Consider the following 488,837-nt stretch of genomic DNA (forward strand, 5'->3'; position numbering starts at 1 on the left):
GCAAGGGAAAGGAGGGAAAGGTTGGCACAGGATGTCCACCTTGGCCGGGCGGCACCTGCACGCAGGACCGGCCTCCCCTGCCGGGACACCCACGGCAAATCCCAGCCAGCAGCCGGCTGGTGCCGGGCTTGGGGAGGAAGAGGAGCCTGGAGAAGAGCCCGTGGGGCCGCACGCCTGAGGAAGGCAGCGTGCGTGGGGTGCAGGCTGGCAGCAGTGGGCAGGGGCACAGCTGCCAGCACCACACGCTGGGCAGTGCGGACAGGGGGCTTGCCCAGCCTGGCTCTGGGGCTCTGGGGCTCTGGGGCCATTCTTACCAGGCACTCGCCGACCTCCCATTTGTGCTGCTTCCTCAGCACCTTCCTCAGCTTCCTCTTCTTCAGGAACTTGCTGGCCTGAATCAGGGCTTGTCGAGAGGCCTGCAGAGCAGCAGAGACTGGGAGATGGCACCGCTGCCCAGGGCACAGGACCTGTGTCCCCTGCACCTGGCCAAGGCTCAGGGCCTCTCCTGGCCGCTGCTGGGAAGATGCAGCAGCTGACAAAGGTGTCTGCCGGCGCGTTCGGTGCCCGGGCCGAGGAGTGGGACAACCCCCAACCCGGGCACCTGGTGCTGCCGGGGCAGCGGGACAGAGCTCCCCCAGAGCTGCTGCTCTGGAGCCAGGGCCAGGAGGAGGCTGGAGCGCTGCAGCCCGCGAGGCACCGGGACAGGAGGCAGCCGAGCCACCTCCGGCGGGGACCCCAGCAGGTCAGAAATCCTCACCTCTGCCACGGTCCGGTTCTTGTCATTCAAGTGGCAGAGCAGCAGGATCAGGCTCTTGTGCACCTCCGCCTTCAGTGGATCTTTTCCCTGCGGCTCTACAAACTCCATCACATCTCCAAAGACTTTGATGGAGAGCAGTCGCACGTTCCTCGATTCCTGGATGAAGGAAGAGGGCAAGAGCTGAGCACAGGTTGCTCCAGGCCCACCACACATCATGGGTCTGAAAAGCCACAGGGCACAAAGTTTCTGGGCATCAGCCAGCGCCCGTGGTGGGGGGCTCAAAGCCTTACGTTGTCGAAGAGTGGCCGGAGCCGCTCAGCCAGCTGCAGCGCGATGTTGCTGGGAATTTGGATGTCCAGGAGCATCTCGCTGAGCACAGACAGGGTCTTCTCAACCACCTCGGTGTCTGCATCCTTCAACAGCACTATGAGGCTTGGCAACAGAGACTTTGTTCTTTTGGCCTGTGAGGAACACAGTGCTGTGTTGTGAAGCCCAAAACGGCTGCACGGACAAAACCACTGCAGCAGTTTGAGCCCACGCTGCTGCCTCGGGAGCCAGGTGCAAAGGCCTGCCCCGAAGGACTCGGGCAGGTGAACAGGGAGGCAGGAGCGTTGGGAGCAGCTACCACAGCTCCCAAGGCCCAGCCAAGCCCAAGCGACTCTGCTACCCAGCACCCCGTGCCCAGCCCCACGTCGCCAGCACAGCTTCAGCCGGCTGCCCCCTGCTCACCATCACGGGGGTCTTGCAGAGCACGACGAGGCCTCTGAGCACCAGGCGACGCATCACTGTGCACTCGCTGTGCAGGAACCCTGGGGCGAGCTGCAGGATATGGCCACTCCTTGTGCTTACGTCAGGGTAGGCCAGGAGCTAAAACACACGGAGCAGTGAGAGGGGTGCCTGGCCGGCACCCAGCACCGCGCAGGGCTGGGTCCAGCCAGGAGCAGAGGGCACGGGCGCCGTCCCAGGCAGCCCAGCCCAAAGGCAGCAGTGGCTGCAGAGCCCCTGGGGCACATGGCGCAGGTCGCTCGCCCACTGCGCTGTGCCTCCCAGCCCTCGGCAGCCTCTGATTGCTCGCCAGAGCTCCCCCTCTGCCCCAGCTCCATCGGCTGGGCTGCCCCGCAGCTGCTGCTGCCACAGGGCAGCGTGGTGGGAGGCAGCTCAGCGAGGCAGCGCTCCCCATCTGGCTCACCTCCACAAGGAATGTCATGGCAATGATCTGCCAGCTTGGCTCCTTCCGGCTGAGCAGCTCCACCAGGTAGTTTGCAATCCAGTGACGGAAGTGTGTGGAAATAATGCGCATCTCTCTGGTGGAGGGGATAAGGAACTGTTGGCCCTGAGCTAGGCTCGCAAACCAGGAGGCTCCTTTTGGGGAAAGAACTGGAAAAAAACGCCCTTCCTGCCCCAAAGTCTTCCCTTCTGAGGAGACCCCTTTCTGGCCACGGGGGACTCATGACCCCCAGGCTCTGCCCCGGGCCCTCACTGCCTCCTCCGTCTGCAGAACAGAAAATGGCAGGGGGGAGTAGAAAGAAGAGGGCTCTCACCTGGCCAGCAGACCCATTGTGCAGCGGGTCTCAGCGTTGACAGCTGTGTACCTCCCATGTTTATGCTGGACTTCAAACACCAAATTCTCATACCCAAGACGCCAGAGCAGCGCTTTGACAGTCAACACTACAAACCTGCGTGCACAGCAAAGGCCAGGTCACGCCGGGAGCCCTGGCCCCAGCTCCAGGGCCGTAGGAGGGATAGGAGGACTGGGATGGGGCACCTTTTGGTGATGATAAGAAGGTGATCTTCCTCCCGGCATTCCCTCCAGGCATTAACCTCCTCTGGCATCTGCTCTGTGATGTAGAAAATTTGGAAGAGCAGAAGCAGGAAGAGGCGAGGGAAATGCATCATCAACCCCCCTGGGCACCTGGGCAGTCGGAGGATCTTCCACAGCGCCCTGGTTGCCTGCAGAAAACAAAGCACCCAGAGAGAGCACTCAGTGCCGAAATATCCCTGTGGCGGAGCCCCAGCGTGGGAGGGGGAGGCTCGAGCGCTGGCCTGGGCCGTGGGAGACGCAGGGGGAGCATGTAGCCTCGTGCCCCCTCAGCCTGCCCCTAAGCCAGGTTTCCGGCCCACGCTGAGACAGAGCGATGCAGGGGAGCGTGGAGAGCCGCCCGGAGAGGCACAGTCCAGAAACTCACGGCCAGGGCAAAGACACCCGTGCTGTCCCCGTCGGAGGTGGACGTGCTGTGCATTGGCCAGTCCTCCAGCACGCAGAGCAGCTCCAGCAGCACCTTCTCCGCAGTCCTGCCCGAGGAGACCATCGCCCTCCACATGGTCGCAGCAGCTCTGCAGGCCCAGAGCTCTGTGTTAGCGGGGTCTCGGCCACAGCGCCCTGGCCTGGGCAACCACCGGCTGCCAGCCTGCCCCTGCGGGCAGGAAGGCGGCCGAGCACCGGTGCCTTGAGGGGCAGGGAGGGAGCGTGGCAGAGGGCTGTGGGCTGGGATGTCAGGGCTGGGAAACGGAGGGTCAGCAGTGCCCCAAAAATCTCTGCCTGTCTGGCAGCCCCCGTGGGACAGGCTCGACAGAGGCTGGTGAGCCCTGAGCCCTCAAGGCAGGTGTGCCCCGTACCTGTCGCACGATGGGGCACAGCGCAGGAGGGTCACCACCACATCCCGGGGGTGCGCGTGGGTCAGCTCCTGAAGGGTGTTGTCCCACTGGTCCTCGGCAGACACATCCGTGCTGTACGTGAGCCACCAGTAGATGCGCCTCACAGTCCCGGGCACCTGGAGGAGACACGGCTGAGAGATGGAGTGCTGCCAGAGCCAGCCATTTCCCCAGCTGCCCCCGGGATGTGCTTCCCTTCCCGCCGCACTGTGCCGGCCTAAAAGGCTGTTGGGTGCCCAGGGGACCCGGCGTCAGGGGGCACACAAGCCCTGGGGAGCTCGAGCCCCGGCCAAAGGCCACTTACATGCTCCAAACAGGAGGTGTCACTTTCCAGAGGCACATCCAGCACGGCCGCACAAGCCTCTGCATCACAGGACTCAGAGTCTGCCCTGCCCTCGACAGCCGTGACAGTGGTGCCTTCCTGCTCAGTGAGGCTGAGGGATTCCTAAAACATTTGCAGGAGAAGGAAGGGCGGGGAAGAGAGGGATGTCACCCCAAGTGCCCTGACGGCAGTGCTTGGCTGAGCAGCCAGAGCAGCCCCAGCCCAGGCGGGGATGGCTGTGGGTACCGCTGGTGTCCAGTAGGAGAGGGTACGGGTGTCCTCCTGCTCCTCCTCCTCTTCCGACAAGTCCCAGCCTGGATGTGGCAAAGACAGAGCACAGGCAGAGCTGAGGGGCTGCGGGAGAGGCTGGAGAACAGAGGCGAGCCCCGCGCTGCCCGGGCAGGGCCAGTCCCGGGGCAGGGGCTGGTGGGGACGCTGACCCCCGTCTCTCTGCCCACGTGTTGGGGCTGGGGGGTGCCCAGTGGATGGAGCATGGCCGGAGCCCAGCCGTGGGGAACAGCCCCATACCCTCTTCCCGTGGGAATGGCCACGGGGGATGGGATGGGGCCAAGGCGGCAGCAGCCACGAGCTCTGTGTCCCAGCTCAGACACTCACCTGCGTGCAGCGACTGGACCTCCTCTACCTCATCAGGCTGCCGTGCTGGGGCAGCCCCAGCACATTCCTCCTCCTCATCCTCCCCAGGGCTGGCCAGCCTGGGCTCACTGGGCGGTCTCTCCGCCATCCCGCTGAGGCCTGGCCGCGAGGGCTCCTGTCCCAGGGACGAGAGACGCCTCGGAAAAGCACCACGGACGTGGGTCGGCAGGGAACAAGGTGGCTGCACAGGAGCTCCTTGCACCCCAATTCCGTCCCGTCCTGTCCCGTCGCGCCCTCCAGGCACTGTGGGGTGCTCCCTCTGACGCCAACAGCTGTATCGCCAAGGGCGCTGTGACACACTGCCACGTGCCATCCAATCGGCAGCGCCCATATCACGGCGGGTCACAAAGGGCCCTGTGACACACTGCAGCGTGCCCCGCCCTGGGGACCCCCGAGTCCGCCTCGCAGCACAAACCCTTTTTTGCGCTCACTACAAAATCGGTATTCTCACGGTAGCAATGATGTTTCCCTACGTATTGTAAATAACATTGCTCCAGTGAGGGCACCGCGTTTGAATGGGCTTCGTTCGTGTTGCTTTTGAACGTCTTGGATTAATGCTCTGGGACACAGCAACGCGCAGTCAGGTTCTGGGTGCGCTGTCCTTGGGCCCTTGGTTCAACTGCCGCCGTCACTGGCAAAGAGTCCTCCCGCAGACACGAAGCTCCACGTGCGAGAGGGGCGTAGCTGGCCGTGCTCGCTGCATCCTCGCGTTCCGCCTGCGTCCCTCGGTCCCACCTTCTCAGTTCTGCCGAGGGTTTTGCTGAAAGTCGGCCAGGAAATGTTCCCTGTCCCGTGTGTGGCTCAGTTGTTCTTGCTAACAGACCAGGAGGTCTTGGTGCCTTTTTGTATTCTCAACAAGTGGCTTCAAACCCCTCTGAAACTCTTACTCTAAGAGATTGTTAAGCAGGTGAGGAAATCCTGTCTCCAAGTTTTGGAAGCGTAGAGACAGGACAGCTTGCACGGGTGACATGGCATCAAACCCGCTTGGTGAAAATGTTTCCAAAGTTCTGTTTTTGAAATGCCCTCTCCCCAGCATGGTTCCCTGCCAAAAGCAGTTTCTTTCTCAGTCCTTGGTCACACATCACCCTCACCTCGAAGGAACAGATTAAAAGCATTTATTTTTGTAAAGTATCTGTTGGCTACGTACTGGTTTTGTCTGAGATAGAGTTAATTTTCTTCCTAGTAGCTTGCATGGTGCTGTATTTTGGATTTGTGATAGAAACAAAGCTAAGTTCAGTTAATAACACAGGGTGTTTTAGCTTTTTCTGAGCAGTGCTTGCACAGTGTTAAAGCCTTTTCTGTTTCTCACATTGCCCTACTAGCATTTTCCTACTAGATTTTCCATACCGTATGATGTGCTCAGCAATAGAAGCTGAGGGAAGAAGGAGGAAGCATGGGATATTTGGAGTTACACTGTTTGTCTTCCCAAGTAACCATCCTGTGTGACGAAGCCCTCCTTTCCTCCAGATGGTCGTATATCTGCCTGTTGATGGGAAGCCGTGAATGACTTGGGGACAGCAATAATCTTGCTAGGGCATGCAGAAATGCAGTCAAGAAGGCTGAGGCTCAGCTAGAACTGGAATTGACCAAAGATGTCAAGTACAAGAAGAAAGGATTCTTCTGATACATGAGCAGTAAGCAGAAGCACGGGGAAGACTTCTGCCCATTACTAAACGGGGCAGGGAAATGAGTCACTAGCAATGATGACAAGGCAGAGATTCTCAATACCTCCTTTGCCTCTGTCTTTATAGCGTAGCTGGACCCCAGCTCAAGCAGCTACGACAACACATGTTGATCCACCAGTGCAGGAAGGGTTGATCTGTTGCCTTTTGCAAGGGCTCAGCCCACATAAATCATAGAATCAGAGAATGGTTTGGGTTGGGAAGACCTTCAAAGCCCATCCAGTCCAACCCCCCTGCAAGGAGCAGGGACATCTCCAACCAGATCAGGTTGCTCAGAGCCCCGGCCAACCTGGCCTGGAACGTTTCCAGGGATGGGGCATCCACCGCGTCTCTGGGTGACCCACTGCCTGGGCCAGTGTTCCACCTATGGGCCTGGATGGAATGCACTCCAGCGTGTTAAGAAAAGTGGCTGACTCTTGTGAAGCCACTGTCAATGATATCTAGAAAGTCAAGATCAGAGGATGTCCCTGATGGCTGGACGAGGGCAAAAGCCATGCCCACGTACAAGAAGGGCCCAAAAGAGGACCCAGGAAACTACAGGTCCATTAGTTCCCCATCCCTGTGAAAGTAATGAAACAAATCCTAGAAACTATGACTAACCAAATGAAGATGATTGGGAAAAGTAATCATGGATTTATACCAAGGGCAAATCATACCAGACTAACCTGATCCTTCTACAACAAAATAACATCTTCTGTTGAGATGGGGAGAGCAGTGGATGTTTACCTGGACTTGAGCAAAGGATTTAGCTCGGTCTCCCACAGTTTCAGCTGGACAAGCTGCCAAGAGAGAGACTGAATGGGTGGTCTGCGAGATGGGTGTGAAATTGGTTAACAGAGGGTTTTTCAACACCTTCGTAGATAATCTGGATGATGGGATTGAAAAGACTCTCACCAAGTTTGCTGATGACACCAAAATGGGTGGTGAGGGGAACAGGTCAGAAGGAAGAGCCATCTTGCAGAGAGACCTGGACAGCCTGGAAGAGTGGGGCCAGCAAGAACAGTATGAACGTGAACAAAGGACAAGTGCAAAATCCTGTACCTAGAACGGCACAAAGAGCCCGGTACAGGCTGGGATCTGTGTGGCTGGGGAGCAATCTTGCTGAAAGGGACCTGGTGGTCCTGGTGGACGTGAGCTTGCAGTGCACCACTGCACCAATAAAGGCAAATCAGATCTGTGGTTGCACCCACAGGGGCATTACTAGCAGAGGCAGAGACATGATCATCTCACTCTACTCTTCACCTGGCATACTGTGTCCGGTTCTGGTCCCCACAATTCGGGAAAGACGCAAACAGTCAAAAAGTGATTGGGCAGGGTGCTAGGGTCCCTTTCCCATGACAGGTTGGACCAGATGATCTTTTGAGGTCCCTTCCAACCTGGGCTGTTCTATGATTGAATTCCTTCTTTTGTTTTGCTTTCACACACAGCTTTTGCTTTACCTATTAAACTGCCTTTATCTCAGCTCAAGTCTTCTCACTTTTAACCTTCTGATTCTCACTCCCATCCCTCTGTGGGTGAACAAGTGAGCAGCTGTTTGGGGCTGAGCTGCCTACCGGGCTTAACCCACAACACACTAGAAAAGGAAATAGATTTTTAAAGGGGGTGGCTTTTCCTTTAAAAGAGATGGGTGCTCAGAAGAACGTACCAAACCTGAGCTGGATTTGTTTGAAGGGTTCCGAGGACAGAGCAGCACTGAGAAAAGCCTGCTGTTGTGGTTTAGCCCGAGTCACCATACAGTTTCTCGCTCCCTCTCCTCCTCCCCAATGGGATGGGGGAGAGAATTGGGAAGGAAGGAAACTCGTGGGTTGAGATGAAGACAATTTACTAAAATAGCAAAGGAAAACTACAATAATAACAATATAAGGATATTAAAATATACAGAATGAACTATGTATGTTTTCTCCTCTTGCTGGATGGTGTTGGGTCATCAGGGGTTCAGGCATGGCTCAGCTCTGGCAGCCCAGAACAGGAGCATTGAACCCTTGTGAGCCCTCCACAGCAACCTCTACTTTCAAGACAATCTTTGTGCTGAAGAGTGTGGATGTGAAAATTAAGCTGATGGTTTTGTTTGATGAGCTCTCCAGCAGCAAGCGCTTGCAACGTGGTTATTGCCACAAAGATGGGCATGACTTATAAGGAGCGGCTGAGGATATTAGGTTTGTCCAGCTTGGAGAAGAGGAGACTGAGGGGCAACCTCACGGCTGTCTGCAGCTTCCTCATGAGGGGGAGTGCAGAGGAAAGCGGTGAGCTCTTTTCTCCCATGTTCAGTGAGAGACCATGAGGAAAGGGCTTAAAATTGCACTGGGGGAAGTTCAGGTTAGATATTAGGGAAAATTTACTCACTGAGAGCATGGTTAAGTGATCATGCCCTGTTAATGTTCAAGAAGTGTTGGACAACACTCACATATATGGTTTAACTTCTAGGTTGCCCTCTGTGGAGTCAGGAGTTGGACTCTATGACCTTTGTGGGTCCCTTCCAACTCAGGATATCCTACAATTCTATAAACTTCAAACATTATTATATAAATTTGTGGCCGTGTAAGTGGGTGGTGAACAAACACCAGCAGAATTGCTGCAGCCTGATTTTGAGAACGGCTGCCGTGTGTGAGGATACACGCCGCCCCTTCAGACGGTCATCAGTTGTATGAAAGGTCATAGCCTGTTGCTTGACAGGGAAGAGTTTGCCCATGGATGTACCCTGTGAGGCTGTGAGGTACTGGTGTGCTTTTGTTTGTGTTTGAGATGAAGGAAGAGAGGCTAGGATGATCACAATGATATATCTTCTTCTCAGGGGCTGCTTTGTGATGATTACACTCAAATGACATTTGTCCTGCTGCCGACTAGTGGTCCTGGCAGAGCTCCTCATCTCGCTGTGCCGCAGCGACCCACCCCTGCTCCCATGTAGGTTTGAAACCCTTTCTCTTTACGTGGTCTATCTTTTGTTGTGCTGTGTAACACAGCTATCCAGCCGCAGCCCCCGCCAGAGAATTCCCATCATTTCCATGGCAGTATGTGCTACAGCCATGGAGAAAGCAATCCATCGCCCTCAAAAGCTGCCGGCACCCCATCGCTGACTGCACAGCCATCCAAGAAGTAGGATCCTACTTGTAACAGATTTACCTCTTGTTAGCAAAAATAACCTGGGGGAAAATATAATTCTTCCTCGTTGCTCTCGAGGCAGGACGAGGGCGCTCTCCTTCACATCTTCTCCCGCGTTGCCTGTGCGATGAGCGCATGACAGGCCTAGTCGGTTCCCCATTACCTGCACGGGGACAGGCTGGGGATGCTGGCACGCACCAGCCACCAGCAGCCTTGAGGATGGTGCCCCACAGACAAGGGCCAACCAGGGACCCTCACCCTCACCCCGTTGGCCCTTCTGGGAACTCCCATGGGTTCCTGTCTTGCTGGTTTGGCCCAGTGGTGTCCATGGCTGTGGCAGTGACGCTGCAACCTGTCCACTTCAAATGTCGGTAACACTTACTGAGCTTGGAATGATGCTGCTTATGCCTGGGAATATTTTTCTTTATTTTTAAAAAGCATGCAACCATTCCTACAGAGCACCTAAAATAGTTGCCACAGTTTACTGTTGCTACAAAGTCCTGTTAGCTTATTAGCTACATTGTGACATTTGGCAGATGGATTTGTCCCAAACACCTTTGCTGTCGTCATAAATGCCGAATTTTGGCTGACAGGCGAATTCACTGGGAAGCCTGAGTGTTGAGTTGGAGCTATTCAAACATGAGAAGCTTGGCCTTGACATTCAGTGGTTGCGTCCCTGCCCATCTGCAGGAGGTCGCACAAGTGGCCGCCCTCAGCCTCTGATCACTGAGCTCAGGTGCATCTGCAAGCATCTTCACACGTGTGCTCAGAAGAGTGAGTTTCTGCCTACCGCTTACCCCGAACTCCATCGGGGAGCGCGTGGTGCTTCCTCACCACGCCCTAGCCAGCACTGCTGTGGGACACGCACCCCTCGCAGGGGTCCTGCTGCGTCTGCAGAGTGGGGCTTCCTGTAATAAGCTACTGACTCACCTCTGCCAGAGCCTGCCCATACACCTCATGCAGGAATTTGCCCCACGTCACTGATTTCCAAGTGAAGGAAACTGCGTAAACACAGCTTCACGTTCAGGGGAAAATGGCTTTTCCACCTGGCCTTTCTGCCTTCAGCCACCCCCATCCTGCCTTCATTGCACGAGGAAACGCCTCCAGAGGAGATCGCTGCCCTCCCCTCAGTACCTCCCGCCCAGTCTGGTCCCTGAGCCAAGCTGGTCCCAGCAGGTGACAATGTCACCAGGCTGTCTTAGCCAGGAGCCGCTCTTGGGTCCAGCGCCTCTTGACGTGGTAGCACTGGCTGAGCAGGGAGGGTGGAAGGGACAGAAGCAAATGTTAGGAGGAGAGATCGCTCTCCACTCACTGGCCTCGTCAGCTGGAGGAATGTGGTTCTGTTGTTACACAGCAGCTTGGACGCCAGCTCCAGCCAGCTCACTCGTGCTCACGGCAGTGGGCAAAGGTGCTCAAACCTCGTGTCCATGGTCCACAAAGCTACTGCCTTTCTTGGTGAGACAGAAACAAGCCGTGCCTTGGAGCAAACTGCCGGGAGCAGAGTGGGTGGGTTGTGCTGCGCCTCTGCCAGCCTCATTGCTTCCCCCTCCAAGCAGTTCCCGCTATCCAGCATCATCCAGTTTGTGGTTGTGCTGAGGACCATGGCATGTGGTTGGTGACAGTACCCATCATCTCAGAAACCATTTTCATGCTGGTGGAGTTTTCTTTTGCATGTGCCTGGTCTTTGCTTTTGTTCTGGTTTTGTTTGGGGGGGGGGGTGGGGCCTAAGGTGGCAGCTTCTGTAGGAAACTGCTGGAAGTCGCTCCCCTTTATTCAGTGGACTCGGCCGGGCCTAGGGCGGACCTGCTGCTGGCGAAGGCCGAGCCAATTGGTAGCAGAATGTTCTGTGATAACGCCTCTGCGATAACATATTTAAGAAGGGGAAAACAGGAAAAAGAGAGGGAGAAGATGTGAAGCAGCTGAGCGGGGGGCAGAGAGGGGGAGGCGCGAGCCTTGTGGGCCTGGCAGGCCTCACCCTCTGGCCTCCCACCGGGCGGCGACTGGGCCCAACTGGGCCCGGCCTGGCTGCAAGAAGTGGAGAGGAGATGAGATGTGAATGAGATGTAAAAAGGATCCTGAGAGGCGTCTGCCAGCCTGTTGTGAGGAAGGGCTGCAGACGCCAAGGTCAGTTCAGAAGGAGGGGGAGGAGTAACGTGGCTCCTGGCCAAGATTCCCCTGCAGCCTGTGCTGACGACCATGGTGGAGCGGGTTGTCCCCCTGCAGCCCATGGAGGCCCACGGAGGAGCAGCGATCCCCCTGCAGCCTGGGGAGCCCACGGAGGAGCAGAGATCCCCCCGCAGCCCGGGGAGCCCACGGAGGAGCAGAGATCCCCCTGCAGCCCGGGGAGCCCACGGAGGAGCAGAGATCCCCCTGCAGCCCGGGGAGCCCACGGAGGAGCAGAGATCCCCCTGCAGCCCGGGGAGGACCCCACGCCGGAGCAGGTGGATGCCTGAAGGCAGCTGTGGCCCGTGGAGGCCCCACTGGGGCAGCCATTCTGGAGGGACTGCACCCCGTGGAAGAGATGACCCAGGCTGGAGCAGTTCCACGAAGGACTGTGGCCCGTGGGAGGGACCCCACAACAGAGCAGGGGAGGAATGTGAGGAGTTTTTCCCCTGACGAAGCCACGGCAGAAAACAACCCGTGATGGACTGACTGCGACCCCCATTCCCTCTCCCCTCTGTGCCGCTCGGGAGGGGAAGGTGGTAGAGATAATGTTAAGCCCGGGAAGAGGGAGGGGTGGGGGGAGGTTATCTTGTTCTCTGTCTCATTCTCCTGCTAGTTGTAGAAATAAATGAGTATTTTTCCCCAAGTCGAGTCTGTTTTGCCCATGACGGTAACTTTAAGGATCTTGCCCTGTCCTTATCTCAAACCTCGAGCCATTTTTCTTATATCATCTCCCCCTGTTCTCTCAGAGGGTGGGGGGAGTGAGAGAGAGACTGCGTAGTCTGGTCCCGATCGGGGCTGAACTACGACAGCTTTCCTTGTTGTTCATAAGGGCTTACAAGAGTTCTTTCCAGAAAGGGTGAGAACAAATACCAGACTGAAGTCCACCATCCACATCACTCCCACAGCAAGCTGGTTGTGGAGCTGAACTGACATGGATCTGTGTCTCTTTTAGGATCATTTTCCTCCATTTAGGGTCAGATGACCAGTGCCCAGACGGCAGTCGGCTCTGCTGTCAAAACTCACGCTGGCTTCTGCGTGGGAAGGTCTGCAGGGAGAACACCACCACAGTGGCCCGTGAGCTCTGCATCTGTTTTTGGAGTCCCGCAGAGGGGTCAGGGGTTCCCTGCCCCGCCCCAGCCGATGCTGCAGCCCCTGACCTGAGAGGACATTTCTGTGGCTGGTCAACTGAGCGGACGCCACATCCTCCACTCCTCTACTGGGGCACTTCAGCCGGGGGAATGGCCCAGGGCTCTGCCAGCGGTTTCTGGATGCTTCTGCAGAGGTGTCCCTTGAGCAGGATGCAAGAGCAGCACATTTAGGCCCAGGCTCTCCTGCTTTGCCAGGACAGGTGCAGACTAAGGGTGGAGCAGCAGGCCGTTGGGGTTTTGCTGTTCGCAGGTCTGGGGAGCTGGGTTCCCACCCTACGGGGCTCACCCAGCCCACCCAGCAGCGGGGCTCAAAGCTGCAGCCACCTGCGGGATCCAAACCCAACGGAGGATGCAGGCTCAGGTAAAAGCCCTGGTGACCACTTACAAGTTGGGGATGCATCCACTTGGGATTTGAGTAAACAACTGCAAAATCTGCCAAAAGCAGCAGCAGTCGCACAGCCCTCCCCACACCCAGCTGCGGCCCACACACCTATGCTGGAGCCGCAGACCCGTCGCGCGGATTTGCTCGCCCTCCTCTCTCCCGCGCTCCGGCCAGCAGCAACGCCGCCTGTCACTCACCTCATGGCACCCAGGCAGTCGGCGTCCCAAGGGCAGGGACAGAGCCTCCCAATTCCAGCTGCAGCCACCCGCACACTCCGGGCGCTCCCGCTTCTTCTGCCAGGCGGTGCTGTGCGTGCGTTCCCGGGCACGCAGTCCCTCCCTCCCTCCCTTTCTCTTCGCAAAAGCTGCGATTTCAGAGATCACGTTGGCAGTTTCAGAAATATACCCCTTCCTTCCTCGCTAGCTCTTCAGGATGTAACCAAAACCACTATTTTAAGGACATGCACAGCATTTCATGACGTTTCAAATCTTTTTTTTCCCCCTGCCATTAGCAATATCAGCACACAAAACCAAAGACGAAACTTAGCAATGATATAGCTCTTTATATGTTCAAATCTCTGTGCAAACATTGATCAAACAAAGCAAGGTAGTAGGCAAAACAGTCGTTGCTTCGAGCAATCAACCCCCGGGTTGTGCTTCAGGGGTGACACTGGCAGAGGAGCGAGCGTGCGGTAAGGAAAGCGGCAAGCCAGAGGTAAAATGAGGTCTCATCTTCAAAGCTGGGATTATGAATGGAGGAAAATGAAAGTTGAGGCCGGGATCTGAGAGTGTTCCTTAATATCTGTACAGCAGGTAGGCAAACGGGAAGGCTGGGGAGGAGTAACTGCTTAATACAAATCATATACGGCAATATATATATATAAATGTGTATATAAATATACATCCACACACACATTTGATCTTAAATTCGTTAAAGACACCTCAGCCAAACTACAACAACAAAAAAAAGATACTGGTATGGTAACGATGAAGATATTAAAAACGTAAAAAACACTGCGGTGACCTCGACTGTGGATCTTTCTCTGCGGAGAACAGAAATTCTTTAAATCGTTACACCTGCTGAGGCCAGCTGCCCGCGGTACTGACAGCAAACACAGCTCTCCGTTCCTCTTTTCTGGAACGACTGAAGCAAACAAAACGAAGCTACTCACAAAACTCATTCCCGCACGTGCAGATGCTGTTGGCACAATTAACAGCCCACGACGGGCCACACCTTTGGCTGCAAGGTTCTGGAAAACACTGTTGGCACGATCCAAGGATAAACTCAGGTCCTCCACCACCTCTGACGGGTTCGGGATTTCAGCCACAGCTTGTTTTTGTGGGCCCTGTCAGTTTGCATCGTTCCTACCACAACCAGCCCAGAAGAAACTGCAGAAGAAGACACTTCACCAGAAGCACCCTAACAGCGTAGGCCTTAGCGGCCTCAGTTTTGTCTGCCTGGGTGTGTTTTAGGGACAAACACCTGCCTACTGATGAAACACCACCCATCCTGTGGCCATAAACACCCAACCTGCCTGCCACAGAGACCCACGCAACCTTCTTCCTCCGGGGTCAACCCCAAATTGTTGCAAATACTCCAGACACGGTTGTTTCCATAGAGAAACGGCAGCAAGCCCAATGCACCCTAAAAGCCTCAGACTTACACGTGGCTGGGACCCACCTCTGCTGCAGCCTCTCTGGGAAAGGCAGCGGCTGGGCAGCACCTGCTCCTGAGTGGACAATTCGTCTGGCCCATGCTCCCTGTCTCCTGCCCGAGGTCCTCTCCAGTGGAGAGCAGGAGGGAGCAGAAATCCCATCCCATGCCGTCATCTCTGCTTTAGGAACTAGAGAAAGCAGCGATTTCTCTCTTCTCCTCCTGCTTCAGCCAGATGCTAACTCAGCAGCAGCTGTAGCTCGTCAAACAAAGCCCACAGTGGTCTCTACTGAGCCACCCACGGGACAGGGACCAAGCCCAGGGGACCTGCCTCTGCACCAGCCCCCTCCTGGCCTTGTGGCACCCAGTCCAGTGCGCTTCCCAAAATCCACTTCACGTCCCTTTCAAAGCCTGTGGCTCTGCTAATCCTGGGATAAACGTCAACTCTTCTCCAAACAGCACCTCAATGTCCTTCTTGTGCACACAGTGTTTGAGGTGCTCACCAGTGCCAAGTACAGCGACACCATCACTGCCCTAATCCTGCTGGCCACGCTGTTCCTGACGCGAGCCAGGATGCTGTTTGGCCTTCTTGGCCACCTGGGCACACTGCTGGCTCATGTTCAGCTGGCTGTCGACCAGCACCCCCAGGTCCCTTTCCACCGGGCAGCTTTCCAGCCACTCTGCCCCAAGCTGTAGCGTTGTGTGGGGTTGTTGTGACCCAAGTGCAGGACCTGGCACCTGGCCTGGTTGAACCTCATACAGTTGGCCTCAGTTCATCGGTCCAGCCCGTCCGGATCCCTCTGCAAAGCCTTCCTGCCCTCCAGCAGATCGACGCTCCCGCCCAGTTTGGTGTCATCTGCAAACTGACTGGGGGAGCACTCAACCCCCTCGTCCAGATCATCATCACTTGGTATCAGAAAAAAAAAACAAAAAAAACCAAAAAAAAACCACCACCAAAATAAAAAACACAGGGTGATTCTCAGACAGGATAATTATATTTTATAGATTTTATTTCTGTGGGTTTTTAGGTTTTAAATAACATCAGACATTTGTGTTCTGACTGTATATCTGAATTGCAGCTCTTCCTCCTTTTCAGTAAACTTTGGGGAATTTTCACAGTGAACAGTTTATGATGAGAAAAATGCAAAGAATTCAAAGCGCAGCTTCTCTGCAAGCGTGAGCCTTCCAAGCATTAAAGCTGAATTTAAGGAATCGCAATAATAATCTTAGCTATTTAGAAAACCATCTATACTCACAAAAAAAATTTTCTCAATTATGTCATGATCACGACCAAGTCATTCTTAGAACCGATTCCCAGTTCCCGATTGGGTGTTTTTTAAGGAGAAAGCTTGGTTTCACAAGGTGGCACCAGTCTTCCACGAAACACACGCTCTTCTCGGTGCTAGCGAGCCCTCTGAACCAACAGCTTTACTTCAAGCGCGTTTTTTTACTGAGAGAGCGGGATGAGATTTGGTTTTTTCCCTTGGGACTCTTCGACATCACAGAACTGGGCTGATGAAGTTCAACACCGGCTCTGAGATCCTTAGACTTTCAGCTGCAAGTAATTTTAGGCTTAGAGGATGTACAGAGTAATAGCACACACACAAAAAAATATCTTCTGCTCCTGAGTTTCCTCTGCAGTGACCAGTCATGACAAGATTTCTCTAAGCTAAGAAGATCACAGTCACCAGCTGTACAGAAAGCCCGCTGCTGTTCGTTCCTAAGGAGGCAGAGTCAACGACCACCGTCACCAGCTACACGACGGCGAGCGTGAGAGCTACGTGGACATCCGCAGTGCCGGGGGAGAACGGTTGCTAACAAGCTCCTACGCACGATACGCTTCACACACAAGCAGTAAGAAATAATCTAGTCAGTATCCTGAGTACAGCCATCACTGATACTTCAAGGGTCAACCTTTACTCCCAAATTTTCTTAAAGCGATCCTGCAGAACATATACATTTCAAACATCTATATTTAAAATTATCTATTTTACTAACCTACAAACTTTATTCTAGGTAAACTGTCATCTGAGAAAAACACCTTACACTAGATTTCAAGTATTCATCAGCATTAAAGTCGTTACTCTTTAAGTCCTTTGAAGATCCTGAGACAAACACTCATATTCTATCAAAAAAAAAAAAAAAAAAAAATTAAAAGAACCAAAGCAGCTCCCAGAGCAGCACCGCAGGTCCCGGCCACCCAGCCCAGGCTTTTCCGATACGAGCGCTCAGCCTCCCAGCCCGGCGGGGAGACTGGCAGCTCCCCACAGAAGGGTCAGCCACGACGTTCAGCAGCTACTGGAAGCTGAGTTGTCTTATCTTCTGGAATTGCTTGACACCATACACACGGCTGTCCGTTCTCGCTCAGCGGCGGTGATTTGTGAGGAATATGGGAGCACCAGCAATCACAACTCTGCCTCCCAAATTCTTTCCACGTATTAACTGCACAAAAAAGGAACGAGCAGGTGAAGGAAGCCAAGCAGTATTTTATTGACTCCCAAAAGACAGATCTGGATTGTACACAACCCTGGAAAAGGTCTTACTTTTTAAAATCTCAGAATTATAAACAAAAAAAACCCTCATTCCTCATAAATAACCTGACACCATTCCTTCGTCAAAAGGTTTTGGCATGGAACATATTTCCTTTACAGTTTACTTTTAATCGTTCATTTGAACAGCTTAAAAAACTATGTCTATAATAATACTTAAATATATTGCTCATATTTGTGACTTCATAAAAAAAATAGTTCGAGCTAATACTTTCCTAGTTGTCAAAAAAATCCAGAGACACCAACCTTTGAACGAGCACTTCAGAAAGATGGGTGAAAATAAATTGCTGGAAATTCTCAACAGACTGAGCTCCTCAGAAACGTGTATTTCATCTAAGAGCGGTAAAGATCTCCAGAAAATGTACATAGCGCCACTAGCTTTCCCACGATCCTGCAGAAACGACTCAACTAGAGCCCCAGCAGAATTTCTGCAACGTGAACAGGACAAGTTTGGTCTCAAAGGCAAATCCCCAACCGCTTGCAAAATCTGACCACATGCCATTAGGTTCCTTTGAGTTTCAGAATGGGTCAGCCTACGCCTCAGTCAGATGACGACCGCAAAAGCCTTGCCAGGCTGGCAGAGGCCACGGGAGCATCTCGGTTTCATCGGGAAGCGGACAGGATGGCTCACCAACAAAGCTGAATTAACATTGCCCCTGCCTGTTGCAGCCTGCAGCATTTGTTCCTCTGGCGCCTGGAAAAGTCACCAGTCTCTGGAAGCATCAGTCTTTTCCGAGGGGATCGCAGAATTGTTCGCCTTCCCACAGTAGCGCTCGCTCTTGTCCGTAATACTGCCAAAAATGCACCGTCTGCACCTCAATGCATTGCCTCCAAGACACCACCACAGAGGTTGCAACTAACGCACAGGTGATTTTCATGCTTGACCATCTTTTGAAGTTGAAAACGGGTTCCTACTTGAGCAATAACGAAGCAGCACTTCTCCTTGGCATTCATGATTGGCCAGCAGTGGTTTTTCACCAAAGTCTCCACATCCCACGTATTTCCTAATCCCCCCGAGATGCTGGGGCTGAGGAACGGTAACTCCAGTCACAGCTTCACGACACACAGGCTTTGGCCGTGAAGCTGGCCGACGGGATTTCCATGCTCCGTTCCACTGCCTCCACAGATGCGCCGGCACAACTGTAAACTGGATCTCTGACCCAACGCGGATCTAAAAGTAACCCTTGACTTGACTTCAAAGCACGGACCAGCCCGCTGATCTGACATTCTGTGCAGCTCAGGCAAGGGGCGGTGGAGTTGAGGGACAGGACACCAACAGCTGGAGCAGTGGTGCACCAATTTGGTTTAGTGAGGCAAACTCTTGTGTCATGAAACATCACCTTCATCGTTTGCAAAGGGAACCCTCTGAGATGCTCTTCAAAAAGCACAGGTGACACCTGGACGGCCATGAGCAAGGGATGTCTTTGGACACAGGCCATGTGAGCAGAGAAGTGATACCAGACATTGTGTCATCCGCTCCTGAACGTCACGTACTAAAAGGGGTTTTTAAAGTGCCTTCTTTACACCAGTTAATCAAACTGATCCCACAATATTTCCCTTCGATCTTACATTTTTACATAAAGCAGAAGTGTCTACACCTTTAGGAGAAACAGCTTTCTAAATAATCGTCCAAGAAAATGAAAGCAGGTTGGAGAGCAACTTACCTAATCAGCTTCATGAAGACCATCACACATGTAAAGCCAAAAGGCAATGACATCTCAGAGACACAACAACTTGGACGAGAGCAGACAGAACTCACAGGAAAGAAGTTTTAACAACTTTTTGTCTGTACAAGAGCTTTTCATTTCTTCAAGAGGAGAGCAGTGAATACCCAGCAAGTGACTTCTTTTAGCAATTCAGGCTTAGTGCCCTGAAAACGAGCATTTTTTTTTTAAGTTGTCATATTACTGTTACAGTTATGATTGCATTCTGATGAGTTGCTGGGATGTACAAATCACCTACTTCTAAACAGGTTTCTGCATGTTCTAGACTAAACTCCTTAACTTACAAATAATTATTTCGCTGTTTCCAGTTTACAATGGTTAAAAAAAAATGAAGACTTCACAATGCGTGTAAATGGGAGGTAAATGTATTTTTAAAAACAGAATAAAAAGCTGCATGTTAAAAACTGAGTCACAGACTAATAAATACATACATCAAAGACATGAAATTTTCAGCAGCTGGTTTTAAAGAGCAAGGAAGTGGGGAAAAACTAGCTGTCCAGGCTCCCTTCTGGCTCTGTGGTCTATATGCTAGAAATATCTGCAGTTCCAAACTAAGTTAACAGAGGAGCAGAATCAGCTTTGTCGCCTATTTTATTTTTAAAAAATTAAACTACTTCCTAAAAGTGTAGTGTAAAACCTAGAGAACCTTTCATTTCTTCATGCACTTGATGACACTGAATTAAAAAAAGACATTATTTGAACCCAGAAAAAATGAGTCATTGTATACTGTAAGGACAGCCTTACTGCAAGTTTTCTACAGTAAAAGTATTTCTAGAAATACACCAGAAATTACTTTCCCATAACAAAATATACAATTATGTGTCAGATCATCATTGAGTTTCAATACTTAGGCAAAACAGGAACAGTTGCTATGAAGTTTCAAAAAAAAAAAAAATCGAAGGAAAAAAAAAAATGAACTTCAAACAGTAAAAAGATGTTTTGACGGCTGTGGAGATGCCAGAAAGCAATGCTGGACACCAGGAATTTCCAGAACCACCCCCTTTCCAAAGTGATGTGCAGTCTGTGAATTAAACCGTGAGAGAAAACTGATCTTGTTCTATGGGCTTCTCCACCCAGGCCCCAAGTCCTGCCTTCTGGAACGCTTTAAACAAACACTCTTTGGCAGCTTGATACTCGGTGGCTCCTTGCTTGGTTTCGTGGTACAGGTTAGGCTTGAGGATCTTCGAGCGCAAGTTAGAGGAAAGCTGTGTGGATTAAAGACAGGAAAAGAAGAGAGACAAGAAACTATTAGGCCAGGTGGTTTGCGAGTCACTGAGTTATTACAACAACTATTATTAAAACAAGGTAATGAGCTACTAAACCTAACGTTCAGGAAAAGGCAGACAAGTGTACGGCACTGCTCCTTTGGCCTACTCTCACCCCAGCCAGCCCGCCTTGCGCTTTTCTGGATTGTCAACCTCCTCTGCTGGAAGAAATCCAGACACAGAAAAGCCACTGACAGATGGAGCTTTTCCTTCTGAGAGGAGGAGCGAAATGTCAGTAGGTTGATTGCAGTGAAACTGGGATTATCGCCCCAAATAAATTAAATTGCGAATGCAAGCTCAAAGGAGATAGCACCCTTTGTTTACTTAACTATAAACCAAGGATTATTAGATACTTGCACGCATTTTGGACCGGACATCAACAAATTAAAGAATAAGCTAAACAAACGCATGACTCTTTTCCATGACTACATGGAGCAGTAGCTAACGCCAGGCTCAGCTTAAAACCGGCTCAGAAACTGGCTTCTGAATACAGAAAGCAGCACCCACAGGTATTTCATTACAAAGCACGAAGTGGAAAATCTGGCACTCTGGAAGATATACCTTTGCATGAATACGCATCCAGCGGCTGTAAAAAGCATGCTTACAAAGGCGAGATGCACGACCCATTTCATCTTTGCCCGTCGTAGCATTAATAACTTCAAGACCAGTGTCTCCCACTGTCCAGTTCACGCTGAAGTTTGGTGCTTTCCCTGGCTGACGGGCTTCTGCATTGCTAATACCTGAAATAAAAGTGATGTTTAATGACAACAGGAAATACAAATTCTTTATTTTTGTTTTTACAGAGGAGTAAGCGATATAGCAGAGCTACGGAAATCACATCGCTAAGCAGTCTTACAAGCGGATCTCTTATTCCAAGGACATTCTCCTGCAGATCTTTCACCGACTTGCAGATACTGCCATGCACATCTCATTCTCGCCCTGGCTAAAGTGCTCTCTCCTTCTGTCCTTCCTAGCATCGCTGGAGCTGTGAGAAACCAGCCTCCTCAGCAGAGGGGATCGCAGAGAGGTCTGTGGCAGGGGCCCGTGGGGACAGTAACATCAGCGCCTTGCCACAGCCATCACAGGAGGATCTGGTCTTGCTTATAGGGCAAACCACTGAACTTATTATTAACCTGCAAATAATTATGAAGCAGAAAAAAAAAAGGTTCTCTGCTCCTGCACAAGAAACTCCTCTCTCAGAGCCCACTCTGTAGCAGGACGAGTTGAGTGCAGACGAGAGCAGATACTGCGAGGTTTTGAGAGTTGTAACTCTTCAGTCAATTCCCTTTCATCTGGTGCTGGAAAACATTGTGCTAGGTCCTACACTTTATAAAACCCAGCAAACTTGTACAAACTGAACGTAAGCATTGCAGCGGGATGCATTTCTTGCTATATCTGAAACACAATCAAAGAAACAAAGTTAGGCTAACCTCAGGCACGCAAGCGCAGGACTGGCTCACTCGGCCCGGGTCTCACGGCACCTCTGGGCTCAGGGCTGAGAGCCTGTGAGACCCATGAGGTCTGAATGACACAGCAAAATTCAGTTTGCTTACTACAATCAAATCCTCATTTACTAAATAAACGAACATTTTGAAATACCAATCATATCGACCTTCCTGAAGATGCTGCATTTTTACGCCTGGTTTATGTCAACCTGGTCACTATAACTGATAAGCAGCAATTAAGTGAATAAGTAAATAACTAAAAATAACCCTACCATTCCCCATTTTCTTAAACTATAAACTGAAAAAAAAAAATAGAGAACTGGAACAAAGATTTCCTGAATAGCTCTCTTCTGATTTCTTTTCAGAGAGATGCATTCAGGAGGTGAAATATTACAGGATGCCACAGATCTACACCCACCGATCTGTAAATCGGTGAGCACGGATGTGGGATCCGTCCCAGGAGGGCAGGGAGTCATCAAGAATATCCCGCGAGCAATACTTGCGGAAGACCCAGCAAGAACAGGGCTTTACAGCAAGACGAGCCGCAAAGGCCTCATTCAGAACTTCTGCGGTCCTTCTGAGCGGGTGGCCCTGGCCGCGTGCATCACGCCTCCTGAGCGCCAGAGCCGATCACGTGCAGCGCAGCTCGTCCTGTGCCACGGAAGTGCGAACACTGCCGCTCCGTGAGTCACACAAACACGAGGCTCGCACCTAAACACCCAATAAATCCGAAATTTTGGGTGCACAAAAAGCGAGTCTCAACTCTGCGTCTCCAAAAGCATATCAATTCAGGCTGCTTTCGTGAAGCTTGTGTGAAACAGACCCACGCTGACAAACCTCTCAACCGAAAATTGGTTTCACCAAAAATGAGACAAGAGGGCTAAGCAATTGCCACCAGATGACAAATGGGTCCGTCATATTTTTTTCCTCTAATTTAATGATATCTCTACTACGATCTTTGCTTTCCTTCCACACGCTGTTGAGCGCGTACGGTAACCAGCTAGAGCTCATAGACTCCTGCAAAATCACCGTTTGCTTCTTGAGCCTGCCCCTTCCCTATCAGCTGCACCAACACCCGTCACGTCACAAGCACCCGCACAAGCAAATCAAATGAAGACGAGGAAGCGGAACAGCTGGTATGCACTGCATTTCCTTGGCAATCGTGCAATTGCGCTCCTCAGGTTATTTTGATGAATTAAAGACTCAGAAATTCAAATAGAAAATTATAAAATAGAGCACAACAGGCTGAAATTAGTAACGGGCGAGAAAGCTGGGACAGGAAGCAAAGTGTTTTATTATCCTTTGAAAACTCTAAACGCTATTTAGAGAACACCTCTCAGAAGTTATTATGAATATTATTATAATGGGGTACAATAAGCAAAAGCAAAGGTCACAGCTCTTTGTGCCAGTGCTTATATAAATAACAAAGCCTGACAGTTATTTGAGGACAGAGCTCAAAAGGCTTCATTAAAAAGGAGATAAGAGATCCAAAAAACATCAATGTGAACAGGAGGATTAGGAAACAGCAAAAAAAAAAAAAAAAAAAAAAAATCACCAAAGGTTCTGCTGAAGGCTTTATTTTTGTAAAAAAAAAAAAAAAAGCAAATGTAGACAGCAGTCAGAGGAGTGCATTTATCATAACCACACTTGCTGTCGTGGCTGAAGTCTTCTTGTGTACAAAGAACAAATGAATGTTTTGCAGTGTGCCAGAGGAGCCATCTCAAATTGAGATGCTGGTAAAAATAGCTCTAGAATATGTGTATGAAGTAAGCGAACACCAGTTACGGCACCCAAACGATATTCAGCCATCTTTGAGGAACCATGAGGCCGCAGGAACAGCAGTCGTGGTACATAACTTCTCATCACAAAACACACAAGTTCTCCAGGATGAAAGGCGGTGTCATAGTTCAGCCCCGATCGGGAGCAGACTACGCAGTCTCTCTCTCACTCCCCGCACCCTCCAAGGGAACAGGGGGAGATGATATAAGAAAAATGGCTCGAGGTTTGAGATAAGGACAGGGAGAGATCCTTAAAGTTACCGTTACGGGCAAAACAGACTCGACTTGGGGAAAACTATTCATTTATTGCTAAACCAAAGCAGGATGAGACAGGGAACAAGATAACCTCCCCCCACCCCTCCCTCTTCCCAGGCTTAACATTTTCTCTACCACCTTCCCCCCCGAGCGGCACAGGGGGGAAGAGGGAACGGGGGTTACGGTCAGTTCATCACACGTTTTACACTGCTGCATCTTCGTCAGGAGAACTCCTCACATTCCTCCCCTGCTCCATCGTGGGGTCCTCCCCGGGGTGCAGGGGGATCTCTGCTCCTCCGTGGGCTCCCCGGGCTGCGGGGGGATCTCTGCTCCTCCATGGGCTCCCCGGGCTGCAGGGGCTCAGCCGGCCTCACCATGGGCTGCACCACGGGCTGCAGGGGAATCCCAGCCCGCAGCCACTTTTCTCTTCCCTCTCCTTCTTCACTTCCCTTGGCGCCTGCAGCCCTTCCTCTCACCAGAAATCCTTCACAATCGGCTCAGGCAGACGCCTCTCAGCTTCTCTTCACATCTCCTCTCTTCACTTCTCCTGGCCGGGCCGGGCCGAGTCGGGCCCAGGCGGCCGCCGGAGGGAGGCCAGAGGGTGAGGCCTGCCAGGCCCACCAGGCTCGCGCCTCCCCCTCTGCCCCCGCTTCTGCTTCTTCACATCTTCCTCATGTCTTGTTTTTTTTTTCCTGTTTTTCCCCTTCAAAAATGCATTTTCCCTGATAACATCTCAGTGATCATTCTGTCACCAATTGGCTCAGCTCTGGCCAGCAGCGGGTCCGCCCTAGGCCCAGCAGAGTCCACTGAACAAAGGCGAAACAACTTTTAGCAGTTTCCCACAGAAGCTGCCCCTGTAACCCCCCCTCACTAAATAAAACCAGGACAGTGGCCAATGCGACTCCAATTTTTAAGGGGTTTAGAGGTGTGCTAGGGCGCTACCAGTCAATAAACACAACGTCTGCACCAGGAAGGCTGCAGGAACTGTGATACCGCACTACTGGGCACAGATGTAAATACAACAATATTGTGACTGGCTCAACAAAAAACTGCCTTAGTCACTGAAGGCTGGAGGTGGGCAGTGTGACACTAATTCTGAGAGAGCCCAGGGAGCAGAAGGCCTGTCTGCTCAATGTCTGCCTTACAAACAGACTTAATGGAAACTTGGATGAAAATGGTCTCCTTGGGAAGAGCCAACACAGCTGGAGAGCCTCAAGCTCTGTGCAGTCCTGGGGAGCGTGCATGTGGGGAAAAAACGCGAGGTGAATGAGATTGTTGATGATAATTATTTAAGAAGGTCAATAAGAGAAGCAATTGCAAAGCGTAGCAGGAAAAAATGCTCACCACATTTGGTAACTGGGCAACAAAAAAGCAGATTAAATTCCTCACAGATAAATATTAGGTAACACGTATGAGGAAAAAACAAAGCAATCTGCTTAAGGAGTACTGGACTTGAATCTGGATATTAGGATTCAGGAATGAGATTTTAGTTTCTAATATTCAGTTCTACCAAAAGGTCAGGTCAATGATCGGCAGTAATCAAAGGAAGCAAAGTGAATGTTAGGAGTTGTTACTGACAGATCACGGAACTGAACAGAAGATCATGATGCCCCCATATAAATCAGTACTGCTGCTTTATCTTGAGTATCGGGTGCTTCTCTGGTCTCACCAGCTCAAAAACGCAATTGTAAAATGGAAGGGATGATCCTTACGTGGGGGGGGTCTCCATGCAAGGAACAACAAAGCAGACTAAGACTTTTCGGCTCGCAAAAACCGGGATTTATGTTGGGCTATTGCAGAAGTAAGCCATCGCCACAACTGAAGTGGCATGACACAACTGCTTAGAGCCTGTATCACACAGAGCACAGAGGAGCGTCTAATTAAATTAGTAGAAAGGAAAATCCACAAACCTTTACGCATCCTACAGCCCTCCTTACTAAAGGAGGCTGTGACTGGTAAAAAGTGTAAATCAGTGCGAAAACCAAAACCAAGAGTTGATGAATGAAAAATCCACTAAGGATTTCTAAACACAAAGACTCTCAATCCCTGACTCGGGATGTCCCTGACCTACAGATTACTGCTGCGATTCTCAGGAGGCATCTGCAGAGGTTTGCTGTCTCCTTCTGTTTTTCACTGCCTGACTACCTGTGGAAAAGCGTACCGGGCTGGATGGATCGTACCTTAAGCCCTTCATCTTACCCAAGACAGTTCTTACGCTGGTGACAAGATAATCATCAGACAGAACACTTCTCCAGGATGTTTCATCCAAGAACTGAAATAGGAAACAGCTGTCAGCAGCACCACACGGAACGGGTCAAAACTGCCAACAATGTAATTTCTGACAATACTCTGGTAAAAGACGGGAAGCTGTAGAACTAAATCATACAAAGCTATCGACTGACCAGACAAGGAAAACAGAGAAAACTCCGCTGTATTAACATTATAATGCCATTAGCCCAGGTCCTCAGGCATTTGAGCACACCTACCAGCAACAGGAACCATACGGACAGGTGCCTGATGAGATCTGGTTCACACTAGTTGCCTCCAGTGAAGAAGATCTTGTCTTTTATGTGTAATGAGCTCTCTTACATTTAAGGACTTCTGCTCTCAAGGATTTTCAAGGCTTGATTCTCTGAACAGAAGATCTGATCACCCTACTTCTATCTTGGGTGAAGTCCTTCGTGCTCACCTCCCACAGTGGCTCCAAAAAGAGCCCGTGCAGATTGCCCCATAGACTGGCACTTTGTTAGTGGCTGATGTATAAAATCATCCTCATTCTATCTAATTGAGAAATTCATCCCTTTTCAGATCATTCTAGAAATCCACAAGATTTGAACCTGTCTTCTCTTCAAGTATGCTGGCCACTTCTCAGTGAGAGCTCACATGCCCTCAGCGCTGCAGTGTTAAAGACATCCCGAAAGGCTGGGTCCTGCAACCAGAAGGCTTCCAAGAGTCAGCATGGAGAGGGAGTTTTCTACCAACACACGGGTTTCCTGCATCCCCTAGGTGAAAACCAGCTCCTCTGATCTGCATGTTCACTGCTGGGAAAAGGAGGTACAAGTAGAAAATCTCCTATGAGGAAAGAAAGATGATGAAAAGAATTTTTAGCAGGAGGTAACAATAACTCAGGCTGACTTTGACTTACTGCAATTGTCCCTGCAGACAGAAAATTTGTTTTATGAGAGGGGAAAAAAGCAGTTTTTACAGTACTTTCTCAGCTAAACAGTTGAGACAGGGGAGAAGGATAGCTATTTCTCTTTTAGTTCATCCCTCTGGCAGAAAAGAGTCACCATCAGGCAGTTGTGTGTGTGGTACCAGGAGGAACGTAGCACTGGGGACAGATATTTCTGCGGTGTTTATTCCAGGTAAGGATACACTGTAAAATGCGTGAATCAAAGCTACACAAATGTCCCAGATGAATCCAACAGCATGGGTCAGAAGACTAGCTTTCAAGACTGAACCAGCAGAAGAAAATCCACCGACACAATTCTCCACCCAGCCTCCCAAAACAGCTTCCCGTACATTTTTGAGATGTATATTTTCATGAAAACTCAACAGCTGAGAACATTTCTGAACTCCCTCCACTGCTCAGTGAGTCCCAGCCAAACTGTTTAAACAGATGGTGCTTTCTCATGGCAAATAGATGGTACCAATATTGCAGAAAGGTTATTTTTAAGATGACAAGGTACTATGATGTGTTGTGAAAAGGATAACAAAAACTCCTCCCACCCCACCCAGAACCTGTTGTCTTGAAGAATTGATAAAAAAATTCCCCCAAATCAGGCAGAAATGGTCCACACATCAGCTACTATGCCCATGCAATTTAATATTTGGTACTGTGAATGTTGTAACGGTCACTTACTTGCTAATATAACGACAAATACGTTCCTTAACATTTTAATACATCCCAGTCTAGGAATCCTTATTAATTACTTTCCTTATCGAAATAAATGCTGATTGTTTAATATGCTCTTTTTCCCACTCCCTCCTTAAATCTGTTCAAAAAATTCTTGTCAAACTTTAAACATGCTTTAAAACACTGAGCTTTTTTTTTCCCCCTTGAAAATAAAAGACACATGCCAAAAGCCAAGCTGTACAGAACAAAGCAATGCACACAACGAGAGGGAGGATAAGAGATTTCCGTTTTAAAGCTTTCACAGCATTACTGTAACTAGCCGTTTCAGAATTTAAGACACTTCGGAGCTTTCCTTTGAAAGTCACGGCTCAATTCGAAATTACGACCTGTTAATTCCAATTCCTCTTAGCCTCACTAGAGCCTAGGATCAGCGCAAAGCCAAAGAACAGTACTTAAATGTTCAACAGCAGCTGCAAAACCGCTAACTACACCGGCTGGGGCTTGCCATATTGCTGTCTGTCAGATATATTTAATGCTCTATTAAAAATATTCCCAAAGAATGTGCCACCAGGCTCTGAATGCAGCATTTGTGCATTAGCCTACAAAGTGGAAATTAAAATATTATGATTATTGGGTCATGCAAACAAGTTGGGTGCCATGCTCATTAAAGCTAATGCTGCATCCAACAGGGGTTGATGATAAAAAGAAAATACAACCAATGGCAGCTGAGATGTTCTCTCCATCCATTTTTAGTTGGTTATTGATCTAGAAATTGTGAACGAAATGTGTCTATCTCGGCATACTGATTAATGGCGTGGCCGTTCAACAAACATCTGCAATGGCAAGAGAAGTGACAGTGAGAGCTAACACACTATCTCATGGGTGAGAAGAGCTTTCGCTAAGCCGGGGCCTTCAACTTGCCTCACATATTGCTAGGGCAGCAATTATGTGAAACCACATCCAAAGGTGCGTACCCCAGCTCTTTCCACCTTTTAACTCACAGAGGGTCCTTGCTATACCGAGTATCTGTAATAGGTTTAGACCAGAACTTCTCTGTTGCAACTAGAAAGCAGTTTACTCACAGTACATAACTTGCAAGGTTTTGAGAACTGCAAAAATCACATTGCTACTGGAACAGACTTAGTTACCGGCACGGCCTTCTCCATTAGATACTTGCCACTAAGTAAAGGTCTGTTGAGTGTATAAAGAGGTGGTAGATCTTCTATCTCTGCTATCCTCTGGTATACGGCTCTGGATAGATGATCCCCATGATATAAACTCCCCAAGATGATGCTAGAGAAGTAAATTGGCTCCACAAAGAGGCTAAGTAAGGCTCCTTGAATACCCAATACGTTCCACCTAAGAGGGAGGGAAAAACAAAACAAAAAAACAAAAAAAACACTTTCTTTTTAATGGAACAAGTAACATCTGCCAGACATAATAGCAGTCAATCACAATGGACCAGACTTTCAACCCTTCCTCTTGACCAGCACATGACTACGGTAGCGTAACTGTGTCACCTGCCAGAATTTCAGAGATCGGCTTATGGGATGCTCAGCGAAACCCCGAGTAAGATGACCTACGGCAACAGGTCTACTGTCAGCATCCGCTTCAGGAGCACACTCCATAACTTTACTTCCCCACCAACGTGTCTGGTGATGCCTTTTCCAGCACCCTAATGCCAGAGATGGACAGGATCATTCAATCAGAGAAAGCCAAACTGTGAGATCCTCAGTCAAAACCAGTAGCTGATGCCTCCAAAAGATACCTGGCCGTGGGCAAACCATCCTTCCCGGAACGCAAGAAGGACTGTGTCTGCAAGACCTCATTACCTCATCACCCTAAGGGAAAGCTCGTCCTTGACACCCTAGCCAAACTGTCCGCATCCTGCTGCCAGAAAAGACATCCACAGTGGCTTGCAAGACCCACAAGCAAGGAGAAAACTGAATCTGAAAACCAAAATATATACTCTTTGCTCACTGTAGCTGCTTCAGAGACTCCAACCAAAATCCCCGTCTGCACCACTGTGACTGTAAGTCTGTGACTGACTGACACTGGATCAGGGCCGGTGGCATGGATATAGCATGCATAGGAGCAAAATCCTGACTTTTTTTCGTAGCTGTGTTCAATTGATGAGGTTTTGGTTCTCAATCTGTATGTTTTTTAAAACCTCAAGGTCTCCCGCAGAGTATTTTCACTGTCCTCGTCTCTGAGGTATGCTTGCAAACAGCATGGCGCTATCGAAACAGCATGCGTGAGAACAACTGCAACACCCAGGCACAAGCAGCAGGAAAGTTTCTTTTGGTGCTTGAACAAAACAAATGAGCACAACGGACACTCTCGTGCTTAGACGGAACCGTGGTCCTTATGACAAGGCCAATCCTAAATCGAGCTTCCCTAGGAAAACAGAGAACTCGGATGCTGCTAACAGTGTTTCTTGCAGCTTGTGCTGGGACGGCACGGCTACACATCATCATCAGGTCAGGCTGGAAACTACAGAGCACAACTGCTTCACAGCTGTAAAAATGGAACTGCGCATGTTGGCTGTAAGACTTGCAAAATGTTAAAAAAAAAAATGGAGAGAGAAAAATTGCAATCCAAGGAAACATCTTCTTTGCCTGCCTTTACTGAGGATGAAAACAGAGGCAACGCGCTTTAGCTTACTCACCTGTCATTAAAAAAGTTGGCCCTAATGAACGTGCAAAAATATTGTGCTAATAAAAAAGAAGGCATGTTTTACATTGGAGAAAGGCATATTTTGCATAACACTGAAAATGCAGTCAGCAGTCAAACGTCAGAGTAAAGACATCAAGTCAAAACTATTGCTTCCCAGGGCCAAGACGCCTACCGTGACTAGGATTGTGTAAGCACAGAGGCATTCCAAGGGCCAAATCAATCGCAATAGTGTTTTCTTGTTATCTGCAGTATTACCTACACCAAGCAGAGAAAAGCACACGGGCTGCTACAGACACAGATCATATTATGGAAGAAACGTCTGGAAAGAATTCAAGACTGAGCATTGCAAACCGGGGTCTCACAATTGTATCTGGAACTTGGGGACACAGAACCCGAGCTTCCTTTGGTGAGGCACATTGCGTTTTACTTTTTGTGAGCAGTACTGGAGTGACGGATGGACATTTTAAAAAAGGCCAAAGCATTCCTCTGGGAAGCCCTAGCGCCCTAAATAAAACCTTTGCCAGACCCTTTCCCTTGCTTCAGTCTTCACTATTTCCAGAGCTTGCGTTTTGCTGCTTCCTCCCACACTTGGCGACCTTCTCCGGCACAGAAAATGATTTTGATTAAAAGAGGAGGAGGAGTGTGGACACCTGAACAAGCTTCTGCAAGGTGAACTGTACGAAGAGCTATTACAAAAGCTACTCTGTGACTGAGCGGGGTGTGCTGCATCACATTTACCACTGCGGCACGTGCTCACGAGCGCTGGATTGAGAGCAGCTGGCTTGCTGCAAGGACAAGGTTTGCGGAAACCACTCCTACAGCCGAAGTCTCAAGCCCTTGATATTGATTAGGCAGGGCTGGATGGTGGCTAGGTCTACAATACCAGCTTCAAATTTCAATTGTTATAATGAAAGAACATATACAAGTATATGTTTCTATAGATAATATCAGGAACTGGCAGTAACGCAGAGACAAACATGAAACCCAAGTGAAGTTCTGCAGCTCTGTCACAGAGGTAAAAGGAAGGACTGTGCAGAGACTTTCTTGCTGTTCCTTTTTTGATACTGTACTTCTTTACGTCACGCCGTGTTTCTCACTTCCAGCCGCAGGTACACTGCAAACAACCTTTATAGATATAAACCGAGAAGCAGCTACCACACAGCAGTTCTCAAAAGGCCACAGGCACCAGATGGACAGAACGCACGCCGACAAATGCTGTCAATCCAGTACTACAGTTTACCGAAACCACAACTTCGTTTGAAGTTAATGGGCCAAATTCTGTATTTCACTACAAACCGTGAGGTGCAGAGCAGAAGGAGAAAAATTTATTACAGAAAACTTTATTACAGTCAGTGTGGCCTCTCCTGTGAAACAATTAAGCAAAGAATTTTTTTTTTTCTTCACATTAAAAATAGTACCAGAAAAGAATTAAGTAACTGAAGCGACTTAAATCCAGCTTACAAACTCAAACGTTCCAAGGCTTAGACAGAGTTTATAACACAGAAATGAAAGCTTCCACACTGCACTAGAGCGGACACAGACCCTGTACTCATTCAGGAGCACGGGATGGCTCAAGAAAGCGATGACGGAAGACAACTCTCCCATCGCTAATTCAGCAGTTTAAATCTAAACGGGCAAAAACGCAGAGCACCCACGTAAAAGGACCTGACCTTGGGTCCAGTCTTACTGGGCAGACCACAGAGCAGACTGCACCCAGGCACTATCTTTTCTCACCATTAAAGCAGGGAAATGGCACCACGTTTGCAAGAGAGAAAAGCACCGAAGCACAAAGTCCAGGAATGCTGCGATACCGAAATGCCTGAAGGAAGGCGTGGAGACAAGAGATGTGCGGAAGGCAAAGAACACCTCAGCAGGCAGGGAGACCCCCTGCAAGGCAAAACTTCTCACTGGAAAAATCTCACACGCTTGTCTTAGCTGAGCATAAACCCAGTGCCTCTTATGACAGCATTTTGCATATTCTGAGTGTTCTGGTTTTATGTTACTACAAGAATTTTCTTCCCCAACCTTTATAAAACTTCAAAATAACACTGGCATTTAAAATACAAGCATGTATATTGGAGTAAAGCACGAGCCACAGGATTTAGGCCCAGACTGCCAGCACGTGCCTTGATTTGAGCTGGGGGCCTAGATCTCATTACAGGCAGCGGTGATTTACTCAGCAGCCGAGTACAACCAGGGTGGTTGGGCTGAAGAGCTCTCCACCACTGACTCGGCCATCTAATGCCAGGGAAGCTGGTGCAGACGGGGATACCTGCGGCCCACCGCCAGCCACGTGTTCAGCAGCGTGCTGTATCAGTGTCAACTCTGTCATCCCCTAAGTGATGCACAGCGCACGGAAAAGCAAAAGCAACCTGATGTGGTCCCCGAAAGTTCAAACAAAGCCGTGTTTACTCATCCTGAACCGGCTTTGCACTCTGAGCTGCCTTTTGTGAAACAGCAGACCATTCAGAGTCACCACTCCCTCTGGTTCACACCTTGAGGTGATGGTTAAGCCCTACCATGGCTGATGAGGCAACAAAATTTCTAAAGCTCTTCTAGCAATAATTAGAAAAGTACTTCAGGCATGAAAAGGGAAACAAAAGCTGCAAATCAAAACCACAGCTCTCCTTTTTCTTCAGAGAGGCCAGCTGACACACCACAATGGCTCAACACACCCCAAGGGCACCTGGATGAGGAGGCTCAGTGTTCCCATCACTACATGTATGAGCTACTGCTGCTTTTCTGGGACAACGGAAAATAAATTGTAACTTCATCTGATTAACTAGCCACCAATCAGCTCCAAACAGTTAAAAAACATAAGGAGGATGACAGCCAAAGTATACTGTGCACCCCATAATTTCCCCAGCACCAAGCCTGACTGAAGACGACTCTGTCTATCACGACCGTCATCCTCCTCAGCCTGCTGATTTTATTGCTCCTACAGCTCTCCACAGAGTCAGGTCAGTGACATCACTCAATTTAAAAACCAAAAAAAACCCCACAAAACCAAAAGAAAACCCTAAAAAACTCCCTGGCCTTGTATTTCGAAGAGGCAGTTTCTATAATCTGGTTTACAGCACCGCTCCACAAATAACTGCGGGACCATCACCGAGAGGCAGGGCGCAGGCGGGACGCAGCACCTGGGCGTGGGTGCTGGGAGTCTCCTGAAACACCTTCTCCATCAGAGAACACACCACCGAAAGCACACTCCCAATTCCAGATGAGAGTTAGCTTGCTTTTAGAAAGGAAACAGGCCCTGGACAAACAATACCTTTTCCTGCAGATAGTCTTATTGATTTCAGCGGGGCCACTCTGTTGAGCAAAATGATGCAAGATGGAGCAATCTGAGTGAGGAGCAACAAATTACATCTGGCCTGACCAACATATAGTGTGTATCCTTTCAGTAACTCCTTATTATTCCTCTCTAAACTCATTATTTCATATATTCCTATACTCACTGTTTGCTGTGAGGAAGAAACAATACATAAATGCATTTGACCTTGACAGGCTGGAGAGGTGGGCCCGTGCCAACCTCATGAAGTTGAGCCAGGCCAAGTGCAAGATCCTGCACCTGGGTCATGGCAATCCCAGGCACAAATCCAGGCTGGGCGGGGAATGGATCAACAGTAGCCCCGAGGAGAAGGACTTGGGAGTGCTGGTGGACGAGAAGCTCAACATGAGCCGGCAATGTGCCCTTGCGGCCCAGAAGGCCAACAGCATCCTGGGCTGCATCCCCAGCAGGTCGAGGGAGGGGATTCTGCCCCTCTGCTCCGCTCTGGTGAGACCCCACCTGTAGCCCCCAACATGGGAAGGACGTGGACCAGCTGGAGAGGGTCCAGAGGAGGCCACGCAGATGATGAGCACCTCTGCTGTGAGGCCAGGCTGAGAGAGCTGGGGCTGTTCAGCCTGGAGAAGAGGAGGCTCCAGGGAGACCTGAGAGCGGCCTCCCAGTGCCTAAAGGGGGCTGCAGGAAAGATGGGGAGAGACTGTTCAGCAGGGCCTGCTGTGACAGGATGAGGGGTAACGGTTTTAAAACAGAGGGAGGTAGATTTACATTACATATTAGGAAAAAAAATTTTACGCTGAGGGTGGTGGGACACTGGCCCAGGTTGCCCAGAGAGGCGGTGGATGCCCCATCCCTGGAAACATTCCAGGCCAGGTTGGCCGGGGCTCTGAGCAACCTGATCTGGTTGGAGATGTCCCTGCTCCTGGCAGGGGGGTTGGACTGGATGGGCTTTGAAGGTCCCTTCCCACCCAAACCATCCTGTGATTCTGTAATTAGATACAGCTCTCTTATTTGGTATTGGGTTTATTATTTTGAGAAATTTCCATCGAAGTTGTACCAGCAGATCATCTTTTTTGATGAAGTCTTTTTCTTATATTAAAATTCTGCTTTTCATTGAGTATTTTTGTTAGCATGAAAAATTCAGCAGTCTGAAAAATTTCAGGTGCCAACCAAAACCCACTTCAGTTCCGAAAAGCTGCTGCAATGTATCCCTGGGAATACAGCTCAGGGTGCCTTGTATCCCCACGTTGCTCTGCAGTTCAGTTTAGCTTAGCTACAAAAGACCAAATTGTCCCTGCCACCAAGATTTTGTCATGTCCTCTACCTCGTCCACGAAGTAACCTTGTGCTTGAGCCTCTGGAGAAATGCTCCTTCCAATCACTACATCTCACCGCCATTACAGACTAGAGCTCACACTGCATTAAAAAGTGAGGGCAGAGAAAACAGAGATGGACACCAAACCAAGAGAAGTCCTCTCTTCCTTGCTGTGTTGTCACGTTTCTGCTTTAGACTACCGTCTGCTCAGAGGCAAAGGTGCCTACAGTGGATTCCTCAAAGGCCTACTGATTTCTTCAAGACATACAGCTGATTTCACAGCTCTTGATATACGAAAAGGGCAGTAAAATTGAACTCTGCAGCAACACCGCAGTGTGCTAGCGCACCTCTTGACAAAAAAAAAATAAAATAAAATAAATAAACAGGTTGAAAATACATGTTTTGGGTGAAAACTCTCCTCTGAACTTTCCAAAACCTAAACAGCACAGAAATTCTGTTATATGCACTATTTTACAGAAAACACGGAAATGAGGGGAGCCTAACAGCAGGTAGCAATAGAGCTTGACGTTAATATCAAACGTCGTAGTACCACTCAAAATTTTTTCTGCAGAGCGCCGTACGGAGAAGGTGAGTCACTAAACCTTGCATTTACAATGGCGTGCACGTGGAACCGGTGTCAGAATTCATCGCAGGAAAATTAAGTTTCCTGCAACGACCAAAACTGTTTGCTGTTGAAAAAATGAAGTTATTTTTATGATAGACTGCGAAATCTGACACCAACAAGTCTTTACGATTCACACTGCTGCTCTTATCGATATGATTTATAAACAGCAATGACTATGAACAAGGGGAAATTATTTAGTAGGCACTTCATTTATGACAATCTTTTACTTGCAAGCGATGGCAAGCGGTACACAGCTCAGATGGCAGCGCTCTCCAGGAGTAATCCCAAAGGCAGGCTTGGCTTACCGCGACACCAGTCAAGGTCTTCTGAAGTGCAACGTCAACCGCGAGCTCCCCGTGACCACTGTGCATCCAAGACGTGGGGCAACTTGCTTCTAACTACAAAGACATTGGAAGATGTCTTTGTAGATGCAGATGCGGGGGCTACCGCTAGCTCTGAACAGAAGGCGCTCGTGTTCGCAGTAGCTGCACTCGTGGGCTTTCCTACGCATTTCTGGTTTCCAAGGCCAAGTTTGAGGCCAGCAGCAACCCCAGGGATGCTTGCAGAGCCCCGTGGCGGCCTCCACCTCTGCATTTCAGTGACAATCATTTGTCTGTCTGCAACCACGTTCGCTGTGGTCCATCATTCACGTGCAGGGACACTTCGGCTGCTCAGCTTCATCTCAGACCTGCACTGGGCAGGTCATGATCTGCTTGCTGTGGACACCCATCTCGCCGGGCTTCACTCTCATCACCTGGCAGAACGAACGGGCAAGCTGGCTTCATTCGGCTAACTGCAATCTGGTTTCTTTTCTGAGTTTAAATGTGATTTCTCTCTGTTTCCTTAAGAGATTAACTGAATCTCTATGACCAGCCGGTGTCTTTCACGAGCCACAGCATAAACAGGCAGCAACATCTTTAGGTGGAGTGGAGTCACAGCTTCTTTTACATCAAGTGACTCGGTCAGCAGCCCATGCTATAAATCAGTAAGTGCAAGTAGACCATGGCCTTTGACAGTAGCACTTCTTGCAAACATCCTTTTATTTATCCTGAGGTCATATTTGCAATTACAGACAAGAAAATCTGTTTTCCCTTGTAGTTGGCATGTGACGAGCTGGCAACCAGACAGCTCTGACTTTCCCCAGCTTTTCTAGTGTTGCCTGGATTTGCTGCATACCAGTGTCAAGACTCAGGTCACTGGTTTGAGAGGTTACACGATGCTTACGCCTGGTTATTTAGATGCTGCACCTTGGGTAGTGTTTTCCTACCATGTTCCCCCAGGTTTTTTACCTAGGAGTCACACAGCCACCACGTATCAAAATGAATACGTTCACATCGGCCACTGTCACTTGGGTCAAGAACTGGTGAGGCGAACTGCTCTTCGTAGTGCTGTTCAGAAACCCACGCTGGCTCCATCACAGAGCTTGCCACTTAGAAATAACTCCCAAACTCAAAGACAGATGGATGAGCACGGACACTGCCGCAGAACATGCAGCCTTTAGTGAGCACACGTAGGATTTTAAGATGTGTTTGTGCAAGTTCCAAAAAACGAGGTGGTAGGGTCAAGAAGACAAAGCCAGTGGGGAAATAAAGAGAAACATTGACTTACAAACTTCCATTTGGATTTCCCACTCGGAATAAGCACAAAGTGAGGCCAGTGCACAAGCATGTGATGTTCTTTCACACAAAAGAATATTAGAAATAATATTTTCCCTTCTTTAGAGTAGAAAAGCACCTGTGACTTCCCCTTTAACAACTCAACCTAAAGCTCTTCTCAGTTCCTACAGCCTTCCTACCAATCAAATGGGCTGAAAAAAAAAATTTGCTCTTTTCAGCCATACAATAGCCACAACTGGAACGTTTCATGAGAAGTTAAGTAATTACTTGAAGGTAAAAAGCTTAAAATGAATGTGGGCAGAAAAACACATCAAAAGGTGAATGACAAAAATAGACACCCTAAAGTACCATAGGAAAAGGTGAGGATACGTTTAAAACAAATGCACATGTATTAATGTCACAAAACAGTTACTCTGGTCACAGAAACCACCCTGGCACCGTACTGCAGTGCCGCCAGGCACTAACACGCTAGGATAATCCTGTTCTAATGCATTGGACCCAAATGGGATGACACTCGTGCCCTTTCCAATTTTTCTTGGATGTTCCTACCAGGCTCAGGAGGGTGCTAGGCAGCGTTCAGAGGCTGGAAGTAACAGCTTGGATTATACACATAATCCAGGCTGTTCAGATACAAGGAGTTTTCCTGCTTGTGCTTGTGCAATCCTGTACCCTGAATTTATCCACGTCTTTTCCAGGCTGGGACTGTGAAGCTTTGGGAAAGCCCAGTGGAAATTCCCAGGGCTCAGGCATACTGGAAGACTGATGGCTGGACGCTAGAGAGCAACGCATTCTTTCAAATGTAAATGGACAAAACACGGTCATAAGTGTCAGGGAGATGTGAAAAAAAAAAAAAAAAAAAAGAAAAGAAAAGAAAAGAAAAAGAATATGAAAATTTGGGCCTCCTTACCCGTCATACAGTCTTTGTTCTGTGTCAAAGGGTTCTATTTGCTTCCTTCACTGGCACAAACAAAATTATTCCCATTAGCCCCAAGGAGAGGTGACAGCTAGCTACGCAAGCAAGAGATGGATTCTGTTCTGCATCACACAAAATCAACAAAATAGTCAAGTGTGTTCTAGCTCAACAGCCCTCTTCATTTTTTGTTTTATTTGCACTAACAGCAATGACGATTTGATAAAAGAAGTCAAGCGAATGTGGCACAATTACCATGTTGGGTGGCTGGGAGAAGTCCCTGGCATGAACCTGGACATTTATTATTTGGTGAATTTTATTGAAAATATTATAAAAGAAACTGAAATGTCATTTGTGTAGAATTACCTTTCAACAACCCTCTGTCCTAGCTTCTGAAAGGCCCTATCCATTTACGTTAGGGGGATTAAAACTGAAGGAAAAGGGCTTCCTTCAGTAGAGATGCTGATTACTTGAGACAAGACTAGAGGAACACAGCCATTACATAACCCTCCTCCTGTATCTCTGATTTGGCATACGCAGTTCACAAGAACAGTTCCAACTTAATACCCGTCAAATTTTGAATCAGGCTAACTGTGACTTGACAAAACAGCAGAGCTATTTTAATTTTTCAAAATAACTAAAACATAATCAGCTGAAAAACTTTGCATTTCTCATCTATTTCGCAAGAAGACAGAGGCTGCAAAGACACAGACTCATTCCAAAAAATGATGTTGCAACTCGCCCATACTTCTGATACTTGTTAAAGGACACTGCTGCTAAATTTTTTAGGGGGGTAATCATGTGTCAATTTATGATTTTGGACAAAAAAAAAAAATCTTTCAGTGTTTGTCAAAAAGGACAATAAAGATGGAATTGAATAAAAGCACTAGTGTTGGAAACAAAGTATTTCATGACAATAAAAATATTTAAACTACAATTAATTCTAAAGTTAAAAATTAAAAGTGCCCATCAATTAAGATTATTTTAACTGGAACACTTTTTCCCTGAATAAAATAATACAAATCTAAATATATCCATGAAAAATATATGTATCTTTGATATCACAGTTTCACAGACTGGCTTGGGTGGGAAGGGACCTTTAAAGGCCATCCAGTCCAACCCCCCTGCCCTGGGCAGGGACACCTTCAGCTGGACCAGAGCGCTCAAAGCCCCATCCAACCTGGCCTTGAACACTTCCAGGGACAGGGCAGGGACGTATACCATCATCATCAGAAGTTATCCAAATATAATGAACGCAACATATTTATTGCACTGTTCTGATAATGCTATACTTCTGGGGGGGGTGGGGGAAGCATTCCTCTGCTGTCTCCCAGTGATATAAATGCCAAACAAAGCTGCCGTCTGGAATGACAGATAATTATTTCACCTTGCTTCTGAAGCCAGCAGAAGGTCTGACACCAACTGCAGGTGAAGAATCGGAGCTTTATCACTGGCGTTACAGCCACCCCCAGGCTACATCTAAGTTAGGTATCGCTGCAGGTATCACACAACCCCCCTTTCTTGTTCAGCAATAAAGAGCAAGAGCAGAGAAACCACCCCTTCGCCATCTCACCTCGCTATCTTGTCGCTGCAGGACATGGTAAGTAGCCTTTCTCCTTGCAACACGCCATCCCACGTCTGGATAGTGGTAGTAGAGCGCACGGGGATGGTCCCTTCCCCAGATTCTATTTTTGTCCGTAGCTGTCCTCTTGCTTTGCGGTTTGGATGCCTGTCGCCTTGATCTAAATGACAAAAATCGCTTACGATCAGCTGAGAAGCATTCTTAAAGTCTTTTGCAGATAGCATTACAGTAAAAAGAGTCGACTAAAGGTATTTGCCTGTGTAACTGCTGGCTTGCGTAACGATTTCTATCGCTCCTTGCAAACTAGGTACAGCACCAGACATCTCTCACAAATACTGTCTTCTTAAACCCGCTCGCAATTAACCCAAGCTTTCCACGCAGGAGCAGTACACAGCAGGCAGCTCTTCAGTTCTGCTCTGTGCGTCACAGCCTTAGAGTGAAGTTGACGGACAGATCAAGAAAGGGACAGGCAGAAAACCACCGTTAAAAGATGGAAACAGTGAAACCATTCAGTTAGTTCTGTATAATACTGGCTAAACCACTGGCTTATCTCAGCTAGCATTCAGCCTCTTCAAGACCACATGGTGGACCAGTCTGTGCTTAACTTCTACCACACAGGAAGAACAGCTCAGGTATTTTTTGAGAGATATCTTTGTCTAACACACATCTACACTACAAGGAAAGAAGACATCTAAATTTTAACTGTGCCACCTGTACATCCTCAAAGAATACTTCAAACCGCCTTGCTGGAGCAGGGCTGCTGTCGTACCCTCTTGTGCTGCTTCGTGTGGTGAGAAAATCCTAGCGTCGCCACAAGGAGATGTGCTGATATAGAGATGAAACTGCACATTCTCCTTCAGCTTAAACCCGCCTCGCTCCGATTTGATAAAAATGGATTTTTGTTGATCTTCTTTATTGCTGAAACAGAGAATAAAGCTAGAGTCAAAATTGACATTAACATGGAAATAACCATAAGCTGGGCTGTCTTAATAGGCATTAAAACCAAGCACAGAATGTTTGGAAATTTTACAGTATAAATCTAACAGTTATTACAAATAACAAAATTAAAAGACCATCGAGACAAGAAATAGAGCCCTTGACATCCCCAGATGTCAAGAGCTTTCAGGCACTTACCAGGCAATGAAGCATCACCACCCTTTAGCCCACTTGAGATTATTTTGCTTTACATGTTTCCAGTTTACAGAACGGTTCCCAATTAAGTTTTCTGCCCTCCCTTCTCATGACTGACACCTAACTGAATACATGTTTCGTTAAAGTCAAACTTCAGGGCAAAGGGCCTGAGTTCTCAATTAAACATCCTAATGCAACAGGACAAGTGTTTCCCATTGAAATAATTAAGACAGATGTTATACACAGACACCTTTTCAGCTCATCGTCCTTTTTCCTCCAGCTCACCTTAGGTAAAGCTCAAGTTGTGTATACAGAAATTTAAGCAGGCACCGGCGAGATACAATTTCCGCATGGCAATCATTTAACGCAAGACCACGATCACTCATGTATTCACCGTTGATACATTTTGTTCCCGTGGAAACACTTATTACCAGGGCATCTTTCACATCCGTACCTGCAAAACAAAATTTCAGAAGATGCAATTAAAATCACAAATAACCTAGCAAGTGCTCTTCCTGCACAACCTAAACAAGGCTCCTTTTTTTTTTTTTCATTTGCTTCTTTTAAAGAAAAAAAGTTTTTTTCTTCTGATACTTTCTTTAAAGCAAAAGCTTCGCTCAGCCATACTCTCCCTATACTAGCACCATCTATGGTTCTTGTGAGTTCTTCACATTGGAGTTCAGATGAGTTAGAAACTGAAAACCTGCAGGGAAAAATTGCTGCTTCACGAACAGTTATTAAAGCCAGAGCTGCAAAGACGGCGCTTTTTTTCCTGAGCCCCAGGCAGCCATCTAGCTTCCAGGATGTACCTTCTGGACACCGATGCAGATACTCACAGCAACTTCAGAAGTCTGAAAGGCACCGATTTATTAAAACAGGAACTGTTATGGAAGGGTATGAAGCCAACAACAGGAAGGTTAGACTAGGGAATGGAGAAGTTTAAATGCTTAAACCACTGTAAAGCTTATCAGCAGTATAACACTTCTAGGAGTGTAGTTCTTGACACTAAATAATTCCATACAATAGAATTTAAAAAATATTCTGAATGTCTTCTATACAGAGGACCGTCTTTATCAGACATACGAAGGGGAAAAAAAAAAAGGTCAGCTGCATAAATTCAGAAGGACAGGTCAAAATGTTACATCCCTCCAGAAAAAAAAAGCCCTGACAAGCCACACTAGTTCCTCTGAAGCTCTCAAGGCCTCACCAGAGGCAGACAGCAGCCAAGCCCTGCCAAACGCCTTCTGCTGTCTTTCTTCCACAGAACAGTTACTGCGATATGGCAAAGCAGAAAAACCAGTTTCAAGGCACCCCGAGCACCGAGGATCCTCCCATACCCTGGGCTGCACGACAGCAGTGCGGGTATAAGGGGCGTAATGAGTAATTAGCATAGGAATTGGTAACTGAGTAATTAAAAAGGTATTTGAGACATGGACTGTTCGAGCTTATGGCCTTAAAAAAAAAATGAACCTGAGTCCCGCCCCAGGGCGGGAGGAGAGCATCATGGAGGAGAAGCAGCGAGCCGCTTCGCTCTACCACACAAGGTGTGCAACGGGGGCATCTAATCCCGGACACCTATCCATGCACAGGTGATTGCTAATTCTGTGAAAGCTGCTTCTTCAGTTAATCAAAATGTATTCACATGTTAATTAAGTCTGAATTCTTTCATCACACGGCTCACCTGGGAATTGTGGACACAAGACTGTAATTACAACAAAAACTCATTAAATATCCCAAAATGTATTAAATAAAACTACAGCATGGTCCTCACAGTGCTTTACATTTGGGGCTAAAATGGTGTAGGCACTACACCAACGTTCTGGCTCTCACTGAGCAGTGCTTAAGGAGCATCAAGCTTTCTCTCCAAACCTCCCAAAGACCAGTGTGCAAGAGACTGGGAGGAGGACAAGAGGTGGACAAGAGACCCAGAGGGAACAGCTGAGTGACAGTGACCAAGAGATACCCCACACCGTAACTGCTGTGCTCAGCAATAAGAGCTCAGGGAAAGAAAGAGAGGATGTTTGAGGTTTTGGCGTTTGTCTACTCATAAGTCTTCTCGTCCTCCTTCCCATTTTCTCCCCATGCCTCAGGAGAGGCCAACGAGTGAGCGGCTGGGTGGGTGTTTGACTGCTGGCCAGAATCAGCCTACCACAGATGTCCGCCTGACTCGTACAACTAACATTTCATGACGGGCCCAAAATGAACATCCCACCAAGGGTTCAGATGGATTGAAGACCGAGACAAATCTCAGCCTGAGGAAAATTCAGCAGCAGCATTGTTGCAGCTTAGGGCAGAACTTCACTGGTTTGGGTGATCTGGCAGAGCACGGATCTCGTGTCAGCCGTCGGAGAACCACATGCACACCGGTGTCAGCTGCCAAAACATAAGCTGCTGTCTTCTGATATTTTTACTAAAATGACTGAGACACAAAGCACTAAGAATAAAATATAGCAGGAATAACTCTAACAAAGTGTAAAACCTTAAAAACTTGAAAAGCAAGTATAATTTCTTACATAATATGCCAAAAACCCAAGAATGCCATCTGTGTGACCGATGTATTAAAATTTATTTCAGATTTACTGTCCAAAGTTGCACAATTAGTTTTAAAAGGTACAGGTATTTTGTAGACCGTGAGTTATCTCAGATGGCTCCATCAGGCAAAAGACAAGAACTCCTTGGAAAAAGAAGTACTCGCAGGTGTAGGTTTTCTTTCATTATCTTTAGCCAGGATTTAATTGCTACATCTAGTGAAGATTAAACAGTAAAAATGTATTTCAATACTGGTTGACTGAAAAAAAGGCAGTTTCCTAGAATGCAAACAGAGCTCTCATATGTAAGCAGTTAAAATAGTACTTTTTTTTTTCTTTACCTGTTGTCATGACAATTCCAGCAAGGACTTTTCTACGTGCATGCGGAGACGTGAAATTTTCTGTCAAATCACTGAATTTATCTACAACCAAGCGTGCAACAGCATCAGCTAAAACCTGGGGGATCACACAGAAATGCGCGTTAGAAAATTCAACAAATCATTCAAATGTCACAGCATCATCAGGTTATAAAGATTCGCCCTTTTAAATGATTTGACGCACATCATTTCAGTAACCTCAACATCGGACCTGACAAGGAGATTGATGTGCAAAAACCAGGCTCCTCAAACCGACGTGTAAAGCTTTTATAACAGTCCAGTTCGTTGCCTAGCTGTTACATAAATAAGAACAAATCTGTTTTCAACCCTGATTAAACTCTCCCTATCTCTCGTTTTTATAAGACACACACAAATTTAGGAATAGAAAATGTCAACATATAACCCAAAATAAGCTCTCTGAAAATTAGAAAGGCTGTATCTCTGTCACCTTCAGGAAAACGTGAACAATAACAGTCACAGCCTTGTTGTGACAGCAGGGTTAGCAAGCAACGTCAGTCAGGCTGTGAGGGGAGCCAACTTCCAATATTAAGGAAAACTTCAAAATTCCAGTCCTGCTCTTGTTGAACGATGGTGCAGTTCAACGCTGCAGCTGATCTCACCCGCCATTTTTAAGGCAGCTGGAGCCATAACAGCTAGAAGAGATGGGTCAAGATCAAATTCTTGAATTTTCACCTGAAAAGAAACTGAAAACCAGGGCAATCCATGCAACAGCATCACCAGTGCAGCTGGTTGTTCCCAAGGAAGCGTCTGAGAAAGGCAAGTTACGTGCTAGATGGCGTGATGAGCGGTCCCTGTCCTTCTTCCACCAGCACCAGGACCAGCAGCTGGAGAGAAGGAGTGGACAGCCAAGGAGGGAGCTCAGGTCCCTATCTCAGAGCGCCAGGCGTAAAGAGCTTGATTGGTGTGTTGGCACCCAGCAGTATCTGAGATGTTCTGGGGTAACCACCTGGCCCACCAGTTGACACACCAGAAGGACACAGGTCCTGTGTCATACCTGCCAGCACCATGCAGATGTCCTAGATACCCAAGAGCATCCAATGTGCTGAGAAGGACACATGTACGCAACTACGTCAAGCCCAAAAGGACGCTTGTGGCTTGTGGAGTCTTCTGTTTATAAGCCATATCTGGGCTCTCAGTTACAGAAAGGAGGTCACCACTCTCACTCCTTCAGAGGGCCCAACAGGGCTGATGGGCAGCAGCACACAGACCGTGGGGACACCCACTCAAAACGGTACGAACCCTTGACCACAATCAGTTCTAAAAACAGACTGCCAGGGTCAAAAGAAAAGAAAGAAATGAAAAAGAAGACTGCCAGTCTGATTCACCACCATTTTCTTAACAATGCTCATGAGAACCGACAGCCTAGAAATAACACGGAGGAGCTCTCGATGTTAACCTCCTTCTGGAAAAGCTTTAGCAGCAAAGAAATAATAGCGATAATTAAAGCTCATATGACACAATTTCAGGGCTCAACAGCTTTTTCCAGAACCTGACTGGAGACAGCGACCAGCAGTCAGTGGTGACCGAGGTCACATCTGCACCAAGTGTTGGTCAACGTTCTGCAATAGCACAGCTTGGAGAGTCAGAAGACTCTCGACATTGCAGATACAAATTTTCTGGATGCGTTTGAACGGACCGCAGCTCAGAAATTCTTAGCAACAGACTAAGAAATTTTTCAGGAATGCAGTTTTGCTGAGAGGCTACAAACATGCCTACTCAGGCACTGATCTCCAAACACGGTCTTTTTGCTGCTGGACCCAAAACTGTGTTACGGTCTGTGCTCTGACCGCACCACGACCACACAGCGCAACGTCTGCATTTAATTGTGCTAGTACTTACCTATCGCAGAAATCTGAACTTTAAGGTAAATACACAAAAGAAAAATGACGAGTGACCCTGGTTTTAGAAACAGAAAATTAATACACCAGAATATACCAGGGAAACAAACCCTTCCCAATAGGGGTAGACCCGATCCACCAAGAGAACACGTGCTTCAGAGAGGCTTCAAAGCCTGACGGAAAGGCTTGCCATCCAGGTAATAAATAATACGGCTCACCCGTTCTCCAAAAAAAAAAGTGAGCACGGTGACTGGTAACTGGAGGAGCCTTCTCCAACACAAAGCTACACAAAACCACAAAGTTCAGCGCATAGCAGAAATGGTGATTCCAAAATGCTGCATCAACTGGTTGCCAGGTGTGAGCATGTAGGAACGCTTCTTCCAGGATCACGGGACACAGGTAACTCACTACAAAGATCCTCAACCCACCCAGCCAAACGGAGGCTGATCTGCAGAGCCACGCGATCGCCCGTTCGCTGGGGGAACCAGGGCGGGCTTGAGGAGGTTCTCCTCAAGAGGTGGGAATGGAAACTGCCAGATGTTTCTGGGGAGAAACCCACGGCCAAGTTACCTGCCGATACTGCTGACAGAAAGGCAACTTGAACAGCAGCTGGGGAGACTGCTTGCATACAAGGTGGACGCATTAGCTTTTTCCAAAGGATTATTTTTTCACATAATAAGCAAAGCAGAGGAAACTGTGGTGTTGGTATACAAGTGAGAACACGGCTGAGTCTCTCTGGGCAGATGTAAGCTGGCACTGAAGGATGGGACGGTGCTGCGTCTCAAACAGCGTGGAACTAAGCTGCTGGCAAGGAAACTTAAAAACCCTTGAATGAACACGAAGCCAGACACTGGGGAGGGCTGCTAAGAAGGACTAAGCAGAGACAAACCAACCGCTTGAGATGTGAACAATGCAGGAGGAACTGCAGGGGAGCAGGAGGGGGGGCAAATCACTGCCAGAAAATGGGCAGATATATTAGAGATTTTATTCTATTTGATACCCAAGTTGCATGACAACAGGTGAGTGCTGAGGAATAAACACTATTAAATGTCTACAGATTTAGTTACTAAGGTTTTTGTCTTCTATAAGAATACTCATACAATAAATTAGAAGACTTTTCTCCCAGGTGGTCTATTACATTAACATAGTTAAGAGTCACGAAGAGCACAGAAGAGATGGGAACAGACCACTACAGTGCCGGGAACAAGGCTTACTGGCCCAAAATGATGTTGTTGCTGTCCCCACCTCAAAACCAAGGACTTGAAGCTGTCTCCATATCAAGCCCAGGGCACTGACCGGCCTGGGTAGGGATCTTTCACTTCTCATTCCGGCTCTACTCCCTTTCATATAAATAAATATTGCTTGGAAGAGAAACTGAACTCACGTCTCACCTTCCTAGTGAGTGCACTAACATCTGAGACGCAGTTTCTCTACCCCCGCTCCCACATTAAATCATTATTCAAAGTTGGGTACTTCAAAAAAAGGAAAGACCTAAAATAGCTGAGAGTTTGCTCATTAAGGCATGTGAGCTCAAAGCTATTTTGAGCACGTTGTTCCTTTCTCTGATGAAATCACAGTCAATCCACTTCTCTTCCACACATACGGCCCAATTTTGGTTAATATATATCTTGCAGCAATGTTGCAGCAGAACCTCCCTGACCATCCATGCTTTAAAATATTCTGAAACTGATGAAGTTTGGGTCTGTCTGGATCTGAAGGAAGACCTTGGGAGGCCATAGAGACCACCCCAGATGAACACTGGTGATCACCCGCGTGGTGGAACCAAGCCTGGTTGAACCAGGATTAACATCACACTTCAAGTGAAAGTATCCCTTGCAGTACTGGTTCTCGCTCCATTCCTTAGGCTTCATGTTTAGTTTCACTGTCTGCCCACAAGAAATTGAATTCGGATAAAGGATAAATTGAATTTGCAACACAATTTGGTGAATGATTAGAAGTAAATAAATAACTCTATTTTCAAGCTTCAATATTCACAATTCCAGTTCTCTAATTTCCACCTCATTGCATCCTGACTAATCAGCTATCTTTGTAAATACTTCGAAGAAATCTGTGAAATACCATGGTGAACCTTATATGGAGGTTTTCCTACCAGAGGCCATCGGTGGCCTGAAGACAGTATCTCCACCAGCAGGTTCCTGTCGTCTGACGAAAACTCCTTCCCATCAGCAATGCCGGCAGCCTGGACCAGCAGACTTTACTCAAAGTCATCAAGTGACTTGCGGCTGGCAATGAGTTTATTATCAGGACACAGATCATTTTACCGGGGCACAGCAGGATGTGTGCCGTACATTCGAATCAAACAAGACGAGATGACTCTTCCCACAGTACGTACCTAAACAATGGGACTTACTGCTCAAGGCGCTGTGGAAGCCAAAAGACTACAGAAGTTCAAGAAAGAGCTGAAATTTATGGGGAAAAAACCAACGCATCAGGGAGTCTCAGATGGAAACACACAATTTCTGACTGAGAAAATCCTTGAGAAAATCCAAAGTGGTGAGGGTTAGACACATTTACTGGGGAAGTACTACCACCAGTATGCCTTTTGCTCAGGTGTTTTTGGAAAATGGTCTGAGTGCTTCTTTTAGGGACAGCACTATCCCACCTTCAACAGAGGTGTGAGACCCCTCACCTCACAGCCTTCCTTGGGAAGCAGGGAGCATCTAAAGGAAAAGAAAAAAAGGAGAGAAAACAGGTGATCTCTAGGAGACTTATCTCTGAGTGATAAAGACATCAAAAATGAAGACACAGGGAAGTCCAACAGAGCATCCGCTGCTCCTGAGATGTCCGAGAATGTCCTTGTCCCATCTCCCGGGATGTCCAAGGCGATGCTCAGCGGTAGGACTGGCTCCACAGGTGGAGACGGCCTCAGTCAGCACCAGCATCCCCTGCAAACCTCCCATTTCCCAGTGCTGGGTCTGCTGGCAGGGACGTGGCACTGGGGACGAGATGATATGCAGGGAGCTTTTGCCTGGCCCACGGTGGCTCTTACTGTGGTGGAGTCCTCAACAACACTGCCACAGAAATCAGATTTGGACTTTGCACTACAGCGTTCAAAAACCTGGTGGCACCGACTTCCACGCTCCATCTATAAACGTGTGGCCCCTTCGTTTTCAGAAGTGATTTTAAAAGACTGGTCCCGTTTCACTCTCTTCTCCAGTTCTCATCACTACCAGCTCTGCAGACCTATGACAAGCCACCCACTTAAACTCCTCAATTTTATCAATATACGTATGCTGAAACATGTAGTTTTCCTCCATGGAAACGAACCAAACTTGAAGGACGCGCATTTTAGAGCCCTTGGTACGTCCTGCGGCTTATCGCAGAACACAGGACACCCCCCTGCATCAAGGGGTGGGGGGTGAAGTGAGGACGGTTAACGATTTACACGGCGTAGCTAACACTGGAAATATTTCCTTTGTTTTGGAGACGCAGGTCCCTATAATGCAAGACTGATAACGTCTTCCACTTTAACACACTCGCTGCCAAGGTGATAAATCCACAAAGGCTGAGTTTTTTCAGCATTTTCACCTGTCCTGAGGCACATATCGAGTGACTTACTGGCTTTAACTCACTTGCCCAGCAAAGAGATTTTCCTCACCGCAGGCAACGCTGCTTCATCCCTCCCAAAAGGTCGAGCTGTAAGCAAGCAGATAAGCTTGCTTTGCAGAGACTGGTTTTAAATGTATTAAACCATGGGATCAGCACCTCGATCACCCGCTCTACAGACCGCAAGATTACACCCATGCCCATTTTATAAGCCGATTCCTGATGTCAACTGCCCTTCTGCCCTGCTCGATAGCTTGCATGTGTATTTCCACACCGAATTGCCTCCGCAGCGCCTGCAGCTAATCGGGAGGCATAGGATGGTGGATGTGCATTTCAGCAGATACTCACGACCACCACTGGAGCAGGGATTCTCTCTCCTCCTGACTCTTCCCGCTCGATCGCTTTTTCTCACCAGGCACCACGAATTAACTACAGGCAGGTTTTTCAAGCTGCCACCCAGGCACTCAACTCCAACATCTTCATTGGCACAACCACACCGGGCTTCTATTATTTCCACTGAGCACTTGGTATTTGGATTTTTACTCCCCTTCCCTGCTTCTAGCTTCCTTTTTTTTTCCCAGTCCAATTAGAATTTTATTTGGTCAATGGGTTATAAGAAATCCTATCCTCATTCACATCATTCCTGTACTCTCCAATGTTTGCGACTTCACCCACTTCAGGATTATCTCCAAATTTAACATCTTTACACATCCTGAGTAAGCACTCCGTAAAAAAAAAAAAAAACCTCTTAGAGTTAAAAATAAGAAGATAGAAAGACCTGAGAACATCACAAATGCTTAAATCCCTTATTAATCATGAATACATATCAGACCAAAACCACTAGGTTCCAGTAACTTGACGGCTAACTATAATTAAAAGCAGAGTAACAGGGCACAGCACAGTGCAAAAGGGATGGTGACAAAGAATCATAGAATGGTTTGGGTGGGAAGGGACCTTTCAGGGCCACCCAGTCCAACCCCCCTGCCAGGAGCAGGGACATCTCCAACCAGATCAGGTTGCTCAGAGCCCCGTCCAACCTGGCCTGGAATGTTTCCAGGGACGGGGCATCCACCACCTCTCTGGGCAACCTGTCCCAGTGTCTGCATGGGTTGCTTTTTTGTTATTTCACACCACACCCTAGGTTCAAATGCCCATAAGATCCAGGACAGCTACCTAGGACTCCATCAAAACCTGACAAAGGCAAGGAGCTCAGAAAAACCCAGTGCTGCCCAGCAGTCCATCAGAGTCCCTTTCAGAAAAGAGGCTGTGTAAGCTGTTATATGCTTGGCTGCTGGGTGGAGAAACAACCTCACCCTTTTAGAATGACACCTCTTTCACGTCTCACCTCATGCTCTTTCCCACTTCCCTATTCCACTTCCAGTTTTCACCATTTTACTGATTCAAGAAGTAGTAACACATAAATTACCGGCAGTGAAATTTTTTTGGACCAAATCTACTTTCAAAAGCACAGGTGAGAATGCAGCCTGAAATTACTGACTCCACTGAAGAAATCGTAACTACGTGCAATAGGATGATCCTAGATTTGAAAACGAAGGAAATGTCCATTAATAATTGCACAACATTAAAAAAGAAAGTATGTAGGAATTTCTAAACGATGCATATTGTCCATGCGTCTTGAAAAAATAACATGCTTAAAATAGTCACAGGATCTACTTATACCCTTCAATCCCGCATTATCAAATCAGACCAGTATCTTACCATTTCAGTGAAATCTAAACCAAAGTTTTTGCGATACAATAGGTCAAAGTCTTGAAATTCTCATAATAAACAGATAGAAAGTTGCAAAAAAGTCACAGGCAAGTATTTGAATTCAGAGGAGTATGCAATATCCTGAAAAAGAGCCAAGAGATGCAGTAGAAAGAGGGTAGTCGAACAATCACTACTGCAGCGTGACTGGGGAGAAACACAAGCAAGTAAATAAGAAAGAATTTTTCTTCATTTAAAAAAAAATAAATTCCTTCGTTCTAGCTACTTAAAATTTCTGGTCTATGTGTACGTTGGATATTTTCCATAGTCCATGAATTATTTGATTTAAACTATTTCTCATCCAGATTTACTTGCCTAAGTAACTTACCTACACTTATTAACTAATTTGATTAGAGCACAATCCTTTAGATGACAACTACATGTCTTGAACACAGGCACGGCGAGTGTGTCCTTTATTCAGACACTGGAAATACGTGGCGAGCGCATCAGCCTCACTTAATCCGTCCTTGACTTCCATGATTCAGTTCTGTTAATGCCAGCAGTTTCAGTCTGCGGAACAGAATTATTTTCTTCTCTGCTGAAAACCACTGTATCGAATAATAATTTTACTTAAAGCAGTATTTCTGACTGGAACTCCATCTAAGTCTTGCTGCCTAAGATGAGCAAGACGCAATTCAACCTCTCCTCAGCACAAACCATAATCCAAGCTGGCACTGTGCTGGGCTTGGTGCTCTCTTACATGACATGATCAAGGCTGAAAGCATCAGCAACAAAGCCTCCTCTCCGGCCATAAGAATATAAAGAGTTCGTGCAATTGTCAGAAGCTGTAAACGGAAAAATCACCTAATACATATATACATAGAGATATATATGCACACACACATCTACAGAAGCAGAATAAACAGCAGAAATGCTGTTCAAGCTGACCCAGTACGCATGAGTTGGCTCCTCTTGGTCATTACCCAAAGACATCAAGAAAACCCAACGGACTTCTCACCTGTGGTAAGTGTAACTGGAGCCCCTCGCTGGGAATGGGCTGTCGAGATGGGGTCTGGTCCAGCTGCATGTTAAACAAGGATGCCAGGGCCGACTGAGCGGCCCGAGCTTTTGCCAGCTTTTTATTCCTTCCCGAGCCTTCAAAAGTCTGACCGTCCACTGCCACGGCCATGACAAAGTTCTTGGCGTGGCTCTCCCCGCTCTCCGAGAGAAACTCATACTTCAGCCCGGGTCGCAGCTCGTTGAGGATCATGACGGGGTTCTTCCCGCTGGCGGAGGGGTAGGGCAATGGTGCAGGGAGAGGCGACTGGGAAAGGCTGCTGGCTACGGCAGACGATGGCAAACCATAGTCCCCGCTAGAGCTAAAGGACCCATCCCCGTTGGACCCTAGGTAAAAGGAAGCATCAGAAGGGACCGGTGTTTCAAACCCATTGAAAAGGGTGTCAGGGAAGTCCGCCTGGTCGGAGGTGAAGTCCGTGTTGACCGACAGAGTCCTCCCCATAGCCAGGTGGGCTTCCGAGGCGTTTGGAAACTGGACGAAAGACCGCAGAGCCTTCTCGGCGGCGTGAAGCTTGGCTTTCTTTTTTGTCGGGCCAGATCCTTCAAACACCTGCCCATTGACTTCGACTGCCATCACGAACATGGGAGCATGGACCGGCCCCGTCTGGGAGAGGAGTTTGTATTGTAAACCGGGTTTAATCTCATTGAGTTGCATGAGGGCATTCTTTGGCAGAACAGGGCCGGGCGTTTTCTTCCTCTTCTTCGGGCGAAATTTGGAGTGGCCATTGTTGCCCTCCTCCAAAGGACGCTTTCTGCTGCTGCTGCCACCGCCGTTGGAGAGCTGCCCTCCCTCCCCGGCACCTTGCCCACCACCGTCTTTGGGGGGAACGTTGTCCACGTTGCGGTTTTCTTTAACATCGGTGCTGCTCGAACCTGCGGTGCCCAGAAAGAGTAACTTACAATGCCTTCGGTGCAGGATCTTGTAAATGCAAAATTTATAGATTCCTTTATCTCTCTTTGTAACTGGTTAAGTGATGTGTGCTCATAGGTTAAATGTTTTGCGATACGATCAGAGACAATAATAATGCAATACAGCCTCTTGATAATTCAAGAAATAACACTCAATTATTTTCAAACTGTGCATTTGATACAATCATATAGCAAAAAAAAAAACCCACTGCAGCTTTTTAATGTCTTTCCTGCATTTAAATCACACTGGAATTAAACTTTTACTCATAAGTTATGTTTGGCCTGAATAATGCTTTAAACCAGAAATATAAGTTAGAGTAGCATATGCCTATAAACCAAAGAACTATCATTAGTAAAACAAAAATGTCACTTTTTTTTTTTCCCCTCAGTGATTTTAGTTACTCCAATTGAGAAAGGACACAAATAAAACCTGAGCCATGAAAAACGAGGCAGCTTTTTGGCGGGCATCGTGACTGAAGTGTGTTTGAATGCTTTTGTTTCTCTTTAGCTATTCCACATTCTCTGAAATCAATTCTTTTTTACGCCTTTCCTAGATGTTCATTCCACCTCACCCCAATTTGCCCAGGATCTACTGCGTCCCACTGTGCCAGCACCACCACAAGACCACTTTATATATTTCCACCCAGTCTCCTCTCAGGAAAGCTTCTATTTCTCAGTTACAAGCTATTTTTTAACTCCTTGCAAAGGAAAAAAATACTGCTGTCACAGAGTTACAAACCCAAAAATCATGATAAAGATCCTCTCTTAAGACTATGCAGAATACAAGTGTGACAAAAGCTGCACAATCACGGTGATGACATTTTAATGCGGAAAAAGGAGCATTGTAATATTAATTTAATGATTTATTTTCTAAAGTAGAAAGTTGGGCTAATGATATGTCAGAGGGAGGTATATTTAAAGAATGATATTTGCTATAACTGCAAGGATCTAATTTTTACCCTGATAAAGACACTACCAAACTTAATTATTTGTGCTTTATATTGGTATTTGCGAATGAAAACTCAAATTTAGTGGGTCGAGTATTTCTAAATCCTCTGTTCCAAAACTTCAAAATATCTGTGTTACATCTACACTGATACTAGCTGACAAATATTAATCGAAATCAGAGCAAAGCCAGGTGGAAGCTGTCTTTCACAGCGAGAAATTTCAGCCACCCTGTAAGTCTTCCCTACGAATCCCCTACCACGCACACATCACTTCGCCCAGGTTACAAAGCTGATGGAATGGTTACTAAATTTTCATTTATAACATCCTCCAGCAAAAGCTCGATAGGTTACTCCTTTCGGTGCTCGAAGAGAAAAAAAGAAGGAAGAAAAAAAAAAAAAAGATGAAAAGGCAAAGCCAAAGTAGGAACACATTTCGTTAAATCACAGTAGCACAACAAAGAATTGTACAGTACTGAACATTAAATTCCAATCAATTAAATTCAGTCAGGAATGAAACACTAAATATTCTGAAGCACTTCATTGCTAGAAATTTGCTAAATTTAATAAAGCATCTCTCATAACGTTCAGCCACAAATTGTATTGCCCGCAGAATGTGTGCTATAGGGCCACAACTGTCCATACACAGTGTTCATGCATATATATATTTTTAATAGATATACATACATGGTGAAGGAATCTAAGGTCAATAGAGTGAATTTCCTTACAGTGAGTTTCTTACCTGAAGCTGTAAACTCCAAAAAATCACACCTCATCTAAAACCCCACTTCTGAACACTGCTCTTACTAGTGGCACCAGGAATTTGCTATGAACCAATACGACATTTAGGCTAAACAGAAATCATTTAGTTAACGCTAGTTAATGACCTCTGTTTTTATCTGCGGAAACCACAGAAAGAAAACATGAGTTGAACAGACTCCAGATGAACGTAAAAAAAAAAAAAAAAAAAAAAGGAACTTTAGCATGTAAGTACAGCAGCTGGAGGAACTCCGTAATCCTTCTCATGACAGGGGCAGGGGAAACAATGCCCTGACAGAGAGACTTGTAGGAAGCAGGAAAGAAATTTGCACGCTTACCTTGTCTGAGTAAGAAAGAAGGGAAGAAAACTACTCCTTGCCTGAGAGTTACTAGGCTTGTTAGCGTTGGAGAACCTGCAGGGTGGAAGAAACTAGGAGAGAAAGCGAGCAGGGAGCTAGCAGCCCGAGTCAAACCCGGAGACCATCAGAGTAGGCAAGTTTCTACATCGTGGAGGTGATCCAAGACTAAGCTTTGCACATGACGGAAAGAACAAGGCTTTCCATGCGAACCAGAAGGACCTGGGTTTGTTTCAACCCCCAGAGTCACTGAACTGCAAGAAAGAGCAACTGCTTCTCAGGCTGAGGGGGAAGATGTGCTTTTGGTCCTGTGCTGCCCAGCAGTGGTGAGGTCCTCTTATTATCTTAGGGCTGGAGAAGAGCTGACATATTAGTCGAAAAGCAAGATTAGTTATCACCCCCTGCTAAGCCAGAGAAGTCATCCCGTTTCACCTTGGCCCTGTTCAGACATGGAGTAACCACCCCAGCCCAGCATCTCCCCACTGTTCAGAAACAGCTCTCCCTTTTTCCAGGCATCTCACCTCCTAGGAGAAGTTCAGAACGGGCCTACCAGCTCATCCTCACCTCGCCCAGCTCCCTGCCAGCGACAGGGCCACCAGCAGACCCAACGCAGGCGACACAGCAAGGACACAGCAGCCCTTCCTCAGGGCGGCATCTCGGCCCGCAGGGAGCCGCGGCTCTGGGCTGGCCCAGAAGGCCTGGCCAGGAGTCACTGATGGGGTTTTCCCTCACCTTCCAGGGATTTTTCCAACTGTTTTTCAAGACCCCATAAACCCTTGGTATCCATGTTTTAAAACACAGCTTGGATAATTTCCAAGTCTATTGGTCTGATTTGGAAACCAGTATTAAGCCTTGTGCTGCCAGCATCACAGCTAAAATAAGGCAGGAAAATGAGAACTGGGAACGTTAAAACACTATTAGAAAGTATAAAGCACAGAAGAGAGCTGGCAGGAGAAAAAAAAAATTACCATCCAGCTCAGAAATAAAAAGAATTCTGCATTCAGTTATGGATGCTCTTCATCATCCTTTAATACATAAGAAAACTTTTATATGTTAATGTTGTATGTCTTGCCTCAGAAAGGTTACACAGCTTTGGTGGATCTCCTAACGTAACTGAAACTAAAAATATAAAATAAGCCTAATCCTAGTTTTTAAAGGTACTTTCAAGTCTCTGTGTTTTCCAGTTAAATAAGATTTTCAAGGAATGAATGCTTTAGAGAGGCCTTTGAGGCCCACCACAGCTTCTCTGTATTCAACACCGTAAAGCAGCATTAACACAAACACTTGATAATGGGATCCTGTTTACTTAAACATTAATGATTTCAGAACAAGACATTTTACATGAGACTGGCTTATTTCAGAGTCACTAAAAATAGCCGGCTGCTTCGACTGGAGATTTGACTGACGTCTGCGGAAGCTGCCTTAGTAAAAACCGTAGCTGACAGTATCGCGTGCCAGCAGCTTCGGCGAAGAAAAGTCCTGCCCCTGACATCTTGGTTGAGAGAGAGAGACTTACAAACGCGAGAAGGAAAGAGGCACTGGAAATTTTCATGCCTGTAAAGAAAGAGATCTTCTGTCCAAGTGTGTTGGTTTATTTTTCGTTTTATTCCCTGTAATTAAAAAGTGTCTGTAATTAAGATGCTTTATCCATTGGGGAACTTCCATTACCTGCTTGCTGAGAGACAACACTCTCCCTGCTCTGCCTGACCTGAAGAACACTTAATTAAATTTCGACGATTCTTAGCTGAACCGAAAGATGTTTCTAGCAAGCTCTTGCACTGCTGTTCTCATTTACTAGCCTGGGGAAATTCTAAGTCAGTCAGTTACTCATTTAAAAAAAACATGTGATCTCTCCTGAGCATCTTTTTAGAAAAAGGGGGAAACGATCAAAGACAAAAGTCGGGACAGCCACACGATCGCGTCCCAAGTGTTCTGCAAAATGCCCCGCTTCTCCCTTGCCCATAAGGGACCGGTAAGGACAGGCAACGGGGTGAATTTACACCTAGAAATTATTTCTTCCTATTGTACTGATGCTTCTGCAGGGCGCTCTGATTTGACGCTGAAATAAGATGCAGATGGGCTTCTGGCACAGATTCCTGGGGCGTTCAGAGTGCTGCAGACATATCCTCCACGCAAAGCAACAGAAAACCAAATAAAAACTTTCTTAAAACCAAAAATCTCGTCCCAAATCTCTCATAACATCCCTATGTTCAATGGATAAAGAAGGAAGACCTTAAAACCTGAAGTCTGAAACACGGTATTTTCTCGGGGATATTAATGTAACCTCATCACCACCTTGCATTTCAGCTGAACCAATACAATTTTAATTCTGGCTTCTGCAGAGCAGTTCTTGTTACGCAACTGCAAGCTACAAATAATGCATATGCCCACCTTCCATTCCTGTAAGGTACTTCCTAAAAAAAAAAAATGGGTTACATAAAATAATAACATAATTAATAGGCAACTTCTGATATCGCACTTCACAATCTTAAGAGGTACAAAAATACAGAAAGATAAAAAGATTTTTTAAAAGTCTTTGCACAAATCAAGGTGAAGAACTTACGAATTTGAACTTTGATTTCTCTCCCCCAAATCTGATGACTTTAACATTTCAAATTCCTGTTGTATCCAAAAAATTATCTTACATGAACTATGCAATTACAGCTCTTGCTTTGCTGAAGTCCTCCTTAGGGAGTTCATTTTAGAACTAGCTAAAGCATCCATCTGCAGTAATTTCTTTACTATCAAGCAAAATCAAGTGTTAGCAAGCATTTACCAACTGAGTTCACTGCTTCAGTCAAAGACAAAAAGATTCATTCTAGTCCAGATAATATTTTTAGGATTTTCAGCGGGGCTGGGAGGGAAGAGGAGGTTGTTTGGTCTTTTTTTTTTTTTTAAGCACAATGATCTAACTTCTTTATCTCCTAATAAAAATGTTATGTAACTCCTTCAGACTGAACTACAACTTTTCTGCTCCAAAGCCTCCTACGCTGCTGGGGTTTGTCAGTTTGTTTTTTTTTTGCCAGAGATGCGCCGTTTAGGCACTGTCACTTCAAGGAAAAACAAGCACATTTGTTATTTGTTATTCTATCGTGTACCATTATTTACAGGCAGGCACAGCACATCAGCACAGCAGCAACAGAACATTTCTCTCATTAACAAAAAAAAAAAAAAAAGTTGAAAGACCAATAAGAGTAAAAACATTTTTATGATGTTTTAATGAGAGTCTTTTCATCCACAGGTTATCAGACCTTAATTATACCACAGAGTTAGCAACCTCGCACCACTTGCCAGCGTACGCATCAAGATGATCGCTGTATTTGACTATTTTTGTGCTTAAACGCACTTTAATAATTCACCAGCTCAGGGCTGGAACAATCAGCACCTAATGAGAATAATTAGCCATGCAAGAACTGCAGGAGCTCTGCCAGCTCCTCTTTTTGCTTTATCTCCTTCCATTTCTGCTTTCCGTCATTTATTTTATACGCTTCAACTCCAGCTGCTTCATCTCGCCCCTCCCTTCCGACTGGTCCCTAACCCTCCGCATTGGCACTACCGGTATTCTCCCCTCTCTTCTTCATTGCTGCTTCAAAACAGGAAAATATTTCAATTAGTCAGCTGTTGGAAGAAAAATATGAGACAGAAAGTATAAGTAGACTAGCATGACAACCATGTGTATTTCAAATATTAACCTAAAAGCTCCAATTCACTCTTTTATATTGTATTTTAAAACATACAAAGAAATAACTTTAATTTGTGCTTCCGACATTTCTCCGCAGCCGTCCCTGTGCTTGTGAGAAAAAGCCACCCTCAGAAATGATTACATAGTTTATTACTGTGTAAATAAGCACATCTTACTCATGTTTTCTTCATCGTCTACATCCATTGTGAAATACTTTTGCTGGTTTCTTGGCCGGCGGAGACTGCTTCTGTCTGGAAAACAGAGAGCGGAATATTTAAGCTGTAAGGTACCGACACACAAGGTAAAGCATTAAATCCCCTTCAAAAGCAGCAGCCTGGGCAGTGGCTCTGCTGTGGGCTATCCACGGTTTTTGCTCTATTTTCACGTAGTATTTCCCCAAAGCACAAAGTATTTTTCACCAAGTATTTCTGTAGCTGAGGTGCACTCTGCAGATCTGCAAATCCGACACGGTTTGCAAGAATTTGCGGTTTTGTATGATGAACTATGATTTTTTGTTATCTGCAACAGCATGTAAACTGCTTTATCTCACTACCTTTTTTTTAAAAAAAAAAAACCCCAAAATAATATCTGCAAGTTACCACAGAGACAATGTAAGCCGTCAGAACACTGACGATGCAGTTTTTCACCCAGCACCAAACTTGCCGAACATCCGTTTGGCTTGGTTAAACCCTGACCTAAGAGTCTTCCTAAAACCGAGACGAGCACCAAGGACCGAAACACGCAGCCCCATCGCAGGCAAAGACCAGAGGGGTGGAGCAACCCTGTCTCCTACACGTGGATTTTCTTATTAACTGAAACCTTCAGGTGGTCTCACATATACTTTATCTGGCTGTGGGGCCATTGTGTTTAAAAAAAAAAAATAATAATTTAGATTTTATATTTTTTTTTTACCACAAGGACTTCCGTTTCAGGAGAGATCGATCTAAAGGTGAATACAAGCATGCAGCATGCAAAACATGTACATGTGTTTGAAAGGAGGCACCACCTTTACCCAAATCAAAAGCACTCATTTAAGAGTAATGGGTTTGTGTTTTGGTTTGGTTTTGCGTTTTTCATGATTCCAGTCTTTTTTTCACGAAAACTAATCACGTACACGGTATCTGTTGCTTTCTAGGTAACTGCTCCACTCTGATAACGCCATTATGCCCAACAGGGAGCACTGAGCCCCAAAACCGCGCGGGGACTTACACTTTTAACAACATATCCACTATCACGGTGAGGAAAAAGGAGCGGAGCATTAACGGGCTTCGCATCCTTACACCAGAGTGGATCAAAACGTGGAAATTTGTCTTGTACTCGCCAATCTGCTGTGCATCTGCCTCTTAACTTTTCTGAAGAACGACGACGAAGCATTGCACTTTCTACATCCTGCATTGCAGTTTTTTTAATATAATGCATCCATTTTCTGCTGATTTTTTACCACAACTAAATGTTTGGAAAGTACCTGAAGGGAGTCAAATCCAGTGCAAGTGCAAAATCATTCCGTGATAATCTGGTCCGGTATCACGTCTGTAAACTTTGATTCCTTTTGCTGACAATCCGATTCAATTAAGATTGAAGTCCTACTTTTAAGTGCATCTCTGATACTACTACGAGTAGCCCGCAGAAATCACAGGGCAACACTTCAACCTTCTTTTGTTATTTCCAACAAGAAAATTAACTCCAAGCAGAATTCCAGTCTTTCACTTAACTTCCTTTTACCACACCAGTATGAGCTCTAATTATCCACGGACCTTTTACTTACACTGGACGTATCTTAGAAGTTAACTGCGCGGATATATCAGGTAAATGTCCAGGATACCGAGGACTCAGCAGAACAAGCGATACTTGACTCAGCCTGGGGCTGTGGTCTCATGCGCCAGATCAGACGAAGGAACTGATTCGCTACTGGTACCAGTAAAAATACCTGGGCGCCGTTGCTGGGAAGAAGAGAGGCGCGGTGATGTCTTAAGAGGATGCTGCTGGGAATGGTAGCACCTTGTGAAACCAAGGGCTGAGGCTGCAGCTGGAAGGAACAGGGAGATCGGGGTGGGAGGCTGAGGTGGTTTGTCCCTTCGGAAGCGCAGGAACACAGGAAGGCAGGCGGCATAAAAGACGCTGCTTGGTTTCACGCTGCTGTACGAGCTGGCGCTAAACTATTTGTTTATTTGTTGTATTGCGTTTTGCCCTTCTCTCAGCGAGGACACACACACACCTGTGTCTCAGCCGGCTGCTGAGGTCAAAGATTTAGGAATGTCAATGCTCTGAGACTCCTTTAAGTGTCTCTCTTCCCACCTTTTTAATTCCGCTCTGCATCAAAACCCTGGTCAGCTTTAGCTAGCAAACAAAAGGCAGAGCTTTGCCCTGATGTAGTTAACACACAGATTGCGTAGTACGGTAATCTGAGTGCACAATATGTAATTACCAAGTTCTAAAAAAAAAAAAGAAACTCGCCATTCCGCCTCTATTTGTTATTTTAGGAGACACCTCACGCAAAGCACGCAACAGCACAGTGGAAATCCAGAGCCCGGGCCTAAACGCCAGACATATTGAATTGCATTGTTCTGCTTTGTTCTTTTTAAGTCGATTTGGTTTTATCTTTGCTAACGTAAGAAGCTAAACCATCACTTCAAAACGCGGGATTTGTAAAACCGCAACGCCTGGCACCCAGGTGATTAAAATGTAAATGTTAAATGTGTGTATCGGAAACAGTACGAAACCCGTAGTCCAAAAATAGCAGATACTGAGAAATTACTAACGATGTCAAAATAGATGTCAAACTTACAAATAGATGTGTAAGTTTGGAACTTCAGCATCCGTGCTAAATATCGTTATCTGGTAATTTAAAATTTACCCTCAACCAAAGAAATCCTCAGCACACCACTACTTGCAATCTTTAGTTTACTTTTCACAGCAGGAGCTAAGCAGCCCTTACTGAAAACACAAGGCGTGCCTTTAGCGCTCATTGCACTAATTAACGCTATGCCTCCAATAGCAGGATGAAAAATAGGTCTCCGTGTTTGTCACCCACTGTTTCAAAACCAAGGCCCACATGCCTGCAGATACCCTGAATTTCCTGCCTCTACTGCAAAAACGTTTCTGGTCACCCTGGTTTTTGACCTGAACAAGTGCCTCTGCTTGGGCAAGATCATTCCTCTTCATTCCCCAGCCCTGCCTGAGGAAGACAGCGATTTAAGTAACCAAAAGGATTCTGCACAAACAGGGAGGAGAGGCAATGACAAAAAAAAAAAGGCAGCAACGTGCTTCTGAGCACAATGAAGCTGCTCACATTTCCCACTAGCCAGACAGTAACCAAGCAGATTGTACAACTATGACAAGGCAAGCAGCAAACTCCCCGCTAACTGTGTCACCAGCAGTGCAGAATTTCGAGGGGTACAGAGCTAAAATACTGGACTCACACATACTACTTCTCCTGAGGCTCCCTGAAACAAATCACAGCATTTCCACAACCTGGTGGGGTTTTTTTTTGTTAATACAAAGACTATGTACAAAATGATTATGTAAACCAGTGTACTGGTCCGTAACAAACCCTGTTTTCCAGGTAACGTGTGCATATTGAAATTGCTTCCTAGACCATCGCTTCCAGCCGGGGTACACGTACACACAGCCATCCCTCACGCAGCAGGTTGCTCTCCTTCCTCCATCCCTTTGGCTTCGCAGAAAGCTTGTGCGGTTCTTCGTGCCCAGCCCAGCTCCATCACCAGACAGCTGCCAGACCAAATTTAACTTCATGCCACAAAGACATCAGCTGTGACTGTCCCACCAGGAATGAGCTCCCTGCAAGTACCCAGAAAGCTCTAACACTGTCCTCTCATGATTCTACCCCAAAGCTCTCCTGATGCAACGCCCAACGGTCCTAGAAACTGCTACCCAGGAGGTCTCAGCATCAGACAGCCACCGACTTACTTTAGGTTGGCTCTTCTTCATCATACTCATGGTGACCCAAGGGGGATGCAGAGCTTCCCATCGTGTTTTATCCCAGCTGTGGGCTACAGCAGCCACAATCCTGGCTACTTCACTTCAGGCTGGCTAGCAGAGTCTTCGCCTTGTGACAGCATCTGTCACAGTCCAATAACGGGGGAACAAACACACCGGTAACTAAAGTCACCGTACACTGGCGTGTTTTACTAAGAGTAAAACAAAAACCCACCTCAATCACTCTTCATTTAGCTAGTTTAGGAGTCAGAAATGCCTTTCAAACATACAAGTGGGAGCTGATCAGAGCTTCCTTTCTTTCTGACTCCAACAGCCTCTGGATTTCATCCACACACCGAAACATCGTGCTGAAAGGGGCAGCAGAGCCACCTCGACTGCTTAATACTGAAAGAATGACCAGCTTTTTCACTGCAGGTACCAGTTTTTTTTCACTGTGTTATCCTCAACAAGAAATGGCAAACATCTGTATTATTTACCGTCGGCAAATATGTGTTTTATTGCCTTTCTTGCAGTACCACCTGTCCCTAGACCTATGGTCACCGGGGGCTGGAGCAGCGATGCCTGCAGCAGTGCCAAGTGCACAAGCGCCAGCAACAACCGACAAACAACTGAAATACTTAACGAGGAAGAAATGAGTGAAAGAACTGGGAAGGGAAAACAGCTGCTTTCCAGAGAAAGTCAAAGGAATGGCTACAGCTTGGAGACAGCTAGCTCAACGCAGGACGTGGGTGCGGTGGGGCCTTACGGAGCACTCCACAAATGAAATGCCAGAGCACCACGTCGTTGGGGTCACCCCAGTCCCAGCTGGGAAGCAACAGACTTTGGAAAGAAGACACCGCTTCAGGAAACGTGAATGCCTACTCTGCAGGTGACCAGATGACACTCAGCAGGATCTGCACCACCCTGCAATGCCCCGGGCACGCTACCGTCAGGCGGGCAGGATCACACCCCCGTCCAACCCAGGTCCCTGTAAGGGCACAAGTGTCTGGGAACGCCTGGCTCATCCATTCGTAACGACAACGCGTGTCACGATTCTGCTGCGGCAGCACCAGCCCGGGCATCTCGCTCGCACCTGGTCACAGATGGACAGAGAGAGGGGAGAGGATCGTGCAAATCAGATAAGCCTTTTCCCCTTAAAGCGATTAGAAATTCGAGCAGAACTTTTGCTAAACGGGCTACTTTTGTTTGCTCTATAAAAGCTGCTTAAATTTGCTTTCCATAGAGAAAGCCTGATTCCCATCCTAATTAACTCCATACTATCAGTGAGGCTATAACTCTTGGCATGCTAATCCCACCCTCACCCAGATTATCTGTTGCGCCCATTATGGACAGTATTACACACAGTTACTATCACAGTGAAGAGGAAACATTTCTCTACAGTAACAGAAGCAGCAACACTCATCCTGTGTAGACACCACAGTTACATATATTTAAAATGCAGCTATGCCAAAAAAGGATAGAAATTGCGTCTACAAAAGGTGAAATTTTTCATAGGCTACAAAACCCAACATTTATCCATTACGATGAAAGCACCGGTATTTAATTTCCTTGTGACGATGTAGATTTCATGACAACCAAGCACGGACCAACCAGGCATTTTGGAATCAGAATCAAACTCCAACGGCTCCATTGTGTTGCCAGCCCGCTGTACCCTACGGAATTCAGGAAAAGCACGCTCGCCTGTTTTCAAACTATCCCCGCCCTAGCGTCCGTTGTACGTGGGTACGCAAGTGCATCATCTAAACCATAGGCACGTACTCACCACATTTGGGGTTTGAAAACACACAGCCGACGCAAGTGTGAAGACCTAATACATTTTTCCTTGAACCGATTACCAAAAACAAAGGGATAAATAATAGTTTTTTAAACTATTAATTGAAACCAAAGCATATTTACTGTTTAAAAAGCAAGCATTCCAAACATGTTTGATGCTTCTTGTCAAAAGACGTCATGTTTTCCAAGCTTGTGAGTATCACTTTGTTGCAATAAAATTAAAAATGTAAAATTTAGATCAATAGCCAAGTTAAGTGCTACTATAGATGCTCTTTCTATAGCCCTGTCCTTAACGGGCTGAAGCCAGAATAATGTTAAAAAGTCATAATTTAAGCCATGCGCCTTTGTGGACTGGCTCTTTGCATACCGGGTGACGGACCCCAGTTTTGGGACAACGTCCTGGTTCTGGCTAGGATGGAGTCAACTTTCACCTGAGCTGGGAGGAGAACTGGAGCTGGTGGCCCCTCTAGCTGGGCACCCAGCTGGGATAGCTTACTGGTTACCCAACAGCTGGGGTAAATTTACCTAAATTGGCCCAAGGGCTGGTCCATCCCATGGGACACCAGCTCAGGGTGTCAGTGAGGAGGGTGCTGAGGGGAGCCTCCTGCTACTGGGGAGGAAGCTGGGCATCAGGATTTGCTGTGAGCTCCTGTACTGTATTTGTTTTCCATCTCTGTTTTGTTTTCTTCTGTTATTTCTCTTAATTTTTTTTTTGTTTGTTTCATTTCAACCCATGGGTTGCTGCCTTTTCTTTCCCAGTTCTCCTCTCCGTCCCACTTGGAGGGTGCGGGGAGTGAGCGAGAGACCGCATAGCTTGGTCCTGAGCAGGGCTAAACTAGGACAGACAACAAATTTAGGATAAATTTTCCTTGAAATTAAAACAGTTAAATGTTAGAGGAAGGACTTTTCCTTTTGAGTAAAGATTCTTTTCAGAATTATTTACTTCACTGCATATGAAACAGTAAAATAAAATGCTCCCAAGACAATAAAATGCTTTAAAGGCTTTAGCCAGTTGAGGTATTTGTAAAGACCGCAGGTACTTTCAACACCAATTTTGAAAAGTCCGCACCACCACCACATATGTGTGACTAAATAAAGATTAAAATTGGGAGCAGGTGCCTGGGAAATTCTTCTCTGCAACCAGAGTCAAGCGCAACGCTCACTGTGCCAGGCCAGCGAGATGCTGGGAGAGGGAGAGGTTATCAGGTCCAAGCCTGAAAGCAGAGGAAAAGCAAGCTCCAGTTGGCTAAAAGCACGGGTAAACAGGAAGCTAGCTGCATAAATATTTGTACAAATGAATGCAGACTGTTGGTGGCGTTACTGAAGTTTATAAGAAACAGAATGTACACAGTTGTTTGGTTTTTTTTTAATTACTTAAATAAGTGTGCTAAACAGATTTTGGAAGCATCAACTGAGATGAAGGGTCAGGAAGAAGGACAGTTGACAGAAGAGCTGTAAGGCACATAGGAGGTGCCGTGCCAGAGTCATAAATAACGCAGAGCCTAACGACACCAAGCTGTCTGTCCACATTTTCCAACGAAGCGTTTGCATCCTTTTAAGGTTTAACCATGTGTGTTTAAGAGTTAGGCTAGACACAGTCTTGGCAAATACCAAATTACCACATTTTTTCCCAATCTTTTCCTTGTAAAAAAAAAAAAAGAACACTTGAGAAAAACGAGCAGCGCTCAGCATTTCAACAGCAGCTTACTCCTGCACGGCTCTCCTCACTGCTCTTTTGCAGAAGTCACCTACTACAGACCCCAGGCTGAGCTTGGCTGACCGCCTACCAAGCCCCATCTCCGCCTCCTGCTTTCCCGTGCTTTGGTTCCTTAAACATTGTGCCACAGGCACCGAAACTCACCCTGCGTGGAGAGGAAAGGGTTCAGGAGAGTGTATCGGGTTGGATTGAGTCACCTCCGTGGTCCCACCGCTACATTTCAACTCAACGCACGTTTCCCCTGCATAGAAAGCTGCGCACACACCGTCTTCCCGGGCAGGGAAGGGGTAGAAAAAGAATTACCGATACATAAACAATATTTTTAGTACACGTACAGATTCCTGGTTCATGGACTCCAAAAGCATCCATAGGCTGCTCCCTTTGCTTGGCAAACCGCTGCTCAACTCACCTAGACTTGAGCCTACTCTGAAACTGTCCTGCCTAGGCGAGGATTCGACTGTGACGCCTAAAGCAAGGAGTAAAGCACACCTGAAGTCGCTTTTAGAGCGGCACGGGTGGGAAGCTGTGTGGTTTTCACTACGACTCCCCTACCCCAAGAGCATCACTACAGCAAGACGACTCTGTGCATTTTATAGAAGCAACACATCACTGATTCCATCACGACTAACTTCTGAGAACCACCCTCTTAAAGTCAAAAATACTTGGAAGAGAATGAATTAGATGTCCAAGTAACATCTACTTTTCCTAGCGAATAAATAGAACATGTAGGGGACGGTACTCAGCTGTGGCAGACAGAATGAACTTCTCGTCACTTTTTACACACATATTAATTAGAAGACTAATCTTTCAAACTTGCTGTCACTACAGTTCATGGATTTTTAAATTTTTTTTTTTTATTTTTCACCTGGCTTCCAGAGGTACAGGTAATAAAGATTTTTTAAAAGCCCTTCCATATAAAACAGGGCTCATACATGCTTTCAGAAATCGGTGGTAGATTTTTTCAGAAAACAGACTCTGAAGCCAGGCTGCTCTCTACAGATCCTCTCTTGCCAGACCATGCTTGATTACTTCTGAAACCATTAATGATTCCGTTATCATTTCACTTTGAACAAGGAACAGCGCCTTTGACTTCTTTGACCTTCCAAACTTTCATTCGAGCAGCTTTTATAACGCAGCAAAAATGCAATAGTAACTCCGTCGCTGCCTGTAAATAATCCACTTAGCAACAGACGTCCAGAAACCTCTCGGGCCGTACGGGGGCAAAGTCTCCGCACCGCTTCAGCACTGAGGCTGGGTAATGGCTGGTGGCGTCCGAGCAAGGACAGCTTCCAGAAGGGCTTCACCGAAACCACGCATTCGCCTCGGACAGCAGGTGGGAGTAAACTCTCAAGTTTTATTCCTAAAAACCTGCTCCGAGATACAGGACACAAGTAGAGTAACGCTCTCTGACAGCACTGGAAAAGCTTCTGTTTTGAAAAAAAAAAAAAAAAAAAAAAAAAGAATAAAGGAAAAAGCTTAATTGCTGCTTAGAAATCTAGAGCCTTCCAAAATCACAATAAAGAATAACTGATGTAAATATTAGTTAACTGCTTTGGGTCAGTGCTTATAGAGCATTTGACAGGTGGAATAGGACTGCGGAGAAAGCCTGCTCCTTGGCTGCACGAACTTTTGTCTTGGGTACAATGCTACAAAAAAAAATTCAAGTTTCAACTGTACTACGCTGGTGCAGTGGAAGGGATTTTTGCTTTAACAGCGAGCGACAAACCAAAGTCCAGCTGTTAGCTAAATACACTCAGCGAGGACGAGCGGTTCTGCACAGCAGCACACCCTGCGATATTGAGACTACAAGCAGAACTGCGAAAAGCTTTCCTTTCCTGAACGCATTCCGTGCCATGTCAAACAGCAAAACGACATCTCAACGTGTGCTAATTGCAGCGGAGTCATGGAAAAGTACAGCGTATTTACACTTTTAACTCTCTGCTGGGTTTGAAACCTCTGTTTCCCATAGAGTATTTCCAAAGAAAGGAAGAACACCAGAAGCACTTCAAAACATACCAGCCAACACAACAGTGCTTGCTTTTATTTCCCCAAGTGACGACTTGGAAGATTTTTAACTAAGTCTTGGCTGCAGCAAGCAAGTACACACTTCATGAGTACAAAGAGCGATATAACTTGCATTTCTTCTGTTTGATTATGCTGTGTATTCACTGCACACAAAACCTTTTTTTTTTTTTTTTTAACAGCTATCTTGGTTTATTCTCATAATTGAGGAAAAACTAGATATACCTTGAAAGGAAAATTTAGTGGCTAACTCAATGTTTTATGTTAACTGAGAATGGCATATATCAAAAAATCCAGAACCTGACAGATGAAACAGTAGTCACTAGAAAGGAGCAGAAGCCAAAAAGCTGCAGCTTTAGGGAAGTTTTGTATTTGTTAAAACACACTTTCCTTCCAAACTCTGAAAGCTAAGTGAAATAAAATGTTAGGAAATGTTGAAGGACTCCATTCAAAATACGTCTTTTACTTCATAAATCCAAAAAGAAAACACTGAAGTTGCACTTGGTAACGAAGCTTTAAACCTCACCTGAAAACTTCTACGTTTACAACCCCCCCCCCAGTACTTTGTTTCAACCGTACAGCAATTACAACGCTACCTTTCCGCTCCGATCGTTTCTTCCGCCTCCGTTTGCCGCGCCGCCGGAGCGCGATGAAGAGGGTCCCCATGCCCAGACCCGCGGCTAGAAGAGACGCCATGCACACCCCTCCAGCCCGCCTCCTGCACCCCCTTGCCCCCTTCTAAAGAGGCAGGGATGCGTTCCCGAAAGGAGGGTCACCCCGGCGCCGCCTCGCGCTCTCTCCGCCCAGCCGAGGCCCGTTCCTCCAAGCGCGGGATGCAGGGATGCACAGTCCGACGAACAAAGATGAACAAACGCTGCAGCTCATCCCTACCCACCGCAAGAGGCACGGGTGATAATTAACCCTTCGGTAAGCGAGAGGGACAAGGAAGGACATTTTTCTTTAAAGGACAATATCAAAGACATCCTCACTACTGGTGTGGCAAGGCAAATTTATTTTTATTTTGTTATTAAAAAACAAGGGCAACTTTTTGGTCTTATACATATCTCAGGAACAAGGAGAGCCGTAAGCAAGGAAACGTTTATACATCCCAGTGCATGAAGCCAAGATGCCTCCAGCATCCTTTGTAATTGTTTCTCGTGTTCTTAGTTACGCATTTCATACACTGCCTAGAAATGCACAAAATATCCCTGTGGACAGCCGGAATACACAAATACGCAAATCTCAAAAAGCAACGTTTGAGCCGCGCTTTTTCCACACACGGGTTTGTGTGCCGACTCTTACTGAGAGACTTCCCAATGCCAACATTTAACTGTGGCCTTTTCCAGCTCTTCTACAAACAAAAAAGCAACATGTGACATTCTGGGACAATGGGATAGTGCCCTGTTTCCCCAGTTTGAGCAGCCAGCCGAACACAGGTTCATCCTGCGGGTCCTGTGGACCAGCAGCACGGACGGGGGGTTGCAGCTATCCTTGAATCCCGCCTGCAGATTAAAGTTCGCAGGACAAAACCCACCTTCCAGCACGGGTTGTCTGCAGGTGCAAGCTCCGTAAGTTTCTTCAGTGTGGTACCAGAGTGAGGAGACTTCTCTGACAAGTCACCTCCACCTCCTCTCAGACCTTCACTCTTGGCTCTTTGGAAGAGAGCACATGATCAAATTTTGACAAATTCTGGTAGACGACTTAAATGGAACATCATGTTTTTACAACTAGCCAGATGGGCATCTTTGGAAGAACATTGCCGCTGGCATCTCCCATTAGCAGCACTTCACTAGCCAAAACCAAAACGCTCACCGCTGGGACTGGGTTGACCTGCTAAGAAGGAGCCCAACCTCTCCACCTCCTGCTCCCTCTGCTGGCACTTGTTCTCCAGATCCCAAGGACCAGCTTTTTCGTCTCCAGTCTGTGACGGAAAGCTTCTGAGACCGAGTTAACTTGTAGACTGAAATTATTTCTGCAGGAAGCCTAAGCACTAAGGGCTGCAAACTTCCTCACTTACTTCAGAAGAGCTGAAGTTCTACTTCCACATCTGTGTTAATGGACACTACTGAAGACAAAGAAATAACCACAGGACAACTGGTGCTCAGTTTACACAATTTAAAATGAAGAACTTGCCATGGTGGAACAAGCCACCAATGCCATGGTCAAGCTACCACGTGTTCACCACAACCAAGAAGGCCAGGAGGAAACTAGTTCCACCATCATCTAAGACCAACTCCCCAAATCAGTCTTCCCTGGGGCAATAAGGTGTGATCTTCCTTTACAGTAGACATAAGTTCAGGCGCTTTCTTACGCTTCCAGCATCTCTCCTTCTTCTACTAAATACTTGGGCTCACAGACCAGAGGCATTAATACAGCAAGATTTCTCCCTTCACAGAAACCAGAAATAGCCTCATTTAAAAGTGACGACAGTCTGACATCAGGCCCTGTCATGCTACATCCCAACAGGTCTACACGGTCATGGCAAGATTAAGGTGGACATCAAGGAAAGCCCAGTGAAGTCCACAGCTCCAGCGTCAGCGTGAGCACTTTCCCATTTGACCAGACCTAATTCAAGACCAAAGTTAGTGGTTTTGCACCTCACTAATTAACGGTTTCAGGCCCAGTCTGACATTTCAATACACATTAAGCTGTGCATGATGGGTATAAAGACTGAAAAAAAGACTCCTCCAACTCGCTCCTGTAGCTCTCCTCTCCAAAGCAGTTCCTGCTCTACCGGCCACTGCTCCCCAGGGCGAAGTGACTCTGGGGTACGAGAATCAGCAAGAAGATCCGATGTAATTTTAGCTTGAAGGATGACAGCTTTCCATAGAGAAAAAAGTATCTAACATCTGACTTCTGATTAAGGAACGTACATAATGGCCTTTGGAGAGGAACTTAGTGACCTACTGCATTCATTTGCAGATGGCACATTAACGACAGACTTAGTAAATAAAAAATACGCAATCTGCAATATGCATGAGATTAAATATTCAATATCCGTAAATATATTGCAAAGTCTGCATGGTTAGAACAAAGCAGGGTAACAGCTGACTGCAAGGAGGCAAACGCGACACACCAGAACAAAAAAAGCGACATATAGCTTTAACGTGTACCGTGGAAGCAGTAAAACCCGCAACATCTTGTATTTCACAGATTCAATGCCCACAGAGGCAGAGAGGAGAAACTGGACTGCCTTCTCTCGAAAGAAAAAGCAATTAACTCCCAGGGGGAATTCCGTTACGTACCCACACATCCATCTCACCCGCATCACTGAATCAGGAATGCAGAGACACTAAAGAACTAGAATAGAATAGAACAGATTCATTAAGGTTGGAAGAGACCTCCAAGATCATCAAGTCCAACCGTCAATCCAACACCACCATGCCCACTAAACCATGTCCTGAAGTGCCATGTCTACACATTTTTTGAACACCTCCAGGGACGGTGACTCCACCACTGCTCTGGGCAGCCTGTTCCAGTGCCTGCTACTCTTTCACTAAAGAAATTTTTCCTAATATCCCATCTAAACCTCCCCTGCTGCAACTTGAGGCTATTTCCTCTTGTCCTATCGTTAGTTACTTGGGAAATGAGACCAACATCAACTGAGATGTCCTCCATCAAAACAACAGACTGACTAACCCAAGGGAGACCAGGAGCTACACAGCAAGCTCACTAGCTTCTCTAACACCTAGGGCACTGGGACAAAGCCAGCCTAAATTTCTGTGGATTTATGGTTTGTGATAGACGGGGTTTTGTGGCTAAATATTTGTAAGTACCACCTGGAGACCCTGTAGCTGTGGCATCTCTAGTCCCTTCCCATCCAGGTTGGAGACCACATTGCAGCCCTTCTGCCAGATGAACCACTTAGCAAGTGTCTCCTTCACCCAGCACTCTCCACAAAACTCACAGCAAGAACCTATCATATCTTTAGGTACCCACCAGACTCACTTCAAATCAGGTAAATTGCAAAGCTGCTGGGGAAAGGAGAAAGAGGACAAAAAGAGTTTGATCACAGAACACAAAAGAAACTCACTACAACTTTTTTTTTATATATATATATAGCATTAAAATCTCTACGCCGCAAAAACATCCTTGCAAATCTCATTTACTTGCAGATTTGGCCACCTTGATCAGCTTACGTCACACACCGTATTTTGTAAGCACTCTTAGCGATTTTTTTTTTTCCTCACATGTAATTGTGAGGAATTCATGTACTTTTCAAGCACCAGGATGGCATTACAGGCCAAGCGTCAGTTTTCCTTCAAGTTTGGTGCAGCAAGAATGAACAGAAATTAGCAGCATTAGCTACAATTTGTATAGGCTAATTACAGCCTGAGCATTTGCTTGGCACAGTGAATCTCGAAACACAAAGCCGCTGGCTGCACACCAGGAGCCCCAGGAGCTTTGATACGGCACACCTCAGCCTGCAGCTGAACTCGTCCGGTGATTAAATCCACTCCAACAGCACCATCTACTGTTACTCTACATCCAGAATTGATTTTACATCTATCGCTCCCTTCACCAAGGAAGTCCAAATTAGAAATAACTTACCATGTTTGCAGATTTATTCTACAGTAAACTATTTTGGAACATCTATTTATTATGAAGTTTGAATCCTTCTCATTTATTATGAAGTTCGGATCCTTCTTCGTCTGTATCCTTCTTACTGGTTTACTCTGAGGCCTGAACATCTGATTTTTAACGTACATTCTTTCTGAAGGACTCTTCAAATACCCACCACTGTCAGAAACATATTTAAGACGTGCTTCCAAGGCAAAAGTGGTAACCATCCAGAGAGGAGAACTGAGCAGACGCAATCTCTCCGTAAGTAACATCAGTATTTTAGTCATCATTTAAACAATAACAGATGCAGCTACCCAGTGGTGCTAAGGAAAATAAGAGCTAATTGGAAGGAAAATCTGAAATCGTTTTAAAGGAGGTTAAAAAAGTCTCAAAGATCTTGAAGTTATTTCATAGAAAGGGAAAAAAAAAAAAAAAAAGAGTCATGCAGGTAGGGTGATGTTTGGTGTTAGGAGACAAATTACAAATGGGACACATTTCCTCCTTTCCCACCACAAAGAGTTATCGAGATCATCTCCAGTACTCCAGCTCTCAAGTCCTACATGCCAGCATTACATGTTTATTTTATTAACACGGACTGGATAAAAATTTGCAGTCAGAAGCGTAATTTTTTGTAACACGTCCATCGACTTGATACAGTCTGATATTTCTTACCAGTATTTGCTCTATTTTCAAACTGTACTGACCCAGTATCTTTGAAGGGGTTTAGTGTACAAACACAAATAAAAGTGACGTATGAAATAAAGTTTTAAATAACTCCTTAAATGGAGGAGAGAGAACTTCTCTCCTCCAACTTATGATCTGAACGCATCAATCAGACAACAAAGAATCTGGGAGACACCTGCAAACACGGTCATCTGCTTACCTTTTTAACTACGAGAGACACATGCTGATTCTGCAACCTGCAAGAAGAGGAAACACCGTTAGCACTTTTTTCTTTGACGTACGTAACTGCATTACAAATGGCAGCTCCTGAACTGAAAAGGGACGCGTTTCCGATTCCGTAAGAATAGTCCCTACTGCCTATACGCAGTCACGGAGCCAGCTCCCTTGAAACCTCAGCAAAGGGAGGGGGAGAAACAATTCTGGACATTCCTGGTTGGAAAGAAAAAAAATAAAATAAAATAAATCAAGACTGAAGCTGCTTAGTATGTGAGGCCAGGAGAAACATCCCAGAGGCACGAGCAGCCTCTCGGCAGAACCCAATCTGCAATCTCTGCACCTTCCAGCCAAGACAGTCAGCACAAAATTTGGCTGATAATGGCTTAAAATTAAAATCAACTTCTGTGGAATCACAGCCAACTTATCCTGCAAGCAAATCTCAAGAATTTTAGAATTCCTTTTCAAATGTAGATTTTAAATTCGATTTTTAGCAGTTGACTTTAATCCATATACACAACACCTGACGCTCCAATCTCCTTTTTCTCAACACTACCGGCATCAGTTTGCATTCTCCCCAAAGTGTCCGCAAAACTGGAAATTCCCTCGACAGCCAGCAGTGGTGTGGGAAAGAAATGGCAGATGTAGGGCACGAAGGACACAGGATAACAGGAAGGACTAACGCTGCAAGAAATTTTCTTTTATTTCCATAAACACACATAAACCACACGGCTGTTCAGTCAGGAACAGATGGGTTTATTTTTACAGATGGCCTCCTAGTTATAAGAAAATATTTACGTGACTTTATCAAAGTGAAGATAGGCTGTTCTAAAACGGTTCGAGAAATCACGGCAGCTGCTCCAAAGCAGAGTATTTCAGTTCTGCAAAACCACACAGGCGGCGCACAGCCCATCAGAGCGGGGCCACCACCTGCGCAGTGCAGGATTTTGGTATTTGCCCCCTGGAAAGACAGAACCTGGTGTTAGGCGGCCCACAAGAGGGGGCTGGCCCCCTGCACAAACTCGCCAAATTTCAGTTGCGCAGCAGGCCCAGCGCAGCTACGGACAACACAAAGGGAGCAGCGCCCACAGCGTACCTGACGCTGCTTTGCGTTAGACGCGAAGGGGTCTGCCGCAACGTTGCACATCCATACCCCAGAAGGTCGCGTTAATCCACTCATCGTTTTTTTTTTTCCAAAGACATTTCATTTTCCCCAGTACTTCATGGCGGCGTTTGCCAATAATACGCTGGTCTCAGCACGAAGCAGTAGAAAAGCCAGGAGAACCCAACGCGGCAGCAACTGCCGTCAGCTCCCCACGCTGCAGTGGGCTATATTCAAGTCCACCAAATGGGGATACAGTATTTACAGCACAACAACTTACCACTTCCTTTAATATTTTCCCAATCTAGTAGCCCCATATCCACAACAAAAACTCTTCCCAACCCTTAGAACATGAGCTATAAACTACGTGTCATGTGAAATTCCAGTATTTGTGGCAACATCCACAAAAAAAAAAAAAAAAAGAAAGATTTCTTTTTTTTTCAAATTAGGTTTTGATAATTCTCATTCTACACGAGCACTGCTTTAAATAAAGTTATAATTAATCCTGAGACAATACACTGCTAGTAATTTTTAACTAAGTTTTTCCATTAGGATAACATTTGAGTTCTTTTATAAATTCTATTCCTTATATGCCATATTACCCAACTTCACCGAGTTTCAGAGAAACTAAACAAGCACCACTCGTGAGACTGGGGAATTAAAACAGGTTTACCACGAAGGGCAAGAATTCCGTATCTGTCGGCACCCGCAGACATTTTTACAGGGTAAGAACCAGCCCCAGGCAGGACGGCGAAGGAATGGTTTTATAGTACTGCTCAAAAGCATACGTGAGTGAAGGAAGGAGGAAAAAATGAGACTTGTAACACCTTAAACCAGAAAAAAATGGGAAACGAAAAGGGAAATAGCACTATGTTAGAAAAAGCAGGAACAAACCTCTCATCTCCAGTGTTGCCTGGCGGCAGATGGATATTCCGGGGCTTACTGGAGCCTTCATGTGATTCCCCACCAACTTCTGCAGGGAGATCGGTGTTCACCTGCCAGAAGGGGCTCCTCTGGGAGCTCAGCACCTCCCCTCAGCATCTCCACATCGTTACTTTCCCCAAAAAATCATCAGTAAACCAATTCTTAGTGCCTTAGGAGTGTCAGAAAGCAGGCCCTGAAGAGAGATGTGCACACCGCTTCGTTGGCATTCGCTTCCCTCGTGAAACAACAACTGTCCTTCTAGTACAGGTTTATCTTCCTGCCACAGATTGGAGTAAAACAAAGACTTCAAAAAACAAGAGTTCTTCTTCATCATGGCTGGAATAAGAACTAAAAAGCAAAACAAATACAGACAATGTTTGGCAGAGCAGCTGAGCAGCACTCACCACAGCTCTCCACTTGGCCATCACAACAGTGTTATACCTAAGATACACGCGTTACAGATGTATATACACGCTACACGCGTTCTGTGTGCTGCCACGGCCAGCTTCCCACAGAGAAGTGGGCTTTCAGAGGAGCCACACAAAGGAGAGAGCCAGGAGAAGAGCTTTGGCCAGCCTGCCTCCCCACAACCTCCTCAGCTCTTCAGCAGCTTCAATCACGGGCGCCCAGCTCCAGCCACCAAAAACAGAACATGGAGATGGAAATCAAGCAACTTCCAATCAGCTTTATTTCTAAAAACAATTAGTGAGCTTACTCATCCAAAAAAAAGTTCAGAAACGCACCCAACATGATTTCTCCCAGGGCAGCAAAGGATACTTCATAGCCATCTGAAGAACAGGTCATGCCGGATGTTTAGGACTTTCTGAAAATACTAACTTTTGAAAGCTGAAGCGAAAGCGTTTCAAGGCTTTATTCACACAACGAGAATTGAATCAGACACCTGATGACTAACATCATTACACAGACTGCATCTCACGGTGCAGCACCTTCAGTTTCTCAGGGATAATCCACCAGCCCTTTGAAAACTTCCTGAGGAGAAAGACACTGAGAAGTGCATTCAGCTAAAATTTTGAGGTCCTCATTGGTGAACAACTAGTCCTAAAAGATTTGAGACAGGAGAAAGATTTCAGGGCTCTCCTTAAGCAATGATCTCCTTGCCTGAAGGCAATGAAGGCCTCTCTGGCTGCAGAGGTGGTGGGAGTCCTGCAACTGCAACTCACTGCCACCTTGCTCAAATAACGCCCTGTCCCGTCCCAGGAGCCATTCGCCCATTCCTGTAAGATTTTGGGGACAATAGTACGGCCAATCCCAGAGACCTCCAAAACAGCCACTCACAAGGGACAGGAGGTCCCATCTGGAGACACAAACCTGTAAGAACCACCCAAACGCAAGGTGACTGTCTGGAGGCACTCACCACCAGCCACGTGGACAGGACAAAAAACCACTAACTCCAACCTTTACATATTCACTTTCCTATGTATTTTACTTTTCTGGTGTTGAAAAACACAAGTAAGCTGCTGAGGCATCGCAACTGCACGCGTCCACGTGACAAAAACCACAGGTATATTAAATCCAGCACCCTCTGCCCATCCAATTTTAACGCTGGCTCAGGAAAGAGCACTGCTTAGAGGTGGAAAGCCACTGGCATTGCTCAGCTCACTTTTGCTCAGTTCACGTCCCGATGCAGGCTGTGCCAAGACGTCTCACAGAGAGGTCAAGGAAGAAACTCAAAAGATGGTACGCACACTCGGTGTGCAGACACAGCCACTGGTTTTGCTAACTGATTTACAGTTTAGGGGTTTTTATTAGTTAAAATAGACTTGCTTCAGTCTCTCAACCTCAGATCAAGGTAAGAAACTGCAAAAAACCTTTAGTCCAGCCTAAACTATCCACCCACTCCTCTGCTGGGACCCAAGCGAGTGCCAACACACTCCGGCTGCCATGCAAATACAGCTGACTGCGACTTGGTGGTTGGTTGTATTTCATTTCTAGAATTGGTCCCCCCTGATATTCTTCCATACCATCATCTTCTCCTTCAACTAGGGATCCTTCCTGCTTCCAGCCACCAGCACCAGCTTCCAAAAGGAAGGGTGCCTCCAGTTTGAGACCAGCTACTAGGACGTTGGTCCCGCTCTTCCTCTCCTCCCATTCTCCCAGAGAACACGAGGAAGAGGTGCCTTCATGGCAGATTTTGCTCCTGACCCCGGAAAACTACCGCATTAGAAGACACGACGTCTTTTCATAGACAAAGGGGAGGCATCTCTGCCAGAAACTATAAACTCAGCTCAAGAGCACAGCTACAGAACTGGATTTTCCTCTGGAAATAGTTTTTTTTCCATCTAAACACGAATAAACAATTTATATGTATCATGGTACCTACCTTCATTTATCAGTCTGAATTAACAAAATAATAGCCCAAATCCAAACCACGAACTTATGTGCAGAAAGTATCTGTTTGTAAGACACTGAAGCCAAGTTCACCAACACTTCAAGAGCTACGAAAATTCAGCAGCTATTACACAACAGGAATGAGGTTAGTATCCCCTGGAAAAAAAAAAAATGCTACTCCAGGAAGCAATATCCAAGCCATCACTGCTTTTTCTGCAGGTAAGACTGCATTTACCGTTCATTCTGGAGCACTCAAAGAGTCAAACCTGTTCAGGAACAAATACAGACGTAAATTATTCTTTCAAGTGTTCTCTCACCAAAATATGGTTTCACACATTCACATAATATCAGCAAGGAGTTTTTAATTTCTGATTTTTAATTTTGTGATCCCTACGTTTGAACAGTGTGTTGATGTAATGGTTATTTACGTCAGCCTAAAGCCTCAATGTAAAATTTCAATACCAAAACAACACGATTTCAAAAATCAAAGATTTTCACGCTCCTTTCCACAGGAACACGATATCCCACGTATAAGAGCAGCTACCTTAGAAGAGAACGCGACTGAAGCCAAAGGAATTCACATGAGCAAAACTACCGTAACTGTCTTGAGGGGGATCTAGGCTTTAATCTAGTTTCCTGTGATGTCACTGCAGCTAATGTTTAAGCACTGACGTTACTCATTTAGCTGTTCGAACACTAGTCAAACTGAAAGAGTACAATAGTGGGAACTCGAGACTAAGCAGCAACTTTTGAAATACAAAGGAATTCAAGAAACGAATTGAAAGCAATTTCTCTGTTCCACCTGAGTACTTTTTAGACAACAGCTACAAGAAAAAGATTACAGACTACAGACAGACTGTGGACAAGAACTCAGGCTACAGGACCGGCGAGGACGGGACAACCCAGCCGTCCCACCTGCACGGACCAATTTGAGCACTGGAAGATGCTCCGCTAAGACACGGATGTTTCTGCACCAACTGAGAAAGCGGCTGAAAGCTGTTGTCTCTGCCGTGGTAACTGACTGTGGGTTTCTGCTTAACACAGCCTGAAAAAAATATCTGGAAAACCTCCTGCGTGCTTGGTCTAGATATGTTCAGCATATACCAGAGGACTGCAAATCTTAGACTTGTTAGAGTTGGAAGGGACCTTCAAAGCCCATCCAGTCCAACCCCCCTGCCAGCAGCAGGGACATCTCCAACCAGATCAGGTTGCTCAGAGCCCCGGCCAACCTGGCCTGGAATGTTTCCAGGGATGGGGCATCCACCACCTCTCTGGGCAACCTGGGACAGTGCTCTACAACCCTCAATGTAAAAATTTTTTTCCTAATATCCAATCTAAATCTACCCACCTCTATTTTAAAACCATGACCCCTTGTCCTATCACAACAGGCCCTTCTGAACAGCCTCTCCCCACCTTTCCTGCAGCCCCCTTGAGGCACTGGAAGACCGCTATCAGGTCTTCTCGGAGCCTCCTCTTCTCCAGGCTGAACAGCCCCAGCTCTCTCAGCCTGGCCTCACAGCAGAGCTGCTCCAGCCCTCTCATCATCTTCGTGGCCTCCTCTGGACCCTCTCCAGCTGGTCCATGTCCTTCTGATGTTGGGGGCTCCAGAGCTGGACGCAGCGCTGCAGGTGGGGTCTCACCAGGGCAGAGCAGAGGGGCAAACTCACCTCCCTCGACCTGCTGCCCACGCTGCTGGGGATGCAGCCCAGGATGCGGTTGGCCTTCTGGGCTGCAAGGGCACATTGCCTGCTCATGTTGAGCTTCTCGTCCACCAGCACTCTCGAGTCCTTCTCCTCAGGGCTGCTCTCAATCCATTCCCCGCCCAGCCTGGATTTGTGCCTGGGATTGCCAGGCACAAATCTTTCTTCATTTGAACAGCAGCAATATTTTTAAGACTTCAGAACAAGGCAGGCCAGTTGTTTCCGTTCTTACTTCCTCCCAGGGGCAAAGATAAGATGCATGTGAGCTACATGGACATTCTGTACCTTAACATCAGACTCCCGAAAAATGCCTCAGATATCAATGTTTAGTAAAAAGATGCAAAATACTTGTAACTCGGTTTAGCAGTGTTCAAACCCATGAGATTACGTCAAGGACGCATGAACATCTTCTCCAGCCTTTACCAGGGGAAGTCACTCCCCACAGCCCTTACACATTACGTTTGCTGTTTCGGGACCTCCGAAAGAACACACCTTCTCCACAGACTTCCTTTAAACGCAGGATGGGATGGCGGAGCTGCTGCCAGGCAGGAAAGCAAATCGCTGCCGTCAGCTGCTTCCAGCCGCCTGGTGCTAACCAGCCTGACGAACCAACGGGATTTATAGCTGGACTTCCAAGTAGAGCACTGAGTGAGAGCGGGGTTACCTATCTGCACCCGGCAGCGGACGCGTGACACGGAGGAGATGAAAAACCCCTGTCTTGTCGACAAGATCCCAGGGGCACAGAGGTACCCATCCACACACAAATGACTGCAGGTAAAAACATTTTAAGAGGGCCAGCCAACGAATTCTATTAATTTTATCAGTGAGGAGATTAGAAGGCAACTTGGTTGCAGTTTATAGCACCTATATGAAGAGAAAACAGCAGAAGAGGGTGCTGCAACTTCAATAAAAAGAGCACAACCACCAAGATAAAACAGAGGCTGGAAGCAGGGCTAAACACAGATGTTGCCTGTGCACATTCTGGGCTTAGCCTTTGACAGGAGTTGCGATGCTAACTATTCTCCATCAGCCCGCAGCTCGCCAACAGCTTCCCCCACCAGGTAAAACTGCATCCGCCGTGCACAAAAAGCCAGGAAACACAAACTAAACCAGGGAAACAAAAATCGTGGATTGCAAGGGTGTACCAAAAGCCGGGCCAGCGAGTACTCTCTGCGAGTACCAACAGCAGCAGCGAGTACTCTGCCATCCTGGCCATCGCTCTGTTCAAGCGGGGAGCTCGCGCTCGCTGCCGGTGCATGCTTTTCTATTATTATTTTTAAAACAAATGTTGTGCGTTTAAATCGGGAGGATTTCAGAGCTCTTTAATCCTTTGGATTTAACTGGCACGTTACAGGACCTCCATGCAGAGGGAAGTTAAAAGAGGGCAGAGCAAACTTGAATCATGCTGTTTTCCTGAGCAAAGGACGTGGACGCGATTAGCTGGAAATCACGTTTCCAGGTCAGTTGTTTTCTCACTGCTTCCCTGCGTGTACACCCATTTTGTGCTCGGGGTGCTCTGCCACACACGGCGAGGGAAGGGCGATACGCGAACTGCCTCAATGCAGCAGGGAGCCAGAAAAACAGCGCCTGCATCTTAAATTGGGTTTTCTTCCCGGCAGAAGGCCTCTCTCAGGCCGTCCCAGCACGCAGGGAGAGCAGGCAGCAGCCTGCAAGCCGAACACGGAGCATCCCTTGTTTGTAGCTCAAGTCTCGCCAACAGTCTGCGTTTCCTTGGTGGCGGCTCCCAGGATTTTTGCGTGTGTCTCTCACCAGTGCAATATTTCTGGAAGAACCAGCTGCTGGACTTCTAAGAATATGAATGTGTTACCTTTCACTTCTAAAAATCACATTTCTGCTTTTCTCCACTACAAATACGAGCAGATTTGAAGAACGGCAAGCTGACTTTTGAAAGGGCTCGACTCCCGGTCTTCTGAGTTTCTGGAAGCCTTCCTTGGGACCCGGCAGTGGCAGCTGGCTGCCAGGGATCTCTTTAACACATGACTGACTCAAACTGTCCCTTCCGGAGTCATTCCTCATGCTATTCAGTACTAAATATCTGTATGTTAAACGAAAACACCAACCACACGTATGGTGTAAAATCCGACTTCCATCACCACTCCGCTGTGTGGGCAGAGTGTTTGCCATCACAGAACATTAGACATTTTACAGCCACGTTGTGCAGAAACAGTACTCACCACCTCCATGCTCAAGAAATTGTGATGCATCCTTGAGTTTGACAAGACCAGCAAGGGAAACGCCGAGTAGATTTTGGATAGGGCAGGAGAAGAGGGAGGGAGGAGGAGGATGCTGGCGTGACCCAGGTCAGGATGGCACGTCCAGAACAGAGCCTTGGCTCGCGTTACTTGTGTACAGAAAAAGTTTCGAAAAAGTCTTGTGTGCTGTGATTGTTGAGGAGAAAGCACAGCCGAGGGCAACTGGCCGAAAACTTGGGAGTCTCTCAAGACGGAGACTTAAAACTATAGAAGGCAATTCTGATCCACTAAACCCACAGGCCGAGCTGTCAGCAGGTAACTCATACACTCATTTTCCCGAGTCTTTTTGAGTTCAGATAAAATTTGACAAATACCTTCTCAGATAATAAAAGAGCTCTTGCTGAGCATTAAAGGTTGGTCCTGATAGCCAAAGGAAATTAGGCTAATGAGAGCAGAAATACTTACGTCTGCTTTATCTACTAACTAAATTACACAAAGTGGCCCCAAAGAAATCTCCTAGCAGGAGAAATCTGAAGCTACCTATGTTTAAGAGGGGGAGAATTAATCAGTCAGTGACGAAATCCAGATACAGAGCAAATTTTTTCTTAGCTTTATGTTTTTGAGAAGGTCCATTAAAAAAAAATTTTAAATACTAGGGCTGAAACAATTCAACTAAAAGACTGCAATTTTGAACAGAAACACAGATGGTCAAGATGTGAGTTGAAATAATTCACTGCACTAGTCCGTATGAAACGTAAAACGCTTCTTGGGAGAAGCTTACGCCCAAAACCCCACCTTGCCCGGCTGTTGAGCTGATGTCCGGCACCGCGAGGCTTCCCAGAGCACGGAGATTCCCATACTCCTGGTGCTTTTTTTCCAGGAGCATCTCAGCTGCATCGCCTGCTGTAGCTGGGTACCAGGAGCTTACCCACGTCTGGAGCTGCTGCAGCCCTCGGTGCAGCCGCAGCCGCGCGGGTGCTTACCGAGCTGGCAGACGTGACGATGCAGTGCCCTCAACCCTCAGGCTGTGCTTTTCCCTCCGCAGTGGGGCGAAGGCTGGCTTATATTTCAAACTACTAATATTCAGGTTATTCCAACAAAAACAGAAGGAAACGTAAAATACAGCGTTTAAGACCAAACGCAGCGCTTGGCACACGCCGAAGCTGAAGTTACGACTCGTGGCTAGCAGATTTTGTGCCTAAAATGTCCAGCAAAACCCTGAACGCAGGATCCAGATGATCCCAAAAACCAAACCCATGAAATGGCAAGGCGTGAACAGAAGTACTTCTCTACAAAAGCTGGGGCATTGTTTCTCCAAAGCACCAGTGTCTTATAACTTCACGGGAACGCTGGGGTTGGCTCTCCTCTGTAAATCGGTTCCTAGCTAGCTAATTTCTTGGTTCTTGTGCCAAAAGCTGCCCCCTTCCATTTATTTTTGTTGGCGGGCGGTTTCTCCACCCTTTGCACACTTACAGACAAGAGTCCTCTCCAAGTTTATTAGTTTCCCTTGAAAGCAGGCGGTTAGAGTTACTTCAGTGGCGGTTGCTCACAAAACTGTTCTACAGTAGTAACAGGTATTAGTGGTCATGCTAAAAAATAGGGGTGAAAAAAATTTGGTCTTAAAAAAGGGGACAAAAATAGAAGTTGCGTGGTTTTTAAGTTAATAAATCCAAGTCTTAATAATGGGTGAGAGAACTGGTATTTCTATTACACGTATTGAGCTTCAGATACTATTTTTAATATAATTTAGAGTAATTACAACACCTTGGTGGGGATTTTTTGTTGTTCCCACATCAGTTCCTCGACATCAGTACCTCTGTGCTCACTTTCATCTGTGCCGCTGCCAGCATCTGTATTCCCCAGGTGCTGTGATGTCTACACCGCCACTACCGCCGCTCGCTGGGACGGGACTTCGTTTCGAATCCACAAAAGCGTTCACCTGATTCATCAGCAATGCAGCCTTATAACTGTGCGAACTGGAGAAATATTTATGGTGGGAAATGCAAAAATTATATTTTCAGAAGAAAAAAAACCACTCTGGATGGGAATTAATTCCTCTGTGTGTTAGTTGAAGCACTGGTCAGAAGTCTCACCTAGATTTTTCAAATGGCTTTTGCCAGAGTCCCTGGGTCGAGAAACTGCGCATCTTTCATAACAGTCGCCATCATCAGTCAGATGGGGAAGCGACAGAGGTGGAGTTATTCTCACTCGTATCAATAAAAATAAATCAATACGGTATTTGGTAGAACACCACAATAATTAACTAGTCTGGCACAGAAGATGGTGGCTTCCACAATGAGAGGGCTTAAAAACAAACAGGACGGAGTCATGGCAGAGGGGACATTTTGTTGGGGAAAATTTACCAATAGAAGAGAATTATTTATATCAAGAATTTAGCATCACAGGAGGCACGGCAAAATTGACTACAGGACCCTGCCTATCTTTGCTATCTCTTGCAAATGGGTGTGATTTCAAATAGGGAAGGACTACGGGGTGACACGTGGCATCGGGACTTCGAGAGAAGTCTCCCAAGAGCTGCTCAGTCTAACAACAAATCAGAGCACGACTGTGCCAAGTACAGGGGGGAGAAGGAAAACGGGAAGCAATTATCTGACCTGGAAGGGAGCGCTGTACAGAACCAAATGAGGCTTTTTGTACGAAGGCAAGAAATCATCGACGCTTTTCAGGCAGAACTGATACACCCCGCAAACGATGGCAGAGCGAGGACAACACTGGATGAGCCCGGAGGGCCTTCATTTTCCTACAGCCTTTCAGAAAGCATTTCCAGGCGGCCCCAGGAGGAGAGAGCTGCCTGCACCCAACATGTGCCGTAGGAGGGCAGCTGCTGAGTGGCACCCAGCCGCCGGCCAGCCCCGAGCCCTGTCTACTGCTGTCCACGGAAGGAAGGATGGAAAAGCTGAGGGAAGCCGGCCTCCACCTGGGGCACAAAGTGACACCTCCTTGTGATTTTCTGGAAACCACAGCACCACGTCTCTTTTTTTTTTTCCCATACTTGCTTGCATATCCACTCCAGCCAAAACCACACTGCCATCCAGGCTGCCTGCTGTGGTACAGGACGCTACTGCCATTTCCTCACCTGCCAGGGCACGTACGTGCCTGTCCTGCCACCACATAGGATCACAGAATGGTCTGGGTTGGAAGGGACCTGAATCTACCTCCCTCTATTTTAAAACCACTACCCCTTGTCACACCAGGCCCTGCTGAAGAGTCTCTCCCCACCTTTCCTGCAGCCCCCTTTAGGCACTGGGAGGCCGCTCTCAGGTCTCCCCAGAGCCTCCTCTTCTCCAGGCTGAACAGCCCCAGCTCTCTCCGCCTGGCCTCACAGCAGAGCTGCTCCAGCCCTCCCATCATCTCTGTGGCCTCCTCCACCTCCACCACTTCCCACGCATACACCAATACACACGTAAGGTCTCAAGATCACCCCATCATAGCTCCCCAAGAATTACAAACCCAGCAACAGATTAACAGAGGGACGAGTACTGCTTCTGTACAGCCTGTGCTGCACCTGCTCCTGGAACAGGGGTGGAAACCCTCCGTTTCCCTGGCACGCTGACACAGAGGAGCAAACAACTCCAGCCATAAAATTTGTTTCAGGTTCACTACAACAGAACTAGAGAGTGAAAGAGTCATTCAGCGCAATCCATTTAATGCAATCAAGCCTACCTAAGTGATCTCAGTCACGAGCACAAGGAGCGTGTCGGTCTATATGTGAAGAAATCGCACTGCTGAGTGGAATTTAGATTATGCTACTTCAGTGCCCTTTTCCTGTATCTAAATTGCTTTTAGGCTGGCATTTTTGTTCTGGAGAAAGTACTGAACAGAAAAAATTATACATATGCATGTATTTCATATATATATATATATTGCATACCCCACACATTTTCTGTGAAGTAGAGGAAGCTATTCATTCAGAAATACAAGGGGTTAGCTGTTCTCTAAACAACAAACCAAGATCTCAGCTCCGTGAGGTGAAAACCTCCCGTAAGAACGCCACGCCAGCAGCCTCCTAACGTAGATGCAGGAGTTGTGTACTCCAAACCATCCCGCCACACACATTAACACAGTATTCACCGCCAGTGCTGCCGGAACGACGTGCACCTGAAGTCCAGCAAACTGCCAGAGCAAGAGGAGTTTGTATGCATTCTGAGTATCAGTGGATGCAAAAATACACATTTACACTCACCTGCCTGGACTTCTGCACATACAGGCGTTCCTGCTGTTTTCAGACCGCTCAGAGGGCTGTGCTGTTTCCACGCTTCACGGGACAACCACCGCAGCTCCACATCAGAGGGACAGCCACAGGTCTGACAGCCATCACCGCTGACCTGCCCCACCGCTCCGCAGGCAAAGAGCTGGTTATGGGTGCAGGTAAGACCTACACAGGACGATGGTTATGGCTCAACAGCAGGAGCAGCAAACACTTCACCCTGGCAGTGCAGGATACCATTTTAAACACTCCCATTTCGTCAGGAGAGTTCACTGTCTAGGTGTTCTTCTGGGTCTCTCAATCAGAGCCAGCCTGCAGCTAAATGGACAGCGTTAGTGCTTCCTACCTCTTCCCGGGCAAAGGGAGTAGCCTGTCCTGATTAACACCGACTTGTTTTACGATTCATGTCCCTTTTGGATTGTGGCAATGTACCGAACCTGGGCAAGAAACCACTGGAAGAACGCAAGGAAGGTATGCACGCACAAATATGAAATCAAAAAATATTAGCTAACGCTGAGGAGCTCTCTTACACTGAAAGCTACCGGAACAATTTATTTCCCTGCTTTCTACCACTACACTATAAAAGCTATGACCTTCAAAATACTGGCTTTTTTTTTTCCTTTAGGATTCAAAGTAGTCTGCTTCGTCCAAGCAGTCCTATAGATCAGGTGATACTCTGGCAAGAGAGTAAGTCGATAGCTGTAATCCTTAACGGAGTTTTTACTGCAAGAATCAAATGTATTTCTAGTCTCCTCCACATTCACTTAAAGCAATCGACAGCAGCTATTTAGAAAATCTGCTCACAGCTATCAGGGAAACTTGCACAAGACTAGAAAGCCAACTTTGTTTTACAGAAAACCTCTTGAACGAGTTACTGAGGAAAGAACTGATTGAAAGCAGAACAAGGGACAACTCAGGCTTATGCTGAAAGAGCCAGCAAGGACACCACTGGTGGTATCATGGAACGGTTTGGGTTGGAAGGGACCTTAAAGATCATTCAGTTCCAACCCCTCTGCCATGGGCAAGGACACCACCCACCAGATCAGGTCGCTCAAAGCCTCATCCAACCTGGCCTTGAATATTTCCAGGGATGGGGCATCCACCACCTCGCTGAGCAACCTGGGCCAGTGTTCTCCTACCCTCACTGTAAAAAGTTTTTTTTTCCTTGTATCCAGTCTGAATCTACCTCCCTCTGTTTTGAAACCATTACCCCTCATCTTGTCACACCAGGCCCTGCTGAAGAGTTTCTTCCCATCTTTCCTGCAGCCCCCTTTAGGCACTGGGAGCCGCTCTCAGGTCTCCCTGGAGCCTCCTCTTCTCCAGGCTGAACAGCCCCAGCTCTCTCAGCCTGGCCTCACAGCAGAGCTGCTCCAGCCCTCTCATCATTTTCGTGGCCTCCTCTGGACCCTCTCCAACTGGTCCACATCCTTCTGATGCTGGGGGCTCCAGAACTGGACACAGTACTCCAGGTGGGGTCTCACCAGGGCAGAGTAGAGGGGCAGAATCCCCTCCCTCGCCCTGCTGCCCACGCTGCTGGGGATGCAGCCCAGGATGCGGTTGGCCTTCTGGGCTGCAAGGGCGCATTGCCTGCTCATGTTGAGCTTCTCGTCCACCAGCACTCCCAAGTCCTTCTCCTCAGGGCTGCTCTCCATCCATTCCCTGCCCAGCCTGGATTTGTGCCGGGGACTGCCCCCACCCAGGTGCAGGACCTTGCACTTGGCCTGGTTGAACTTCATGAGGTTGGCACGGGCCCACCTCTCCAGCCTGTCAAGGTCCCTCTGGATGGCATGCCTCCCTTCCAGCGTGTCAATGGCACCACACAGCTTGGTGTCGCTGGTGAACCTGCTGAGGGTGCGCTCGATCCCACTGTCACTGACAAAGATGTTGAACAGGGCCGGGCCCAACACGGACCCCTGAGGGACGCCACTCGTGACCGGTCTCCACTTGGACCTCGAGCTGTTGACCACCACTCTGAGTGCGGCCATCCAGCCAACTCCTTATCCACCGAGTGGTCCGTCCATCAAACCCATGCCTCTCCAGTTTAGAGAGAAGGATGTCGTGAGGGATGGTGTCAAATGCCTTGCACAAGGCCAGGGAGATGACGTCAGTTGGTTGTCCCTTGACCACCAATGCTGTAACCCTGTTGTAAAAGGCCACCACATTTTTCAGGCACCTGATGCTGAGAGAAGCTACATACGTTCATAACAGGGCTGGCAAAACCGGCCTCAGAAGTATCGTGGTTCACTTAAGACTGAGATTGCACATGCTGGCCATTAAATCAGACTGAACCCTACACAAAAAGCCGGCAGTTTTGCCTGAGAAAAAAAATGCACGAGGAGCCCAAAGGAAACGGAAACTGAACAGCAGAGGTGGGAATAGTGTGTAATAATGCTGAGTATTATCTGGGCTACAAAAAAACAGCACTCCAGGCCAGGCTGGCCGGGGCTCTGAGCAACCTGATCCGGTTGGAGATGTCCCTGCTCTTGCAGGGGGGCTGGACTGGGTGGGCTTTAAAGGTCCCTCCCCAGCCAACCCATCCTGTGGCGCTATGCTGAGCCCCCACGGGCAGCGCTCGGCCGGGCTCGGCACCACGGAGAGCTCCCGCCCACGCCGGCACAGCCGCGGCATCGCCCGTGGAGCCACGGGACAACCCCCCCACCGGGGGGGGGACACACCCCCCCCAGCCCACTGTGCTCCCCGACAGCCCCCCCCCCCGCCTCCAGCTTCAGCCCCTCCCGCAGGAGGAGACGGACAGATCCATCAGTCAACCGCCGCCTTGGGCTCCTCGGGTCGACCAGCCCTCCTAAAACGGAAAAGAGAAAGCTTGCCACATGACCGTCATCTTCCTCTCAAAGCAGGGGAAAAAAAAAAATAAAAAAATAAAAATCACAGACTGTACCTTTGTACACAGAAAAATCCCTCTCGACACCACCAAAGAAAACAAACGGGGACGGTTCAGCGCAAGAAGTTATATGCATGAAGAATGACGCTACCTCTGAAAAATAAGAATAAATTATCATCTTGGCGATAAATAAATACACGCCGAAGCCCAAAAGAATGATTTTCCTTCCAGGCAAGTTCATTCACAGACCTTGTTAACAGTGAACCTGGTTCCTTTATGAACTCAGGAGCAGCAGAAGGAAAAGCATATAAGAAGATTACGTTAATACTATATTTAAGCATATGTAAGGACAGTGAATGAAATAGTGATTATTCACTCACTTAATTCAAAAAAACCCCGACCACTTACTAAGAATAGCTTTCAGCGGATAAGAGAAGAGAAACTAGGCTGCACCAGGCAAAAAAAAACAGACAGAGCTACAGTAGTACTTGCTGTCCCTCATTATCCGCACTCGTCAGCGCCGGGGTCTGCGGAAATCAACTTTGATATAAAAGCATCAACGGGGATAAACCGCTTTCAGAGTAATGCTCCCTTTGTGCAGACCGGAAGCATTTCCAACTCGTTATCATCATCGTGGAAAACAGCGCAGCTGGGTTTAACATAACTTCACAGATTTTTGCCAAAAGGTGCAAAGACACAGGAAAAAAATCAGACTTTACTACAACGGCAGGACCTGGCAGCCCTTGGGAAACAGAAGGGAGGCTACCAGGCTCAAGGTCCCACCAGTTCGAGCACATAAGGCAGGCTACGAGCTAAGAACAGATTTTCTGCACTTTGCGGAAAGCTTTTCAGTCCGGGAGACTTTGCCCCTTCGCCTGTACTTTCTCAAAAGCGCAGGCACACGCGCTCCCAACCAGACCTCCACGCTTTTCCTTGAATCAGCTGTGCTCTTCCGTTTCACGTTCTCAAGAGCTGCTAACTCAGCCGAGGGTCCCAATTTAGCTTCTGATTAATCGAAGGCTGAACACTCACTATCGACGGAGGCAGAATCCAATCAGAACCTTACGGGTGGCGGACGTGCCCCTAGAGCTCATCCCTGCGCTCGCCGTCCTCTGAAGGGAGCCAGACGCGTTCCCACCTCGCTCCTTCACGCCAGCTGAAGCACAGAGGTGGAGGCAAGCAGGAGGCTGTCGAAAGCACGTTCCCGATGCAGATTAAAATGCTAGCGTACACACCCAACGCCGACTGCCAGGATTGCTGTTTCAAGTTAAGCGTTCATTTCCAGCTCCCCTTTGTTATCAAAACACAGCATCACACCACATCAAACTGCAGAATACTGCTTGGCGCTGGTAAGCGGCAGGAGATAAAAAGCATCTGTAAAAATACGACTACAAGAACGTCTGTATTACACACATTAAATCCCAGGAAAGTACATCTGCTCTCTGCACTTGAATGACGACTTTGTTGGCTGTAAGAGTGCTCCTAACCAAGAGGGGCTGCACCTCCAGAGAAGACATCAAAGCCAAGGCGGCTGAGAAAATGGAAGCATACTGTCACACGGCTGCTCTGAAAAGCTTAAGGACGAAAAAAAAAAAAAAAATGGGAAGGGGTTTTAGCCTAGCTGGAAAAGATGACTCCGGTTTAACGCGGAATATGACCGTAATTCACAGTTGCCTGTGGCTCCACACCTTCCAAACAGCTCCCAGGCTTCGCGCAGACTCCACAGGCAACAAGTCCAAGGGGCTGCAAACCTACACGGAGTCAGTGTCCAAAAGGGGACGTTCACCCTGATTAAAAGCTTCAGCTACCAAAATTTAAGTGAGGAAACAATGCTATTTCTCATACAGATTCAGCAGCTATCACGAAGGAGATCTCCCCCTACGTAAAACCCCTTGCAGTTTCTGTAGTGTGGAAAACACATAAAACACGTGCCACAAAGTTTTTTCCAGGGTGCAAGCTTGACCAAAGGCTACCAGGATTAAAAAAAGCGGGTAAGCACCTGACAAAAGAGAACTTACCTCCTCCTCCTTTGGTCTCCCAATGAGAGCTTTGCACGCATGTCAAGAGCAAGCTATAAAATTCGGGCAGCTGAGGAGGGATAAAATCCCGGTTCCCCCACGGAGCTAACTTTATTACAAGCACGGTTCAGCCAACGGCTTATGTTCATTCTTCTCATTTTTCAGAGACTTAAATAGACCAGTACGGATCCCCCATCTTTAGATGTGGAAAGCACACCAAGTCTAAGGACAGAAGTAGCCTCAAAATGTGTTATCTTAGTCTGGTTTTCATCAGTACACATTTTTTCCTTACTAGCCTCCTAACAGCATCCAGGGCGGACCACACCAAGGCTCCATCATCTTGAGGGCTAGGCTCTTCCCTCGGCAGCCGCTGCAAGACCGGGGCAAGCCTGTAGAGATATTTTCCTTCGATACTCTCTCAAGTCTCCGGTAATTTCTGCTGCACAAATTTCCTGATTTAGGGTCCTTGTCTTGGTGTTTATATTATCCCTAGCTGGAGGCTTCTGTGAGGGCTATCCACGTTTATTTTCCCACTAATCTGCATGCATGTACAGACTTTATTAATGAAAACATAGGGATGATCACACTTTTGAATTAAAGATGCTACTATGCTCTTACTGGGACTCATATAAAACCTTTTTTTTTCATTATTGTTAAGCATTCACTTACCTGGGCTCAATATTTGAGGCGAAAAATAAAAACACATTTTGATTCCGAATGGGCTTTGTAAACAAAGTTTTAGAAAAACTGCATCGGAAGAAAGAAGTCAAAGATATTTTCTTCCCCTCTCATAGTTTCCCAGCAGACTGTGCCCAAATATCAGAGTATAATTAAGCAAGGGAAAAGGCAGTGAAAGTCTAAACTTAAAGACTCACTTGCTAATAAAGATGAGGAGCTGAGTAAATCAACGTAAATAAAAATCCACCTCATTTCAGATGCACTGAACGCGTTCAGCAGAAGCCCTTCAGAATGGAAGAGGCAGGTACTCATTATCGCTGCAAATCTAAAAACTTAGACAGACTAAACAGGAAAAAACCACTTCTAGTTGAGGCTGTAAAAACTTCATTTTCTCATGCTACATCTGACAAACGAAAGAAATTAATGTTTTCCATACTTGCTTGTTCTCTTTCTAATCAAATTTTAAGCAGTTCTTCTCTTCCCAGAGTCGATATGACCAAATTAATAGCAGACAGGAGCAAGGAGAGCCATTGGGAAATTAAGAGTGCTGGCACACGTAGAGTTTGGAACAACGACAGACTGGCACCGCTCTAGTCCTCAGGCCTAATACCACCACAGGCCCATCGCTAAATTCTTCATGCAGCTTTAAGTATTACAGTAACCAAAGCAGGAGGCAGCGAGGGAATCAGAGAGCGCACCCAGACACGCAGCACCAAACGGGGAAGATCTCTACTTCCCTTTAAATTCAAAATTTAAATCCTCTCTGAATGAGAATACCCAGGATACTCGGCATCTTACCCGCAAGACTCAAAGTATGGGTCCAAGAGCTCCATTCTGTTTGAATCTCTTTAAAATAAATAATAAATACTAAAAAAAAAAAAAAAAAAAAAAAAAAGGTTTTCCTGTTTCAGTATGCCTCAAATAGGAAAAGCCTCGGAAAGCAAAATGGAGAGAACATCAGCATAAATATCTTAAATTAGCACTGGTGCAAACAGGAAAAAGGCGATACTCTTCAGTCCCCCGCGCAGACCTTCCGCCTGCATCTCTGCCAAGAGCACTCTGCGCAGAAAAATCCTGGCCCGAGCGGTGACGTGGCACCTATAAAAGGACATCTTCCCAGACAACTGCAAACGCCTTTACAGTGAAATCTAAAATCTTCACTCATCTCCCCCCCTCCTTCAGTCCCGAGGGGCAGGATGAAGGACAGTACCCAGAACCTTTTGTTTTCTTCTGTCACCTACGACAACGCAAGATTGTTCGTCAGACCGCTCCTTGCCACTTCCACAAAGGAAAACAAGGATACTCAGCTTCCGCTGGAACTGCTTATCAAACTTGATTTCCTGTTTGTCTCCCTACCGCGAAGATGCTCTGTCGAATAATGCACTTGCACTCACCTAACAGCTTTTCTTCCAGCGCAGCACTAACCTGACAATTTCCTCCACGCGGATTCTTGTCCTTGCACAGCTTCTCGGCACGTACCTTTGACGTCTCTACCCTCTTCTCAAATACGACGGACTTTTCCATGTGCTGACCGATTTCATTCAGGGGCACTGACAGTGTGATGCTTATGCAACAGGAAATCGAGCTCAGAAACATTGCGGGTGGCAGGAGTTCCCAATAAAAATATTTGTTCACCGGGCAGGCCTGATTTAAAAGCACGGACAGCATCCTCGCTTTAAGAAACAGAAACACGGAGACCTAATCCTACAGCATCAGAGGAGAAATTTATCCCCGAGGAAAACAAAGCACCGTTCCTCTTCAAGGACATAAATAGAAAGAAAATTTAAATGAAATAAAATTAAAGAACCAACACAACCCACAAAGATATAGAACCCTAACACCGTGCTATACCGAGTACAAAGGAAAGAAGCTGCTGGCCTCTGAGCTCCCCAGCACTTCCACAGACGCTCGGTGTCGCTTATAAAAGCTCAGTAACGACCAGCTTCCACCACCACACAGGTAATCACCACAGCAGCCCGACATTCCCAGATCCCTCTGAGCAGCAGATACCCACAGAGGACGCTTCTGTCACTGGGTTATTCCCCAGCTCCGTTGGCAGCGGGCTGGACGTGCGTCCGAGGGGACAGCACTGAGTCACGGCCCTCGGCAGCCAGCACTGACTCAGCCCCGCGCTCCCCGCCGGCGCAGCAGGCTCAAGGTAACCCACGCAGCTTTTCTGGAGGTGACAAATTCCCTGTGCGCGGGGACAGACAAACGTCGCGGCTGACCCGGAGGCAGGGAACGTAACAACGATCCCAACTCCCTTTGCAACCAGATACCCTCGAGAGGAAGGCTGTCTGGGGCATCGCTCCGAGACAAGCTCGGCTCCCAGAGTAATATCAGTTACGTGGCTTTCTTCTTTTTTTCATTATTGCTTTTTAAACGCACAGATGTGCTGCTGCTTTGGTCAGCTACAGACCCCAGTACTCACAGCCGGTTCCTGCCAGCTCCCAGAGCCTGCTGCCGGCCTCGTCAAGGATTCAAATTGCGAAAACAAATATTTCTCATACCTACCATACAAATGACATCCACTAAAAGGATGGAAAAAATGCACTCTGATGTCAAATGGCAAGAAAGAGCAGAAAAACCAGCCACATTTTACACAAACAGGAAAAAAATCTGCTTTAAAAATGTTGTTTCATTCGCTTACATAATCAATTTGCCAAGGGTTTTTTTGTTTTTTTATTTTTTTTTTTTTTTGGTAACGCAACATTTATACTATAAAGGTATTTCCTTGAAAACCAAGGTACATAAATAACAGCTCTGCTGATAAACGCAGCCCCAAACCACAGTTTTAATCTTTGGTACTTAAACTTAAACCGAAATCCATAGTACGGCAGCTGGATGGCCCGAGTTTCCAAGGTGCCAAGCTCTTTCTGGTTTCAGAAGTTGCATAAGCAGCAAATGCTCTGCGCCTCCCTTCACCAGACCACGTCCTCAGGCGTTCACACGAGGATCCTCACCTAACGTGTCAGGGTCTTGCACCCACCGAACCAACTTCAAAGGCGAGAGGCATCGACCCGACACGTCACGCTCGCTGCTAGCACCTGCAGACAGCCTGTTTCAGTCTTGCCTAAAATCGTCCCGGCACAGGGAAGCCCTGACTTCAGAGGAACCCCTGCAGCCGGCGAAATGCTCCTCACTGGGGGCGCATCCACCACTGCCGTCCTCAAGTCACACACGACATCCCCAAACCATCGGTGCCGAGCTCCTTAGAGGGCATGTCATATTTCTGGTTTGTCCCACGGCTCTCCAGGCAGGATCACCAACCAGGTGACTGCAAACAACCGGAGGCACCTGCGCGGGCTACGCCCAGCCCACAGACGAGTTTGCTGGAGGGCAGCAGTCCTGGTTGCAGTCCCAAACCGCAATGACGCCCTGCCTGAGCTAACAAGCCCAGCCAGTTAGAAGGTTTTCCACTCTCCAGTCAAAACACGGTTGGCTTTTAAAAGAGAAAAAAGCCCCATTTGCTTATAACAAACAAGATAAAAGTACTCTAGGAGACTTAGATGCTCACAGCAAGCAAGAGGCCTGCCACTGAAGGCCTGCAGCGTCGCATTTCCATTCCCAAACCACATACCGCCCACGAAAGGGCGCTACACTTTCATCAGAGCAGATAAACCTGAATAAGCCGGGGGCACATATAAAAATGTCCCGAGGTCCAGGAGCGCAGCGTGAGCAAAGCCATGAGACGTCTCCTGCTTCAAACACTAAGCACAATGTCCTCTACGGCACCTCCTCAGGAAATAAGTCTTTGTAAAGCAAATTCTCCTCCTGCTGAAAAAGCTGGGCTGCTCTCCCTTGAGCTGTGGAGCCGGTGCTTTCGCACACAGGCCAAGCCAGAGAAGCCTCGGCCAGCACACGGGCTGCTGAAAAGAAACTTTAAAAAGCACACGTGCACGAGAGGTCAGGGCCACAGCTCATCTGTTCCGCTCCAATAAACCACACAGCAAAACGTGAGAAAATTCCTCGCACAGTCCTTTTTCTTAATTACTGAAAGCGAGAACTACGCGTTCACGCAGCCACGCCTCGGCAAACTTTTGGGGAAGACATGCCGGGAGGCCAGCCTTGCGAAGCCGACAAAGAGCCCGGCGCGGGACGAGCACACCCGCGCAAGCAGCGTGACCGCAATCACACCTGAGCTGCTCTCTTCTCGGCACACGAAAACCATGAACTTACCAGCACGAACGCTAGCCGCCGGAGCTCTGCGCTGAATTAACCGAGGACAGTGCCTCAAAGCAAAAGCGATGCAGTCACCTGTCAAAGCTAACTGCTGGCCACGTTTCTGCAAACGCGGCAGCGTACAGAGAAGGAATTTCGTGGAAGAGACAGGACTGCTCGACCTTGGGCTGCCAGAGGAGCAGTGGGAAGCTTTCCGTCCTGCTGCACCAGCCCCGAACTGTGAGAGTTACTAAGCTTTTCCTCTGGTCATCGCACGACTACATGCCGTACAGGCCAAGAACCACATTATTCACTGCAATTAAAAAAAAAAAAAAAAAGTCAAACAGAGGATCTGGCAAAACCCCCAAAAGCATCTATCTTAGACATCCTAAAAGTAACAACAGTCATTCAAGACATGACTGTTTATACTACAAGACTCATTACACAGGAGGCCTGCCTATTTTTAGAGGTAGATAGCACTACAATTGAGTGCTAGATAAACCCAAACAATTATTTTAAAAGGGTATTCCATCACTAATTATTCTAAACATCTTCTGAGCTCTGCAGGTTGGCCTGCTGCCACTCTCAAGCGTAACAGCTCAGAGAACGATGTTACGGCTTCGCTCGAACGGCAGTGACGGAGAACTCACGGAGCAAGCGGCGTGTCCGTATGAGTCCAACAGCCGGGGCGAGCTTGTCACCGCTTCTGTACGCCAAATTAAAAAAAAAAAAGAAAGAAGAGACCACAATCTTGTTTATGCTAAAAAAACCCAGGAAGTTTTAATTTACCACCAAAAAAGATTCCCTGAGGAATAAATCTGCTATGAATGGTGGCAAAAGCCCTTGAGCAGCAGCACCGCGTTCAGAGCCCCAGGACGATACAGCGCAATGTAGAAACATCAACTGCGGTTTGCTGCCGCTTGAAAGAATCTACTGGAGACGGGAAATAAAAAAAAAAAAAAAAAAAAAAGGAGGTTAGACTCCTGCACGCAAACGTATCTGCCCAAAAAACTAAATAAAAGCCCAGGCCAAGCATGTTTCTAAGGACCAGCCTGGCTGCTGCTGTTGGCTACGTCGCCCGCTGATGTATTTTGTGGTTTCACCACACTGAGCCCAGAGTCCCGACTGCTCCGCAGCCTCCTCCTCTCCGGCCAAGCGCCGGCAGTGCTCCCTCACCCTGAGTTTTGAGGGACACAAGGTGAAGACACGGGCAGAAACCAGGGCTGGACCCGGCCCGCCACAGGCTAGCCAGCCACCCTTCGGGGCAACCCCAGGCGCCTCGATTCCTAAAAAAAAAAAAGCCCATGTATAATTTTTAAGCAAACCAGACTTTTTGCACAATGACAGATGCGTGTCTACGGTTTCGTTCCGGCGCAGCCTAAATCCAACCAAACCCGGGAGGAACCCCCCCGCCACCCCGAAAACCAAACCCACCGAGGGTCAAGGCAACAGACTAGAAAAAAAAAAAAAACAAGCTACAAAAAAAAACCAACCCGAAAAAGGGCTTCCAGGGAATTTCAGCCGAGCTGAACCCGCATTTCACGCCCGAGCTCCTCTCGCAAGGACGTGCCCGCCTTCCCCGCTGCAGAGGGCGGGCGGCGGGCGCCGTGGAGCGGGGGGGCGGCCCCGGGTTCCCCGGAGGGGCCACGCCGGCCCCGGGGGAAGAGGAGAGGGGGGGGGGGCTGCCAGGCCGCCGCGGGCTCCCGGGCGGCAGAGCACCGGGCAGGTACCCCCGGTCCCCGGGGAGGCAGGGGAAGGCGCCGGGCTCGGGGACCGGGGGTGGGCAAGCGGGGCCAAACTTCCCGCCGTGCCGCCGCCCCCTCAAAATGGCTCCGCCGCCGCCGCCGCGGCCCCTGGCCGGGTAAGGCCGCCCGGGAGCCCGCCCCCGCCCCGCCGCCGGGCACGGCCGGGCCCCGCGCCGCACTGCGCCCCGCCACGCCGGCGGCGGGGTACCTCCGTCCCGCCCCGCCGCGCTCAACAGGTGCGGGACGGCCGGGCCTGCCGCCGCCGCCGCTGCCGCCGGCACCGGCACCTGCCGCCGCGTCAGGACCTGGACAGGTCCCGCGGGGCGCTCCCGCCGCCGCCGCCGAGCCTAAGCCCGAGCCTCACCTCCCCCGGCGCCGCGCCGCTGCCCGGGCTCCGCCGCCGCCGCTCCGCCATCCGCAGCCCCGGCCGAGCCCAGCGGCGGCCCCCGCTGCGCCGCCGCCGCCGCCGCCGCCGCCGCCACCGGCTCCCGTGCGCGCCTGCGCGCGACCGGGGCGACCGGCCGCGCGCGCCCCCGCCGACGTGCAGGCCGCGCCTGGCCCGCCAGCGGCGCGAGCCCCACGGCGCGCGGGGGGGAGGGGGCGGGGCCGGAGGCAAGGCCGTCATTCCTATTGGCGGTTGCCGGGTGGGGCGGGAAAAGGGGCGGGGCCGCGTGAGCACCGAGGATGGCAACGGGAGAGAGGCGGGGCCGGCTGCTCGGGGAGGGGGAGAAGACGGCGCTGATTGGAGGAGAGGGGCCAGGCGGGGGAGTAGGGCGAGGCTAGGGAGCCGCAGCGCAGAGCGGGCGGGGCGGGGCGCGAGCGAGGGGCGGGGCCGGCGCCGCGCTGGGGGCGGGGCCTGGGGCGGGGGCAGGGGCGGGCAAGGGTCGGGGCCGAGGGTCGGGGCCCGGGGCGGGGCTGGGGCTGCGCCGTGCCCGCTTGAGCCCGGTGTGGCTCTGCCCGTCCTTCCCGGGTCCTTGGGACCCGAACGCTGGCATTTTATTTTTGAACACAGTCACTTCTCGGCGGGGCGCAGCAGGACACAGCGCTGGCCTCGCTCTTCCCGGCCTTCCTGGCTTCTCAGCCCCGCACCCCGGTATCGCTCCTCTCCTCTGTTCTTCAGCGCCCTTCATCACCTCCCAAAAATCTCCGTCCCGGCCACAGATGACCACAGACACTGACTGGCCAAGCAGAAATGTTTACTTTCTGAAAAGCTTCGCCCGGGAGAGAAACGGGACACGTGGCCATGGGGTGCACCAGCCCCAGGACTCTCGGCAGCGCGTCAAAGCAGAGCGAAGATACCGCCGGTACCGAGGGGAGCTGGAGCGCTTCCCCCCAGCCCACCTCCCCGCCGAAGCAGGGCTGGGCTTCCCCACCCAACGCAAAGCCCGCGCGTGGACGGAGCTCCAAGCGCCCCGGCTGCTGTTGGCACCAGGGCACAAGCAGAACGCAGGAACCGCCAGCCTTTGCACGGCGGAGAGGAACGTCCAGAGCTGCAACAGCCAACACTGGAAACCAAGGTGCCGTGAAGCGAGGTGGGCCCTTGCCTGCGGGGCCCCTCCTGGAAGACCGCTTCTGACATCCCTCCTCCTGCGGCTGCCCACGGACCCACGGGCGGCACACAGCTTGCTGGCCACCAGACAAAGAAACTGTTCGTTCAAGTAACTAGGAGGGGACGGTTAAAGGTGTTTAAAGGGGATATTTAAAGACAACCACATGGTTTTCTAAGGCTTTGACCCACGGCCGTGCCAATGGGAAGAACCTCCAGTGGGAAGAGCCTCTGGCATCTCCCATCTGGCTTCTCCTGCGGGAAGCCGGCCTCGTACCCCGGTGAGGTGTGGCCAGCCGTCGCAGGGGCGTCGTGTAGAAATCAATCAGGCAAAAATTCTATGTGCTGCTGCATCAATCACCTCGGTATTATTCAAACCCCGCGCTAAGAGCTTGGCATGCTTTCTCACCCGTTTCTCTAGAGCGCTTGGGTGGTGGCGCCCATCTTACCACCCTGCATCGCGCTCCCGTCAATGCTCAGCACAGGCTCCATTGGCACGCGGCTTCTTCCCTCTCCCCGTGCGGTCCTGGCGGGGTAGGGACCTGTACACACGCTCTCGCGGGGAGGGTGAAGAGGACCGTCACGAAAGCCCGTGCTGGAAACAACAATCTATTTTTACACTTCCTCCTTCGCGGAGACAATCCTCCGCCTCTACCCTGCTTGGGAGTGGCGGCACCCGCGGGCGGGCAGCTCTTGGCCGGCAATGCCCTCACCTCCGGGAACGCCTGTCCACGTTTCCTTATCGTATTTTATTTTTGTTACAAGGAATTTAACACTAGCTACTACGTTTTTTTTTTTTCCTCCCCCTTAGGATCAGCGGTGAAGCCAGCAAGAATGAAACTGCGTTCCTCAATTCTGCCTCGCTGTCATGGGCCAAAGCGGTTGTGTCCTGCTGGGATGTTGGGGAAACCACTGCCGGGGCAGAGGCAGGGGAATGTGGCTGATTATTAATTAATAATTAATCACCGTGACTGGTATCGCTGACGATGATAAAGACCACAGTACTCACCACCAGGCTGGAAGAGGCTGGGGATGTGCTGGCCCCTGGGACAGCTGTTCCCCACAAGGACATCTGGATGTCCCACCCAGGACAGCCAGAAATGTACCTGGGGATGTCCCCTTTGCCCCCTCCGGAGTCCAAGGGACAAGGAGGAGATCTCTGCCAGCTCCAGCCCTGCGCTGGGAGAGAGGAAAGTCACTGCCGGGGCCCCCAGGAGGGTTCACGTTGGGCGTGGGGTGGAGTGGGAGGCATGGTGTCCTCCCAGGCTCCTCGTCCTGCTCGATGGCCAGCCCAACTCTGCCGCGACCAACTCGGCTCCCTGCCACTGCGCGGACGGACAGGGCTCCCTCCCCGGAAAGTGCTGGTCTTGCTGAGCTGCGCTGTAACGCGGTTGCTGGTGCTTATAAAACACCAGATTTTTCAAAACCATTTGCTCTTTTTTTTTCTTGATTTTCAACCAATTTTTTTTTTCTTGGTTTATTTTCTGTAAATTTACTTTAATAAATGAATGGCTTTTTAACAATGGCTTTCTCCTCGAAGCGCTGGGAAATTGGAAATCTTAGGCTGTTGCTTGTAAAACCAAGCCAAATGCCGTCAGCCGAAACCAGTTTCACTGCTTCCATGCTCCAAAATCGCTTTCCACCCCAGGGCAGCTTGATTTGCAAGCTGGCCCCGCTCCTTAGGGACCCCGCACCCCAGGACACGTCTCGGGGCTCAGTGAGGACTGGTGGGAGCAGGGCCGTGCCCAGCACAAGGCTTCTGCGTGGGCCGACGCTCTCTCAGCGTTCCCCAGCCAGTGTCACCAGCGAGGCTCGGGCAGCGCCGGAGATCCCTGCGGGACACGGGGTTTCAAGAGCTGAGCTGACTGCGGGCTTGCCAGAGCCGCGGATTTCAGAAATGACCGACTCTTCCCAGAAGCATCGCCTGTGATTTCAGGGAATTTTGTCTTGAAATCCTGCCTCGCTGCCGTGCCTGACCACCAGATGAAGCCTCCTGCTGCTTTTTAACGGCTCCGTCTGCACGTGCCCTCCGTGTCGTGCACTGCTATCTTCTGCCACGCTCTGACCTGGAGAGCAGAGTCCACGCTGAAGGACCCACGTTTCAGCATCCTGACAGCTTTTGGGGCAGCTTTTTGAACTCAGCCCTGCACGCTGGTCTTGCCGTCCCAGCGCATCACTCCTGCAATGCGCTTTGCATCCCACACCCACCGCGCCGGAGCTACACCTTGCGCCCCGCGTGCCGGTTCATCCAGACCTGCTTTGAGAGTCCTTGCCCTCACCTGAGGGACGCGGTGGCTGCACTGCTGGACCCGTCGCCTCCTCCATCCCGTGCCATCAACCCAACAGAAACTGCATCCCTGGAAAGCCACAGCAGCAGAGCCAAGCTTGGTAGCTTCCCGCTGCTGTTGATCCTCGGTGGAGCCGCAGCTGAGCTGGGGCACCTGCTTCCGAAGCGATGCTGCGAAAATGAGAGGGGATGTTTACCCCAGCCTGCTGTGCTCCCTGACCCTTCCCCACTGCGGTGCTGACCCGCGCCCCGCGCCCGCAGAGCTGGCAGGCGTTAGCCGGGTATTTCTGAGTACAGGTCGCTACGGAGCACGTCATCTAATTCTCTCATGGAACATCATCGCTGCTCAGTTATCCAGCATGCCTGCCCCACTGCCCAAGCTCACCGGCTGCTGTTTCCATGCTGCTGAGATATCAAATTGTTTGTTGTATCATTGGCGTTGCTTGCCAAGACTCGGCTCCAACTTCCTAACACGCGTATGCCTGTGTTCCTCCTGCCTTGTTTGTACGTGACTGATTTCACGCACGTGTCGATGCCAGTACGTGATAGCGCTGCTCTGCAGACGGTCTGTAACAGGAATTTCTGAGGCCGGTGCATCACTCAATGCAGTGTCCAACTGAGAAGCAGGTCGTGAACCAATGCAAGGCCAGTTTTTAAATCACGAGGATCTAGGGATGTCCAAGCCCAACACCTGGGAAGCCAGAAGACACAGCTACTGGAAGTCCGTACGCGCGGGCGAGGGAGATCAACTAACGGCGGCTGTCTGGACATCTACAGGCATTCAACGGGGTTACCACCAGCAGGTCTAAGGATGGCAAGGTACAGCGGGATGAGGGGAAGGTCTCTGCTGGGGTAAACCACTGGTTACAAAGACAGATAGGGACTGGAGGGTACGAGCAACAGAGTCTTCATCAGGGAGCCCCACAGGGACCTGCGATGGCAACTGCATTCTTCAACGTAGTCATAAATGATCTGGAGAAGGAGAGCGGCATGATTTGTTGCCAAAACTCACATCAAGCAAGCAAAAAAAGCTGAATGCAAAGAACTGCAGAAAGATTTCCTGAGGCTGACAGGGGAGGCTCGAAAAAAAAGAAGGAGATGAAAGGCAGCGTAGGCAACTGCAGAGCGATGCGCTGGGAGAACACAGCCCCCCAGCCCGGGCTGGCCGTTACCGCGCAGCCGCGAGGCCTTGGCACCGTGACAGACTGAGCTGACCTGTTGTGAAGCTGTGCCAAGGAGAAGTCAAACAAATAAGAAAAGCAAAGTTAACATTGAGAATTAGGAGGAGGAAAAGTTGGCAGAAAGATCCAGCGAGGGTTGTTAGGTACAAGAACATCTCTGGCTCAAAAAATCCCAAGACATAGACTGTGGGAGGTTGGAAAAACGTGCAAAAAAAAAAGCATTGCTTGAAGCGGTTTGCCACTTCTCTTAGGCTGGCCACCGCCAGCAACAGCACCCAGGGCTCAGCCCAGGTCCCTGCGGCACCCCCGGCTTGGCCGAGGCAGCCTGCGTGGCACACTAAGCATCCCCAGCGTTCACCTGGAGCCCACCACCGCCGCCGTGGGGCACGGCGGGCAGGGGAACCTCTGAAGCAGCACCACCAAAAGGCGGGTGGAGGGCCATCAACAGCTTTGTAAGAGTTAAGCGCTCTCCCCGTGGTAATAGCTCCCAAACCACCAGCAAATGGGTGCACGAGAGACACGGTGGTGGTTTTACGGAGTGAAGTGGAAGGTGTTTAGATTAACCTTGGCATTGGGGAGCAGCGGTTGACGTATCCAGGATGGTTGCAAACGCAGGCAGATTAAACGTCTCCAAAACAGCTGTAAGCGCAGCCACGTCCCCTTGACCTGGCGCACCAACGCCGCTCCCAGCAAGGAGCCGCCGGCCGCGTCTCCGGGCCACGGCGCCGCTGATGCACTCATAAACCCGTCAAACGCTGGCTGAGCTTGCAGCCCTCACAAGCTGCGAGAGCCATCGGTCCCCACCGTGACCCCATCCCGACACAGGGGTCTGAGCAGCCCCCTCCTCCCTGCTAAGCCAGCAGCACCGTCCCTCAGGGAAGCAGCTCTCTCTCTCTTGCCTCCCCACCTTGCACGTGTTGGTCTCTAGCCTTCAACACCTCAAACGGTGCCTGCTAAAGCCGGACAAACCACACGTTTAAATATCCAACAGGTTTCCAGTGGCGAGAACAGCCTGTCCTCGTGGCCCCTTCTGCCATCTGTCTCCATCCTCCCGGGCTGGCTGAGCGTGGGACAAAGGGGTGCGTGCACCGGGGCAGTTATCTCTTCCTCCATCTCCTTCCCATGGGAGGATATCCTGGCATCACCTGCCTTCACCTCGCCAGGCCCTGACATTCGCTGCCTTTCCAGCAGCTTCCTGTCTGGGATATTTCTTTGTCTCAGCTTCCTCTCCTACTTGTGCCACTGAAACGAAGGCAACTGTCCCAGCAGCATCAAGCAAACCGAGATGTCGCACGCCACGTTTTGCGCTGACGTCGCCCACGGCAAACTGCATCCCGCGCGCTCATCGGGCAGACCTGCCGGCTCGCCACGCGAGGCAGCAGACCCTCCACCGCAGCCTGGACGCCAGCAGAGACCCCCACCACGCGGCCGCGGTTCCCACCAGCCACGCTGACGTCCTGCTCCCTGCCTCCCGGGATCCCACCGCCACAGCCGCCCACCCTCATCGCCCCGGGACCCCTCTGGTACCATCGGGGAAAACCGCGGCTCCCCGCACACGTAGGGGTGATGAGCCACGACGAGCAGATACGGGCGGACCTGGGAGCAGTTCACGTACAAACCACAGCGAGTTCAAACAGGGTCACCAACACTCTGTCTGGCATGAAAGGCCGATCGTTAAAGCAGAGAGAAACCCTTAGATTATATTTTTATGTGCCCTACTTGAAACCAAGTGATCTGGAAAATCCCAGAGCGTTCGGATGCAAAGGTCTAAATCTTAACGACGCTCCTGGCAAGGCCGCGCTTTGTTTGCGCTTTAACAGCTTCTTCATAAGGAAACAATTGGCCTGGTTAAGGAGAACACCACCACAAAAATCCCTGCCCCGCCGTTCAGCCGACAGAGCTCCATCGGCAACACCGCTCTGATGTCGGTCCCAGTTTGGGGTGCCGCAGCATCTGAACCAGGCGGAGAGAAACCCCGGAGCTGCACGCTGCGACGCCGGCTGCTCGGGTGCCAGGAAGGGACCAGCCCCAGGGAACTGAAGGCAACCATTTCTCTTCGCATGGTTTTGGAAACACTTCCTTTAGCACATCATGCATTTTTCTCCCGTCTGTATATCTTATCACCCTCAACTATTTGGGTTTTTTACCACAAGTCTAACTTTGTTACATAAATTGGTGCTTAGGAACTGTAACCTATTTCAACGTGGTTTTTTTTTTTTCGTGGATGGAGGCAATGCTTTTTCCCAAACTCTGACTGAGCCCAGCCCTGACAACCAACACGCGGCAGAACCGGTGGCCTGCCCAGCGCCATTCACGTGCCCCCTCTTCGCCGCTGGATGTGGGGCAGAGGGGGACATCCCAGCAGCTTCGAGAAAACAGAGGAGTTGGGATTTGCACGGCAGGCATCCACCTTCGCCCTGCGTCCGAGGACAGGCCAGGTCCCCCGGTGCCACCCCGGCTCGGTGCTACTTCCACCCTGGATCCCAGCTCCGCAGCTCCCGGGGGGCAACGCCGCCTTTCGCAGAGAACAGGATTAAGTTGCTCATCAAAATGAAAACACAAAGCCAGGTTTAACGCCTCACATGGGAGCCAGCCGCCGTTCGGTGCAGAATCAGCAGACGCCCAGATAATTATCACGTCGGGGAAGAGTCAGCATTGCAGGGCACGATTTTCCCTTGCAAGGAAACAGTAAGTATGGAGATAAGGGCAATCCAATTAACCAGGCTTTACGTGGATTTCCACATGGCATGTGGCAATGCTCTTAAGCACTTAAAGAATGCCCAAAAGCTCTTAAAGAAACTGAGCTGCCGTGGGATAAGAGGTAGAGACCTGCTGCGATGAGTAACCTGTTAAAGGTCAGGAAGGGAAGAGCAGGACTGCATCTCACAAGGGTGGGCACTGGGGGAGCCCCCAAGGGTCTGGCCCATCCTGCACCTCCCTGAGCGCCCTGGAAAAGGCCAGGACACAGCGACCTGACACCACGTCCTGGCAGGACAGCCACCGAGGGCTGCAAACGCAGCAAAGGCTGCCGCAAGCAGGCTGTGGTGAAACCCGTGCTTCAGGGCAGGGACACGTGGCTTTGTGCTCAGCCTCAACGGCTTGATCAGGCGAGTCACCTCACCCCTCTCTTGTGCAACATGTGGATGAAAGGAGGGGTTGCTGGTGCCAATCTCATCTACTTCCAAAACCATTGCACGGCTCAGATTCACGTGTGGTTGTATTTCCTCAGGTTCCCTGCAGCTGCTCCTGCTACAGCTGCAGGAAACCATCTTGGGTTGGCTTGGTTTCAGATGTACCTGTGCTGAAGATCAAAGGCAAAAAAAAACAAGGACGAGTGCGCAAGCATCTTTGTAAAGTGTGGGAAATGCAAGGGTCAGTCATGGATGAAGGCAAATAACTCCATCAGGGAAGGGGCTCGCTGCACTTGCTGGAGCGTGCAAGAGAGGAGGAGCGGCAGAAGGTCACAAGCGCTGGGTCTCTGCCCTGCCAACCACGTTCAGTTTTGCCCCTGTCCCTTCTGGGCTGAGAGGAGCAGGAGTCACCGTAGCCTGAACCCTTTGTGGCTCGCTGGGCGCTGGGCCAGCCGTGCTCCCTGCAGTGGGACCGTCGAGGACCGTCTTGGTGGCTGGAGGGAGCCTGGCACCCAGAGCAAGCCCCTAAGCTGAGCACGGCAGCCACCTCCCTGGCAAGCTGCCCCGGGCAGAGCACGCAGGGGCAGGGATGGAGGAAGGAAGTTCAGTGCTACTTGCTAGTCAAAGGAAAAATCTGGCTTCCTCGTGCCACAGGAGCTCCGTTTCCATGAGCCACTGTGCACCCTGGGAAGACCACCCGGACACAGTGTGGCTGGGCGGGTGCTCCACGTCACATGGAGGCCACCAGGACCCGGGCTGCAGCAAGGAGAGGCACGGCCAGGCTGAATCACAGCTGGCCGGGTCCCGGACAGCCGCTCCTGCGGGCTGGGGTGTGACTGGGCACGCAGAGCAGCTGCCCCTGCTCATAGCTCGTCCCGGTGACGTGCAAGGTTAGTGAGGGTGAGGAGTTCAGATCTTTCTTGTGAGCTGGAAGACACCTCCTCATCCCCAGACAGCAAATCTACAGACGCACCCCCAAATGACTCTGCAGAGATCGAAGGCTTGACGTGCTCCTGGGGACAGACCAACCGTGGCGGTGGTGAAGCTGCGCGTGGGAAGGGAGCCAGCCCCGCGCCAGAGTTGCACTGGAGCAGGGGTTGCTGGCAACTGGTGGAGAGGAGAACCTGGGAGTCATCTCAAGCAGGCCCACGGCAGCCTCTCAGCCCCACTGCTCCCAGCCAGCAGTCAGCACAAGACATCCATCCAAGAGCCTCCGGCAGATCAACGAGGGATGGCTGGGCTCACTCACGGACAGTCCGGCCAGCGGGTTCCTCTCGTGGCACGCTGGAGGCTGTTCCTGGGTCTGGCACAGCCACGACATGCGCCAGAACTTGGGATCAACCTCAGGAGCCCACAGGATGAAGGTTGCTCTGCATGGCTAGGAGGCAGCATCCCTGTTTGACATCCAGCTGTTTCGCCACACCAGGAGAAGGCTCCACTCCCAGGACAGGTGATGATGCTGCACGGATGAAAGGCAGAGTGATGGTTGGTTTTAGGGATCCAAACGCACACAGCCAAAGTCTGGGATCTCCTCACTGGCTCAGCAAGACTCAGGACAATGCGAATTAGTCTGTCATGCTCCCGTTCCTCTCCTGCACAAATCGGTGCTGGCATGAAGGAGGCGGTGCCGATGACAACCCTCCTGTCACCCAAGGAAAAGCACCACCAGTAGCCACAAACACTGTCCTGCCTGTACCCCGCAACGATGATCCTGCGCCGATTTCTCTAGGCCAGCCCAATGCTCCACCCCAGAGTGTTTCACGAGGCCAGTTCAACTAAAGCAGCGTGGATTAACTGGTTTTTGGAATCCATTACAAATTGTATTTACCAGGAAGGTTTGAGTCCACCCGGGGAGCAGGAGGGGATGCACTTCCAGGGATGGGTTCTCAGTCACGGGCTCCGGACAGCTTGCTGGCACGGCCAGTGACTGCTGCAAAACCTGGGAGCAAAACTCCCAGGTGCAAAATTCCCGTAAACCCAGGAGCTCCCCGGGGCTCACTGCCTGCACCCTGCCGCCACGAGCTCTCCCTGGCTCCACCCCGCCGGTACCTGCAGTAGACACGTCCCTCGATTCTGGAGCTGGCAAGGGCTGAGACAGAAAAAGCCATCACACGTGCTCAGCTCTAGGAAAAAAAAGAAAGCCATGGGGCACCACGGCTCATAGCTTAATCCGGAGCATAAGCAAAAGTACTCTCTACCCGGCACAAGTCATATTTTCCATACGTGAAAGGGATGAGGGGACTCCCTTGAAAAGGGCTGTAAGGAAAACTTCCCAGGACAGACAAGCCAGAAAGCGGAAGGAAGGAGGAGGGAGCCTGCATTACTCGCACTTGGGTGAGACGGAGGGTTGGGGCCCGCTCCGCGTGACTCACCACGCTTTTCTGAGACGTGCCGCTGGCCTGGTGCAACCTCTGCTCCAGCAGCAACGACGCGCGATGGGCCGTCGCCGGGACCAGGGTGAAACACGGGGGCTGCAAGAGCTGCTATAAAAAAACATCCCGCCAACCAAGGACGCTACCCGTGAGCTGCTGGTAAAGGAGAATCCCTGTCCGCCCACCGCTTTGAGTGCTTTGTGCGTAGCAGAAAATATCCGCTGGTACCGCCAGATGGACAGGATGCCCGGGCTTCTGCTTTCAGACACGGTGCTGTGAACAGCCTTCAAGGGCAAAATCACCAATAAGGAAAAAAAAAAAACCAGCTGCAAAAAGTAGCCCCAAATTTTTCCAGTCCTGAGTTTGCGGTGCATTCGCTGCTTACTCATTTCTTGCTAAGCCTGGAGCTGCCGGGTCGGGCCCCCGCCCTCCCCTCCGGCACAACTACTCCTTACATTTTGGAAGCTATTTTTTCCCACCCTGCTATCTGAAAAAAAAAAAAAAAAAAAAAAAAAAAAATTTGGCGAGAAAGCTTTTATCATCCTGAAAACATGCCAACTGCGAAGGCGACTCTGTGTCTCAGCCGCCTGTTTCCTGGCAGATTTTAGGTCCTTTGCTCAACTGCTAGGATGGCGGGGGCAGGAGATGCCTGCAGCAGCAGGCTGTGAACTGTAGTTTCAAACAGTCACACGTTTAACTGCCGCGAAATCCCCGGGAGAGCAACATTTTCAAACAGCGGGCTGAGAGACAGACGCGCAGCCAAGTGCCGGCGTCGGCCCCTCGGAGGTAAAGAAAAGGTGATGCCGCGCCTGGAGACGGAGGGCCACCAGCACGGGGAGCCGGCAGTACCGAGTGCGGTCACCCACCCGGTCAGTCCTTCGCTTCCCGGGAATGGGGCTTCAGCTCTGACGGCTCCCAGGGGTTCGAAGGGAAAGGACGGGACCCAGCACCCAGGCTGAGCGGGGGAGAAGCGCTGGACGACTGCGCCGTTGGCATCCAGATTGCCAGCGACGAGCTCCGGCCATAACCACCCCAGCTGGCAACCTAAAGGTGCCGGGAAGTCCACGTGCAGGCTGAGACATGGGGACAGCCCCAGCCTTGATGCCATGGTGGCAGAGCTACCCAAACCGCAGAGCCCTTCGCCCTGGTGATGCTTTTCGGGGCTCCAAAGTGCTCAGAGCTGGTTTTGCATGCAGAAATCCATTTGCCAGCCCAAAATTGCAGGGCTTCACTCTTTTGAAGATAGAAGGCGGCTGTCTCTTGGCACATGGCCCACAGCAACATCTACTCTGTACCCGCCTACAACCAGTTGAAGTTACGAAGAAGAAACTGGTCTGGAACAGAGGTGTGCTGGACAATCCGACTGACTCTCCGGAGGCTTTAAAGGATCGTCTCACTTTGTGCAAAATAGACGGTGCCCAGGAAATTGGTGCTCGTCAGATGAAATCACCACTCCCGCTGGATCTCTGCAACGCAGAGTCACGACGCACCACGGGCATCCCTGCGGGGAGGGATACGATCCCACCCGTAGCCCACGTTTTATAAACTTGCCTGCGGCTCCTCTCCAGCTATTGCCCCAATTTGCGATGGTGCAGAGCAATGCAGCACCGCTGCTGCGAAGGGAGGCACAGCTCGGCTACTGCACGCCCCAGCCGCACGAGGAGGCCAGGACGCTCTCTGTGTGTCACGTACTATCTAAAAACCACAGGAAAAAAAGAAAGCTGCAAAGCTTCTGCAAAGTTTTAGCAACAGAAGTCCTCCGATATGCCACGCAAACCGCCTTCCGTCCCTCCTGTCCTCCAGATACACTTCTCCATCCCCTGAGTGCCCTGTTCACTAACAAGAGGAGCAGCCTTCATCCTCCTTGGTACTTGGATTTCTTCACCTTCTTCACCTCTTGCCTTCCGTCTATTTAAGCACAAAGATGGCTTCTTTCTCAGGAGGCATCCTACGAGATGGAGTGAAGAGGTAAATAGTAGGCTTATGGAGAAAACCACCCCAAAAACCTTAGCTTGGTCCAAGTCTTGGTCACACCGTGGGCTGCGGGGAGCCACGAGCAGCAAGAGCAGCTGCCGGCTGTGCACAGCCCCGACCCAGGCCCAGCTTTCCCACGTGGTGCCCAGCTTGCACAGCGGAAGCAGCGCTGCAGCTGGGGCCAGCGTTCCGAGCTCAAAATCCAAGAAACACAATCAGATACCAGTAAGAGAGCAAGCAGGAACCAACCAGGGGATGGGGAGATATTTCGAGTTGTTTGACCCCATCACAGCGCTCTGCTTTCCGGAGCCTGGGTCCCACAGGGGATCACAGCACAGCGCCGAACCTGCCAGCACCCACGCAGGAGCCCTCAGGGAAGAGGAGAACCCTGCCAGCCCGAGAGCAACAGGGTGGAGGATGGGACACAGCCAGCGTCTCTCCGCGGCCTCTGCCAGCAGGACTCTCCTGCCAGGCCTTGAGGGAGGAGGGGTGACGTTCCTCTAACAACACGCAGCGTCAGCGACAGCATCTGCAGTGCCAGGGCTAAGAGGCAAGCAGCCTTCGTTCAACAGTGCCGGCCTAGAGGGAGAAAAAAAAGCAGCGTTTCTAGCGACGCAACAGACAGGTACGATCGAGGTGCTGCTACTCCCACTGCGGCTGGTTTTAGGGGCAAGAGCCAGCTGCCGCTTCCACGTTTTGTCTGGGCATCAGAGTGAATTTTTTTTTTCGTAAAGGTTTCAGATGCTCCTCAGAGTTGACCTGACATAGGAAGGCTGCTTTTCCAAGGTTAAGGAGCATCAGAAAACTTTTTGCCCGGTTCAAAAGACAGCACTGACATTTTGGCGTGTCAAACCGGGATCATCCCAAATAGGCAATGGCCCTGCCTTCAGCTGACCCTGCGAAAATTCACTGGATTTTTGGGAAAATTGGTGTCTGGTAGAAGGAAAGGCCTCTCTCTTGTTGCAACGGTTCCCAAACACGTAAATGACCGGCCGCAGTTCACAGCCTGCAGCCAGGACATGTTTTGGGATGCTTCCTAGAGGGCAGGCCGCACAGGGAACACAAACAGGCCAAAAGGGATCAGCATCACTCGCGGAACGCACACGCTTCCCGGCTACGAGGACGGCAAGCCCAAGTGTTAGACGTGATCTGCAACGATTTCACACGGCTTCTGTCGCACGCTGCAGCAGCAGTCTAGTGGTTCACTGGACACAGGGAAAAAAAAAAAAAAAAAAAAAAAATCATTCTTTTTAGTCATTTTTCCAGTGATGGGAATAAGCTCATATTTCAATTAGTGTTTACCGAAATGAGAGCCAGACAACCGCGGTACTGTGTGAAAGTGTGTTTATTCCAAAGCTAAATTTCTCACATAAAACAATGTCTCTGAACAGCAGCATCAGTCCCTACATGGATCTACAACAGCCTTCTGGGCTCCAGGGCGTGGGGTCTCGAACCGTCTCAACAGAGCAACAGGGAATCTCTTTCCAGAGTTGTCAGAAAGGGGAGGGAAAGGACAGAAAACAGATACGTTGCCACTGGCGCAATTTAAGAAACTGTGCCGGCTCACAAGAAGAGAAAAGGTGTCAAGACACTTCGCAAGGAGCTTAACGTCTGCACAAAAATCTCGCAGAACACCCCGCTCTCTGCAGGCTGCTTGCCAAGGAGCAGCTGCCACCGTCAGGAGAGAACCGCATTATTCCTGCAGACAGAAAACAGGACTGTTGGATTTAATAATCTGCTGAACTGCTTCCAAGGACTGAAGTGGCTGAGGGGTCACGTTCGCGATGCACTCCTTTGCAGCCCGGAGCCAGTGTGCACGTCTGGTCCCCACCGACAGCCTAGAGGGGTTTACCTTCTTCCTCCTGCCTCAGCCTCTTGGAGAGATGCTCGCTGATGGCCATGAGGGGGTTGGCTCTGTACGTGGGATTGGCGATGACCTCACGAAAGCGAGCCAATTCCTCTTCTCTGAGGAAAGAAAAATAACACATAAATCCTAAGTGGAACGGAGCAGGTAAGGACAGAACTCGCAAAGCAGCGGGTTTCTCTACAGACAGAATGATCCTGGCTGTGAACCTCAGAAAGAAAGTGCAAGAAATAAACCGAATTTACCCACGGGCAAAGCTCAAACTGCTGCCAGCTTCATGGGAGACAGAGCCAGAGCCAGAGCCAGATCTCATGACACAGAGACAGAAACAACCACGTTGGTGTCCAACATCACACGGAAATGGTTTCTTAAGAGTTTTTCCCTAGTAAATCGGGAACAAGAAACTGTGGGTAGCTGGTACATCACTAGGAATGAAAATTACTTCAGAGTGCACCAGGACAAGAGCAGATGCTGCTTTTGAGAGCTCATCTACTGAGCCTCTTTATGGCTCAGCATAGAGGTTGCTAATCCTACGTGCAGCACTAGTCAGTCACCACGGGAGGAACGTGACAGAATTACCTTTGCGTGCCTGGTCACAGCTGGCTGCTGTGGAAATATTCTTGTCTCAAAAAGCAAGCAAACAGGGAAGAAGAAGAACAGAGCAGGAGCAGTGTAAGTGAGTTTTCACGTAAGTCACATCCATTCTGACCTCCCCAGCTCCCTCAGCCAGACTGGCAGGCTCTCCACAGCCCAGCCAGACGCGCATCTCCACGTCCTCAGCAGCTGCTGTGCATCAGCAGAGTGCTCTTCAGCTCGCAGCACGCGGCCAGTTCCCTCCCTAGTAGGGCCCTTCCCTTCAACGCCAGCCCTGCCCTGGCCAGAGGAACAGAGAGAGAAGCCAAACCTGAAGCCTGGGGTGAGGCAATGGGGTGAGGAACTCCCAGTACTAACTAACATCCTGGAAAATAAGCCTCAAAGATCTTTCTCCAAAGTTTTTCCCTCCCAAGAAGGACAGATTTCCCAAACCACTATGGCAGGACACGTGCTGCTGCTCAGTGCATCTACCCAGTTTTGTCCAGAGGCACACAGGGGATTATCAGCTTGCTGATACAGAAGATTGTGGTGGAGCTGCCTATTCGGGTTTGGATCTGCGTACAGGTCTCTCCTCACGCAGCGTTCCTCACCCCTGAGCTCCAGCACAACGAGAAGCTCACTGGTGGCACTTGAAGCCGTGACCTTCTGCAATAAGCCAAGGAGGAACTCATCCAGAAAGGCAGAACGGAGCAAGAAAGGCATCCCAGCACCGCCACCGGCCAGTTCCAGACAGAGAAGGGTATTCACAGAGCGGGCTGGGATCTGTAGACTGACTGTTCTCCTCAGCCTCGGCCTCGGCTCCTGGAAAGGGGAATCACAGAAAGCAAACACTGCCAGATCGCCGTGCCTAGCCCCAGGAGAGCTGTGCTGAAGGGAAATTAAGTTCTTGGTGCCTGGCAGCAGTATAAAATATCCAACAGATTATACAGAGGAACAAGGAGTTGCCAGACCCTTAACCAAGTCCAGGAATTATTCAAAAGCTTCATTTTACAGGAAACGGTTTGGCAGACACCAGTGGACAGCCATCCTCCTGAAGGACGTACAGCACCTAAGTTAGCATCCCGGAGGTGTCCCAACAGAGCAGCTGTAGCTCCTGATGCTATGCGGAGTTCCAGGAGCTCCTCACCTACACAACCCCAGGAGGCTTTCCTGAAGGGTATCAGCTAGAGCTACATGGGCCTGGTGTCCTAAGAGACTGAGCCACAGCTGGATGTTGCAGCTCCAACTCAGCAAGCCGAGACAAGGGACGCATCACCTGGCTGACAACAGGAGAACACTGGAACTGGTTGCCAAGAGATGCTGTGTGATCTCCATCCCTGGAGAGACTCAAAAGCCGTGTGGACATGGTCCTGGGCAACCAGCTCCAGCTGACCCTGCTTGACCTGGGTTGGACCAGCTGACCTCCAGAGGTCCCTTCCAGTCTCAACCATTCTGTGACGCTCCACGGGAACGGGACACTCTGATAACTGGGTACTCACAGGAGCTGGCGCTTCTGAGCTTGTTTCATCATACAGAAGTCTGCTGTTTCTGCCTTTGCTTTCGCATGGCTGTGGAGAGAAGGAACAAAAGAAGCAAGTAAGTGTTACAGAGGAGCGGTAATTTAGCAATTGCTGTGGAGATGGAAAGAGTCCAGGGATTCTGCATCCACCTTCCCAGAAAGTATAGGTAATTGTCGTGTACGGAAATTGTCCGGAAAGGCAATTATTTCCATAGCCAGCAGTAATGGAAATGCAAACTCCTTGCGCCACACACTGAGAACAGCTCAGGAGTCAGGACTGAATGGGCAGGAGGGAAATGCACTGAAGAAATATTGGATCTCTTAATTCTAGAACTGGTCACGAGCTGTCCGTGCCCAGATCTCTTTCTGCTTATCGCTAACCTCCAGGTCTAACCGATACCCTTGCTCAGAAAAAAGATCCCATCGAACTTCCCCTCACCGCGAGGCATGTGGCACCTCTGCACATCTCATGTTCCTTGGTAACGCTGCTGAGCTCCAGCATCGGCAGATGTCGGGTCTAGACAGTGCCACCCTACTCAGCAAGGAGAGGGAACTGCCAGCCTTGCTTTGAGCCTTGCGGTGGGACCACGGGGGTATAAGGTGCAGTTAGATTTTAAGATGAAGAACGGCAATATTCCTTTCTCCCTGTGAACACATATCCTTGCCAAGGGCTTGCCGGTTTAAGTCAGCTGCAAACAGATCGGCTAAAGAGAAAGCACAACAACAGAGCTTCAACTTTTGACACCAACCAGAAGTTTTGAGAACCACGAAGCTGCGAGAAGATGGACTCGTGGGAAGGTAGGACGGTGCACTATGTGCGGCTGAGGCACAGCGGCAAGCATAGATCTGCACCCTCTGCACCCGTTTCTTATTCCTGGACAAAGTCCAAGGAGACCAGAGGTGTCATCCCGTTCCGCACAGGATGCTGGAAGCACCTGGCGTTGCACAACAGGCCTGAGAGCTCAGGAGGAACGGCGATCAGCAAGAGCAGACAGTTACAGGGGTTGGAGGAGCTCCCGCCACGCTGCTGCGTCCGCTGGTACTGCAAGACACAGAAAGCGCAGGAAGCATCTCTGCTCCCTTCGTGTCCGTTAGCTGTTCGGCACAGGAGCACTTTCTTGTCGCAGTTGGCCTGAATTGCTCACAGAAGCGCAGAGAAACACCTTCTCCAGTTGTATGGCAACCCATGGTTGCCAGAGCAGGGGCTTGCCAAGTGTGCCGCCACGTCGCCACGACAGTCCCTTCAAAGACGAGCAGCTCTGCAGAGGGTGGCAACGCTTACAGGAAAGCCTTTCCAGACCACATCCCAGGCGGAACGGGACCACGGGCCCCAGGGCTCCTTCGGGCTGTGCCAGCCCGCTCTGGCTTTCAGCCACCCCACTGTGTTCAAAGGCTGGGTGCTGCTGACGGCTTTTCGGTTCCGCTCAACGGCTCTGCCCCGCTGGCCTGGCAGGTTCAAAAGGCTGCCTGAACTTCCCCCTCCAAGCCACCAGCACACTGCCTGCTCACTCGGACCGCGTTAGTATCCCCGTTTCGTTACACTTCATTGCCTTCATTCATTATAAAACAGAGTAAAAACCTCACCGCAATGCTCTCTTACCCAGCAGGAGATCAAATTCCTGGAGAATCTAATCTTTTATTAATAACACTGACAAATCACCAGAGTATTACCCTTCATTTTACGTAATGATCCAAATCCTATAAAAGCCTCCTCCGATTATTTCAAACACTTATGCACACGCATCCTCACGCAGTCCAGGAAGCCACCAGCCAGCACGGGGAAGAACAGCACTGTAGCTCCTCCGTGTCCCGAGGGGGACTGCTTTTTGGTTGGCATGTCGCAGGTGATCCGGGTGATGCCAAGCTCCCATCTCCACTCTGCTGGTTGCAGACAGTGCTGGCCAATCCCAAAATTGGCCAGTGCTCTGCCTCGAACCATCCTGCAGCAGTCGGCCAGAGAGGGGTAAGACCAAGGCAAGTGTGAAGCCGTATCCTCTCCAGCGTTCGCAGCCCAGCTGCAGTTTAGACACATGCGGCTCCGCGGAGCTCTCCTCGTCGGATTTGTCAGGTCCCACCTGAACTCGCAGGTTTCCCTCAGCCATGACATCCTGCAGCAAGGAGCTGTGCAGAGCAGCGGGCCTCCTGCTGGCGCTGAACTGGTGACTCGCTAGCTATCTTTGATGCCCTTTATTTCTCATACTGGAAAAGATTATGAGCTCCTTCCTAACCACATCACCCTTGATTTTATGGGCTATCACCTCTTTGTCTCCTGTCCAGGCTGAGGACTCCCCAGCTCACTTAGCCACCCCCTAGCACAGAAGCTGTGCCAGATCCTCCATCATCATCCTTGTCAGCTGCCTCTGAGCCTTTCCCAGTTCTACTCTGTCTTTTGAGCTGGTCCAAAACCTGGGCTCAGATGGCACATGTGGTTGTGGCACACCATCACGGAAAGAGGGCAAAGACCCCTTTTCAGGCTCAGACTAAAGCCTGGCTCAGAACTTCATCCAACCAACCCTCAGTGCTCTGCAAGACTCAAAGGTCTGTGCGTACTTTTGCTGTTCATTCCCACTGAAAGAGAGGGCAGGCTGCCTGAATGGCTGCATAAGTTAAAAAAAAAAAAAGAAAAAAAATGCTATTCAAAGAATTAGAAGCCAAGTTAAGGAAGGAAATATTTTCCCATGCTTAGATGGAAGGTTCATAGCTGCTGTCTGTCTGAGGAGTGGCTTTCCAGAAGCACAGGGAACTGCCAACTCAGCCATGCTCTGTAGATGGCTGTCCCACCTGGGTCAGAGTTCATTTCTGGGGCACCAGCAAGTCACAAGGGGGTTCATGGTATCTCCAGGCTTGATCCGCAACCAAAGAAGAGGGTGCTTTGCCAGACAGCCCTCTTCTCGGCTGTTCTCTAATCCAAATGCTGTCTTATTACGGTCAAAACAAGTTTCTAGTTCCCACCCCTACTGAGCAGCTGGAGAGGAGGGACAAGCGTTTGCGCAGCACGCGAACACTTTTGTTGGGTACTGGGGGATGCATAAGCAGCTGCAACACTGAGCGCATGGTCAGGCAGAGCACTGGATTAAAAAGGAGAAAACAGAAGGGCAACCAGAACTCACCCTACGGCTGGCTGGGATGGCTGGCACGTGGGTGTTAGAGGACCAGAAATAGCCCTTCTCTTTCAGTACAATAAAGGGCATGGAGAAACTATCTTTCTGTTCTTCTCCCAAGTCACACTGCAAGCCAACGGGGTGAACAAAGAATCTGGCTAGAGCGTAAAGCTCCGCTCAAAGGGCCTCAACTGCCCTTTCTTCTCTTAGGAGAAAGCTTTGAGGTCTGGAAGGACAGAACAGCAGGTTGCAACGCCTCAGGTCCAGATTCTCAGGTGAGCTCAGCAGCTTTACACTCTGGACACTTGTGGGCCACTCCTGCAACTCCCAGGACCTCTGGTTGCTCCCAGCCTGTCTCATGCCAAGCCTCATCTGAGCATTACAGTTCCCCTCTTAGCTGGATTCACAAGACACATTTAAGCTTTTTTCTTGTGGTGAGTGAAGCACGGAAAAGGGCAAAATGGCGTTGAGAATGAGGCCTTGTTCTCCCAACCACCGGCATCGACCTTGCATTGCCTGTAGCTACAAGCCGAGCTGAAGGGCACTTCATCCTGCAGGACACAGCCCATCCCTAAATGGCACATACCTCTTGGGTGGCTTCCCGCCCCTGCCACCGCTGGTCAGGTCGGAGAGCTCAGGTAGGGCTTCCATCAACGGCTGCATGTCTCCCACCACAGGTGTTGCTTTCCGCTTCGCTTCGGCTTTTTGCTTCTGCTTGGCTAGCTTCACACTTTCTATTTCTGAATCAGAAACAAAACATTACTGGAGGAAGGGGAAGCGTTTGCAAGAGATAACCCTTGAGCTAAGAAATTCAGAGGCTGCTTCACCAGGAAAAACAGGCCAGATGGGATTTAAACCAGCAAAAGACTGAAAATAATGCAGCTGGGTGGTTCCCTCCCTTGCTGTATTTGCTTATAACCATCTCTACTGACATTTGCCACGGGAAGTGAAATCTCAAGACTGATTTTGTCCAAACTTTTCCATCCCTTGCACTGTTCCTTGCTCACAGCAACACGGCACAGGAGTCCTGGGGCGCAAAAAACCACGCTGACCTTGCATGGAAATAGGAGAGAGAAACAAGATGGGCAGGGACAAACCAAACACAGTCAGCTCCACATGTGGCATTAAACAGTCACAGCCCCATCTCTGCTTTGCTTTGGGACAAAACAACGGTCTCCTAGCACAGGCAGAAAAGATGGACGTAATTTCAGTTGTTTACTTAGTTTGGAGCTAGTCAAGGGACTCACCTTCATGACTCACGGTAAAGCTCAAGCAGTCAGATGCTGGATAAACTGGGCTCTTAGAAAAGCACTGCACCAACTGGCAGACGCAGAGGCAGCTGGCTTTTCCTCGAGACCGCGTTTACCAGCCTCTCTGCAGCAGCTCCGAGCAAGGCTGTGGGCATCTAAGGCGCTAGAGGCGTTACAGCAGCCTCCCTTCTTGGCCATGGGCAGCGAGCACCGAAAGCCGCAGGCCTCAGTCCTCGAGGCTGCCTGGTGTAGAAGAAGGTCCCAGAGCTGCCCAAGCCTTACAGAGCCAGCAGCCTCCAGGATGAGCCTCAGCAGAAGACATTCTCCTCCAGGACAGCCCACAAAAGCCCAGCACTGCCACATGAGGCCTCCAGCCCCGACCTGTCCCAGAAATCCCTTGACGATGCCACCAAAAGCAGCTAGAAGCCCAGTGGGATCCAGGAGCTCCTTCTCCAGGTGATCACTGGGCCTAGAAACCCGCTGTGTTGCCTTGACACCCCGGAAGGGTACCAGTGCTGCGGGGCGCACAACGGAGACACCACCTCCTCCACATGCAGCCAGCGGAGCCCGCAGCGGAAGAGCAGGCTTCTGCTCGTTGCCTTGGACAACGAGCGGACTGCAAGACGAGTCTCAGCGCTGAGCTAGAAACTCCTTGTCTGGACGTGACAGAGCGCAGTGCTGGCAGCCACGGGGCCAAGCTGGCGACGCAGGGAGGCCAACAGCTTCCAACGCAGCGTGGCCACGGGGGCAGGAGTAAATCAGCACGGTATTTTTCTCGGGAACACAAAAGCATCCAGTCCCATTTACGGACCTCAGGCAAGATGCCACCTGCAATTCCGGGTCTAATCCTGCTGCCCACACTCAGGAAAGCAGAACTCAGATTCACTGGCTCCTTTAATATCTTTGTCTTGTTCGCTCCCCGACCCAGCTGAGACAAAGAGCAACAGTTTTTCATGAACTGCAATTCTGCTGCACATGGATGTCTGTGACAAATCTGGATTGTAAACGCTTCTCCTCACAGCAATCCCTGCCAAGAACACAGCTTTCTGTTCTGCATCACTTCTTTTTTTGGTCTGGCTTTATGAAGCTGACTACTTCAGTGCTTTCATAAACAGTATGTGCTCAAAATTTTCAGACACCTGATTCTGCACAAACATCCCAAATTCTTTTCCTATGAAGTCTTGTTCGTCTGAGGAGCCATGCGATATATGTATTTTTAAATGTGCATATTTCTAATGTCTGTAGCATTGCATAATTTTTTTTTTCCCTCTCTAGTCTCTCCTGAGATGATTTATTGGAATGGAAGAAATCTCCAAGTTTCGCGTTTGCACTACTGGGCTGAACTTTATTTCCCAGGGTCTTGGCATCCAGTGTCACAAAAGCAACCCTGGGACAAGAAGAAACAACAAACTCTTGGGAAGATTTAAGAAAACAGAGATGTAACGATAACTTCAGAAGTCCAAGCTGGGTTCTCTTTTGGGGGCGAGGGGAGCAGACAAAGGCTGCAAAACCCACGAAGAACTGGCAGAGTTACCTACATCAGATAAAAATCAACGCGTTTCAGTCGACTGCAGCTCTTTAAGGTCACAATGTCAGGATGCCAAGTTTCACTTAAAAATTGCCATCTCTGGAAATACCAGTTCATTTCGCTCCATCAGCTCATAATAACAACATCAGGTTTTACTGGTGTTTATATAGGCTCTTTCCAGCTATTCCAGTTTTCTCGGTACAAGCTGCACACCTGGTACTAACCCTTGCCGGATTTTCTTACCGAAGTCCCCAGGTACTCGCTACCCTTAGCAAAGCATTTGCTAAGGAACGCTGGTGTTTGCCAGCTGGCCGCAAGTTTGGTGGGGGAGTCAAGAGGGACAGCAGTTTATCGACTTCTGCATCTGTAAAGCACTTGTAATACCTAGCATCTTCTAAGACAGAGGGAATTTGGCTGGAGGTTTTCTATCTTGATGTTCTCTCCAAAGCAACGCCTCTGCATTTCATTTGTATCCCTTCAGCTTAGTAATTTCAGAGTCAAGAGAGGAGGAAAGAGGCCACGGCAGGGCCAAAATAACGTACGTGACCTTGAGAAAGACTGATCCTACATGGCACACGTGCAGGAGGGCAGGATTAAGAGAGCGTTGGGATGCTGCTCCTGGGCTTTTCCAAAGTGGCTCACCTTGACTTGCTGTCACCTAACGGCAGGAGCATGCCCTCTGTTTCCTGCAGAAGACGCCAGTCCCGTTTGAACCTTTTACTGCAGATTCCTTTTATGATGTCTGCTGAGGACACGTCTTCCTCCACAGCACCCGGTACCAGTCCTGGTATTGGGGGAGGGAAAGCTCAGCTGTGCTCCAGCAGTGCCCTCCTCTGTTCCCACCACAGCACCAGACAAGGTGAGATCTTTAGGAGCACCACAACTGCAGGCCAGGCATTAGGACTAGCGCAGCCGTCTACGCTTTGTGCCCAAGAGAGACACTGAGGGTTGCAGACGTCAAAGGCACTTGGAAGTTGTTTGCTGGTGATAGGGAGGAGGTTTCCTTTATGCTCAGGGTGTTACATTATCAGCTTTTTAGAGAAGAGGAGCCAGAGACGCCTTCACTGCAACTGGTGAAACCACAGGTGGATGGACTTGAGCTCAGAGCTGAGGAACAGCGAGCATATGGTGCGGCAGAACGGCACATCCTCAGCCCCAAACACAGCCTGTCAGCGCTCCGTTGGGCAGGAAGGCGTTATGGGAAAAGCCTGTCCCAAGAACAGCTCCAGGCGGTACACCGGGCAGCACAGCGTGGTCTCCTACTGCACTGAGATACTCGAAGCCAAAATACAGACGCTTCCCACAGGAAACAGAAGCATTTTTGCCACCGGCTGGTTTTGTTTAGCTCCTATTTCACAGCCTCGTGAAAGACCAGACTGTCTGGTAAGCGGGTTCGCTGACCTGTGGCATGTGGGAAAGAGCAGTAACACACCCAGCAGCGTCCAGAGACCTCCCTTAGCCAGGGCAGGAGGGCCCACTGCAGGCTTTCACCACAGAGCCCTGGGATTAGCGGTGGCTGCGTGAGGCTCAGCGCCAGGCTGTCCTACCGGCCCCAGAGCTCCTCGGGGAGGAGCTCCGCTATGCAGCTAGTCACATCTGTCCCAGAGCTTTAGAACAGAGAGACAGGCTTAAAGGGGGTTGTAAGAAAGATGGGGACAAACGGGGCCTGTTGTGACAGGACAAGGGGTCACGGTTTTAAAACAGAGAGAGGTAGATTCAGACTGGACATCAGGAAGAAATTTTTTACGCTGAGGGTGGAGGAGCACTGGCCCAGTTTGCCCAGAGAGGTGGTGAATGCCCCATCCCTGGAAACATTCCAGGCCAGGTCGGATGGGGCTCTGAGCAACCTGATCTGGTTGGAGATGTCCCTGCTCCTTGCAGGGGGGTTGGGCTGGGTGGGCTTTGAAGGTCCCTTCCAACCCAAACTTTTCTATGATTCTATGACTCTATGCTAAGCCTCCATGTCTTATCTAGACAAATAAAGGTTTTATGTAGTCACTTACATTACACATGGAGGAAGATCAAAAATAGGTTTGGGGCAATGACTCAATCTCAGCACTAAACATTGAGAAGCCATACTGGGACTTTCACCCCATGTGCTGGGGAGCAGATGTTGAAGGTACTTACTCTGTAGCCATCTTTCTTTCCTCAGCTTCATTTTTTCTTTTTTGGAAAGAACCGTTTTTTCTTCAAAACCTAGAGGAAAAGAGAGACATTGAGATGGAGCCTGGCTCCTGCACACAGATTCAGTGCTGGACATGTACCAAAGATAGCAGGGCCCAAAATATTTTGTTCAACCCTTGATGGTTTTGAACTTGTGGACAGGTCGAGCAGGCTGCAGGCAGACCGGGGGCTACATCACACCTCAACTTTTAGCTGAACAAGTCAAACCCAGCTCGCTGTTGGTTAAGAAATAAGACATAGGCAAGTACATCAGATCATCAGCACCACAGGCCGTGTTTTCTCTGGCCAGGTAGCTCTTTAAGAAAAGCTTTTTGAGAGACCCGTGCCCTGCGTGAACCTGGCCTGGGAGCTGGCATCTTCTTCTGAAGACTAGCTGCAAGTGACAGGAGGACCTACAAGTTCCAGAACTGGGAGCAAAACCCAAGTTTTAATCTGAAAATATGCAGGCTGATAAAGCTAAGCAGAAGGAAAACACGGGCCGCAGAGATGTGTGGGCGTAGGAGGGGGGATGGCGGCCTGACGGGGCTATCGGCACCCGCCGGCCCGAGCGGCAGTCTCAACGCCTGCCCAGACAGCATGTGGCAGGCAGGGGAAGGACTGGAAAGGATCTGAAATACCCAGATTTGCGCCAGCCCTCAGGAGCAGCCGATTACTAACAGCTTATAAAAACAGCTTGTGCCTCCCATACACCAAACTCAGCGTTTGGGACCCAGCTTTTGATCACTGATACCCAACACCAAGTGAAATAACGTCACAAATATTTGTACTGGAGATCTGCTGCAGACGCTATAAGATTTTATCTTATCTCCGGTGTTTAAAGCAAAATTGACTTTAGTCAACTTTTCTCCTGAAATGTGCTAGGAATACTGCTACAGGAACGCCAACGGAGGAACGAGCTCGCCAAAGACCACTCCTTTCACCTTAGGTTATTCTTAAGCCTGAAAAAGAAAAAATACCCCTTTTTCTCCCCAAAAGAAACAAGAGAAAGGAATTCAATGCAAGTCTAAAAACAACCCACTGAGGACTACTTCTTCGAAGCTGCGAACCTTTCAGGATGATTTAAATAAAAGCAGGGTCTTAACTTAGTAATTTCAGTGTCCTAAGAGGAGAACAAGACTGCTGGGGCCGAGGGGATTTTTCCATAAAAGCCAACAACCACCGCCATGTTTGGAGTTTCTAGAGCACACGGGGAACAAAGCTGTAGCTTTCACTGCCTCCTGTCCCAGAAAAATACGTTATTGCAGTCAACGCACCCAAGAAGTAAGAAATAAAACCACGCCTAGAAGCTGTCACTTCTTTACAAAGCTCAGGGATGTCCTGAATGGTTTATACGTGACGGACGCTGCTGTCCGTTTCTCCGTCCCCTGCTAACCTGCAGGCGCCCCACGTCTCCACGGTTTCAGGGAAAAGAAGGATGAATCATAGGAAGGTTTGGGGTGGAAGGGACCTTTACAGGTCACCCGGTCCAACCCCCCTGCAAGGGGTGGCAAGGTCCCTCCGGGTGGCCTGTGGTGGTCCCCCGAGAGTCAAAAGGCAAATCACGCCCCGACGATCTCCGAAGGGCTGTCTGCAGGAGACCACTCCGCCCCGCCTTCCCGACCGCCTCAGCCTGCCCGGATTTCGGCAGCGGCCGTGCCGGGGAGATATGCCCCCTTGTCTGAAAACACACTCATTACTTCATTGGGAAAACAGCACCCAGTGGGATTTGTTAATGAAAATTAAAAAAAAAAATAAAATTTCAGCCAGCTGGCCAATTCTAGTAATAACATCAATTCAGATTTATTTTTTTTTTTTCCCAAACAGCAGCAGTGTATTTAAGGAAACACAAAAGCTGTTTTCTTGGCAGGAGCTCAACCTCGCCGCAGGCCGGGGACGGCAACCAGCAGCCGGGCCGGCAGCCGCAGATCGACAGAGGGATGCAGAGAGGGGAGCCGGATCCCTCCTCCGCCCGCCACGAATTCCTGCCCTTTTTCACCGCCGGCTCCCCGGACACCTCCGTTTTACCTCTCCCACCCCACCCCTCAGGAGGTCGCTTTGCTGCTGGAAGGTGCCAAGTTGCGTTTGGCAGCTTTCCGTCGCGATGCCGAGCGCCAGAGCCGCTGGAAACCCACTGGAGAACAGTGGAGGCAGAATTTAGCTCGTTAATTAACGGCACAGACCGTACCCGAGGTAGTCTTTTATTTTTATTTAGTTTGCAAGCACCTCTGAGATCAAAGCCAGGCCGCAGCTCCAGTTTAATTATTTTTCTGTGAACTGAGAAGGGTTTGGGTCCCCCCTCCAGCCCATCCTGCGTGTAATTTAACAGCGCTTACCTGCGAAACCTTGTGCACGGAAAAAGGAGAGCAAACCCCGCGTACGTTAGCCGAGGGTAATTTACATTCTGTAAACTTGACAATTATCCCTTTTAGCCAGGATGTGTTTTTTTCTTCCCTCTGATCTGCGCAGTACAAAAACATCTCAAATATAAACAGATTAAAAAAAAAAAAAAAAAAAACCAAAAAACAAAAACACCGATAGCTTTTTGCCTCCTACACAAAGCGTTTCATACTACTCCTGGCAATCCTCAGGAGCCTGCTTTCACGGCAGACAAGAAGAGTTTTGGTTTTGAGTGCGGCTGCCTTCATTTCAAAAAGGTTGAGTTTTTTTGGTAAAGGACTCATTAGATTAAAAAAAAATATATATATATATATATATGAGACTGCTTTTCATAAAGGCATCTTTAGACTAAAATTATATGTGTGTATATATCCCACCTTAAAAGTCTCCATTTTATCCCTTCCAGGCTTTCAGAAAGAAGCTGGGTTGGGTTAAAGCTCCCCTGAGATCCCACAATTTAAGTTTGACTCCACAACCGCGAGGGCGAAAACACAGGCTTCGCAGTTCCAGGAAACCACGTTGCTTCCAAGACTTGGCCACGAGCAGAAATATCAAATACGAGCAGGAATATGAAATAAACCTGCGCGATGCCGCACGAACAGAGGCAGGGCCGTCAGCGCCCGGCATCTGCTCGCCGCCGTACCCTTTGGTAGGAGCTTTAAGAAACGGCACGTAGTTAATTATTAAGCGTTATTCCCAGAACTCTGATGATACGTAACAGCAAAGCCGTTGCTGCTCGAAACATAATATTTTGGCAAAAGAGGGTAGGGTATAAATTGAAGTTAAACAACAACAGATGTGTTAATTTTAGCCTCAGTTGTGTAACGGCAGCAAAAATGAGCACAGGCCTACAGCTGCGGGATGAGTTCACTACAGACATTCAAGGAGTCCATCCAAAAGCAGAAGGTTGGGTGTGGCTTTGGGGTTTGCTGTTGTTGTTTTTTAAAAACAAAAACTACATAGTATCACTTGTAAATTGTCTGATAACTCTTTTCCACTGAAAGGGCCTGGGAAATGGCAAACCAGTGTCTCCTGGGGAAACGCAACGCTGGTGCGACCCGACGGATGCCAGCGCACAAGCACGGAAGGTACCCTTTCTCCTCTAGGAAGAAAGCCGAGGGACAACAGGGCCAGGCAAAAAGTCAACCACCATGTCCTCCCGCAGGGACGTTGCCGCGCGGGAGCCAGCCTGCTGCCCTCTCCCCACCCACCATCTCAGCTCCCAACCGGACAACCTCCAGTCCACTCCTCCCGCAAGCACCGATGCGGAAGTGTCCAGAGAGCCTGGGTCACTCGTGGGATGGAGGCTTGGAGGTGACAAGGACAGAAGCACGGGATTGGCATCCAGGCTTTTTGCCCCCTTGCTCTTAGAGGAGCCCCCAGAGACGGCTTAACAGCCTGTGCGTGGTGCACAGAGAGACCACACTGCGGGAACGTTTGAGCTTCACCCAGTCCAGGCTCAGGAACCGGCGTCAGAGGAGAAGACGACAGCCCCTGCTGCGCCGGGGCGAGTTTCACCATGGATACAGCATTTGCTTTTTACGTTCCAAAACAAGCTACGTTATTTTTGTTGACACTTAATCATTACACCGGCACGCAGGCTTTTGCCCCGGATGAGGACAGCATCCTATTTAAACCGGGATCTGCCTTCTCAACTCTTCCAGATTCCCTGGTTATTTAAAGCGGAGCCTACTTCCCACCCGAGACCCGGGGGAGCTGCGCGACCCGCGTCCTCGTGCCAAGGTCATGCCTCCGTCAGGCCTGGTAAACATCCCCGGGCTCTGACCAGCTACAGCAAGGGCACGAAACCTCCCTCTGCAGAAGATCTGAGACTCATCTCTAGTTAGCCGCATAAGCGCGCAAGTGACATGCCATGCGAAGCGGGAGCAGTTCCCCTCGGGAGGTGACCGAGAAGTCACAATCTTCACAGTAGTCTGCAAAAGGCAACTCCGGAGACAAAGCCTGTCCTCCCAACAGATGTCTTCACTGCAGGCACACTCAGCCCCTGCCACAAAGTAAAAGTACCTCCTCCTCCTCCTCCGCCCGAGGCATTTTTCACTCGTCGGAAGTCCTCGCTGTTCCCACCCGCACGCTCTCCGCAGCAGAGGTTGGCATTTCAGGGCTCCGTCTCAGACGCACAGAGGATGCTCAGGGTGGCCCGGTGTGTCACCGTCCCTAAAGCCTCTTTGCAGCTGGAAGGTTATCTTCATCACCAAGGCAGAAAGAGCTAACAGGTCTTGGGGAATCGACATTTCTGAACCAAGCGTGCAAAACACCTTGTTCTGAGCCGGGTGCTTGGCATTGCCAGTTCACGGCACAGAGAGATCCCAGAAACCACGGTGAGCCTCCTGACGGAGAAGCTACGGCTGCCACGAGGAGCTCATCCCATCTGCCAGGCCACAGGCTCCTCCCTGGGAAAAGTTATCCTTTGCTTTTCAGAAAGGTCAGCTTACTGCAGGAGTTATCCTCCCCGTGAAACACGTGCAGGGTACAAACGCGGTAGGGTCAGAGGGAGAAACAGCCCGCATTTCTGTAGCACGCAGCCTTCTTCGGGGAGAAACATCCACAGAAGTAGCGCCGGGGGACAGCAGGACAACCATGCGGCCTCTGCTTTACTTTGCCCGTGAATTTCCGTTAGCACCTTCCCTACGTTACCTCCATCCTGCTGCGCACACCCTGGAGGAACGCAAACTAGGTCAGACCCATCACTAGTCCAGGGCACTGAAATGCTTTTTTTTTTTTTCCTTCCCCACCATGCATTTCGCTGGTTTCGGAAAGTTTCTCATAAAAAACGTAAAGAAAGAATGTATTTACTAGCAGCACGTCCTGCTGAGTCACTGGGTAGGCGGTGAGAGTGGAGAGGGGGAACGAAACACAGGATACCAGACAGACAGTGCCACGGTCTGATACCAGACAGGGCTTGCTGCTTCTCCCCTTCCCGACCAGGAAAGCATTGAGACGCAGCCAGGACCCACGGGAGACAAAGCAGCTGTAGAAGTGTTTGCCAGCACCAACGGGAAGAGGAGGACTTGCCTACAGCAGGCAAAGTGAACCAAGTATTGCACTCATCTTTAGAATCACGGGATGGTTTGGGTTGGAAGGGACCTTCAAAGCCCATCCAGTCCAACCCCCCTGCAAGGAGCAGGGACATCTCCAACCAGATCAGGTTGCTCAGAGCCCCGGCCAACCTGGCCTTGAACGTTTCCAGGGATGGGGCATCCACCACCTCTCTGGGCAACCTGGGCCATTGTGCCACCACCCTCAGCATAAAAATTTTTTTCCTGATGTCCAGTCTGAATCTGCTTCCCTCTAGTTTAAACCTATCACCTCTTGTCCTGTCACACCAGGCCCTGCTGAACAGTCTCTCCCCATCTTTCCTGCAGCCCCCTTTAGGCACTGGCAGGCCGCTCTCAGGTCTCCCCGGAGCCTCCTCTTCTCCAGGCTGAACAGCCCCAGCTCTCTCAGCCTGGCCTCACAGCAGAGCTGCTCCAGCCCTCTCATCATCTGCGTGGCCTCCTCTGGACCCTCTCCAACTGGTCCATGTCCTTCTGATGTTGGGGGCTCCAGAGCGAGCTGGATGTGGTACTCCAAGTGGGAAAGAAAAGCCTTTCCAAAAGCCTGGATTTAAGCAAATCCAAGGGGCTGAACGGTAACCATTTGACAGCTGCTAGAGCTCCTGAAACGCTGCATGCAGAAAGTACCCTTTTTTAAATAGTTTTTTTCTTTAAACTAATTTATCCTTATTACATTGCAGATGCATGGTTTTGCCTGAATAACGTAGCTGCTATCACTCACCATCCTTTTTTCCTTCTGCTTGCACGTCTGGCTGTCCTTTCTCTGGGAGTCTTGGATGATTACGGTGAGCAACAGCCAAACCAACCTCCGTGCCCAGCGGACCCGGAGGTGCCCTCTCGCTGTTCTTCCACCGAGCCCAGAAGCGGAGAACGAGATGGCTCCTCACCTCTTTCTCAAATGCTTTCCCAGCCAGAGAAAAACACCGTTTGACAAAAGGTGCAACTGCTGAAGCGCGGGAGCTCCACATCACTTGCTGGGAAAAGCGTCCCCAGTTGCGCAGCCTCACCAACCGGACAAGTCAGCTCGCTGCCTGCACTCAACACGTCTTTGCGAGGAAAAGAAGCTGGATTACTTTTTACTTACTTCCCTTCCTTTCTCTCCCAGAAAAAAAAAAGAAAAAAAAAAAAGAAAAAAAAAAAGAAATTCTCAGTATTCCCTGAGCTGTAATACTTCAAAAACCACAAAACAAAGGCAGAAACGTGCCCTGGGAAATACACGCCTTGCCAGGGACTTTGCAAGACCAGGTGTGATTCCACTCACGAATCAGGGTTTTCCAGCTTTGGGAGAATGAGTTTGCTTTCAAGAGGAGATATTTCAATCCCCCTCTGCCCCTTTTCATTTCCTCAGGGAAAAAAAAAAAAAAAGGGTGATGTACATGCAACAAGTGTGTGTACGTTTCTTCCAACAAAAAAAAAAAAAAAAGCAAGAGGTCCTCCAAAAATATCCTGAAGTTTCACAGATATTCTGATTTGTTAAGGAATGGTATGTCTGAAAAACTTGACTTTTTCTTTGCTTCCTCTGCTTTCTGCGCAGCCCCATAAACAGTTTAAATACCTGCCATCACAGTGAATTTCATGCTCAGCAGCTCTCAGCAAGCACTGCTGCAGCTCGTAGCCTCAGAAGAGGTCACCCACTCCAAAGACAAGAGAAGCAACGGGCTAGGGCATCAGCACACATTTGAGACAACCTCAACAGCTCGGTTCATGAGGTTTCTTTCAGGTTTTGTGATGAGCCACCTTGTCTTTCCTGCGTACCTTTTTCTGATCACAGCAAATCACACAGGAACGGCCACAGAAGATGAGAATTTGCCATGTCTGCACGAGGCGCAGAATGAACGGCAAAGCCTTCCCGCAGACAAGCTGATCCAAGGAGGTGCTGGTCCGCGGCAGAGTCTCCATTTTCCCTGCACTCAGCCAAAAAACCTGATCATCTCCAACCTCCTGCCTCGCTCCTGCTAGTGGAGAAACCTCACCAGCCGGCTTCTGAGGGCAACTTCATGGTCCCAGCCACTTCAAAGAGAAAAACCAACCGGGCTTTCTCTGCTTTCGTTGTCCATGTAGAAGCCTAAGAGGCAAGACGGTGGAGCTGAGGCCAAATGATGGGGACTGGACCCCCAGCGCCACCATGCATTTCCCTCCCTCACCTGAAGGAAACAAGTCCCACCTGCTCAAGATATTCCTTAAGAAACACAAACACACGCGTCTCTGCCAGCTCTCAGGTTCGAAAGCCGGTGAGCCTGTACATCAGCATTACTATTCTCTTCTTATCTCTGCCACAGGCACTCCTGACCTACTTCCTTCTCAAGTTTTGAAGAATTTGACATTTCTACCAATGCAACAGAAAAATAAAATTCTGCTCCTTTCAAGCAAGAAAGCTAGCCCTTGCTCTCTGCAGAGACGGTTTAAAAAAGAAAAAAAAAAAATCCCTAGATATCTGAGAGTTCAGCTCCTCAGGTCTCACCAGCACGCAGTCTCAAATGCCACGCTTAAAGTCAAACAACCCCAAAATTAAATAGCCACGTAACTTTCCAGATTGTGTGCTGGGGGCATTTTCCTTGGGCAAGCATGATCCTGGTAGTCATACCTTCGACATGGAAAGACTACAGAGAAAAGGAGGTCAGCCATGGGAAAGAAGTATGAAGAACGCGCCTGAGCGTTGTATCACACCTAAGAGGGCTACGGAAAAGATCAGAGAGGCTGTGTTCTCATTTATAAGCACTGACCTTTGGGAAAGGCTTACAGCAAGGGCAGATGCACTTGGAACCTCTCCACAGGGCTGGATGTGGAGTCACAACACTGTGAAAAGATGCCTGCGCAATCAGCGAGAAAGGTCAAAACCAAATCACGTGGGTTGGAGCCCACCACCCCCTAAACGGCTGTGAAGGGTGCGCACAGCTTTCCACCAACAAGGCTTTCCACCAGCTGGAGCTCCCCTCCATCACTGTCTTCCCCTTCCCCAACTGTCGCCTCCCCTCCGTGTCATATGCTTCCGGACAAGCAGCGGAGAGCAGCTGACCAGCTGGAGAGCATCTCTGCAGAAGAGGCCCTGGGGGTCCTGGTGGCCACAACGCTTGAACGTGAGCCAGAAGCATGTCCTTGCAGCGAAGGAAGCCAACGGCGTCCTGGGATGCTTCAGGAGGAGTTTTGCCAGCAGGTCAAGGGAGGTGAGGCTTCCCCTCTGCTCAGCACTGGGGCGGGCACACCTGGAAGTGATGGGTCCAGTGCTGAGCTCCCCAGGACAAGAAAGATACGGACTTACTGGAGCGAATCCAGCTACGCACCATGAAGAGGATTAAGGGACTGGAGCATCTTTCACCTGAGAAGAGGCTGAGAGAACTGGAGAAGAGGTGGCTCAGAGGAAATCTTATCAGTGTGCATAAACACCTGATGGGAAGCAAGGAGAAGAGGCAGCCAGACTATTCCCAGTGGTGCCCAGTGACAGGACAAGAGGCAATGGGCATGCATTGAAACACTTCGGTTTGGGATAATTTTTACGGGTTTTTTTTTGATCTGTGAGGGTAGTCAAACACCGGCACAGGTTGCCCAAAGAGGTTATGGAGTCTCCAGGTCTCCACCCATGGAGATACTCAAAACCTGACTAGACACAGTCCTAGACAACCTGCTGTATCTGACCCTGCTTGAGCAGGGGTTGAACTAGATCATCTTGAGAGGATTCTTCCAACCTTAACAATGTTGTGATTATGTGCAACACCCAAAACAAAAAATTCAGATAGTTCTCATAGGTGCACCTATGGCCCTACAGGGGGGCTATCCTTTGGGAAAGTTATTGCCGTAAAACCTAAACACTTCCCTAGCACGGCACGCGAAAGCACTGCAGAGGATTTTTCATCCCTATCCTCGCCTGCTGCCGATGTCAAAAAGGATCAGCGCCACCAGCAGAGCACACAAGCTTAGCGCAGATCAGCCTTCGACCCCAGCCTCAACACATCCAGATCACGCAGGGCAGCTGGATTTTGCTCTCCGGTTTGTTTCCAGTAAGGCCAGAGCACTAGAAGGGAGAGCTGGAGCTTTCCAGCCGTCCCAACAGGACGTGACCCACCTTCCCGGGACAGATCCGTTCCCTTTTGAGCCCATCCTCAGTTTACGCGCACCAAGGGGGGCACACAGATCCGCGGCTCCCTTCCAAGAAAGACGACCTGCCCTTGCACAAACCGTATCTGAAAAGTCACCTTGGCAACAGAGTTCCTGCGAGTAGGCATCTGTAAGGCAATGACTCACACGTTTGCCACCGCAACCTGAAAACAAGGTACCGCGGGCACGCGGAGGTGTCGTTCTGAGCTGTCTCCACCTCCTGCGGCAAGGATTTTTAAGGTTTGTACAAAACTGTAGACGCCACCAAGGCGGACCAGCGAAGCAGGCTCCAGGGAGTCAACAGCACGGCACAATGCGGGCAGTCGGCAAGTCCCCTTCCAGAGAGGAGACAAATTTCTCTTGTAACAGCAAAGAAAGATACCTGCACAAGAGATGTTTGTGTGGATAGCGGGGTTTCCATAGGGAGCGGTGGGAACTACGGAATACAGTTTCTATAAAAGCTTATACAGCAACAACTCTCCGGCATGAGATTATTCTGAGACCACAAGCAGTTCATGTTTACCAACGGGTAAGTTCTCTCCTTGGGGCTTACTCAGGGAGAGAGAATATCGAACCATCCCTATGCTTTTTGACAATGCCTTGCGGGCTTGTGTTTTGAAGAGATTTCCCCCAAAATATCTTTTCCATTCCTGCTAATAAGATTTCCTGTGACTACATTGTCCTCCCAAAAGTTTGAAGGCTGCAGGGAAAAGATTTCTGTTTTATCCAAAGTACCACCCTACACCTGAGACAATTCTATGCAAGTCATGCACAAGGAAGATTTAGACGTAACTGACATTTATCCGTATTTCTGAACGCACCCATACGTTCACCATAGCTGTGTTTTAACCACAGGTATTTTTTTTCTCACAATACCCAGCAGACAACCTCATTTTATGCTGCATTTCCCTCAATGCCAAAGCCATGGCCTGAAGGGTACTAGGGGAAGGAGAGAGGGCAGAAATAGGGAGGAGGGAGAAACAAAAATAAGTATTTAAAGCCGCTCAGAGAAACTGCAAAAGCACAGAGGGCGAGACTTCCGAGGCAGGCAGGCAAATATGTCACTGTCAGGTGCCACTGCAGCACTGGCAGCAGACCAGCCGTGCACGGAAGGATGTGTGAGATGATACCTAGAAGAAGTGGCAGAGTTGTTTTCTCTTCCTCAGGGATTACAGCAGACACTACAACGTGTTACGTGGGGAGCCCCGCCTTCCCCAGGTAATACAGTTCACGGATCCGTCGTTTAGTGTTAGAAGCACTGAGTTTTCCTCGTTCCCTCGATCCAGGTTTAGCATCTAAAGCTATTTCCCCTCCCTCCACTGGGAAAAACAGGACACGGCAGAGATGCAGGCAGACAGGATCACCTGAAATTCCTTCTTTCGATGGAAATGGGGAAGGACGGGTGAAACAAGCGCCTGCGGGAACCTCTGCCTCAACCGGCTGACAAGGCAGGGACGCAGTCACGGGGGGAGCTGCAGCTGGGCCTTTCCTTGCATGGAGACGGAGGAAAAGAGGCAGGAGGAATCCCAGGGCTCAGCTCTTCTGGTACTGCTGAGCAAAGGCAGCTTTAGCCGACAGTAACAGCCGGGGAAGGAAGAGATGCTAACAGAACAGTCACACAGCTAAATATTACCTAGCACTGAAGACAAGGCTGCACCTTCAGCCCTCTCTTTGCAAATATTTTGATGCAAATACACGCGGTGCAGGCCAAAAGCGCTGCTCTGTCCCTTCTCCTTCCCGGAGAAGCGCACAGTAAAACGCAGGCCGTCAGCACAAGCTCTGCACGGCACCGCGGCACAGAGCAGCGGTGACAGCGCTGGCGTCCCTGGGACGCGCGAGTTTGCAGCTAGGCTCTGGAGTTTTCCGTAAAGCAGCCCGGCTGGCCTCAGCGCCATCCTCCCGCCACGCAGAAGGACACCACGCCTCACTGTGACTTTCGCAAAAACACTCACGATCGGCGGCAAATGCTTCCTCCATCCCGGGAAAGCCTGTGGATTCCAAATCCAAGAATTTGAAGATACATTAACAGAGATGACAAAACTATCTCCATCAAAATCCTTTTGTTTTAATGCTCTTTACTTCATAACGTTGCAAAATGAAACATGTTTCAAAGTTTTTTCCCCAATTTTCTTTGTCTTTTCCTCACAAACAATTCACAGATATACGTGGCTTTGTAGGAAGTTTTTCATTAGAAAATGCAAATTAGGAACCCCTCTATAAAATAAAACCGGCCCTAAGACTGTCCCACAGTAACCAGACACCCTGCAAGACCACTCCATCAGATACCTTAAAACTGGAGAGAGGTTGTTATATTTACACTACGAGGGTAAAAAAAAAAAAAAAAAAACAACTTTTAGCACATTGCGTGCTTTACTGAGTGCAGGATGTAACTGGAAAACACGTACGAGAACAGAGACGACGCAGGCAAACCTCAGTGACATCGCCTTTCTCCAAAAGGGGGAAAAAAAAAGAAAAAAAATCACACAGCAGGCCATTTTATACATCATAGGTATTTATAAACAAATATTTCTAATGACAGACCCCCTCACAAGCAGCACACAAGCTTGGTTTTCATCTATGGCTGTCTCCAAGCTTTGAATCTAAATGTCCTCCCAACACTCAAGTCCCCCAGCTCCAGCCGCTCCATGCAGAGTGGGATGTACCACAGGAACCATGGTCTTCAACTTTACAGTCCCCCCCACTCCATTTTAGAGCAATCTGACTTGAGTATTTGAAAATACTTCTTGAAGGTTTGTTCAGACCCCCTAGTTTGGCTGAGGTTGGGTACTCGGTGTCCAAACTGAGACCGGTAACAAGTGGCATTCCTCAGGGGTCCCTACTGGGACCAGTACTGTTCAACGCCTTTATGAACGACACAGCGGGATCGAGCGCACCCTCAGCAAGATCACCGACACCGAGCTGTGTGGTGCTGTCGACACGCTGGAGGGGAGGGATGCCATCCAGGGGGACCTGGACAGGCCGGAGAGGTGGGCCCGTGCCAACCTCATGAAGTTCAACCAGGCCAGGTGCATGGTCCTGCTACACCACAACTGGGCTAATTTGAACAACCACGTAACTGGCCAGTCCAGTATTTAAATCCCCAAACATCTTAAAACTCTCATAACCACAGGAGGTTTAGCTCATCACAGACACTGCAGTAACTAAGCAGGAGGGCCGCAAAGGAGAAAGCTCTGCATCTCCCACCACATTCATCACGGTCAGGCTACTTGATGTTTTTACGCTAGCTGTTTCCAAAAGCTTTCCAAAGATTTTGGATGGACAGAATCCAATGTGAACTGGTAGCAAGACTTTGCAGCAGAGAAACATTCTTTTCCCCCGCCTGTGCTTCTGAGCAACCTGATCTAGTCGGGGATGTCCCTGCTCCGTGCAGGGGGGTTGGACTGGATGGGCTTTGAAGGTCCCTTCCAACCCAAACCGTTCCGTGATTCTATATATCCACAATAGCTCTCCGTAAGCTTTCTGCAGGTCTAAGAGAGGCACAGGAGTCGGAGCAATGGAAACCACCAAAGAGGACAAGTTGCATTGATTTGCAGGCTCCATGATGTGGAAACCTGGCAGAGGGAGGGATCTTCCAGCAAGCAGCTACTCAGCTCCTGAATCAGGTCAACCACTGACAGATGCTCGCTCTGTCTGAGTAAGATAGACGCTGCCATTCTCCAGGAAGCCTTCAGAAGGCGAGATGTTAACTGGAAGTACTCCAGCCTGGCTTCCAACAGAGGAGAGGATTTAGCAGTAACCACTGAGGTTGCATAGGGCTTCTCCTGGAAATTAATGACCAGTAGAAAATAACAAGCAGGAACAGGCAGGAAACAACAGTACCAGCAAAACCACCAGCTCTACGCCCTTCTTCTCAACACACACACACACACAACGCTACTGAAGCTGGTAGGTAACAATCGTTACTGGAATTACATACTGCTACACATAATTAACATATTAAATAATTTGACTGCTGAGGGCACTGCGATCAATACTTAATGATATTTCCAGGCAACACAACAATGTCAGCCAAAAATTGAATTGAGTAGACAATGCAGATATGTAACTCCAGGGTAAAACCGAAACCATCGCAAGAGCAGCGGTAAGTGTGACCTGTTCAGGAGTTTCAGCAGCGCGCACACGGAGTGGAGAGAACGGATCACATCACAGACATCTTCACAGTGAAGGAGGAAGAACTGAGCCATGAAGGTCAAGAGAATGTCAAAACTGGCTGAAACGCAAGGTTCAAATAACAGGAAGATAAGGATGAAGCTCTTGCACAGAGAGAAAGGAGGTGGAAGGCAGGAAGAGCTAAGGAAGGGGCAGAAACCAGGGCATTGAGGGAAGCTGGACATCCACAAGGCACCATTCAGCGTACAGTGAGGTCTGGTTCCAACAGAAAGGTGCAGGGCTGCCAGGCAATGGGTGTGACGGCAAAACCGAAGCACAGAGAAAGCCCGCTCGGGCAGATGGGGAGAAGAAAGGCTTTCAGGAAGGCAGGAGGTCCATCTCTGTCCCCAGCCTGGTGACCTGAAGAGGCTATTCCCTCAGCCTTCTCTTCCCCACAGGACACGAGGCACGGAGCAGGCAAGCTTTACCCTCTCCTTTCAGCAGTGGAGAAGGAATAAGCACTCAGAGGCACCGCAGAAGGCAGAGAAGAGCTGGGAAAGGAGAGGTTACTTCCATTCTAGTTAGTGACAGGGGCATCAAGCACGGCACTCCAGCACCTTCCCTTTCAGGAGTAACCGTGCTCATGCCAATCAGCGCTTTGCAGAAAAATTCTGAGCCTACGACTCGTTCAACAGGACAGCTGACTCAAAAGTAACATCCAAGCCTGATCTCCGCATCCCACCATTCCCCGTGGCAGCCGCTATTCCAACGGCAACAAGGACTTCAACTTGCCCAAACGAGGGGAGGATTGCCTAAAATTTGTTCCTGAAGCCCTCTATGCTTCACAAGTGACCAGAAATACAAGGACACAAAGAAAGAGCATGCACAAAACTGGGAAAAATCTTAGGAACAACTCTTGAAGATCCACACAAGTATTCTTACCAGCTAACAGTTTCCCTGCCTTGCCTTGGCAGATTTCCTAAATTAAAAAGTGTGGATTGCCTGCCAGTTATGAGAGCCCACGAGCCAGTTGCAATCTAGCCCTAAGGAAAGGGATTTAGAATCATAGAATGGTTTGGGCTGGAAGGTCATCCAGCCCAACCCCCCTGCCAGGAGCAGGGACATCTCCAATCAGATCAGGTTGCTCAGAGCCCCGGCCAACCTGGCCTGGAACGTTTCCAGGGATGGGGCATCCACCACCTCTCTGGGCAACCTGGGACAGTGCTCCACCACCCTCAGTGTAAAAAATTTGCTGGACTGAATACGTTCCTTTAACACTGTCCTAGCAAGCAGCTATCTCAGGAGCCTTTTCAGCACGGCTGCAGGCTCAGGAGGCAGAGGGGATGCTCCACCAGTAGGAAGGACCATCTTGCCACCATGGTCCAGGCAGCTGGACCTCAGCCTCAGCCTGCCGTTAAGTTCAGAGCACAGCGGTAGAGGTGTGACAAGGAAGCTTCACTCCCTCAAAAGACCTTCCATTAAGCAGAAACAGTGCTTCAGCATCTATAATCGAGCTGAGATTCCGCCAAAATGCAGGTTTCAGAAAAACATGTCAGGCAACAGACAAAGCCTGGAGCGCAGCCAGCCACACCTAAGGTACGCAGTCCACAGCATCTGCTAACTACGCAGCAGAGAAGGAGCCTTGACTCCATTTAATAAACTCAGTAAATCTGCTCTCTTGGCGCACCAGCAGCCTCTTCCACCACGTGCCTGCGCAGGCAGCGTTTCCAAGGTCTCCCCACGCCAACACCCCACCTACTGCTACAGGGATTGCTCCCATCCATCCGCAAACAGCCATCAGCACGGCGAGAGCGGTGGCTTCTGCACGAGGGCCACGCATTCATGGTAAAAATCAGAATAACTTCCTTCTAATGCAAATGGAAGCGAGCTAATTTGAGTCTCCAGCGTGGCTTCCGGCCCAGGTCCAAGCCTTTGAAGAAGAGGGGACTGCCCATGCAGAGACACTCCTCAGACTCAGCTGTGACGCTGGCAGGATGCTCCGAGGCGGTTTGGGGAGCAGGGAAGAGATCTGGAAGGTGCTGACCTGCTCCAGGGAATATCGAATACAATATTGGATTGCTTGTCTCTAATGGAACTAGAGGAAAAAAAAGAAGAATCAATTGTAATTGACTTCTCCGTTAATGACACGGACACAGGGCTGTTTCCTCTGGAAAGATCGACGTGCAGTGAGCAGCAGTATTGATACCAGCGGCGTTATCGACCCGTGGCATTTGGAAGCTTGGCAGAGAGACAACAGCAGGCAGACTCCAGCGGAGAGCAGCTCACGCGCAGACAAACAAGAGCTTAGCTTAAGCTCGGCTTACCCAAGAGCTTGGTGCTGGAATAGCAGCAGCCTTCCGCCATGCCTCCCCCACACCCTCCCACCCCAGCTCCTAACCCACTTCCACCCGGGTTAGTTTTCTGCCGGTTTAGCAAGCTGAACCAAACGAAGCCAGCATCAGGCCAGGAAGACACGCGGTCAGGAGCAGGGGGAGGAGGAAGCAGGCCTCCTCATCTTCAGCAGCAGAAAGTTGTTTGAGACAGCTGCACTGATCTTTCAGACTCCAGGTCTAAAGCGCCCACAATCTATCTCAGATGGAAGTTAGAATTTATCCTAGCAACATATCTCCAGGCCAGCTGCTGCCTTTATTCCAGCCTGACACGAATGAGCACACGAGCACTCCCCTGGCCGGGCTCGCGAGCACGGGTAGAGGGAACATCTGCAGAACCTCTCGGGGACTGAGGAACAGGGGGGCTCAAAGGATTTGGCACCGGAGGTATCTACAACCTCTACTCCTTCAGCTCTCTGGTTTGTTTAGTAACAGTTACTAAGCACTGAAGTTCTAAGCGCCCAGCTACGCATTTTGAGAAACGTTCTGCTGTATTGCCCAGGTTGTCCCCGCTGGCCGCTGTCAAAAGGTGGGATTGCCCAGCTTGGCTACCCTTTTGCTATGACGCGGTACGTCAACTCACGTACCAGGCCATGTGGGAAGGTGGGGAAGGTCTTGTCACAGGAAGAGGTTCAGCATTGGCAGCACTGACCAAACCCTGAGAAACAAGAGAAACCCAGGACGGTACGTTACACACCATCACCCCGACCAGCCAGCCACAGCGTTTAACCAGACCTGAACTGCTGCAAAAATCCCGCCGCACACTGTAGGGTGGAAACCTCTCCCTGAAGAGAGCTGAAGGAGCTCCTTGGCTCCCCACAATCGCATGCCCAAGCCCAGGAGAGCAGAGCTCCAGGCTCCAGGAAGGGCCACGCTGGGATGTTAACCACACACACCCTTTGCTGGGACAAAGGGACGGGAAGAAGGTTTAAGCCTCTTCTAAGGACCCCCCAGTGCCTAATCCTGGGTGAGACTAAGCAACAAAGGGGAAGAAAAAATAGCTTGCCCATCCTATTTTCTTTCAGGTAGCGCAGGAACAACTGGTGATGACTTTTGCCCTTCAGCGCCACGCCAGTTAATCCAATCAGTCCCTGCCCTTTCCTCTGGTTTCCACAGAGCCTCCACACAGTCGCTCGCCAGCCACGCGGGCTCAGGTTCCCCTTCTCCCAGGCCAGCAGTCAGCATTTCTATTGTCTCCCGTATTCTCACACCCTGTTTGCTTATTTAACTGTAACCTCTCCTTCCTCCCCAGTGCTACAGGAGCCGACGTTTCCAGTCTGGGCTGGAGGCCTTGTTTTCCAGACAAAACCTGCACATCCTATCTTGAAGGACAAAACACGGAGCAGCTGCCTTCTATCTCACAGAAAGGCTCTGCGTTCCGTTTCTGTACTTTACCTGAGATAGCACTGCTGGCAAACTGTCACACGCAGCAGACAAACTTCTTTCCCTCTTCTTTTTTCCTCACCAATTAATTCCATGACAGATCTGAAGGCCAGCGGGAAGCACAGAGAGAAGAACGCACAGACTATCGACTGCAAAACAGACTGGGAAGATTTAGCAATTTTCAGACAGTTACAAGAACGCTACGGACAGAAGGGACAAAAAAGCCCGAAGCCTAGCTTGTACCCCTGAAACATTTTAATCAGCTCCTCTCAATTCCAGCAGGTCTGCCTCAGGATTGTATTAAAGGCAACCGTGCAAGGTCAGATTCTTCATGCTTGCACCGCAGTTTTTAACAGAAACAGAGTGACAACTTTATGCTAAAATAGCCAAACGGCAGAATTACTGCACGAACGTACTTGGGACTGAGATCAAGACAGAAACAAAAAAACTCCACTTTGGCGGTGCTTAGCTGTGCCCCGGCATCGCCTCGGTGCCATCCCCAGCTGTAGGTGTCCGCAGCTTCGGGAGACAATGAAGAGCCACCGACAGGGTGGGTTGTACGGAACACGCAGCATCCTCGCGGGCTCTTCGCAGCACAGAGAGGGTGACAAGAGCATTACCGCGTGGCTACGTACCTCGTGCTGCTGCGAGGACGGACGTTACTGCCACGTGCGAAGTCTGACCGGCAGAACAGATGCACACAGAAAAAAAATCTCCAACATCCCTCTTGCACATTCCCAGGAAGCCCGCCGCCTCTATCCTCTCGGTGGTTTCCATTTGAATACCTCCTCTTTGCAAGGCTCCCACATCGACAGAAGGCCCTTTGAGGACCCCAGTTTGAGCTTTGGTGGCCAGCTTTACCACCAGTAAATAGTTCCATTAGGCTTAGAACATACCGGGCCTGACCAAAGCTTCACGCCAGCCAGTACCACACACGCAACTGGGCCAGCGACGAATGCCCAAGTACAAAGCGGGTGCGTTTAGTACCCCAGATGTATGTTTATTTGGGGGGATCTGACCAGCTGCTTTGAAGCCCACACGGGTACCAGAAAATCAGAACACCCACAGGCAAGGAGTCCTACAACTTAACTGCCATTTTCCTGAAGGATCTTCAGCATGGATGCTGAAAAACCCATCTACAGATACTGCACTTGACCGCAGACGCTGTTATGAGCTCATACAACGGCTTTTACCTTTGCCATGAGGCACGTGTGCTTTTTCTGCCCCTGCGCTAAAGAAGCTCAGTGAACCCCGGCGTCACCTTCTACACAACCACAGCCGCGAGTGCTCAGGCAACGCCCGTGCACGAGCGGACAGAGAAGCAGGAGCAGAGTTGTAGAGAGGCTTCCTTACCGCTCTGATCAGAGTTTTTGTGAAGTAATTACTCTGAACCTTACTCACAGCTATTAGGACCACAGCAAGATTTCCACTAGGTTATTTTAACCGTTGATTAATTCTCTTTTCCTGGCAGATTTCCGTGGATTCCTTAACATGCCTGGTCCCGGGCTCCCCGTGGTGCGGGCTCGCTTCCCCACTCCCAACGCTCCATGCGTTGACAGGGAAATGAAAAAAAGTAATCACATGCCAGAGCTTGCCCTTGATTTTTAAGTCGTTGTGGCAGATTAGTGCAGCGCGCTCCCCCTCCCCGTGCTGTCCTATCTGTTGCACAACTGTACGTCAAGGAGTTAATCCTGCCATCTGCAGCCTTCAGAGCTCCGACGCGCCAGGAAACCCAAACACCTCACCGTTTGGGAGCACCAAGGGAACAGAGAGTCCAACTACATCTTCTCCTACTGAACAGCCATATAGAAAACGTAATCACATTCATTTCTGTTACCTGATAGCCTGCTTAGTCAATAGATACAAGATAATTTTAGATTTAGACATGGAAAAGAGCTCAACAACAGCCTGTGTAACGCCAGCAGACTTCCATTATTTACATCACCTAGGAATTATTAGCTCCGTTCCGGTCACATTTTGATCAGCCAACAAACACCGCTTGCACCTTAAGCGGCTTTACAAACTGCTGCGCACACAGAGGACCCCAACACTAACGTAAAGTAGGGAGGAGGGCGAAAATACCGGGGAAAGCTTCCCAAATGGTTTGCAACAGGCCCGTATTTGACCTCCGGCCCCCAACCCACCGTCCAGCTTTACCTCCGTGCAGTCGGGCGACGGCCGACACGCAGCATCAGCAAGGCGTAACCTTGCTGGGGTCTCACTGCCCTTTCCTCTCCTCTCCTTGTTTTGGAGCACGTACAGCAGAGTTCAGAACTGGAAAGCATTTGAAGAACGGAGCTAGACAAATAATCGCCTGGAGAAGTGCACGGCATGGAATCCACGCTGCTCTGGTCTGCGATGGGGTGGAGAGACAACTCCATCCCAATCTCAGGGACCTGCTGCAGGTCAGCAGCTGGTGCTCCCCGGAACGCACTCCTGCCTGACCCAACCACGCAGACCAGAAACAAGCTGACTTTTTTCTTCGCGGCACTATAAAACCGACTGCCATCGATGAGCACACACTGCACCACGAGATCAAGACTGGAGATGCCAAGCAGAAGCCCCTAAAGCACAGACAAAGGTGATGCAGTGTCTGCATGAAGACTGTATGATTGTAACGGCCCTTTAACCGTGAAAAGGTCCTACTAATTCCAGCATTCAAAAGGGACACAGTGAACTGCCCTTTTTTTTTTTTTTTGTGGTGATGGTGTTGATGACACCATTCAATGAGCCTAACCCATGAAAACTCTCATTCCAGGAGCTGCCCAAACACCTCAAGTCTCCTTCCGTCCTCATGGGTACGCAGACTGCCCCACAAGTGGAACTGGTCCAAACGCTGCTCCACCTCCTCTCCCAGACTCCCACGTTTCTGGTGGCTGCTGCTTTCCTGCTGTCTCAACCGCTCTTCTGCTTCAGCGAACAATTCAGAGCTCCCAAAAGCCCTGAGGCGCTAACACGATCACCAGCTCTGCCATCTTACACAACACACCACAGTCCCACAGCATCTTTCCCCTTGCACAGCCCTGCATACCCCGCCCTCCCACCCCGCTCCTCTTCTGCCTGGCGCCGGGGGACAAACGGGCACATCCCACAGCTCCACCGAGCCCCTCCACAGACCGCCGTGCTCATTACCTCGCTACAGACCTCTTCACCTCCTGCTGGGCTTGACCCCTCTGCTGGAGACCCTTCGTCTTACCTGCAATGATTCTCTCACACAAGACTATTTTTTTTTTTTCAAACAAGTCTTAAATCAGAGCAAGCCACTCTACTCCAATATGCCCACTTGGCTCACTTAAAGACGAAATCTTTAAAAAAGAAAAATCAAGATCTGTGTCCCTTTAGGAGAGGCAGAAGCTATTTTTTTCCTCCATCCCATCACCTCTTCCCTTTTTCTTTGTTTGAAACTTGCAGGACAGGAACAGTCACCCATCCTGGTAAAATCTATTTTAAAGCAAGCAAAATTAAAAAAAAAAAAAAAGAAAAAAAAAAAAAATGACAGGGCTCTGCCACTTTGTACATCATGCTCTCTACGCCCCTGCCAGCAGCACATGCAGACAATACCGAGCCTCAGCGAACGGCACGCACCGCCGCACAGCATCTACGCTGCGCCTGCGCGAGCACAAAGGGACGTTCTCTCCACAGCCCCATCCACCCCCTGCAGCCATGAGATCAGCAGCTGCCAGAAGAGAGCTGCTGCAAGAACACCCATGTCATTAGAAGAAATAACAGGGGGTGGGGAAGGTCCAGATCGTAGTAGGTGCTTCGCTGATACTCCCGGCTGTCAGTTTTCAGGGCTGCCGGGCATTTGGCACGGCCTTGATCTTCTCAGGTCTGGGGCTACAGCACCAAACCGGAGAGCCCTGAGAGCTACCTGTCCCCTCACCTCTCTGTGCTTCGGTAACCTCACGCTCACAGGGCAACCTAGTCCGGCGTCGTTCTGTGAAGAAAGCGTTCCTCGTCCCAAAAAACCACAAGCTCCTTCCCAAGCGGTCATCTTGCAATACTCAGGCTCACCGTGCCCAAAATACACCTGCTGAGAACGCTTGCACCCCCAACAAAACACCATAACAGCTCTCAGAAGAGAGAGACTTTCATTGCGGAAGATCTTTCCATATTGCACAGAGGATGCTGGCAGGAAGAGTATTTCTGGGTGATGAAGAGGGCTGGCATGAGCACTGTGCCTGCTGATTCCCTAATATGGACCAAACAGTCAAATGGATTTAGATCCACGCGTTGTGCGCCTACAGACCCGTCCCCAGTGTCTCACTTCGTCTGAGTTTAATCTCTCAACTCTGTTGACAGGATTTTAATTTTTACCTAATGGGCCGAGAGCTGCCAAGCACTACAAGACATTTTTTACATTTTTCTGGCTTTGTTCAGCTCTCCTTTCGTGATGAGGACCTTCCCATGTGTCCTGCTTTCGCTGAGGTGTCGCAACGAAGACGTGAAGAAACGCCAGTTCCCCAGTGGATCCCAAACCGAGAGCGCAAAGCACAATCTGGACTTCTCCAGGAGGCGGGATTGATCCAAGCCACTGCGCCAGGAGCAACTTTTGCCAACATTAAGAAAGCTGTTCCACTTCAGAGGTCTGCAGGCTTGGATATTGCCGCTCTGAAAAATAATGTAGGACAGAAAGCAGCAGCCAAGTACATCCTGCCGTGCTAACGCCCCGACCTGTGTGAGGAACACATGGCACCTACTAAGCCCTGAGGAACCTATGTGCTCGTGGGTGGACGTGTGCTGCTTCAGGTATGGAAGGAGATACCAAAATCCACAGGATGTAACGTGAAAACACCCCAACACACTCTGAGGAAGACAGAAAGGTGTCGTGCCTCCCCTCGCCAATCCTCACGCGGGCTCCACCACCCTAGGCCACGAAGCTTTGGGAAGAAGACGACTCAGCAAAAGTTCTCAGCTATTTGTACATCTCTTGAAATATTTGTTTTCTTCTAGTTAATGAAGTTTTGCTTCCACCTTGCAAAATCAGGGCCATCTGTTGGAAACCAATGGCTGATGCTGCTGAAACTGAAAAAATCCATTTTTCCTGCTATGCCAGCTGCCCTGAACCCTGGAGAGGTCAACAATGTGCAAAATACTGCTAAGAAGATGTGCACCGGAGACGTTTGCTCCTAGCCAGGATTTCTACACAGTTCTTTCTGAAATACACTAGCTGCGAAGACAAATAGCGCTGCAGCCTTCTTCTGTGAATGTTACATAATAAATAATGCATTCAAGCATTGTGATGTTGGGCTCCAAATCCCAGCCTTACTTAGCCTTTAAAGACTGTGCCATAATTATTTATAGTATTTATATTACGGGGGACGGGGGGGTACGATCAGATCTCATTTAAAGATTACTTTCAGATGAAGCAAGTCTGGTTCTTGAATATTTTCTTCAAACAGAAAAAGGTGGCGGCAGCAGCTGGCGCAGAGCGAACAAATCAATAGATGCACATGGACATGTAGGTCAAATGAGAATTAGGCTGAGTGAAAAACAAGTTACTTGTGAAGCATTCCTCTGGCTGCTTTTCCACATACGGTGCTAGCCGTTTGTGGTTTAATCTTGGAGAAGCTCCACCTCGTTTGAGCCCACAACACTTACAAGCTTCCAAGAAGGAAGCTTTTACTGTAATTGCTCTGTGCTTCGTTATACGGGGTAACGTTTTCATACAAGCGTCGCTGTTTTATACACTTATTGCACCGGGAAAAACTGAAGGAGGAACTGGAAAATTTTGTTCTGTGTCCTGCGGAGCAGAAAAAAACATCATTCAAAAATACGGAACTGACCTAGAAAAAGGAAGAGTTATTCTGCTGCCCTCTAATGAGCGTATCTAACATCTGACAAAGAGCACCCTCAGAGATGTTCTGTTCCGCCACAGGCGCGTCCTCTCCTGCTACAGAGCTGTCAGCAATGCGTCACAGCCAGAGCAAGGCAGCACCTCCTCTGCAGCGAAGGCACGCAGAAGAAACATCTGGACGGACCTGAGACCTGTTCTGTATTTCTCTGAGCTTAGGCTAGTGTCCTGTCCTGTTCCCTTTCCTTCCCCAAATAGAGGGAGGAGGGGAGAGGTTCCCAATTCTGGGTGCGCTGGAGCTGTCTGGACCCAGCTGTGTTCGGCACAAGGCAGCCGCAGTCTCTCCCCCTGCTACCAAAGTCTTTCCACCTACGCCCAGTACAGGTAAACAGGCCAACACCCTCTATTTTGGAGGGAAAGACGACACTAAGATCTTATAATAATCCCATATAAATGGTTTCTACACATTTGTATGCTATTTCCACAAATAAAAACTGCTCAGGTACGGGCACGACAGCAAGAAGCACGCCTGCAGCTACAGAGGAGTACACATAAGCCCAGTCCTGGGGTCACAAATCACTGGCATGAAGCAAAAGCCACAGCCAGAAGCTTCACTGAGAAAAAGCTGAAAGTGCCACTGAATAAAGCAACTTCAACTCCAAATGGTGATTTCCAGCAGCAGAATTCCTGCAGTCACGAAGAGCCTTCCCCTACCTCCCCATTGTCAGGCACACCAGCTTATTTCGACCCAAAGCACGCTGCAGAATAACCTCTGGATGTACAGACACAGCCCGCATCCGTCGCAGCTGGGAACGTCCTGCCCATGCTAAAGCAGCCCAGTCCCAGTTACGTAAGAACGCTCAGTGACCAGAATTTACAAATAATCTTGAAATACAATGCTTTCACGAGCACCTTCCAGCCAACAGTCACTCCTTGCTTGAACATCTGCTTGACAGCCTGTTCTTCTCCTGCAGGATCCATCTTCTGTGGTTAGCTTTGTGGCATACATGTAACACGGCTAGCTCGATCTGAGCCTGTCCAAATCACCATTTCAGACAACCCAGAACATTGCAGCACCCACTGCATTTAATCCTGCCGTCGTCTTGTTTCCTACATTAAGCTTGGACAACGTCCATTGAGATTTACAACGTTAAGAACACCATAAAAAACCACAATAAAAAAAAAAAAAAAGACTTCCTCTCTGTAAGCCATTTGACTAAAAGCTAAACGCAAATTACCAGTGTGCCATCACCAGTTACGCCACGTGTGAGCAACAATAATGCCATTTTTGAAGCGCCAAAGCAGGCAATCAGACCTTCAGCTGGTCCACGCGTTTTTACCCAAGCGTAAAGAAAACCTTTGTCCGGAAATCACTCACAAAGACTCTCGGAACACCTCTGCATCCCAAGGATCCCCCGAGCATAAGGGCTCTCGGCACAGGAGCCGGTGCTGTGTACTATTTCCTAAGCGTGCATTGCAATCAGTGGCGGCCTGAGACAAGGAGATGGCTCAGAGAGCATCGTTTTCCTGTAATTATAACCTGTGGGCCGTCAGTACTTGTAACTGAAGGATTACAGATTACCTGGGAGTAAGTGCCCCTCTTAACAGACGGTATAGTATAAAAACAAAGCCCCAGGCAAGCCAGACCCACGACTACTCCAATAAAGGGTGACTTACCTAGAATAACACTATAGATCCAACTCAGCCTGAACGACAGACACCAACTCTTGAGAGATCTACCGCGAAATACAGAGCCTGTAACTCAGGTGAGACCCACCTTGGCAGGGCAGAGATTTCTCTCCCAGTAAATCAGAAATCTCACTGATGTAGACGACAATCCTAGTGCAGAAGTCTTCGGAAAGAATACCCAAGCCAAATCACCGTCCTCACGCGGGCGTTTTCCAGGGGTATCAGCAGAGGGAAGAGGAGGCTGACGTACTCCTGCTCCCCAAAAGCACACCACGGCAAGTCAAAAGGGGCAACTCAGAACCTCTCCTCTCACCCACCCTTTACCAACCTCTACCAATTTTCTAAAGAGAGCTTTGATTAAACATTAAACTCCCGGGATGCGTATTTCGAAAACACGCTTGACAGCTCGACACAACTCCGTACTGACGCCGGTGACAAGGGAAGGGCTCTGGCTTCCAGCCCTGTCAATCTGCCCTCTCCACAAGCGCCTCTCCACCCCTCTTGGGACTCACCTGCTCAACTCACGCCGCGTTCAACTGTTCCTCTCATGCCCCATGAGGGAGTTCCGTTACCAGGACTTGTGCTGGGTAGTATCTTTGCCTCCGGTGCAGAACTATGCCTCCTCTCTCTTTGTGCCATTTTTCATAACTTGATTAAGCCAAAGCTGTAACATTAGAACAGCAAAAGCATGGGATTTCGGTTCATAACCCTCTTCTGTAACGCGCCAGCTTCAGCACTCTCCCAAGCAGGGCTGATCTGTTTTTGTGTAAGTAAGGATGTCTCACCGTTTTAAACTGATTTAGCAGGAGGATACCAGGCTAGATGAGTACCCATTTAAAGCTCCGGGAAGCAGAATCACACGGAGCACGACATGGCATGACGTGCAAGCTGCCGTGCCCCATCACGCCTGGCCAGGAAAGCAAGGAGGTACACCGGCCCCAAATTCTGTGAGCCCTTCAGCGGCACTAGGGACTGACATGTTTTACCTAAACAGCACATTTTTGAGCACCCAGCTTTTACAAAGGTCGGAGGAAGGCTTTGCGAAAGCCCGGAGTAGCACCCCAGGACCCTCACCAATTGACTCCCCAATCCCCCACCGAGCCCTACCCTTCTCTTCGGCCACCACAAAGCGGCGCGTAAAGCCTGCTCCGCGGCAGACGCGCTTTCCACCATCGCTAGCGGCCAACAGCACGCAGCAGGCACAGCCACGGGAACCAACCAAAATAAGAAATTCCAGGGATCCGACACATCCTTCAAGCTCCTAAGGCTCATTTCAGGCTCTTCCCAGCACTGACAGCAAAGACCTTGGCAGCTTCGGGCACTCTGGAAAATGTTTCTGTGTTTGTGTAGTGCTCAATGTCTAGGCCCACTAGCTAACTGGGGTATTTGGAAAAAAAAAAAAAAAAAAACAACAAAAAAAAAACCAACAACCTAAAAAAAACCCCAAAAAACAACAACATTACTTTTAAGAACACAGACTTAGCCACAGCTAGAGGGAAGGGAAGGAAAAAAGTTAATTACTTCCATAAATATTAACACAACTGATTCCCATGGTCTGGCAGAAGGCACTCACAACATAGAAACGGTCTGTCTCCAGGTGGAAGTCAAAGCACTCGAAGCAGTGCAAGTTTCAGAGGCTCATTTAGCTCTTCTCCTTTAATTGCACTGGCTCTAATTAAAGTGGAGTTTCACACAGCTATTCTCACAGCCGGCACCACACCGCACAGACAATAAATTGTTAAACTCATTTTAAGCAGTGTGGATTTCATACTTTTAAAAAGTTATTATTATTTTTATTTAAGGCACCAGCATCTTTAGCTGTCAGTAGGATTCTCACTCCATATTCTCCCAGAAGCTACCCACAGCAGGTCACTCTCCTCCATTTTAGGCAGTCCCCTCCATCTCTCCTGGAGAACTTGGCCAACTTGACTCTTGAAGCAAGGTCCCACTGATTTTCATCCTTCAGACCAAAGCAACAGAAGAGCCCTCTGGCTTCGAGGTGAGTTGTTGCAACCGACAGCCTTCTGTTTGAGGTGGCCTGTAGACTGAGGTCATCAGACCTCACCGGAGAGGCTTCCCAAACCACAAACTGCCATCAGAGAACCTCTCAAAGACCATGCCATTTTACACCAGCCTGTGACAAAACCCTCAGACACCAACACTGCCCTTACAAGGTGATCTGGTGTGGTCAAGGTAAGAGCAGCTCCTAACAATGCAAGCCAAAAAGCAAATAAATTTCAGCCAAAAAAGCAAGGAAGAGCAATTTACCCAGGTATGGTAGATCGCTACCTGTCACCTCATCAAACAACCAGGGTGGCTATCCTGGATGCAGCCTTGCTCTGCCAGCCAGGCCAGCACGAACCCTTCCGAGCTCTCCACGTCCTCTCTCCTTTCTACTTCAAGCCACGGCACAGTCTCCTTACGGTCCTCCCATGCACAGCCAAAAGCAGCCTGCCAGAAGCCCTGCGCCTGAAATAAAAGTATTTTCGGCTACCGTCAAGTTTGTAAACCTATTAATAAGTGGGATACTGGGTTATCGAACAGCACTGGGGTCCCTGGCAGGGTCAGTCTCCTCCCGTGGCACCAGTTCAGGCTGTCGCTGCAGTGTGTCACACCAGGCAGGGGACAGCGACGGACAGAGCTCGCTACAGCTCAGCTCGGGGCATGGAGGGGATCAATGCTTTTTGGACTCCGCTTCTGCAAACAGAGAGAGGAACCGCTCCCCCAGTCAACGTAATGAACGTTCCAGCTCTGGGACACATCCTTGACCTGCGCAGGTCACACGAAGGACACGGTCTGAAGGTGGCTGCACTTTGACTACTCACGTCTGCTGGGTGGCTGAAGATACAGTAGAGATAAAAACACAAAAGAGAAATGAGGAACTGCCAAAACGGCTGCTGGCTTTCCTGAGCCCTTCTGCTCCCCACATCCCTCGAGCCCGCACAGGGGAGAGAAGCCGGTCTCTACCCAAGGCGAGATGCCTACTGAAAAATCTCAGCTCAGCCGCTCTTCCTAGGGCAGCATCCACGTGCCAAGTAGAGATTGCCAAAGACGTTAGAAATAATTTCAGGGCAACACCACCAAGGGCATCGCCAGGAGGCTACCTCTGACACCAGCTTGATGGAGAGCATCTCAGCGCTCCCAAAGTCCACAGAGGGCAAAGCCTGGGCAGCTAACAACAAAGGCAGATGGAGCAGGAACATCTTGTCATTTTGGACTGGCGCAGCGCATCACATGTTTTTCCACACACGCTGGCGATGCTACAGCCGCTCACTGCCATCCTCAGCTCGTGGAGCAAACCGTTTTCACCCCTTTCCACGTGAAGAAAGAGCATTACAGCGGGGAGCAGCTTGAGAAAGGCGCTCTGCACAAAAAAAAAAAAAAAAACCAAAACCACAAGACGGGCACGACAGTTGCCAGCACAGAATTAAATGCTGAAGAAAAGTGACAGCAGTGGAATTGTGAAGGTCCAGCAGCGTTCCACACCAGGGACATGGTGGATGACCAACACAAGGAGAAGACTTAAAAAGGGCAGGCGCGGCACAACACCCAGGAAGGCACAGCTGAAGGGGACAGGGGGTAAAGGACAGGCCCAAAACATGCGCAGCGGGAAGGCTGCAGACATCTCCCGCCCATTCTTACCGCTTCACGTGCCCAGAGACCTGCCCAAAGAAGGTGCACACCGCCAGGATCAGACACGGCAGGAGGGCAGGCTCGCACCACGCTCTGCGGAGCAACGCAGCAAACACCTTCCCGGCAGCAGCAAGCTGACCGCGAGGCCAGACGCCGCAGGAGCGGTGAAGCTGAAAGAAGAGAGGTCTCACATGGATCCTGCTACCTTACCCGTTAAAAAAACCCGGAAAGCAAATCATCTCACAGGAAGTTAGCGCACGGTGCCACAGCAGGACCACGATGCCAAGCGACCACAGCTTTTCTGCTACAAAAGGGGAACAGAATTGGACAAGTGGCTGCAGAGCCCAAGGAGAAGGAAGCAGACAGGTGCCAGACACAGCAAATCTGGAACACCAGAGCAGAAGTTGAGGTGCAAACCAGAAGCCAGTGACCTTGCAGAGGGAGGCTTGGTCACAAAAGGAACTCAGAGCGCCTTAGAAAGAGGAAAAGCAAGGCTGTGCACGGCCTGCAGGCTCCAGCAACTCCAAGCTGTCAGGTTCCTGCTTGGCCTGATTTTATTCTCTTCCATCTCCACATTTCGTCGGGAGGAAGAGGGACCTCCTCCTTTGTCAGATGGGCAGTAATTTCACTCTCCTGCTCCCCTCTGTGCCACTGACAGAGGAACACATGCTGCAAGACAGTCCTGGCCATGGCAGGACCAAAGCTCTCAAGATACAAAGGGAAAGTCAGAGATACCACAGCATGCGTGCCGGAAACCTCACTATAGCTTTGCAGCACGTTGTGCAGATCCAGGCTTCGGCAACAACACCACCACAACCTCTCTTCGGGCTAACGTCCTGCCTGCGCCCTGCGCCTCGGTACGGAATTATAGACTCACAGAGTGGTTTGGGTGGGAAGGGACCTTCAGAGATCACCTAGTTCATCTTTCACCAGACCAGGTTGCTCAGACCAGGCCCTGTCCAACCTGACCATGAACACTTCCAACGATGAGGCATCCACAGCTTCTCTGGGCAACCTGCGCCAATGCCTCACCAGCCTCATCATGAGGAAAAAAAAAAAAAAAAAAAAGTCTTCTTTATGTCCAACCTAAATTTACCCTCTGGTAGACCTTATGGACTCCTTAAGGACCCTTAATGGGCACTGGACCAGAGGCAGCAAATTATTTTAATCCATGTTTTACATTTTCCTGACCCACCAGAGGCAGAGGAAGAGCCAGAGCAATCCGCAGGAAAAGTTACCCTTGCCGCAGCCTCAGAAACCAAGGTGACAAGTTCAGGTTTTGCAAGCAATTCTGAAGCGATAGCACTTGCTGCTGCTGCTGCACTTTTGCTTTCTGAACAACACATCTTGTCACAGGTCCCCTCTGGAGAAGCTGAAAATAAAGCAGGAAGCTGCCAGTTGCTCACATCATTCCACAACTGGTTCATCATCCACTCAAAAAAACAAAAAAAAAAGAGACATTCCCAGGCAACTGGTTTGCCCGAGCCACGCTTGAACAGGCTTCAGGAAGGAAAGCTGGAGGGGGGGAAAAAAACCAAAGCAGCAGCAAGCCCCCATTTGACAGGCCATTATTTCTGACTTAGTTGGAAACATTTAATTCCCACACTACAGAGGCTCACCCAGAAGAGATTTATTCACTCCCACCAGTAACAGAGGTCCTCGCATAGATTAGATTGTGGCAAAGCATTTGATTTACGCCGCGTCAGCGGGTAAGTAAACTGCGCTGACAGGAAGCAATCATTCAGGAGCAGCTAACTCCCGGACTTAACTCCAGTGTTCGCAGTGATGCTGCTGGCTTTTGTTACCTACCAGCGTGTGGAAATCATTTGGAAGCCGGTGTTAAGATGAGCTAACGAGTAAAGACAGGAAGCAGAGCAGGAGAAAGTAGTTGCAGCAGGTCTGCTTCATCGTACGGCACGGCGTAGAGCTCCCCGAATTAAAATACTTTCCATTTTAGACCACTGGCTTTCTACCATCACACCTGCAAGACTCACCTAAAATCAATTCCATTCTGGTGACATTGTTTTATTACAGTTCCGCCCTTTCCTCCTCAGCCTGCAAGAATCCTCCCAAAACACGGGGCCTCTTCCACCTCCTTCAGCCGTAGCACAAGCCTGCGCAGGCACACACCACTGGTGTTAACTGAGATGCCAATTCTGATACCGATGCCAAACTTTCCAGCTTACGTATGGTGCTCCTCCCTGTTCCCTCGGAATAACCGCAGCCGAAAGAGCAGCCAAAGCTGGGCACTTAAACTGAGGAAATCTAAGGGGAAAAAAAAAAAAACGTAGAGAGAGGTGTCCTGCAGGCAACGGTGGCCCCAGCACAACGGTGGCTTGCTTTCCTACAGGACTGCATCCCTCTGGCTTCGGCCCATCAAAGCAGGTTTTCCAGTCGAAGCTTTTCATCACGAGGAAGAAACCACGCTCTGCTGTAGTTTGGTCACCCCCCGGCACACCACACAGCCCGACGGCCGCGGTCTGGGCCCCGCTCTTGCCCCAGCTGTCCCACACTGTCCTGGTGGCAGCCTGTGACCCTCCCGGCACATCTCAGTGGCCCGAGCCACCATACGCTGAGACCTCGATGGATTAAGGACCCCCAGGCGGGGTGAGGGAATCCGGTCTCCGATCCCGCTGCACACTACAAGCCACTTCCAGGCCTCAATATCCCTCCCTGTGTCCACCCACCACGAGCAGAACGGCCACGCTCCACCTGCACGTCCCAAACCAGACGAGTCCCTGCATTAAGAAATCCTGCTGGCCCCCTCCATCAATCCGTGCAGCCCCTTTCTGAAGCCACAGAAGCGTCCAGTGCTCGCATCACACGCGGACACGGAGCCCAGAGCTGAATTCGCCACGCAAGACACCAAACGTCTTGTTCAGGTGCGTGTCTACCACCTGCCATCGCTTCCTCCAGGTTTGCACCAGAAGAGACAGCAGACAGCCGCGTCCACCCTCCCTCACCACGCAGCTTCCATCACACCCTGCCGCGCTGCCTTCCCCCAGCTGAAGAGCCCGGGGCTTTTGCTTCTGGAACAATAAAACGGGCATCCCAGGCCTCCGAGCAGCCTTGCTGCCCTTCTCTGAACCTTCGCTGGTCTGCTACAGCTTTTTTTTGAGATGAGAGGACCAGGGCCACACATGGCATCAAACAGCTGCATATACCACGGAGCGTAACAACGTTCTCCAGGTCATTCTCCTTCCTCCTTCTTCCCAACAGCCGATTCGCTTTTCTGACCACTGTTGAGCTCCAAGCTGACGTCTTCTAAAATCTAACCTAATTGCAAGCTCTTCGTCAGAAGAGACTTTAATTGGGAGAGACCAGGCCTGTAGAATGAAGTAGAGTGTAAAAATTGGCCTTTCCGCCCAGTGCATGCTTACACATCTCCCCGCGTTCCCACCCGTCTGCAGGCTGCTTTGAATGAAGACAGGGCAACTGGAAACCAGGAACACGTGGAGAAGGCAGTCATCCCCTCTGACAACAAAGCTGAATGCAAACCCTGAGAAAAAAAGTCTGGCCAGGCCAGGCTGGGAGAGATCTTACTCCAGATGTCAGCCCCAAACCGCCAGCAAAGTCTGAGGCTTTCAAAGAAGCGTTTGCGTTTCTCTGCAGCTTGCTTCTTCAGCTCTCCATCACCTCCCAGATCTAAGGCACTCAGAAGAACTGGGATACGGCAGGGCACGCTCAGCTCACGGCAGACGCGGGAATGTCACAGTGGAGTGAAACGCCTCTCCTCCAGCTGCTGGACCCCATTTACCTCTCTGAACTCCTGGTGTCAGAATAAAAAGATGACAGGAACCGAAACACACCTCATCTTTTCCAGAGAAAATAGTTTTGCATAAACACAGACACCTTCACAGCTGGACAAAAGGCAAACAACTTCTGCAAAAGCTGCCCTCAGTGCCCGGGCCACGTGGGAGAGAGGAAAGAACCACGCAAGGTTGTCAAACGGGCACAGGATGGACAGAGAGAAAGTGGCATCCTAGGCAGAGAGGGAGGCCAAGGAACCAGAGAGAAGAAGCCAGCTAAAGATGCACCAGCATAGTCACCTACTCATCCCAGTTAGAGAAGGACAGACAAGACAGAGAGGAGAGGGAGCTCCACAACCCTCCAAGCAGCCCACAGGAGCAGGCCCCACCCGCACTTCCCCCTACACCACCACCTCAAACTGGTCAAGGAACAACTGCTCTCCCTGCACCACGCTCTGAGGAGAACAGGCTTTCCAGGTCTCTTCCGCTGATCCTCTCTTAAACAGTGCGGGGCTGTGCTGACACGGGGACCCACAAGCCAACGTCACCGCCTCTTCTTTTTCACTTTTCCAGCAACAAGCCATCTCTCAACCTCACATACCCTTCTGGGCCAGCTCCACATCTGACAGCTTCAAAATTAGCAGAGTGCACTCCAGCTCACCTAGCTTTGGCGCTCGCGCTCTGTCAAGACAAAAGTTGGGTCCCCCAGTTCAAGCACAAAGCCAAAATGTGAAAGGCCAAGTGGAGAGAGGAACAGAGGCAGGTCAAATGTTTTACCCGGAAACATCTTACGCAGAGACCTTCGACCAAGCTGCAATGCCACGGAAGCAGAGCCATCGAGTGGCATGCTGGCTTTCTAGCTTTCTACACCTCCAAAAGCAGAGGGAGCCAGGGCCTAAGGAAGAGAGAGCCAAAACCTGTGGCTGCCAGCTGGGCTTGGTAACCCCGCAGAGTGCCTCCTGCCAGGTCCAAGCCCTGCAACGGCCCCCTGGTTTCACACATGCCTTTTAAGCCCGCACTGAAGTCTTCCTGGCTGTCCCTAAAGTGTCACAGCACAAGGCCAGATTACAGCACAAAACAGCAGCAATCTTAGATAATGTAGGGCCTAGTGTGACAGGACAAGGGGTAACGGTTTCAAAATAGAGGGAGGTAGATTCAGATTGGATATTAGGAAAACATTTTTTACGCTGAGGGTTGTAGAGCACTGGCCCAGGTTGCCCAGCGAGGCGGTGGATGCCCCATCCCTGAAACATTCCAGGCCGGGTTGGCCGGGGCTCTGAGCAACCTGATCTGGTTGGAGATGTCCCTGCTCCTGGCAGGGGGTTTGGACTGGATGGGCTTTGAAGGTCCCTTCCCACCCAAACCATCCTGTGATTCTATGATTCTATGAATGTGAAGCAATCTTGGGTAACGCAAGGCACGCGGGCACTCGAAAACACAGGGAGGACAAATACACCAGCTTTCTCCACTGTCACATAGCATCCTCGACAGGAAAAAAACATCTTCTTCAGCTGTGAAAAGCACAGGAGACAGAGAGAGCAAGCCTACCTACAGTCTGCCAACTTGACCTTCTCAGAGCTTGAAAAGGACGTGGGAGAGAAACACTTTTTTGTCTTGCTGTTAAATCTTAAAATAACAATGTGTAGGAGAATCCTACCCTCCTGCCCTGCGTGCTGAGCATGGGGGATGGGAGGGCTGGAGTCAAGTTGAATTTCCTGCTGAACAGGCTCTCAGCTGACCAGAGATCCCAGGCGACAAAGCATTCTGCCTAGAATCTCTGTTCTAACTCCGGGGTGTCTGCCATTGTGTGCACAGCCTCATTACACTTCAGTGAATTAACACCAAAAAACGAATTGATTTCCATAATGAAAAAGCCTCCAGACAGCTCCAGAGCGATACAAGAAAGGGCACAGCCGCTTGGGAAGCTTTAAAAAAAAAAAAAAAAAAAAAATTTAAAAATCACTTTTTGCCTCGTTGAACTGCAGCTTCGAGCCCTCAAACGAGGAGCTATTTTTAGGTGATCATCTGGAAAGCGCGAGGGAGCACAAAGCGCGAGGGTCAGCAGCACCCAGTGCAGGAAGGCAGCACACAGCCTCAAGAGAGGGTTAAACGTAGGCACCGCACATCTGCATCAGCAGCACTGCACAGGGACCGGCAGCACGGCTCTATTTATAAACCAGACATGTACAGCCGCAGCCTGCAATGAAAGGCTGGGATTGCAGGCTGTCAGCCTTCAACAACGCGCTGTCTAATTTAATTAGCGAGACGGCTACGTTCACATGCACACACACATGTCCTTTTCCCAGGAGAGCTGCAAACAGTGAGCTCAGTGTTTTGAAAACAATACATTTCACAAAGGTTTCTGCGCAGAGGGCGAGCATCTCCAGCAAACGTGTCCTCACACAACCTTCCCGTTCCCTCGCTCCGTGACCAAACGTGACCTGCTGCAGCTCACCCCGGCGTGGGTAACCACGAGCCCTTGGCTGGTTACTGGGTTTGCCTGTAGCCCTGGACGTGGAAAACAAAGTCACTGTAGCAGTGTTAATCTGCACGGAGAGGAGAAATGCATTTAGTTTGCAAACATGGCATTTGGGAGTCACGGGCACCTCCTGCGCCAGGAGAGATTGCTGCACCATCAGTTTCCATTTAGAGAGGCGGAACTCGGTGTCAGAGACAAAGCTCCGTCTGCCACCAAGCAGCTAGAGGGAGCACTTCCTTCTGAGACTGGCAAACAAAAGCCACTCAAAAAAAATATAATAAAATAAACCCGCTCACTCCCGCTAGTCCCAGGTGAGCTGGACTCTCCTGCCCAGCAATCCTTCAGACAGGGACGCAGCAGCTGCAAAGGACAGGAGGAGAGAAACGGCTGCAATCAAGCTGCCGTGGGTTGTTGACACGCAACAAGCAACTCGCTGACAAAAAACTGGGGTACAGACGGCAGCAAAGGCAGCCGCAGAGGAAGCCCGCAGATCGGGTCGCAGCCTGGGCTCTGCTGAACCCTCAGTCCCTGCGGGCCTTTGGCTGCAGTCCCACCTGCCCTTCTGCCACCCCCAACCCCAAACAGAAACCACTTTCAAAAGCCCCTGCGGGAACACGGGACACTGTGCTTGGGTTCTCCTGGCTTGTTCTGACAGCCACTGCAAATACAGGTCCTGGTGTCTCTGCTCACAACCTCACGTGGCACTCCGTCAAAATACAACAACAAACCTGTTCTGGAGGAAATGACGCTTCTGGAGTCCAAGTCGAGCTTCTTTACCAGAGTATCGGGGTCAATCTTCAGCCCAGAAAAGACACCAGAAGATGAGAAGTCCCAGTCCTTATCCAAAGGAAACAAAAAGCAGGAGTCAGTACAAACACCACCAGGCAACGCTTATTTAAATAATATATATATATATATATATATCAGACCCAGCACCAGCCAGACGGGAGCAGGGTGCAGGTGCCTCTCCAGAGCAGGCCACCCCATGGGCCTGGCCCTTCCCCACGGAAGGGGGTTTCACAAAGTCATGTTTCGGAGTGTTGTGTTCCTAACAGACTTCTCCCTGAACTCAACCTCGCCGCGCTCCAGGGAATTCGGGCAGGAGAGCTGCGATCGGCACCCTTCGGAAAAATCCAGGTTTATTACAGGTACGTAACGTTACAGACGAGCGACAAAGGAGGCGCCTAAATCCCAAATCAATGGGCATTAAGCAGACTCACTGACTACGGCCATGGCGCCGGGCCGCAGCCCCGAGCCCTCCCCGCCGCGCCGGAGCCGCCTGCACCATCCCCGCCCCCCCCCTCCGCCCACCCCCGCTACCTTTGCGGCCGCCGCGCTCCCGCCCCCCGCGGCGGGGACCGGGCCGGGGCCGGGGGGCGGCGGGGGGTGATCCCGGGCGGGCCAGGGCCGGGGGGCGGCGCGGTGGAGCCGCGGGCGTTTGGCTTTTCCCACCATGGCGGGCGGCGGGGCGGAAGGGGCCGGGCCGGCCTGCGCCGCGCCTCTCCCGTCCCCCCGCGCCGCCCCCGCCCAGGCCCGGGCCCGGCAGCGGCGGCTCCCGGCGCGGGCTCGGCGGGGTTGGGGTTGACCGTGGAAGCGGCAGCAGGCAGCTGTTAACTCTGAAGCCTAATGGTGGGGCGTTAAACGCCAACGTTCTGCCGCCGGTCGCTCTGATGGGCAGCCCCGGGGGTTTAATCGCCTTCAGGCTGGCAGCCTGCTGAAGGCGGCTCGGAGGGTGTGGGTTCGTTGTGCTCGGGTTAAACCCAGAAACTCTGCAACGCGGTTAAAAGCCTGGTGTAAGCCTCTGGAAGAGCCGAGGCCTCTGGGTGGCACCCACCAGCCACCCGGGTGCCGCGGTTGGATGGAAAACTGAACTCTGAAACTCCCTGCCAGAAATTATTTCTGTCGTTACAACAGCAGAAAATAGCTGACGAGCCCCCGTGGAGCCCGAACGCGTGTTTGACCGTGCAGGTAGAGACGCCCGGCAAAACAGGCTCAGCCCTTGCTGCGCGCAAGCGAGGGGGTAAAATGCGAAGCCCCTTCTCCTCCCCACCAAGGTGAATAAAAAGCTCCAGCCTCGAGAGCCACAGTGGTTTTGCTCTTAAAAAGCCCGGGCAGGCGCTCCGCGGCTAAGGCTTCTTCGTTTTCCAGCTGGCCTTCCTCTGCCCTCCCTGTCCCCCTCCCAGCTGTGACACTGGGGAGCAGCCCCGGGACCTGCGTTCCCCACCCTCGCTTCGGGGCTACCTCGAGTAGCATCTTGCCGCTGCTCTTTTGAAACCTCAAAAAATACCAAAAAAAAAAACCAAAACCCCAACACACAAAATACAACGACAGGTGTCGTGTTCGCCGTTAACCGGTTTCTAAAAGCAAGGCCACAGACCAAAGTTTGTTTTTCCTTTCCTGGACCGCGCTGGCGACCCTCCTCGTGGGTACGGAGGACATGGGGAGAGGGCCCTGGGAAGGTGATGCTGCTTGGAAGGATGCCACTTCCAGTCTAGGCACCTGCGCACAAACGAGCGTACCCCTGTACAAATACGAGAAGGCTGAAAATAAAAAATATCTCTGAGGATGGAGATCCCACAGCTGCCCCAAATCCCTGCTCCCGTTGTGCCACGTGTTTGACCTGAGTACGGCGGTGGCTGGGACGCACCGGGGAAAATTCAACGTTCGGCAGGAATAGAAAATAACACTAGGAAAACTTCAGTTTCTCTGCTGTAGGCTGTGTGAGCATCATTTAGCAGCAAAATGACATCTCTGGTCAGCAAAATCAGTGACTCTGGGGAGCAACCACTCCGAGAGTGGCCAGCCGGATGCCCTGCTCCCCACCCCGGCTGCTCAAGAGCATCCTGCAAAAACCACATCGGTCCCGCAGTCGGTGACGAGGGGAAACACAATCCCCTCCAGTAACAATAAAATTCAGCAGGGGAACTAGCAAAAATAAAGATGGTGAAAAGAAAATAGAAAAAGGAATGTTTAACAGCTGAAAATGCTTACAGTCGAGTTGGGGAGCGTACGTGCTACGACTGAGCACGTACGTGTCTTCAAAGGACGCGTCTCCTAAGACACATCCCTCTGCCTGCAGCAGGCTTTAACAGCAGCAAGGAGAAATAACGTGCAGAAACAAAAAGACAGCCTCTAAAAAATGGGTGTCGTTCCCAAACCGGGAAGTACCGAAGGTTAAACGCTCAGCCAAGTGAAATCCGCACTGAAGGAGGCGGGGGTTTTGCCGGCTGTGGGGCATAGCGAGCAGGAGAGGGTGGACACCAGCATCCTGCTGCCGCCTGCTCCGGGCCTGGGCCGCTTCTGCTTGCACGTCTTGTCCCGTGCGCGGTTGCGAAAGCACGGACACGGTGTAAGAGCAGCTACTCATTGGCGGGGAGCGGGGGACGTGTTAGGGCTCCCCTGGGAATTGCTAGGGACAGGGCTTTGCTCTGGATGTCCTCCCAAGGCCGAAGCTGCCAGAGAGTGTAAGGAACAGCTGGGGAGGAGCCGGGAGTACGCCAGCGAGCTTCGGTTTTGGGCTACCAGCTCCCACAGCTGCTCCAGCTCCGGAGGCTCCCAGCTCTCCCGCCCCCTTCCCTGGAGCTTTTGTCAGCGGGAGCAGAGCAGGTTGACAAACCCAGTGGAAGAGTCAGAAAGAGCCGCCCAGGAAGGGCCTTACGCCATACAAAAGGAAAGATTACCACAGCTCGTCTCACCCGAGCACACTTCCTTCCCCCAGGTCTGACACGGCAACACTGGCAGGAGGCCTCACCGGCTTTCCCACCTTCCTCTGCCGCAGGCTACCCAGGCCGTGCTCCGCGGCATCCAGCCGCAGCCGCCTGCGCTTTCTGAGCAAGCGGAGTCGGGCTCCATCCCGGCCGTACCCTGCGCCGGCCGGGCAACAGCCGCTCCTGCGCCCTCATCCCACTGCAAGCATCCCTACGGTGCTTTCTAGCTACACCCTGCGATGAAACCGGCCCAGAGCTCTGGTGTCGTCTTTAATAAAAACACTGACCCACGGAGGATCCGTCAGGGCTCAGAAATTTGCCGCTGGCGCCGCGATTCTCTCTGCTTGCTGCGAAAAATAAACGCGGCTCTGTAACTGTACGGCAGCAGGCGGCCGAACCGCGTCGGTGTCGTAACGCACTGCTGTCACGCAACGTTGGCGTGCTGGAAGGGGAACCCACAAAGCAATTAACAAAAGCTTCGCATTAATTATCTTTAAAAAACATCTATGGTCCTGTACATTTTCTATATGACTTTTTTTTTTTTTTCACGTTAGTGCCCTGAAGAGATTAAGAGAGAGTTGCCAGGAGCCAGTTCCTCTCTGCACTGGGAAATGCTGCTGTGGGTGCGTTGGGAGGAGTTTCTGCAGCCTGCACAAGAAAATTTGAAGGCTATTTGAAAAAAAAAAAACACACAGCCCTGAGCTGTGCTGCAGCGAGGACAGCGCGGGCATCCCCTGCCCGGGAAGGAGGCCTCGCGGCGCCAGCACCCAGCCCCGACACAAAAATTTCAGACCCCAACCCAGAGTCTGAGGGGAGCCAGCTCCCCATCTTCCCTGCACCCAGGGGCTCCCCACAGCTCCCAAAGGGACTGGTTTCCCCCACTACCAGCTTTACTGGCCCGCTGGGGGACTGGGCTGGCCCCCGGCGGTGCTGTGAAAGGTCAAAAGCGGGGCGAAAAGGGTGGGTTTTGGGCCGAGTCCCTTTCCCGGGTGCAGCAGGAGGGCTGCAGACCCCTCGGCGGAGAGGGGAGGTCAGCCCCAGCCTCTCAGGGCAGGGGGCTTTGGCAGGGTTTTGGCCAGCGCGAGTGGGGCCGGTTGGGTTTTGGTGGGGGGGGGAACACGCCCTCCCACAGCCACCGATGTGACTTCCTCCTTTCTGCCCCAGCCGTCTGTAAGAGAGAAGAAGGAAGGAAGGATTGGGGTGCGACACAAAGCTCCCGATGCCCGGCTGCTCTTCCCAGCCAAGCCTGAGAAGCTGAGACCTTCCTCACCCCAGCCAAGCCCGGGACGGAGGAGAGGGCTTGATGCCAGGCGAGTACAACATCTCTGTTGTCTTTACTTCTGTTTCTCCTTTCTGGAGGAGGGATGCAGCCGGGCGACGGGGCGGTTTCATAGCTCTGGTGTTTCCAAGGAATATTTTTTATAATTCCTGACCTAACCTCCCACCGCTTGAGTCCTTAGACGAGTTGTGTCCTTCCTGCATGCGGCATGGCCGTCGGTCTACGCAGCCCTTGCAAAGGCGCGGGGGAGAGCCAGCACTGGCTGCGTGCCCGCTCGGCAGCACCAGCCAAGCGTCGGGGCTGGGGGGGCTTCGCCAGCTCGCCACCCAGGACCCCTCGCTTCCTCGTGGGGTCCCGTATGAGCACCCGCCGCCGGCTGCGAGATGCAGCAGCTCGGAGGGGAAGTGGGAACTGGCACGGTGGGGGATGGCTGCCGGGGTGGGCTCGTCGCAGTGCCACCACCGGCACGCTGGCACAAGGACCTTCCTGGAGGGCCTGGGAGATGGAGGTGGGAGACGGAGGTGAGACCCTCGCTCTTCTCCTCCCTCTCTCTGCATGCTGTACATGTCAGATACTCTGCTGGCGACCGCCGAAAACGTGGCGGCAGGGACGGTGGCAGGGGCTGCGTCCAAGCTAACCCCGGGGGAGAGCAGGCCCTTCCCAAAAATCTCCATGGCTCTCAGATGCAGGCAAAATGGGGGGCACACACCCCAGGTGTCAGGGAAAGCAGCCTGGCGTCAGTTTTCAGTGCTTTCGCCAACGCCGCAGCCCCAGCTCCCAGGCAGGCGAAAAGCGAACACGTGAACAGTTGCAGAGGCGTTGTGCCCCGCAGCCGGTGCGGACGCCGTTCCGTGGCTTCTGCAAGGTGTGGGAAGGCTACAAACGGTGCGTTTTGCTGTCAAGGCTGTCACATCCTGCTTCACACGGTGGTTTTCGCATTTTTTCTCTCCTCATCTCGCTGCGGTTGCAGTTGCAAGTGATCTCAGCGTGCTGGGGAGCGCGGTGCAGGGTGATTTATTTTCTCAGAGAAGGACATAATTGAGTCGGCACGGGGCTGGAGGTGATGGGGCATCCACTCCCCCGTCCTTGCTGTACCCCGCTCTGCTCATTTCCCACCCGTGCGCGGGGTCTGGGGCCACCCAAGGGCGGGGGCAGGGAAAAGGCCCAGCGCTGCTGGGTGCAATACTCCGCGTCTCTGTCCCGAGGTGGTGCTGACGCGGCACCAGGGATGCTTGGGAGCGTGAAGGAGGCACCCAGGACCACCGAGGCACACGCGCTGATGCTTAGAGGCACCCCACTGTGGCAGGCGGATAGTGCAAACGTCCCGGGAGCCCCCCAGGATACTGGGCAGGAGAGCGCGTCCTCCATTCTGCAAGAGAACAGGTGTTTCGCAATGCGCTGGAACGGGGTTCCGGCTAACCGACTGCAGGGCCCGTCTCTGCTGTTCAACGCTTGTCTTATTTATAGCAACGAGGTCACCGCTAGCACCAACACTTCCCCTTCGGCCCTATTTATAAATCCCACCTCAGCCCCATCCCACCAACGCTCCCCAGTGTGCCCAGTGCCCTGAGGAGCTGGCGCGCCCAGCTCTGCTCCCTGCCCGCAGGCAGGACAGCACCCAGCCCTTCCCTCCTGCACCTTCCCCAAGGCCACCTTGGCATCTTCTGGCTTGGGGACCCTTCAGAAGCATCTTGCCCTGCCCAAGCCGTGCCAGGTATGCACCATGCAGCGAGCAGGAGATGCTTCGTAGATGCTCCAGGCATCTTCTGCCGAGGGCTCCTGGTGAAGCAGAGCCACCCAAGGCGTCTGATGAGAACAGAGCTCCGGGCCAAGGAGGACCCTGACCTTGGGGCGCAGCCGTCTCCCCTCGGTGCTGCCACGCAGCCCTGGCCGGGGAGCAGAGCCTGGTGGGACGCTCGGCTGCGGCACCCCACTCCCCACCCCAGGATGAAGGTGGTTGTAAAGCTCTGCCGTTCTGCTCCTCCATGCCAGGGCGGGAGGTTGGACTGGGCGCGTCACTCCGCTTGCCTTTATTTAGGAAAAAGAGGACAAGAAACCAAACATCTCGGGCAGAGCACACCCAGGATAAGAACGCCCGGGGCTGGCGGTGGCAGTGCAGAGGAATCACCAAGGGGGCTGGAGAAAAGGCCACTGAGGCCCACGTCTGGGCCCTGCCGCTGCGGAGAGTCAGCCCCCAAACCTGCCTTCCCCTCCTCCGAATGCTGTCAGGAGGAGACAAAAGCAGAAGCCCCATTTGTTCTCCTTGAAAGCCACCTTACGTCACATGCGCGCTCTTCCACCCACGTACCAGTGAATAATTTCCCTCTGCAGCAGACGAAAAGGAGCGGTGAGCTTTCTTCTGCCGCTCTCCCCTGGTACCAGGCTGTGCTCGACGTTCCTCCGTCGGGGGAAAGAAACAGCTTTGGGGATTAGAAAGGCATCCAAATCCAGCCCGCGCAATGAACCCAACCCTACAAAACTCAGCAGCAGCCAGAGCTGGGTGTGTGTTGAAGTTCCCGCTTTTTTTCCCGGGGTTTGGGAGCCTTTTAAAATCAGATTTTCATTGGAAACTTGCTCTGTCTTACGAGACAAGCCTGTAAGCAGCAATCTCTAACCTCCAGCGAGGATGAGGAGCTCGCAGAGCCTCCGTCCACCCCGCCGCCGCCCCGCGCCTGGGCGTGGCGGCAGGACTTAGGCACTGGGAAACACTGGGCGGGTGGGATGGCAGGAGCTCGTCCGGCCGTGGCGTGGTCCTCACGGCCTGCGTGGGAAGTCTTGACTTGTAGAAGAGCTGGAGCCTAACTAGGCACGTCTGGGGTGTCGATCAGCTGAGCGCTACAGGAAACGAGAGCGGGAGTGGCTCTCCCCTCCTGCCGGCAGCCGCGGCTTTGGCTGGGGAAGAGCCTGTTTCCCTGGCCCCGTTTTTTTGGGCGGCTGGCAGAAATAGGAGCTGATGCTATTTTCAGCGTCCCCAGGGCATGACTCGTTAACTGGACATGTGCAGGTGGTGATCAGTAACGAAGGAAGAGTGTGAATACAGCTCAGAGTGCAGCAAATGGTGTCGCTCAGACTATGGCCTTGCTCGTAGAGGACGTCTCAGGTTGGGCTGGCACGGGTCACCGGCCGTGTCCCGGGTACAGGCTGCCACTGCCCAAAGCAGTGATCAAAGCCATTTCCCAGCAAGGTGCTCTCAGGAGGCTCCAACAGGGATCTGCCTTGTTAAGACCTTTTTGGTTTTTTATACTTTAAGAGTTTTTACCTGTTTTCTGCAAGCTCAAAGAGTGCTGGCAGAATTTGGGGGTGACAAAAATGTGTTGGGCCAGCTAAGCACGGCACGCGCGGATCACACAGGCTGGGACATTGCAGCTGTGACCGTCAACGATGCCCTTAAAAACTCACCAAGGTGGCTGTGGTGGTCGAGCAGGACTTGCGGAGGAAGTTTTTATGAAGAAGGGCTCTGCCCACCCAGCACAGGGTGGTTTTGGGCCAGGCGCGGCGGGGTGAGCTCTGTCACCGTCCGGGTTTGACCGGGTGACTGCGGCGGCGTTTCCTGTGCAGCCGTGCGGTGGCAAGGCTGCTGGAGCAAGGCGGGGGTTCCCACAGCTGCAGACCTTCGCATCCAGGTGACCTCTGCCGTAAGCAATGGTGGCAGCCTTAGCGGTCCTGCAGCCGGACACTAAGCCTCACCGTGCCAATGTCACTGAAATGACACCCGTCGACCTACCCAGACCTTCTCTCAGCCCTCAGCAGGACACCAGACCTTCTTTCACGGCAGAGCAGCGTCATCCCTGGCTTGTCTGTTGTCTCACCGAGGCTGACGAGCTAAGGACATCCTGACATCTCAGAAGGGGCTCTGAGCAGCCCTCACGCTAACCTGGCCCCTGTGCCTTTTTGAAGGTTTCCCTTTTTTTCTCATTTTCCGTTTGAGCGGAAGGTGGAATTTGGAGGTGACATCCGGCAGGTGGACAGGAGGGGGTGATGGCGCTGCGCAAAGCGGGCAGAGCCAGGGAGTGGTTGTTTTCTCGCTCGGGGCAGCGTCAGAGCTATTTCAAAACCAATGACCTGTTTTTTGGCTGCTGTGTCTAACATTGCTAAAAAGGACAACGTTTGTTGCTCCTTCTTGCTGTCTCATTCCTTTTTCCTCTTTGACCAGATGCCTCTTCTCGCACTTCCCCATGCGCCTCCCTGTTGCAAGGCCATGACTCCGTTGGGTTTTGCTGGGGGGAAGGCATTGTGAGAAATGAGGGCGTTAATGAACATGATCTCCTTGACATCGCAGGAAGAACACTGAAAAATCCCTCCCTGAGAGCGATTTAGCCAGCTTTCCGGACAGCATACATTTTTGGGATCAGGAGATGGGCGTTGGGGCAAGAAGCGAGCAGTGCGAGCAGCTAGAACAAGCACCGTGTGAACGCGCTTGTGAAGGACAGGGTCTCTAGCAGGCTCTGAAATGCTGGCGTAACTGAGGATAGCAAGGTGATGTGCTGGGAGTCCTTCCCTGCGCACCGGTGGGAAACGTGCAGCCACTGCCCCAGCGCCGGGGTCAGAGCCCCCACCCAACAGCATCACGTCCTGGCCCCGCTCCCCACGCAGGTCTGACTCCAACACCCGTCCTTCCTCGCCCCGTGCATTGTGCGAGAGCCAGCCTGAGGGCTGCCACACCAGCAGGCACGACGTCCCCAGCCAGCCTCTCCGCTTCTCTCAGCGAGCGGGCCGCGGCCCTCCTGGGATGTCGCTCAGCCGTGCCGTGGTGTTGGACAGCCTCGCTTGTTGGAAGGGTCACGCTCCCTCTGCCCGCAGTGGGACGGCTGCGGGACGGCCACGTTCCCCGCCCCGGGGCCACTGTTCCCTGCGGCCACTTTCTCTGGGGTTCGAGGGCTCCCATCCCGGCGGCTGCCACGCACCGAGCGGTCACAGCGATGCTTTTTGTCTTGCAGAAAATGTCATGTGAGTGCTGCCTCCGGCTGCTGGCGGTCACCTGGGTGCTGCTGCTGGCGATGACAGGTGAGCCCGAGCGGCCTTTCCTCGCTGCCTTTCTTCCGGTGCCTTACGTGGGCAGCGAAATAGAGGGGGGGAACCCAAATGCTGCCCAACAGCAGCGGGAGCGTGGCACGGAGAGGTGCGCCAGGGCCAGATCCTGCATTTCCCAGGGTCTGGAGTTAACTCAAGATGAGGGACAGCGAGGTGGGGGAGGACCCTGCCAGCACCCCCGGCCTGTTTTATCGGCAGGGTGGGCTCAGGACAGCGTGGGTGCCTGGTGCTGGGTGTCAGAGCACCCCGTGGCTGCCGCTGCTGCAGACCAGCCTCCCCGAAGTGCCCCCCACGCCGACTCTGTCTTCTCGCCGTTTCAGCCTTTGCCATGGAGTGCCCCAAGATCAACGTGGGGACGTGCAAGGACTGCATCCAGTCCGGTCCTGGCTGCGCCTGGTGCAAGGAGCCGGTAGGTCCACATAGCCTCTCGTGCCGTCAGCCCCCAGACATCCGCGAGCAGGCAGCAGGGTGGTCACCGCGGGGGGAGGAGGCTGTATCGTGGGAGTGTTTCCTGTCCTGTGGTGGATGGGGCCAGGAGGGATCTGACAGATGGGACCCTTCAGCCCTCCTTTCTCCATCAATACCCTGGAGACGTGCTTTGGGAGCTTGGTCATCCCAGCTCCTCTGATTTTTTCCCCGCTGATGTTGCGACGCGCAGAGTTTCACCAAAGCCGGTGAGCCGGACTCCGTCCGCTGCGACACCATTGAGCAGCTGCAGCAGAAGGGATGCCCGCCCAGCAAGATTGAGTTTCCAGTGAATGACATTACAAGGACAAAGGACAGTCCCTTGAGCAATGCCACCCAGCTAACTCCCCAGGAGGTGCACCTGAAACTGAGGATAGGTACGGTCTGCCTGACGTTCCCAACGCCCTTCTGCTTGTCCCTGGGCTCAACTTGGGGCAGGGCTGCCCTCCAAGCTGAGCCGGGATACAGCAGCACGTTGCAGCCCGTATTTCCTCCCCTTTTCTTCAGAAGGAGAGGAGGATCTCAGTGGGGGTGGGTGATGGGGCGAGATGTGAGCCAGCAGCTGACCCCTGCGTTCCCGTCCTGTAGGCCAGCCCGCTGTATTTGAGGTGAAGTTTCGCCGTGCCATGGGGTACCCCATTGACCTCTACTACCTCATGGACCTCTCCTACTCCATGCTGGATGACCTGGAGAAAGTGAAGAAGCTGGGAGGGGAGCTGCTCAGGGCGCTTGAGAGCACCACCCCTTCTCGCCGCATAGGTGAGCCTGTCTCCAGCGCGGGATCCCGGCACAGCGCTTTGCTGCCGGGAGGAGATGCGGGACTGGAGCAGGATGTGGGCAGCGGGCAGCGTGACCACTGTCTGCCAGGCTGGAGAGTGTGCCGTGGCGTGGGACATGGACCAGCTGGTTGTCCATGCCCTGTGGCATGGGGACACCCACCGGTCCCTGCCCCCGACTCTGTGGTCCTGCTGCCCTAGGGTTTGGCTCCTTCGTGGACAAGACGGTGCTGCCCTTTGTCAACACGCACCCTGAGAAGCTGCAGAACCCCTGCCCCAACAAGGACAAGCAATGCCAGCCTCCCTTTGCCTTTAAACACATCCTCTCGCTGACCGACAATGCCAAGAAGTTCGAGAGCGAAGTGGGGAAGCAGTTCATCTCCGGGAACTTGGATGCCCCGGAGGGGGGGCTGGACGCCATGATGCAGGCGGCAGTGTGTGGGGTGAGTCCCCGCGTCCGCCCCGCTGCCGGCAGCTGTGGGTGGGCGCGAGGGTTGCGACCCGCGTTCATGCGCCGTCCCTCAGAAGATGGCTCTGCCCCTCTCCAGGTGGGCTCTGGAAGCCCATCGTGTCCAAGTCCCGATTCAGCAGCAGGACAGGTTACTCCAGAGCTTCCTGACCCCGATCTGCTGTGGTTCACCTCCCCGCTGCTCCCTGCCCACACGAGACTTTGGCCGGGGTCATACCGTGCCCGCTGGCACCGTCCTCCCAGCCCCGCTCAGGGACAGGTCTCCGTGCTGCTTGCAGGACTTGATCGGCTGGCGCAACGTGACCCGCTTGCTGGTGTATGCTACCGATGACGGCTTCCACTTCGCCGGCGACGGCAAGCTCGGGGCCATCCTGACCCCCAACGATGGCCAGTGCCACTTGGAGGACAACATGTACAAAAAGAGCAATGAGTTTGTAAGTACCCGAGGGCTGCTCAGTGGCTCTACACCCTCAGCCTCGCTCCCCCGAGCGGGGAAAAAAATGTCACGTAAGAAGCTTGTTGCTGAGAGATCACCAGGTCATCATAATTTGGGCTGCAAAACCCAAACTGTCCACCCATCTGCTGGTGGGGGAGATTGCGCTGAGCACAGCATCCCTCTCCCCACGCAGGACTACCCATCTGTCGGCCAGCTGGTCCAGAAACTTGCTGAAAACAACATTCAGCCCATTTTTGCTGTCACCAGTAAGATGGTGGATGTTTACAAGGTAAGGAGACCCCAGATGGCCCGGGTGCCTCCTGTCCCCACCCAGGAGGGCAGAAACCGCTGTGCGTGTCCTCCTGCCGCCGCCCCCTGCTCTTCTGCCCCACGGCAGGGACCGCTCACCTCTTTGCTCTCTACTGGCAGAAACTCAGCGAGATGATCCCGAAGTCAGCAGTGGGAGAGCTGAACGAGGACTCTAGCAACATCATTGAACTCATCCAGGAGGCCTACAACGTAAGTGCTGGGGGAGGCTGTGTTTCGCCTGTCTGGCAGGGCTCAGAGCAAGGAAAGGTTCCCCTCGTGTGTCCTCACCATTAGAGAGCAGCTGGGAGCAGGGCTCTGAGTGCAGGACACGGTGAGTCCCTCTGCCCGCAGCAAACAAGAGGTTCCCGCCCCTCCAGTGCTGCCACCTGCCTTTCCAGCACCACCCCGGCCAGCTGAGACCCCAGCCTGGGGTGCTCCCTGCCCCTGTCCTCTGGACTGAGGGGAAGCTCTGACCAGCGACCCCACAGCCCCTTGCTTTGGTCTCCTCCTGGACTGATGGCACTTCCTCCACCATTTCCCCACAGAACCTCTCCTCACGGATCATCCTGGACCACTCCACGCTGCCGGACGTCCTGGATGTCAAATACGACTCCATGTGCACTAAGGACAAGGTTGCTTTAGACGAAGCGAAAGGGCAGTGCGACAACGTCAAGATCAACGATGAGGTACGTTCCCCCGAACTGGGAACGCAGCTCGCAAGGTTCCTGATGCCCATCCCGTTTAACAGCAGGAACCCAGCACGTTTTTTTCAGCCTTTCTGGTTACATTAATTTAATGCCAAGAGCATCCAAAGCGCTGTGGGATGTGGAGTGGGGGATCCTCCGTTGTGTTGGGTGTTCATGTGCTCAGCCTGCGGTCGTTACTGCCTTCCGACTGCTGAAGCTACCTGACGGCCTCTGGCCCTGCCCTTTCTCATTCTGCACTTCCTAGGTCACCTTCAAAGTGAAGGTCACGGCCAAGGAGTGCATCAAAAGCCAGTCCTTCACCATCCGCCCGCTGGGCTTCACGGACACCCTCACCGTCCACCTGGACAGCAACTGCGACTGCAACTGCGACGAGCAGCCCGACCCAACCGCCTGCAACGGGAAAGGCAGGATTGTCTGTGGGATCTGCAGGTGCGTGCTGTCCCCCCAAAAACACCATTTCAAACGCTGCTGGAGCCGGGGAGCTGCTGAGAGAGGGCCGTTGGGCCAAGCTGCGTGGTGCGCTTTGTTCTTCCACGCATCTCTGTGCCTGGAGAACGTGGGGCCGGGGGACGGCTCAGTGGAGGGGTGTGCTCGTGGTGATGAGGCGTGGCCTGGCTCTGCAGCTCTGCACCAATTTTCTTGTTCAGAGGGGTGGTTTACGTTCATGGAGGCAGGGGACACAATGAGCTCCCTCTTCTGTTGGTGGAGTCACTGCTGCCCTACTAAGGGCACCCGCCCACCCAGCCATCCATCCAGCTACCCAACCATCTGCCAACCCACCCACTGAGCAGTCACAGGTTCCTGTAGAAATCTCTCAAAATCCCACTTCCGGGCTGCAGTTCCTGCTGGTCTGTAAGGGCAGTCGTTGCTCCGTGGCTCCTGGGTGACAGGGCGAGGAAAAGATTGGGTTTCCTCTGGAAACGCTCAGATCTCCTCGGCAAGGGTTTGGAAACCGTAACTATAACAATAATTTCCGGGCAACTGTTTGGTGGTGTAAGTATGACTGGGGGAAAAGCAGCGCGTCTGTGGTTTCCTTACAGTCAGCTGCCCTGCTCCAGCACGGAGTTAGCATCAACAGGCCGTGGTCGGTTTTCGGTGAGGCTGTCCCAGATCTGCTCCCCTGAGGCTGAGGTCTGGGTCCCCCCCGCCGTGCCCCACGGCATTTCTTGTGGTCGCTGACCCAGGCTCTCTCCTCTCCTTTGACGGCAGCTGCGATTCGGGCTACATAGGGAAGAACTGCGAGTGCGACACCAAAGGCAAGACCAGCAAGGAGCTGGAGGGCAGCTGCCGGAAGGACAACAGCTCAGTCATCTGCTCAGGGCTGGGGGACTGCGTGTGCGGGCAGTGCATCTGCCACGCCAGTGACATACCTGACAAGCAGATCTACGGCACCTTCTGCGAGTGCGACAACATGAACTGCGAGTTTCACAACGGCTCCCTTTGTGGTGGCAAAGGTGATGGATCCGCCTGATGGGTTCTCCATGGCGGCACTGTGTAGAGAGGTTAAATCCCCAGAGAGGTGCTGCCTTTCCCTGCCAAAATCCATGGGTGGGTTCGGGGGTCCCGGGTCCCACTGCACCAGCCTGCACCGTTCCATGGAGGGTGGGATGGAGAGCGCAGGGTGGGGGGGGGCCACGCTCTCCAAGCACGGGCAGAAGGAGGGCGATCTGGGTCTCTGTAGCATTCTGGTCTGAAACGTCTTCTCCTGCAGACCGCGGGAGCTGCGACTGCGGGGTGTGCAAGTGCACGCTCGGCTACCAGGGCAGCGCCTGCCAGTGCAAGAAGTCGACGGACGGCTGCTTGAACATCCGCGGCAACGAGTGCAGCCACCGCGGGACCTGCCACTGCAACCGCTGCCAGTGCCGGGGAGGATACCAGCCCCCCTTCTGTCAGGAGTGCCCCGCCTGTCTCTCGCCCTGTGGCAGATACGTGTGAGTGACGTGCGCGGAGGTGGCACGGGGGGCGGCGGGGATCCCCCCTCATCTCCCGGGTAGATGCAGGCCAGCCCTCCCTGGGCAGAGAGCCCAGCCGCGGCCAAAACCAGGTGAGAGGCCCTCTCCCTCTGCAGAGCTGAGCTGTGGTCACCTGTTTTGCAGTTCCTGCGTGGAGTGCAAGGCCTTCCTGAGTGGCCCCTTCGAGAAGAACTGCTCCCAGGCCTGCCCCAACATCCAGGTGGCCGAGAAGTTGACGAGGGTGAGCAGGCAGTGCAAGGAGAAGGACTCCCAAAACTGCTGGATCTCTTTCCGCATGCTCCAGGAGGATGGCGAGGAGATATACACCATAGCCGTCGATCCTGAAAAAGGTACCCCAGCTCTGTCCTCCTGCCCCTCTGCAGGCAGGCTGCCGGCTCTGCCACGGCAGCCCCACCGCCTTGCCGGGGGCTGCTGCCGGACACCGTCTGTCTGCTCCACAGAGTGCCCAGAGCCTCCCAACGTTGCGCTGATCGTGGGAGGCACGGTCGCCGGCGTGGCTCTCATTGGCCTCCTGCTCCTGCTGATCTGGCGACTCTTGACGGAGCTGTTTGACCGCCGGGAATACCACCGGTTCGAGAAGGAGAAGTCCAAGGCCAAGTGGAACGATGTAAGAGAGCCCATCTGCGGCGGTGGGGTGTGGTTTCGCAGGCTGGCTGGATTTTGCAGGTTTTTCTGGCAACGCTGTCCATGCTGTCGATGTTGGGAGGGGTGGGGTGGGTAACGCTCTGCTGAAAATCCAATACAGCACAGCAGCGCGGGCCTCTCACCTCTCTCCCTCCAGGCTGATAACCCCCTCTTCAAGAGTGCCACCACCACGGTGGTGAACCCCAGGTTTAACGGGGAATGAAGCGGAGCAACGCCCAGCAGCGCTAGGACCCACCGTTAAATAAGGAAACGCCAAGCTACGGAAATCTCAAACTAAGGCTCCCACCTCCTCTTCTTTATCCTGTTGGTCTGTTCCCTTCTTCCAAGAGGCCACTGGCACGTCAGGCGCTGGCTGAGGGGCTGCACCACGCCTGTCCCCTGCTGCAGGTGGGGTTACTGGAGCTGGGAGAAGGGAAGAGCTACAGCTTTGCAGAGCAGGACTCACCCGTGGCCACCTGCAAGGGCTCCCGTATCCATCACCGACTGTCTCAGCTCTTGATGCCAACTTTGCCTTCTGGCAGGAGCTTCGGACACCGAGCCCCAAAACCAGCTGAGTGCACAGAGTGCTTCCAGCTTTGATGCGGAGCTGGGATTTCGGAGCTGCCATTTCCCTTCTGCTGTAGCAGGACCTGCTCCCAGGCTGCTCCACGCCTGCCCCTGCTGCACTGGTCTCCACCGCTCTGTTTGCACTGGTCTCTAAAGAGACACTCGCTGTCGGGTTAGACGCGGAGGGTCCTCCAGGCTGGCGGTCTGCTCTGGAGGCTGCAGTGAGGGGATGGGCCCTAGGGGCTCCTGAGCACCCGCACCGGGAGATGAAGAGCAGCCAGGAACATGCACTGAACCTTTTTTCCAAATCCTGGTGTCGCTCCCCTCTCAGACCTACCTCGGGCAAGGTTCTACTCAGGCTCCTGCACGCTTGGCTTCCCTCCGCCAGGCCTTGAGCCCTCTGCGTGCAAGGAGGCAAAGGAGCAGCTGGTTGGACTATGAGACATCGGCACTGAGCACGTGAAACATTGCGTACTGCTCCGAACTCGGCCACGGCTTCTTCCACCACCCCGGGGCAAGATCTCATCCCTGCTCTGCCCGCGCCCCAGACGTGCCAGGGGCCAGGCGTGCAAAGGCTCAGCAGCACCCGGAGCGTCTCCAGCTCAGCACTTTTCAAAACAATGCCCAGCAGCTAATTTGGTCTTACGTCGTGGGGTCATTCCTGAAAACAGCAGTACAATTCCATATTGGCTTTCGGTTTGGGAATAATTTGGATATGGCTGTATTATGTCACGCCTTCATTTGCTCTCTGAAGAGGTTTAACCTTAATAAAAATTAATATATAAAGTGAATACATCTGTCCTGCTGAGAATCGGGTGCAAGGGCAGCAGACCTTGCTGACGGTGCAGCACGTGCAGTGCGAATACGATCACAGGCTGCTTCAGAGGACAGTTAGAGAAAGTCAACGAGGGGTCCAAACTTTTTTCAAAACGAAATATGACCAGTAGTTGCATTAGGCAGAAGTGTATGCTAGGGCACATGCGAAAGCCCAGAGCTAGGAGGGTCCTTCAGGCTCCTGGGCTTTCCTTAGCCCAAAGACTTGGTGGTCTCCTTGTGGAGACCTGCTTGCAAAAGTCGAAGTATTTCTCAGCCAGGTGTGGAACAGCCCTTTCTTCAGGCTTCAAGCACCACCCCAGAACGTCCTGTCTCAAAGCTGTGTCATTTCCACCAAGAACAACAGAACCGTATTTTCCTACGAGGCGGGGAGGAAGCTGGCTGGTTTTCAAGTCAAGATGTTGACATGATTTCAGTAAGAGCAGAAGCCAGCAGTAGAGGCTGGGACACCCCGACTGGTTCAGGCGGCTGGTCTGCTGGCTGGCAGGGCGCGTGCTCCCCCATTACTACACACAAAACCCACCCCCAGCCCATGACACGCTGCGTCGCTTGAGACAGGGCTGCTGAGACGAGGCAGAGAAACATCTGAGCTCCTGCAAGGCTCTTCTCGCCCGGGAAGAGGGACGACCACCATTCCCAGGAGGGCAGGAGACAGAGGGCTGCAGGAGCTGCAAGAAAGAACATCACCCAGCTGAGGCCACAGCCCGTGCCTTCGCTTTTATTACAACCAGGAGCTCCCTTACATTTAAGCCGCTTGTGTGCCAAAGGGAAAACTTCCGATATTCTTGAGATAATCTGACCAGCCCCTCAGGTTTTCCACACAGAAGTCCAAGTTCCGTGCCAGCCGCTTTATGAGCAGGTAGGTGCCTCCCAGTCCTGCCGCCCCCATGACAAAGAGCCCTCGATTAACGATCTGCAAGTGCAAAGAGAAACCCCAGCATCATCACAGGTTTGCTCCTGCCCTGTGGCACCAAGCGAAGTCTTCACACCTGCGCCCACTTGGCAGTATCCCCCCCACCAAAGCTCCCCCCATGCAGCCAAGCGAAGTGGGCATGCAGGATGCTCCCGAGGCTCGCAGTGTGGGGGAGGACCCACACCACCATCGGCCAACCTTTTTCTGCCATTTCCAGCGCTGAAGGGCCTCATGGTAGCGAATTCTGGTGAAGGTCACCTGGGAGGGTTGCAGGAGCCCATCACCGCCTCAAAGCCAGCCAGGAGGAGCTCGCAGCGGCTCAGGCAGCGGGGACCGAGGTGCTGGCCTTACCATGGTGTACAATGGGATGATGGTGGAAGGCATGAGGGTGTGGAGGAAGTTGTCTACGTGCTTCCGGAAGATGAACCACGTTGAATTCACGTGCTCACGCATCTGCGACAGAGCAGCCATCATCCCTTTGCAGGGCGTCTTGGCAGAGCCCTCTGTGTTTGGCTAGCTCTCCCGCTGCCTGTCCCAGGGGCCACCACAGGGACCAGAGCCTCCCCAGCCCCAGTGGCATCCCCAAGGAGCTCTTAGGCTCAAGTCTGCTGGGGTGAGAGCCCAACCAGAGTCTTGCCAGAGCCCCTGCCCGCCGGGTGCATCCTAATGGAGTGCCACTGTGTGCACAGCCCGCGGGACCACACCTCTGCGTGCAGCTCGCCTACCTCTATGTAGTTGTACATGGCTAAATCCGAGATCGCGTGGTCGTCTGGCACCCTCAGCCTGGAGAACTCAGGGAGGCAGGCACCTGGGAGAGGAAAGGAGCAGCTCATGGGCAGCTCCCCAGCAGACTAGCCAGCCGCCTTCGGCTGCAGAGAGATCCTCTTCTGCTCTGCCTCCTCCCCGGACACCTCACTCACCAAGGTCGTTGTGGAACTGGTCCATTAATTCGTCAAAGACCAGACAGTCCTCAAAGCCCTGGGAGGAAAGTTCGAGGGTAAATAGGCAGAAGGAACCACACACTCACAAGAAGTGCTCTCAGGGATGCTCAGAGGTGTAGCTTTCACACATGCAGGGTCCCACTGACCGCGGCTTCAGAGCAGGAGTTGTACTCCAGGCTGCTCTGCCAATGGTCTTGCAGAGAAATGCAGAGGGTTGCCTTTCCTGGCAGCCTAAAACCAGGCAATGCCTCTACACCCAGGCATTTCTGGGTGAAAAGAGCAGGGATCTGACTGACACGGCCCGGGGCCAGCCAGGGACTTACTGCATTCATGCCCTGTCCGTAGAAGGGCACAACGGCATGCGCGGCATCTCCCATCAGCACGCACCGGGAAGCGAGGTGGTAGGAGGAGCACTTCACGGATATCATGGCCTGGGCTGGCAGCAAAAAGTAATCGTGCTTCAGCTCACGCCTTCGGGCAAAACAACAGAAACTTCACTTGTGGGACCACAAGAGACACGAAGAGCAAGTCATGCCACGTTCCAGCTCAGGAAGCCAGGGCCGCTGTCGGCGTTGGGATGAACAAACCAAGCTGGGAAGGCTGGTCTCGGTCCCCACCGCCACCGGGTCCCCCAGGAGGAGTGGGATGCTCTGACTCAGTGCCGTTTGCCCGGCGGTGAGAGGGTCCCCGCTGCCTGGGGAGCAGCGTGCTGCTGGGAGTTGTGTCCCACACAGTTGTGTCTCTTTTGTCTCACAGCGCTGCTCTTTGCTTTAGCCACATAATCACTAAGTGCCAGGCTTTGCTTAGTCAGCACAGTGTTTGTTTTTTTTCTTTTGCCAGGCTGTTTTTCTTTTCTCAGGCTGTTCGCTAAAATCTCAACATTTGCGGAACTCGGCTATCCGAACAGCAGGACTACCTTGGCACGGCTGGTTCTGGCACAAAACCCCTGCCTTCGCTGCAGCAGAGTCACTGTGCTCCCCCACCTCTAATGTCAAAATGTGAAGAGCTAACCCATCCCTTGAGTGCAAAGCCTTGAACAGCAACACAAAAGCAAGCGGAGGGTGATCTGCTCTCTGCTCCCGCGGTGGCCTGGGCTGTGCCTCCGAGTGACAGTGCGACTCCGTCAGAAACCACCGTGGGACAGGGCTGCATCCCACTGCTGAGCCTGTGCGGACACAGTGTGGACCTCAACCTGTTTGCTCCCCCCTCCTTCAGACCTACAGGCCGTAGGGATCCACCCCAACAGCGGTCGCCATCCCTTGGCCCCCCAGCCTCAGCGGAGTCTCCGTCACCGGGACCCTGAGGCGGGGTGGGGATGTGTCCCCTGGCTCTGCAGCACTGTGCTGATGCACCCGAAGGGGAGATGGGAACACTTACTCTCCGATGAGGGGGATGGCATCTGGGAAGTAGGTCTGGAAAAAACCCAGCACTTGCTCGCCCGTTGTGAGCTTCTCAAATTCCTCGAAGGGCATGAAGAGCGTGCAGGTGAAGGACTTGTCCTGCCAGCCAGGGATGAAGGTCAGAAAGAAGCCCAGAGGCCATAGAGAGCACCCAGAGCAGTAGCTCCGTGCCCAGCCTGTCACCTGGCAATCGCAGCGACCTGCCTGCACGGTGGGGAGGAGCCCCTGGCCACCCCCTTCTCCATGGTGGGCTTGCACGTGCCGGGGGCAGAAACGGGCAGCGTGGGATCTGCCAGTGTGGGCCTGGCACGCTGCCCTGGTACTCCCATGTCTGGTTTATAACCTCCAGCTGCAGAGAGCTGGTTTTCGGGGGGCTCGGGTGGGCTTGGATGGGGTTGGATGTGCAGTCAGAGAGAGGTGGCACGGGTACCTGCTCAGCGCTGTGAGGCAGGGCCTGCTCTGGGGGTCTTGCCCTGCACCCCTAAGGCTGTGGGATGCCTGGCACAGGCTGGGGGTCCCTCCTGGCACCCTCCCAGCCCCGGCCATGTGCCTGCCACCACAGCCCATTCATCCCCACAAGCCCCATCCCCTGCCCCAAGGGACCGCGGCCGTGGGTTATCACCATGTTGGGCAGCGCAATCATCATGAAGGTGTTTCTCGGCCAGATGTGGAGGTAGTTTGGTTCCATGGCGAACTGAAAGAGAAGGGAAATTGCCTTGCGTCCCTGACCTGCCCTGCTCAGTTTCTGGTTCCCGTCCACACCGGCACACTGGTTCCCGTCCTTCGTACCATGAGAAGGCACACCACAGGGCCCCTTATTGGTACATGATGCTTCAGGGAGACACAGAGCCAAGGGCAAGAGGAAAGGGTAGAAAAGACAGCTAAAAATCTGCTGTTTTGCGATCACTGATATCTCCACAGACCTGTTCCCATATCCCCAGGACCTCCCAAAGCTAGAGTGAACCCTACTGCTCCGGGGCAGGCTCTCTAGGATTTTTGCAGCCAGGTACCAAGACATTGGCCCCACCACTGGAAGAGGAAGAGATGCCTGCCTTCTCCTGGGAAAGTTTTAATCCCTTGGCTGAGTCTCAGACAAGAAACTAGATTCTCAAGAGCTTCTGCAGAAGAGCCATCAGGAGAGGGGAGCAGGGTGTCCCACCTGCAAAGGTGGTAGCACACTTACGTCCCCGTGCTTGGGGGGGATGGTCAGCTCCATATAGCCGTGAGGGATGTACTCGTGGCTGTAGTTGAAGCGTGTTTGCCTCATGAACTGCTTTCTGACTGTTGAGAAGGCTCCATCGCATCCCACGATGAGATCATAGGTGACTTGCAAGGGCTGCTGGTCAAATCTGAAAGCAAGAGAGTCCCTTGGATCAATCCTCCCATACCTCCAGGTCAGCTCAGCACCGCTGGGCACAGCGGGTCTGCCTTTTGCAAAATGCCAGGGTCACCTCCAGCGTTATCTTCTAGGGTGAGGGAAGACGGGCTTTCACTGACTGAGAAGCTCAGCGTTAGGATAATTATCCTGCGGGATATCAAAACTCCACCAGGTCTACCCAAGAATGCCACAGGCACTGCTGGGACAACGCTGCCTTTTTGTAGAGCCTGCACCCCCAGGCTGATGGAGGGGCATGACCAGAACTCAACACAACTACGAAACAAGGTTGTTAGCTGCCCTCCCTGACGAGCAATCTGTCCCTGAAAACCAGCGCAGCCGAGACCGGCGCGTTTATTCCCTGCACAGCTCAGCAAGCACGTGCCTAGCCTACTGCCAGGCTGCTGGGGGCTGAGGGAGTTGCTTACGTTTTTTTCCGCCTCCCCATGAACCCTGCTTTGATGTTTCTCCTTTCCAAATCTGACACTGAGTTTTGCCTGCTTAGGAATAACACGCTAGTTTCCAACTGCGATTGCTCAATTGTTTGAGGTTTTATGAATGATTAAGCAGAAACTAACGGAACGCAGCGCTTGTGCAGGGCTTACCTTTGTATGGTTAACGTCCCCCGCTCTGCGTCACACCCCACCAGCTTGTGTCCGAAGTACAGTTTAGCGTTGGAGTACTTCTCAGCAGCTGTGAAAAGAAAAGACAACGAAATGTAGAGCCTTGTGCTGTGACCCCAAAACCATTCCCAAGCCATCCCTAAGTGATAAGGACTTTTTGCCATCACAGCAAGTAAGATTGTTGTGTTGAGCGGTAGCTGGGACTGCGTTGGGTCAACTCTAGTGAAAACTATTTAAGACGTGCAAAGAATCCTGCCAAGATTTCTTTCTTCCTCGCACGAATCATGAATCATCGCCCTGTTCCCAGCATCCCTATGTTGTGTTTCAGAACGGGGTGCGGTGCCTGTAGTCCATGGGAAATTTGGGGAAATTTGGCCTGGCCTAATTACGCACTTTGCCACAGCGCCCCAATTTCTGTTTGTCTCTGTACAATCAGGGCTTGTGGAAAGTGTCACGAAACGTGGCAAGGCTGGGGAGGTATCTCCTGCTTTCACTGGTGAATTTCTGGGAGCAGATGGCGGTGCCGGGAGCCGGGGAGCCGAGGCAGCTCCTGCTCGAAGGCGAAGGAGGGAGAGCTGCTCCTCGGGGATTTCTGCACGTGCAGGAAGGCCTTGGGGGGACTCGCTTGAATATCCTCTCGTGTCAGACAAGCAGCAGGGAAACGACACAGATTTTCTTCTTAAAAACACAAGTAGTTCAGGTTTGCGCTTTCTGAGAGACAGGTTGAGCAGAACTCATGGGCAAAGAGAGCCTGGGGCCCAAAGTCTCCTGTTCATGGGGCAAACCCTAAATCCTGGGTGAATGCAGTGTAAAAGCTTTTGCAGAAAGACCTGGCAACCTACCTGTTAGCAGCTCTCTGTTTAAGTTTGCTCTGTCCACAGAGAGAATGTACTGCAAGGCAAACAAACACGGGGTTTAGGAGGCATCGCTGGGGGATGCTCTGCATGGCCAGCTGAGAGACGTCACCCTCTCCAAACAGCGTCACGCAATCCCCTTCCTGCTCACAGCATCCCTCCTAAGAGCGTGAGCCCCAGGCTGTCCGTCACACAGAGCTACAAACGCTGTCAAAGATGCGATGCGGCATCAGGAGACTGGTACCTGGTTCTTCTTCCCGTAGGGGATAGAGTACTTCTTCCCCGAAGGCGTGTGTATCCTCCTTGCCCGCATGGGAATGCCTTTGGACACAATCTGAAACAGAAGGGAACACAACCCGGCGTCCTGGTCAAAACTGAGTTGCTGAGGGGCAGGGCACAGGCTACCAAGCGCCACCCCCCACCTCCACGCACTGCACGTGGGACACACTCTGCTCGTGTGGCTCCTTGAGTTACTGGGGAAAATTTTACAGGGCTGTCAGTGCCAAGTCACTACATTTTACTGAGATTACTTACAAGCTCATTCTCATAAAAATCAGTAGAAAATTATTTTTGGATAGAAGGGAGATGAAAAGCCCCAGGTTGCTTGACAAGGCAGAGGAAGACAACCAAATTCCACCCTGGTGCTGGGATACGAGCTGTTGAAGCCTGGGCTCCTTCTCGGCAGGAAGCCAGGGGCCAGGAGATCCCACCGCTGCCAACAGCTGGATGTTAAGTGGTAGCACTGCTGGGCTCGCAGCAAAGCGTGCTGTGCAGAGGTTGGTGGGCACAGATTTCAGGGGTCAGCCTGAAGCTCAAGGTTTTGTGGGAAAATACAAACCTGGGCATGCCAATGGAGAAACCAGCCCCCCTCTATTGCATCCAGCTCTTTTGGGAGTCTACCTACTCCTGCCCTGCTTGCTCTCACCCTCCAGGAGGAAGGAGAGCACAGAGGAGAGGTAAACACTGGAAGGTCTTGTCTGAGTGTTGGTCTCCCGGGGAAGCATCCATTGCCACGAGCAGAGCCCAGCTGCCCAGGGCTGGGTGCTGCCCCCAGGCTGGGGGAGATCCCCCGTTCCAGCTGTGTCGTGAAGCAGTGGAGAGCCAGGCTGCGGACATGCAGCGGGAGAGGTCTACCTCCACCCTCATGAAAGCAGAGTTACCATGCGGTGGCCCCTGCATGCTCAGGGAGCAGAAGAGAGTTTGTCCATCACCAGCTGGAGCCAACAGTATTTTAACCACAGAGACCCCACCACCGACAGAAGCGACCACGGTACCTGCTCTTCCATCCCCACAGCTCGGAGGGCTTGGCGTCCTCTGTGAGACAGGGCCAAGTTAATGCTTCTCCCACGGGCAAAGCTGGCCACCCGGATATCTGCGCGGAAAGAGACGTTGGTTATGGAGACGTCGATACTGTAGTGCTGGCTGGTGCGGGGGACATCTCCCGAAATCCCTGCAGCGACAGCAGGCGGGGCAGTGGGGAGTCCCTGTCCCCCTGCTCTGCGTGCAGAGAGTGCAGGTATCAGAGGGCACGGCCAGGGTCAGCTTGGAGAGCCGCTTCCTCCATGCCTCCTCATTGCCAAGTGCTGCAAAGGGAAACGCCAGATCCTGACAGCTCCCCAGTGTCGGAGGGCACGTTATCACTGAGAGCTGTCTCCCCTCCAAGCGGAGAGAGCCAAGCGATGAATGCCTGGCAGCTTCTGCTGAGACCCACAGACTGATGCTTTTTGGGATACTGGCAGGTCACCTTCTCCATCGCTGTTCGGGTGGAAATGTCTCGGCACTGGCCTGTTCCTCCTCCGAATGGCCTCACTCAGGCTTCCCGGGTTGTCCAGCCAGCGCGCGTGGCAGAGACTTATCCCAATGGCTTTCAGGGTTGCACCTCAGCATGAGCAATGGGCCAGAAACTGGAGCAGAGTGGTAAAATCCATCTGGCTCAGAAGGAAGGTAAGAGGAACCAGAGTCTTTTTGAACCTGTGAAACCTCTAGCATCTGCAACACCCAGCAAGGAGTTTAAGAGTTAAACCACGGTGAAAAGTCATTTGCTCTGGCTCTGAGCCTGCTGGCATCACTTGGGGCTGGCTGCTGTGACCACCCTGCTGTTGCGGTGGGGACCCAGAGCTGTGCACAGGGCTTGGGATGGGCTCAGAACCACCCGTCCCGGCGTCTGCCCGAGCGGGAACAATTACCACAGAGACCACGCGTCAGATGGGGCTTCTCTTTCCCCTTACTGCACGTTCGAGTTGATTTTCACCTTCCATGGTGTTATTCTCACCTTCCGCTTGGCTCGCCGTCTCTGCCCTGGTTCTATTTGTCTGACAGCTGATAGACACTGAAGGCGAGTGATTTCTCTCCATTTCAGCCAGCACTTGAGCTCCCAGTCATCATTTCTCTGTTGCGGTGCCCCGCAGAGCAGGAGGCTTCCAGAAAGCACCCCATCTCTCCTTCTGCCCCTCTCACCATCAGCCCCCCTCCGCACATGTCAGTGGTTACGAGTCGAGCCGATGCTTTTAACCCTAACAGAGATGCTGCAGCGTTAACAGCCATTGCTTCCAAACTTCTGACCCAGCCTGGTTCAACAGCACCGTGCTGTATTTCTTCATGCAAAGCCCAGTTTTCAAAGGTAAGGATTTAAACCAAGAACATAAAAGAGGGCATCATTTTAGTAGCTGAAGGGGGGAGTTCCCTCCACGTGAGACAACTTAGTTCAAATAAATGCTCCTCCCCATCACAGCAGCTAAAGAGAAGAGTGAAAAGAATATTCTCCAAGTGCCACACTTTCAGGTTTCATTTTCTTTCTGCAGTCTCAGTGAATGCACACAGTTCCTCTTCTGCTTCTTCAAGAACTGTTATCAGTAAAGGGACAGAAACATCTTAATAAAGCAGTAACGCTCAGGCTGAACTTACCTTCTCTGGCTTCGTAAACGTCAACACGGAAACCTCGTTTAGCAAGGAAACAGGCATTTAATGCGCCCACCTACAAGAGAAGGATCAGAACGGTGGATGAAGAGGTTCCCTAGGAGCTGTATCGCAGGTCGCTGCTGGGATGCATCGAGGGAAAGCAGCGGTCAGGGGATGCAGCTCAGCTTATATAGGAAGACCCTTTGATTAAGAACCTTAGAGGACTTCTTCCTGGAGAGAAGGTTGTTATTTAAATGGACGGCTGTCTTTTTCCTGTTTAATTTCCATCATTAGTGGCTGTCAGAACTACAGACTCTTATGTCATCCCTCTTTTCCAGCAGCATGGGGACCAAGAAGCTAACGGCCGAAAAGTCCAAAGAGAGGTTTAGTTGCTGCAATGCTCTGTGCTGTTCTTTAGAGTCAGATCACTCCACAAGTAGCGACGGAGGAGAAGCATTCCCAAACAAAAGTGGGCAGGGGAAGGCATTTCCTCTCAGCCCAGCCTTTACCAAGTTTCATTCCTTGCAAAGCATTTCACGTTAGCAACTTGGTTAAAGCCAGAAGCAGCCAAGGGACAGGAGGATGTGGCAGCCCAAACGAGGACTGCTATTTAGTGTGCCTGGGCACCACTGCCCCATCGCCTGAGCCCTTTCCTCTGAGGAGAGGACTCTTGGCAGACAGATTTATTTGCACATACCGTTCAAGGCAAGTGCCCACCACAGACATGCGTTGCGTCTCTGGGATATCTCAGCAGCAAAGCTCTCCCTCGAGGGAAAGAGTCATTCTCCTCTTACAAAGTCCTAGCTGCTCAAACGAGCCTCACTGCCTCCCGCTGTGGGAACTCAACCAACTCCTCCATAACGCTCCATCATCTGAAGGAGGATTCTAAGAAAAACATTTGCCCCTCATCCAAGCAATGCTTTCGCAGCCCCGGCTCCCCAGCAAATGCAATCGCACCGCAGCCAAATTGTGTTTCCTACCAGGCCGCCGCCGACTATGGCGACTCTTTTCCCCCGTGGGTCACCAGGCTCCATCACCGGGGCAGCTCCCAGGTTGCGAGTTCTTTCTGCTGCGTCCCCGCTCCCTGTCCTGCTGCGCTGCCCTCGCTAGCGGGGAGGAGAAGGGGAAGGATGTGGGTGGCTGAGTCACACCTGGAGTCATCTCCCCTGCTTCATGTTAAAGTTTAACTCCCAGCCCAGAGACTGTCGGTGAATCAGCCTGGACGTGCGGCCAGCCACACGGAGCCTTAGGTGAAGGGACGTGAATGTGGTATCATTCAGCCTGGCCTGATTGAAAGGTCTCTTTTGAAAATTGTAAAGCAATTCTGCATCCTTCAAGGACCTCCTAATGAACCACGCACAGAGCAGGAGGAGCACTTGCATCTGCCAGGCTTTTGCTGGTGCTTCACGGGGCTGCAACTGTAAAGGCACTGGTGGGATGACGTGGAGTAGCTCCTGGAGTGTCATGGGCATTCTCCTGAGGGTGGGAGGTGAACCACACTGCTTGCCCAGGGGCCTGATCTGCGAGGACATCTTTCACCCAAGGAAGCTGTGCGTGGCTCGAGCGCTTTGGGGCGTGATGCTGAGCCCACGTGAGGTCCATGCCTCATCCGCAGAAGCTTTCCAGGACTTGGATGAGGCTGTGAGGAGACATCTCTGCCTGCACCATTTCACACGCCCGTCCTTGGGAGGAAGTGCTCTGCTGAGCCGATGCTGGACACAGTAAGCTTTCAGAAGGGAGGAGGCAGTTACAGGCTACGCACAATAATTAAACAGCAGACAGTGAAAACGCGTACGTTAACATACACTAACTACCCTTTATTTCTGTTTGGGCGATGCACAGCCCAAACCAGCAGGTTTGTCTCAAAGGAGCAAGACCAAATCCCCATACAAGCACCGTGCTGTTCTCCCTTGCGCGTCCCGGTTCCCAGCGCAGCGAGGGCCAACTGCTTCCGAGGGGACGGAGAGCACGTGCCACGCCGCAGTCCTAACCTGCAGCACCGTGAGAGGAGAGGACACGCAGGACGGGGTCAACAGGACCCATAAGTAGCTCCAGGCCCAAGCTTAACTGGGACTGCTGGCCCGGGGGAGGGCAGGGGTCCCGGGTGGGGCTGCTAAAGGCGATAGTGCCCGTGGGCCTTGGCGCTGCATCCGAACAAGCGGCCAGTGAAGACCCTCCGCTGGGTTTCCCTGGCCTACACAGCAGTGAATTGATCCACACTCTCCGGTGGACTCGCACACCCCCGGCAAAGAAAACAGAACAGAGAGGGCAAAGAGCAAGGTGAGTTTTACGTAGTAAATCAATTATTCACTAATTGTTTTCAGAGCACAGGCAGCACACCATTAGCTTCCAGCGGTGACAGTTGTGATTTGGAAATACCGCTCACAGCACCCTTTGCGTACTCGTCTGGCGAGCTTTACCGTTTACCCCGCTGCCTCACCTTACCGATCGGGTAGCAGCGCTCCGAGGTACACCTATTAATTCACGGACTCCTGTGAGTAACACAGCATCCAGTTGCGTAACTAAAGCTGCTCTTGGAATACTGCTTCCTGCACAAGTGGCCACGCTCTGCACGCCTGCTCTGGAGACACGGACGCGCGGGGAAGCGCCCGACCTGTCCATGAGCAGCACTGTGTGGCTGGGGAAACGGGCCACAGTTCGAAAGATTTTTTTTCTTCCAAGATGACACACATCAGCCTCTCGCTGCCAAACCCGTCTCCTTAGCTGGTGACGGTCGTTTTTGGCAAACCAGACTGAACTCTGCCTGCCCGGGACTACCTATGCCCAGTGTGGTGTCTTTTCTTCTGGGTAACCATCCCAAAAAAATTAGAGATCCCTGGGTCGTCTTGATTCACTTACAAACTGCACCGGGTGAAAACAATGTAAAGATGTCCTCCACTTTAAAAACAGGAGAAGGTGGGAAGACATTGAGAAAGGGCTGTGAATTCATTGCATAGCATGGGCTCGGATTAAAGCCTACCCTCTGAAAATTAGTGGGAAAAGGAAAGAAGGGAAAAGTGTTTGATTTATGTTGCTGAAGAAAAAGACATGCCAACATCCAAGGAAGAACCTCAGGTTTGGTTTGCTGGTTTTTTTTCTTTTTTTAAGTCAAGTCTAAACCCTGATTATAGGAGGGAGAGGTTAAGAAATGAGGAAACAAATATACACAATTTCAGGCTGCTTAAATCACCCTCTGATAGCTCTTTGAGAAGAAAATTGTGGGTGGCTTTGTAAGTGTGAGATTTGGGAAAGGCTGAGAGTCAGAGCCCTCCTGGGGCAGAAAACAGGGACTGCGGTTAGCTGGGGCCGGGCACTGCACGTCAGCCTTCAAACCCGATGACTGCAGCAGCAGATTTCTTTCTGTTCTTCTGCACTGAGAATTATTTGTTCAAATAGTGCATGAACTCACACGGGTAGGGCAGGGTGCTGCTCTTCGGGAAAATCCGATGGCAGGGTTTTGCTCTGCTGTGCAGGTAATTTGCGTTTGGATCCTTCCTGCTCCCCTTTAATTCCCCGAATAGGTAAGTACCGTAGGACAAGTATATCAGTGAGGGAGTAAAAGCCAAAATGCTGAGGGAGGAACACTGCAGGCTGATGAGGTTTGGCGACTAAACCCTCAATTCAGGGGTCTCCCAGCGCTGGAGCTGGATGGTACTCATTTGCAAGGGCGCGGATAACACCGGTGTTCAGATTATTTCATGGCCAGGGGCTGCTGCGGGCTGCTAGGCCAGCAAGATGCTTTGGGATGTGTTTTCTCGGTTCTGTGAAGAGAGGGCAAAAAAAAAAAAAAAGAAGTGGTGATTGCTTGTGGCTGGCCTGGGCTTGGAAGATGAGAGGAAACAACGGAGCTGGCAGAAACGAGTGAGCAGAGCACAGGTGCATGGTGTGTTTGTTCTGAACATCTGCAGTCTTTCTCCTGCTCCCTTCTTGTCCCAAGGATGTGCAGCCACACAGACATTCGGCTGTCCATCAGACAAGTCGTTTAGGAAGTGTTCAAATACAGGTTGACCTCAGCAACGCGATGGTCCACTTGCAGAGGGACAGCTATCAGTATGTGGGCCACCTGCAACAAGAAAAATGGCTTTATTTTGTCTGGTCATAGCCAACAGTGCCTGCTTGCTGCAGCTGCGGTGTAAATGTGTCGGATGTCATAATTCATGGGGAAGGTAGCTGAAGAAGAGGAAGAAGACGGCTTAAAAGCCATGAGAAGACCTTCCTTTGCTGATTTCTGCAAACAGCACCAATTCTGGAAGGAGCCAAGAGATCTTTACCCGTACAGATTACAAACCCATGTGAAAGCGAAAGGGGTAGAAATATTTATCCCTTCAAATTCCATTAGGTAAATAATATTTTCAGGAATTCAAATCCCATGCCAAAGAGGGCCATAGAGATACCCCTGCCAGCAGGCCACCCCTGTGCCTGAGGATGCAGCTGCCTCCATCCTGCCCTTGTGTTCACTGAGGCTTTGAAAGAGCCACAGCACAAAGTAAAAGCTGTGTTCTGACCCATGCAACAGTGAAACCCCACCCCGAAGTCTCCAGCTGCCCCACCACACTTCATAGCAACGCACATTTCTCTACCAGCCTCGGCATGTAAGAACTTCCTCGCACCGCTGCTTCAACGCCTGCTTTCATGCTAACCCCTCCTGACATACTGGGCAAGACCACTGCTCTCTCTTGGCTCAGACCCCTGCCCAGGACCCCTCCTGCCACTAGCATTCTCGTGAGCAGACCAGATCAAACGCTAGCCCTGGGTCTGATCTGCTCACACCGAGAAAGCCGACCAGGACAAGCTCAGAGACAGCAGGGACGGCACAGGCAAGTGAAGTCCTTGGAGGAGCCAGCTCTGCTAAGGGCTCAAGGGCTCTACAAGACCTAGAGGCAGCCTGGTGGGGTTTTTCCCAAGAATTTCTGATTAGCAAATGTCTCAGCACTGTTTTAAGAATACAGGTCCTGCGAGGAACCTTAGCCTGAATGTAAAACACATGCAGCCCTTGTTCAGCAGGTGTCTGCTGGGTTCATGGGGAGACCCAAAACCCAAGGGTTTTGGCCCTGCCACCGCAGTGCGGAGCCATGCAGCATTGCTGGGTGGTGGCTCTGTGTGGCAGGGACACAGCGTGGTATCATCTGCAGACCTTGTCTCATCATGTTTATGCCACAGTAAGCAAGGGTTAATTACTCCAGTCGTAAGGTGGAGTGTATCAACTCATTACTTAACCTGCCTCAATCACGTTTTTGTGTTAAATCATAGAATCACAGAATAGTTTGGGTGGGAAGGGAGCGTTAAAGCCCATCCAGTCCAACCCCCCTGCAAGGAGCAGGGACATCTCCAACCACATCAGGTTGCTCAGAGCCCCGGCCAACCTGGCCTGGAATGTTTCCAGGGATGGGGCATCCACCGCCTCTCTGGGCAACCTGGGCCAGTGCTCCACCACCCTCGGTGTAAAAAATGTTTTCCTAATATCCAGTCAGAATCTGCCTCCCTCTGTTTTAAAACCATTACCCCTCATCCTATCACACCAGGCCCTGCTGAAGAGTTTCTCCCCAAGACAATATTCAGCAGTGCCCTCAGCAAAGAACCACCTGGGCGTGGGGTTTTCTGGTCCACCTTGCTGCCCCACCTGTGCAGGAAGGAAGGGCTAAAAGTGTACGTCGTGGCTGCCTGTTTACTTACGTAGGCAGGGCCGGGAGCGCGCTGCTGGTCCAGCGATGTGCCATGGGTGCAGACGGGAAGCCTCCATGGGGCACTGGGAGCACCTCTGCGAGAGGGTAATGGTGGTGGTGGTGCACCGGAGAGGGCCTGGGCCTGTCTGCTCTCACAGCCAGGGGAGCAGCAAACTGTGAGTCCTTGTGGGAAAGAGACAAAGGGCAATTTGTGAAATCTGTGCCCCCACAGGAAGGATCCCTGGCTGAGGAGCTGGGTTCCCACTCAGCCACTCTTGGCCGGAAGTCCTTCAGCATGTGTCTGGAGATGAGTTTTGCAGGCTCCAGCATAGAAGGTCCAGCAAATATTTGGTGATTTCAGATTTCACCTGATATTCAGAAGCACTCAGATCCCACTCCCCCTCCAATTTATCCCACCAGTCGAGGAAGGAAGGTGGTGACTGGGAGACGCATGCTCTTCCTCTGCCATCTTCCCTTAGACATGGGGTTCTCCACAGCAAGCTGCAGATGAATCCGCTGGCTCTCCCAGCACCACCGTCTGCGCCAGAAATCTCCCTCGTGGCAATGAGGAAAGCGTATTCAAAAGCAGAAGCAGCAAAGTTTAAGGAAAACAAAAAAGGACTTATTCTGTCTGAGGCAACGCTCAGCGCAGCTCTGACATGAGGAAGAGCCGTCACTGCCTGCCATTTCCACCGCAAGCCCACCCTGGGACCACGGCTGACGAAACCAGCGGGCACCTCTGTGCTGTGGGTGGCCTCCTGGGACGTCAACGCCCCGAAACGTGAGTGCTAGCAGCTGCTGTCAGAGGCTTTCTGTCCAGGGCAGAAATTTGGTCCCAACAGATGCAAAAACCTGTCAGCTCTCTCCAGGTCACGGGATGGGCTGTGGAGGAGGATTGCACTTCCTACCCCTCCGTCAAATCCCGGGCTTTGGGGCCTTTGAAGCCATTTGTTGCTTTTGCAAATAGCATGTTGGAAAGGTGCCAGTGAGCTGGCCAAGGATTGCAGAAGTGTGGGAGTTACTTTTTCTCAGCACCCAACAACCTTAGCATCCAAGAAAGAGGACACAAATCTTTCTTACAGCACAGGGAAAAGACGTAGCCCGAAAATGGAGGGGTAGGAAAAGTACAGGGGAGGTTTTTGCAACACTGGGACATCCCCTCCTCCCCAAAGGTCAACCGCCCGTGCTTCTTAGGTAATAAATGCTACAGATTAGAGACAAGAAAAAAGTTTTTCCGATGCACTTAAGAACACTAAGGAGCTATAGCACCTTGTTAAAAATAGCTTAGGAATTTGGCATCTAAGGATATGTTCAAAATTACTTACTTCTTATTAGGCACTGGATATGTTTTGGAAAAATCCCTATAGGGATCTACACACCAAAAAATCTTTAAGATCTGTCCTTCTAGAGCTCAGTAGCTATTGATTTTCAGTGAGACAGGAACTGGAGCAGTGGGGCTCCAAGTGTAACAACAAAATCTGTGCTTCAGCTCTAGCCCGTTTCAAACTGCCAGGTGAAATTTTGCCGATTACAGGATTTGTAACACAAATATGCCCAGTGTAGATGTCTTCCATGCATAGTCTGTTAGTGGTTCAACTGTACAGGCCAACTAATTTTCAGAGACTTTTTTCCATTGGATCTTGTACACTGTTCATCGCGGTAAAGCGGCAGGCTGCACGTCGCTCAGCGCGACTCTTCTGCTGCAGTGGATCTGAAGACGCGCACAGCTGTTAAATGTCCCAGACTTCCTGCAAGTTTTGTCGAGGCCCTGTACCCTCCCCGGGAGATCAACCAGCGCCTCGGGTGAGCAAGGATGCCCTTCATACTCCCGTGTGTTTACCTGCTGTGCATGCTGGAGGAAGGGAGAGCTGGCTCCAGCAGACTGGGGGAACGCCATTGGTGGCAGGGCCTTCAGCATCATGTTCTGCATGATGATCTGGTGCATCTGAGCGTTCTGCATCAGCATCATCTCTACCATATCTGGGAAGAGGTCAGCCCAAGGAAGAAAGTAAGCGCTTTATGAGCAACTAGGAAGCAGCAGAGGCATCTCGGTAAGAAGTGCCCTCCAGCACACAGACAGGTCATTGCAACCAGGACAAAGCAGATGAAAGGGACACGTGAAGAATATTAGCATCGTTTGGCCAGGCACTGCAAAATTAATGTCTATTAATAAGATTGTTCAGACCAGCTCTCTTATTTCTCCTCTCTTCTACAAGAAAGCTGCTGTTGAGCACCTTGTCTATTAGTTTCTCTGCAAACCCACCCCTTGCTATGCCTACTGGCAGGGTGGAGAAGGGCTGAGCACTAGAGCTCTCTCGCTTACTCCAGCGTGGACCGGCTCCTCACAGCGCTCTCCATTGCTTTGGCTCAAGATCATTGCTTTCCATGTGAGAGTTTTCCTCAACTTTACATGATATTGCAGTGCCACCTGGAGAGCCCACTGCATGTGCATCAATCTACTTACTGTGATCTCTGGGTCCTAATCACAAAGGACCTGTGCAGTGGAACTAATTTGCTTGGAGGTGGACAGAAGGAGGGAGAGGGGAGAAAAAAAGAAAACAAAAAAAAATCAAGGCAACTTTCCTTTTTTTTTTTAAACTACCATAAGTAATTTACCAAAAGTAATTTACATGTATCATGTCATACTAAAAGTAATTTACATGTATCAGCTTCGGAAGTCACGCATAAACATATTTTGTTTATGAAAATAAACTCTAATTCAAAAACCCAGACACTTAGGTGAAGAAAGAGCCCAGAAATACTGCAATTTCATGACTGAGGATTTTTCTGTGGGATGAAGAAAGCTTCATCTGAAGGCTGAGCCAGGGAAGTCATCCCAGGTTTCTGCCCATGTATTATTTCACAGAAGCAGCCACCTATGTTTAGAAACAAACTCTTTTTATTGGCATTGCACTATATTTGGAACAGCACTTTCAGCTGTTCCGTCTTGTTTCCAAACAAGGGGCATAATAAAAGCCTATATTGTTCTGAGGAGACTGAACAGCAGGTTAAGAGGGAACAAAAGAATGAAAAGAGATTTTAGAAGCCTGTTTCTTAATTTTGGAGTCACCTGTGAGCACGAGTTTGAGCTTGTTAATGTTACTCAGTGCCTTGGGTTGAGCTGTTTTGCTTTCCCAAGCTTCCCCAGCAGCTTAACCTGGCTTTGCTGAGTTTGTAGTCCCTTTTCCTTTAGTTTTAGCAATAAGAGTTTGTCTGAAAGCCTCTCAGAAATGATATCTAGCCCATTTATGGAGTGCAATTCCTACAGCTCCAGCAGCAGTCGTGAAACAGCATGTGCCTAGCTAGTTTGAATGCCATTCCATGCCCCCTTCCACTTTGCATGGCACCTTGCCCGCCCTCTCCGAGCTGGTTGCTAGACGGAGGGTACCTTACCTTCTTTAATGCTTCCGGAGCGGGGGGCTGCAAAAGGCTGGGCAGAGGGGATCTGCGTGATCAGGGGGGGCGGCTGAGGTAACTGCTGGATGATGGTGGCAGGCTGAGGCGGCATCTGAAAAAGAAAGGAAAATGGAGTAGTCGGGGTTGATTTTGGCCAGGTCCCTCATCTTTGGGAGGGGAGAGCAGTTGGTATTGTTTGCCTGAACTTCAGTAAGGCTTTGGACATTGTGTCCCATGAAATCCTCATGGAGAAGCTGTTGAGGTTGTGGGCTGTACGAGCAGACAGGGATGTGCATTGGAAACTGGCTGAAGGGCCAGGCCAGGGCGTGGGCAATCCTGCTGTCCTTGCTACCTCATTCTTATGGTAAATCATTCACACTGTTAATTTTGTCCTTATTTGTAAGATTATTTCCCTTAGATTTTGCCTAGGGCCGTAAGGGTCCCATACAACAGCAAGAGGTGTATCTCCTCTTTTGGTGGAATGAGCATTTCCATACAGCTGCCAAGCGGTTGCTGTCCCAGAGCGGCACAGCGCTAGCGCTGTTTCCAAGGAGAGCGGATCCTTACCGTCTGCTGGATAATCCTTGGTGGCTCCGCCTGGGCAGCTGGAAAAGGTATCTGGTAGACATGCGGAGAGGCAGCTCGGTGGTTATGACAGTGTCGTCCAGCTGGTGCAGGGGACTGTGAAAGCTCTTCCAGAAGGTGCTGCTCCTGCAAAATTGAGTATCTTCTTAAAGAAAACCTGGTCACAGAAAGGCAGACAATATTGTTATGGTCTCTGGACTAAATGTGATTAGCCCCTGGGAGCCCACAGCAGTGTGTAGCCTTGCTCACCAAAACACTGCTGCAGAAACGTCCAGCACTGCTGCGTCTGGTAGGCAGACCACAAGTGACTGCTGCACAAAGGGAAGGACTCAACCAGTGCCCGCAGAAGCATAAAGGAAGTTTTTCTTCCCACACATCTCTAAGCCACACAGTTTCCAGCACAAGCGAAAGGGAATGGAAAAAAAGTTAAGAACAAACTGCCAGAAGTCTGAGAAAACGTTTCATTAGTGGCTGCTACCCTCCAGTAGGAATAAATAGCAGTTACGATTGTCCCTACTTTGACAGCATTAAAAATCCCCTATTTGTGTTTTGGCACTACCCCAGAGACCTTACGATACAGCAGCTCAGGACAAACAGAATCAACACACCAGCTAACTGAAGTGAGCGCAAGCTTCGTTAGCTGTAGTGAAGGAAGGCAAACTACTCTCCAGCCCCTCTCCCTTATTAGCCGGCCCAGCTTCTGTACTCCAAACGAGGAGAGGACTGAAGATTGCCCAGCCAGAGAACTAAAGGACAGGAAAGAACTGAAACCACATCGGCAGTGGATGTGCAGGTAAGCCGTCCCTTTTTGTGTGTCAGTCCACAGAGGCACGGTGGAGCGCTCTTACCCTAAGCTCCTGCAGGAGATCTTTCCTTCGCCTTAGGGCACTGCGGAGCATATCCTCACGTCTGTTCCCTGAAGGGGGAAAAGTCCATTATCTTCTCAAGGGATCACCAAGACAGAGCTGTTATAGCACCTACATCATAACGTTAATTCTGGAAAACGTGTTGTAAGATAGCTTGACCTCTCCCTCAAAAGGCTTTAAGCTACTTTTCTTGTGAAAGCCAGGAATGGATAATGACTTTATCCCACACGCAGACACCACGGTACGGCAGCTCTACAAAGGCAACGCACCTTCTCTGAAAATAAACTTTTCAGGTTGCTCTCTAAAGCCCCCTTTTAACCTCCTGGCTTAGAAAGTCATTTCAGCCTGAAATTTTCCAGATACACCCTGTAAATGCAGAGGATGATTGTGCTAATTTTTTTTTTTTTATGCTAGAAACTGTAAAAAAAATAATGTTGTGACATATAAAAACAAAGTGATGTTTGAATGTCAACTTTTCTGTTCCCTTTTTGTTCTGAATCAACTTCCTTTTCAGTACTTCCCACATACACCTGATTTTGAACTCACTTGAAATGAAAATAAGAAGGAATGTTTTCAGACACGTTGGAGGCATGCCTGGCATCTGCTCGGAAAAGCATCACTTCGTATTTTGAAAATGTTTGTTGTTAAAGAGATTTTTAATTTTTCGCCAGAGCACTGAAATTTTCCAACTATTTGTGAATCAGCTCAAAGAATATGAGCCCAGAACACAACGTAGAAATATTCCTGATCTTCTACTGGTAGCCTTTGATCCATAGATAATATAATTATTAACAGCGCACGGGCCATGCAAAGAAATTAATTTGCTGCACATAGCATGCGTAGCTTCCGTGGGAGTATTGTTGAAGGGAACACTTGACTTGTACATGAACCATTATAGCAGTTTTTGAAAGGGTTTGATAACGACACAGGTTATTTTCAACTCCCTTACTTACCAGCTCTTAGCTGGTTTGTTAGCTTTTCTAGAAAATTGCCTAAACTTTGGAAGTTTCGTAAGCGTGCTGGGATTCCCAGCCTCTCGGCCCAAACCAAAGTCAGGATGTAACTGCATATGCATGGTTTTCCTGGTGAAACGGTTGGTGAGCTTCAAAGGTGCAAAGCGGCATTAGAAGCGGAGCGTTCCTCCTGCCTGGATCCCTCAGAGACACACAGCCATCCTAATGACTCATTTTCAGGATCACCAAAGCCAAGCAAGCAGCTGGACCGCAACAGGGGCTCACTCCTAGGTATAGGAGCTCGGACAAATAGGATCACCAGTTCAGCTCCAGCTGAACCAGCATCCACAGCCGAGAGGCTGCAGAGGACACCTGGTCATTCTTATGTCAGTGCTCGGCTGATCATTTCCCTTTGTCAAAAAAAGCAGCTGAAGAAAACCAAAAGATAAAATGTAGATAGCTGCACAGTCCAGCAAGCCTGTTCTCTTTGCGTCAAGGCCACTAAGAGTCATCAGCTTGGTTAGGACCGAGACTGGTACAGAGACTGACGTTACTGCACAAGCTTCACTGGAAATCGCATTTTTGCTGCTTCCAGTCCCTGGGGCTGCATACAGATTTAGATACAGAGGCTGAGCTGAGGCAGCACTGACTCAAGTTCAGAGTCTCCCTCCTGCCCTCCAGACAATGTCCCTGTCACAGCAGCAAAGACAGAGGAAGTTCAGACTACCCAAATGCCCAACCACTGAGCATGCAGAGGCTCCTTCCAGCTTTTAGGGAGGGCATGTGACCGTCTGGTGTGACCTACTGAGGAACTCATGCTTGAGAACATCACTAAGCCCTTTCTGTATCATGCCCATAATTAGAACAAATGCTTCTCTTTTACTTGCAGCTGGGAGAGATGACTTCTTCTTCTCTAGCTTCTCCTGCTCATTTTCTAGTCTCTGTTGGGAGAACCACAACAAGAACTGGTTACGAGTCAGGCAGCAAAGTTCACAACATTTTCCAACACTACCCTACAGCGGTAGGTTTGGGATGGAGGAAATAAAGCAGAAGTGGAGACAAGCAATGCTCCTTATTGCTAAATCACAGCTAGTGAGGGCTTCAGGAAGCATTCACAGAAGTATGAAATGTCTCAGCACAAATCTAGTTACTGTAAAAGAACAGTCATGCTTCCAGCTGGCCAGGCTACCCCAGATCTGGAAATTGCTAGCATGGTGAATCAGGAGACTTATACATCATTTATTTTGTGGGGCAGAGAGCTGGATCATATGAAGAACTTGATGCCAGACAGTTTTGGGCCTAAATGGCCCTGACCAGCCTCACCTGGGGCTTCCATCCACACCTGCTGCTCATGTGCCCAGGAGCCCCTTTAATCTCAGCTCTAGGTCTTCAGTTCCTACCTGAGCTGTACTGGATGAGCAGTGTTAGTCTGCAGTTCAACCACAGCCTCACCTCTGACAGGCCAGGAATCCCTGTTAACCCCGATCCCAACCTGCAGACACTTCCCAATTGGCCTTGGACCTGCCTCATCACCATGAGCTTGCCTGCTAGATCTGGACTGTTGGTTGAACTTGGCCACCACCTCTGGCTCTGCCCTGGGTGCCTTTCTAGGGGCTGGCCAGCCATGCCCCTGCCCCACTGGCTGTCTTATTGTGCTCAGCTCCTTAGGGAGAAGCTGGCCCTTGTTGCTCCCTGATGGTCAGAAATCAGAGAACTTTCACTGATGCACAGGCTCTTTTCCTGGTTCTGCATGGCTCCACCCTGGTGAAAGCTTTGCCCTCAAATGGCTGCTGCATCTAAGACAAAAGATTCCACCGTGGAGACAGGTTAGATGCCAATTTCAGCATTCACAGGCAAATTGTTTTTCCTTCCAAACAACTCCTCAAGTGGCTTGTGGAGGACACTGAAGAAGATGATCCACACCAGTGGGCGTCAGATGTGCTGAGGGTGGAGGAACAGGGCTGAGTGGAGAATGCTGTGTGCGTTAGTGTGCGGAGTCACAGCAAAGAGCTGCTGGGATTTTGTGCAGCACCTCAGGCACTTCCAGTGAAGGTCCGCACATGTTTCACCAGGCAACATACCTTATGTGAAGGCAGACAAAAAAGATGACATGAAATTGCCTTACAACAATCTCAGGTCCTCTTTACTCATAACTTACTCCTAAACTTTGCCTGTCATAGCTCAGATTGGTTTTGAGCTAACTGGTGGTATCTCCCCTAAGATCAAAGTCACTCTAACTCTATTTTTAATTTACTGTAGGTCCATGTAAACTTGCACAATGTTATTTAAGAAAGTGACAGTGACTATAGCCCCGCTGCACATTGGTCTGCCTCTGTTTGCATGGTTCACAACTGGCTACAGATCCTCTCTGTATCTCAGTAGAAACAGAATTCTTTAAAATACGTTAATGCTTAAACATGCGAGAGCAAAAAGCTGAGCAAAGGTGACCACTGCAGAGTTGTTCCCTTACCTTTTCTAGGAGTTTGAGTTTCAGCCGTGTCAGGTGATCCACCACTGAAGGATCTGTCATTGTAGTCGTCTCCTGGAAGAGCAGGTAGGCAAAAAGATGTTAAAAAGCTAAGTAAAGGCAGATAGATTTTCAGTGGTCATTTTTTTTTCCCTTTCACGATCTTCATACAGTAATAATTCCATTGGCAAGATTATGAGGAATTGAGGGAAGAAGATAAAAGCTTCAGTTTCACTCCCCAGGTAAAAATGAGTACAGATGCTCACCACAGTGTCAGAGACACAGCTTTTTTTGCCGTTTCTCTCATCGCATTTCTGTGCTGCGGGCTGCAACGGTCGCAGAAAGGTAACTCAGGGTGGACTGGTGTCCGTCCTTCATGGTTGCTAGCCTTTCCCTGGCCGCGGCACCGAGCCTGGCCCTCTGTGTTGTCAATGTCCTCCAAGTAACTCAGAGCTTTGTGCCTGGTTGCTAAGTTTGCAGTGCCAATCCACAATATAAACAATTTAATCTCCAGGTGTAGAAGTTTACATAGGTTTTGTAAAGCAAGTGCCCAGTACGTTAGTGGACAAGGAAAAAGAAATAAAATGGTTTTTTAATACAAGCCCAGTGCTAGGGGTCAGATTCACATCTTGCTGGGTGATACCTGATAGCAATATTTGTCCCACTGTAAGGTGCCCATACACTTTAGACATAGCCCTTCAGACGGGTTTTCATCACCAGCTAGTAACTTAAAACACTAAAAATTAAGGAGCATAGCTGGAACTCATCCCCAGAGCAGTAAAAGAGTAAAGAGGCTATGGCATAACACCCTTTTGCTTACTATCCCCCAAGCAACCCGTGGTGTCTCCCCTCTCCCAGAAAAGCCCTACCAGCATGATAAACAGGGCAACATTTATCAGTGACATCCACAAAATCGACACCAAGGCATGAGAAAGAAGCCAGGTAATAGATTCTCGTTCTCAGGATCATATTTTAAGCTCAGTTCTGCTCCTCAGAGAGCAAAGTTACAACCCCTTCCTTACTTGAAGGCCGTAGGAAGCCGCAGCTGAGCCACTGCTGGCAGCTGGAGCAGCTGATAGATGCTTGCAGGAGCAGCACAGATCACCTCCGCCAGCTGTGACCCACACAGCATGTGCGTGCCATCTGTCCTCAAAAATGCACAGGCTGGTAGTCACTGGAGAGGCTACAGAAACTGAGACGCGGGGAATCCCAAAAATAGCTGTGCCGTGTCAGAGCTGGGGCTCAGCTTTCTTTGGCAGGGCTCACTGGTGACATGGCAGAAGAGAAAACTCTCTCATCTGCCATCACTTTTCCTGAGAAACAGCTCTCTGTAAATTTTTATACTTTAAAATCCCAATGGATTTTTCTCCCACTATCTCTAACATCTTTGATTTTGCCATCCTCTGGCCAGCTGCAACAACCTCTGATAAGGACTTTCCTAGTTATCTTAAACTTACGCGTATGCCTAGTTATGCAAGTACATGGCATAAAAATAGCTTACTTAAGGCAGAAAAAAAAAAAAAAAGGATTACATACAGACTCTTTTAAATCTAGATTCCTGAATAGCTTATTGGAAATTTTTTCATTTGTTCTGCAAAATTTCTACGACAGCTCTCCATGCACTTTTTCCATACCACTTGTGACTTAGAATCATTCAGGAATCATATTCCCATTCAAGTCTCGCTTTTCTAAGCAAGAGTGTCTATTTAATTCATCCTCAAACTGCAGATTTTCCTTACCCGTTGATCTCATAACACGGCTGGGAAGGTATAACGCAAGAGCCTGCCCAGACTGCTCTCATCCCCACCTCCTGCCTGCCGCTGCCGGCCGCTCTCAGAAGGTGCTGCATCAGGTGCACCTTTGATCGCAGCGTGGCCGTACGTCTGTTTGTCCAGTCTCGTGTTTATCCTAGCACTGCTGACGCTGTAGCCGTCTTTTTGACAGCTGATAACTCCTGAGCTGTTGCTTTACCATCAACTGGTTTAATAAAGTGAAGAAGTTAAATTTCTATAAGGGGTTAAATTTCTAGAAGGGGTTAAATTTCTAGAGCCTTCGTTGCAATAGGAATGGAGGGTTACAAGAAAGGTTGACAAAAAGAACCGAGTATACGTATTCCATTAAAAATGCAGCACCAGTGTTAAGCAACTGAGCTGACTGTAGAGGAAAGGAAGATAGGAAGTTCTACCTGATGTGACAGGTACCCCGGAGAAAACACAATACTAGGTTAAAAATGCATTCCAGCAAATCTGCTAAGGGATCTTTCTTTTCCCACACTTACGGATGCCCCGGTCACAGTGGGATCCCTACTCCAGGGACATCTTCCAACCTGATAACAAACGACTCGCCAGAAATGTGCCAGCTGGACACAAGAGGGTCTTGCCGAAAGGGATCTATAGTTCCATCGAATCACAAACTAGGGATCACACACGAACGCCGTGATGCAAAAGAGCAAAACCAGACAAATTTAATTCTGCAAAGGATTAACAGGAGTGTTCTGTGCACCTCGTAGGAGATAATTATTCTGCTCTATTTAGCAGCAGTGAAGTCAGAGTTTGAATATTGTGCCTAATTTTAGACATGGTGGTTTAAGGGGGAAAGGAAGTCCAGAAAAAAAAAAAAAAGATAAAAAAGGTACACATACGAAAGGTAAGTTCTGAGAAAGACTCAGAAGAAGCGGCTTTGTTTAATTAGTAGGCAGATGGTGGGGAGAGGACAGGATAGCAGTCTTTAAATCAATGACAGGATACAATCAAGAACAGAGTGGGGTTTTTTTTCTGTTTGAAAAGACTGGGCAAGAAGCATTTGGCTTAGTAAGGGAGAGGAAAACATGGTAAAAAAAAAGAAAATATCTGAATTATACAGTAAGATAAATGACGGAGCAGCTATTTAAGAAGAAACTTTCACAGAGGTTGTTTAAAAACAATATAGAAAAACAACTGTGATGAGCATTGTAGGACTATCAGATCCTCAGATGCAAGAACGGATTAGATAACCTGGGGAGGTCCGTGCCGGTATGACATTTCTATTATGTCTTTTATTGATTTTGATACTTTACACCCTTAATTTTAATTACTATGATTTCTAAAACACAATATAACAAGAACCAAACAAACTGACACACCTGGAAATATCCGGAGATGATAAACTTTCATGGTGTGGTTCCATAGGGAGGAGTCTTTAGCATTTCAATCTTAGAAGAGTGTTTTAATTTATTATTATAAATTAATAAAAAAAGAAACACACACATCACCAACGGAGAAGTTCACATAATTTCCTCCCAATCAATTCTCTGCTTCTGCCAATTGCAGTGTTGCAAATTAACAGCCGAGAGCTCTTTTTAGGCTGTGTGGTGGTTACAACTATTGTAGAAATGTCCTATCTGCATTTGAAGCTAAACATATGAGTAAAACATATTTTACAACTGGAGTTATTTCACACCATGTCGTATTTCATATTTCACGTTATTTCATGCCATGTCACATAAAAATGTGCAAAACATTTTCTGAAATGTTATTTCCATTATAAATGCCATGATATATTATCTTTTTTCTTTTAAGAAACTTCTTTGTTCTGAGCTTACCTTTTGCTTCTCAGAAGGTGCCAATTGCACGAGCTTTTGCAGTAAGACATTTCATAATTCAGACTTTATCTGGGGACAAACTCAGAATCCTGGCTACGGGGTCAGAGGACACGGCAGTGCTACCAGGGAAAACAAACAAAACAAGCAGAAAAACCCCCACAAAACAGGCAAGGCCTAACAAAGCAGCCGGTGATCAGAATTAGCATCAGGAGTCTGTCCTCACTGTCGTATCAAACATCCCTGCATGGTTTACTTCATGAAACTTCCACCCTTCCTTAGGAGAGCCAAATGGGTCATGAAGGACCCATAAGAAGGACATGGAGCAGTTGGAGAGGGTCCAGGGGAGGCCACAAAGATGATGAGAGGGCTGGAGCAGCTCTGCTGTGAGGCCAGGCTGAGAGAGCTGGGGCTGTTCAGCCTGGAGAAGAGGAGGCTCCGGGGAGACCTGAGAGCGGCCTCCCAGTGCCTAAAGGGGGCTACAGGAAAGATGGGGAGAAACTCTTCAGCAGGGCCTGGTGTGACAGGATGAGGGGTAATGGTTTCAAAATAGAGAGAGGCAGATTTAGATTGGATATTAGGAAGAAATTTTTTATGCTGCAGGTGGTGGCACGCTGGCCCAGGTTACCCAGAGAGGTGGTGGATGCCCCATCCCTGGAAACATTCCAGGCCAGGTTGGCCGGGGCTCTGAGCAACCTGATCCGGTTGGAGATGTCCCAGCTCCTGGCAGGGGGGTTGCACTGGATGACCCTTGAGGGTCTCTTCCAACCCTGACCATTCTATGATTCTATGAGGAAAAGGAAAGCCAATGCCTACTCTCCCTCAGCAGCCTCTACAGTGGCTTAAAACTTAACCCTTCCCTCAGCTCTGGACACGGACAAGCTCTCTGATGTGTAGAGGAAGCCTTGCCCTTAGCATCCTCAGCTCTTTCTTTGGAGCGCTGAGCATGCACTGCTCCAGTCTTTTTGTTGTCTGCGCCAAAATATTTACATAGAGATAACGTGGGAGAGCAGGAGACTGGTATAAAACGGTTTATTCTGAGAATGCAAACACGTCCAGGGTTTCTTCCCCCATACTCTTTGGATGGTGGTGGACTTTGGCACGGGAAACCCAGGCAGCGCGGATGCAGTCCACGGGAACAGCTAAGCCCAGCTCACGACTTGGATGATGCAATGTCCAAATCTGGGGCAAAAGCCCATCCGGAAGAGAGCCCAACTTGAGGGCCAAAGGCTTAGAAAGGCCCAGGGATAGAAAGGGAGTGGTGAGATCACAAAGATGCGTGCATTTCCCTGTTTCTAAGAAAGAAAAAGCCAGCGTGTTGCAAGACGTTGCCTCCAAACTAAGCTGAGTAAGATTCGGTTAAAGCATGTTTTCCAGTCTGAGTTAATAACTTCAAGAGACTGCAGACGACTGTAAGGCTAATTACTCTCAAGATTAAGGACAGGGCACCTTATTCCTCCCTTGTCATCTGATAATTATTCCCAGACTTTGGCTCCCGCTGCGCCTGTCGCTCCTGGATGCGGGGATTGTCCTCCCAGCTCTCCTCCCAACACCTCCCGCTGCCCCCAGCGGGGCCGGGGCCGGTCACGGAGGGGCAGAACCGGCAGAGGGAGGGGCAGAACCGGCAGGCGGAAGGGCAGGGCCCCCCCCAATAACCTCGCCCGGCGGAGGAGGGCAGGCGGAGGCCGCAGGCCAGCCCCGCAGCGCTGCTCGGCAACGGCGGGCTCAGCTTTCCCGCGGCACCCGCCCTCCCCCTTCCCATTGGCTGTTTCCCGTTGCTGGGCGAGGCCATGGTTGGCGGCCCGTTTGAAACTGGCCATCCAGCGGCGGGCGGCTGCCTCTCCCATTGGTGGATGCTGGGGAGGGGCGGGCACTAGCGGCAGCGGGGGCGGGGGCAGCGGGTGGGCGCCTCTATCCCAGGAGTCAGTTAGAGAGGGTGGGCGGGACTAGGCTAACGGCTGCTCTCTGTATTGGCTGGCGAACCGCCTGGGTACGGTGATCCTCGCCAATTCTCGAAGAGCTTCCTCCCTTCTCCAGGAGGGCGGGCCAGCCCCTGCGCTGTAATTGGCCAGCCCTGGCCACCGCCGCCGCGCGATTGGCGGAGGAGCCGAGGCGGGCGGGGAGAAGGCGCTGGGGCGGCCATGACCGAAACTTCGGTGTCCGCTCTTGTGTGACAGCGAGGGACGCGAGCCGGGCCGCCGCCCCCCGGGCCCCGGGCTTGGCCGCTGCATGGACGCGGAGGAGGAGGAGGTGCGGAGGCGGAAGCTGGAGGCCGCCAGGGCCAAGGTGAGTGGGGTCGGTCCGGGCTGGGGGGGGCCGGGCCCGCCCCATCCCCTCCCATCCCGGCCTGGCCCCCGGCGCTGTCAGGAGGCGAGAGGGGTTTGCCCGGGCAGCGTGGCCCTGGGAGATTTTCCGAATTACAGAATGATTGTGTAAATCGTATATAAACGTTATCTTCAGCAAACAAGGAACAGCCTAAAGTAGTGGGTGCAGTGCCCCAGGGTCTGTTTTTATTTGGTGAGTTGTTTGGGTTTTTTTTTTCCTTTTTTTTTCCCCACAATTCTCACATTTTAACTTCGATTTCCACTCCGTTATTTGTGGGAATGGTGTGTTTCCAGGTGAGAATAGGTGTTGTGTGCTTTATTACTTCGGTGACTGCTCCGCTGGCCCTTGCAGCTGCAGGTGGGTTGTCAGAGAACGGGGCTGGGCCGGGCTGTTCCCAGTTGTGCTGTTAGCGAACGCCTCACAGGCTTTGAGCAGTTGCCTGCCTCCAGGTAGATGTGCAGAGAGCTCCTGCGACTCGACTGATGTGTGAAGATAACATTCTCTTCGTAATTACTGTCTGCAGCTGTGTGATTAGCACTTGAGATGTGTTAACCCTCTTAGATAAAAACTCCTGCTTTGTTTTGGTGATGATGTTCAAGAAGCTGGTTAGAAATGCCTGATTACTTTTCTTTTAATTCAACATTTCTCGTGGTTTTTGATCTGTTACTGTCTTATTTCCCTTCTGGGAGTCTGCTGCTGAATAAAGCTTGCCGGTGTGCAGTTACAGCTTCTCGTTGTTCTCACCGTCTCAATAGGACTGGAATGGGGGACCGTAGCTGCAAGGGGCTAGCTGAGGCTGCACGGAGTGTCGGGAGGTTGGGACAGATCTGACCTTCTGTGATGTGCTACAGCTCCTTCACCCCTGATATCACTCCTAGTGATTCTCCCACCGGCATAGGGGCATGGCCCTCTCTGCAGGGGACCTGTCTGCAAATCTAGCTGGTGGAGTCAGAGGTGACTTGGAGCTGTGCTGTCTGCCTCAGATCTTTTCAGCAGCATTTCTGTGTTTCTGTTTCAGCTCCCTCCTCTTAGCGCAGTGCAGAAGGTAGTAAAGGAGAGCATTACTGGGAGGAGACTGGGGCTGTGGCTGAAGCAAGTTGATGGTGGGCAATCCAGCTTCTCTGTCTCTGACCTGTCCCACCCAGATGCTGTCATGGTTGCCACACGCTCTGCTCAGCAACTCCTCATCTGCTTGCCCTCGCAGCCTTGATGTGTGCTGTGCGGACACGATCCCCTGTTGGAGAACGATTGCGTGATTAGTTTTTGGATTAATATCAAGAGAGGAAACTTGGAGAATGGGGGTTCTTCAGGCTGAAAAGTTGCATGAGCTGTGGCAAGGCTTAGGTTAACATTTCTTTTGTAACCCCTCTCTAGGTGCAGTATCTGTTTATGGTTGGAAAAATGTGATAGACTTGTCCTGAATAAGTTATTAGTTTCCACCTGTTGTACAGCTGCTGCTTGCCATTGGAAAAAAAAAAGTAGGGACTTGGATTACATTTCAAGTTATGTGTGCAGAGCCAATGTTGCATTTATTTTTTTTTTTTTAAACCATGTACTAAATCTCTCTCATCTTACCATTTGAAAAAATTGTTAGCGACCCCACTGATGTTGCTGTAGTGCGGTATCGCGTACCTGGTGTACTGAGAGGAAAGGAAAAGGTTTAGAAAGGCAGAGACAGATGCAGTGCTTCCTCTGCTTATTAAAATGTCACAGAGATCCATTACTTAGCTAGCAGATTGTGCGCACCAGACAGTTTTCAAAAAAACACCTGGACAAATGAACGGAGCCAATATCCGTTGGGGCTTATTAAAGACAGAGATGGTGTTTGGCTTTGGAAGGCGAACACGTGAGCTGCAGGTTCCTCGGTACGCTGACACCCAGTTCTTAGCATGTATGGCTGCGTGCTTGCCCTGGTTTTCTGTCGTTCCTTATGTACCTGAAGTTGTAGAGCTAATGTATGGAACAGATGCCTGTTGGGCTAATTACTGGCAGAAATGCACCGTTGGTCTTACTCAGCGTAGTCCTTTGCCTGTTCTTAGGCCCGCAGTAGGAAGTGGTCACGCTGCTGAGTAGGTGGGCTGCAGGACTGTAACTTGCTTCAGAAACTTCCTCTGGAGAGCTCCTGTTTTAAAAGGCTCTTCTATAACAGAGCAGTAGGGAAATGTCCCTTCTTTTTGTTCTTTTCCTTTTCTTTTTCCTTGGTTTTTTTTTTTTTTTTTTTTTGTGCTGCCCTCCTCCTGAATACAAATACAATTTTGAAGGGAGAACTGACCATGAGCAGGTACAGTATTTTCTTCCTGCAGCTTAAGGAGATCCCATCTCCAGATCAGTACAGAAGTGGTCAGTGTTCATCCAAATCATCTCACTGTATCGCTGCAAGGGTGCTCACGACGGCAGGGGACAAGAGCGCGAGGCCAGCAGTGTGTTGCAGGCTTCTGTTGTAGCAACCTGACTTGTAGCAACCCGGTGCAGTCGTGCTCACTGCAATCTGATACTGCTTGAATCTGGAGCTGTGAACTGCTCAAGGGCTTTTTGTCTTCCCATCACCCCACCCACCCGAGAAAAAAAAATTTTTTTTTTTTGCTTTGGCATCCTTACATTTTAGTCTGCTAAATAATGACTTGGGAAGGGAATATGATGTGAATATTTTCCTCTTTAAACCAGTACTTGCATTGTTTTTTTTTTTCATAGAGGGATAAAAACTCCATTACTGAAATGCATTGAAGTTATAAACTAATAATAATAATTCCAGCTCTTATATTAGTTGGGAATGGTCATGATATGGCAGCTAAGTACTGACTGTCTCAGGTACTTCAGATTTCTGTTTTTAATAAATGCTGTACTGGTAGCTAAGGTAGTAATTGAGAACCAGAACAAAACCCAAGTATTCAGTGCTGCTTTTTTTTTTTCTCCTTGTTTTTTTTTTTTTTTGCACCACAGGTTAGCTAGTGTGTGTATTGGCCAACTGCACCTCTAGTTACAGACCTGCGTGTGCCATACCTCACGTGTGAGGAGTTTCTGCAGTTCCTGTGTTTTGTGCAGTAGGAGATCAAAAAGGAGTGCGTGTTTTCCAGGAATTTTTTCCCACTTCGTCGATCTGAGGAAGCTCTAGAAAATATTTCTGGGTTTTGTCTAAGAGCACTTGTGCTTGTGTTTGCAGTATCTAGGAAGTGGGCTAGGTTTATTTGAACAAGCTGTTTCTGTGTGGTACTGATGTAGTTTTCTGCTCTGTTCAGTTTTCTGTGGCTAATCTTTTGGTGCTAATTTCAGAAGCATGTAAAGCAGTAAGTAATGGAGTAAATTATGTGAGAGGTAGGCTGGGCAGAACTGAACTGTGCTGCGTGTGCTGTAGTTTTCCTTTCTGCTGGCCCGGAGATCGCTCAGGAACCATGTGACAGAAAACCTGGCAGGCTTGTTCTTGAAGTTCTGGGATGCTCCTGTGATGCTGGCCGTAACAATTCAGAGGTGCCTTGCAGTTGCCACTTTTAACAGACTGGCCCTGGTGAAATGAAGTTGCCGAATACTGGTACGTGTGGAAAGGCTGCGTGTTCTCCTGTTGTGGAGAGCTGCTTATGGATGCTGTGGTGGGCAGTGCTGTAGGCACATGCTGTGCCCGTGCTACATCTTGGCTAAAAGCTTTTGCCTTTGCATATGCAGCTAGAGAGCAAACTGGCAATTGGGCCCTTCAAAAGGGACGTGATGGGGTCTCCCTGGGATGGGGGACAGTCAGCGTTAAGTGCTTTCTTCGTATTCACACAGACAACTTCGTGTTGGATGACTGTCTGTGTATCCCATGATACTCTTGTAACGACACTTAAATTCATGTCACTGATTAAAGACTTTGGAAACCTGATGTTACTCTAAATAGAGCTTTTCCTCATCCAGTGATTCCATGAATCTGGAGTGTATTTGACTCCAGACACTTTTGTGGACGAACAAGTCCAGTAGTTCCATTAAAATTTTGGAGTAGTTGGATATTTTTGCATGATACATGTTATGATTTCATATGTTTAATGCATACGGATGGGACAAAATAAGTTTTGTTTTCTTTGACCTGTGCATTTAAATAGTTATAGTCATTTAGATGTTGTCATGGCAAGCCTGGGTATTTTAATGTCAAATACTTGGTCTCCCGTCATGAAATCATTAACTGCTCTCTATGCTTGCCACTCTGCCTTTCCTTTCTCATCTTTTCTGATTGTTTTACTCCTGTTTTCCTTTTTTCCTGCTTCAGCAGCTTCCTCTCCTTTCCATTTTTTCTGTAGGTTTCCGTCTGTCCCTTTTGCTCATGTTATCAGGTTAACGAGGGCAATAGCTATTTTTGACATACATTGCCATCAGTAAGTGCTAGAGTTAACGCCTGATCTCGGATAATGGTATTTGTGTCTCACCACAGCTTTATTTACTGGTCTCTTCGTTTTGCTGATTTTGAAAGGCAACACGGCACCTGGCAATCTTTGTTTAATCTGCATTCGATAATAACAAGTGTGGAAATTACAGAGATAACCTTAAAAATAAGCTATTTGTACGCAAACGTCTTAACTGCTGGTAAGAAACTGATGTCTTTCTGCAAATGCACCGTTTAAACAGGCTGCTCAGGGCAGCAGGAGTGTAACCATCTGTCTGTTGAGCAGCTAAGCTGTCAGGTAGAAGTTGCTGCAGTGGCGTGGATGTAAGGAGAAAGGACTGAACTAAGTCCATTTCACAAGTTGACTGAGAAGAGATGGACAAGGTTTTTCTGCAAGGCAGCTGTTTTACAGGAGAACCAAGCTGTCAAGCAGTGGATTTTCGTATATATTGCAGGTAGAACTTGGCAATTGTGTTCACATCCTGTCGTCATTTGACTACCTACTTTATCCCGTCACGAGGATATAGTAACGGTGTGCTTGATAACCTGTGGTTGTAACCTTGGGGAAGGCTTTTTCCTGATGAGAAGGATGTCTGGATTTATGCTGTGCGGGAGATGTTACTTGCAAATGCTGCCTAAACACAATACTGGAGTTGAAAAGACGATAATCCTTTTCAAGCTGTTTAAGGTGCTAAGGAAACTTGGATAATAAATTCTGTCAGTGACATTCTTTACAAGTCCCTGGTGCTTCATAGAGCTGTGATAGTCTGATAAAGTAGAGCATCTGATTCTTCAGCAGAAGAAATTAAAATGACCTGGCTTAATTGATTTTCTATTTATGTACTGTAGGCTGCTTTCGGCTAGGAAGTTTTGCTGTATTCTCTTAAGGGGGTGGCAAGAAAGGAGCATGAGGATTCACTTCCGTTAATTTTAATCTTGATCTTACGCTGGCAAAGATCTGTATAGATACATTTCTAGGGGGTTACTGTTTTTGCCGGTCTTGCAGAAAGACTACTCAATTATTATTATTTTTTTTTCCTAATGATTCTAGTATATTAACAACTTGTTCCTTTACTAATCTGTCTTGCTGTAATTCTGGATTGTCATTGACACACAAAGTTTCACTGAGTAAAATTTGATTATTGTATTGAAATCTTACACCAGTCTTTAGTACTGGTGTAGATTTCTTGCTAATTGCACAGTTTATCCAGTGTATTCTGAATGTGTAGAAAGTAGGAAGATAAAGCAGTTTTTCTGCAGATGTATATATTTTGTCAAGATAGGATCTTCATCACCCATGAGGATGTTAATCTTGTGGTCCTGCTACCTTTTTCTCACTTACCTCTCCCTCTACCTCTTCCAATCTTTTCTGCACAGTTTGCTTACTTCAGACAACGAAAAACAAAAAGTGACATCACGCAGTCGCAGAAAAAGACGGCGAAGAGGAAGGGCTCGTCTGTCCACGCGCATGACGTTCCGAAGGAAGAGTACGCACTAGCGGCCCAAGATGTTGGTAAGGGCGTAGAGAGTAAGGCTGAAGACACCAACCTGCTAGAGACAACAACAGAGACAGAGGTAAATCTTAGTATTTCTTGTGTTTCGCTTCGCTCTGTCTGCAGATAACAAGTATTCCAGGTGATTGTTTTGCTTGATTGGGTGTTAGCTCTCTGGCACTGCCAGCCAGCTGCCATTGAGAAGTAAAGTGATGTATTTTCACTCGTAATAATTAACTCTCTTCCAAAGTGGTGTAAATAATTGATAAAAAATCTCCACTGTTTGGACTGGACAGCTGGTATTGTCAAGGAGCTGTCTGCTGTTAGCCTGCTAAATGGAGGTCTTTCGCCTTTCACTGCCATGAGCTTCTCTTTGGGCAGACTTCTGGTTTTGTGGCTGTGACTCCATGAAATGGCAAATGCAGACTGAGATGTGTGGTAGATGAGCAAAACTGTCAGGACTTTGTAATTCGCAGCATTCATTTGGTTTTGTATCACTTTGCTGGTGCCAGTGTGCTTAATGTTTTCTGGAAAGATTAGAATTTGTTGCAGCATGGTCTTAGCATCCGTTGTAAAGCCAGCATAGATGTTACGTTCTCTGACAAAGTTGTGTGAAACGTGGCTGCACTTGTGCCTGATGTATTTCAGTGTGTTTGTACTGGTGATCCTCTAAAGGTCACGTCAGTAAACACAGAAACATTGATTCTGATACAGCTGCAGGTTCCCAGACATCTGCTGATAGATGTACTGGTCTGCCTGAATTCAGCAGTTGCTTTCTTGTTTCAGCTTGCAAGCAAGGTTTTTATTTTTACACCACCTATGGATTAGACAGTCCTGTAGTGCTTTCTCTCTCTTTCTGTCTCCTAATAAAAATAAGCAAAATGTGGTTTTGAACAATTGTTTTAGTAGGAAACCAGCTTGCTTCAGAAGTGGTTGGCTAATGCTTTCACAAGCCTCAGAAGGTACAAGGCAACTCTGGCTACAGCAAAATATGTCTATCTCAGTCTGGGAGTTTGTTCAGAAAGTCGTTTCTGTGCACAGACAACATGCTGAAATGCACTGGGATTTGTGAGTTTTGGGGAGGCGGTGCCTTCTGCACAAGAAGCATCTCTTCAGCTGTTGATGTGTTTTCACAACATACAGCAATAGCATCGAACTGGTGTATTTGCAAACCTGCAACAACAGAGGGTATCATTTGCATGTGTTATCCTGCTTTCTGCTGTGAGGGTGTCCCTAGTGCTTTCAGGATATCCTGACCGTTGCAAAGGCTGCCTGCACTAAGGAAAAAAACATACGATATTTTGTCACTCAACCTACGGTTGAGCGTCATTATTAAATTCATGTGATCTTAAATTAAAAAACAACCAAACTCCACTTATTGCTTCTGAGCAGCTTTTGTCGAAACAGCTGGTTTGTAAAGCAAACGGAATAGCTTTCTAGGTTATGTGGAGAGGGCACCTCTAGGGAGACAGGAATCACTGGGAACTACTTCGCGCAGATTCCGTATACAGGGAGGGTGATGGGCTGCCTTTTCTAAATAGCGCTACGGTCATTTTTGTCTTGTGAATTTAGTGAGAGGTAAATCTCTTTCAGGATATCAGGCTGCACTAAGTGTATGCACCAGAAAGTGGTACTGCGTTTGTAATTATCTGAGTGATTTTAGCATGTTCGTTAAATGATCTGTAGGTTAGGTTACTGATATTTAGTAGTAGGCTAAAGAGTGCTCAACTGTATTTGCAAGCCACAAAAGCAGAAGATAAAGCGTTACGTCTCAATGGTGAGACTTAGCCCTAAAATTTTGAGTAAACATTTATAACAATATTTTTTTTTTTTTGCATTTATTTCATTCATTTGACCATGGAGGACCAGCTGAGCTCAGCATTAAAGTCAGTCTCTATATCTCTTACTGGTATGTTGTCTCACAACATGGACCTTTCTGGCTGATGTACCTAGGTTATTTCCAGAACAATTCAACTTTTCCTTATGCGTCTTTAAAATGGCCACGATTTAGTGTTTGGTTTATTTGTTTACTTCCCAGGGGAGCGCTGACTTGTCCAGCTGGGATGTACGGAGTGATCATGTGGCTGAAGTAAGTGTGAATGTATCTTTAGTCAAGGACGCTGGTATATCTGTGAAAGAAGGGTGTGATAATTGGTTACTAAAGTGCATAGTTCTTGAGCATTGTTATGAAATATGATAAAAGCGGTGCAATTTCACTATTGTACAGTCTAAACCAGGTACTTTTCTGTACGTCCGTGTACTGGCTGCAAAATTGGTTGCTAGTTGGTTTTGGTGAAATCACGGACCTTGTCCAGAGAAATTAGAACAATGTTTTTAATTGAAAAGTAGGTTTAATCTTTAATTGTTTCATACATTAAAAGCAAAAACCATTTAAAATAAAATACAAGATACTGTCTGCTCTCTGAGAATTGTAACAATATTGCTCCTATGAAACCACAGGATTGATTGGAGCAGCTTCTCTGTACTTGTTTTTTTTGTTTTACTCTTGAAGGCCATAGAGACTCAGAGCGTGTTGGTTATTTATTTGCAATAGCTGCATACACTTGAATTTAATTCTAAATCAGAAACTTTACATTATTATTTTTCCTGTGGATGGACTATTCTCCAGTCAGCACAGATGGATGTAAAAACTTTGTTTAATTTTGGTCGTATTTCCCCCTCCCCGCAACTGGTGAGCTGGAATGTATTTTAAATCTCAACACATGTCAGAATGGCACTTTGGCACAATTTGGTGCTATAAAATCACAACGCTATTCTCCATAATTTACTTCTGTGCCTTAAAGTATCATATGAAAATATATTATCTATGAATTTTTTTATTTGCAATTTTTAAGAATTCAGGACTTCATGTATAATGTTTCTACTAAATACAATGTCCCAATGTTGAATTACTTTTAAACTAGAATTTGCCTAGAATTTAAGCTTGAAGCTGAATTTGTGATCAGAGTAATCGCAAAACAGAAATGGTATATTGGTTTGGTGAATAAATACATTTTTGTTTCTTTTATAAAGAAAGTTACGATAAATTCTGCTGCAGAATACGGTGGGCTTGATGCTAAGATGTGTCAGGCGAGAGTAGCTGAGTTGGAGAACAGACTTCTGGAGAAACAGGAAGCAGTTGAAAGCCTCACTGCGCAGATGGAGGAGCTGCAGGAACAGCTTACGCAGCACGGTGACTCTATGCGACTTCAGGTATATTTCACAGAATTGGATAGTGGGGATACTACTTTATTTTAATCCTACAAATATTTACGAGGGAAAACTCAAAATATGTATTGTTTTTTATTGAAAAGTGCTTCACCTTGCTAACATATGCTGCGAAGAGCGTACTTAGATTTTTCCAGTCAGTGATGTTCAGAAATTCATATTGTTTGAATCAAGTGAGAGTAAAATTGGATTTGAAATGCTTCCGTTTTTAGGGAGTTTTTATGAAATGCATAGTTCAGTTATCCTGCTGGGAAATGGTAGGACACATCTACTACTTTTTATTGATAAATTTTCTTAATATATTGAGGAGTGGGACTTTATAGAAAGAACCTGCAAGAAGCACTAAAGTAAGTATAGTTAATCATACGTTGAGTTAGGGGCTCACTGTAAAAGCATGTGGCTTATATTTTTATAAATACTGACTTGAAAAATAAAAGTATTGTATACCAAGGTCCTGCTGAGAGACGGTGGGAAATAACCCCTGAAGTATTGTTCAAGCTATTGAAAAGGAAGTACTTATTGCCGTGACAATGTTTCTGTGGATGTGCCTGAAAACCGTTTCATGGATGCAGCTAGGCTTCTTTTAAAAGTTCACATGGGATGGCAGACACCACTACCACCACCACCCCTCCTCTGATGACTTTTTTTCCCTCAGAGATCATTCATGATTTTTTGAATGTTTGTAAACACTTGTGGCCTTTTTGTTTTGATGTGATATTTTTTGGTATGGGCAAATTATTAAGTAGGATAGATTAAACTTTATTAAAATGACGTGCATCTTCCTCTCTCCCAGAATACTAAAATAAAGATATTTGGAATTCCCTTTCTCTAGCATTTCTGTGTAAAGGTAAATTATCAGATGCTTCTGAAGAACAGTTACTTCCCTCTTTACATGTTGTTTTTCTCCTCTTAGGACTGGGGAAACAAAGACGTTTCCTGTTGGTGAGAAATAAATTGAAAAGATTCATATGATTAACATAAAACAGGATTAATTTATCCCATCTTGTTAGCTTTCTCGCACGTAGCTGAAAAGAAGAGCTGACAAATAGAAAACAATTTTGAGGCTACTAAATATTAATTATATCCTATCAAAAACTTTATGGCTTCTACATCGGTAAGAGCTACAAAATTTTAAAGTGAAAATATTCATTTCATTACTGGTATCTTATCATTTGTTTAAAAAGTCACTTTTGATTAGGTTTGTCATCTCTTTGAGATCAATGTAAGATTTTTCTTTCATGCCTGCCAACTGTTTCAACACTGATATTTCTGGTCCTTTGGTGCGAGTTTATGAAAACTTGAGTGTAACTGTAGACTCTAACAGGTTTGCTTTAAGAAAATGTACTGGGTTTAAGAATTTTTAATTTTAAAAGTGCACTTCTTGTAGGAAACAACCATTCAAGAGCAGAATGAAGTCATCAGGAAACTAACAAGCTGCCTTCAACAGGCAAAGAAGGATCGAGATGACCTCCAGGAAGAGGCTTTGAATGTAGCTGGTCAGATCCACGATTTACAACTTCAGTTACATCAGGTGTGCCTCTCCTCCAAATCTTTTTTTTCTTACAAAGAGAATATTCCATGTTTGGAATATGAACATAAGAACATAATTGAGCTTATCACATAGCTCTACATAGTTCAGTTTGCAATGCAGCAGTGAAAATTTATTTCAGAACAAGGCAGTTTTCTCCGGTTGCTAGTGAGAAGTCCCAGAGACCTTCTCTGGACCCAGTCCTTATATTTTCCACTTACTTGCTTCTGTAATGCTGGGGAGGTCGTTACACTTCTTTGTCCATCGGTTTAGCCCTTGGTAGGGAATTTTACCCAATATTGTTAGTGGTTTGGGATCTACAGTCAGCAGTCACTGTAATGACACAGGCTTACGTGTGATCGGTTTTCCTTACCTTTGCCAAAGAAAGCTCTGAGTATATGCATGGACAGCTGTAACAGCTCAGCTGTTATGCAGAAACTTGCTATGTAATGTGACTTGGCTCAAAGAAGGAGATTTAAAATAACCTGAAAATGGTTGATGCATACATGACACATACAAACCTGCTTCAGTGCAACAGGTTGATCCTGGATCTAATCCCTGGATAATGAGATATACTGCAGCCTTTCATCTACTTTAATTTTTTTAAATACTTTATTATCATTTGATGTGTCCTAGTTGCTGTTCTCTCTGAAAACCTGTCTATTTGTTGTCTCTGGAGCCTTGTAGTATATACAAAGTTTAATATTTATGTTTGCTTACCATTTCAGACTTGCAAGATCAGGATTGTGCTGGGAAGGATTACATATCTTAAATGTCTGGCTAGGAAGGGGGTTTAAAAAAAATTAAAAATAAAAACTGGGACTTACTGAAGTGCAAGAATTATCTTGAAGGAGTTGCTCATGCCCTGGAAAATAAATCCTCAGCTAAATGAAATTTTAGAAAAGAACAAAAATTACTGCTTTTTATCTACAATTCTGACTGCTGTTGACAAAATATGTGGTAATAGTGAAAATGACTCTACAGAGGATTGTTGGGATTTGCTCCATAAGCCATTGAAAGACAACTATGAAGCCTCTAAATAGCACTTTAGACGTACTCTAAACAAGGCTAGTAATGTGATGCAAGTTGTTTGTGGAACCGTGTCAACTTTGATAACAGATGAAAGTACTAATGCTATTTTAAATATTATATTCTTGGTTTTAGCAAGTTCTTTGAAGAAGATTTTAAGAACTAATAAAACACATTTACTTTTACCCCTCGTAGGGGTAAATGTTTTCATTTGGAAGGAAGTGGAATAAAAAAAATAATAATAAAAAAAATCTTTAATATTGAGCTTTAAGTCCTTTGCAGAGAAGACTGGTTTTGTTCATTGTCCTCTTACCAGTATGTCCAGTCCATTGGAAGTCCTGCTTCGTTTGGGGGCTTCATAGAGATGAATTATGTAACATTTATATCTCTACAGTAAGTAATAGTATATAAAACATGACAAATGTTGTCTGACTGCTTGGGGAGATTCTTATTCACTGGCAGTGAAAGCCATAGGGTAAATCTGTAGCAAAGGAGTAGTTTATTTTATGCATACAGTGAGACTTGTGTCTGAGTGACTCTGATCTAAACCTTCTTCTGACTGTGGGTACCTTTATGAGTTCAGGTTAACGAGATGCTGAAGAGTAAAAGCTCTGGGAAGAGCCAAGTTTTAGAAGTCCAGCAGCAGATGTCTCTGTTTCATAACTCTCTCAAAGAGCAAAATGCACGTTTGGAGATGTTGTGTCAGAGAGCACGTGATCTGGAAGTACAGCTTGAGTCTTCTCAAAAGGTAAAATCTGTTTAAAGTACCTTTATAATTATGATTTCTAGGTAGTTCAGATTTTGTTGCAATTGCACAAGCCAAGGTGGTACTTTTTGGAGGAAGAACCTACAATGAACATTTAATTTGTGCATGAGGTAACATTAATGCTTCAGGACTGAAACTCCACTGTAGTATGGAATTTTAAAATCTATTCTTCTGAAGGGAAGGATATTCATAGAATCCCAGGATGGTTTGAGTGGGAAGGGACCTTTCGAGGCCACCCAGTCCAACCTCCCTGCAAGGGATCAGGTTGCTCAGAGCGCCATCCAGCTTGACCTATTCAACTAAGGCAAAATAGTGGCTCACAGTTTAAGACTTTTCTTTTTGTATGAAATAAAGATTCAGTTCTGGCTCTTTAAAATTTGCTTATTTATTGAAATTCCTCCATCGATTTCTGTTGCAAAAGGATTAGTCTTTAACTCTGTTACTAAACTGCCCTATAACATTAAGAACTTGATGTCAGAAGCGGGTCCGTCTGGTGTTTGCTAACGGAAGCCTGTGAGAACATAACTGACAGAGGTGTGGAGTGAGGTGAAGGTTGCTGAGTATGCTGTGTAAGCACGTAACAATGGAGTGGTGTGGGAACTTGAAACACCTAGATGAGAGTAAAAGTTAACTCTATCTGTAATCGCGTTAGTTTCGGACACAAAACAAAATGAAAAGCTTGTGTGGTGATATTTTAATGTAATAATTTCAGAAACAAGTACTATGAATAAAGACTCAGTTAAAAAATCTGTTACGTTCTTTTAACTTTTTCTGTTTTTTATAATGTGTGTTTCAAATTTGGTGGTAACTCTGACCTGCTGTAGCGGTATGGTCGTGAAAAAAAAAATTTTTTTTTTTGGAAACTACTTTCTAGGCATTGTGTTTACTGACATACATAAAAGGAACAGCTTAAAAGGTCTGATTTCTTTTAAGCACATAACTGTCAATGCCATCAGTAGAAGCCTTAAACTTTTAAGTGAGTCAGGTGAGTTAAAATTTGACATGGCTGTTCTGCTGGCCTACTCCTGCCTGCAAGAGGTGTTTTGTCTGTGCAAATGGATGCGAGTTGGAGAGGCATCTGTAGCTCTGATTTTTTAAATTTTTTATTTATTTAATTAATTAAAGTAGCCAAAGTTTAAGTCAGCCACTGTTTTCTTCGTCTCTGGAGTCAGTGGCATACCATTTGTTATTGCTTGGACAATTTGATATTTGTTACCGCACTGGAAGAGTCTTTCGGTAGTACTTTCCACTCCCAAGAATGTGGTTAAAAATCCTGTTCCCTAGGTCAGTGATACACCCTGCACTTAATCGTAATGTTATTTGTGAAGATACATTAAAAATATGAGGCTTAGGGAAATTAAAACATGTCAGATTTCAATGGCATATTTCATATGTAATATTTTATTTTTAAGAATACCAAAGATGAAGAAAATCCGCTTTCCCAAATGGAAGAGGATGTGAAAGATACGATGCAACAGCTATACAAAAGTGTAGAAGAAAAAGAACAACATATTAAAAACCTTCAAGATCTACTGACATCGGAAAGATTTAGCTTGTCTATACTGCAACATACCCTTTCTCTCCGGGACTCGGAAATAACAGGATTAAAACATGAAATAGCTTTAACAAAAATGAAAGAACAGCAACATATTGAAGAACTGAAAATCAGTCATGAAAAGGATATTTGCAGACAGTTGGAGAATTTGAGGACTGAGCTGGAGAAGTGCCACAGAAGAGAGATTGCAGAAGCCAAGCAGGTATATGAAGAAGAAATTATTTTAAAATATAAGAATGAACTTGAACAGTTCAAAAAAGAACTCTGTGCTCTGAATTCTGAAGAACACATTCAGAATTTGAATGGCATAATAATTGACTTAAATAATAGTCTTCATGAATCTGAAATTAATAAGGAAAATTTGAGAAGGAAACTTGAAAACCAACAGGAAGACTTCCAGAGAGAAAAATCTGAAATTGAGACTAAATACAAGGATTTAATTGATGGCCTTAAGTCTCAACTTTCTAATGCAGAAGATCAGGTCAAGGAAGCCCAGCTATATAAACAGGAAAAGCAGTCCTTGAATGAAGAGATTCAGAAACTGAATTCTTTCATCCAGGAATTAATTGCAAAGCAACTTTATGAGGCTGAGAAAAGTATAGGTATAAGGCAAAAGCATGAGGAAGAGAGTGTCTGCTCTAAAAAGCAAATGAAATTGAGGGAAAACCAGACTTTACCAGAGGTGTCACAGGTGCAGAGAGCAGAGCTTGAGGAGATGTGGAATAAACCACACCAGTTGGAAAGTGGAGACGAGCTAGTTCACAGAGAACTAGAATTGCAGCGTGACTTGGGAGTAGACTCCTCAAGGAGTCAATTAGAAGAAATTAAGGTTTCAAAGATCACAGAGAATAATGAAATTAGTGAAGGAGATAACGTGTCTGAGGAACAGTTGTCAGAACTAGGGCTTTTCAGTGGTGATGAAGGCATATTGGCTAAATACCTCGTCTCCACAGAGAGACCAGAAGAGTCCATCACTTCTGAAGGTTACACCATTGAAGAAGGTAGGTGCAGCAGGTATGGATTAGACAGTAGTGTGCTTCTGGAACCTAGCAGAGATTTTATACCTCCTCCATTAAACTTTGACCTTGATGAGGAAACGTGTCCTAGCGGTTTGGCTCAAGAGACTTTTGAAGAGACTGACGTGGGAGCAGAGGCCTTTGTTTCATTTTTGTCAGATAGCTCCCTGCAGCAAAACAAAATAAGTGACCATGATGATGTGAAGAATGATGAAACAACTTGTTTAGTGGAGAGATGTGTGAAGCTAACCGAGCAGCTCCATGAGAAGGAGTTAGCCTTGAAGAAGTCTTATCAGGAGACTCAAGAAGCTGTTGGAAAATGGGAAAAAGTGATGGTTGAGCTCTCTCATATGCGTGTGGAGCTGGATGAGGAACGTGAAGCACGGATCCATTGTGAAAAAGAACTTCTTCAAAAAACAGAGAAGGAGAAAGAACTTGAAAACAAAATAATGTTTCTAGTAAAGCAGCAGGGTGAGGATGGAGGCCAACCTTACTGTGCTGTAGAGCCTGTAACACAAGTGTCAAAATCCTCTACCTGGCAAGAAATGGTAAAAGACCTCCAGGAGGAAAGAGAAATGTTGATGGTGCAGCTGCGAACTCAGGAGCAATTAGTGAAAGATGTTCAAGAGCAGAAAACAGCTTCTGATTCTGTAACAAGTGAAGTACAGTCTCTTTTTGGACGTCAGTTAGCTGCTCTGCAAAGTCAGAGGGATCAAATGCAAAGCCAGCTTGATGCTCAAAAAGCTAAAAACCAGACAATAGCCGAGTTGCTTGGTCAGAAAACAGTGTCTGAAGAGATATTGCTAAAAGAACAGGACTTGCTCAAAGCTGAAATCAACAATAAAGAACAAAACTTAGCACTCCTAATGAAGGAAAAAACAGCCTTAGGACAAAGATTATCTGACGTGGAGGAGGACCTGACAAAAGCACAGAAAGCACTAGCAGAAAATGCTGGCATCATTGAGGATCTTGAGAAAAATATACATGAACTTAATGCCGAAGTGAAAAACCTCAAAGAAATACAGGAATGTGAAAGACTGGAATACGAGGACAGGTTAAACTTCAGCCACCTAGAAATTGATAAACTTAATGCTGAAATAAAGGCAAAAAGTACAGAATACAGTGAGGAAAAAAGCCAGCTGACTGAAGAAATCACCCATTTGAAGAAGGCTTGTTCGGAGCTTGAGACTCGCTTGCAGGAGTCCTTTCAGTCTGCACAAGCTGCGCAGGAAGCACATTCCGAGGCGGTGAAACGTTACAAAGAGGAAATAAATAAAGCGGAGACTCAACGCCGTGCCGAGTTAACTAAAGTGAGTTTGACACACAAGAAAGCGGTGCTTGATAACGGCAGGAGTCTTGGGGTTTCAGAATGCTTGAGGTAATCATTGCAAATGTTTGTGTGCCTGTTTTCAGATAGAAGAATTAAATGCTGAAGTACAGGATAAAGTGGAAAAACAGCAGAAGTTGGAAGAAGAAAGAAAGGAACAGATTGCTTTAATAAAAAAGGTAAATGCTATAATTGTGTTCATTTCAGAAAAATAAACTCATTTTATGTTGTTTGTCATTTAAGCAGTAGAAACGTTTTGGAGATGCAAAAATCTGAATTGTTTTTTCCGTAGTGTCTTTGATTTGGCATCGGGAGGAGGGGAGAATTCTGGCTCAGTAGTTTATTAGAGGGCTAAGTAACCGTATTTTGAAAAAAGCTCTTTATCTGAGTATTCTCTGCAGGTACACGAACGAGAGCATAATCGTGAAATCTCTGAATTGATTGCTAAACATAAAGAGGAAATGGAGAAGGTCTGTGCTGAACTAAATAAAGAACAGCAGCACATGTTGGATGAACTTCGGCAGCAAATGGTAACCGCGCACAAAGCTGAGATTGAGCAAGCTCAGCTCCAATCACAGGTAAAATAAAGAAACAACAGTAATCACTGTAGTGGTTATCTGACTGTGGCAAAGAGAAGGCTCCATGGATGTTGTGCATGCTGTGTGCGCTCTTTTACGTAGTGCTGCGGTTGAAGGATTAGGAGTGTTCTCTTGGTGGACGGTAGTAGATGTATTCTACAGGAGTTCTTCAGGATCTTCACTGCAATGATATTTTAACCTTAATTCTGAAGAAAATTGGACACTTAAATGGATGAGTGTGGCGGTTTAGCCCGGATCACCACACAGTTTTCTTATTCACCCTGCCCCTACCTAGTGGGACAGGGGAGAGAAATTGGGAAGAAAGGAAAACTCGTGGGTTGAGATAAAAACAGTTTACTAAAAATACTAAAAACTACAAAGCTAACAGGATATAAGGATATTAATATATACAAAATATACAAAATGAACAATGTACAATTTCTCACCACCCGATGTCCGAATGACCGACGCAGCCCGTCCTGAGCAGCGATCACAGGAACAACACCGAGCAGCAAGCAAAAGGGGGAGAGCAAGCTAGCAAGGTAGAGGGAACGATGCCAGCAAGCAAGAGAGAAGAAAAGGATGCCAAGGGTGCCCAAACGGATACCCGACAAGGAAAGGAATAACTGAAAATGATGCCCCCTCCCATGGGCAACCCCCACTTATATACTGAGCATGACGTTTATGGCATGGAATACTCTCTTTGGCCAGTTTGGATCAATTATTCTGTCTGTCTTTTGCCCAGCTTCCCGCATCTGCACGTTAACGAGACTTGGAAAGCCAGACAGTGTCCTTGGTCTCATTCACAACAACTCGTATCATCAGAATGTTTTTATCAACATTCTTCACACACAAAATCCAAAACACACCAGCTACTGAGAAGAAAATTAACTCCATCCCTGCTGAAACCAGGACAGTATCCACCCCTTATTCCATACCATTTACGTCATGCTTATAGATATACATACAGATATCACTATCTCAATCTATGAGCCATCCCTCCAAAGTCTGTTGAGTTAATTTAGTCCATGACTTTGGGCCCCATCTGTGATAGCAGTCTCTCAGGGCAGGAGAGATGGTATGTAGTGTGAAGTTGTTACATACTGCATCTGGAACTCGTAGCTGGTACCTCTGGCGCGGCTGGTGTATCACGTCCATGGTCTGCGAGTTGAAGATGTTGATCTCGAGGAAGTTGTTGGTCACCAGTTCTGACTCCATCACTGCTGCACATCGCTCGGTTTCATCAAAGCTTGTTCTTCACTGTTGAGTGTGATTCTTGCTGCACTACCTCTGATAGAACATAAAAGAACTACAGACATGATTATATACAGTTCAAATTATTGGCTGTTTTCACCTAGAATCAAATCTCCTTGAGGTACACATCGGACTTCCCCATCCTCCCGCATCACCCACCAAGTACATCCAGGTCCTTGAGCGAAAGCAATCCCACGGATGGGTTTGCCTTTGCCCAGAGGAGGAATAACCCAGACTGTTTTCCCCAACATATTCCTTACATGCACCACAGGAACTTTATCACCATCTACAGTATGTAAAAGTTCAGATTGGGCAGGGCCAGCTCGATTGATGGATCCCCGAGTGTTGACTAACCAAGTGGCTTTTGCTAAATGTTTGTCCCAGTTTTTGAAGGTTCCACTACCCATTGCTTTCAGTGTAGTTTTCAGCAGTCCATTGTACCGTTCAATCTTTCCAGAGGCTGGTGCGTGATAGGGGATGTGATATACCCACTCAATGCCATGCTCTTTGGCCCAGGTATCTATGAGGTTGTTTCGGAAATGAGTCCCATTGTCTGACTCTATTCTGTCTGGAGTGCCATGTCGCCAGAGAACTTGCTTCTCAAGGCCCAAGATGGTGTTTCGGGCGGTGGCATGGGGTACAGAATATGTCTCTAGCCACCCAGTGGTTGCTTCTACCATTGTAAGCACATAGCGCTTGCCTTGGCGAGTTTGTGGGAGTGTGATGTAATCAATCTGCCAGGCCTCTCCATATTTGTATTTCAGCCATCGTCCTCCATACCAAAGAGGCTTTAGCCGCTTGGCTTGCTTAATTGCAGCGCATGTCTCACAGTCGTGGATAACCTGTGCAATAGTGTCCATGGTTAAATCCACCCCTCGATCACGAGCCCATTTGTATGTTGCGTCTCTTCCTTGATGGCCTGAGGTGTCATGGGCCCACCGAGCTAAAAATAGTTCACCTCTGTGGTGCCAGTCTAAGTCCACTTGGGAAACTTTAATCTTAGCAGCCTGATCCACTTGCTGGTTGTTTTGATGTTCTTCAGTGGCTCGACTCTTGGGTATGTGAGCATCTACGTGACGTACTTTTACAACAAGCTTCTCTAACCGGGCAGCAATATCTTGCCACAGTGCGGCAGCCCAGATGGGTTTGCCTCTGCGCTGCCAGTTGCTCTGTTTCCATTGCTTTAACCACCCCCACAGGGCATTTGCCACCATCCATGAGTCAGTGTAGAGATAGAGCTTTGGCCATTTTTCCCGTTCAGCAATGTCTAAAGCCAGCTGGATGGCTTTCACCTCTGCAAACTGACTTGATTCACCTTGGCCTTCAGTGGCTTCTGCCACTCGTCGTGTAGGACTCCACACAGCAGCTTTCCACTTTCGATGTTTTCCTACAATACGACAGGATCCATCAGTGAACAAAGCATATCGCCTCTCATTTTCTGGAAGGTTGTTGTATGGTGGGGCTTCTTCAGCACGTGTCACCTCTTCCTCTGGTGGCATTTCAAAATCTTTGCCTTCTGGCCAATCTGTGATTACTTCTAAGATTCCTGGGCGATTGGGGTTTCCTATTCGGGCTCGCTGTGTGATCAGTGCGACCCATTTACTCCACGTGGCATCAGTTGCATGATGTGTAGAGGGGACCTTCCCTTTGAACATCCAGCCCAGCACTGGCAATCGGGGTGCCAGGAGGAGCTGTGCTTCAGTACCAATCACTTCTGAAGCAGCTCGAACTCCTTCGTATGCTGCCAGTATCTCTTTTTCAGTTGGAGTGTAGTGGGCCTCAGATCCTCTATATCCCCGGCTCCAAAAGCCTAGGGGTCGACCTCGAGTCTCTCCTGATGTTCTCTGCCAAAGACTCCAGGTAGGACCATTCTCCCCGGCTGCGGTGTAGAGGATGTTTTTCACATCTTGTCCTGTTCGGACTGGCCCAAGGGCTACTGCATGAACAATCTCCTGTTTAATTTGTTCAAAGGCTTGTCGTTGTTCAGGGCCCCATTTAAAATCATTCTTCTTTCGAGTCACTTCATAGAGAGGGCTTACAATCATACTGTAATTTGGAATATGCATTCTCCAGAAACCCACAACACCTAAAAAGGCTTGTGTTTCCTTTTTGTTAGCTGGTGGAGCCATAGCTGTTATTTTGTTGACCACATCCATTGGAATGTGACGACGTCCATCTTGCCACTTTACTCCTAAAAACTGGATCTCTTGTGCAGGCCCCTTGACTTTGCTTTGTTTTATTGCAAAACCGGCTTTCAGAAGGATTTGGATTATTTTCTCCCCTTTCTCAAAAACTTCTTCTGCTGTGTTGCCCCATACGATGATGTCATCAATGTACTGCAGGTGTTCTGGAGCTCCACCCTTTTCTAATACAGTCTGGATCAGTCCATGGCAAATGGTGGGGCTGTGTTTCCACCCCTGGGGCAGTCGATTCCAGGTGTACTGGACACCCCTCCAAGTGAAAGCAAACTGTGGCCTGCATTCTGGTGCCAGAGGAATGGAGAAGAACGCATTGGCAATATCGATGGTGGCATACCACTTGGCTGCTTTTGACTCCAGTTCATACTGAAGTTCTAGCATGTCTGGCACGGCAGCACTCATTGGTGGTGTAACCTCATTTAGGCCACGATAGTCCATTGTTAGTCTCCATTCTCCATTAGATTTTCGCACTGGCCATATGGGACTGTTAAAGGGTGAGCGGGACTTGCTGATCACTCCCTGGCTCTCCAGTCGACGAATCAGCTTGAGGATGGGGATTATGGAGTCTCGGTTGGTGCGATATTGCCGCCGGTGCACCGTGGTAGTAGCAATTGGTACCTTTTGTTCTTCAACCTTCAGCTTTCCCACAACGGAAGGGTCCTTTGAAAGTCTGGGCAAGATGGACAGCTGTTTATTTGTCTCCACGGTGGCTATACCAAAAGCCCACCGGTGCCCTTTTGGGTCTTTGAAATACCCACTCCTGAGGTAATCTATGCCAAGAATGCATGGAGCATCTGGGCCAGTCACTATGGAGTGCTTTTGCCACTCATTCCCAGTCAAACTTACTTCAGCCTCCAATACAGTCAGCTCTTGGGATCCTCCTGTCACTCCAGAAATACAAATGGGTTGTGCCCCTTTATAGCTTGATGGTATTAGGGTACACTGTGCACCAGTGTCTACTAGAGCTTTATACCTTTGTGGGTCTGATGTGCCAGGCCATTTAATCCATACAGTCCAATAAACTCTGTTGTCCCTCTCCTCCGCCTGGCTGGAGGCAGGGCCCCTCTAGTCCTGTTTGTAATATTTTCTGTTCACTTTCTGTGAATATGAATCAGAAGTTCCTTCCGTAGGATCAGAGGTGAGATCAGCCCTTCTACGCTGTCTGGGGAACTGCCCACTGGAGACTGGAGCAGCAAATTGCCTGGAAGAACCTCCCTTTGTGATTGTTTTACCTCGCAACTCACGTACACGTGCTTCTAGGGCCGAGGTAGGCTTTCCATCCCACTTCCTCATATCCTCTCCTTGGTCACGCAAGGTAAACCATAGGTCATCTCGTCGGGTGTACCGTCTCCCTTGAGCAGGAGGAGGATGAGGTCTTCTTCTAATAGCTGAGATATTAGTCCGTGCAGGTGGGGAGCAAGAATCTTCCAGTTTCTCACACACCTCAGATAGTTTTTCTAACAGTTTTTCAAACTGGCTTTCAGATTTCTCAGTCAGTCTTTCTATAGCTGAGACACAGGCCCGCATCGGGGAAGAGAGATTGTCTTCATATTGTCGGAGCTGGTTAGCCACTGCACGTACTGGTGGCATCTCATCATCTTTCCAACTCATTGCTGCCAATGAGTTGGCATACGATGATGGTGCACTCTGTACAAATTTCCGCCACATGGGTCGGGTACATTCAATTTCATCTGGATCTACGGATGTCCGTGGGTCATCCAGGTTATGATAAATCAGCTCCCGAACAGCTAATTCCCTCAGAAACTGGATACCTCTCTCCATGGTGGTCCACTTGCTTGGGTGGCATACAATATCTTCCTTAAAGAAATACCTGTCCCTCACACCTGACAGGAGTCGCCTCCAGAGGCTGCAGGCTGCTGACTCTCTTCCAATTGCCCTGTCAATGGCTGCTTCCCTAGACAGAGATCCCAGCTGCCTGGCTTCCCTGCCTTCTAATTCCAGGCTACTGGCCCCTCTGTCCCAGCATCGGAGCAACCAGGTGACAAGTTGCTCACCTTGATTACGGCTGAAATCTTTTCGCATATCTCGCAGCTCACTCAGGGATAGGGATCGGGTGACCACCTCCCCTTCTGTGTCTCCCTGATCATGTGATGGGCCTGGTTCATCATCATCTTTCACTATGCGAACTGATTTTTTGGTGTATTTCTTATGTACAGGGGCAACTGATACTGGTGTAGATGATTGGTTTTTCGGTTTCTCTTTGGTACTGCTTGCCGAGGTTTGAGTAGCCACAGTGTCTGGCGTGGGGGCTGAAGCAATCGCAGTGCCCGTAGCAGGGGCTGGGGTAGCTGCAGCACCTGCCGTAGCGGCTGAAGTAGCTGCAGTATTTGTAGCAGCAGTTTGAGTAGCCACAGTGTCTGTTGCGGGGATTGGAGGAGCCATAATACTTTTAAAAAACTGTTTAAACTTCATCAATATTAAGATCTGAGATAGCTGCAGAAGACTTGTCACCATGAACATGGTGGTAGGGGTATAAAAAGGGTATTCAAAATTCTCAAAAGCTGTTGAAATTAGCTTGGTGAGGTGGGGAAAGCTGTAAACAGATGTTCCCCCCGCGGCCTGGCTTCCCGGAACAAAACAACAGGTATAGTTCCAAACAACACCCACAAGATGGCTCCCGAAATACCCGGGTGGAGCTGCCTCTGCCTCCTCGCTCTGCACACTGCCCGCCGCCATTGAGTACAGATATGAAAATGGTCCCGTTACCAGCAATCTCACTAAACAAATCAGTGCCGCATAGCACAGCAGAACGATACCTTTGATCCAACACACATCATTGATAAAGCGTGCACAAACACCGACAAACAGAAAATACGGCAAGTAGGGTGCTATCCAGTACAGCTCTAAAAACAACTGCGAGAACAAATAAAATAACATTGTGCCCAGCGATGACCAAACCGGCTTAATGAACACTTGTAACAAATCTGTTTTCAACACACTGTGGTCAAACCTGTCCTTATCTCAACCCTTCGGGACTGACCGGGGCTTGAACCTTGGATCCTCAGACTAAGGTCCGATGATCTCACGACTGATCTAGTGAGGCCCCTTCGAGCCCCACGTTGGGCGCCAAAAAGACTGTGGCGGTTTAGCCCGGATCACCACACAGTTTTCTTATTCACCCTGCCCCTACCTAGTGGGACAGGGGAGAGAAATTGGGAAGAAAGGAAAACTCGTGGGTTGAGATAAAAACAGTTTACTAAAAATACTAAAAACTACAAAGCTAACAGGATATAAGGATATTAATATATACAAAATATACAAAATGAACAATGTACAATTTCTCACCACCCGATGTCCGAATGACCGACGCAGCCCGTCCTGAGCAGCGATCACAGGAACAACACCGAGCAGCAAGCAAAAGGGGGAGAGCAAGCTAGCAAGGTAGAGGGAACGATGCCAGCAAGCAAGAGAGAAGAAAAGGATGCCAAGGGTGCCCAAACGGATACCCGACAAGGAAAGGAATAACTGAAAATGATGCCCCCTCCCATGGGCAACCCCCACTTATATACTGAGCATGACGTTTATGGCATGGAATACTCTCTTTGGCCAGTTTGGATCAATTATTCTGTCTGTCTTTTGCCCAGCTTCCCGCATCTGCACGTTAACGAGACTTGGCAAGCCAGACAGTGTCCTTGGTCTCATTCACAACAACTCGTATCATCAGAATGTTTTTATCAACATTCTTCACACACAAAATCCAAAACACACCAGCTACTGAGAAGAAAATTAACTCCATCCCTGCTGAAACCAGGACAATGAGTTTAAAAAAAAAAAAAAACCCAACGAACAAACTTTGTCATTTTTCACGTCTTGACAAGTTGAACAAGGAAACTTACAAAAAATACTAAATGCCTCCCACTTCTTCATTATCCCACTAATGTAATTAGGAATGCTTTTGTGCTGAACTTAAGTATGTAAACCTGTCTTTTTTGTCTAAATATTTACTGGGTTTTTGAACACTTCTGCTAAATGCAAAACGTAAATGGAAAGAATACATCTAGTGTTAGGTCCAGTTACAAGATGGTGGTGTACTGTTCAGTTTATTTAGGAATTGAAAAGTTTGGTTGGTCTATTTTAGCTGCCAACATTTCTAACTGTTGGATATTCCTCATTTTTTTTTTTAAATGAAGCATTATTTTATTTCCACTTTTCCAATACCACTTTTTTAACAAATCATAACCAATAGCAAATATGAGGAATTTTTTTAATAGACAGTGAAAGGTTGGGGTGAGCTTGTGTTTTCCTCTGATGGCATTGTGAGGAAGTGGACAGATACAAGGTGTTTGGTAAGAAATGACGTTCAGAAACAGGTAAGGAAAGCCTTCTACTTTGCCCTGAAAGTGTAACAAAAGTCAGCTTATTTTCAGGGTTCTGTCCCTGCCGTGAAGAAACACCCTCCAAGTGCAGAAAGGCAAAACTTAGATGTGTTTAACAGTTGGAAACAATTGAAACTAAAACTGGCGATGAAAAAAATGAACACGTTTCATTAGAGAGGAGGTAAAAACTCTTTTTCTTCTCCATTACAGACACTGCACAGCCTTGAATTGGAAGCTTTACGCCTAAGCTTAAATAATATGCACACCTCTCAGCTTGAGCTTACCCAGTCTAACTTGAGAAAAGAAAAGGAAACGGCCCTTGTGGAACTCCGGGAGATGCTCAATGATAAGCGTGCTCAAGAGGTAGCAATTCTGCAAAGCCGCCATCAGCTGGAGTGGGAGAAGATTAAAGAACAGTATCAGAAGGAAAAAGATGACCTTAAGTCACAGTATCAGCAAGAACTAGGTATTAAAATTTGGGAATAATGGACCAGAAATTGAAACGCTATCCATGTTTTTCGTCCTCCATAGGTTCCTGTCTTTGTGTAGAGCTGGCTTTTTGAGTGACAACTGGTGTTGGCTTGAACAGGGACGGCGGTTAGACTGCACGTACAAAACTGCGTGTCTGTCTCATATGTGAAAATGAAGTTATCCAGACCAAAGTTTAAATTTTTGTCAACTATATGGGTGTTTTGCCGCTACCTCTGCAAAACAGCACGGTACCCAACTAATTGCTTTCGGGAGGCGTTAGACAGAGCTCTCAAAGATTTTTGTCGATGCAAAGCGTAGAGCTCTTACTCGTTATGTTTCTTGAGGGTTTTTATTGCCCTAAGTCAGCACTGACTACTGTTGTGTTTCTGACAAGATACAGAAAATCTTCCTGGCTTGCCCCCTCAGTGGTTCCAAAAGAAGGATAAAGGAGTTGGAAAGGAACTGAAAGGCTCCGTGACAGCCTGCAGCTCGGTGTCCTTTGAGATGTGTTTGATATAAAAATCATATTCTGACATCAGCAAGAGGAAAGCTGCACTTCATAGTACTGAAGGCCTGCTGATGGTGCTCTTGGCATTGCTTGGGATATTTGCCTCTTCCTGGATTGGGGAACTATTTCGGACCTGTATGTCAGAGCTTGAGGAATTTCTGGAGAAAAGTGAAGGCTGCAGCAATTCACTGCAGAAGTTTAGAAACCATTCCTTTAGTTGTCATTCCCTGAGAGGAAGAGAGTGTTTTAGGGCTGTGTGCTTTTGACCCGAGAGTAGGAAACCGTTTGTTACCACATGTGAACTGATGGCATGGTGGGATTGAGGAGCTGGAGGAGGTCTCGATACAGTTCTTGAGATCAAGGCAGTTCAACTTGCATTTTTGGCAATGTAACTCTAATATGAATGTAACCACTTGTGGGTGCTTGAGTGTAGGGACTGAGAAGGAGAATCTGGAATCAGATGACGCAGGAGACCTGGTGAGGAGTTGTGGGTACTGTTACCTGGGAGGCTAGAGGAAAGACCTTTCTCTTCAGGGAGGCGATGATTGGCCATGACCCACACCACTTGAGTGCTGGGACGCTTTCTTGTAACTTAAATGATATTCCTTCCTCTGCTGGACCATTGGCTGGGCAGCTGGCACTCTTAGTCTCCGAGTTCTTATTTCCCATGGAAGGATTTGAAATAAGGTTGTAAGCTGAGGCAATGGCACTTTGAAGCTGTGAGAAGGGGACTGATAGGCTGTTACAAGGTTCTTGCAGATCAAGAAAGATGCTGAATAAGAGGTTGGAATGAATCTGGGGAGCTGCTGGGAAGGAAGAAGCTGTTGGTATCCGCGGTAGTTAAGCAGATAATAGCATCTGTCTTGCATTCTGTTTCCTAGGCATTTTTAGAAGAAATTCTAAGAGTTTCCTACTTGCTGCTGTTCCTTTGCTGTGTCTCTGGAGACAGGGATTATTCAAACACTTAATAGTGGCATGCAGTGAAATGCTAGCATCTAAAATGACGTTGATAGGCATTTGAGTTTGTATCTTTAGGAATAAGGGTGTGTGGGTGTTCTTTGGTTGGTTTTTTTTTTTGTGTGTTTGGTTTTTTTTGTTTTAAGTGTCATACTCTCTGTAGATTTAAGCAGACTTTCCTTTGCTGATTAAGCTGAACTTAACCTTCAGGGTTGTGTTTGCAGTTGTAAGTTCTAAATGCTTATTTTCTAAAGTGAAAGTGAATTACTGATACATAGCATAACAGCAGATTTGGATAGACCCCGGTACCTTTCACTGCTGCATGCCTACCTATTCAAGCCCTGAGTTTGACACTGAAAATGGTAATCTAAACCGTATTTCTACTCATCATTTAATCATAACATTTTATGTAAATTTATTAATTAGTATTTTATTTCACAGTTGATCAGAGAAAGAAAATAGAATTGGAAATGGAGGAGACACATATCCAGACGTTAGAGGTACAAATTCTGTTCTTCATACAACAAAAAGTGAAACTCCTTTCAGTAAACTGGAGCTGGTAAAGTCCTGTGTCTACTACACATTTATTGTAAAGGACAAATAAATGGAGGAGAAAAAAGGTTCTAATTTACTACATGTGTTTGCTTTAATAACACATGTCTTGCTCTCTTAGACTCTCAAAAGAGACTGGGAATTGGAGTCTGAGATGTCTTTAAAAAACATGCGTGAAGAGCTTTCTGAAAAGCATCAGACTGAAATGGTGGAACTGCAGAAAACTCTGGAAATACAATTAGAAAAAGTCAAAACAGAGCTGGAGCTTCTTTCTCTTGAGAACGAACAGTCTAAAAGTAAGTGCCGTGGTCTGGGAAGCAATTGTCGTTATTGAACAATGACAAAGCTGCCTGTTTTTGGAACCTGTATAAAAAGCAAATACAAGAGATATCCACGTACTCTTACTTAAGAGCTGGGTTGATGGCGTGAGACTGTCTAGAAAACAGGACGTAAATGAAAAATTGTTTAAAGTCTAGTTAGCTGTATTGCGTTTTGACTTCCACAGAATATGAGATGGACTATGTTATCCTTCAAATGTATTAGAGAGAGGTGCTGGTTTGCTGGCAGCTGAAAACTGGCTTATATGATCACCGAATTAATCAAAATTCCAATTAATGTCCATAGAAGCTTCACTAACCAAAATATTGTGAATAGTTAAAGCTTGATGAAACAGTAACTTTTTGAAATACTGTTTTGGAAGTGGTGTTTTTGAGAGTACTGTAATTGGAGTTTTCATTAACTTGAAAAACTAAATTTGGATGAGTACCTAGCCAGGTACATCTGTTTGTCTTTTGCTGAGGTGCGGACAGGAGATAGGACTGTGAAAAGTTTGTGTAGGTCTCAGAAATCTGACACAAGATAGTGGCTGACTGTCAGAACAGCATCAGATTTGCAGTCGGTGATGGCATGAGAAGGAGCCACGAGGTGTGGTGCGCTATGAAGTGCGAAGAGAGCGCTAGTCAGCCTGCCTAGCCTCCGAGGCGCTACGCCGGGGAAAGACGTGGGAAGTAATGCTCTCTTCAAATGAGTGGAACTGCAGTGTTAAGGATACTGGATGGTGCTGGCTGGCAGACAGCAAGGCCAGGTTTGAGAAGTGAGGAGTAGCCTTTTTGACCTGCCAAGGGCTGGGTGCTTTCGCAGTGTTTGGCATGCCTTTGGCTGCTGCGAGGACGTGTTTGTAGTAACGGCCTGTTCTTCCCAGCCTGCACTGACTCTGCTGGGTTTTCCTGAACCTGCATCGTTAAACTCTGTTCTGTGAGGATAACGTGCATCTCTCGCAGCTCACTGTGGCTGCAATCTGGTCACTTGATGGCAGATTTTTTCTGGAAAGGTCAAGGTTTGACCAAATGAGGCAGTAGCACGTTTACAGGGTTTAGAGAGCGCTTGGAGCTGAGGCACAGCGTCCTTGGCACAAACTCTCCTAGTTCTTCCTCTTCATCTCTTCTACTGCCTGCTGCTGAGTGTGGTCATAGGAGAAATTCTGTGTTTGTAGGCCATGAAGAAATCCTTGATGCCCTGTTCCAAGTATGTGTGCTTCTAGTTCATCCCTCCTGCACTAGTTAATTACCTCTTGGCTAACAATGGGGGATGCAGAGAGCTAGGAAGCCCTGCGTGGAAATGTTTGACTTTGGATTATTTACTATTCAAGTATTTTTGTGATTCCCTGTAAGCTAGCGTTCTAGTCTAGAGACATGCATTTCAGTAACCAGGATGTTGGTGTAACAGAACTCGTTTTTAATTTTAGTGAAATGCGTAGAATTGGAGAAGCAACACCAGTTAGCCATTACAAAATTACAAGAACAGCTGCAGACTGAACGTAACCAACTCCTAGAAGAGATAAAGATGAAAAGCCTAGAAAAAGAACAGAATCTTCAGAGGGAGGTAAATAAGATATTTTAATGTGTTTTGAGTGGTTGATTACTCTCTATAGAATGTAACAAAAACTCGACCATATACATATAATTTGGGTGACTTCTTTATATTTAGGGATTTTATTGAAAAACTAAACCACGTCTCATGAAGTAGGTAAATACTCTGGCATTTTCTATAGTGGTTCAAAATCTTTTGAATGGCTTTGTGCCGTTTGGTGCTGTTTCTTCCTTTGTATTTATATGCTTAATTTTCTGGTTTCTGTGTTTCATTTTTGTCTAGCTAATACTTTATTTTTGCCAGTGATGGTAAATATGGCATTCCTCTGTCTTAGAGGAGCTGAGAGTCTGATTGTGGCTAAGTGTTCCCACCTATTTCTGACAGAACTGTCTGTTGTATATAAAATAAGCAATTGGAACAAAATTGTTTTAAAAAGATTGTGTGTGTTTGTTTTTTCTGGTTTTATTTAATGTGTCTTCCATAGCTGGAGAAACTTCAGGTCGTGCACGAAGAACTCAAGACTCAGTCGCAAGAAGAAATCAGGCAGCTTTGGTCTCAGCTCGATAGTACCCGAGCAAATCGGCAAGAGCTAAGTGGTATGTTCAAAACGGACGCGTTTTTTACCTCTTATTCATGCAGAAGTGTGCATTATTGACATGAAATACTTTTAACCGTGTGCCAGAAACACACAGAAGTGTCAGTGGTTGTAGCCTAGTGATTTGTTTCTGAAGGGAGAGGTCAGTGTCTGGTGGCTAGTTGGTTCTGCAACATCAAAAAGCATGGTATGGCTGTGGGGAAACGCTCACTCCTGTTCTCCTTTCCCTTCCCGCTCCATTCCTGCACCCTATCAAAGTCATAGTGAAAACCAACCGTTTCTCTTCGCAATGTCAAATTAAGTATAATGTAGTTGAAAAATGAAGAACATGCTGATCAATGCAATAACATGCTCCTATTTGTATTCAGTGTGGAAGTGAGTATGAATTTGACTAGAGAAAAATTTTAATTGAAGGTAGATAGTAAAGATCACCACTTAGTTTATGACTTTGAGTGATTTATTGTGGCTATGATACGTTTTCTTTTATTTGGTATAATTAAGAGATCAGTCTGCTTAAAAAAAAAAGCAGAAATATTTTCGAATTGTATCTAGAGGTAGAAAGGGCTGGTTTCCCATTCAGTTTTGGGGCAGGTTAAGTAAAATACATTTTCATTGACACTCAAAATGGAGATTCACCATCTTCTGAAAGACTTAAATATAGAAAGGCCCTAGGTTAAAGGTAGCTCTATTTTAAAAAATAAAAACATTCAGGTGATACTTCTGAAATCAGAATGAATGATAATGTTGTTTTCCTGTAAGGCTACAAATGACCTCATTTTTCCATAATGATGTTTCTGTTTAAAAAAGAAACAAATCCCCTAAATCTAAAAGCGAAAAATAAAAGGAAAACATTATGCACAGCAATTAAACATGAACAGGTTTGAGTTTATTGTTGGTGTTTTTTTTTTTTTTAATTAGTCTTATGTGTATCTGCATTACACTTACAAAAAAACTTTAAAGCTTTAGAGAAAATAATGACTAGCTGAAATCTGACATTGTATGCTTTATGTATCTTAAGATACGTGTTTCAAGATTTAGGCGTATTAACAAAACGGTCACCTTTAGCGTAGCGATCGGAGATGACACCCACTTTCAGTTGAAATGAAGTCGAACGTGTATCGGATGTGTGTGTGCAAACAGGTGTGTAAGACGTGACGGAAGAAATGTTGGACAAATGAAAAAAACTGGAGGCTGTGACACTAGGCCTGCCTGTGTGTGTATACCTTGTGCTGAGACTGTAAGATTAGGTGGCGTTCTTTACCTGTGCTGGGGTAGTTGAAGCGCGTTACATTTGCCTTTTGTTTTAAATGCAGTTTCAGATTCTCTAAATAGGGTGGGGGTTTTTTGCCATAAATTGAATGAGTAATTTTTCTGTCTAGTCAGACTTTACCGTGGCTTTTTCAGTTCTCTGTTTTGATATTACAGAGTTATAGCAGATAACACTTTATAGTACTTGCTGGAATTCTTATAGTTCTTCTCTGTAGCTCTAACCTTTAACCTCTCAAATATCTTTCCATGATTCTAATCACTCACGTTCCCATTCTTTGGACCCTTTCTGTTTCTTCTTCATCTTGCTTGAGATGGTGAGACCGGAACGCAAGCCCATGGTCCAGGTGAGGAGATCTCTCTTGGTGTGTGAGATCTTAAAGGTGTTTTGTTTTATTCTGCTTTTCTTCGCTTGAGTGATCGTTTGGCAATGTATTTGGGTTGGTTTGGGGAATCACGGTGGTGGATTCAAAACATAGCATGATGAGATCGCTGCTCTGATGTAAGAGTGACATGCCAGTGACGTGCCTGTTAAACACTTTTCTGGGTCAATTTTGTGCCAGCAGACTGCTGGTTAGGCAAAACCTACTTGTGCCAGGTTGGACTTTGCCTATCCCATTGGTGCTGTTCCTAATCCCTGCTTGTCCCTTGATTCTTCTGGTCACTGTACCTGGCAGCTGCTCCCTTTGGAAGCAGGCTTGAGCCATGTTCTTACTTCTCTTACATGTTTGCATGTTTGTTGTGAGAATTTTTCACGCCAAGTGTGCATGGCAAGTTTTGCTACGCAAAACCCCACTGTGACAATCAGCTATTTTGCTTCCTGGTGGCATCCTCTGTTTCCGTAAATGTTTCTGAAGTTTCTCTTCTTGCATGATGTAAGCAAATGCTTTGCTCCAAGTTCTTTCTTCTTGAAACACAGTTCCATCTTCAGTTGATTCTGTGGGGATACAGCTAACTTAAGTCTTCTGGGAGGCAGATTATTCTTATTAAGTCCTGATACATTGCTGCTTCTTTAATACAGAACATGGGGAAGAAAGCTCTCCAAGAGTTCATGGACACGCTGCAATGCTGGCCATTGCCCTCACTCTCTGAAAGGAGAGTAGCTTGCTGAACCAGCCTTGACCGCTGTTTTCTACTGCATTCTGTTTTGTTGTTGTTGGATGGTTCTTTCTAATGCAATGAATTTAGCTTCTGTTTGAGCTAATGATGGATAGCCAAACCATCGCTAAAGTAATCCAGAATTGATTTTAATTTTTCTTTCTTGTGATTTTGGTTTTCTGCATAGTTTGTGCTAAAGTTTGTTGGGTAGTTTTCCCTGGAACAACTTAAATGTTCTTGACTGAATTATTGCTTTTGGGTGCTACAAGAAGCAGGTGTGAAGATTCAGGGACATTACAGGACTCTGCATGTTGCTAGCCCAGACCTGAAGCACAAGGAAACTAGGAGGGCTAACAGTCTGCTGGTAGTTTCGATTCTTGTAATGAGGATGGTTTCTCTGAATGCAATGTAAATGGTTTTACTGTCTTCTGAGGAAAGAATGTTTCGTCTTTCAGAAGTACATTTTCTTATGTAGCTTGTGGGATAACACTTTACTGCTATCTCATAACTAAAATATGGCTGATTTTGCAGAATGACTTAGCCTAAAGATATGTGCTTCTGAGTACTTTTGTTGGTTTTGCCTCCATTCCAGAGCTAAAAGAGCAGCTCCTGGCTCGTGCGTCACAGGTGGAAGAAATAGAGCGTTTAAAACAAGAGTTTGAACAGCAGCGTCAACAAATAAAAAGTGAGCATGAAATTGAATTGGAACAACTGAGACTTTATTTTGAAAATAAGTTAAGAGTTGCTGAAGAAAACTACAGAGAAGAATTGACTTTGCTTCATCAAAGACTGCAAGAGCTGAAGGAATACTCACTGTCAGAGTTGGAAGTGAGTCAGGACCAAGCAGAGGCCATCAGGTGATCTATTCTTTTTCTTTACACCTTGAGTTACGACAGCATGCTTTCATTTTATTTTTTTTTTTTTTATATTAAAAGGTGATGTTAGCGTCTAAATATATTGGGATTGAGCCTCAGGTGATCTACTGTAGTTAGAAACACAGCGATGGAAGTCATGAGTGTGCAGTCCTGAACAGTTGTTGTGGTTGCTCTGTGCCTACTTTTAGTACTGCATTGTAAGTTAGCAAGTTCATGTCACTTAATTTATGACACGTGTCACAATCTTAAACTTTAAAACCCTTTTCTCAGTTCTTCTGTTGCAGTTTTTGAAGACACTGCTGAGAAGGAGAGAAGGGATGCACTTGCTCAGCTAAATCAACAGCTGGAGCAACATCAGGTAGTATTTTCGATATATTAGAGTTCTACTGTTCATTACATGACCTGTGTGAAAATTGATATCTGATTCCTAGCTCTTAGCAAAGAGTTCGTTAATTTGAGACCTTTATTAATGTCTTCCAGTACCTCAAGGGGGCCTATAAGAAAGATGGGGAGAGACTGTTCAGCAGGGCCTGGTGTGACAGGACACGAGGGGTGATGGTTTTAAAATAGAGGGAGGCAGGTTTAGATTGGATATTAGGAAAAAAATTTTTACACTGAGGGTTGTACAGCACTGGAACAGGTTGCCCAGAGAGGTGGTGAAAACGTCCTGGAAACGTTTCAGGCCAGGTTGGACGGGGCTCTGAGCAACCTGATCCCTGAAGGGAGTTGGACTGGATGGGCTTTGAAGGTCCCTTCCAACCCAAACCATTCTATGATTCTATGATTCTATTAAGGCTTAATTATTTTTGGTAATTTACAATATATTTGTCAACTTTAAATAGTTCTTCGACTGGCAGAACAGATGAAACATGGTGTTCTGTAATTTTGTGTCCTCTGTTTGGGTTATCCTGTGTCTGGTAAAGGAGCTTATCAGAGCTCTTCCACACAATGCAGAATTCATGGTGTTTCTCTTCTCTGTAGTTTCTGTGGTAGCTGTGTCTTTTATTGCTGTCTGTTCTCTTCGAGTGGAAATGCTAATTTTGTCCCTCTTCTATTTATGCACCCGTTCTCATGTACCTTCTTGTAATTTAAGACCTTGACTTCTTTGCTCCACTTATTTGAAGTTGACTAAGAGTTTCAAAAAGGAATTTTTTTTTTTTTTTGCTTTAGAATTTTATTTTCATTTTAAAAAATTAATTGTAGAAAGTAGTTTTTTTTTTTTTTTTAGTGAGGGAACAACTCACTCAACAGACAAGACAAACTGAGCCTTTTTTCTTGCTGCTATTTGTTACCTAGCTGAGTGAGAAACTGCATTCATAGGTCATTACTTCTAAGTTCTGTAGTGTAGAGAGGGGAGTCTCTGCAGTGTTCAGAGTCCGTAGTTTCTTTACCCAGATGTGTGTGGGACTTCCCCCTCTATTATACTTTCAAACAGATCCTAAAACTCAGATCTGCCTTGTGGCATGGTTCCAGAGTGTGTCTGCTTTTTTTTTTTTACTCAGAAGGTTGTAACATACAGGTTTTTTGGAGACTGTTTTGTTCTAACCCTGGTTCCCTGTTTGAAGTACGCTAAGACAGCACTTAGGGACATGGTTTAGTGGTGGACTAGGCAGTGTTAGGTTTACACTTGGATTCAATGATCTTAAAGGTCTTTTCTAACATAAATGGTTCTATGAGGGGCTCTGCTGCTCTAGTAGCAGGTGGAGTGGCAGGAATGGAGCAAAGCTAGCAGGGTTTTTGGAAACTAGATGTATACGTGTCAAGCAGGTGCATTATAGTGCAATTCATGTGGTGCTCTCATTGAAAGATTCTTGGCATGGCTTCTTCAAAGCTGAAGATGTCTTTCTAACCCATTTCTTATGTAGGAAGAACTTGCCTGTTTGCAGGTGGAACTTAAGGAACAACACAGGCATGAATTGGATTCCTTAAGGTCCTCCCTTGCACTTCAATATAAGGAGGACCTAATGAGAATGAAGATGGATCTATCGGACAAATATGTAACTGAAATTGAAGAAATGAAAAGAAAGCATTGTTTAGAACTTGAGCAGCTCCGTGCCCGACTTTCAGAAGAACACCTTAAAGGTAAGGGGAGCTGACAGACTGGGAAGTAGAATGTTAAGCTGCTTGTGTGGCTTATGTTTTTCTTTAAATATTTAAAGGCTTATCTGAAGAAGTTTTCAACTTGTTATTAGTTTACTCTAAAGAACAGGAAACACTTAACACGTGTTAATGCCTGGTGTCAAGCACTTTGCTTTTTGACTTGCATGTGCATGTCGAGTTGCGCTTCCAAAGATGCGGTGACCTGAAGCTGATTGTTCTGTAGTAAAGCCTACTGCAACTGTGGAGCAGTTGCTGAAGGAGTTGGTCGTGTTTCCATTCTTGATGTGTAGAAGGGCACTGTCAATTCCTGGATTAATATTTATTTGAAAATGTCTTAGCGTTGTCTGGCAGCTATGTTAAATGTCTTTTGTGTGTGCATGAAACAGGCCAGTTCTCACTGTTCAGCAGAGTAGACCTGCTTCTGTTCTATGTTCCATGCCTCTTTCACCTGTGTTCCTTTTGTGGGTTTGATAGTGCTCTGCTCATTTAGCATTAATATTTCTTTTTCCTCCTGTCCTTGCCCACTAGTTAGCATACATATTGGAATGAATTTTTTGAACAAAGAGGAAAGTATTTCTGGGGAGCAGAATTTGTACTAGGTAGCTTTTACTGTAGAGTTTGGGTTAAAGGTCCTCTTATGGCTGAATTTAATGAGACTTCCTATGCGATCATGAGTTTATGTAATTTCTTAACAGTTGCTGCTTTTCTTGGAATTGTGATTTATAGAAATACACTGCCTTGTACTGGTTCAATGTGGAATGCAGATGTTGTCGGGGTGCAGGTAAGGGGTCATGGCAGTTCTTCTATCTGCAGCCTCTTCTTAGGAGGGCAGTGTGATACACAAACGTTTGAACTCATCATCATAACTTACAGTTAGCTATGGCTGTAACTATATTCCACTCCTTGTTGGTTAAAAGGATCAGAACAATGTCCAAAAAGAAAGTCAGCTCCTGTTGCTGATAGGAGGGAGGTTCTGCCACGGGTTTCGTGATCCTTCCCCATCGTTCTGTGTCTGTTGATACTGATAAATTTCAAAGGTGGTGATGAGTACAAAATCATCTTGATAAGAGATTCTGATAAACTGCACAGCTTGACAACATTCAGCTTTACTCCTGGGCATTAATAGGACCTGTTAAAAGAGAACAAATTCTAGAATGTCTTTTTTTCCTTTGTTTTGTTTTTTTTTCTTTTCAGAAATCACGAAACTGCGCTTACAGAGTGCTCAAGATGCAGCACGTCAAGTTGAAATGGAGGTGGCTGAGCGAGTGCGTGTGCTGGAGGAAGAGCACAAAGCTAAACTCTCTCTCCTCCGCTCTGAGAAAGAGCGTATTGCAGAGCTTTTGGAAGAAATAAAGTGTTTAAAGGAAGAGATTACTAAACAAAAAGATTTTTCTGTGCAGAATGAAAAGCATCTGAAAGAGGAAATGGAAAAGGTAATTCATGTTATAGTACTCTCTTGTATAGAGTTGGGCAAGCTTACATCTGTTGGGAATGCCCAGGGAGACAGAAGCAGAGCTTATCTTTAGGTGTGCCCAGTTTAGTGATGGCTAAAAGATTTCGGCTTTAAGTGGACTTTCATGGTTACGCACAAATATTGGAGTGAATGTGAAGTTCAGAGCACTTTAGTGTTAAACGCTTGGTTTATCTGCAGGTGATTTTTTTTCTTTAAGAGCACAGGTGGTGTGGGAAGGCAGGTGCTTCAAGGGTTGATCCAGTCCAGCTTTTTTGTTGATGTGGGTCAAGCATACGTATACCACTTCAATACAAGCACATGCAGAAGGTCCTCATCCTGAACATCTCCCTGCCGCACATCGTCGTGTCCCTGTGCGAAAGTAACATGGTGCGCTTGCATATTTTCGTGTGGTAATGGAGAATTCAGCAGAAAGCACTGTGGCAGATGGCAAAAGCCCCTCTGCTGAATGGGTCCCCTCTAAGAAGTTTCTGGTTTTGATAGGACTGTCTTTTGTAGCAAATAACCAGAAATAATTTTTCAGACCACTTTTTGAGAGAAGAAAGAATCGGACAACAGATTCCTGCTGTTGCTTTGCTTTGGTGTAGCTCTTGTACCTTCAGTGTCAAAGCCTTAGAGTGGAAAGAGTCCTACCTGACACCTTCCCTCTTACCTGTTAAATGAGCTGTCATCTGACATAGAGTTAAGATGGATGTGAATTCGTTGCTTCATTTGTTCTGATACTTGAATGCTTATGAGAATTAGATGGATGAAGCTCTCGTTTCTCAAGCCCTCCTTTCCTTCCCTCTTTAAAGAGAGACAGATATGTGTATCCTTTTCCAGACTTAAAAACTGGTGGAGAAGGCCAGAGAAAACAGTTGCAGACTGATTGTTGATGGAGACTCAGCTGAAGCTTCCGGTAGTGAAGCTTTCAGTACTGCTAGTTTATTCCTGCCACTTGCAGTATCTTGTCTGTGGCACTGCTGGCTGACAAGCGTATACAGAATGCGGTGTTTGAAATGCGCCCGTGTTGCATGCTGATCCGCTCTCTGGAAATACGTATTTTGTTTGCCTTCTGATCTCTCGCTCTCAGAAACAGTCAGCCAATCTCCTTAATTGCCTCTGTTTCCTCTGCACCGCCCCTCCTGAAGTTTTCATGGATTGTGTGTTAATCAAAATCTGGGGGTTCTGTGTTTCTTTTCTGCCTCTTCATTTAGGTTGTAGCATAAATGAATGTTTAAATATTTGTTCAAAACAAACCTTTCCAGTGAAAACTGAAGATTATACTTGATATTAATGCTCCTATGTGATCTCTTATTGGCTTTTAATTTTTCTTTTAAGAGATTACTGTGTTGTTTCCATAGTTTACGATTTATTTTTTTTACATGTTTAGTGTATTTTTAGAGTCTTCTTTTTCCTTTTGTCAGTGAGCAATCATTTGGTGCTTTGGCTTGTTTTTACACTATGTGCTTTTTATTTTGCTTTTATGCTGTGTACGAGATCATGGTCTTGGACACTGCAAATAAAATACCACTGGAACCTATAAGGAGAGGAGGGGGTTAAAATAGATTTTTTTTTTTAATTGTGCCCGATATAAATACTTAAGGTTGCTCAGAGCTTTATAAATTGAACTCCTGAAATGAAGAAAAATGGCCCCAAGAGAAAGCAACATAGAGTACCATATTAATTCTGTCATTTTCCCTTATTTTTTTTCATCTTCCGTACCCCAATTAGTTCTTAATGGTACACTGAATTCAAATACCTATAAATGGACATTTCAGTCTTACTTTTATTTGGAAAGGTTACTTCACTGAAATAATTTAGTCTCTTCAAGACCTTAAATGCCTGAGAATGCTGACTTCACGCGCTTCAGTTTGGTTTTGATACTTTATGCATTTTTTTAATAACTGTGTTCACAGGTAAAACATAAAATCACTGAGGATCACAAGAATAAATTAAGGGAAGCCAGAGAAGAGTTCCAGAAAATAGAGAGTATGTACAAAGAAAAAGAGAAGAAATGGAAATGTGAAAGTGAGGACCAGAGAATCCAAGCAGAAGAGAAGTTATCATTGTTGCGTATAGAACTGCAAAACAGAGCGGAATGTGAGAAGCAGAATTTACAAAAGGAGTTTGAACTTCGTGAAGCTGAAATGAATCAGCTTCAAGATCACCAAGCTGCCAAAATTCTAGAATTGGAGAAGTTGGTAAAGGAGCAGCAAAACAACTTGCGGCAACTAGAGGACAGCCTTGCGAGCGCACAAGCTGTGCAGAAATCTCAGGAGCAGTATGACAGGGACCTGCAGGCAGCCAGAGTGCTCATGGCAAAAGAAATGGAAAAAGCCACGCTTCGTCTGCAGGAAGAATGTGCACTGAAACTTATGGAAGCCCAGAACAAGTGAGCATTTGAGCACTTTCACTTACCAGTTCAGTCATTGTTACTGTTACTTTTTCTTATTTTAAACTTAAGGAGCCGTAGCAATGTAGGTTTGTCACTGGATGGCACCAGCTAACTCATATATAAAGCTTACTCTCCCACGGATCAGTAATGCTGTCCATTATGGTTTACTGTAGAATTTTGCTTCATGTAAACGCATTTAATCTAGGCTAGCAAACCAAGTGAAGTGTAGTCATGTTCTGCCTGTTACAATTAAGAATACAGCTGAAAATCACACACTAGCCTTGGAGGAGGGGAAGTGTTACAAGACATGGGAGTGGAAAAATTCTCCTAAATGTTTTCAAGTGTTATCAAACAATTCAGGTGAATTTGAGCAAGCTTTTGCTGGTGAGTGAAGCTTGTGTTATCCACTGAATGCTGAGGTTGGTATTCTCCAGTTCTGGTTAGACATGAAGGTTGTAACTGCTCAGTTTTTCCTCCCCTTCCTACCCCCGCTGTTTTTAGTGTATCAAAGGGAATACTCAAATAATTTTCATGTGTTGCTTCAAATGTATCCCTTCTTTCCTTCCCAAACATACACCCATAGGATATAGAATACTGGGGAAGTAATTACAGTACCAAGATGCTGAAAGCAGGAGCTTAACCTTTAAATAATGGATCACTTTTTAATTATTGATGTCTGTATCCAAAAATCATATAGTTAATGATGACAGTAAATTGCAGCATTTCAGATACTAACTCCTGTGCATCAAACTTGAAGCAGACCTCAGAGAGCTGAGCTGAGTTTAGAGAAGCCCCCAGGTGTCCCACGTACCCTGCACAGTGGTTTTGTGTCTCAGGCTTAACCAGATGTTTTTAGAGATGTTTCTTATGACAGTTTGTTTACTTGCAGACCACACGCTCAAGATGTAGACAATGTATGTGCTGTGTCCTAGATGCTCTCATTCAGCAGTATTTTCTCAAAGACAGAGGATGTTTGTATATTGCTCGGTGTTAGTGAGTAATTAATAGGGGTTCCAGCCTACATAGCAATAACCAGGTACTACCAAGTGACGTTGCATAAACCTCTAATTATGTGGCTGTGAAATCGCCTTCGTGGCTTGCTTTGAATTAGTTCTGTGTTTGAAACATAAAGTAGGATCTATGGAGGCCTACTTACTCTTCTTTGGTTTTTATTTATTATTTCAATTACTTTTCCTAAAAAAAGTGTCTTTTTGACAATATTCTCTTACCTTTCTTGGAAATAATGCAGGTTTATGGAGGAACACAAAACTATGACTCAGCAATTCACAACTGAGCAAGAGATTCTTCTCCAAGAGCTGAAAAAGAAACATGTCGATGAGCTGGAACTCCAAAGTCAGCAGTTACAGGAGAAGCATAAGCAGCAAATTTTATCTCTTACAGCTGAGTTTCAGACAAAGCACCAAGCTGAAATGGAGACACTTAAATCTACACTAGAAAGTAAACAGCAGATTCAGCTTGAAGCTTGTGTTGCTGAACTACAGACAAAGCATCAGGCACAAATTGATGAGCTGGAGGCTAAACACTTATCAAATCTGGATTCCTTAGAGTCGTCCTACCTATCTGAAATTCAGAATATCAGAGATGAACACAGTCAGGCTCTAGAGAAGCTCCAGCTCCAGCAGGCAGAACAGCTCCGTGAAAAGGATGAAGCGGATCAAGTACGCTTGGCTCGAGAGATAGAGATGTTGAAATTAAAGCATGCCGAAGAACTTCAGCTGTCCCAAAATAATTTGAAAATTGAACTAGCTGCTATTCATATGGAAAAACTTAAAGCCATGGCTGTTGAAGCAGAAGCAGCTCATAAGGTGAGTCAGGCAGAAAACTTGGCATAGAAGGTGAAATTTCGTGGTACATTGTGTGGGATCACCTTGTCCCTTGTTCTTGGAGTGGATTTCTACAACCTCCTTTGTGCCAGCACTGACACTTGTGTGCGCCATATTGTGAGCTGAAATAGGAAACTGAAATTGAAAATTAAGTCCGTCTGTCGCTTCCCCCCCCCCCCAAATACTCAGACTAATGAGTTTGCTATCTTAGTACGTGGAAAAGGTACAAATGAAGTAAATATTTTTAACATAAATCAGATGGGAGGGTCTCCATTTCGTGGCTCAGAGCTTCTCTGCCTGATGGAGTTACCATGTAACTCCTCACAAGTGATTAGAACAGAGTAAATGTCGTTCTGTAGGTTAAGCTACATTTCTAGGAATCCAAAGGAAACCAGTGTCCTGGTTTCATAGAATCATAGAATGGTTAGGGTTGGAAGGGACCTTCAGAGGTCATCTAGTCCAACCCCCCTGCAAGGAGCAGGGACATCTCCAACCGGATCAGGTCGCTCAGAGCCCCGGCCAACCTGGCCTGGAATGTTTCCAGGGATGGGGCATCCACCACCTCTCTGGGCAACCTGGGCCAGCGTGCCACCACCTGCAGCATAAAAAATTTCTTCCTAATATCCAATCTAAATCAACCTCCCTCTATTTTAAAACCATCACCCCTTGTCCTCTCACCAGGCCCTGCTGAAGAGTCTCTCCCCACCTTTCCTGCAGCCCCCTTTAGGCACTGGGAGGCCACTCTAAGGTCTCCCTGGAGCCTCCTCTTCTCCAGGCTGAACAGCCCCAGCTCTCTCCGCCTGGCCTCACAGCAGAGCTGCTCCAGCCCTCTCATCATCTGCGTGGCCTCCTCTGGACCCTCTCCAACTGGTCCATGTCCTTCTGATGTTGGGGGCTCCAGAACTGGACACAGTACTCCAGGTGGGATCTCACCAGGGCAGAGCAGAGGGGCAGAATCCCCTCCCTCGACCTGCTGGCCACGCTGCTCTTGATGCAGCCCAGGATGGGGTTGGCCTTCTGGGCTGCGAGAGCACATTGCCAGCTCATGTTGAGCTTCTCATCCGCCATCACTCCCAGTTGCCTCTCCTTAGGGCTGCTCTCGATCCATTCTCTACCCAGCCTGGATTTGTGCCTGTATTTCGGCAGGTATGGAGTTAATTTTCCTCAGTAGCCAGTGTGTTTTGGATTTTGTGTGTGAAGAAAGTTGATAAAAACACTCTGATGATACGAGTTACTGTTAATGACACCAGGGACACTGTCTGGCTTTCCAAGTCTCGTTAAAGTCTCGTTAACGTGCAGATGCAGGAAGCTGGGTAAAAGACAGACGGAATAACTGACCCAAACTGGCCAAAGAGGGTGTTCCATGCCTGAACGTCATGCTCAGTATAGAAGTGGGGATTGGCCACGGCGGGGGCAGCCACCTCCTCTCATATCTCTCTGGCTCGCTGGCATCCTTCCCCGTACCTTGCTGGCTCCCTTTCGCTCCCTTGCTTGCTGCTCGGTTTCCTTTCCGTGATCGCTGCTCGGGACGGGCTGTGTCGGTCATTGGGACATCGGGTGGTGAGAAATCGTGCACTGTTCATTCTGTATATTTTAGTACCCTTATATTTGTTACTATTGTAGTTTTCCTTCGCTATTTTAGTAAACTGTCTTCATCTCAACCCACGAGTTTTCCTTTCTTCCCAATTTCTCTCCCCCATTCTGTTGGGGAGGGGTAGCAAATGTGGTGATTAGGGCTAAAGCACCACACGCAGTCTCAAGAGGAAGAGCAGAAGAAAGGTATCTCTAAAGGTCCTAGGTGGGATTTTAGGAGCAGGTTGTGGGTGAGTGGGCCTTGTTTTAGGGCCTTTAACAGAAGTCCACAGCTTTACTCTTGATAGGGCAGAGGTGTGAGTTCTTTTATTAGAGTTCAGATGGGTAAAAAATGATCCCAAGACTTCTCAAAGTCAAAGAGGTAAGAAGGCTCAGCTCACTGCTAAAACTTCAGAGCCTTCCAGAGAGAGACGTACTGTTTTTCAGACTTGTCTGTCACTATGCCTGCTTCCCAAACTTATGATTATATGTGGTTTCTGTGCCCGCAAAAGCTGAGACGAAGATCTTGTGGGGGGAAAGCTGGGTCTTTTTCTTCTGTTGTATCTTTGCTAACTAATCTTAAGTCTGCATTTTGATTGTTCTTGGGTGTAAAGAACTTCAAAAAGAAAAAGTTGAAGGTTGTATTGCTGGGGGATGCTGTCATGGGTAGAGGAAAAAGTAGGGGATTTGCAAAACTTCTGCTGGATGGGAAAAATAAACCCATTTCAGTGATATAGAGAGTGTGTATCTGTATGTGTGCTCGTCATTCATCAGGCGATATTGTTCCTCTTCACTGAAAAGCTTTGGTAAAGCAGGATGTGTGCTTTACAAATGGTTTGCAAAAATACTTGCGCTTACTTTTTTCTCTGTTGCTTTTTAATTAATGCTTACACAGGATGATTTGAACACAGCTCTTCAAAATCAAAGGAGGTTGCTGGAAGAAGAAAAACGTCTGGCCCTGGATGAATTACGTGAGGAAGTATTGCGTATGGAGGAAAAGCATAGAAAAGCACTTCAGGAACTTCAGGATCTTAATGAGGCAGAAATTAAGAAACATAAGGAAGATTACTCCAGGGAGCTGGAAAAAGAACTGGGGAAATTAAAAGCACAACACAAACGTGAGCAAGAGGTCAGAATGTTGCTAACACCTAAACCCAAACTAATCCATACTTTGACATGAAGTAAATTCTGTTTTATTAACCTTAGTAGTAAGGCTGAATATCTAGATGCTTTTTTGTGTTTTTTTTTTCAATAGTGCCAGTAGATAAGAAGAGATAAAGTTAACATTTTTAGGCCTTGCTTTATCTAAAAGGACTTAAAAGAGTTCATATATATATATATATGTATTATCCTGATTTTTAAAATTTAAGTTGTATTTGCAGTGCTCTCTGTATTGGGGCAGAGAGGGGAGGGGGAAGCAGGCTTGTTTTCTTCTGAGTTTCTGCTGCATTTAGTTCAAAATTTTAAAGCTGCTGTTTTGATAGAAAACTAATAGGTAATAAATTAGGTCATTAACCATTTGTGGAAAGTAGCTGCTCAGTTTAAGCTTCTATAAGTAAACAGCCCGTGCTAACATTGATTTCTTCTTTTCTTAGAGAAATTAAAGTAGGTAATACATTTCCAAATGCGTTTTCTCAGTGAGGTTTGGAAATCTTCCTAGTTGCCCTTAAAGCTTTCCCGTTTCTTCTTGTTGGGAATGTTTGTGTCAGCTTGATGATGTTTACTTTCATAGTGAAAGCAAAAAATTTGATCATCTATGCCAAGTTCTCTTTAAACATTGAATAGGATCTTCTGTTTATTCAGTCTTTTGTACACTCTGACTTCTGTTTGTCAGAGCAGCCACAAGTGATTAAGACATTTCACTTTTTCTGTATTATGTATTACATTCATATATGAGGAGAAGTCACAAACAAAATGAGCTTATCCAGCTCAACCAAACAACATATGAGACGTTAAAATATAACTTACTTTTGCTTTTTCACTTACAAATTTGAAAATTGGATAGCGTGCTAAATAGCACCCTGATCACTGGTGCACGTCGGAAAAACCACTAAGGTTTGATGACATCCCCTGTGTTCTTCTGCATTGTCAGGCCGTAGAGAGCTGGTAGTGGTTTCCAGCTGGCTGGAGTGCATTCCAAACTCTCTTCACTTTTGGAAGAATAGTTTGCCTGGGAAGTTTAGTTTTGTGGGAAGTTGTGATTATTATTAAATTTTTAAGCCCGTCATCCTAGAAACAGGATTTCTCTCTATTGTGATAACTACAGTGACTCTTCTTAAAGACAATAATAGGGAAAAAAAAATAAAACAAAACCCAAACAAACAAACAAAAACCCCCAAACCTTTACCTGGCATTTTTGATGGACTTCTTTGTTGTATCTCGTAGAATAATCACATTAAGTATAGCTGTGTAATGTTTAATTCCATTTCAACAAGAGAAATCACTTCTTAACAAAATGTACTCTCCCTGAGTTTCTCCCTCTTTCTTCCTTATTTCTTGGAATTTCTGTTAGGCAAATATCTATCAGAAAGAACAAGCAGGAAGTACTCTGGTAGTCTGGCCTGATGGTCTCATGAATACAGGAGATGCTTGGTACCTAATGCCTTGTTGCTTCTTATCTGTTTTTATCGACTTGCTTCTTCCCGTGGCCAGCATGATGATAGACAGCAGTGCTCTATGACCTTGAGGACTGGAGAGAAAATGCTTTTAAGAATCTGGCTGAGCTTGATGGTTTTGGTTTTGGTTTGGTTTTATTTTTTTCCTTAATTGTAACTCTGTGGCTAAGATTTTATATTACTTATTTGTCTGCAGATATATGCTTCTGCATCGGCCTCTGAAGTAGAAACTGTGCGAACAGCTCTTCTGGCTCAATTTGAGGAAGTAAAATTGAAGCAGCAGCTTCAGTTCCAGGAAGAGATTGAGCTGCTGAAGTGTCAGTCGGAGGTACTACTTGAGCAGCAGATTGCGCAGCTGAAGGTAGCGTCTGATTAAAATGAACTTCGGAGCATGCGCTGGTGGCATGTTTTTCTGAAAAAGCAGTATTGGGAACAGTGCAGCGTTCTGTAAGCAGTTATGGTGTTTACTACAGGGTTGTCTTAAAATCCTGAATTGGATGTGGTGTCCTTCAAACAAAAAAAAAAATCAGTGGAAAGTGTTGCTCTAAGCAAACACTTTATCTTGCGTACGTTTATATTTGCATTGGAAACTTTTTCTTCTTGGTGTCTGCAGAGACTATGCCGTTGGCCTGCCATCCCTTGTCTGCTGCGCTTGTGTATGGATGGCAGAAAAAGTTCAGTTTTTAACCTCTTACCAAGTGTGTGATGACAGTAAGCACTTTGTACATGAGATTTTTTTTTTTTTTTTTTTTTTTTTTTTTTTTTGTAGCTGTTCTTAATTTCTGCTTTCTTGGGTTGATCGTTTGAGTTCCAAACTTTCATCTTGATGAACATCTTCAAGGTGCTTATCCCTGAAAATTATCTTTGTTTGGCCTTGTGTACAATGTAGTAATTGCCTGACGTCTTCTGAGCCTCGTGCAAAACGTCTTCGTTGGTTAGGTGACAAGCACATGTCAAGCTGGTAAATGAACGGAGAATCATATGTTTGGCTCAGCTTGTTGAGCACAAATAACTTAGATGAGATGAAGTACCATCTCCTTATTTGCTTCTCCTTGGGAGATTTCAATGGATCCTTACTGTTCCTGTCAGTGCTCCAACCTGAGGTGAGACGCTTCCAAACAGTTACGCAAGCCTCTAGAACTGGATGCTGCAGATGTGCAGAAAATCTCTCCTGTTTCCTGCCTCTGGCCCACTGAGGAGTCCTGGTCACTCTTTGACCTCTCTCCGTCTGGTGCAGCTGTCTTTTGAAACGGAGGACACAAGTGTATCCTGAAAAGCTACTGGAGGTATTTTTAGCGTTGCTGTCCTCAGCTGAACCGCAGCCTTCAGTCCATGGAAACGGGGACTGGACCGACCGGTATGCGTATACCCCAGCAGTGATTCTGGCTCTCGTGCTGCCTAGGTGCTTTAGTTACTGGGTAGCACTTGGGACACCAGAAACCACTCTTGTTGAAATTTTGCTAGGGGTAATTCTACTGCTAGGACAAATATCTGTGTTTTGTCTCAGAAGAGGCTGTTTGGATCTCTTTGCAATGTCAGGCTGAGCTGCATCATCGTCTGATACAAGTTTTTTACAGTGAGCCTTCTACTCCCTGCGTCCCCCATGCTCATTTGTAGAGTTGTCTTTGTGCCAGACAGTTTCCTTGCATTCTTCCTCCCGCCTCCTCTGGCAGATTGTAGGTATTCAGAGTTCCTTTCTACCATCTGACACACTCTTTTAGTGGATGCACTGCGTCTGAGAAGAACAGGCAGGCTGTTTCAGAGGCTTAGTCCGCAGTTTACTGTACTGGTTGAGGAAAGCCCTCATACTCCTTTGTGTCTGTTCATTTGTATCGTGCTAACTGGTAAGCACTCTGCCGTTTGAGTCTAGAATTCTGCTCAAACTTGGCTCTTCTGCCTTGTGGATTCTGAGTAAGAGTTGGTATTGTTGTTGCCCAAGTGCTGGCGTTGGTCTCGATCTTGGCTATGATGACAGACCGTATGTTCTCATCAGGCAGCACGCAGTCCTCACCTGAGGAGCTGGTGGTGGATGGATTGTTCTACTCAGTGCAAGGGTTGGCTGAGTCTTCCACAAAGCATCCAGGACAGCTCAGGAGACTACTTGTGTTCTGCTCATAAGTCTTATTTTGTGCCCCGAGGAAAAATTGTCTTCTTGACTTACTAATAAAGAAAAGAAGGCAGCTGTCCCCTTGGAGTGTATTGGCTTTCATAGATCAAATTGCACGGGGCTTTTTTTATACTTTGATCAGGGAGACTTATTTCCCAGTTCTGGTGTGGCAGAAACAATTACTTCCCTTTAGTCTCTTTGGGAAGTGATCCCAACACCTTGCTTCACCTCAGCATTCTCTGATGCAGGATTGGGGAATTTCTAATAATTCCTTCATTTAGAGTGCTTTAGAGATCCAATTGAATAGATTCTAGATAATTTATCCATTTAAATCAACCTTGTAGATTTTCAGTTTGTTCTGGTAAATCACTCAGCCTGCGTGGAACTCAGTACCATGCGTGCTGTACTACTTGCAGTTGCCAAAGGTGGCTTCTGTCCAGCTCTGTCCTGACTTGTCCATCTGTTTTCTGTTCCTCATCGCCATCTCAGCAGTCTGAAATGACTCAGGTCTCAGTGAGCACATTCAGATAGTTCATTTACCTACTTAACTATTTTTAAATCGTGTTTTTGGCATAATTTTGTCGATTGAGGAACTTAGCTATGTAAGTTACTGCTTGTTAATCTGACAGGTAAGGTGTGCATGTTTCAAGAAAAAAAAGAAAAAGGAGGGGGCAGGGTGTTGGTTGTGTGGATTGTGTTGTGTTGGGTGTTCTGTGTGTGTCCCCCGCCTCCTGGTAAATCAAAGTATATGTGACTTGTGCAGGATGAATTTGAAGCTGAAAAGAAGGCATCACTACAGGACACGGAGCAGATGTTGATTCAGGAGAGGGAGAAGGCACAGGCTGCTCAGCAAAAGGAGCAGGAGGTGTTATCGACCCAGCTGCAGGAAAAAGCAGCAGTAATTATCCAGGTGCGTGGAAACTATTTCAAACTTAGATTTTAAATGCACTTTAGCGTTACATTTAGCACAGCGCTCTAGCCTTTCTCAAGATGTGCATAGAGGCACTGTGTGTATAATTCCTGTGACTGCTAGTTTGCAAAGTGTGGTGTGTGATGGCTCTCTCTTAGTTGGAGTGCTACAGCAGGAATGTGGAAAGTGAAGCTGGCTATCAGCTGGAAAACTGCTCCTCAGCCATTTCTCAGGGAGGTTAACACTGCTTTATAAGATAAAGTTGGACGTTGGCCTTTTCGTTGTCTGTGTGTTGATGCCATCTGTATCTATCGCTTTTTTGTTGTTGTTGTTAAGAAAATAATGCTCTAGTAGCTCGTGTTAGACCAGATGACTTATAGCTCAGAGGAGGCCAGACAGGCATAATGGGAAGTTTGGATGTGGAAGCGGCAAAGATAATATTCGTTTGCCAAACAAAACAAAATTCTATGCCTCCTGTAAAGCAAATATCTAAGTTGAATCTAGGATACCCAGAAAGCTTTAGAGAGAGAGGAACAGCCTGAAAATGATTTATGTTTTCATTAGGAAGTTTAGAAATGTCAAGTTCGTTTTCAAGGATTAAAATAATAGCTTTGAGTTTTCAAAACAGAAGATAAAATGCACTAAAACATTCATGTCTTCTCTCACAATTCAGGAAACTGTAACCAAAAGGTAAATTGGGTATATTAGACTGTTTGTTAGGCCTTTGTGTTCCGTGGAAAAACTGGGAGTAACACTAACAATTTCCCTGCTCTTCATGTAGGATTTGATGTGGGGTGAGAAAGGTGCCGTGGAACTAGAATGCTTTTCTTTAATTGCAGTTTCTTCCCAAATAGATATTTTGATTAATTTGTTGGCTTACTTATGAGACAGAGTTTCTAACAGAACAGTACTGATTTGTTTGGCAGCAAAATCTGGGGGTTGGAGTGGGTATATACATACATATATGGTTTTTTATATATATATATATATATATGTATTTTAATGGGATGGAGGTGTTATCTGCATATATAAATATGAGGAGAGGAGACATTTTTCTAGAAACTTGTTTTCAGGCAGAGCTTATAAAGGAAAGAAGGAAGTTAGCCAGCACTGGTGATTCTGGATCAGGTTGCTGTTCAGGTTTGTGTGCTACTGTGTCAAAATTTATGCTAAGACATGAAGGGTAAGATCCTTGGGTGAAGTGTGTAGTTTTGGCAAAATGATAGACTTTGTTGCATTGTTGCTGTATTTCCACAGCTGGAAAAGAAAGTGGAGTCTTTAAGCCGTGAAATAGAGGAGACAAACTCTGAACTGGAAACGCTCCTTCAGCGGCGGGACAGAGAAAACCGAGAAGGAGGGAATTTGGTAGCCATGCTGAGATCTGATATTGACCAGTCCAAGGACGAAAGGTTTGTACAAGATTTATTTATTTATTTATTTCCTTCTCTTTATCCTTGTGATCTGATGAAGACTTTGGAGTTTTGGGGTTTCCACTATCTATAATTTTGGAACAAGCTAGGAAATGGAGAAAGCCTGTTGGTCACAGAGACCTTTCAGTGCAATGTGGATTGTTTTGATATGTCGTTGGAATGTGTGGGTAAGAGAAGCTGTCATGCTGAGTAATCTTCTAGAAGAATTTCCTCTTTCACCTTTAAGAAACTAGCTTACTGTTTTTCTTAAAACTAAAATTTTTCATAATTAGAATTTTTGTTTTCAACCCTTAGTTATTTTGATGTCACAGATCCTATAGTAGTAGGTGCTTTCTCCCTGTTGGTACTTCCACAGATGTGGAAGCCTGAAATGCTTGTGACTGCAGTATGATCTCTCCATCTAACTGTGGAGAAGACAAATGGTCTTGGTTTTTTGTGAGTCATCTGAACCAGCTTCACTGATAACTGTCAAACTATGGCAAGATATCCATTTGCAGATGACACCAAACTGGGCGGGAGTGTCGATCTGCTGGAGGGCAGGAAGGCTTTGCAGAGGGATCTGGACCGGCTGGACCGATGAACTGAGGCCAGCTGTATGAGGTTCAACCAGGCCAGGTGCCAGGTCCTGCACTTGGGTCACAACAACCCCACACAACGCTACAGCTTGGGGCAGAGTGGCTGGAAAGCTGCCCGGTGGAAAGGGACCTGGGGGTGCTGGTCGACAGCCAGCTGAACATGAGCCAGCAGTGTGCCCAGGTGGCCAAGAAGGCCAACAGCATCCTGGCTCGCGTCAGGAACAGCGTGGCCAGCTGGAGTGGGGAAGTGATCATGCCCCTGTACTGGGCACTGGAGAGGCCGCACCTCAAACACTGTGTGCAGTGTTGGGCCCCTCAGAACAAGGACACTGAGGTGCTGGAGTGTGTCCAGAGAAGGGCAATGAGGCTGGTGAGGGGTCTGGAGCACAAGTCTGATGAGGAGCGGCTGAGGGAACTGGGGTTGTTTAGTCTGGAGAGGAGGAGGCTGAGGAGAGACCGCATTGCTCTCTAGAATTGACTGAAAAGGAGGGTGTAGGGAGGTGGGTGTTGGTCTTTTCTTGCAGATAACTTGTGATGAGACAAGAGAAAATGGCCTCAAGGTGCAGCAGGGGAGGTTTAGGTTGGATATTAGGAAACAGTTCTTTACTGACAGAGTGGTCAGGCACTGGAACAGGCTGCCCAGGGCAGTGGTGGAGTCACCATCCCTGGAGGTGTTCACAGAACATGTGGACGTGGTTTAGTAGGCATGGCGGTGTTGTTTTGATGGTTGGACTTGATGATCTTAGAGGTTTTTTCCAACCGTAAGATTCTATGATTCTATGATTTTAGACTGTCACATTTTCAATAGATTCAAAGTGTCTTTTAAATCAAGTATGTACAAATTTTGAGGTGTTCAATATGCTTTTGTTCAAGGAAAAAACTGCAGGAATCTTATCAGCATCTTTTGCAATTACTTATGGAGTTGGTGAAGGCCACAATAGCTATTGAGGACCTTATCTGTAGCAAGATTGGTCTTTGCCTCGATGACAGCCTGGCTTCTGAAGATTCTAGAGAAAGTCAGAGTATTATGGAAGAAATGAGATTCATGCAGCATTTCAAAGCCAAAGAAAAGCATCACCTTGAAAAAGGTGAGTAAAAATCTCCTGGATGTAGTCAATTCGCGTTCTTGAAAAACGGCTTTTCATTTCCTTTTGTATGGATGAGGTTCTGAAAAGGGAGCTCTCTTGTTGCAGTGTTTTCTGTGTCTCTTTCCAAGTTGCTCAACACCTAAGGTAGTGAATATCAATGTTCTTTCGTTTTAGTTCTCTTAATAGTGCAAATACTAAAAGTCGTCCTGGAGAAAACTGAATGGATTACAGGGCAGGAAAGATGAACCTGCTGAACGCAGAGTTTCATGCCCTGATGCAGAGCACAGTATTTCCAAACATTGTGACAGACTGTCTTGATTTGTCAGCGTTGAGTTATTCGTGTGTACAAGCTTTCACCTTGTAATACATCTTCAGGACACACCAATGTCACTGTCTGATGTCAGTTTTTCTATGAATGGCAATTTCTGTGTCATTTTCCTCTATTTTTAAGCTACTTGCTTGTTTTCAGTAGATGAGCTGCTTGATGAAACCCTCACAGAACACAATCAGCTGTCTCCAGTGACTGACGAGGGATCTGAGTTGAGCCAGTACTTATGTGAAAGTGTTTTTGCGAAGCCAGAATTGGCATGTGAAAATGAAGAAATGATAGTGAAAATTGGTCATCGTTTACGCACTGCAGTGGAGAGGCTTCTGGAACTGGTCACAGAATCAACTAAACAAGTAAAACTTTCTACAGATGTATAATTATACTGAAAATGTGAATTCTGTTTTAAAGCTTATATATTTAGCATCATGTAGGATTGGCTACTAAAAAAAACCAGCTTTTTTTTCTGAATACATGACAAGTATTTGGTCATGCTTCTTACAGTGAAGGTTTTGTCCCTATGTGATTATTTCTTACAAATGAGACTGTAATTATTTCTTTTTCCTTCTAGCAGATCCTGTAGGAAGGCTTTTAAGTTGGCTGCCTTAAGTAGATTTAAACTGGGTTTTTTAGGTGCGTTTGGTAACTTCAGGAGACCAAGAGTTAAGGGTTTTTGAGGGGTTTTTATTGCACTTCACATCAATGCTTCCTCAACATTGATAGGTTCAGGAAAACTCAGTCTCATGTTAGAATGTTTTGGGAATATGTAGATAGCAGCAAGCAAACATCCTTGTGATTATATTCCGCTTCATTGCGATAAAAGGAGCTAACTCAATATCATAAAAGAATTTGTGTATTTCCATCCTGAGTTTTGCAAGTGTCTAGACATTCAGCTTTGCGAAGAAAAGTTGTAAATCTGCGGTAGGTGCCTGAGTACTATATACATTCAGAGGATTTAATTTAGTGCTACAGTAATTAATTTGAGTGAGGAAGCCCCTAATTTAAGAGAAAACGTGAAGGGAAGGAGTATATCTGAAATTAATCTTCTTGTCAGGTATTTTGTGCAACGCAGAGATAAGCATCTGTCTGAAGCGTATATTCACCATCTTAAAAAAGTCGGAGGGGCTTAGATTTGTGCTTTTGAGTACTTACGCTGCTAGCATGTAGCTAATTTGTGGCTAAAGCACTTGCCCAAGCCGTGGCAGATCTCGATTCTAGGTCACCTTCACCAGCTGCATTCAAGCATACTTTGCTTACGCCTGTGAAGTCTTCTGTCCAGCAGGATAAGCTAAATATCAACTAAATGGGAATGGGGCTGCTCCGTTCCTTTCCCTTGAGCTTGAGACATTGCACGTAGGAATGCAAGGTAGGTTGTCTCACAGAACTGGTCCATGCCTTGGAAACCTGGTGATACACTGACTTCACTGACTGTTAAACATGCATGGATCTCTTAAAGAATTCAAGTGCAAAGATGCTTTGAATTTCAGCGGCTCAGGAAGTGTCAAACGGAGCAGTTATCTCTTTTTATGCACAGTAAAGAAACTTTGCCTAAGTAAGCTTTGTGGCAAAAATACAGGTATGTGAGTATAAGGAGTCACCAAAGCATCCAGGGGTTTTGGGGAACATCAACCCAGAACTGAAAGGAAACTTCAAAACCTGGACCTTCATGCATAAGTGTTCTAAGGAATTAAGAGAGTTTTTGTCTGTAGCATTGTTATGTTGCTTGTGCATCCAAAATCTGATGCTAGGGTAAATTGTTTCCTTTTAGCTGGAGAAAATGCATGAAAACCATGCGCAATTTGAAGAAGAATTCAGCCGCCGAAATCGGGAAACTGCTGAAGTGGTTAGTCAGCACCAGGAGCTAATGGAGTGCCTCAGCGAGGAGAGCGAGGCCAAGAATCAGCTGGCACTAGAGCTTCATAAAGCAGAGGGTAAGAAAATGAGACTAATAGGAAGATTTCAGTGTCGTTTACTCCTAGCTTACTTCTCCAAATACCCATGATATGCTTTGTGTGTCTTTTGTTGTTGATTTGCCTGTCTGCAATCCATTTTCTGCTTTTCAGGTTACTAAATTTACTTGAAGCTTGGGTCTTCTCTTGCAAATCTACTGTTTAACTCTCTTCATCAGAATTGCTTTTCCCTGGGGCAAGTGCAATAGTGCTTAGTCCTGTCCTTACACCATTGACTGCACGTGAAAAATACCGTGATTTTAAAGCCAGCAGTTTGCATTCCTGCATGTCTGAATGTGGGAGCTTGGATTTTAGAAAAGCAAATATACTCTCGGTATAAATCAGCCCACCTGTCTGAGCTGGGAAGGGCTCAGCGTGAACTAGAGCAATGTTTGGTGGTAGTGCAGGCGCAAAGAGATTCTGTAAGAAGAGAAGAAAGGCTGAGGCCATTGATCTCAGTGCTGTCACAGGCTGCATAGTGTCAGTCTAATTGCCCCTTGAGAAGATTACTACTTGAGGTCTTCTCCTTCCTGTGGGAGAATCTTTGAGGGTTTCCATGTACTTCAAGTTGAGCTTCTCTCCCTAATAATGGCATCTGCTTTCCGTTCCTCTTCTCAGTCATACTCCTTTAGGCTTATCTGGTCTTTCCAAAGTCCTGTTTCTTTCCTGGATTTCTTCGGCTCTGAATCTAACACTTGATCTTACTTTTTGGAGGTTTTGTTTCTTCGAACTTCAGCCCCCGGCAGAGGATGTGTCAGGCTGTCCCGTGTTGTCAGGTGATCCCAAGCCATTAAGGCTTAGCAATCCCCATATACATTCCAGATGTTTTAAGACATTTTGTGACATGGCAGCCTCATAAAATCTGTTAGAATACATTAACTGGTACATTTTATTCCTGAAGATACTTCAAAAAGCCTAGCTGCTGTGTAAATTTAATTCATCTTGCACATCTTCCTTCCTATGTCACTTTCCATTGTTTGCATAAAATGGTTTATTCATGTTTTCAAGCTGCTTTTTTCCAATAGATGAGTTTGTGTGCTGCTTTATTTGCATTCTGACTTGGGATTTTAGGCATTATTGAAGGCTATGTGGCAGAAAAAGCTGCACTGGAAGAGGCCTTGAACCTGAAAGAGGAATCTGAGCGTCGCCTTGTTGTGGAGCTGGAGAACATGCGTGAACGCTTCCAGGAGCTAACCCAGGAGCAAGCAATTCTTGGTGAGGAGTGGGTATGACACTGTTAGTGGAAAACAGAATTGTCTCTGGTCAGGACACACCGAAATGTCTTTAGTGACCCAGTGAATAGCTCAGTCTGGTACAGAGAGGTTAGCAGGGTCTCCCTGTAAAAGCAGAAGATAAAACAAAGCAGCTGGTTCTTTGCTCATAAGAAGATAGTGCTGTTAGTGGAGAGTACTGCTGGAGTCTTATGCTTAGTTAGAAATGGGAAGTGTCTGAGAAAGTAAGAGGAGTATATTAACTACAGGTCATTAGTTACAACAGATAATTAGCACCTAGTTAGGAGCTGAAATGCTGGTTATTTGCACTGCAGTCAAAGAAAAGAGTTGGAGCTTCAAGGCTTTTTCTTCCAGGACTAAGGAGATAGCTTAATAATGATGGGAGAAATAAAATACTCCTGGAAGATTATTTGAATTTTTGAATTATTAAAAAACGGTGGTGGTGATGTGTACTTAGTTTCATACATAAGCTTTGCCCCTGCTCCCAGCCTCGTCCTGTCAAAACACATGCAGGTGTGGAGGTGACTGTGGAAAGATTTTAATGATCAAGCTCCCCATCTATTTAGGTTTTTGAAGGAAAGTATGTGGGTTGAAAAAGCTGAATGAGGTAGTGTTGTTGAAGATCAGGTGAGGCGAGTATCTTAAGCTTTTATATAAACGGTGACTCACTGCAAACCAAAGACAGACACTGAAATACCAATCAAACTCGGCGAAGTAGGCGCAAATAAGCAGTCTACATAACTCCTTCCCTGACTCCATCACTCCCTCAGCCCCACAGAGTATGTGATATAATGTAAGCTAACTACAGGGAGCTCATGTAGGGGAGTGGAGCGGGATAAAGGGGATCTCTGCAATATACTGGTCAAAGTCCAGTAACACTTAGTGAGTGGAAGTTGGTACTGTGGGTAACTCACACTGCAAACTCATTTTAACAGTGACAGCAGTGAGTTAGTAAAGACCCTGAAGAATCTCAGGGTAATGTAGCTGGCTTACAGGTAAGCTATTTTTTTGATTCACAGAAGAAGTTTCAGAGATGTTGTGTGACTTGCACTATGCAGGAACTCAAGACTAGCTTATGCTCGTTCTTAACGATGAATCTGTGAATCATTTAAGTAGCACTGTATAGTTATGACTTCTTGAATTTGCAGCCTTAATGTCATTCTAATACTTCTGTAAGTGAATTTATCTGTATCGTCTGTATCATCAGTAGAAACTTATCACTTGGGATCACTGCCTTTCCATTTCTGCTAGTGCCATGCTACCCTCAGCTATGTCACCGTGGTGCCACCTTCAGCTATGTGGCATAGATCTTCACTGCCTGAGCAGACTACATAACACGTAGTTGTCTGTAGTGCATGCTTAGGTCAGAAATAAAGGCAGCAAGAAACAGTTTTCTCGTGAATTTCTCCATTGTCAGTAGTAGAGGAATGTAAAGACACGAAGTTTCAGGTATCGACCCACGTTCTGTAGGAGGGGTATGTTTGACTGGACACAGTCTCTATACGTTGCAATTATCTCTCCACTTCTCAGGAGCCTGTTGTAGACTCCTGCCTGGCTTTCAGGTCTATTGTACTATTCCTCTGCAACTCTTGTCTTCCTCTCCCCTGCCTCCTCTTCTTCTCTTCACCTTGTTGTTCTTCACTTCTGTTCTGACTCTTGACTCCACCATTGTCCTGCTCCTGTGGGCTGCCATCCTTCTGTGTTCTTCCTTTTGGCTCTGCACTCAACCTTTCAAATATAGCGCAATCAAAATATTCGTATTGTGCATAGAATCATAGAACGGTTTGGGTTGGAAGGGACCTTTTTAAGGCCTTCTAGTCCATCCCCCCTGCACGGAGCAGGGACATCTCCAACCAGATCAGGTTGCTCAGAGCCCCGGCCAACCTGGCCTGGAACGTTTCCAGGGATGGGGCATCCACCGCCTCTCTGGGCAACCTGGGCCAGTGTTCTACCACCCTCAGTGTAAAAAATTTCTTCCTTACCTCTAGTCTGAATCTGCCTTCTTTAGTTTAAAACCATTGCACCTTGTCCTATTGCTACAGGCCCTGCTAAAAAGTATAGTACCTGTGTTAATATTAAAAGTTGCATCTACCTCTGACCTTTCATGTGACATCTTAATATCTTACTGTTACCTATAGAGAAAATTGAGTAGCAGTCTCATGCAGATTGTCCTGGGTTACACAGCGTACGCTTGTTTGCCTCAGTAATCAGAGGAAGAGGTGGAGGAAGACAGGAGAACTTACAGATTCAGGGGCTGTAACTGAAACTGAATGCATGTTGTGCTTGCTTTGCAACAGTGATTATGGCCTTGAGTAATATATCCCACAGGAAACGCAGAATAGTTCCATGATATTGTTGAACACAAGTACCTCTTTGTGCCGTGGAAATGTATGACAGATTACAGAGTCTGTCAGTCTGTGCCAGCGAGTCCCACTGGCCTGACTCCTGCTTTGAATCCCCCGTCAGGAACTAAAAGAGGGGTTTGAGGCATTAATTATTCCATCTCTGTCCAGGGAAAATTGTGAAAAGAGAATATTGATTGTCTTAGAAAACGCATAAATGGCTAACTAAGAATGTTGCAACAGACCTGCATGGTTATAGTGTAAAACCGTTTCTGTAGTAGCTCTGGTCCGGTTACAGACACGGATCAACATACATCATCAGGAGCTTTGTGTCATAGTAAAGGCGACGTGCATTTTTGCCAAATAGAAGGTAGGCACTATCTGTATTACGTATGAATTTTAAGCGATTTGGAAGATGGAGTGGATCACAACATCCTGTTCTTGCCTTGTACATGTCTTGTGTTTTGATTTCTAGGAACGCCTGTTGCTCATGTAGCACAGAAAGAAGGTTCAGGTTTGTAATGATGAGTGTGGAGTTTTTTCTGGTTTGCGTTGCTGTAACACTGAGTGAAAGAATTGATAGTTTTGGTTTTATTTTAACAAAGAGGAATAGTACTTCATTAATCGGCCCAAGAAATTACTGGGATTATTAATACCTTGGCAAAAAAAAAGTTACAACTTCTGTGATGCATCAGAAAACAACTAAAACTAAGAATATTCAATTCACTGATCAATATTTAAAGGAAAAAATGTTTTGCTACTGTTAGGCTTAAAATACATTGTGCTATTGTCTTTATGTTTCATGTCATTTTTCTTTTGAGGTGATGGAGTGGGTTGTAAGCTTGCTGTGACCTTCTAATGATACACAGTGGGCTGTTAAAATGATTAAATTAATTTAGAAGGGGAAAAAAAAAAGCAAAATATTCGAGGTGATGTAAACTAGAGAGATAAATAAACACAGCAGGAACTAAAGGAAGTCCAAGGGAGACTAGAGACATGTAATTGAATGGATAGGGAGATCAGAAAAAAGAAGAGCAGAGCAGAATGGTAAGGAGGGCTATGGAAGGGAAGGTGAAACCACAAACAAGCAAGAAGGATCCACAGAGTTTTACGCTGACTTTGGAAGTCTAATGCTGCAGTAAAATTTGTAGGTGCCAAATTGAACGAGACTTTTTTTTTTTTTCCCCCTCCTAAACTCAAGTGTGCATAGTTAACTCCTGAGTAGCAAACATTTAGATCTGATAAATTCATAGCTGGTCCACTCTAAATATAACTCTTATTGCGTTTTTAGATTAATTTTATTTATAAGCACATACATATTCATAGATGTGTTCTCTTGCATATTCACTGCTTCTTGTTTCTAGGCTTTTTCTTTTCCCCCAAAGGCTGTGAGCTGGGTAAACCAAGTCCTTCAGGTGAATAAAAAAGAATTATCTAGGTGAATTCCAGTTAGAGTTAAAAACCTGCACTAGGCTGTTTTACCCCACCCCAGCCACCTATAGTACTCTTCCTCTGTTTTGGAACTGTTTGTAGGATGTGGAAAGTATTATATAAAAAAAGTCATATTGGTTGGCGTTGATTGGCATGGCATATTCCTTGAGAAGCTGATGCCTCCTCCCTTTTTTTGGATGTGGAGTACTAACGTGAGCAGAATGGCCTCGCTAATCGAATGCGCTTCGGCTGGAGCTTGGCGTTTGCTAATGATGGTCTCGGGAGTGGGGCGGAGTGTGCTGGGGCATTGCCGAAATGGAATTGCATCGTTTGAGTTAGCATTAATAGATAGCAGGTCTGTCCCTACAAAGAAACACGTGTGATCTATGATCTATTCATGTTGCTTGGAATTATATTTACACTCTTTGGGAAAGTGTGCTTAAAACAAAATACAAATTGAAAATTCCTCAAGCAGACCACACTTACTGAGATTGCCAAAATGTGACACCTGCTTTCTAGGACACATTTTCAATTCCACATAAAAGCCTAAGTACTTTTTTCCGTTAACTTGCATTTCTGCCTGAGGAGGTGACCTGTACTGTTCATTTCAGTTTTATCTAATCAGTATTCCGTTCCTCAGAAAGCTGTAGTGCTAAAGAGAAGCCTTTGACTTGTTAATGACCACGTTTCTTAGGATACAGAAGGAAAAATTCCTGTGCTTGTTTTCACAGAGGCATGAGTTCTTTTCTCAGTGGGTCAGTCTACACACGCGCCCCTCCTGTGGGACTGTGAGAGACTCCGCATTCACCTGCGTGCACTCTGCCAGAGCCTGAGTTACATCCACAACTCGATGAACACTTGATTAGGAAACGTGAAGCTTAGTTCATGTGATTATTTAGCACGGTGCTGGAAAAAGTAGGGAGTGTGACACAGCGATTGCCCAGTTGTTGTTACTGTGGAGGCATCGGAGGTACTGCTTTCGGTGACAGCGAGTTTGCAGAGTCAGTGCTTGGAGTGAAGTGCGGTTGGGATGTAGTTGTGGATTATCACCCAAAGGCAGAAAGTACTTACCAGGACTTGAGCTTTTTGAGATATGTAGTCTGTGTTTGTATCTCCAGCAGTTCCTCAAAGTCTTCTCTTAATCTTGTGATTTGTATTTATCAGCCAATAGCAAATTTCAAATGGCAGGAGAGGCCCAGTGCCAGCGGACCCATCTGTAGAGGGAGGGCAGGGCTCTTAATGCGTTGTCTAAAGTGACTGCAAAATGGTTTGGGTTCTGTTGTTTTCCTTCAGCTGATGTGTGTCATGCTCTCACATCGGCAATGTACATGTACGCTACACGTGCTGAAGAAGTCAAGTGACTGTAAGCAATTTGGTGTCCATTTCAGTTGGTTTCAGAAGCTGCTGTGGATGCTTAGCAAATCTGACAAACAGTTAAAGAATCTGGTGCAGCTCCACATCCGCTCGGTTTTCTTTGCTCAGTTAACCTCTTTGTTTTATCCTGCATGTTTGAATATTGTCCTAATGAAGAGAAGGTACAGTTACTACAGCAAGAGACCAGGGTGACTAAATCGTGGAGTCACAGGGTTGCCGAGGACCTCGAGCTCATTTAGTCCATATTTTTATCTTGAAACAGAATCTGCTTTACTTGTTTCTCTTTGTCCAGCGTCTTTAATTTCCAGAGACAGAGACTTCACAGTTCCAGCGTGCTCTGTTCCATTGTCCTTACTGCAGCGACATTTTCTCCAACGTTTCATGGAAATGCTAATGCATCGTTCTGAGCTTGTGATGCTTACCCTCTTAAGCATGACGATAGAAATGTTCTTGTTTCTCGACTTCTTTTAAGGTGTCTAGAAACTTAATTAAATACCTGTGGATAGTGAAGCACTAGAGAAGATCTTAAATCATGTGAATTGAGTTGATCATGCTTGGAAAAGGGAATTGCCCTGTTCTGGGAACTGGGCTGGATGACCAGTTAAGCTCCTTGTTGGAATCACAGACTTAACTTTTTTTCTTTATGACTGAAAACAGTCAAGATGAATAATGGGACATTTGATAAGTAAAATAATGAGCTTTTGCAGGACCTTGCTTTAAATACTAAATAGCCAGACTTCTGTTTTTGTGTTCAGGTTAATTTTGGCTATGTTCACATTAAAATAGTTTTTCTGCAAGTGCGTTGGCGGTACCGTCTCAGTTTGGGTCTCCTAAACAGCGTATTCAGTGCATCCAACTGATTGGAAGTGCAGTTTGTAGGTTTAAATTAACTCTTAATAACTTAAATAATCTTGAAACATGTACATTTTTGTAGTTGTGGTATTTCTTTTGCAGTCTGTGGCTGCAAATAGGTGGCAGCTTTTTCCCAGGTTTCTTCCCTTTATGGCCTCGGAACTGAGCAATCTTCTGTAAGCATGATTTTTCTCTGGGTTTTAATCTCCGCTTGGGTTCAGAGAACTTTGCTTTGTCATAGCAGCTAGCTTCAGGGTAGGACTGGGCATGGGTGGCCACTGAAAAGGTAGACTCAACAGCGTAGACATCAGCAGCAGTATCCAGCATGGCACGAGGCAAAGGAGTAACTGAGAGGCTGACCTGAGACTGGATGATGGAGGGCTGAGGAGGATCTCATCGTGACAGTTTGGAGGAATTGCGGATTCAGCATCAGATGGCCTGACTGGGAAGAGATTTGAAGTGAGGTGGGAAGTTGGGATGGAAGGGGTGGCAAGGATTTAGGATAGAATGGTGAAGGATAGGTGTGAGAGATTAGGTGGCTGAAAGTGGGGTGTGGGGCTTAAATTTAGGGATGGAATGAATTTGGAGGATTGAGGATCTAGTGTGGTTTGAAAGGAGCCTCTGGGGCAGGAGAAGTGTGGAACCGGGGCTGAGAGGCCAAGGACCTAGGGAGGGAATTTGAAGGAGTCCTGGTCAGGTGAGATGGGGCTCTCTGGAATTGTGAGGTCTCCAGGAGCGAAGGTGAAAGCTTTCTGTGTGCCCAGAGTATCTCTAACCAGGCTTCACTTTGGGATTGGGAACAGATGTCGGTGTCCTCCTTTACTACGTTGCACAACAGTCTTAACAAGATGGCTTTCAGAGACACAATGGGCAATCAAGTGTCACACTTCCTTTTGTGTCTCTTACAGACCATCTCAGGAGATTTTTCTTTGGTTTTCATGCTGTCCAAAGTACCTGAATTTATTCTCATGTCAAATTCATTTGTTTTTTGTACCCTGCATTGAGAACTTTGTTGTTATTTTTGTGTTTTTATTCAGGCCTACTCAAGGAAGTAGAATTTTTAGCAAAGGAGAAATTAGAGCTCCAATGTCAGGCAGAAAAGGATCATTCCAACTTACGCTCTCAAATGAAAGTTTTGGAGGTGGAACTGGAAGAACAACTGCATAGCAATCAAGACCTGGCTACGCAGTTACTGGAGGTTGCTGAATTAAAACAGCAAATTCAAGTTCTTGAAAAACAGCTTAAAAACCAACGACAGTTCATGGATGTAAGCAAACTTCATACCACGTTTCCATGGTTTTGGAGATGACAAATAACTCCTCCTACTTTGTGACTGAGACTTGGAATATGGTTCCTAAAATGTGATGCTTTCTGTTTGGTTTCAAATTCAGACCTCGGTATTCTAGTCTTGCAAAAGAAAAAAAGATGCAGTTTTTAAATTCCCTTTCCATAGCATTACAGGATCTTTTTCTTTTTTCTTTTTATTAACTGAGAGTTGTAATTCGTGTGTACATTGGAGTCAAAAAGGTTTTTTTGTCTTTCCCTGACGTTTTAGCTAGACCTTCAGGACTACTAAAAGGTGGTAATTATTTTTAAGTGAGCATAGTTTCTTAAACCACAAAAACAAACCCCAGATTTTTCTTGTACTCAGTGTTTTAGTGAAACGAAAAGTTTATTTTAAAAGATTTAAATTCTCTCTGTCTGAATTTGCAGGAACAAGCCATAGAAAGGGAACACGAACGTGATGATTTTCAGGAGGAAATTCAGAAGCTGGAAGAACAGTTAAAACTTTCAGTAAAACCACAGAATTCAGGAGAGCCCAGAGAGTACAGGGTGAGTAAAATCACACTTAGTGGCCAAAACCTGTCTTGTCTTGGAGGGTTGTCTCTTGAGAGATTTTTTTTTCTTCCTTTGTTGTCACCCAGCGAGCGTATTTTCCCCGAGCTGACTGGACTACATGTAGGCAGTGTACTTGTGTTATTTCATATGGAGATGGAAAGAAATGTTGTTTGTGCGTTACAGTAAAGTTTCACAGCCTGTAAGTCCAGCTTAAATTAACTGAGACCAACAATACAGACACTCTGCTCTGCGGAGCACACCTGAGGGATTACTTTTGGGTTCTAAACGTGTTTGATTTTTCCAGCTATACCAGCTGTAGTAAGAGATGTTTTTTGCATGCCTTGTCCTATTGAAGTTTATAAGTCAGTTCTTTTTTTTCACATGTTCATTTGTTTGATGCTTGGTTTCAAAGATTAACTTTTGCTTTTTTGTTTTTGCTTTTCTTTCACATAAATGAACATTATACAGAACTATGACTTGATTCTACAGGTATGGAACACAGCATGAACATCTCTTTAACCTTTCTTTCCTTTTCCTTTCAATCCCTTCTATTAATTAGATCTGCTTTGGCTTTTTTTCCTGTTCTTGATCTGACAAACCTGCTTCAGCTTGACTTGGAGATAAAGATACCTGTGTTAGCGTGGCAGAATTCTTGCGAGGAGTGAGGAACTGTTTTCCGTTTGATATCCTGTACAACGTGCTTCATTCTCCGGGTTCACTTGCATTACAGGCAGTTACTTACTGTAAAAGGGCTTTTTGGCACAAAAGGAGAAGTTGAGGTTCAGAGTATGAAAGAAAGATAATGGGATGACGATGATACACTGTGCCTTAGCCTTCAGCTTTTGTCTGTGGCCCTACTCTTAAATTTCCATGTGTGCACTACCGAATTTGATTTCCATGTATTCGTTCAGGTACAGTTTATGAAATTCTGTGCCTCTGTCACAGCAGCAAATCTTGTAGAAACAACTGAAACTTTGACAGAATGAATTTTCCATGCTGGAGGCCGCCTGATTTTTCACTTGCCTTCTGTAACCTCCAGTAGGATTTCATTAGGCTTCTGGAGAAGCAGAATGATTACTTATTATTCTACCTCAGTCTCGACTTCTCGTTTGCATGAATGCCATTACCTGACATTCAGATTTTCTGACTGCATCACACACATAGCCTACGTTTTATTTACATAAAAAAGTGATATTTGGCAAGGACCAGAAAAAGAACGGCAAAGGTTTTTCGTTTGAAGATCACACAGCTTGTTGAAGATCTTTTTGTACCCAGAAGGTTATACCTCTGTGGCAGTCTTTTCCTAAGTCTTGGGCATACAGAATCACAAAAGATACATGTCAGGTTATTCAAAATACATCAAAGACCACAGCTTGCTTTCTATCCAAGATGTTAGATGGATGACACTTAGCTGCTATTTATTAGCGTGCTTGTGGCTTAGTGAAGAGGAAGATCTGAAAAAGCTAAGAATAGCTGCTGTCACTTTGCAACCTCTCTCAGGAAGGTTTAAAGCTTAACTGGAGAAAAGCACCCAAAGAAGGTAACTTGGCAAGTGACATTTGTGGGTAGGGCGAGGTACGCGCACAATCTGTGCCAAAATAAAATGTCAGGATTTAGACAGTTCTTGTACAGTTGGTGTAACGTCAGTAGTTGCTTAACTCACTCTGAAACAGTTCGGTTCACTTGAACTTCTTATTTCTGCATGAAGGAGTTACAACAAGTTCCTAGCTGTTCTCTCTGCTGTTCTCTAGACTCAAGGAATATGCGAGTGGGATTATTTTGAGAAAAGAGCGCTGACTGGTACTGGGAGCTACCATCTGAGAGTATGCCATGAGGGTGAAGGCTGTGAAAGTGTTTCCTGAGCTGCAAGAGTGCAGCCCTCGCTTTCTAGCAACGTGGTGTGAAAAACCACGCTTTCCATGTGCGAAGTGTCATAGTTTCTGGGATTCTGATGGCTTATGTCAAAATTTCATAGCGTGAGGAAGTATTAGACTTCTAAAAGATTTTTCTAATCCAAAAAGCTTTTGTGTAAGGCCTTTTGTGTAAAGCAGTTAAAAATGTGATGTTATTCACTATCGGTATTATTAACTAACCTGCGACGTAGCTTATTAATTTGACTACATTAACTCTAGTCTTTGGTATTTTGCTAAAGGCTGTTTTTCTGCTTTAGTAATACCTGTACAATACTTTGAATATGTAAAGTTTTATATTAATATGAAAAATTTTTGGTTTATAATAGTGAAGTGGAGTTTTCGTAAATTCAGACTTCTTGATGAAGAAAGCATTTATTTTGTAAAAATCTCATCTTCCTTGCTGATTACTATTGACCAAATTATTTCTTCTTTAAAAGGTTTCCCTCTGCTTTCCTACCTGAGCTTGCTCTCAGCGTGCCTAATGACTTTGACTTCTGATGTCGTCTGTCTGTCACACTTGGTTCTCTCCTGCCTCTGTTACCCAGCAAAGCTCCTAGCCTTGCCTTCACCTGAATTCCTGGGATGAATGAGTGACAGTTTTCCTGCAGCTCTGTGTATGATTTCGTCTCAGTGAGCTCACATGACAAATTCTCCTCACATTTAAGCGCTTTTTGGAAAAAGAGTACCTGTCCTGTGTTGACCACTGCAAATCTCTGTGATTTGCAGGCATTGAGTTTGCTATGTCGTGTATTTATCTTTCAATTCTTGGTATCTTCCTTTAAACTGGAATTCCTTAAAGCAGTGGAAGAGGATTCTGAGGTTACAGAAATACATCAAATGCTGTTAGTAATAATTCATGTAATCTTGGGGTTTTGAACCCTAAACAAACAAAAAAATCCCTCACACTATAAGGCTGCTTTTGATGACCACTGGACCTTGAGAGTATGCCTTCATCCAGCACTTGGCTAGCATACTGCAAATATTAAGAGAGTAATCAAATGTGTATTTAAGAGCTGCTGCATTTGGAAGACGAGATTTCAGAAAGTCACTTTTTCATCCTTTCTGTCCACATCTGGTTTTACCTTTGCCTGGGATTTTAGCGGTAGTTTAGTCTGTAGTAACACTCCGCCTGCTTTGCCATGAAACTGCTCTTGCTCCCAACTGGAAGTTTGTAATATCGCCTGAATATCTGTGTGGTGTGTCTCCTGTACAGGTAGAATCTTTGCAAGCAGAAATAAAAGAGAAGATGGATGATTACAATAAGCTGTTATTAGAAAAGGAACAAAAACACCAAGAAATTACAGCTCGTGATAAAGAGATAGAAAAACTGGTGGCACAGATAGGGGAGCTGGAGCGCAGCAGTACTGAAGTGTCAAAGACTGTACACTGCCTTGAACAACAGCTGCAAAAAATGAAGAAAGTGGAAACCGAATTAAAACAAGTAATTTTGAAATAGTTATTTGGATGGGTGTGGGATTATGCCGACAGTGTCCTCATGGGGGATATCGATGGCGGTGTTAGGGTGTTGTAGGAGACGATCCCTGGCACCTAGCGCTAAGCTAAACTGTTGTATTGATGGCAGGTACTGCAGCCACGGTCTTAAACAAGCTGTGGTCTTATGCACTACAATCCTACTTACTGGAGAGGCTACTTTTTGACGGTTGTCACGTCTGCAGGGATCACATCTGCTCTTTTGCTTCTCTGGAAGTTCCTGAGAAGATAGTGTTACTGAATATGAAACATTGTGGGTCTTCAAGAAGTAACTATGTTTAAACGAAATGTTTCCCTTTCCTCCTGGCAATTTTCCTTGGTTAAGTATTGTTGGTGTGTCTGTCAAGTTTGAAGATTTGAGAGTGGCATGATCTAAACTAAATTTATTAGTTTAATTGCTAATTTGGTAAATATTTGCTTCTATTTTTCATTTTTAAAATATTGAACTAGGTAGTTTTTGGTTTTAGCCAGTCACAGTTTATTAGGTACTGTTATTCCCATCTATTTGACACTTGTGAGATTGCATCTGGAGAACTACTTGATTTTCAACTCCCGTGTACAAGAAAGACATCAGGATACTGGACCAAGTCTAACAAAGGACCATCAAGATGGTCAGGGGGCTGGAGAAAATGATTTTTGAGAGGAGGCTGAGAGAGCAGGGTTTGTTTAGCTTTGTGGAGATCTTGTGGTTGCCTACAACGACATTATATGAGGTTATAGAGAAGATGGAGTACTGCGTCCAGTTCTGGAGCCCGCAACATAGAAAGGACATGGACCAATTGGAGAGGGTCCAGAGGAGGCCACGCAGATGCTGAGAGGGCTGGAGCAGCTCTGCTGTGAGGCCAGGCTGAGAGAGCTGGGGCTGTTCAGCCTGGAGAAGAGGAGGCTCCAGGGAGACCTGAGAGCGGCCTCCCAGTGGCTAAAGGGGGCTGCAGGAAAGGTGGGGAGAGACTGTTCAGCAGGGACTGTTGTGACAGGACGAGGGTTAATGGTTTCAAAATAGAGGGAGGCAGATGTCCCTGCTCCTTGCAGGGGGGTTGGGCTGAATGGCCTTTGAAGGTCCCTTCCCACTCAAACCATTCTATGATTCTACAGGGTCAGACTTGGAGGTGCACAGTGAGAGGATGAGAAGATATGAGCATAAACTGCAACAAGGGAAATTGTAATTAAATGTTGGGGAGGGGAACGGTCATCCTGGGGGCAGCAAAATGTTGAAGAAAGAGCTCAGAGTGACAGTGGTGTCTCTGTGACTTGGAGACGTTCAGAATTCAGCTGGCCAAGGCCCTGAGCAGAGCCAAGTTGGTTCTGCTTTGAGTCAGAGATTGGACCAGAGAGCTCTAGAGACCCTTCCCAGCTTAAGCTATTCTGTGATTTTATCCAAACATACAAAGCTGTGCCTTTTAGCTTTGTCTGGCTTGCCTTAGAGTGGGTGGAGACTGTGATACTGCTGTTGGCAGGTTTTTCTCGTCTCTGAAATCTTGGCTTTCTGTGAAACCTTTAAACAAGGTTATACTATTTGATTTGCCAACTGTAGGCATTGTAGTGGCTTGTCTTGAAGCAATTTCGTGCTGTAAGTGCCAAGAGAGCTCTAAGAATGATGGCATGTCCTTAAATTTTTCTGTAAAAACACACTTGATGTGACTGGCAGTTACAGATTTGTATTGTCCCCCAAATTCCAACATACATAAATGTGAGTATTGCAGATAACGGAGACTAGTGCTGATAAGAAGTAGATCTGGAAAGAGTAATTTTGCATGGGAAGTGGTGTCTGTTTGTGAAGAACACTGACTAAACCGAGAGCTGGCAGATCCAATTATCCTACCATCACGTGCGTGCAGCAGGTCTGGTTTCCTCCTGGTCCAGTTCCTTTCAGTTGTTCAGGTTGTTGGTACGCAGCATTGACACTTCTGGTGAGAGCTGTGCTGGGAGGATTGCTCACCCTTTGGCTTGAGGTCCCGAAAGTGGGGCTCGTTTATGGATTTCGATATCTGTGAAAGAAGATACCACGTTAGACTGCATCTGCGTTCAGAAGGTGGTTTTACAGTGAAGGTGCGTTACATAAAGCTCTGATTTTTCCCTGAGTTGCCCCTTATTTTTGCTGGGCTGCTGTAGCAACCTCAGAACATAGCAACTGGGGAATGCTCTTGTGTGCAGAGGTGACACGGTGAGCTGTGGCACGCTTGCAGCTCTGCTGTCCAGTATGAGCAGGAACATCTGAGGTAAGGCAGCCCAGTTCTGCAGGAAGCTGGATTTGCACGTTGTTACTGGAGGTTTTTTCTGTCGGTGATCAAGATGAGCTTTAAAATGGTGTGGATAACATCTCGGTTTTAGTTAATATAAAACAAAAAAGGCTCTCTTGTTGCTTGGGTTTTGTTGTTACGTGTGTCCTTCCGTGCACGGCAGCAGGATGCGTGGGGAGCTGGTTAATATAACAGGTTTCATGTGATGGCGAGAAGAGTTTTCATGTTTCCCTTCAGGACAAGCAAAAATATTTCTGTGATAAGTACTTTCCTACCCCAAAATGCCTGAGCGATGCTTTCATAATTATTACATTTGGGTTTTGTCCTGCCAGTGATATGAGGTGCGAATGACACAGCTTTTTACCCTAGCTAGCTGTCTGCCCTGTAATTTCCTCTTTCCTCACGAGCTGCGTGTGCCTGGACTCTCCCAGAGCTGGCCGGACAGCCAGTGGGGACCGGCTGGGGGCTGCTGGGTGGGGATCAGATGGCCTGGTTAGGATGGGTGTGGACGTTTGGGCAGCTGTTTTAAAGACCTGTCCTTGGGCACGCTGTTTTGGTGCTGCGATGCAGCATTAACTTTGGGGTTTTTGGTTTGGTTTGTTGTTTTTTGGTTTTTTTTAACTGATGCTTCTTTCATTTTAAGACCAGAAGATGCTATCCATGTACTCAGGGTCTTCCTTATCTTTGATTGGAAATGGTCAGATTTTACATAACGTTTTGGCAAACCATGTGATGAGTCTAAATAAGCCAAATTCAGACTTTTTTTTTTTTCCCCCCCCCCATAACCCTTCTCTTAGAAGGACGTGTATTGAGCTGTGGGCAGAGTAGGTGTTGAACAGCAGAGACCGTTACTGCCGTAGGTTTCTTGTCCAGCTGGCCTTTCTTGTATTATGTACAAATTGAAGCGTGCAGTCTTCCAGAACACAATCTCATCACGTGGACAGATGGACTACCTCCTGTACAGTTCCAGGCACAGAAGGGACCCACCACCAGCCTGGCCAGTCTCCTGTGAAAGAGAAAAACGATCAGGGCAGTGCGTTTAAAAATGAAAGGAAAAAAAAAAAAAGCCAAAAAAATTCATGCAAAATCTTTTCTTCAAAGAAAAGGCAGCAAATTCCTCTTCTAGTGAGGGCCTTGTAGGAAATTACTTTTTTTTTTTTTTTTTTTTTTTTTTTTTTTTTTTTGGGCCTGTTGTGATAGGACCAGGGGTAATGTTTTTAAGACAGAGGGAGATAGATTTAGATTGGATATTAGGAAAACATTTTTTTACAATGAGGGTTGTAGAACACTGGCCCAGGTTGCCCAGAGAGGTGGTGGATGCCCCATCCCTGGAAACATTCCAGGCCAGGTTGGCCGGGGCTCTGAGCAACCTGATCTGGTTGGAGATGTCCCTGCTCCTGGCAGGGGGGTTGGACTGGGTGGGCTTTGAAGGTCCCTTCCAACTCTAACCATTCTATGATTTTATGATTCTATGAAATGTGTATGCTTGCTGTTTGGACAACTTCCCAAGTGAAGCTTTCCTCCTTGGACTGACCTAGCTCCTGAGAAGGACTGGGAGAGAAAGAGGACCAAAGGAGATGTTTTAAAAATAAATAAATAAAATTAGGGTGGCTTGAGAGACCACAGATCTGACAGAAACTTAGTGCTGGTGCTTCACATTCTGGCTTAACGTGATAGTTTTGATCTCCCCAGAACTCTCTATCTCTTAAATTAAGTGTCCACCTCTTAAATTTATGGTATCATAATAAATGGCTACAAGAACAAGATGTTTAGCTTATTAAACATATACAACACTGTGGAAATGAGGAAGCCTAATATATCCCTGAATGCTACTTTTTCAGAAGTTGTTAAACTTGACTTAGAAAAAAATAAAGGGGTAAAACCTTAAAAGAGCTAAAACCATTGAGTTGTTTTGCACTCCTGTTTCTTTATAGGCCGTGGGGATTAGGTACTTGTCTTCTTGCACTGGGGTTTGTCAGGGATGGTGACGTATTTTGGCAAGATTGTTCTGGTTAGGTGAGCATCTATATTGACAATGACGAATTCTAACATTAAAAAAAAAATAAAATGTTTTGCAGGATAAAGAGGCGTTGCAACAGCAACAGTACAATAACCTGATTCAGATCTCTGCCCTGCAGTCTAAACTGGATGAAGCGAGGCACAGAGTACCAGCAGACAGCAGTTCTGCCCCAGAGCTGAAGGAGCAGTTACAAGCAGAGCAGGAAGTGCTTCAGATGAAAGAGAGAGAGGTAAGAGTCTTGGTAGGGTCCTGCAGACTTCTGAATCCCTCACACCATTGCAGAAACATTTTGTGCAGACTTGTAGCAGGGAATTTAAGCCATTCAAAACCGCAGTGACTATTGTAGTAAATGTACCTTCTCACCCCGTATTCTTTATGCTGTGGTTTTAACGAACCTTCCTTTTTCCTGCTTTGTTCTGCTTTGTCATCCCCCTGTCCATCTCCTCTCCCACTGGAAACTGTCTCGTAATCATTTACATCAACTTTGAGACCAATTGATCAACATCTGTTGTAAACGGATTTTCCTTTCCTTCTAAAGTTGTACTGGAGCAGAAGGTAGATATATTTTTGTTTGACTTCGAGAGGGAGCGATAATTCCGTTAAGAACAGAAGGGACAATTACCCATGATGGCGTCATCTGACCTTCTCTATTCTGTGAGCCAGAGAATGTCAGTGATGAGTACTTGTGCCAAGCTAAGCTGAAATGCAGTGTAATTGGTCACAGTATTTAGAACTTTCATGGGGTTTACGTGCACAGATACATACACAGACCCACCCCTGCTGTCTATTTATGTAATTTTACATACTGTTATAGTATCTGTAGTATGCAAACACACAGTTCGGTTTAGGATGTGCCAAGAAAAACATGGGGGATCCTCCAGTTAATTGTACGCCATTGGTTCAAGAGCAGTAAGATATTAAAAATTTATTTCTTACAGATGGAAGTTCCATGTCTGTTATGAAGTCTGACTTCAGAAACTTTTTCATTCTCCAAGCCCCTATGCCTTGCTACCCTTTAAGGCAAGAGATGATAAGTCCTGTGGGTGGCAAGATGACAGTCTTTCCAAATAGCTCTTTGCTCTCAAGCTTTCAAACAGCTACAAGCAGAGAAATGTGTAGCTCCTGGCCCTTTCACACGTTGAAGGGAGTCGATGCTCGGAACATTTTGGATTGCTGTGTTACTGGGATTAGCACTGCAGTTAACTGCTTGTGATTCCATTAGGCATCAAACGCTAACCTCTCTCCTACTGCTGTGTCAAATTACATCGGTGGTCAAGCCTCGACTGTTCAGAACATATCTTTTATCAGCAGTTAAGTTTTTTTTTAAATAAGTGGAAAACCACTTTTGCACTACTTTGGTTTTGCAGCTGAGGAGCTGGAATGCTAGCTTCTTACTCTCTTTTTATGTCTCAAGTATTTTATTAATGAAAATTTATTAGAGAGAGTTTAAATCATAAAATTTGCCAAAGTTGCTTGCTCACAGTAAATAAGCCAATGGATGAAGTAATATCTTTTCTACTTAAATAGAATCATAGAATCACAGGATGGTTTGGGTGGGAAGGGACCTTCAAAGCCCATCCAGTCCAACCCCCCTGCAAGGAGCAGGGACATCTCCAACCAGATCAGGTTGCTCAGAGCCCCGGCCAACCTGGCCTGGAATGTTTCCAGGGATGGGGCATCCACCACCTCTCTGGGCAACCTGGGACAGTGCTCCATCACCCTCAGTGTAAAAAATTTTTTCCTAATATCTAATCGAAGTCTACCTCCCTCTATTTTGAAACCATCCTCCCTCTATTTTGAAACCAGAGGACTTAATAAAAACAACTATGCGTTTTCTTCTTTTTTTAGATTGCAAGCTTGTTAGACCAACTAGAACAATATAAAGATAATTTGACCAGTAAAAACGAGGAGATATTGCAGCTGAACTTGCAGTTAGAGATGCAAAAAAACATTAGTGCTTCCAGCATCAGCCAGCTTCAGTTAGAGAATGCACACCTGAAGGTAGGTTTTCTTAGCTTTCGTGTGCGCCAGCTAAAACTTCAGACCTCTCCTTCTTTGAGCGTTGTGATCTTCATCTCGTAATGTTATAAACAGATATGCAGTTTGTTTCTCTTGTCAGGGGAATATTGCGTTACTGTTACAAGGCTAATGCCGGGTATTGTAGAACAAAAAAACCCCGATACTCTAAATTAGTGCTTATGGCGTTGTCTTCTACAGTTGTTTCATTTAAATAAAAAGCTTAGCTTTTTTCTAGCCCTGACAGATTATGAACTACAGTGTTATCATTTAGTAAACACAGTACAGTTTTGTGGGTGTTCCTGACCTCTGCAGCCATAGCAAATGTTAGAAGTTAAAAAACTGGTTGGTTGTCAGTCTGGTATCAAGAGTGTTCATCTCTTGCCTTGAAAGTTGAGAAGTGTTGTGGCAGTCTAGTCCAGTGGTACAAATCTAAAGAAAGTAGCTGTAGTTGTGTTCTTGAGTTCTCTAACGTTATAGTAAGGAGGAGAATGTTTAAATAAAGCCCTTGGTTCTGTTTTGCCATTAGGTTGGGAGAGAAAGTCAGTCCTTTCTAATGACATTGCTGTTTTTTCTGATCAGGAGGATCTAACAAATCTTCATGTGAAGCAAAATCAGGATCATGTGAAGCAGAATCAGGACCCGAGTATTAGTGACTCCTCGGCTTTGTCATTCCCACAAGCACTACTTAAAGAAAAGAATCAGGAAATAGATCACTTGAATGAGCAGATGAGGAGGCTCCAACGTGAGCTAGAGAATACTCTGGACAATAAAGTAAGAGTATATGGTACTATATGTTCATTGCTTGATCTTGAGGGAGGCAGACTATACAGAATCTTATTGTCAATTAAATCTATTTGATAATTCTCTTAGGAAAGTAGACAGTATTCTGAGTAGCTACCAGCTGAAGTGTGCAATTTTTCCTGCTGTTACATGTGTGAATTAATGCCTGCAGCATTCAGAAGAAAAATGTAATTTAAGCTCTATGTGCAGTAGTAATTCTGCCTACATGGAGTAATATTCAGACCTTATCCTTTTACTCAGGTTATGGAAGACCAAAAATCTGAAATTGAAGAACTCAGATCACTTGTTGAGCACCTTCGTGGTGACCAGGAAAGGCTGCGTAAGGACAAAGATGAAGAGGTAGAGCAACTCCATGGAGTAATTGAGAAGCTTCAAAAAGAGCTGGTACAATTTGGACCAGTATGTCATGAAGTTAGTGACAACCAAGATGATCTCTATCAACTTGCATTGGGACAGCCAGTGGAGAACCTTCAGAATGAGTTGAGGAGGGGACTGGTAGGTTGTCAGGGTGACACCGATCCAAACAGAGGAAATGCACTGCTACACTCCAAAGTGAGAGAACTTCAGGTGGAACTGGAGACTGTCTCAACTGCTAGAGAAGCTCTGCAGCAGCAACTGAAAGAGAAGGAATCACAGTTCAAAATGGCAGAGGAAATTTTGGAGAAAAAATGCCAAAAATTACAAGGTTTATCAGAGCAGTACATTGCAGAGCTAACCTCTTTGAGAATACGGTACGATGCACTTCAGGAAGAGTACAGCCTTTTCCAAACACGTTTTTCTCAGAGAGAGGTTGAAGCAAAGATGACTGCTTCTCGCATTCAAGAACTTGAAGATACTGTGAGAGAAAGGGAAGCAAATATTCTAGAGAAAGATATGCAAATGAAGACAATGGCAGATCAAAGAGAAGCTGACACAACCAAGTTGCAGAACTTAACAAAAAAGGCAGCAGAGCTTCAAACTGAGCTGGAAAAGAGACATGCAATTGGGACTCAAGATGTTTATAGTCTTCAGTTACAAGTTTCTAGACTTGATTTCCAGGTGCAAGCACTGAATCAGAAAGAAGTAGCTTATCAGAGAGAAATCAAAGAACTGCAAGGTAGCACCGCAAAACTGGAAGGTCAGATTGAGGCCTATGTGAAAGAGCTTGAAGCCTTACGACGGGAAAGAGGTGAACTTATTTCACAGCTGGAGTCATACAAGCCAAAGGAGCAACCTGATCATGAAGACACTAACCTTCTCAAGCCGGTCTACCGGAAAGAAGGGAAAGGCGAAGCTCTTAAAAAAGGAATGGAGGAACTGGAAGAGCAGGAAGGAAATGTTGATCAGTCGTTTGCAGTACTGGCTTCCCCTACTGATAAACTGGTATTTGGTTTGTTTATTACTAGTATTACTTGTTGTTTTTTTTTTTTTTAAATAATCCAATTTTGTGTCATTTTCCTGTCCTTTTCAGTGCTGTAAGAAAGGGTGAAGATGAATGCTGTGGTGTAAAAATGGCTGTGGCGAGTCAGTTGAAGGATCTGTCTATCTCTGGATAGTTTCTCCAGCAGTGGCTAGAGGTGGATGCCTGGAAGATCTAAGAACAGGGCAAGGATTTGTGAAAACTTAATCCAGTCAGTTTTTCTGAGCTAGATATGGTTTTGGGCATGCATCCTAAGATTGGGTGTAGGTGGCAAGGTGTTGGTAGCGAGGGAGCTGCAGACAGGCCTCTACGAGAAAAGACTGGGGCTGCTCCATGCTAGGCACAGCTGGTTCCATCGCAGGACACAGCTGAGCCCATCAGCCACGTGCGCGGCACTGCTGCGGAAAAGTGTTTAAGAAAGGGCAAAATGCTGCACAGCCAGTGAGAGGGGGGAAAAAAAAGTGTGAGAAACAGCCCATGGAAGAGACCGTGCTAGAGCAGGTATCCACACTGCAGGGGAGGAGGGAGAGGAGTTGGGAATGAAGGAGCAAAATTGACCCTGGGGGGAAAAGGCAGGGGGTGAGGAAGCTGTTTCAGTGTTTGTCTGTCTTTCTTGCCATCCAGCTCTTTTTTAATGGCAATAAATTAAATAAATTTTCCCCAGGTCAGGTTTTGCTGTACTTGTCTGTCATGTACAAGCTTACTGTCTTCTAAGGCTGGCTTACAGAGGTGATAAGTTAGTAAAAGGGCTGATACGGGAAGAGTTTCTGAGTGCATGTGAAAGGAAAAAAAGTCAGGTGTGGGGCTGATGTGGATTCTGGGGGTCCTGACTGGCGGTATGGTGTGGATATAAAAATCCCAGGTGGTTGCCTTCCGCTGTACCACTTGCCCTGTTGCAGGGGGAAGGGGAGATGGCTTTTCAGCACGAGGTAGAAATGATAGTTTGTGGGTAGAATTATTGGATCTCAAAGTCAGGCGAAGTAACTGAGCTTTAAGCTTAGCATCACTAACGGGAAAAGGCTTCCCGCAGAGTTACCATCACACGGCAGAATGCTTCATATTACTTTGCCATTTTGCTTCGTAGCCCAGCAGTCCCAACAGCATGCAGTTCCTCATTTTAAAACCTACTCAGTAATAACAGTGGCTTCGTTAGGCTCTCATCTGTTCCCTTTGAGCTACCCTGAGATATTTAGGATATATCTTATTTAAGTTATACTTGCATGCCACCTCTCCTTATTTAAAGAAAGGATAGGATAATTACTATGTAAAATTACTCCTGTTTGGTGGTTTTTTTTGTTTTTTTTTAAGCAGAAATGAAAAGCATAGCTATGCAAAACGTGTGATCGTTACTGGTGTTTGTACCTCTGTTTGCTTAGAAGTTCTAGTGTGGATCAGTGCCATTTGCCTGGGCACTCTGCATTCAGGGGCTGTCTCAGAAATCCCTCAGAAAAAGGGATCGGGTCGGAATAGCGTTGTAAAATACATATACAGTGTGAGGTGCGTGCACAACTTTAAAATCACAGTTACTGTAGATACAATTTGAGAATGTTTATTTTCCGTACAATCTATATAAGTATGGAAACAGCCCACATAAAAGATCTTTTTCCTTTGAACACTATGTAGGGAGAGTTAAAGGCTACAAACACTTCACAGAATGAAAAGAATTTAATTGTAGAGATGGCATCTCACAAAGAAGAACTTAATTCTGAATTAGGTTCAGCAATAAAGGAGTTAGGATTCAATGAAGAGAGAACTGGTAAAATTTTGAAGGCTGTAATGGTACGTTGCAATTTTGGAGGCAGTTAAGTGACTTTAAAATAACATTTTTCAAGTAGAAACTTAGATTCTTACATGTTTCTAAGCTCATGTATGTATACGTTAGCATACGTATTTCCATGTTTAACTGCTGCACGTTTAAAAGGAGGCTGAGGAGGGATGCTCATCAAAGCTGGAGAATATATTGAGTCAAAGTAAGTAAACTACTGCGTCCTCAAGCATTCCTTACGATGGACCTTTTCCTGTGGATCTAGCTCATCCCAGTGTAAGGAAAAGTAGAATATTTGGTTTAGAGTACCAGCTATCTATGCAAGATAGGGACCACGAGCCTGAGAGCTGGAGGAGGGGAGCTAACAAGATTTGGGTACTTCTGTTCTAGCTAAATGTCGTTATACAGAACATCTTCACAGGAGAAGTGACTGCTGCTTGGAGTACCGAGGCGGAAAAGTCACAGGAGATTAAGCCGCAATTTACTTGAATAGCAATTGAGAGTTGGTTCAAATTGTTAACGTCGTGTAATAGTGAACATAACGGAAACAAACCCAGCATTCTTAAAGGCGCAAAGAAACCCCCTTGCAGTTATTCTTGGGTTCAAAAGTGGAAACAATGTGAAAATTAGGAAATGTATTAAAATGAAAGCTGGAGGAGCAGCCAAAAGGGTAAAGTACTTGCAGCTAGCACTAAGCTAAAACAGGCTGGAAAATAGCTAGTTAAGTGCAAGGATCACAAGAACTGAAGAAGATGGACTGAAGAAGTTGTGTCCATGCTAGCTGTTTCCCTGTTGGCTCTCTGTCAGAGACGGTGGTTGGGCAGAAAGACTTTGGTCTGACCTAATGTGTCTGTTTTTACCGAGTCAGAGTTTGACAAGTGGTCTGCAGTGTTTCGGATCAGCAGAGACCTGCCTGTTGTTTGATGCTTGGAAAAAATAAAAATACATGGGTAGAGGACCCCTGAGGGAACAGGATGCTAAAGGTACAAGCATGTCCTTGCCAAAATTTAGAATGTAGCACGTTGGTGCATATGGCTGCGGTGTGTGTCACGTGATGGGACGTGTGAATCCGTGTTGCTGTTCCCTGCAGCGACCAGAAGCAGATAGTCCACAGTTTCTCCTGCACTGAAACGGCAGGCTTAGGAACCGTCTGCAGACTGCTTAGACTTCTTTTTTTCCTGGTGCCCTGGATTGGAAATTCAGCCTTAAGATAGTTCAGGAGGCTTGTTCAGTTAGGAAAGCAACAGGTTTTGGTTTGTTTAAAAGTAGGAAGGTTATCTACACAGCTACAAGGAATGCCCCTTTTTCCTGGTTCATACAAAAGTCAACTCTGCAGAAATGCCTTTGTTTGTTGTACAGATTTTTTTTTTTTCTCCTATTGATGATGTGTTTGTTAAAGAGCCTGGCTAGCGGGCATGTAAAATATACTCTAGTGTCAGATCATTTTTCTGTAAAACCTGGGAATAATAGTGGATACAACCACTGAATTTGAGAAGATCTTCTTAAATGTATGTTTTTAAGTTTGTAAAATCGTATTTAAATTCCATTGAACAATTAATATGTGTTATTTCATTGTAGGAAAAAGATGAGGTTACATTTGACTTGATGACCCACAGTATAAATCCAGAAACTCAGACTAAGCAATCACAAGAGAATATCTCGACTCAGGAATTGGACGTGATCAGCAACTCTGAAGAGGAGCAAGATCTGAAGAAGCATTGCCAGCAAATGTTGGAAATTCATCAGACTCCTGATTCTTCAAGGCACAATTTGAACATAGGCAAAGACACTTCGAAAGACTTCCAGAATTTCGTTGCAGATATGGCTGCATGGGGCTCACCTGAGATTGTGAGAAAGCAAGATATAAGCATGGAACTTCAACCGGTGCTTCATCTGACACCATTTTCAGAAGTTGAAAGCACAGAGTTTGAAATTATGCACACCAGGTCATCCACACAAGAAGATAATTCTTTATTGCTGGGATATTCTAACCTGTATGAAAATGGCAGTGAGGAAGCAGCCGTGGGAGCAGATAGAAAATCTCCAGCTTTCTCTGAAAGTACCTACTCCGATGACCAAGATATGGAGAAGAAGATTTTGGTAAGTGATATTTCATGTCTGATTTAATTCTGATCAAACAAGACTGCTCAGCTCTGTCCCCTGGATCATTGTTGGCCCGTTGGCTCCAAGCAGTGGAAACATACGCACCAAGAGCGGCAGGTCCAGTAACGCTCTGGACATACGGCTGTTAGTTCCTTTCTCGCTGTGAGAGAGCGGAGAAAATTCTGGTCTGTGTTAGAACTCTGTTTACCACTGCTTCTAATAAGATTTGTTGAGAGGACTCTTCAAATTCTGGTACTTTTGCAGTGACGCTTCGTGGAAGTAACTGATGAATTTGTGATAGCTCAATTACTCGCACATGAAGTGTGATGAAGAGATGTTTCAAAATTGGAGAACAATGTTTTTTTCTTTTCAGTGGACATATGTTATATGTTTGTGTCTGCATGATTTCACGGGAAGATGAAGTCTGTACTTCAGAATATAAATCTCCACTTGTATATTTTTGTGCCTTGCTCTTGAAGGGCAATTAATTATAAATACATGTCTGTTTCTTAAGACTATTGAAAGGGAGAAAAAAATGAGATGGCATGGGTTCCAGAGAGCACCAGTGTTGCATTCATCCTGGTGTTTGCCATCTCTAACACTACGATCAAGTAGGCATTTGCTAAAATCTGCACTAGTAACAAAGTTGTTATAAAAGCAGAAGAATCTACAGCTGGATTCAGAAATCTAAATTAATGTGAAAAATTATTTCCATGCAGCAGAGAGAAGCTGGTAATCTAACTTTAACTCCTTCTGATCTACAAGACGATGTAAGAACAGGAGCATCGGCTGTAGATGCAATGAGCGACCGATGTGGCAGCAGTAAGTTTAACTTTGTAGATTCCCTTCACCTGTTGTTAACTTCAGTGTAAAAATGCTATAACGTTTCCTCTCTCTCCCATTTTCTTTTCCTGAAGATCTTTATTTGAAAGCTATGCCTTTGCCAGGTGGTTCTTTGTTTAGAAAGGCTTGTATATTTGTGCTAGTGGAAGTTGCTTTTACCTTTTCATCTTTACATACTGAAAAGGAGACAGAGGTTTTAGTGAGTCTTGGCTTAACTACAACACTGTCTGGTGATAAAGGCAACTTACAACTCTTGTACTTGTTTAAGTTAGCTGAGATCTCAACCAGCTAACTTCAGCTGACCCTGCATTCATACTAGCAGAAGAAATCATGGTTATTTTGCAAGCGGGTTATGCTGGTCTCAAGTTCTTTTCACCTTTGTAACGTTTGTGGGGGCGGGGGGCTGTCTCTTTCTTCAGATGCCAGCTCAAATTTGGCAGCTAAACTAAAGCAGGAGCTGCAAACGTCAGACCACCTGGATGCTAGTTTCATGGCTTATCTGCAGTACCGTGGGATGTTTCCAGATATTATGGAATCAATGAGAGAAAAGGAAATACTTTCACCGCAGCTGAAGGTAATGTATGATTAATATGGGCAAAGATAAAACGCTGGTATGAAATAGAGTTAGCTGCTACCTTTGCACTGTGAAGTGTTCTGTGATCCTTTAAACTTGAAGTTGATTATGGTTCTTCAGTCATTTTTGCACCTCTCGTGTGACAAATTTACTGACATTTGTCTTGCTTGCACTTGCTAGAATTGAAAAAGTTTTGCTAGGACAGCAGTGGTGATTTTCCAGGATGTGGTGGTACCGAGGACCGCTTGATCTGAGCTGGGGGTTTGACTCGGAGGCTTTACAAACAGGCTGTTTCTTACAATAAGCATAGCTAGCAGACATCGTGCTCCCCTGCCTATTCTTGTCATTCTGATATGGTGGAGAGCTGTGGAAACACCACTGCAAGGTGTGGAGGCATCTTTCAGAGTCAGTTTAAGGAGCGTGAAGAATATACAGAAGACTAAGCGGTGATGGTGTACTGTAATCAGTAAGGCAAGTTTAGGAGAGTGTATGTCTGGGACTCTCTGGTTTGGTGCTGCAGCTGAACAAGCTCTCAGCCATCGCAGGAGTTCCAGCTGGTGAAAGGGAGAAATTCGGTGCTCCAAGTCATCTCATCTGTGAGGCTGGTGAGAAGTACGCGAGAAAGCGCAGCAGGCTGCAGGCAGTTTGAAGGAACTTGAGTAATAAGGAACTAGAAGTACACTTGCTAAAAAGTGAATGCTGCCGCTGATAACGTTTAGCAGGTTCTTTCAGCTCGCTCAGCAAAATGAAGGAAGATCTGTGCAATGAAGGAAGGCAAGGGAAAGGTCAGCCTGAAGTCAGACTCAAGCTGACTGACACAAGTAACTCACAAGATGAAGGACACTGGACCTTTATCTCTGCTTGGAGCAGAAGGAAGATCCTTCCCCTATTCTCTGAAGCACTCCTTCATAACAGACGTGATGCTCTGGTGTTGGAGAATGAAGAGCACCTTGAGTAACTGACATGACCCAGGAAAAGCCAGCCATGCAAAGTTGATGCAAACACCCACTCGCATTAGAACCAACGCTCCCAGAAAAGCATGTAAAGTATTGGTAACTGGAGATTCCTCACCGTTGGCCATCCAGACAATTTCTCTAGAGAAGTTTACTGCCTACCAAGAGCTTGTATTCATGACATCACTGAGAGGCTGCCAAGCCTGGTGAACACTACAGATTATCATCAGCTCCTGCTGTTCCATTTAGGGTCTAACGGTACCGTAACAAGGCCACCTGTTTTAAGTCACAGTACAGCTAGAAAGCTACAATCTAATTGCTATTGATGAAAATTGGTGGGACAAATCACACAGCTGGAATGGTGCAAGCAATGGCTATGAACTGTTCAGCAGAGATAGATGAAGGAGAGGCAGTGGGCTTCCTCTTTATGTAAAACAAAATGAAAAAAGGATTGATGGTACAGAGCTGACTTTGAAAAACAGTAGAGTCAGGATGCTGAATTTGAGGAGAGCAAGCTCTCAGTTCTTTAAGGAATTTGTGGATGTGATTCCCTGGGCAGCTGACCTCAGGGATAAAGGAGCAGAACAGAGCTGGCAGCTATTTAAGGATGTCTGTCTTAGAGCAGCAGAGCTCTCGGTTCCCTTGTGTAAGAAATGAGGCGAGGAAGGCAGGAGACCAGCACGGCTGAGTAAGGAACGCCTGGTTGAACTACAGTGTAAGAAGGAAATCACTGCACAGGCAGTGGAACCAGGGATGTTCCTGCGAAGAATATAGGGACAATGCCTGGATGTATAGGGATGGGATCAGGAAAGCTAAGGCACAGTTGGAGAGGAATTTGGCAAGAAATGTGAGGAAAAATAATAAGAAGGGCTTCTACAAATAGATTGGATAGAAAGAGAAGATTAAAGCAAGTGGGTGTGTGTCTGTGTGTGTATAGACTCTATATCTAAAAAATTAATAATTCTCAAAGAGCATAGTTTCATAGACTTCATGGAAGAAGCTAATTTGAATTTATCTTTTAAAAAATCTCTCGTTATTTAGTTTCTTTCATGGATCATCAATCTAGACTTTACAGGCTGCAAGATCTGAGTGGATATTCCAGTCCTGAACTTTTAGTTTGAACACAAGTGTGCTTCTGTTATTAATGGTTACTAAAGGTTTGCATTGGTTAGCATTGGTTCTTGAAATAATCAGTATTTTGATTCCGGTGACAGAAAAGCAACCCAAGGTGGTTCCAAAGTTAAGTTATTCAAAAAAGTGCAAAGAAAGAATGTCAAGAGTTAAAGACAAGTACTCTGTATTTTTGTTGTGAAAGTGAGTAGCAACGAGGAACAGCTCCACACTGAGGTTAGGAGATTTCTGGTGAAATGTTTGGAGAAAAGGACTTAAATCTCCAGTGACGGTCCTTGAAAAGAGACCCGGAAACATCTGTCCATGATGTAATAGTTTGTGAGCAGGGAATTTATTTAAAAGAGATTGCTTTGCCTGACAATGTCAAAGGAAACAATTTCCACTGTGTAAATTATTAAGACTGATTATTTTGGGAGATGTTATTTGTACATAATCTGCTAAATTAAGCCAAGGTTGTGTAAATACGTAATTCAGTTTTCTGGTGTCACTGGGAGTTAGTAACATGGCTTCAGACTTCACGGAATTTAATTTATTCCCAGGAAAGTTAGCCAAATAGTTCAGAAACAACAAAGATAAAGTAGAGTCCTTTGGCTTCATTGCACGTGTAGTGTCTGGGTGTGCACAGCAGTAAGACGCGCTGGCTGGGGCTGCCGTTTGTACGTTAACATTGTGTGTAGAGTGTTCTTAAATATTGTTGTTAGGAGATAAAAATTCTCTGGGAGCTGTTGGCTTGCTATGTATGTATGTGTGTATAAGCACACCGAGACGCAGGGTAGACCTGCGTGCCTTTACCTGTATCCCAGCCTCGGACAGCCTGCTAATTTTTCTTGTCTAGTGCTATCCCATCCTGCTCTTACAGCCTGGATGTTGATGCCTGTTTCCTCATACTATGCATTATGGTTTTTTTGATTTTGGTTTTTTTTTTTTTTTTTTTTATTTTTTTTTTTTTTTCCCTTCTCAGACTGTACTGAAGATGGTATATGAGGAGAGCCGCAAAATACTGGCTTTGTCAGAACATCCCTTTGGCTTTCGGGAGCTGAAAAATCAGACCAGAGCGGTGATGGAGGGGTGGCAGAAGGAGGGCTTAGCCTTGCTGGACGCTATACAGTCGCTGAGAGATTACCTTAGCAAGGTGGCAGATAGAGAAGACAAGGTATGGCAATAAAAATATCCTTTAAAGCAAAGTAAACAGTTCTTTATGTGTACAGAAATGTATATTGTTATGTAGTTAGCATGTATGTATATATGTGTGAAGAGCAAGGGACTCTTCCCGTTCTGAGATTTGAACTGGCCTCTTTAAACGCCTTTGGTCTGCTGAAGTTAACAGATAGGTATCCTCTTACACAGTAATGGCATTCAGAGAGATGCCAGTTAAAAAAATAATATTTTTAACAGGAACATTCAGGTATTGCTGCCGACTGGAGAGCAGAACTTCTGCAAGCAGTACAGAGCGTGTTTGAGAAGGAGAGAAACGTGTTGCAAATTGACTTGAAGTCTCACTTCTTCAATCCTGGGTCTGGTGATGCAGGGTCATTAGTGGAAAAACTGGAGTATATCATGAAACAACAAGTAAGAAAGCCAAGAAAACCTCCTACAGTGTTAGGCTCATAAATCACTTCTGTTCCCTTGTATTTTTTAATGGCTTTTACATTTTTTATTACTTCTGCGGTTAAATCTTATCTTGTGCATTAATTCAGATTGTGTGGGATCCGTGGGCTTTTATAGTCTATGTTTTGGTACCATTTTTCTCAAACTTCTTATATTGTGTTACAAAGCCTATTGAGTATTTTAGCTGGCCTCCAGAAAGACTGTGATAGCGAAAAGGAAATATTTGATAAAAAGGAGCAAGAGGAAGAATTCCATCTAGAGCTTCACAGAGTTCTCTTGCTTCAAAGGGTATATATTGAGCGAACCCTGAATCTGTTTGGGATTTTTTTTTTTGCTGATAATATCTAGTTTTTAGGTTCAGATAAGATGGTTTGTAGTAACTCTTATGCATAAACTAGTATTAGTCGCTGTTACTCTATTTGGAATCTAGTGAAGTGGGGTGTTTCTTTTTTACTTAATGTTAATGTGAAGCATGACCTTAGACATTTGAAGTTGCCTCTGTATAAAAATTGTACTGTAACAGCTTCTCTAGGGTTTCTCTTTGTAGAAAATATTGGAATAGCCTTGTAGATTTAACAGGATTTGGTTTGTTTTCAGGAGGAACAGAGGCAGATGGTTGTAGAGCACCTTTTCTCCTCAGATCGGAATAGCTTGCTCTGTGAAATACAGGACCTCCGAGCTCAGCTACGCATGACGCATCTTCAGAACCAGGAGAAGCTACAGCAGTTACAGGAAACCCTTACCAATGCAGAAGATCATGGGAGCAAACAAGAACACCACCTTCGGAGGAAAGGTAGTAATCGCCAAGTTCTTGTTATCTGGTCTTCTGTGCCAGGTCTTTCCTTTTTCGCCTAGAACATAAAAGGCAAAAAAGGATTGTTTTGCAAAGAAACAGATGCTTCTTTTACTTTTCTTCAGTTTTACTAATGCACTCAGGTTTCCTACGATTTTAGCAGAGGAATAAATTCTTCTTTCTAATATTAGTAGTTAAGAAAAATATATGAGAAGCAAAGAAAAGCTTTGAAATAACCCAAGCAATAGAGCTGAAGGGTGACTCCTTGTTAAATAGTGTATACGTGTAGAAAACCCATCAAGGATAGTAAAATCCTCTTGTTGGTTGTCAGGAAATTCTTTATATATATGTTTGCTAGTAAAAGGATGGGTTTGCTTACTGAGGTTTGGAATCCATTAGTAGGAGGTTACTGATAGTATATGGCAGTATACTGTTCCACACAGGAACACTTTACTACAGCTCATTTTTTCCCCCAGTTTGAAGCACAGTAACTGCTAACGTTAAGTTCTCTGTAATACAAATAACGGTTAATGTTTTCTTACCCTAGTTGAATTATTAGAATATAAGCTTCAGGAGGAAAAATCTATCGTGAGTGACTTGCACAGCACCCTGTCTGAGGAGCAGAAGAGAGCCTCTGAAACGTGTGATCTCTTGAATCAAGAAAAAGCAGCCCTGAAATCAGAGCTGTATGAAAGTAAGCAAGAGAATGAAAGGCTGCAGAAATCCCTAGAAGAGCTTCAGAGGGAAATAAACCAGTTACGGTGAGAAGCAGATTTATTCATTTATTTTATTTTATCTGTCAACAGGTCTGAAAGAGGCCATTGGATCCACAAATGGCTTAGCATTTGGAAACACAAGGAGGAAAACTAACCTCTCTTACTTTTCACAGATATGTTCATTTTTCTTTACTAACTTCTTAAATTTATTTATTCTTCAATTCAGATATGCGTATTTAGCTTTTCTGTGGCCTTGACCGAGAAAAGTGTGGAAACTTGCGTGTTGTATGGGTGTATTACAAGGGAACGGACTAGATCCCTGTATCCCTCATGTATCCCACTCCTGCAGCTTTTGTCTTAGACTTTTGGTTGGTACTTTTGTTTGCCCATCATCTTGTGCATATTTTTTTATTTTCCCTCCCCTGAATTCCTAATGTCTGTCGATGTTTTTCTTTCACAGGACAACAGTTTTGCTCTGCCAGCATAGATAACTTCTCCCTATCTCTTAATTGTTACTAAAGACAGCAGTTCTAGCTTTGCTTGGAGGGAGGTAAAAGTTTTCACGCGTTAAATAGCTGTGACTTGAAAATTGACCCTCTTTAGGAAAAGCAGAGGCCATCTTAAAGAAACAAATCAATAGACCAACTCAAAAAAGTAACCCAAAATGTCTTGCTTGCATTGCTGGTGAAGGATGTTCTGTTCTGAACATAGCAGTGTCATTTTGAACTTTTGCAGTTTTGAATTGGAAAAAAAAGAAAAGGATTTGACAGCTGCACTTGAAGACTTGCAGGCTGAACGTCTGAAGGAAACAGAGCTACGGGGTTTGTTTGAGGAACAACAGCTTCAGCATAAGAAAGCGGAAGATGAAAAGACACAGGCCTTGGAGGTAATGCCCTACATCTCTGTGCTTCAGTTCACTTCCCTCGGTGCATGAAGTTAACTAATAGGTTATTTTTGCAGTCTTTTTCCCATCCAAAGCTTTTTGTTTAATAACTGTTTAAAAAAACACCCAAACTTCTGCTGAATGTGCATAGCATTTATTTTGTTTTCACAGAATTAAAGCTTTCAGTTACCCTCTTTACTTGCACATGCAGAAATATGCAAAACTGTATGCTTTTTTTTAATCTATTCTTAATGTTGTTGAAGCGTTATGCTCTCACCAGTTTTGTGCTGCCCCTTGCTGTGTAGGGAGAGCTGGGTTCTACAGCTGTGTGCCTCCACCCTTTATTCCAGAGCAAACGTGCTATGAGGATGTGATGTGTAGGATCAACTGAGATGATAAAGAAAACCACCCAATGATATATATGCTTCGCAGAGAGTAACTGGAGCCTTTCCAATATAACATGTATTTTTGGAGGTTAACCAAAGCCTTTTTTTGTTCCCTTTCTTCTAAATTGAACAGAAAACAAATGAGCAGCTTTCTCTCTGCTGCTGTGATAACAATGACTCAGTTCTCATTCTAGGCCTACAGTGACTGGAAAAGGAAGAAGATTTAACATAAACCTTTTTTTAAACTTAAAAACCAAACCCAACCTCTTATCAGATAACTCCAAAACAATCCTAGTTAAATGCCCTAAGTGTGAGGACACGCAGTTCTGACTTATTTCCTTGCAGTCTGGCCTCTCACATCATCTTTCTGGTAGATGTTTGGGTTTCTGGGTGACTTGTGTTTGCTGGGATTTTGATGGTAGGACATCTTGTAGAAAGACTGCTTGTGCAGGGAAGGCAGAGATCATCTTAGCCAAGGCAAAGAGAAAAGGGCATTGCCCCAGGTGTGCCTGCGCAACAGATTAAACCGTTCACAGTTCACACTGCTGCAGTCCTGCATTCCCAGATCCTCCCTCGAAGCCCAGCTGCAGAAAGCTGATGCCACTTAGCATCTGACCTGGCTTTCCAGGAGATGGGAGGAGAGGTGGTGCTGGCTGAGGGGGTGGGGCAGCCCCCCTGCTAGGGGGACAGCAGTGCTCTGACTGTCTGCAGGCACAGACTGCGCCCCTTCAGCCGCTCCCTTTCCTTCTGAAAAAGGCTGGCTCCCAAAGTGGACTTGGGGATGGACTCTATTTAATCAGTCTGTACTGTGTGCTTTAACAGAGGGGCTGTAAAATCCAGCTTTCACATCTGCTCTTACTGCTTAGATTTTGGGTTTATTTTAAATCAACATAGGTTATTTCTGCTTCAGATGTCAGCTATTAAGGGGATTGAGTGATGGAAAGAATAGTGATCTCCTAATAAGAGTCTTACTAACTGAAGTAAAAATGACGTCCTGGAAGATATTTTACCATTGCAATCTTTGGTTTTGTTACTTGGTTGCTTACAAGCATGCTTCTGGCACTTGAACTTGTAATTTTAAATTAAGTTTTTAAAGACCTGAACTACTCCAGTTCAGGCTTGGATTTCTTCCTGGATAAAACAGGAGGTTGAAAATTGCCAAATGCCAGGCTGCCCCATGAATGAGTGTTTGTGCTGGACTATTAATTTGTGCTTCTCTGTGTTTTGAACAGAAGCTGCAGGCTGCCTTGGAGTTGCAGCTGATGCAGAATAACCAGCTGGCCATATCCTTGGAGCATGAGCAAACGGTAAACGATAATCTCCGCAAGGAACTTAAGATTGAGCACTCTCGCTGTGAAGCCTTGCTGTCTCAGAAACAGACCAAAGTGTTGGAGCTAGAGAAAAATTTGGATGCTGAGAAAAATCGTTCATTGGAGCTCCTGAATTCCTTGAATCACGAACGCGTTTTGACGGAACAGTTGAGTATGAGAGTGAAAGAAGGTGCTTCTTGTCAGCACAAGGAGTCGCTGCTGGAACAAGCCTTTATTCGAGAGCTCCAAGCCCAGCTGGAAGAAGAGAGGTCCCGATCCGTGGAGCTAGCTGCTGTTATTGAGAAAATGCACCAGAAGGCCATTCGTTCCCAAAGGCAGCTGGAGGCTGAAGTACAGATGTGCTGTGAAGAAACCCAGAGGGAGAGAGAAGTCAGTGACAAATTGCGAGCTACACTGGAATCTCTTCAGAGTCAAAAGCAAGAGGTAATCCATTCCTTGGAGGCCCAGAAGGTAAGGGAGGCGAAGCTGAAGGCTGACTGGGAACAACTGCAGTCGCTCTTCAAGGCAATGAGAGAGCAAGATAAAAACAAGAAAGAGGAGAGAGAGGGAGAGCGAAGACAGCAGCAACAAACAGAGCTAGAAAAACAGAAGGACTGGCAGAGAGACCAAGAGAGACTGGTGAGAATGTGTCTGCAAGCCTTGCCTTACACCGAAAGAGCCGTGAACTGGGGTTTAACCCTGTGGATGGTGTTCTTTAATTGAAATGTTTCCTTCTCTTAAACAAAGCATTCTGAAAAATGCATTAGATGGGCTCTTTTCCTGCATTTCTTAAACCTAGCTGTTCTTAAGGTTTTGCTTCTGAATTTATTGTTGCCAGAGGTTGATCTTTACATCTTTGCCTCTGCTGGGATTTGCCAGTTGTTAACAGATGGAGAAGAATACGGCTTTAACGCAGAACGGAACTGAACTAGGTTTCGTGTCATTGCCCTTGTTTTGAGCTAGGCTCCTAATTATGGTTTGCAGTAGTCTCAGTTTCACCCTTCTTGTTTCTCAGCTCCTTCACTTTCATTTAGAGGAGGAGGGAGGCTTTGCAGGCTTTCTGGAGACTTGTCAGTCACCATGTCTAGATGGAGAAAATGCCCACTCCAGAGTCATAAACCTGGCTTCCTGGTGGCTCTGGGAGGCAGAACTGTAAGCCTTCCTTTATAAGTGGTCTGGGAGTTAAGGATCACTTAAGATGGATATGCTAGTTAGGTGTGATGCTTTTATTTACGGTCTGTGTGTGTGTGCAAGAAACAAAACCAAAAACCACTTATACCTGAGTATGTATATTTACGTATCTGTCTGTATCCATCTAAGATGCAATTAACTGCCACTTATTCTGTTCAAATAGCAAAACTTGGAACGGCAACACCAAAGGGATGAACAAAGAATTAAAGAGCTGCAGGAGATAGTGGCAATATTAGAAGAAAGAGAAAGAAATCCCCCATCTCCAAACCATCAGCAAGAACTGTTGTGTACCTTAAACAAGGATCGAAATGCCAAACAGGCCACAACAAAAGAAACGGAAAAATCGCATTTGCAACAGCAGCAACAACATCTAGAGAAGATAAGACAGCAGTTGGTCTTTGTAGCTGCGCACCTGAACGAGTTCATATATAAAACTGTGGATAAGTGAGTAGCTGTTCATAAAACAGCAGTTTTCTGTCCATCCTGCTTCTGAACTTGTCTTGGTCGTGGCTGAGAGCTCTGTGCTGAAGGGAGTGAGTGGTGTATCTGCTTACAAGACTCAGTCTTGTGTGACAGCATGGTTTTGTGGTGGCAGCAGACTCTGGTTATTGTCATCCCACTGCAGCCCTTCCCGTGAGAAGCTTGTGTGCCTGCGTTTGAACTAGATCTGTGAAGTGACCCTGCTTGGAAAGAGCAACTCAAAAAAAACCCAAATCCCTACTTGAAAGAGTCATTTGGTACTTTGGTAACTGCAGCAGTCTGATTAGAGAGCAATCAAAGAAACCAGGTTAATCAACACATCTGCAGATTTGGAAACTCTATTGAGCGTGGCAGGGAAAAGCTGGAGTCAGGAATCAGTGGCGAGGTCACAGTAATGTCTTACTTCTTTGGCAGCAGAGTAAAATCCTAGCGACATTTTGCTGCAGCCTGAATGTGCATAATAGAATTTCAGACGAGTATAACTACAGACTTGTGAATAAATCCTATGGCACTATTTAGAAACTCTACTCTTAAAAATTAACAAAACTTGCTAGTTTATGTGCGTATTCATAGTATTTTGTGTGATGAATAGGGCGTAAGTACAGCCTCCAAACTTAAAGATAATCCAGTAGGGAGAGGGAATCAAGTGTTCGTTAACATCACTACAAATCAACCTGATACTGAAAAAGTGTTTCTGTTTAACAGAAGAGTTAACGACCGGTCTGCATCGCATGATGAAGCTGTAGCCTCTTTACTGCAGACGTTAAAGGAGCTAAAATCAGATTTGTTGTCTCCTCCTGCATCTCAGGTAAGGAAAATGGCATATATTTGTTGATTATCAGTCAGTTGTGTACTGCAACCCAAAGAATACAGAACGCGTAAGTTGATTGATTGGGTTTTTTTCCTCCTCTCCCCTTCCTTTTTTTGGCAAAACATTCTGAGGAAAATCGTGGTTTGCCTTGGAGATGGAAAAAAGATGTGCTCTGGTACTCACACTGTCATTATATTAACATATTTTAGTACCAGACTCTTGCTTTTTTATTGTATTGCAGAGCCTGCTCCTGACAGTGTATTTTTCCTAGATTTGTAGGATGTCCAAGGATATTAAAAGCTGGGATGAGCTGCTGCTGCTCCTGTATGCATCCAGAGGCAGTTGTTTTTCAGCAAATTGTCCAGTAATTTGCAAAAAGCACAATACTGGTCTGTCATCTCGGGAGGGATGTTTTGAGTGATGTTTGCAGTATTGCAAATATTTTATACAAGGCTAGGGATTATCAAAGCCTGAGCTCGGGTCTATTGATACATCGCTGTTAGATTCTGTCTTATTCACCTGATAACTTCACCCTACATTTATATCTTTCTCTTGTAGTAAAGAAAGAGATCTTCAAACACATCGCAGCCCTTTCAGCCAAAATTTGGGGATTTACAGCTAAGTCAGTCTTGGCTCTGTTAGATTCAGTCTCTCTCTACTCCCTTCTGTGCTCGATAGCAGGTCCCCAGAAAGCACACCTTTGAGACAGAGTTCCCATTGTCTGGTACAGGAAGAGGCTTTTGTAACTTCTTTTGTTCTCCTGTGCTCTGTAGTAAAAGTCTGATGTACAAGCTGGCTTGGCGTGGTGCAAGCTCCCCCCGTGGCTTACAAAATATGAGAGGTATTTTCCTTCTCTTGCCTGTGCAGCCACTGAGGTGGTTGCCAAATAGATCATCTCCAGTCTTCAGGCAGGGGACGTAACCTCCTCCCAAGCAGATGCTCATGGAGTTATCTTGGTTAAGCCTTCCTCTCACAAAGCTTTAGAGCCCTCTGCTGTGGACAGAACGTTCGGAGAGCCTGTGGGGGGAACCGGATAACCTTATGGCTCTATTTAAATCTGACTTAGCACAGCTCCCTCCAGAGCTGAGCTGTTGTTCTGGCTCAGCTCACTCCAGGGTATTTACTGGAAAATAAAAAAATAGTTTGGATTGTTTGTTTTTCCTTTGATGCCAGGAGGTCTTCTGCATTAGAAACTCTGTTGCAAATGCTTTTCACAACTTCCAGGTTTTCCAGGCTCTCATCCCCATCAGTTAAGCCAGTGAATGCCACGCAGAGTAGCTGTCGCTTCTCTTGTTGGATCAGATTTTGCAACTGCCTCCTCCAGGGATTATGACCACACTAAAATAAAGGGATTCAAGTTTTCTGACCTACTCTTTTTTTTTTTTGTTAAACAAAACTTTCAGTGGAGCACTCTGAAGACCTGCCTTTCTATAGCTTAGAAAGCAAAAAGTCTACCTTGATATCCTTTCTTCTGTGGGCACAAATGCCCCTCCTCTCTGCCCTCTTTTCAGGCTTTGATTTTTTCCAGAATCACCTTTTGTTTCAGGCTCCTCCTGGAATTTCTCTGTCCTTTAAGGTACTGAACCACATGCCCTGGAGACCAGAGGAATTTACTGCTGTTCCTTCCTTCAGTTGCGATAAATTGGGGACTATGCCAAAATGAAAACTGTGCCAAAATGAATATGGAGTCAACAGATCCATGCCAGCTGGTGCAGTAGGAACCAAGCGGGTAGATGAATCATGTAGAACTCCTTCAGACCCTACAAGTATCTGTTACTGCCTTAAAATCGATGCTTGCTGCAGAGGCCAATATAAAGCAGCTTCCCTCCACTTCAGTACGATAGAGTTGGGTGTTGTTTCCCATGTTTGAACTCTTTTTAATAATCCTTATCTGAAGTGTGGTTTGTATCTGAAGTCTTTATCTCTTCTTTTGTTCTCAAAAGACTTCTCTGTCCCATCCCCTTATGTGATACGGCACAACTGCCACGCCAGCATGGGCCGTATGTAGGGAAACGCGTGCTTTAGTTTATCTGTCTTCAGTACAAAATCCTGAAATTGTATAGAACATCAGAATTAGACCATAAGCACAGGACAAGAGGTTAACCTGGACAGAAATAAATACCTAATTCCCAACCAATATTGAAGCATTTTTTTTAACTCTGAGAACTGGAGAGCCTTTGCTTTCAGAAGTTTTAAAGAAGCTGCAAAGTCAAAAGGCAGGGAGGTGGGTTATGTGCTGTGAAGGTACAGATTGGAACCCAGGCAGTAAAAAGCCTTAGATGGCTGTGGTTTATTAAACTTTATTATATAAGATTTTTTTACTTGACAAGTTGTGCTCTGCATAGAGGACAAACATAAATGGCACATGTTAGTGTATTGAGGTATTCATAAGAAATTACTCCTGAAGAAGTTCAAACTCCTAATAAGGTTGTACTGAAATAAGTTCCTAGGAGCAGTTGGGGTCAGGTGTGTGTACTGGCTCCTCTAACATACATCTCTTGTTTTTCTGTGGTTTGCTGCATCAGTTTACAGTTACTGATGTAACTGTTGACTGTTAAGTTGGTAAGTCGATACAAAGAGGGGTTATGAAGGCAGAAGTTCCACAAAGAATTGGACCTGGGTCTCCTTCCTATAAGAGATGACTTGCCACAAAACTGAATTTCTCAGAATTGAATGTGATTTTTTTTCAGAATTTACTTCTGTAGATGCTTCACAACGTGTTTGTGTGCAGGCATGTACATAGACATCTTTCTTCACCGTTTCTGTGCTGCCTGTGGATGTGGAAGAAATCCAGGTCACTTGTTTTTGTTTCCAAGTGCTTGGGAGACTCTGTTATTAAAGGGAAGAGGATACCTGCAAAGCTGATTGGACAGATCTGTAGAGGAGGGGTAGCTCAATTAACAATTAATTTGATACTCCTTAAGAAGGGCTGCTTGTGTGTTCCCGTTTCTCATCCTACCGTTTAACACCTGAATGCCATTGCTGATTTTCAGGCGCGTTATTTTTTCCTGTTTCAGTTTGTCCATGCAGTTAGGTTATTATTCAGAGGTGTTTGGCTGTGTAAGTAACGTGCAAAAACCATCACGGCTCTTTTCCTTTGGGTTTCTTTTTCAGATCAGGTCTACAGATGATCCTGATGCTGTTCAAGACCTGGAAAGAGATGCTTGGCAGCAAGAGAGAAACATGTTACAGAATGCGCTGAAACAGGCCGAATCCGAACTGGCTAAAGCTACTGTTGAAATTGAAAATAAACCAGTGGTAGAAACTTCCAGTCCTAAGGTATGGCCAGCAAATGGGCTGCTGGGAGCTCTGTGAGCGAGCGACGCCGTAGCCGCTAGCGTGTCTTTTAAACCTTTGGCGCTTGGTTTGCTCTCGCTGTGTGAGAACCGTTACTGACTCAAGATCACGAAAACCTCTGGAAGGTTCAGCCCTTGCTAGTACTGTTCTTGGGCATTGCCCGAGGGATTAATGTCCCATGTAGAACTGGTAATTTAGTAATTGTATTTTTTTTTAATGTAAATATGATACAACTTGCAATTGCAGAGGAGCTAGGAAGCGTACAGCTCAGATTTCTGGGGATAGGAGTATCTTGTCAGATTATAGCATTTAACTTATCGCTGTACTCTTCTTCAGTTGCTACTTTGAAAGGTGATTTTATGGAAGAACAGTTTGATAAACTGTATCTTCCATGAGGAACACTTTCGCCATATTTCCCTCATCAGAAAAGTTCCTTTGTAACTTTCTGGGTGTTAGACAGGGACTTGCACCAAAAGGAGCGATAGCTCTTTGGAATCCCTTTCTACTCTTAAATGAGATTCAGATTTCTTATCTGAGTGTGAAAATCTCACACATCCATTATTTTCAATTCCGCCCCCCCAATCTGAAATACTTTTTATTCCTCTGACAATTTGATTGTAATCAAGTCAGCTGGACACTTATCCCAACATGCTTTCTGGTTTGTATTTACTTAAAGCAGATGTTATTTTCTTTGTTAAAGAGTCACACTGCTTTAGAGTATGACAATTTTGCTTTGAAACATTCACGCGACTGCAGGCAGTCTCACACTCCAGACTCGGGTGCTTTTTAGCTCTGTACAGAATTGTTCCAGCTGCCCTTGCGTCGGAGGTATGGATGTTCAACACGAAGACAGCTTGCTTGTGCTAAAATTTTCTACGCTAGCCAAACTTCACAGACATACAGAAATTCAGTAGGCTTGGTACAATCCTCCATGAAGGGTGTCCAAACCGCCAGAGTGTAATACTGCTGCTTTGCACCAAAACTGGCCAAGTCACAGACTCTGTTACACAAATACTTGCTCAAAATTTCACTTTAGAGCTAATTGTACACTGCTTCCATACTTCGTAATTATTAAATAGCTTTCTACAATTTTGGAAAGCAGAAGAGTTTTAGATACCCACGCACAACCAAGTTGTGGGAGATGCTGCTGGAAAAACTGACTAAATCTTAAGAGATTGGGGTTTTTTCCCTTCTTTTCTTTCTCCAGATGCAGAGATTATACAAGAAGTACCTTAGAGCAGAGAGCTTTAGAAAGGCTCTAGTTTACCAGAAGAAATACCTCTTGCTGCTGCTTGGTGGATTTCAGGACTGTGAGCAAGCGACCCTCTCTCTGATAGCACGTATGGGAGTCTACCCCTCACCTGCAGACCTGCAGCTCTCCAGATCACGTTCCCGGCCTTTTACCAAGTTCAGGTGTGCAGTCAGGGCAGTCATCGCAGTATCGAGGTAAAGCCAAAACACTTGTTGTCTCTCATACACGCTGTTTTCTTGGAAATTTTAAAAATTGATCGTTCCTGTGATTTATCCCACATTAATATTAGGCAAAAGGTGTCTCCAAAACCAGTTCAAACATGACTTGGTAGCTGTAGCTGTGGCCAAGCTGTTATTTCAGAGTTGGATGTGAACTAAACTAAAGATTTATAAAAAGCCGCGTCTGTCTTGAGAGATACCCAGCTGCGATACATTTGAGAATCGGTGCACAACAAGGACAAACTGATGTCCTTTCAGGTCTGACCCTTACTCACTGACTACCAAATGGATTTTGTGAGCTGTACTGGGGACAAAAAGCCATCTCATGGCTTTTGAGTCCATTTAATGGAAAAAAATTCTTTCAAATGTAATGGGTGGTCACTTCTGAGCAATTTCCTTGTCTGGTAAAAATGATTGCTGGCAAGTTTAAGACTTTCAGGAGATGGCACAGGATGCCTTTAGGCTGTTGTCTTTGATGTGCGTGCTATAATGACAGCAATGTCAAAGAACGTCAGAACAGTGACCTCCACACTACTCCTCCGAGGCAGGAAGAGCTGCCACAGAACTCTCTGGAGATGAGGGACAGAGTGGAGGAGCTGCAATAAAATGAGCAAACCTTTTCAACGTTGAGGGGATCGCTGCAGAGTAAAATGGGATAAGCTTTCAATCGAAAGACTGACGTTCAAGAATTCTTCCTCCATTCCTGCGGGAATTGTTACTGATGTTGTTTCATACATTTCATGCCAACAAAGAGTTTGATATTAAAATTCAGTGTATTTTTGTTTCTTTTTAATGACTGTACACATTAATTTTGTTACTAAGGTTAAAGTTTTTGGTGAAAAAGTGGAACAAAGTTAACAGGAAGAGCGCACATAGTGAAACCCTTTCTCACAGCGTAGGAGGTAATACAGGTAAGCATTTTGGACAAGGACATTGTTTTAATCGTAATTTCTCTTTAATGATGGGTTTCATTTAAAAACAAAACCAAAAGAATACCCGCTGAAGTGTCAAAATCTGTTTATCTGTTAACACAAATGCGTTTATCCATTTCCTGAACCCAACGATGATTAGTTTACAAGGATGTTTTAAGAAATTACAATTGAAAACTTGCAGAATTCATAATTTACAACAACAGCAAGCTCCTCCTCTTCTCCCTTTATTGCAGCTGCCCAAGCTGATCTGATGCAAGGTGATCTGATGCAGTTCAGTAAGGACTGTGTTCCTTTGCGTTACTCAAGGATGTGTCTGTAAGAATTTGGACAAACACCTTAATGCAGTACCCAATATTGTGGAACTGTCCCATTTCATGTAATATTCCATTACTTGCGGTTTTTCAACATGAAACAAAATTCAGATAAAATAGTGCATTTTTCATTACCTGGCACTACATATTTTTCACTATTCTAAGTTACTGGAAATGCTTATTTAAAAAACTACTTCCTACATGGAACCACTGTGGTGCGGTTCCTGTGAAGCTTGAGTCCCAAAATGCATCCTGAACTTTGTACTGCACTACAAAATAGCATCTTGGCAGCCTCATTAAAAAATATTCGATTTTTTTTGTGATTTAAAGGTCTTGTTGGAAGGGTTTTTTCTTTTTTTAGTGGAAACAAAACAACACCCTAACCCCTAAACCTTCACCAAAGCAAACAAAATATCTCTTCCTTTCTCTGCTGCCTCTGAAGTCAGAGAATGTAAGTCAACAGTAACATATAGTCAGAGCAAATATGAAGAATTACAGTTTCTTGAAATAGATTTTGGTCGTGTCAGCCAGCGGAACGTCCCCTGTGTGGATATAGCAATAGCTGATAAAAAAGTGAGCCTGGAGAAAGAAAACAGTGCAAGTGCTCCATTTGCAGGAAGCAGTTCTTCAACATTGAAATGTCAAACTTCTGTCACATCTGGTTAAAACAAACAAAGAACAAAAAACCAAACCAAAAAAGCAGTTAGCTGTAGAAAGTGTGGTTTGGCTGCATTTAAAACCAAACACAGTTGTGCTCTGCTGTGATTCCCATGGGCTGTATTGGTTATGTTTGCGATAGCCTGTTGGAAATGGTTTCCAGTGCGTATTTTTTAACTGTTTCGTATTTATCACAGCCTCTGGTGCAAGAACAGAAATTCTGAAGGAGCAGCAGCCCCCCGCTGTTCACTTGGGTTCTCCCCCTACGCGGGACGCTGGGCTGTGCCACAGGAGCAGCTCTGCGAGATTTGCGAGCCGCTCCCCCAGATCCTCTCAGTGCTTACCCACCAGGTCAGTCTGCGCTCGCTGCCGGTGTTAACCACGTTAACCACGACAGCCTCCCGTAAAAACGTAACCGCTTACTGGAGGAGGTGCTTGAACAAGAGGAGGAATTTGTTTGCTTAGGTCTGGTAAATGTTTGATTTCTTTCAAGATGCTACAGGAGAAGAAAACTTCTCATCTGCTTTAGAGTTCTTGGACTGAGAATATTCCTGGTGGTGTTCCCTAATTTAATTTAGACAGGCTACAGGATTTGCAATGGCTGTGTCTGTTAGCCTTCTTTGAGGGATAATTCTTGTTGCTTTTGCTGTCCAAGCTGGAGATTAATTTCTGAGCAACCTGTGGCAGCAGCTCCCCTACCATCTGACAGCGTTGTTCTAGATTAGCTGCCTTCAGACTTCGTGCATGCACACCGAATGGGAGCTGGAGAACTTGCAGGGTGTGTCCTGTTGCAGTTTTTCACATATTACGGCCAGTTCTGCGCACAAATACAACCCCAGGTACTTGTTGCTGGGTTGGGTGTCCCAGGTGACACTCTGCACGGTGCTGCTGAGACAACGCCTGAGCTGCAAGCTCTGCACCTGAGTTGGAGGAAGGTGGCCTTCCGTCATTACTGACCGCCGTGCTCCCGGGCTCCCCTGGGATGCAGAGCAACCTCGGACATTGCCCAGTCCGTTCCTGGGTGTAGTGTCTCCTCTCCCAAGCCGCTCCTCGTAGGTGGCTTCCTCCGTGACGTAAGGATTTGCAGGAGTCGATGTGACAGGTAGCTGTTCTCTGCGTGGGGCGTGCTGTTTGTTTCTTAACCTCTTGCTAAATTAGAAACTGCAACTGACAGGCAATTTTCTTCATAAAGAAAAAAACAGTAGTAAGGAAGTAGCTGTGATGATCTAGAGGTAAACAAAGAAAGCACGTGCTCCAAGTTATTTTAGGTTTTTTTAACATTGCTAACTGATTTGGGGGACAAGACAGTGCTTGTCACGCAGGACAGGTAGTGTTCTGGTTTACAGAGAATTGAGCAAAACATTTTTGAGAGTTAGAGACCTGCAAGCATTTCCCAAAAGGCTTAATTCTGCTCCATGTTATGGCACGTCTCTGGGCCTGAGAGCCAGAAACAGCGGCTGGCAGCTTACCTGTGAGGAAAAGTCACGTGTGTTGTATGGAACGAGGGTGTGAATAACAGTGGTGTGACTGGGTTAGTGGTAGCTCAAGTCTAACATGATCCAAGATAAGTTAAACAATGCCTGTTGCTGCTTTTCTTTCCTGGCAAAGCTATACAGAAGGAAGGGACGGACAGGAGCTACTTTCTGCTAATTGAAAGGTGCAGGGACAGGGAATAAATCCTGACTGCTCACAGGAGTGTGTTTGCAGGGTGTCCCTTCTAACGCATCTTTCTGCTAATATTTGAAATTTGTTGTTAATGTCCGGAGAGAAAACACACTGTACCATCTAAAGGGTCCCCTTCTTCATCCTTGTCCTTCATGACGGCATTTTACCTGCTGAACAGGAGAGTACACGCCTGGACGCAGCATGCTCCTCTTCAGTCCTTCTCTGCAAAAGTGGCTCTTTGCTCACCTGGCCAGTTGGACTTGCCTCTGACTGCAGCCTTCTCACCTGAGGGACGTTGTGTTGCGTATCAGTAGAGAGAGATTCATAGATACTCCAGCTTTTATCAAAACATCCTTTTTTTTTTTTTTGCCTCCCCTGTATACAAAGCTGCCCGGTCTATATTGTTTTGTATGTAATTCTTTGTGGTAATGGTTTTTGCTGCTGTTCTAGTTTGCTTTGCACTAAATTCCTGCCTATGTGAATGTAACTTTATTATTTGAAAATATAGCATGAGAAGAAGAAAATAATTTGTTTTCTTTTTTAAGACTGAATCCATCCACAAGTTCAGCTTCAGAAAAGTCACCTGTGCCTAACCAGGATCCTGAACGATCGCTAACGGAATACATCCATCGCTTAGAGGTCATCCAGCAGCGACTAGGGGGTATGCAACCAGGTGAGAGCCACCATGTTACCACCTGATGCCTGCCAGCAGTTTTTGCACTGCCTGTAACACCTGAAGCATGTAAAGAGCTTAATTTTAATGAATCATTAAAATGAGGGGGGGAAGGGAGGAAAAAAGGAAGTAAGTTTCTGAAATGAAACCTTTTTGTGAATCATAAAACAAGTCCAAGAGTGGCATTTCTCAAAATAAGTTCTTAGTTAAATTCTTCAGAGATAAGGCTGAATAATTTCATGTGATTTCCCCTCCCCGCCCTGTTATCGAGTCTAAATAAAAAAGTGTTGCAGTTTAAGTGAAGTTGTGTATGGAACTAATGTGCTTTAAAGTCAAAGAGAACGATTGTGATAGCTGAACAGGGCTTTCTCTGCAGCACAAACTATAACACTTCCCTCATTTATCGCTTCCTTATATTCCATAGCAGATAAAAAAAAAAAAAAGATTTGGAGGCTGGTGAAAGCAGCCATCTAGTTCTAAAATTGATCAAAGAGCAGACTCGCTCTTGTTAAATCTTGGGTAGATGATGTCCGTTGCTCGTCCCTTGACCACCGATGCCGTCACACCATCATAGAAGGCCACCAAATTGTTCAGGCACGATCTGCCCTTGGTGAAGCCATGTTGGCTGTCACCAACCACCTCCTTGCTCTCCATGTGCCTTAGCATGGTTTCCAGGAGAATCTGCTCCATGACCTTGCCAGGCACAGAGGTGAGGCTGACCGGCCTGTAGTTACCTGGGTCTTCCTTGTTCCCCTTTTTAAAAATGGGGTTATGATGTTACCCCTTTTCCAGCCATTGGGAACCTCACCAGACCACCACCACCACTTCTCAAATACGATGGCCAGTGGCTTGGCAACTTCATCTGCCAGTTCGCTGAGGACCTGTGGATGCATCTCATTGGGTTCCAAGGACTTGTGCACTTTCAGGTTCCTCAGATGATCCCAAACCTGCTCTTTGAGTACAGTGGGCGGTTCTTCATCCTTGCAGTCCCTGCCTGTGCCTTCTACAGCTTGGGTGACATAGTTAGAGCCCTTGTCGGTGAAGACTGAGGCAAAAAAGTCATTGAGTATCTCAGCCTTCTCCGTGTCCCGGGTAACCAGGTCTCTCATCTCCTCCTGGAGAGGATCTACATTCTTTCTGTTCTTCCTTTTGTCCCCAACATACTTATGGAAGTTTTTTTTGTTGCTCTTGATGTCCCTGGTCAGATTGAATTCCATCAGGGCTTTATCCTGCCTCACCTGATCCCGAGTCACTTGGACAATCTGTCTGTAATTCTCCCAGGCTACCTGTCCTTGCTTCCACCCTCTGTAGGCTTCCTTTTTTTTTTTTTTTTCAGTTGGTCCAGGAGCTCGTTGTTCATCCACGCAGGCTATCTGATGTTTTTCTCCATCTTTCTCTTGTTGGGATTGCTTGCTAACACAGCCCGTGCCGTGGGGAAGTCACGCTCCCACATACTGATGCCAGCAGGTGACTGGGGGAGGGCACCTGTGTTAGCTCAAATCACTGGTAGGGATGGGATCGCGATGGCCATGGTCCACACCAGGATATAACACAGAGCTACAGAGCTTCATCCCAAGCCCAGGGAGAAGCCCAAAGCTCCAGCACTGCCTCCTGTGTGGAGGCTCCTGAGGAGCCTGCTGACAGCTATTCCTCCAGGCGCTTTGGAGCATCTTCCCAAAGCTCACTTTGCCCATCCAGGCTGATGATGGGTCTAAGCTAACATGGGCCACCAGTCAGGTAATGCCCTGAATGTTTTCATCCAACCTTTATGCTTTTCAGCTGCTGTTGCTGGTTGGTTCCCCATGTTACTTCTGGCTGCTCATCCCCCACAGTTTACTTTGTCATGCTACTGTTGGGTCGCTGTGGACCTTGATGTCTAGGCAAGGGCCGTGGGGGTTCCTTCAGATGTTGCGCATTCACATCTCAGCTGTTTCTTTCACTAAGTTTAACCATTGTCAGCTGCTGTTTGGCCACCTGCTCTGGTCTTTATCGTCAGCAGATCACCCCTGTGGTGATTTTTGTGGGAGAAGGGGTGGGGATTCTATCACCGATCACAGCATTAAATAGCGACCCTTGGCCCTGCAGCCATTGCAGGTGCTCGTTCAAATCGCATCCGCGCGCTGTCTCCTCAGCCAGGCCAGGTTTGAACACTCCTCTGCAGCGTGGAGGTGCTGTGTTGCCGTTCGGTTTCTCCACAGTTCATAAAAAGCATTGTTAATTGTGACTGCTGACTTTACCGCTTTTGGAAAAATAATGATTCTTAAGTTAATTTCTGAGGCAAATTTCTTATGATTACTTGTTGCATTCCTAACATGTTTTTAATGTTAACTTTGAAAAATTTCAGGCAATCAGGCTGCCCAGAGAGGCGGTGGATGCCCCATCCCTGGAAACATTCAAGGCCAGGTTGGCCGGGGCTCTGAGCAACCTGATCTGGTTGGAGATGTCCCTGCTCCTGCCAGGGGGTTGGACTGGGTGGGCTTTAAGGTCCCTTCTAACCCAAACCATCCTGTGATTCTATGAACTTAAACTTCAAAATTACGTGTTTCCCTAGAAAGAGAGGAATCCTGGCTTTGTCAACATTCATAGGAGACTGGTATAGCTGGACAACAGCTCCGGGGAAAGTCTAATGAGTTGCCTGTTCTTCTGGTGCTCTAATTAAAAAAAAAAAAGTTTAAAAACCAACCAAACCAAAAAAGATAGTTTTGCTTATAAATCCTACTCTTGCTAATGTCTGTAAGTCAGCAGCTACGGTGACACTTCCGTATGGGAGCTTTGACGTTGTTCTCAGCAGGATTTTCCCTGGAAACCTTAATACCGTGACTTTGCGGGTTTGGGGGTTTTTGGGTTTTTTTTTCCCTCAGTAACTGCCATTGCTTATGGCAGAGAGAGATGGATAAAGAAATTTTAGAACTGAAACCTGACAGCACTACTTAGAAAGGAGGTATTTTGCGTTATGCTAAGTGTGGAACAAGGATTCCACAACTGGGACGCTAGCAATAGCAATGTTGTGGAAAGTGCATCTCATTTCTGTAATTTCCCTGTTACCAGATGATGATGTCAGGAATTACAGAATAATGTTGCGACCTTTAGAGCAGTTCTGCAAGGAAAATGATTTCCCAGTTTCTAATGGATTTTAAAACATCTAGTGACAAGAGCTTGTCCGGCAACAGAACGAGGACCGAGTCATGGCGAGGGTGGTGGGGCTGAGTGAGCAACCCTGCTGCTGGGCGTGAAGCAGGCCTGCAGTTGAGCACTGCTCTTAGCGCGTGAACATTCCCGTTGGCAGACAGGAGAGCTTTCCAATCGTGGTTGTATTGTTCCTAGGTGGCTCATGAAAACGGGAATTGCTTTCAGCGTTGCTCCTTTGAAGCGCATTGAGGAAATTACGTGCTCCTAACTGCACCCTGTTGCTTCGTTTTCAAATATTCATTTGTTTGATTTAAATTCAGGACAAGTTCCAGGCCCACCTCGCCAGAGAAACACAAAGAAGTGATGAGAACGCTTCTGAAATCTGACCGGCGACCCGTGCCCGCCCCGAGTCACTGCTTCCTTCAAGTTGATCCACACTGAACGGAGGCACTTGCCATCTCCTGTGCCATGGAATAAAGGGTAGCGCTTTTGCAGCCGATTTTTTATATGACTCTTTTTATTATATTTTAGTACTTTAAGAAGAAATTACTTTTCACTAAAAACATTGTTTTACATTCTCATGTGAAATTACGGCTAAGTTAACAGCTGAAGTGTGCCTGCATCACTGTGTTGTAATTTGCAAAGAGTCTCCTTGGTGTTTATTTTTCTATAGTGTATAGCTGGATTCCTTGTAAAAAAAAAGTTATTAAAACGGCATTTTATTAGTGAATTCTTGCATTGGATGCTTATTTGTTTCCACCTTACCTATTTCCTTTTTTGTTGTTCCTAAAATTGTTTGGGTTTTACTGTTTCTGTAGGATCATTCTGACTAACACAACAGCTCTGAAACGTCAAAGATATGTGTGGCCGCCTGTGAATTCAGGGTTTGCTCTTCTGGTTTTACAGTAAGTCCTCCCTCCCTCAGTCTTTCCCATCGCATTCCAGTTCAGTGTCAAGCCACCACTCCTCGAGCTGTTCTAACTGAGCTATCCCTGCATGCAATATTTGGTCCGGCTGAATTCACGCGATATAATTCATCTGTGCCTGCTCGGGAAGTCAAAGGCGTGTTAAATTTTCCGCCAGCGTGACCTTCACCTATCAGACTGATCTTTCCAGCCAAGAACTTGGCTCGGTATCGGAGCTCTCCTTCCAGTTTCCCCTCGTGTTCCCTCTGGGGAGAGGGAAGAGCGGAGCTTTGAGGGGAAATAGCCCCCGTGTTCAGAGTACGGTATTTCTGTACAGCACAGGATGTGTCCTGCTTGCTGCGTCTCCTCCACCCTGCTCCAAGTGACAGCCTGCCAGTCTCACCGCTCTGTCACAAGCAGGTCCCAGTGTGCTGAGCTGTATCTGCTGATGATTTGAAGAAAGGTAGCGGCTGCTCTTCCACATACGAGCAAACCCGTGCTGGAACCAGTCAGATAGAAGGGCACTAATTTCTCCTGGCAGACTTACAAGTAGTCTGTAAACAGCTGAACTCAGCTGGCGGCACCCTTGCCGCTCCCTCAACTTTTCAGAGACTTGGAGAATAGTCTGAAAAGGAGCTGCTTCTGACACTTGGCAAACTGGAGCATCTCTGTTACAGAAATGCTCACATGTTTAGGAACTTTAAAAAAAATAAATAAATTGTTTCCAAAATAGATTTGGATTAGACCAGTGTTTATAAATGGGAAAATAACAGAGTCAATGCAGGAAAGCAGAAATTAAGTTCAGCCTGAAGTGCAAGCAGATGGGATAGAGGAGAACTAAGTAAAGGTTACAAGCACTGAATTACAAATTTTTAACACAGCTTTTGGACTGCTGGTAGTTATCTGTCCTGTTTAGTCTGGATCCGCTTAGCTACGTTTTCCTATTTCAAAAGGCTCAGAACTTTTGTTTAATTGTATGCATTCTTGGCAAAACCAACCAAACAAAACTCCTGAACTGTATCTGCCTCTAATGTAAGTGAAACTCCCGCCTGCGGATCCTGGCTCTGCCCAGTGCCTCGTGCAGTTCCAAACGGGTGTTAAGCTGCTGGTCAGAGAAGACAAAAGAAGAGGCGTTCTGGTGGCACAGCCGTTTCCAGTCACAATGTCTCCAGTGCAAAAACGAGAGATTCCAAATATCGTGCTGAATAAGGCTTCGTTCTGTGATGTTTTCCTGTGGTATTTGTTGCTGTGGTATTTCACAGAAGCTGAGGGCTTCTTGGGATAACCTAAGATTCATTCTTTCCTTTTCTTTGGAAAAAAAGTATAGGTAGAATTGTAATGCTAGAAGTATTTTAAGGCTGTGGAAATGTGAAATCTCTACCTTTGAAGCAAACATGGTCTTTAACTTTAGAGTATCAGAAAAAGCTCTTCTGGAGATTGTTCTGCCGGCACGAGCAGTGCCAAGAGCTTCTGCGCTGGGTGGAGGAAACGCTGTGGAGCTTCAGCACCTACCCTAAGTGAACGATGAGCGTCTGCTGGAGGTACCGGACTGCCCCTGGGACTCGTGGCTCCTCAGCAGGTGCTCCTGCCTCTGGGTTGAGCAGAGCCAGGCACGACAAAGCGCTGTACCTGGCAAGTCTTTCCCAATGCCTGCTCTTACTCTTAGTAAGCTAGCGCTATGTTACTGGGCTAATTCTTTAAACTTTTGCGAATTTTTATTTGTCCGACTGAAGGTTATGTTAAAAAAAAAAAAAGTGGCAATGCAGTTGGCTAGCTTTGAAAGTTTTACCTTCAGGCTTCTCATCAGTATTGTTGTAACAGGTAAGAAACATCCTCTTACTTGAGCAAAAAAGGGACCAGGGGATCTGCAGGGAAGAGGATACGAAGGGTACTGTGCGTGGGAGAATCCCAGCTGGGCTGCTGCAAGGGCTGACTCGAACTCTGGTTCCGCGGTTCCTGGTAACAGATCCGCGCGCCGTCCTACGCAGGGGTGGGCTCTGCGCACGTGTAGTCCTGTTTTTGTGGTGTTTTCCTGGCACACGCACGGAGTTTGTTATCCTGTGACAGCTATAGGAGAACCCGTTACCTGGTTTGGCATGAATTTAATTTGGCGTGAACAAACAGAACTCCATTTGGTGTAAAAGCTTGCCAAAAGTAACTTGTCCAGAGTTGCAAACCAATTTGAACTGGATAAGTTTATCCTGGATCACTGTCTCTCTCATGTTTCTTTTAAAAAACTCTGATTCTAGGAGTCTTAGGGCTAGGTGTAGCATCCTGTGACCCTGCGCGCTCTGCACGGTGGTGGCGTCCTTTTTGTTCAGCACAGCAGGAGTTTATCTTCTGTTACAAATAATATGCATCCCTAGACCAGCGTTCAAACCGGGACTGAACCAAACCGGTAATTGCACATCGCACGTGAACCGCACTTTGCATTTTGACTCGGTAAGCAGGAGGGCGATTAGACCTTGGGGCCTGTACTCGTAATGAGCCAGTAAGCAGTGCCATTGCAAATCTAAATTAATGACTCGTTTTAAAGTCTGACACTCTTAGGTGGACAATTAAAAACACAAGAGATGAATTCTATGTCGGTGTTTTTAGTCAGTTTCCTGGCATGCCCCGCTCTTTGGGGGCTGGGCATCGTAAGGACCAGTTCTGTTTCAAGTGAACTTGGCTTTGCATTTGCACATTTTAAAATCCATCTCCAGGGTCAGTAACGTAATGACCCAAAGATGCGCTGCCCCTAGGCCAGTTTCTGCCCAGTGTGGGGTGGTAAAGTGAACGTTTTGAAGAGCGTGGCGTGGTACATCTGTGCCCTCTGAAGTGCAGTCATGCAGGACGTGCTGACCTCAGTAGTGTGAGCAGAGAAATCACAGGCTGGAGCATTTTGGGACTGGGTAGGGAAAGAAGAAGAGAGAGAGGGCAGGAACAGAAGGAAAGGGAAGGAGAAGCAAGGACCGGTTGAAGGTAACAGGAACACAAAGTGGCTGATCCTGTAAGTAATTTTTTAGTAATCTTCCCTGAATGGAGCGTGAGTAGAGATTTCCCACTGCTGCAGTGACCTGGAATATCTGCTAATGCAAATGTCTGTCTGCCTGCCTCCCGCTGAGCTGGGCCACAGCATGCTATCAGTCCACACTGTGCAGAATGCAGACATGGTGCCAGCAAACAGGAATGCCGTCCTCTCTCTGGCTGCTTGGAGACTTGCAGCCCCAAACTGCTCCCTCGTTTGCAGGCTGTGCTATACAGTGCTGTGTGATGTGGACCCACGTTAACTCACGTGAAACCTTAATACGTGTCGTGTACGCATGTGAAGAGGAAAACAGCGTTCCCGTGATGGCGTCCTCGGCAGCGAGGTGTCCTGTCTTCAGAATAAACAAACTCTGAGGAGGGGGGACCGGGTGGGGTGCTTGGTGCGGGGCCACAGCCACCTTCCCCCACAGCACAGCGCTCAGGAGGGGAAGGGGCAGAGAGAACGCTTGCTTCAGAGGCCTGCGAGGGCTGCCCTGGCCCTGCCCCTGGCCCACACGCGATACCAGTGCAAACCTGGCCACTCCCAAAGGGAGAGCTGTTTGCGACAGAGGTGGCTGCTAGAAGAAAACTCCCTGGATTTCTTCCCTGCTTTCTGGCTCTGAAAAGTCACCGGTGCAGCAGTCCTTGGGGCCGGGACCACTGGCAAAGTCCTGGATTTGCCTTTGCAGGAGGCGCTGAGGGGCTGCAGGAATTCCAGAGGAAGATCACGCCTCGGTGTCCCTGCCCCGCGTTCAGCCTGGATGCTCTGGTTAAACCGGGACGAGCCACCGCACCGATACAGGCTCCACCACAGGTATTTCCTGTCATGCCCTTCAAAGGCGGTCGGCTTCAGAAAATACACATTTTGTTGTTGTCGTTCTCTTTTCGCTTCGTGCAGGCCCAAGCAGCGCGGCCCACCCCGGCTCTCGCGTTCCCGGGCACAGCGCTGCGGGGAAAAAAACCTCCGTGCGCGGTACCGGTAGCGCGGCGCTGCGCTCCCCTCCCCGCACCACGGCGCCCCCTGCTGGCCGAGTCGCTGGCAGCCGCTTCCCGCCGGCCGCGGGGCGGCCTGGGAGCGCCGCGCCCCGCCCCTGGCTGCGGCAGCGGCTGCGCGGGGCGGCAGGGCCGGCGCGGCGGCGCCTCCTCCCCTCCCGTCCCGTCCCGTCCCGGGGCCGCCTCCCTGCCCGCCCCCGGCCCCACCTGCGGCAGCGCTGGGGCGGCGGCCCGCTCGCTCCTGGCCCGCGCGATGGCGGCGGAGCGCGGGGGCTGCTCGCTGGAGGCGGTGCCGCTGCCGCCCGAGGTGCGGGAGAGCCTGGCGGAGCTGGAGCTGGAGCTGTCGGAGGGTGAGGGCGGCGGGGCCGGAGGGGGGGGTGGGGGGGCTCGGCTGCTGCGGCGGGAAGCTCGTGGGTCGCTTCCGCCGCCCGGGACGGGGGCCTGGGCCCGCTGAGGAGCTTGCGGGCGGCGGGGGCCTCGTCCCTCGAGGCTCCTCTCCCGCCACCGGCCCTCGGAGGGGGGCCCGCGCCCTTCTCCCCGGGGCGCCGGCGGCGGATGAGGCGGGCGGGGGGAGGCCCCGGCGGTGGAGGCTCCCTCCGAGGCCACGAGGTGCATCCGTTCGGTCTGAACCGGCACCGGCATGCCTGGGCACCCTGCACGTACCCAAATACTGTTGCCATTTTTTTAATATCTGCTCCAAATGATGGCTGAGGCCTTAACCCTCTCGCTTCGGATCTCTCCGTGACTCCCGACGTTTTTATGCCTTCCTGCGTACCGCGTTCCCAGGCAGGAACATGGTGGCGTTCCCTCGTTTCCTTCCCCCTCCAGCCCTCCTTCTCGGAGCCCCGTGAGAATTACACTCGTTTTTTTTTGGTAGGATTGAGGATTTTTTTCCTGCCTGTCGGCTCCCTGGCGTGGCCCACCTTGCAGGTAGAGACGCTCGGTGCCGGAGAGCACGCAGGGGGCGGAGGAGGCTGAGGCAGCGTTTTCTGGGAGCGGTTCTTCATTGCATTTTCCCTCGCTCCGTCGTCAAGCTGCAGCTTGGGAACAGAAGAGCTAAAAACCTGTTAGTGCTACGGTCACAGGGCAGGAGCGCTCGATCTGCTCCTCGGATGTTGCAGCCCTCAGATCAGTCTGTTCAGGTGGGCAAAACTGGGGTTATTTCACCTTTGTGTGCTGGCTGACCTGTGTCATGCTCTAGGAAATGATTCACAGGTCGGTTGTGCTCACCTCCGGCATGCAACCTTTGGTGCAGAGGCAGGGGAAAAAGTGTAGGATTAGTAACTTTGTTGTCCCAGTTTAACCTGTCGCTGCATGTCTGCCAGAGCGGTAGGAAGCGGTACTTGACGCGTACTGGTGCTTGTGCAAGAGGAGTTCTTGCCACTTGTGAGCTGCCGTCGTGTGCAGCTGATCCCCGTGGGCTCTCACGCTGCGGCCGCGCTTGGTACGACGGCTTTCGTGTGCGTGCCTTGCCGGTCAGCCAGGATATCCTGGGGTTGGCTCCTGTTTTCTGTAGGTCCTGGCTGTGTGTTTCTTTAACTGCTGGCATCCTTTTATATATCTGGATCTGCAGTACGTTAAATTTGTGAAACGCAGGGAGCGATTGTGAGCTGTCTCAGTGCAACTGACGTTTGTAGTGCTGTGTATCTGCTGGATCAAGGAGGTGGTTGGGTAAGGTGGTGACATGAGCTCAAACTTCTTGACCACTCTGGAGGCTTAGTTTGTGATCGTAGGTGCAATCTTTGCTCTGAGGTGCAATTCCTTTTCTGCCTTGCCTGAATGACTTGAAAAGTGTTTGTGGGCAGCAGTTCTTCAACGTTTGGTAGTATGTGATGCGCTCGTGTTCTGCAGTCGCTTGATGTTTGTGTATGCTGCTTGTAATGGGTCCCTCCATCGTTAACGGTCAGAACTCGCTTACTTGGTGAGGAGGGAATAGTGATGTAGGATTAAATACTTGCATTTTAATCCATGTAAAGTGCATACCAATTTTCTGTAGTATCCTACTTCTTCTAGAAGTAAATTGATACCTGTAGAGGCGGTCAGCGATTTCTCTCTCTTAATTCGAGCAGAACCCAGCCCGTAGCGGAAGGCCACTGCCGACAACGTCTTCAGCAGCCTTTTCACGGGGTGTGAGGCGCTCCTCTGCGCTTTGCGTGTGGGTGTTGTAGCTGACCCCTGCCTTCAGGAAGGCTTTTGTGTGTGAAAACAGGTGGACTGCAGGGAGATTTAACGGGGGATTTCTCATGCTGAATTCACTGTAAATTAGAAAAGGTCGTACTTGGGAGGATGTTACTGTAGTCTGAGAGGAAGAGGGAAGGGAGGAAAAGAAAAGAAGAAAATTGAGAGCAGGTTCCTCTCTGCTTTGTATGTGTACTTTGTTGATTGGAATGTCGTGTGTGCTCTGTTGGGGCAGGAATAACACACGTTCTCATTAATTGCATTGTTTTCACCTGTAAATAAATTGGGAAGATGATTAAAAACTTCCTCTGCTTTTGCCCCAGGTTTTCCTAGCAAAAGTTAGTAAAAGTGCTTGCTTTTAGATCTAGAGAAAAATGAAGACAGTCAGAGTATGTAGCTACTTTCTCAAGACAATTCAAAGTCCCAAGCGTGGAAGAGTTTTGGGTGGGGAGGGAACCCCAGCTCTTGCTGCAGTTCTGGTCACGTGCAGTGTGATGGATCCTTCCACTTCTGCGAGATCCTCATCTCTGGATTGACACTTGTTTGTGTTCTTCAGGTAGTAGACAAGTAATAGTTTGGCGTAAAGAAAACCAAACCCTAGAACAGTGCTGCTCTGTTGCTTTGTTATATCAACACTGAAATTTCTTTCTTGCTGAAAAAAACCCTGAATCTTCTAGTGCAGACTAAGAGATCTGCCTGAACCTTTTTGGGAGGTAGGGACGATTTTGAGACGGTGATTGACAGCTAAGCTGAGCTGTAGCTCATTGATCTGTAGACTGAGCTTTCTTACGTTAAGACTGTAAGGTGCTGCCACTTTCTGATGTAATGGAAGGATCTGGAGTTCACTAATCAGCCTGGCAGGATCTTCTGTAAAAGCACGAAAGTGATGCTTTGAGAGTCCAGTGCTTTTGGTTTTTTATTAGTCACTCTAAAAGGGTTTTTTCTTCTGTGCTCTGAGAGAGAACTAAGGTTATAAACTCCCCCTTTAAAAAAAAAAAAATCCAGTCTCTGCAGTGGAGATTTTGTAGGAAAAACATCAACGTGCTTTGTTAAAGCCTGTGCCTGTTTTAAGGCTAGTGTATCCCATACGCGTGTATCTTCATGTAGCTAAATGTGTTTATACACTGCTTTTCATTAAGGTACGATAATTTTGAAGAGCAGGTCTCATTCAGACACCCGTTACTTGTGTAATTTGTCCATTTGTGAAAACCGCGTTTTATTTGAGAGCTGTACCTCAGAGCATCTCTTGACTGTTCCCATGTGCAGAAGGCTCCTTCTTCAGAGCTTTGCCCATTTTTCTGCTACATTTTTTCCATGGCACGTAGCTATAATTTGCTGGCTTATGCAACGAGATGCGTGCTCTGGGTGAGAGAGAAAAGCTTGAGGGGTCGTGAAGCCCTTCCTCTGGCAGAAACAAATCTTGACGTTTGAAGATCTCTTTCTGAAGAGCGCCGGGCACTGCACGTCCACCATTTGAGCAGCTTCCCTTGTACTCTCCTAAGCCTGGGGGATGTGAAATTGGGCCTTTTTTTTTTTTGCTTCTTCCAGGTCATCTGTGCAGGAAGATGCCTCCTTCGTTCCCTTCTAAACCAAGGGCAGCAAACGCAGGAGTAGTCAAAGATAAAACCGTAATCTGTGTCTGTGTAGCAACGAGGACCGTCCCGCCGGTGTTAGCTTGCGTGGCTCTGTCTTCTGGAGTTGTTTGCGGTGGTCGTCCCATCAGCTAGCCGTTCAGGGTCTTACAAGGACATACGAGTACGCTTGCTTCTTTTCTTAGAAATTTTTTTGGGCCGTTTGGATGCGTGACACTTCCGTGGTTTGCATTCAGTGAATGTTACGTAAAAACTGAGGAAAGCACAGCCAGTTTACAGGCTTTCAGGTGACTGCTTGACCAGAGTGTGAATCTTACAGTCCTGTTCTTTTTCTGTCTGCATTTCTGTTCAGCTTTAAATGTTAAGTAAAAGCATTTTAAAAACCCATTTAAAAACCCTAGGAATTTGTAGGTCAGGCTCATTTTGGAACTGAGCTGAAACTCTTAACAGAGATTACCGACTGTAAAGAGACTGAAGATATTTTTTCTAGCCCAAATCTATTCCGTTACTCTACTGACTGCCAGATGGGAAGTGCTTTTCTTGATGGCTTCTGTTGAGCAGGCTGCGGAATTAGTCCTGACATAGACATGTCTTGTCACGTTGTTTACCGAACTAATTATAACCGATTTTGCTGTTTATTTGGGGTGTTGTGTTTCCCGTCTCGTAACTCGTCGCTCCAGAGTTCCCTCTGAGCCCGGTTAAGTTTCAGTGGAGAACGTGGGGGTTCGGATGGAGTGTTTGGTGTGCGGTGCTCTGGTTCCCAGTGGGGTGTTTGCGTCCACCTGGGCAGAAGGCTCACTCTCACGTAATTTTGATCTCGGTTATTAATTTCCCATTTAAGAAAGGAAGACTTGGCAAGTGTGACAAGGAAGCTTTGTCTGGGGTTTTTCTGTTTGTTGTTGTTGTTTTGGGGTTTTTTTTTTGTTTCGTTTTTCCCCAGGGATGTTTTGCGGTGTTGTAGTGTAATGCATGCAGCTGAGTAGAAGAAGGCGTCAGCTGAGACGATTGTCCTGAAAAAATTAAAAAGTATTTCGTGTCTGACATCTTTGGCTACTGCAAATATTGCAGCAGTACTCCAGCAAATACTTTTTGTGGTAAATACTAGCCACTGTTAGCCTGTACTAACAGCGCGGTTGGATTTTTTAAAAAAATAAATTGATAACAGAATACTTTTCTTGGGCAGAACGCTTTTCTTAGAAAAACCAAAGGTAGCGGTCAGAGCTGAAAAGTTTAACTTAATTGCTTCTGTCACAGTGTGACAGATGTGGTGTTAAAATACTGTGTGTGAAATCAAGTGCAGAAGGGATACATGCAGGCTTTAACCTGTTATCCTCGTGGTAAAGCATGGTGTTTGGGTGTTAAGCTTTTTCTGGTCTTAAAGTAGCAGTTTTCTGTTACAGAAGTCTTCAGAAAGTGTGTCTGCAAGCTGCAGTTGTTTACCACTTCTGCGATCGTTTTAATTCTTGGCAATAAAGAGAATCTGAGGCTGTCAGTGGGACGAACTGGTAGGAACTGGGGAGACAGATGCTTGGTAAGTGGATGGTAGTCTGTGAAACTTGACCTGCAGCGTCTTTGTTGCTTCATTTCTGGGCTTCTCCAACAGAAACTGTTAATTGTGTGATAGGACGTGGGGCTTGCCAAATGCCCGTGGGGACTGAGTAGGTCTACAAAGCTTGTTCTCACACGTTACACCCGACGCAGGTCTCGGGAAGCGACCGTCTGATGTCCTTCGGGCTAGCTCGTATCCTTCGGTCTGGTTTGTGACTGAACTACTCATGCAGTGTTCCTAGGGAAGCAGGTTTCTGATTGATTTATTTTATTTATTTACTGTAAAACAGCCTTGTGGCAAGGAGCAGTTGCTGTTGGAAGTTTTACGGTTACCGTATGCAAAGGATCCTTTAATTCTGGTCGTGTATGGTACCTGAAGAAGGGCTTTGAGGGCTTGTTGGTGACTACCGCGTGACGGAACAAGGCTAGCTCTTTGTACCAGCCCTGTCTGGAAGTCAGGTGCTACTGTAGTCTCTCTGAATACTTACTGCTGTAGTGCCGTGCTGTGTATAACCCAACAAGTGGTGGCCACCTCAAAGGCGCCTTACGTGGGTACAGCATATTTGAACCCTTTTATCACAATGTGCCTGCATTTGGACTGGTTCTGCTGTGACATTCTGGTTGTGAGACTACGTGGTGATGTGGCTTCCGGAAATATCCAGCGAATCTAGTTATAATGGCTTGGCCGTGTGGGAGTCCGGTGTTTGGGTGGGTCTCTAAGCACGTCGTGTCATTCGTAGGCTTATGTTGTTCAATGCATGTATTGTGGGATTATTATTAGGGAGAGATTCAGTTATTTAAGGAAAAGGGAGTTTTTTCGTAGCCTGTAACAGGTGGAGGGTTTGATTTGCTGCGATTTGCGATGAGCACAGTGAATGTCTGTATGGAGTCCTAGTTACAGCCATCTTTGAGCGTACCTTCTAGGAGATGAAGGCTGCTGCTCTCACAGTGGTAGAACCTTGCACCAAAACCTCCTTTTTGTTTATGTCCAAGCAGATTTCTTGCCTGCTGTGAGGAGCTGGTGAAGCTTTGGGGCTTCCTGGGCAAAAGGTGTTACTGCTGGGTGGAGCTGCTGTCCCAGCCTTCCCGTTCGGCTGGTGACATCAGTGGATTTTTTTCCTTACTGTTATGACAACTTTAAGGATACCGTTGCTATTAAACTGTAAAAAGGAAAGAACATCCTTACTTGGTATGGTCAAGAATGGCATTTTCTTTCCGAAAGTGGGTTCAGAATCTTCCTGCTCTGCTTCAGGGTAGGTCTGAGGTTAACTGGAAGGCTGCGTGTCTGCTGAGATAAAGACAGCCTAGCTAGGTGTCGGGTAGGTGGACACCTGGTCTGCGGGATGCTTCTGCCCGTTGTGCTGCTTTTGGCCGCAGCATGTTTTGAAAGCTGCTCAGGCGTTGGATCTTGCCCTCACCATGAACTAGTTTGCTGGTAGAGAGGGAGAAGAAAGGAGAGGTGGGCAGGAGACGTCACTGATGAACTAAGCAGGAGTGCTTCCGTTGGGCAAGGCTGCTGGCACCGAGATGACAGCGGCTGTTTTTCCTATAGAATCACAGGATGGTTTGGGTGCAAAGGGACCTTCAAAGCCCATCCAGTCCAACCCCCCTGCCAGGAGCAGGGACATCTCCAACCAGATCAGGTTGCTCAGAGCCCCGGCCAACCTGGCCTTGAACGTTTCCAGGGATGGGGCACCACCGCCTCTCTGGGCAACCTGGGACAGTGCTCCACCACCCTCAGTGTAAAGTATGTTTTCCTAATATCCAATCTAAATCTGCCTCTCTCTATTTTGAAACCATTACCCCTTGTCCTGTCACACCAGGCCCTGCTGAACAGCCTCTCCCCATCTTTCCTGCAGCCCCCTTGAGGCACTGGGAGGCCGCTCTCAGGTCTCCCTGGAGCCTCCTCTTCTCCAGGCTGAACAGCCCCAGCTCTCTCAGCCTGGCCTCACAGCAGAGCTGCTCCAGCCCTCTCATCATCTTCGTGGCCTCCTCTGGACCCTCTCCAACTGGTTCATGTCCTTCTTGTGTTGGGGGCTCCAGAACTGGACACAGTACTGCAGGTGGGGTCTCACCAGAGCAGAGCAGAGGGGCAGAATCCCCTCCCTCGACCTGCTGGCCACGCTTCTCTTGATGCAGCCCAGGATGCGGTTGGCTTTCTGGGCCACAAGGGCGCATTGCCGGCTCATGTTGAGCTTCTCGTCCACCAGCACTCCCAAGTCCTTCTCCTCAGGGCTGCTCTCGATCCGTTCTCTACCCAGCCTGGATTTGTGCCTGGGATTGCCAGGACCCAGGTGCAGGACCTTGCACTTGGCCTGGTTGAACTTCATGAGGTTGGCACGGGCCCACCTCTCCAGCCTGTCCAGGTCCTTCTGGATGGCATCCCTCCCCTTCCAGTGTGTTGATGGCACCATACATTTCTGTCTCCTCCGTTCCGTGCGTCAGCCACACGTGAGGTTGTAAAGCTTGTGCTGCTCTGTGGAGGTGCCGTCAGGTCTGTTGCTGACAGTGGCAGTTGAAGTTGAGCTTTCTTGTCCAGAATGTGCAGGAAGACTCCTTCTAAACGGAATTAGATGTTGTAGTTGGGACCATTCCCAATGTTTCAGGGTTATCCCATCACATTAGTACGATGTAACGGTGACAACCGAGACTCTTGTAGCTGTGTTTGTAGGATTACTACAATAACAAACAGTTTTACACATTTTTACTGCTGTCTTTTTACAGGTACCCCCTCTTTAATTTTTTCAAATGAAAGCCTGTTCCTCAAAAAGGGAGGAAGACTGTGATTTCTCACTCACCTGTAAGAATGTGTGGTAGCTGAGTTTTTTATCCAAACCTTGCTATGTCCTCGGTGGAATTAATTAATCAGCCAGGGATTTAGGAGAGATGACAGTTAACGTAGATGACATGAAGAGTTCAAAGTCCTATGTACCCTTCTGCATTGTGAAAGAAAAACAAATTGGCCCGCGTTCTTTTCTTACCATGCTTGATGTGCTGGATGATCAGAGCAGAATTTATTTTTTTTTTTTTCTTCTGTCTGTTTTGGAAGGTAATGAGAAGCTGTTTCAGGGGCTCTTTTTGGGTTGGCCTTAAAGATTAGCAGCAACCGTGCTGGGGTTTGTGTCTGTGACGCACCTTCCATTCACTCCGATTCCCACTCCCCCACCATATTCATTTTCCATCAGTGTTATTCTGCTCTCCTTCGTTTTTTTTTTTTTCCCCCCTACCTTCTGGAATGTGGTAGGATGAGCTGCAAGGGGTCTTATCTTAGCTGACAGCATCCTTACGCATTTTCTCTTTAGCTGCTTCTGGTGAAAACAGCCCTGTGAGCAGCGAGGGTCTGCAGAAGACATAAGAACATCCAGTCATCTTTTGACATCTGTGGTTTCCAGCTTTGGAGTGATCGGGATGCACTTAAGGGCTTACAGAAAAAGACTGAATCTACCCTGTTGTTATCTTTATCACATTGAGGAAACGGAAAACTCACAGCCAGGAGAACTGGGAGTGCTAGGTCATCAGCTTTTGTTCCAATCAAAGCAGAATTTCAGACTCGACCAGTTAGGTGGTTGGGGCTTTTTTTTTTTTTTTTTTTCTCTTTTGGATTTCTGCTATAGCTAACCAGTGTTTAAATTATTCTCTTCCCTGCATTTAAGTAGAAGAATGCAAAATACTCTCTGTCTCTATCGGAGCTACATCAGGAAAAAAATTTTTACATTGAGGGTGGTGGCACAATGGCCCAGGTTGCCCAGAGAGGCGGTGGTGCCCCATCCCTGGAAACATTCCAGGCCAGGTTGGCCGGGGCTCTGAGCAACCTGATCTGGTTGGAGATGTCCCTGCTCCTGGCAGGGGGGCTGGACTGGGTGGGCTTGAACGCTCCCTTCCAACCCAAACCATCCTGTGATTCTATGATTCTAAAAGTAAGCTTCCCTTTAAATCATAAATGCAGGTATTTACAAAATAAACAGGCATTTATAAAATTAACATGGAGTGCTGTCCTGTGTTCCATCTCCCTATCCTCCTCCCCTAAACCTAAATCAAGCTCCGCCAGTCTTTAGAAGCTAAAGTGATGTTTTGTTTTGTTTTGTTTTTTCCATTTGCTAGTTAAAATGGTTTCTGGAAGAAGCTATGGGGGTTTTGTTTGTTTATTTTGCAGGGGTGGTTTTTAAACAAACAAACAGTTATTCTGATGTAAGTGTACGGTTTTCCTGTGCTGAAGTTGCAGAAGGCAGTTCTGCCATGCAGAATTCAAGGGACCAGACTGACATGTGTGGCTGAATCATTAAAGCCTCCAAATCCTCATCGTATCCTTTGACCTTCTGCGTACTGTTTTGTTACACCTTTGTTCTTTCACCGTTGTTTCCCCAGCAGAGCTCAACAGGACGCAAAGAGAGGCCCTCCGCTGAGGTCTGGTTGGAAAACGCATCGTTGTTTGATTTGCCTCCTAAGAAGTGCGTTTCATTCACTCCTTTTTAGTAACATGTTTTCTTTTCAAGCTCCTTGGATTTTTTTTTATTTGTTTGTTGTTTTCCTGTGCTGAAGCTTCTGCCTTGTGGTGGGTGTATATGATAAGCTTACTGACAAGACGATGAGGAAAGAAGCAGCTCTTAATCTTCTGTGTCATGTTGTTACTTGGAAGGCCAAGACATTTCTGTTTTATCTCTATGTCCCTTTAAGAATGTGGATAGACCTCTTGGAGCTGGTGAATGTCGTTGGTCCTCATCCCTTCCACTAGCAGGATCTTCTTGTTCAGTATTTCTTCTGGATGACAGCAAGAAAGGTCTGGCAAAATTCTGCCCCTTCCGGTATTTGCTGATTATGTACAGCGAAAATACAGAATCACTGGATGGTTTGGGTTGGAAGGGACCTTCAAAAGTCATCCAAGTCCAACCCCCCTGCAAGGAGCAGGGACATCTCCAACCAGATCAGGTTGCTCAGAGCCCCGGCCAACCTGGCCTGGAATGTTTCCAGGGATGGGGCATCCACCACCTCTCTGGGCAACCTGGGACAGTGCTCTACCACTTGCATTGTAAAACATTTCTTCCTAATATCCGATCTGAATCTACCTCCCTCTGTTTTGAAACCATTACTCCTTGTCCTGTCACACCAGGCCCTGCTGAAGAGTCTCTCCCCACCTTTCCTGCAGCCCCCTTTAGGCACTGGGAGGCCGCTCTCAGGTGTCCCCGGAGCCTCCTCTTCTCCAGGCTGAACAGCCCCAGGTCTCCCAGCCTGGCCTCACAGCAGAGCTGCTCCAGCCCTCTCATCATCTGCGTGGCCTCCTCTGGACCCTCTCCAACTGGTCCATGTCCTTCTTGTGTTGGGGGCTCCAGAACTGGACACAGTACTCCAGGTGGGGTCTCACCAGAGCAGAGCAGAGGGGCAGAATCCCCTCCCTCAACCTGCTGGCCACGCTGCTGGGGATGCAGCCCAGGATGCGGTTGGCTTTCTGGGCCACAAGGGCGCATTGCCGGCTCATGTTGAGCTTCTCGTCCACCAGCACTCCCAAGTCCTTCTCCTCAGGGCTGCTCTCAATCCATTCTCTACCCAGCCTGGATTTGTGCCTGGTTGAACTTCATGAGGTTGGCACGGGCCCACCTCTCCAGCCTGTCCAGGTCCCTCTGGATGGCATCCCTCCCTTCCAGCGTGTCAACGGCACCACACAGCTTGGTGTCATTGGCGAACTTGCTGAGGGTGCACTCTACCCCACTGTCCATGTCACCAACAAAGATGTTGAACAGGGCCAGGCCCAACACGGACCCCTGAGGGACGCCACTCGTGACCGGTCTCCACATGGACATGGAGCCGTTGACCACCACTCTCTGAGTGCGGCCATCCAGCCAACTCCTTATCCACTGAGTGGTCCGTCCATCAAACCCATGTCTCTCCAGTTTAGAGAGAAGGATGTCCTGCAGGACAGTGTCAAAAGCTTTGCACAAGTCCAGGTAGATGATGTCTGTTGCTCGTCCCTTGTCCACCAATGCCGTAACCCCGTCATAGAAGGCCACCAAATTGGTCAGGCACGATCTGCCCTTGGTGAAGCCATGTTGGCTTTCACCAACCACCTCCTTGCTCTCCATGTGCCTTAGCATGGTTTCCAGGAGAATCTGCTCCATGACCTTGCCAGGCACAGAGATGAGGCTGACTGGCCTGGAGTTGCCCAGGTCTTCCTTATTCCCCTTTTTAAAAATGGGGTTATGATGTTACCCCTCTTCCAGTCATCGGGGACCTCACCAGACCGCCATGATTTCTCAAATACGATAGCCAGTGGCTTGGCAACTTCATCTGCCAGTTCCCTCGGGACCCGCGGATGGATCTCGTCAGGTCCCATGGACTTGTGCATCTTCAGGTTCCTCAGATGCTCCCAAACCTGCTCTTTGAGTACACTGGGCAGTTCTTCATCCTTGCAGTCCCTGCCTGTGCCTTCCACAGCTTGGGTGACGTAGTTAGAGCCCTTGTCGGTGAAGACTGAGACAAAAAAGTCATCGAGCACCTCAGCATATATACTAACAGCTGATTTTGTAATACTATGACGATAGATGCAAATCATCTTTTATTCTGAGTTTTTACTATAATTCGTCATGACTCAAATTTTTTCAGTTTTTTTCTTTTCCCAGATTTCTGGTTTCTTTCATTTCTGGTTATCTTTTTTTTTTTTTTCCTAGAGTGCCTTTCAAAGTAAACAGCTAGTTCAGGAGAAAGTTATGAGGGTAGCATACCTTTATTTATCCTTAAAACAGTATTGCACACTAATGCAGAATGTGCCAATTACACTTCACAGGCTAACGATGGAGTTTGAAGGGCGTGTATATATATATATATACGGGCTGTATCGGTTCAGCTAGCACCTTCCTTCCCGCTGGAAAATAAGGTAATTCTGGGGTTTTACTCCTTCCCTTCCTGCCCTGTCATCCTTCCTGCGGTGTTTCTCTGAGGAAGTGTGGGGGCTGCGGGAGCTCGTTCTTTGCATTTCCCATCCTGCGCAGCAAGAGAGTCTCCGTTTTTGTAACGAGGATCTTGCGCTTGCCTTGCTTCTCTGCTTCGTGCTGCTGTGGAGGGAGCTGCAGGTGCCTCCGTCTGTGCCCGGCGCTGGGTGGGGTGCTGTTTCACCCTAAAATCCTGATTTTTTTTTAAATTTTTTTAAGTGATTTAGTGATTTGAATTGGCTTAGCGTTCTAGCCAGGTGAGCTCAGAGCTGGCTGGAAGGATTGAGTTGAGGGGAGAAGGATGAAGGAGGGTGCCAACACTTCAGCTTAGCTGCAGCATGAATCCAGACCTGAAATACATTTGTTTTTTTTTTTTTTTTTTTTTCAACATCTGCCTGTATCCATACCGCAGTTCCTTCAGAGCTATCCTGCATCCAGCCTGAAATGAAATCTTGTCCTAGTCCTTCTAGAACTTGAAATAGAAAAACTCCCGTAAATCACGGTGCAGGATCGATACGTTAGTGTCCCAGCGATCTGCGATTAATCAGATGCAAGTGAAATACAAGCCGCTCGGTATTTTATCATCTAGGATTTGGAAAAGCTGTTTGCAGATGGAGCGCTGAGAACCTGTAGCGGTAGGTGACCTGAGTATAACCAGAGTGCCTTCAGCTCTGCCTGGCTGCGAAGCGGTTTTTGCGGGGCAGTGCAGGACCTGCCGCGTTTTTGGAGGCGAGGAAGGCTGGGGGGTTGATTCTGTGTCTTCCTGTTGGGACGAGGCACGTGGGTAGAAGGCGGCCAGCAGTGAAGGCTGTGTGCCCTGTACCACCATGGCAGTACCACCGTGAGGCTGAAAAGAGGAGTCCTGTGAACGGTTTAACGGTTATGGATGAGCGATTTATTTTTGTGCAGAGCAGACTCAGCTCGCAGATTCTGGTGAGCACCAGGCGCTATGCAAAGTCCATGGTGGCAATGTGTAATTTGGGGGGGTGCCATGTGGGGAGCAGCGGTGAGTTCTCCCCTTTGCTGGGCTTTAGGTTCTCAGCTGTCTTGCAGGTTCACGCCGAGACGTTACCCTGCTTCCTGTGCTGAAGTTGCAGAAAGCAGTTCTGCCATGCAGAATTCAGGGGTCTTAATATAACGAAATGGCTGTGTGTAAATCCTGGTATATGTTGTTTTTGCCCCAGCAACTTGTGTGGGTCTTAAGCTTTGAGATAAGTCTACATGTTGCAAAATCACAGCTGGATAGCTGTGATGATGGAGGTAGCTTACGGGTTGGTTTGAGATGACGGACGAAGAAGAGCAAAGTGCCTAGTGAAAACCAGTAAATGGTAGATAATAGTAAGAAATAAATGAAGTCTTGTGCTTTTAAAATGGAAGCTACATAAATAAGATTTGACAAATTTTCTGGCTCAGTAGGCACTGAACGCAACTGCTATATTGCTGATCCCTGGTGGGACCAGTGTTGTCTGGCGTGCACCCAGAGGAGAGAAAATAATGTAAAAATATTTCTAAATACGCAAAACTTGTGCGTAGCTAACACCTGACGACTTGTTCCTGCGACCATTGTGTGTCTTCTGTGCCCTTCATTGCATCTTCCACTTGGCAGGCTGTTGCGTCAGGGTTGCTTTTACTGTTTATTTGGTTGTTTCCTGTTGTGGTTAGGCCGTTGTAGTCACCCTTGTGCTACAAACAGGTGGATTTTTCTTGACCGTGGAAATAGCCTGGTCTTGGTTTCATCCGACTCTGTCCAAAGTCTTCAGTGCTAGTGATGACCCACGAGATTTTTGTGGCTGTACCTTTCTCTAAGGGATATTTGAACGTAGTGAATTGAACCGATAGATACTTTATGGCTTAACTTTGAGCTGTGCTCTGCAGTGCTTCAGCCATGCTTGATGTGTTTGTGCGCTTTGAGAAGCCCGGTATACTGAATCGCGGGCATTCACGCGTATGTGTCATAGTTCAGCCCCACTACGCGGGTTTTCGCTCGCTCTCTCTGCCCTCTGAGAGAACAGAAGTGAGAAATTATAGCAAAAAGCTCGAGGTTGGAGAGGAAAGGGAGAGATCCTTCAAGTTACCGTTACGGGCAAAACAGATGCAACTTGGGAGAAAGTATTTCAAATTATTCATGATAAAACCGAAGCAGAAGAATAAGAGAGAAAAAACCAACTTTCCCCCGCCCCTCCCCTCTTCCTGGGCTGAAGTTCATTCCAAATTATCTCAACCCCCCCCCGAGCAGCACAGGGGGAACAGGGCATGGGGGCTGCGCTCAGTTCATCACACACTGGTTTCCGCCGCTCCTTGCTCCTCGGGGGAAGAACTCCTCGCATTCCTCCCCTGTCCTGGCGTGGGGTCCTCCAAAGAAGGAGGATGTTGAAGCAAGCTCTTATTGGTTCCTAATAGGTTAGTTCCTCACCTTTCTGAAGTGCTAGTTTCCAAAAGTTGGCTCACCTCAGTTCTCTTTTCAAGGAAGTTTCTGATGTTGGGGCTTTCACGTGACACTTCTTGGAGAGTCTTGAACACACGTGAATTTGTTAGAGGAAGATCTGAGCAACAGATCCTTTTAATGACTGAGGGCTGTTGAAAGTGAGGCCTAAAAATGGAAATAAATGTAAGATTTGTCACTTCACAGGGTAATGTCACATTCATGTCTTCAACCTTTTTTTTTTTTCCCACAGTAGATTATCCTGGATCTTACTGCCATGTTAGTAATGTTACTGATTTCCTGCTTCTGCAGGAAGGGACTTCACTGGTAGCTTTTGTAGCGGATTTTATTCTTGCTTTCAACAAAGAAAGTACAGCAGGACCTTAAGGAAAATATGCATGCAGAATATTTACTTTGAAATGGCTTTTTTTTTTCTTTCCTGAATGAATTGTAGAGTTTTTCAGGGATGTTGCCGATGGCCGACATGACTAAGCAGAATTTTATTTCAGTCTGTCGTATTTCTAGAATATCACGGGGAGGGAGCCTTAGCGACTGTAAAAGCTTTCGAATTTTTGACTCATTTAAATATCTTTCATAATTTGAGAACTAAAATTACTTTCTAAATTTATGAGTAAATCAGTTTAGCTGTTGAAGGAACACGAGTATCTAATAAAATATGAGGCTTCGAAATTATTATCCGCTTGTGTCAGCTTTTGAATGTTTTAAGTGCATGGTTTATGGGTGAAGTCATATACACTGAAAAAGTTGACAAGATAATGATGGAAAACTATGATGCCTTTGTTTCTGAGAGCAGCTAAAAAGAGAGCATCTTGTATCTGAGGCACATGATGATTTAGCTACGAAACTGTAGACAGTAGAGGATTGTTGGTATTCAGTTGTTTTCATACAGACCGAGGCACATACTAAGAAAACACATGCAAAAATCAGAAAGGCTTTGCAAATTGGAGGTATTGGAAAGTTTAAAATTGTGGAATTTCAACTGAAAAAAATTGAGCTGTTAAAATTATCTTGGCATACCATTATTATTGGGAAAGGAATTGCATTTCCAAAAGAAATCTTGTACAAAAATATGTATGTGGTAGTATAAAGATTGCACTAAACAGATTTTTCAGGAGTGAAAAAAAAAAAATCTAAATACTGCCTCACCTTTTCGATAAGAAAATTGTGTTGCGCTACTTGCCAGATATATTTAAATCTGTCAAACTAATGGATAATGGGGAAGTTGATGGGAACTCAGGACATAGATTTTTACAGCTCTCTTACCAGACCTCTGAATGGTCTAAATTTTCCTGGAGTAAAAAGCAAAATGCTCTCATGAATTAATCAAAGTCTTGGTAGATAAGTGGATGGTAACTCTGGAGGAGTTTTTTTTCCTCATACTGGGACTGCAGAGAGAAGCCGGGGGAATCTGAGAAACCTAATCAAGTTAGATGAGAGAGCAAGGCAAGTGAAACTTAGCGGTTGTACAGGTCACGTCAGCTACTTCTACGTATTAGATTAACGGGAACGGGATTGATTTAAAATTCCACAGCTGTTTACAAAATGCAGTAAGATCATTAAAGTGTCTTCTCATTATCAGTCAAAATGAAGGGGCTAATTATAGCTATGTGAAATCCTGAACTCTAAGAGTAGCTGTATTTTTTGTGTGAGCAGTATAGGGACTTCTTTATTCCGGTTTAAAGCAATGTCGAGCCCTGAAGCACTTGCCTGTTGTGAACAGAAGTGACTTTGTCTTACGAATGTTTAAACCAATTATTTGAACAATTTGAACGTGATTTGAGGTGTCAGTTTAAAAATGGTAGGGCATTTCATTTGTTATCTCTGAAATCTTTAAAGTCTTGGTGGTAATTGAAATAGGCACATATAGTTGCAATACAGTCACAAGTAGCTGAGCAGTTGAAAAATAGTCACAAGTAAGCTTAGATGGAGCAAGTCTTCCGACGTTAGATGTAGTGGGTGTCATCTACCTTACGTTACCTGCTGCCTTGCGCCTCTTTTCGTCCCCCCACCTTCTGTGTGCCCTCTCCATGAGCTCTTGCTTTGCCTGGGTGCCCATTTGCTTCTACAAATCAAGCAGCCCTTTAGCATGGTCCTCTGATCTTTTTGGTTTTGTTCTGAAACTTGGAGAGTTGCTAAAGTGGATCTAGACATCAAGTAGTTTAATCACTACTGTTAAACATAACCTTGTAGTTGGCTGAAAAAATGCTTCCGTAACGTTGGGAAGGGTAGGGTGAGCGGTGCCTTAGATTTGCCAAGTCTTTTGGAGGGAAATGTCAGAATCTGCTGCTTTGAACTAGGACAATTTCCCTGCTGATGAGTTTCCCATGTAGAAAATTTTATGTTTCAATCTCTTAAGTGGAAGAGATTGAGTAAAAAACAACTTACCCAGTATATAGGTGGAAATTATTTGACTACAGGTTATACAAGGTGAAACCAGATCCAGGTGTTATCTTTGAAGATACCAGCTTCTGTGCAAGCAGTGCCATCTCTCTTTTTTTTTTTTTTTAATTTTTCTTTTTTATTTTTTTTTTAATTCTTTTGTGGTCCTGCTTTCTGTATTTCATCCAGAAGTTCAACAGGTGGTTGCTGCTCCATCAGGTTCTGAACACCAGCAAGGGGCACTGCTGGGGATCTTGGTGGGACTTTTGAATTAAATCCATGCTCAGACTAAATCTGGATTTAGGATCAGGTGGTTTTTCATACCGCAACATATCTGAATGAGACCATTTTGAGTATAAACAAATCCAAATTTTCTGTCTTCAGGCTGAAAAAGTTTGAACACATGGTATCAGCCTAGTAAGTGCCCCCAATCTGTACCCCCAGCCATGACCTTCCTGTTCATGTGCTCTTGCGTTCTGAAGCCTGCTCTAGCTTGGCAAAAGAATGTAAAAACAAAACACAAACCTATTCAACATTCTGTTCATTGAACAATGTCTCTTCAGTACACTGGATGAGTCAGAGGTCTTGTTGAAAAATAAATGTGGTCATGTAGATTTTCCCAGTACTTGCACGCAAGGGACTACATTGGATTGAATGGACAAGCTTAATTCTGGTATTTTTTAACTCCCGTATTTGTCTTTGTAACTTAATGTTTGTCTAAAATTAATTTTGGGCAGTCAGGCTTTGCATGTTAGTACCGGGTAGCATGTGGCAGGGTGTTTGTACTGAGCTTCACTGTAATGGCATCAAATACATGAACTTTAGAAAGTTCATAGGTGAGTACTGTTTTAAAGGAATTGCTTTCAATCTCTTTATTTTAATGTGATTAGTAATCACTTAATAGTGATCGCTGGTAAGGAGCTGTGGGGGAAAGCTGGTAGTAGTGGAGGAGCTTGAGGAAAACAGAACTATTGGCTGTTAAGCTGAAGAACTTTGGTATCTCACCAGCGGCTGAGGACAGCGTAGTCCCTTGCTGCTTGGCGTTTCCTCTTGTGCTCGGGGCTGCAGGATGCTGTCCCGTATGCCAGCTGTGGGACTCAACATGAGTTGCAGCAGAAGCGGTTGTTTGGAGCACACTGAAGGGGAGCAGGTCTGTCTCTTCCAGCCGCAATCCCGCCGTGTGCAGCCGCACCCTTTGCCTACCTGCCGAGGTGAAAAATAGTTATGCTGCCGCACCCACCCTCAGCCGCTTTCTTAATGAACTGAAATAATTTTCAGCGCATGTAAATGTCGTTTCGACAGCACTTGCATTAACAACAGCACCAAACACGCACACCAGGTTTGACATGAGCTCTCGATAAAGCTGTATGGTATGGACTTGGGCAAGATGCAAAGAAGATGTAGAGAGCACAGGTATGAGAGAAGAGAAAAGAAAACCTATTGAACGAGTTACCTGGCTTTAACACTCCTGGCTCTTCTCGTACGGTTACATTCTCTGTGTACTTCATTGATATTTCCTTGTGCAGAGATGTCAAAAGTGAACGTGAGGACCCAGTTACCCTGTGGGAACTAAGAAGGTGTAACAGCTTGCTGGTGCCAAAAGAGGGAGAGCTGTTTCAGTTCGTTAACTAAACAGAAAACTTACCTGGCACAAAGCGAACGTGTGTGGCTGTTTGCTATCCGGCCAGGTTAGTGATTTGATTGAGCACACTTTGATCCCGTGAGCTCCGTGGCTGCCGTATAGGAGGGTGCCGTGCTTGGGAGTCGTAAGCAGAGCTGTCTTTCAGCAGCAGTAACCTATTAAGTTAGCCTAGTTGTGTTGCATGACCAGACTTGGAGAAATTAATTTGTTTTCTTTAATCCTATTATTTAATCCCATTTCCCTTACTGTCCTTTGGCCTTGGCTTGGGAACTTGTATACCTACTAACCTGTCCTCTTCTGTTATGTACCTGCTGACTTTGAGGCTCTTCAGCTGCCTGTTGCTGCTGTTGAAAATGCAAGTGTGTCTTGAGAGGAGATCTGTGATCGTTGGAGACACAATTCTGTAATGCAGACATTGCACTGGTCTCCTTCTGCTGATCAACAGCAGGTGAACGCTCTCCTCTTTCTGACCTGAAGCCAGGCTTTCTCCGTATGAGGTTTGCGTTCGTGGCTCGGCAGGAAGAAAGCATTGGTCTTTTCACCATGAGAGTGATCAGAATTCCCAGAGAGGCTGCGCGGTCTCTGTTGTCGTTTTCAAGATCTAACTGGGTAAACACCTGAGCAACCCAGTTTGACCTCTTGATTCTCTTGCTTTTGGCAGAAGGTTGGAGTAGAGACCTCCTGAGGTCCCTTTGAGCCTGAATTACTCTCTGATTCCATGTTAATTTTTCAGTAGCGCTAGAAGGAACGGGAAGAGAGGAATTATTTTATGAAGGCTTAGCTTGAGAGACAAAGGAGAAAGACTTAGGAGGCCTACAAGGAACCCTCCGTAGCTTTGAGATAACCGTTAAATGGGTGATTTGAAAGGAATTAGGATGCACTGGGTGACACGGGCATCTAGCAGATAGTAGATGAGCATGTCCTAGGTCAGGATGAGGCCTATGTAATTAGGGAAGACTTGAGAATCCAACTTGTTTGTATGGACCAAATAGTGAATACCTACTACGGGGGATGGGAATCCCTGAAAAAAATAGAGGTGTTGGAGTTAGTGATGTGATAGTAGGAAGCTAGAAAGATTAGAATTCACTGAGAGTGATTTAAAAAGCAGTTTAATTATATGACTTGAAAAATGGAATTACAAATATGACCGCTTCCTGAATAGCAGCATTTTTAGTAGATTTTCCAGGTTTAGCCCAATTATAGACACTTTATTTTTCTCAAGCAATTGGCAATTGAATACTTTTTAGATTCTATTAGGAGAAATAAAGGTAAAGAGCTAAGTAGCATATTAAGGAAATTTAGAGACAATGTCATCAAATACACGGAGACGGGATCAAAGGATGTAGGTCAGAATCCATATGCTGTATTCTGGGAAGCAGCAATTGCAAGGAGTAGGAAGCAGTGGTGGAAAAACAGTTGATGCAGGTTCTCTGCAGTCTCGTGGCACGTAACAGTGGCTCTCCAATTTGAGGCATGCCAGAGCATGAGGCAAGCGTGAGCTTGGCCAGACTGGTTCTATACTGGCAAGTTTAGGTACTGCCAAACTGCGCTCTCAAGACTGGGAGCTTTGAACGCGTTAGATGTCCGAGCAGCCTCAGATGGAATCAAATGGGTCCTGCATCTGTAGTTCGATGTCAGTGCTATGAAAATAATGCGCACAAGAAGAGGAAATGGTTGTGAGAGAGTAGGGTGGGAGATGCAGGGAGCTGAACACCCTGAAGGAGAGCTTTGTCAGTTTTCTCGATGTGCAGCCACAGAAAGTTCGGGAACCGTTGGCCAAGACATGCATGTTGCACGTGTTGGTGGAGCTCTTGAGTAGATTGTAGCAGCTTTCTGAAGTGATGTTGTGTTCATCTGCTACTGGGAATCTCTGCTTCTGCTGCCTGCAAACTGGGAAAGATGGAGGAGACTCAGAGAAATGGGAGGATAATTTAAGGAATTGAGCTTGGTAGCTCTGCAGTGACTGAGTTTATTCAGGAGGGTAGGTAGGGTGTACGTGAAAAACAAGGGTGGTGAAGTCATCCATGAAATGAAACAGTAAGGAGCAATGACTGGAAAGATAACCTTAGGTGGAAAGTAAGCGCACGTGTTTGTAGTGGTAGGAAATAGTGGAACTGCATTTCTGCCGGTGTGTTTGTAAAGATGTTGTTATTCGCGTACAGCTGTCGCACTTGCATCTGAAGTTGCGGGGCAACTTAAACCTCTGCGTTGAGGAGAGCATGTAACTGGAGAAGTCTTCTGTATGATGTTGACCGTTACTGAGAACCTAGCTAAGGGCCCGTGTGTCAATAATAAGGCGCTACATATGTGGTCTTGCTTAGGGATGAGGAGAAGGCCTGGTAAGCTTTTCTCACCTTGCTGGATTAGTCTTCTTTGCCATTCACATTCCAACCAGGTGCAGGCTGAGTCTGATCTGTTAATTTGAGCAGATATATAAAAAGTGTGACTCCTTAGAGAAACGTAATTATTTGCTAGATTCCCTGTGAAGTCAATAAATTCTTCCTAGAAGGTGCAACGCTTTCAGCGTTGTCACTGAGAAAAATGTTTGAGGTGATACTGCCGATGCAGTTTGGATTACAGTCGCATGTACATATCTCAAGGTTTTAGTGGAGTGTGGAAGTAACAGAGGAGGAAAGAAGAAGCTGTTACATGGGCTTTAAGTAGACTATAATCAGTAAACAAAGATAGCCAGGCCAATTTTTTGTGGGGTTTTTTCCCCCCCCCTGCTTTTGATTTCCTGGCTGACTAATTGAGTTGCCAGTCCACTTCTTACTCTTTCTATGTTATGTTTATTTTTTGCAATTTAATTCCCTCGCCCGCAGCTTCTAAAAGGGGACTAGATTCCACAGAACATTTCTCTAACAAAGACGTAGCTCGAATCAAAGAAAAAACACAGAATATTTCACTTGAATCAGACTTTGCACACCGTATGAGGAGCAAATGTTTGTTGGGACATAGCCAAGTGAGGTAAATTGAAGTCTTGGTGTTCTTTGTCTTGTCATTCTGAAGTCTATGCATTAGTAGATTTGAATTATAAAAGGTAAAAAAACCTTTCAATTTTATTAATGCAAAGGCTGGGCTGTACGTGTTGTTAAATTAAATAACAATGTTACCAGAGTTGAAATAAAAATCAGTTATGTGCTGGAATAAAAACCAAGTGAAATCGGCTGACCTCTCCTTCATACTACATTTATAAAATTACCAATTGAATGTTAGGTTTCGGTCAGTCCTAAGTAGGTCTTCGCTCAATAACTAAGGTGAAATTCAGCAGCTAAGCCCATGGCAGTGCTTCAAAATACACTGGCGTGAAATGATGACTTTAAAACCTCATCGGGCCAGTTTCCTCCAGCAAAGCCCTCAGGGCTGTTTGTGGAGGACTGCTGACCCCTCGCGCGGGTTCTCCTGGGCGCTGTGCCGTCAGCGGGATCGGGCTTCCAAGCGAACCGTCTGAAAGCAGATTTGGCGGGAAAGGGTTCTTTCTGATGGGTGAGGTGTTCGGTGTATGCAGGGATACAGTCCTGCTTCGTGGTACGATCCTAAACTGGTGTAGGTTTTTAGACTGCTTCAGAAATGAAAGAAACGGACTTCTGAAAATACAAGGTGTGCATAGCCGAACTTTCCTAGTAAATACAAAACAGCAGCCAAGTAAAGTTTTATTCTAAGCTTTTTCCCTCAGTTTTTGAATATTCAGCTTTCTAGACGAAAGAGTGTTACAGGGAGTGCATCAGTTTGACAACAGGTACGTTTCGGTGATGTTAAATGGGTTTAACAGAGTCAGCAATGTTATTTCTCCTACCTGGTGATGGTGACACTTTTTGGAAAGGAGAGTTGTTGCTGTAGTGGTGCTTCTAGATTCCATTCTCCAAGTCTTTTAAAATCTCTTTTACATCACTGTTACATTAGTAACTAAGGGTGTTTTACTGCAAAAGAGTGTTTTTCAGACACATTGCAGCCTATGAAATTCTGAAAACATTCTTTTTTTTTTACTTTGTCACTGGAATTGTTTCACTTTTCCTCCCTAACATACTTTTGTCCTTTTTAAACAGCCAATTTAAAAAAGCTTTCTTGCGTTCAATACTTAATGTAATAAAAATGGTGCATTTCACTACCTCAGTTTTAATAAACCCCTCAAACAGGGTGCTCGTTGTGGGCTCGAGCATCTAAGACTACGGACGCTGAGCTTGGCTTTCCGTCGGCTCTTCTGAGCAAAGTGGCGTTGGCAGCAATGACATTTTATCCTTGCTATTCATGGAGAGCTCCAGTTCGTCAGAAAGTAGACATCTGTGTGTTTCTGAGGAAGATTTGTCAAGTTAAGGATATGAAAATGTTTGGAAGGAAGTCAGCATCTTCTTTTTGAGGAACTAATTTTCCTCATCTCCGTAGCAAACTCATGGCTCCTGTCTGGTGGTGAAGCAGACGGAGAAGCGTGAGGGAGCGGAGCAGTCCCTCTGTCCGTGATCAACGCTGAGTGGAGGCTGGGATGTAAGTGGGATGGTCTTGGTCCTTGATAACGGCCTTCTACACAGAAAGGTGGCCTGAGATGGGGGGTTTAGTTTTTGTGAGCGCTCACAGTTGGTGGCTTTGAACAGATACGCGGCATGTGCTGTGCGGTAGGCCCTGCCTGTGTGTGTGTGAGGAATCATGAAAGACCTTTACAAGTCGTGTTCTTGCGCTTTTCCAGTCCCAGATTCAGGAAAATACTTTGCTGATCATTTCTAGGCTCCTGACCTCAGCTAGACACTTAATAGGTAGTGCTTGCAACTAGAAATAAATGGAAATAAGTTCAGCCGTCGCAGGGACCCGTGCTGGGGCTTCCCAGCCTTGTAAGCGCTGGAGTGTTCTGGCTGTAATAGGGATTGATGTTTTTTTCTCTCCTGCCATGGGATGTTGTTTGTGAGCACCAGCTGGCTTGCTTTTCTGCGTGCCTCTGTGAATAATTCAGCTGGTTTCTCCCCACCCCCCTCCCGGTTTTTTGGTGTGGTTTATAATTTTGTAGTTCAGCCTGGAACTGTGAATCACTTTGTCTGTTTTTTCGTGATCACATCAGATGATTTGTGTGGATCTAATATTAAGTCTTGTAGTGAGGTCTGATTCCCTAGTAAAATTATACTGGATTATGCTATTTTGTAGCTTTACCACGGGTACTGATGAAGATGTCTTTTAATATTTTAATTTACCTTTTAATTTTTATTTTAAAAAGTCAAGTGTCTGCATTCATAGTAAAACTTGGCCCAGTAGCCACCCTCACTCCACCCCAGTTATTTCAAGATCAACTTTAAATCTCTTGTGTCCTTTCTTTTAAAAGCGTGGTTTGACAGTGCATTGTGGGGCTGTGGGAATAATGTGTTGAGAAACTGGTCAAACCTGAAACAGAGACCTAGAAAACCACAGAAAAAGTTGCATGGTTTACATATTGAAGTAACTTGAATTGTGTATGGTCTAGATATTGCAGGTTATGTGACTTCTCTTTGTGTGTTTTGAATGTACTCTGTGAATTTTGAACATAGTGCTGTGGTTTGTGTGGTTTGGGATTTCCTGGTGGGTTTTTAAAAGATTTTCGTGGTCTAATAAATGGACCATGGATTTCAGAATCAGGCGGCTTCCGTCTTTAGTATTGTGCATCATACCTAAAGGCATCTTTGCTGTGGTATGTTGGGCTTTGTGGTTGCTACCGAAATATGAATATGAGCTTTTTGCAACGGGTAAATATGAAATGTTCAGTTCCTTTTGAAACATCTGCAGCTGATGGGGTAACTTCTTGGGTGTTAGTGGAAGGAACAACAACAATAAAAAATCAGTGTCAGTGACATCCAAAAAGCACACTATAAAAATAAAACTTCTTACAAGATGCACAAGTTGAATAATGTGAAGTATCTTGCTCATTAATCACTGTGCTTTGTGTCATGGCTGTGTGGAGGATGTGAAAGGGGAGAAAAAAAAAGGGCTCCCTGGATCAGAAAGGGAGTTACAACTTAACAGCTACAAACAGCACTAAATGGTGCCTACATCCTCTCTCACTTTTACACACACGTTCCTCAAGGCAAGAGGTGACTTCGTGATGTAAGGCAATTATGACCAAATTAAATACGAATTTTGTTTTGTAATTGGTTGTCTTAACTGAATTACACAGAGATAATTCTATCTAGCCAACAATTTTCTTATCTTCACAGCGTTACCGGAGAAGAATGTGTATTAAAGTTGCTGCAAAAAGTACTGTAGGAAGTTTTTTTCTTTATGGTTCCCATTTCTATTCTGATTGTTTCTGGATTTGCATCTTCGGGGGCAGTTTTTGGGGAGTCTTTTGTGGTAATCGTGGAATAGAGTTTGGTCTGAGACTGCTCCTGGATGTTGCAGCAGTGAATATTGTCGCTGCAACAGCGTGAAGTGTCTTTGTATCTAACAGCAAAGCGTCTTCCCTCTCCCTCCCCACTACGTGCTTTAGGTTAAAATGCCTCGGTTCGGATCGTTATTTCTGGCCTAATTCATTATGATGGTTGATTACCGCACGCCAGGCGTAATTATTCTACTTTCATACTGCATCCCTGATGCGTCTAGGAAGTGACAAGCAAAAAGTCTGAATATTCTCATCTCTGCAGTGCGCTGAGATGTTGGCTATTTTGAGATACCATTTCCTTAATAGTAGTTTAAAGGGGGACACATGGCATACAACATCCTTTCAAAAGCTTGTAATTACTGCGTTTTACCAAAATAATTTTCAGCTGTGTCAGAAAAAAAAAAAATTAGCTCAGGTTTTAAAAGATACAGTTCCTTGATCTGCCCAACCGCTCCTAGTCTGTTTTTTTTCCAACTTCTTTTGTTGGCTTTTGTGGAAAGCAGACAGATGACTTCCACCGCTCCCCCCATGCATATAGCTTTCTGCAGGGGACGGCAACATTTGTGATTTACATAACAATGAGATAGGAAAACTGTATCTGCTTCGATAAAGTTTGTTCTTAACCTCTGGGTGAAGATTCTGATCAACTTTGCAGAACACACCAACCGAGTGTTTCAGAATCAGTTTTCATACTTAAAAATGCCTGATGCTATGACGCTGCGGGGGATATTATGTTTGGAAGCTTGTATCTGCCGAGGAAATACAAACCGTAATTCAACGTGAGCTTAATGAAGATGGTGCCGGAGCAATGGTAGGTAAGAGTATGTTGCATTGAAAGGAAACATTTCAGCAGGGGTAATTTTTAAATAATCGTAAGCCCAGGAGCCGCGGCAGGCTGGTACACCTACAGATGTATGTATAGCTGACATCTGTCAGTCTCTCTGTGTTCTACACGGAGCCCCGATGGGAGAGAAGGGAGGTGGTAGAGTCTGAGCTTTTCCTATCTCCCTGTGGAGACAGCTTAAGGATTTACTGAAGCAGTATAAGAACAACTCATTACTCGGCCTAACTGAGCCTGGAAACTGGCCAGATTGCTTTTGTGATCCAATTATTTAACCTTCTTTTACCCTGTCAAGTGCTGACTCCTGGCAGATGAAGCAAATAACGGCTTCAAGCCAGGCAGCTCAATATTTGAAAAGAAGCAGCTCTCTCGTTTTCCAGCATACACGCACGGTTTCCAAGTGTGAATTTGTGCCGAACAGAATAACCTGGGTTGCACAGACTTTTCTCATCCTTGCTGTGGTACGTAAATGGATCAGAGTAGAAATTTCTAATTCTGACATTTAGCACTGCTTTGCCGATAGCAGAACCCCTCACGGCTTGCTCAGCCTGATTCGGGCTAGGATAAAGCACAGCAGCCAATTAATGGTGGTGTGAAACAGTCCCGTTGTGTAACTGTGCACAAAGTGGAAAACTTCGTCTTCTACAACTAACACACCGGTAAAATGACTTCCCTTTCTGTCATTAAGATACATGCAATTAGCTAGTCAATATTTGCCCAGTTTCTACAACTTGATGTTTCAGTGGTTTCGTTGCGTATGCCAAGGTTTGACGAAACTGTGTATGCTGAAGTAGTTGTGTATCTCCGCGTTACAGCTTTTAGCAGTTTTGTACTTTGATAACTTAAATTCTGTCAGAGGGATGAAAGTCCTGCTGCAAATGGGGAATTGCCAATAATGGTCATTACCATTTTCGGTGAAGTTGGTCGAAACTTCTAATACTGTTTAAAAGGCATCTTGATGCTCTCAGGGTGTTTAAAACAGGGTCTTTGAAACAGAATTTCTTCTAGGTTAGTCAAACGCGTCTCCCTATGGAACGATCAGATGTCACTTCCTTCCATTTTAAACAGATTTGTATAGTACAAAAGATGATAATCCAGATACTTTCACACTTCACTTAGCTAATCATATGGAAACTAAATTAAGGCATGAATCAATAGCGCTTACTTCGGAAAATAGCAGTGATCCAGGATAAAGGACTGCTGGTTTAATGCTTTGCAAACTTACAGACGTAAGGAAGTATTCTTTTCTGGGTATGAAGGGTAAAGCTTCACCTGCTTCTCACACGGCTGCAGTTTTCTGTGCTTCTCCAAGACAACGTGAACGTCGGCTGTGCTGTGGCTGAAATAGAACAAGTCTTGGGATGAAGGTACATTTTATAGAGGAGAAAAAAAATGGGACTTTTCACTAGAATTCACATGCCGGAATGGACTTCGGGTTACATGACAAGTTAAAAATGCTTCTTTATAGCCGTGATTGCAAAGCATGAGCCTTATAGACGAGCAAACAATTGGAAACTAGTAGTATAACTAATCTGTATGCAGTAACTTATTTTGGTATCAAGTTAGTAATAATGGAAATACAACTTGTAATACAATTTTGGGAAAAGGATCAAAGGTTAAGACTGAAATGGGAAAAATATGAGCAGCTAAAAATGTAGAACCAAGACTACTTAGACTACTTACTTACAGACGGTTGTGAGACGTCCTGCTGTTTGATCGACGTGCTGGGGATTAATAATTCAGCTACTAGGGAAAGAATCCAGTGGTAAACTTCCTCCTCCTCCTCCTCTTTCTCAAGGCCCTGTTGGTGGCGACAGGTTTTAGGCGTGAATACAACCATCCTGCTGTATTGCAGCACCGCACCCGTTCTTTGTCAGAGTATCAGCAACCGGTACTGACTGCCAGTGACAAACGACGTACTTTGGAGTTCGAAAGCTGGATCACCAGGGATGTGTGACACTGCTTGAGATGTGCCGTATACGACTGAGGATGCAGATCTGACTGGCCACGGTGACTCAAAATTGCCTGTGACTGCTCTGTGCATCTCCCCTTTGACGAACAGCTTTATTCTACTGTCATGCTCTCTCCATTTTCCGTCTTTTCCATCTGTTAACAAGGGCTTTCTGAATCCTGCTGATGTACTGTAAATTCATCTTGCTGAAAAGACAAATGTTGTGCTCCTAGGAGTGTGGATTTTTTTTTTTTTTTTTTTTTTTTTTGATCTCTGCTTACAGCAGTTCTCCAAGCTGTGTTTGAAAGAACAGCATCCTCAAGATTTTGTCGTAGGGGTTGTTGTTTAGATGGCGTTGTCATCCTTGTTACAGGTTAGATGCGCCGATTAGTAGGCGTTACTTACCTGTGGTGGTTTCAAGCCTTTAAGTAGTAAGCATCCTTAAGGAACTTTCTTCCTGTTGGTGCTGGGTATGATTTCTCGTTGGCGCTGAGGCTTGCAGTGCTCATGCATGATACGGCTCGAAGGCCATGATCTCTGTGGTCATCATGCTCAAATAGCTGTCGTTTCAAAGCTTTGCCCTGTTAGCTCGGGAGATGAACCATCCACTGATGGTTCTGTTGTCATCAGCCTTTGTAGCGGTGAGGTCTCTTTTGCTACATGCTTCCATTATCAACAGTTTCCTCGGGACTGGGCAGCACGTGATTTACTCTGGAGGACAGATAGCATGGGAAACGGAGCCATTCCTTCTGCTGGCTGCGGGGTTCGGTGTTGCTCAGCACCATCTTTCGATTCCCCAGCTCTTATGCCCAGTACTGGCTCTCCTTATTGTTGACTCTCATCATAGTTCTTACAATGCCTTGATTATTTTTACTTCCACAGTGGAGAAAAATCACAGATGTCAGAGGTAACTATTTCTTTCGCAATTTTTTGTTGTTTCTGACTTTGAAGTAAGTTAAAATCATGTACCAGTGCAGCGTTCTTTTTATAATACTTCCAGGATGATGCAAAATAAAGCTTGACAAGTTGTTTCACTTAACAAAAATACTGACTGAGCGTGTCTAAGAGGTAGAATTGGAAATGGTGACTGCTGAATTGATTCTTCCAGCTCCATCAACCCTACAGTGACAACCTCTCCCCAGAAACACTGGAGATTTACTTCAGATTTTTCCTTAGGTGACTTCTGAGTTGTGTTTTGGCTGGCAACTCGCCTGCCTTTTCAGACCATCGGAGAACCAGCTCTTGAGGCAGAAGCTTGTATTCGCACCCTTGCTTTTCACTTTATGCAGGGAGCTGGCAAAAGTTTCTGCAGTGATTTGTCAGTAGCTGATGTACCTGAGATTGCGACTGTGCTCACCAGTGGCCAAATGGTAGAACCCTGAAAGGTCTCATCTTGCAGATCTTCTATTCTTCTAATCCCCAGCTCATGCACGGTCATCGTGTTTAGAAATGTCTCTGCTCTTGACCTCGGCAGGTTGGCGACCTGGAGCCAGTTCCTTCTCTTTAGCCAGCACGAGGCGCTCTCAGAGCCATCCTCAGCACTGTGGTACACGTGGTCATCTTGCAGGAGCGTTTACACGACGGGCTCCTGAGACCTGTTGCGAGCACAGCGTGGTCCTTGGTTTCTTGCAGAGAATTTAAGTGCAGCCTACTGATGAAGGACTGGAGAAGTCACTCTCTTCATAGCAAGCTCACCTTTCAGTGAGCTGTTCAGTGTCTTGTCTGCATCTCGCTCATCTTCCCTTCTCCATCAGGAGCCTTCAAGGAGCTGGACCAGCACGGGGTGTGCAGAGGAGAGGCTGCTGCGCTCGTGGGGGTGCTTTTCTGGTGGTGCTCTCTGTTAGGCACGGTGTGTTTATTTGTGAACTCCACAGCTCATGCCCGCCCAATTCCTAGTTAAAAAAAACAAAAAAACAAAAAAACTTTTTCTAGGCATTGCTATCCAATGTGTAGAGCTGCTCCTTTTCAGAATTGAAAATAAGCTAGTTGAAATTTTTGAACCCAGCAAGTGAATAGCCAATGAAAAATAGTTCTTGAAAACCCAATAAAATGCAAATAACATTTATTTAGTTAATTTGGCATTAGGATTCTGTTAGCTATAGCACTAGTGAAACAGAAACACACCTGGGTAGATCTGGAGTAACTGCATGACAAATTCTTTGTGCGCTAATTAAGAAAGTAATTTTTATAGATAATTTTGAGAAGTGCCAACGCTTTCATCTCTGTCCAGATTAATTTTCTTGGAGCCTCTTTTACAGTGCATCAGATATTCCAGGCAGAGAGCTGCCAGCTTGACCCAGTGTCTCGCTTTATCCAGCCTTCCCAGCTGGTTTGCTGAGCCTGAGGAACCTCATCTTGCTTTTGTGTGATCTAATAACTGGGGAGAAAGTGAGGCTAAATGACAGCAGCTGTGGCCCCGCCGTACCAGATGTGGCTAAGCAGCTCTTTTTGGAAGAGGTGAGGGATTACAAAGAACTCCAAATGATGGGTTAATCCCAGTGAGGCTCTGAGGGTGAGGGGGTGGGCCGCAGTTGTCAGGAGGAATCCACCCCCAAGCTTTTGAGAGAGGAACAAAGGAAATCTTCGCAAGGCAGCAAGGTCTGACTTGCCAGCGGGGCTGCGAAAGGTGACAGAGATGCTTTTGACTTTGGACTTTTCTTAACCTGATTCGAGGAGGATTCTTCAAGTCAGCGTTCCTGTGTAGCCAGTAAAATCAAAGAGTTTCCAAACGCGGTGAGGAGCCCGGGTCTGAGGTACTCTGGTTCAGATAAGACTCCCTTCAACCCTGGCTTTTGATCTGCTGCGTCCATGGCGTACCTCTTCGGTGTGGCCATGCCTGGCAAGGTGGCCGGTCCGCGCGGAGATGTGGTTTAAGGATCGCTTGACTCGTTGGCGAGGTTGTGGAAATCACTGTCCTCGCTGAAGGTACAGTACAGCAGATTTGTGTTATGTACAGCATTTGTCACTTAAAAAAAATTGCTGAGGTTGCTTTAGTCTTCCAAGTTACTTAGGTTTTAAGATAAACTATTCTTTCTGATGGTGTTTCTTGACTTCCCCCCCCCCCTCAACTGAAAGTGATGCGTCTGTTTTGGTATTTTTTTGCTTTCTTTGTCCAAAGGACTTGCTTAGAGTGTAATCTGTCAGTTTGATCCACTGTTCCCAGGCACACAAATCTGCCTGGACATCTGTGTTTTTTCTTTTGTTTTAATTTCATTCTTGTTTTTGATATAATTATGTAAACAGACACATATAAAAAATTATATTTCTATATATTTCTTCCACTAAAATTTTTTCTGTGCAGGAAAAATAACCAAATCGTTTTTGTCTTCTGTCCGAATTTGATATGAAAGGTTTACACGGATTTATGAGTAAAAACTGACAAATTCTGTTTGATTGTACTTTGTAACACCTGCAATGATTGAAGCGCTCCAGGATTTGCTTTTTTTTCTTTTTAATTATCTCTTTTGAACAGTATCTTCAAGCTCTCATTGCTTGTTTTGGCATCCTATCAGAAACTGTAAATGACGCATATTCACTTGAGAGGCCTTAGGAATAGCACGGTGTCGTACTCTTGGAGTTCTGTCAAATGCAAGGTCTGAGTCCATTCAAGGAACTCACAAGGGTTGGTTTGTTATTTGTTTATTTACTCCTCTTATGGTTTCCAGAGACTAAGTTTTGATTCCTAGTGTCAGTAGCATAGACAAAAAGTTTCAGGTTTGGCAGAAAGCAAATGGCCAGTGGTAGGCTGTTTTACTTACTCCATATTTATGTAATTCATGTATTTATTATTTTTTCTTTCTCCATAGTTTGCTTTGATACGCTCTTTCCTCAGTATGTTGCTGGAAGAATGTCCTTGAAGCAAAGATCTAAATGTAAAATTTAACTTTTGAGGCCTAATTAAAGTCAGGAATTGTCTGCCTACATTTCTGAAGTTCACCTTCTACTTGAGTATGTTTTCAAAAATATAATTAGATACTTTTAATGTCTTGAAGCTTGGTTATATTTCATGCTTTTGTGATGCATTTGCCAAGTATGGAGGGATAAAAGCCCACTTTGTTAGTGGGCTGCTTGGTGTCTCACCGTCTGTAAGCAAGTGTGAATTTGGGGAGGTGGGAGTGGTTTTAAGTTATTTGAGATCACTATTTTCGTGTCTATGTTGAAACCTAGAAAATGGACAAAGCTCATACGTATTTGGTGGGATTTGTTTCTTTTTTTATTTTTATACTAAGCTTACTGCTGGTTTTTCATGAAGCCACCTTGTTCTGTTGATAGAATCATGGAAGTACAGATTCTGAAATGTGCCAAGAAGTTATTTGGGGTTTCTAGAGAATTTTTCTTTTTATTCTAGTCTGTGTGAAAAATGCATGTCACATTTTACCAGTGGAGCCTGCAGTGTAGGTTTAAAATGAGATGGCATGTGACAATGGTGAATAAAAACTAGTGCTAGAAGGAGATCACCTCCTAGAATTTGGAAGTGGGAGCTGTATGGGTGTGCTAGAGGATGTTCTCTCAAGCCCTTGTCCGTTGAGGATTTCTGATGTCCCAGATGGGCGCGGAGCCAGGCTTGTCACCTTCTTTGGCTTCCGTTACGCTTCAGATCTTTTGTGCTGCCTTCTGCTTTATGGTAAATGTCTCCAGAACCAGGTTCAACACAGGTGCTGCAGACAAAACCGCTGTTCCTCTGATGTGTGTTGCCAAGACGCTCATTTTCCTGTCTGCTGCATGGGTAGCGTGTATCTGGCCGTGAAGTCCTCTGACATGCCCAGGTCTCTGTTGCTAATGTGACTGATCCAAAGTTAGCGAGTTTAATCACAAGCATCATGAAAATGAGAAGGCTTATTTAAAAACTGTTCAAAACAATCTGAATTTATTTATTTGTTTCTTTAGGAGACATCACTCAGAAAGGATATGAGAAGAAAAGAGCAAAGCTGTTAGCACGGTACATCCCGCTCATTCAAGGTAAGAAAGTGCGTGTAAGCTACACCTTTTGCACTAAATCTGTGAAAATAATGTACAGGAAAAGTTCTCACTAAATGGAGCAGATGAATTGATATTGCTTGATTGACATGGCACCTAACCAGTGGTGGAAAATTACTATTGTAGAGAAGTGCAGAACAAAGGGAAAGTCTGAAATTATTTTTTTTTTAACACTTTATATGGAATGTTAAATGGTAACATTTTGAGAACTGCATCCAAGACTTTAAGAGAACTTTAAAAATGAGTAAAGTTATTCCTGAAAGCACGTTGGCCGATTTCATTAAATGCAAGCACTCACTAGTCATCACTCATTCTTCCGTGTGCTTTTTTGTGTGTGCCCTCTGCCTTCCCATCCCCCTCTCACCCCCGGTTTCTTCAGAGTACTGACCTTTTGTTATAAACTATTACTTTTTAAGCTGGTTATTATCAGACTTTATCTTCAATGCCCGAAAGCGAAATGCCCAACTTTTATAGTAGGACACTTAAATCATGTTGTGCTGCCATTGAGCTTTGGTCTTGTATGATAACCCTACGGCGATTCTTCCATCGTTTGAGAGATTCTGGTTGTGATAAGGGAAAATGAGAATAAATCAAGAGGAGTGGAACCGATAAAGAGACACTGTAGATAGATGAGAGGAAAAGAATAACAAGTATGATTTTACAACGTTATGCTTTCGGATCACAGAAGAGGGACTAATGCTGTGACTCAGGTCCCGTTTTGGTTCTGATACTTACAGAAGCTGGTGGTTTGTAACAGGACTGGGCACCCAGTTAGTTTTGTGTAAGTTGTTGAACTAGACGATCGTTTCCTTGGCTTTTGAAATCTCACTGCAGTGACTCCCGTTGCTATTTGTAGCAAGACAGAAGGAATTTTTATTCTCATCGGTTCTGCTGACTGCTGAGTTGCCGTGTTTTAGAAAAACTTCGATGGTGTGTATTTGGCATTGAACGTGATCCGGTGTTTCGGCATGGGGTTTCATAGCACAGGGCTGTTGTTGTGTTTGTTGGGGTATTTTTAAGAACAGCTATAACTTTTCCCTTAGCAGATTTCTAATACTCTGTAGATCACGCAGAACCTAACTCTTTGCTATTAAATGGCTCATTCCTTGAATAGGAGCAGTTTGGATTTTTTTGATAAATATTGCAGTCAGCAGCAAGCTCTGGCTTCACCTGCCACAGCTTCTCCTCCTTACACCGTTTTTCTCTAACCAATTGTCTCACTTTTCTGTTCAGAATACCCTGTCCTCCCACTCAGCTTAGTTAAAGATTTTGAGACCTGGCTCAGTGTGCATTTTGGCTGAGGCTTAACAGTTATGGGAAACGTACCGTCAACGAAGTCTGTCTACTCAGAAGTCAGGTGTTTGGATTTCTGTATTTTGTTTTAATCTCTTAAGACCATTGATTTTTCTCTGCCTTCTCTCCTTTCTATTTATAGCTATTATTTCCGCCCTCTCCAGCCCTTAAACTGAAAGGCTGTTTGTACAAATTATTCAAGTTCTGAGCTCTCAAGTGTAGCTTAGGAACTGTCGTAGTTCAGCCCCGATCGGACCAGACTACGCAGTCTCTCTCTCACTCCCCCCACACTCCGAGAGAACAGGGAGAGAAAATATAAGGAAAAACGGCTCAAGGTTTGAGATAATGACAGGGAGAAATCCTTAAAGTTACCGTCACGGGCAAAACAGACTCAACTTGGGGAAAACTATTCATTTGTTACTACAAAGAGCAGGATAATGAGACAGAGAACAAGATAACCTCCCTCCACCCCTCCCTCTTCCCAAGCTTAACATTATCTCTACTACCTTCCCCCCCACCCCGAGCACCACAAGGGGGGAAGAGGGAATGGGGGTTGCAGTCAGTTCATCATATGTTGTTCTACGCCGCTGCTTCATGGTCGGGGGAAGAACTCCTCACATTCCTCCCCTGCTCCAGCGTGGGGTCCCTCCCACGGGCCACAGTCCTTTGTGGAACTGCTCCGGCGTGGGTCATCTTTTCCACGGGTGCAGTCTCTCCAGAACAGCTGTCCCAGCGGGCCCTCCACGGGCCACAGCTGCCTTCAGGCATCCACCTCCCCCGGTGTGGGGTCCTTCACGGGCTCCAAGTGGATCTCTGCCCCTCCGTGGACCTCCATGGGCTGCAGGGGGACAACCTGCTCCACCATGGTCGTCACCACAGGCTGCAGGGGAATCTTGGCCAGGAGCCGCATTGCTGCTCCCCCTCCTTCTGAACTGACCTTGGCGTCTGCAGCCGTTCCTCACAACAGGCTGGTAGATGTCTCTCAGGATCTTTTTTTACATCTTATTCACTTCTCATCTCCTCTCCACTTCTTGCAGCCGGGCTGGACCGAGTCGGGCCCAATCGGCTGCCTGGCGGGAGGCCAGAGGGTGAGGCCTGCAAGGCCCATGAGGCCTGCACCTCCCCCTCTGCGCCTCTGCCCCCGCTCAGCTCCTTCACATCTTCTCTCCTCTCTCTTTTTTTTTCTGTTTTCCCATTCTTAAATACGTTATCACAGAGGCGTTATCACGAGACATTCTGCTACCAGTCGGCTCGGCCTTGGCCAGCAGTGGGTCCGCCCTAGGCCTGGCTGAGTCCCCTGAACAAAGGGGAGCGACTTCTAGCAGTTTCCTACAGAAGCTGCCACCTTAGGCCCCCCCCCTCACTAACAAAACCACGACAGGAAAGTACAGCACTTTCTCTTCCATACTGGATTTTTAATGTATGTTTTAAAGCTGGCGTGCAGCAGGATGCAGTGTAAAGCACTTTTGTTCCCCTTTTCTGCATGAATGCTGCTGCCCCGTGCCGTTTACCAATAGGGGTCTTAAAAGTGACGCGGACTACTGTGCGGGCTTACCAGAAGTGTTAGACCAATTAAATTCAGTTGGCTGCTCTGGAAGCCTGCTGTGATATCTGTATCAATTCCCAAGGTGTGGTGTAATATCCTGTTTAGGTAACCTGCTTGTTCAGGAACTCACTCAGCTGAAGCGATGTATTGATTCGTTACGTGGCTTTGGAGGAAAAAAATTAGTAGGAAAAATCTCTTTCAAGAATTGTTTCCACTGAAGCTATCTTTCAAACTTGAGGTGTTCAGGAGTGTTTCATTCAGGAGAAGTGACTTCATATAGCCCAGGTTAACACCGTGACATCCTGGATGATGATTGTAAGAAAGCATGTCTGAGGAGACAGCAGTGTAATTCAGCGATCTCCTCATTTGTGTGTGATCTGACATTAGGCTCAGCGAAGAATCCTAGGTCCCTTTAGATTTCCATCTGCTTAGAAATTTATCCTTGTTCAGCCAGGTTTACCCTAATCATCTTGAGTGGTTGAAAATTAGTGATCCACTGGTTTGACCTACTTGCTTGATACCATATTTTCTAAGAACTACCGGATTCTCTCATTTGTCTAACGCTTCTGCCTGGCTTTCCGTTAAGATGACAGGAATCCAGCTTTAAGAAGAGAGCGAGTGACCTGCCAGCCTCTGAGCACAAAGAATGATACTTTGGCAAAAAGACAGAGTTTGTTTAAACCCTAAGCTACCTAGTTATTTCAATTTCCCGACATGTGTTCCATTAACCCACTTCTAGCTTGGAATTCTGTTAATTGACACAGCTTCAACATGGCTCAGATTACTGTGGGAGTCCCAGCGGCTTTGAGCCTGCAGTGATTTTTTTTTTCTTCTTTTTTTTTTTTTTAATCATTAACAGTTTGATCGCAGGATTTTTTGTAACATCTTTTGCCCAGTAGCATTTCTGATTGGATTCGTTTAAGATTCCCATTATCCAGCGAATTTTTACAGACTGATGGATGCCAGCATTTTAGATTTGAAGAGTTTTTAGCCTGTGATTTGACTACCCTCCGGACCAAGAACTTGTATTTTTCTAAAGCTGATTTGGTCATCGTTTCTCTTCCAACTACATGCATTGTCGTCTTTTCTCTGTTGCTCTATGAGGTAAAGACTGCCAACCAATTAATTTTATCTCATGTTCTTCAGTGCCAATTTGAATTTCACAAAACCTGATGTTTTCATAATGCATCAGTACTTTGCTCTCCTTTTCTTACAAAGCTTTAGCTGATAGTACGATTCTGCTGATTTAGAAGGTTTTTAACCAAATGTAGGGCAGGCACTGAAAGTACTGAGTAAGAAACAGAATTCCTAGTGGGAGGCAGGAGAGTAGAAAAAGGAGTAATGGCAAAATCGTTTGAAAGGAAAGGTTTTGATTCCTGTGAGTTTATGAAATGTGAAATGATTTGAGAACTCAAGATAGGACGGCATGTTGATGTGGTGCTTGTAAAGAAGGAAAAAGTGGTGGCATGGGTTTGGAAGCAACTGTGGAAAGAGACGGCTTAAATTGAGAGGAGAGGACGACTGTCCTGCGAATCTGCTGTAGGTTCTCCAGCTTAGACTTGAATGTGGACAGGGTTTTCTGGAGTAAGTGATTCTTCTGACTTCTTAGAAATTGGAAAGAGATGTCTGAAATGATAGCGTTCACAGTTACATGGGTAGGTCATGGGATCTTCTTTGAAAAAATACTTATGAATCAACCAATTGTGTGATTTTTGTGTCTTAAAGCACACTCCTATTTGAGTTCTGGAAGGTTAACTTTTTATATTATACCTCATCAGCTGCCGTGTAAAAACTATTCGTATGAGAACTCCTGCTCTTTCCATGCCAAGTAAAATGGATTGGATTAAGTTTCTACTGCATTGTTTAGCTGAATCTGTGGGGAACCAAGTCATTATACAGACAGTGTTAAATAACCCCACAGAGGGCTTGGTGAAGAGAAAAGAGACAGAAGAGACTGCAAAGCATATTTTCAATTAACAGTAGAATTAAGTAGAACACGTTAGCGTTCAGGAATCGCATTGCTGTAGGCTGTTTTGCATGCGAAAATTCTAAACCCATAGACGACGAGTCAGCGGAAATGTTAGATTTCACTTAGGAACCATGAAGCTATGTAGTTTTGGGGAAATACTGACTAAATGTGTTATGTTTCGTTAATCAAACCAGATGCACTGTGCAAAAGTAAACGTGAGCGATGAGTAATAACAAGCCTTAATGGTCATCGGTCAGTAATCGACATCCTCTGCACCCAGAGTTTGGAGAAAACTCTGAGGAAATAATTAATTATATCTGTAGGCAACCTGGCACACGGCTAGGTGAAGCTTCTGAGTGATGGGTAACATCAGACACGTTGCAGCAATCCGGTTTGAATGTGGATGGAGCTTGGGTGTAAAAAGGTTCAGAAATAACAAAAAATGAGCAGCATTTACCACCAAATTTGGTAACGTGCATCCTGGAGTGTCCCTCCTTCTGCTGGGGAGCGGGTACTGTACTCTCTTCTCCCTTTTTGTCCTTGTAGACAATGTTCATAGTCACTTTTCTGTTGAATTTCAGGAAACTTTTGATGATTAAAGGAACTTTTTCTTTCTAGAATCACTGTCTATACCTGTATTCTGAGGTGTATCTCAGAATGAGAAACAATACCAGGGCCGATGGCGGCTCCAAAAGCCTCGTTATAAACAATCTCAGCGCTGGGCTTCGGAGCGTGGGTAACCTCTACCTGTGAAGTGACATTTGTCATTGGAGCATTAAAAAAATTGTGTCAGGAAGCGGGATGTTGTGAGTTGATTGCTGAATGTGAAATAAATAAAATTGCTACTCTGTGCTCAAATGTGATATGTTGGTAACTGTAGATTTCTGTTTTGTGATTGCACCTGAATTCTGCTGGTACTCCAAACACTTGAAACCATTTCAAAGCTATTTTAACCTAATAGGAAGATGAAATACGAACCTCAGAGGTTCTGACAGCCATGTGAAGGTAGTCTGTGTTCCCCTTCCTTAAACAGGAATTACCCTGGACCCATCCTTTGCTACTGTGGCAATTTCCAGCTCAGCAGCCAGCTGTTTCTTTAAATAAATGAATATTCTCTGTAGTTTTAAAAGCTTGACCAGCTGCATTATTTTATCTAGGTATAAATATAGATATAATATTTGTAATATATTTTATATATTATACGTATGTTATATATAATAATAATATCACTACTATATAGTGCTCTATATATAATTATTTTTTATTTACCTGTGCTTTACTTGTTTTCTTCCTAGCTCTTGAACGTTTCAGGAGTCAGATTGTCCTGGTCTTAAATATGCTTTCAGTTGAGAAACCTGAACGCTAGCATTTGAGGCCAGTTGTCCCTTTGTAGATCGGTTGTCAAATGCCGGTAGGATCGGACCAGTGCCTTGAGCACCTGTATTCCATTGGGGCACACCTTCCGTGCTGGTACTGGGTTTGCAGATTGACCACCCTGCTCCTAACTTCATAAACTCGGGGGCATCTTCCTGAGGTGCCGAGGCACCCCAGGGTCATCAGGGCTTCAACGCCCTGTATTTCTGGAGAACAAAAGGTGTGTGTAAGCTTTCCTTTCCCTGTTTTTGCCATTTGTGAGAAGAATAAGAATGAATTCCAAGATTATTCTCTGAGAAAGTGCAAGACAGATCTCGGCGTGGTAGCTAGAACCAGGCTGGGAGAGCTCTGTTGGGAAAAGAAAAAGAAAATTTCAGAGATTCTTTCTAGGGCAACATAAATGGTTTTTAAAAGTGCTTAAATGTACTTCAAATGCACTTAAGTACTTAAAAATCAAAAGAATCAAAAGAATCTGCTAGGACCTGGTGATCTTAAAGATTTAAGAACCCTTCCAAGCCAAAGCAGAAGAAATGAGATAAAATCAAACATGAAAAATGCATTGGTTGATTTCCATCTAATCCCGAGGTGACGGAGAGACCTCTAGTGATTTGAAGGTAATTGCTTCAGCTTGAGGCCATGCTTCTGCAGTCCGTAGCGGATCTGCGCTGAGTCATCCAATGGCATAGACCTGTTCTGCATCAGCTCCGTGATTGTCAGTAGCCACAGCACGTACTGGTCTGCTCCTGTTAGCTTTCTGGTGTTTTGGTAGATGTTAGAGACAAATTTAGTACAAGAAGAAGCAATCAGTGCCAAATTAGAACTTGCCTTTCATCCCTGTGCTGCCTCTGATCACCTCTTCAGCCATCAGGTTTCACGGAACAGTTCCAGATGTCTCTATTCATCTTGCACAAGTAAGTTTTTAAGGTTGTTGCTTTTATGGATTTATTGGGAAAGAAAATACGAGTGGTACATGAACCATAGTGCAGCTGCCACTGCTGCTTATCTATTTGTGACAGTAGAACAAATAGAAAGAAAACAAACATGGAGAGAGATGTAAATACTAACCCAGACGTGCTTCTGCATTACAAACTTGGAAAAGCGCGCATTCCTCATTTTCCTCCGAGAGCTGTTATTTACGGGACACGACGCGTTGTCAACAGCAAGTACTGGTCCAGATTAATGGCAGTTTTGAGACAGATTATCTGAGCGAAATCTGGCATCAAGTATGACCTACAAAACCCAAGGTGTTTAGATCAACTCCTTGTATCCTGTCAAAAATGCTAAGTGTTGCATTTTATGAATATCAAGGAACCTGAGCATATAGCTTCTGTTTAACACAGCAAAAACTTGCCTCTGAGTGTCGCGAGATCCGATGCTCATTCAGCCTTTAAGACAGCTTTTAAGACAGCTTTTCATCTTGCTTTGATCTGAGACAAATTAACACATACAGAGGCATCTTTCAATTCCATTACTAATGCTACCTTATGTTTAAGTTGAATAATTAAGATGAAACAGTTTTAAAGGAAACATGCTGATTGTATTTTTTTTTTTTTTATTAAAACACAGCTGGTATTTTCTACCACATCAATGTCTTTCCAAGTGAGGGCTTTATAAAAACAGTTTGAAATTTTACAATACCACGAGTATCATTAGCGGTGGCGTTGCTTGTGAACCATACAACAGAAGGAGATGTTGCCATCAGGGATTTTGTGGGCAGAGAAATGTTCTTCTAGTCTGATAAACCTTCTAGTCTGATAAACCTGAAGACAGGAATTGTGTGATAAAGAATTAGATCTGAAATCAAGGGGTTTTTTTTCTTCTTGTCTACTTTGTCCCAACTATTACTGGTTGTAATAAAGGTACTGTATTTCATAGAATCGTAGAATCATAGAATAGTTTGGGTTGGAAGGGACCTTCAAAGGTCATCCAGTCCAACCCCCCTACAAGGAGCAGGGACATCCCCAACCAGATCAGGTTGCTCAGAGCCCCGGCCAACCTGGCCTGGAATGTTTCCAGGAATGGGGCATCCACCACCTCTGGGCCAGTGCTGTACAACCCTCAGCATAAAAATGTTCTTCCTAATATTCAATCTAAATCTACCTCCCTCTATTTTAAAACCATGACCCCTCATCCTGTCACACCAGGCCCTGCTGAAGAGTCTCTCCCCACCTTTCCTGCAGCCCCCTTTAGGCACTGGGAGGCCGCTCTAAGGTCTCCCCGGAGCCTCCTCTTCTCCAGGCTGAACAGCCCCAGCTCTCCCAGCCTGGCCTCACAGCAGAGCTGCTCCAGCCCTCTGATCATCTGCGTGGCCTCCTCTGGACCCTCTCCAACTGACCCACATCCTTCTGATGTTGGGGGCTCCAGAGCTGGATGCAGTGCTGCAGGTGGGGTCTCACCAGAGCGGAGCAGAGGGGCAGAATCCCCTCCCTCGACCTGCTGCCCACGCTGCTGGGGATGCAGCCCAGGATGCGGTTGGCCTTCTGGGCTGCAAGGGCGCATTGCCTGCTCATGTTGAGCTTCTCGTCCACCATCACTCCCAAGTCCTTCTCCTCAGGGCTGCTCTCAATCCATTCTCTACCCAGCCTGGATTTGTGCCTGGGATTGCCATGACCCAGGTGCAGGACCTTGCACTTGGCCTGGTTGAACTTCATGAGGTTGGCACGGGCCCACCTCTCCAGCCTGTCAAAGTCCCTCTGGATGGCATCCCTCCTTTCCAGTGTGTCGACGGCACCACACAGCTCGGTGTGCATAAACTTTGGTATTATTTGGTTTGCAGTTTTTCCCTCCTCCAGATGGATCATTTACAGCTTTCCTTTGTTTGGGTCATTGTTCTGGTTTTGTTTAGTGAGGGGGGGTTACGGGGGCAGCTTCTGTAGGAAACTGCTGAAAGTTGCTCCCCTTTGTCCAGTGGACTCGGCCGGGCCTAGGGCGGGCCCGCTGCTGGCCAAGGCCGAGCCGATTGGTAGCAGAATGTTCCATGATAACGCCTCTGCGATAACGTATTTAAGAAGGGGAAAACAGGAAAAAAAAAAGAGAAGATGTGAAGCAGCTGAGCAGGGGCAGAGAGGCGGAGGCGCGAGCCTTGCGGGCCTTGCAGGCCTCACCCTCTGGCCTCCCGCTGGGCGGCGACTGGGCTCGACTCGGCCCGGCCTGGTTGCAAGAAGTGGAGAGGAGATGAGATGTGAATGAGATGTGAAGAGACCCTGAGAGGCGTCTGCCAGCCTGTTGTGAGGAATGGCTGAGATGCCAAGGTCAGTGAAGAAAGAGGGGGGGCAGTTATGCGGCTCCTGACCAAGATTCCCCTGCAGCCCGTGGTGACGACCATGGTGGAGCAGGTTGTCCCCCTGCAGCCCGGGGAGCCCACGGAGGAGCAGAGATCCCCCTGCAGCCCGGGGAGGACCCCACACCGGGGCAGGCGGGTGCCTGAAGGAGGCTGTGGCCTGTGGAGGCCCCGCTGGGACAGCTGTTCTAGAGGGACTGCACCCCGTGGAATAGATGACCCATGCCGGAGCAGTTCCACGAAGGACTGTGGCCCGTGGGAGGGACCCCACACTGGAGCAGAGGAGGAATGTGAGGAGTTCTTTCCCCGACAATGACACAGCGACAATGATACAGCAGCATAAAACAACATGTGATGAACTGACCGTAACCCTCATTCCCTCTTCCCCCCTGTGGTGCTCGGGGTGGGGGAAGGTGGTAGCGATAATGTTAAGCCCAGGAAGAGGGAGGGGTGGGGGGGGGGGGGAGGTTATCATAGAATCGTAGAATGGTTAGGAAATATATTTTAGAAATAAATGAATACTTTTCCCCAAGTCGAGTCTGTTTTGCCCGTGACGGTAACTTTAAGGATCTCTCCCCATCCTTATCTCAAACCTCGAGCCATTTTCCTTACATCATCTCCTCCTATTCTCTCGGAGGATGAGGGTAGAGAGAGAGACTGCGTAGTCTGGTCCCTATCGGGGCTGAACTATGACAGTCACTAACCCCCCAAATATTAAAAAGCGTGTGAGCTGTAACTCCTGTTTCTCATGTTGTTCTTGAAAACACGTGTATGGACGTTGCCTTCAAGGGATGGTCAAAAGGAAGGGGGTTTATGTGCGAGCAGATCAGGGGAAGAGTTTATTCTTCCATGTAAACAGGATTATGTAAGCTGGATGGCTGCCCCAAAGAGTCATTGCAAAACTCCTCAAAATATTTGCAAAGGGTGTGGTGATGGCAAGTATGAATTAGTTAGTTTAACAGCTGGGACAGCTGACAAGAGGCTTATCGTAAGCAAACCTCTAGACAGGAGTACAAGCCAAGTTTTCTAGCTCAGTTAGAGATTTCTCCTTTGCTTAGACCTAGTGCTGGTAACTACATCCTGACCAGTTCCTTGGGTACTGTCTGAGCAAGGAAAGCAACCGTAAAATCCCCGTTCCTTTCTATTTGATGTGTTGGGTGTTGGGTATTAGCTGAGGGACTTCTGCTCTGAACATGTGCAGGTGCTACTTCATCCTTCCGAAGTCAGTGTATTTCTGCTGAAATGCCCTCTGGAGACACTGAGATGCAGGATTGGAATGGGAGGTGATCCCATGTCTAGAGGAAGCTCTGGGGAGACCTTATAGTGGCCTTCCAGTACCTAATGGGAGCCTGCAAGAAAACTGGAGAGGGGCTTTTGACAAGGACATGAAGTGATAGGACAAGGAGTAATGGCTTTAAACTGTCAGAGGGTAGATTTAGATTAGACATAAGGAAGCAATTCTTCACTGTGAGGATGGTGGGTATGTAAATATTTGCATTTTGAAAGTGTTGTTTCTAGTTCTAGCAAGACTTGAGGGCAGGTAGGAAATCAGAAGCTCTTTGAGGGAAGGAAAGACTGAAATGAAATAGAGATTCAGTACAAGGTACAAGAGCTAGAAACATAGTAAGCCTGGCGCAGCAGATCTGACATGGTTAAGGAAAGTTTACTGTTAAACACAACGCTAAACCGAGTAGCCACGTAAGATCAGAAATTCGTGATAGGTTTGTACAAAAACCCCTTCCAATTGCATTATTATGTTACGTCAGCTGTAGTAGATGTGTGGTGGCTATTGCAGGTCTGAAAGTGATCGTTCACCAGCCTTAAAACACTACAAACGGAAGAAAGAGCCTCTTTGTTCCTTGTGTTCCTTTGACTTCTCCTGTATCCTCAGAGAGCACCTGCAGAGGTTTCAGGTCTTGGCTTTGTATTTTAAGTCTAGATCTATAATAGATGAGAAAAATAAAATGGCAAGTGTAAGTTCCTCGCTCAGGTTTGTATAGTCCCTGCGGATGTGTCAAGAGCCAGCAGGGAGTCTCCTTGTTTCGGGGATCAGATTGCTCTGTGAAATGGGAATAGATTAAACAGATACGCACATTCCGAAGTTTTACTCAAATCAGCTGTCTTGTGTTTAGACTCAGAATAAATGTGACAGGATAGTCGAAGTTTTATTTTAAAGGTGGAGCGGTATCATCTTGTCTCTTTAGGATCTCCAGGTCCCGTGTGTAACCATCTCCGCAGCATTTCTCTTGATGTCTAGCAGTGGGCTGGGAGAGCATTTGTTCCCTCTCCTCCTCCTGCCAACGGCATGGATCTGGCGTTCAGAACACCCACGGACAAACGATTGCAAACTGCAAGGAGTAAAGGAGTTTCTCTGTTAGCCAGAGGTGTTTCTTAGCTTCTGTGTGAAATGCTCATCAGATCAAACTAGATTTTAGTTGAAATAATTTAAAATGCAGTTGGAAGATGAGATTTTGTTTTTAAAGGTGTGGACTTAGGACTCCAGTTGAACTTTTATGTGAGCATCAAGGGTGGTAAAAGAACGTAGACGTGGGAGGCAGATGTTTTATTTCCAAACTTGAATTTGTACTGAAATAAAACTGTGTTTTAGGTGTGGATCCGTCCCTGCAAGCAGAGAACAGAGTCCCAGGCTCTTCGCAAGCTACCGCTGCTGTATCTAAACAGCAGAAATCCCGTTCTACCAACTCAAGGGATGAGCGTTTCCGATCTGGTAAGGAAAAGAAATGTAACTAAAACATCAGGTGTCTTAAGAGGAAAACTGTACCATTAAAGTAGTACCTACACCTACAGGAAAAGTTGGAAGTGCTTTGGAAGAAGGGAAGAACTAATGAATATTTTTCAAGTAGCTTTTTGTATTTCTGTGCCTGAGTGGTTTTGTTCAAATCCAGAATGGAGGAAATGCTGGGAGGGCAAGAAAGTGTAGCCTTCTGATGTTTTCCTTATTGTGAATTTAACACCATGCTTAACAATTTCCTCTTGTTTGGAGATTGAGTTTTCAGTCTTCAGAACAATTAAGCATTTAGAAGACTTCAGCATGTGGGTTGTGGGGATTTTTTTTGTTTTTTGTTGATTATCATAGGATCACAGACTGGTTTGGGTTGAAAGGGACCTTTCAAGGCCATCCAATCCAACCCCCCTGCCAGGAGCAGGGACATCTCCAACCAGATCAGGTTGCTCAGAGCCCTGACCAACCTGGCCTTGAACGTTTCCAGGGATGGGGCATCCACTACCTCTCCAGCGTGTCACCATTCTCACTGTCAAAAATTTTTTCCTCATGTCTAATCTGAATCTACCTCCCTCTATTTTAAAACCATGACCCCTCATCCTGTCACACCAGGCCTTGCTGAAGAGTCTCTCCCCACCTTTCCTGCAGCCCCCTTTGGGCACTGGGAGCCGCTCTAAGGTCTCCCTGGAGCTTCCTCTTTTCCAGGCTGAACAGCCCCAGCTCTCCCAGCCTGGCCTCACAGCAGAGCTGCTCCAGCCCTCTCATCATCTGCGTGGCCTCCTCGGGACCCTCTCCAACAGCTCCACGTCCTTCTGATGTTGGGGGTTCCAGAAATGGACGCAGTGCTGCAGGTGGGGTCTCACCAGAGCAGAGCAGAGGGGCAGAATCCCCTCCCTCGCCCTGCTGCCCACCCTGCTGGGGATGCAGCCCAGGATGCGGTTGGCCTTCTGGGCCACAAGAGCACATTGCCATCTCATGTTGAGCTTCTCGTCCACCAGCACTCCCAAGTCCTTCTCCTCAGGGCTGCTCTCAATCCATTCCCCGCCCAGCCTGGATTTGTGCCTGGGATTGCCATGACCCAGGTGCAGGACCTTGCACTTGGCCTGGTTGAACTTCATGAGGTTGGCACGGGCCCACCTCTCCAGCCTGTCAAGGTCCCTCTGGATGGCATCCCTCCCTTCCAGCGTGTCGACGGCACCACACAGCTTGGTGTCATTGGCGAACTTGCTGAGGGTGCACTCTATCCCACTGTCCATGTCACCAACAAAGGTGTTGAACAGGGCCGGGCCCAACACGGACCCCTGAGGGACGCCACTCGTGACCGGTCTCCACATGGACATTGAGCCGTTGACCACCACTCTCTGAGTGCGGCCATCCAGCCAACTCCTTACTCACCGAGTGGTCCGTCCATCAAACCCATGTCTCTCCAGTTTAGAGAGAAGGATGTCGTGCGGGACAGTGTCAAATGCTTTGCACAAGGCCAGGTAGATGATGTCCATTGCTCGTCCCTTGACCACCGATGCCGTCACCCCGTCATAGAAGGCCACCAATTTGGTCAGGCACCATCTGCCCTTGGTGGAGCCATGTTGGCTGTCACCAACCACCTCCTTACTCTCCATGTGCCTTAGCATGCTTTCCAGGAGAATCTGCTCTATGACCTTGCCAGCACAGAGGTGAGGCTGACTGATTGGGCTGTTTTGTTAAAGGAAGGTTATAAGATTATCATATTTACTGTAGCTTACTTTCAAATATTTCCTGGTTTAAAGCAAGTGCACAAAAAAGGGAAATGTCACAATGGATATTCTACTTCATTTTAAATGGACACCACTGTGACAAACTTGTTTTGGAAACTTCTGTGAAAATATCGATATCCTGATGGCATCCTGTTTCCATTGTTACTTTTCAGGTGGTTGAAGCACACTGCTTCCCTGAGAAATTCCTTGTCACAATAGTGAGAAAAGGCAGGTGTTTGGAAGCTTTTCTCTCCTAAATACCTTGGGACTTTTAACTGAAACTGTTCTGTTTGTTTTCCAGGGTAATGGTATGTCTTGGCTTTGGGGATGAGCAGTGCGAGCAGTGACCTGCGCTGCGCGTCCTTAATGTGTCGTTGGTCTTGCGTCACCTTGCTTGGCCACTGCTTGGACATGGCGGTTATTGCATCCTGTTTGCATTGCTGACGTTTCAAACTTTGCTTCAGAAATGGAGCTGATGTGCCCGTGTGGGTTCCTTAGGAATAACGGAAGGGTGAGCGTGACTTCTGAAATATTCTGAGGACACGTATGGACTCCTGGGAAAGGTGCAGCCACACAGAGAAGAAACTTGTGAATGTCAGGGAAGATTACATAGTATCAGAATTAACTAAATGATGTATTTAAGAGCATATATAAGTTGATAATTTAAATTTAGTTCAGCACTTCAAATGTACGATCAGTATAATTCTACTGTTCAGTGTGTACCGAAAAAACCCCTCGGATTTAGTGGCTGAATTACAGCCGTGATTTCTGAGGGGCTTTGTGACTGAGGAGATTCCAAGTAAATTACAAGCAGAGTCACGAATCTGACAGAAGTGGGTTCATTTAAAGTAGCATGTGAAATAAAACCATCAAACAGAGCCCAGCTTCAGCAGGGAATACCTGGGAGCCGTTAGCTGAGCTAGGAGGGTCCAGAGCAATGGAGTTGTTTCATAGAGCTAGTATTTCTATGGCCTTGTTGATTTTAAAATCCTTTAAGTCAACGTCCAGCGATTCTGAAGTACTGCTCAGTGTCTCATCAGCCTGGAGCTTAACCTCTCAGTGTGAGTATTTCTGAATGGCCCCGAGTGTTTGAGCAGCCCTGCCAGGGGACGGTTCTTCAAGATGAAGCCCCATGTGTAGGTGTTTTAGGTTCTTTCTTGCACTCAAATCGCTGGCTAGTGCCAAAGCCGTAGGTGGTACTTCATGTGGACTGCCGTGTCCTCTGTGGCGTCCCGTCATCGATGCGCTAACTCATGCTCTGTTAAATATCCTTGCTTAGAACGTGTTCTTCACTTTGAAATTTAAATTCTTGGGGAAGAAGTTCTCAGTTGTAACACCTGTAATTGGATTTGTTTTCCCAATAAGTGACATATGACAGGGCTTAGTGGATCAAAACCAAGTAGCTGGGTGGTGTCAAAACCAAACAGTGACGGTTTTGCTTGACTTGATTCATGTTAAGCTTGTATCTCTGCAGGATAATGTGTACCTATAGCTTTCTGAAGCGCATATCTTTTCCCCTTTTCCCTCTCTGATGTTTAGAAAAAAAATTCTTCAGACTTACTCCAGTAGTGGTTCTCTATCTCAGTGAGGAGAGAAACTGAAAGAAAAATGCAAGGTGTTTGTTGCGTGTGTTTTTGCTCTTTGAAAGTATTACTACTCGGAGTCTAATAGGTGTTGAATCGTCTGGCTGATTCAAATCTGAGAATGCTTCACGTCAGTGCTGATCCTCTTTTCTGTGGCTACTCGTGTTGTGACGTTTATGTATACATAGAGCATGAATAGAAATGTTGGCGTCTCAAAAAACACCAGTTACTGCAAAGTAGCTTCACTACGTTCCTCCCAGTGCTTTGTCCTGAAAAGAGTCACAGTTTTGCTTCTTGAAGCAGTTCCAGCAGCTTGAAATGTTGTTCCGTTTTTGAGTTTCCCTCTGTGTTCACACATGTTACCTGTTGTGAAGAGCAAACAGGTTTCGGCTGTAATTCTGGATGCTGTTGCTTCTTCTACCAATTGCATGCCTTATTTATTCTTTCGACTTTTGAGGAGAGTGGAGCATGTCATTTCTTCTTTTTTTTTATTTCCTTCCAGCCTTGATTTCTTTTTTTTTCCTTTCCCCGCATCTCATCAGTACTGCTGTGTCCTTTTCAGGAGGAGCTCATGAGGGCGGAATGCAACTTTACATAGAACAGGATCTCTTTCTGGTGCAATTACAGTTATTTTAGAACCATCAACATAAATTACTTAAAATAAGCAAGAAAAACAATCTTACCTTTTTCTGGCATTAATCTGCAATTTACTAGATGTAAGCACAATTTTTAATAGTTTCCCAGAGCTGTTGTCCATTTAAATTAACTGTAATTTTTGTCACGCCCCCCAGATTTTTGTCTTCAAGCAATAAATATTACCAAAAAATTTCCAACAGAGAAACACCATCAGTGAATACTGTAGGCTGCTAAAAGACCAAAGAGTTCCTAGAGCAGCAGTTAACATCACAGCGCTTTAGTTGGGTTTTCATTCTGTTAAATGGTGACAGTGCGATTAAGATAAAAACAGTTTACTAAAATAGCAAAGGAAAACTACAATAATAACAATATCAGGATGTTAATATCTACAAAATAGGCAAAATGAACAGTGCACGATTTCTCACCACCCGATGTCCCAATGACCGATACAGCCCGTCCCGAGCAGCGATCACGGAAACGACACCGAGCAGCAAGCGAAGGAGCAAAAGCGAGCCAGCAAGGCAGGGGGAACGATGCCAGCGAGCAAGAGAGAAGAAAAGGATGCCAAGGGTGCCCGAATGGATGCCCCCTCTCATGGGCAACTCCCACTTCTATACTGAGCATGACGTTCAGGCATGGAACACCCTCTTTGGCCAGTTTGGGTCAGTTGTTCTGTCTGTCTGTCTCCCAGCTTCTTGCATCTGCACGTTAACGAGACTTTAACGAGACTTGGAAAGCCAGCCAGTGTCCTTGGTCTCATTAACAGTAACTCGTATCATCAGAGTGTTTTTATCAACTTTCTTCACATACGAAATCCAAAACACACCGGCTACTGAGAGGAAAATTAACTCCATCCATACCGAAACCAGGACAAATATACAGCCGGTTCTCCCAGCTTGCGTGGAACAGGATGCAGAGATGCATTTGGGGAGCTGCTCCAGATGAGAAACAAGTCTGCTCGGCACGCAGGGGTGATACCTGTCCCGTCCCATGTCCCTTCCCCTGTCCTTTCCTTTCGTAGAGCTTGATCCCACACTCATCCTCTGTGCTCTGCCAGCCTTCCTGGAGTCATACTAGCTTTTTGCAAATTATTTTTACACTTGCAGTTCACAGGAATGCAATCCTCTCGGCCAGTAGTTTGCAGCAGCTGTTTACAGAGGCAGACTGTTGCTGCAGCTGCTGGTACTTGGCGATCTGCGAGTGGTAGGGAAAATGGTCAGCCTGTGAATGCTGTTTTTTCTTCAAACAGCTGTAGAAATTCTTCCTCCTGTGCCTAAAGCAGGAACAAGAATCCGAGGCTGATAAACAAGCAGAGGCTACAGACAGGGAAGAGAAATGCTGGAGGGTTTAGGCTGTAAGAGTTTGTGATTTATCATCCACTAACTATTTCTTGGTTTTCCTCCCCCATCATTTTTTAAGGAGATGTAGAAGGAAAGAAAATGAGAATAGCTACATAAAATGGAAGAGAAGATTATATGGTTTACTACAACAGAGGAAGGAAAAAATGTTTTGAATCACTACTAAATTGCTAGTGATTGTTTGCAGCTTAGCGAAGTGCAGAAACACAGAATATTTTTTTGAGACTATTCCTTCTGCTTTTGGATAGCAGTATGTGTATTTTTTCTCACTTTGGTATGCTTAATCTTCGTGTTAAGATGCTGGGCTTGCTGTTCATCTCTTTGTGTTCACTGTTTAACATTTGTGCTCCCTGTTCTCTGAAATATGAGGTAGTACAGACCACATTTGATCTGGTTTTGATGACTGTTTAATCCACTGAAGAAAACTGAAGTCCACAGTTCTTACATGTTAAATGAGTTTTGCAGTCACAGACAATGGTAGAGAACTGCTTTTTGCAATTCCAATATCCAACTAAACTTTTACTTTATAGTAATTTATGGATTTTTGTACCCTAAATGTTCTGCCTCTTTAAAATTATTTCATTCCTTTGACTTTTTTTACTTAAGTCTGTTTTGTCATGTACGTATTGTAGAAGAACTCTTAAAGGAAACATGGCATAGGAACAAAGCGTTCCAGGGAAGTGAACTAATTACTTGATTTATTTGTCCGAGCGAGGATGGTCCTGCTCGGTTGTTATCCAAGGACAAGATAGGAAAAGAAAAAACTTCAAGCTGGAAATAGATCTTGATGAGTATGGAAGAAACCGATGAGTTAAATCAGTGCTATAAAAATAAAACATGAAACAGAAGGAAAATTTATCCTGACTGTCTTCGGGTTGCATTTTTATCATTCAGTCTAGTATTTTCCAGGTTTTCGGGTGGGAGTAGGAGGACTGGAGGAGGAGGTGGTGCTGATTTTGCCCTCTGGAAATGGAATAAAAAGTAGTTCCCATGCTTGCTGCCACAAATCAGTCTGATGTTATGACCTGTCCCACTCCACTTTGGTAAAATGCTTCAACACACCCTCGCCTCAAGCTAGTCCCTGAATACACAGCTAGCTAAGAATGCTTGCATTTTTTAATTTGCAATGATGTTTAATGATTTAATGAATTTACATACAAACTATAAATATTGTGTTTTCTTTTTCTCGTTTGGAAGACCTTTTCTGGAGAAAAAACATTTGTTATGTTCCCCTTCTTCCTACCAGATGTTAATGTAACATAAAAATGTCTTCCAAATCAGATTTAGATATATACATGGTCGAAGTGAAGGCGTCCAATAGTTACCATATTTTTTCGGAACATGCAGCTTGGTGTTGACTCCAAGTTCTGCTGTGGAGATGTGTCCTGCAGAAGTGGCATTTTGCCTCTAACTTTTCAGGCTGCAAAAATAATCTTTAATTTAAGTCTCAAGTCTTAGGGATAGCAGTAATGTCCTTAGGGCATCTAAGTAACACAGGGAAACGAGAAGTGTTATGAGTTGTGCTTAAACTTTCTGGGGTTTTGTGAAATTGAGAAGTTTGCTCCTGGCTATCCATGAGAATAAACTTCTACGGTGGACGTGTACAAGGTGGGCGGAGGAGGGAGTTCAAACCTAAAGATTAGAAGAAACCAAGACTTGAGAAAAAGTAGTAGCCCAGGTATAGGGAAGGGAGGCAGGGAGACACAGGGAGAGGGTAATTAATTTTTAATTCCTAAAACATCTGTGAACAGCTCCGTGGTGTGAAGGACAGCAACAAAAATCTAACATGGTGCCCAGTATTAAAAAAAAAAAAAAAATCTTGTCTCAAATGATAGAGACTAAGAAAAATGTCGTCTTGATTTTTGGTGAAGACTGGGCTGGTTTTGTCTGGCGTTTCTCTTAAAGGCACTGTGCTTGTCCAGTACTGGGGCTTTAACTTGCTTTTCTCACGGTGTCTCCTTGAGCTCATGGATCGCAGTAAGTCGTCCTGTGTAGGAGGGACCAAAAATTAGATCCCCCGGGTACATAACGTGAAGATGCTTTGGTGCAGGGGAGGTTTTTACCTGTGGAAAAGGAACAGTTTTTGTGGTAGGAAATATGTCAGATTAAGTTATGGTGCTTTTTGTCTGATTTATTTACGAATAGAAGTTCTGAAAGAAAATCATACGGTAGTATCTGTTGTTAGAGTTGGTTGGAAGTGCATTGCATGAAGGCTTCTCTGGCGAGGTCATGCTTCTAACTTTATGGGCAGCGTTTGTCATCTGTTTTCGACACAGAGAACTGAACAGTTGTCCCCCAAGTGCCAGGTGTTTATCCAGTGCGTGGGAAGGTGCCTTGGGAAGGTGCTGCGGACCAAGACGTCCAACAGGTTCACGTCGATGTGCTGTGCTTTCCCGCCTCTTAGCCTTTTGTTCCTGGGATGCTCAAAAATCTCTTCTGATTTTCATTAAAATATGTACTGATTAGTTTTCCCCTGAGCTGTCTCTTGCTTTGCCAAAGCTAACTGGAATTGACCGGTATATTTAGAACAAGTTAGGAAGAATGTCGTGCTGAGCGTGACCAAAGCAGAATCAGGACTAGTACTAGAAATGGTACCTGTTGGGTTTTTTTAAAAAGGTACTGTAAAATGTGGAGCTTTACTTCTAGTTGTTGTCAAGGTTAATCCCCCTAGGTATGGGGCAGAGAAATTATTTTTTAACTATGTAAGTTGTGGAAGTGTGTGTATGTCACCTGTCTGAGTTCCATGCCTACAATTCTATCAGCCTGCGATATATTTGCAGCCTTAGATGGATACGTAATGAAAGACTACATCTTCTTGTCAAACTGAACGGTTTCATTCCGTAATTCTTGTACAGCAGCTTCCATAGAGAAGAAATGTGGTGAGACAAACGCGTAATCACAGTACTTGCTTTTAGGCCCTTTGCAGCTACGTGGAAGTGTATACATGCTGTACTTGTGCGTCATTAGTTTGGATCTTAAGTCGTAAGTTAAAGCGTATTTTTGGTCTACCTCATTTCTCCTTGACATCTGTTCACTTCTCATGAATTTTCTTTCTACGTAAGTTTTAGCTGTTGACACCACTGAAATATATATGTCAAAGAGAAAAATCTGCCGAAGGCGATTAAGAATTACTTGAATACATTAAATTTTATCTGCAGTGTGGTCTTGACTGAACACTAAATTCCTCTTTAATTTCAATTTTGGCTTAAAAATAAGAAAAGTTAGAATATACTCCGTGAGTATATTAGGGTAATTTTTGTTTTCAGGAAAGTGAAAACAGTTTGTGCCTCTTCCCTAATTCTTCACATACATTTAGCGTCGTCTTTCTGTTTTTTCTCACTTGTGTTCTTGCGTGAGAGCTTTGAGTATACGTGTTTCACTTTTCCCAGTGTGGGTTTTGAAGGATGAGTGGTCCAGTGCTGTTGCCAATTTACAGTGTCTGCATTGAAATTTCGCCCCAGCATGAAAAGAAATCATAACTTGGAACTAATGTGCTAGGTGTTCTGTACCTTCGCTCTTCATTTTCGGGGTGGCCTTCCTAAATTATACTCACAAAGCCTTTTCAAGCTGATTTCGTGAGGAAAATATGTTGACTTGACCCTGCTTATGTCCTCCCTTAACTTTTGAGACCATTGCTTCTGAGCTGAGTTTGAGTGGGAGGCAGGCATATTTATTCACTCCTACTAAACACCCTTGATGGAGAAACTATTGCTAGAGTTGTCACAGCATCAGAATTAAAAACCAGGCTGCTGTAGTTCAGCTTTGGACCTTTCTGCTCTCCAAGAAGTGCTGCTTCCTCTGTAGGTGAGAACCTGCTCCTTTCTGCAAGAGTTAGAGCTGTAAAAGATGGCGTTGATATTTTCGGTGGTTTTTTTTGAAAGAAATCATGATTAAACTTAATCTCTTAACCCTTGTTTTGTTTTGTTTTCTGCATAGATGTCCACACTGAAGCAGTACAAGCTGCGCTCGCAAAATACAAAGAGAGGAAAATGCCCATGCCTTCCAAAAGACGGTCTGTTCTTGTGCACTCTTCGGTAGAAACGTACACGCCCCCAGGTACCTATCGCGTTAACGTGCGGAAAGCTTGCCGGGTGAACGTGATAGCAAAATATAAAGAGCAAATGCTTTGTTCTGCTGAGTTGTAAGTATGTTGCAATAAACCACTTCTACACTCACGGCTGTATTTCCTGATAATCAGGTGTTGGTTGAACTTGTTCTTTGATGTTTATCCTCAAGATTTTTAGTGTCTCATCTAGAGATACTGTAGCTGCTGAAGGTGCGCTTGAAAGCAATAACGGAGTGATCAGTTGCCCGTTATGCATTAAGCATGTTCTCATACGTAATGGCTCACTTGGAAGGAGATAATCTTGGCAAGCATCAGAGCTGGAAATACCTTATTTCACGTTGTATAAGATTTTTTTTTTTCCTGAGAGTTGAAGAAAATGCCAGAGTATTAAGTTGCTGCATTGGCTTGCAGAACGCTCATCTGATGGTTTCAGCTGAGCAGGTTAAAACATTCAGAAAATCGTATGCTGTAATTGTTCAGATTGTTTAGGTCAGAATGTTTTCTTAGGGTTTTCTTTTTTATTATTTTTTAGGAGGAAAAAAAGTAATCTTCCTATTGTCTCACAGTGAATTCTCTAGAGGTTAAGAAAATCTTTCTCCAGATAACAACATGTTGTGCTAGCAAGCCAAGTGTTCTGGGGCCAGTGTTCTGTCGGCCAGAGGAACTTCCCGAAGCTCTTGAGTTTTGAATTATGTGCTCTTGTCTCTTCTAATTTGGCCTGGGAGTAGAGATGCACTGACCTCTAGTGCCCTTCCCCGTCAGTTCTGTTTCTTATCCCCCTTCTGTAGAATAGCAGGTCTGATGTGCTCCTCTCTTATTTCTTGGGCTATATTTCTTAAAATCATAGAATCACAGGATGATTTGGGTGGGAAGGGACCTTTGAAGGCCATCCAGTCCAACCCCCCTGCAAGGAGCAGGGACATCTGCAACCAGAGCAGGTTGCTCAGAGCCCCGGCCAACCTGGCCTGGAATGTTTCCAGGGATGGGGCATCCACCGCCTCTCTGGGCAACCTGGGCCATTGTGCCACCACACTCAGCGTAGAAATTTCTTCCTTATATGCTGTGGAGGGGTATGGGACAAGTTATGGGATACAGGGCAAAAGAATTTTAGGGCTGCATGAAACTTGTTATGGGATGTGTAGGGGAGGAACCACAGACAGAGAAAGGGGTAGATTGAGGTGATTTGAGGAGGAACAGTAGCGAGGTAAGGGGATAAAAAAGGCTGATCGTGTGTAAATGGTACACTTGCCTGGCCATGCCCTGCGCCTGACCCTGCAGGCTGTCCTCACCTGGAGTATAAGTACTCCATTTCTTACACCTCTCTTGGGTGAGAGACTCTGTATTCTGTGCATTCCGTACATGTGGAGTGGCTGGGTCAGTCAGTCCGTATGAGCCAATGGAGCGGGATGGCAGCCGCGGGCTCCTGTGTCCCAGTGCCAGCAACTGGGGAGGCTGGGATCCAGGGACAACTGTATGTATGACCTCCATCCTGCTCAGCCAGAGAGGGGAGCAGGATGAGGCCATGGGATCTGCCTGTGTTTGTACGAGTGGTTTTGTGTGTCTGTGCTGCTGGAGGGTGTCGTCTTCTAACATGCCTGCCCAAGAGGTTAGCAGCGAACACAAGTATGCTCATACTGGGCTGTAGCAGGACACGGAGGCACCCTAACAAATAAATTCTGAAGGAAGACTTAAGTGTCTCTGGGATCCCTTGTGCTATTTCTAAGAGAAGATGACTTGTTACGAGGTACCTTTCGCTCTGTAAGAGAACGGGCTGCTGAATTAATTCTGTGTCATAGGAGATCAGGCCATTCAAAACTATTCTGAAGATTTGCTTCAGCTATACCAGTTCACAAAAATAATTCTTTTTATGGGCCTACCTTTATTTGCAAAGTTAGCTCAGCAGGAAAGATCTGAAATGGCGAAGAACCCTAGTAGCGCCGAAGCATCTAGTTTTGTGGTCTTTAGACATTCAGCCACTGCCTTAAAATCCTTGTATTGACAGAAGTTAATGCAATTAAAACTAGGCTTTCTTAATAACTGTTACAACGGTTACAAACAGTCACCATCGGTCACCAGGAAGGAAGCATCAGATTCCAGTCAAAAACCTTAAGTTCAAAACCGACTCCTGACTGGCAGTAGCGGAACCGCTTTCATCAGTCATCCTTCCCAAAATTTCCATGTACTTTTGTTTTCGTCCCATCGAGTCTCTCATTCTTCCCATACGGATTTCACGTGATGAGGAGCGGAGCTGTAGTCTTGATGCAGGTTTGGTCCAGAGGGTGGTGGTTTCTGTGGCTCTCTTGGGCCGGCTCCCGGCCAGGAAGAGCTGCAAGCCAAGTACATAGCATTCCGCTCGCAGCGCGCCGAGAGCTGCTCGTTAACTCTTGCGACTGCCGCGGGGCTGGTTAGTGATCTTACCTTGCTGCTTTTCTCTTGTAATGATGATTTGATATTAGAGTGCTTTTCCTGTGGATCCTTCATTTTTACACGCAGTTAATACTTTACATTTAAAGTAGGTTCTTTTTTCTCCCTCCGCTTACATAGGACATCTGAAAGCTTAGGAATTTTAGAGAGACTTCATTAATCTCATATCTGGCTAAGGAGATGCTATCAGAGGATGTATTCTTTGAGAAACCTGTTTTTCCTGGAGGAGCAGATGGAGTCAGCAGGCAAAAACGACAACCGTGGCAGTAGGCCAGAAATATCTCACAGGGCACGGACCCAGGAGTGGTCATCCACCGCAGCTGTATCTGCTCAAAGATGAATCGTTTGTGTATTTTCCTTCCAAATTGTCACGTTTGACTAGCCGTTGAGTGAAACAGGCTTCTTAGGAAACTATCTCTGATTGTTGTGTTTTGAGGCTGTTTAAGAGCAATTGTTCTGAAGCTGTTGGAAATACGTATATTCTTGAAAAGCAGAAAATTAAGCACTCGGTAACTGAAATTGTTGCCAAAGATGAGGAAAAGATTTTTAACGCGACTTCAGCAAAATTTATGTGGAATTGTGTGTAGCTCAACAGTTACGTGTTCAGAAGATTAAAAAAAAAAAAGCCAGGCAAGATTTTTTTCTGTAACAAAAGTTACTGGTTTTTATTCAAAATCAACAGAGATTTATTTTCTTGATATTTAGAAAGACCTTTTTATTTGTTATTGAATGGATAACAAATGTGGAAAGATTGAGTGCCGAAGGGAAACTTCTGGAAAGTTGTAAATAACTGCATGTTAATTAAAACAGGAGCCCTTTGTCAGACTTTCAACAGCCACAAATATACCTCTAGAATGAAAAGATACTTTATGAAGCGTTTCTATGTAGTGCTCATTAACATCAATTTATGTGGTTAAAATACATGCTTTTAAATTCCTTTTAATTATTCTTAGATTAATGGCTTTACTCTTTTATTGAACTTTATAGGATTGTGCTTTTGTTAGTAATTAGTTCTCAAAAAATTTGTCGAAGGAATTGAAAAGTGAAGCATTTCCCCCCAAAAAAAATAAAAAGAAAATACCCAATCAAAAATGTAACGCAGTTTATTCAGGTGGGATGAGATGCACGTTACCTTTCAGAACAGAAGTGCTCTTTCAGTGGGGTAAGCATGGTGTGCTCACTGAGACGGGTTAGTGAATGTGCTGTGTGCCTCAGGGAGAAGCCTTTTTTGAGTCTTACGTCATTCGAAATATAGGAGGTAACTGAAACTGTGCTTCAAGTGTGTTCTACGTATAACATGTAGAAGTTGTTGCGTTAACCTAAAAATATAGCAATGAGCAGAATTTGTGCATGTGAATATACCATTTGCTTAATACATGTGCTACACAATGCGTGTGTAGCACATGAGAAAGCTACGTGAAGAACATGGAGAAAGTTCATGTTCCCGTCTGTTGGGTCATTCCCACATTACATGCCTGTCATCATTATTTTAATCACAGACACATCGTCAGCATCAGAAGATGAGGGCTCGTTACGTCGGCAAGGACGGATCACCTCCACTCCGTTCCAGAGCCATTCCAACGTAGAGCCCTGGCTTAACCGGGTTATTCAGGGCTCCTCCACCTCATCCTCTGCATCCTCCACCTCATCTCATCCAGGAGGGAAACCTGCTGCTGCTTCCAATACCGCTACTGCCACCGCTGCTGCCACTGTGCTTGCAGATCTCATGGCACACACCCAGCTAGGTCAGTAACGAACTGCCTGTGTGGTTGGAATAAAGTCAAATTAAAAATCCCAAAGCAGGGCTAAACACAGAAGTCTTCGTCAGAAGATATCTGTAAATAGCCTTAAAACGTGCAATCCACAGACCAGGTATGTATGATCTGTATGTATTTAATTTAAACTGAGCCAACTGTTCATGAGACCTGAACGTGCGTTCTTCTTGGTAAAATGCTTGATTTATCAAGAAACTGAGGTTCAGTTTCAGTGTATTCAGCAGAAGAATTTCAAAGGGATCGTGTTTCTGGTGCATGCTTTCCGATCTGCACATATTTACCCTAGAGAATATTAGGTTATGGATTTCAAAGGTGACTCCATCGGTAAACACCTGAAAGACTGGAAAAACATCCAGAATCTTCTGGAAAGTTAGGAATTCAGAGGTACTGATAGAGCTAGATTTCAAGTTCAAATGTGATTTTGTTTCCCTTTAATTAAAATTTAAGTCATAAATAGTCCTGTATTGTGAAACTGGAGCGATAATGCAGAGGCATTGGTAAGCTAAAATGTAAATGTGAGTTTTGTCTCCACATCTGTAATGCTGAACGTCCAGAACTTCAGGTTACTTTTCTTTTTTTTTGTCCTTAAATGCAGAGCATTAGTCTTGTGCTTTTGGAAGGTTTGGTAAGAAGGGGGAAAGGCAATCTCTTCCACCGTGGGAATAATTTTTACAATGTTTTTATACACTGTAGTGAAGACTGATAGTCGATTTATGTGTGTGCAACAGATCTGCACTAATGTTGAATGACAGAAAGGACCTAGAAGAGAAACCATAACTTTGTATTTCAACTGATTTTTTTTCCCCAAAGTAATTTAGAAAAATGAAATGAAGGATGATGTTTCTATTTCACCTGTGGGCTACAGCATGAAGTTGTTGTGCTTGTAGCAGTATGCAGTAGGCATCACATGTATTGTTCCTGGAGGTTTCAGGTTTTGGCAGTTTTAGTGCTCTACTTACCTGACTTTTTGTTTACCCGTGGCTGTATGACGACGTGCACTATACAGACAGTTTCTTCTAATTCGTTACAGAAAACAGGTTAGGTCAAATAAGAAAAACACATTGAAATCCTTCGCATTTAAACCGAGTGTACAGGCTTCCGTATACTTAGAGATGTCAATTAACATGATCATTTAAGGCACAAGTATATTTTGCAAATACCTGTTCATTTGGCTCATCTAGCTGTTAGGTTCAAATTGTGTTGAAAGCCCAACCGTGTGTCTTTTAGAGCTCTCTGTTTAGAGGATACAAGCAGTTCACCGTTCTCTTGGGTGTGAGTTAGCTGTTCATGAGAGGGTTCTTTGCTGGTTTGCCCTGCGAGTTCCTTCAAGTTTGAGCCACCAGCCTCAGTTTATAGTAGCTATGGGCTCCAAAACGCAACCAACGCTTGTAGTTTGTGACCGGGAGTTTTACTCCTTTAGATTCCTAAAGCACATTACGAAAGAGGGAAAGGAGTATGAACAGCTAGAGGCTCTCTGAAAGAGCATCCTCTGCATCTTCTGTGTGGCTGAGGTGCTGACAGAAACAGGGATTGACTCCTGTTGCCACGGCTGACATCCCGGTTCTCCCAGCGCGGGCGGTTCTCTGCAGGTGGAGCTGAGATGGAAAGAGGTAGTGGCTTTGTGTTCTGGAAGGCTTTTAGATCCCAGAGAGTCTGGGAAGGGTTATCTGTGTCTTTACTTCTTGCCTTTGCTCCCTCTTCTGTTTTGTATGGCAGTCTCATTATTGTGGAAGCTAAGCACGGAGAGGAATTCTGGTATCTAAGCTTTTACAAGGCAAAACATTTTTCCCCAACTCTGCTTAGTGCTGTTTCCTTAGAAAGCTCCTGTGTGCTGAAATGTTACGGTTTGGGTTGTGTTTTACAAACTCATGGGCAGCATTTGGCTTTATTAATGTTTTTGTACTTCATCAGTACTTCATCCATAAACACACTTAGAAAGATTGGCCACTTTGCTTAACTTTGGTGGCTTTATTGCTAGTGAAATGTAAATTTTCATCTTTGCAGGCTTATTTAATAAAAAAATTGTAAATTTTTTAATTTATTTTTTTTTTCACTTAGTGAATGTAAGTAAGATGGAATATGTCTACACCTTGCTCTGAGGGCATTCTGGTTTTCACATTATGGATTTCTAGGAATCATGTTTACCTTCATAAAATTAACAAATCAACGTGGAAGGTTAGCCATGTGATTGACATTCTTAATATAGATGTACAAACTTACAAGATATGCAGAATTTAACACAACATCCAAACCCCGATGTCTAGTGCCTCGGGCTGTATAAATGCATACCAGATTTCACAGCTAGCTTCTGAAGACCTATCCATCAGGAGTATTTAATCATCAAAATTGCATGCAAAGCCGAGGCCTGATTCCCAGTTCAAGGGCAGGGATTTAAGTAGCTAAACGTGGGACTGCGTGCAGTGGGGTCGTTTGACATTTCATTAATGGGAAATCAATGTGCAATTATAGTATCTGTCAGGAAAGGAGCTTGGGGATCATTAAGAGCTGATCTAGTAAAAATATTTAGAAAGGTAAAATTTCCAGTGCCTTTGACAAAAAAAATTAAATATCTTTTTGCATAAGAATAATCTTTCTCATTTCTGGAATGCTTGCCATGTTTCATTAATTTTCATTTCTAGTTTGGTAACATTCAGTTGTGATGTTTTTCATGTTTGTCTGTAGTCTTCCTTGCTCACAAAATGAAAACTTACTCAGTTCTTACATTGTAAACCTTTTTGATTAATGATAAATACCGGTATTCTTTCAGAAAGGACCCCTTTGATTTGTCCTAGAGCATAAAAGAAGGGTTTACTTTCTCCGTTGGTGTGGTGACATCAGCAATATAAAAGGCATCTTACGTATTTTAAATACTGTACCTTACTAAAATATTCTGTATTTTGACTACGTACTGAATAACTATTGACAATTCTGGTGTGTTAGAGAATTTAAATTTAGCAGACTGTTTCTTTGCAGTTCATCTTCTCCAGCTTGCGTTTTTAATGCTGAGATCGTACTAAATTCCCAAGTGTCGGAAGTGCACGGTTACAGTATTTAATGAAGTCGCATAGGAATATGTATTATTTTAAAGCTGTTTATCTTTCACCTATAAAAGCAAGGACAACATCTACATGGACTTTTGGGGGCTTTTTTTCTTTTAGGATAATATTGTCTTTAAAATGAATGGGACTGGCAGTCTAGGATTTTTCAAGGTCACCATCACAGCTGTGGAGTATGTCCCAATTTAGCTCTTGTAGACTAACTGGGAAACCAGATTATCGTGGAATTTCACCCACTGTCTATTTATTGGAAGACTCAGAGGTGTAACTCCTTTTCTTAAGGGGAAGGGGGGGTTAGAAGAACTGCTGTTGAGCTGCTGTGGCTCTGTAAGCAGCTTTACAGGAGTCACGGGAGTGAAGCGCGTTAGAAACAGTTTCGCAGAGTTTATTGAAGAGGAAATGCAGGAATGAAGTAGTGGCTCGTGGGTCCTATTTTGTGTTCTGGGTGGGTTGATGCAGTCTTTTTTTTTTGTTTTATCATAGCAATACAATTTAATAAACTTCTTTTAAATGTCTGTTTTGATTGGTTTCCTAGAGACAAAACAGTCGTATGCGGCCATCTCCAGGTCTAACCTGACTTCCTGCTGGGTAGGGACTTCTCACAAGTCTTTGAGTCTTCACCCTGAAATTCCTCCTTAGAGGCTACTTTCTCTCCAGTACCTTGCTTTTAGCTTATCCCATATGTTCCTTCTCAGGCCACTGCTCTCTTTTGCATTTGTCTCTGTCTTCTAATCCGTGTTGGAAAGGTACTTCAGTCTAAATCCAATTCACTTTATTCCTGAAGTCCTAAGTCTGTTCAGCCTCTTCTTTTGACGACTTGCCACTTCTCTTTCTCTGCTTTGTCACAGTATCTCTAGATGATACAGACTGATTTCATGGATTCTCATGGGCACATATTAATGAAATGCCTACATAATTAATGAGGCTAATGTGATTTTTATCTGAGCATAAACCTGAACATTGAACTCAGTCCTTCTACATGCACAGAAAGAATTTTGCCTTCTCAGGGCTGAACTGGGAGGGAGAGTCAGTTCTCTGCTGTACGTGAGGTGAAATAGCTGTGGGCGGTAGAGAAGAAGTTCGTAAGGACACCTGCTATTTCCCTTCCATGGTGAGGGACATTGGTTTGCGCGAAGCTTGGCTCTGTGATGCTCTGTGATACGTGAGTGCTGTAGATTAGGACCCCCATATAGAGCTAATTTTTGTCCTTGTTTTCAGTTGGAAATGATTGCTGATGGGTTTTTTTTTGTTTCTTTTCTGAGCATTCTCATTTTTGCTGTGATTTCTTTGAGCTGTTCCCAAGTACACAACTCTTCTCTAAATGTTCCCAAATAGCTTCTCCCTTGTGTTATTTTCAGAACATCTAATTGCAGAGCTCTTGTATTTCAAGTATCTATCTCATGTGTGTGGGAGGAAGATGGCTTTTTCCCAACAGGAGTATGCATGGTAAATCCTGCATCCGTTCAGCATTTCAACTTCTGTACGTTATACGTGGCTTCTCACCCATACGTGCACCAAGTGTCTGTGTGTCTCTCTTGTCCTCTCTTGATCGTTCTGTTTGTACCTGTGTGTACATCGCTTCGAGTGTCCGTTTTGAGTCATCTTAATGTTTAGTGGTGACAACTTCATCTGTAGGAGTGCCATTTTGGGGCCTTCCACTGAGGAAGCCATGCTGCAGGCCCATGCCTAATTGTAGTTCTTGCTGGCGTATTCAAGGAGCGGAACCTTTAGACATCGATAGTCACTGCGGGGTTTGTCACCTGAGAAGTATGAACTTGTGCAGCGTGAGAACCAAGCACGTTCGACTCTGTGTCCTTTTCTGTCATTAGTTTGTGTGCTGTGTAAAGTCCATGTTTTGGGACTTTGGTAAAGCTAAGAAAAAAACGCAAACAAGCAAAAAGTATATAGAACACGGTGAGAGTGTTTCGGTTTGCTCTGAATACATGGGCTTTCTGTAGTGGTCGTACCGATCAGCTTTACACAGAGTGGTCACCTTTTCTTCTTACTGAGGGTTTGTCAGAGAGACGGAGCGATGTTTTGTCCTTCACGTACCTTACCCACATGGAAGGAATTTGTGGTCCTTGCATAGTACCCAGCAAGGTAGGTCTCTGCAGTACAAAAACTGGCGTTGCAGTGATGACTGTTGGAAAGTGTGGGAATAGATTTAATTTCTTCTTGTGGTGATCCCTCTAAAGCCATTTAGAGCTGTACTGGTGGCTTGTACGTCGTCTCTGGAAATCTGTGACCAGAGCTATGAACACTCATTACCTTAGTGCTAATGGCTTCCTCAGAGTGGCTGGGGTAATAGATGTATTTCACAGAGCTACCTGGATCTCCCTACGCTTGGAGTTCTTTCTGCAGAATTTGTGGCACGCTGAGATCCTTCAAGGGCTGTCGCTGCAGAGCTGCGTGACGCCGAGCAGCTCCTCCAGCACCGTGCAGCTCTTTCCTGTTGCACTCCTACTTTTTACTCAGGATTCTGAATATTTCAGGCCTCCAATTCTTGTTTTTCCTTGTTTGAATGCTGCTTCTGGACACTGCTGGTTCCTAACCTGTGACTCCATTCAAAATCATTCCGTAATCTAGGTCACCGTTTCGGAATGACAGTATTCCCTATTCTGCAGCACAGAAAGTGGTGCAGTTCCAGGCAAAGCAGACTTTTGCCCCAAGGTTGTTACAAGGTGATTCCCACACCCCTGTGAGGATGTGAGAATCGCCCTGCCTTCCCTGGCTAAATATGCGTTACAAAACATTTCAGTATTTATTGCTGGTAGCACACACCGTGAGAATGAAACACTGCGTCATGTCTGTCCACAAGTGACCAGATCATGCCTCGGGAAGCCCTGTGCTCTGTCCGTCTGTTGTGAGCGGTGTGTGTGTACAACGTTGACATCTCCGCCACGGGTTTTTTTGAGTGTTACAGGCATTCCAGCTGTTCTGTGTGATGGATGCCCCAGCGAAAAGTGTACTGTGTCCACAACATAAACAGGAAGCTTTTACCTACAGTATTGTTACGAGACTCTTGAAAACGGGGAAAAAAGGCTGCTGAAGGAAAACCATGACTGGTCTTAACAAACTGCAGGGGACAGGTTTTAAGTCAGCAGTTACTTTCCTCTGAGGAAATCTCTCATCTCTCAGTGTCCATCCTCAAGATGTCTTCAGACCTAAGTGTGTTATCTTTGCCACCTTAAATCTTAATCTGTGTTTCTCAGCAAAAATCTTCCTCTTGTAGCTTGGAGAATGCGGCTAAGTAATTCATGTTATCCTGGGGCAAAAGTTCCCTTCTTTTAAACCTATATGTTTTTGTCCCTTTCTCCTCTTGCGGGACTTAAACTAGTCATTCCAGTTTTGTGGTGACACTTTGGGTGCTTGTATTTCTTCTGAGAGATGTGAGACAGGCTTGCTTTGTAGATTTGTGTTGTTTACGCATGATGAATCTCCTTGAAGTGGTGGAATGACCCACCACACTATTTGTCAGGATGTGTTGGGATCCCTTTGAAAGCTGAGGTAGCTCCTCTCCACTCTGGAGAGATATGGCGGTTCCTTTCAGGATTCCCACTGTATCTAGAAGCTTTTGCTTACAGTTACAGAAATCAGAGTTTTGTTAAAAACATGTGAGAAAACAGCAAGAATGCTGTAAGAAGCAACTTTGGATGTATCAGATCTTAAGATGATTGATTAACTCTTCCATTTCTACAGATAACCACTCTGCACCTCCAGATGTAACCACTGGCCTGGTGGAACATCTCCATCATGAGCGTCCACAGATAGCATCAGTACGAGGAGTTCCCAGAGGCTACAACAGCAGCATTTTGGAAACTGCGGATGGTGAGTGTGTTATAAACCTCCTGCCTTTTTCTGAGTAAGTGAGTGTGTAACAGAGCTGGACACCCGTCGTGTGCTATGTGCCTGCCCCCTCCAAAGCTTTGCCGGAATACGATGTATCTGTCGGTCTGCCACAGGAGAGGAAACTGCTGCGCTTCCCATGTTCTGCTGGTGGCAACCATCTCCCCATTTCTGTGTATTTCTATAGTAAAAGGCAATGTGAGCCCTTTAATGTCACATTTTAATTGTCTGCTGCCTCAGAGCTTTAAATGTCAGTAAATATAAACAAATATACACATTTATACTTAATTTAAAAGAAAAAAAATCACCTATACAAATGAAAATCCGTATTCAACATGGTTTTGTGTTGTGATTATTTTTTGCTAGCCCTGTAAAATATTGAAAGACCCACTTACTTTTTTCAAGCATTCTTACACGTTCAGAACGGAGTGAATGTTAAGATGTAGCAAATACCTAGACTCTCAGAAAGGAACATCCTTCAGGTTTGTATTGGGATCTCACGGAAGAGTCAGCAGTTTGAAAAGCTAATTTAAAGTGTGAGAAGGTATATGCATCAGCCAGGTAGCTAGGGAACAGCTATTTATTTTAAAACAAATAAATCCATGGTTGAAACTGTCTCATCTTGACAGACTCTTCCACCTGAAAGCTGTGCTGAGCTTAGCGTGATGTTGTCAGCAATGTGGCAGCATGTGTTTTAGTGTGTATTTGTTAATATATGGTAAGTAATAAATCTTTTCTTTTTGGCAGGTGTCCCAGTGAATAGCAGAGTGTCCTCTAAAATCCAGCAGCTTCTGAATACCTTGAAAAGACCAAAGCGCCCACCTTTGAAAGAGTTTTTTGTTGATGATTTTGAAGAACTGCTGGAAGGTTAATTTTCTTTCAAATACCTTTTTTATCTCTTTGTGTAAGCAGTTCACGAAAGAACTGATACGTCTTCGCAAGTGTTTTCTTTTTCTCTTCCCAGTAGAAAACAAATCATGGTGAAGTTTTTATACTGGAGAGAGAAAGGTCGTATGCTACCACAAGTGAAACATTATCTTCAACTCAGCCCGCCTACTCAGCGTACTTAGAACCATAGAATCATAGAATGGCTAGGGTTGGAAGGGACCTTCAAAGCCCATCCAGTCCAACCCCCCTGCAAGGAGCAGGGACATCTCCAACCAGATCAGGTTGCTCAGAGCCCCGGCCAACCTGGCCTTGAACGTTTCCAGGGATGGGGCATCCACCGCCTCTCTGGGCAACCTGGGCCAGTGCTCCACCACCCTCAGTGTAAAAAATTTTCTTCCTTATGTCCAGTCTGAATCTCCCCTCTTTTGGTTTAAAGCCATTACCCCTCATCCTGTCACTCCAGGCCCTGTTAAAAAGTTTGTCCCCATCTTCCTTACAAGCCTCTTATATATTGAAAGGCTGCTCTAAGGTCTCCCTGGAGCCTGCTCTTCTCCAGGCTGAACAGCCCCAGCTCTCTCCGCCTGGCCTTACAGGAGAGGTGCTTGTTTTCTGCCTTCCTCCCTCGCTTTGTAAACTCTTATGATTGAGCCCAGTTTGGACCAGTGTGATGAGCTAGTGAATGCTAAAACAGTGATTTACAGATATTTGGAGAAATTCTATTCACATCTTTGTCACAGACTTCATTGGTGCATCCTGAAATTGTCACATTTTATGATGGTGCCACCATCACTTTTTGCCTCAGAAATTCTAAGCTCTGCCCTGTGGTAACCAGTGAATTTATAGAGGGTACTCTGGAGTAAGTCAGGGCGTAGCCTAAGCATAGCTGGTGGTGCAGCGGAACTCTGGATGCCTCTGACCAACCTCCTGTTCAAGGCAGATCTGACTAGATCAGGCTGCTGAGGGCTGTGTCCAGTCCAGTTCTGAGTATCTTCAGACACGGAGATTCTGCAGCTTCTCTGGCCGCTCACATTCAGCTGCTTGTCTGCAGGCACCCCCACTGTAGCTGGTCAGTGCCCAAATCCCGTTAGAGAGAAAAAAAAAAGTTACTTGCTAGTAATTGGAATTTATTATGATAATATTGCTTGCATGGATGTTAACATCCTCTTCTTGAAATTCAGAAACTTTCATGATTTGGGATGTTCAGAGAAATTAAACGCATTGAGTGCACTGTGCAGTGTGTCTGGTCGCTCACTACGTGAAAGGACAGTGCTTGTACGTGCTCTGCGGATACTGCTCAGCTAAAGCCACTCATTTCTTCTCTGCGTGCAGAAAGAAAAGCATCTTTAACAACCCTGGAATTTGCTTAGCAATATGTAGCTGCCTTTAAAACCAGCTGCATCAGCTAATTTTGAAGAACAATTTTTGTTCTGTTCTCCTAGTATTAAAGATTAAGTGAAAATTTTGTTCTCAATATGATGTTCTTGAACAGCTGCTACTAGGTTCCCTTTACTATTTGATACTTTAATATACAAAGTGATTGCAGTTCTAGGCTTTCGCTGAAGATTTTTTGGCAGGCTTTTGTTAGGTGCATGTATGTCATCATGGAGAACAGAGAGCATGACTTCGAGCTGTTAATTTTAGTTATTGCATAGATTGAGCGTTAACTAAATCCAACTATGACTTTGTTTTGCTAAGATCAAGATACTTCACCTTCTTGAGCAGCTTGGGGCAGGTCTGTAACAGCAGGCTACTCAGCAATGGCATACAAACCCTAGTGTTCCACAGCCGAGAGATGGTCTGGAAGTCAAACAACATATTCTGTGAGCAGTCGTCCAGCTTTAGTTGTAGATAATCCATACCAGGAGCATTTCATCTGGCGATACGTATATATAAATATATATAGTTACAGAAGCATAGTGTCAGTCTTCATCAACAATTGAGAATTTGGCGCAGTGAAAATGTCCAGTTGTCACTGAAGCCATTCTTTCTAATTACACATCTTGAGCTGATGTAGGCTTTCATTCAAGTAGATGTGCAGGACAAACAGCAGAAAATATCTTTCCAAAGCAGAGAAAAAGAGTGAACTAGGGATTCAGATTCTGTTCCTGTGGCAAGCTGCTTTGAATAGCGTGGAACTGGAACTCCAAAGTGATGGTAATTATTATTTGTGAAGCAAACAGATGAGTAGCATAGCATCATCATGAAGCAGAGGAGACGTAATAATAGCTGTGAGGAAGAGGAAGGTTAGAACAGTTCATAGAGTGGTCTACTAAATGTAACTTGCACGTCTGGTATGGACTGACATTTGCCATGTTAATGTGCTCTGGTTTTAGTGCAACAGCCTGACCCAAATCAACCAAAGCCCGAAGGAAATCAGATGAATGTACTTAAAGGTGAACCCTTAGGTGTGGTGACCAACTGGCCGCCGTCTCTGCTGGCTGCCCTGCAGCGCTGGGGAACCACCCAGCCAAAAGCCCCTTGTGTGACTGCACTGGATACGACTGGGAAAGCTATTTACACACTTACTTATGGTAGGTGTTGGTGATAATTGTGAGGGAGAATTAGACTTCATTGTGGGATGAAGGACTTGCTTTGCTTAAGAGGGAGCGACCGTACTCATGACAGATACTTTGAGGTTGCTGTTCGAATGCAAATTATGAATTAATTTTCTATGAAAAACATTTTAAAGAAAGTTAATGAAGGGAAAATGTATGCGGTCTTGACTCTTTACAAGTGGCTATTTGTAGATTTCAAACAGTTGGGGGGTGGGGGTTTCTTAACGCTAAAAGCAGCCTGGTGTAAAATAGGAGGAAGAAACGGATGGCTCCTAACTCAGTCTTCCAATTCCTGGAGCAGATGTTACATTTTAGTGTGTTCTTGCGTACCCTTACAGAGAAGACTTGTACTTCAGGGGCATATTAAGGATGCTATTGTGGGAAGTGAAACTTGCCTGTGTCAATGAACTAGATGTATTCTAGTAATTGCTTTTTTTTTTTTTTTTTTTTTTTTTTTTTTTTTTTTTTGGAAGATAGTTGTGTCCCTCAGGACAGCTAACTGCAGCCATTTCATTGTACAGCGTGTTAGAATGTTAAAAGTTCTCGTTTGCATTCTTACAGTTGAAGTATGCTTACAGAAATGTGACTGAGCAGCTGCATTCGTGTCATTTGCAGTGGAGCTTTGCGAATGGTTTAGAATATCACGCCTAGTTTTATGTTTAAAAAAAAAGAAAAGAAAAACTTAAAAAGAAGCCAAGCTCTAAATTGTACTTGGAGTCTCTGCCAAGTGCACTGAGTGGCCAGTTCTGTAAAGAACCGCCCATTTGATGTCCTTGAGTCCTGTGTAACTTTTTTTTTTATATAATTGGAAGTTACACAGGAAAAAAAACCCTGTTGAATTAAAGAAATTTGAGACTGACAAACACAAAATAACTGATGGGTGCTGCACGGTCTCAAAGGATTGAGTGTGGATGTCAGCCCATAATAAAGACCCTGCGCTAGAAAGCTGAGTTCCAGATGCGTGCTGTTTGCCATGGCATGCTTCTTTAGGAGATTCATGCTTTGGTTTACCACTTACAGTGGAAGGGGTTTGCTGTTGGTCAGGGGTTTTTTTTGTTGTTTTTTTTTTTTTTTAGCAAAATTCTTCTTTTTTTCTTTTTTCTTTTTTCTTTTTTTTGAGACTACAAATTGAGAATTGGGGTTTTTTTTATACTGTGTCAAATAAGTAGTTAGATTGTTGTCTGTATATTTAATAGCTTGGAATAATTTTTTGCTCTGAATTATCAAGAACTGTGTGGATCGCTACTGAGCACTGAACTGGCATTTCACAGAGCCAGCTACTGTGGCATTTATTCCTACCGCTTGTTTCTGAAATGTCAGGTAATTTTTTGCCCAATTTAAGACTTTTTATTTTTGTCCCACTGCTTTCTGTGAGAGCCCTTAGGAAGGAGTCTCATTAGGTGCCTTTTGGAAACACAGGTTGTACCAACCAAATTGTGTGTGCGCACGCGCATATGCACAGAAACACTGGAAGAACTCGGTGGGTTTGTGGGGTAGGATGCGTTTGCAACGGCAGTGTTCTCTTTTCCCCAGTTATTTTCTCACGTGCCTGTTGACCGTGTTCTAATACTAACGACTTGCCTAGCGCATATATAAGGCACTGAGATTGGCTGATTAAATGCTAAAACTTTAGTCTCTATTTTTTCATTTCTCCGTTGTCCTTTTTTCCGTAGGCAAGCTGTGGAGTCGAAGCTTGAAGCTAGCATATACTCTGCTGAACAAGCTGACCGCTAAGAATGAACCACTGCTGAAGCCTGGAGACCGGGTAGGCTTCTGGTTGAAATGGTCTCTGTGGATAAAGCAGCCAGTGAGGACCAGCTTTAGCTGAAGAAAGCCTTACAATGCTGTGACTTGTCATACTATGTTATCACATTGAGTATTTCTGGTCATAATTTAAATCTGAACCTGAAGATTTTTTTCTGGAAATTAAAAAGCAGTCCCTCCCCCTCTAAAAAAAACTACAAAAAATCTGTTGTTTTTTTTTTTTTTTAATGTATTTTTGTAGGTAGCTCTCGTGTTTCCTAATAGTGATCCAGTGATGTTCATGGTGGCATTTTATGGATGTCTCCTGGCAGAACTTATTCCTGTCCCAATAGAAGTTCCACTGACAAGAAAGGTAGGCAAATACACTCAACGCTCCCGTGGCTTCGTAAATAAATAAAGTAGGGGGGTCTGAATCCTGTAGTCCTTATACGGGGACTCCTCAAGGTCTGCACTTGTGAAAGCATTTCTTAAAAGATAACACAGAAATGCTGTCTTTTCAGCTCTCATGCTGACTAATGAGAGCACAGGCAGGCAGAGACACATAGTCACTAGAAATACTGGGATAATCCCACACACAGATTATGAGGGAAGGTGTGAAACCAGAGCTGAAAAGCTACAAGCTTTGCTCTTCAGTGCCTCAGGACTCACAAACAGCATCAGACCAGCTCTGTGTTTTGCCAGAACTTATAAATGTCCCTGTTGGGTTGGAGAGGGATTCACAACCATTGCTCTTGACGCTACTTTGCTACCATTGCTTCCCAGATCTACTTCCAAATCTAACTTAATTGGCACGAAGCAAAACTAAGCCTTTTGAGCATAGACTTCAGTCTTTTGTCTTCCATAAAAAGTCTTATGGACTAGAAGTTTGTTTTGTCCTGTGAAATAAATTGGCTTAATATTTTCTGAACGTGGAAAGTTACAGTGAACTGTACAAAAGCTTAATTATTTGTAAATTTGCGATAACATGCTTTCTCTGCAGGATGCTGGCAGCCAGCAGATTGGATTTCTCTTGGGCAGCTGTGGAGTAACACTAGCTTTAACCACCGATGCCTGTCAAAAAGGCCTTCCTAAAGCTCAGACTGGTGAGGTGGTTACGTTCAAAGGTACGTTTTTAAGCTACTCAAATTTCCCTATAGGATAAAGTGCAGGTATATCCATTGCTGCTATTAAACAACGATCTTTTGAGTTTGCTTGCATGCTTCTAGCTTACATATAAAGAAGAACTGCCTTCACTGTCAAGCCAATGCTTAGTGCTGCTTCCTCCTGCCAGGGGAGCGATGCTGCAGCATTTGCTTGCCTCCTCTTGTTATCTCTGAATACTGGGGAAAAAACTCTGATTTTTGGACCTGAAATGACAGTAACTTTTCTTTCTCTTGGAAGGCTGGCCTCGTCTCATTTGGTTTGTGATTGATGGGAAGCATCTGGCAAAACCAACTAAGGACTGGCATCCGCAAGTACGGGATGCCAGTGCTGAGATTGCTTATATTGAGGTGATCCAGTGTAATAACTTACCGTTACTCTGTCGTAGTTTATGTCATAGCACCTTTTCTTCCTTTAATTTCTTGATGCAATCAAAGGGGTGACTATAATATTTTTAGCTGTGGAACAAGAATGTTTCCTCCAGGGTTGCCAGGCAAACTGTAATTGGAGTGGTTGTGCTGAGTCAGATTAAAGACTGGGGGTAATTGGCATTTTTGGATTCTTGGGACAATTTGCTTATTGGTGTAGAAAACCACTCAGATTTCATATGATATTAGTGTATTCTCTGAACAGAAATGTATCTTTTACACTAGCTTTTTGATTTTTTTTTTTTAAATTTGCTTCATTTTTATAATGTCCTTTCAGTTCACTACTGTAAGTGTTCTAGATTTTGTTGTTAAGCTAATGCTTGTGTAAACTTTCTCTTTTCAGTACAAAACAAGTAAAGAGGGCAGCACAGTGGGCATTACCGTATCTCACGCTTCCATGCTGGCACACTGTCACGCTTTGACTCAGGCGTGTGGTTATTCAGAAGGTAAGTTAGATAGGTACAGCTTTAAAATGATACTCATGGCTTTGAATATTCAGACAATTTATGTTGCAAAATCATGTTTACTGTCTTAAAAGAATTTTAGATAAGCAGAGGTAACTTTAACTGCAAAGGAAAAGACAATTGTGATGCATGAAGGAAAGGAAGAAGCCACTTGTGGAATCATAATCAATGTCTGTTAAATTTTTTTTAACCTTAGGTCCTTATTGATTTTATTTAAGGGTTTGGATTTTTCATCTTCATAAATGTGCTAGTCAGTTGCAAGAGCTGTGCTGATTTTTCCTTCTCTTAAACAGCTTTGCTTAGGAATCTGTTTAGCCCTTCCTAGTGGCTTTTTAACGCACTGGCCACTTTTATGAAGTCATAAAGCGGCCAGTTTGAGATGCCCACCTGCAGAGTTAGAGGAGCCCTCCCAGCAGAAGTTGAGGGAGCTTTCTTAGACTGATCCTACAGGCCATTTCCGTAGCTGGAATATCTTTGAAGAGCTTTGGATGCTACCAGTTCCGGTTTTAGCTGCTCTAACAGGGCAGACTGTGCCATGCAGACAGACTGGTGTCAGTTATGCAGCTTCTTATCTCTCAGGAGAAAGAGTTGCAGTTATTGACCCAGGGGAAGGCATTTTGAAGTCTTGACTTGAAACCCAGTAATGACTAGATGAGATGTAATACACGTCATAGTCCTTGTAACTGCTTTATCATTCCTTGGCCTGTGACACTTGACCCCTAAAAAAAAAGGCTTGATCAAGAAAATCTGAGAGTTACCACGTTAAAAAAAAACACCCTGACTTGTTTGCCTTTACCGCCCTTCTACCTTTGATCTTGCCTGCCTAGATCACAAAGTTAAAAGTCCAGTTGCAGGTCGTCACATCTGTGATTCTAGATAGTGTGCTTGTCCACGAGCAGATTGCTAACAGTTGCTAACTGTCCTCTCTTGCACTTACTTTTTCTCTTTCCTCCTTTGGGCAGCTGGTTTACTGCTGTAGTGCTCTAAAGTTCATACAAGTAGTATGACAGAGTAAAAACAATTTTCACAGTCAGATACCTGTACTCTTTTTGGTTATCATCAGGGAGGACCCTCTCCTATTTTCATTTCGGTCCCATCACAGTTGCCAACTACAAGAACTGTGCTCAGAGAAGGAAGTGTGTACCCAGCTTGTAGGTGAAGGATTGTACAGCAGTTCCTGAATCCAGAAAAGATGATGGCAACCGATTACAGATCAAAGGGATCTACAAGTCTTAATTTTCAGGCAAATGTGGAGGAGTGTTGCAAGCCATTAACATTTCAGCTCTTCACAGAGGGTCCTGAATTCTCTTGTCTTCTTGTTCATTTTTCAAATTTCTCTTGCTGCATGCTAGAGGTGCTCTCATGAGGTTTGTGTTCTGCACAGAACATACCCAGTGTAAACACCTTTGCCTTCTGTCTTGTTTATAGCTTCTTGCGGCTTCACAATTTTGGCCACAGTACTTCCTAATTTCAGAAAGGAAGGGATCTTCCTCTTAGTTAATCACGCCCTACAAAAGAACTTCTCCATAGGGATTAGCATATCGTGAGAGATTACTAGTTTTCAGTCATTCACTCAGTGAACAGCCAAGAACTGCGCCTGGCTTGGACCATAAGCGTAGTGTTCACCTGTGCTACCATTAACCAAAAACTTTTCCCTTTGAAATCTGTTTGCTGGGAGAATCACAGAATCACAGAATTATCAAGATTGGAAAAGACCTAAAAGATCATCCAGTCCAACCATCACCAATACTTCTCAGCTAAATCATATCCCTCAACACAACATCCAAACGTTTCTTGAACACCCCCATGGTCGGTGACTCCACCACCTCCCTGGGCAGTGCATTCCAGTGCCTGACTACCCTTTCCGAGAAGTAATATTTCCTAATGTCCAGCCTGAATCTCCCCTGGCGCAGCTTGAAACCATTGCCTCTAGTTCTATCACTGTCTGCATGAGAGAAAAGGCCGACCCCTAGCTCACTACAACCTCCCTTCAGGAAGTTATAGAGAGCTATAAGGTCTCCCCTGAGCCTCCTCTTCTCCAGACTGAACAATCCCAGCTCCCTCAGCCGCTCCTCATAAGGCCTGTGCTCCAGACCCCTCACCAGCTTCGTAGCCCTCCTCTGAACGCGTTCCAGGGCCTCAATGTCTTTCTCATGGTTTGACAAGTTTTTATCCCATAATGTGGTAGTGTGTACTAATCTTTCTTGGGACATGCAGAATCACAGAATGGTTGAGGTTGGGAAGGACCTCTGGAGGTCATCTGGTCCAACCCCTCAGCTCAAGCAGGGCCAGCTACAGCCAGTTGATGATGTCCAGACAGCTTCTGAGTATCTCCAAGGATGGAGACTCCACAACCTCTCTGGGCAACCAGTTCCAGTGCTCAGTCACCCTCACAGCGGAAAAAGTTTCTCCTTCTGTTCGGAGGGAAGTGAATGTGCTTCAGTTTGTGTCCATCGGCTCTTGTTCTGCCCCAGGACGCCACTGAAAAGAGCCTGACTCGGTCTTCTCTATAACCTCCCTTCTGATAAGACACTTTCAGCTTAAGCAACCTCTTTGTTATAGACAAGAAGATGTGGCAACAAAGCTTTGATTTCTTAGTGGTGTTGAAGTTTCATAGTTACTTTAATAAATATTTTGAGTTCTTAAATATTCTCATAAATATGTGTCTTAGGTCTGACAGTTTTTCCTTTGCTTTCAGCTGAAACACTAACAAACGTCTTGGATTTCAAAAGAGATGCTGGCCTTTGGCATGGAGTTTTAACAGTGAGTGTTTGAATGAATGAAAAAAACTGCAGCAAGTTGCTTCTGTGGGGTGGAGTATTGGTGTCAGAATGAGGGCAAAGCCTCAAACTATTTATATTTTTCAGAATAAAGCGTTACTTTTTCAGTAACAGACTGCACAGGCATAGCTTATGTTTTTACTGATGATACGCACAGTTTTCATTAAGTTGAATATAAGAGTTATGCTGTAGCTGTGATTTTTTTTTTTTTTTTGAAGTACTGGTACATGCTGTTTATTCTTTGAGCCACTTGAAAATTTATTTTGTTATATTTTTCTCATAGAGTGTTATGAACAGGATGCATGTCATCAGTATTCCCTACGCATTAATGAAGGTGAACCCGCTTTCCTGGATACAGAAGGTCTGCTCATACAAAGGTAACCTTAAAGTATTTTTTAATTAACCCATCTCTTTCTGGATAATTAAAAATAAATAAATAAGTAAATTTGTTTGTATAAAATGTCTACTCTAGCTGAGGCCACTGCTATTTTGTCCCAACTGACTCTTTGCCACAGCTTTAGCAGTTGGGTACTCCATTGCGGTATTTTAAGTACTGATAGATTCATTGGTTAGTGACGTTGATGGCTTCTTCCGATAGATCTTTAAAGAAAGTGTGTTTCTATGATTCTATGAGGGTTGTAGAGCACTGGCCCAGGTTGCCCAGAGAGGCGGTGGAATCCCCCATCCCTGGACACATTCCAGGCCAGGTTGGCCGGGGCTCTGAGCAACCTGATCTGGTTGGAGATGTCCCTGCTCCTGGCAGGGGGGTTGGACTGGGTGGGCTTGAATGGTCCCTGCCAACCCAAACCATTCGATGATTCTATGATTCTCATCTGAGTATTTGAATTTATAGTAAACATTTAAATTCTATAATCAAATCCATCTGGAGACATTGAGTCTACCATGTGTTGTAGTTAAATATTTGACATTTGTGTTTGTTTTCAGTGTTTGTAACTTGTTTCACAAATTTATGTAAATACACTAAAATATTTCTATAATTGTATAGTTAGTCTTCAATTTGTTCTGCACGTTCGCTGTAATTATGTTTTTATTTTCAGCCCGTGTGGCGGTAGTAAAATCACGTGATATGCACTGGTCACTTTTGGCTCAGAGGGATCAGAGGGATGTCAGTCTGAGCTCTTTGCGAATGCTGATAGTGGCAGACGGAGCTAATCCATGTGAGTATGGAGGCGTTTTCCAAGTGTCGCTCCAAAGGTTTTTTATCTTCATCTTTTCATCAGTGATGTACTTTTGTAGGAATTGACATGAAATTATAGCTGGGATGTAGTATAATCCGTGAAGTTTGCTGGTTTGCCTTCCGTGCTGCAGTTCCACAACTGTAAAATACAAAGCTGTAGGTGATGGGATGTCCTCTCACATTTTGGGCTGAGTGGTAAAGGCCAGGTAGAAGTGTGAACTGAAGTGAAGATTTGTCAGAAGCATTTGATGTTAATTTCTGAATGCTTTGGTTCTGTGACCTCTGTAAGAAGCACTCATGTAGGAGCCATATAGGAAGCTGACAGATAAGTCACCCTTAGTGACAAAATATTCTGATCGCTGAAGGACTCTCCGCGATGTTCCGTGTTCGAGAGTGCTGCCAGAGAAAGAGAGTATGCCGCTGGGAATTTCATTCTGTGAAGAAGATGTTAACCACTAAATGTGGTTGGTTTTATCCAGATCTGCCATCTAATAAGAGGCTGGAGTGTCTTCTACGCAGTTTGAAAGTACATTGGTTCTGTGCACGGGTGCCACCATGCTGATACAGCTGAGCTGAGAGCGAGCATAGACTTTGAAATCCTGCAGCTCAAGCTTTCCTGCCCTTGGCAACATGTTTCCAACTGTGTGATTGTTCTTTTTAGGGTCAATATCTTCCTGCGATGCATTCCTGAATGTATTTCAGTCCAGAGGTTTGCGACCAGAAGTGATCTGTCCCTGTGCTAGTTCTTCAGAGGCACTAACCGTTGCCATTCGCAGGTAATTCTCTTTTCTGAGAAGTGAACTGAAGCGCTTCTTGACTATTGAAATGTATCTGGTGATAAAAAGGTGGCCAAAAAAGATGGTTACCCACATAAAAATGCCCGAAGACCTAGAGAGAGGAAGTCTGAGGCTCGCAAGTATCTCCTTCACTGAAGGTTGGGTGATTTTTGTTTTCTTTTAAAAGTTTAATATTTTCTAAAAGTAGTCAGCCATAAGGTTGGGGGTTTTTTTGCTGCTTAGGAAAGTGAGGTCTCATGCTCACTGATGTTACTGGAGGACCTCTATGAAGTGCTCCAAAAATCAAGACACTTACTTATTTGGGAGGAAGAAGGTGCTGAATAGTCAAGTAATTGGTTATGTGCAATGTCTTGTAAACACGGGGCTAAAGAAAGAAAAAATAATTTGTCACTGGCCTGAAAAATACCATTGAATTTCTGGAGATAGCAAGGAATGCTCTAAAAAAACCGAAATATTTTTATTATGAATAGATGTGTGGATGGAATGTGCTGGAATTTTATGACAGTGGTTTTGATCAAAATGTGCTTTTTTGGAAAATCAGTTTCAAGAAAACTTGAAACAAAAAAGTTTGAGATTTTGGAGAGTATTTTCCCTGGTGGGAGAACCCAAATTTAAAAAAAAAATTTTCCCAAATTTAAAAAAAAAAATCGTACTTAAAGAACTAGTTTTTTACAACAGCACCTGGAATTTTTTGTTCTGAAAGTCGAACAGATACACAAAATGGCCTTGTTGGTCCTCAGTCAGTTCTGCTCAGAGTAGGAAGTGTCAAGCCCTCCAAACTCTTCCCAGTTTTTCCTGGTGTTTAGAAAATTTAGCCTTTGCATGCTGATTCTTGACACTTCTTTGCCCATAATAGAAGTAAGTCCTCTCTGTAACATTTTGGAGTGAGAGGAAGCTACGTGCAGTTTTGTTCTAGCTCTTTTTTCATCTAGTTAATATATATTAACGCTCTTGTTTGTTTAAAATGAGAAACTATTATTTCTCTTAACCTTAACAAACCCAAGAGACCTGCACAATGGTTTTGATGACCATGCTGCCGTTGGTCTGTTGATTCACACCTGATTTGACTTTCTGTTTTTCAGACCTCCAGAGCTGGGCGGGCCTCCTCCGGGAAAAGCAGTGTTATCTATGAATTGTCTGAGTTTCGGCGTGATAAGAGTGGATACAGAAGAGAAGTTGTCAGTGTTAACCGTTCAGGATGTTGGCCAGATTATGCCTGGAGGTAGGAAAGCGTTTCACGTAGGTTTAAGCATACTCTACATAACTTATCTTTGTTATTATACTTACACTGATGAAATAAATAAAAATGTCAGATGATAAATACCTTCAAGGCAGTATGACTTATGTTTTGACACATTACCTAAACACATGACCGTTAAGTACTGCCTCAACAAGATTATTCAGTGTTTGCAGTAGAGATTAATCGACAATAAATTTGAAGACAATAGGTTTTGTGTGGGCAGATGCTTCTGGCTGGTCTGCAGAAATGTGGTGGTGTTCACTTGTAAGCGTTAGTGCTGACTGACATACGCTGTGTCATGGCAGATACAGCAGGACAAAACAAGAAGTGAAGCGTAGTGAGAAATGCTGTCTTTCATCTGGGAGTGATAGTCCAGCTGTGAGGATAAAATAGAATAGAATCCTTCAGTTGGAAGGGACCCACAGTGATCATCTAGTCCCACTGCCTGACTTCTCCAGGGCTGGCCAAAAGCTAAAGCATGTTATCAAGGGCATTGTCCGAACGCCTCTTAAACACGGAGGGGCTTAGGGCATCGACCACCTCCCTAGGAAGCCTGTTCCACTGTTTGCCTGCCCTCTCAGTAAAGAAATGCTTCCTAATGTCCAGTCTGAACCTTCCCCTGGTAGTGTTTTGAAACATTCCCATGTGTCCTGTCCCTGGATCCCAGGGAGAAGAGCTCAGCACCTCCCTCTCTGCGTCCCCTCCTCAGAAGGTGGGGTGAGGTCACTGGTGGCACAAAGTCTAGTTGGAGGCCAGTAACCAGCTGTGTAGCCCAGGGCTGAATACTGGCTCCAGTTCTCTTCAGCATCTTCATGAATGATCTGGATGATGGGGCAGACAGTATCCTCAGCAAGTTTGCAGATGACGCAAAGCTGGGATAAATGGCTGATAACACCAGTGCGTTGTGCTGCCAGCCAGAGGGACATCGACGGGCTGAGGAAATGGTCTGACAGGAACCTCATGAAGTTCAACAAGGAGAAATGCAAAGTCCTGCCCCTTGGGGAGGAGTAACTCCATGCACCAGGACATGTGGGGAGTCAACTCTTTGGAGAGCGACTTTGCAGAAAGGGCCCTGGGGTTCATGGTGGTCACCAAGATGAACATGAGCCAGCGATGTGCCCTTGCGGCAGAGGCAAGGGAGGAGTGTTGTCAGCAGGTCAATGGAGGTGATCGTTCTCCTCTGCTCAGCAGTGGTTAGGCCACAGCCTGTAGTATTGCGTCCATGTCTGGACTTCTCAGTACAAGAGAGATGGAGCTCATGAAGTGAGTCCAGCAAAGGCTCCCTAAGGTTACTAAGGGACTGGAGCATCTCAGCCTGTAAGGAGAAGCTGAGAGCGCTGGGACAGCTCAGCCTGGAAAAGAGAAGGCTCAGGGAGGATCTCATCAACGTGTACAAATATCAGAAGGGAGGTTATAGAGAAGACCGAGTCAGGCTCTTTTCAGTGGCGTCCTGGGGCAGAACAAGAGCCGATGGACACAAACTGAAGCACATTCACTTCCCTCCGAACAGAAGGAGAAACTTTTTCCGCTGTGAGGGTGACTGAGCACTGGAACTGGTTGCCCAGAGAGGCCGTGGAGTCTCCATCCTTGGAGATACTCAGAAGCTGTCTGGACATCATCAACTGGCTCTAGCTGGCCCTGCTTGAGCTGAGGGGTTGGACCAGATGACCTCCAGAGGTCCTTTCCAACCTCAGCCATTCTGAGAGTCCCAGAGTCTGGATATCCCAGCAAACTAGCCAGTCCTGGATTAACCTCTGTTTCTTAATGATACCTGTTTACAACATTGTGCTTCCTAAAGTAGGGAGATGCGGGCATTGTTCCCCAGCCCATTAAGTGGATTGTAGCAAGAAGACTTTGTCTCTTCCCTTTTGTTCTCGTTTAGAGGCTAGGCTGCTGAGTCATGCCTTGTTTGGAGAGGAGAGCACTCTGAAGATTATTAATAAAATCAGAGTGCCAAATCAGACCCTAAGACTGTGGACAATGACTGTGATCTGTGTCCTGAAAGACCACTTAGTGCCCTCTACTCCAGAAGTGAAGATTGCAACTAGGTTAGTAGTGTAGTGTTCCCTGGCACTATCTGACTGAGGGTACCACTAGCTTCAGGCCCTGGCCTGGCCTGGTCTGGGTATGCTTGGAGAGGATGAGTTACAGAATTTTTTTAATTCTCCTTACCCCTTCAGGTTTGTGATGTAGTGGCCAAAGAACCTGATTAGTTCTGGTCATGCCCTTGGCACCTGTAACTTGGTCTCATTATGAACCTCACGCCTTGCTGAGCTGTGGTTCCAAAGCCACGGGCTGCAGGGGAATCCCAGCCCGCAGCCACTTTTCTCTTCCCCCTCCTTCTTCACTGCCCTTGGCGCCTGCAGCCCTTCCTCTCACCAGAAATCCTTCACAATCAGCTCAGGCAGATGCCTCTCAGCTTCTCTTCACATCTCCTCTCTTCACTTCTCCTGGCCGAGTCGGGCCCAGGCGGCCGCTGGCGAGAGGACAGAGGGTGAGGCCTGCCAGGCCCACCAGGCTCGCGCCTCCCCCTCTGTCCCCGCTTCTGCTTCTTCACTTTTTTTTTTTTTTATTTTCCCCTTGTTAAATACGTTATCCCAGAGGCGTTAGCACTGTCGCCAATTGCCTCGGCCTTGCCCAGCGGCAGGTCCACCCTAGACCCGGCCGGGTCCACCGCACAAAGGGGAAACTTCCAGCAGCTCCTCGCAGCAGCTGCCGCTGTATCCCCCCCGCTACACAAAGCCAGGACAGTGGTATTTGATGCAGGATTGATGAAAATATTTCTTTGGATCCATTTATTACATGGACATTCTCCTGGCTTTGCTGTAGGCTTGCTCTGGACAGACTCTCTGTACACTAGAGCACAAGGCAGCCCATGGTTGTGTTCCACCTTAAGCTGCTCTTCACATTCAACTATTCCAGCTGTAATTCCACCTCAATAGTCTTCTGTAGTGCGTTTGCTCAGTGGCAGGTTCAGGTCTGCCTTACAATGTTGGAAGGATTACCTGTATGTTTGTAGGTAAGTAACTTCACCTTCCTCTTCTACGTAAGTCATTAATGAAAAATGGTAAGGAAATGCTGAATTGGGTAGCAAGAAGGATCTTAGGTAAAACTCATTCTCCTTTGTCAAATGCCTTGGAGCATTGTCTGGCAAATCTAATGGACCCTTCTGGTTTAGGATGCTATTAACAGACAAATCACCACACTACTGTGACCTTCTACATTAGTGAGAAACACCAATAACGTGTCTGACTGTGTGAGGGGAGAGTAGTTCAGTAGTTCAGCATATCCATTTAGTGCCTTGAAGTGATATGACTTGTAATTGATGGCTATTGCTATTTTAAAATATAGTAGTAAGTGGCTTGTAGGTTAAGCAGAAGTTGGGCAACTTAATTCATTAACTCTTTTAAAACTCTGATCAGCATTGGGCTCTCCGTGTCTGGGGCAGGTTAGCTTCAGTTTGACCAAATGATAAAAACACCGGCTCTGAAGGTATATTTTAGCAAAAATGTCTCTGTACGTTCCTTATATCAGAACATACGCGATAGAGTTCTTTCTAGAGGATAATCTGATGACTTTGTTCCCTGTGATTGTCTCAAAAAAAAAAAAAAAAATTGTTAAAAGCTTCCAGAGTAGTAAGAAAGTAAAAAGGCTAGCAGTTATTTATAGAGGTGTGCTGAATCAAAAGAAATGAATGACTTAAGGAAATTAATGAGTTATTTTCAAATGAGTCTGCATGTACATTCTAACAGGGGATATACTTGCACCTTAGCTTGTAAGGATCTCTGCTTTTTCCTGTGTAGTATTCATGGAGGACGTGCTCTGTTCATTTCACTTGGTGTTTGGCATACAGGAGAGAACATACCACCATTTCCTTTCCTGCTAGTTGCCCCCTTGAATTACTCTGCTGACAGATGAGTCTTGGTCTTTGTCTGGTTTTGGTTTTGTGTTTTTTTTTTTTCCTTTTCTTGGATTGCTGTGCTCTCACCAAAGGCCTAATTTGAGTCAGATGCTATCCTTGAAGGCTTTGTTCCATCTTCTGAGTCCCACTTAATACATTTAAGGTTTTGGAAGTGACTAAATGCCCTAGTCTTTCAAACACCTTATGACAGAGGAGCTCACATTCCTGAATTCCGTTTGGTCAAACATGCTGTGAAAGTAGTCTCCTAGCCAAGAACTAGTAGCCATGCTGAGGCTTGTTCAGCCAAGCCAAATGGTTTTGATCTCATTACCCTTGAAGATCGCTGGTGTACTTTATTCAGGAACCAGCTGCTTAAAAAGTTACGGATAAAGTGTCCACTTTTGCCCTCCTTTTCCTTAGATCTTACTATTTGTTCTGAGACACTGAGCCCGCCTGCTTCGGGGATCTTATTCAACAGACCCCTCAGCACCAGGATCATGTCCTGTGTCGCTGCTGTTTAACCCATAGGCCACTCTTGATGCCACATTCTCTTCAGTTGCCTTGGCTGTTCACTTCCATTGTGTACCACGAATACCAGTCACAAGATCCAGCAGGGAAGTGCAAGCATCCATGAAGAAATCTTCCTATCAAAGGTAACATGGGAATTCTTAAGAGAGAACCTAGCATGCGTTCCCCTGGAATCTTCTCTGCTGCTGCTGGAGGGATGATGTTTTGCCTGCTGAGCACCTTGGGCTGTTTGGCATGGTTTCTGTCTGGGACTGGTGTTGCTAAGAAGCAATATTTGGCTCATAACAATCTTTAGTTCATTTTTTTCAAATTGAACTGGTAAAGATGGTAGCGAGAGTACCAAACCTCTCTTCTGCCTTTTTTTGTGCCTCCATCTTTCACATCAACTGGGATGCAATTGCCATGTCATCTGTCATCTTGGAAGCTTATACCTTATGCTTAGACCTGGATATGGATGCTTGGGATATTCAATTCCTTACAGAGATCCTTCTCACATTCCTTCTTTAACTGGAGAGTAAGCCTCTCGACTCCGGAAGGTCCATATCCCTACAGCTCCTAGGCATACAAAGCCTGGTGTGTAGAAAGAGTGCTTCAGCAGCTACTTCCAAGCAGAAAACTTGGGGTTGGTGCCAAATGTTAGGCTTCTGCAGGATGAACTTGGGCACAGGCAGTTTCAGTTTCTGGGTTGTGACTGTATTCAGTACCTTTTTCCCAGCAGTTCGAAGGGAATGGTTCAGATTTCTCAAGCAGCAGGATGCTTATAGGTGTTAGTATTTCCTCTCTCCCTGTCTCAGCAAACATTTGCCAGGTTCTGGCAGTTACCACAGTGGATTTTCACTGCAGAGAAATCTGGTTCCTTTGTCTTGGTGCCTGATTTGTGAAAGGAGTTGTTACAGAATGACTTCGTGAAGCTTTCAGTCTTCTCTGTTAGACTGTGAATGTGAGATAGCAGTACCTCGTTCCCACTCAGTCCTTAGAACCTGTTGTGGTGATCAGTTCTGGGAGTTCCATTTGGCTTCGGTCTACCACGTGATGACACAACAGCCTGCCACTGCAGAACTTCTCTTGGAGATCTGTGGCAATGCGTACGCTTGTGAGGAGATGTTTTCTTCCTGTTTAAATGTTGTGCTTTGTGTGACCACCCTTAGAGTCGAGATTCTTGTTCATCCTTCTCTAGGAAGTTGCCTTGCTTTATGCGTACTGCCCTTCCCAGAAGAACAGGGAAAGATTCAGGTCCTTGCATTGGACATTGCCATATGCTGTTTTCTTCAAAGATAAATTTCTCTGAAACTCTGCAAATACCTTCCACAATGGCAGAAGAGGCATTTTATCCTAGCCTTTTAGTATTTTTCTTAAGGCTTTATGCTTCTAGAACAGAAGTTATAACCAAAGACTATAATGCAAGGAGGGCCCTCTTGTTTTTATTCTCATAGACTCAGGCCTTTTAGGAAGACTTGCTTCCTACAAGAAGATCCTGGAATTCTGCTGTTGGCAAACAGAAACAATCCAAATGGATATCAGTTGCATACAGACCCCCTCTGAAACCGTGAAAGTGGAACAAGAGAGCACTTTCTAACACTCATCAGGCACCTTTGGTAGTAGCCTCCTGCTGTGCAGGCCTCTGACATTCTTCTTGCATTCATGCTGTGCTGGTCTTGAAACATCCAAAACTGAATCCAGTCTTTGGTAGGGCATCAGTGCAGTCATTTGTTTGCACAGTAGGATTCTCATCCTCTGCCAGAAATCTCCTGGCAGGGCTAACTGCTGAGAGTCACCATCTATAAGAATGTACATGTGGACTCATTTGAAGAAAGCAAGCTTTCTTACCAGTGTTGAGTGCTCTTCGTGATGTGTGGTCCACATGTACATTCCCGTCCCATCTGCTTTTCCCTTCTCTAATTCTTTTTCAGATGCAATGCTGTTGAGAGAGACTGAAATGGTGGTAGATGCACTCTCTTGTATGTCACACATGAAGCAGGAACAGAAGGAGAAGCAAGAGTACAGGCCCTACAGGTACTGCAGAAGGAAAACCTTGTAGTATCTCATGGCAGGGCAGAACTGTGCCTGCCGTTAGAATGTACGTGTAGACTACCTGTATCATACATTGGTTACTGGTAAGTATTTTTCTTTCCTTGATCAGAGTGACAGGATTGTCCTTGGGCTTCATGGATGGAGCACTATCTGGGGACTGTAGGCTCGCCTGTTGGCTCTTCCGTGTTTGTGAAGGAGTTGAGCACTGGAGCGTTTGTGTATGCCTGCAAACTGCTGCCCTTTCTCCAGTTATTAACACTTCTCTCCGCATCATTGCTTAAGCGTTACGTACAGAGTTTTGAGGTTAACTCAATTCCTTCCTGTGGTAATACACTGTTTATTCTGTTTCAATTTACCAGTAAGTTTTAAACAGCCTTTTTTCCACTTTCTCTTCCTAAATTGCAAAATGCCTTTTTTGCACGACTAACTGATACTGTATTCATTCCAACCTTCTAGTTCATACATACAATTTTCAGCACCTGAATAACATAATTGTATGTTATTCTAATTGGGACTTGGGCCTCGACGAGATATTTGAGTGGCATCTCTTTCTTTGGTCACAAAAGGCTATCATTGCGTGGTTCCCAACATTTTAGTAATAAATGCTAGTTGTTCTGTTAGATAATTTTTATGAAACCAAGATAATTTAGGGATTGATCTATCGCTAGGGTGAATTATGTTCTCTCCTGTTCAGACCTAAGTTGTTGAGAACTGAAGACTTCTCTGAGATTGGAACTTGTTCTGTCAGCAGAGTTCCTGGTCCGTGCTTGCAGAGAGCTGGCTTTATCACGTAGCAGCATGAAAGGAAATGTGCCGCTTTCCATTTATGATTTCTCTTCATGCTCGTTGAACAGTGGTAAAAGTAAGAGCTAGCTGTGTATCACTTAAGCTTGGCTAAGTTAGAAAACAATAATACCTAATGGCTGTTTGTAAGCCTTTTCTGGGCTTCCCATCTGACACATGTTCCTTGGCCACAACATTGGCAAGATCCTGATAGAAATAAACCAACTAATTAAATTTCTGATACCTTTTGGGTCTCGGGGTTGTTTTCTTTTCTTTAGTCTAGTATGCATGACCACAAAGTACTCTGCTAATCTGAGCTGGAAGCAGACACAATGGGAGAGGGCGGAAGTAGACACAATGGGAGAGGGCCGAACATTAATTTTGGACGTAGTCTGTGTTATTTTTCAAAGACTGTCTTTATTTTGTATTGGCCCAGGTAGCCACTTTGATTTCATTGTTATTCTTGAATCTTAAGTGCTAGTCTAAACTTTCTCGCTCCATCGTGCCTTCTCTCTCCATATCATATTTCTTTTCCCCTTTGGACTGGGAAAGGACAAAATTCAGACTGCTTAAGCAAGGGCTATCCTTAGAGAAACCTCTGAGGAAACAGCGGCTTCAGAAGTAAAATCTAACCAGTGATCAGAGCAAAGCTCAGTCTGTGTCCTTGATTAAAAATAAGAACATTTCAGTGTATGAAGACTTAGAATCATAGAGTCACAGGACGGTTTGGGTTGGAACGGACCTTTCAAGGCCACCCAGTCCAACGCCCCTGCACGGAGCAGGGACATCTCCAACCAGATCAGGTTGCTCAGAGCCCCGGCCAACCTGGCCTGGAATGTTTCCAGAGATGGGGCATCCACCGCCTCTCTGGGCAACCTGGGACAGTGTGCCACCACCCTCAGTGTAAAAAATTTCTTCCTTATGTCCAGTCTGAACGTGCCTCCCTGTATTTTAAAACCAGTACCCTTCACTTCTGAGATTTCAGAAGAAAATTGCTAAGGATAATAGCGGTAGGACCTTTATGAAATGTAATTTTTTGAATGAGTTGAAGAAGGTCATCAAACTGAGGAGAGGAAAGAGGTAATACATAGTCACAGGAGTAAGTTCAGTAAGGGACAGCTCTGTGAGATGAGTTGTTTGTGGGTCTCCAAATAACAGTTGGCAGACTGGTATGCTTTAAAATAAGGTGGGGCATAATGTGGAAAAATCATTGACCTGGCAGTGAGAGAATAACATCAGCCTAGTTTTTAAAGTGTTTCTCACGTAACTGAAGGAAGGATGCTACGAATACCAAAGTGTACAATAAATAAAAGGAATAATATGTCTGTAATTGATATCTTCTTTTTCATCTTTATTCTCATATATGCTTGTGCTTGATGAAACTGTCTGCCTTCATGTTGAAAAGCAATTGCTGCAGTTTGGGATTCAGTTGCAGCTGATCTGTAGGCTGTGAAGCACTGTAAGAAAAAAAAAATTGCGTTTGCAGACTTGTGTCTTTAATAAAATCATACACAGGCTTTCAAAAAGATAGAGCTCTCTTGCACACTGTAGCTGATAGATAATTGATACCAAAATCTTCATCTGCTTGTCAGTGGCAAAGCATTTTCTGTGGCAGCTGCTGAAGCGCGCCAGTGCCGTGATTCTGTGTTCTCTCCCTTCAGCGAATGTGTGTGTTGTGAAGGTGGATGGGACTCCTTACCTGTGCAAAGCCGACGAGGTTGGAGAAATATGTGTGAACTCAGGTGCAACTGGGATGGCATATTTCGGCCTCCTCGGCATCACCAAGAATGTATTTGAGGTTTGTGTTTCTCTTTGTAATGTAAAGTTTCATTGTTGCATTTCTAGTATTTCTTCTTGCACGTAAACTCTTTGTTCTTTAAGCTTCCTTTCTAATTTTCTTAGAAAAAGATAATGGCCAAATACACTTTGCTTCATTCTGTATCAGAACGCAAAATTCTGTCTCCTACAACCAAAAATGCAAAGTACTGTCAGCGGCCTCTGTATTCCTCAGTCCAGGGTGGGGCCTGTGTTTAAATTCATCTTACTTCTCTGTTAACACAGTAGTCTTATGTAAAATTATTTGAAGACATTTCAAATTTATTGGTGTACAGCTTGGGACATAGGTTCAGAAGCTGATCTGATATTTGCGCGCTTCTTCATACAATCCAAATGCGTTTGGTCAGGTACAATAAATTATTTAGAAAAGCCTCCTTTGTGTATTGCAGACAGTATGTGCTTTTCAAAATGGACTGCAGCGTTGATCTGCTGCAATGCTTAGAACACGAAGCAGTTTGCTGTTGGCTGCATGAAATTATGTTCCTAAGCAGGTGGAAGAAGGGACAGTAAGGATGAGAGCATAATAGTCGTGAGCCTTGTAGTTTGTCGAAGTAAAGCAAAAGCCATCTTTCTGCCCAGATTTTTCCTCACCGTGGTACCCCAGTTTCATGTTCTCCCATTTCTGGCAAGAGAGGAGTGAAGGTCCTTTGGGGGTCACACGCGCAGCAGTGTTACACTGGGCAGCAGTCTGAAGGCTCGGCTGAAGTATGGAGTTCTACCGGAGAGAAGGGAGAAATCCTGACCGTAGTCTTCTCTTTGGAAAAAAAAAAGCTCTTGCAAGCCTCAGCCTTTGAAACAGCTTAGCTTTCAGTGCTGTCCTTAGCTAGGGAGAAAGCCAGCGGGAAACCTGACGTAACGGGAGAGCTGGGGAGTCGGGGGAAGGAAGGAAACCACGTAGCAGATGAGAGGATCTCATCGGGGCTGTTAACAGAAAGACTTTCTGATTAAGGGCTACGTGAGTGCATGCTGTAAAACCCGATTTAAAAAGCAGTGCGAACTCTTGTTATGAAGGCTGAGGAGCTGGGAAAAAGGAAGTCTTGAGTTCAGAATTGGTGTGTTCCTCTTATTCATAAAACTGTTGTTGATACTTGACGTGACAGTAACTGTTGTCATTGGATAATTTTTCAGCTGAGCATAGAGCTGCCACGAGTCAGAGGCAGAAAGCACTTTAACGTGAGTGTCTGTGTGCTTATATGTTCTTTCAGGCAATTCCAGTGACGGCAGCCGGCGTGCCTGTTTCAGACCAGCCTTTTACAAGAACAGGATTGCTTGGCTTTGTGGGTCCTGTAAGTGTGAATGAACCCTCTGGGGCCCTGCTTTGTCCTGACTCTAAGTGATGCCTCCAAATTCAGCAGAATTCTGTCTCAGGGCAGTGACCTCCTACAGATCTTGAGAGGATTATTGGCTTTAGTCGGGCAGGTATCGCTGGGAGTCTGGAGGTTTTTCCCCTCTCTTTCTAATCCTGTCTTCTTTTCAGGACTATTTGGTGTTTGTGGTAGGAAAACTGGATGGCCTGATGACAGTGAGTGGCCGCAGGCACAATGCGGATGATGTGGTAGCCACCGCATTGGCAGTTGAACCCATGAAGTTTGTCTATCGGGGAAGGTGAGTATATTAAAAACTTCACCGCTACTGATTGGACTTTGTTGCTCCTTTTTGCACCTGCAAACAGTCAACAAGTGACATCGTGTACGCAGGAGCTCTGCATGTGAATTTTTACATGTGCATTTTGCAGGAAAGCTGACACTGGGTTGTGATATGCCAGATAAGAACTTGTCTGTCTCTGCTAACTTGGAAGACAAATATTGACACCCTGCGTCGTGCACAATAGATTTAAAATTACTTTTACATAGTGTAAACATAGATCTTTCAGTGTCTGCTTAAAACTTCTTTCAAAGCTTCTCAAAGATAGTCAAATGAAGCATGTGTAAACACAGCTCTCCTTTGTTCACTTGAGGCTTTCATGCAGAGTGGCACAGGGAAGAACTTTGCATGTTCTAAAGAACAAGCTAGGAGTGTTGAGGCTGCTGAAGGACCTTCAAAGATAGTTGGTTGTATGACCAACCTTACTGCTCTTCAGTGCTTAATTGCTCAGTGTGGAGAGCAGTGATGAGTGGTACCCCTCAGGGATTCGTACTGGGACCAGTACTGTTTCATTAATGACATTGTGGGATCAAGTGCAGCCTCAGCAGATTTGCAGATGATACCAAGCTGAGTGGTACAGTTGACATGCCTAAGGGACAGGATGCCGTCCACAGAGACCTGGACAAGCTTGATAGATGGGCCCATGTGAACCTCATGAGGTTCAACAAGGCCGAGTGCAAGGTCCTGCACATGGATTGAGGCAGCCTCCGGTACCGGTACAGACTGGGGGAAGAAGGGATTGAGTACAGCCCTGAAGAGAAGGACTGGGGGAGACTGGTGGATGAAAAACTGGATGTGAGCTGGCAGTGTGCGCTCGCAGCCCAGAAAGCCAACCGCATCCTGGGCTGCATCCCCAGCAGCGTGGGCAGCAGGTCGAGGGAGGGGATTCTCCCCCTCTGCTCCGCTCTGGTGAGACCCCACCTGGAGTACTGTGTCCAGCTCTGGAACCCCCAACATCAGAAGGACATGGAGCAGTTGGAGAGGGTCCAGGGGAGGCCACGCAGATGATGAGAGGGCTGGAGCAGCTCTGCTGTGAGGCCAGGCTGAGAGAGATGGGGCTGTTCAGCCTGGAGAAGAGGAGGCTCCGGGGAGACCTGAGAGCGGCCTCCCAGTGCCTAAAGGGGGCTGTAGGAAAGATGGGGAGAGGCTGTTCAGCAGGGCCTGGTGTGACAGGACAAGGGATCATGGTTTTAAACTAAAATAGGGGAGATTCAGACTGGACATAAGGAAGAAATTTTTTACACTGAGGGTGGTGGCATGCTGGCCCAGGTTGCCCGGCGAGGTGGTGGATGCCCCATTCCTGGAAACGTTCCAGGCCAGGTTGGCCGGGGCTCTGAGCAACCTGATCTGGTTGGAGATGTCCCTGCTCCGTGCAGGGGGGTTGGACTGGATGGGCCTTGAAGGTCCCTTCCAACCCAAACCATCCTGTGATGCAATGAAAGTCGAGCTTTCCTCATTTTCGCATCACTTGTGCAGTTCACATGCCATAAAGATAATGGCACGTACCTGGTTGAGACATTATTAATATTTCACCGTAGAAGATGCAAGCCTAGAACTAATTTAATTCACATCTGTACGTGTTTTTCAGTGCAGGCACTGACTCACACACTGATCAGTAATTTAGCGTAGTTGTCTTTCAAAAGAGACACTGTACGGAGATGCACCAAGTTCAGCGTGCATGATGGAGTTACGCAGGCAAGGTTTGCACAACCCCTGCATGTCCGGAACCTGCCTGTGTCGAACGCCTGCTACATTGGTGACTGCAGATTCATTTGACCCCCAGCAGAAATAAGTTATAATAATAAACTTAATTTGTTCTAAATTTGTATGTGATTTTGTGATGATCTGGCATGAATAATGCTTGTGTGTGTTGAAATGGTGCCATTAAAGGTTGCAGCCATTTCCACGTTATAATAAACCGTGCGATGTTCGTCGTTCCTTGCACCCGATCATTCTTCTGTCCTTTGCGTTTTAGGATAGCAGTGTTTTCTGTGACCGTTTTGCATGATGATCGAATAGTGCTTGTGGCAGAGCAGCGCCCTGATGCGTCAGAGGAGGATAGTTTTCAGTGGATGAGCAGGGTTCTACAGGTAGTCAGTCTGTCCTTTCTCTCTTTCCAGGTGAATAAGGCTGATGTATGACACGAGAACTCTAGAGCATCTTTTTTTTCCATACGAAGAACCTATCAGTGTAACTACAGACAAGCTGTCTTCCGAATGCATTGCAGGGTTGACAGTTAACAGAATTTTGTACAAATTCAGACTTCCTTTCAGAATGTTTGTTTTTTTTTTTTTTTTAAACTTCATACTACTAGGATTCTGGAAGTCCTAAAGGATGACAGTGTTTGTTTTAATTGCACATACCTCTGCTGATTTCCATACTGACTCAGAGAGTTACGCCTGAAAATCCTTAAGGGGGTACACTTAGCGCCAACTATCAAAACAGACCCTGGAATCTTTTTGTGTCACTGACGTCCTTATTCTAGATCTCCAACAAGAAGCATTAAAAACATCCTCTTGATTATTTTATTGTGTTGCTGTTGGGGGCTAGGAGGGAGGGGAATCCTGGTAGATTTGCATGTGAGGATTTCGGAATTAATTGATCAGTTCAAAGGAAGTAACGAGAGAGCAATTACAGAAGATTGCTCTGGTCAAAGGACAACTAAAGGGAAGCTAGAGAGAACACCTTAAGGGAAGATTGCTCTTAAGAGTAAGGCAGTTGTATAATAATAGTTTCTGTCTAATTTCAGCTTTGTAGTCTTTTTTGAGGAAATATCTGGTTTTTAATGCTGTTTTTAATGTCTGGTTTATAAGGCTGCTTTTCATGGGAGAAAATATTTTTATTTCTCTTTATAGAAGTGTCATAACTAAAAGAGACACTTAACGTTTTAGGCAGCAAGACGTACCCTTCCCTATTTTTGTGATTTTATGTTCTACTGCGCTTTTGTGATCGTGCCATACATGCTAAATTTGCTGTGGTATAATTTTGGCTTTTGAAAATCTCTGCACTTTTTGCCCACTTTTAAGAGACTTTCCTAATCCCTGATGTGCAGGTGGCATCCCCTTGATAGAGTGCACAAGCAAAGTCCTGGGTCTGCTCCTGCTCCCATTGAAGTCATGGCACAACTTCTATGAGTTCAGTGAGTGCAGAATTGGACCCTTTGTTTGCAAATTGTGGTGCAAGTAAAAATGTTAATGTTATTAAATGACTTGAATTCAAATTCTCGCTCTGGCTACATCCGAGTTGATAATGTGGAATGTTTTGGGTTTTTTTTTTTTTCTTTCTATCAAGGCGATTGATAGCATTCACCAAGTGGGCGTCTACTGTCTTGCCTTGGTGCCAGCCAACACTTTGCCAAAGGCTCCGCTCGGAGGAATTCATATTTCAGAAACCAAGCAGCGCTTTTTAGAGGGTGCTCTGCACCCTTGTAATGTCTTGATGTGTCCGCATACTTGCGTTACTAACCTTCCGAAGCCGCGACAGAAACAACCGGGTGAGTAGTGTTCCGGAGATGAGGGCATGCATGAAGCCAACGTGACAGCTCACAGGCCTGTGCGTGCTGCGTGGCTTTAAGCTGCGTACCCTGGGAGACCTGGTGGTGTCAGAGCAGCCCAGAGCTCCACGAGGGCATTATGGTCTGCCTTGAATCGCAGGTGCACGCAAGGACGTACAGCATGTCCCACTTCCATGCTTCTGTAGCTACGTTACAGATTGTTCCTGTACTGGCCAGCTCGCAAAGGCCGGTCCTCACACATGCTGTAACTCATGTAATAAAGCTGAAGTACAGAGAGACCTCAATTTGCTGAATCAGCAATAGACTGATTTTTAATGTACCATACTTGTACTGGACTGATTTTTAGTGTGCCATGCTGCCCTCTCTTTTTTTATGCAATATGATCCTTGGGTTTAGCTTTTCCTCTTTTCAGATCTATGTTACAGGTAGCATTTATAGTATAGTAACCTTCAGGCTGGATTATAGATTATTACGTGTTCCCTATATTATTTTTCCTCATTTTGCACCGTTTTTCAAAATGCAGATGTTGGTCCTGCTTCAATGATAGTAGGAAACCTTGTTGCTGGAAAGAGGATTGCACAAGCCTCGGGGAGAGACGTTACCCAGCTGGAGGATAATGACCAGGCAAGAAAGGTAACGCTGGTGTCCTGGTATTATTAAATATTTGAACTGGCTTATTCAAAATGGGAGAACACCAGTTCTGGTATTCTGCCGAAACCAAGCATGATACATTTCCAGTGAATCTGAATGACTCTTTTTTTTTTTTTTGTCTTTTTTTTGTCTTTTTTTTTTTTTTTCTGTTTCAGTTCCTGTATTTAGCGGATGTTCTTCAGTGGCGAGCTCAGACAACTCCAGATCATCCCCTCTTCCTTTTGCTGAATTCCAAGGTGAGATGAACTTTAGGTCATACTTGGAGATTGAGATCAGTAAAAGATTGTTTAGATTCTAAGCAAATTCCAGCTAGAAGTCTTTTCCTAAAATGCTTATTTTGATGAAGCAGACAAAAGTTGCTAGTTAGCAAGCAGCATAGTTTTTCCTCATCTGGAATTTTAGTTGACATCTTTTATTCCACAGCTAGAATTTCAGTATGCATTCTGCCTAGCTTAAAACATTGCATTTCCTGCTGGAACAAAACTTTTGGAAGCCACAATTCTGTCTTCATCACTGAGCCCAAGAGTCAGTGGAAGTCAGAGCTGGAGGATTTTTTTTAACTAGAAGATCTAGAGCCTAGGCAGAGAACCCCTGGGAAAGCTTGGGAGTCATATTTTCCAGGAGCACTGCACGCTCTTGAGGAGAGACTGATGCCTTGTCTTTCCCCAAAAAGGATGGTGCTTACAGTCTCTCTTACAAGTAAATGCTTTGGTTTTGGAGTACAGGCTCTCTGTGCTTACAGGCTCTTTACACTTATGTTATTCAAGGGCTATCTGAGCCCTTATGGCACGTGACAAGGCAACAGTAGTCATGTTTCTCAGTAAATACATCATTTTTGCTCATAGCCACTCTGCTCTGCGTGTGCTTGTCAGTAGTTTCAAAGCATTCACGTGCCCTGTGCATCCAACGCTGTGACGGGGTGTGAAAAAATGGGCACTTTCTTATATTCCTGAGTATTTTAGCCTCCCTGGGCTTGAGAAGCACTACTGCTGTGCATATTTCAGAAAACTCAAATATTTTAGATTCTTCTTCTGTGGTTCTAGTAGTTTTTATTCCCCTCCTTTCCTGAATGCAAAGTTGGTCTCCTGGAGTCTACTTTTGTTGGAGCCTGTACTCAGTAGCTACCTTTCCAGTGACAATAACAGCCCAGTGACAAATTGGGTCTCCGTGGTGCTGTACCACAGACATGTGAGAAAGAATCACAGGATGGTTTGGGTTGGAAGGGACCTTCAAAGCCCACCCAGTCCAACCCCCCTGCACGGAGCAGGGACATCTCCAACCAGATCAGATTGCTCAGAGCCCCGGCCAACCTGGCCTGGAACGTTTCCAGGGATGGGGCATCCACCGCCTCTCTGGGCAACCTGGGCCAGTGTGCCACCATCCTCAGTGTAAAAAAATGTTTCTCACGAGGACTCTGCTTTAGCAGAAGAAGCTGCTTCAATATGGTTGTTGTTAAAAGCCACAGAATTGGTTTGTTCTTCTCTCAGAGTAAAGAGGCTTTTGAGGGAAATTTTCTAGTATGAAAAAGCCACTTTCTGGGTCACTTTGTTCAGGCAACTTTTATCCTTCTGCAAAAACGAAACACAAAACTTAGGCACAAAGAAATTACCTGTTGGTGCAAACATGTCTTAAATAGCTGGGGACTAATAAGCTGCAATGCCAGACTTCCCTGTGTTCACAGCTCTCCATGAGAAATGCTTTTGTTTTACACGTTTCCATGTCGGTATTTTTCTCCCGCGTCCATGAGCTGCTGCTGTTCCTGTATCAACAGCGCACCGTATTTACTGTTCTTATTTTGCAGGACTTCAGCTCCCAGGCTTTAACAACAGTTTCTTTAGTAAAACTGAGCAGAATGCCAGCGCTGTCCTGCATCAAACTAGGCTTTAGATCAGCAAGCTGTGCGCTTGGGCTGAGGATTACATGTGGCAGCTTGTCTTGGACTTCAAACCGCTTGTATAGCAGACATTTGCCGTGATAATCCCTACCTGATAATTATATGATAATTCTCGATTTGGTCTCTGACTCTTTCTGTCTGTGGTGGTTGTCCCACCTGTTTTACTTGAATCAGATTGTAGTCTTGGAAAAATGGATACATCCCAACCTCACAGACTTAAGGCGACAGCATTGCTTTCTAGGCTGGCTAGCAAAAGGATGTTTTCTGTCTTCACATCAAAAACTGGACTGAAGTTTTTGGAATCCCCGTGACTTTGCAACTGCGTAAGCAATCCAAAGGTACAGCTGCTTCCACAGGAAGACTTCCCAGATGCATAGTTATGGGAAATACCCTTTCAGGAGATGCACTGAAGCAAAAGTGACAGTGCACACCAACCACAGCTCAGGTTGCCTCTCTGACCCTTCAGAAGAGTATCCATACCGAAGACAGCAGCCGAGTTCCCTTTGCACTTTGAAGACTGCTCATTGCAAAAGCATCTAGAGATTTGGCTGTGCATGGTAGAGTAAAGCTCATGCAGTGCTTCACTTACTAGTAAAACAATTGTTAACTACTCCTACTGCATTTTCTCCCTTGAACTGTGAAATTTCAAATATTTAAGAGATCCTTTTTGTGGTACCAAATACATTTAGAAACTGCGTCACTGTCTGATATTCAAAATAATATGTGTAAAATTCTCCAGCATTCTGAAAGTTCATGATACCAGCAGCATGGTTTCTGAAACACCGAGACAGAGTCTTTAAAGGTGTTTACTGTACCGTTAAAATAAGGACAATGAAATATCACATCTGCAGCACGTACTTTGTGGAGAACAGTCTGAGTAAAGCTTTCTGATGTTGCTTCTCTTCCGTGCAGGGCACTGTGGCTAGCACTGCATCGTGCGTACAGTTGCACAAGAGAGCAGAGAGAGTGGCAGTTGCACTGCTGGAGAAAGGACGACTGAATGTTGGTGACCACGTGGCCCTGGTTTATCCTCCAGGTAAGGCAGTACAGACCGCAAAAATCAGCGTTGGACTTCACAAGAAAAGAAGCAACTCTTGCCAAGATGGAGCATTCCAGCATCCCTGTAATAGAGTGGGGCAGGGCAGGGACATAGTGTTTCAAGGAAGAGACTTCCTTTTTGTCGTTTTATTATTTACTTCCCCTAAATGGCAAGCGACATCTACCAAACATTTCATCTAACTGCTCCAGATGTCAGGGCAGTTATGCAAAAGTAGTTTGATTTCAACCACCTGAAAGGTTCTCCATTTTCAGCCTCAGAGAATGGAATAAAACCGTGTTTGTATGCATTGAAAGCTAGGCTGGGGATGTCACTGTGTGAACACCTTTTCTCCTGAATGACTGTGAAATCTGGACCCCAGGATTTGCATTCCTAGTGCACATTTACATGTCTACCTCAGGAAAAAGGTATTACCCTATAAAAGTAGGATGACTGCATATTTAAGAGTGATAATTGTGAAAAACAAGTGCATGCTTTTAAAAAGAATCTGAGTCGTCATCTTCATAGCCTGCAATACCTTGTTTCATTAGTTTTGTTACTTTATGCTACCTGTTTATGAAAATATACAAATTTAAAGTTTATAGGGTTTGAATAATTTTTGCTAACTCTCAAAAGCAAAATATTTTAACCTTATAGAATTGGGCGAGGCCAAGGACAGCCTGTTGATTTGAAGAGACGTTTGTGACAAATCTTTACATCTTAATAAAATAAATCAGTGTGTCTTTTGATGTTGGTGAAAGAGTTTGACTTTTTGTTCTGATAAAAATGGCTTTAATTTCACAAATATCCTTTACAGGAGTAGACTTGATAGCAACTTTCTACGGCTGCTTATATGCTGGCTGTATACCCATCACCGTTCGCCCACCTCATCCGCAGAATCTTGCCACCACCCTGCCCACTGTCAAAATGATTGTAGAGGTAGGTGTAAGACATTCCTCTCCCAGTGCCTTTGGTGGGTGCAGGATGGTTGATGCAGCCTCATAAATTGCTTTGCCACGGTCAATGTAAAAATAAGCTAGGAAAAAAAATAATCAGTGTAACTGTGGCTGAGTCAATAAATACTTTTTTAGCAGCTCCTTTAAAATGTTCTTTCTATTGTTGTCATTTATTTTGCTTTGTTTTTCTTCACCTATTCAGCTTGCTGGTTGTCTCATCTGGATGATATGAAATCACTTGAGCATTCATTCCCTAGTTCGATAAATGTATTTAATGCCATGTCTTTTACAGGTCAGTAAGTCTGCCTGTATACTGACCACACAAGCGATAATGAAGCTGCTGAAGTCCAAGGAAGCTGCAGCAGCTGTAGATATTAAAACATGGCCCACTATTTTGGATACAGGTACAAAATGTTTGCCCACTAGCCAAAATATAAATCGTTTGAAGACTGATTTATTTATTTATTTATTAATGGAATGGCTTTATCTTGGATTGCATTGAAATAGCTGTCCAGAAACTATAGAAAGCATCTTTGTACATTTTGTACGAAGATACATTTTTGTCCTGTGCTCTTTTTCCAATAATAATATGGTTCTCTTTTCTTTTTATGTATTTTGAATAGATGATATGCCTAAAAAGAAGCTGGCTAGTATTTTCAGACCTACATCTCCAGATATGTTGGCATACTTGGACTTCAGTGTGTCTACTACTGGTATATTAGCAGGAGTAAAGGTAGAGTAACAGGAGAGAGATTATTATACTTTGTTTCCTTGTATATAAGCCTATTCCACATTCATTCCTCCTGCTAGAGAAGAAATAGAAAATGTAAGTGGCCCACCTTAGTGTTCAGAAAGCGTATTTCTACATTTGCATGACATCAGAATTTCTTGATGCACATTTTGGAAGCATTCAGTCTTACTGGCTCTACGTGAGGAATGACTGAGGGGACTAAATGGAGAATGTTTGTCATAAAGCTAATGAGTGTTTTATCTTGTGATTTATCATAGAGATGTCAGGCGTCACTTGGCATCATTTGATGTCCTGACAGACGCAATTTGCCTATCGCATCAAAAATACCTGTGAAATGTTGGGCTTATCTCCCTTTCCTGTTTTAAAGGTGCTTGAAAAAAACTCAAACCACCACGTGTTGCCATGTCTCCTACAATAAACACTTCTATCAGTCCCTACACGTGGTGCCCATTTTTTAAGAAGTCCCTGAGAGTGCCTGTTTTCCTCTTGCAGATGTCTCATGCAGCCACAAGTGCCTTATGTCGCTCTATAAAGCTGCAGTGTGAGCTGTACCCCTCCCGTCAGATCGCCATCTGCCTTGACCCTTATTGCGGCCTGGGATTTGCACTATGGTGCTTGTGCAGGTATGTTGAGAGTCCTAGGCTTTCTCATGCGTTCCCAGCTTTCTCTGGAATCCAAGGGAACAGCAGGGGATGAAACTGTCAGAGAAACCCAAATTAAGCTTTTAATAGGTATTTCATAAAATACCTTTGCGGGAAGAAAATTCATTCAGTTAGTTATTGAGAACCTTGGGTTTTGCCAGTGGAATTCACTAGATACCAAACCCAAGGGAAAAAAGACTTCAGTTTCACATTGATGAAATAAATCCCTTCAAAGTCTTTTGACATTCAACCATATCTTTTTCAAGACCCATAAGGTGTTGACTGCAGGGTTGGTATGTGCTAAGAAATACTGCTGAAGGAAGCAATTAAATGTTTCTTAAAATGAATGAGACCTGAATTGATTCACTCAGATAACTGCTATGATGCAGCACATCTTGCAAAGCTGCAAAATTTGCCTCTTTTTTTTTGCCTTTTAAAACATTAATTTAATTTAATGGTGGTTTAGGTATTTCATTTTTAAAAAATGTGGACACTGAGTATGAAAGGTTATTTTGTAAACAGATAAAATTAATTTTACTGTAGATAACCTGTTCCTTCCCTCTCCAGTTTCCCCATCTGGAAAGGAAGTGTATTGAAGGAAAGCAAAAAATTTACCTGTGGTAAAACCTGGTGATTTATTTAATCAATAAAGTGAGGGAGAGTGGAGGGAGAAGAAAACTCAGTGATGGAAGAATTAAAATCTAAATGGATTTTTAAAAATATTTTTAGAGTAGTGAACAACGTGTCATGCTTTCTGTACAAGAGTTAATATAAGATTGCTTTGTTTCATCTGAGTTATAGTTTTGTTTTAGTGTGAAAGACTTCTGTTACAGAATGATATTTTTTTTCTACTTTAAAATGTTTAAAAAGAAAACAAAAACTCCTCATCGTATTGCCCACTACAAAAACACATCATCTTCAGTTAGGAGAAATGGCAAGCGTGTCAAGCTGCGTGTTGAATGCAGTTAGAGATGTTACTTTTTTAAAGATGCATTGGTTTGTCTAAGCCTGGTTTTACAGAGGACTGTGTCACCATATTTTTTAGATCAGTTACTATCGACAAAACATTTGTCAATTTAAGACTGTATGGTCATGCCACTTACTGTCCTGAAATGAGTATATAATATTTTTTATAAAAAAAAAATAAAAGGTGGTGTAATTTTGAATTTGACTTCCTGTCCACTCACATTAACTCATATCCAGGTTCAATATTTCACATAAACACTGTTTGAAAACTGAGACGCCTACAGCAAAGGCTAGGAGATTGCACTAACAACTGGAATGGTGCAGTATACGTGTTGAAGACTTGTTTCACTCAAAGCAAAAGGTGTGTTTTCCCTAGAGTGACTCAGAAAAGTAAGCTCAGCTACCAGTTGTCATCTGTAACTGGAATGATGTCTCAAGCGTTGACGTTCTAGTGTCACAAGTTCTGTCTGTTCAAGGCACTGAGTATTTCCCTGTAGCTCACCGTGATATGCTGCAGGACAAATATACTGACTTTAGTTTGTGACTTAACTCAGACCCTTAGCTAACTAAGAGATACTTGCTCTCTGTGGAGAAGATAAGCTGAAGTTCAGGTAGATACCAGGCTCTCAGTTTTCCTATATTTGCTTCATTTTGACTTCATGTAACTTTTGGCTTTTTTACGCTGCCTTTAAGCTTTCATGTTTCTTTTTCTTCCTAGTGTCTACTCGGGTCATCAGTCTATTCTAGTCCCTCCCCTGGAACTGGAGAGCAATGTGTCTCTGTGGTTGTCTGCTGTAAGTCAGTACAAAGTGCGCGTCACGTTCTGCTCCTACTCCGTGATGGAGATGTGCACCAAAGGGCTTGGAACACAGACTGATATACTCCGGGTGAGCAGACTTAATTTTTCAACACAGTGACATACAAATACATGTCTCTTTCTGAAAATACTTCATCTTGGCTTGCAGAAGATGGGCTGTGTTTCTTTGAAAGCCTGTCATAGTTTAGCCCCAATCAGGACCAGACTACGCAGTCTCTCTCTCACTCCCTCCACCCTCGGAGGGAACAGGGAGAGATCCTTAAAGTTATCTTTACGAGCAAAACAGACTCGATTTGGGGAAAACTATTCATTTATTACTAAACCAAAGCAGGATAATGAGACAGGGAACAAGATAACCTCCCCCCACCCCTCCCTCTTCCCGGGCTTAACATTATCTCTACCACCTTCCCCTCCCGAGCGGCACAGGGGGGAAGAGGGAATGGGGGTTGCAGTCAGTTCATCATATGTTGTTTTACGCCACTGCTTCATTGTCAGGGGAAGAACTCCTCACATTCCTCCCCTGCTCCAGCGTGGGGTCCCTCCCACGGGTCACAGTCCTTCATGGAACTGCTCCGGCGTGGGTCATCTCTTCCACGGGGTGCAGTCCCTCCAGAACGGCTGCCCCAGCGGGGCCTCCATGGGCCACAGCTGCCTTCAGGCACCCGCCTGCCCCGGCGTGGGGTCCTCCCCGGGCTGCAGGGGGATCTCTGCTCCTCCGTGGGCTCCCCGGGCTGCAGGGGGATCTCTGCTCCTCTGTGGGCTCCCCGGGCTGCAGGGGGATCTCTGCTCCTCGGTGGGCTCCCCGGGCTGCAGGGGGATCTCTGCTCCTCCGTGGGCTCCCCGGGCTGCAGGGGGATCTCTGCTCCTCCGTGGGCTCCCCGGGCTGCAGGGGCTCAGCCGGCCTCACCATGGGCTGCACCACGGGCTGCAGGGGAATCCTGGCCAGGAGCTGCATTGCTGCTCCCCCTCCTTCTGCACTGCCCTTGGCGCCTGCAGCCCTTCCTCTCACCAGAAATCCTTCACAATCGGCTCAGGCAGACGCCTCTCAGCTTCTCTTCACATCTCCTCTCTTCACTTCTCCTGGCCGGGCCGGGCCGAGTCGGGCCCAGGCGGCCGCCGGCAGGAGGCCAGAGGGTGAGGCCTGCCAGGCCCACCAGCCTCGCGCCTCCCCCTCTCTGCTCCCGCTTCTGCTTCTTCACTTCTTTTTTTTTTTTTTTTTAATTTTCATTTTCTTAAATACATTATCTCAGAGGCCTTATCACTGTGAGCAATGGTCTTGGCCCTTGCCAGCAGCGGGTCCACCCCAGGCCCGGCCGAGTCCACTGGACAAAGGGGAAACAACTTCTAGGAGCTTCTCACAGAAGCTACCACTGTAGCCCCGCTCAGTAAATAAAACCAGAACAAAGCCTTTCCTTATGACTTGCTTTTTGCAAAATATTGAGATTGCTGGAAGTTTCAGCTGTCATGTTTCTGGTGGAGGAAAAAAAAGAAGTCTTATGTTTTCAACTTTACTTATTTGTGCCACCTCTGTGCTGACTAACACATCCATTTAATTTTGAGGGAAATCTCTTAACTGAAACTTGCTGTCCTTGAAGAGGCACCTCTGTCTTGGTGTGGGAGAGTTCCCACACCTGTACTAACTACGCTGCTCAGGACTTCACGGGGAATGTCTGGCAGCTTGTTGTGTGTAAGAAAGTGACTACATTGTGCTAATTCTCAGTACAGACAAAAAACTCGGCCCCTCTGTTCTCCTGGAGCTCACTGAAGTAGATCTTGTACATCAAGCCCCGCCACCAAGCCTCTTGGCACAATTTTAGAGGGTGGTCCTGGGCGGATGGAGCCATGCAGTCCATGTCCACGTTGTTTAACCAGTGCATGTCAGTTATTCTGATGTTTTTAAAGTCCATCTGATCTGCAAATTAAAATGGCTTATTTCTAGAATTGCTGACTTCAAACCTAAAATGTTGTTGTTTTCTTCACCCAACCTCTTAGATGAAAGGCATTAACCTGTCGTGTGTGCGAACGTGCATGGTGGTTGCGGAGGAGAGACCGAGGATTACCTTAACGCAGTCTTTCTCCAAGTTATTCAAAGACCTGGGCCTCTCTGCTCGTGCAGTGAGCACTACGTTTGGCTGCAGGGTCAACGTAGCAATTTGCTTACAGGTGAGATTAAACTGCTTATTCCTTATACTTATGGAGAGAATCTCTGGGAACTTTATAGGAAATCATGTCCAGCTGTAGGTAATTTTTTTCTAATAAACTAGAGCTCCATTGCTTGCTTGCTTCATCATGAAGTTAAATAAGCCTTGAAGATGTGGGTTATGGTAATTTCGCTTTTCTATACTAACTGACCAATTGATTTGCCTTTCTAAAACAGAGGATCGGTATTAAGAAACTTGTTTCCTTCCTACTCTGCAGGAGCAGTATTAAATTAAAGACACAGCTTCCTGGTCATAAACATATTAAAAATTTCAAGCAGTGCTATTTCGACTTTTGTGTGATTTAGATTTTGCCTGTTTGAAAAGTAGCTTATGTATATGTGGAATTACATGGAAGACAGAGTTCCTCAAATAAGACCCAGGAAAACTGACAAGGTTGGCAGGTTTTTTTACTTTTAAAGAGCTCAAATGAGTGTTATCAACATGCAAATCTAATTGTCTCACCTTATGTGGGAGGTGGACTATTTTTTCAATTAAAGGTATAAAATTGGAAGCTTTGAAGGAGAGAATATGCCCATAAAGTACACAGCCCTACTTCACAGACTGGAGATAATGCCATGCTGTGGTCCAGACCTGCCTTTATTAGTTTAGTAATCAGTTGATTATAATCTTGCGTGTGTAATTTAACCAGATTAAATATAACTTTTCTTTATGAGATGTTTCTTCTCTAGTTAGGAGGGAAAAAAAGTGTTCCGCAACTTATCTGACAAGCAGGTACTAAAGATGGTGTAGAAAACGGCAAAGCACTGGGTTTTGGATAATACTTGAGTTAATGGTTAAACTGCTCGAGTTTCAGGTGCGGCAGTATGTAGGTTTTTATGTGGGGAATTCCATAGATGGCACATGCATTAAGTGTGTGTGTAATTGTAAACCTCATACCAATAAAATTGGACCTAAAATACACTTAATAAAAAATATTATTCTATGAAGATTGCTACTGTGCTTCTGCAAAAGTTTTTTTCTTTTTTCTTCTTTTTTTTTTCTTTTTTTTCTTTCTGGTGCCCGCTGGACGAAGGAAAGCCTTTTTCCCTTTCAGAATATATTTTAATATTCTAGATTTCCTACAAGAGAGATGGTTTGGGTCATGAGCTTCTTAAATATGTTGCCATTCATAATTATTTCCTTAGTTTCTACACATATTCAAGGAGAAAAGATTTTTAACAACCCCTAGATAAATGGTTATAAAGAAATGCAGCCAGAGCAATTTTATGAATCAGTAGTTGGAAAAATAGGACGGATATAGATTAAATTCAGATGACTGTACAGAAAGATTGTAAATTCGTGGAATAAAACATTTCAGATGCCAAGTGTGAAAGAACAGCTTTCTGATTTGCCTGTCTAAATAAGAATTTAAAAAGCCAGTTTGGGGTATTTGCTGTTCAGACTACAAAGGGCGGGGGCGGGGGGGGCAGTTTTGCTACAGAATGTTAAATGGCAATGTGAAAAGTACTCCAAGAAAACTGTGAAGAGTGTAGGACTGCGGGACACTTAAGCTTCCCCTTCATTTTATACCTTTTTTATCTCTATTCTCCGTTCTTGAGCCCTTTTTTTAATATGTTTTTAGCCCCTTTCACCCATTCTTCCAAAGTGGTATCTGTAATTGATTTCTAAAATAATTGAATTTAAATGAATATAGATTAACAGACAAACTGTGAATGGGTATTTGAGACACGTTAGCCTGCAAATAAATACATGATGTCTTCCAAACTCACTTGCCTGGTTTACTGATAAGGTGTTTCTGAAGCTGCAAGCAGCCTTTAGATACTTAGAGATGGATGAGGAGGCATTTTCGATAAGGCAACAGGCGACATCTGCCGTAACCCTCTTCTCGGTTTTTAACTGGGACGTGCCTGTTTCCCAGTGAACCACTTAAAACTGCCAAGCTCTTAAATAATCTGAAATGGAAATTCTCTTTTCGCTGTAAAACAGTATGAGTTTTGTTTTCTGTCTTACTGTGTCTATCTTATGTTTCCAGTGCCTCTTTGTCTGTATTTTCTTTTTTCCCCTTTCTCTCTGTTTCACACACTTTGATGGCCTCTGTTACTTCTGTTTGTGGTCCCGCTGTCAGCCAAACAGGCTGGGCAAGCTGGCTGAACAGGTATAGTGATGCATGTGTGCTTGTGATGTCCTAAAGTCAGTCTGGTTCAGCGCTATTGCTCTGTAACGAATGTGTGACATTTGAGAGTTTTCCTTTGAAACAAATCCAGCAAGATTTTTTTTATTTTTTTTTTTCCTAAAGCAGTTCAGTTTTACTCACCAAGAACACTTGTACCTGAGGTACAAAACCTCTTTCTCAAACAGGCAGAAAGGGAGTATAGCAAGGATTAAAATCCCTGCGTGGTATATTCCCGAAGATAAAGCTCACGCTGTGCATCTGGTGAGGGAGTGTCCTTACAAAGACATTGTTACGGTTCTCCAGCACGGTCATCTTGAGCTGGTGGCAAAGCGGCCTCATTTGAAGTATTTCTAAAATGATAAATTTTGCTATGAGGGGGAACAGTCAGCAAAACTTTGCCTGTTTTTTAGCTTAAATATGCATTTCACACTAGTTTCTAGTTGTCTTGAGATTAAATTCTGCTGGGGGGGAAAGGAAAAAAAAAAGGTGTCTCATGTTGGGAAATGGGAAACCTCTCACCAGAGTTGGTCAGAAGGTTTGTCCTCTGGCTGCAGCGGAGCTCTGCCTCAGCCAAGGCTGTTACTGGCAGGAGCCTTGAGAAGATACGGCTTCGTTAGAGTTATATTTTAGTGAAATGTTGGGGTTTTTTCCTTCACAGTTGACAAAACTGTTCTAAAGAAGAAGAGTTGAGCTTTGGGAAAGGGATTAGGCCCGCACAGGTTTATGCTTACATGCTTTGCACTTGCTGTGTAATTTTTAGGGGAAATCCTTACCAAAATAAAATTTTTAGAACTTAAGTTTTAAACTGAAGAATTTTTAAAACTTAGACTTACCTGTATAAATACATACTTTGCTTGTGTGTTCACTTACTGATTACATAAAAAATGACAACTTTATGGCAGTCACTCTAGAAAGGGGGGTATTATACTATATTTCTGGTGGGCTAGGGCAGTACTTCAGAAGTGTCATTAAAAAAGGGAGAGGAATTTGTGAATCTATGTGGCTGTGAGAATGAAAGCAGGATTTTCTGGCTTCTGTTGAATTTGTTTCTTCCCTCTTATTCTTAGGGAACAGCAGGACCAGATCCAACAACAGTGTACGTAGATATGAGAGCACTTCGACACGACAGGTACGGATTATGTTAAAGCATTAACTATTTAATGACTGTAGAGGAGAAAGTTCAGCTTTGTCACATTGCATTGGTATGTTGAAATATTCTTGGCAGCAGCTAATTCCTCATCATTGCATACAAGGAACCCCACCCTAGAGAATGATAACTGTGCTGGAAGTGGTCTGGCATGTCCTCTTCCATCGCTTGTTCTGCTGTTCCTTTCTAGATGCTCGCTTCACTTGCTGTCTGTTCATCAGTCTTGGATAATCTAGACTCATTAGCTGTTTCTCACCTAACCGTACCGTTAGCAAAAGGTGACCTTGCCGCCTGGCTGGTTAGTCACAGAATCATGGAGACCGTGAGGGTGGGTGGGATCTCTGGACATCCCTCATGCAAACTGTTGCTCAAAGCAGGACCAGCTTCAAGGCTTCATCAGATTACTGAGGGCCGGGACCAGTTCAGTACAGAAGATAACCAAGAACGGAGATCCTCCTCCTCTCTGGGTGTATGTGCCGAGACTGACGCCCCGCTCTGGGGAAGTTTTCCTTACTGGCGTTTCCCATCTTGCATATTACGTCCCTGGCCTTCTCCTTACGGTGTGCAGCTCTGAGAAATCTGGCTCCATTTTCTCTGTAACAGTCCTCTAGGTAGTGGAAAAAGTGCAGTTGAGAATCCCCCTTAGTGGTTTGGTTTTGTTTTTTTTCCCTCAGACCCAAACAAATCAATTACCTCAGCCTTTTTAGGTCCAATAAATTTATGTCAGACCTGTAACAGCATATCTCACACACACACATGTCATCTTTAGACTTGCCAGGGACACATCATTCTGTCAGACTTTAATTCTGTAGTCATAATTTCCATATTAACTTGTTTCTGTGTTAACTTAGTTAACACAAGCACCAAGTTCAGCCTGTAAGTTTAGTAGGGTACATATATATGTGTTTGTTTCTGTACTTACTTTAAGAAACATACTATCAAGACTCGGTGCCTTTGGGTTGTTTGTTTGGTTTTTTTAATTAATAATGTTAAATTAGGGGTTTATGTTAATTGGCAACTTTTGTGACTACTCATCTCTAATTTTTGCAAGCGTAAGTCTTAGCTTTTAGAAGACAAACTATTCACCATCATTTGCATGATCCCCATTCGGCATCTGAACAGATCGATGTAAACCACAGTCATTTTCTCCTTATTTAATCTTCGAATCCCAGAATGGTGTAGGTGGGAAGGGACCTTTCAAGCCCTGCAAGGAGCGGGGACATCTCCAGCTAGATATCACTGTGACTTGCATGGGTAACACTCCTGTTAAAAACAAGCTCAGCCATAGCCTCAAGCTGCCGCTGTGTTGGGCAGTCCTAGCCTACGGGTGCAGGGACAGTGTAATATAACGTAATGTGTAGGAGCCTCTTCTCTCGTACGCCTCTCCTGTTGCACTCAATTCTTGTTCCTTCTGCAAATGTGGTGCCTTTGTAAGATGTGCTACTAAAGGGCTGCATAGTGTCACGTAATTCCATTTAGGCCGCTTGCTCTTCACTTGTCATTCCTACTGACGCTCTGCTGTGGTTCAGTGCGGCAGGCAGAGGTCCGGGAGAGTCCAACAGAGAAGGTGAATTTAAAGTGCTGGTAGAACTGCAACCTTAGAGCTCTGTGGGAAAAAGTTACTCCTCTCTCCAGAGAGCCGAGTTTCTGATTCTTAAGAGAAATGTGGTCTGGGAATGCTAATATGGAAGTCCTGAAGGCAGCTAGAAACTCCTGACTGTCTTACGGCATTGTGAATAACTGAGCGTAATCGGTGGGCATCAGAGCAGTGTGGTCAGCACAGCTGAGGACAGGATAACACCGGATATACTGGAGCGTATCTACTTAACTTCCATTTAAGTTCATAAATCCCTGTACAAATACATTCTCTTATTTTCTCAGGGTGCGTTTGGTAGAGAGAGGTTCTCCACACAGTCTGCCGCTTATGGAGTCTGGGAAGGTGAGAGATTGAGAGCAATCCTTCCTCCTCATGACCCTGACCTAGGTGGTGAGCTGCTTCCGCTGGATCTCAGTACAGAATCTCTGCAACCAGCTTCACTAATCACAGTGTATCTAGGAGAGGCACTAGAGAGAGCGTAAAACGAACAGCTAGTTAAAAAGTTTTAAGCCAGGTGCATGAAGTGAAGCAATGGGATTATGTCGCTACAGCTAAAAAAGTCAGAGGCCTTCACGTGGAAGGCATTTTTCACTGTGAAACAAACTTCAGCTCTGGAGCTGCAAAATAGCTACTTGGAGTTTAAATGATTAAGCAACTTGGGAAGAAGAGGTAGTTGATATTTTTCGTGCAGAGAGGAGTAGAAAGAGAAGAATTGCACAGACTGTTGACTTCTGTGGCTCTGCATTATTAACTTCTCTTTTGATGAATTCAAGTTCCCTTAACTTCTGTTTTAACCATTTGCTTCTTATTCAAGATTCTTCCAGGGGTAAAGGTCATCATAGCACACACAGAAACCAAGGGACCTCTGGGAGACTCGCATTTAGGAGAGGTAAAGCTTTGATGCTGTCATACTTTGTTTATCAGCAGTGATTTAATATATAGATAACTCATGTCAGGTCAGTGCCTGTGGGATGGCCACATAACGTGGCGAGTGAATGAACTCTACAGAGAGCTGGAACCGTTTGCATGCTTGTGCGTATGCCTGCATGGTTTCCGCCCTCCTCTGCCAAACTCCTGCACGCCGGTCCCACGCGCCAGTCTGTGTCTGATGGGCAGCTAGGAGAGGCAGTCAGTATCTCAGGTACTGCCAGCACTGGACAGTAGTCATGAGGTAATTTGCTGTTTGGTTTAATCTTTGTTTTATACACACCTGGATTTGTGTGTACTAAGATGCCCAACTAATAGAAGACTGCAGGTTAACAGGTGTTCCTTTCGCGGGAGCCAAATGCTTAGATCATTTTTGCTCTTTACCATCCCCCATTACACATACATAAAACTCCTTTTGAATCCTTTTTTCCTGGTAATTTTCTGTGAGGCAGAACTGGCATTTTAGGAGCAACAAAATTTTCAGTGGAACAGATGTTTTAAATCCATAAATTATGCCACGTAGGTCTGGCAAAATAACCTGTGTGTATGTATGATAACCTATGTATTATATGGAAATGATTCTCTTTGGGGTTTCTTTTTAATTTATTTTTTTTTTAATCCCCTAGATATGGGTGAGTAGTCCACACAATGCTACTGGTTACTACACAGTGTATGGAGAAGAAGCACTGCACGCTGATCACTTTACTGCTCGCTTGAGTTTTGGAGACACTCAGACCATATGGGCTCGGACTGGGTACCTTGGCTTTCTGCGCAGAACAGAACTTACTGATGCTAGTGGAGGTGAGAAAAGAAATGTACTTAGAGAAGCATGTGTTTGAAACTCCTTGGGGTAGTTGAGCTAGTGAAGAGTAAGCTGTTCTGCAAGTTCATCCTGACTTCCATCAGGGAAAATTGCTGAATGTAACAGGAATTGTTACTCTGTACATATTAATTGATTAGAATGACACGGGGTATTCGTACAAAATAAGAAATTCATAATGCCCTTTTGACAGATTTGGAAATTCTGTTCATCTTCCTTCATTTCCACTTACACAAATAATATGAGCACACTTGTTAGAAGCACTAGAGCCTTTCTACTTTTCCTCTGAACCTCTTCCCTTACAGACAGGATGCAGCAGTTCAGTGCTGATATAGAGAATACAAATAATACAAACAACATCCAGCAGTTTTAGAACATGCAGAAATACCAGTGATTTCGTAGCTTTTCAGAAGTTAAAGGTCTAGGGAGTAACTTCTCGGTATTTTTTTCCAGTATAGAAAATAAATTGCTAATCTCATTTTTTCAGTCTAAGCCAGGATGTCTAAACTTGAGAAATGTAACCAGATGGAAGAAAAACTGCTCCTTTTTCTGTTGAGGCAGAATATGGAGTAGGTGTAACTCTTGCTTATCGCACATTTAAAAAAAAGAAATCTCTAAACATCCTAAGAAAAGGAGTTTGAATGCTTATAACTTATTAGCAAATATATACTGCTAATTGTCTGTGACTGGACTTAAATGAATGGCGGTATCTGCACGGGCAGCGTCAGTGTCCCCTCACTGCCACTGGATCATGAACTGTAGCGGGTTCACAGACACCTTTTACGTTTCCTGTAATCACTCAAGGTACAAGATAGAAAAGCAGTGTTCCCACTTCTGGAACAGAAGTGTCTCTTTCGGGGACACCATGCATGTCTAGCCTACTTTTAGTCCTCTGTTATGCGAAGGAAGAAGAGTAAGGAGAGCAATTTGTTGAAGGTGCGGACTTTTGTGGAGGAGCTACCCCATCTGTTGCAGTGGATATCAGTCCAGGGTTCAGAAAAGGCCCATGATATTGGATCTAGGTGCTAAGAGAGGGTCATCCTCCAGTCTACTGTGCCGGTGTGCTCTTCAGTCTCCTGGGGCTCCTGAGACCACGGCAGGCGAACGCTATTGCTCTGGCTGGAGAAATCCCTGCAGCCCGCTCAATGCCATCTCCTCCAGAGCAGCATCGTGCAGGCTTCCCTCTTCCACAGTCAGAGTGCCACCAGAGAGCAAAAGGTGAATTCTGGTAAAGAAAGAGTCTTCGCCAGAGATGTGTGGTATCCTTAGCCCCCAGCTACCACCAGGACATAGAAGGGTCCCTTCTTGGCAGCAGATCTCTCCACCCTGTTCAGCCTGCTTAGTACACTGGCCTGCCCCTCCTGAATTAATGTGGCCTCAGGCTATCAGTGGGAGCTGCTGGAACACAGATCCAGCTCCCTGAAAAAGCTTTTACTGCATGTCCGCTTCACCTTCAGAGCTGGTAGAGCATGACAGCACTCAACCAAGGCGCTCTGAGCTTTCCTTCCTTTCCTCCTCTCTGATTTTCAAGGGCAGTTACCTCCAGGGCACATTGCTGCTTAGTGCAAGGTTCTGCACAGGTGGAATCGTCCTTCTGTCACTGTTCAAAGTGAAACAGATCCCTGTTCTTGAGAAAGCCGGTAGTTCACAAAAACTGGAATCTGTGAGCAGATATGCACAAAGAAAGAGAAGTTGCAGGTGGCAAGGCACCAGATTACTATAGCAAGTTTTTCTGCCTTGTAGCTTTCTGATAAATCATGTATCATACAGGTTTTTATCACCGTGGAACTTGTCCTTTAGTTTGTCAGCATGGGAGAGGCTATATATGGTGAATTAACGTAGCAAGTATGTGTGAAATACAGTGCAATTTCCTAGCTTGCTTTTTGTGTCAAGTTACACGATTGAGCAGAATTATAAAACGGGTGGAAAAAAAAAAAGCACAGTTGAAGTGAACAGAGTTACAGGATGAACATGGCAATGTGGAGAGTGTCCTTCAGGAAGGGTCTAGGAGGGCTTTGCTTATTTCATAGAATCACAGAATGATTTGGGTTGGAAGGGACCTTCAAAGGTCATCTAGCCCAACCCCCCTGCAAGGAGCAGGGACATCTCCAACCGGATCAGGTTGCTCAGAGCCCCGGCCAACCTGATCTGGAACGTTTCCAGGGATGGGGCATCCACCACCTCTCTGGGCAACCTGCTCCAGTGCTCCACCACCCTCAGTGTAAAAAATTTTTTTCCTGATATCCAATCTGAATCTACCTCCCTCTATTTTGAAACCATCACCCCTTGTCCTGTCACACCAGGCCCTGCTGAACAGCCTCTCCCCATCTTTCCTGTAGCCCCCTTTAGGCACTGGAAGGCTGCTCTAAGGTCTCCCCGGAGCCTCCTCTTCTCCAGGCTGAACAGCCCCAGCTCTCCCAGCCTGGCCTCACAGCAGAGGTGCTCCAGCCCTCCCATCATCTTTGTTAACCTAGCAAAGCTAAACCTGAGGAGGGGATAGAGTTGTTCTTGCTTCATTATCCATGAGGAACTTAAGAAGCTGAGAAGAATATTGGTGGCCTGAGGACAAGTGGGTATAAGCTAGTTTTAAAAATTAAAAAAAAAAAGTTGAATTTGGAAATTGGAAAATGTTCCTATTGATCAGAGGAGAGCAGTTCTCTGATAAGAATAGTGGGATAGAAAGATTCTTGAACAATGGATTTTGATTGGGTTTTTGAACTGAGATTACATTATGTGAGAGAAGGGGCAGAACTGGATGATCCAGAAATTATTTTTAGTCTGGTTTCAGTTACTTTGAGTCAACAGGCAGAAGTGCTACATGACGACTTAATTCCCTTCTCTCTACGTGTAGAGCTTGATGTGTATTACAGACTCTTTCTCCTAGGAAGCACCAGGAACATCTGAAAAGGTCAGGAGGAAGCATATACAAATGACCATGTTTTTTCTGTAGATCTGATGGTCTTTTAAATGTTTGTGCTGTATTGCAGAGAGGCATGATGCCCTGTACGTGGTGGGCTCTTTGGATGAAACCCTGGAGCTCAGAGGAATGAGGTACCATCCCATTGATATAGAGACCTCTGTAATAAGGGCACATAAAAGCATTGCAGAATGGTAAGAGCCTCGGGATTACTTTTCTGTATCTTTTTATTTCTTCTAAAGCAGCAGCAGTCAGACTCTGGAACAGCATGCTAGACTGAGAGCTTCCTGTAGGCTGAACTCACCAAAACTTCACTTAGAAACAACTTCAGTGAGAGTCACTGAACTATAGCACCCCTCCTTCCCCTGCCTCCGCTGCTTAAAAAAAAAAAAAAGAGCCCAGCCCTTTATCAGAGTTTGATCTTCATAGCCTGAAAGACGGGAATGTACGCAGTTGGGTGCGGTAAACACATATCATTTCTTGAATGGTATCTTCTAACGTACGTTATTCTCATCTCCTAATGGATGATGTACGCCGTAGGTCCTCTTCAGTCTCAAAGCGGTAGTGCTTGTGAGCTTTGGGCGGTTTCGCCTTTCCTTTAATAATCTCTGCAGATTCACACAGGTACGCTACTATCAAGTGTGCACACACTGAATGTGAAACCTTAATGGTTCTTGTTGTAATACCTAAGTGCTAGCTTCCCTTGACTATGTACTTTTTTTCTCACCGTTAATATTTGTATCATGCCGACAGTGCCGTGTTTACGTGGACCAACTTGCTTGTGGTGGTTGTGGAGTTGGAAGGCTCAGAACAAGAAGCGCTGGACCTGGTTGCGCTGGTAACAAATGTGGTTCTGGAAGAGCATTACCTCATAGTAGGTGTTGTGGTCATTGTGGACCCTGGTGTTATTCCTATCAATTCCCGCGGTGAGAAACAAAGAATGCACTTGAGAGACGGATTTTTAGCCGACCAGTTGGATCCTATTTATGTTGCCTACAACATGTGAAAACAGAAAATCACATCAAGGCTAAAGCACCAAAATCAAGGGACTTTCCGAATAATAACATCGGAGCCCGTTTTCTGTGGTTTTAAAAGCTGTTGAAGACTTTGGGAAAATGGAGATGCTAATCTTCAGACATTCATCTCTCAGATTGCATTCACTTTCATACATTTTAACAGTGACAGCTGTCTGAGGACGGAGAGTTTACTGGAATTCCTGAAGGAAGCTCATTAGAACTATCACGGACCAGTGTTTTTTTACAGTCATTATGAATGTCAGTACTTGATGCACTGCATAAAAGGACATAAGGCGGGGCGGGGAGAGAACACCAGCTGTGAGGAGGGCTCTTGGAAAAAATACTGCAAATTGTGAGTAACCGTTCGGAGTTCACCCTCGATGCGATTGTTTGCAATATATTGGCAGTATCTGGGTTGGGACCTAACTTTCAAGATTGCACACATCTCTGCCATATTCTCTACTGTACTGAAAGGAATTTTGCACATATTTGAGATTTAAAAATGCAGCTTTTTTATTTTAAATCACTGACTCATCCCTATTCAGAAGAAAAAAATTCATTCCGATCCCAGATTCAATAGAACAACAAATACGCTGCTGTTCAGCTTTTTGTACCAAGCAAAAACAAATACTGCAACTCCAACAAGGTTACTTCCCGTGCCGTGCTGGACTCTGTAATGCTATAAACTTTATAATAAAATATAAATCAATATCCAGTTTTAACTACTTGATGCAGGAGCCTTCGCTGCTCTTGCTGTCGTAACTTCATGTTAAAGTTGCTTGTTTTCATAGCATTAGCTGTTAATTACTGCCCTGCATAACGCCAAGTATTCGAAAACTCATTCCAAAGCCAATAGTCTCTGAATGATTCATAGAAATGTTTACAAAGCATGGTCTTACAATATGTTTTCTCTGAATATCCTGTGCTAAAACTTAGGATAGCAATTTTTTTTTTCCACCATGGAAAAGATACTCAGTGTTAGTTAGCTTGATTTGCTGTGGTACAAACTTCCTTTTTTTTTTCCTTTTTTTTTTCCCTCCCCCCCCCCCCCTTTTTTTTTTTTAAGACTTGTATTTAGACAGCCTTTTTTGTTGAAGCTGAGATACCCAGTTGGTTGAGTCACACTTGACGAATTAAGGTTTTGAATTTTCTGCCTGATCTAATACTGCAGTGAACCTGATTCAGAAAGAGAATGTGAAGTTACTCGAATACTTAATGTATTTGAAGGTAAGCAGGAGACTAGCAAATAATTATTTTTATAGAGTTGATAAGGACTTTGAGCTACATAAATTTTTTTTAGTAACACATGAGTTTGGTAAAAGAGACAGGTTTTTCTGCAAGGCAATTCTGCTGGCACTGGCGTAAGGAAGATGGATGTCAGTCTCGTGGTATGAGGATATCAGATTGACTCTTGGTCAAATAAAATATAAGATCTTCGACAAAAAGCTTTCCTATATAGTAGTTCTTTGCCCTCATGGTGTTTGACTGTGGTGTATTATACAGCTGCGTACTCTGCTATGACTGTAATTATGTACAGAACTTGTGTAACTTATTAAGTCCAGCAGCCTCTAGCAGTGGACTGTGGGACGCTCCTCCTAACAAAAGAGCTGGCAAAAGGAAAGAACTACCTACCCCCCCAATTTTAATGTTGTAGTTTTTTAGCAAATAAAGCATTGTAAGATTTTTGTATTGAGATGTTGATGACGGTGAGACAAGTTGCCTTGTAAAGTAAATCTAAAACAAAAAGCACATAAAACATTTCAAAACAGCTCTTGCGAATCTGACTTGCTGAATGTTGAAACTTAGGCTGTTAAAAACTAGCTTATGTACAGTACGCAGTGTTCACTTGTGTTTTGGACAGCTTTCTCTGCAAAATTTCACTATGGTTGCTTTCCCGTTAAAGCAGTTGCACACCCTTGAAGCCTGGATGCTCCTGAATTTCACATTTTCGGTACCCGAACTTCATTCTCTCTGGGGCCTGGCTTAGCTCTCTGCCCTGCCCTGGGTCTGAGTCCTCCCTACCCAGCTTTTCAGAACTCGGGGGTGAGGAGCACAGCTGGGGCTGGGGGGGTTACAGTGCGGTGCGGGAGGGAGATGGGAGGGAGCGACCCCGCGCTTCTGCAGCACACGCAGCAGCCCGGCACCAGCCCCGCTGCCCGCCAGCCCGCCCCCGCCGAACGACAAGATGGCGGCGGCCGGCCCGCCCGCCCTGCGCTTCCCGGCGTCACCCCCGCGCGCCAGCGGCGCATGCGCGGGGGGGCGCGGCAGCTGCCGCCGCCTGCGGGGTGGGGCTGGGTGCGGCGCGCGGGCGGCCGCCATGTTGTCGGCGGGGCCGCCGGGCGGGACGGGCCGGGGCGGCGGGCGGGGCGGGGCGGGGCTGGGCGGGCCGCGCCGAGGCGGAGCGGCCCCACGGGTGCGAGCGGTGCGGGAAGGCTTTCGCGCAGGCCGGCGCCCTGGCCAAGCACTGGCGGGTCCACACCGGGGAGAAGCCCTACCGCTGCCCCGTCTGCGCCAAGGCCTTCGCCCTCTCCTCGGGGCTGGTCCTCCACAAGCGCACCCACACCGGGGAGCGGCCCCACTGCTGCCTGCTCTGCGGCAGGGCCTTCATCTCCTCGTCGCACCTCGCCCTCCACCTGCGCTCCCACACGGGTGAGCGGAAGTACCAGTGCCCTCTCTGCGGGAAGCTCTTCCTCCAGTCCTCCCGCCTAGTGCGCCACAAGGCCATCCACGGCGGCGAGAGGCCCTTCAAGTGCGAGGACTGCGGCAAGCTCTTCGGGCGCGCCTCGCACCTGGCCACCCACCGCCGCGTGCATACGGGCGAGAGGCCCTTCAAATGCCTGCAGTGCAAGAAGGCCTTCACGCGGAAGGCCGGGCTGGTCCTCCACGTCCGCCTGCACACTGGGGAACGGCCCTACAAGTGTGACAAGTGCGGGAAGGACTTCCGCTCCTCCGCCCACCTCGTGTCGCACCAGCTTCTCGAGTCGAGCGAGAGGAACTTCAAGTGCTCCACCTGCGGGAAGGCCTTCAAGCAGGTGTCATCCCTTAGGCAGCACCTGAAGACCCATGAGGCACGCGAGCCTCAGCACTGCTCAGTCTGCAGCCGAACCTTTTCCAGGTCCTCTTACCTCCAGCTTCACATGAGAACACACAGCGGGGAGCGGCCATACCACTGTCTGCTTTGCAACCGGACATATGCCAAAATTTCCACCTTTGAAAACCATTGTAAAAAGCACCAGCAGGATGAAGAGAGGCCTGATGCTAGACCTGAGCTAGTGACCACCAGGGCAAAAGCTCTGGCTGAAAAGAAAAAGCAGGAGCAGAAACAGCAGTGCCGAGATGACAGCCTCGAGCAAGCTCAGCTGGCTGACCCAGAGCAGCGGCAGCAGACGGAAAGGCTGTAACAGTCACTAAAACAAGAACTGTTCTGGCCCTCCGCAGCACGGCTCACGGGAGGTAGAGCGTCTGGTTTAATATTTGTCAAAAGAAAATGCCATGCTGTACCAGCGTTACTCCAGAGCATTTTTCCAAATGGAGTCCTTTCTCTGACACCGAGGTTCAGTGCCAGTGCTTCTCTGGGGCGCAGCGGATGCGTGAAAGCCTGCGAGGCTGCCTGCAGTCAGTGTGGCGTGCAGGGCGCTCCGTGGTTACGGGGGTTCCAGCCCCTTCACAGGCCCCAGTGGGTTTGTTTCCCCTCAGCAGCATTTTCTAACACAGGCTTCCAGGGGTCCCTCACCAAAGCGCCTGCTTCTACCCAGATTGAGAGAGGGATGCTTCTCTGAATACGGATGTAAATTAAGTTCTAGTCTCTTAAACAAAGGCCAGGTTTTTATTTGAAGAGGCAAGAGAGATGGCGCACCCACAGAAAACAGATGTGTGCCAACAGTTAGTTTAGGAAACAGGCAGAAATTAATCCTGCAAAGCGCGATTTGTTTTTAAAAGCAGCGTGCGTAGCAAGGAGGTAGCCTCTTTGAGCCGTTTCTGTTTCTCACTGTTAAGTACAGGAAGGCACTGTACTCAGCATCCAAATGAACGTGGATGAAGTGCGTTTAAAGCGTGGCGGGTTTTATTGCCACAGCAACTTCGCTCATCTTTCTCAAAACTAATGAAGACAAGTATCAAAAATCTGTAATTCATCTTAAACTGAATGAGTTTGACCTTTGAAATACCAGCTTGTAGTAAAGATACCAAAATTGTTGGGTTTTTTTGGGAACGTAAAATGCAGTAACAAGGGAATTCTAAGCCCCGTCTCCTGAATTGACGTGGCTGTAGCTGCTCCGCTGGCCCGTCACCGCGCTGAGGGAACGAGCCAGGGTGTCACAAAAGAGTCGCTGTCAAGGCGGAGTGTTTCGGATTGAGGTGGGTGTGAGGTGGGACTCCAGGGAGCACTACAGAACTTTGTAACCGTGACTAAACCTGCTTTTATTACAGCGGTGCTTTTTGTGAGCCAGCGCTTTGTGCTGACTTTCTTTATATCATTGTAGCAGCAGTGCTGTGAAGCTACTTTGCACTTTAATTTGTCGCTTGTTGTTGCCAAGGAATTTCTTGCAGCAGAAAAAAGGAAGCAAGGAGTTCATTTTAAGTGTGCACATTCCTGATTTTCTGTACCAAGTCCCTGAGGTTTTTAACATTGCCCTTGTGTGAAAGCACGTATTATGCACTTTAAGGATCTCTTTGCGTAGGTTTCTGTAGCATATTCACAACTCTGTTTTAAGGCCAGAAGAGGAATTTTCTGAAAGCTTGCGCGTTTGGCGGTGTATCAAGCCAGAAATCATCTCAGTAGATGATGGAGCTGGATCACATCTAAGAACTGCTTTGCAGCTGACAAAACTGCGTGAGTAATTCTGTAACTTTTTGCACTTCAGGATTTACTTGATGCTGAGGATACTAACGTACAGCTCTTGTTGTTAGGCGGATGTTTCTGTCCTGCTGGTTAATGTATTTTAAATATTTACATGGTCAGCTGTTTCAAATGAAATGTTCTAAGCCGGAGTTTCTTGTCGTGGCAAATTCTAATGTAAATTTCTGCTACCGTCTTCAGGTTTTGTTTTGTGACCAGTCGTGTTGTGTAGGAGCAGTGAGACATACTGGGTTTTCTTTCCAGTTCTATGCCAGTGCCACATAAGCAGAGTTCTGTCTTTTTTGTATTTCAGTACATGTTATTAAAATAATATACACCACTCTCTTTTCCTGCAGTCACTTTTTAAAAAAAAAAAAATCTTATTCTCATCTAAACATAAAGTTTGCTTACGGAAGTGAAAAACATTTGCTAATTTTCTAGCCGTCCTTAAAATTTAGCTTGCAGAATAACAATTTGTCTTTATTTCTGGCATTTTTCTTTGCCAAACGTGGATGACAATGGTGGTTGCGTCTGTACTTGTAACGTGGTGTGCCTACGTGCAGAATCAAAGTGTAAGTGGCAAGAAAACACAGAAGTGGCCTTTTAAGGATCAGTTTTGTGTTGCTCCTTCATAGTTTCAGAGGTTTTTTATTTTGGTTTGTTTTAAAAAGCTTCCCATTTTGCTCTTCCCGTTTCCTGCTCTGTCAGCTGCCTTCCCCCTGCATCCAGTCCACACTGGGTGCAGGATGAACTCAGACTTTGTGCAGTAAAATCCGGCGTCGAGAATATTTCAGAATGGAAGAACTGAAAATATGCCCTGACTGTTGCAGTACAGTAAGTAAGGCCAGGCACATCCTTTGGGTTCCGTACCTGGTAGAGGGAACAAATTCGGTCTGTGGATCACTCATGCTGCCGCTTTCTTTTGAAATGTGTTTTTCAGCTTAATGTAGAGAGAGAGAGCGGAGATGAGTTTCCGTGTCGCTAGACTGCCAGGATGGAGGAGCGCCTCTCCGTGTCGTCACAGAGTTCTGGACACGTGGGAGACGCGGCCCAGCGGCGCAGTGCTTTGTTTACGCGGTTGCTTTACTCCATCCAGCAAGGTCAGGAATGTTCCTTCTCTGGGATCTGTAAAAGGCCACAGTTGATTTGTGGAAAAAGCATGTGTTGTTGTTTTCTTTTTAAGATAAATCATTTTATCTTAAACTCTGATACTGAATGTGTGGGGAGAGAGTAAAAGTGCAGATTCTAATCTCCTGGAGCGACAAGTAGTGGCAGGGTTTTAAATTATGAAAATATAATTCAGCAGAGGTGCAATACAGCGTGTATGTGCTAAATCTGCCCCCGTGTGTCACTGCTCTTGTTCGCAAAATCTGAGACTCTGTCTGTTACGACACAGGTTCCTCCTGTTGCTGTACTTTCTTCTCTTTGTTTCACTTCTGGTACTGTTGATAAGTAGTTCTTGTCTTGCTGCACATTTAATATAGAAACAATCTGTTGGTGCCCTTCCTGGTAGGAAATTCACTTGCATCCTCTTCTATAGGAGTCAAAAGCGTAAGTGAGAACCGCGTCCAAACGTCAGGCTGCTGGGAGGTGAGTGAGTTGCTGAAGCCTTTTGAGCCTCCTTCAGAGCCGGCTGTGACGTCTGCGTTGCAAAGCTCTGACACTTGCTCCTTGGTCAGCCCCAAGGCTTGAGTGGTTTTCTTTTTTCCCCTGAAAGCCCTGCTGCACTTCTGAGCCTCTCACAGCGTTACTCAAAGCCCTTGTTGGCGAGGCATCGTAGCAGCCACCTTCTTGGGTGGCGCTGAGCAGTCTGGGTTTCAGGAATTTCACGTCAGGAAAACTCCGCTTTCCTTGCCGACTGGGGAGGAGCGTCCAGGGCTCAGCAGCCTGAGCACTGCATGCTCCTGGCTCCCGTTGCTTGCCAAGGGACAGGACGGCCTGCTCGGTGTCTCGCTGTCTCTGACGGCGTTCAGGCCGCGTGTTGCACCCACAGCTCCTCGCTGCTGCGATGCCGTGCAGAGCTGCTGGAAAGGCTCGGTCCTGGGGAGGGATTCCTCATCCATGTGAGCGCTGCTGGTGCGGTGAGGTGGAAGGCGGGTGCGATGTGGAGAGCTGCCAGGCAGCCTCACCTGCAGACCCTTGTGCTGAAGCATCGGAGCCCTTTGCTGAACTCAGCTTCAGACTTGAGAGAGGGTCACAAGAGTCCTGTCTGCCCTGCCTGACCTTGGGAGCGCTCTGGAATGGACAGCGTCCCCACGCGTTGTCCTCACACGCTGCCTCAGGTCCGTACAAGCGTTGGAAACAGTTGAAGTGAGAACTGATGAGGCTGCTAAAAATGTGGTGTGGCAGTAGCTTGGATGTTCAACAAATAAGCACCATCCTGGGATGGCAAAACTGCTTTTGAAATTCTAGATGGCGTACAAGATGTTTTCTTTCTTGTATGCGTGTCTGTGCCTGCATGACCCCTTTCACAGCCTGGGGGAGGCAGATGAGGACAACAAGATGGTCCCTGTCTGAAGACGTGTTATTCCGTGCGTGAAATCATTATGAAATGTGGAATGAGGTAAAAACGACAACATAATCTGCGGGCATCTTTGCTGTGAATTTGTCGCTATAGATGTTCCTAGCCATGGATGCCTGACTGGCAGGTGTCGCTGAGCTGGAGGGCAAGCGCAGACTGAGAAAGACAATAGGCTTCGGGGAAATAGTCCTAGGTTTAGTTTTGGCTTTGCAAAGGCTCACCAGCGCGAGCCCCTGGGTGACCCTGGCAGCAGCGGACAGTTCTGAACAGCAGCAGGGCCTGCAGAGGTGCGTTGCGCTCCTTTGGCCTCGCAGGTACACCAGTTCGGCCAGCCAGGTGGAACACAGTGACGGCGACAGCCTTGAGCTGTTTGGCCAGCCGCAGTGGTGCCAGGGAGGAGATGGGGGGGCGATGCCCTACAAGAAACTCGGGGGCGTGAGCCGTAGCAGTGCTGCAGGCTGCGTCCTCCCGCCTTCCCCCCGTCATTGCAGGGCAGCCAGGGAGCTGCGCGCAGCCTGGCACAAAAGGACTCATCTTTCACCAGAGACTGATTGTGGCCCAGAGATGGAAAGAACATTTTATTCTCACCGTTTCCACACGCTCCGGAGGCTGTGCCTGGTCTACTTTAAAGCGCTGTGGTCACACTGAGCAGATCCCCCCTTCCCCTCTGCCTGAGCCCGGAGACCTTGCCGAGGCACATCCCGGGCCCAGAGGCTGTCCCCAGCCCAGAAGCCTCATACACCGTCGCTTCCAGTTCTGCAGGATGCCAAAAGCAGGAGGATTCACCGACAACAGAAAAGCCTGGGCTGTTAGATGGTTATGCTTTGCCTTTCAAGCCAAGGGCGTCTCAATTTGCCAAGCAAAGCACGGGCTGTGCTGAGCCCCTGTGACGGGACGGGCTGTGCTGCCTGGGTTAGTACCGTGCGCAGGGCGCTCAGCCCTCAGGAGTCAACGGGAGCCTTTCCGTTCAGGCCGGCGGGCTGAGAACCAGGCTTCTGTAACCAGCCCCTCTGCGTCACCTCCTACTTCAGCCCTTGAATTCCCCTTTTCCCTTCGCGAGCAAGCTTGGATCACAGTGTCCGCCTGCCCCCAGCCCCGTGCATGTCCCTTGCATTCAGCAGCAGGGAGGGAGCTTGAGACAAGGCAAGGTGCCGTGCGCTACGTCCAGGCACTGGACAGCAGGCTTTCCTGAGCCATGCAGGTGTCTCTTGTTCACAAAGCCGCAGAACTTAATAAGCTGCTTAAGTCTAGCACAAGCTTAACTCCAAGAAGCCCCTAATCGCACCCAGTCTTTTTCCCAGAGGAGCGAGGCTGGTGTCTCTCTGGCCTGAGCAGGAGGTGCTCGCCTGCTTCCCACCAGCTCACTCGTGCTCAAAGAACTCATGGCAAGCAGCGGTGACCATCGCAATGAAGGCCACAAACTCCTGGAAGTCGCACTCTGCATCCCCGTCGCTGTCCAGCGCCTCCATGACTTTGTCCACAGTCTCCTGGTCTTTGATCTCCTGAAGGGATAGAAACAGGCAGCGAAAGCTGGGGAGGATCCGGGCTTTGGTCCAGACAGTAACATGTCCCCACCTCTCGGGTGCTGTCATGGCCAAATGACACATCCCAAACACATCCCAAACGGCTCATGGTTATTTCCCGTCTGTGCCGAGGCACCGCCCTGCGCCTGCAGCAGCATCTGCCCAACAGCAGCCCTCCTGAAGTGGGAATTGCAGCCGCAGCTGTGCCGCTGGGAAGGGGCATCCTGAGCCTCTGGGGGCAAGGCTGTCCCCCCTTCCCAAGGAAGGAGATTTCACGAGTATCCAGCCTGAACTCCAGCCCCTAAGCACAGGTTGTTGCCCTTGTCCTGTGCCACGTGCCGCTTCTGCAGAGCTGGAGCAGTGTTTAAGGCACTGCTGCATGAATAAACCCCTTCCCCTGCTCGTGCTTCCCATGGGAGACAGAGCCAGCGGAGCCCAGCAGCTGCTCGGCACGGCTCCCTGAGCCCAGCCAGGCGTGCTGCAATACTTACGCCAAGGAAATGCGTCAACTCGTTGTTAATGAGCTCCTTCAGTTCCGATTTCTTCAGCTTGTGCTTGTCTCCTTCCTTCCCCGAGTACTGGTGGAAGGCGTCAATGATGGCGATCATGGCCTTCTCCAGCTCAGACATGGTGACAGCGTGGCCCTGAGGTCAGAGGAGCAATGGGTGCGTTAGCCTGGCCAAGCTCCAGCGATGCTTTTTTACTTTGCAAGTGCAGCCACCTCGGGGCTCCCCACCACGCAGCACCAGCGCCGGACCCCGCGTCAAAACGCGCTGCTGAAAAGCACGGCTAGCAGCTCTCGCTTCAGGGAGGAAGATCCCAAGAGACCTTGGCTCTGCCTCCAGGAACTCTTGAGGAGAGGAGAGCCGCAACGCGAGGAGTGCCCAGTCGCAGACTGGGACTGATGTGAGTTTGGCACCTTGGCTCTCTGTGGGCGCAGAGCGTAGGAGGGAAAACAAGGAGAGGCTGCAAAGCTCTGGCGGCTTCCAGCACGGTGCTCCTGTGTTTTCTGTGTGTGCCGACCTGGCTAGCAGGCGGCGTGTTGTCACTTCACCTCTTCCTTGGCTCCTGCTGCTTAACCCTCTGCTCTGTTCTCCTTGCCTGGGAGAGGGGCAGGCAGGGGGGTTCGTTTCTGCACACGCAGAAGGGTTTTGCTGTCCCCTCCGCGGCAGGCGTGCTTGCCTCTGCCTTGGCTGCAGGCCTGTCTCCAGCTGAGAGTCGGGGGAACCCCGCCAGGAGCCAGCAGGACAAAATGAGCCTCTCCCGAAAACCTCCCTCTCCCGTGCTTGATCTGGAGACCCTCTTGGGAACGTTAATAATGGGAATTGCAGTGCTTCCTGCAGATTTCACAAACAGACAAACGGAAGAGGCTCTGGTGGAAAAGGGAGAGGTGCAAAACCACCTTCCCAAAACCCGTTGAACGCACTGACCTTGGGGATAAAAAAAAGCGCCGTGTTGTCTGGCGCTCAGTTAATTCGTACCCCACGGGTAAACATCCCCTGCCCTGCGGCCTGGCTCCTGTTCTCGCCGCCACGAGGCCCGATGCTGAAGTCACCGAATCTCATCCCACGGCCTGACTCTCGAGCTGATACACCGCTCCCACCCCGTGCAGCAGTCGATGTCCAAACTGCAGAACTGTTTCCAATCCGGTAGGAAATGTTTCTGCAGCACCTCACGCATCCTAACAGCCCTCCCCTGTAGTGGCAGAGCTCGAAGCTTCCGCGGTGCCCCTCATGCCACCCCTCCTGCTCCAGTAGCCAAGCGCCTGCCCCGGCATCCCGCGGCCCCTCTCACCTCCCCGCTCTCGGCCGGGCTGTGGCACAGCGATGCGATGCGGCTGGGCGCCCTGGGGACTCGCCGGCTTCTTATGCCCAGGGGCGGAGAGCCCCGGGCGCTGCCGCAGAGCCCGTAGCGCCCGCAGCGCCAATGGCAGCCGGAGGCGGGGGCGTCCGGAGCCTGGCACTGGGCCTGCACTGTGCAGGGATGCACACAGGGACGCATTGACTCACTGCCAGCCTACGGCCGCAGATGTGGGAGGCGGTGCGCAGAAAGCCACCGTTGTGAGGAAAAAAAAAAAAAAAAAAAAGTAACTGGGCTGTCAGCAGGAGAGCCAGCCTGGTGGCATTGCTTGCGCTGCTACCGTTCCCTGAGGGTGGGGTGGGATGGGATGAGCCGAAGTTGAAGCTGCGTGCTCTTACTGCTGTGGCGCGTTTCCATTTTTGCCTTTGTCACTGCTGCACGGAATCAATACTCGCTTTGTGTCTCAAGCCTTTCTTGGATTTCAGACTCGGTGCAACTTGGAACAGGCCACCGCTGTTAACTGAGAGGACAGGTTAGCAACACCATGACGAAGGGCACAGCACCACCAGCCCCTGTGCAGAAATGTGAGGGGCGTATGTATGCCTGTGGGGCAGGATGAAGGTCTGGACCACTTAAAAAATGTCCCTTTGAAGAGGCAACAGGGGGTTGCCGGGCAAACACAGGCCCTGGTAGTTCCTGTGTTCCCAGAGCTCCCATGGATACAATCAGGCTTTTAGGCAGTGATGTTCGCAGCGTGGAGACGGTTTGTCAACAATCTTGTAACATTCGATTTTTTTCCCAAGGATATTTGCATTCACGTAAGAGCTGGATATAAATGGGGCGCTCTGTCAGCAGGAAAGAAACGGTATTTTTCTGCATCAATAGCAATTTGATCTGGTGGATATCTTAGCTCAGTCATTAGCTGAGAAATGCATCAGAGCTCACCATTTCTAGGCAGAGACAAGGGCCTAGCCTGGCCCCGTTAAACTGTTTTCTGGTGGCATTCTTGAAAGCGCCCTTTTCTTAAAATGGAACAGAAGAATTGGCCTTTGACAGATCAAAACCTGAACAGTCTTGAAATTCTCTTTCCTGCTTATTCTTACTGCCCGTTTCACCCCAAATCATTCTGACTTCTGTGTTTTACAGGGAGTGATCTGCTGCATTGGCTGATGGAGCGGGAAGGAGCAGCAGGATCAGGTGTGAACACCAGGAACCTTGGCCCTTTCCTGCCTCGGCCAATGAGCCGCTACAGGTGACTTCTCCAGTGCTTGTGCGGGCTCATAGCCCTGGCAAACTCTGCTCTCCTGGGCCGTCCCCCAGCCAGTCTGCGAAAGCCCAGGAGGTCTGGGCATGGCTGTGGGGCTAAGAGCTGGCTGCCCGAAGAGCTGCTGCCATTATTTTAAAATTCGTGGTCCTGATCTCGGCACAGGAGAGTGTAACCTTGGAGCTCCTTTCCTCAGGGTCACCGCTTCCTTCTCAGAGCTTTGGGCTGGTGTGTTTAAAGAAACAGAGGGTTTTACAGAGCCTGAGGGCGAGCAAAACACTTCAGCCTTCTGCCTGTCTCCCTCTCCCCGGTAAAGCACAATGTGGGCTCTTCATAGCAGGCTCGAGGAGAAAAGACGGTGTATTTCTGTGTCTCTCTGGTGTGTGTGGCACCAGGCTCTGCCAGACCACGAGACAAAAGCCGGCGGTCATTGAACTGGGAGAAAAAAGTAATGAAAGCAGAGGAATTTGAGTGGGAGGGTGGAGAAGCTGCTTCTGCCTCCGCAGGGCTGTGCTCACGGCCCCAGCGTTGCAGGGAGCAGGTTCCCCGGCTCTGTTCCGTGGTTGCTTTGTCGGCTTCTTGAACCCGCGAACCTGCCAGCCAGAGAGGAGCTGGGGTCCTCACGGGAAGCCTCAAACAATGCCTGGAAGCAGGAACACCAGGACACACCTGGGAATTGGGCTGGTGGGTGTTGAAGTTGTTGGAGGGAGACGGCCTAATTTCGTGCCCTGCGCATAGGTCCAGGGGGCCCAAGGGGTTGCGTCTGCCCCAGGAGGGGCCCGCTGGAGCCTGCACCATCTCTGCCAGCCCTGTGCAGGGGTCACCTCTGCCTGCACCTGAGGACGAGGAGAGACTGGGCAGGCTGCATGGGATGAGTAGCGGGTCGTTTTTGCCCCCACAGAACAGACTTGCAAGGTCAAGAAGGTGCCTCCCTCTTGGGAACCACGGGCAGAAGTAGCTTCACACCCACCTTCATCTCCTAAGTCCTGGGTAACTGCTGTTTCCCTCAATCCCTTCGTTCCCCCGCTGTCCTCTCCCAGCATGACCATGCATTAGGGTTGCCAAGGAGCAGCTCTGAACCTTGCTGCTGGCCCACCAGCTGCTGTCATCGTCGCAGTTTTTGTGACCCCTGAAGAAAACATCAAAGAGCGCTGCTGCTGCTGCAAGGGATTCTCTGGAGTTGAAGACACCAGGACGCTCTTCCCTTGTCTGACTGGCAGGTGGGACCTTGTGAACGGAGTCTCGTGTGCTGGACTGCAATAAAAAAGAGCGGGGAAGTTGTGGCACTTGCTTTTATGCGCTGACGGCATCCCTTTCTTGGGGGAGCACTCAGCTCCTGATGGCTCCGGCAGGCGGGGCGCCCACAAACAACAGCAGCGCAGCGTTACCCTGTCAGCTCTGGTCCGCACCCCAGACGCAGGAAAAACAGTGTAAGGATAATGGCCAGGGTACAGGATTTTGGCAATTTTTAAAAATAAAAGTTTTGTGACCAAAATTGAATTTCTGAGCCAGGCAGGTTGTACGGTGTGGTGGTTTAGCCCGAGTCACCACACAGTTTCTCGCTCCCCCACCCCCTCCACAGCGGGATGGGGGAGAGAATTGGGAAGGAAGGAAAACTCGTGCGTTGAGATGAAGACAGTTTACTAAAATAACAAGGGAAAACTACAGCAATAACAGAATATAAGGGTACTAAAATATACAGAATGAACAGTGCACGATTTCTCACCACCGGATGTCCCAATGACCGACACAGCCCGTCCCGAGCAGCGATCACGGAAAGGAAACCGAGCAGCAAGCAAGGGAGCGAAAGGGAGCCAGCAAGGCAGGGGGAAGGATGCCAGCGAGCCAGAGAGATATGAGAGGAGGTGGCTGCCCCCGCCGTGGCCAATCCCCACTTCTATACTGAGCATGATGTTCATGGCATGGAACACCCTCTTTGGCCAGTTTGGGTCAGTTATTCCGTCTGTCTTTCTCCCAGCTTCCTGCATCTGCACGTTAACGAGACTTTAACGAGACTTGGAAAGCCAGACAGTGTCCCTGGTGTCGTTAACAGTAACTCGTATCATCAGGGTGTTTTATCAACTTTCTTCACATACGAAATCCAAAACACACTGGCTACTGAGAGGAAAATTAACTCCATCCCTGCTGAAACCAGGACAATAGAGACAGAAAAGTAAAATCAAGTGGTTCATCTTCCATTGCTGCCTTTAGGCAAATCCTGCCATAGATTACGTGAAGATTTTGGCATCCACAGTGAGTTGGAAATGCTTACATGAAGCTCATCTCAGGCAGGTTCATTATGACCATTTTTTTTTTTTCCTTGAACCAAAAATAAAGAACAGGCTATTAAGCTCCAAATCCAGCACCCATCTCAGTGGACTTGTGGCGTTCCCGGTGCCCGTTAAGCTGTGCCAGAGCAGCAACACGGCTCTCCCCAGCGAGGACGGTGGTACGAGGCACAAGTCGGAGCAGTTACCGTCACGCCTGACACCCCCCAGGAGGACTCCAGCACCCTCAGTTGTTCAGACAAAATCCTGCTGTTAACGAACGCGGCCAGGGCTGAACCTGGGTGTGACCTAAGCCTGGTTTATAAAATACATACCAAATTAATTCTATAATTACCAAATTAAATTTGTATCCTCTCCAAATAATCCCTGGGGTGATGCTGGACATGTGTGAAGAGCTATTGCCTAGGAGCATTTTAATTTAAACGTGTCGCGAGTGAATACAGTACGTATTAATTCCCAGGCGTGTTTCTGTCCTGGGGTGCTGACGGGTGACATTTTTGGGGGGAGCTCCTTTATCCCCGGGCCCCCCCGTGCTCCCCGAGGCCACGGACTGCTGTGCCAGGCGGTGCATGGACATGGAGGTCTGCAGGAGGAAAGGAGAAGGGAATTCATCCATGCTGAGGATGCGCGCGTCAAGTCCACGTCCCCACAGCTGTGGGGTGCGGCTGCAGGGCCCCAGGCCATTTTGGGAGGGTTTGCCAGCCAGGCATGTTCCTGTCCCACAAAACGCTGAGTCAAGCGTCCCCGCTGCGAACTCACACCCCATCACCTGATACCAGGGGTGACAACACTGCCCATCCTCACCCGAACTGCGGCGGTGTAAGGGCCGGCAGACCCTTGTGTCCGTGAGGGGATGGGCCACGTCTCTGTTCTGCTGTAGCCCCGTGCTTGCAGCACCCGTAGAGCGTCACAGAACGTTTCGTGGGGGGACATCGACAGCGTGGGACGGCCCGCGGCTGGTTGTGCAGCTGGGGCTGCCGCCGGCGGAGCTGAGCCCGGGCTCACGGCCCATGGCCGCTCGTGCGACAGTGGGTCCTCGGGGGGGAATCGCCACTGCTAGGCTGTGAAATGCCATCAACCTAGAACCGTGCAATCACGGAACGGTTTGGGTGGGAAGGGAGCGTTAAAGCCCACCCAGTCCAACCCCCCTGCAAGGAGCAGGGACATCCCCAACCGGATCAGGTTGCTCAGAGCCCCGGCCAACCTGGCCTGGAACGTTTCCAGGGATGGGGCACCACCGCCTCTCTGGGCAACCTGGGACAGTGCTCCACAACCCTCAGCGTAAAAATTTTTTTCCTGGTGTCCGGTCTGAGCCCCCCTCAGCATCCCCGGGCCCCTCCCGCCCTCGCCGGCCCGCGCGGGCGGGGCTTATGGCAGGGGGCGGGGCTGCCGGCCCGGCTCCGCGAGCTCATTGGCTGCCGCCCGTGAGGCGATGTCTGCCCAGGGCGGCGCGGCCCCGGCTCCGGTCCCGGTCCCGGTCCCGGTCGCGGCCGGGCGGTGATGACGGGCGCGGCGATGGCGGCGGACGGCGGGTGGGTGCCGGCGCGGCGCTGTGGAGGGGAGCGGGGGGGCGGCGCGGCGGCGGCTGACGGTCCCGGTCCCGGTCTCGGTCTCGGTCTCGGCAGGGCGATGCGGCGGCGCGGCGGGCCCCGGCGCTCGGCGGCGGCCACGGCGCTGCCCGCTTGGCGACTGCGCTGCGAGGGCGGCCGGCAGCGCTGGCATTACCTGGGCGACGATGATGGCGACGGCGACGGCGGCGAGCGGCGGGCGCAGACGGCGCTGGAGGAGCACAGCCTCGGCCTGGACACGGTGCGGGGCGCGGGGGTTGCGGGGCTGGGGGGGGGCGGAGGGCTCAGCCCCGGCTGAGGCGCTGTGTCCCCGCAGGACGGGGCTCTGCCGCCCTCCCCGGCGGCCCGCACGGCGCGGGAGGCTGCCCGCAAAGGCATGCGGTTCTACACCGCCCTGCAAGCCGAGGACGGGCACTGGGCCGGCGACTACGGCGGGCCCCTGTTCCTCCTGCCAGGTAGGCCTCGCCGGGAGCCTTCCCGGGCAGCGGGGGGGACGGTGTCGCGCTGGGCTTCGTGTGAGAGCCGGGCCGGCCTCGTCCCGCAGGTCTCCTCATCACGTGCCACACGGCCAAGATCCAGCTGCCGGAGGGCGTTCGGAAAGAGATGGTGCGCTACCTGCTCTCCGTGCAGCTCCCCGACGGAGGCTGGGGCTTGTGAGTAGGGAAGATGCTTCTTTTCGTCGTGGCACCTCCAAGCTCCAGCCCCTGGAGCCGCTCCCAAACCTGCCCGGGGCCTGGGCAGTGGGCAGCTCCGGGTGGTTGGACCCGCTCCAGGCGCCCCTTTTGCCACCGAGGTGGCTGGAGCATCGCGTCTGGCTGCACCTCCTCTGTGGCACCGTAATCCCAAAGCCTCCTGTGTGACAGGGTAGCGCAGAGCCCTGTTTCTCCCTGGGTTGTTTGGCTCTCCCCTTTTCCGCAGTCGCCCCCGGCATCGTGCTTCGCCCCACGCTGTGCAGTGGGTCGTGCCTAGCTCACAGCCGGCTGACTGCCGCGCTGTCTCTCTGTGTGCCCGTGGCAGGCATGTGGAAGACAAATCGACGGTGTTTGGCACGGCGCTCAACTACGTAGCCCTGAGGATCCTGGGGCTCGGACCAGACGACCCTGACGTCGTTCGGGCCCGTGTCAACCTGCACAGCAAAGGTGAGCTCTGCTGTGCCCGGCGTGGCAGCTGGAGGGCTGGAAACGCTGGTGAAAGAGCGTGGGGGGACCGCCGGGTAGCGGAGGAGACGTTGCTCTTGCTTGCCCTCGGTGGCACCTGCATTTGCAATTAATGGTGAGACAGTGTGTTACATTTTTGTACCACTGCTGGCTTACCCTTTTCCGGGACATGTGTTCCAGCCTGACGGCCTGCTCCCAAACGTGGCAGAAGTGGAGTCTGCGCTGGGGGAGAAAGCAGGGAGCTGGGCTGGTTGCATTAACCCTGAAAGCTGGTATCGCTCTCCGCAGGAGGAGCTGCGGGAATCCCTTCCTGGGGGAAGTTTTGGCTGGCCGTCTTGAACGTTTACAGCTGGGAGGGAATGAACACTCTTCTCCCAGAGATGTGGTATGTGCTGCCCTTGACCTGGAGGTGGGGGACCTGCTCAGTCCTGCCACCAGCCTTGTCCTAGAGCTCTCCCAGGCACTGGTGTGTGCGGGGATAACTCCAGCTCTGGCCTGGAACTGGGCGTCCTCAGGCTGCTTGTTGGCTGGGAGAGCGGCAGCAAAGCCAGCCAGTGGGCAGAGAGCACTGAACGCTGTGCCGAAGGGAGATGCGGGAGCTCAGCTTTCCTCATGGGGTCCTTGACACATCCGTGTGCTCCCCGCCTGCCCCCGGTCTGTTCTCCTCTTGTGGCCAGGCAGAGCTGGGCCCTAGCAGGACGGGACAGCCACGTGTAAGGCTGCCAGCTCTAGCCCTCGCTTGTACCCTCTCTGGTTGCTCAGGGGGCTGCTGGGTGTCTGAGAGGCAAAGCGTGTGACGTTTTCCCTGGGGGAGGCCGGGGGCCGCACAGTACCAAGGGCTGCTGGCGCTTTGTCATCAAATGCACTTAACTGTCAGTCTGGGCCTCAGCCTTCAAAGTCACGCGGGAAAGAGAGGGTCCCCTGACCGGACCTCTCCCCTCCCTCCTCTCTGACCGCCCTGTGTCAGCGGGGCCAGGACCTGAGCGGGGCCCGGCTGTGTGAACATCCCCTTCTTTTCTCCTACAGCTGTACCAGCAGCAGCAGGCCTGGTACGCAGGATACGGAAAGGCGTGCCGTGCTCCACGCGTCCCCCCGTCAGCGCGTCGTCTCTCCGTGCTGCCCTTGGCCCTCCGTGTTCCTCACAGTAGCACCTTCTCTGTTGTGAACAGGCTGCTTCCGACGTGGTTCCCAGCCCACCCGTCCCGGCTCTGGTGCCACTGTCGCCAAGTTTACCTCCCCATGAGCTACTGTTACGCCAGGCGTCTGGCAGCAGAAGAGGACGAGCTCATACGGAGCTTGCGGCAGGTAAGGAGCTGACCCTGCTGGGTCTCCCTGAGAAGGATACGCGGCTCCCTGCGCAGATACCTGCTGTGCCAGCCGTGTCCTTGTGGGCCGCCCTCGGGGTGCTTGCTCTTAGCTTGCCAGGCTGATGCCTTTTTTTTTGTCTTGTGCCAGGAGCTGTACGTGCAAGACTACGCCAGCATAGACTGGCCCGCGCAGAGGAACAACGTGGCTGCCTGCGATGTGTACACCCCGCACAGCTGGCTGCTGGGGGCTGCCTACGGTGAGCGCGGCGTTGGCTGGGGCGGGAGGGCCCTTGTCGCGTGGGCTGGTGGTGGTGGAACCGAAGCTGCCTTGTGCCGTGGGGGCTTTTTAGGGTCTACTGCCAGGTACCGATGTACGCCCTGGAGCTGGGGTGGAGACATGGATTGTGTGATCCTTGGGCTCCTCCCTCCCTGAGAGCAGCGGGTCCTTGCACCCAGGTGTTCGGGCCGCTCAGAAGCAGAGCACTTGCCATGCCTCCCTCGACTGGGCATCACGTGGGCGGGGGTGTGACCTGCCGCAGCAAGCGAATCTGGTCGCGTGGAGCGGGCTTTTCATTGCATGTCCCAATCTTCTCCTGCAGCCATCATGAATGTGTACGAAGCCCACCACAGCACCCACCTGCGGCAGCGAGCCATCACCGAGCTGTATGACCACATCAAAGCTGACGACAGATTCACCAAGTGCATCAGCATTGGGCCGGTAGGACACTTACTGTCAATCCTTTAAAAATCCTGCCCTTTGCTCTTTAGGGACCAACTTGTGGCCCCCTGGCCCTATGCAACTGTGGCATGTAACCATCATCACCGGATCATGCTCAGGCACAACTCCTGACGCTCAAGAGCTTAATGCTAACAGAGTACAGAAGATGCAGAGGGCGTGGGGACAGCTGTGGCCTTGGTGAGGGGTACCTCTCCTCGTGGTCCAGGGAAATGAGCTGAGGGAGAGCTCTGGAGTACCCTCGTGGCACCTGTCCCACTAACTCGGCTATGTTGCGCGATGCCGCAGGTGCAGCTGTTGGGATTAAAGCCCAGAACCACCTCTGACTGGCTTTGTGCTGGGTGGGAGGGATATGTGTCTCTGAGGCTGGAAGAAGCTGTATCCAGAGCAGTGACAGCACTGCTTTCGGCAGATTTCCAAGACGATCAACATGCTGGTTCGCTGGTTCGTGGATGGGAAGAACTCCCCTGCTTTTCAGGAGCATGTTTCCAGGATCCCTGACTATCTGTGGTAAGGGCTGAGCGTGGCCCACCGGGCACGGCGTAGGGCTGTGACTCCTGCGGAGTGAGCACCCCGAGGCTCCCAGCCCACTTCCCGTCTCTCTCGCTGTGCCTGCGCTGCAGCACTGTGCTCTCTCCTCCCACAGGCTGGGCCTTGACGGCATGAAGATGCAGGTGAAGTGTCGTAGGAGTTCCGCTGTGGCTGAGAGGGACCCTGGCGCGCTGGGGCAGCCCGTGGAGTAACGGGATAGCTTGTTCACCCTGGGCCTCAGCTCCTGGCGTCTTGCCTTTGGTGCCTGGTGGTCTTGTCTCCCTCACTGCCGCTTCCCCTGGCTGTGCCAGGCGTGAGTGGAGTCCGTCCTACTCGTTTGCCTCTGTGTGGCTGTGAGCTGAGGGGAGCAGCTCTAGGCCTCCATTCCCTCCATCCTCATGGGTCCTGGGAGGTGGGAAGGAGGAAGGCCCCTGACGCTGTGTGTGGACTGAGCTGTGCTTCTCTCATAATTGTTGTGTCCCTCTGCTCCATGCCGCTAGCCACCTCTCCCGTCTTGGCTGTGCACAGAGCAGGCTGAGGCAGCTGTCTCCTTTCCTGTCCCCTTGCTGTCCCTGAGCTGCCGCCTCTGTCCCCTCTGTGCCAGCACATCAGCCATGATGCTGGGTGACATAAAGTTGAGATACAGGGCGCAGGGAGCTAGTGGGGGTAATGCAGGAGGGATATGCTGTTCCTCACGATTTGCCTTCTCTCTTCCAGGGCACAAATGGATCCCAGCTCTGGGATACTGCCTTCGCCGTCCAAGCCTACTTGGAGGTAACGCCCCCCTTGCTGCTACACACTGCCTTGGGAAAACGTTCTCTCCCGGCGCATCCCTGAACTCCAGCAGCTCTTACTGTGCGTCCCCTCAGACCTCTGCTGTGCCAGTTCTGGCATTGCATCATATCACCGAGCTGGGCAAATGTACACCTTCTCAGAGCCCACCTCAGCTGTGGTGGGCAGGGTGCTGCTGAGTGGGTCAGGTTAGACTTCCCAGTTGCTGCGGTCTTTTGGTAAAAGCCTAGCCCTCCCTCCTTGCTCAGCTTGGCCCCGGAGCAGTGCTGTTTGGCAGGGACAGTGTGCAGGTCTCCTGCTTTCCTGCGCTGGGGCAGACAGCTACGCTGAGCAAGCTTTTTGGAGGGTGGTGTGATTGCCCCGTTAAGCCTCTAACCTGGTCAGACAAATATCTCTCTCCATGATGCTGGCAACGGTTGTTAGTTCAGCCCTGGCTGTAACGGAAACAGTAAGCAAAGCCTGAGTGCTACCCTACAGAAAGGGTTGTATGAAAGCATTAACGGCGCCTACATGAGCAGGTCAGCGAGGTCCCGGCACACCCTCTTCTCTCTGAGGGGCCTGTTTGGTGGCCACAACTCCTTGCTGACTGTGTACCTCTGTTTCTAGGCAGAAGCCCAGAAGATGCCCGAGTTCACGTCCTGCCTCCAGAATGCCTATGAGTTCCTCTTGTTCACCCAGGTGAGCAGAGCCAGTTGATGGTGTCTCATGTGCTTGGCTATGCAGGCTTGGCTGCTCCTCAGAGCCCTGTCAGATGTGTCTGTTGCCTTCTGAAGAGCTGCTCTGAAGGGCTGGACTAGCAAAGTCCTAGGGACAGCCTCCTGTTTTTTGCTCCCTGTTGCTGGGAGCCATCTGTGCAGCTTGGAGAGGACCTTGGCAAGGCCCAGGGACATTTGGGTTGGCTGCCTGGACTAAGAGAAGCTGGAAAACTGAGGGCTTAAGCTTCTTTGCCCTGTGTCCTGTCTGGTGCCTGCACATTTGAGGCACCCTCCTGGGAAGCGCAGACTGCTTGGCTAGGGATAGCATGAGCTCAGCTCCTACTGCCTGGGCCGGTGGCTCAAGGTGAGGGTCACCATCACCAGCAGCTTGGCGCAGGTGCCGTCATAAGTCTTGTTCATGGTGCTGCCAGTGGGAGCATTGAAAGCAGATGGTTCCCTGGCAGGAAAGCACTCAAAGAGAGGACTTTAGCAACACTTGCTGAAACCAGGCCAAAATGTGATTTCACTTCAGCACTCCTTGCTCCAGATACGACCTCTTTCCCTGTCTGCCTCCCTCAGTGAAGGACAGGTGGTGCCCAGTCCCGCGCGATGGTTTCAGCTCGTGGTCCTGCAGCCAGGCCTCTCCAGCCTGCCCTCACTTGTTTTTTGTCATCTGCAGATCCCAGAAAACCCACCTGACTACCAGAAGTATTATCGCCATATGAACAAGGTATGATGGCTGGAACAGGACGTGTGAGCGGGGCGGGGATTTGGGTGGAGGGGTTGGGAATGAGGGGCAGCACCTTTCCCCCTTACAAGAACAGAAGAGGTCAGGGGAAGGTGCTGAGCCCTCCTGACCCCTTTCCAGGGTGGCTTCCCCTTCAGCACCCGAGACTGTGGCTGGATTGTGGCAGACTGCACAGCTGAGGGACTGAAGTCAGTTATGCTGCTGCAGGAGAAGTGCCCCTTCATAGCCAAGCTTGTCGCCCCTGAGCGCCTCTTTGATGCCGTGAATGTGGTAAGTGCTGTCAAAGGGGTCTGGGATCTGGCTTGTCTGCCAGCTCCATGGACCTGTGGCTCTGACTTTGTCCTCGCACCTGCCTTGGGGCCAGACTGGGGTGGTACTGCCTGTGAGCCAGTCCAAACCCTTCTCTCTGCTTGTCTGATCAGTTGCTGAGCATGAGGAACTCGGATGGAGGCTTTGCCACGTATGAAACCAAGCGAGGAGGCCACTTACTGGAGCTGCTGAACCCCTCGGAGGTGTTTGGTAAGGGGAGCTGTGTGGGGCTGGTTGTCATGTCCATGTGAAGGGACACAGAGGACTGGCCTTGCTGTGCCCCGTGGGTGCCTGGCTTTGCCCCGGGTCCCGCTGTGGGATAAGCGTGCCCCGGCTCCAAAGGACAGGTCGGCAACGTGTGGCTCGGAGGCTGCCCTGCAGAGGGGGGCTGTTGCACTGATATCCTTCACCTGCTGGCAGGCGACATCATGATCGACTACACCTACGTGGAGTGCACGTCGGCTGTCATGCAGGCACTGAGACACTTCCAGGACAAGTTCCCTGAGCACAGAGCCCCAGAGATCAGGTGAGGCACTGAGAGTCAGGTAGGGGAGGAGACAGGCTGTCCTGTGCTGCTTGCCGTGGCATCTGTGGGCACAGCCCCTGCTGAGCATTGCCAGGGGTCTTGCCTGGACCTCTGCGTTGGCACGGAGCAGCCCCTGGGGTGGCCCCGGGTGTGTGCACAGCTGGGATGCTGGTGACTTCTCCAACCAGAGCCCCCTGGCAAGAGGCTGGGGCCCAGCTTCTCTCAAGGAGCAGGGCACAGGCTGTTCAGGATCAGGCTGGGGGAAACTGGTGGAAACCTTCTTGACTTAGCAGTTGCCTGAATCCTGTAGCCAGTTTGAGGCTGGGTCCTCTGCTTGTCTGCTGGCGTGAGCAGACCAAAAAAAGCACCCAACTGGTGCACGATTTGACTCTGAGATCCTGAACAACGTGGCTGCCTGGCTGCATCCTCTTGCCTCTTGAGCTCTCTAATGACGGGACCCGTGAAAGGCTCAGAGGGACTGATGGGTGCCCCCGATGAAGCAGGCACTGAGTTTGAGCTGCCTCTGAAGTGGGTGTCTTTTTCCTGGCCAGAGAGACTCTGCAGAAGGGCCTGGACTTCTGTCGCAGGACGCAGCGAGCCGATGGATCGTGGGAAGGGTAAGCAGAGTTGGCGGTGCCCAGCCGTGTCACAGCCTGCCTCTGCCTGGGGCCTTGCGCCCCGACAGTACCGCTCTCCCCTTCCTCCTAGGAGCTGGGGGGTTTGTTTCACCTATGGCACCTGGTTTGGTTTGGAGGCGTTCGCCAGCATGCAGCACACGTACCGTGACGGGTGAGAAGGGGCTGTCTGGTTCCCCTGCCGCTACCTACCTCCTGGGCTGGGGCAAGACGCCGTGGTGGGGCTGGGTGGATGCCCTGGCTGCGCATGGGCTCTCCTGCCCCAGCTGGGAAACGTGGGGGTGCAAACGCTCCCCGTCCCCAGCCCTGTCTGATTCTCCGCTCCATCCTTGCAGGGCTGCATGCCGAGAGGTGACCCAGGCCTGCCAGTTCCTCCTCTCCAAGCAGATGGCAGATGGCGGGTGGGGAGAGGACTTTGAGTCATGCGAGCAGCGGGTGTACGTGCAGAGTGCCACGTCACAGATCCACAACACGTGCTGGGCCCTGCTGGGGCTCATGGCTGTCAGGTAGGAGCAGCGAAAAGCAAAGGTTTGTCTGGATCACAACCCCAGGCTTCCAGCCTGGGAAAAGGTTGTGGTATTCACAACGTCTGGTGTCCTAGCGTTGCGAGGGGCCTTCCCGAAGCACTCAGCGTGCCTGGGACAAGCTCAGGGCAGGCTGGAGCACACGGGTGGGGGTTTGCAGCCGGTTTGGGTAAGCGTGCTCACGTCTCTCTCGTGCTTTGCAGATACCCTGACATCAGCGTGCTGGAAAGGGGCATCAAAGTGTTGATTGATAAGCAGCTGCCCAACGGGGACTGGCCTCAGGTACGTCTTCCCTCTAGTCTTTCCAAGGAGCTCCCTCGTGCTGCAGATGTCCTGGGCATTGTGCAGCCATTGCAACGGCCTACTTTCCCCTCACCTGGAAGGAAAGCCACCTGTGGCTTTTGGTGGGGGACTTGAGGGAGGCAGTGAGCTCAGCACCGCATCCCGGACACACTGTCACCCACACCATCTTGCTCTCTGTCTCTCTCTCTCAGGAGAATATTGCTGGGGTATTCAACAAGTCGTGTGCCATCAGTTACACCGCGTACCGCAACGTCTTCCCCATCTGGACGCTGGGGCGTTTCTGCCGGCTGCATCCCAGCAGCCCTCTTGCTGGGCAGCTGCAGTCTGGATCCTCGTCTGGAGCGGGGCAGATACTCCAGGAGGCCTTGTCTGCCTGAACCCAGGCGTTGCAGGTGCCGTGGCCTCTCACTTGTCTCAGGTGGTCCGTGGGGGTGTTTCCCGCATGGGATATCTCAGCGCAGCTCTTCACACGTGGACCACTGCGGCTGCCAGGGAGGAGTGCTGCCGTGGTGCTGCTGAGTCTGCTTTCTGTTGAACCTGTTCTAAAAATCTGCTTTTAAAGGTTGTTCTCAGGTGTATCCTCTCTCACAGGACCGGGAGCGAAGTGCCTTTTCAGACACCAGTTGGGTGATCTGAGAAGAAAAAGCTGTCAAGCTGTGTTGTGTTACACATCTAGACAAACACTCTCTCTATTCCTGGGCTGCCTTTTTCTTCACCCCATGCTGTCCAGGGCGGCTGTCTGCGGCAAGAGCGTGGGTTTTGGGGGGGCCTCCTCTGTGCCCAGCAGTATGGTGGGGTGCACTGCACAATACCTGCTGAGCTGGCCTCGACGCTGTGGGTGCAAGCGACTGCCTTTGAAGTGCTCTCTGCTCTGGAGCTGGTGCTGGGAGGGGAAGGGGACCTGTCCTCCCCTAAACAAATAGGAAAGAGGAGCGCTTTGCTCAGTTTCTTACCGTTCTGTCCCCCAGCTGGTGGCACCTGGCTTCCCAGCGCCTCACAGGTGAAGTCACCAGCATCATTCCCACTTTGAAAAAGGGGAAACCAAAGCAGGAAGCAGTGAGGTGGTGAGCGGCAGGGCACAGCCCAGGCCCCAGCCCTCCCTCAGCGCAGCGGCTGCCTCTGTTCAGGCTGTGGTGCGGTGGGGCATTTGCATTTCGTTGTCAAGAGTTGGAAGTCGTGTTGACCGACAGGTTAATAAATTGCTAATGGTGTCGCAAGTGGAAACTGTGCGTGTCGGTCTCCTTGGGCTCTGCCCTGGTGTGTGTCCTAGGTGGAAGGGAGCTTGCACAGCAAGCTTGGGTCACCTGTCCCCAGTGGTACGGGCACCATCTCCACCAACAAGACACGCGTGGAGTGTATGCCTGCTTGCCCTCTCCAATGCCCGTGCGCAGAGGCAGCTATTTTATCCCTAAAATCCCATTTTCATTATAAACCTTTTGGTGAAGGGCCAAAGATCAGTGATGTCAGATACCAGGTAGCTGCATTTATGTGCTCGATGCATTCTTTTGGTTACCTCTTTGCACAAGATCGGGAGCGGGGAATGCTAGATACTAAGCTTTCTTCTAGCTGACACAGAACTGATTAAAGTGTCCTGTGGCCACGTGTCTTGAGAGGATGTGGCTGTTTGGATGTCTACCTAGGTTTTGGCCAGAGAACATATTTTCCTTTAACGGGGCAAAACTAAGGTTGCTTTGCAAATTTTATAACTACAGACTGGCCAGAAGGCAAAGCTTTTGGAAAGCCACCAGAGGAAGAGGTGATGCTGTTAACAAAACCCATCCCCGTCTTCCCAAATCCACAGTTACTTTTCCTTTTTCGATAGACAAATTCTGAGTGCATTTCACTGCATCCAGCAGTTCGGCTTCTTACAACCGCCTTTCCCAACGTTCACGCAGTCCTCTGACCTTAGCCCACTCGAAAGCCGGTTTTGCGCTCCTGTAGGATGCCGCCCAACGCCTGGCCGGGCTCAGGGAGGGTCCGAGGGAGTCTCTTCATCTATTTGGCGTTGATCACATATTGCCAAATAAGCCAGACACCTGGTTTCATGGCCTGGACAACCTGCCTCTAAACAAGGAATGACAAATACATTCTCATGACATTTTTATCTTCACTAATGATTACATTTTATCTACGCTACATCTTTCACTACCGATCATACACACTTCACTAATGATCAGATACATAACATCTGGTTCAGAGGTGCTGAAAATTTTTCTACTTCTATCTCATTCAGCATTATTAGTTTTTAATCCCCCCCACCCCCAATTTTCCCTAGCTTTTTAGATTTTCTCTTAAGAAAGAAAAAAAATATCGACAGAGAACTAAAACACACAGAGACGGAGATCTTTAAAAGCTCTCAGAAAAGACAAGAAAAAATGAAGGGGGGAAAAAGAGATAGTGAACGAGATGAAGGTACACAGAAATAAAAAACAAAAAGTGACAAGCATTAGGGAAAGAGAGAGAGCGTACTAAAACAGCGATGGAGAAAGAATCTCTAAAAAGCCAGGATGCTAAGGAAAGACAGGAAATAATGAAAAAACACAGACAGCAAACATAATAAAAGTGGACAGAAAACTTAAGAAGTAAGTAGGAATAAGGAAATAATGAAAAAACGCGTACAACATTGAGCTAAAACAGATGTAGAAATAAACTTTAAAAAGCGATGGCACTAAGGATGGGCAAGAAATAATTAAAGAAGGGAAAATAAAGACATTAAATGGCATAAAAGTAGATGGAACTTTTAAAAAGTGATGATGAATAGGGAAAGAAGGAAAAAAGTACAAAATAGCATCATCGAACCAAAAGAGATACATGGAAAGAACACTTTCAAAGCAAGGGCACTAATGAAAGGCAAGATATACTTCAAAAATGAATGCAGCAAAATAAAGGCAGGGAAGGGAATAAAAGTAGACAAAAAAAAATTTGAAAACCACAAGGATTAAGGACAAAAGGACAAAAATTTAAAACGGTGATGGCAACCTAAGACAAAGACTTAGAAAGAAAAATTAAAAAGCACAGGCGCTAAGGCAAGGCAAGAAACAATTAAAAGGAAAGAGAGCAAAGGAAAGAAAAGCAGACACATACAGAATATTTTAAAATTGAGCAGGAAAAAAAAAAGAAGGGATAGTGAGCTAAAACATATAGAAAGTTTTAAAAGTGAGGGAGCTGAGGAAAAGCAAGAAAGAATAAACAGAATAAAGAGCAAAATTGTAGTTTTCCTTTGCTATGCTAGTAAACTGTCTTCATCTCAACCAAAAAGTTTTCCTTTCTTGTCAATTCTCTCCCACCGGGGAGGGAGAGCGAGCAACCGCGTGGTGAATAGAGCTAAAGCGCCACAGCGGCGATGGGCTGGAGGGAAGAACTAAAAAGCAGGGACAGAGAGCGATGGAGAAAGCACAGAAAATTTTAAAACTGCTAGAGGGTAGAGAGGGAGCGATTGCGGACTTGGGATGGGCAGCAGGACAGAGAGCTGAAAAGTAGCCACAGACCACAGGGCAGAGAAGCTGGAATTACAGAACAGGACAGGGAGCCAGCCAGAGAGAAATGAGGAAAGATAAATAATAGCAGTGTGCTACAGGGCCGAGAGGAAGAAACTGAAAAATAAGGACCAAGAGCTGGGAAAAAAAAGACACAGAAAGAACAAATTGCAATAGGCCACAGGACAGAGAGGGAGGAATTAAAACAGCGGGACTGGGAGCGATCTACAGAGAGACGGCGCGGAACAAAAAGGTAAAGCAGGACGCATACAGGGTGGAGAGGGAGGAATTTTTTAAAAAAAAAGTAATGACAGGGAGCCAGACAGAGAGCCACAGAGAAAGAAAAACAGCGATGGGCTACAAGACAGGTAGAGAGGAATTAAAAAATCCAGGCAGGGAGCCAGACAGGGGGAGATGGTGAAAGAAATGACATCGCAATGTAGCACGTGGCCATGAACGACAACAATTCAAACCAGGGCCTGGTAACTGGAAAGAGAGAGCCAGAGAATGAAAATACGGCCAACGGGCTCTAGGACACAGAGTGAGAACAAAAAAATGGAGGCGGGGAGCCAGAGAGAGAGACTGGGGGGGGGGAAGCGGCAGGGCACAGAGGGAAGAAGTACAGAAGTGGGGCTGGGAGCCCGACAGAGAGAGATGGAGAAAGAGAACTTCAGAAGCGACAGGCTACAGGGCAGAGAGGGAGGAATTTTTAAAAATCAGGATCTTGAACCAGATTGAGAGGGACAGAGAAAATAAAAATGGTGATGGGTAACAGGGCAGAGAGGGAAGAATTAAAAAACGGGGACAGAGCTGGACAAAGAGACTGAGAAGGAGAAAAGTCCTGACAGGCCTCCAGGGAGAGAGGGAGGAATTAAAAATTAGAGACAGGGAGATGGGCAGAGAGAGATGGAGACAGAAAAAAACTGTGGGTGTCAAAACTGGTCAGAGAAGGAGAGTTTAAAAATGGGGAAAGCGAGATGGACAGAGAGGGAGAAAGGAAAGAAGCAAAGGGCAACGTAGCAGAGAGGGAGAATTAAGAAAGAGCGCCAGGGAGCCAGACAAACTGAGACAGCGAAAGAAAAATACAGTGATAGGCTAGAGGGCAGAGAGGGCAGACTTAGAAAACCAGGAACAGGGAGCAAGACAGTGAGCTGGGGAAAGGGAAAAACAGCAAGGGGCAGCAGGATAAAGAGGGAGGAATTCCAAATGAGGGGCAGGGAGCAGGATAAAGAGAGACAGAGAAAGAAATAGACTCACTACATGCTACAGAGCCGAGAAGGAAGATCGTGAAGGACAGGGACAGGGAGCTGGACAGAGTGTCAGGGACAGCAAAAATGTAATTGGGCAGGAGAACAGAGAGGGAGGAAGGCAAAAATTGTGACTGACAGCTGGACAGAGAGAGATGGAGAAGGAAAAAACAGCTATGAGCTACAGGACAGAGAGAGGGACGACTTAAAAGCTGGGGCCAGGGAGCCACTCAGAGCAAGACGGAGGAAGGAGGTACAGCAGGGAAAGGAAGAAACCAAACCACAGCAGCACGGAAAAGAGAGGTGACCAGGGGAAGGGCAGGGAGAGCCTGGAAAACACAAGAGGGGCAACAGGGCCCTGAGGACCCGAGTCCCTGCCCAGAGAGGTGGTGGGTGCCCCATCCCTGGAAACGTTCCAGGCCAGGTTGGCCGGGGCTCTGAGCAACCTGATCTGGTTGGAGATGTCCCTGCTCCTGGCAGGGGGGTTGGACTGGGTGGGCTTTAACGCTCCCTTCCCGCCCAAACCATCCGATGCCGCTCGCTCTCGGTGCCGGGACCCACGCCCTCACACCGCCATATTCCTCCGGGGCCCCGCGCATGCGCGGCCGACAGCGGCGCGACCGCCGGGCTGCAGTACCGCGCTCCGGCCACGGGGCGGCAGCAGCCGCAGCCGCAGCCGCAGCCGCAGCCGCAGCAGCCGCAGCCGCAGCCGCAGCCGCAGCCGCAGCCGCAGCCGGCGGGCGGCGCTGGCAGCGGGCGCGGCGGCGGCGCGGCCGTTCCGCGGGTGCCGGTCGGTGCCGGTGGGGCTGCAGGACAAGGGCGTACCGTCAGCAGGATCCACCCCCACAGGCCTTGCGCTGCTGCCTGCTGCACCTCTTGCTTGCTTGGTCAATACAGTTGGCAGTGAAGTGTAAAACTCTGAAGAGAAAAGGAGAAAATAAAGAATAAATCTCAGTAATTCGCATTATGCTAAAATGGTGCGCATGTCTTTCTACAATTCCAATTAAAATACTTATACTATGAGAGTATGTGATTTTCCTTTCGCTTTAAACTTGAGCAGCTACGAACTGATACCATTAAATTATCCAAACCCCACAGTTATCATCTGCCCGGGGTTTTTGTGTGTTCCACAATTGGGGGGCGGGGGGGGGGGCATCTGAACTGCCAGGGTAACGCGCCGTCGACAGCGAGACAGAAATAGCGTACTTCAGAGCGCTCCATCGGAATATTGGGCAAAAAAAAAAACCCCTAACACTCAGTTGCCTGTCTTTTTAAACACACCTAATAAATTGTACACTGCAGCTGCCTGGTCGTTACAGTTTAAACGATGCGAGTCTGTTTGTAAATTATACAATTTAAAAAAAAAAAAAAGTTTTATTTATGATTTTAAAAAGAGCGAGCTAAGAGATCCCTCATATGATTTTACTTTAAAATTAAAAAAAAAAAAAAATCCCCAGAGCTGCAATGCACAAGGCTACCAAAAAAGACTGGCAGATCTGCTAATGCCTTCGGCTGTATTGAAGCATGCAGAGGAACACGTTTTTATGGTATCTATCTCAACTGTTACAACAGAGAGCCCAAAAACCTGCCCTGCCATCAACTTTTGGTAGACTGTGCTGTGCCTTGGGTGTTTGGAAGGAAATGGAATTTAGGATTTTTTTTGTTTTGTTTTGTGGTTGTGTTTTTTTTTTTTAAAGAGAGTGAAAAGTCTTGTTGCTGATGACTTTTTTACTGTCAAGTACCTCATCTGTGACGATCCATGCTAATGGGAAGGTCACAAAATGCAACTTCTCTGAATGAGAAAGATTTCCATTCTGGAAAGTCTCTTTCCAACTGTAGTAAAAAGTTACACACTGTAGGTGAAGGAAAAAGGGCATCATTGAAGCAGCACCTCACCAAAACCACATCGGGACCCACTGTTGTCACTAGTGACAAGGCTGTTCCAAACACTTCTCGGGAAAGCCTGGAAAATCACGCCTAAGTGACACCAATTTGTCCCGTTTCGCCCATATCTCTCCTTTGCTTTTAGTACAGATGCTAGTATCTCAGGAAGGTTTTCAAGCACTACTGTATGATATTTTAAAATTCTGACTGAAAAAGCATAAAGCTTTTATCATGAACACCTGAAATGTTACGAACAGGTTTTCTCCTCTTTTAGTACAAAGTTATTTTTGCAGGATCATTTAATAGTAAGTGCACAGGCACACGCTCTACTCCATCTTCCAACAACAAAATGACGGCGCAAGCTCAGACCCAGAGCACAACGCTACGGATGTCCACACGCACCGCGCTGTTTTGATGAGGAGCCACTGAGCATTCCACAGCTGCACGTACCAGAGCAGCTTCACCTACGCTGATTCAGTTAACGTCATTTCTGAAGCTTTAAACTGAAGCGTATTTGATGCTTTGCCACAGCAGAGATGATCCATAAGTAGAACTCCACAAAGACGTACTAAGAAAAAATAGCAAACCCACTGCAGCAACTGCTTCAGAAATATTTAGACCAGGAATATGGGAGAGAAAGAACAGAGGTTTCTCGTGTGTGCAGGAAAGTAGCAGAAACAGAGAAAAGGGTCGGCATTCGTAGCCCTTACAGAGAACAGACACTCTCCTTCTGTTCCTAAACCCATCTGTTAGGTCTAAATATTGAAGTGCTACTGAGGGCAGAGAACAACAGCCCCGCTGCCAGACATTTATGTAGCAGGACACAAACAGAGGGACATGTTTTGCCACACACACAAAAAACCCTGAATCTCCTGAAAATTTGTGTGTACTAAAAACAGCCGTTTGGAACTTAGTGCCGAGCAGCGTTTGGCAATATAATTTTGATGTGTATGACATAGACATTTTTGGCAATGGAACTGCTATTTGCTTTTTGTTATTGTTGGTCTTCCTTCAGCAACTCTACCTGTAGACGCGTTATTCACTACTCGCTCAAGTGTTTGCCTTCCTGTTATGACCAGCACCTCTACCCAGCCAAGTCACTTAATTGCTGCTCTACAATGATCCACGTGGCCGTTACAGAGAAGGGAAAGAGAGGAGGCAGCTAGGGAGCTCTGCAGGCTGGCACCACACCACTCAACCCTGCACGCAGGAAAACCTGTGCCCTTGCGTCTTTTTTCCTTCGGAGCTCATCCCTGTCCCAGCCCATGGCCTTGTCCGAGCATGAAGTGCAGATGATCTGCATCCCGATGGCAGCTGCACGTCATGAACACAGATCTGGACTATTTCCGAACGTGAAGGACTGGAGTCGTCTTTGTGGTTTTTAATAATCGTAACTCAATTTTACTGACAAGCGTTTGTGAGGAAACTAATTAACTTTTAAACGAAGAGTCTCCTTAGGGAAAAAAAGGGGTTAGACACAGAAAAAAAACCAAGATGACTCAGAGCTCGCAACCATGATGGAGCAACGGGGAAATAAACAGAACTGAAGACAAACAGCAGCAACATGAAGTGAAATTTAATTCTTTAATTCTGATCATGTACCTAAGCGACTCTCCAAGTCTACACCTCAGTCCTATGAATGACTAGTCCTTCTTTGGAAGGACAAATGTTTTTACATAAAAGTCCTACAGTAAAAGCTCCATGGAACAGAATGTGGATTGAGCCACAGGACAGCATGCCATCAACACGCAAATAAAATAATTTTAAAAAAAGAATAAAAACTAAGTTTAAACATCAATTTCAATGACATTTCATTAATTACATTTCTATTGGCATCTGTGTTCTCAAACATTACTTCTATTAACTGCTGATGATACTAAAACTCGAGTTATGCATTCAAAAATAAAAAATAAAATTTCCAGTTTGCACATAAAAAAAAGCCTCAAAATAGCAAATGTCAGAAAATTACTCTGACACCAGAAGTTTCAGCACGGAAAGCTCTTGCTGCTTCTCACTCGCTCTTGCCAGCGCATCCACAGCTGCACAGACACTGGGACCGTGCTTTCCTGGAAAACTCGTGCTCTGACAGTTACCATCATTTCGTCCCACTATTTAGAGAAACAAAGCAAATAAACTGGGGAACGCTGGACCATTGCTCCCACGCGAGAAGGGCCAGCACCAAAAGCTCTTGCTGTTTCTCACTCGCTCTTACTGTAGCAGACCTACAGGACCACAAATGTTGTAACTCTGCGCTTCCCCGGACCGCCTGCACTCCGACAGGTACCACCAGCTCGCCCCGCTGCTCAGACGAAGAGACTATTTCATTCACAGTTCTGGACGAAAACTTGATTGGAATGCCAGTGCGGAGAAACACAGGGTGACTGCTGACGTGTCAAAACAATGAATGTTGCCGCCACCATTTCCCTCTCAGAGGAAAGGCGAGAAAAGCTGCATCATTCCGCAAGAAAAGCTTTGTGCTTCAGAACAGCTAAGCAAGCGTGGTTGTCAGCTGAAGCACAGGTCAGGCTTGGTTACGTTCCAGTCTTCACTGCTACTCAGATCTGAAGCGCTCATTTCTGGGTTTCAGGCTTGTCCCCGTGGGATCACAACTGACAGAAAGAAAGGAACACGGCCTTGGTGTTACTCTTACAAAGGCTTAGTATATTCCAGGAGCTGAGTATAATTTAAACCTCTCACTACGCACGTGTCTTCAGTGGATGAGGAAAACCACATTCCCACCGCCATTGTGAGCTATGAGCTATGGATTGCCATTCTTCTCTCAGAGCAATGGTTATGAGTAGTCATCTCCGGAACAGTTTTGTCATCGATTGTTCAACAAAGTAACGTACGGAGAGGGAGAAGTGGGAGGGAAGGAGACAGGTATACTGCCAGACAGCAAAGTGAGAACAGAGAGGTGTGAATTTTGGACAGTGGTGCTCAATGAATATAACAAATCAATCTGCATGGGGCGAGAAAGGGAGAGAACTGTTCTGAACAACACACGTTCTACAGGAAGATGTCCAGAGCATTTCCAAGCGTAGCAGATCGTTTCAAATGAAAGCAGCAGGTGTTAGGTTGGTTTATGTTTTGGGTTTTTAAAAAACGTAAATCAAACATTAAATAAATTTAATCGAGATTATAGGAAGCTATAGCTGTAGGAAAGAGAAAAAAAAAAGCCTGAAGATGATAAATGTCCTGTCGGTGGAAAATTTAGACAAGAACTTGACACGTAGGAAGAAAAAGCCCGGCCAGGAGAAGGGAAGAGAGGAGATGTGAAGAGAAGCTGAGAGGCGTCTGCCTGAGCCGATTGTGAAGGATTTCTGGTGAGAGGAAGGGCTGCGGGTCCCAAGGGCAGTGAGGAAGGAGGAGGAAGAGAAAAGTGCCTGTGGGCCGGGATTCCCCTGCAGCCCGTGGTGCAGCCCATGGTGAGGCCGGCTGAGCCCCTGCAGCCCGGGGAGCCCACGGAGGAGCAGAGATCCCCCTGCAGCCTGGGGAGCCCACGGAGGAGCAGAGATCCCCCTGCAGCCCGGGGAGCCCACGGAGGAGCAGAGATCCCCCCGCAGCCCGGGGAGCCCATGGAGGAACAGAGATCCCCCTGCAGCCCGGGGAGCCCACGGAGGAGCAGAGATCCCCCTGCAGCCCGGGCAGCCCACGGAGGGGCAGAGATCCCCCCGCAGCCCGGGGAGCCCACGGAGGAGCAGAGATCCCCCTGCAGCCCGGGGAGCCCACGGAGGAGCAGAGATCTCCCTGCAGCCCGGGGAGCCCACGGAGGAGCAGAGATCCCCCTGCAGCCCGGGGAGGACCCCAGGCTGGGACACAGGAGGAATGTGAGGAGTTCTTCCCCCGAGGAGCAAGGAGCGGCGGAAAACAGTGTGTGACGAACTGAGTGCAGACCCCATGCCCTGTTCCCCCTGTGCTGCTCGGGGGTTTGAGATAATTTGGAATGAACTTTAGCCCAGGAACAGGCAGGGGTAGGGGGAGATATTTTCCCTCTCTCTCATTATCCTACTTTGGTTTTTCTGTTGTTCTATTCCCTCTCCCCCATTTCCTCGCAGGCTGGGGGATCAGTGAGAGACTGCGTAGCTTGGTCCCATGTGGGGCTGAACTGTGACAGCAGTGTACGGCTGACAGCCCCTGGTCCTCACAGAAACAGCCAGCAAATCCACAAGATGTCTTTTTGGGCAAGAAAAATGCACCTCTCGCCCTCACATGTGACAGCTCATTCAAGGGCTTTGCGACGAGACGACGAGCAGCAAACCTCCGTGTGGCACAAAAGATTTCCATGGTCACTCCCCATCTCCCCACGATCAAGTATTGCAAGGACTCCATGGTTTAAAGCTCTTGTTTTTCATACAATTCACCAGATCAGCGCAGCCCTTTGTGGACTCCTGGCTCCATCTGAACTGTGCTGCAGGATCTCTGGCACCTCTGAGAGCAGTTGCATTTTGGCAGCTGCCTATTTTCTGGCAGCGACCCTGCCTGGCTGGCTGCGCCCTCCTCGGGGAGGAGGTGGGTGGGGCAGCCTGGCCTCCTCTTCAGCAGCAGCCACCCTCTATGCAGAAAACCTCTACAGATGCTGGCGGGTGGAAATGTTCTGGAAGAAAGCAAGCAAGGTGCGGTGTCAGCCGCTCGCCTCGCTTGCGCACGCTCTGCAGGGCGGTTGTGTGCAGAAGCTGGCTTCTGCAGCCGGGAACCCCTGTTTTCCCTGGGGGCTTGCTGCCTTGCTGCAAAATCAGATGGCTTTTGATCTCAAACAGCAGCAGAGATGCTGATTTTGCTACGCCAACGGGTTGGGCTGCTGCTGTCGGAACATCACCTTCCCCTTGCAGCGCCGCCTGCTCCAGCCCTGCTGCTGGGGGTGCTTCGCTATCCCGGCTTGCCATTCGTCTGCGGGAGGGGCAGACGTTGCCCTTTCCTTAGGCAAAGCAGGCCCATGAGGGGTGCATCGGCCACGGATGGACAGGGCAGCGACAGCCTGAGGAGCTCAGAGGAGCTTTGATCCTGCGGGCTGGTGGGGCGGGCGGGGCTGGCACGTGCCTCCCTGCAGCCGCACCACGGGCGCTGGGCCATGGGCACAGGAGTCAGGCAGGCGTGGCGACGGAGCGGCACAGAGGAACCGTGAACACGCAGGGAGGGAAGTGGGGGGATAAATGTTCCCACGGCGGGGACCAGAGCTGCTCCTCTCCTGCAAGGCGGGAAAAGAGTTGCACGGGGCGCTGAAAGGAGACCGGAGCTGACCTGAGGGCCGTTCTCCTAGATTCTGCCGCCACCTTGTCCTCTGCAGCACTGAGACCCGGGCCAGATAAAGAGTCCCCTGGGTCGCCAGAGGTGAACCCACTTTCAGAACAGGGATCGGCCCCATTGGAGGACCTTTTGCTGTGACCTGGCCTCAATCACCTCAACACTTGTCGCAAAAGACTCTTGCGGCTGCTCTTGCAGCTCCAGTGCTGTGCACCAGCGGCGCAGGGACAGAAATGGCCTGGTGCTGTGGGCTGTACCCCATCCACTCCTTGCCACGGGAGCCGTGAGCGCTGCAGAGCGCGTGCCCGGGAGGCAAAAGCTTTTCCTCTCCTTTCCTCTTGCTCTCGCAGGCTGGCGGAGCAGCTGGCGCCTGCGGCCAGGCCACGGGCTGTGGGTATGTCCGGTGCTGCCGCCAGCTGCGGGACAGCATGCACGACTGGTCACTCTCTCCTGAGGCTCCCGGTTCCTTCAGGGCGTGGCTTTTCCACTCCTTTATTTTCACAACCTAAAAACATGGAGAAGGCAGCTCCTTCTCCACAATCCCGCTCTCAGAGGCCATCCCCCTCCAGGCTCAGGTGGTCCAGCACAGGGAGCTCCTGGGAGCAGCTCCTGGGATCAGCTCCAACAGCACAGCCAGCCAGCGCCCCGGAAAGAAGGCCGCCTCCTCCACAGCCTGTGCAGCAGCCCAGGTCTGGAGGCAGACCTTCTCTCTGCAGCCCGCAGCACCAGCAGCGTTTGAGCTGCCAGGTTGGAGACCAAGGGGCTGGGGTCACTTGTCATGCCTTCAAGGGCTGGAACAGAGAGGAACAGAGGCCAGGTCAGAGCCTGCATCCGCGGGGACCCCAGGAAGCCCTCCTGCCAGGGCCAGCCCACCGCTCTTCCCATGGCCAGGAGGGAGCAGGGGCCAAGGGGATCGGCCGGAAGGTGCTGGCTAAAAATACCCCACGTGCCCCTGAAATCTCTGCTCTGCCCATGCCGCCCCTCATCTGCACAGGGAGCAGAGCCCTCCCGATCGGGGCAGGGATTGCTGCCCCCTGCCCAGCTTCTTTCCTCCCCCCAACAGTCCCCGCTGACACCCCGCTGTGCTCACTCACCCTGGTACATGATCTGGAGCTTTACCTGCTCCTTACCCCTCCCGTACTGCGCGCCATGACCTAGGAACACACAGCCCATGAGCAGTCCCGCCAGCCCCAGCAGCACAGCTTCCCCACATCAGCCCAGCTACATGCTTTCCTCCCCTCGGCGGGGCTGAGCCCGGGGCCGTCCCCGAGCGTGACGGCCAAGGGCAGGGGTGGGAGAGGGCGGCAGGGAGCCCCACGGCTGCCCCGGCCCCGCGTGGGGCACCTGGGGCTCCACAGCCCATTCCTGCTGCCGCTGCAGCAGCCGGGGCTGGGGCCAAGCTGCAGTGGGGCAGGGAGGGACCCCGGGGAGTTGTGGCTCACCAATGAACCTGATGGCCGCCTCTCGCATGGACTCCTGCGGGCTCTGCAGGTACTGCAGCACCTGCAGCAGGTACTCGTCTGCCCTGCTGCCGTACTCTGCCAGCTGGAGAGAGCGCAAGGGAAAGGAGGGAAAGGTTGGCACAGGATGTCCCACTTGGCCAGGCGGCCCCTGGACGCAGGACCGGCCTCCCCTGCCGGGACACCCACGGCAAAGCCCAGCCAGCAGCCGGCTGGTGCCGGGCTTGGGGAGGAAGAGGAGCCTGGAGAAGAGCCCGCGGGGCCGCACGCCTGAGGAAGGCAGCGTGCGTGGGGTGCAGGCTGGCAGCAGTGGGCAGGGGCACAGCTGCCAGCACCACACGCTGGGCAGTGGGGACAGGGGCCTTGTCCAGCCTGGCTCTGGGGCTCTGGGGCTCTGAGGCTCTGGGGCTCTGGGGCCATCCTTACCAGGCACTGGCCAGCCTCCCATGATGTCTGCTGCCTCTTCAGCACCTTCCTGAGCTTCCTCTTCTTGAGGAACTTGGCAGCTCGAAGCAGGGTTTCCCAAGAGGCCTGCAGAGCAGCAGAGACTGGGAGATGGCACCGCTGCCCAGGGCACAGGACCTGCGTCCCCTGCACCTGGCCAAGGCTCAGGGCCTCTCCTGGCCGCTGCTGGGAAGATGCAGCAGCTGACAAAGGTGTCTGCCGGCGCGTTCGGTGTCCGGGCCCAGGAGTGGGACAACCCCCAACCCGGGCACCTGGTGCTGCCGGGGCAGTGGGACAGAGCTCCCCCGGAGCTGCTGCTCTGGAGCCAGGGCCAGGAGGAGGCTGGAGCGCTGCAGCCCGCGAGGCACCGGGACAGGAGGCAGCCGAGCCACCTCCCGCGGGGACCCCAGCAGGTCAGAAATCCTCACCTCTGCCACGCTCTGGTTCTCGTCATGCAAGTGGCAGAGCAGCGGGATCAGGCTCTGCTGCACCTCCGCCTTCAGTTGATCTTTTCCCTCGTGCTCTACAAACATCATCACGTCTCCAAAGATGTCGATGCAGAGCAGCTGGACATAGATGGACTCCTGGGGGAAAGGAAGAGGGCAAGAGCTGAGCACCAGCTGCTCCAGGCCCACCACACATCATGGGTCTGAAAAGCCACAGGGCACAAAGTTTCTGGGCAGCAGCCAGTGCCTGTGGTGGGGGGCTCAAAGCCTTACGTTGTCGAAGAGTGGCCGGAGCCGCTCAGCCAGCTGCAGCGCGATGTTGCTAGGAATTAGGACGTCCATTGCCAGGAGCATCTCGCTGAGCACAGACAGGGTCGTCTCAACCACCTCGGTGTCTGCATCCTTCAACAGCACCATGAGGCTTGGCAACAGAGACTTTGTTCTTTTGGCCTGTGAGGAACACAGTGCTGTGTTGTGAAGCCCAAAAAGGCTGCATGGACAAAAGCACTGCAGCAGTTTGAGCCCACGCTGCTGCCTCAGGACCCAGGTGCAAAGGCCTGCCCCGAAGGACTCGGGCAGGTGAACAGGGAGGCAGGAGCGTTGGGAGCAGCTACCACAGCTCCCAAGGCCCAGCCAAGTCCAAGTGACTCTGCTACCCAGCACCCCATGCCCAGCCCCACGTCGCCAGCACAGCTTCAGCCGGCTGCCCCCTGCTCACCGTCACGGGGGTCTTGCAGAGCACGACGAGGCCTCTGAGCACCAGGCGACGCATCACTGTGCACTCGCTGTGCAGGAACCTTGGGGCGAGCTGCAGGATCTGGTCACCCCAGCTGCTTGCATCAGGGCAGGGCAGGAGCTAAAACACACGGAGCAGTGAGAGGGGTGCCTGGCCGGCACCCAGCACCGCGCAGGGCTGGGTCCAGCCAGGAGCAGAGGGCACGGGTGCCGTCCCAGGCAGCCCAGCCCAAAGGCAGCAGCGGCTGCAGAGCCCCTGGGGCACACGGCGCAGGTCGCTCGCCCACTCCGCTGTGCCTCCCAGCCCTCGGCAGCCTCTGATCGCTTGCCAGAGCTCCCCCTCTGCCCCAGCTCCATCGGCTGGGCTGCCCCGCAGCTGCTGCTGCCACAGGGCAGCGTGGTGGGAGGCAGCTCAGCGAGGCAGCGCTCCCCATCTGGCTCACCTCCACAAGGAATGTCATGGCGGGCATCTCCCAGCGTGGCTCCTTCCGGCTGAGCAGCTCCACCAGGTAGTTTGCAATCCAGCGACGGAAGCGTGTGGATAAAATACGCATCTCTCTGGTGGAGGGGATAAGGAACTGTTGGTCCCGAGCTACGCTCGCAAACCAGGAGGCTCCTTTTGGGGAAAGAACTGGAAAAACGCCCTACCTGCCCCAAAGCCTTCCCTTCTGAGGAGACCCCTTTCAGCCCACGGGCGACTCATCACCCCCAGGCTCTGCCCCCGGCCCTCACTGCCTCCTGCCCTGCATCGGTGGGCTGCCCTCGCTGGGGCTGCCTGCAGACAGAGCCCCTGCTCCCTGCCGTCAGCCCAGGCCCCTCCGGAGGGGACGCTGGCGCTCTGGGAGGTGGCTGCTCCTGTGCCCCCACCTCTCCCAGGCTTTTCCATTCTGCTGGGCCATCCCTCGCTGACAAGTCCCTCTCACCCATGACCAAGGGGATTGTGTGGGGCGCCCCGTCTGCAGGGCAGAAATGGGCGGGGGGGTGGGGAGAAGGGGGCTCTCACCTGGCCAGCAGACCCACTGCGCAGTACTGGGTCTCAGCGTTGAGGAGCGTGTCCCAGCCATGCTTCCGTTGGACATCAAACACCACGTTCTCATAGCCAACGCGGCAGAGCAGCGCTTTGACAGTCAGCACTGCAAACCTGTGTGCACAGCAAAGGCCAGGTCACACCGGGAGCCTTGGCCGCAGCTCCAGGGCCGTGGGGGGAACAGGAGGACTGGGGTGGGGCACCTTTTAGGGTGTGTGGGAAGGCCATCTTCCTTCCAGCATTCCCTCCAGAAGGTTTCAACCTCCTCTGGCATCTGCTCCGTGATGAAGAAAATTTGGAAGAGCAGAACCAGGAAGAGGTGGGGGAAATGCGTTGTCAATCCCCTTTGGCACGCGGGCAGTTGGAGGATCTCCCGCAGCGCCCTGATTGCCTGCAGAAAACAAAGCACCCAGAGAGAGCACTCAGTGCCGAAATATCCCTGTGGCGGGGCCCCAGCGTGGGAGGGGGAGGCTCGGGCGCTGGCCTGGGCCGTGGGAGACGCAGGGGGAGCATGTGGCCTCGTGCCCCCTCAGCCTGCCCCTAAGCCAGGTTTCTGGCCCACGCTGAGACAGAGCGATGCAGGGGAGCGTGGAGAGCCGCCCGGAGAGGCACAGTCCAGAAACTCACGGCCAGGGCAAAGACACCCGTGCTGTCCCCGTCGGAGGTGGACGTGCTGTGCATTGGCCAGTCCTCCAGCACGCAGAGCAGCTCCAGCAGCACCTTCTCCGCAGTCCTGCCCGAGGAGACCATCGCCCTCCACATGGTCGCAGCAGCTCTGCAGGCCCAGAGCTCTGTGTTAGCGGGGTCTCGGCCACAGCGCCCTGGCCTGGGCAACCACCGGCTGCCAGCCTGCCCCTGCGGGCAGGAAGGCGGCCGAGCACCGGTGCCTTGAGGGGCAGGGAGGAGCGTGGCAGAGGGCTGTGGGCTGGGATGTCAGGGCTGGGAAACGGAGGGTCGGCAGTGCCCCGAAAATCTCTGCCTGTCTGGCAGCCCCCGTGGGACAGGCTCGACAGAGGCTGGTGAGCCCTGAGCCCTCAAGCCAGGTGTGCCCCGTACCTGTCGCACAATGGGGCACAGCGCAGGAGGGTCACCACCACATCCCGGCGGTGCGCGTGGGTCAGCTCCTGAAGGGTGTTGTCCCACTGGTCCTCGGCAGACACATCCGTGCTGGACGTGAGCCGCCGGTAGATGCGCCTCACAGTCCCGGGCACCTGGAGGAGACACGGCTGAGAGATGGAGTGCTGCCAGAGCCAGCCATTTCCCCAGCTGCCCCCGGGATGTGCTTCCCTTCCTGCCGCACTGTGCCGGCCTAAAAGGCTGTTGGGTGCCCAGGGGACCCGGCATCAGGGGGCACACAAGCCCTGGGGAGCTCGAGCCCCGGCCAAAGGCCACCTACATGCTCCAAACAGGAGGTGTCACTTTCCAGAGGCACATCCAGCACGGCCGCACAAGCCTCTGCATTGCAGGACTCAGAGTCTGCCCTGCCCTCGACGGCCGTGACAGTGGTGCCTTCCTGCTCAGTGAGGCTGAGGGATTCCTAAAACATTTGCAGGAGAAGGAAGGGCGGGGAAGAGAGAGATGTCACCCCAAGTGCCCTGACGGCAGTGCTTGGCTGAGCAGCCAGAGCAGCCCCAGCCCAGGCGGGTACGGCTGTGGGTACCGCTGCTGTCCAGTAGAAGAGGGTACGGGTGTCCTCCTGCTCCTCCTCCTCTTCTGACAAGTCCCAGCCTGGATGTGGCAAAGACAGAGCACAGGCAGAGCTGAGGGGCTGCGGGAGAGGCTGGAGAACAGAGGCGAGCCCCGCGCTGCCCGGGCAGGGCCAGTCCTGGGGCAGGGGCTGGTGGGGACGCTGACCCCCGTCTCTCTGCCCACGTGTTGGGGCTGGGGGTGCCCAGTGGATGGAGCATGGCCGGAGCCCAGCCGTGGGAAACAGCCCCATGCCCTCTTCCCGTGGGAATGGCCACGGGGGATGGGATGGCGCCAAGGCCGCAGCAGCCACGAGCCCTGTGTCCCAGCTCAGCCACTCACCTGCGTGCAGCGACTGGACCTCCTCCACCTCATCAGGTGAGGCAGGCCTCACCCTCTGGCCTCCCGCCGGCGGCCGCCTGGGCCCGACTCGGCCTGGCCCGGCCAGGAGAAGTGAAGAGAGGAGATGTGAAGAGAAGCTGAGAGGCGTCTGCCTGAGCCGATTGTGAAGGATTTCTGGTGAGAGGAAGGGCTGCAGGCGCCAAGAGCAGTGAACAAGGAGGGGGAAGAGAAAAGTCGCTGACATTTGACAAACTATTGAGAAACATCTCTGTTTTCTTTTCCTGTCATTTTTCCTCAGGTGGTGTCTGTGGAGGTTCATCTGGCATGGCTCTATTACTACTCGCATGTGACAAAACAGCTTTACCTAAGAGGAGGAGGAGAAGACGTAAGCCTGCAAAATGATAGGCCTTCCCCTTCGGAAATGCCATTTCACCCCTGGCGAGCTCCTCCACACTTCTGCAGCAGTTCTGCACTCCTTCCGCTGCTTGCTTGGGCAATTATGACATCCTGTGCCGGGATGAGCACAGCTTTGCCCAGCTAATTAAATACACCTGAGATTGGTAAGGAAAGAAATTTTTGCTACGCACCCAGCAGTCAGACAGAAGGGCCTGGGAAGGTGCTTCCCGTCTGGATGTGTCTCATCTGGCTCACGGAGGTGAGAACATATTGTTTCTGGATTGCTTTTTCCTATCTGTCCTTTCCCATCTCAGACATTAATGAAGAAAAATGCAACATGGGACTTATTCCTAGATTATATCTTCAGTAATTTCTCCTTTAAAACTTCTTCATTTCCTAATAAAGTATGTTATGTCAGTATTGTCACCGCTGCCCTGTGTATATATATACATATATAAAACCAGTACATGCCTAATATCCTTGATTTCTCCCGCTCTCTCTCCGTGGCACATTGTAATTTCTGGGGCTTTTAAAATTCTAATTAATTGCAGGATGTTGCGAGTTATTAGCTTGGAGCTTGTGACATGTCAGTGGTATGGGGTTGGTGCTCTGTAGCCCTTTCTATTCTAAGTGTGTATTATATTTTTGCAGTCAACTAGACTCTCTGGCTGCACCAGTGCTAAACGAAACAAAGCCAGGAGGAAGCGCTGGATCTGCAGCCGTCCCCACTGCTTCCCTGCTAGCACAGTTGCTGGCGTGGGTTTGGGCTGGGGGAACTGAGGCTCCCTGCCTGGGCGTGCAGGCAGGGCACAGCGGGTAGCAAGAGGCGTGGGTGGCAGCTGGGACAAGAGTGCCTCTGCCCTACGGACTCCCCGACCAACCAGCATCTCACAAGGTCTCGCACGCAAACATCCCTGCACAAGAGGCAGAGGCATAGGCATCTATAAACACAGATATAGCCAGCCAGAGCTCCAAAGTGTAAGGCTAAGAGTGAGCTAATTTATTTTCAGAAAAAAAAAAATCTGATTATAAATATGCTTTTCATATTTAGTTAGATTACCCCTCTCTGTTTCACTCTTTCCTTTCACGTGGGCATGAGTTTTACAATATAATAATTAGAAAGTACCATCTGCCTAACAAAATCCCCAGTAACAACTGCATAGCCTGTGATTATTAGCTTGCATTTCAAGAATACAGCATGCATTAATTCTGTACTTGAAGGAAACCCATCCATTTTCTCAGACAGAAGTCTGTCTTTTGTGCTCTCCTCCCACTGCAAAACACCATATCTTACTGTATCTTAACATCTCGCAGTCTCTAATGCACCTGTTCCCTTAGCGAGCTAGCGAGGCGAGAAGCGCTATCACCCCGTTCTGCTTGTGGGAACTGGAGCCAGGCACGCCGTCTGCACTGCCAAGTAAAGCAGTCCTTGAGTAAACTCCCTCACACGGTTCCCAGATCATCTACGCTGCAGAATGTGAGTTCATTGCCGGTTGCTGTTTGGAGTCAACAGTCGAGGGAAGACACTTCACTCCAGGGACCGCCTCGAATACCAAGGTGACAGGCTTGGTTCGGTCTGTATTGAACCGTGCTGATAGCATGCCATCCCTAGGACGTGGAGGCAGAAAGTGCAACGCAGCTGTTTGACGAATTTAGGCTATGTCCTTGAACACGACTTGCTCCATAACAAAAAAACAGCAACTAGAACAAGATAAGGAAATACCAAAGGCAAAAATAGTAAAAACAACCAAAAAACTATAACCAATGGAAATGAAGCATAAGGCGCGTGAACAGTATATTGCTACCAATCAAATGAGATAATTAAGTGTGTGCGCTTTGCATGTAACTTAGAGTATAAAAGACTAACGCAGACTAGCAATAAAGGTCTCTGGAACACCATCCATGGAGTCTGTGTTTTTACTGCCACACTAGGATTATCCCCGTGGCTAGGACACGCCACATCTACTGTCTGTTTTGTGCATGAAAAACATATCGTGCTGGGGGGGGCTGCACTTCACGCCATGAAAACCAAAAATAATCCCAAAACCTACAGAAAACAACAACAGTAACAGTGATAAATGAGTGTTGGGACCACCACAGGCAGCTGAGAAGGGACCCAAGGCCAAACAATAAATACTGTGTTCCTGGCCAACCTGCTTGAGAGAGGATGGGCACTGGGCTGTGTGGCTCTCCACCAGCTGGCTGTTACAGCCTAGGGCATGCAGGCCCCCTTCTCAGAGCCTGGCCAGCCGACCTCACAGAGCTGCCGTGCAGGAACAGCCACCCCAGCCAAGCCCCCGTCTTCACTTGGGAGCTGATGTCAACTCAAAGCCTGACATTGGCCTGGGAGGGAGGGATAGAATCACAGAATCATCATAGAAGCTTTAGGGTTGGAGGAGACCTTCAAGATCATCAAGTCCAACCATCAGCCCAACACCACCATGTCCACTAAACCATGTCCTGGAGTGCCACATCTACATGTTTTTTGAACATCTCCAGGGATGGTGACTCCACTGCCACTTCCCCAGGCAGCCTGTTCCAGTGCCTGACCACTCTTTCAGTAAAGAAATTTCTCCTAATATCCAACCTAAACCTCCCCTGCCGCAACTTGAGGCCATTTCCTCTCGTCCTATCACGAGTTACTTGGGAAGAGTAACTAGGATCTCTCCCTAGGGATGATGTATGCAACAGAAAAGATGATGTGACCAACCCAAAGTCATGTCAGAGGCCACTGACTGACACCTAGGATTTCTCAGTTTCTTAACTATTAATAGCCTTTCTTTCATACTCATCCTAGAGCAGCCTTCCCCATGCCTGTCAGCTGTTTCATGGCACATGTGGCAACTACAGGGCTGAACGAGATGGGGAGGAAACACCCCGCTGACCACTGCCTGTGGCTTTCCAATCACCCACAGGCACCGCCTGCTGACCCGGCGCCTGCCGACCGCCTGAGGCACCCAATCCGCGCCCCGTCAGTCAGGCACCGCCAGTCCACCATCTGCCTCAAGAAAAGAGGTTGAACATTGTCAGAGCCAGCCACACAATCTAATTGCAGAGCTGCCGTTATTTTAACTGGCAGGTATACAGCTCATTGTCCATCTGGGTTATGCAATCTCAGGAACTATGGACTACATAAATACAGTATTACCGTAGAACGTAAGCGTCGTCTGCAAAAGGGAGTCACAATCACTGTCAGTGACTGGTGACAGGTGGAATGTTAAATAAATTCCACATTGCTGAAGGCAATTAATGCATTTTCTATATCACAGCTCATAAAACATAGGATCATTTAAGGATATTTTCTCCCCTATGGGTTTGTTTTCAAGTACAATTTAGTGTTCACCAAAAAAGAGGTGTGGGCAGCCAGAGAAAGTGAAGTGCCCATTTGCTCATGGAAACTGACAGCAGTTCTTGTTTCGTGTGTGTGTGTTATAGGCTGTGGACATCTTAAAAGCTATGCACCATGCACATCATAAAACAGCAAAAACGGGCTAGATTTCCAGACATCAGCAAAACACAACCTCCTGCTGAAATCAGTGGTTCCACAGGTCAAACACCAACAACTTCGTTATACAACTTTTGAGTTCCAGAAATGAAATTTTATGGAACTCCCTAGAATCATAGAATGGTTAGAGTTGGAAGGGACCTTGCAAGCCCACCCTGTCCAACCCCCCTGCAAGGAGCAGGGACATCTCCAACCAGATCAGGTTGCTCAGAGCCTCATCCAGCCTATCACACACATGACAAGATATGGTCGTTCAGCTGACCGGTGGCCTATTGACTCCTTGGCTTGCAGGAGCCAGCTTTGAACCAGCTCATGTGGCAATGCATGAAGGAGCTCAGATGGAAAACCACGTGCAGGTCTAAACCAGACACGCAGGTGAGACTTTGTGCAGTGGGTCTTGGTCAAACATTGCTGTGTCCCATTCAGTGCTCTTGAATTCCATGAGTACAATTTAAAGGACCGTTTTTGGTCTAACACTGAGTTGGACCAGGCAGGAAAGCACAAGAAGAGTGAAACTCCTGGGGTTAAACAGCCCTTAATTGTGTAAATACAAAGATGAAAGTAATGGTAAAAGCAACGTGTGAAAATTGACATTATGGCTGTATTTGTCAATACTAACACCTACGATTTTATAATAAAAGATGTGTATATATATGTATACCTCTGCTTACATTTATATATTTGCACATATATATATATACATCAGCATTATTTGGAAGATGTCAAACACAGATTAAAGCTAAAAGATTCATTTTGATAAGAGGCATTTTGAGATGGCTGGCAAGCTTTATTTACACATTTCCAATGTTTTTATATATTTAAAGTAATATCAAAGGTTTTTAACAAGAAAATTGTATTGTCACAGCCATAAAGTATACTCCTGTGATTGCTGTACAATATAAGTTCTTTGCTTGCTGACAATGTGTTTTGCTGTGTTGGTTAAATAAGTAATGTGTCTGTGATCTTTATTCGTTAAAATTAATGCAATGATTCCTATGTTGAAGGTTCATACTGGATTCAATCTGGCAAGCCAAATGAAATGGTTTCACTGGAGTTACTCTAAGCTGCTTCTTGATGTAACACGGAGCTCTCACAGGAGTTTCTGCGTGAAATCAATTTACCCTCGCTTCGCTTAATATTATTCCCCGTCAGCAAAAATGGATATCTTCAGAGCAGACAAAAACGTCTTGTATTAAACAGAGCTATGGAGATCATGAGTCTCCAGGCGACAGGTCGTGCCAGGCGCGGAGCCCGCTGGCCGAGTGTATTTCTGCGGCCGGCTGTGACGGGGGAAACGCTGCCGGCGTCACCCCTGAGCTCTGTGGTCTGGCTGCAGGCGAAAGCGGTCGCCTGGAATTAGCCCAAAGGATGGCACTGAGCACGGCTTGTCATTTCTAGCAATGAGACTTGAAACGAACGGCAGAGGTTTTGTTTATGAAACCAGAGATCCCCTCGCCTTTGGGATTATCTCCTGGCAGAAGTGCTAGAAGTGCCTGACTTTGGCATTCCCTTTGGAAAAACTGCTACAGATACCATGAAAAATAATGAATATGGATTTAACATTTTCACCCACGCCTTCATAAGCGTGTTCTACTTTTCCCCTTAGCAAGGGAGAAATATTTTCTGTGTCGTAGGGAAGCACTCACGGTGTCCTAGGAAATGTCAGCTAGTTTAGCAGTCTCACGTGATCCCTGTGGAGAAAGGATGGCCTCTCTCCCTGTCTCCCATGTCCTTTGTGCTCACTCTCAAAAGGAGTTGTAGTGCCGCACTGAATATGAAAGAGTAATTTTAAAAGAATGATTCCCTGCATGTAAGATGAAGGACTAGATGACTTAGTAAGTGCTTTCTATTTGTCTTCCAGGAGGCAAAAAATATAAAGACATCTTCCACTGTTTCTTCTTTAAAAAGACACCAAAATTCCTGATTGTCAATGTTGAACATATTTATTTAATGTATTTTACTGTTTTTCTCTGGATCTTATATATATGAGAATATCTAGACATACACTACTTGTTTGTCTCTAGTAGTGAACACAGGTGAATTGTTTTCTAAAAATTAATTTAACTTTCTCTTTACTAGTTTTCTTTTGTTTTCCAATTTGATTGCATGCAGTGCAAAGACAGAAGAATAACAGAAATGAAAACAAGTCATGTGGTGCTGCAGTCTTTCCCTGCTCTTTAGCAATACACTCCTATCGTGAAGGTTTAGGGAAAATGTGAAATTGCGTTTGATGCAAATCTCCTGTGTAAGCTGTTCATATTCCCCGTGCTCTGTGAATTCACCGCTCACGCTGCAAGATCCAATGTTATACACAGAAGGGTTCCGCTTCCTGCAGCCAGTATTGAGCTCATCGTGTCTTTTTAAACGAGTCTGGGAAAAATCCCCAGTTACGCATATGCCCTCATTTCTGATCCATGCTCCAGAGGCTCAGACTGGCTCCGTATATTCCTTGAGGAGTGACTTCTCTCGCTCTCTCTCTCCCTCTTCCTCCTGAAACACCTGTGCATTATTTCTATTTGTCAGCTGGCAAAAGGAAGCTGAAATACCTCTACAACACTTCTTCACGGACGCGCAGTTTGTATCATCCAGCTGTAAAAAGTACAACGTGTCATCTGCTTTCCACTGTGGACCAAGGACTGGATTTTCAAAACTATGCAGGTGTCTAGATCACACCGTCATCAACGATTTTGGGGGTTACAAATAACTGTCCGCAGCCTCTTCAGTTTATACTTGATCACTATTTAGATTTCTACGGAAATTGCTGTGTAAATATTGCAGGATTTTAACTGCTTCACGTTCAAGAAGAACATACAGAGCAAGAGATGCAGAAAGGGAGAAAGAACTTATCTGGCAAGAAGGGACGCTCATGAGAACTAAAACGTGTTGACGGGCGTGGAGGATAATTAGTTCGGAAATAAACTCACGTTTTTCAAAAACAAGCTCAGGTTTGTTTTGAATACGGTTAATGTGAACAAAGTTCTCACAGGGACTGAATTTTCTTGACAACAAGCTTTGTTGCACTTTCTATAACCTCACGCTCACAGGATATAGTGAATGCAAAACCTTTTTGTGAAGCTCACTACATCATGGGTGAGGACAATAACCTACAAAAAACGGCAATAAGCAGGATCTTTCCCACACAAGCTCATTGAATTCCTGTTTCGAGCCTAAACTGGGTTTAAAAATGGTATGCGACAAATAAGTGTGAATAACAATTTTTTAAAAAGATAGAAGGAAGCAGAGGGACTGTAGAGTTATGTAATGTGAGAGTTCTGACTGGATTGAGATGGGGACACGGAGAAAGAGTTGAAGGATCATGTATGAAGGCCAGAGTAAAGATGTTAGGACCACGCGTGGAAGGGAAGTGTCCTTGGAGTGGACGATGAAGCAGCAGCTTACCCCAGTGACACGGCTGCAGAGCTGATCGTTACTGGGCTCTGTTCTGTCTGGTGTGTTGGTATAAATCTGTGACAGAAGGAACAATATGTTGTCCTAAGGGATGCTAACTCTGAAATAAATATTAAACTGTCTTCTAACTTAGGTGCAGGTCATTATTCCACCAAAAAAGATTGCACCGAAGTAAATTCTCAGTGGACGGAGAAATGATCGTCATTTTACTCCCTGACTCATTCTGTGGGAAAGGCTTGTGAGTGGCACGAGTGACGATAGCACTAAGCACAGCACGGACCACTGACTGAGCCTCAGTCAACGCATTTTCTGACGGGACATCTCTAAGGCTTTAAAATTACCTAGCTAAAAGGAAAAAATAGCAAAAGCGACTAGACACAGTTTCAGCTGTATTAATCTCCTAGGTTCTTGATCTTCAGTTGGTGTACATCCGTGAGTTTACGTCAGTGGAAAATCTCGGTGTATTAAACTTCTGACCCATGACTGGTGCTTTATTTTTTTTACTCTTATTTTCTTTGATTGAATGATGACCACCGTAGATATTTTTGTTATACTAAAAATGTGAAAGAGAAAGAACTGCTTAAAGCAAGCCTCTCAAAAGTTAGCATTAGCTGTGCAATAAAACTCAAAATTGCCACATTAAAAAACACTTTCTAAGTATAATCTATTTTCCACGATTCATTAATATGTGCTGTCAGAATTTTGATTTATGCACCTTAACTTTCAGAATCAGGTATATGGCTCTGATGTTTGTATGCTGCGTATAAAACTATTTTAAAATCCTAACCTTTAGAGTCCTGATTTAGTATGTGAGTATAAAAGCCTTCCTGTTAAACTCTCCGTTTAGTTTCCTGATTTATAGACGCAAGATTTCGTGCTCTGTATGGATCATAATGTTAAAACTCTGATTTAATTCTGTAGTTACTATAAGAAGCGTTAGAACAATAAAATGTGCAATAGTTAAGAGGCTGAGATGAAAGTAATCAATTAGTTCTGCAGACTGCACCTCTGGTCCAGCTTTCGCTGGTGTAAATCAAAAGAACTTCACTTCAGGAACTTTCCCTGGCTTACGGCATTTGTGAACCTTGCTCTGTAGTCACAACACGCAAATATAATTAGAAGCATTACATCTGGAAGGGTTTAATGAAGGGAGGTGTTATATCATAAAAGTACCTTTTCTCTTTGATCTCAGCTCTTCTTGATCTTCATTTGCCAGTCATCAAGGAAAATATACCAAGCAGAGAGATGCTGTTACAGACGCTCTCATGAACGTTCTGGTACGTTGGCACATACTTTGTTTCAGATAAACTAGATGTTTTGGTATTCATCAACTTTAACAAAAAATCATAACGCAATTCTAGGTCATAATTCACTGTTACGTTGTTTGCCCCTAAGTTCAGCTGTTATGTTGCTAATCTTTCCTCCATAATAGAATACAGTGTAACAGAATCAATTCCTTTTTGTTTTAAATAGGCAACACGGGCTAGTCAAAAAACCAGACACAAAATCATCCTTCTGTACGAGAAGAGATATTAAAAGAGCTCAGGCTGAAACACTGGTAAGAATCATTTTCCCAAAAGCAACTACCTCCTTTTACAAACCCATTTCTCAGCCTGAGAGCACAGGTAGCTAACTGTGAGATGAACAGTTGTGCGGTCCCCCAGGCTGGAAGGACTCTCCTCTCTCTAATGATAATTTGCTCAGAGACTGATGTAGAAGCAAAGTATCTTCCTTTCCCAAACAACTACGTCTTATATTAAATGGTCAAGGAAACTAAGCTACATTCCTGACCCATAAAGGGTCATATAACTTCAGCTTTCCCCTACTTTTTGTGTGTCATATGTCTGGAGTACTTTGTCTCTAAACACCGGCTTTACACAACAGAATTTCCGCATGCGTGTCATCAGTTTCTTAATAACTGAAAATATTTCTCTTTATTCAAAACAAGAAGCTGGCCATGCTCAAAAAGAAAAGAAGAGCATAATGTTTCTCTGTACACCACTGCAGAATAGTGGGGAAAACATCTTTCAATAAATTAACACTTCACAGACAAGAAAAGCCTAAGTTATCCTATCTCAGTTAACTTCCACAGTCTAACTGAAAAAAAAACCTCACGTGGCAACAGAATGTTATTTAACTCCTGTTTTCCATTATACCATATTTTGTGCTAAGGATCTTCTCCTGATCCCATGTAAACTTCCTAGGTATTTCTACATTCCTATATTTTCTGCAGGCAATTGAATTGCTTTGCCTGTTTCTAACTCCTGGGACAGATCATCTGGCAGGGGTACCCGTAATTCTGTTTCTTGCTGCTTAAATAGATGACTCTGCTGTGGGGGCTGCAGGCCTCCTACAATGACCAAGTGCAACAGTTGCTCTCCTTCTTCCTGAGTGGAAGTGGCAGTGAGAGAAAATCTTATCAACCCTTCACTAGTGTGGCTGCAGATGTACAACAGTCTCAGCTGGAAGAGTCTGACATGAAGTCTTGTCTGTTAAACTAAACTTGAGGTCCTGATACAACAAAAAGGCTCAAGGTTTGAGATAAGGACAGGGAGAGATCCTTAAAGTTACCAATACGGGCAAAACAGACTCGACTTGGGGAAAAACATTTGTTTATTATTATTAATAAAACCTAAGCAGGATCATGAGAAAGAGAGAAAACAACTTTGTCCCACCCCTCCCTCTTCCCAAGCTTAAATTTATGTTCAATTATCTCTACCTCCTTCCCTCCCCTGAGTGGCACAGGGCAGGAATAGGGAATGGGGGTTACGGTCAGTTCATCACACACTATTTTCTGCTGCTCCTTCCTCCTCGGGGGAAGAACTCCTCACATTCCTCCCCTGCCCCGGCGTGGGGTCCTCCCCGGGCTGCAGGGGGATCTCTGCTCCTCCATGGGCCTCCATGGGCTGCAGGGGGATCTCTGCCAGGAACAACTTTATGCCTCCTCCTTCTTCTTCACTGATCTTGGCATCTGCAGCCATTCCTCTCACAAGAAAAATTCTTCACAACAGACTGACAGATGCCTCTCAGGATCTTTTCACATCTCATCTCCTCTCCACTTCTCCTGGCTGGGCCGGGCCGAGTTGGGCCCAGTCACCGCCCGGCGGGAGGCCAGAGGGTGAGGCCTGCAAGGCCCAGAAGGCTCGCGGCTCCCCCTCTCTGCCCCTGCTCAGCTGCTTCACATCTTCTCTCCTTTTCTTTTTTCCTGTTTTCCCCTTCTTAAATAAATTATCACAGAGGTGTTGTCAGGGAACATTCTGTCACCAATCAGCTTGGCCTTGGCCAGCAGCAGGTCTGGCCTAGGCCCGGACGAGTCCACTGGACAAAGGGGAAAACTTCCAGCAGCCTCTTACAGAAGCTGTCCCCGTAGCCCCCCGCCCTCACTACGCAAAACCAACACAAAAGCCAACACTACCTTTTGTACTAGAGCTCATTTTCTGCAGAAGTTTTTCCTGACTCAGAACTGCAGGCTTTAGGAAAAGCCAAGTGTGAAAGCCTCAGCAACCTGATCGTGCACCACCATGGCTCATCTGGGGCCTTTAATCTCCGGCGGTGCTGGAGCCAGAAAGCTCCCTTCCTGCTGCTCGCCACTCATTCAGAGACAGTGCTGGATCGCGTGATTCCAGGCACTGGTCTTGTTTAATCAGCATCCACAGAGAGACTTCAGGAGAAAAGTGAGAACAGACTAAATGAGAACTGGAAAGTAAAGAATCTGGAAGGAGAAGAAAGTACTGCCCTTGGCTGTGAAAGGAATGAGCAGCAGGAGAGCTTCCAGAAAAGGAGAAACTGAAGGACAAGGGACTGATGCATGCAAGGATACTAATGGGCTGGGGAAGGGAAAAAAAAAAAAATTAATTATTTGCTAATTTTCAAACTACTCCATGAATTTTATGAAGTTTATGAACACTTTTAGCACTGCAGAAAATGGGAGATTCAACTTTTAAATAGTATTTCAGAGTAAGCAGATAATCCTTGTCTGTGATACTTGTCATATTTCAGATTGTTACCAAGAAAATTCAATAAAAACTTACATATGTTGACTATATGTTTAACTTGTGTTTCTTTCATGCTGGGTAATAAAAAGCTAGAGTATCATCATCATTATCAAGGTTTCTAATACTTTCTTATTAGACACAATTGTAGACACATTTAGACACAAGATCAAACTTTCCTGAGAAAAATAATTCTTGGATCAGGATTATACAAAGATAATATTTTCACCAAATCTGGAAATGTTTTTATCGACTTTTTTTTTTTTTGGTAAATTCTAAACAATTCCTTTTGCAAAACTGTCAGTCTAAAAGCAACCAGATATTTTTACTTATCACTATGCATGTATGTACATGTGTGCATTTGGCGGTGTGTCTGCATACAACTGAAATCAGTATCAATGAAGAAAGTAATTCTAATCATTTTTCTGGTTTTACTTACATATCCTCTATACAGGGTAATTCAAGATATTCAATTCAAGTTAACACACTATGTAAATAACAAGTAGTTCACTTAAACTGCATAAAAACTCTATGTGAAAGCTGTAATGAAAATTAAACAGGATTTAATTCAATGAGCAGAACTGTCTTCTGCCTGCTGCGTCACCACCACAGAGGAGGACACCGCAGGAGGCAATGCTGTTCCAGCAACATAATTAAGTTCACTTAGGATGCTGGTTTTGGCTGGGATAGAGTTAACTCTCTTCATAGTAGCTAGTACGGGGCTATGTTTTGTATTTGTGCTGGAAGCAGTATAGATAACGCAGGGAAGTTTTAGTCACTGCTGGGCACTGCTTACACAGAGTCAAGGCCTTTTTTTTTCGTTTCTCACATCACCCCTCCAGTGAGTATGCTGGGGGTGCACAAGTTGGGAGGGAACACAGCTGGGACTCCAACTGACCAAAGGGATATTCCATGCCATATGACATCATGCTCGGCATATAAAGCTGGGGGAAGAAGATGGAAGGCGGGGACATTCGGAATGACAGCATTTTTCTTCCCAAGTAACTGTTACGCGTGATGGAGCTCTGCTTTCCTGGAGATGGCTGAACACCTGCCTGCCAATGGGAAGCAGTGAATGAATTCCTTTGCTTGTGTGCATGGCTTCTGCTTTACCTGCTAAACTGTCTTTATCTCAATCCATGAGTTTTCTCATTTTTACTCTTCTGAGTATCTCCCCCATCCCACCAGAGGCAAGTGAGCAAGCGACTGTGTGGTGCTTAGTTGCCAGCTGGGGTTAAACCACAACAGATGCTGACGGATTATTTATATGACTGCTGGCATCCAAAACTCACCTAGAGTTCCCTTTTGAAACACAGAGATTGCCTGTATAAAGGCTTAAAAATTAAACTAAGAAGAAAGAAACGCATTTATAATAGCAGCATTCTTTGAAATTCAGGTGTTCATAGAATTGTAGAATCATAGAATACCAGTTTGGAAGTCACCTCAAGGATCATCGGGTCCAACCTCTCTTGACAAAAGCACAATCTAGACAAGATGGCCCAGCAGCCTGTCCAGCTGAATCTTAGAAGTGTCCAATGTTGGGGAATCCACCACTTTCCTGGGGAGATTATTCCAACGGCCAATTGTTCTCATTTGGAAAATTTTTCCTCTTGTGTCCAACTGGAATCTCCCCAGGAGTATCTTGTACCCACCATCCATTGCCTTTTCCATGTGACTCCTTGTAAAAAGGGAGTTTCCATCTTCTTTGTGGCCACTCTTTAAATACTGGAACATGATCATCAGGTCTCCCCTAAACCTTATTTTCTCAAGGCTGAACAAACCCAGATCTTTCAGCCTGTCCTCATATGTCAGACTTCCCAGTCCTTTGGTCGTCTTTGTGACCCTTCTCTGGACCCTTTCCAGCCTGTCCATATCTTTTTTGTATAGCGGGGAGCAAAACTGAACACAATATTCCAGGTGTGGCCTGACAAGTGCTGAGTAGAGTGGAATAATGACTTCTTTATTTCTTCTGGTGATGCCCTTGTGGATGCAACCCAGCATCCTGTTGGCTTTCTTTGCCACAGCAGCACACGGTTTGCTCATAGGAAGGACCATTAAGATGATCAGAGGGCTGGAGCACGTCTCCTGTGAGGACAGACTGAGAGAGGTGGGATTGTTCAGCCTGGAGAGAAACTCTTTAGCAGGGCCTGTTGTGATAGGACGAAGGGTAATGGTTTTAAAACAAAGAGAGGTAGATTCTGACTCGACATAAGGAAAAAAATTTTTACAATGAGGATGGTGAAACACTGGCCCAGGTTGCCCAGAGAGGTGGTGGATGTCCCATCCCTGGAGACGTTCAAGGTCAGGCTGAACAGGGCTCTGAGCAAGGTGATCTAGTTGAAGGTGTCCTTGCTTGCTGCAAGGTGTTTTCCCAGGTGCAAGACCTTACGCTTGTCCTTGTTGAACTTCATAAGGTTCTTGTTAGCCCACTCTTCCCGCCTATCCAGGTCTTCCTGCAAGGTGGCTCTCCTTTCCGAAGTGTCCACCTCCCCACTCAGTTTGCTAGCATCAGTAAACTTCATCAGGGTACACTTGATCCCATCATCCAGAATCATTTATGAAGGTATTAAACAGCGTTGGGCCTGTCACCGAAATCAGGAATCGAAACTCCATAACACCAACGTAGTGTTCAGAAGTAGGCATTCTTTATTGCAGCGCTGGATGCACGGGGGATTTCTCCTCCAATCGTGCATCCCGAGTTAAGCAACAGGTACAATATGTAGGCATCATAGTCATATATATTTATAGAATTCCTGAGGACTTGGTTACATACTCATTAGTTTTTCGAGAAATCATTATCCTAAGTTTCCGCCCACATGAGATAGGTTATTCCCTGGGCTTTGCTGACATCTCGTGTCTGCTCTCAGGAGTCGCAGTCCCTCTGGTGGTCCTTTACTTCATCGGTGGTCGTTCCTCCTCTTCATCACTGTGTCCTCTGCGTGAACTCAGACTTTTATTTTACTTTCTTCTTGTTGCCAAGGCGGCTTCTCGTTGACTTGTCTTTGTTGGTTCCTACTGTCCTTGGTTACTCCATCCTATCAGTCTTGTCTTAGCTCATTGCTCTGCTTCTAAACTCCTGAAGCCCCCTTCTCTTGGGTTCAGCTCCTGTGTCTGTATTCCCTCAGGATGTTCCCATCTGACTCATCTCAGCACCTGCTGGGGCATTCTGAAAGTATCTCGTTATGTTAAATTTGTCACTCTGCTGTTCTTTCTCGCAAGGTTAGTGGTTTATATTTTCACATGAGAATTAAATTGTTGTGCAGGGTTCCTGCTAGGCTATACAGAAATTACTGCTCTATTATAAAGCTACTTGTTTTGTTATTTAATAATTTTGTTATTCCGGTTAGTCCTTTATTCTTCTAAATCTCTTCTTCATCAGGAAGAGGGGAGGGGTGGGGAAATCTGTTTTTTTTCTCTCTTATTCTCCTGCTTTGGTTTTGTAATGAATAAATTGAAATAGTTTTCCCCAAGTTGCGTCTGCTTTGCCCGTAACGGTAACTTGAAGGATCTCTCCCCATCCTTATCTGAAACCTCGAGCTTTTTTGTTCTGTTTCCTCTCCCCCATTCCCTCGGAGGGTGGGGAGACTGAGTGAGAGGCTGCGTAGCTCGGTCCCGCGTGGGGCTGAACTACGACACCAAGCAGAATCTCCCTTGTGCAGGTTGTGCCTGCAGCTTCCTGTGCTTTTGCTGTGCACCTCTGAGAAAGGCCTGCCTCTGCCTTCCCTGTCACCTGAGGTTCCTCGCTTCAGGAAACCCCCCTGTGCTCTGTGCTGGTTGGTGCCACTGCGGATGGTGCCGGCACTGAAGCTGTTGCCTCGGCGACTCTTGTTTATTTTCACACCAAAAAAAACCCCTTAATCTGTCCCTTCCAGGTGAAGGTGACGTGTGACCAAGGACTGAGAAAGACCAAGGACTGAGAAACACCTCCTGGTCTGTTAGCAAGAACAACTGAGCCAGAGCTGGGACAGGGAACATTTCCTGGCCGACTTTCAGCAAAACCCTCGGCAGAACTGAGAAGGTGGGGCCGAGGGACGCAGGCGGAACGCGAGGATGCAGCGAGCACGGCCAGCTACGCCCCTCTCGCACGTGGAGCTTCGTGTCTGCGGGAGGACTCTTTGCCAGTGACGGCGGCCGTTGAACCAAGGGCCCAAGGACAGCGCACCCAGAACCTGACTGCGCGTTGCTGTGTCCCAGAGCATTAATCCAAGACGTTCAAAAGCAACACGAACGAAGCCCATTCAAACGCGGTGCCCTCACTGGAGCAATGTTATTTACAATACGTAGGGAAACATCATTGCTACCGTGAGAATAACGATGTTGTAGAGAGCGCAAAAAAGGGTTTGTGCTGCGAGGTGGACTCGGGGGTCCCCAGGGCGGGGCACGCTGCAGTGCGTCACAGGGCCCTTTGTGACCCGCCGTGATATGGGCGCTGCCGATTGGATGGCACGTGGCAGTGTGTCACAGGGCCCTTGGCGATACAGCTGTTGGCGTCAGAGGGAGCACCCCACAGTGCCCGGAGGGCGCAAGGGGACAGGACGGGACGGAATTAGGGTGCAAGGAGCTCCTGTGCAGCCACCTTGTTCCCTGCCGACCCACGTCCGTGGTGCTTTTCCGAGGCGTCTCTCGTCCCTGGGACAGGAGCCCTCGCGGCCAGGCCTCAGCGGGATGGCGGAGAGACCGCCCAGCGTGCCCAGGCTGGCCTGGATTCTGGAGGAGGAAGAGGAGGATGAAGGTGCTGGGGATGCCCCAGCACGGCAGCCTGATGAGATGGAGGAGGTCCAGTCGCTGCACACAGGTGAGTGGCTGAGCTGGGACACAGGGCTCGTGGCTGCTGCCGCCTTGGCCCCATCCCATCCCCCGTGGCCATTCCCACGGGAAGAGGGTATGGGGCTGTTCCCCACAGCTGGCTCCGGCCATGCTCCATCCACTGGGCACCCCCAGCCCCAACACGTGGGCAGAGAGACGGGGGTCAGCGTCCCCACCAGCCCCTGCCCCGGGACTGGCCCTGCCCGGGCAGCGCGGGGCTCGCCTCTGTTCTCCAGCCTCTCCCGCAGCCCCTCAGCTCTGCCTGTGCTCTGTCTTTGCCACATCCAGGCTGGGACTTGTCGGAAGAGGAGGAGGAGCAGGAGGACACCCGTACCCTCTTCTACTGGACAGCAGCGGTACCCACAGCCATCCCCGCCTGGGCTGGGGCTGCTCTGGCTGCTCAGCCAAGCACTGCCGTCAGGGCACTTGGGGTGACATCTCTCTCTTCCCCGCCCTTCCTTCTCCTGCAAATGTTTTAGGAATCCCTCAGCCTCACTGAGCAGGAAGGCACCACTGTCACGGCCGTCAAGGGCAGGGCAGACTCTGAGTCCTGCAATGCAGAGGCTTGTGCGGCCGTGCTGGATGTGCCTCTGGAAAGTGACACCTCCTGTTTGGAGCATGTAAGTGGCCTTTGGACGGGGCTCGAGCTCCCCAGGGCTTGTGTGCCCCCTGACGCCGGGTCCCCTGGGCACCCAACAGCCTTTTAGGCCGGCACAATGCGGCAGGAAGGGAAGCACATCCCGGGGGCAGCTGGGGAAATGGCTGGCTCTGGCAGCACTCCATCTCTCAGCCGTGTCTCCTCCAGGTGCCCGGGACTGTGAGGCACATCTACCGGTGGCTCACGTCCAGCACGGATATGTCTGCCAAGGACCAGTGGGACAACACCCTTCAGGAGCTGACCCACGCGCACCCCCGGGATGTGGTGGTGACCCTCCTGCGCTGTGCCCCATTGTGCGACAGGTACGGGGCACACCTGGCTTGAGGGCTCAGGGCTCACCAGCCTCTGTCGAGCCTGTCCCACGGGGGCTGCCAGACAGGCAGAGATTTTCGGGGCACTGCCGACCCTCCGTTTCCCAGCCCTGACATCCCAGCCCACAGCCCTCTGCCACGCTCCCTCCCTGCCCCTCAAGGCACCGGTGCTCGGCCGCCTTCCTGCCCGCAGGGGCAGGCTGGCAGCCGGTGGTTGCCCAGGCCAGGGCGCTGTGGCCGAGACCCCGCTAACACAGAGCTCTGGGCCTGCAGAGCTGCTGCGACCATGTGGAGGGCGATGGTCTCCTCGGGCAGGACTGCGGAGAAGGTGCTGCTGGAGCTGCTCTGCGTGCTGGAGGACTGGCCAATGCACAGCACGTCCACCTCCGACGGGGACAGCACGGGTGTCTTTGCCCTGGCCGTGAGTTTCTGGACTGTGCCTCTCCGGGCGGCTCTCCACGCTCCCCTGCATCGCTCTGTCTCAGCGTGGGCCGGAAACCTGGCTTAGGGGCAGGCTGAGGGGGCACGAGGCCACATGCTCCCCCTGCGTCTCCCACGGCCCAGGCCAGCGCCCGAGCCTCCCCCTCCCACGCTGGGGCTCCGCCACAGGGATATTTCGGCACTGAGTGCTCTCTCTGGGTGCTTTGTTTTCTGCAGGCAACCAGGGCGCTGCGGGAGATCCTCCGACTGCCCAGGTGTCCAGAGGCATTGACGACGCATTTCCCCCACATCTTGCTGGTTCTGCTCTTCCAAATTTTCTTCGGCACAGAGCAGATGCCAGAGGAGGTTGAAACCTTCTGGAGGGAATGCTGGAAGGAAGATGGCCTTCCCACACACCCTAAAAGGTGCCCCACCCCAGTCCTCCTGTTCCCCCCACGGCCCTGGAGCTGCGGCCAGGGCTCCCGGTGTGACCTGACCTTTGCTGTGCACACAGGTTTGCAGTGCTGACTGTCAAAGCGCTGCTCTGTCATCTTGGGTATGAGAACGTGGTGTTCGAACTCGACCAGAAGCATGGCTGGGACACGCTCCTCAACACTGAGACCCAGCACTGCGCAGTGGGTCTGCTGGCCAGGTGAGAGCCCCCTTCTTCCCAATCCTGCCCCTGCCCCCGCCATTTCTGCCCTGCAGACGGGGTGCCCCACACAATCCCCTTGGTCGTGGGTGAGAGGGACTTGTCAGCAAGGGATGGCCCAGCAGACTGGAAAAGCCTGGGAGAGGTGGGGGCACAGGAGCAGCCACCTCCCAGAGCGCCAGAGGTCTCCTCAGAAGGGAAGACTTTGGGGCAGGAAGGGGGTTTTCCCCGTTCTTTCCCCAGAAGGAGCCTGCTGCTGTTGGGGTTGGCGAGGGGTGGTGGGGAAAGCCCAGGCCTCCGGGAGCAAACGCTGCCGGCGGCTGGAGCAGAGCGCCACGGGGGCCTTGGCCTGCCCGGCCCAGCCTGTGGGGTAACAGCTGGATGAGGGGGGACAGTCAGTCCCGGGAGAGGTTTGCACGCCGTGCTCAGGGCCAACCGTGCCTTCTTCATCCCCTTGCCAGAGAGATACTCGGCGCCTCGAGTTACTTCTGTTGCTGGACAGCAAACTACCTCATGCAGCTGCTCAGCCGGAAGGAGCCACGCTGGCAGATAACCGCCATGACATTCCTTGTGGAGGTGAGCCAGACGGGGAGCGCTGCCTCGCTGAGCTGCCTCCCACCACGCTGCCCTGTGGCAGCAGCAGCTGCGGGGCAGCCCAGCCGATGGAGCTGGGGCAGAGGGGGAGCTCTGGCGAGCGATCAGAGGCTGCCGAGGGCTGGGAGGCACAGCGCAGTGGGCGAGCGACCTGCGCCATGTGCCCCAGGGGCTCTGCAGCCGCTGCTGCCTTTGGGCTGGGCTGCCTGGGACGGCGCCCGTGCCCTCTGCTCCTGGCTGGACCCAGCCCTGCGCGGTGCTGGGTGCCGGCCAGGCACCCCTCTCACTGCTCCGTGTGTTTTAGCTCCTGCCCTGCCCTGATGCAAGCAGCTGGGGTGACCAGATCCTGCAGCTCGCCCCAGGGTTCCTGCACAGCGAGTGCACGGCGATGCGTCGCCTGGTGCTCAGAGGCCTCGTCGAGCTCTGCAAGACCCCCGTGATGGTGAGCAGGGGGCAGCCGGCTGAAGCTGTGCTGGCGACGTGGGGCTGGGCACGGGGTGCTGGGTAGCAGAGTCGCTTGGACTTGGCTGGGCCTTGGGAGCTGTGGTAGCTGCTCCCAACGCTCCTGCCTCCCCGTTCACCTGCCCGAGTCCTTCGGGGCAGGCTTTTGCACCTGGCTCCCGAGGCAGCAGCGTGGGCTCAAACTGCTGCAGTGGTTTTGTCCGTGCAGCCTTTTTGGGCTTCACAACACAGCACTGTGTTCCACACAGGCCAAAAGAACAAAGTCTCTGTTGCCAAGCCTCATAGTGCTGTTGAAGGATGCAGACACCAAGGTGGTTGAGACGACCCTGTCTGTGCTCAGCGAGATGCTCCTGGACGTCCAAATTCCTAGCAACATCGCGCTGCAGCTGGCTGAGCGGCTCCGGCCACTCTTCGACAACGTAAGGCTTTGAGCCCCCCACCACGGGCGCTGGCTGCTGCCCAGAAACTTTGTGCCCTGTGGCTTTTCAGACCCATGATGTGTGGTGGGCCAGGAGCAGACAGTGCTCAGGTCTTGCCCTCTTCCTTCATCCAGGAATCCAGGAACGTGCGTGTGCTCTCCATCAAAGTCTTTGGAGATGTGATGATGTTTGTAGAGAAAGAGGGAAAACAGCCACTGAAGGCGGAGGTGCAGCAGAGCCTGATCCCGCTGCTCTGCCACTTGCATGACGAGAACCAGAGCGTGGCAGAGGTGAGGATTTCTGACCTGCTGGGGTCCCCGCGGGAGGTGGCTCGGCTGCCTCCTGTCCCGGTGCCTCGCGGGCTGCAGCGCTCCAGCCTCCTCCTGGCCCTGGCTCCAGAGCAGCAGCTCTGGGGGAGCTCTGTCCCGCTGCCCCGGCAGCACCAGGTGCCCGGGTTGGGGGTTGTCCCACTCCTGGGCCCGGACACCGAACGCGCCGGCAGACGCCTTTGTCAGCTGCTGCATCTTCCCAGCAGCAGCCAGGAGAGGCCCTGAGCCTTGGCCAGGTGCAGGGGACGCAGGTCCTGTGCCCTGGGCAGCGGTGCCATCTCCCAGTCTCTGCTGCTCTGCAGGCCTCTTGGGAAACCCTGCTTCGAGCTGCCAAGTTCCTCAAGAAGAGGAAGCTCAGGAAGGTGCTGAAGAGGCAGCAGACATCATGGGAGGCTGGCCAGTGCCTGGTAAGGATGGCCCCAGAGCCCCAGAGCCCCAGCGCCAGGCTGGACAAGCCCGCTGTCCCCACTGCCCAGCGTGTGGTGCTGGCAGCTGTGCCCCTGCCCACTGCTGCCAGCCTGCACCCCACGCACGCTGCCTTCCTCAGGCGTGCGGCCCCGCGGGCTCTTCTCCAGGCTCCTCTTCCTCCCCAAGCCCGGCACCAGCCGGCTGCTGGCTGGGCTTTGTCGTGGGTGCCCCGGCAGGGGAGGCCGGTCCTGCGTGCAGGGGCCGCCTGGCCAAGTGGGACATCCTGTGCCAACCTTTCCCTCCTTTCCCTTGCGCTCTCTCCAGCTGGCAGAGTACAGCAGCAGGGCAGACGAGTACCTGCTGCAGGTGCTGCAGTACCTGCAGAGCCCACAGGAGTCCATGCGAGAGGCGGCCATCAGGTTCATTGGTGAGCCACAACTCCCCGGGGTCCCTCCCTGCCCCACTGCAGCTTGGCCCCAGCCCCGGCTGCTGCAGCGGCAGCAGGAATGGGCTGTGGAGCCCCAGGTGCCCCACGCGGGGCCGGGGCAGCCGTGGGGCTCCCTGCCGCCCTCTCCCACCCCTACCCTTGGCCGTCACGCTCGGGGACGGCCCCGGGCTCAGCCCCGCTGAGGGGAGGAAAGCGTGTAGCTGGGCTGATGTGGGGAAGCTGTGCTGCTGGGGCTGGCGGGACTGCTCATGGGCTGTGTGTTCCTAGGTCATGGCGCGCAGTACGGGAGGGGTAAGGAGCAGGTAAAGCTCCAGATCATGTCCCAGGGTGAGTGAGCGCAGTGGGGTGTCAGCGGGGACTGTTGGGGGGAGGAAAGAACCTGGGCAGGGGGCTGCAATCCCTGCCAGGGCCAGGGACGGCTCTGCTCCCTGTGCAGATGAGGGGCAGCGTGGGCAGAGCAGAGATTTCAGGGGCATGTGGGGTATTTTTGGCCAGCACCTTCCGGCGAACCCCGTTGGCCCCTGCTCCCTCCTGGCCATGGGAAGAGCGGTGGGCTGGCCCTGGCAGGAGGGCTTCCTGGGGTCCCCGCGGATGCAGGCTCTGACCTGGCCTCTGTTCCTCTCTGTTCCAGCCCTTCGAGGCATGACAAGTGACCCCAGCCCCTCGGTCTCCAACCTGGCAGCTCAAACGCTGCTGGTGCTACAGGCTGCAGAGAGAAGGTCTGCCTCCAGATTTGGGCTGCTGCACAGGCTGTGGAGGAGGCGGCCTTCTTTCTGGGGCTCTGGCTGGCTGTGCTGCTGCAGCTGCGTGCGGAGCTGATCCCAGGAGCTCCCTGTGCTGGACCACCTGAGCCTGGAGGGGGATGGCCTCTGAGAGCAGGATTGTGGAGAAGGAGCTGCCTTCTCCATGTCTTTACGTTGTGGAAATAAAGGAGTGGAAAAGCCACGCCCTGAAGGAACCGGGAGCCTCAGGAGAGAGTGACCAGTCGTGCATGCTGTCCCGTAGCTGGCGGCAGCACCGGACATACCCACAGCCCGTGGCCTGGCTGCAGGCGCCAGCTACTCCGCCGGCCTGCGAGAGCAAGAGGAAAGGAGAGGAAAAGCTTTTGCCTCCCGGGCACGCGCTCTGCAGCGCTCACGGCTCCCGTGGCAAGGAGTGGATGGGGTACAGCCCACAGCACCAGGCCATTTCTGTCCCTGCGCCGCTGGCGCACAGCACTGGAGCTGCAAGAGCAGCTGCAAGAGTCTTTTGCAACAAGTGCTGAGGTGATCGAGGCCAGGTCACAGCAAAAGGTCCTCCAGTGGGGCCGATCCCTGTTCTGAAAGTGCGTTCACCTCTGGCGACCCAGGGGACTCTTTATCTGGCCCGGGTCTCAGTGCTGCAGAGGACAAGGTGGCGGCAGAATCTAGGAGAACGGCCCTCAGGTCAGCTCCGGTCTCCTTTCAGCGCCCCGTGCAACTCTTTTCCCGCCTTGCAGCAGAGGAGCAGCTCAGGTCCCCGCCGTGGGAACATTTATCCCCCCACTTCCCTCTCTGCGTGTTCACGGTTCCTCTGTGCCGCTCCGTCGCCACGCCTGCCTGACTCCTGTGCCCATCGCCCAGCGCCCGTGGTGCGGCTGCAGGGAGGCACGTGCCAGCCCCGCCAGCCCCACCAGCCTGCAGAATAATGTATTTAGGAAGCGGAAAAAAAAAAAAGTGAAGAAGCAGAAGCGGGGGCAGAGGGGGAGGCGTGAGGCTGGTGGGCCTGGCAGGCCTCACCCTCTGGCCTCCCGCCGGTGGCTGCCTGGGCCCGACTCGGCCCGGCCCGGCCAGGAGAAGTGAAGAGAGGAGATGTGAAGAGAAGCTGAGAGGCGTCTGCCTGAGCCGATTGTGAAGGATTTCTGGTGAGAGGAAGGGCTGCAGGCGCCAAGGGCAGTGAAGAAGGAGGGGGAAGAGAAAAGCGGCTGCGGGCTGAAATTCCCCCGCAGCCCGTGGTGCAGCCCATGGTGAGGCCGGCTGTGCCCCCGCAGCCCGGGGAGCCCACGGAGGAGCAGAGATCCCCCTGCAGCCCGGGGAGCCCACGGAGGAGCAGAGATCCCCCCGCAGCCCGGGGAGCCCACGGAGGAGCAGAGATCCCCCCGCAGCCCGGGGAGGACCCCACGCCGGGGCACAGGAAGGATGCGAGGAGTTCTTCCCCCGAGGAGCAAGGAGCGGTGGAAAACAGGGTGTGACAAACTGAGCGCAGCCCCCATGCCCTGTTCCCCCTGTGCTGCTCGGGGGGGGGGGGTTTGAGATAATTTGGAATGAACTTCCAGTAGCCGAGACAACAGCTTCGGAGTCGGCATGATTCGCAGCAGTGCACCAATGACCCGGAGCGCGGCGAACTGGACGGGCAATCAGGGCGCGGCGCGGCAGGAAGTTCGCGCAGCAGTTCGCGCAGCAGTTTGCACGGCAGTTCGCGCAGGAAGGGCGCGTCAGCGAGGGCGCCGCCCCGGGGCACCCGGTGATTCACGCCTCTCAGGACAAGATGGCCAACACCCGCCTGAGAGCAAAGGCTGCAGCTCCGGCCGGGAGGCCTGCACCGGCACCCCCTGCGGCGGTCGGTGCCTCCGTGCAGACGGAGCAGCCGAGGGGGGAGGCTGCGGTGCAGACCTCGGGCTGCAGGCACTGCCCGGACCCCGCTCCCGGGGCAGGGGCAGGCGGCAGCCCTGGCTGCAGAAGGTGTGCGCAGGTGGAGGAGCTCCTGCGGCAGGGGCTGAGCTGCAGGAGGCGGTCAGGAGGCTGCGGGACATCAGGGAGGCGGAGAGGGAGCTGGACGCTTGGTTCCAGGCACAGGCTGCAGCGGAACCGCAGCACCCAGTGAACCAATCAACCCCCCCGCAGTGACACATAACGTAAGCAAGCAGGCAGAAGATGCCACTGAATGGAAAGCTGCAAGGGCAAGGCGCAGGAGGAAGAAGAAGCAGCTTCCCCAAAATCCCGAGGTGCCCCTGCAGAACCGCTTTGCTGCTCTGCAGGCTGAAGAAGTAAGACCCAGCACCTCGGGGGAGGCACGGGAGCCGTGCGAGGTAGCGCGCCCGGCTCGTGTGGTAACCAGCGCTACCAAGAAAAAGAGACGAGTGGTGGTAGTGGGTGACTCCCTCCTGACAGGTACGGAGGCTCCCATCTGCCGCCCCAATGCGCTCTCTCGGGAGGTGTGCTGTCTCCCGGGGGCTCGTATCAGGGACGTCACCGAGAGACTACCCAGCCTCATACAGCCCACAGACTATTATCCACTGCCGGTGTTTCATGTGGGGGCCAGCGACACAGCCGGCAGCAGCCTGAG

The 488,837-nt window shown here is 47.6% G+C and overlaps 13 protein-coding genes and 1 long non-coding RNA gene across 18 annotated transcripts in view; 6 read left to right on the forward strand and 8 right to left on the reverse strand.

Moving 5' to 3' along the window:
- The window catches only part of LOC147600272 (maestro heat-like repeat family member 5), a 5,468-nt gene extending 995 nt beyond the window's left edge, over positions 1-4,473 (reverse strand). Inside the window, exons 1-11 of the mRNA XM_086751214.1 lie at positions 4,455-4,473; positions 3,978-4,045; positions 3,714-3,854; positions 3,374-3,528; positions 2,944-3,091; positions 2,523-2,707; positions 2,299-2,433; positions 1,947-2,061; positions 1,487-1,624; positions 758-913; positions 315-416 (exon numbers count right to left, since the gene is read on the reverse strand). Of these exons, the coding sequence (XP_086607340.1) occupies positions 315-416; positions 758-913; positions 1,487-1,624; positions 1,947-2,061; positions 2,299-2,433; positions 2,523-2,707; positions 2,944-3,091; positions 3,374-3,528; positions 3,714-3,854; positions 3,978-4,045; positions 4,455-4,473 (1,362 nt within the window). The remainder of the gene's footprint in view (positions 1-314; positions 417-757; positions 914-1,486; positions 1,625-1,946; positions 2,062-2,298; positions 2,434-2,522; positions 2,708-2,943; positions 3,092-3,373; positions 3,529-3,713; positions 3,855-3,977; positions 4,046-4,454) is intronic.
- A 14,356-nt stretch (positions 4,474-18,829) lies between these two features.
- Positions 18,830-97,657, reverse strand: ADARB1 (adenosine deaminase RNA specific B1). Of its 3 annotated transcripts, none has more exons than XM_086751044.1 (11): positions 97,546-97,657; positions 73,208-73,244; positions 58,469-58,543; positions 51,584-52,515; positions 43,397-43,511; positions 40,813-40,981; positions 40,166-40,314; positions 39,388-39,556; positions 28,565-28,746; positions 20,615-20,793; positions 18,830-19,993 (listed from the first exon to the last, which is right to left on the reverse strand). In XM_086751044.1, the coding sequence occupies exons 3-11, from the start codon at positions 58,494-58,496 to the stop codon at positions 19,817-19,819; spliced, it is 2,100 nt and encodes a 699-aa protein (XP_086607170.1). In that variant the 5' UTR covers positions 58,497-58,543; positions 73,208-73,244; positions 97,546-97,657; the 3' UTR covers positions 18,830-19,816. The 3 variants fall into 3 exon arrangements, with proteins under 3 accessions (XP_086607170.1, XP_086607171.1, XP_086607172.1); XM_086751045.1 differs by lacking the exon at positions 97,546-97,657 and adding an exon at positions 96,613-96,688; XM_086751046.1 differs by lacking the exon at positions 73,208-73,244 and having other exon boundaries at positions 97,546-97,627.
- Positions 97,658-110,999: 13,342 nt separating this feature from the next.
- SLX9 (SLX9 ribosome biogenesis factor) lies at positions 111,000-157,920 on the reverse strand. Its single transcript, XM_086751500.1, has 6 exons — positions 157,781-157,920; positions 157,189-157,297; positions 121,635-121,703; positions 117,316-117,469; positions 113,609-113,677; positions 111,000-111,637 (listed from the first exon to the last, which is right to left on the reverse strand). Exons 1-6 carry the CDS (start codon positions 157,913-157,915, stop codon positions 111,511-111,513), a joined length of 663 nt encoding a protein of 220 aa, XP_086607626.1. The 5' UTR covers positions 157,916-157,920; the 3' UTR covers positions 111,000-111,510.
- Positions 157,921-161,361: 3,441 nt separating this feature from the next.
- ITGB2 (integrin subunit beta 2) lies at positions 161,362-173,594 on the forward strand. The gene is made up of 16 exons (XM_086750923.1): positions 161,362-161,477; positions 166,384-166,450; positions 166,798-166,886; positions 167,136-167,319; positions 167,531-167,701; positions 167,920-168,161; positions 168,466-168,621; positions 168,817-168,912; positions 169,053-169,142; positions 169,478-169,618; positions 169,884-170,068; positions 170,849-171,093; positions 171,351-171,570; positions 171,736-171,941; positions 172,053-172,219; positions 172,394-173,594. Exons 2-16 carry the CDS (start codon positions 166,387-166,389, stop codon positions 172,457-172,459), a joined length of 2,322 nt encoding a protein of 773 aa, XP_086607049.1. The 5' UTR covers positions 161,362-161,477; positions 166,384-166,386; the 3' UTR covers positions 172,460-173,594.
- Positions 163,397-163,845, reverse strand: LOC147600273 (uncharacterized). The gene is made up of 2 exons (XR_015258876.1): positions 163,755-163,845; positions 163,397-163,668 (listed from the first exon to the last, which is right to left on the reverse strand). It is a non-coding gene; the product is annotated as an uncharacterized LOC147600273 (long non-coding RNA).
- Positions 173,595-173,750: 156 nt separating the features above from the next.
- Positions 173,751-183,719, reverse strand: KMO (kynurenine 3-monooxygenase). Its single transcript, XM_086750925.1, has 16 exons — positions 183,622-183,719; positions 182,648-182,717; positions 181,018-181,115; positions 179,988-180,077; positions 179,732-179,780; positions 178,872-178,959; positions 178,075-178,240; positions 177,514-177,585; positions 176,869-176,990; positions 175,815-175,962; positions 175,471-175,528; positions 175,276-175,358; positions 174,902-175,003; positions 174,749-174,808; positions 174,381-174,550; positions 173,751-174,305 (listed from the first exon to the last, which is right to left on the reverse strand). Exons 1-15 carry the CDS (start codon positions 183,673-183,675, stop codon positions 174,383-174,385), a joined length of 1,428 nt encoding a protein of 475 aa, XP_086607051.1. The 5' UTR covers positions 183,676-183,719; the 3' UTR covers positions 173,751-174,305; positions 174,381-174,382.
- Positions 183,720-185,671: 1,952 nt separating this feature from the next.
- Positions 185,672-196,634, reverse strand: C6H21orf58 (chromosome 6 C21orf58 homolog). The gene is made up of 8 exons (XM_086751419.1): positions 196,575-196,634; positions 194,988-195,045; positions 193,134-193,201; positions 192,268-192,411; positions 191,698-191,812; positions 190,145-190,284; positions 188,315-188,487; positions 185,672-186,704 (listed from the first exon to the last, which is right to left on the reverse strand). Exons 1-8 carry the CDS (start codon positions 196,632-196,634, stop codon positions 186,689-186,691), a joined length of 774 nt encoding a protein of 257 aa, XP_086607545.1. The 3' UTR covers positions 185,672-186,688.
- Positions 196,635-202,314: 5,680 nt separating this feature from the next.
- PCNT (pericentrin) lies at positions 202,315-305,042 on the forward strand. Of its 2 annotated transcripts, none has more exons than XM_086750481.1 (55): positions 202,315-202,434; positions 208,199-208,396; positions 210,353-210,403; positions 211,348-211,527; positions 212,930-213,073; positions 214,683-214,847; positions 216,278-218,746; positions 218,850-218,942; positions 219,165-219,341; positions 227,341-227,596; positions 229,508-229,566; positions 229,740-229,914; positions 231,363-231,499; positions 231,972-232,083; positions 233,663-233,695; positions 235,039-235,303; positions 235,592-235,679; positions 237,187-237,403; positions 238,616-238,854; positions 240,791-241,266; positions 242,519-243,095; positions 245,581-245,814; positions 247,497-247,661; positions 250,171-250,317; positions 251,575-251,726; positions 253,196-253,410; positions 253,880-254,091; positions 255,504-255,666; positions 256,756-256,899; positions 259,734-259,772; positions 263,953-264,182; positions 264,629-264,748; positions 265,223-265,243; positions 267,881-268,108; positions 272,477-272,647; positions 274,267-274,419; positions 275,017-275,208; positions 275,479-276,600; positions 279,981-280,502; positions 281,225-281,327; positions 281,768-281,922; positions 284,968-285,159; positions 285,402-285,575; positions 286,212-286,407; positions 286,955-287,168; positions 287,859-288,009; positions 289,625-290,341; positions 291,057-291,337; positions 292,079-292,181; positions 295,299-295,463; positions 296,689-296,927; positions 297,774-297,862; positions 299,049-299,202; positions 301,062-301,189; positions 304,639-305,042. In XM_086750481.1, the coding sequence occupies exons 1-55, from the start codon at positions 202,378-202,380 to the stop codon at positions 304,680-304,682; spliced, it is 13,503 nt and encodes a 4,500-aa protein (XP_086606607.1). In that variant the 5' UTR covers positions 202,315-202,377; the 3' UTR covers positions 304,683-305,042. The 2 variants fall into 2 exon arrangements, with proteins under 2 accessions (XP_086606607.1, XP_086606608.1); XM_086750482.1 differs by having other exon boundaries at positions 253,883-254,091.
- Positions 305,043-309,411: 4,369 nt separating this feature from the next.
- Positions 309,412-424,444, forward strand: DIP2A (DIP2 acetate--CoA ligase A). Of its 2 annotated transcripts, XM_086750596.1 has the most exons (39): positions 309,412-309,575; positions 341,941-342,012; positions 354,101-354,220; positions 363,482-363,601; positions 367,535-367,780; positions 374,566-374,694; positions 375,460-375,579; positions 377,934-378,131; positions 379,829-379,920; positions 380,161-380,271; positions 380,899-381,022; positions 381,300-381,409; positions 381,831-381,933; positions 384,650-384,714; positions 385,015-385,108; positions 385,790-385,909; positions 386,591-386,705; positions 387,809-387,948; positions 396,871-397,007; positions 398,251-398,331; positions 398,523-398,650; positions 400,665-400,779; positions 401,981-402,182; positions 402,727-402,836; positions 403,010-403,090; positions 405,661-405,784; positions 406,602-406,723; positions 407,033-407,144; positions 407,364-407,473; positions 407,984-408,114; positions 409,817-409,985; positions 411,908-412,078; positions 414,203-414,232; positions 415,318-415,379; positions 417,279-417,336; positions 417,809-417,883; positions 418,548-418,722; positions 421,729-421,852; positions 422,412-424,444. In XM_086750596.1, exons 1-39 carry the CDS (start codon positions 309,479-309,481, stop codon positions 422,662-422,664), a joined length of 4,746 nt encoding a protein of 1,581 aa, XP_086606722.1. In that variant the 5' UTR covers positions 309,412-309,478; the 3' UTR covers positions 422,665-424,444. The 2 variants fall into 2 exon arrangements, with proteins under 2 accessions (XP_086606722.1, XP_086606723.1); XM_086750597.1 differs by lacking the exon at positions 414,203-414,232.
- Positions 424,445-424,768: 324 nt separating this feature from the next.
- On the forward strand, positions 424,769-426,075 carry LOC104483069 (uncharacterized). Its single transcript, XM_086751215.1, has 2 exons — positions 424,769-424,969; positions 425,071-426,075. Exons 1-2 carry the CDS (start codon positions 424,769-424,771, stop codon positions 426,073-426,075), a joined length of 1,206 nt encoding a protein of 401 aa, XP_086607341.1.
- Positions 426,076-431,393: 5,318 nt separating this feature from the next.
- S100B (S100 calcium binding protein B) lies at positions 431,394-433,490 on the reverse strand. Its single transcript, XM_086750911.1, has 3 exons — positions 433,350-433,490; positions 432,047-432,199; positions 431,394-431,534 (listed from the first exon to the last, which is right to left on the reverse strand). Exons 2-3 carry the CDS (start codon positions 432,182-432,184, stop codon positions 431,394-431,396), a joined length of 279 nt encoding a protein of 92 aa, XP_086607037.1. The 5' UTR covers positions 432,185-432,199; positions 433,350-433,490.
- Positions 433,491-438,356: 4,866 nt separating this feature from the next.
- On the forward strand, positions 438,357-447,303 carry LSS (lanosterol synthase). Its single transcript, XM_086751482.1, has 22 exons — positions 438,357-438,439; positions 438,533-438,716; positions 438,792-438,930; positions 439,020-439,128; positions 439,493-439,614; positions 439,921-440,017; positions 440,802-440,937; positions 441,088-441,196; positions 441,539-441,657; positions 442,088-442,185; positions 442,322-442,349; positions 442,924-442,980; positions 443,605-443,676; positions 444,373-444,423; positions 444,562-444,711; positions 444,864-444,960; positions 445,171-445,276; positions 445,828-445,893; positions 445,985-446,065; positions 446,247-446,417; positions 446,639-446,717; positions 446,930-447,303. Exons 1-22 carry the CDS (start codon positions 438,408-438,410, stop codon positions 447,113-447,115), a joined length of 2,289 nt encoding a protein of 762 aa, XP_086607608.1. The 5' UTR covers positions 438,357-438,407; the 3' UTR covers positions 447,116-447,303.
- A 4,723-nt stretch (positions 447,304-452,026) lies between these two features.
- LOC147600274 (maestro heat-like repeat-containing protein family member 6) lies at positions 452,027-465,154 on the reverse strand. Its single transcript, XM_086751216.1, has 18 exons — positions 465,091-465,154; positions 464,359-464,426; positions 464,095-464,235; positions 463,755-463,909; positions 463,326-463,473; positions 462,902-463,089; positions 462,675-462,812; positions 462,115-462,229; positions 461,655-461,792; positions 461,210-461,386; positions 460,919-461,074; positions 460,473-460,577; positions 460,029-460,131; positions 459,681-459,740; positions 459,313-459,377; positions 458,844-459,091; positions 458,399-458,530; positions 452,027-452,267 (listed from the first exon to the last, which is right to left on the reverse strand). The coding sequence occupies exons 1-18, from the start codon at positions 465,152-465,154 to the stop codon at positions 452,027-452,029; spliced, it is 2,442 nt and encodes an 813-aa protein (XP_086607342.1).
- Positions 465,155-480,692: 15,538 nt separating this feature from the next.
- LOC147600275 (maestro heat-like repeat-containing protein family member 7) lies at positions 480,693-486,353 on the forward strand. Its single transcript, XM_086751217.1, has 13 exons — positions 480,693-480,822; positions 481,122-481,189; positions 481,313-481,453; positions 481,639-481,793; positions 482,076-482,223; positions 482,460-482,647; positions 482,737-482,874; positions 483,336-483,450; positions 483,773-483,910; positions 484,484-484,639; positions 484,981-485,085; positions 485,411-485,513; positions 486,166-486,353. The coding sequence occupies exons 1-13, from the start codon at positions 480,693-480,695 to the stop codon at positions 486,351-486,353; spliced, it is 1,773 nt and encodes a 590-aa protein (XP_086607343.1).
- The last annotated feature ends 2,484 nt before the right edge of the window (positions 486,354-488,837 follow it).

The sequence above is a fragment of the Chlamydotis macqueenii genome, chromosome 6, assembly GCF_036417535.1.
Source record: "Chlamydotis macqueenii isolate bChlMac1 chromosome 6, bChlMac1.mat, whole genome shotgun sequence".
Taxonomy (NCBI): Eukaryota; Metazoa; Chordata; class Aves; order Otidiformes; family Otididae; genus Chlamydotis; species Chlamydotis macqueenii.

Excerpts from the sequence above, each read along its gene's own strand:
- S100B (XM_086750911.1), bottom strand. The coding sequence starts at position 432,184 with ATGTCTGAGCTGGAGAAGGCCATGATCGCCATCATTGACGCCTTCCAC. Across the intron at positions 431,535-432,046 it reads AGTTGACGCATTTCCTTGGC|GAGATCAAAGACCAGGAGAC; the intron begins GTAAGTATTGCA and ends CTATCCCTTCAG.
- LSS (XM_086751482.1), top strand. The coding sequence starts at position 438,408 with ATGACGGGCGCGGCGATGGCGGCGGACGGCGG. Across the intron at positions 444,424-444,561 it reads ATTATCGCCATATGAACAAG|GGTGGCTTCCCCTTCAGCAC; the intron begins GTATGATGGCTG and ends ACCCCTTTCCAG. Across the intron at positions 445,277-445,827 it reads CACAGAGCCCCAGAGATCAG|AGAGACTCTGCAGAAGGGCC; the intron begins GTGAGGCACTGA and ends TTTCCTGGCCAG.
- ADARB1 (XM_086751044.1), bottom strand. The coding sequence starts at position 58,496 with ATGGATGTAGACGATGAAGAAAACATGA. Across the intron at positions 40,315-40,812 it reads CAACTTGAGCTTTACCTAAG|CAATAAAGAAGATCAACAAA; the intron begins GTGAGCTGGAGG and ends TCTCTGTTTCAG. Across the intron at positions 20,794-28,564 it reads CAACAGACCTTTACTTAGTG|GTATTAGCAATGCAGAAGCC; the intron begins GCAAGTATCTAA and ends CTTTTATTTCAG.
- KMO (XM_086750925.1), bottom strand. The coding sequence starts at position 183,675 with ATGGAGCCTGGTGACCCACGGGGGAAAAGAGTCGCCATAGTCGGCGGC. Across the intron at positions 178,241-178,871 it reads GGGACGTTAACCATACAAAG|ATTTGACCAGCAGCCCTTGC; the intron begins GTAAGCCCTGCA and ends TCTTGCTTTCAG. Across the intron at positions 175,963-176,868 it reads GCCATCCCCCTCATCGGAGA|GCGTGAGCTGAAGCACGATT; the intron begins GTAAGTGTTCCC and ends TTTTGCCCGAAG.
- PCNT (XM_086750481.1), top strand. The coding sequence starts at position 202,378 with ATGGACGCGGAGGAGGAGGAGGTGCGGAGGCGGAAGCTGGAGGCCGCC. Across the intron at positions 237,404-238,615 it reads TTCAGAAGAACACCTTAAAG|AAATCACGAAACTGCGCTTA; the intron begins GTAAGGGGAGCT and ends TTTTCTTTTCAG. Across the intron at positions 281,923-284,967 it reads TACTTTCACCGCAGCTGAAG|ACTGTACTGAAGATGGTATA; the intron begins GTAATGTATGAT and ends TTCCCTTCTCAG.
- DIP2A (XM_086750596.1), top strand. The coding sequence starts at position 309,479 with ATGGCGGCGGAGCGCGGGGGCTGCTCGCTGGAGGCGGTGCCGCTGCCG. Across the intron at positions 408,115-409,816 it reads GCACTATGGTGCTTGTGCAG|TGTCTACTCGGGTCATCAGT; the intron begins GTATGTTGAGAG and ends TTTTCTTCCTAG. Across the intron at positions 421,853-422,411 it reads CATAAAAGCATTGCAGAATG|TGCCGTGTTTACGTGGACCA; the intron begins GTAAGAGCCTCG and ends TCATGCCGACAG.
- LOC104483069 (XM_086751215.1), top strand. The coding sequence starts at position 424,769 with ATGGGAGGGAGCGACCCCGCGCTTCTGCAGCACACGCAGCAGCCCGGC. Across the intron at positions 424,970-425,070 it reads CGCCTGCGGGGTGGGGCTGG|GCGGAGCGGCCCCACGGGTG; the intron begins GTGCGGCGCGCG and ends GGCCGCGCCGAG.
- C6H21orf58 (XM_086751419.1), bottom strand. The coding sequence starts at position 196,634 with ATGACAGATCCTTCAGTGGTGGATCACCTGACACGGCTGAAACTCAAA. Across the intron at positions 192,412-193,133 it reads ATCTCCTGCAGGAGCTTAGG|GAGCAGCACCTTCTGGAAGA; the intron begins GTAAGAGCGCTC and ends TCAATTTTGCAG. Across the intron at positions 188,488-190,144 it reads TCCTCCAGCATGCACAGCAG|GACTCACAGTTTGCTGCTCC; the intron begins GTAAACACACGG and ends CTTTCCCACAAG.
- SLX9 (XM_086751500.1), bottom strand. The coding sequence starts at position 157,915 with ATGGTGGGAAAAGCCAAACGCCCGCGGCTCCACCGCGCCGCCCCCCGG. Across the intron at positions 121,704-157,188 it reads CGTCATTTCCTCCAGAACAG|GTTTTGAAGAAAAAACGGTT; the intron begins GTTTGTTGTTGT and ends CTTTTCCTCTAG. Across the intron at positions 111,638-113,608 it reads GCTCAGAAGCGCCAGCTCCT|AGAAGAGGAATTGGCTCGCT; the intron begins GTGAGTACCCAG and ends TTCTTTCCTCAG.
- LOC147600274 (XM_086751216.1), bottom strand. The coding sequence starts at position 465,154 with ATGGCATTTCCGAAGGGGAAGGCCTATCATTTTGCAGGCTTACGTCTT. Across the intron at positions 463,090-463,325 it reads CGGGTGTCTTTGCCCTGGCC|GCAATCAGGGCGCTGCGGGA; the intron begins GTGAGTTTCTGG and ends TGTTTTCTGCAG. Across the intron at positions 460,132-460,472 it reads GGGAGGCTGGCCAGTGCCTG|CTGGCAGAGTACGGCAGCAG; the intron begins GTAAGGATGGCC and ends CGCTCTCTCCAG.
- ITGB2 (XM_086750923.1), top strand. The coding sequence starts at position 166,387 with ATGTCATGTGAGTGCTGCCTCCGGCTGCTGGCGGTCACCTGGGTGCTG. Across the intron at positions 166,887-167,135 it reads GCGCCTGGTGCAAGGAGCCG|AGTTTCACCAAAGCCGGTGA; the intron begins GTAGGTCCACAT and ends TGCGACGCGCAG. Across the intron at positions 167,320-167,530 it reads GCACCTGAAACTGAGGATAG|GCCAGCCCGCTGTATTTGAG; the intron begins GTACGGTCTGCC and ends CCCGTCCTGTAG.
- LOC147600275 (XM_086751217.1), top strand. The coding sequence starts at position 480,693 with ATGGCGGAGAGACCGCCCAGCGTGCCCAGGCTGGCCTGGATTCTGGAG. Across the intron at positions 482,648-482,736 it reads CTTCCCACACACCCTAAAAG|GTTTGCAGTGCTGACTGTCA; the intron begins GTGCCCCACCCC and ends CTGTGCACACAG. Across the intron at positions 483,451-483,772 it reads CCATGACATTCCTTGTGGAG|CTCCTGCCCTGCCCTGATGC; the intron begins GTGAGCCAGACG and ends CGTGTGTTTTAG.